Source organism: Drosophila tropicalis, unplaced genomic scaffold (genome assembly GCF_018151085.1).
Source record: "Drosophila tropicalis isolate 14030-0801.00 unplaced genomic scaffold, ASM1815108v1 contig_694, whole genome shotgun sequence".
NCBI classification, from domain to species: domain Eukaryota; kingdom Metazoa; phylum Arthropoda; class Insecta; order Diptera; family Drosophilidae; genus Drosophila; species Drosophila tropicalis.
In genome coordinates, this window is record NW_027173176.1 from 5,264,038 (window position 1) to 5,792,671 (window position 528,634).

The following is a 528,634-nucleotide window of genomic DNA, read 5'->3' on the forward strand; positions in this document are numbered from 1 at the left end:
AGCAAAAGAAAAATAAAAATACTAGGAATCTTATTATGTACACATATACTTATGCCGATTTCGTATTATATGCGTAAGTTTCGGCCAAAAGGCAAAAAAGGGTGGCGCCTAAGCTGCCGAAGTCAACATTTTTGCTTGTTTTTATTGCTGGCAGCAACATCAACAACATCAGCAGCAACAGCAACAAAAAGAACAAACGACAGCAACGACGACAACTGGCAAATGTCCCACTTGTTACAAGACGCCCCCGCCTCCAATTTGTTACTCTTGGCTCCTGCCTATTTTTGCCCATTGAGAGAGGCGGTGGAAAATCGGGCCATAACTTTTGTTTTGCTACGTACATAAAATGGCGCCAAGCAACCTATATAGGCCAGACAGCAGTGAACATAAAGTCAAGTGAAACTACTGGCAATAGCAATAGAAATCAAAAACGTGCCATCAACTATGGCCAGTTCAGGAAAATAGAGAGCGAGAAAAAAATAGAAACCCATTTTTGATCGGACCCAAAGTCCCCAAAGCATTCACCCCCCAACCAAACCCAATATTTTGAAGCAATGGTTCAGTTCAATCTCAAGCAACCAATGGAAATTTGTCTTCAAACTTCCTTTCATTTTTATAAAAAAATTTATAAATTCATTTATGTACATATATGAATAATTTATTTCTTAGAAATATTAAAAAAGAATCAACAATCAAAATTAAACTACATTTTTTTCTTTCTACATATTTCAAAAACATCAATCAAAAGTCCGCGACAGATAAAATATACGTCGACTTTTTAAAAATTTCCCTAAATACGATCTCTGAAGATCAAAATATATTTGAAAAGCAAAAAAAAAAAAACCTTGTGCTCATTACTCATCGACCGCGAAACAAAAGTTTTCACATCAATCAAAAAGGTAGCCAAAATAAGCAAACAATTTTTTCGTTTAACTTTTGACCTCCTAAAAAAATTAATTTTAAATGGAAATGTTATTATAATTTTAACTACTATTATGAATATCAGCAAATAAAAGTTTTGTAAGGGTTTAGGGTTTAGTGATCAAAGAGAGAGAGAGAGAGAGAGCCATCATGTAAATTGCGTATACGCTATTTGAGATGAAAGATGTGTAGGGGAGAAAATGGATGATTGGTGGATGGGGTGAATGGTGGAATGGGGCGATGGCAAAATGAAGAGATGGGTTGAATTCTGAATGGCTGAATGCTGACCAAAAACCGCATCATTAACGCCATGTCCGATGAGCGACGAACCATTAGAAACTGAAACTGAATGACAACTGGCCAAAGTCTCAGGCTCTTAGGCTGCTCTTTGGGCTCTGTCCTTTCCCCGTTCCTCTATTCTCTGTTTTCTGTTCTCTGTCCACTGTCCTCTGTTCTGTCCTGTCCTGTTGTTGTCCGAATATGAAGTAAAGTGATTTTCAAATATGGCAGTTCGGGGCACTTTAGTTGCCTTTGTTGCTCTCTTGCTGTTGCTGTTGTTGCTGGCGTTGCCTTGTGCTAGATTAAAAGCTGTCACAGACCAAACAAAGGCAACCGCAGCAGCAGCAGCGGCAACAGCAGCAACAACTCACAAAGGATAAGGCAACAATAACAACAACAACAACATCAGTTTTGTTATTGTGTGCGCTTTGGATTTGCAATGTATGCCGATTTATAATCAATCAATGTCAGCGCAAAATTCGAAGCGGGTGGCGGTTGCTGAATAGTCTGATTCTGAATCTGGTTACCCTGCTGCTCCTGCTGCCACTGCTGCCAGTTCCAGTGCCAATGGGATGGAGTACTCTCTCGCTCTCTAAAAGAGGCGGCAACGGCAAACGTATGCTCGACAAAAAAGCGTTCATTAGGCCATAGACGTCACAGGCAAGGATGGAAGGCGAAAAAGGCGCGTTATTTATAGTGCGTGTCCTATTAATGCATAATCGACGTCAATCTAGGCATATTAAAGGACTAACGCGGCCCAAGTCTATCATTCTTCTTCTTATTTTTTATTTTCTTTTTTTTTTTTTTTTTTTTTTTGTTCTGCTCCTTTCCTTTCTTTACAAAGATTTTAAACCAAAAACGATGCCAGCGATAAACACTTTGAGATAGATAGCGCTACTGAAGGAAAAATGAGTTTGCCATGTCGATTTGGCAGAGGTTTACCCCAAAAAAAATGGAACAAAAATTTAAGTCTAAGGCTCACAAGGTCGATAAAACGAAAGGGAAAACAAGCTTAAAATACACACATTTTAGAAAAACATAACACACACGCACATACACTTGCTATTTATGTAAGAGAAAGACCAATATAATTATAGGTAAAGCTTTTCTTAATCTAATCTTAATATTTAGAAGACAAAGTAACTAAAGATCTCTGCTTTAAACATAACTCTTTTCAAGGAATTAAAATTGAATCCCAATGATATTAAATGAGTTTGATAAATATATAATCCAAGTCCTCAGATAATTTAAATTAATTTGGAAATAGAATTAGAATTTAAATGAAAGTTTTACAAAACAACACAAAAAAAGCCTCTCAATTTCTTTCTCGTTTCACTCTCACTTTTAAGTTTGAAAATGAAAATTGAATAACTTAAAAATCTTCTGATTTGCCAAAGTATTAACACACAAGATGTGTGTGAGATTTGTTAATGAACAGCAAACAAAAAATAATGCCTTAAATTTGATTAATTAAGCTGCATTTGACTTTGGGGGTTAATTTAAATTGCGGTCCTTGCCAAGGACCTGTTTAAAGTTCATCAGTATTATGACATTTTTATGAGACAGTTCATCTACATAGTAAGTCAATTGTTTGTCTTATTTAACCGCCTTTAAAATTCTCCCAAAGTTCATGGCCTCCTTCGGAGTCCCCGTCCTTCTGTTGGGAGTTGGAATTGAAGATGGAAAGTTGCGAATGAGACATCGCGATGGGTTGGACAAGGGGACAGCATGGCAGGGGCGAGGACGAATGTTTAATGACCAAAAGAGGCTCTGACAGTGTTGACAACTGCCAACGCAAGTAAGTCTCGGGCATTAAAAAGCCAAATTGTAATTTTAAGTAATTAAAATTTGACACGATAATCGAATGGCACACAGAGAGAGAGAGAGAAAGGGAGTGAGAGGGAGATAGTAAGAAAGACACAAGGGATGCATAAAGGCAGTAAGTCAGTCAGTCAGTCAGACAGTCAGTCAGAGTCAGGTGGGTAGAATAGGTGGGTAGGTTGCTGGGTAGGTAGGTGGCAGATTTGGCAGCCCTTTTGCCAGATTACAGCTTGAGAAGCATTAATGCACAGCAGAAGAATGAAGACTATACTTATGTAGATATATAAATGTATATAGGTATAGTCAATGTCAAACCACAGACTATTAAATACACACGCAGGCACGCGAAAGTGCTGAAAAACAAAGCCAGGCGATGACGCTGACGACGACGCTAAGGAGGACGACAAAGACGACTATGGCAGCTTCAGTTTCCATAATTCGCTTGACGACGACAACGACAACGCCAACGACGTCGAGGACGACTCTACTCTGGATTCGTGGGGAGTAAAAGCCATTAAAGTAACAACCAGGCACAGCACGTTTTTACGGCGCACGGCAGCCAGAAAGATTGAGAGTAACGCTGCTAGGGCAGAGGGAGGTATGGAGATGGAAAGGGCGAGATGGGTTAGATGTAATTTTTTTTTTTTCCTTCGTCTCTGTTTTCTGTTTTGTTGGTGTTAAAGGAGGTTGGGGGAGCAAGCAAACTCAATCGTAAGCGCAGCAGTCAGCGTCATAAACGACGACGTTGGCATTTAGAAAGCGCAGATATTCCTGTCAAAACGATAAGCGCCGCCGACGCCATCGCTCCGTAGTGCTTCGTACTCCTTATGCCCCGTGTACTCCTTAGGCAGACAGGGCAGCATTTTTATGCCAAGTGCTGAGCTGCCGTTGTCGTCTTTAAACGTTTTGTGGCTGAATCCTGAATCCAACATAGAGCCCAGTCAGACATCCTAGCTCGCTAGCTAGCTAGCTTCTTCTGTTTTTTTTACTCCCACCGATTGTCCCCTTCTCCTCCTGTCTGTTGCTGTGGCTGTGTCTCTGCCTGTGCCTGGCATTGTCATTTATGTATCTATTCTGAGCGCTCTTCTTGCATTGGTTAAATGCCTTACGGTAATTTCATTCACTTACGCGCACATAACTTGCAGAACTCACGTATTCGCATTCGCATTCGCACTTTTGCTTGGAGTTTACTTTGCCAGGAGTGGGAGGTGGGAGTGGGAGTGGGAATGGGAATGGGGTGTAGGTGGTTAGACAGGGGCTCAAAGTTATGTTTAGGCAAGGTGCGTAATGACATTCATGTGATAAGCACACGCACGCGCCCCCAGGATAAAAATTGGGAAGGTGGAGTTTGAGACTACCAAAACGAAAATGAAGGGCAAATGGCAAATGGGCAACCGGCGATGCGCGATGGGCGATGGGAGACTTAAATTGCAGCTAATGAGGCCCAAGCTATAACAACAACAAACAAATATTTAGACATAAATCTTTTAGCGAAATGGTCGCAGTTGGCCATTGCCATCTCCACTCGCTGGCCACAAGAAAGTCACAAAAAAACCAAAAAAAGAAACCCAAGGAAAAGTAAAACCCATGTCCTGGTTAATACGAAGCTGAATATACCCGTTAGCACATTCAAAAAGTGGTTTTGCTACGGCCATTGAGTAATATGGGGTCTATTATTAAAGTATAGAAAAACCTTCTAGACCTGTTTTAGTAAGCGGTATATACATACATAGTTCTCTTTAAAGCCATTGAATCTTAAGACGATCTTAAGAAGATATAGTCGAACATTAACACCAACTTAATACATCCCTTTTCAAGTGTTAAGTAATGGGTACTTGGAAAAAAAAAATTGTACACATATATATATAAGAATTGTGGATTGCTGCCTAATCACCTACAGCCGCGTTTAAGGGGAAATGGTACCATTGCCCTAAGTCTCACAAATCCCAAAATATTTCACAAGTTTATCCCCTTAGGTAGGATTTTGGCAATAGAAAAAAAAAATGGAGGAGGAAGAAGAAAAAACACCAAAAAACCAAGCAAAAAAAATGAAACCAAAACGAGCACGTTAATCAAAATGTAAAGGGGAGGCGGACGCCTGGCCGCCAGATATCGCCATCTAGCTCCACTTGAGCAGGCCGAAAAAATTTTAATGGCTCAATAAAAATGCCATTTGCGCTGCTGCCTGCTTGGCTACTTGGCCCGGCCCAGCTCGGCTGGGCTGCTGACTCCCGCAGAAAAGTTGGCTTTAAAGGAAAACAAAAGCCAAACAAGGCTTAACACATTTTCCCAAATGCTTATCTAATCAGCGTAAAGTATCCTGACACCTGAGAAGCCAACGGCAATGCCAAGGCACCACCAGCACCACTGCCCCCACCACCATCGCCACCATCATCAACCACAAGGAAGGCAGCTGTCAGGGCATTAATCTGCAATTGCCAAAAAAGAAGAAAATTCCGACTTCCAATTCCAATCGAATCAAATGTAAATCAGAGACAACGCTAGCAGCGGCGGAGGCAGAGGCAGAGGCAGCGACATCGACATCGACATCGATGATGCCAGCAACTGGCAGATTTTCCATTGAACTAGTTGCACATCTTCTTCACAAGGGATGCTAAATGTAAGAAAGAAGAAGAACAAGAAGGGTATTGGAGGTGGGGTGGTGGTTAAGGCTTTTTTCGGATTTTTTGCCACCCATTTTGTTTGTGGCGCGCTTTATCAAACAGAAAATTTAAAAAACAAATAGCCAGGGCAACAGTAGCAGCATCGCCCAATAACAACAACAACATCAACAACAATAAGAAAAAAACAACAACAACAATAAGCAAATGCTGCCATTAATTTTTTATTGGTTCTCCGAAATCCGATTCATATGCCTTTTACACAGATTTCTCAAACATTTAAAAGTGCGAAAAGATCAAAGCGAATTCCAACTTATTGTCTCTGGCTCGCTCTCGCTCTCGCTTTCGCTCTCTGTGGTTATTGGTTTGGTTTTTATTTTTTTTGTATTTAGGTAGGAGAAGTTGCCCCACAAAAACCCCACCAAAGAAGACTTAACAAGATATGCCACAGAACTATAAATTCTCTTGGCCTCAAAGTTACAGTTTAGCCACGACTTTAGCATCTCTCTTACCCTCAGTCCCTTTGGCCACGGCTTGCCCTTTCATTGTGTGTGTGTGTGTGTGTGATGATGTGGCGTATTTGCTTGTAAACATTTGACGAGTTCCCTGGACTGGACCACCCAACCATCAGGCCATCAGGCATCAGACCATCCATGGCCAACGGTGTGTAGAGAAAGTCAAAATTAAATCAGCAAATCTGAAAACTGAAAACGGAAAACTGCTGGCACACATACACACACACACACAGACACATTACTTTTGCTGCAATAGCAAACTGATATTTTGCTGGCACTGCCAAACCGCATATCAAACTGTCGACCATTTACCATTTGAGGCTAACAACGAGGTGCGGCCTTTGCCAAGTGGTTTTGGCTGCCGTTGTTTTCATAACACCAAATCGACCCCGAGTTTCCCCTTCGACCCACCGACCGATCGACCCACACCAGGGCAACATAGTGACGCCACTATGTCTGCCGCGCCACGCCTTGGCGGCCTGCATTCGTATCAGAGAAAACACTCACACACACACACACACAATGGAAAAATAAGAAGAAAAACGTGGAAAAAAACACACACACAAGATAAAAAATGAAAAATCATAGATGCCCTTTTTATTATATACTCTTTACGAAAATGGCTATAAGTCATTATTCTAGCGAGTTTGCATTGCAACTAAACAAATTGAGGATCTTTCCAAATACATATAGACCGATTTCTGCTACAGGTTATCTTTCTGTAGTATCTTGAATCAAAAGTCTCTACATACATATATCAGATGGATTCTTTATATTCATATGGTATGAACTATTTGTTTGTTTTAAAGAGGCTTTAAGTACTTATCCACAGGATATTTAACAATTTATGTATATATTGCATACTTCAGGGGGCCAAAGTCCCCTAATTTAAATCGGATTCGATTCAAAGAATCATCTTTGTATCACAGGACAATTGCTCGGACTAGTTATTAATCATTTGATTTCGTGTTCTATTTATGCGATTCAGTCGAGTCTTAAACGAATAAATGTGTTCAACTACTAACTTAATGGACACTTGTATTCATTTCAGTTTAGATCTTTATTCATTATATTCTCTATTCTTAAATAGAGGTCTTTAAGTCATAACTTAATGCAAATATACATACATTTGTAATGTCTAAGAATTTGCCGAAATTTAATGCAAAAGTTTCATGATCAATGTCTAGAAGAGATTTCTTCTTTTGTAAAGTGGGGTGTGTGTGTGTGTGTGTGCGTGTATATCCACAGGTATGCAACTAGGTACTCTCCTGTTGGACAAACTTCTTCTGGGTAACAGAATAACGCAAACATATAAAGTAACTTAAGTATTAAACTAATGCAAATTAGCTTCCCAAGGGTATAAAAACTTCGACGTGCCAACAAGTGCCTTTACTTTAACTTCACTTGTTATATCGTCACTTGTGGGGAACTGGAACTGCCGCTGGTTCTGTTGCTGTTCTATGCTCCTCCCGGTTGTTGTTTACACGTGCCTTTGTTGAGCCGCTGACGCTGACGCGATGCGTGTGTTCCGGCCCAGGGCCAAGGCAAAACACAGAAAGAAAGAAAAAAAAAAAGGAAAGGGGGGCACATGAGAATGGGCATGACTATGACTAAGAGTATTTTGGGGGATGGAGGGGAGGGAAGGTGGTGGAAAGGGGACCCTGGTCTCGGCATGAAGTTTTGCGTACTTGTATTTACATACAAACAAACACACACACACACACAGCAGCAGCAGTTGTATTGGTAGTAGAATTAGTAGTTGAATTGCCAAGTGCAGCAGCAGCAGCAGCAACAGCGGCCCCCATGGTTGACTTTCCCATGAAAATAAACATGAGTTTTGCTCCGGCAGTCGCCAAGATGTCTGCGCCGGGCTTTTGGCTCACCTGGGCTGCGGTGAGTGAAGCGGACGGGCGGGCGGTGCAAGGAAAGTCGATGGCAAATGGCAAATGGGGAATGGGTAGAATGGAGATGTCAGGATGTTGCCATTGCTGTATTTTAATAATGCATCGAAATGAAAGTGGCTGTCAACTGGAGATTTGACAGCTGCTTTTGGCGCACGACAAGGATCGATGATGATGACGACGACGCTGACGACGAAGAAGACGATGATGATGTTGATAATAATGATAATGATGATGATGATGCTGTTGCTTTTGCTTTTGCTAATGTTGTTGATGACGATAATGATGATGTTGGTGATGATGGTGTTGGCGGCAGCGGCGTGTCAGGTGCGTAGACAGTTTTGACTTTGCACACAGATTATTTCACTTACTGGGCAATAATGTGAGATAATTAGATGGTGGCAGAACTGGGAATGGGGAACTGAAAAGTGGCAAGTGGCAAATGGTTTGAGGGGAAGGAAGAGAATGAGCTGTTGCTGCTGGCACTAATCGGGAGGTGGAAGTGGGTGTAGGTAGAGCGGAATTCCAGGCTCATTAGCACATGGCATTCGCTCCGTTACTCATAAATGCCATAGATCTTTTTTTCTCTCTCTTTTCCTTTTGTTTTTGGGCATGGGGATGCCCAGCAGCTGGCCCACTTGATGGCATAAACACATTGCATGGGCTCTTTGAAGTGCAAATTACCCGCGGGGTCAACTTAACTTCAACATTGAAATGGGGTGGTGGTGGCCCCAGCCCAAGCCCCTGCCCCTGCCATCGGTTTTTGGGATTGTGGTCTCAGTTAACAATGTGCTGTTCGGCACGGCACATTCGAAACCATAATACATCTTGAAAATCTGTTTAATGACCCTCCATCTTCTCATCTTTGGCCACTTGAGAAGCTTTTGAAGCAGTTGCTATTTTAATGTGGTCGATATTCTAAATTTAAACAAATAAACAAACATCCTCACAACAAATACATGCCTGAGTTATTATTGTTGTTGGTCTATTGGCTATATAGTATATGGTGATTGTATTGGTATTGGTATTGGTATTGGTATTGTTGGTTTGTTTCTTCTTCAAAGTTTATTGTTTTTAAAACCTCTGCAGCAGCAACAAGGCACACACAAGAACATAAGAAACAAAAAAACTGTTTGATATTTTTCAATTTTCATATTCCTTGGCTCTCTCTCTCTCTCTCTCATTCTCCCTGTTATTGAGTACCTGTTAATTTGCCACTTAAAACGTGCGAAAAATCATTCACATTTTCACTTTATTCATTTCGGTTGGACTCAAAAAGGCAGGCAATCGATGTTAGTGCCTTTTGGTTTATGGTTTCCGCCTCGCAATCAGTTCAATGATATATACATAAGTATTTAGATATATTGAGAGAAGAAGAGATAGGAGAGAGACCAATATGAGATAATATACAACCCCAACTCAAATTGTAAAAATAGTTTTCATTGAGAAATTCAAAATAATGAGAGAAATTCACAAGAGTAATTAATATACTAATTAGAGAACATCAAACATCAATCATATACCTAATGTAAATATAATTAACTAATAACTAAGCAGGATATAAAACAATATACATTTAGGTACTAAAGTAACTTTAGCCGAACCAGCTAGCATCTTACAACGGTTGAAAGCATCTTCTTAGCCAACTTTCCTCGAGATGTTTGCTCAAGAGCTTTCCTATTCAATAATCCTATATCCAATTTCTTACAGCTTTTTATCTCAATGACATGACACGAAAGACTTGAATGAATCACATACATGTTTAGATATCAAATAAAAGTGAAATTACTTATTTCAGTTTTTAGTACAAATATTCGTCGAAGAGAAATTCTGGATGGCAAACGAAACAGATTGTTGCCAAGCGCCTGGATCTCGTCGTACATTTATGTAAACTTTTCTCTAAGCATAAGTATTCGATGCAATCTAGATATATTTGGAATATTTAAAGAACGTCCTGGCCACAGCTTGGTCCTTTCTGCTTTTAAGAATTCCCTGCCTGTTATAGAAAGAAAATGCATCCATAGAGTGGATGATTATCATTAACAGCCAAGTCGATCTAGCCATGTCAGCACGTCCGTCCGACCGTACGAAATCCCGAAGCTCCTGAATACCTAAATTCAACCAGCACTTTCAATTTATAAGATAATAAAAGTTATAACGGGAAGGATTAAAGAACAAAGTAAAAATACCTTGCTAATAATTGTCTCAATATTAATTCCAAGTAAATCAGACAATTGATCAAATAGACTGCAGACTCCCCCTTTGGTTATAAACAACTTCCTATTACCAGAAAAAACTAATTTCATTCATTTGGATAACAATTTAGCGATGGCAAATGAAGATATGTTTGCTGCTCTCCAATGTTGAGATGTCACATACTCATTTGAAGTAAATCCTGAATACCGGGCTTAGTTGACTTGAGGGATTAGAGAAGTAGTGGCTCGAATAATATAGGGCAAAGGCCCTCCCTTGTTGCTTTCTCTCTGTAGATTGAAAGTAGTGCTTAGTCATTTGGTAAGAGTAGTAGATACCCAATGATGAGAAACGTCTCTGTCTTTCCCTCTCTTTCTCTTCCTCTGCCTGGATGTCTGTCTTTCTGTCTGTTTGTCTGTCTCCGTGTCGCAAGTAATCAATTGTTCATTATCTCAAGTCCTATTAGAAGTAAATGTTGCTATAACATTGCTAGCTTAACAGTCAAAGAACTACGATTACATATACATACATACATACATACATACATATGTACCATGGATGTTACCCACTTTACGAGCAAAACAGTTAAGATTAACGATTATTGGTTAGCTCTAGAGCCAACCACATGGCATATTTGTACCAAACGGTTAACTCTTTAATTTAATGGATCTTAAAGTTTTACAAAATGAAACTCTTAAAAAAGGCTTAAAAAAGCCTTCTCTCCCCTTCAGAAAATTCAAGTACATTTTTAAAAGGTTTTTAGTATATTTTTTTTAATATTATTATATTTTGAGGATACGAATTCGGAGTTACGGTGAGGGATTCAAAATTATCAAACATCTATTAAAGTTCGACTTCAAAGCATTTATAGAAGCCACCCTTATATTTTTGTGTATCGTTTATGTAAACGATAAATTTTTTTAAATAAATTTTTTTTTTGCTAACAAGAGTGGTTGATCCTAAACGGAGGAGAAATGAGCAAATTATCCTCCCTAAGAGCAGTAAACTTAATATCCATGTCCCAGTTTAAGCTCCCCAAAATCTTAATCTACATTTGCCAAACGTTTATTCTGGTTAAAACTTATTAAGAATATTTAGCTAGTCTAACAGACAAAGATTTTGAAACACCTGTTTTGCCGTACAGTAAATGATGATACCCACAGATGATGTCTTTCTATTAGCCTAGAATTTCCAATCGAATGGGTCAATAACCAGTAAATCGTTTATACGTTTCTAATTTCTATATGATATTTATTTATATCGTCTTTATTTAACCAAAAACCAAACTACTACACCTTCCCATATGTAGGCTTGTTCATATATGAAGCGTCTAGCCTCAGTAAGTTTTGGTTTCCCCTTCGAGTTGTCAAGCTGAGGGGGGATAGGATAGATAGCATGACCACGAGGGGGGAGAGAGGCAGCACCCCACACGCAACTAGTGTCAAGAATCGCATAAATTTCCAATTCCGAGCTACAAAACAAAATACTCATGGACTCAAAGTGTGCCATTTAATGGCCACCAAAGGTCACGTTCACACCATCGTAATGGCTAATGGGCGACCGACCGGTCTGACAATTCAGGTAATGTGGATAATTTGCTGTCAATGATGTGTAACGCTGCCGACAAAGATGATGACGACGACAGCAGCAACGGCAACAACAACAGCAATGATGACTATGGCAACGATGAGCGGTCCTTGTACTTATTTGTTGTCAAACAACAACAAGTAGCTAATAGTCATGGGCTGCATTTTACGGCGCCTATAAATAGGCACTACTAGATGTTAATGTAAAAGAGGGAGAACAATCCCAGGAAGACAGAAAGAGAGAGACGCGGCAAGGATGAGGGGCAAATAGTCATCGAATTTTGACAAATTGGTTGTTGAAGCAGCCACAAATCCGAGTGCTGATCGATGATTTGTTATCTTTGATTTAAAATGCTGCACACCACTTCGTGCCGTCGATAGAGCAAATCAAATTTTTGACAAGGTGTTGAGAGATAGATGCGATAGATGCCGCCCTCCGACGACCGCCTATAAATCAATGGCAGTTTGAAGACAAACTTCATCCACCTATAAACTATAACTGTGCGTACACTCGAAGAAATTATGCAATGAAATTTGAATAAAAGGTTGTAAAGAAGTAACATAGAATAATACAGAGTACTAAAATTCATCTCAAGATGGCCAATATTTCAAATTGTACGTACCTTGGTTACAAAAATGACTTGCCTTAGTAAAAGGTTGAATAAATAATTAGTTGACCTGAACTCGAAATTGATATTGTCATATTTAAATCGAAGAGGATTGATTGAGCTATAAACTCGAGATCGAAAAGCAGTAGAACCAAAACAGAAGTGGAGGATTGCATAACCCATCTTTTGCTTTTCATTTTGAGACTTATATCAGAATACTTAACTTGGGCCTTACCTAGGATGGTTAACTTGAATCATATGTACTAAGGCTCGCATTGAAGATTCCTATTGCAGATGTCCTTCTTAATATGTTAGTCATTATTATGAAATCAAATCGAATTGTCTGCGGGATGGTGGGGGGGGGGACATTCTACATTTTCGTCGAGTGTATTGGGGATGTAGATAAATGTGGTAATTGTGGCAAACGATTAACTTGCGGTGGGCCGCAGCAGCAACTAAATAAACAAGAGGAGAGGCGTTTTATGGCTTAACGTGACGATCAGTCAAAACTAAATAGAAAACATTGTTGTTTCAGACATTTTGTTGTGTTGCGTTTGCATTGTGTTTGCTTTTTGCGTGCTGCAGGGCGGCAATAAAAAAACAACAAACAAAAAAAAATATATATATAACACAATATTTGTTTCCAATACTATTCCCAGCATAGATCTAAAAATAATCATTAACAAAAACAGCCGCCGAAACGGCAAACAGCCAACGACATCTTCTACATTGAACTACACACAAAACACCTCATCTACACACACACGCACAATATGGTTGATGGGTCGTTGTTAAGGATAACCCTGTTGTTTTATGACCCATTCTTCCATTCAGCGGTAAGCGGCGATCGTAAAATCTGAATACCAATACTAAACATATAGACATATATATGTACATACATAGACAAGATAGAGACACAGGGAAAGCGTGAAAAATGCAATCCTTTTGTAGACCACTTCATACACATGTGTGTATCCCTCTGTGTGTGTGTGTCTGTGGAAGGGAGGAGGTTTGAGGTGGAGGTTAATGGTAATATTGAATTTTCCAACTTTAACTTCATCTTCAATTGGCTTGTTTTTATTTCTTTCAAATGAGCTCTGCTTTCTCTTACTCTACTCTATATACTAACTACTTGACATGCAAACAGAACTGACAATGCAACAACAACATCAGCAGCATCATCATCCCATCCCATCCCATCCCATCCTATACCATCCCAGACATGGGGAACGGTCGTAAAAATCAACTGATCTTGGTCCTGTGTCTGTTTAAAATGTATACACAATTATTTTACGACCTTTCCCATATGATATCTGGGCGAAAAATACTTTACTTGATTTTACTTTACTTTACTTCACAATAGCATCACTTTACTTTCGTTTTTCTTTCTTTGTACTACTTGGAAAAAGTCGTAAAAATTTTACAGAAAAGGAAATGTTGTATTAAATTCAAAGATAACGGTGTCATAGGCCGATACTGAGATAAACCAATTGCACATTGAACTCAATCATCTATATATTAAATGCATGAAAACAAATATACAAAACATATGGCATTATCTTAATATTAAAACATTACACATGTATAAGTATGCAAAGTAGGTAAAAATAAACAACAATTTGACAATCATCCTGATCTCTCCAAAACTCTAAGATTGTAAGCTTTGCCAACATTTTGCTCCATTTAATTGTAATTCTCAAGTTGTCTTGGCATTGAAAATGTGGTATGACCATTGCAACTCTTGGAACTTTGATGATAACAGACCTGTGGTGGGTCTTCAAATATTTATACAGACAATAATATTCCTTGTAAGATTGATTTTGAAGCATTATAAATCTAGACAGATTCTTTTCTCATTGCATATGGCACAAATATCAGAGTTCTGAACCCTGTCACTTATTAATGAATTGTTTTTAAAAGATCCTAATAATTTGAAATTAATACAAATACTTTTTTCCTGCATATCCTTCAGGTGATGTCAGTTTAAGCTGAGTAAAATCCAACTGCCATGTCCAATCATCTTAATACCTAAACATGAAGGCTATTAGAACTAAATTATTATGTCTCGTGTAATATTTAAATTCTTATTTCTGTTACTCTCTGTTCTGGTATCGTAATGTGATAAAACTAAATTAGACATTATGATAATTTATTATTGAATATTAGAAACAATTCGACTAGTTTCAGAGGTAAAATATCGGTTTTAGGAAGATACTTTGTCTCTACGAATTCAAACCAAAAGTTTAGATAGCTAAAGAAGCAGAAACTCTATTAGCACATTTATGTTTATGGCAAATTTCAATAAGATCGATTTTCACACTTCAAAAGACTCATTTTGCTTTGATGCCTGGAATACTTTAAATTTACTAGAAGTTTTTACAGTGTTTTGAGAGAAAGATTCTGGTGATTCCAGATTTGATATACTACTTACAAAATTTCTTTAGTCACTATTATTGATAGTACAGGACATTAAGGTTTTCATTTCAGAGTCTGTTTTAGTTAATTGCCATTTAAGTCCTCTAGATATATGTATATCTAAAGTAGATTAGATTAGAATATTATTTAATGATTCTATCAACCAGGAAGCATTAAGAATCAGCCTTAGAGCTTTTGATCTTTCAAATTAATAATGAATATATTAAAACTGGCATATATCAGCTTTATTTAAGAAATATATGTAAATCGATAGGTTTACGTATATATGTATAGATAGATATTAATAAAAGTTAAAACTTATAGTTGATAAGATTGTTGCCTTCTTTCAAAATTTGATTCCGAGTTTTAGCTCCACCCACACATACAAAGAGGAAATTCCGACAAATGAAAACCAACCGATCGTTACGGAATGATATTGGTCATTATATATGTATCAAGCCCTTTATAATGTATATTTCAAAGTTCTAGTTTTAATTTGATAACCATTTTAAAAATTGTATAATGCGAAAGCTATGTGTATATATGTACATATGTATTGCTGGCATTTCATTTGTTGAAAAATCGTTTATTTCGATATTGTTTTAAACACAACAAGAAGATATGTTGGCTCCGCCCATTTGTGGAAAATTCTGACAAATCAGAGGCCAGTGGTGAGAAATGATCTTCAAGTATATACATATCTATATATTTATATCCATATGCTGAGCACACACATATACGGATCGTGGATAAACATTGGTTGGTCCACAGAGAAGGAAAGAGAGAGAACTGCCTTGTAGTCTTGACAAAACGCCACCCAAAGCACTGTGAATTAAATGATGATTAGTTTAAAATAGTTTAAGCATAATTAATTAACTTTACTAATCATAGTTAGCTAGATATGCCATGAAAGGAGTCTGAGATAAGGATTATGTCTCTCAAAGATTTCCTGCGTATATTCGTGTGTATTTTTCTTTGCATGTATTTATAGTTCAATACACTGGTCTGTTTGACTCTTCCCCACACACACACACACACACACACACACACCCGCACACACACACACCCGCTCACACATGCTTGAACGAATTTCAAGTACTCAAACCAAATGCCAGCCCACAAGATCAATTTATTTGTTGATCGGTCTTCTAGCCAGACGGAACACAAATATCGTGCGCAATAAGCACAAAGCATTTTGGGAATTACGGGAAACTACGGCAAATACGGAAACGGATACGCATACGCAAATATAAATACCGTTAAACGGAACTTTACCAAACCAAAAAACGTTGTCGGGCCAAGTGCCAGAAGAACAGAAAGTGTCATTGCAAAATCAATTAAAAAGTTTTCATCAAAAGTGCCAAAAGTGTTGTGAGAATTATGTTACCATCATCCTGCTATACAAATATTTCAACGCTGTCGCCCGACAATGAGGAACTGGTCAATACTCTGTTGGCCAGTCCCGAATTGTTGCGTCAGGCAGCCAATGGCAATGGCAATGGCAATACGGTCAATCCATTGGCCACAAATACCGCCGGAATCGGCTTAACGGATAATCTAATGCAATGCAATGGAGCATTCCCGTCAGCCTTTTATTACCAGGGCCTTGGCATGGATAGTTTCCTGGCCCTGCATAACAATATCTGGACATTGCCCATATCCTTTCTACACAATTCACATCGTCCGGAAAAGCCACCATTCTCCTATATAGCCTTGATAGCAATGGCAATTAGCAGTGCTCCCAATCAGCGGCTAACTTTGAGTGGCATCTACAAGTTCATCATGGATAAGTAAGTCTGATTCTAACTAGATCATCGATTAAGACAAATACAGGCAAATCGATCATGGATCACATTATTACAATTGTAAATCAATCAAATATTTCCAAAATTTGAAATGATCTTGGAAAAGTTTTTATGGAAAATTAGCTTACAATATTTTATAGTCACGATAAACAATGGATTTATCTACATAATCTTTCCATTTACATATATACAAATACATACATATATGTATGTAGATCTGATTGGATGTTTATGCTGGAAATAAAACAAACTCGAGGAAACTTTATGCCACATTTCAATGCCAAAATGTTGGGCTTTTTATATCAATAAAACATAAAGACTATAAATTTTAATGAAATTTGATAAAAATTGGATCATTAACCTTCTGTTCTTAAATGATTTAAGTAGATTTCGTATTCTTTGGCCTCAAAAAAATAATTTTCCTGAATATAATAAACATAAATATTTATTTAAAAATGTATAAATTTAAATCGTTAAATATCATATAAATCATCATAAATATTCAATTCCATTTTGGCCTCAAAATAAATTATATTATAGTCTGTATCTATTATAGGAAAATAGCTGAAACTGGATTTGAAAATAAAGCCCTAAGCCAATCCTAGAATTGAAATTTTATATACACCTAATACCACTTTCTTCTTATCAAGATCTTCTGTCATGAGCTTAGACTGAACTACAAGCTTATGATTTTACTACTGTTTTATCGAGGATATAATAAGTAAATGTTATTTTGTTTAAGTTTGATAATTTTAATAGACTTGTCTACAAAAAATCTTTAATTTTCGCAAAGTTTTCTATCAAATTACCATTAACTCAAAACTTATATTTATATAAGAAAGTATTATAATTACTTGAGTATTTTAGTATAACTTACTTATACTTTTATTTACCTTATATTCACCTTGCCCAATTTTATAAAGGAAAGCATTTGAGTCAACAAATTCCAGCTTAAACAGAACAGAATCTAATTAGCCATTACAAATTACATAGGTTTGGAGAGAGTTTGAAGCAAATTCCAACTGATATATGTATATTTTTTTTATAGATTTCCCTACTATCGCGAGAATAAGCAAGGCTGGCAGAATTCCATACGACACAATCTATCCTTGAACGATTGCTTTGTGAAGGTGGCCAGGGATAAGAATACAATTGATGATAACGACAGTGCGGGCAAGGGAAGCTACTGGATGCTAGACTCATCCGCATCCGATATGTTCGAGCAGGGTAACTACCGACGGCGTCGTACACGTCGGCAAAGGCATTGCGCCAATTCCAATCGCTATGACCGGGAGACGGGCAGGGTAAGGCAAACGTCGACGACGACGACAATTAAAGTTCCGCAAAATAGTAAAATAAACAAAAACATTCTTCTATTTCTCTGTGTGTGTGTGTGTGTGTGTGTGTATAGGATGTTGGCAGTGGCAACGACGGCGAGGTGAGATCCCCCAGTGAGTCTCTTGCCGATTTCGATCTGTTCTGCAATGAGAGGCCCAATTATTCGGATCGTATAACGGATTTGCATCGTCAATACCTGTCCGTTTCCTTTGGCTTTAACAATTTGTTTAACAATGAAACTCGCAGAATGCCCAGAGATTCCAGCGATATGCGAGACAGCTCGTCGGCGGAAAGTCCATGCTCTAGCTCCGGAAAGACAATAACAACAACAGGAACATCAGCAGCATCAGCTTCAGCAGCATCGAGCACTATGGAAAATGCCTCATTATACGATGAACTACATTCCCCCAGCGCTTTTACGCCGCCGCCTCTCCACAATCGGCGTGATCCAGCCAATTTTGTTGGTGTTGGCCTACCCCCAGTAGTACTAAGTGACGCATTTAAAGGACTGCAGGACTTCCTGGTTGATGCCTCCGAGACAAGACCAATTGCACCTGCATCGTCATCATCACCAAACTCACCAGCAACCTCAAACAATCGAACAAAGACTACGCTATTTACCATTGAGAATATTATCGGGAAACAATAAAAATGATATAAATAATCCAGATAGATATAGCTTAAACTTATGTATGTATATGTAGATATAAGTTTGTTCAATATCCCAAGACTAAATTGAGCGGCAGATGACTTCGATTGAAATTTGATAAAAAAAAAAAAAAAAAAAACAATACAAGGACAAAAAAAGGATGTGTGGGTAAATTATCAGTATCTCAAACTTGCCAACCCACTCAGGATTTACCAGAAATAAAGAAACCCCGAAGTCTCTCTACTAAGCCTTTTGACTCGCAAGTTCATAGTCAGTTCGTTAAGTAGTCGTGGCTTGATGACCATAATTTATGATCAGAGACAGAGAATTTACGAAAAGATTCATATATGATCACAAGACTTATAAAATTCTGGTTGTGTTTTTTTTGGATCAAATTTGAAAACGATATCAGTCGCTAATACCGTTTTAGGCGATTTTTGTATTGATTAGATTTAAGACATTTTTTTTTTTTCAATTTTTTTCTACTTCAAATAAGATTTTTGTTTTTACTTATGTAATTTTGTCTTCTAGCTCGTTTTAATGAATATAAAAATTGAAAATCTATACCTTTACATTTGGAATTTTCCTGGCAAAATTGTTGAATTTTCTTGGGTTATATGTACAAACATACATACATACATACATGGATAGATACTTAGTCAAATCAATTTAAAGTGAACATGAAGCAAAGGAATTATTTAACTAACTAGGTCCTTGGATATTGTAAAAATACAAAAGCAACAGTAGAATATGTAGAATCGGGCAACCCTCATCGCTTCACAATGATGATATTAATGGACAGCCTCCAGTTTCGTCGCCTTACGGTGCATTTGATCATATATATAGACAAATTATGATCCATGTTACAGTTCCCATGCGTGATCTCTCGATATATTTTGCGTAACGTGTGGACCGCTTCGTTGCTCAGTTTTTCTCTATAACGAAAGAGAATAATAATTCTTATTAAATAATCAGGTTCGTTCAGTGTTAGGTATTTGCTTCTTCTTTCTTTCTTTTTGTTTAAAACATTTTAACGTCACTTTTCGAGCGTAAAAGTAGTATTTGCCACCATATGATTATTTTCAATTATATACCTACAATTTTTAAATTTAGCCTAAAAGTATTCTTTTTGTTTCAATTCGAATAAGCGATTTATACATTTTACAGATCTGACGAAGCAGAAACAAAAACAAACCACATAAATAACCGCGAGTAAACAGAAAATGAAACAAATACTAATTTCCAGATAAGTCATAGAAACATTCACTAACATATCTCTTCTAATCGTATAATGATTACAATCGATCAAAAACTATTTTAGGTTTCGATTCACATAATAGAATTGTTTGCCATTTCGCTAGATAAGAAATATATAAATATATTAGATATATATGGAGTTGGTCCAAAAAGATAAATATACTTTTGTTTGTTTAAGAATAAGGAATAAATTATATACAAGTCCATCATCTTATAGTAGCATATCTCACATACTCATTTATTTCCATCTCCCTTACTCAGTCTTCTTAAGTCAGGAAACATTTTGAATTTTCATAAGAAAACATTTTTTTTCAAGTTACTCTGCATTTTGAAATACGTTAATGAATATCTAGTATTACCAATGTTACTTGAACTTGTTACGAAGTTCAGATGGAACTTCCTCTTACTGAAGTAGGGAGACACAAAAACACTCGCCATCTCTTTCATTTCCATAATAAAAATGTCCAGAAGCTAACCATGTGCGATTTAACGACAAGACGGCAAAATTAAGATATAAAATGTCATTCCAAAGCTTTTCTCTTTAGATGAATTTGGGGAACATGAAGGATGTAGAATATGATGAAGCAGTCTTCGTTTGCATTTTGCTCCCCCTTCTCTTCTGTTAACGAGTACAAACATAATAAAACTCTAACTTTGGTGCTAGCTGAATTATTTTCTCGTAATTTATGGCATGTGTTAAATAAAAATAGAATGAATTTTGTTGGTTTTTAACATTTTTTTCTTTATTCTGGAGTAGAAAACGGCTTCACAATCATTGTCCCAATTAATGCATTTTATTCGGGCACCTTAAGCGGACGATTTGACTGCGACGGGCTTCTGAGAACGCAGAACAGCAGAGGCGCGACGAAGAGCAGCCTGTAAGAAAGGAATTATATACAATTTCATTAATAAACCAGTCACAAAGTTATAAATGTATTGAGAATTAGGGGAAGAAGCCTCAGATAAGATTATCAACACGATCAGTCAGCGATCTTGGTTGTGTAGCATTAAAATAAAAAGATCATCATGCTAAATTGCTTTGCCTAGGTTTTGTCTCTGCGGACGAGGTGGATATGTCTTACCTGTGTCAGATCTTTGCGGTACTTGGAGCCAATCAACAAGTTCTTCAACTTCTTCAGGGAGCGTCTGGGACCAGCCTTGAAGTCAACACGCACCGTGTTCTTGGCAGGACGCTGAGCATATTTGCCCTTTTTCAGCACTGCAGTGAAGCCCTTTTTATCGGCAGCAGGAACAACGGCAACGGTCTTTTTGTGGACGACGCCGCTGTAACGGTAAGAGCTAACACTTGTCAAGTTGTTGGGCTCCTGAAAGAGAGGGAGAAAGCAATAACATTAGTTAACTTGCCATTTAAAAACAGCCCATCAATAATATAACCAACTTAAATGCATGTCAGATTATGAATTACTATCATGTTGTATTCAAATATCATTGTGAATATAAATAAGTTGGAAACATCATGGTGAACTCTACATTTGGAAAAAAGAAACCAAAACTAAACGAAACTTACTGTGCTGAAGGGTTTCTTCACATCACGCTTCTTCAACAAGAAAGCGTTGTTGTTGCGAATGATCAACCAGTTGAGGTGCGAAGAGGTTGCCATCTCAAGTCTAAAGAAGAGAAGAAGTAACAGTTAATACCTCGGTTCTTTTAATGTCATTAAAACTAAAGCACTACTAAATAAATATCAGCATTGGGTGATGAATATAGTCTTCAAGAACTCTTCTGCTCCAATCAATCATCATGGAAACTAACTTAAGACGACGGATTGCATTTGAAACTTACCTATAATTTAAATGTTAGAACAGAAATGGCAAACGAAACCAGATCAAACATGAAACAGAAAGAGAAAAAAGCTAGTTAGTAAAATATTAACTGCATCAATAAATATTAAGGTTCATAGTTTTGTTCAGCATTGGGTGATGAATATAGTCTTCAAGAACTCTTCCGCTCCAATCAATCATCACGGAAAATTGCTAAAGTGAACAAAGCCCAGTACTGAATGTTAAGACTTACCTAAAATTAATATTTAAAAAACCAATCGGATCCAGATCACATAGAAAAGATGAGAAAGAGATATTAATTGGTAAAGTATTATTCACATTAATGGACTTAATTCTAATTTATGGAAATTTTTCAGCACTGGGTGATGAATATAGTCTTCAAGAACTCTTCTGCTCCATTCAATCATCACGAAAAATTTCGAGACCTCTGTGGCGACATGTGCTTACCTTTTGTATATCAATGGCAGACAGCACAAGTAACGGGAACAGCGTGAAAGAGAAAGAAAAATAAAGTTAGAAATTTTTATCGCAAAACTATAACTTAGCCATGATTCACTATAGTCTCCACATATCAAATGCCAATAGTGCCACACGTGTGTCTCAGCCTCAACGGCACACACCCGTTCCCCGCCAGAAAATATATGCCGATTGCACACAAATAAATTTACCTCGCACTAATGTCAGCAAATTGGTCATTTCAAATTGAACAAATAACACAAAACCACAATATGCAATGCACTGGCCATATTTTCTGGCTGTTAACGGGGCTCCATGAAGTTATAACTTAATCAAATCAAGACAAAACGCAAAATGCCCACCTTTTCTCGTTGAAAGACCAGCAGGAAAGAAATATGGCAGCCACCGAACCCGGTGAAGTTGGCTGCGGTTAGGCACAGGGATGTATTAATGTCTATCGATACATCGATAACATGATATTTGGAGTTATCGAACAATGACGAGTTGGCTTTTTTATGGCTAAACAAATAATCATAACCCAATTGCTGACATTTTTCTCGTTCTTTGGGAAAATATGAATATTGACATATTTATCAAGTCGAAAACATGTATATTCTTTTCATTTTACCCAAATTTAATAACAAAATATGTATCACCAAATTTTTTTAGCTATTTTCATTTCGAATTGTTGGCAACTCTATAGTAGGGTTGTAGCAGCCAATGCCAACGATTTGTGCTGGCAAGCGATAAACAATCGATATACATATTTTACACCCCTCATAGCAAACAGAGGCAATAACACATTTCCGAAAAGTAACTCACACACATAAATTCAAAGTTCAGATATAATCAAGCAAAGAAATAGTTTCGAAAAGTTTTTGTTTTAGGCAGTGGTTTGTTTTTATTGTCGTATGTCCATCCAGAATTTAAACACCCGTGGTAAGTGGACAATTTATTTGTGTTACAATTTTCTATTACACTTTCCCCCTGCCAAAATGGCTGCTCGTGGGTTTTAGTCATCCACACGAACACACTCACACATGCCTGAAGACACACGTTTACGCACACACACACACGCACACTGCCAGAGGCACGCACATGCATAAATATGCACATATACATATGCATGCATATGTGCGACATGTGTCAAGATTACAATTACAATAGTTTTCTAGATTCTCATTGATATTTCTCTTTCTCTTTCCATTAACAATTTCTCCGCCCTTAAAGACCCCTTTGCTGATGCAATCAAGGGCAATGATGATGATATTCAAGACGGTCTTGTGCACATAAGAATCCAGCAGAGGAACGGTCGCAAGACATTGACCACTGTCCAGGGCCTTTCCGCGGAGTATGACTTGAAGAAAATAGTTCGCTCCTGTAAAAAGGTAAGTTTTATTAATTAATATTTTCGTTAAAAGTCAACCACCCACGAAAGCCAAAACGTTTGCTTGCATTCAATGAGACATTCTGTTAATTCTGAAGATCGATCCATCTCTAATGGCCCAAATAACCTGTGATCATGTCACTTTTGTATGTGTAGGAGGAAGCTAACAAAGGAATGGTGTTGCCTTTCTGCCCCTAAGGCTGCAAACATGAATCTTAGTGCGCAGTAAAGTTTAATCATATATATACATATATAGATGGACTTGCGCGCTATATATATATGTATATATATATTCATATGTAGATGTTTATAAAATTGCACTGCTTTGCATATTTTGCAAATAATCATGCAATTTCTTTATATTCAATCGTCCTTGTTGCAATCATCATTGTGCCTTTCAGATAAATAGTGTAGATCAACATCTATACCCATTTAGTGGCGCAATTAAACGTTAACTTGTCCACTGTCAACTAATTATCTTCTAGGTGTCATCTTGGTAAATCCCAACTTCTTTAATATTTCACTAAGTACTATGCCGGTGTATGAAAGTTAGTCCCTTAAAATGTTTAGTAATGTTAGGCAAAATGTTTCAAATATTTAATTATTCTTTTTGTTTTTAATTATTTCAGGAATTTGCCTGCAATGGGACTGTAATCGAGCATCCGGAGTATGGTGAAGTTCTTCAACTTCAGGGCGATCAACGCGAGAACATTTGCCAATGGTTGACCAAGGTGGGACTAGCTAAGCCAGATCAATTGAAGGTTCACGGCTTTTAAGCTAATGCTAATGCTGCTGATTTATTATTGATGCCAGGGAACAACAATAACAACAAATTGTTGTCTGTCTGTGTGGATTTGCTTCATACAAGAAAAAAAAACAAAACGAAAGTCTTTCATTCTTAAGCTACATCAAGAAAAGTTCTTTGTTCAAATTTAACTAATAACACCAACAATTACAACAACAACAATTCAAATAACTATAGAACATTTAGGTACATTTAAAGACATCAAAGAGCAATAGACCATTTACTGCTAAATAATGTTATAAATAAAATTAAATGTTCAGTTTAAAACAATTTTGATTGTACGTGCGCAATGCCAGGATTAACAATCGTTAAAAGGATGTTTTCGCCCCGCGCATGGGGCAATAGTCAAATGGCCTATAAATGGGCGATTAAATAAAGGTAACATATTGTTACCAATGTATACAAATTTTTTGTACATATTTTTAAACGATTTTGAGCATAGTCGAACGATTTGAAAACTGTTTGTGTACGAGTAGTAGCAAAATATTGGGATTTTGCAAACGTACTCTAAATATGCATTTAAAGAGGCAGTGGCAGCTTTTTCAAATTTCTAAATAATTTTGTGGGTATTTTTTATCGATTTATGTATATCGTTTTATCGATTTGTGTACATCGTTTTTATCGATTTGTATATATCGTTTTATCGATTTGTATATGTATATCGTTTTATCGATATGATAAACTGTTGATACCTATCGAATTTCCTGTTGCCGATAAGTGACGCCCTATTTTGTTATTTGCCCCTATTTTTTTTTGTTAAGATACCCCTATTTCTAAGTTGTACCCCGTATTACCGTATTTAAAGCAATCGCGAGGAGCGGGAATCGTTCGTTAACTTGTGGCATAAAAATCCTAAAAATCAAATAAAATTCATTTTAATTTGCTAATCTCGTGTACAATTTAATTTTTTGACTTGAAGTCGCAACATTTAGTGTCTAGTTAAACGGATAAATTCACAAATTCGTTGTATACGTGTACCACGCGGAACGCTTGTGTTTCGTTGGCGACAGTGGCCAGCGAGAAAGAAGAAGCAGCAACAGCAGCCAAAGAACACACACATAACAAGTGGTTTTCAATTCAGAAATTCATCGAATGTTGCTAGTGTAATTAAGACAAAACTCCAAAACAATTAATTATTGAAAGCAACTAATTGCTAAGACTATTCACCTATATACATCATATCGATGACTGGGGTGAGTAAAACAACAAAATTGTTTATTATTCCACACCGTTCTAATGCGGTAGGGGAGGAAGGAGAAACTAAGGGGCTTCCCGCTAACAAACACCCCAATCATTGTGTTAGATCAAATGCAGTGCATTAATTGAGTAGTAAATGTAGAATTTTTGTTTTGTTAATGAAATGGCGTGTCCTAACTTCGCGATTCACATGATAGAATTTTAGAAGTATAATGATTATTAAAACAATAGGAAGCTAAATTTATGTGACCTTCATTAAAACAGGGCGCAAACGTTAAGAACTCGTATAACGTATATATAAATTGTTAACGATGCAAAAAATAATGTTAAAAAAAAACAACAAAAAAATTGAAATTGCTGAGATAAAAGAACAAAAATACATTTATCGATAGTTGAAATATGCTAGTTTCGCGGCTATCGATTATTATTATCGATAATTAAGTAAACCCCCACTGAAGATGAGAGAGAAGAAAGTGTGACGACGACGACGATGACGACGAGTTCGTTGTGAAACATTGAAGAAGAAAAAATATAGATAAAAAACAATTAACAACATTTCGCCATTTAGAATCGTTGGTCAGCAATTGTAGACCATTTAAATTCTTAAGTCAACTCTCCGGCGGCTGCGGGCGGTTTAACTGTGAACTGAGAATTGGGAAAATCAATTTCAAATTCTTCTCTGCATATTCTCTAGAGTGCGTGTGTGTGTGTGTGTGTGCAAAAAAAAAAAAGGAAAAAATACCCGAAGAAAGAAAAGAAAGCAGTGAAGAAGAGGAGGACAAGAGAAAGAATAGCGAAAGCGAAAATAGCCACTGAAAAAAGCAAAGAAAAGAAACACAGAAAATTAAGTCATTGAAGCCACGGAAAAATTGTTTAACCAAAAATGAGCAGGAGCAGAGGAGACGATGAGAAGAAACTGAAATTGAAACTACTACAACCAACAACAGCAACACCAGAGCAGCAGCAGCAGCACCAGCAAGCAGTATAAATAAATAACGGCATTGCAAAATCAGCAAAGAAAAAAATTGTAGTCAGGTTTCAGGCATTACAAAAAAAAAAAGGAAAATTCTTAAGAATACAAATAACAAAGAAAATCAAATTTTCCAAATAGAAAACTGGCAACAACTGGGTGGCAACGCGACGACGAATCTGCTGTGTGTGTGTGTGTGTGTGTGTGAGTGATTGTGTGTGTGAGCGAGTGTGTGTGGTGTGTGTGTGTGCCGCGTGTGATTGCAAGTGGGGGCAACTAAAAGAGAGAGAAAAAAAGAAGTTTAAAAATAATAAAAAATCACCAAGTTTAATACAAAAAATATATAAGAGCCGACTGTGTCTTTGTGTGAGGGGAATTTCCCGATAATTCCCAACCATACGGTAACCATGGAATATTACCTGGGTTAGTAGTATAAAACGATCCATATGCATACAAGCGAACCCACACACCCCCCTCCCCACCCTTCAAAATATTTACACCCAGGGTCGGACTGTAGGGAAGGGCCGGCATGCAAAAAACTATGCAAAGAATTCATACAAACATTAAAAAAAAAATAAAAATAATATTCTTCGTATATGTACTGGTTCCTTTTTCTATTCCGAATAACTTAATTCGCACTCAAATATTTCGTTAGTCAAAGTATCATTTTAAAAATACATCATTCTTGAATTTTTTGGTAATTGAGAGCAGTTTTACGTTTGACTACAAAATTGAGAAATATCAGGCCTGATAATAAATATTTATTTTCCAAATTAATTTAAAAACCGTCATAAAATTAAACGTACCCGGTAAAACCACTTTTAGATACTTTTGGACCTCGTTAATATCACAATACTCAGGAGGAAAGTAACAGTTTGCAAGTATTTGGATGACCGAAGTTTGTTGTCATCCGCCCCTGTCTTCTTCCAGCGCACCCAACCACCCACAGTCGAAAGAAAAATGGGTTCATTACGTGCCGATGTCGCTATACTCTGAACTAAACGATGCTCTTAATACACATGGAATTATTTTCGAATCTTTTAATAATCCTTTAATCTCTGCTTATTTTAACTATAACTGGAACCCTTCCATAGCTACAAATATCTAATTTTTAATATTTTTTACCTCTATATCATATAGATCGGCCTCTATCAGTTTAGAACAAAATCCCAAGATTCAAAACGGCTTCAGTTCTTTTTATTTTGACCAAAAATCACAAGTATTTGATCATCTAAATTTCTGTGTTAAAAACTATATATGAAAAAGCAAATAACTAGAGCAATGGGTATGTCTGTGAAGAATTATTGAAATAATTAACTTAAAATTTTAGCCTGATGAAAGATTAATTTAGCGAAGGCAATTTAAAGTATTTAACATATCTGAAATTCATCTGATCCAGCATAGTAGCATATATATTTGATTCAAATGAAAAGGATCTACAGTTCTCATGATCGTTTAGTCCTTGGCCCTGCCTAGGCTTAGTTTTTGATTTTATTTGAAATTTAACGTTTAATAGTAAGGGTATTGAATTGTTAAGAAAGAAAAACAGATTTAAGCTTGTTTCATATTATTTTCCATTAGCTGCACTATACACACAAACATATGTATGTATCAATGGAGGAGGGGGTCTGCCCACCCGGCAGCCCCGCCCTCTTTATAGATTATAGTTTCAATTCTGTTTCGGGAGTTGTTTTATTTATTTGGAACTCTCTTCTCTTGTTTTAAGTTTATCAACTTACGTCTCTTTTTCTGTTTTTTTATTTCTTGATTTATAGGAGGATATGTCTACATGAACGGAGATGCAGTCAAAATCCAGCCGCCTGTCTATACGAATGTTCCTGTTGAAACGGCAATGTTAGCTACCAATTTGTTTAGCACGACAACACAAATCGCAGCAGCCCCAACAGCAGCTCACACAGCAGCAGCAGCAGCCCACCACCATCACCATCATCACCATCACCACACTCACACCATACCGTTGATCACTGCAGCCGGAGTAAATAGCGCCGCAGCCGGAGCCGGAGCTCCTTCCGCAACACAAGTGGCATCAGCAACGCCGCAGACATCAGCACAGCAGCAGCAGCAACATTCTCACCATCATCAGATAATTTCACACGCCGCTGCCGCCCATCACCATCATCAGCAGCAGCAACAACAGCAATCGCCTCAGACCATACAGGCCACACATTTGGCTTACGGTCACCCGCCACCCCAGGCTCAACAGCCACAACAGGGCGTTGCCAATACTGCCGGTGGTGCTGGCGGAGGAGCTGGCGTTGCAGCCGCAGCTGGCGGAGGAGGCGCTGCTTCAGCTGGTGATAGCATTGAAAATCCCGAATTCGCTGCTGCCATCATGAATGGAGCCATTGCTCAGACCCAAGATGGCGCTGTCGTCTGCTATACAACCGATGCCGCTGCTCTGGTACCTGGTGTTAATAATACGAATTTAGTTGCTCTCGAGCCGCAGCCACAGCATATTGTGGTTCCAGTTCCAGTACAGGTTCCAGTTCCCGTTCCCGTTCAGGTGCCGGTCACAGCAGTCCCGGCCAATGGACCATCGTTGCCCGCCGTCGTAGCTCAGACTCAGCAAATGCCGCCAACAGCAGAGCAGCAGCCACAACCACAACAACATCATCCACATCAGCAACCACAGCCACACCAACAGCAACAACAACAGCAGCAGCTACAACAGGGTAATCATAATCAAGCAGTAGCTGTTCCTGGTGGCAATGGTGATGATGGCGGTTTGCCGCTGGATAAACTTAAGCAAATGCTGGCCACGCAGCTTGAATACTATTTTTCCAGGTGAGTGGAAAAGTCACAAGTTGGTAGCTATCTTTTAACTATATTCAACTACTAGAAAGAGATAGATCGAGAGTGATCGAGAGCGAAAGAAAGACAAACCTATATAAATACTGATTCCTTTTATGGAGCTGTTTAGCCATATTTCCATAATTTATAAAAGTCTTGTTGATTTCTGCATTTGCGCATACCCAGTAGTACCTTTGGCACTCAAAACGTCCCCTTGTCTTGCCATCTCGCTTATTTATGTAGCTGAGTAATGGTGTACTCTAACTTCCTCACACCCACTAGTTGGGAGGCCGACCGACCTAAATACCAGATTTTATGACACTAGCTTTTTTTTTGTATTTGTTTTTGAAGGTGTTGAAGATTGCTAAAAAGCATTTAAAACGCTAAAGGTGGGGGGAGTGGCGAATGAAGAGGATTAATCGTACCAGTGTAGGCTTCGTTATCAATTGTAGACATATTCTACTGGTTATCGTTTCTCCCTTCCTAAAACAATCTTTACCTAGATCATCTGCCAGGGCTTCAAATACTTTTATATTTACTTTTCAAAATTAGTCATCGAGTTTACAATCAATTAAAATGTCTTTAAAAATTAAATGCCAAATATAAAAGGGAACTTTTTAATTAATTGAGTAACTACAAACTATGTTTGCATTATATTTATTTAAAACCTGAATTTATTTTTGTATTACCCTTCACTTAAAATTATAATGTATTTATCATTCATTTGTATTCTTAACACTTTACAGAGAGAATCTGGCTAATGATACTTATCTGCTGTCACAAATGGATAGCGATCAATATGTTCCCATATGGACAGTGGCTAATTTTAATCTTGTTAAGAAGTTAACCAAGGACATTAAACTGATTACCAATGTGCTGCGTGAATCGCCCAATGTTCAGGTGGATGACGAGGGCCTGCGCGTGCGTCCCAATCACAAGCGTTGCATCATCATTTTACGTGAGATATCGGGCAATACACCCCCGGATGATGTCAATGTAATGAACTAAACTTTTCTCATTCTTCCTTCCTCCTACAACCTCAAAACCATTACCCACCACCTTTAACCTGCCGACTGTTGTGTGCCCATATTTAACTAATGCGTCATATACATTTGTTCATATTATTTGCAGGCATTGTTTATCAATGAGAGCTGCCCTCGGCCAATTTCATGTGAATTTGCTGCCAATAATTCGTGGTACATTACATTCGAATCGGATGAGGATGCGCAAAAGGCCTTCAAGTATCTGCGCGAAGAGGTCAAAGAATTTCAGGGTAAACCGATAATGGCCCGTATCAAGCCGAAATCATTTATAAATAGAATAGCAGCTGTACCAAATTTGAAGAATGGGTATCGTTTGACATCGCCACCAACGGCAACTGTATTTGATCCAGCCGCCGGAGCGGCCACTGTTAGCTATCAGCCACCGCAGCGGTATTTATATGCGGCCAATGGAGCAGCCATAGCTGGCCCAGCTTCAGTGCCCTATAGCAATCAGGTGTTGATTGTAAGTGCGAATAAGAGACAAACGTCTTCAAATTGATCAATCTAACCAACTAATTTTTTCTTCCTTGGTCAGCCCTTTCAACAAAACCAATTTTACCCCAGCCTTGTGGCTCCTTGGCAGCCGGCCACCATGACTGCTACGGCTCATGGTCAGAATTTCTTTGAGATTGGCGGCAATCTGTTTGCCACAAATCCATTGGCTCCGCAGGCTGTAGCCGCTAGTTATTCAACAGCTCCTCAGCCCACCGCACAATCGATTGTCACGGCCAAGCCGCAGGGTGGCGGTGGTGGTGGAGGAGCCGGAGGCGGTGGACGCTATAATACACATCGCGGCAATCCAAATAGCTTAGGCGGCGGTGGAGCAAATTCAGGACCACGAGGCGAACCGCGGAGTAAACCGCCACGAAATGCTCAAGCTGGTGCTCATATCCAGGGTGGCAGTATTGTGCCAATACAGCTATCGGGAGTACCTGGTGGTATGGTGAGCGTGGTGCCAGCCACAATTGTAGATCCGTTGCAACAGGTCCAAGCCCAGCAGCAGCAACAGCAGCAAGTCCATCAACAACAGCAACAATTGCAGCAGTCAACTGGTCAAGGGCAAGCCCAACAGCAGCCCGGTGGTGGTAGCGCTGGTGCTGGTGGCCAGGGAAGCAATTCTACGCGTCATTATCCAATTAAAAGTAATTGGAAAGGTAAGTCCTTATCCCAATCCCAATAAAATTTTAAATTACTTTTCCTATTTTACATTTTCTAGGTGGCATGCAAAAGAATCTGGATAAAAGCTACGGCGGTGGTGGAGTAACCAATCACCATCATTATAGCCCTCAGTTGCAAGTTCTACCCAGTCATGGCCAGCATCTACAGCAGCAGCCACAGCAGCAGCAGCAGCAGACAACCCAATCTCAGCAGCAGCAGCAACAACATTATCAATTGCCTTCCTCCAGTGCCGCTAGCACACCGCATGCATCCTATGCAACTACCTCCCAGGCAGCGGCGACTATAACATTATCGACTGCCCCTCAGCCACAGGCCAGCAGCAGCAGCAATAGCCAGCAGCATCATCAACATCTGGTGTCTGCACATCAGCAACAACAACAGCAACAGCAGCAAGTTGTCGAGCTGCAGGACTCGGGTGAGACTGTAGCAGTAGAGCATGGCGGCAGCTCATCCCACGGCCTGCAAACGAGCAGTGGTGCCGGTGGTTCTCGTAGTAGCAACATACAAAGCAACTCGTCCTCTTCGCTGGCCACAACGATTAACAAGGAGCCAATGCACTGGCCAACGCGACCACGTCGTCGTCGTCGTGATGAAGATGGCGGTATAAACTACTCACCCGGTGGACGTGTAGGGGTAAGATATAATCTCAGCAGGCACTAGGTATTAGTAGCTAATTTGTTTATTCGATTTGTTGCAGCTCTATGGTAGTTCACCATCGACTCCGCACCACCAGCAGCAGCAACAGTTGCTTTCTTCATCCTCTTCATCCGCAAGCAATGTGCAAACGGGTGGTGGTGGCAGCGGAGGTGGCGGAGGAGGAGCTTCTCATCGTGGTGGTGACCGTGAAAGCCACTATAGCACTGGTATCCATGATAATCCACCCCAACATCAGCATCGTGGCAATTACAAGGGAAATAATTATAATCCGCATTACCATGCCCAGCACTCGTCAATGTCTAGCAGCTCGCATCATCATCATCATAATGCGCTGTCGTCGCAACAGCATCAGCAGCATTTGTCAACTGGCCAGCAGAGCTCGGGCCATCATTATCACAATCATCATCACCATCATCACAATTCAATAGGCAGCAATGTGGGCAATAGCGGTGGATTGGGCATGAGCAGCGGTGGCGGCGGTGGTGGCAACAATAGTGGAAATAATGGTGGTGGCTCTGCCGGTGGGAGCAATAGTAGTAATAACAACAGCAACAATAACACCATGTCCGGCAATGTAGGAAGCGGAGGCGGCAGTGGTGGTGGCGGTGTTGCGGGCTCTGGCGGCAGCAGTGGAAGCAACGAGCGTGGCTCATTGCATCATGGATCGCTTGGCTATCAGGGAGGCCATCATCATCAACAACAGCAACACCATCAACAGCAGCAACAACAACAGCAGCAACAGCAGCCACCAGCTCCTGTTCAGCCGCCGCAGTTTGATCTAGAAGCTGCAGCCTTTCCACCACTGCCAGCCACATCTGCCTCGGCGGCCGCTACACCCCACACACCTCAGGGTGGCAATTCTTCTGTGCATAATACGACTTCTGCTGCTGGAGCTGGTAGCACAACCTCTTGTTCTACCACTTCCTCATCTAGTGGCGGCCAATCACAAAAGCAGCAGCAAGCCCAACAAAGCCATCACCACCATCATAATCAACATCAGCAGCAGCAGCAGCAACAACAACAGCAACAACAACAACAGCAGCAACAACAACAGCAGCAACAAGCGGCAAACATTAGTGTGGAGACTAGCAACAGCAATGAGGAGCCGCAGCAGCAGCCACAACAACGCTCAAGCAATCATCCGCATAGCGAGAACAATCCTCAACTGGCCAATAGTTCCTCTGTTGCCCACAATTGGGCTGAGAACCGCCTCTCTGATGTTGTGCGTTCAGGCGGCGGTGGCGGTAAGGGAAAGGCAGGTCGCAAGGATACTGGCAGACATCAACAGTCACATTTGCCTCATTCCTACACACATCAGCAGCAGCATCGTAACCTGCCCTTGAGCCCCACTCCCGCCGTGGAATATGCCCACATCGAGGGCAACAATACTAAAAACTTTACTAAGCAGAGCTCTAGTAATAATTCTTCGATCCATGTGATAAAGTGTTTAACACCAAATATCAATGCCAGCGGCAATTTGGCAATAGCAGCCACCGCGGCAACAGCCACAGATGAGTCAGCCGGAGGAGGAGCAGGACCAGGTGCTGGTGCTGGTTCTGGATCTGGTGTAGGTGCTGCTGCTGTTACTGCTATTACCCAGCAGCAGCTGGATAAATCAATTAAGACTGAGGATGAAATGCATCCAAAACAGCCGCAGCCACAGCAGCAGCAGCAGCAACGTCTGTCGGAAGGCTTTGTGGTCCACAATAACGAGTATGGAAGAGGCGGCGTGTCTGCCGGCGCTGGCGCTAGCAATTTGACTGTGGCAGGAGCGGGGGGCTACAGCAGCAGCAGCAGCGTCTTCTAGTTTAACTACCAGCCTGGCCGAGTGCAGCCTGAGTCAGCACAAAAAGCCAGCGGCAGTGGCTGCCCTGCATGCTAAAAAGAGGCGGCAGCCTTAGCCACCAGTAGTTTAGGCCGGGATGCCGGTAAACACCACAAAAGTGTTGCCACCTCAACGAATTCCGCTTCGACTGAAAATATAGCTGCCGCCACAGCCAGCAAACTAAGCTATGCCCAGGTGGCCCAGCATCACAAATCTGCCACCGATAGCCGGGATGGCGGTGGAAATGGGGGCTCCACCGGTGGCACTATGTCACCAACTGGAAGCCACAAATTGGATCTAGGTTTTGGCGATCCTACTCCTCCGGCTACTATTACCACTACTACTACTGTTGCCGAGAAATTTTCTATACCGCCCGCTGCTGGAGTGGTTAGTAGTGCCACCACAACCACCGCCACCGCAACCACCGATAAGCGAGGAGCGGCTCCAAGTGCAAGTGCCCCGCTGGCTGGCAAAGCTGTCAGCGGCACACAATCAACAACGAGTGCCACTTCAAGCAATAATGTTGTCAGTGCCAAGGAGAAAGGTATGCAAAGCTGCCATTTAGAACATTTAGATTAAGAGAATAATCCCAATACTTTAATTTTGCAGATGTGCGTTCCAATAGCTCATTGATTGCCTCGCCCGTTAGCGGCGGTTCCGTGCGCCATCAGAGCAAGGAAAAGCATCAACAACAGCAGCAGCAGCAGCATTTTGGCTCTGGCTCAGAGCACAATACCAATGCCAATCCGGCCACTGGGAATGGCGGTAACCGCAAATCCAGGGCCAATAATAATACCAACCCTTAGGTTCGTTGCCAAAATGCGCATATGGCAATGTGCGACAAGGAGAGATAACTTTTTTAAAAAGAGATGAATGCCAGCCCCTCCCCCAAAATCCAGCCCCCGGCCTCGAAAATCAGCAAGCATTATCATCTGCCGTTTGTATATAAAAATGAAAATTCCATGTGTAAATACGTGAGCCACATTTTTTTTTATATATATCTATAAGCGCTATATAGATATAGATATTAATGACCTAACTAAGGAGGCATATTTAAGGTAAGTTTAACCAATATCTCTGTCTCCCTCTCTCTCTCTCTTTCTCTCGATATTAATCTGCCCTTTTCGCTTTTGTTTTCAGCTATCATAGCTTGGACCAGTTATTATATTTAGTAGGCAAAAAGGAATAATGAATGGTGCATAAAGTTTCTCCAGATATATAAACATCTATATAGTTCGAGACACATGATAAATATATATAATATATATATGTATGCATATATATATTTTAAGTAAATGTTAATCACAACAACTTAACTTGATGCTTAAACATTAATGCAACTACAAAAGGATAATAATGTAAAATGTACGGGACAAGAATGAGAATTATTAAGCAGTGAATGAAAAGTACGAACAATATCCGCCAAGATATATATATGTATATATATATATATATATATATATATTTATATATATATTTATATATATATACACATATATAATTAATGATTAAAATTACGCGATAACAAAAAAAAAAAAAACAACAAACCACACACACACACACACATGCGAGTAAATAAGTCTAAAGTTTGATTGTAGTTAGCCATGCAGTTGCAGCAACGGCTGCAGCAGCAGCATATCCAATATCATCATCGAACTTCATGCTAGAAGATCATTTTTACCATATGAGACAATTTTTCATTTGCTTCTACAAGACAACTTAATAATTTTTAATATTAATGGCCAAAACAAAAAAAACGAAACAAAACGAAAAAAGTACACATAAACAGCATCTATATTATAGAGAATGAAGTATATAGCATATACATATACTTATCGGCTATAGTCGCTAGTCCACAAGAATTAGGATGGTTTTTCTTTTTTTTTTTTTTCATAACTCTCTTTGTTTTCTTTTATTGTTTTTTTAACAGATATTATTTTCGATATTGTTTATTTAATGGGGATTTTTGTACTTAGACCCAGAAAAACACAAACACACACACACACACACACCTGAGTATATCCTTAATTTCATATTTATATATGTATATCGTATCGTTAAAATCGTATCAAGGAGAAATACTTACATTTTACAAATTGCATTTTTTCCTACATAAAAGCAATTTCTCTCAGTTTGATGGTTTCATATGTATTTCAACAACTACAAACAAACAAAACCAAAATGAAAATGAAAAGTTTATTACAAAAGAAAACAACCTATGCATTGCTAAGAAAAAAAAAAAACAAAAATACTACTAATCTTTATAAAACAAAACACAAAAAAACGCGTAGGACAAGAAACAAAAACTTAAAAAAAAAAACAAAAAAAAGGCAAACTACTACTATCTAAATTGTTATGCATATTTCTGTCTATATGTAATTTCAACATTCACACACGGCGGACACACACACACACACACATACAGTTACAAAGGTGCCATAAACACACAAACAAACACAAAAAAGAAGCGTATATGAAATTTTAAGAGGTTTTTTCTGTGTTACACAAACGACACATAGGCATTTAAACGAATAACATATATATATATATATATATATACATACATATATATGTATATCTATATATTTTATATTTGAAACTAGAAATCGCTTCTTCCACTCCCTTCCTTTACTCTCTATTTTAGCCACTTTTTCTCCCCATTGAAAAATCTTTTTTTTAATTTTTATTGAAGATGCTCATTTATCATAATTTTTAATATGATGATAATTCTTGGTGTTTTTCATTCATATATGTATATATATATATATCTTTGAACATGTATATATGCGTATATTTTAATCGTTTTTAGTTTTTAATTTGTTATGTTTTGGTTTCCACGCACAAAACGATGACAAAAGAATAACAGTAAATTAAACAGAGTAAAAAACAAAAGTAACAAAAGATAAATTCATAATTTAATACAAAGTGTAAGAAAAAACTGTAAATGTAAAACCTAATCTTAAGCCAAATCGGCACAGAAAGTGAAAGAAAGATGTTGAAAATATTCTGTAGTAGACTGTAAGGGCGAATGCACGATAAAACAAAACAAACAACCAAGAAAAACGACAAAGAAGAAAACAACAAATCAACACAAAAACACAAAAAAAAAAAAAAACAAAACAAAAAATGAAATTAAATGAAATGTAAACTGGAAGAAAGAATGAAAGAAAACCTATTGTAGTCTTTAAGTGAAAACAGTTTAGATATGCATTATAGAGAGCGAGAGAGATATTCACACACATACACACACACAAACACTTGCATACTCATTTACATGTCCCTTGGTATTTTTATCCACATTTCTTACAAATATATTCTGTTTCGTTTATTTCTTATTTAAAGAACTTGAACTTGCTAAACGCCTACGACCGATCCTTTTCATTACTTCCAAGGCAGCAAAGCAAAAGTTTTCGAGTAACAATCCCTAACAAAACATACCGAAACACACAAAAAGAACACACATCCTTTAAGAGAAATCAAAAGAAACCAAACACCCTGAGCAAGACTTCCAACCAAAATGAGTAAGGAATACAGAAAATGAGCAAATAATGTAGAAGAAAAAAACAACAAAAAAAGGATGAAAGAAAAAACATTTTTAAAAACTAAAAAGTAGGTATATATAAATATATATATATATATATATAGATTTTTGTTTCTATGAAAACAATCGAATATGCTATAAGTGCCTATACTAAATACATAATATATATATATCTATATAAAAAACTCACACACACACAGACACACACATGTAATACAAGTTGTACAGTTGATAGATGTAGGATTGTTGTTGCTGTTGACAATTAATTGGGCCAACATATTAGACTAAAATCTCCAAGGCCAACGAGGATGACAAGTGTCTTCAGAGAGGGGTGGGGTCTGAACTAGATAAATGGTAAAACAATTGATTTATTCAAATACTGGGACCAGAGAGAACCTTGTAAAAACAACTGGGATATAATCAATAGATAACCCTTATCATATATACAAATATATATATATGATCCTTTGAAATTCTTTTATTATGTATTTTATTTTGGTCGTGATTTTAAAACTTAGATGCACAAACTGATTTAACTGATTGTCCCGTCTCTGTAAGCCATTCAATGAAATTTACCAGCCATTCTTGCCACACCCCTGTAAACCACTTACTCACTCCTCCATCTTTGCCTGTATACGCAACAGCAACAACAAAACCAACCAACACTAAGTAGACGAAGAAAACGAAGTGTAAGTTTAAAGTTAAAAGCCTCTAGTTATTAGTTGTATGCATTCATCTCGCCCCCCTCGAACACACCCACACACACACCCACACAACACTCATTTACACATTTGCACATACGCATAGGTACATACATACATACCATACATATTTGTTTTGAAAAGTTCTCAAATGGTTTTTTGTGCTCACACTTGGACGACTTGGACTGCTTTATAGGAGTGACGATGAATGCAAAAATGAAAAAGAGAGAGAGAGGAAATGAAAAAGAAACTTAGGCAAACCTCTTGCTTTTTTCCATCCATCTCCATACAAATGATGAAATGAAATACAAGTTAAAAACAAAAACGAAAGTTATATAGACAATGAGCAGGAGCAAGTGGAAAACGCAACATTGCAATGTGATATTTATGCAATTGATGACAAATCAAAATCAATTGTAAAGCGACAGACAGACAAACAAACAAAAAATAAGGAAAAGGGCAAAGGGAAGGGAATTGAGAAGTGGAATAAACAAGTGAAATGGATGGGTGACACAAAGGAGATGCGCCCAGAGAGCGAGCAGAGGAGAAAAAGGAGGTTTGCATAGGTTTCTTTTTTAGTTTCGAACATTAGAATGCACGAAAAGGATAACGGAGAGAGTTAGTGAAACAAAATGAGGAAAGTAAACGAAATAAATGAAAAAGAACATTGTTGATGTTAAATAATTTTAAGACAATTACAAAAAAAAAAAACAAAAACAAAACAAAAGGAAATTAAATTAAATTGTTATTGTGTAAAACCTCAGTTCTTAAGTTATTTATTTTGTATGTTTAAGCAAAAACCGCAGCCGCCGCCGCAGCAGCAGCAGTAAAAGCAGTGCGCATATGACACCTTGTTATATTACGAATAATAATAATAATTATAATAATTCTGCAGACACCCTGAACCCTAAAACCCACACAGAAATACACTTCCACACGCAAATCTACTCATAAACATTAACAAAACAAACAAAAAACAGCTAAAACTTAAAGTTGCATGTTGTTAAATATTCCTTTTTTTTAATTTGTTTGTTCATTATTATAAATTGTCAAACAGTCATTGATTTCAAATTACACATACACACACACAAAGATATATATATATATTATTTATTATTAACTAAAAACACTGACACAACAACACAAAAAAGGAGGCCTTCACAAGAAATAGAGAGAGCTCCCCAAGATTAACCCCCAGCCAGCAGACTAATAATCAATCCTTGATCCTATAAAACCTGTGAAATACACCTCTCCTGCCTGTAAGTGTTTAGGAGGCACAACTACCATTGTAAATAAACTTATGAAAATGAAACGATGATAAATCTTAGTATATAGAGAGCATTTACATATATAGAGAAAAATCTCCCATCCTATATTTTCCATATCGTAACGAGACTTTTTCATATCATTTTTCCAATATTTTTTAACACACGACGTGCTGCTAGCTTATTCTGAGCATTCTAAATGATATACATATTTATATTGTTATAAACCGATAAGAAATCGGATATAATTGAATGTTTATTTATTTGTTTTAACTTTTTAGGTTTTTTTTTTTCCATATATTGTTTTGTCTTGATTATGACAGCATTCTAATATACTTATTTAAGAAAATTACTCATTGATTTTCCACCTGAGCTGCTCTGTGAAAAATCGCTTTTCTTTTTTATTTTTGAAGTTCCCTTTTCCGAGTTCCAACGATTGCGCCAATTTTGACAAGTTTTAAAAGGTTGTGGAACGCTTTAATACTTACTTCAAAATGGAATTTGAGAAGAATTCATGGATTCATTTCATTTATTTTCTCCCCCTATCTCTCTCTCTTTTTCTTTTAAACTTAAACTAAATGTATATCGAAAATGTACATATTTACAAATATATATATTTATATATCCCAATATCGATTTGATGGACATCTTATATAATAGTAATAATACAAAAATTCACAAAATTCTATGTGAAAAATTTTAATTTGTTCTCTCGTCGCCACTTTTGCTTCTTTCGTCTCATCTCCACTGCCATTAATATCCCCCCCCCAGACAATTGTTAGCTATAGAAATAAACCTTAAAAACATATTCGGGGGGACATCTTGTGAAGGAGGGAGGAATGAAGGACACATTAACTATTTTAGTAGAAATCATATTTTACTTGTTTATTTTTCTCCTAATTTTTTTTTTTTTTTTTGTCTATGAAGAAGATAATGAAAAATTCATTGCGTTGTTTCTACATTTTATTTTATTTTTATATTGGCATACATATATGTGTATATATATTTCTATATAATTTTCTGTTATTAAAAAATGCTTACGCACACGCACACCAACACACATCCACACACCAACACATTGTTATCACTATAGGCATTACAAAATAAAAACAAGAAAAACGTCTGTTAAACAAAAAACCAAAAAAAAAAAGAATGAAAAAAAAGTAAACTAATCTACATATGTAATATGCATAATAATTGAACTATGTATATATGTATATATACACATATATATATATATATATATATATATATATATATATATATATATGTATGTGTATATATATAAATATATATGTATATATGGGGTATATATAATAAATATATACATAAAAAAGAAATCATTGTAATTGTACCAAAATTGATAACTGTAAAGTGAAAACAAAAATATGGTTTATAATGTGAAAAACAAATTGCATATGATTATACCTACATATAAACTAACTGTAACCTACAATATCATACCCACATGCCCGCCCCCTCCCTCCTCCCCCTCAAACCACCAACCTTAACAGCCCAACTCCACTCTATGCGCAGAACAACAAGAAAAACGAAAGAAAACAACAAAAAAAAAAATCAATTAAACATAATTCAATGTGTAATATGGCATACATATAAATAAAATAAAATAAAAAAAAAAAAAAATACAAAACACTGAGAAACAACCAAAACAAAAAAAAAAAAAACAAACAAACAAACAAACAAAATGTACTGTCGTATACTTTATTTTCTTCTAATTATAAGAGTGAAATTTGTAATGCATAAAAAAGTATGTATAAAAAAAACAGAGAAAACTACAATATACACAGACACATTGACACACACACACACACACACATACATACATACACACACCCACGAGCTGAGAACTGATGAAATAAAGGGAGAGAACCTAAAATGCCTATCCGAGATCCCCATCACTGCGAAATAATTATGAACTGGTAAATCAAATTTAGTTTATGGGGAGAGAATCCATGGATCATTTTTAAAGTACACAACAACCTGACATTGAAATCCCTGATGAGTCATTTGTGGTAAGAAAGTGACTTATGATTACGTTTTTCCCAGATAAGCGACTTTTTCCAACTTAATGAAAGCACAGCAATCTTTCAACTGTCCAGTTCACACACACATAAGTATGCACGTAGTTTTATTAACGTAAGAGTAAGAAAATTTATGATAGATTGCAGTATGGCTAAATTAAGTTTTACATATGTTACACAGATAGTTATGATGACAGGCCGACACCTCCACATCCTGTCATTCAGATCTTGTCCTAATGTTAGCATCAAATACTCTTTGGAATGCGCTGCAGCTAAATAATTGGCAAGCTGACTTTTGTCTTTGTGATAGGCAGGCAGGCAGTCAGCATTCCTTACAGATGTTTAAACAACACCCGTTGGACGCACATTAGTCGGTGGTGGAGCTGCTGCACTTTGTTTTGTCATCATGTCGACGGCATTCTTGAAGAGCTGTGTCTTCACAAAGTCTGTGGCAGCACTATTCAGATCCTTGCCCGTGCCATAGCTGCATTTGATGTATCCATAGAGATTGGCGGCATTCAGAGCTATGGCAATCATAACTAGAAGTAACCATTTGAACTTTAAACTAAAAAGTGCCACCAGAAAGAAGAGGCTCCAGAACACCGGGCACAGTATAAGCCCCAGCCAAAAAATGCGCTGCTCATGCTTGTTGATGCGGCTCTGGTAGGATTCAGACTACGTTTGTTTAGCAGATGGTCAATTTAATTCAAAATTGGTAATTGCTTCTAACTCACATTTTTCGACTCGAACACCCAATGCGATTTGCCGTCGTCATCGACGTAGTTCCACCACCGCAGTCCGACTAATAGTCTACCGGATATGTTCTTCACTGTCCAGAAGTCGGCCGAGAGAAAGAGGACCACGAAAACGAAACTTGTGATGAACGACTCGCTAAACCAGCCGCAGAACATGTAAATGGCAATGGCAGCTCCACGGAAGAACAAATGGAAGAAGGTAACATACGGATGCCTATCAACGGAAACAATCCCAAAAATGTACATACATACATATAATGTGATTGGGGTAAAATTGTATTTGGCTTACGTGTATTTCTTGGCTGCAACACCGGGATCGCGCATCTCGTCCTCCTCGCCAAAGGGTATCGTGTCATCGTCCAGCAGTGGCACCTGCGCAAATGCATTAATAAGTAGTGAGTAATGTCCATTGACAAGTATTCTCCTAAACTTTAATGCTCTTTTCTTTCGCTTCTTGACGCGTTGTCTTAGTAGGTGGCAGATTTTAGCTTGTTGTTGTCTTACTGCGTGTTAGGTGTTAGTTTGGCAATACATACATTTCTTACCGTTGCAGATGTCATGCTTAAATTGTGCTTTGGGTTTGACTATCTTTTTAACTAGGTTAAATAAATTATTAGGCTAAACGCAAACAATTTCTTAATGCATTTTCTAGCAGAGTTGTTGTTGTTGTTTTCCTTTGCCTGCGTAGCCTGTATATCGCTATCGCACTTCAAACGATAACTGTGTGCATATGGCAACTCTAATCGTCATCTCAATGTTGGGTAACGTTTCATGAACACACAGCTGTGCGCACACAGTGCCGAAAATATTCTTGTGCATATTTCCATATATTTACACCTTCGTTTAATACAAAAAAAACCCAAAGGGGAGCAATTACAGTGAGACACACCTGATCTCTGCACACCTATAACTTAATATTTAACAATATCTATAAATTACCTAATATAACAGTTAACTTAATTCATAAACACAGTAAATGCAGGATACCAACAGTCCTAGCAATAAGAAATTTTTACTTAATTTACATATCTATGTATGTACATACATACATATGTACATTTGAATAATTTAATGACTCAATTCAAATAGAACGTTTATTATATTAAATTTTTCTTGATTTGCTACAAAAGCGGAATGTTTTGAAGATGCTTTGTATCAATGTACATAGTTTGGCAGAAAATCAAAAAGAAGAGAGAATGAGGGAGCTCGTTCTCTTAATGTGATCTTTTAAGCCACAATCGCAGGTGAAAAGGTTTACCTTGCCGCTGATAAGAATGCATAAACAAGGCCAAAATACAAAATAACTTGCAGCCAGGCAACAACAACAACTGACATCTACGTATTACATATGTTGTCGCTTTGGTCAAGTTGACATTGAGTAGCTGCGGCGTTGACGTCGCTTCCAAGTTGCAGCTGATAAGGCACGACGCTCTGCCACTGCCTGCAGAATTCTTGGGCTTTGTATTTCTGGGGGGCCTTTTGGGGGAGAGCGAAACAAACAATCATCATTATCGAAATCAGTTTCCAGTCAACCGCCCAACACAACAGACGTATACGTACTACGACGTATACGTGTACATCCAACAAAAAAATTGCCAAGTAGGAAGAAGGCATAAAATTCAATGAATGAACGATAAACGAGACGAGGCAAGGCAAGGCAAACCGCGAACAGCAAACGACAAGTGCAAGAAACTGGTTAGCACCACACACAGATTGAAGAAGCTCCGCACTATCCGACGCACAGAGCGGTCAGCGATCTTTGCCCATAAGTATCATCAGCCAGCAGCAGCCTCAGCAGTCGAACCGACTAAATTGTGCGTGTTTTTTTTTGTTTTCAAATACTAAAAAAACACAACAACTTGGATTTCCAAGGGTACTAGAGTTATTTAACGTTTTTAGTGATTCAGAGAGGGGGTCACCACCAGCAGCAGCAGAAGCAGCGGCGTATACACACAGGTGAGTCTGACAGGTGATAGACAAAAACACGTAGGCAAATGCCGTTATTTCGCACACTTGCGCCTCGATTGGTAGATCGGCATTTTGCTGCTGCGCGTGTTAAAATTTTTGATGACGTCAATAAGAATTTTGCTTGAGTTGGCCTAATTTTCACTTTCTAGATCTACCAAGCCAAACCAAACCAAACCAAAAAGAAAAAGCAGCAAAATGGCACCACCCACTGTCCTGGTTACCGGTGGAGCTGGCTACATTGGTTCACACACAGTTCTGGAAATGCTTGATGCTGGCTACAATGTCATCTGTATGGATAATTTATGCAATGCCTACAGCAGTGGGGCTTCCAAGCTGCCGGAGGCATTGAGTCGTGTGCAGGAGATCACTGGCAAGAAGGTCAATTTCTATCGGGTGGACATCACGGATCGTGACCAAGTGCGGGCTGTGTTCCAGGAGGTTAGTAGAGGACGTCAGCAATAAATTTCAATTGGATACTAAGAGTATGCGTTGAGTACATTCAATCATTCTTATCTTAAATTTTCCATAGCAATTATTGTTATCAGCAAGCAATGTTTGTATACCCAAACCCACTTTCAGTCAAACTCCCTCCATCTTTTCCACAATTCGTTATTATTACTGTCATTCTCTTTCTCTCTCTGTGGTGATATTTGTTGATTCAAGTGCCGCACACTTCCGTCGGACGACCCTGACGCATGACCACACGCACCGAGGTCACATAACTTGGTGTGCTGGCATCCACATCGACAGCTTTGCTCGAACACGTAGACCGACTGCAATTGACTCCACGCAAGCACTCTAGAATTGACATACTTAGATTAGCAATGCATGATGGATTGGGGAGAGGGACACTCACAATACAGAACACTTTCTTTAAGAAGTTCTCATAAGATAATAATTGCTATGTATTTGTATTGACAATGTTGCAGCATAAAATCGATATGGTTGCCCACTTTGCTGCCCTTAAAGCCGTTGGCGAATCTTGTCGCATTCCATTGCAATATTACCACAACAATATGACTGGAACAAATGTCCTGCTCGAGGCCATGGCCGACAACAATGTATTCAAATTTGTCTACAGTTCGAGCGCCACTGTTTACGGTGAACCAAAGTCCCTACCAGTAACCGAGGAGCATCCAACTGGTAATTGCACATCGCCCTATGGCAAAACCAAATATTTTACAGAGGAAATCCTCAAGGATTTATGCAAGTCAGACAAGGTGAGAATACACTATTCACTTTTGATGATGTCTATTCAATTTTGTTCTTTCTTTTTGATTTTTCTAGCGCTGGGCAGTCGTCTCACTGCGTTATTTCAATCCTGTGGGTGCCCACATTAGCGGACGCATTGGCGAAGACCCCAATGGAGAGCCCAACAATCTGATGCCATACATTGCCCAAGTGGCCGTCGGACGTCGTTCGCACTTAAATGTCTATGGCAGTGATTTTCCCACAAAGGATGGCACTGGTGTACGCGATTACATACATATAGTGGATCTAGCCGAGGGTCATGTAAAAGCCCTGGACAAGTTGCGTAATATTGCTGAGACCGGTTTCTTTGCCTATAATCTGGGCACTGGCGTCGGCTACTCCGTACTTGATATGGTGCATGCGTTCGAGAAAGCCTCCGGTAAGAAAGTCAATTACAATTTGGTCGATCGTCGATCTGGCGATGTGGCCACCTGTTATGCAGATGCCCAGCTGGCAGAGCAAAAACTGGGCTGGAAAGCCACCCGAGGCATTGACAAGATGTGCGAGGATACGTGGCGTTGGCAGAGCCAAAATCCCAATGGCTATGCCAACAAATAGTCGCCGAAGACTCCACCATATGTAAAATTTAGTTATGTCTCTTGCCTCCTTCTACTTCTGTAAAATCTATCTGAGCCCTGTTATTATCGGTTATTTGTGTGCAAGTTCCTCGCTCGCTCGCTCGCTTTTCCAATTTCAATTACTACTATATTTATCTAATTAGCGAATGTGTTTCACATCTAGTTACCTATTTGTGTTTGTATATTTTTTTATCAAACAATTTTGAGTGCAAATTGTTTATTTAAACGCGAGAGAGATAGAATAAAAGTTATGCAAAATTAATGTATGTTTTGTATGTATAATATATGTATGTATGTATTTGTACGTGAACCCAAAGTAATTTGTAATTAAAACAAAACAAAAACAAATGAAACAGAAACCGGAATATACGTCAATATGTGGGATATTTATTCGAATTTAACGCTGTTCTGATGCTTACATCAGAATTTCCCATTAGCGTTCCAGTATGAATCATTACTCTCCGCACAATCATTAACAATTGGCACACAGTGGGGGAATGAAGGTCGAATTCAAGGTTAACATTTGTTGTAACCAACCAAACGAATCAAGTAAGAAATATTTTGCAAAACGATCACTTAAAAAATAACTAAAACCTTATTATGGAAAGCATCTATAGTTAACGATTTTCAGAAATACATACATTGACACACTTGGTTTTTTTAATACTTATAGTAGTAACTTACTTTTATTGATATTGTAGTCCTTCTATTCTGATATTCTGATGGATAACTAAAGGTGGATTCCTTTCGAGGTGTTCCTTATGAATTGGGTGGAGCTTTATGGACCCTTGTTTTCCTTTTATATTGGTGTTCGTTTCCATATACATAGCTGGCTGGCTGTGATGGAAGTGAGTGAAAGAAAACGATCTTTTTTTTTATCTAGGCAAACATTTATTCAATGCAATTTAACATTTAAAAACGCAATTAAAAACTTAAAAAATGTATTTTGTATACACATCTCTTCTGCACAATTAACGGCATTTATCACAAGTAGTATATATTGATTTATGTATGTAAGTATTATGTATGTAAGTGTCTTAACAACTTTTGCGATGGTTTTTTCTTTTATCATTACTTTCTTTATTTTTTTCTCATTTTCATTTTGGAATGCTTCTGTGGGTGGCGATAGTTGAACACACTTGTTGCGCGTGTGTGTGACTGTATCTATGTATATACTTGGTATGTATAAAAGTACAAAAGCTGTACAAAAATTGTTTATATGTTAATATATATCAACTCTGGCAATTTCTACAAAGTAGTACTATCTGCTTATGATCAAGTTTTTCGCTGTACGGTTTTGGCATCTTGTTAATGACGGTGTCTTGGCAACTGATGAGCAGCACATACAATTTAACAACCTAGGGGGAGAATAGCTACTTAAAACCAAGGCAAAGAAATTGAATTCAACAAGAAGCATTGCTAAGTGCTACATATACATAAACAAATGGTATGTATCTCTCTCTCTCAATATATAAATATACATATATATATGTATATGTGTGTAGGTTGTGCGATATGCATAAGTTAGGTATGTATGTATGTATGTCTATAAATGTATATGTAAGTATGAGCTATGTATGTATATTTATATTATATATCTAAGTGTAAGTATTCGGAGTTTTGAAGAGATCCTTAGAGCAAAGAAAGTTAGAGTGTGAGAGGCAGTAAAGTCGATTTAGTTAAAAAGCTTCTCCTGCTTCCCATAGAGGTCCGGCTCAATTCCGTAAATCCTTTTCCATTTATGTGGAAGTGACACCTTTGCGTGCCACCAACATATTAAGGATTGGGTTTTTTCTAATATAGCTAACGGCCTTTTTATGGGTGACCATTGTGAAGTCGTAGCCATTACATTGCAGTATTTTATCATGAATGCGCAGACCCGCCCGGGCAGCAGGACTTCCCTCGTGCACTTCAGTGACGTAAATGCCCTGGATGAAAAGAAAAAAGGAGAGTCAACATATTCAATTTTGATTATATTCAACAAATAATTAGCAGGGAAATGTATAGAGGCTGCCTTTTTACACTCGACGGAACCATTTTTGTTGGACCTTATAATTGTTGCACAGTAAAGTTTACTCACATAGTCCGTGTAGCCTTGTGGACTCTTCTTATAGTCCTGGTCAATACCGCCTCCGATTTTGAAGCCACATTTTAAGATTTCTCGTCCTTCTTGGTCATAATCCTTTTCCTTGTGCAGCGTTATTGGTATCTATAGTATATAGGGATAACAATAGTAAAAGTCGGCAAAATTGTTTCGACCCAGTTTTATAAAACATACACACACACACACAACACACATTGAGACCAAAAAAAGTGATGCGTCTTATCTACACCCACAACTTACGCTTAAACATTCCATGGCCGTGCCAGCCTGATGTTGAAATGCCATTTTCGCCATTATTGCAGATATTTAGTATTACTTTGTCGTAAATTTAAAGTAAACGATTTATTATTTTGGTTATCAAATTCTGAATTCCTTCTCTGCCGTCGCTTTACAACAAAATGCTCTTCTTCTTCCTCTTCTTGGCCGATTGATTAAAAGTGTTGGTAAATGTGAAACTGAACAGTGATTTTTTTTTGGTGAAATTAACGGACTCATTGTTATAAATATTTTACTTTATTGAAACAATTATGGAGTTATTATATAGCTTTTCTTTACATATATGTATATTTATTAACTAAGAGCGCCGCATGGCCAACATGGTGTTTATCTCCCATATAATGATTCGTGTTCTGTCGATAATTTCGCGCAATTGGCGATTTTTCAGTTTCACCGTCTCGATTAGCTCTTGGTTCTCTTGCAGCACTTTGCGATACTCATCACACTGTGAAGGCTCCTTGCACAAATCTGGCTCATCTTTGTAGGGGATTAGAGTCTCAGCATTCATGTAGTCCATGCCGGCATCATTGCACTTCTCATAAATGATTCTAACTCGTTTAAAGAGCAAACGAATTGTGCGAAAATATTCCTGTACCTTCTTTTCTGTGTTGTTGTCGCGATGTGAGGTGGGCTGGATGTTTTTAAGAGAGGCAAATACTTCCTGGAAGCGCGAAGCTATGTCCTGCACAGTCTCCTGGCCAAGGCGGGAAAGCTGCACTATGTTTATTTCCTTGTGCGGATTTGGCTGAGGAATGGCAAGCACATTGTTACCACCACCACCAGCGGCCGCACCTGTCACTGAATTGTGTTGCTGCTGTTGAGAGTTCGTTTGCTGCTGTTGGTGAGTCTGGGGACCACTGCCCAAGCCCACACCCACTCCCACTCCTACGCCAACGCCATGCTGCGGCGTTTGTTGTGGACCTAATCCTATGGACATTGGCACTTGCATCATTTGTTGCTGCTGTTGCATTTGGTGCTGAGGTGACATTCCAGGCATTAGACCGGGCGGGCCACCAGCATTGGGATTCATTTGCATGCCTCCCGGCGCTCCCATCATGTTCATTTGTTGTTGCTGTTGATGTTGAGGCGACATGTGCATTTGCTGCATACCTCCTTGCATGAAGCCTCCGACACCCATCATATTGGGTCCCCCACCGACCCCAGTTCCTTGATTGCCTTGATTTTGCCCGTACTTCCACATGTTCATAGTTTTAAAACTTAAACCGGGTGAAAAGACCCTTTTACTAGCGACAAAAAAAAATAGTGACTAATGCTACCAGACAAAAGAAAACTGTTTGTCGTCAATACCTTTCTGGCATCATCATATAAACCTTCACTAACACTATCGGTTATCAACTTTTAGCGCTACTGAGCGCCACATGGTTGTCATCTCTAAATCTATCGATAGGCATAAAACGAAAATCATACAGTTTAAAAGTTGAATATAAAAAGTTAAATGAATCTTAAAAATGGCCGAGGACAATGGATTTGCAGAATGGGTAAGTCTTTTTATTACATGGACATACGATTTCTCCTAAACGTCAATTGCGCATTTTTGCTTTAAGGGTGGTTACTTCGAAGCGAAGAAATCAAAACTTGAAGAGCAATTCGCAGCAGCCAGCGATCCTTTTCGTAAATCAAATCTCTTTGCTGGCATTTCAATTTTCGTCAATGGCCGAACGGATCCTTCGGCGGATGAACTGAAGCGCATTATGATGGTCCACGGTGGCATTTATCACCATTATGAACGCTCGCATACGAATTTCATTATCGCCTCCAATTTGCCCGATGTCAAGGTGCGTAACATGGACACGACGAAAATAATCAGTGCCCAGTGGGTGGTGGACTGCGTAGCGAAATCCCGGGTGCTGGACTACAAGCCATATTTGCTGTATACAAATCAAAAGACAACACAGCCCAGACTCAATTTTAGCAAAGGCAAAGACAAAGTAAAGCATGACGACGATGATCTTATGCCCATGGCAGAATGCCGAGTCTCCGACACCGAAATCCTACCGCTTGTACCAGTACAGAAACCAGAAGTGGATCTGGGTGGCATACTAAAAGAACTGCAGCAGGCAGCTGTAGTTGTACCACCACAAAAAGAATCTTTGGCCACCAAAATAAATAATTTGTCGGCCACTTCAATTAACCAAAGAGCACGCACCGCTGCCGATCCAGAGTTTCTTGGTGAGTTCTTTAAGAACTCACGCCTGCACCATATCGCCACACTGGGCGCGGGTTTCAAGAAATACGTATGTACAATGCGCAAATCACATGGTGATAAGCCATTTGCAAAACGTGCTGAGTTACGCTCTATATTGCCTTGTAACCAAGTTATGTCGTCCGATCGATATGTAATGCACATTGATATGGACTGTTTCTTTGTCTCTGTTGGTCTCCGATTGCATCCTGAATTGCGCGGCCAGCCAGTTGTTGTGACTCACTCGAAGGGAGGTAATGCTGCCACCGATGTGCCTGTACATCCCCAGGCCGATCGTCAAGCTGAACAGGAGCTATTTGCTCAGCGCTTTGAGCACCATCTGCATGACAATATCCGAGCGGATAAGGTGCGTACTGGCTTTGAAAAGAAGATGTCGCTCTCAGAGATTGCGTCCTGCAGCTATGAGGCGCGTGCCAAGGGCATCCGCAATGGCATGTTTGTGGGCCGAGCTTTGGAACTATGCCCAGAACTAAAGACGATTCCCTATGATTTTGAGGGTTATCGAGAGGTGGCATATGCTTTATATGACACTGTAGCGCAATATACATTAAACATAGAGGCCGTCAGTTGTGACGAGATGTTTGTGGAGTTGACGGATTTAGTATCGGAATTGCAAGTAAATGTAATGGATTTTGTGGGTTACCTTAGAGAGGAGGTGTTTTCAAAGACGGGGTGTCCCTGCTCAGCGGGTGTTGGGGCCAACAAGTAAGTGCCAAATAAAATGTTTTGTCAGATATCATTACATATATATTTATTTTATTTTGCAGATTATTGAGCCGTATGGCTACCAAACAAGCCAAGCCAAATGGCCAGTTTTTACTAGATCCCGACGGTGACATCCTGTCCTATATGGCTCCCACAGCCTTAGAATCCTTGCCAGGCATTGGCAGCAGCATAAGTTATAAGCTTAAACAGGCAGGACTGAATAATTGTGGCGATGTACAGAAAACAAGTGTGGAGCAGTTAGAGACGGTGCTGGGTAAAAAAATGGCCGGAACTCTGCATCAGAATTGCCGCGGTATTGATCCCCGCCCTTTGCTCTATGAACAGGTAAACATTTGATAATATACTTATTATAATATTTGTATTGAAATCCAGTCTTTGATTTTTGTTTTAATAGCATCGTAAATCCCTCTCTGCCGAAGTTAACTATGGCATCCGATTCACCATGGCCAGCGAATGTGAATCATTTGTACGTCAGCTTACCATCGAAGTACAAACGCGTCTCATGGAAATCAAGCGGACTACAAAATCAATCACCCTGAAGTTAATGGTCCGAGCGCCTAAAGCTCCGATTGAAGCTTCCAAGTTTATGGGCCACGGTGTATGCGATACATGGACGAAATCTGCCTTATTAAAAACAGGAACTGCCGATGTTACTATTATAATCGATCAGGTTCTTAGCTTGCTAAAGCTATCTAAAATACCACCAAATGAGCTGCGCGGAATCGGCATTCATTTAAATAAGTTAGAACGCTTAAACGAGATGAAACAGGAGAATGTGCTGAAGCAAATGTTTAACAAAATCTCCGAGAAGAAAAAAGGTAAGCAATCAAATCTATAAGACCGTTTATTGATGGCTAACTAATTATTTATTAATTGGTCCACAGACACTCAGGCAGAAAAGCCTGCGATTACCACATTTCAGGAGACAGACCAGCAGCCAAAGAAGCAGGAGAAACCAGAACTGCTAATAGAGAACACCAAACCTAAAGTTAAGCAAGGAGTAAACGTACTCAATATGCTAAAAAGCGCTGCGGCTGCATCTAAATCTACGGGTCGAGAGGCGAGCATCCCATTCGCTTCAGTTGATGATACGGTGGTACCATCACCGCCAGTAGCGAATCCTGATGATGGTCAATTCGATCCTGAGGTTTTGGCTCAACTTCCGGAAGATTTACGTCGCGAGGTTCTGGCTTTTAAGGAGGAATATCTTTCTATGGCCAATAGAGATACCATTCAAGAGGGGAGGAATTTAAAAAAACGCACTCAGTCACCCACCCCTCCATCTTCACCGCCGTTTACAAAAATGAGAAATTTGTTGCCGGATCCGACCCTCAGTCCCTTGACTTCCAGTGATCTATTACCTTCTACCTCTAAGGCGGCTCGAGCCAAAGAGCTGAAGCGTGCCAAACGAAAGGAAATGGAAGCCGCCTGTCACACATCACATCAATTTGAGTATATTCCAATCGATGTGAATCCGGGCACCAACCCCGACAATGTGGAGACTCTGCTGCCTGCACCGACAACTCCTCCCCATTCGCCGCCAACGCCACTTGAACTTCTCAATCGTGACTACAAGACAATGTTTGCCAATTGGGTGAACAACGAAGTTGTTCCGAAACCAACTGACATTAATATAATGCATGAGCAAATCTGTGATTTGGTTAAAGCCGATAAATTGCACCTCGTCTTCGAAGTGATGAAATATTTCTGCTGGTAAGCCATTAAGTAAATCATTATTTTCCACTCAGCCCTTTTTTTTATTGTTCTCTATACCTGCAGGCTTATTAAAACGAAACGCAGCAATTCCTGCGACTGGCACCTGGCTTACAATTACATCGAAGTGGACCTCCAGGAGTTGATGCTAAGTATTAACGGCCATAACCTATATCTTCCCGAGACCATAAAATGCTCTCATTGTGGTGCTTTGTGATAAAAGCAAAAATAAACTAAAACAAAATACCAGTCAATGTTTCATTCTCAAAAGAAAATATTTGTAATATTATAATGTACGCTTTCATACAAAATGTTACGTAGTTGCCCAGTGCCGTTATAAAGTTCAAACAATAATTTTGCCGGTATTATCTAATTATAAAATGGAGCCCGCTGTTTTTATTTGTTACCTTCCCAAAAAACCATATTTATTGCGCCGAACAGTTTATAATTTCGAATGAAATGAATTTTAATTAATTTTACGTACATATATGTAAGTGAATAAGCTTTTAGAGGTATTTTTCGTTTCGTTTTTTTTTTATTAATTCGGATGTAAACGAAAGAAATATCTGAAAGAGAAAAGGACAGAAAATTTATTTGCAATTCAAAAAGCCGCAGAGTAGCAATTATTGCTGCCACAGAGGCTGCTGCCTGAATGCATGTTGTTGGTGGTGCCACTGGAACCCATTGGTGAGACGACGATGATGGTGTTGATAACTTTATACTAAAAAGGGCATTGCTAGGAGGCGGTCATAACCAGGCTGGCAAGCAGGAACGAACACGATTTAGTGAGCAGCTTAAACGCCCCAGTGGGCTCGGCGCGGCTATCTTTTTTTCCCCCATCGATGCCAAACTACATATGTATGTATGTATGTATGTACATACATATACATATATACTAAAAGACATATACATATGTACATGTATATACTAAAAGACAAATAGGCCAGGCGGCCACAACACCTGGCGGAACTGGCAAGTCATAATTTGCACTTTAATGAAAGCGGCGTCCGAACAGGTTAGTGTTGAACAATTCTATAAAGTCACTGCAGTTAATCGCAGCGACTTTGACTTGGACTGGATTCTGGGATTGAGTGCGCGGCTGTAATATGTAATTGATTCGCATTCGCATGCCTATTCAGATCCCCCCGCAGCCCCTGCATTATTCTCCAATCGCAGAGCTCCCACTTGACAAAGCATAACAATTACAACGCCAGGCGGTAACCCCTCCATCAATCCTCCGCCCCTTCTCAAACGTTTTGGCATGGCAGCTGCTTCAACTCTAATTTGTGCCCCACCAGCTGTTGCCTTTGCCTGGTAATTAAAAATAGTCAAGCTGCATTTCTTGTACAGCATCCGGTGATGCCTGAACCGACTATAATAGTGTCGCTGTGGGCTGGTCCCAGCTTCAGTTCTTGTACGCTGAATCTGGATTTACATGAGTTGCGCTTTGTCTGATTTAATTATGTGAGCAAAAGGCGTCGTTGTCTCATAAATTTTATACATCCTGTCCCCGTTCTCCTCTGTGTTGTGCTGTCCTGTTCGCGGAACACGGTAGCTGGCGAAATGGTTACAACACTAAAGTGGCCCACCAGGCTGCAAGCTGGCTACAACAGATCGGAGGCAAATATGGTCAGGCCTTGATAGACTTGTTGGCAGTAACCAAATGGTTGCCAACAGAATTTGTCAACAGGGTGGCAGCAATGTGGAAAACGTGTGGGCATAGAAGGAGGTAGGGTCTACAGGGATTGACAGACATTCTTGAAATCCACGAAATTAAGATACTACTAAACTAATTTCGTTTATATATCACTTATCACTTACCTTTTGCCATTCTACATATTTTTCAGGTAAGTTTAAGTACGTGTGTCCTTTCCCACGCTTCGATTTTCCACCTTGTTAAGAGCATGCGCAGAACCTAACAGTAGCTGGCTAAGCGGCTGAAAACTGTCAACATTATCAGACGTGACTCAAGATCGACAAGATCACTGGCCAAAGCCCTAGGCCAACTACGAAGGCAAATACAAAACGAACTTCAGTCACTTGTATGTACGTATAGTAAATATGCATAAGGCCTCAACACGAGGTAATGCTGCAGGTAAGCAGCGGGATTTGATGTTGATAATAATGGGTTACGTTAGTTGTTTGTTGTCGCTGCCAAATATGCCAGCAACAGACGACAGCAACAACTTTAGCAGCAGCAGACGAAGCTAGCTAATTCAGAATTTGCCGCCAAAAAGGTATAGTTGAAGTTGAGGTTGAAGTTGCTGCATCTATGCAAAAGAACTTCTAGCCAATTAACTTGGCGAGCGACGGCAACGGTGACGGGTAGTAGTAGTAGTAGCAGCCATAGCCAAACCCGTAGTCGTACTTGTACCTAGTGCGGTGCCTTATGATTAGAATCGTCTACAGCAGGCCGCCAAAAGAGCACGGCAACAGCAGCAGCAACAGCAGCAGGAGCAACCGCAACTAACCAAAGCTAATGAACCATGTTGCCGCTGATGAACCCAAGCTGATTAATGATGCCCGGACCTGGCTTGGGACTGAATGTGGGATGGGGCACTGCAACGGCAACGGCAACGGCAACGACAACAACAACAACAACAACAACAACAAAAACAACAACCAGCAGCAGAAACCGACAACAACTGCAAATGCGATGAGGGACTAGCTATTGCTGTGGTTACATACCCAATTCCGTTCCCTGAGGCTCGGCTAACAACTTAACTAGCTCAATGTGGAGCTTAGGGTTGGCCAATAAAAAGCAACACCAACAAGAAGGCACTGTGAGAAAATTTCAAGGACTAAAGATTGCTTTACAAATCCCTTGTGCTATTGACTCTGATAATTATTCGATCTTTGATGGACATTTCTTTCTGTGTAGGATAGAGACAATTTTTGGGCCAGCTGAGTAAGTAGCTGACAAAACTTTAGCATTGCCCAATGGTCAGGGCCAAAAACAAAGGCCGCTCAGGCGCACCTGAGAATGTTGATAGCCCCCACTAAGCGGCCACAAATTCAGGAAGAGAGAAGCGGGTGGTGGAAATGGGAATGGGGGGAGCATACTCAAGCCGAAATGCAAGCCGTTTTTTATGCCACTCAAATAGCGACAACGGCAAGCAAAACACAGCGACTGGACTTGGACTTGAACGGGGACTCGGACTCGGACTTGCACTTGGAGTTGTAGTTGAACTTGGGTCTTGGTTGTGGGCTCGTTTGCGGGCCCTTTATCACATGCGCACATCATTTACTGGACACGACGACTGGACAGCAAAGAAGAGAAGAAGAGTAAAGAAGAGCAGAGCAGAGCAAAGCACTTCAGCAATTGCCTTTAAAGTGTTTGCGTCGTGACAAAATCAATGTTGCTCCGTCTGTAGTAACAGTCGCCTTAGTCGTCGTCGCCGTCGCCGTCGTCGTTGCTGGCCGTCGCATCGTTGCCTCTGACAGCCTCCTCTTGGACAGTGATTCATGGTTTATTAAGCGCGCATTATGCCGCAGGATACTTTTGAAGTTGTTGCCAGTGTAGCAACAGCAGCAGCATCTTTCTTGCACGTGTTTGAAGCCCTTAAAAATGCTGAGACAACAACAAGAATAACAACTGCCGATTGGCGTTGGCATTGGCAATGAACACTTGGGCCCACTCCTTTCGAGGTCTGAGCCCGAGCTCAGGTCTCAGACTCTGAGAAACTCTGTTGGAGTGGGATCATCTATGCTTTTGCTGTTGCTGCTGCTGCTGCTGTTTGCTGCCAGCAATTGATTACTTAACATGTTTTATGCGTACGGCAAGTTATGTGGCGACTGCCGCGTTAATTTGCGACTGGCCTTGGCTTCGTCTGGCAGCCAAACAAATTGCCGCTCGGCAAGCGCTGGCCGTAAATCAATGCACAAGTCAAAATACATCAACAGCATCAATAGCCGACTCAGACATAGACTGCAAGTTGAAGACTTCAAAGTTTAAAACTCTTAAACTCTCAACTGTATCTGCAACACCCACATGAGGTGAGAGCAATTTCGAATGGGGCGTTTCTCCCTGTCCAACATGGACAATTCATACAAGTCCATAGATGACAGCGTGAGGTGAGATTGCCCAATAACACTTAACTAGCCATAATTGACAAAATCTTCTCTGATGTTCTTATCATATGTTTAATGTTTAATGAGAGAAATTCAAATGGTCTCATAGTTGAATTCTCATTTCTAAATCAGTTTCCATTATTTTTTTTTGGGTTAGTTTCCACGGCGTATGCGCAATATTCGCATGTGCAAATAGAATTAATTATTTGTGCAAATACAAAACGAATGGAAATGAGTGTGAGATGAATTGCCAGTCAAAGATGCAGGCGGGCGATAAAGAAACGAGCCGAAAATTCACCGACGCAGATGCTGATTTATGCGCCATGCTTTTTGCTTGTTGTTGCTGGTTGCTGGTTGCAACTTGCAAGCAATCCGCATTACGTATGCCAAAAATATGCAAATTGGCAATTGGTGTGAAGTGTGAACGCCGCCAGTGGCAACAGCAACAACAACATTACCATCGACATCCATATCCACACATCCGTGAATTATGCCGCCGAGTTGGCGTGGTTGGGTCGTTGTCGTCGTCGTCGTCGCCTGCACTTGCCATTAGAATGCCGCCAATCGAAGCGTCAGAAATAAATTAGAAAACCGTGTAAAGTGCAAACTGGACTTGGACCAAACATTGGCTTCAGTTTTAGCTGCTGGCGCATTTTGTCTTTTGACGTTTCGCTTGGTTCTCTAATCGCCTTTATGGCCACATAAATCTTGGCTAAAATTTGCCGTTGCCCAACCAATAGTATGTTTGCTTTTGCTGCTGCTGCAGTGATTGGGCCTTTTCTATTTATTTTCTATACCTATATCACTTAAACCACAAACCAAAAACTGGTCCACACTTTGATTTATTTATGGCATCTTGGTCGCGAAATAACAAAACACTAAAAAAAAAGTAACCAAACCGATAACGATAACGAACAACATTGCAGCGCGCTTTCACGCATTTTAATTTCCCATTCGTTTATCTGATCGGATGAGAGAATGAGTATGGGTATGGGTATGGTTGTGGCTGGGACTGGATGCTGAATATCTGGCCATATGCATGTCTTGTTTTAAGTTGTAATTGAATTGCTTTTTGCCTGAGAAATATGCTAAGTATGAGAGCACGCCCAAGGTGGGCACCGTCAGGTGACAGGTGCGCGCGAGTAGATAGTATATATACTATATGCGACTGACTGTAGTGATTATACATACATATCTGCAATTGCGATTGCAATTATTAAAAAGAGTTCAATTAGATATGATCTCAAGTGTATGACATTAATATTAGCATTACATCAGCTACAAAATATCTCTGCGGCTTCTGGCAAAATAGATGGAATATGCAAATGAAATAATTACATCATGTCACTATTTGAATCATTTTCATATGCTTTTCTCTCTCTCTCTCTCTTTCTGCGTGTAAGCGTCTTAATTCTAAGAAAAGAATAAACTGATAAATATGATGGGATTATTATCACCCGTTTTATTCCCTTCTTCTCTTTTGCATAATCCATTTGCTTCATGCAATTTTCCAATTAGTGTTGCTGCTGCTGGTTGCCTGATGTCTGCTGCCTGCAATTGTTGCTACTGGTTACAATTCTTATAAAAATTATCCTCACCTAATCTAATGAACAAAACCCATGCGAAAAACCAATCACAGCCGCATTTAGTCATACCCAAAATGCTACATAAACTGACAGTCTATTTGTTTTATGTCAAGCGGCCATTGCCATTTGCTTTTAGAGATTGCAACTGTTGCCGCTGTGGCAGTCTGGCACTGAGGCAGTCAGCAATAGTTGCTGCTGTTGTTGCTGCTGACACGCCTGCAATTGCGCTGATATGAATCACCGGCTATGGCATACACACACATGTATACTGAGAGTTGAGTAGCATTATCTAGATAAATAATTATTCAACTTAAATCGAAATCGTAATGAATTTTGGTTTTGTTGTTGTTGTTATTTTCGTTTATATTCTCTCGCTTTGCGCTTTGCGGGAGTGTCAAAGTGACGGCAATGAATGCATTGTCAGTGCTTCGTTAGCAATATCGCGCTCACTGGCAACATGTTGCGGCCGCATGTTGCCTGGCTTAATTGGACAGCGATACAAATCGGACTGAGAGAGTTGAGAGTTGGGCACCAGCCACGCCCAGTTAAAACACCTGCAACCGTTTACACGACAGCCGGAGCAGCAGCAGCAGAACATCCAACGACGATGGCAATTTGTCAAATTTCCGCATCGAAATCGGAGCTGAAGCTAAAGCTAAGGCACAGCTGGGATGTCTTGGGCCTGGGATGGCTTTAGCTTACCTCCACCTCACTTAACGCCCAGTCGGCGGCACAATTATCCTTATTAGTTGTGGCATAAAACATCGCTTCAGAGTCCTCTTTCTCTCTGTGTGTATGTGTGTGTGTGCCAAAGGGTATTTTTGTTCAGCGCTTAACGCTTGTTTGCACTGATAAATGCGCAGCGATGGCAACACCTTCGGCCCCAAAATGGAATGAGAATGCTCCTAATTACACAGACAGCGCAACCCAAAAGCTGGCCTTCCAGGAAGGCCCTCCAACTTGACCAATTTCACACCAATTCCAATTCTTAAGTCGTAGCCAAGGATGAGCTCAAACAAAGACCATTTTTGTTGTTTTGTTTTGAGGCTTTTTTTGTTTTTGTTTTTGGGCCGCTAAATGTCTGTTGAGTAGCCGCTTTAGCTTTATATTCTTTTCACTTTTATATGGGGTTTGGGTAAGGGACTATATCATTAGCTTTCCAGAATTGGACATGGACATGAACATGGTCAGATTTGCTCATCAATAAGTGGCTGATGCTGTTGCTTGCTGCAATTATGGATCGCCTCCGTCTGCATTGTGAAGCATTTATGGCGCCGCATAAGCCGGCAATTAAACAATTCGCAACAACAATGCGCCTGTTGGCCAAATTAAGCATTGAGTCGGAGACTCGTACTCCGACTCGTACGTACTCGGACTCGGACTCTGACCATAGTTGGTCAATGAAATCGAAACAAGTTGTAAGCGATAAGAACTTAAACATTGTCGTCGATGTTTTCGTTGTTGTTGTTGTTGTTGCTGCTGTCTGCCATTGTTGTCGCCGCTCGTTGTTCGTTGACTTTGCTTCGCTTTGTATATAATTATGGACATTATTATTATTATTGTTGTTGTTGTTGTTCTTGTTAGTATTGTTGTTGGTGTTGGTATTGCTGTCGTTATTTGCCCCGAGCAAGGCAACATCACATTTACATGCCTCCACGTTGCGCCTGCACCTGGAGGTCGCCTTAACAATCAAGGAGGCGTTTACAAATTCTCACAGCTACCGAAAATAAAACAAAATCAATAACAACAACAACGTATCGAGTGATTTTTGAAAGAATCCCCCCACAACCCTAACCCTAACCAACCGCATCCAACCGCCCTCGTTAGCTTCTCATGAACAATCTGAACGATCGACACCTGTAAGAAAATGTTGTTACTTACCAGCAATAATTGATAACTATAATTTGTGTATTTAATGAACAACTACCATGCACATATATTCATTAAAAACCTATGAAAACTAAAATTTAAATAATTTGCTTAAGCAACTCCTAGAAATATCCAAAAATAACAATCAATCATTCATAGATTACTTGAAGAATTGTGTAACCTGTTTGACCAATGATTATTTAAAGTTAGTTCTTAGAAATGGATTCAAATGATATGCATTTTATCGCTAAACTAAAGACTTTTGTCCACATCTCAGTGGCTGTCGCATCTAAAAATTTATGTGCCTCAGCAGAGCGGACTACACAAGTTCTCCTTGTTGTTTCTATGTGTGTGTGTATGTGGGAGTTGTAGTTGGTCTTTGGGCTCCACTGGGTTGATAATGTTTTGGGTGCATGGCCTGCGGCTAATTAATTTGCCATTTGTGTCCCATTAGCGTAATTGTCTGTCAGTTAAAACGCGCGCGCCTTGTGTTGTTGTCCCCTTTGACTTGGTTAAACCGCTGGCTAGTCGCCGCCATACGGAAAGTCGATGGGTAGTCGGCGAGTTGGGGATCGAGAGAGTGGACAACCTTTGGCTGCATTTTATGTGTCACCATTGTGGTTAGTGTTTCACCATGGTGCATCATTTGCATACAGGTTTAAATTGCCGCTGTTCCACATCTTGTTTGCCTGCCTGCCTGCCAGTGACAGTGATTTTTCATGTGGATGGTTAACATTTTTCGTTTGCTTCTCTTTGAATTTCTCAGCTTTCAATGACGCTGGCGCCTTTTCATTTAATTGGGCGTGACTGTACAGCCCACATTGATTTCTAATGGCGCCCGTCAGTCTTGAGAACACCTGCAGTTAACCCACGCAAACACATGTACACAGCACAGATCCCGCCCCACTTGATCCTCTCGAGACAAACTACTAGTACTAGATAGGTACATACTTATGTATATACATACATATACACTGAACAATTTCCCAGACGTTGCCACAAAATGAGCCACAGCAGAACATTTTAGTGATCGGCTAGTATAGTAGGTGCAGCTGCACAACAACAGACCATAAACCAAGGAGCGGTAGAAGGTGGAAGTGGTGGAAAAGGAAGAAAAAGATGATAGGACGTTTAAGCTTCGGCTTAAGGAAAAGTTGCAGGAAGAGGCTGAGGAGAAGGCAGTTTACTTGGCGGCTTGTTTGCCTTATAGAGCAACTCTTCGTCGTCGTCATCGCCGTTGTTGTTGTTTTTGATGTTGTAAGAGCAATTGCCATAGATTGCTGGCGCAGATGTCGCCAGGGATTGAGCCTGGGCATACCCAAGAGATTGCTGGTGAACCCTTTAAGGCAGCTGCGGTTTTTGTTTTTGTTTAGCCTCCGCCAGACCCACGCACTTGTCTAGTCTTTCTGGGTAAACAAAAGCCCCAAAAGCAAACTCAATTTGTGGGTCTACAATGTAGTCCAAGCGTGGGTGAAAATATAAGTGTGTGCGTATATGTGTTTGTGTCTGTGTATAAATATTTCGCCAGGGCGTTGGCCAAGTCACGATTCCTACTTCTGCTCCGTCTTTCTTTCTCGTCTTTAACATTGATCTGTTCTTGGTGTTGGTCAAGACATTGCCTCAAAACACCACCAAAATTGTAGCAATTTTCGATATGTATGGATGTATATATATATAAGCGCGCCTTCGTCTTGATTATATAATTCTTCGTCTCAATTCCAACGGAGTTTTTTGTTATAATCTTTATGGCCTCGCCACAGGCCATTTTGTGTATAAAAAGAAAAGATTGAAAGCATCGAAAAAAAGGTAGAAAGGAAAGCCTTCATGCTGAGTGCTGACTCCCTTTTGGCTCCTCATTAAAGTTTCGCCTTTTTTGGGGCGCTATCTTATCATAAAAAATGCAGTTGCTTCCAACACCTGCAAGTCGCATCAAACATGCATTAGCACTCTGATGGAATTTTGGGCTTGGGATCGTTCAGGATTGGGATCGGATGGCAACGGCACTGCATTTGGAGTAAGACGATTTTTTCGGGGTCGCATAAATTTCAATCAACGTTAATAAACTGCAAATATTCTTTTTCAACATGAAATATATCCGATAACAGCAAACTTATTTAGCCTTCAGCTGCAAAACGAGACAAAAGGAACATACAAAAAGATCTAAAATTGAATCAATTGGATACCTTTTACCATATTCAAAGAAAAGAACTATGTGAACTTGTCATAACAATACATAAATTTCAAACATTTTATCCAACTTTAGGATATAATTGGCTAATTTGTTACAGTTACTTAAAAAAAACGTTCTGTCCTAAGTTAGTTATACTTAGTCATAAAAGGGTTTTGTCTTTACAAGCAATTTGAATGTATTAGAAAGCTTATGTGCAGAAAGTCTTTTATGAACTATTCACAGATCTCTAGAAGAAGTAGTATTCTAGAAAAAATTCTCCATTATTGGTAAAGAAATTTCATTTTTTCTGCCCACAAATACTCTATGACTTGCCTGCCTCTTGGAAACCCAAAGAAAAAGTGAAATTCTGAAAATTATATATTCTTATACCTTTGTATCAGTAGATCTGATAATAAAATAGGTTATTTAAGGGTTTTTGTTAGCATTGTATTAATTTTATTTTTTCGAGATTGATTTTTAATGAAAATATTCTCTTTGTTATCTTACGATTTGACTCTTTTTTTAGTCCTTGGATTTTACTTTACTCTGCTCCCCATCTTTCTTCTCCATTGTCAACCCCCATGTCCTTTACTGCTGGTCATAAAAAACCATTTCAAGTTCCATAAAAATCAACCAATATATTTTTCCAAATTTCATTGCCAGTTTTAAAGTTTATGGGCTTGTGGTCTGCTGCCGGTTGGTCAGTCTAAAAGCCAAAAAGGCCTTTATTCAGGTTATTGTGATTTCAATTTCAATTTCTGTGATTGTGTCTGGGTCTGGGTCTCTGTCTTGGTCTTGGTCTTGGTCTGTGTCTGCAACTGCCCGGGCATCCTCCTGAGTGCGTTTGCGTGTTCCTCATCATTTGTTTGCAATGAAAATAACACCAACATAAACAACAAACGACAGCAAGCACCCTACAAGTTCAAGTCCAATCTGAAAGGCAAAAAGGAGGAAAAAAAGAAGAGAAAAGAAAATGTTGCCCAAGTCGTTGCATTAAAATGCATAAGACCCGCTGCGCATGCGTTTGGACCTTGGGCCATCGACCATGTCCTGGCCAGGCGCCACACCCTGCTGTTAGTGCTGCACGAGTGGGAGCAAAACTGTGGCAGTTCCATTGATTTGTGGCAGCAACCGCATCTACTTGCTTTTTTAAGTTATGCCAGTTGGCTTGCCCAAAGGACAGTTCTGTAATTGAATTTCTCATCTCTTTTTTGCTCTTCTCTCACAAAATTTGAAAAACGATTGAAACGAAAATGATTTGAAAAGGGTATGGAGCGTGTCCATCGAGTAACTCGAGAGTTTTTTTTTTTTTTTTTTTGTTAAAGATATTATTTGGGCTTCTGTTTTTGAGGTGCGAATATGTTTATGCTTAGAAAACTTTATTGAATAATTCTGAAAAGGAAGTAAGAAATCTGCTCAAATTACTTTTGCACACACAACAATGCAGTGTCAGCTGGTCTGATGGCTCAATCAGCTCGAATTACCTTTTGCTCGGATCCCCTTCTCCATGTGTGGGGGGTGGGGAAGAAAGTCATTTCAAAACAGCAAACGGGGGTAATGTGTGGCGAGAAAGGGGGGGTCCCATACGATCGACAAATTAGCAAAGTAGAAAAAACAGAGAAAACACGTCCAGTCCAAAACCCAATTAAAAAGTCATTAGGCAAAAAGGCTTAAAGCTTACCATAATCTCTGCTGTCTCCTCTATCCCTACTACCACCAAAAAAAAAAAAGAAGAAAAAAAAAAAAAGAAAAATAAAGGAGAGGCAGATTTAATTGCCAGTTTGCCATGACCAAAATGTCCGGCAGGCAGAAAACTGAAATCACTTTCAGCACGTGGAGAGGCCAAAATGATGGGCACTTGCATTAAACGAAATCGTTTAAGTTACCAAGCTAAAAGGGATAGAGTTAAGGGGTATGCAGCGGTGTGTAAGGGGTGGGGATTTACTTTATCCTCCAGGCTGCTGTAAGAGATTCGATAGCAATTAAAGCGCCCAACTGCTGGCTCCAACTTTAGCTCCTTCGCCTCCATGTCCATGTCCTAAATGTGTTCAATTTAAATTAACGATCAGTGCAAAATCACAAACGGCAGTTATCCAAACCTGAGTGGGGGGACGATTAAGAAAAATCAGTGGAAACGCTATAAGAACGCGGGAAGCGGATTGGCTGGGTCATGCAACATCAAAATCAACAACAACAACAACTACATGCAACTGATTCCCAGTTGCCCAGTTGGCCAGTCCCCTCTCGATGCAATTAAGCAAAAGTTTTATTTAAATTGCTGGCGCTGGGCCGAAAAATTTTGTCGTGTTTATGGCCTGTAAGTCTTCTGTTGCTTCAGGTCCACCACCGATCTTCACTATATTTGTTTGTTAATGTTGGGATTCCAGTCCCATTTTCATTTCCATTTCAAAGCTGGGAGACTTGTTTTTCCTTTCTCACATGTGTTTGCTAATTTCTGCGTGCAATTCGAACATTAATTAAATTGAACATTTTCGCTATAAATTGTTTGCTTAATTGCCATTTAGGCGTTGGGCTCGAATGCTGGAAGCTGCTGCTGCTGCTGCAGCTCCAGAGGGAGCTGTGGTTAACTGAGGTTGCCCTGAGATTGGCGGCGGCATTGGCATTTCAATGCAAACAGTTGGCAAGTCATCGTCGTGCGGCCATAAATAAATTAAAAGTCGAAGTAAAATGACAGCAACAAGATCAAGCAGAGCCAACATTGCCAACATGTTGCCAATGGAATTCACCGCCCCGCCCCGCCTCCACCCCTCCTCACCACCCCTCTGTGCACTGGTCTCCCTCTGTCAGAACAAGAGCATTGGATTGGGGAAGCAAGGTATATATCAGCATATGGCCAATTCATATTATTAATGATGGCGGAAGCAAATGCGGCATCTTTTGATAATACAAGTTGTCCAAAAAATGTTGACAAGACTTGTTGCAGTTGCTTGCAGCTATTGCAGTTCTTGTTCTTGTTGTTGTTATCTCTTTGAAATGACAAACGCATTGGCATTGACAATCCAACAGAGAAGCAACAGCAGAAACAGTAACAGCTGCTGCAACATTTCCTCTATCAGAGCAAGTTCAGCCACATTTCTAGCAAATGTTTCCAATTGTAAAAATGTTGCTTGCTCTATATATTCATCCAGTGTACAACGAAAACGATTGCATGTCAATGGATAGATATTAAGTTTATATTAAATAATAATAAAATAAACTATCATCAATTTCCAACTAAAATGAGAAAAAAATAGACTTCTCGGCTTATGTATTGCATATTGGTAATTCAATAGATGCCAAAGCAGGGAAAAACTCAACTTGCATTAAAATAACCATTAGCCCAACTGGTGCAGCTGCACAACCTCAACCTCAACCTGGGGGGCGCCTTTTTGAGAGCACTTTGGAGTCGTTCAAGCTGCAACGTTCCATTGGTTCATTCGTTTGTTCGTTTATTCGTTCGTTTGCTCATGGGCGACGCATAACTTGGCACCAAACTGGCAAATCGTTTTCACTACCAAATAAAGCGTCAGTTGTGCAAAAACCAAATCGTGCCCACAATGTCTAGGCTGAGGCCCGGCCTGGTTTGGCCTGGCCTAAGAGAGGTGCGTGGTGCTGTGCGAGATGTTGTTGTTGCAGCTCTAATTTTTTTTTTTTTTTTTTTTTGTTTTTTTGTCTTTTTGCTTTTTTACATGTTGTTCGGTTTGAATGGCGCCAAATCTTTGCTGTGGGACGCAAAAAAATGCAAAATCCTTGGCTTTGCTTGTTCAAATCGGTTTCGATGCCGTTTTTTCTTATTTGCTGTTTGTCAGAAATTTATAGATACTTACAACAAAACTTGAACTTGACTATTTGGCTATTAATGTGTACGATGGCTTAAACTCAGAGTATGGAGTACAGATATATTATCATATTATATTATTAGCAGGACGCTCCTAAGAATTAAGTCAGCAATTGTATACGATTTTAGTTTCTAATTTTAAACCAACAGGCAATGCATTTCGTTGGCTCCCTAGATCAATTTTTATTTGTGCGCAGTTAATCACAATTAGAGGACTTTGCATTGTATTGCCTCGTCATTGCCATTGAATTGGCCTTTTCTTTGGCTCCCCCAACTCTCCAATTGGCATTCCCACACAATTATCGAGTGTGGAAACTTTTTTTCCTTTCTTTCATTTGGGTTTAGTAAACGAGACATTTGAATGGGTTTCCTGTTTCAGCAGAACTTTCCGAGGCCAAAATTCAAATTAGCTAAACAAATGCCAGAACGTGAGAACTTGAATTGAACTTGAAAAGTGTTAGACAAGGGTCTCGATCTCGATCTCTCGAAGACAATGGTTCGAGGCAGCAGATAAGCATATCTTTTATTTGCGGCCACTTACGAGACACCTGCACATACATACACATAGAACTTGCCACCTTTTGTATGGTCCTTCGATCCTCTGTCAAAGCAGCTGTTGCAGTGATTTGAGGGATATGAATTTTGTAGAAAAAACTGCGAAAGTTTCTATTCTACCTTCCATTTGGTTAGACTGTGTTGGGAGATTGCTCAGTGAGGGATTGATGCTGATACAGAATAGAAGTTAACATCTTTTACCTGTTAAAGCGATTTTGTAGATTTTTATATACCCCTCTAGTCCATGCCTAAAGGGTGTTGTTGTTAACGAAACTAAAAACTCGGCCGTTAAATTCAAAAGTAAATAATAAAACCAAATTGCTTTGGCATTAAAAAATGCGCTTTTGCAGCTGTTGCCATCAAAAATCAATAAAATCAATATTACACCACATATGTACATAAATAAACCAGGGCCACACACACTTTGTGAATTGGCCTAAGTGGCGGGACTAAAAGGTTATAGATCTTGAACGATTAAGAGATCGAACGGGATTGAAAAGAATTGAAAAGTTTGTTGTCAGTTTGTTGAGTGATTCAATTTGTTTGAATATGCAAATACAACTCGTACATGACAATCGTCTACAGCTTGCACAATCAATCATCCGTAGTCGTCCATGAAAACCATTTGAGAGCAATTTAACGTGAACCCGATCATCTTTGAATGTAATCAATTAGTTAGCACAAGTTCTTTAACTTTTATGCCTAAATCGACTATCAGCTCTCTGATAGATCTTTCAGACCTGATTGGCAAATACTATGCCATTGATGAACATTCTGATATATGGTTAGTTCTAGGTTTGTGTAGAATCGGTTGCAGCGTATTTAGTTTCAATTTGACTCCCTGATATAAACACTTGGCGACATGGCACTTTGGTGTCATAAAAGCAGCACACACAGAAAACAGAACCCATGTCTGCAATTAAATATCAATTAAAAAATTGCTGCTGCTGCTGCTGTTGCTGCTGTTGATGCAATGGCAGGGGCAGTCTTATGCAAATGCTCACGCACTGCCGCAAAAAAAAAAAAAAAAAAGGAAAAACATTATATGCGAAAATAAAAAACGAAAGACTTAAGGCACAAACTTGAGTTCGCTGCGTGCAGTTCACCTTCGGACCCCTCGCAGCGTGTGTTGCACACATGTAAATTATAAACATTTAACGCAATTTATGGCGACCGACAAACTTTATTAAATTTTGCGAATTTCATATAGTTTTTTTTTGTGGGCTTTGCTTTTGCTTGTGGCTGGCTGGCACTCGCAAGTTCAAGTCGTTTGTCATTTGCACACTTGGCTGAAGTTGGCAGCGAGTTGAGATTGCAGCCGAGACATGTTGTGGCATTTTGCATAAATGAATGCCCCTCTAAATGCTCGCTGACACATTTCGTTGCGACGCATGAGAATAATATTGCGGATTGCCAATTAGATTCAAGCCTTTTTAATTATGTGGAAAGAGAAGAATGTGAGCGAGCGGGAGAGAGCGAGCGAGTGAGTGAGTAAGAGAATGCAAATATTCAGGCGGTCAAGTGGTCGCATTAAATGCAGCTAAATGGTTGAATGTAATTGCCAGTTTGATGTTTAATTAAATGAAATTGAGTCATTAAATTGGTCTCTCTCGCTCTCTCTTTCTCCCTCTGTCTGTCTCTGTGTAGCATTGCCCACAGTGGCTTTAGACGATCGTAAAATTTGGGGCCAAATGGCGATAAACTGTCAACTAAATTCAGCTGATAAGATTTATGTTTGTATCTAGGCAAGAGTGAGAAAAATACATTAATTAAAGCTTTCAAATTGCCATCTAAAGCGTGTTGTTGGAAGTCTTACCCAGAGACCACATACACGATATGTTGGCTAGAATCATTTGGGATACTTTAGTACAAGAATTTTCAAATTTAATAGTCAGCTCTCTCAGCTTAAAAACATATATGTAAATGTGTATACCTATGCAGTTAATATAGACGACTAGATGGTTACTTCTTGTCTGTGGCTTAAGTGAACTTGTGGCTATAATTTTAATTGTTTATTTTGGAATTTCCATTTCTTGTGAGAACTTTTATTTCGTATCTTTATGTATATCGTTTTTATATAATACCAATTATCAATTTTTACAGTGGGTGGGTTTTAGCTCATTGATTTCAGCTTTCATTTCCCGTTCAACTTGAAATTGCATGCAAAATGAAAATAAATAAAATCCTCAATCAGTCCGAGTGTGTGTGTGTGTGCATTGTGACTGAACAAAACTGTTTTCCCATGACCTCGAAATGGCAGTGCCACGACGCAGTCTGGTAATTTCAGACGCTGGCCACAAAAATGCATTCAAATCAGTCGCCTCGGCAGTCGACTGCGAGACTTCGGCTGCAATTGCAACTGAGACCGTGATGATGGCGGCCACTGTGACGACGTGACGTTGAAATTAAATTAACTGGACTAGAGACGAAACAAGCCACAGAGCTAGAGCCAAAGCCAAAGCCAGAGCCAGACAACTGGGCAACCACCACTTGACCAAGTCAAGAAGCGCGACGGCAACGGACGACGACAACGTATGCAGACAAGCGACTCAAACTTAACCCTGGCTGAGGATCGGCTTAAGATCTCTGACTAATGCTTGACAACGACGAAGCCCGGGCCTCATCTGAGTTCGGTGTAAATTGTTTAACATTTAGGCAACTTTAATTTGTTGGCATGGCCATCAACGGGGCTGTTCGGGCAATTTGTTTTCATAATGCCCCAATATTAATACTCGAGACCCCGGCGGCGATAATTTTTATTAAAATGCCATTTACATAAATCGACTGATTGCAGCAGCTCTTAATAAATGAAGCGATTCCACGCCAAAGTAGAAATAAAGAAAACCCACTTATGCAAGACATGGCACTAGAAAAGTATCTCGATTCTCTGTGACATAATTTATACGCGTTTTCGGGTTTTTAGAGATCGTTCAATTTTGAACCTGACACTGGCACGTAAGTGATGGGCAATTCGACAGCTCCCATCTGGCATGGTTGGACCTGCCCATCTCCCCACAGTTCAAACTGATTGCAACTACAAATCGACGGCACGTATCCACAAATTGCGGCCAGACAGGCAGGCAAGCAGTCAGGGTTCAGGTACAGCTCACCTTGAATTGCCAGAGTCAAAAATCTGAGGGAGAGAAAGGCTTGGCAAATCAATAATTGTATTGACTGAGCATCAGCAACCAAAAGAGTCAAAGTAAAGAAAGAGAGAAAGAGAGAGAAAAAAAAGGAGATCAAAAGGTCGCTGCGTCATGCAAATAATGCGAACGAATTGCAGACAGACACTGGAGCAAGAGAACAAGATTGATTTGGTGGGGATGTTCAAGCTGGCCCAGCAGTCGTCATAAAAGCCATCATAAGTTTTGCAACCGCAGAATGCAGACAGAGTCGGCGGCACAACTTGCCGAAAGGTCAGCGCGATCATTTCCGCATGATTACAAATGCAATTCGTTGCCTGCTGGCTGCTGGCCTGCTCGTGGCATGGGCATGGCTATTCTCTTCAGTATACCACGATATACTCTGGCTCAGAGCCACACACTCGGTCTCAGTATCGGTCTGGGGGTCTCGGCTTTGGTTTCGGTTTTTAAGCACTAGACATGCCGAGAACGAAGCTTGCTCGCTCTCTCTCTCTCTTTTGTTTCTTTAAAGTCTCCACTCGATCTCTGAGTAGGGGGCTAACCACGACGGCACGCATGCTCTCTGTGTAGGGGCAATGCCTGGGGTAGTTAAGGGGAAATGAGGGGCATTTGGCAGGGGTTTTCATGTGGAACTTGTTTCCAAACAGGGGTGGCTCGTGAATTATCAGGAGAAACCGCCACCCGAGTGTGCCGCGAAGAAGGTGGTGGGTTTTAGTTTTCCACTGTTTGCATTGAGGGGAAATAAGTCTACACTTTGTATATACGGATCTGTGCTTTGAAGAATTGAGAGTTAGCCTTTAGTTTTCCCATTTCCAAGTCAACTCATTATTGAAAACTTTGATCGTAACCATAATGTAGACTTTTTCAATCAAAATGTTCGCATAACTTTACTGAATAGTCAAGCCCACGTTGTCATCTCGATAAGTCAATGATGATTGATGCAGGTACTTAAGACTCCTTTTGGTAATCCCTTCATTAAGATTCAGATAACAATGAAATATAGCTTGGGGCGTACATGAGTGCAGTATTTCGCCATGCTCATCCATTGTGTGGTTATCATAAATTTTGCAAAGATTTCGCAAAAGCCACAATTTTTTTCTTCGACTGCATCATGGCGATAAGCAGTGTCAAAATTTTTGCAACTGCCGCCCGTTGTCAACACATATCATTTGTCAATGCGGCATCGATAGCAGCAACAGCAGCAGCACTGACTCCGTCTGCAACTGCATCTTCAAGCTGCAACTGCAAGCCAGTTGGTATCTATGACAAATGCCACTGCATTTGGACATGGATGCTGCCGCCTTTTGGCCTGGCCTATCGATGATATTAATGAAGTTGCCATCGACAACATGCAAAATCAGTTGGTTTTCGGGCAAGAAGTTGCCGCCACCGCCTCGTGGGCAATTAACCTGCTAATTAAATGGTCGCCAGTAGCCATCTTCGAAGCAATTTCTTTCGAGCTTAAGGCGAAAAGCTGTGGCTACTGCTCTTGCTTTTGCCTGGCATTTGCAGGAAGCACTTATTTGGTCTGGCATTTTGTGTTTTATGCCCCGTTATCAGGCCATCGGCAATCCGCCAGCAGCCGCAGCAGCAGAAGCAACAGGAACCCGTCGTAACCGTAACACGCCTCATGAATTGCAATGTCGCTGGACTTGAAAATGCAAGGCGACATTTTGTGGTCCGCATTTCGATTCATTTCATTTCATCTCATCTCATCCCATCTCTGGGCCTGCCACTTCATTAAGCCCAAATTGATGAGTTCAATTAGGCAGCAAGGCAAGGCAACTTGCCAGACTTTTGGCAGCTGCTGGTGCACATTCACATCCCCATCGACTCCATTCAGTCAGGTAAGTAATTAGCGCAGAGATTTTCAAATTGCCAAAACTTGTTGTCAAAAAAAAAAATAAAAGGAAACAATACCAAAAAGGAGGTCGTGATCTGGTAGCCAGAAATGTTTCAACGTATTTTGTATTGCCTTCCTCTGATCCCTAGAGCTCCCCTCCTTGTGGTTCACCTGCCGCGTCTTCGTATTCGTATTCCTTCTTGACTTTTGGGTTGGTTGGTTTGTTGTTGCGCTTGGTTTCACTTTCGCATCATTGTGAAATCAAATGAATATGAATTCCGTTTCCCAATTCCAATTTGCAGCTGCCTGCCGCGCTGTTTCACAAAAATTCGACATTCGTAGAATTTTGGTTTGTCTCATTTTCGGTTTTAGTTTTTGACATCCTTCCCAGAGAGTCCAGTGGTCATATATACATACATACATACATACTTATTCGGCAGCCTTTAATGAGCTCGTTTTGGAAATGGTATTCTCGTGTTAAAACATTGATTCGATTGGCGCTCTTAAAAGGTGTCGCCTGGCCCAGTCAAAATGGTTAACTTATTCTTCATCCTTTAGTCTCATTTTTTTTATTTTTGAATTGGTTTCTCTTCCTTTTTTTCTGTTTTTGGATATTCATTCGATCGTAAAAAATTGCTGCCCAAAAAACAAAAAATGAAATAATCAAAAGGCGCCGTATCCTTCTTGATATATATATACACTTATAATTAACGCTTCATTTTGGGCCGGTCTTTGGGTCTTTTGCCTATAAAAACCTGGGCCGAAAAACAAAACTTTTCAGCTGCTCGGGCCGAAATTGCTCGCTCAGCTTGTCAACTTTTATGGGGTTTATGGTTTAATTTTAATTGTAGGTAATACGCCGTTTAGCAGCGCTGCCTCAAATGGCCCTCAATTCATTAACATGCATAAGAATCGAGTTCTTTTCACTGACACTTGTTCCCATGCCCCCCAGTCTTCCTCTCTATCTCTTTGTCTCCGCCTTTCTTGGGGTCTTCATGCTTTACTTCTACCACTTCTTCAGAGTGATTTTTTCTCAGTCCCACACTTTTGGTGTGAGGGCCGTGTGAAAAGCATGTCAGCAATTTTGAAATTCGAAATGCTAAAAGCAAAGCACAAAAACCAAAACGAAAAACCAAAAAAATGCGAAGAGAATTTTTGATAATGTAATTGCGTGGAAGCCAAATAAAGTTCTCATCGTCTTTCCCACCACATTCACTTTCCATCGGCTCACTCTCTCATTTTTTAGTTCTACAAGTAGGCGACCAAAACGAGGAATTTCCATGCAATCGCTTGCGAAGAAACAAACTTTAATCGTCATTTAATTGAAAATCTGGGTTAGGTTCGTCACCCGTATGCATTTTGCTCCCGCCTTTTGGCAAAAGCCTCATTAGCCAAACGGCCAACACAACAAATAATCCCTCATTTTAGTGTTTCAGACAGTTCACACGACTCGATATTCAGTTGCTCTTACCACTGGCACTCACTCATCACACCACCCTCTCCTTGTTTGCTATTCCATTCCCATGGCCATGGACAGTTGCTTTGGTTCTCGTGTGATTTCGTGTGTGTGTGCGATTCCGTTGAGAAGCAACAGCGTGTCCGTGGGACATGATGATAAGCGGCCACAGTTGAGGGCTTTGCCATCGATATCGCGGCACTCGCACCCCTAAATTTGTGTGGTATCCTGCACCTGAGTGCAGCAATCCCTTTCCTGGCATTCAGCCAGGGGTGGTTTCTGACGCGTGCCGCGTGAGAAATGCAATTTGTTATTGTTTGGTTATTATTTGCCCACATGCATAGCGTAAAGGTTCTCAGTGTCCAATCAAACCGAGTTGTGACACTATCGAATTGTTGTTAATGACACGTATTATAATCTAATCTAACTGCATCTACAATTAATTAATCATCAGTTGGACAGTATTAATACAGAAAGATGTGAAAAGGCTTAAGTAAGGAAATTTCCCATCCCAAAGAACTGATCGGGGTTTACTCTGGGATATTTTGTTTCAATCTATCGACAAACATTATCATTTGCAGAAAATTGCAAGTTTCTCATTAAGTTGGCAATCAATTTAATGTTAAATCCCTGATGCTAGTTGGCTAGACTCAAAGCTGTTAGCGGTAGCATCCCAATTGACCTCGGCGATGGAGGGAAACGAAAGGCAAAATCGCTTAATGTGGAAAATGTAGACCTCAATTGCAGTTTATTGCTGAAATTGATGATTTCAGGCCATCCTGGGTCTGGGGGGTCTATGATCAAGTCGTGCCACAAGGGCTAGGCTTGGACAAATTGCAATCATTTTAGCTGCAGCTTAAACCCAAATGCCAGGCGCAAGTTGCTTGCCTAAGTCTTTCGTTTTGGGTTTTGGCCCCAAAGTCAAGACAAAACAAAACCAAAAACACAAAACAAATCAAGCAAAAAAAAAAAAAAAAAAACGAATAATGCGGAATTTGAAATCACATTTATTTTTATGTGTTGGTGCAATGCATAAGTAAGGCTAAAACAAACAAGCAAACATTGAACATCTAAAAAGCAACAACATCATCATCAGCAACATGCGATAAAAAGATTTCTGTTTCTTGATTTCGTTGCACCAAAAAAGGCAACGGCAACTCCCATTAAATGGCCCAAAAAGGCAAAAGGCGCCGTGTGGCAGTTTTGTTGTTGCAGTTGCATTTGCAGTTGTTGCCTTTGTTTGTGTGTGTGTGTGTTTGTTTGTGTGTATGTTGCTATTGCTGTTGGCCACCGGGGCAGTCTCTCATGCATTTCGTTTTGCTGTTGCGGCGCCACGCCCAGGCAGACCGCCCACTAGCTCAAGAACACGAGAAACATTTTTGTGCCATATTCGCAGATTTGCTTAGGACCATTTTTTGATACGCCTCCTCACCCTGGCCCAATAGCAACTCCAATCCATCGAACCGAGCACAACAGCAGCATCATTAAAGCAGCTGCATTTAATTTCAATGCCCTTAAATGGTCTTGGGCTGAAAAGTTTTGCTCCAAGGGCCGCTTTTCCTCTTGAGGCACTCTCTGACTCAGGCAGCTGTTGTGTTGCGCCTGCCCCAATCGACACGCATTTTTTACAACATTTTTGCCGCGACTAGTTGCCATCCCAGGCCCATTCTTCAATCCCCATGCCCCAGCAAACACGTGCAACTAGTCATACTCTCCCCGTCACAAACACACACACACACACACACACTTATAAATCGTGTTCTTGTTGTTGTTGTATCAATTAAAGCTGCGCTTGATTTTCACATGCGTAGGGCGGGCGACAGGTGCAAAATGCTACAACAGCTCAGCTCAGCAGCCCCAATCCCCACAGTTTCAATGATTTGAATTTTTCCATGCGGTTGGGCTAGCAAAATTACAAATAAAATGGCAAAACAACGTGGACAGGGGGCGAGGACAGGCCTAGTCTGTCTCCCTCTCTTAGTTAGTCCCAGGCAACGGACATCGTCACAGGTGCAGTGGCAACAGCTGGCCCAATCATTTGCAAACGCGTTAAGTGCATCACCGGATGGGCGGCGGCCAGAACCAGAACATATTCCATCTATCTAACTATATATGTACATATATGTATGTACATACTATATGCATTGCTTTAGCAGCCTGTTTCAACCGTGAAAGCAATCACCTGACTTGTATCTTCTACAGATTTCAACCTAAACTAAACATACACATGAACTCATCTGTGCTTTTACTTCAATAATCTTATTGTTTGATTTCTTGTGGGCTTTCTAAAAACTCCTTTGTTTATTTGTCTATTGGTTGGCTTTTATATTAGTGTATCCTTGAGCAGGAGAATAGTCAGATATTGGATGAATAAATAAACTAAAAGGCCATCAGCAGGCGGAGGAAGTGGAATTGCCTCGGTTTCTTAAATTTTCTGTTTGTGCAAAACTATAATTTGAAATTGTGTTTAAATATAAAAGAAATATTACGAAAGCATTCAAAATCTTTCATATCAAATTATTTGTTAATCTTTCTTTTGTCATTTTTTTTCGTCAGATTGATATATGTAGTTCGTTTCTTTACATTCTTTTTCCTAAGATGTCCTTGCTAATCTTTGCAGATTGACATACCAAGTCAACAGAAATACATACATAGTAGGCCGAGTGTTTTAATAACGCACTTTTGGTCATTTGAATTTTCGAATTTAACGGGCAATGGGACAAAAAACAATGCAACAAAATCCGAAAACCATTGAATCCTTTATATCTCAGCTGCTCGCGGGACTTTTAGGATGTCCTTTTTACGAGTATTTTCCTTGATGAAAAGATTCCTTTGAAAACACTTTCGTCCTAATTCTTTAAAGGATACGGTTATTTTTCGAAATTTTCTTTCAATACTCCCAATAAGTAGGCAAGACTTTTTTAAAAATTATTCACCCCAAAAGTATGCGTCACATATTTCCTCATAAAACTTGCGCTAACTCGACTACTTTAATGTCGATCGGGATGTCCTTTGGCCAGCATCAAGGACAAAAACTATGGATCTGCATTCCAGGATTTTCAATATCCTTCAACTTTCAAATTTTGCTCGAATTTTTGTAGCCAGTAGTAGTTTTGTAGTTAGTCAAAAAAACGAGTCACAAGAAAAGCACAATTGTCCCTATAACTCAGGCATTTAAAAGACGTTCAAGGTGTGCTTTGGTCAGATTGTTGTTTTCAAATAAATATAATTAACTATTTTATAATCCAATAACTTGATTTATTTTAGTACAAAATATGTTCAAGAACTGGTCTATAAAAAAAAATAAGAACTATTAAAATAAATAACTATTTGTGGAATTTCTACTTAGAAATTGAAAATCAATATTATTGTCATGATCTAGTTAGCAGAGAACAACTAGGGCAGGAAGTTTAATTAATATTTTCAATCTCTCTTATCCCTTATTCGCTATTTTGTGTGTTGTACAATTACATGCTATTCTGTAAGCAATCTCGAAGTTGCACCAGTAGCGCAATGGCATCCAAGTTATGCTGACATGTGGCATAACTTTCTACGCAGTCTAATAGACCCAAAATATGACTCAAGCCTAGCACAGAATTCGTATTCGGCACAGAAGGATTCGCTATTGTTGATGATATGGTATCTGGAGATGCTTCCTCAATGCTCTTTTGAAGGAGTACGGCTAAGTCTTTGCTCAATTTGGGTTTTTTGGGGCAACTTTCTTCGGTTGTCGAATCACATGATTTTTCAGGCTGTTCAGGGCCTAGTTTTCGTTTGGATGCAACTGGTGCATTTAAGCCCTCAACACGTGGTTTTTTTTGGCTTTCTTCTGTTGATGGCTTTACAGTGGCTTTCAGATCAGTGCGAACACGTATGAGAGCTTTTTGTACTTTAAGTTTTTTTGTGTTAAAATAAGTTTTTGAGGTCGGTCGTACTACACGTATCGGACTTTCTTCAGTGGTTATTTCAGTAGTGTGGTCATCAGCTTCGACATAATCTTTTTCCTCTGTCAAAGCAGCTTTATTTTTTGACCCTTTTTCTAAATTTCCATCGGCCGAATTTTCGGTTTGTACTTCAAATGTGTCATCATCGCTGCACAGATCAACGATGGAGCTGTCTTTTTTCACAGTGTCTTTGACGCCCTTTGGGCTTGATAGTGCAGCTAATGGCTGTTCTTTGTCAGCATGAGGCAGCGTCTTAATTTCGTTTGCCTCGGTAAGCAACCGCGCCTTGGCATCCTTCTCATCCAGGCGCTTTAGCCAGCGAGTTATCCAAGTCATTATTTTTTCATATGCATCGACGGCTAAAACCTTCTTCAGGTGATCGTGGCAGGTTTGCTCCAATTGATGGCCTTCTGGACCTTTCATTGCTTTTAATGCAGGTAGACCGTAGCGACTCATGGATTTCCATACTCTAGGGAAAAAGAATAATAATTAATAATTCAAGCACTTGGAAAAACATTATAATGCACAAGTATTCGCTTTAACTTTAATACAGATGCATGTAATTCGATGCCCAACAGATTTGCAACACTCCTTAATAAAACAATTCCCAAAATAATGTCACAAATGTTTTGAATTATCAACGATTGATTACTTGTGTGCGTTACAATGTTTTCAATATAAAATAATCAACAACAACTCACTCCAAATTGCTTGTCAATTCGCTACACTTCTGCATCACTATAACGGGGGCGATTCAACGGAAACTGTAACAGAAAGCGAGAAATTCATTAGTTAAAAGTCTAAACAAGTACTTATTAAAAGGCACTCGCCTGCAATGCAAACTCAAAAATAATCATGAGAAAAGAAAACAAATTATTATTATTCTGGAATTAAGCAACGAAATGACTTCCTTTCCTTTTGTTGTTGCGGATAAACGATAACTCATAACTGACAATCGATAATGTAATGCCCACGACTATATGTTTATCGAATTGCGAAATGTCGATAGCCGAGATGAGCGGGTAGTTTAAAACATTGTTTAAATTTTCCAAAAAGTTTTTTGAATAAAAAAGATTAATTTGCCTTATGAAATAGATTTCAGTATATTTTTGCAAAATTGCATATCAAACTAAATTATTATTTAATTATTAAGACTCTTAGTGGTTGTCAACGGTTTTCCGCTGTTCACCACGATTAATGCGCAGATTACCCATGCATCCTTCAAAAAGTATATCAGCTATAGCTTTACGGGCTAATATCCGTTGCGTTGGAGCCATTTCTTCGTATTGAATAGCCCAGGATTTAGCTAGAAATTCCGAAGCCTCGCTTAAAAGTGTCCCCGGATTGCCATTCATTGATGCACTATTTGAATCTGATGCTCCTTTTATCACAGTCATCGTTGTGGAGCCACCAGGTGGTGAAATCAGTTTAAGACCATTATTTTGATTAATATCCACCATTGGCAATAAATCCCTTTCGACGACACAACCTTCTTGCTCTATTATTTCCATTTTTGGACAGACTAGGAAATTATCATCTGGTAAGGACTTCGAATGTTCTGGACAATTGGTTGTTTTTGTTTCCCGTGGAGTCCAGTTACTGTTCGGCTTATGAGCTTCATTCCAGCATTTAGCCTCGTTAAAAGGGGTCATTGCATTGTCTGATCCTGCTCCATCGTGTTGTATAACGCAGCTGGACGAGCCATTACCATCATTCTGATTTATATCAATTTGCATAAACTCCTCCTTCTCTACATCGTCCTCTATAATCTCGATTTTCGGACTAAGCAGGGAACTATCTTCCGACTGAGGATTGGGACTATTTATTGCCATATCCTTGGCGCTCCAATGACTCATTGTATCTAATGTATTCTAGAAGAATAAAAACAGACATTTATTAAGACTCTGAGCTTATATATATATGTTTATACTCACATCTTTGGTCGAATCAAAATTTGCCTTAGCTTTGCCTCGACCTCGTTTTGTTTTATGCTGAAATGTCGCTTGTCCATGGGAAAGGAACTCCATGTCGTGGTAAAACCAAAGCGATGGTTTGCATAGATCCCCATGCAATCCCAATTCCTTTTGTTTCATTAGACGCAACTGCTCACGTCTATAATTAGTACGAAATATATTAATGCGACGTCCGACATCGCTCCGTGTGGCATTCGGTTGGACTTCTCTTAGTTTAACCTCTAGAACATTGTAGGCCTTATTCTTTAATTCCTTATTTCGATAATTGGCATGATCGACATCCCATAGTTCCGGCATTTGCTGATAGACCGCCAAAAATTCTCGCCAAAATTTGCGTATACTAAAGCGTTCCGAATCTCGGAGTGAATGAGTATACGCCATACCGGTCTCTCCCTCTCTCTATGTTCTTCTCAGGCAACAGCAGCAGCAGCGGCGTCAGCGTCAGAAAACAAGCAAAATTGATTGGACTTGGAACGAGGGGACTGGGATCTGGGAGTGATTGTGAGACAGGCAAAAGGCAACCTCACCCGGCAAACGACAATCATGAACTGAAAACCTGATGTTTTGTAGATGTAGACGTGTACCAACCATGTGTGTGTGTGTACGTGTGTGTGTGGTGTGTGAGCGCATTCGATTGAATGATTGATTAGTTTTGTGCTGGCATTGTTCGACTGAGTACAAATGTATACATATAGTATACACATAGATACGTATTTCGTGTGTATGTACCCAGTCTACTCAATTCAATCAATCAACTGACAAACCGAACGTCTCTTTATAAATTGTTGAATATACAAAATGTGGTATGTATATACATAGGTATGTACATACATATGCCTGTATTTGTGTATACAAGTTTTCTACATTTTTCTTTTTTCCTTATAAAAGTATTTGAAATATGTTTGTAACAATATTATTTTAGCTTTTAACCAATGCACCAGAAAATTCAGAAATCCCATTTCACAATCAACCCTATCACCACCCCAAAAACAAGCACCCACCCACCCAGTCAGCCACCTACCAGCGTGTGTTGTCTGTTGCAACAACATTTTTCCATGCACTCACAATTCATCCATCCACTCCACACGTTCTGTTTTTGGTGGGTGTGTAGAAACCTGCACCGTCATCATTCAGATTAAACGAGACCAAGAGCTGGCATCAACTAAGGGCAGACATGCGCACTGACTATCTCACTACAAGCAGTGGAACACCAATATTAATTATAAATCTGAATTTTACAATAAATCCAACAAATGATAAGCATTAATCATAATGGTTATCTAGCTAACAATTTGTTGTATGTAAATGTACTCAGTTATTCTTTACATACACATAGTTACAGACTTTTTTTATATATGTATGTACATACATATATAAATCTAAAAAAAATTAATAATCATTACAATGATTGACGACATGTTTTTCGTTTGAGTGTTGTTTACACAGCTCTGCTTTTTCGCTTTTCAGTTACTCAGTTAACTGGTCTCGACTGAAATAGTTAATGCCAAAAAACAAACCGTTTGTTTAACATAAAGGCAAAATTGTTAAAATGATTGACGAACGACATGAATTCAGTCGTCATTCGTTCTCATTATTATAACCAATTGTACATACATACATAGATATGCACATATGTCTGTATGTAGGTACATATACGACTATATATAATTTGACTTCACAGTTTATAAAACGGCATGCGCCAAACATGCCACCCACAATAAGTGGGTGTTCGGACACACATACACACACCCCGATGCATGGCGGTGATGTCTGTGTTGGTGAGTTAATAGCCAGTCACTCCGTCCGTGGAGAGAGTGCACCACACACACACAAACACAGAGAGAGAGCGAGAGAAGGAGAGAGACAGTAGAGCGAAAGAGAGTTAGTGAGACAGAGAGAGGTCTAGCCCGGCCAAGAACTAAGGGCAGACATGCGCACTAGAAACCAGCGCGTATATTTAGATGACTTTTTGTGCTGGCCATGAATGACTACTAGGTAATAGCTAACATATGTATGTACAGATATATGTGTACTATATATACATACATATTTTTTATGACAACGGATTTCACATCGAGATTATAGCAATGACGCAGAACTGCATTTTGGTTTCATATATTTGGTTTAGGTTAAAAATTAGATTTTAATTCTATGATTGATTGCATCTTCGAGATGTATGTATGTGTATGTGTATGTGTTCTATAGACTAAGAACTTACGACTAGCACGCTATTTGGCTGAAACTTATAACAACCAACACCCCACCCCCCAGCCTATAAGAGAATCTATTATCCCACCGTCTAGGGTAAATCGTCGCCCATTTCCCGCATCACTTCATCGGCTCGGGTGATCAGTCCAATTAGGCGATAGTTCTCCTTATATAGGGCAAACTCTTCCAACAATTTCAGGTACTTGCGAGCCTGGGCACAGCTGATGACATTCGTTTCACCTGATCCTGCTAATCCACGTTGATTAAGATCGGCATTATTATTGTCATCGTGATCCGGCTGCTGGTGACGTCGTTTGGCTGCTTGTCGAGTTACTGTTACTGGGGCTTTGGTCAATGGCGGCATGGGCGGCAGATTTGCTCCTGGTACAGGACTCTCCTTACGTTGACGCATATGCTCAATGTATTCCTTCTCATTCTCCACATTGGCTGCGAGGACTTCGGCCAGTGAGTTGACACTCGATCGTCCTCCATTCGCATCGTCCACGAGGAGCTCATCGTCATCGCTTTCAATTTCTTCTTTGATCCGAACCACAGGTTCCTGTTGTGGTGGATTTTGTGCTGGTGCCGGTGCTGGTTTCGCCGGCACCTCCATCTGCGTCTCCGCCTCTTCTTCCTCATTAGCGTCCCTGGGTTCGGTTTTGATTTCCTTCTCCTGCTTAATGTCCACCATGGGTGGTGGAATTGCTGGACTTTTTTCCTGCTGCTGCTGGTGCGATTGCGCCGCTGTTGTACCCGACGTACGCGGCGTAATGCTTTGTGCTAGTGTGGCCAATGGAATAATTGTCATGGTCATTGGTTGGGCTCCAGTGGCAACAGTAGCAGCAGATGCAGCAGGCGGAACAATTGGAGTGGCTAGTAGGACCTTCTGGTATGTGCCAGGAGGAGTGTTTGCTTGTATGGGCAGCTTGACCAACTGGGGCAATTGAGATTGGAAAGCTCGAGCCAGATTCAGCTCACTAAGTGTTGGCTTAACATCCTTTTCCTCATCTTTATCTTCCTTTTCACTGATATCTCCACCATCTACATCCACTTCGGCGTCCTCGTCGTCTCCCACATGACTGCTCACCGTGCTGCCAATGCTTACATCTTCGCCAATATCCTCCTCATCCTCATGAGTGCTCTCTGGCGTACATTCTGACATAACGTCCTTGACAATGTCCTTGATTTGCACGGAGTAGCCTTGGGTGTATCCAATTTTTAGCACCTTTGTATAATTATGCGGTATCTTGTATGTGTGACGAAATTTGTCGCACCACTCTTGATGCGGAAAGAAATGGTTCAGTCCCATTGAGCTCTTGAATTGCAGAGCCATCTTCTGGATAAGTCCGTCGGTTATCGCAAAGTCCTTATAGTACATCATGCGCCTGATCCAGTCGTACACAGCCTTTCCCAGCATAGATACACGCACCGTTTTTGTTTCCATTGTTCGGGCGTCCTGACTACGTCTGGTTCGCTGCTCCCAGGCACGAAGAATCTCCTCGCGCTGTTGCACGATTCGTTTAATCTGATCTGGGCTACAATTAAACAGGCGTCCAACATGTTTGTAAACAGGCAAACGATCGTATTCCCTCAAGGCGGCGACTTTCTCATTTAGAGCCAGGACATTTTTCCGTTTGATGCGATTATCAAAGGCTACCTTCTCGGCAGCGGGTAAAGTGCTAGTTGCAGATGCAGTTGTTGTTGTTGTCGTTGCTGTTGTTGTTGCTGCTGTTGGTGTAGGTGTTGTGGCGTTGGTTGAAGGCGTCGCAGCTGGAGGTGGTGGTGGTGTTGTTGCCGTAGTCGTAGGTTTTGCATCTGCATCAGTGGAAAGCTATGAACAAGCGAAAAGTGCAAAAGTAAGTTGGATGCAATTTTGCGATTTAAATGAAACTACCTTTTGATTTTTATCATCATCTTTGTGATTGGACTGCGGAGCCTTTGGTTCCTTCTGTTGCTTTCGCTTTTCGCGGACACGCATTTTACTTTGTTGTTGTTCCCGTTGTTTTCCCTTGGTAAATGTCGTCGTCAAACTCAATTCACACGGCAAGTTTACAATTGCTGCGCGCTCACTCACCCTTCACCTCTCTTTCTCTCTATCTCTCGCTCTCCCTCTCGATGCCTCTCCCTCTATCGCTCTATTACTCTCACTCCCGCTGTGCCTGTGCTTATGTGTGTTTGTGTGTCCGTGTGCGATGGCTACGATTATGCGCGTTGGGAGCCACAAAACGTCGCCTCAATCATTTTCATTATTCTGCAGTTTCCCTACTTTCAATTCTCGCAAAATTCTGCCTCTGATTCAGCGTTTCGAATAGCAAATATTGGAAAAGTTATGTGTTTTCCAAGTAATTACTATTCTGCCCTATTATCTGATTGTAGTTCGTCTAGAATATTGCCGCAATCACACGCACTCTCACGTGTTGTGTTTGGCTTAATTTCCCAACGTAGACTAGAACGTGCATATAGTAAAAATAGCTGCTTCTGCTTTGCTCTCTCGCGAATGCGCGCAGCGTTAGCGAGAGCGCTTTTCTGCGCCGGCCTGTGTTTTTATTTTGATAAGGTGGGTGTGGGTGTCCACCCATGTCTCTCTATGTATGCGTGTGTCTATGTACATATGTTCCTGTTTGTGTCGATGAATGCATGTTTGTAGTTGTGAGTGCCAGCGTCAGTGAGAGCAGAACAAAACAAAAGACCGCTACACGGAGAGAGGGTTGTTATTTTCATTGCAACCGATAGCGTGGGGTGTGTGTGGTTATGTGTGCGTGCATAGAGAGCGTGGCCGAAGTGATATTTTCTACTGCGCAGGCGACAATATTACTGTTAGTTGTTTGCTTTGCCTCGCTTTAACTTTTGATCGAGCGATAGCCCAACATATGTACATATCTATGTATGATGTACATGCATATAAGTATGTACATACATATGTAGTAATGTATGTGCATATTTCTGTACAATCACAAATATATATGTATGTATGTATGTACATACATATGTAAATACAAAGCACGATTGGGCGCCATAATGCCGGGTACTTATGGCCGCTCCTGTGCTACGAAACATGCGCGTCCGTTGTAACAAACGGTTAAACACAGAAACACCGCTCCTTCACATGTTAGGAGTCTTAAACAAGTACTTAAAATAAGATGTTGCATTTATTTTTAGCTGGAGAATGATGACACAGTTCACAATGGCATTGAAGTCTATGTTCTTCTATATTTTTTTTTATAATGAAAAATATGCCATTAAAGGCGACTTACTCGGTCAACTTAAATATTAACTTCTCGATCCAAAATATGTTTATTGGCTGCGCCGGTTTTCCTGTGGTGTATACATTTTCCGGTTTTCGAATGGTCAACTTTTTCACATTCAATTAATAAAATTATTTAACTAGCTCTTTACACTGACTATTACAACGACACTGGCGGGGAAAATGTCGATAACATACAAAGCACATCTATCGTTAGCAATAGAAAAAATCGATATTACATAGAATATCGATATTCAAAATATGGTGTTGAAAATGTAAATGGCTGGATTAAAACTACAGTGTTGGCAAACAAGTGCGTTATTTGGCGCCCAAAATTGATTTGTATCACTATTTTGTTGTTAATTAAGCACAAAATGTTAATATTTTAAAAGGGGTCATTGTGAAGAGATAGTAGGGCGTCTAATTAGTTTAAATACTTATTTGCATTTTTAAACAATACAAATTTACCTAATTACCTGATAATGTCAAAAGATATTTTTTTTTTTGAAATGAGTAGCGGCTAATTGATGGCATAGCCCATAGCTAATTAATTTTTGAATAATCTTTTAATAAGGATTTCGATAAATACGTATATAACAGAAAAAAAACCTTAAATGTTTTTTTTTTTTTTTGTTTGCATTTGAATAATGCTGTTGTCCAATGGATCAACCAAAGTTGGTAAAATGACGCAATATATACGACATGGCTGACGGGTTGTCAGCGGGTACCATATGTCCCGCGCGGTTCACCCAAAACATGCTGAAATTTCCTGAAGTCTTCTCGTAGCCCTCCAACACACGATTCACATTGATACCGATGCGAGGCGAGGCTATATAGGCCTCCTTGCCTGGCCATTCCATATCGGCGATCCAATTGACTGCACCTGGAGTAGCACAAATCAAATCCAAACCACCCGAGAAGACGCCCACCTTAACGGTTGTGTTGGCCAGAAGTTCGCCCACTAAATAAATCCAATTTTGAATCATTTGCATTCAAAACAAATATGTAAGATTTTACACTTACCAATGTGAACGGCAGGTTTCATGAAGTCAGCCATTAGCTTGGTAAAGGTTGAACCGCTCTGAGCACCCCATTTAACACCTGTGGTTATGTTTAGAGCTTGGGTAACAGGTCCCAGCATTAAGTCTTCCAAAATCTGATCACGGTCCTCATCAATGTCGTAGTGCACCAGAGTGCGATACATGAGTTCTGCCACAAAAATGCATCACTTAGGGATAAATGAGTAATCAGTATAGACAAAACGTACCCTCTTGGCTCAGCTGATCCAAAGCCCTCAGAGCATATTGATCTCCACGAGTCGGTGTTTCCACATTATAGAAATCCACACCCTTCGACTCACGCAACACAACCGATTGCGTGGAACTCCACTGTAGCGTGGCCTGTGTCCATTTCTCCCTGTCCACATAATCCTGGGTCTTCAAGGCAGATGCATGAATTTTATCGTAGCCCGACTCATCGACAATTCCCAATTGAAGGAGGAATGGAGCCCATGACAAAACCGAATCAATGGGCGAAGTCCAGGGATCACCCAGGGCTACCGATACAAAGTTGCTCTCAATCTCCTTGCGCTGAATGCTATAATAGAGCTCCAAAGCGAATTCAGGTGCCATTTTGCCTCCATAACTTTCACAGAAAATGTGCAGGGGCACGGTTTTGAATTCCGGATGCAGTTTATAGAAACCCTTCATGAATTCGACCAAATCCAGGGCAATTTGCTTATTAGTCGTAGTATAATACGGGGAACCGTCTACATAGCTGAATCCACTGCCCACGGGGTTATCAATGAAAATAACATTCATATCCTTGACCCAAGTCCATTCGCGATAGCTTCCATCGAGCTGCAGTGGTCCCAGTTCCTCAAAATTGCCATAGCCAGTCGATGAGGCACCTGGACCACCTTGCAGCCAAATTGCCAGCGGACGTTCTGTATACTTTGTCACATTGGCGGTAGTATAGTAGAGCCAATAAAACATATGAGCTCCGGTCCGAACATCGACAAATCCCCAATCCTGTTCACCAGGTCCATAGCCCGTGCGTGCTAATCAAATGATAATGGTTGATAAAAGTGGTTTTGCCCGTGTCTCTTGGATAAAGAATGTTGCTTCTTAATTACAAAACACTTCAATCTAATCTAGTCGGAATCGCGTTTTCTAGTGGTTGACTACGATTGATTAACTGACTGATTGGCCAAGTATCCACTTGCGAATTCGATAATGTAATAAAACTGTATACATTTACAATTATATCAGAAAAACATTGAAGAACTCCGTTTAATTAAGAAATGCTACATACATACATATATACTTAGTCGAAATCTGAGAGACCCAAAATGATAGCAAAAGTGGCTCCATGGGGGATCGTGAGCGAAACACTTTCTCGTTAATTAGCATTTACATTTATTCCATTGCTCACAGATTGTGAGTGGAATAGGCAAGTGTTTCTCTCTTTGCCCAGTGGGTGGGGAGATTGTCTGAAAAGAATTGAGGTCAACTCCTCAACTTACCGTCCACAGCTCCGTGGCCGATGAGAGCGAGGAGTGCTATTATGCTGATAAGCAAGCAGCTCATTTTCTTCACTAGTTCTCAAGTTGTTCTCGTCTAAGCCCAACCGTCCACCTATGAGTGTGACAACTGTCTGATCGTGGGCCAAGACTCAGACATTGAAAGTAAGTTGTCCAACCCTCTTAGTCGAACTGTGGGCAGAATTTCTAATCTATAAGTGGGGGCGCATACAGATCGACGCCTTGTTTATCGACTATTTATGACCCAAAAGATGCGATAGCCCTCCAGACGGACGGACTGGTGGATGGAACGATAGACTTGAAGACGTGACGCGGTAGCTTTGTCAATCTATTTATGACATTTGTCAGTTTTCCATTTCTATTTGCGACAATCATCTTCATAAATTTTCGTGATTGAAAAAACCGCAAAGCTAGTTCATAATTAACTCAAAGATTGTGCCCATCTTATCATGGTGGGGCTTAAATTGGTTTTCCATTCAATAGCTCTTCATTTGCAATTAATTTTTGTTTTTATTTGGTCATTTGATATCATCAGCCGAAGGTTGTGAACTCGCGCAGGACGTGGCGCATGGCAGCTGGATTATCAGCCGGAGCCATGTGACCCGAACGGTTAATCCAGAACATGCTGAAATTGCCGCCAGTCTTTTGATAGCCCTCCAATACACGATCCACACTGATGGCAGTTCTCGTGGCATTTAGATATTCGCTCTTCCTGCTCCAGTCCAACTTGTCTATCCAATTGACAGTGCCTGGAGTGGCACAAATCAAGTCCAAGCCTCCAGAGAAGACACCCACCTTAAGTGGAGTTTTCTCCAACAATTCGTTAACTGTCCAAGGACACAGAGGATATTAGTTGTCCAAGATAACGTGCATAATTGTCTTATCTTACCAATATGTATGGCAGGTTTCATAAAGTCAGTTCTATGTATATCGAAAGTGCTTCCACTCTGAGATCCCCAGACGACATTGGAGGGAATGCCCAAAGTCTCGGCCACTGGGCCACGCATTAAATCTTCCAGAAGTGCGTCCCGATCCTCGTCAATGTCATACTTCACCATGGTACGATACAGACGCTCTGAAAACATGCAAAGATTTCATTCAAATCTGATACCTTTTATATCATTTCCACTAAGCTTACCCTCTGGTGTCAGTAGAGCCTGCCTCTGATATATATCGCCACGCGTCTCCTTCCAATACATTGTAGAAATCAACTCCCTTAGAAGCTTTCATTACCTCCCACTGGGTATTGCCCCACTGAGCCGTGGCCTGAATCCAACGCTCTTGTTCGACCAATTCCGCTGTAAAGTTGGCAGCCTTCATTATAGCCTCATAGCCATCATGGTCAACGATGCCCGTCTCCTTGAGGAATGGTGCCCAGGCGAGAACAGAGTCAATAGGCGATGTCCAGGGATCTCCAAGAGCAACCGATGTCAAATTACTGATAATCTCACCACGTTGTGCGGCATAGTACAACTCCAAGGCGAATTCGGGAGCCATTTTACCTCCATAACTTTCGCAGAATATGTGCAAGGGAACAGTCTCGAATTCAGGATGATTGACATAAAAGCCTTTCATAAGTTCAACCAAATCTGAGGCGATTTCCTTATTGGTAGCTGTAAAATAAGCCGTATTATCCACATAGCTGAAACCACTGCCCACAGGATTGTCAATGAACAGCACATTCATGTCCTTGACCCAAGTCCAACTGCGATAATCTCCATAGAGATCGACTGGTCCCAGTTCCTCAAAGTTGCCATAGCCAGTCGATGAGGCACCTGGCCCACCTTGCAACCAAATGGCCAGAGGACGATCCGTATAATTTGTAACGTTTGCTGTGGTATAATAAAGCCAATAGAACATATGCGCTCCGGTGCGAACATCGACAAATCCCCAATCTTGTTCACCAGGGCCATAGCCAGGACGTCCTTTGATTTTATGTAAGAGATGATAAAGTCAATAAATTTTCAACAGATTGTAAATCAAATTATTCTTTACCATGTGCCAAGGCTGCGAAACACACTAATAAGATTGCAAGCATTTGAATTGGACTACCCATCTTTGGTTGCCAACTGTCAGATACAGTTTAATAGTTTCCCAAATCGAGGCGTTAGATTTTAACTGAAATTCTTATCTGTAGATAAGATTCAATTTTAAAATTTTCTGCGAGCGCCAACCGAATTATGTTTATCGATAAACATGGGGATAGCTTTTGAGCTGATGAAGACGATTAGGTGACTAGCCTTTCTTCAATAAGTCGGATTAAGTTGAGAGTTTAAAGTTATAGCGATTTAACTTTAAATAAGTTAACACCAATAACGTAATTGATAACCTTTAAACTTTTAGCCGTTTTTTGATTTGTTTTGCTAGCCATTTTCTGGCCATTCAGGTAGAATTTGTTTGTAAAGTTGGCAACACTGATGCCCATCAGGTGCGAAATAATAATTCAATTAACTTCTTCGAACACAGACTGCGAATAGGAATGGCCAAAGTGCGCATACCTAAACAAAAGGTAATACTTTGCGGTGATTATGGTGTCGGCAAGAGTTCCTTGTTTCGCCGCTTTGCCAACAACTCTTTTGTGACCGAAACAGATCGAAAATCCACTCTGGGATTGGACCACATCGATCGGGATTATAGTGTGGGTGACAAACAAATAAAGGTGCGTAGTAACGGTCCTTTTTATCACTTGGACATTTCTCACCCCTGCCCACCCGTTTAACTACGTTCAGCTGCAACTATGGGACACTGGCGGCATGGAACGTGTCGCTTCAGTTACGTCGTCTTATTATAAATTTGCTGAAGGGGCCATATTGGTGTTCGCCTTGGATAATGCCGCCTCATTTCATTCACTGTCGCAGCATTTGCTGGATATTGTTACCTATGCGGAGAATGCCAAAATCTTCATCTGTGGCAACAAATCTGACCTCGGTGGCCGTGAACCAGAGGTTAGTGACGAGGAGGTGGAAGCATTTTGTGAACAATGCCACACGCTAATTAGCGCCACTTACAAGACATCTTGTCGCACGGGTGAGGGCATCGAGGAGATGTTTCATGATATTTCGCGTCAGCTAGTCCATGCCAATCGCTCCAAAATGGAACTGCAGGCTTTGGAGCAAAAGAGCTTCCAAGTCGATAAGGAACACAGCGATTTGGAGGGTGTCAACGAGGAAGCCTCATCCTGTAGTTGCTAGCAGTTGGGGAACATTGAGTTTGGCTAGAAAGTTAACAAATTAAAGCCGAACTCAATGCTTTGGGTTTTTGAAATAGGTTTTTTTGTTCATTTATCTTATATAAGTTTAATTTATTAACATTTTTATGATTTGTAAATAAGTAGTTATTATTTTTGAATTTTATGAAAGGAAACGTCCCGGATAGTGAACACCAAAAAAACTATTAACTCTTACAATAAGTCATGCTAGTTTTTCAAGTCCATGAATGTAGATTGACTGGAATTTTACATTTTTACCTACATATGTATGTATATGAAGTCCCAATTCATATATCTTAAAAATCTTCACAAGTTTTGCTGTGAACATGAATATGAGATCAATTCCCTCATAAGTATTTCTGACAGAGTTTTGTGCTTTTTTGCGTATAGAATATGCAGCACAACAAACTTACCCGATGGGTAATATATCAGCTATACCTTGTGGGAGATGTGATCCTTTATATAGAGAATATGCAGTTTTTTTTCGTACTGATGCGGCAAAGCAAATTAATTCGGTCCAATTTTTAGAGACCACGAAGGGAAAATTAGTTTAAGTGTCTCTTTGGAAGCCTTGCAAAAACTTTGTCGGACTGAGTAATTTTTGCCAATACATACTTAATAGCTAACAACAATACGTACATACAATACAAGCATTAATGAATAGTGATTAGGGCTAGGACTGGCCACCACACATGGAATACTCGTAGCCGTAACATATGCTATTTAAACAAATAAATAAACAATTTCTCCATGCAATTTGGAGGAATGCGCGTCAACAGTTTTACAAAATTTTGTCTAATCTTTGAGTTGAAGTTGTTTTCTTTTGTTTCACCACTATGACGTTGCTGATGAGCTGGGTGCGAAAGTAAGATATAGGCTCACACCCACAGCCAAAACGAAACACACGCCCACGCCATAGAGGACGACCTTCTCGCGTAGCGCTCTCAACATCATATTGTTAAGGGTACGCCCCGCTCGCGAAAGATCCGCATTTGTCTCTCGAAGACGGGCTCGTGCTCCCTGAAGGGTTTCACGCTGATGATGCAAATCATTGAGGACTTGTGCTCCCAGGGATTCTGTTTCCAAGGCTACGCGATAGCTTTCAGTCAAGCGATTGCCAGTTCGCTCAATTCGTTCCGAATTGTCTAGCAAACGTTGACGTTGATCGTTACTTATCGATACATCGTCATCATAGAAATCCCCACCAGATCCGGTCAGATCTAGGGTGGTAAAGGCATTGGTGGGGCGTTGTTGTTTCTCCTTGGTCTGCTTGTACTCGGCCTGCAGACGTTTCAATTCGGCCTGAGCTACTTGTAGTTTACTATTGAAATTGTTACGTTGTGCCGGATTCAGTTCACGCACTTCCAGTCCCATTTGCTCGAGCAGCTCCTGAGCCTCAGGCAGGCTGCCATCGATTTTGCGGCACAGTTCGTGACGTTCATCTGGTCAAAGAGGAGGGAAACGAAAAGGGGTCGTGGGGTGAGTTGAAAAACGGTTTAAGGATTCTGTTTCAATTGAACAGTTGCTACGCCTAGGAGTGATGAGTCTTCCAGTACTTACTGCTGCTTTGTTGCTGATGCTGTAGTCGTCCTATGTGGGCAGTTATTTCAGCAATCAGTGTGGCATATTGCTGTTCATACTGTTCCAGGAGCGACATATTTTGACCCTTTAGTAAAAACTCAACATATTGTTTTGAGATTATAGTAATAATAGTGTGACCAATTCGTCAAGAAAAAAAAGATACCAAGTATCACATAGGGCAAATTGGTGTTTTAGTATTATTCCATTAAAATGTCGGGCAACACTATCAGCTGTTTACGGTTTAGCTGACTAAGATTACATTTGATTACTTTTGTTTTTAAATGAATCGGCCCTAACATGGAATATCTATGCCGCATATGCACGGCTAGATCCTAAACCAAGGATGGTGGATATATTTTCAAATCGACAGACGGTGGCCAACTCCGAACTGGACCTAGCCGGAATGATTAACAAGTGCTCCACACATCCAGTGAAATGTGGCGATAATCTGGGAGCTGCATTTCGCTTCCGGGAGATGTGTGAGAGAAGTTACGAGTATCTCTGCGAGGTGTTGGAACAAACTACGCATATGGATAAACATTATGACATTGTTATTATGTACATAAAAAGACAGAATGACATGGACGACAGTGCAGAGCAGAAGGAGCACCATGAATTGTGTATAAAAGGGGAACCCGGTATCGTGGAACCAGAGCGAACTATTGATAAGCAGTACTCACGAGATGATCTACTGAGTTGTATGGGACACGAAGCAGAAGACTTTAATAAAATTAATGAAGATACAACGGACTGGATGCTGGAAGAAGACTAGTTCTGGCTAGGCATGAACGTCGCGTCAAGTGTCCACACTGTTCCAAGCAAACTTGAAGGCATCTCATTAGTTACCACATAAACACTCACACCGGTGAACGACCATTTAAATGTCTCGATTGCTCCAGAGCCTCCTCAGAGCCAAATAATCTTCGTGGACATACACTTATCCATCAGGAACGTTCGTTTAAGTGTCCTCATTGCTCCAAGAAGTTCACTCATAGTTGGATACTCAACTTACATATACAAATCCACACGGTAGAACGTCCGTTCAAGTGTTTACATTGTTCGAAAACCTTTACACAATCCGGCACTCTTGATCAACATGTGCGTACCCATACGGGGTAACGACCCTATCAGTGTGTCCATTGTGCAAAGAACTTTAAGAAGTTGTTCAACTTAAATGCTCATACGCGTACCCATACGGGAGATCGACCATACAAGTGCTCCCATTGTCCAAAGAAATATACCCATGGTAGCACTTTGTATCGACATGTACGCAGTCATACGGAGAAGCTGGAATAGAGAACTTCCCAAGGAGGGATCCTCCAGTGATAAACGTTAGTTACTTAGATTACGTGTCTGTTAAATTAATAAATTAATACTTTTTATTTCAATCTCGTTTAAAGTTCAGATTCTGTTTAGTCTGTCCTTGTAATTATTGATTAATTAAACTTAATTGTATATAATATAATTCATCACATTGGTGTTTGTCAATTATCCCTCATATATCTCTCCACTTTTATTGGGCTTCACTCGTTCTCCTTCGTTCACTTAGCCCTCGATGAGCGTAGCTTTGTCCCCTTTGCGCAAGACCAACTCCAGCTGTGAGAGCAGGCCGATGGCACGAAAGTTTTCCTTGAACAGAACGAAATCCTCTAAAGGTTTGAGATACTCCAATGCCTGGGTATAGCTTTCGAGCTCCTTTAGCACATTCGAAATGGCCAGGGCGCCGTTGCTGGCGGATGCTGCTGCTGTCTGCGTTGCGGGCTCTGGAGAGGGATGTCCATTGGAACTAGTACTGGCCCCACCACTACCACCATTGCTGCTGGTCTTCTTTGGCGAGGCTGGCGCGGATACGATTGGTGTGACCGGTGAGTTTTGGCCCTTATTTGAAAGGGCTGGAGTGGATTTGCCGCTGCTAATGCCTCCACCATTGGCTTTGGGTGCGTTTTCTTTACTGCTGGCACTGTCGCGTCCTCCATTGTTATTGTTGTTGTTCTGCTCCTTTGCATTTGGACTGGAAATGCGTATACTTTGCGTGGATAGCGTAGATTCGGCCAGAGGCAGGGGCGAGGCGGCATTGGCATTGATTTCCTGTACTTCATCATCATCCGGAGATTCCATTTTGGGACGTTTGGCCAACTGTACGGGCTGGAAGGGACTGGCCCGCTGTGGAGGAACATTTGGTGGCAACTGCGGCTGGAAAGGCTCTCTCTGTGCCGGTGAAATCGGGGGGAATTGCTGTTGCATCTGTTGCTGGTGCTGATGATGATGCTGTTGCTGCTGTTGTTGCTGTTGTTGCTGCTGCATTTGCTGTTGCATCTGCTGCTGGTGTCGTTCAAAGTAGTAATCATTAAAGCCGGCAAACCCTGGATGGGGAGGAGGATGTGGTGGATGACCTGGATACGGCGGCCAGGCATGATTCATGGGATGTCCTTGCTGGTGTTGCTGTTGCTGCTGCTGTTGCAGATGTTGCTGCTGCAGGGCAAAATGCTGCTGCTGCTCCTGATAGCTCTGCTGCTCCTTGAGATCCATGCTGTCTTCGTCCTCCTCGTATTCGCCATATTGTTGCATATAGTTCATATATTGCTCTGGCATCTCCTCCAGCTTGGCCACACGCTCAGCACTGGCTGGTGGGAATAAATGCTGCAGATCTTGCACAATATCAGGAATCCACAAGGAAGTGCCCATGGGTTTCAATTGATTGGTGGCCAATTTCTGGGCAAAGCCCTGCAAATGCGTCTCACGAAACCGATTCAACCAACGATTGTCGGCTATGAACGAGGTGCTGCCTATCACCTGGCGCGCATTGTCCGCCTTGTCCTTGATCATGCCATGGGTGATGCTACCTCGCAGCTGTGGATTGATATTGGCCCGCACCAACCATTCGTAGACCACCGCATTGATGTAGGCACACTTGCGACTCCGCTCGATTTCCTCGACCATAGCCTGCTGTTCGACTGCCTCCAGATTTGAGGGCACCTCCAGGCGCAATGTTGGCAATGCATTCGATTGCAGGCGACGACCACCCAAAACACTTGGATCAAAGTGCAGGGCACACACCACGGGTTTCTTAAATGGGATAATGCGACGCAGTGAGGCGTGGCACGCCTCCTTCCACAGCTTGTGGTAGGGATTCTCTGGCCTGGGAAACGCAAAGAACTGCATGCTCGGATGCTGTCGCGAATTAGACAGGCAGCCGATAATGCAGCATCGCCGAATGGTCGGCATTTCGGCAAAGTGGCTGTTTATGTTCCGAATTCTGGATGAATCTTTGCTTTGGCGTTGCTTAATGCCCCGCCAAAACGACGTTTTAAAAAACAAAAAAAAAAAAAAAACAACAAAAAATTAACTTAAAACTTTAAAATGCCGACCACTGATCCAGTTTACTGCAAAAAAAAAACAAAATTTAAGATCATTAACATTAATTTCTGGATATTTATAAGAATAAAAAAGTTAAATTTATTTTCTTGTTTGTTTGTTTTGCTTTTGCGCTTTGTCAAAATCCCGTTGCATTTGCCGTGCTTACCATCTGGCTTTAATGGTGATGCCAGATTGCGCCAAATGTTTTGATGCGTCAGTAAAAAAGAACTTACGTTACTTTAGTCTCAATTTGATAATGCCGCCAAAAAAAAAAAACACCTCCCGTAAATGCCACATGGCTGAAGGAATCTAAAGAATTTTCGCAAAAAGTGATCGAGGATACAATAAAGGCACTAACGAAGAATGATAACCAAAAGTTGTCGCGACCCGATCGTTGGGCTCTTTACCAATTGGAAATGAAATGGAGGAACAAATTCAAGCCCATCGATCGCCAGCCAACATCAAATTCCAGACCTGTGACACCACCGCCACCTCGCAAAAGACGCAAAGGAAACCCTATCACAAATTCTTTGCCGGTATCAGAATTTGAGCCGGAGCCACTGGTGGATCTCAATGAGACGGATGACAATGAGATCATAATTAATCGCATTTGCATACCACGTCTTCGACCATCTTGGACAACACGCAAATTTGATATTTGCGTGCCAGCAAGGGCCGTAAAATATAATTTGCTTAGTTCGATGTTCAATTGGGAAATGCTGGAGAGGATTATGGAATTGCCCGAGATCGAGGCCAAGAACATGTTGCAGAATTGTGTAGATGAGCATCTACAAAATGAATTTGCCAAGATTATTCAACAACTCCAAAACGAAATAGAGGCAGAAGAAGACGAAGAAGAATAAAACATATGTACATACATACATATGTACATATGTATGTATGTATGTATGACCAACCTATGTTACGTAATAAATGTAAGTACATGAATACATGTGCATTTATAATGTTGAAAATGAAATACATACATACATTGTTGAATTCTATTAACCACACACACACACACAAATATACATACATACATATTTTTCTTTGCTTTTGATTTATTTTCTTTTTTATAACGGTTTTTTGATTTTAGAGTGTTGGTTAACACTTTAATGCCGCGAGCAAGTAAGACTGGCAACATAAAGCTTTCCCTGGCAGCTGTCAGGAAGCCAGTTGAGTATTTCTCAGAAAAAGTTCTCAAGTTGCGGTTCTTTTTTTTCAAATATTATATATTAACGGAAAACCCACTCTCCACATTTTTACCCTTCAACTACGTCATGCAAATTAATTAAAAAATCAAATACAATTATCAGAGGACAAATAACAAAATTTATAAGAAATTTTCTATGGAAGAGTAATTTATTTATTGATTCGGTTATACACATGACGCATTAAACTGTAAAAGTATATTCTCTATACATTAATATACATATACATATACATATGTACATATGGATGTATACATTTCTACAAATTGATTGCTAAAAACAAATTAAAAATCGCCAAGGGGAAACAGTTTCTTCTTAATATTTTATTGGAGAACACATATAGACAAAGTTTTATCGGGAATTCAAAATCACCCGATTTTCAAAAGGGAAGTTAAAAGAAAAACGAAACTATTCGATCGAATTGAGAATCTATTTGTTGATTGTTACGAAATTATTTGATAATTAAATCCGTTTTAAACCAGGACGAGTCTTAAATTGCAAATTTTTTTTAATATGGCCTGAAAAAATTCATATAAATTAGCGATCAGCCCAATATAGACAAATATTTATGTACATATGTACATACATGGATGTTAATATGTATATGTACATATGTATGTATGGATACGAAACACCTCGAGGTCTTTTAAAGTACATACATATACATATGTATATCATCTGCAAACTACACACACACACACAGTAACTAGACACTTAAGAAAGTTCGACTACATATGTATGTATGTAAGAGGAATAATACGACAAGCAGAGCACCCATTCCACTTTAATGCCCCTGCTAAGAGGTGTAAACACATACATACATATGTACATACATACACATGTATCTATGTGTGTACGTACACACACATACAGACGCCCATAAAAAATTATGATAAATTTTTGAAGCGCTGCTCAGTCAACGATGCGTACGCCTTCAGAAATCGATACGTTTCCAGAACCAGTCCAGTTATTCTCGTACAGCCAAATGCTGCATCTACAAATATATATTGTATTATGAGCCATCCAAACGCCCATATCAGAGAGCGTTCACACACACACACACACACAGATACAGACAGTTAGATAGATAGATTCAGATACAGAGACGCTTCACTAAAATGAACATGAACCACTTGGCCGCTCCTCCAGCTCACCCATAAACCATAATCCCAAATATGTACGCCTTTGTCTCTAGAGAATGATGCGATACAGATAGAGATAGCTATAAAGACAGAGCAACACGAGATATACATAGATATATATGTACATATGCTGCGTGTATGTACATATGTAAGTATGTATATATACAACTCTCCGCTGAGTCACGACCCACCTGCCTAACTGAGTCAAAGCCGGTCTTTGGGTTAGCACAGTATTTTTAAGATGACTTAATACGACCAAGCATGTCCGTTTTTCTTTCGAAAATCGGGCCAAGAAAACAAGCTCAATTAAAATCCGGCTTTGGCTTCGGCTCCGGTGTTTCCCCCACTCTTAGGAACTTTTTGATTCTGACGTACGACGACAACGACGATGAATTTCTATATATAGGTATATTTGTATATATACTATGTATTTATGTATTATGTAGATGACAGGGATTTACAAAATTGATTATAGATGAAAAGGTGAACGTGATGAGGTACGAGGCGATGGGGGAAAGGACGGGTGCTTTCAGGTGCTTTGTTCGTTTTCATATTGACTAGTTTTTAAGGGTGGTTCACTGTCTGTTTGTGGTCCCTTCCATCTATCTCTCCAGCTGTTCACTTTACCTTCAGGGCAAAAGTTTTTGCGCCGGAAACATGGCAGAAGCAGCAGCAGCAGCAGAAGCAGCAGAAATAGCAGCAGCCCCAGTTAAGAAAAGTTTCATAGCCCCGAACCCAAACTCTCAAGTCGAAAAAAACCCTTCCATAGTCATCTTAAAGATACTCGCACCTTGACACACAACGCGACTGCGCTTCGTCTATGCTTCGTGTACGAAGATTGAGATACACACACACAATTACAAAATACATATATAGACGCCAAGATAGAGACAGAGACAGCGACATAGTCGAGTGCACTACACCATCAATTCCAATTCAAATCTCCCCTGACTGACTTGCTTTATAAATGGTTTTATATTTCCTTTTATGTCGCTCTGACTCGACTCGACTCGACTCTGACTATGGGCTATGGGCTATGGCTATGACTATGGGTCTCTATATACACACAGAGAGCTCTGTTAGTTGGGATGATGACGAGCAAGCCAGCGAGCGAACGAGCAGCAGCAAAGTCAGAGTCAGAGTCTAGTCAGCTAGCTCGCGCGTTCGCCTGGTTTTGGCTTTCTTTCCCTTATATATATATCGATTGGCACTTTATCTTAATCGCCTCGAGAGTTGTCCCTCGTCTTTAGCTCTGCCTTCCACCCGCGCTTTGCCCTAAATATTCTCTTTCCCTCCACCTTAACAGCCGCCAATCACCCTCGGGTCTGCCCTAAATGGTTGCCTATATCTCTCTCTCTCTCCCTCTTTCTCTCCACTTTTGTGAAATTTCCTGCAGCATCATTATCATTCCCAACACACACACACACAGACACATACATAATCATGATGATGTTGGCATAGCCTTAACTTTGTTGTTCTTGGTCCCGGGGCTCAGAGCAGCGTCACTTCTTGACATTTGGGTTCGGTTCAGGTTCTGGTATCTGGTATCTGGTATCTTTTGTATTCGTTGTATCTGTATATCTTTCTATTTCCCCATTGTTTGATGTTTTGCCTAGAACTCTGCTCTACCAACTATTTTTATACCTACCACTGAGACGGAGTTTGGGTTTTTGTTCTTTTTATTTCGATGATACGGAGAATTAACATTCCACAATTCCAATTCCAGTTCACTTAAGTCTTTTTTCAGCTGCCTCCGAGGTCTCAGTTTCTCTCTTTTTGTCTCTCTCCCTCTCTCTAACGTGCTGGCCCTACGCCTTTTGCTGAGAATGAACTGAGAATGGTTTTTTAGTTTTAGGTTTCGTTCGGTTCACGATGTCAGGTAATTTTTGCAATTGGTTTTCGTCATGAATATAAGCTATGTAGCTATGGGGTATGAGTAAGGGGGATATTTATCTTATATCTCTCATGCATTCTCGTTGGCAGCGTTTTCGTTCAAGGTGGTTTGCTTTGGCTTTGCTTTTTTGGTTGGTTTTAGTTTGGACCTTTATTTCTCGGTTGGTATGGGGGCTTCGAGTGAGTATATTAAATTGGAATTGGTGTACATTTTGAAGTAAGCATACAATATGTTATACATACACAACGAACCCAATGGTCATTTTCTCAACAGAATAATAAGAGTTTGTTGCATCATTCGATTTGAGATTTAGTTGCAAGGTGGTTGATTTTTCTCCTTCAAATACGAAATTCACGAAAGAATGCTGAAAGTATACTTGAATAATTGTTTGGAACCGATGCGTTGGTTCAGTAGAATCAGCAGCAGCAACTGCAACAACTACAATGTGGGCAACCAACCGGTTGCAAGTTGCAACTTCCATGGCAACAAATCTAGCACAATTTATTATGACTATCTCCTAAGATCGACGTGCCCCATTACCTCAGTATTTGGTAGGACCCTCTGTTTAGCAGTTCTCTCTTAGCTTGAAATCTATATGTATATCTATATAAACATACATGTATGCATGTACATATGTACTATGTACATACATAGTACTGTACACCCTTCATCATGCATTTCTGTGGCAAAGTCACACCTTTAGACAAGTGTTTTTTGCGATGCTTTCCATTCAATGGAAGCAGCAATAACGAACAATATCGTAATACATTGTTGCTCTTGCAGGGATTAAAAAGTTTATTGGCTAAAGATTGATTGATGAGATTTATATTCACCATTCAGTTGTGTTAGGGCAAAGCGAAAGGCAACATACAATGGGAATATTCTTCTTCTTTTGGGATTGTATGAATGTACATACATACGAAAGTATATAATGAGGGTCGATCAATAAAACTAATAAAAGCACATACACACACAGAGAAAAAGATAGAGAGAGATAGATGGAGTGAGTTGGAGAGATAGAGAAAGGTTACAGTACTGCAAAAATCAGGCCAATACACCCCCTTTCAGGTCGTATCTGCCTGTTCAACTTTGTTTTTGAACAACCCTCGCATTTATGAGGCAAATGCCAAAATAAAGATAGAGATATTTAAACATATTAGCAATTTCCGACTGAAATATATTTTTGATAATCTATCAACAGAGTCAGATCAATTGAAAATGGCGTCCTGAGCAATGTGTATTAACTAACTATATTCAAATACAGTTTAATATCTGTATAATAAATTCATACGACACATAATGCAGTATGCAGACTTTACTGTATTTCGTCGCCAAGTCAAATAGATGAATAAATTTCACTTCCTTTTTGCAAAATCTGACATCCTGTTCACTGGTTTACCCCCCCGGAATGTATGTATATCAATGTCACGACATTCATAAAACATAAAGAATTTTCAAAACCTACTATAGGAATATCGAGTCCTCTGGTTTTATTGAAAAGAAAATCCTGTGAAAAGGCTACCTGGACAATTTTCATAAGGACTTTACACCTAAGGGTTGCTTTGATCATTCTCAAATTTCACAATTTCAGAGGGTGAAGATGGCAAATGAAGTTTTCAAAGTTGTCCACAAATTGCTGCGGAAAGATAAGACAAGTTGTAAGAGAGAAAATTAAATGGCCCCTGGCGTTTCTAGTGATAACGTCCTTTAAACTTTCTTTGTGTTTTGCATAGAAGGCATCTTCAAGGTCATATCAATTGGCGCCAAATCAGCAGTCAATGTCCTGTTATCACACACTCAGACACAACCACACATAAACAGAGAGAGAACGGTAGTGGGGGAGAGGTGAGCATGGAAGAGAGAGTCAGACGCACAGGAGAGACGAGCCGCGAAAAGCAAATAAACAAAAACAAACCCCAAACAATACGCCGTCGACGTCGCAGCTGGCGCGCAGTCTATCAGTCAAACAAAAACAAACGCAATACAAACAAACAAACAAAACACACACACACGCACACAGAAAATGGACAACAAACCCGACACTCCACCCCACCCCCACCCTTTTTGGCGAGACCAGTACAATCACAATCACACATTGGCAACGAGACACCGGCTACGTCTACGTCTACGTTTACGTTTACGGCTCGGCTCCAATATTTGCCGCTTCCGTTGCGCTTGTGGCATGCAAATGCCGATGCTGCGACGCTGCGGCTTTTTTAATTGCGCACACACATAAACACACACACACACGTCAACATAAAACAGTGGCAGGAGCAGTAGCTGTAGCAGCGGCAGAATCTCAAGACCCCGTTTGTTTACATTCAAAGCTGAAAACACATTACACATTCGCACAGTGGTACTCACTTGAAAGAGGCAGCAGGTTGAAAGACGGCAGTCAGTCAGGCAGGTGTCTCTCTCTCTCTTTCGCTTTCGCCGAAGCTATATATCCGCTTAAAGTCCAAAAATCGTTTATAAACCTTCTTCTTTAGGATGCCGCTTTATAGATAGATAGTAATCTCTATATAATCCTATGTACTATGTAATCTATATACATGTATATAGAATACTCAAGAGGCCAACGGGCTCTAAATCACTTAAGACCACCGACCGACATTCAAGTCGTAGTCGAGGGGGGAGAACAGCTGAAGAGACTCTCCGAGGCCACAAAGAAGAAAACTTCAAGAGTTGGGAATTGGAATGAATCCCAAAAAACCAACACGTAAAAAAAAATAAGAAGTAAACGCGCTGCGCGAGAACCGTTTCGTACGAATGTTCAACACAGAGTGAAATAACACACAGAGCAGAGTGTACGTAAACGTAACGTACGTACCGACATCGACGCCGCCAAGCCCAAGCGACTCGACGACCGACCCGACCGACTCGTTTTTCCCATCTATAGGAAATATTTAATCCCAAACAAGCCAAGCCAAACCAAACCAAAACCAAAAACCCGACCGAGCAAGCAAATGGTAAGGCAAGCCAGGCCAGCCAGTCGGCAGGCAGTCAGTCAGGCAGTCAGGCTGGCTGGATGGCTGGCAGTCAGGCAAAAGGCAAAGGCAAGGACGGCAGAACACCTCTTGAAGTCGACGACGACGCCAACAGTGACGGCAACGGCGACTGCGACGTCAGACGTGCAAAGCAAATAACCAGAAGCAGAAGCAGTCGCAGTCTCAGCCGCAGCAGCAGCAGCAAATACAACAACATTGCGACAGAATGTCTGCGGGGGTGATGGGTAGGTGGCTGGGTGGCTAAATGGTTGGTGGTGGTGGTAATGTTTAGTGGTAGCGATGGTCGTGGTCGACGTCGTCGTGGGTCGTCGTCTGTCGACCCGAAGTCATCCGACATTTTGGGGTGATTTGGTGTTAGTTCGAATGTTCGAAAACTGAAACTCAAACTGAAACTAGGACTGGGGCGTTTTGTATATAGAGTCGTTTCTCTGATGGGTTTTTCTGCCTTTTTTTTTACCCTGGGTTCTGGGCATCGTAAAGCCCGTTATGTGTGTATACTTATATATATAGAAGAGTTTACGGTTAGTTTATGTAGCTATCCAAATGTTCGTCCCTCCGTCCATCTTGTCTCTCTGTCTACCGATGATGTATGTGTGTATATAACTGTGTGTGTGTGTGTGTGTGTGTGTGTGAGAGTGTCTGTGTTGGTACTGGGTTCTGACATTGGGCATTTGAAATTTTGGTATCTATTCACCCGGGAATATATACAGACAGACGAAAGTTCCAATCGGTTAGCTATTTATAGATATGTATTATTATTATTGGGTTTATTTTAGGCAGTCAGTCTTATAAGATAATATGTAGTCTCTCTAATTAATATTTCAAAGTGAGTGTGTACATGTATTCGGCATTATAGGTTTTATTGGATTTAGATGACTCATAGATTTGTAGAGGCGTTTCGAGTTTTGGGTTTGGTCCATTCCCACAACTGTCTGATTCGTTGAATATAGTACCATAAATATGAACATTCGGCATGGGGCATCGGCCATCGGCCATTAAGCCAATTTAAACACGTTTCCAAACATACTTCCATATAAGCCAGTGTATGTAGTTATGTATGTATGTATGTATTTTCATTCGTATCTGATGATCAAATTTGGTTCGCAAAATCAGTTCTTTTTATGGGATCCAGTAAATTTCATATGAGTTTGGAGCTGAACAAAAATTTAAACTTTGATTGTATACAGAGTGAAAAATCCATTCCAATACTGACAGATGGATAGACACACGCACACACACACAACATAAGCCTTCCCCATACCACCTCCATAAAATAACAACATACATAGTAGAGGTATCTAAAAAAGATGCTGAGAAGTTGATACCACTACGATGTGTGCTTATATATATATATGTATATATACATATGTACCTATATATATATGTAGGAGTGTTGTATTGTACGTATCTGTTACTTGAAGTATTGCTCTGGCTCTGTTGCCCGGGTTCGGGTTCGTTCGCATGAAATAACAAGAAAGGCGGCAGAAGCAGAAGCATTAACAACAACAACAACAACAACAACAATAAGCAGCAATAGCTACAACGTGTTGTAGTTAAACCCATTATCGTTGTAGTTGTGGGTCGCCCAAAGCAATTTGATGGATTAGTTTTAATACAAGAGAGAAATAGAAATGGATAACACTCAGTTTGGGTTCGGCGCTCTGTTGTTGGTTGTAGCCCATCTCTCGATACGATTGTGTGGATGATTTTTTGGTGGTGGGTCAAATACACACACACACAGATTTATACGAATAGATATATATATACATATATATATGTATATATAAATATTTATATATATGTACATTTATATTGTTTAGGTACATAAAGCAAAAGTATTGGAAAAGGTATAAAACCACAGCATCATTGATGGGTGTTGTGTGCATTGTGAATTGGGTGTAAAAAAGGAAGAAGCACTTGAGTTCTTTGAGTTTTGCGATTAAGATTGGGGTCTGCGAGTTTTGGCCTGGTTCTGGTTCTGAGTCTGGGTCTGGGCTGAGAGCTGACTCTAGATGACTCGACATTATTATATTATACATACATATAAATACATGTGTACACATACATTTGTTTGGGTATATACTTCTCAACAGCTATCGAACTGACTTGACCAAAAAGAAAAAAAACCGAAAAAGAAAAGCCAAAAGCAAAAGTTTTTCAAATGCCAGGTCAGAAAGTGAGGGGTCATACAGAAGAGGAGACCCTGAGGAGGAAGCCGGAGGGGCAGCTAGGACGATAGCGGGGATTGTGGTAAGCCCTTGGCAACCTTTTGGAAAAATCATTGAAGAAAATGACCTTTCCTTTTTTGCCTTTTTCCACGACTAAACTGAATGCTATTGCTATGAGGACCAAGAGAACCTTGCACACACACACACACACACTGAGACACATTAACGCACACAGATATTTGAGTCCCAATCACTCCTCAGCATCCTCCAGCCCAACCGCCCAACCACCCGCTCCACCTCCCTCCCAGATTCAAGACTCAAGCTCATCTATTATGACCTTTTTCTACCATAGCGAGGGAGCAACTGCCAGAGTCGGGGATTTAGTCATAGAATTTATTATGGTTATGTATTATATTGAACTGAATCCCTAAGACCGAGACCCGCATTACATAGCACGGTACCGCCCCACTCGCCTAACCACCCCGCGCCCGTCCCTGTTCACATTATCCTTGCCCCATTTCATGATGCCCATATTCCTTACTTGACAGAACAGTATAGAATAGAATAGAATAGAACAGAACAGAACAGAACAGAACAGAACAAACGGCAACGGCAGCGACAACGAGAACATCGCAAAACGGCGATGAAACAGCGATAGTATTTTTCCATTACCTTTTTTGATTATGTCCGGGGCTTGCCCTCGATGTATCTTGAATGGTATATGTACATATATACACATACATATGCATGTATATGTGTATATGTAGTTAGCTAGCTGGCTAGGCTGGATGATGTTGCGCTTGCCCCTGTCCCTCCCTGTTCATGTCCCTGCCCTTAGGTCATCTTTGCTCTTAGGTCTCTGGTCTCGGTGGTTTCGATTTCAGGTCCCTTGATGTTTGGTTTTTTTGGGGGAGAACTTAAAAGGTAAAACCGAGGTACGACAAGTATCTGTATCTTTTGTATCTTAGCTTGTATCTTTTTGCATCTTCCCTGTTCGCTTTTATTCAGTGCACGCTATAATAATCTATATGCGAGATGTACGAGATGTCCGCCTGCAGCGTTTCCCTTTGTCCATCTATGCCAGCCAAGAACTGTCTGTCCGACCGATTGTCTATCTGTCTGTCCTTTTGTCTGACGTTGTGTGAGTGGCTATATTCGGTATCTATGTATCTATGTGCGCTGACTGTCGCACCCAAAAGTACCATAGGGACTTCCATGAATTTTTCCTCGTAATTTCCTCTGTGCCTTCTTCTTTTTCCCTTTTGCTGTTGTTGTTTTTGCTTTTACTTCTCGCCTCAGTTGCCCTCGTTGTTGACAGCGACGCCAGCATCGCAGTCGCTGTTTGCGTCGAAGCTAGCGCAACACTTAGTAATCCCAATCCCAATCCCCCGTTGCCGTCTATGTATGTTCAATGCTGCTACGAGTTTATTGCCATTTCCATATCTGGGTTTTATATCTCTCATGCTGCCATTTCAGCCGTGTGGATTTTATAGTCGCTTCCATTTTGAAGGTGTATATATGTATATATTTGTATGTGTGTGCATGTTGGGTGTTGTTGTGTGTGTTTCTGTGTGCATTGCTGGAAAAACTGGAAATTCAGGAGATTCACAAATGGAAATAATTTTGCATATCTTTCCCTCAAGATCTTGAGGCCCCTTTATATACATACATTTTGAATTTTTCCTTCTATTAAAGGATTTACATTTGATTGCTTGCTGAAATTGAAAATGCTTGATTACCTCTGTTTCGGAATATACCCACCTAAGTTTAGGTATATTCCTGGAGTATTTGAGTTATACATCCTTTAGGTTGGAAAAGGTATTAATTTTTTAAACATTTATTATAGTTTCTGATATATACTATGAACCAATATCACCGCCAAACCAATTTTTTTAAATGTCCTGTAGGATATTCTCTATAGGAAAGTCACCTAGTTAGCTCTATCAAAATTACCAACACCGTTTTGAACCCAACAACTTGACAACTTTCAAAAAGTTTTAAAACATTTGAGGCAGTTTACAGAAAAGTGAATATGCAAAATTTAGAAGGTGAGCCCTATTTGTGTTACAAATATATCTTTCTGCTAAATTTGTTAAGTTATTTCTTCAACAAATAGCAGTAGATGAAAATTAACATAAACACAACTGGTCTTCCATTTCAACTTTCATCTATGGATTAATTATTCATCGATTATTATTATCCAAGGATTTGTGGCTCTGACCGATGTTGTCCTTGACTAAGCTTACTTAAATGGTTTTGATGAAATAAGGATTTAGATAGGAAATAAAAAGAAAGGCATCTGTGATAAAAAAGTTGCCCCCATTGCAAGGAAGCTGTTTTGCTACTCCTCTGAATATATTTCTTAATTTGTTAATGTAAACTTTTTGTAAGGAATAAAGTTGACGACTGTTTTCTCGTTGAGAGAAAAATGTGAATTGTATTTGTTTTGAAATCTTTATATAGTGTTAGGTTGTGTACTCTTTTATGTGGAAATTAAACGGAGTGTTGACAAACTGAACTTCTTGTGCGACCCTCGAATAGCAATAACTATGAAATCAAAATGAACCATAGACCCCTTTTATTGTTATCATCTCTAAGAGAATATTTAATACTTTGAAACTATTTTGGACTCGTTTGACCAGAACAAGTTTGTTTTATTTTTCTTCTTCTTCGCAATATTGGCCATGCCTTTGCATCTGTTACTTAGTAAGCAAAAGTCTAACTGGTTTGCATAATCCGAATGTGATCTAACGAAATCTGATCCAATATTTCCGGAATTGAATGAAAATTTAATAAAAAATACACGGATATACATACAATGTGTGGGGATATTTCGTAATCCCATTAGCGAATTCATTTTTGTCTCTAGGTTCAGAACGTTCAATCTCCATAACTCAACTGTACTGCCCTCTTATGCTTTTTGCTCTTTGTTGGTGGTTAGCTATCAGGGGGGTTAGGAAATAGCAGAAGGAATATGATATCTAATGAATCTTTTACCTTTTTCGTAAGTATATATTTGCTTGCTTCCCTATAAAAACGAACATCAATTTGAGGCTGACACCAAAATCGAACCGAATAAAATCCAATTTCGATGCCAAAGACGATTTGTATTTATAGCAGCAGCCCCCAAACGACAGACAGACGGACCCACTGGCTGACTGACTGACTGAGGGACTGAATGGCGAATTGACTGTTTTTGGTGGCCAGCCAGCCAGCCAGCTAACCACAGAGAATCCGCAATCAACCGACAGACCATCTTTGTGGTCCCCCCCATTCGGTACATACATATATGTATGTATGTATGTACATACATACAACACATCCTCTCGACATCTTTGTACAATAAAGATAGATTAGCATCTATCGAAAGCTGTGCCAGCTAAACGAATGAACCGAAGTTGGGATACGATACGAATGTGCGGGTTGCTCGGACGAGCATGTCCATGGCCATCTCCAGCGCATGACTGAAAGCTGAAAGCATCATCATCATTCCCAGCATCAGCATCATCAGCAGCAGCATAGTCCCCGATGGCTATGGGCCTTATCCCCGTTTCACCCCGCATCTCCTTCATTTCCGAACACCCCCCAGCTTCCTGCCTGTCTCTAGATTGCGCCTCGATTGGAGTAGTCTAAGCCAGTTGAGAGAACTGCTATTTGGAGCTGCGATGCTCAAGTGCCATCTTGCCATAGTCTGGGGTTTTCAACGATGATGATGCCTATGGAATTGAAGCAATGCCAAGATGTTGTTGTCGTCGTCGTCGTCGACGTCTTTGTTGTTGTTGTTGTTGATGTCGGCATAACAACAACAAGTCTAGCAACATCAGATGACGACGACGACCAGAATAAACGAATCGTATGAACGAACTAACCAACGAAGGCATCGGAGTATTTCAAAGCCCAAGAGGCTTATGTTTTGGGCCGACAACCCAAATCAGAAAAAATAGAAGTAGCAGCAACAGCAGCAGCTGTCGATACAGATGTTGAGGCTACATCTACAGAGAGCCATAGAAAAGTATCTAAAAGAGACTCAGACTTGTTTCGACCCGCTGCCATTCACCATTCACCATCTTCATCTTGTATTTCATCATCATCATCGTCATCATTATCATTGTAATCATCCTCAGCTTCAAGAGTAATCGTCTGTCCACATCCACAACCATGTCCAAGTCTCACGTTTTCCATTTCTGTGTGTATCTATCGCAAACATCTCGTTATACATAGCTCTATATATATTTATATATATATATCTGTATGCTTCATTTTTCGGAGCTGTTCGGGTTTTAATAGTTATGGTTTTGGTTCTCATACAATGCCATCCTCTATAGATGGGTTGGCTAGAGGTCGTTCGGTAGGTCGGTCGCTTTGTCGTTTGGGCTGACTGTTTGGGTAAATGTTAAACATATTTTATGATTAAAGGGGTCGTCGATTGGGTGAGTGCGGGTCTTTTATATATTGCGAGAGATATATATTTTTTGCTGAGATGAAAGAATCGATATTTACATATATACACACACACACACAAACACACACACATAGTACGAGAGCCAAAGTAAATACAATAAATTGATAGGAAGATAGAGTGAAAGGAAGAGACAGAGAGAGGACAACTAATCTAGATCCAATGATTTTGAGGGATGCTCCATCATCCCATCAATCAAGTTTTGTCTCCCTTATGTACATATGTATATACAGCTAATACAATTCTTCATTTGCGATCGTATTTTGCACATATGTAAATGAAAGGAAATGTAGACAAATCAATTGACTTAACTGTACCCCATAATAATCATCTTCATCATCATCATCGGCGACATCATCATTATAAGGGCTCTTACCCTGCTCCGGTTACAAATAACTTTTTTCCTGCCATTCATATACATATAGAATACTCGTATATACAGATTATATCCCCTGTTATATATCCTTGACAATAACAAACATTTTTGCTTTCGGGGTTTTAACACGCTTGGGATTCCAGTTGGTTTTTTTTTTTTGTGCGTCCCCCATTTTTGTGTGTGTGTGTTTTCTTTTTTTGTCGAGTAACCTGAGTAGAGAGACGCGTCCTGAGCATTATTTTTGTTGTCGCTGTTGTAGTTGGTGTTGCATTGATGTTGGCTTCTCTGCTCTACCTTTATCGGGGCCCACCACATCCTGTTCCTCTTTGCAGTTCAGTTAAGTTACGTTAACCCCAACTAACACACATACGTAGTGGGTTATGTATGTGTGTGTGTGTGTGTCTAGGTAGTTAGTTACCTTCACTCCTTTTTACACTCGTAGGTTTTCTACATCTAGTTTATTCTACGCTTTACGAGAGTATAGTCAACTGACGGGCTTGACGTCGGTCGGAAATCCTTGAAATGAAAGTCCTCTGATACTTTGAACAGAACAGAACTCAACTGAACTGGTGGAGGGTTGCAAGTTTTTGCCTGGATTGCCGGGCGCATAAGCGTAAAACGAAACTTTGCCACAATGGAGGACGGATGATGGCGACGTCGTCGTCGTTGTCGTCGTCTGAGCACCGCTTCCAGCGTTATATGGCCCCGTTGTGTAACCGTAGCTCCATCTAACTGTGAGACTGTACGCATGTATGTATGTTCGCATCGTCGTCGTCGTCGTCGTCATCATCATCATCATCAACGGCATCTACCATCTACAGCCCCCCAAATAAGGTCCCTCGCTGGGATGCTGGGACTGTTGCTGCTGTTACTGCTGCTGGCTCACCGGCTGGCTTCCCACAGCCTGGCTACCCTGGCGGTTACTTTATCCATCTGAAATTGATGTAGCACCTACAGCGCTCTGTTCGACGCACGTTTTACGTTCAGAGAGTTTCCCTTCTCGCTCTTTCTCCCTGCCCTACAATGCCATCCCACCATACCATTTGACCACCCCACCAACCGTCACCATGCCCTTTTTTCAGGCAACGCTATCGGCATCGGCGCTGCAGGTCATTTCATCTTGAAATGGGCAGGGCGCGTAAAGTTTTACAGGGCGAACGTAAAGTTTTAGCGTTGATTGTGCGTAGAGTCTTTGTTGCGGAGAGTGGCGGGATGAAATGCGATTATGTATCCTGAACATGCACAAGTATATACACGTATATATGTATACTTACAGCTTGGTCACGTTACATATCCTGACATATGGTTAAACTTATCACCTGATAAAATGAAAGTAATCAACGTAGAAATGCCATATACACAATAAAGGCAGCGAAATAAAACGAAACCGAGAGGAGGCAACTGCTGTTCCTTCAATCTCAATCAGATTAACCTCATTATTCTTAAAATAATATAATAGAAAAGAAGGCAATGAAACTAAATCGTATAAAAGTAACAAAGAAGCGCCTTTTTTTTTTGCCCAACCATTGTTCCATATCAGCAATTTTGATGGATGGACCAATAAGGTACGAATAGAGAGAGATAAATTATAAAACCCAATTTGAAGCGGGGTAAGGTGGCAATTCTGGAATAAGGGGAGGCCCCGGGGCCTCAAATAATGTAAACAATTTGTTTTATTTAAATGTTTCCTTAAACATAAGAAGCCATATGGCTACAAATCATTTGGACATTGAAAAAGATACAAGATGGAATGTCAAAGCAAGTCTATAGAAATTTCTATGCGTTACCCCTGCAGATTTTCTTTATATTACCAATTTTCGATATATATGTATATTCACGTGGAGATAATAAAATCTCAGAGCAGTCGATTCACAGTCTAATGAGTAGTAATTATCAAATTACATTAGTTATATTGATCTCTACTCACTTACCTGTATTTACTTAAAGCACTTATTGTTATTGTTAGCAGGTGCTTTGCCTCTCTATTTCCCTTTCTACTTATCGCTGTTATATATCAAGCTTTGGATACAATCTTAAAGAAAATAAAATAATATATAATTTAGCAATCATTAAGCTTAAATTGCGTCGAAGTGCCTTACTTGCCTATAAATTGATATACATATTTTCCAATGGTAAAAATTGTTACAGTTTACTTTAGTTATTACTAGTTAGTCAGCAGACAAAAACTATGCGTCTGATTGCGGCGACTTTTCGAAATCAACTGATCGGGCAGCGGCCTCCAAACAAGTTAACAGAATACGCTAAATTTACAGAATGTTACCCTATCAGATTAGATATAATGGTGAAGCTAGACCAGGAGTAATTTCAAACTAAATTCCTTGAACTGAAAATTTTAATCTACATATTTACCTAATGAAATATTAGTAAAACAGAACGTAACTATAACGGACTTGTTAATATAACATAAATGTTAGTTTTACAGAAATGTTATTATAACAAAAATGTTTTTTTAACAAGCCTTAGAAGACTATATCTTATTAATTCATACCTATAGCATTATTTTTCCCGAGTCTTATATTACCGAATTGTTTCATGAGCAATACTTTCTTAGTTCTATCAAATGAATTGAAAACTGAACAGCCACAAGAGTTTTCCTTTGTCCCATATTTTAATCAAATCTGAGCATATTGTTTACCGGCGTTAGAAAAATGTTGCCCGATGTAAACTGTTTAGAAAAAAGATCTTGCAGAATGGTTCAGATTTAGGATTGAGTTGTAAGCAGTCCCATATAATTAAATGTTGCAAAAAGGGAATAAATTCTTTTTGATTTTCAAATTTATAGTTATTCTCTTAATTCACTAATGACTCAATATTTTACATTTCAACAAGGTAAAAACGATATTGGAAATCGATACAGAATAGTCTTTAAGGGATTGTGAGATAACCTATTGTGTATGTACATTAATTGGGATAACTTAAAGTTGGCTAGGGTATGTACGAGTATGCGACTGATTTTGAAAATATTTGGTTAGTTAGAAGCGAAAAGCTGCCCCATCACCTTTAGCCGAGATCCGTGATTTCAAGTTGATTTTTGGCGACTAATTTGTATTGATGCTCTTGTTGGCGGCACTTTCGAATATCTTTTCCAACTGGGTGAGCAATCCGATGGCACGATAATTCTCCTCTATGAGAGCAAACTCCTCCAGTGGTTTCAGCAGGCGTAGTGCATCGTCATAACTTTGCACAGATCGTGGTAGTTCAGATTCTCTGCTGTTTTCTGAATAATTTCCACTTTCTTCTATGTCTGTATGTGTTTCATTACTTTGACTTTCAAACTTTTGTATCTTTGGAGTTGCAACACGAGACGATGGGACATCAGCTTTGCGTTTTGTTGGCGAGGATTTCGTTTCCAGATCGTCGTCATCATCTTTGATTTCAATGAGTTCTGGTGCCTCAACAATTGCTATGCAATCATCGTCATCATCTTCATTCTCGACCTCTGGTTTATCATCTACAACTTCTTCAACATCATTGTCTGGCTCGGGCTTTGGTTCTACTAGCGGAATATGAACAAATGCAGCGGCTGCTGTGGGTGTGGGCGTTGGAGTGGGTGTGGATGCATCTCCTGCTGCTTTCTGAGCCAGGGTAACACGTTGCTCATTGCGTCCACAATAACTAACAATGTCACGTAGGTCCAGGGAGAGGGGCACACGACGTGTGGTCAATGGCACGCCCTGCGAAAAGCTGAACTTATAATGACTCTTGAAATGATTGAACCACATCTTGTCGGGAAAGAAATTCTCGATTTTCAGAATGTCCCGTAAACTGATTGCCACGGTACGCAAATTATCCAGATCGAGGCGTCCCCGATTATGGAATTGTGATCTCTGTATATATTCGTATAAGGCCTTTTCCAGAAAACTAATTTTCCGTTTGCGGCGTTGATGCACTTCTTCTAAAGTGGCTTGATTTTGATTACATGTCGCCACCAGAGTCTTAGTACGATACAAGGGACGTGGCGAGGCATGAGAATGTAGAGTATCCGAATTTACTTCGGTCGTTCCCCCTTCGGTTTGCTTGTGGGCCAGATTTTTCGCCATTAAAGTGTGTTTGCCGCAATAGGACATAATGTCACGCAACTCGAGCGATCTTGGTGGTTTGCGGGTTATGGTTATCTGACGATTCGATAACGTTATATTATATGCAGCCTTAAAATGATTAATCCATGGCTTATTCGGTATAAAATTATCAATACCCATTAGATCACGAAACTCCAGGGCTTTCGTTCGGATCAGTTCTTCGTTGATATCGGTGTGTAGGTAATATTGTGCCCTCTGGATATACTCGTATAGGCAGTGACCCAGAAAATTGAGTTTCCGTCGTCGTAGCTCTTCAAATTTGGCATCGGGACGTTTCAAGTGCCGGCGTGTTGCCTCATAGAGCTCCATGATCGGTTCACGATTGGAAACGATGCTTTTGATTTGCTCCCAACTACAATTGAAGTTTTTAGCGATTTTACTATACATGGGCACAATATCATATTGTCGAATGGCCTCCACGCGTTCCTCCAGTGTCAGAACGTTTCGAATGCGCTGCTGACCATCATCCTGGGCATTGAGAGGGAGAGAATGATGTTATTAAATATTCGTATATTCAAAAGATACATACATATCTATATCTTTTGACCATCTAGTTTCAAAATCCAATTTCAAATAACTTTTCCTTTGCTGTTAGAAATATATAATATATATGTACAAATGTACATGTCTGATAATTGTATAAGCTACTATGTTAACATATATAATGACCCTATATTACTCTCTATTCTGAACTTTAAAGTAGACTAAGAGAGAATAAAACAGGGACAGAGAGAGAGAGAGAGAGAGAAACAGATGGAGAATAAGAGAGAGAGCATACAATTTAAAGACCATCTAAGAGAAATATTACCGTATACTTAATATAATATAATAGATTAAACTAATGGGAATAGCTTGCCTAGGCACAACAATCTTTTAGACCTTTTTCAATAGTTCTTTCTATATACTATCTTAAGTATTATCGCTCTCTTCTTCCATTTACTTACGTCAGAGTACATTTCACATGACTCTCTCTTGGGTTTTTGCTCATCCATTGTCGCTTGCTTCCGCTCCCTATCCGGGCCACTGGTTCTCTCTCTCTCGCTGTCTCGTGTTTTGAATTTTTTGGGGTTGCTCTCGCCTCTTTTGATATGAAGAAGAAAAACACACATTTTTAATGCACTTTGTGGGGTCTCTCAATATTAAGAATCGCTGGAAGCAGGTTACTACTTTTGCTACTTTAGCGATAAGGGTAAACCAGACATACCTGAATATCCGCTTAATATATGTACAGATTCATATGTATATGTTTGTATATCCGCCTCTTTGACGGAATGAAATATGAAATCTGCTGCAGGTTTTTAGGCACACAAACACATCAAATAATTTGTACGCTCGGTCGGGCAAGCAAGCGAGCTCTGGATCGCGTGCAGTAAAGATTCAGACTGAGCGAAAATGTTGAAAATTTTGGTCAATATTTTCTCCGCTCACGGGCTGCGAAACCTGTTTGGAGAGAATGTACTCTTTGCCTTGGGTTCGTTAGTTCAATTGAGAGACAAGTCTCGCGCTGTCGCTCTGTGGGTTGGATCGCTGCTACTCAGAGTTCGGTATTACTGTATTTTCTGCATGTGGCCTCTGTGTGTATGCAGCTCTCTGTGTGTGTTGTGTGTTTGTGGGCGTATGAGTGTGTCTTTGTTTTTTCGTTATTGTTGTTGTTCTTCTTTTATGTGGCTATATTTAGTGAGTGTGGAGCAACAGTAGCAAAGAGAACATGCAAAATGAAACTCTCTGTAAACACATTGGGTGGGGTGGGTAAGGAAGGGTTTGGGGGTGTGTGAGGGAGTAAAAACTCTGCAGTACCCCAAAAGCCTGCACTGAGAATGCTCAATAAAAACAATAAAATATATGTATATTTTGGCTTGTAATCAACTATTATTTTAATACCTTTGTACTGCAACGATCTCTCGGAATCTCTTTCTCTCAATTTACTCTCTTTTTTGAATGAAAAGCAGCCGAAACAAAACAAATTGGGCTATGAAGAAATTAGACATTCATCGATTGTAATACTGATACAAATTCCAATTGGATTTATTACTCAAAGCTATTAAGATTCATATGTTATTATTATTTTAATTTATTATTCTTAATAACAATCCTAGGAATGAGATACTTCTGGGATATCTCATATGGTCCAAATCAATCAATTACAATCCGTCATATCCCGAAACCGTTTTCGTTTCTTTTCCTTAATTAGGGTCTGCTTAATTCTATATTTGCTTTTAACTTCTTCATATACGTACAAATATCAGACCGTTTATAATTTTTTTTTTGTTAATCCTGTTTTTCTATTCAAATCTTTTTTAAACTTCACAAGCTTAAAAGCTTTTCAAGTGCAACCGTTAAGCTGCATACTGTTTCTTGTTTACTTGGGCCATAGTGCGTATACGCAATTTTTCGTTTAGCACGAAGTTGCTGTTGACTAGACAATTCGAGTTGCAAGGATTGCAGACGCGTCATTTGTACAAATTTTGTAATTTTATAAGCCAACAGAAATTTAAGTTGCGTTTTATTTAATTTCCCAGAAAAAAGATTCACAAAATGCACATTTCGGCTCACTGCCGTGTTGTCTGGCAAATCGATTAAAACTATCTAGTTCAAAGGCAGAGTTGCTCGGCGTCAAATGCTTTATAAGGAAGAGCTTTCTCTAAAAATATTTAATGGCAAAACCGACTTTCAGTTTTCACTGTAAAAACTATTTTTAATTAGAAATGCGAAACTTTGAACTAAAGGATTTCTGTTGGCTTAACAATCGATTTTTTTGCGTTTTAAATATTGCGGTAAACATTTTTTATCGATTTCTCTTGATTAGTAATAGTCCTAAGGGTCGAGTAATAGTCCTAAGGGTGCGAGTAATAATCCTAAAGGTGCGAGTAATAGTCCTAAGGGGGCGAGTAATAGTCCTAAGGGTGCGAGTAATAGTCCTAAGGAAAACAGAAAATTTTTGGCCGCCAAATTTGAAAATACTTTGTAAAGGAGTAAATTGAAAAAGGCAAGATGCTATGCGTGTTTAGAGTTATTTCAACCTATTGATTCATTATTCGTTTCCGTTTTACTAGACTTGACTCTATCTTACATTTACGGACACAAATAGATTTTTTCAAAGAGACTTAATTTTCTATCGAAAAAATGAAACTCTATTCTATGCGAATTTCACAGTTTTATATTGCCTGTATTTCTCTATATGTTAATGGTCAGTTCAAAAGTATTTCGTATTGAAATCGAAGATTAGAAACCTATTTGGCCATAACGAGTTAATCGAGCATATCGAAAATATCAACTGCTGAATTTAATTTCCGTTTAACATAAAGTCAAAAAAAAAAAAAAAGCAGAAAAAATTACCATATTGTTTTGGCATATTTTAAACACCTGCGTTTCAAATGGGCGAAGGGAGGGGAGGGAGACGAATGTGTGAAAATTTTGGTCAGAAAACGACGACCTCAAGAAGAGCAGTTCTAGCGCACTTCCGTTTTATCTTCGGACTAGGTAATAAGCGTGAAAATTTCGTAAAATTCACAAAGTCATTCATTGTTTAGACAACCCCTTTTATTTCAATGACGATGCAACTTGCGATGAGTGTGTGTGTGTGTGCGTGTGTGAAAGGGACGAAGGGAAGTGCAACAGAGCGCAGCAAGGTATTCAAATTGAAGGTGTTATTCGGTAGGTAAAAGAGGCATACATACTTATATGAGTGAGTGTAGTGGTTCATTGCGTGGGGGTTGCATGCAACCACTATGCCGGGTCAAATGCAACTAAAACCAAGTAATTATTGCGCAACAAGCGAAGCCGCCACCACCGCCGCCGACACAGTTACGCCAGTGATTTTCCCATGAGGAGAGGAACCTCACCTAAAAAAAAAAAACACGAAGGAGAGAAGCAGCAGTCGAGAAGTCGAGACAATGTCCAGATCCAGCCGGGCATTAAATGTGGGAAAATAAACTCAAATATGATTGACAATGAAGTCTTTTTTTTTTGGTTTTGGTTTTGGACCTCTCTCTCTGCCCTCCTCTCTCTGTGGTTTGTCTGGCCATCGGGCGAATGGCTTCATTATCTTGAACAGCTCCCACAGAAATTGAAATTGGTTTTCGTGCACTCTGGCAAAAAACAAAAAGCAAATTTATTTCGTTCAAATATGTGGCGCTGCCTTTGGGCCCATCAAGCAATCTGATGGGGTCCGCCAGTCTACTGTCTCTCGCCCTGTCAATGAATTGCTCTACCATGGGCTATTAACAACAATTCAGATATATATATTTTTGGAGAAAAGTCCTTGCCATGGATCCTAATTATTAATCGATCTGAAAAACATTTCTAAGCAGTTCAAATATATTCAAAACTAATCGAAGAGGTTTAGTTTTGAATGTTTTAAAAACCAAAGCAGAAGCTTTGTTTCTAGCCAAATTTATTGGTGAATGGAAAGATAAATTGGCCTAAAATATTTTGTAAACTTCCTACTGTTCTCGAATATAAGAATGAAATATCCTGTAAAATAGTTTGTTTTCGTGCAAATCTTTCGTTTTGTTTCCACCGTGCACTTATAAGTAGATACAAAACAAAATTGCCAATAAGAGGAAAAGTTCAATGTTCGCACAGGTCACGACTTTTGGCTGTAAGAAACATAAATCGGAGCAGTCACTACTAACAACAAACAACAACAATTGCTCTTGACTTGTTGCTGCTGCTGATCCTTGTCGCCATATTGATCTATCTTTATCTATGTTAGCCACTTTCAATCAATGGATTGCTGTCCTATTTTCTTAAGGGGATTTCAATCAGTTGACGGAAATGTTATATACATTTCCACCTTTTGTCAAAACGTGTGTGTGTGTGTGTTGATGGTTGTGCTCGTGATGTATGTGATTGGTTTTGTGTGAAGAGAATTAAATGCTTGCCCATTTGCTATTTGTCAAATTTTCATTACTTGGCCATAAATTGAAATTATCGGGCATTTATTTTTGGTGAAGCAAACTAATAAATTTTATGCCGCACTGATTCTCACGATCCCTGGACCATTCGCGTCTTCTATGGCTATGTGTGGATGTGCTTATTGAAAAAAAAGAAACTTTCTAGTTGTTCACACCGCCAGCAGCAACAGCAACAGCAGCTGTCTATCCATCTGGCTGGATGGCTGGGGCAATCGCCACCTGCAATGGTGAACGAACCTGGTCTAAAAGTTAGTTGTGGCCTAGCTAAAAGCGAATTCCAGTTGCAAACCCATTTTTGGCACGATCGAACCACAGATCAACAACGGTGACGATGCCGACGACGACGTCGGCCATTTAGGGAAGAAGCTGCCGTCGCTGCAAAATTGAAGGCACTGAATGTGCTCAGAATAGGTTGGGAGTAGGAGGCAGAGTAGAGCAGACATTGGTCAAGCATTGATTTGAAATTGCCAATTGGTTCGTCTGTCCGTCTGATCGTCTGTCGGTTGATCGGTCTAAGGAGAACGCACACGTGGATATAGAAATGAAGTTGGCCTGGCTTAGAAAGAGAGAGGAGGGGGAGGCTTTAGAAAGAAATTCGGTGGGTGATTAGAGGGGCTTATGGAAGAGGAGCGCAAGGGGTCAACGTTTGCAGGTGTGTGTTGCTGCTGCTGCTGCTGTGGCCGTTGCTGTTGCCTTTACCTGGATCGTGATTGCTGCCAGTTCAACAACATTGACGGTATCCAGCTGTGAGAACGCACCCACTTGGCCAACACACACACACATGCTCACACACACACTCCCACAATCGAGACGAGGCCAGCGGCAAGATCGTGCTTGTGGTTTATTATGGCTATCGCATGCATGGGGGGATTCGAGAGTTCCAATATGAGTTTCTTGGCGCAGTGTTGATTGATTAATCATTGCTGGTAATTTGATTTTGTGCCTTTTGAGTTAACCGTTACGCGGATAAGTTGCCTCCACCCGCAACACCACCACCACCCTTACTCACTTCACTCCACTCCACTCTCGACTCTCGTCTGTGAAGTGCTTCGTACTCAATCTATACTGCTCGACAAGCCTCTTTTCAGCGCTTTGATTGATTGTTTCATTGCATTTTAAGCATTGGGCTTTGGCTGTGACTCCGACTTCGCATTTGGCATATTCACCTTGTTCGCCAGTCATATAGAGACACATAGACATGTGTTCGGCCGGTCGATTTGGGTTCGGGTACAGTTCATGTGACTTATGTGTATTTTGCCATGTCAGCTTAGCTGTCAAAATCCTTGAGCTAACTACACATACACACACACACACACACACAACAGACAATGTCTAAATGATCGCGGTCTCTCTGGCACACTTTTGATTCAAGCTGATTAAGTCGGCACACGCGGCCATTTGACAGTTTTTGGCTAAGAAATGGAATCGTCAGCAGTCAAAAGAAGAGATCGATGACAGTTTTTTTCTCTCCCCTCCCTTCTCTTTCTCTTGTCAATCTATTAAGAGCTAATGTGTTGATTACAAATCTATTTAAGCATTTTTAAAATCCATTTTGTTGATGCCAATTCAAATTCATCTATGTTATCCCAAGAGCTAAGCATCATCTATCCATCATTTTGCATTCAGAGTTTATTTTTGTCCCACAATTTATTCAAAAAGATGTTACCCCCACTTGTTTTTGTTTAATGCAGAATCAGTAAATCAAGAATAAGTAAAAAGTAAAAAAATTCATTATTTCAATAATTATTTCATACAAGCCATATGTCTGTATAGAATCTTGAGTTGACTAAAATGCAAGGACTGATTTAAAATTTAATGAATGCCTGTTTTAAACAGCATTAGAAATGGAAATAAGAAAGGATAAGACAATCGTTGTAAAAGACGCCACCAACTAGGAAAAATGTTAACCAAAAGGGAGGAATTTAAGGCCTGAGAATTTTATATTTCAGCAAGTTCCTAAAAATATATTCTCAACTCCGGTTTCCCACAAGTATCTCAGATTATGTACGTTTTCTAAGCCAGACCCTGCCCACTACGACATGGAGTAAACCAAGTTTAATGCAAATATTTTGAAAATCCATAGATATACATGGATTTTGTTTGTTATTAAGTGGATATAAATCCCCTTCAAGTCTCAGGAATTACACATGTATGTACACACATACATATGTATATACGGGTAACATTCGGCCTCTCTCTTTGGTTAGAAGCGATTCCGAGTGTAAACCCACAATGTTAATGGATTTCTTATCATTTAATACAATGAAATGTCAATGCTAAAGCCGGCACCACCCATATCCGAAAAACATACACACCCAAAATCTCAGTCTCCGTGTCTCAGTGTCGATCTCAATCTCGAAATTTTCTTCAGGGCGTTACCCGGACGATAAAAAGTCTTTTTGTGGCAAGGGCGAGTCAAATGCAGCACAAAAGAACTGTGGCAAGAAGGCGTTGAGTTGCCGCATAACATTATTATCGCTTCTCTCTCTCCCTTTCTATTTCTCTTTCTCTTCCTCTGTTTGATTGTTTCACTCTGGCGAATGCAAATATTGACTCTGACATTGCGAATCATATGACGACATAATGTCGCAGTATGTCAGCGACTTTGTGTTGAGAATTTGTCATATTTTCTTGGATTTGGACGTGGACAACCCCTAATTGAGGTTGAAGGACTTCTGACTGTTTTTCTACCCTAAGATCCAGCGGTGCTGATTTGCCCGCAAAAAAAGAGAACTAAAAAACTGCGCGCAAAACTGCAGCTGATGGTTATGAGGACGTCATTTTCATTATGGCAATCGTGGGAAATTTATTTACTTAATTCTTCTCACTTTTTTGGAAACAGCAGCAACCCTACAACCCCATGCGCTAACGACAACGACAACCCTTCGATATGATCGACCCTAGGACTAGGACTCTCTGGGCACACACAGCTGTGGGCTGTAAGTCGTCGCAGCTGTACGTACGGCTCCGTCTCGGGTAAGTATTTGGATGGATTGGCTGACGACAATGATGATGATGATGATGATGACGGTGATGGCCTACGATGATTGGAATTGGACCTTAACTGGCCACTGTGTTGCTATGCCAATGCCAGCATACATACATATGTCAACGGGGGCGCACGCGCAGATACAAATGTATCTGTAGCGAGAAATCAGTCCAATTAAAAATAATAAAGGTGGAACGTTTGCTTGTTAGTGGAAGCGACTGCCAAGATGGCAGATTGCATCCAAACAATAGGCCCACTGCCTCCTCTAGGCGCGTGGGAAAAGTCAAAACGCGCGGACGGACTTCGACTACGAATCCAACTTCAACTTCAACTGTTTGTTTGGTGGTTACTGGCCAAAAAATCTTTCGCCATATGCACCTGCCGCGCCCCAGGCTGCACTTTTCCATATTTGGCTTCCTTTTATTTTAGTTTTGTTTTTGTTTCATTTTCCAATTTTTTTGCTAAAGTTGTTTGCAGAATCGTGATCAAATCAAAGCTCAACCATAAAATTGTGGAATTGTGGAATTCTAACTGCAATTTGAGCTTAACACGAAACACACACACACACACATACAAACAGGATGGGGGGCTTACGAGGGAGAAGAGGAGGGTGTACTGTAGCGGGTGCCGGCTGACAATTCTATTTGGCACGAGCTCATTAAGCACCATTTATATGCAACATGTATCATGACTGGACCAAAAACGCAACAAAAAATGAAGTGAAAAACCAAACGCAATGTTTCCAAAGCGGCAGCAGCAGCAGCAACCGATCTCTCGAACCTCTCGATGCAAGTCAATGGCTTTTAGCCTGTTGACAAGTTGTTGTCGCTGTGCAAATGATTTACTGCAATTCGATATGTAGTCACTGCGACCCAACTGGCAGCGTCCCCGCCCCACGACACTTGCCCCCCAGCACCCCCTTCTTATTTTGGCTTACAACTTTAGGTCGCATGCCAAATGTCCAAGTGCTTGTCAAGTGAACTGCGGTGCAGAGCCACCGCCCCACCCGCCCCACAAACACGCCTTCTCCCCGCTTTGAGAGATTCGTACTAGGTAGGCGGCGTTTACTTAGAACCATTGAAACAACATTGTTGCACAGTAAATGTGGCCAGACCGGTATGAAGCCTAAACAAACACCACCCATCCACTCACACTGCTATCGCCCCATTGTGACACTGGTTGCAATCAAGGATCGTCTTTCTTTATTTGAAACAGAACAATTGACGAAAACTGTCGAGGTAAAAATAAATCATATGGTTTTTAAAAATACGTCAATCTAATCCAGTGGAGACTTATATAAAGTTCATTAAACAATTTTCGAAACAAGACGAATGTAGGTGTAGGTTGATTGTCATCGATCGAACTATCTGTCCTGTCTAGATGCTACTCCACTATTGTGGGCAGTCAATTGCATCAAATCATCTTAACCTGAATATGTAGTATTTGTACAGAATTAGAATTAGTTTTTTCTTTTACTTTGTGTTTAACCTCAAGAAGCTATGCAGGCAAATATTAAAAGTAAATATAATTGAAAGCTCATCTTGATTGGAATTTTCAGTACCTATTCTCATACGGAATCGGGATCCAGAAGTCGTATGTGTCATGGAAACGAAATGATAATTTAACTTTCAATGAAATTGCTTACCAAGTGTCTACTCCTCCCACCCTGTCATCCAAGCTGTCACCACGACAGTGCTCTTCCACCATGGGGTCATCGGTTGTCAGTCAATCGTCAGGTCTGGCCGGGCATTGAGGCTATTCAACTGGTTTGCTAAAAGAAACACACACAGTCACACTCACACACACACTTTGCATCTTTGCAAAAAAGTTTTTCTTAAATTATGAATCTTTTTTGTCAGCTTTGGAGGTTTTTACTTTTTTTTGTAATTTTTAGCTGCTGTTGAGGCTGGCAATTGCTTAGTTATTGCAATTAGTTGCCAACTGCGTTCACACGATGTGGCAGATGCGGACATGGGGCATGGAAATGGAAATGAAAATGGATGTGAACATAGACATGGACTATGGGACTAGCTGCGATTTTGAGTAATCATCGACTGGCGGAAATTCAGCAGAAATGCCTCCACCTTCTTGGCTGTTGTTTGGCCCCCACAAACATGACAATTCCATCAGGTTACGCCCCTTCCCGTCAGCCCCCGACCCCCTAAAGTAAATGGTGTTGGACTTTTGATGGCAGAGGGGAAACGGCGGGTGGGGAGCATCAGTAACTTGGCTTTTTTTCGGATCGTAAATCAAATGCTCATAACTTTTTTTCTTCCATGTTGTTGCTGCTGCTGCTGCTGCGAGGAACGAAGACAAAGATTCGAAAGAAAAATCATAAGTCACTGCATGTCTGGGTAGTCATCTTCATCTTCAGCGCTCCATCTGAACACATCTATGTGAGATGCAGGCGGTCGGTCTGTCTGTCTGTTTTCAGTCGGTTGGTCACTTGGTTGGTCCAAAAGGTGGGATGGTCGGATGGTTGGTTGGTCAGCATGTACTCATATGCAAAGTGTCAGTCATAAGTGACTTTTTGATTTTGACTGCCAGCAACAACAACAACAGCAACACAAAACAACGGCAACATCAAATTAATTATAGCCAAGCCATTTTCTGACGTACGTATGTATGTATTTGTTGTTTGTCTGCCGTTTTCTGCTTGCCAATGTGCTTGCATGTCTACGGCAAGTCTTCCAGCTGAGCACCTTTCACCTTAAACTGCCTGTTTTATGACCGCTTATGCGTTGGGGGAAATGTCGACCTCGTTCAGGTGGATTGCTGTTGCCGTTTGCTGCCAGGTGTTTTATATACATTCAATATGGCCTTTAGTGTTTTGTGGCTAACGCAAAAGGGCTCACGGCAGGCTGCACCTTTCCATTTCCATTGCGAAAAAAGAAGAAAAAATACACTATTTCTCACTTGTGTCAAGAGAAGAGTGGATAGATCGCAATGTTGTTAAATCTCTTCTAATTAATAGACATCGTCGTCTGAGCCTTGATTAAACGTACAAATTCCCCCCCCCCAACCGACCCATTCGACCGGCGACCGCCAACCGGCAACCGCCGCTCCCCGAACTTGAGACTGCCATCCAGCCAGCAGCTTCCTAACTGGCAGCGTTTGAACTTTTGAACCTTAGCCATAAATATCGGCAAAAGATGTGAGATACGGCGGAATAGACGTTCACTATGTCTACTATATGCTGTCTTCTGTCTAGTTGCCAACAGAGTCGTCATTAGCTAAGCCGCCGGGTTGGACGGGAGGCCGGCAATGTCGATGTCGTTTACCATGTCGGCTTTATGTCAATTAGATGTTTGTCTGCGATTAAGTCCAAAGCCACTGGGCGAGTGCATAATTTGGCGCTTGTGACAGCAATTTGCCTGCCTTACCTCCACCCCCACTGCCCTCCCCTGCCTCTGCGGTTCACCTATGCATTCATTTTGAACTATCACAATAATGCTTTAACATTTGACGCATTTTGTGAGTGACAAGTGAACAAGTAGCATTGCTTGACCCAATGACCAATCGATTGATTGATGTTTCGTTTCTTAGTCGTGGTTTCGTGTTAACCATTTTGATTGCCCTTAATGGACGCAGGTGCCCTTACCCTTAAGTTCTCTCTCTCTCTCTCGAGTCTCAAGTCGCAATAGTGGTCAAGTCCTGGTAATCGACATTGTTCAAATTGTCGATTGTTATTGATTTCTGGCGTTTACAAATTGATTGATTGCCGTAATTTGGTCGCTCCATCTACACTGCCCTCTTCGCCTTGCCTTCCCACCCATCCATTCCTTAATTATTTTTTACCTGACTGTCGTTAGAATGAAAGTTAATTTCGGCCCACCAACCATTGTCTAGAACTCTAGGGCTGACAAACTCCACCAACATAAAAAAATACTTAACACTTGTTTCAAATATACAAATATACATAAATCAATTCCAAATTGGCTTAGTAGATCTTTTTCACTAATGGAATTTCGAGACGATGTTCTTATGGAAAAAAGAAAAGGAATTGCCTACCAAGACGACTTAGTAGACATACTAGCAGAATCCTGAAAAGCAGAAAGCATTGCTAATATACATATATGAATCCTGTATTAAGTTTGATATTAGAAGAAATTAATGTTTGTATTTTGATTAACATTTATATTTGATTGTGTTCCAAGCATCATGATAAATAATAACTCATTCTATCTATGAATCTATATAGATTAATATGTTGAGGATGAAATTTGTTTTGTGCCAAAAATTGCTTCCCAACAATTTGGATTTAGGTTTGGTTTTTAGTTTTCGTTTCTTGGCTTCTTGGCTGTCCTCATTTTATAGCCAGTTTCGATTTCCTGCTTAGGTGGACCGGCAATTTGCATGAATTTCCACACCAAAAGAGCCGGCGGCTTAATTTGATATTAATTGTGCTGAAATTTATTCAAAAAGTCTGCGCCAAGCTGACAGACTGAGTGACTGGATCAAGCTTTGACTGATTACTCCAATTTGGCTTATATCTATATATTATTTCTTGCTTCGGCTTGGCGTGGCTTATCGCCAATTGCAGTTCCAGACATGGCCCACTCAATGGGTTTTCTGGCGATTAAAAGACTGTTTGCATTGAATGCAGGATTCCAAAAAACAACCACACCCGTACTTTATACCCCGCTGGGCCTAGCGCCAGTTATTATTGAGGCACGCTCCACCAAGAGAGTCCAGAGAGTGACTTAGCTCCAGTTCCAGCTCATTAATAAGCTACGTCTTTAGAGCTAACGTTGGCAGGCAAGCAACCACTTGAACCACTTGTAAAATGCAACATTTGTTTGAGCGATAAAATCGCCTTCAATAAATTCACAATGAACATACCAAAAGTCGCATAAAATGCAGCCGCCTCTCTTAGCCACCAGAGCCAACCGAGAGCTCTAGCAACTGTCCAGACGACAATCGCGATACAGATACAGATACAATGGTGGTGTGCTTTAGCCTGTGCCGTGGTACTAATACATACTATCTGCATCTGGGAGTATGCTCCGATGCATTCTATGCATGGTGCCGATACTAAGATGCTATGATGCTGATGCCGAGATGCCCAGATGCCATGATGCCGATGCCAATGCATATGCTCGCCTGCCGGGCTTTCCAATGGAATGGAATGGAATGGCTATGGCAAAAAGAGAGACAAAAGCACAAACAACCGACAAAGCCACTGGCCAGGCTAATAAACGACCGACCACCGCAGCCGGACTTCAGCGAACGCGACAAAATAAAAAATAGAGTTGTACGACGACCACCTGCAGACCAGGTCGTACAGCACAAGACATAGATAGACCTGGTGCCGCTTTGAGATGCTGCTGCCGGGATGGGGATTGGAATTGGGATTGTGCCTTAGACTTGGCCATAGAGAGCCGTTGCCATTTGTCGTCGTCGTCGTCTCCATCACTGCGTAGCACTTGCCGCTGTTCCATTCAAATGTCGCCATGCGCTCCTAAAATATGCAAAGCTCTTTTTGAATGTCTTGTAAAACGATGCACTGCCCCCGGTGGTGTGTGTGTGTGTGTGTGTATGTGTGTGTGTGTTTGTCTTGACCATCCACATCATTTCATTCCCATGATGGGTTTTTATAGTTGCTCCAGTTGCTACATTTGGTAAGGTCGCCTCATTGTCCACATGTCAAGTGAAACACTGATAGTGTATATGTGTGTATATTAGTCTTAGTGTTAGTGTGTTTGTGTGTGTGGGCTTCTTGGTGATCATAATTTAAGCTTAGCTTTTCTTTAGGAATTGGGTTAGCTTAACACAAAGTGGAAATTATTGCCACAATTTGGTTTCAATCAGGAATTACAGAAATATTAACACAAAAAAAACCAACTACGAACTTTTAATACTCTTGCAACTGGTCATGATATTCCTTTAACCATTAAGATCTTAATACATACATAGGTATATTATTTATAAGGCGCAATGAGATTCGAAGCATTTGCCGTAGGAAAAAATAAAATCCAACAAAAACTAACAGAAATTAAAATGTTTCTGAATTTGACTTCCACAAAAAAGACCACATAAAATAATTCAAACTTGGCAAAAAACTAAACGAGTTGCGGTGAATGAATTATAACTTAAACATCAGTATTAGCCGAAGGTCATAGCCATCAGTTTTAGTCAAAGTTAGTTATGGTTTTTAAACTAACTAACAAAATAAATAAAGAAATAAATATAATCAATGGCTATCATTCCATCATCTAATAAATTTTAACATAAACTAAATCTCTACAGTCGCAAAGTTTATACTAATATTAAATTTATAGACCTCACAGTGTAAAAATAATATATTAAGTATTAATAAATAACTGCTTGGGGGAGGGAGTGTACCAACAGATGGAAAATATGTATGAATGAATGCCTTCAGCAAATCCTTTCTCTAAGCAATGAAGTCGGTTTATTCTTCTTTACTTTAGCCACTGCCATTCAGGTCATCAAACTGAAACTTCAGAAACTAGAAGCTAAGCCCCATCAAGTACATTAAAGGCTAGGCTATATACAATCTTTACTTTGAGCTTTGTATAGTTCGTGGACGATCCCTCAGTAAGAGTTAAAACTGTTACGAAAGACTAATATAATATAACAATAAGAAGTGTATATTTCTGCGACGGTTCAGAGTTTCTCCACCCCTCTCCCAAGTTTAAGGTGAGTTGAGATTCGATATTGTTTAAGATGATAGAGATCTGTTATGTGCATAAATTCTGTTTGTGAAATGTTTTGGACTTGATACACATTTGAGTCGAGAGATTTCCTGAAATGTAAAACCCAATTCAAATGACCTTCTCAACTTAAACTAAAAACCTCTGACCACACCTAACAACATCAACTTACATGGCTCATATACGCAACATACAGATATGTACATGCATACATACACACGTACATACATGTGTATCTATTCGAAGCAATATTAATTGCCCCGCATTACTAGTTGTCATTTGACCCAAAGTCGCCTGTCTGGCATTGCAATGAGACAATTTTGCCACATAGCTAGGAGTAAATTGAATCAACACACAGTCAGAGGAGAAATAGAAATAACAAAAAAATATATAGCCCAAGGGGTCCACAAACGAAACGAAACGTACGACGAACGAACGATCGATGGAATTGGCCAATTGAATGAGAATGCTGCGTGTCGATTGCATGTTCCGCAAACTAATCGAACGAATCGATCAAATTCTCAGCGCCCCAACACGCAACCACCGCAAACAGACAAAAAAAAAAAAAAGAAACTGAGGATCTTGTGGGAGTGGGGATCTGGTCATAGATTGGGGATGGGGAGTGACGCTATCTATGTCTAGCGGTAACTGGTCGTCGTCGTCGTCGTAACGCCCGCTGCTGGAATTCAATTATGACGATCGGACCCCGATCGGACTAGGCGCGATCGCCGCTGCGAGGCAATAAACAAATGTACAGACAACAAAACGTACATAATATTTAATAATAAAGCTGCAAAATGCAGTTGCTCATGCGCAGACTCCGATTCCGAGCTTGGACTCCAGAGACTCCAGCGATAGGCGCCCGTTGGCCATATGTTTGCACCACCCGCACCCAGAAATAAAAAAAAACACACACCAAACGAAAGAAAGAAAAAGAGAAACGACCAGCCAGCCAGCTAGCAAAACAATAAAACTTATTTATGTCTTTGGTCAAATTTGCGGTGCTATTTTGGGACTTATTTGACAGAGGCACCGTTTTGTTTTGTTGGCCAGATTCAGATTTCCATTGGACGACAAGATACTACTACTACTACTCATTCAACTGACCGCAGACACCATTCGTTGGTTTGTTCGTTTGGGTCGGTCGGTCGGTTTGTCAGTTTGTTGGTTTGTCGGTTGGTCGGTTGGTCGGTCACCCGCCCCCGAATTGATCATTTTTTGAGGGAGTGTGAAGTGGGTTTCAGCGGCTGTCTTTTGTTTGGTTGCGCCAAAAGGTTTACGACCTGTTAATGTCCAACTAGGCAAACTGCAATGGGCCATTTGGCCACCGTTAGAGCCACCGTTCGCCGGCCACCACTCCAGCCCAGTTGACTTGGGGTCCGTATCCAAATTTAAATCCAAACATTTGGGCACACATTTACCTCCGACTTGGAAGTACATACATAAGTATTGCTGTTGCTGTTGCTGCCGTTGATACGCAATTTGGCGCACATTTTGTTTATATTATTAAATAAATTTCATGTTATGTTTATGGCCATTCAGACATTTTTCCTTTAGCTGTTGCTGTTGTTGTTATTGCTATTGGTGGTGGTGGTGCCGTTGGCCTGCGGGGCATGACCGCAGTGGTGGGAGTGGTGAGGATAATAAACTGACACAGTCCGAGAGGAAAAAACAACAACAAATTTATACATATGATCTGTTTTTTTTATTTTTATTTTTATACCCTTGCAAAAAGGGTATATTAATTTTGGTCAGAAGTGTGCAACGCATAGAACGAAGCATCTCCGACCATACAAAGTATATATATTCTTGATCAGCACGACGAGACGAGTTCAACTAGCCATGTCCGTCCGTCCGTCCGTCCGTCCGTCCGTCCGTCCGTCCGTCCGTCCGTCCGTCTGGATCAACGCAAACTCCTCCTAGACCGTAAGAGCTACAGAGCTGAAATTTTGCACGTAGGCTTGTATATACTGCAGGCGTTGTATATCTCGGATTCAGCCGGATCGGACCACTATATCATATAGCTCCCATACAAACCCCAAAGTCACGAACAGTGACTTTCTCAATAACTTCGTTATTTTCTGAGCTATTGTCGTGAAACTTAATATTAGAGAGTTTACTACGCCTATAAGCGACTATGCCAAATTTGATCAAGATCGGGTGACTATATAATATAGCTCCCATACAAACGGCCAAGTCACGAACAGTGACTTTCTCAATACCTTCGTTATTTTCTGAGCTATTGTCGTGAAACTTAATATTAGAGAGTTTACTACGCCTATAAGCGACTATGCCAAATTTGGTCAAGATCAGGTGACTATATCATATAGCTCCCATAGGAACGATTGGTCGAAAACAGTGACTTTTGTAAATAACTTCGTTACTTTTAACGCGATTGCTTTTAAATTAAACATTTCTTAATTTAATATATATGTTAATGACTGTGCCGAATTTGATAAAGATCGGGTGACTATATCATATAGCTCCCATAGGAACGATCGGTGGAAAAAAGTGACTTTGATCAATATCTTCGTTATTTCCTATGATTGTAGGCCTTTCTTTCTCAAGCTTAAGCCTTTTGAGATAAAACGTTCTTCCACATTGATGGCTAATAGGTAAGGAAAGAGTCACCAAAAAGTTGCAAGGGTATACAAACTTTGACGCGGTCGAAGTTAGCCCCGGCCCTCTGGTTATTTTATATTTTACTCTTAACTTTTGTGTTTTTTTTTTTTATTTTTTCGACTTGGTAATAACGATTTTAAAGCCATTTTTATACTCTCTCAATATATGTACACGAATGCTCCAGCATTTAGCTAATCATTTTAACGTTTTATTTATTAGTCATAGATTTTAGTGATGTGTCTCTTTGCCCCCTTCAGCTAAATGACAGCTAATAATTCAACAACACGAATTTTCTATGGAATACTTTGCCCTAAGAACTCTCTTTTTGCCAAAGAAACTTCAACTTGAGGCATTTTCTTATTCACCTCTCATTTCTGCATATTTATTAGAAAATTTTTGAAATGTTCTCACTTGGAATTATACTGCACCAAAATCTTATAAAATATTACTGAATTGTCTATCAACTGCCTTGAATTGTAGAGTCGTCTTAGCCATCTTAAATTGTAAAGAATTTCTTCTAAATTTATTGGTATATATGGGCAAAAAATACTTTTCACGAACTTCATTTTAATTTAGAAATATGAGATGTTAGTCTTTAATTGGAAATATATTTTGCAGTAGAAGAATGAATATAATTAGATTGAATTAACATTTGCTTGTTTATAGGGGCCAGTCATACTTATTTTACCACACCCTTATACCCTCTAAACAGCCTCTGACAGAGACTGAGAGCTCAGACTCCGAACCCGAGTCCGACCTAGGACCAATTGTCATCTTATCATAATAGAAAGTAGCCAATTGATAGGCATAGGCTCGGTTCGGTTCGTCTGTCACTGGCAGCCCACATAAACGCACGTGCACTTAATTTATTTCAATAAAACCATAATTTCCCGTCTATTATCCACACTCGCACACACACACATACATGGCCAATGTCGATCCAATTAAGCTCGGAAAAGGGAGGGGATTTGGAGTTGGGGAGTATATCTCTCTTGATTCTACTTATTAAATACCCTACAAGCATAGAGTATAAAGTGTATATTAAAGAGAAAGATGCATTTCTGATCATTGTAGTCCCCTATATACATACATATATATTCTTCATTAGCATGAATAGCAGAGTCAATCGTAGATATCAGAAACTAGATTCAACAAATTCTTCTTTAGCAAATAAAGTTAACAAAATTTCACAAAAATCATCTAATATCATCAAAATAAGAGTAAATGGGAAAGCATGTGCTTCCTCTGATATATGAAATTGGTCCAGGGAATATCAGAGTCGAGGCGTTTGCTGCCTACTTAATTCATTTTTCTTTTCTTCTTTTGTTACTGAGCGTTAATCGCACCGAAAATTGGACACGGCAAACCGCCTTACATTTATGTGGGCTCAGCATACTTATAAGGCATTCCAATTCTAAAATCCATCCGTCGTATCGGCTCTCTCTCAGTTCTCAAGCGACCAATACTTATACAATAAATCTCGAATTACATTATGCATATGAATGCGGCTTGTATTAAATTTCGTAAAGTGTTAAAATGGAACCTAACCCAAAAATGAAAAAAAAAAAACAACGAAAAAAGAAAGAAAAACAACCTAAACGGAGAGAGAGAGGGAGAGAAGGAGAGAAGGAAGAAAACACAACTCGAAATCCAAATGCAACAAAACGCACCATAAAACTGTCACAGTTGCCCAGTACAAGACATAAAACATAATGGCCAATGGAACACTTTGGATCGGTTGGTCGAACGCTTTGGGGTCACTACCACACCAAGAAGAGTCTTTGACTTTGTCGGTTCTTCTCTTTCTTTCGAAAGTTCTGATGACTCTGGGTAAAGACTGGTCAAATGAAACAGAAAGAAACCCATAGAGAAAGAAACGCACACACACACGCACAATGCGGCGGGACAGAAAAGAGTCTTAGTGAGTAACACGATACTTCATAATGCCATGGACATGGATTTGGTCATGACAAACATGACACTTCATAATTCGCCTCTCCCCTTCCACTAACCCAAACCGACTCGACCCGCAAGCAAACACACACAGAGTCCCACCATTCAAACCCAGAACCGTACCCGAACCCATATCGAAGTCCAAGACCAAAGCCAAGACCAGATCCAAGTGTGCGTGCGGTTATTTGGATTCACTTGTTGATCGTTATTGATCAAATAATGTAAGTATGTCTGGCATCTGCTGGGGCACAGTGGAGCGAAAATAACAAAAATTTTAAACCCCTTTATATAATATAAATAGAACTAGAAATCGAAACTGTGCCTATTCATTCGCAAATCGGAAAAAAGGTTTCAAAAACATATTCAAGAATCGGAACAGATCAGTTTATACTGCTTAGCCGGCTTGAACTTAAATCCTTTAATCGATTAATTCGAGAAGTTTGAAGATGTAATCTCTACGGTTTTGTTCTTTGCACTTTATCTAGTTTTAACAAAACTTACATCATTTCAGTATATGCAAACAGAAATCCATCATCATGATCTTAGACATTTTTCTAGGTTTTTATAAAATGTCTAATTGTGTAAAGATTAAAATCATTTTATGGGTCAGTGCATTTGGTGTACAATTCCACAGTGACGAATTGTGGATGGCGTAAATGCCATAGCCATGAATCACAATTTCTTATCAATAACTTCCGCCCGTGGTTGACTCTGGGTTCTGGACATCGTGGGTCGTTTGGGGTTTCAGCATGTTTACTCTACACACGCATCGCACTTGCATTTACCATAAACAAAATGCATACATATATACATACATACATATGTACATAAATGTAAGTCTTTTTCTCTGTTTAAATGTGTGTGAACGACATATAAGTATTTATCAAGTCATGATGACCTAATGTGAACCAATATTTACATTGATTTATGAACCAAGCACCAAATCTTGTGATAAGTCTGTTGGTACCATGATTACATTACCAAGAAACTGCCCTGAATTGAACTCGAACTCAAATTGGAAATTTGAACTCCATTAGCTGATAGCATACGTATGTATATGTACATACCTACATACTTTTGTCTAGAGAAATTTCCACTAAATATTTATGGCTTGAGGTATTATTACATAAACTCTGATATGGAAAAACACCACAAAAAACCAATAAAAACAAAGAAAAAACAGAAGAGAAAGAGAGACAAAGGAATTTCTGGATTTCACGGAATTCTACGATCAATGAAATGAGAGATATCTGAGATACCAACCAATCGACAAGTGTCTGAGTTTAAATTGGAATAATTAAATGGTGGGAGCGAGAGATAATCGCCCCCTCCTGAGAGACAGACGAAGGTTCTTTCCTGCCCAGGCAACGACCTCAACTCGAAAAAGAAAAAACCAAAAAAAAAAAAAACGAATACCACATGCAGTCAGTTTGAGTCAGAGTTTTCTCTACATACAATCCCTGCACTTGTTCACGACCTTCTCCTTCTACGAAATATTTATCTGTCTGTCTGTCTCTCAGTCTATCGGTCTGTAGGTCTCTCTGTCTGTCTCTGTATGTATATTTTATGCCCTTTCATGAATTCCTCAATCTAAACTCAAAAACTCATTAATATGCTCACAGGCATCGGCTGTATGCCCGCTGGATGGCTGGATGGATGGATGGCTGGATGGAATGGATCGACTGGACAAACAACAAGGAAGAACAGAAGGCGAAAAGGGGGAAAACTCTTTCTCTTCTGTGGTTTCGTTTAACCCCCGGTTACCCCCAGTTACCCTGTTCCTCACACCATCCTCACATCGTCTTTTCGACGATTAATGTGATGCGTGTATTGCTGGCACGCCCATGCATCGTTTTGGGAGGGCGCAGAGCCAAACATTCCTTTTTCAAAATGAGCCACGAAAATTAACAAATCTTTGCCTCATTAATTTGAACACTTGTTGCAACTGATCGGAGATCGCAGACTCGGCATACATAAATATACATACATATGTAGATGTAGAGCCTTAGGGGCTTAAGGAACAGGAGCATTATCAGCAGACAGGAAAATTGAGTCGCCATGAGCATGAACGAAATATCCTGCATACAATTTGTCCTTAATATGTTTGTGAGCCCGACAACTTAACGCTTATTAAAGCCAAACAACAGCAAACATAAGGGAAAAAGGCAAAGAAAAGACACACACTCACACAGAGAGAGAACAAAAAGAAAAGAAGCAAAGAGAAAGAGAGAAGGAGACATGAACGTGATCTTTGGACGTGGGTAATGCGAAACCAACTTGGATCTTTGGCGGCGGTTAAAATCAAAGGTCACAAGTTCCAGGAATGTCAACAGAGAGATTTCCACACGATGCACACGTGCAAATACCTCTTAGCCTTTGCCTCATTCAAGTGGAGGCCGAGAAGTAAATAGAAAGAGAAAGAACGAAAAACAAAGATAGATAGATACATTTATAGATAGATAGGACCAAGGCTGCCCATGGATGGACAGGCTGAAATGATGACACTGTGCTAGGGGTTTGGATAAAGCAAAATATGGGTTTCAAGGTACCTGCCCCTCACTGTATTTCACACCAAACAAACATGGGACAACACAAAGTGGAAATTATTTATGTATAAACGGCACACACATACACACAGGCAGCCACACACATAGCGATAGAATGGAAACAAGTGCCGAGGGTTTCCACATAAGAATTACTCAACTGTTAAATTGTCCAATACTTAAAACGCACCAAGATGTATCTAGGCATTTGGACAAGAGAATTTCAGGAAATTAATTTCGCAATTGAATTTCATTATAAACTGATCCTTTGCAAAAAATATTAAAATTAGATACATACAAAATATTAAAATTAGATTACATACATTTAAAATTTAAACTTGTTTGAAGGCTATTACAGTCAGATACAACTACCGTACATATTGATTTAGCAAATAAGTTTATAGGTATATAAAGGACACGACATTTGGGCAGACACAGGACACCAGAACTGCTGGATCCACTCTCGTTGCTGGTGGCTAGACTGGCATTCGGGTATCAACAAGTTGGAATTTTCAACGAGTCATTGCCATCATCATCAACATTAACATCAACGGGAGGGAATGCAACTGATAAGATAACTAGTATGGCTTGTTAGATTTGGGCTTAGGTGGTCCTTTTTCATATTCTCGTTCTCGATCTTGTTCTTGTTCTTGCTCGCTCCCTTTTTCTGTATGACCAGACAGAGACAAATGTTTGTTTGTCAGACATTTGGAATTATCCATTGGACCCGATCCGGACTGATCGGCAACTGCAACTGATAAGATGCAACATCAGAGACAAATTACTCGCCTCATCCAGTTAACGAAACGGAAAAAAGAAACGAGAGAAAGGCAATAAGCCAGAAATATTGCGAAAGGCCAACGCCTAACAAAATAATAAAAAAAAACAAAAATGTGATTTCACCTGTGACAATTTTGCGCCCCGTCTGGAGTGGTAAAAATATGCAAATGTTAAAATTGCCTGGCCTGATGATGCCCCAAAGGGCATGAAAGACAAGACAAAGATTGAATGGATCGAGAGAAAGAGAGAGACGGAGAAAAAGCAATTTCCATTTGGGTGAAATTGCGAGTGGCTGCCCAAATAAATTACGCACATGATTAATAAAATGCAACAGCAGCCGCTACAAAATTGTGGGGGAAGTGGGGAGGGGAAGAGAAGATGGAGATGGAGATGGAAACTTCAATTTGGGGCAAAATATTTTTATCGCCACTGCGCATGGGCAACAGCACCAGCAGGAGGAGTCTTTTGCCTCCTGTTTGGCCTGCATGGAGCAATCTTTCTCCCCATATGGCTACCGCGCATTCTCATAAATTAAACGCCAAGTTATTTGAATTCTCGGACAGACAGTGTGCCAAGGGACAGGATCGGTGTTTCCCTCTTCTCTCTGTGTTTTTGTTTCACTTGGCGCTTTTGTCAAATGAATTTTGCAGCTGCCGACACACAAAATTGCTGAAACAAGGAGCAGGAGCAAATATAACGCGGCATGGAGTAAGGAGATGAAGATGGAGACAGAGCAGGAGCAAAAGCCCCCGGCAGGAAGACACTGATTTGGATACAGTAATTCGTATTTGTCCATTTCGCGTCTTTGGCAATTTTTCCACGCTGCTCAATTATCGTGTTTCATGTTTGCATTCCTTGCCCTCCTTGGCTTCTGTCGCGCCTTGGAGAGCCGATGGCAGGCACATTTCCTGTCCAAAACGAAACCCCTCCAAAGCACTTCTGACTCACAGTAGCCACTAACCAACCAACTAACCAACCGACCAATGGGGCAGAGGCATTGATGTGATGCGCTTTGTTAGCCTTAAAAGATTGCCCCCGTGTATTCAAGGCGGACGATGTTTCGGCTGCAACAACTTGGCAAGTGCCTCTACATTCTGCCTAAGTTCTCATTCTAAAAAGTCAAACTATGGTAATGATTTCTACAAAATTGTGGCCAAGCCATTGTGATTTCTTTTTGGAAGCACTTGCACCCAATTTAAATGTGACTTAAGGGGCCAATTCTTTTCAGGCTAATAATGGGTCACACCGAGAAGTTCTCGACACCAAAAATCACTGCCCTGGGGGTATCCATAATAGTAGTAGGGTACAGACTTGGCCAACGAAGAGAGTCTCTATCTATCTCTCTCTCCCTGTCTGTCTCTCTCGCTTACTCTGTCTTTCTCCCCCAACTAACTCTGGTGACTGAGATTGTGGCATGCAACTTTTTGGTTTGGTTGTGGGCAACATTCGTTGCAATTGTAAATTACCGTCTTTGCAACATTTTTGCGCATTTAGTCGCGCTTCGAGTGTTGCTGTTGCTGTTGCCGTTGCCGTCACAGCTGCCACGCAGAGGCGTAGCATCCAAAAACAACTGCAACAACAATCGCAATTACAATTCACTTTGCGCCAGGACGAAAGCGCCTTCATCGTTTTGTTTTTTGTGCTGGTTGGGCATTTAATTTGCAGCTTGATTTTGTTCTCTCCCTCTCTCTCTCTCTCTCTCTCTCTCTCTCTCTCTTTCTGTCCGTCTTGTCCGTGTTGTTTCTTAGTGGGCCGTCAGTTGGTTGCGCCGCTCGTTGTCGGTACTTAAGTGTAATTACGAGACCACGACAAACCAACCAACCACGTCGAGGCGAATCTCGATCGCAACTTGGCGACCTCTTTTGCGACGTTGTGAACTTTTGTTGTCTCCCAGCAACAGCGGCAGCAGCAGGAGACGGAGGAGCTGGAGGAGACTGAGTTTAAGTATCGCTGTCGCTGTTGGCCTTAGGCCTGATCCATCTCCATATAACAGATCTTAAGTTGAGACTTTTTTGCTGGCTTTCTACCCAGTCAGTTTAGTCTTTTGCACAATTGCAGCAGGACATGAACTCCAGATGGTCATAGCGGGTTGAGGGTCTGTGGGTTGGGGGCAGTTTAAAGGGTGTTTTATTTATTCCTTGTTCTGTGCGTGGTGTATACCATTAAACAGAGAATCATGTGGTGAAATTTTTAATGATCAGCAAGAGGTTGGGCTGAGACTGCTGCCTTACTCCTTCAGGACAACCCACCAAATCATCTCTTAACGACACGAATTTCTGAATATTTTACAAGACTCCAAACAAGTTGTTCTTTTAGATTCTCTTAAAAATCTTTTCGTTTTTAGGCTTAAGTTATTTTTGTATGTTTAGTTTTAGCCAGGATTTTTAATGGCTTAACTTTGGCTGCCAAGCTGACAGGTAAGTTAAGCTAAGCCAAGGCCTTGACCAAGCTTAAATTTTCTTGTTGTTTTGTTTTTGTGTTTTTTTTTGGCTAGAAGCTGTTGGCTTCAGCTACCGACTGGTAGCCACATTGCTACTGTCGGCCTCGGCCTCTGTCGTCTTCGCTCTGCAATCTATGTCAGACTTTGAGTCGTAATTAGGCTACTCTTCTCACTGCTGCTGCTGCTGCTGCTGTTGCTGTTGCTGCTGCTTCAGCTGCTGATGAGCCAGCTGTGGCGCGAAAATTGTTAACACATTGCTGTCACTGTTGCAGCTACCAGCGGTCCGTCGGGCTTGGCTTGGTCTGGATGAGACTGGGACTGGGACTGGGAATTGCTCTCGTCTGGCGAAAGATCTTGCTCTTATCGCGCTTGACGTGCCGTTTAATTGAAATTCGTTAAAAATAAAAGAAGAAATAGATGAAGAGAAGCTAAACTGAACGTATAAGCAAAAGTCAGCCTGGGAATGGGAATGGGATGTGGGTAATGGATAATGGTTACCGACTGCTGACTGTGACTCCAATTCCAGCTCTTACTCTTTGGCAGTTGCAGCTGCTGCTGCTGACGACGACTGCGCCAATTGGTTAAGCCACCCGCACCAATCTCCACCCCCATCCCCCTACCGTAACCCCAGCTCTAGATGAAGTAATTGCAGTGGTTTTTGTTGCTGGCGTAAAAATGCTAATTAAAGTTGCTTGTTGTCTGTGGGAGTCTGTGGTTTAGTCTTTTTTATTGTTGCCCCATCGAGGCAACTCACAGATGACAGAGATAGGAAGCGAGAAAGAGAGAGAGAGGGAGAATGAAAGAGATTAAAGTATCAAAGTAATCGAGCAATAAGTAATGAATCGAAAGGGCAGACATAGGTCGAAATTTAGATTAAACATTATTTTATTAAATGCGAAAACAAATATACCCTATTTTCACATTTGTCTATTATTTAGTTAAAAAACTAAGTCTAAGCTTAGGCAGATAAACAAATTAAACCTTAGTGACACTCCAACATTGACTTACATTAGAACACAGAGAATGTTGTTGGTATTAAACATGCCCTTAGCTCCATCGGGGATAAAGCAAATGATTGTGAAATATAAGTAGTGAAAATATTCCAATAGATTGTTAACAGAGACACAAACTGAGAAAAGATTCAATGTGAATAAACAAAGAAAGAATGTATACAAATTCTTAATCCCATTCAAAACTTCACTTAACTAAGGGCAACGACCAAAGGACCAAAGATTGATTATTCAAAGCAAAGGAATCGTTTCAGAGTAAGATCAATTAATATCAATTGTTCAAGTTGATTAATCAGCCAATTCGAGCAGATTTACTTCAAAATTTAAGCTAAATTGTCTCAACAGTTTTTTTTGCGTTTGAAAATGGAAAATCATTAAAACATAATGCATTTATATGGCAGCTTTACGCACTGAAGTGAACTTTTATTGGCTTTAAGATTATATGGCAGCGATTATACTGAATTATCATTCCTTATGGAAAGGGTAAATGAATTTACCGACAACAACAAAAATGCTTGCTGCTGCTGCTGCTGCCAAGGAAAAGAAAAAACAACAACTAAAAAATGCAAATTGTTTGTTGATGAATTAACAAAAGCGAAAATCGTGACTTATGTTTTTGGCAGCTGCAAAATGTACCAACAACAGCAGCAACAACAATACCAGCACAAACAACAACAACAACAACTGTCCAGTAGTAACAGTTTTTGTTGTTGTTGGCTGCTGCTTTCCTTGGCAGCCTCCGCCGCGCTTCTGTCTTCTGTCGGTCTTTCGGTCGTTCGTTTTGGTCAGTCCTCAGTCAGTCTAGTTTGATTTCTGTTGCTAATCAATGACGCAGCTTTTCATATTCGCAATCGCATTCGAATTTTTTTTTTTCCTTTTTCGAACGAACACCTGCACACAGAGGAGAGAGACGACCAACACGCCTGCAGCTTCCGCCAGATAAAGCTCATTGAGCGTCTCATTAACGGCCAACTACAACAGCAATTTGATTGCCTGGTTATGATTGGCAGCAACCATCAGCAACATGTTGCCCATTGCCTATTTGCCAGGCTTAGCAACATTTTTATGATACTCTGTCTGCTCCCGCACGTTTTTCACGTTGAACTTCACTGAACTTGCAAGTTGAAGTTTGTTGTTGTTGTTGCTGTTGCTGTTGCTGTTGTTGTTGTTGCCGTTGTTGCTGCTCCAAAACCTTTTGCAGGTTTCCATTTGCTAGTATTTTTCCTCAGTCGTGATTTGAGTGTCGTGCGACTTTTTTACTACTTTTTTTCGTTTTGTTTTCTGTTTCTCCCTCTCCTTTGGGTTTTTGGTTTTACCTTTTTCTTGGATTTTACCATGGCTGGCTGCTCGTTGCACTCTGAGCCTGAACTTTGTGCAGTCATTTAATTTTTCGTAAAGAGAGCTTGAGAGATTGGAGAGTCGAGTCGAGAGCCAGAGGCAGGCGTTTTAATGTCGAGCTTTGTGAAATTTTTAGCTCTTTTTTTTTTGTTTTTGGAGTGGAATTTTAATGCTTTCGCACACCTGCACACACAACGAACACTTCAGCCAGCAGTAACGGTATTGTACACATCGTTGTAGCCTCATTTCTGGGCCAAAAACGGTGGAGATTGTCAAGTTTCAATGTTTGTGTGTATGTGTGTCTGGGCTGGCGAAATTTCTGTCAGTGTTTACATAATGTCAGGCCAAAAATGCCATCACCATCTCCTCTTCCTCTCCATTAAAGCGATAAGCAGGCAGTAAAATGCATTTTTGCCTAATTAAAATGCATTAACACACAGAGTCAGAGAGAGAGAGAGAGAGAGAGGGGAGAGATTGATAGGAAATCACACAGAACAAGGCTAGGGTCATAAAACGAAACACGTCATGGCCAAACAAACTATTTACTTTTTACCTGAACCGCAAGCAAGCAAGATGAGCAATGAAATCCTTTCCAATAGCCACCAACAACAACAACAATGTCATTAATGGTCGATGACTCAACTCGCTAAAGAAAGAAGAGAAAAAAAGAGGGGCAAACAAGATGAAGAAATGAAATAAAGAAACATTCATACTACACACACACACACAGACACACACACATCACACACCTGAGCAGCTCATCGCAGCAACAGCAGCAGCACACCTGAGAAACCGAAACAGAAACAGAAACAAGAAATGCATGCAGGTGTCAATCGCCAGCCCAAAGAATGGTCAGAGGAAACTGCCTCGGGGCTCTGCCTGCAACAGCAGCAACAACAAGAAAGATATAAGGAAAAAGCAACAACAGCAACTGAGACCAAGCGCAGACGCATTACAAATTCACACCAAGTAGTGGCACCCACAGCCGGCAACGCTTAGCTGAGAGATAGAAAGAGTCTGGGATAGAGAGAGAGAGAGAAGGAGAATAGTTAATCATTTACGTATAAATCTCTTAAGCGTCCCCAGTCAGACATTGCCTTGGGGGATCAAGGAGTAGGTAGATAGATAGAATAGAACTTAACCCATTAACATCCATGTAACCATTATGCCTTTTCTTTTGCTCTCTTTTTCTTGGTAAATACTTTTTAAATTTAAGATTTACCAGTTCTTTTCGTCGTAAGTATTATTATATCATTGATGAATGTCCTTCTATTCTGGGCGAAACAAGTCAATGTTTACATGAAGACTAAAAAGTTAAACATTTGTGTTAACAGGAGAATTCAAATCGATCAGATTGTGATCTCTGGGTTAAAGAGAATTCGAATGTCATATATGTATGTAATTTGGTATTTCTTTATACACGGATGTAGACCTAAAAGGGTTAACCAAAACGCCTACCGAACGCATTCAAATGAGGCTCCCCTCCCATCAAACATTGTGAGGATTGTTGCTGGCTGCCCCTAAGAATTCCTAGAATTGTGCGCGTCAATTGATTTACTCAGGTGCGAGCAAGCAATATGGTTGGTTTTGGTTGTGGCTTCGACTTTGGTCTGGCAGTTGATAACTTTGAGATTTGTTATATTTGCTTCATCATCGTGGCACAAACAAGGCAGCCCAGAGATGATGATCGTCATGATGAACGTGATGATGATAATGATGATCGCGACTCGCACACACATGTGTGCACATTAAAAAGCAAGTTTCTCAGGTGTTTAAAAGCGTTTAAAAAGAAAACAGAAACGCAGACAGCGGCCCAGACCGAGCCAAAAGATCACAACGAGACAATAATAAACGCAAAAGCAAAATAACGCAACGCAGTCCAAGACCAACCAACACCAGTGCCCAGAGTAAGAGTCAGATTCAGAGTCTGAGCCACAGTCAGAGACCGAGTCAGAGCTAAGAGAGTTAAAAATACACGTACTTTGCCAAGAGCCAGTTAAAGCCATGATCATGATCTCGACAGTTGCGAGGCGAGCCATGGAACGATGGACAAACGGAAAGACGGACTGACAGACCGACGTATGGATGGACAGATGGCGGCAACGCGCACGTGAAGGTTGCCCCAGCCATGTTGGAGATTTACTTAACGAAATCAAGAGGAAGCGCGGACTGACAGACCGACCAGGAGATGGTGGGGAAATGAGGATGGTTATGGTGGCGATGGGAGGAGGAGGTGGATGGAATGGGGGGCAGTTAACCTAGCTGTCATACAGCATTGATTGCTTCGAGGCAATGGCAATACAAAGCTGCGACTTGGCTTGATTGCTTTGCCCCAAACTATGTGAGGCTGGGCAAAAGGGGGGCGCGCGGGTGTTGCCAACAACAACAATATTTTCGGCCGTTGTCTCAGTGAGTCAGCAAATATACGTACATACATCTTTAGTTTTTTTTTTTTTTTGGTGTTAACGATGAGGCCAGGTTGAGGTTAGGTTTTTTCTTTCTGGGTGAGGGGTCTACCCGACACCAAAATGTTAAGTGCATGTTTTGATTGCTTTGTGGCGGCACAACGGTTCGAGATTATAGTCAATCAATAGACAAAGAGAAACACAAGACAGAGAGAGAGTGGGAACGAGAAAGAGAAAGCAAGAGTGCAACTGCAGCAGGAGCAGAAGTATATTCCCTCAGGATAATGTGCATTCTTATGTGCATAAGCTTCTTAAGAGGTGTCAAGGCTCGACTCGATTCAATTCGTTCATTTTTTCTCCTTTCCCTCTGCCATAATCTAAGGCCATGAAAAATGAGACAGCCAAGAATTTCTTGTTAGCACTAATCACATTTGTGATATGAAAATTTTTTAATTTTAATTAATGATCATGTCACATTACTTATAGATTAAGAATTCAAACTGGATTTGTCATATCGCATATAAGCATAAGAGCACGACTCTACACAACAACAACAACAAAGCATACTTAGAAAACTTCTTGATTAAGAGCAGCAAACAGATTCAAATGCTTATTTTTAGGACATGGATAACTTGAAAACAAACCAAGAACTGTGAACAATTTTAATATACTATGGGACAACATGTCATAATTTACCTAAGCAAATGATTGCACCTGAACAGGTACTTTGGTACATTTGCAAAATAATAAATGAATATCACAATATTATTGAGAACGAACCCTTTCGCAGACGACCATCAAATGAATTAAGCAAATTCTGGAAATTCCGCAACATGGCACTAAAACGGATGAGGATGCGGCAAGAACAACAATCAGAGAGACACTGAGCGAGAGGAAGAGGCAGAGCGATCCTCCGCACACACGCATTAACAATGAGCTGTGAGTTTTAACACCTGTGTGCTAGAATGCAGCACTTGGCACCGAGGATAAGGTGGAAATCTATACAAATATTTGACGTGAAGAGAATAGAAAGAAAATTTGCATTTTGACGATAGTGGCTGGCGTCGGCAAAAGAACAAAAAAGACGGCAACAACAACAGCAACAGCAGCGGCAACGGCTTCGACAACGCGGCAACAGGTAAATGCATTCTATGGCTGATGGCATAGTTGAATCATTTAACACGTTTATGCCGGGTGGTGGATCGGAACGGTGGATTAGCTTTAGCTAGAAAGGTGCGAAAATCCATCAAACATTTGCTTTGGCTTTACGAGACAACAGGCAACGGCGGCAACAGTTGAAACAACAACCCGGAGAGTGCCAGAATCCCAAAGTCTTGGCAAAAAAGGTAACCGAAAAGTGGTAAACGAAAGAACAGAAAGCAATGAGGAAAAAAACTCATTAAACGCCTCAGAATAATGAACGCACTTGCCGACAAATTCATAATCTCATAGATAGATGGTTAGTACCAAATAACAATGGGAATTAGAAAGAGGTAAATCTAAGGTGAAGGGGCTCCAACTGGATGGTGGAATTGTCTGTTGGCAATGGAATGTGCTTGGGTACATAACGGTGGCAAAAAAAATGGGGGCCACCGAAAATGGGCACGTTCTCTCTCCCCAGTTCTCGATCTTGAGTTCGAGTTCGAGTGACAAATGTCAATTTGCATTCGATTTGCAAATGTTCTTTAATTGCAAATTGCTAGGTGCCCCACCGCCCCCACCTCCTACCACCTATTGACATCGACAGATCCAATCGTTTGCTGCAACCGTTTCTCCAACAACGGTGGCAAAACGACAGCGGCGGTGGCAGCGGCAGCAGCAACGTTCAAGCTCAAGAACACACCTTAAACGATTTCGATTTTTTTTTCTTTTGGAACGCTTGAACGGGTAAAACTATTGAATTGAATTGAAAATTGGAATTCATGGTGCAGAGAGTTGGCAACTTGGTGAATTGTTTGCTGCTTGGCAGCAGTAGCAGCAGCAGCAACAAGTTCAAATTCAACATCCAACAGTCAACAAGGAACATATACAACATCCCCGACAAAAGTTGTCGCCGTTCGTCTTGCCTTACCTTACCTACTTCTTTGTTGATGTTGTTGTTGTGTCTTGCCTCGACTTTAGTTCAATGTCAATTTCGATTCGTCATCCGCAGCTGCGTTGATTTTTCGAGCGACCTATTCGCCCTCCCCTCCCCCATATGCCCCTCTTCCCTCTTACTCCCTGATTTTGTCGTTGTTGCTGTTGTTTGTTTGCTTTGTTGCTGGCCTTTTTTTTATGGTCATGTTAACTTTGGACTTGGCTTTTAACACAGGACCACCGCAGTTGACTCGACATTCAACGATCGGTCGATCGTCTTTCGCCTCGGTCCCTAAGATGAAAATGGGGCTAGGGGGCCCACGGCAGGGGTGGAGGGATGGGTTTGGGATTCATTCTACTATAATTTATTGATGTGGTTTCCCAGTTCAATGTGGACATGTGTGGGCAGGCTAAAGGCGAGGCGAGATTACACCAACTTGCTTACTGAAGCTGCCCTTGCTCCACACACAAACACACACACAACCAGAGAGAATGCAGCTGGCCATGCCACTTGAACGCCCACACGATTGTCACTCTCTCTCTCCCTCTCTCCCTTTTTTCCTCTTTTGTATCTCTGTCTTTGTGGCCTTCTCTTTTCTGTCTACATTTGATAATAATTATGACAATCATGATGATCATGACGCCGAGGAGAAGAGTTTTGCATGTTATGGTACATTGCACTTTCATCGAGTTCAACTAGCTTAAAAATACCTGAGCACTACTTATATAAGATGTTACCCTTTTGCCATATACGGTTCAAACTTCTTGGGGACCCCAACGTTCCTAATTGATAAGCAGAAAGGATTTTCAAATACATAATTAAAGATCTTTTTTATTTTTGTCTTAAAATTTTGAAAAAAATAGCATTTAGGGTGCAACATTTTGTTTTATTTAACAGCAAACGTTTTAATCTCAACATTTTGACCCACTGTGCACTGGACATGCGCGCTCACATATGCATTTTAACATTTTCGCTACTCTCACATTGAGTTCACTCATACTCAGAGAGCTCAGGTTCAATTCATTTTTAGTTCTCAGTCTCAATTCCAATTTGTGGAGCTGGTGCTCACTTGGGCCTGGTCCAAGGCCATCTGCTGTTGGTTCAACAACATTTGCGAGGGCTGAGGTTGCTCCTGTTGCATCTGTTGCTGCCGTGTTTGCTGTTGTTGCTGCTGTTGTTGTTGCTGCTGCTGCTCCACTGGCGGTTGCTGCATTGTCTGCAGCAATAGCTCACCCATTTTGGCGCGAAAGAATACATTTTGAAGTGGCGACATTTGCTTCATAAGTGGCAAAAAGCTGATTAGATAATTGTAATCAGAGTCACCCACATGCAATACATTTTTGCATCGTGCCAAATCTTGATTGGTCGACTGCATCAATTGTTGTTCCTCGCGTTTAAGATTCTCCAGAAAATTAACCTGCTCATCCACACGTTTGGCACAATGACAACTACTAGCGGCAGCCGCTGCCGTGGCTGTGCCCACTCCACAAGGTCCACCTCCACCTCCAGCACCCGCACCAACACCACCCGCCCCGACTCCATATCGGACATTTTCGAGCTTCAAGCTGGGAAACTGGGTATTGGATGACTGGCCAGAAGGCATTTGGACGTTGGCCTGCTCCTCGGCTGCTGCACTGGCCAGAGAAATGCTATGGGAGAGCCGCCTCAATGCCTGAGGTGTGGCCACATTACGAAACTCTTCCATCAGGGCATCATTGTCCGCCTCCATATCATCTGTGGGCATTGGCTCCTCCTTGAATGACATGGCGGAATCTGTGTCCGCCACCGCATCGCCCACATCATTGCCATTGTCATTCCCATCGTTCCCGCTCCCGATGCTGTCGTTAAGCAGGCCATGCATATCCAAGAAACTCATAGGCTCCGAGTATGGCCACTCAGAGCCCATGGATTCGCCAAGTTGAGATTTATTCAAAACATTGCGACAATGTCGACGATAGCTGCAACGCAAGTTCTTCCATTTACTTCGGCAATCATCCGCTGTGCATCACAACACAGAGAGAGAACAAGTGCAAGTGACAAAAAGTGAGCGAGAGAGAGAGAGTGTGCACATAAAGAAGAAGACTTTTTGCAATTGTATTTATCTGCATTTATCGCCTCTATAACTACTACTCACCACTAGCTCCAATTATTTCAGACAAATTGTGCCAAATACGTTTTGTCTCCGTGCGATTCTTATGATCCGGATGTGTTGGATCCCATAAAGCCGGCCTAAGCCGAATTTCAGCAATCAACTTGTTCACATCCATTTGCCTGCGTCTTTATCAGTCAACTGAAAAATAAACCAAAAGTGCTCTTTCTCTCTCTATCTCTTCGTTTTTCGCATTCGACGAATTCAAGTGTCCAGAGAGAGAAGTTTCTCTTGTGCTCTTTTTTATGGTTTGCTCTCTCTCTCTCTCTCTCTCTTTCTCAACAGCAGCAGCAGCAGACCATGACAATGCAATGTTCTGGATTGTTCTCTCTTTTGACTGCTTGCATTTACCACAGGTGGGGTATGATGAGTTAATCATTTAGTGTTGAGTATCAACACGCAGGAGAGATTGGGGACCCGAGGAGAAGAGTTAAACCAAGCTACTACACATGATAAAAGGACAACTAAGCAGGGATCTAGAACAGAGGCGTCACTTAGGATCAAACTTAAGTCCCCTTTGATTTACAGAGTATTCAGAGAGTCGAACAATTGCTATTTCTTTTCTTATTTCACTTGCTTATTTGTATAGCTTTGATTTTTTGCGTTGGCGTTAAGTCTCTTCTCTTCTCTCTCTGTTGTTATCTCTTGCTTTATACATACATATGTGCATATGTCTATATGTATGTATGCACGTTCCAGACATTGAACTTGGCACCGTGGTGACAGAATGCATGAAAAACATGCAATTGAATTTGCATTGGCTCGTAAAATAATTTCATATCGTTTAATTATCCAACGCGCCAACATCCAAATATTTGCACAGCCGTTCGACCAACCGTCTGATTGCAACATGTTGCCCGAAATGGAAACGGCAACAGCACAACACATGTTGCCGCTGGCAATTGATGCTGATGCCGGTGCCTGTTGCTGCTCCTGCTGCTGCGACGGCGACAACAAGTGGACGCTGAAAATATGCGACAGCAATTATCTCGGCAACGACCGGCCGGCCGGGCCATAGCCATATAACATATCCATATGCTGTCGCCTGCTCGGATTTGCGCACGACTTTCGCTTACCATTACAAACCAAGCAACTAAGCAACCAAATTCCCCGTAGAGACAACATGGTCATAGTCTACAAAAGTCTATAGCCGTTCCAGACCCAGGTTCATCGTTGCCGTTGTTGTCGTCGTCGCCGTCGCCGTCGTCTGCCTCAGAGTCAGTTGCAGCTGCTGTCAATCTGTTGGCTGGCCCCGCTTTGCTCTGCTTTCGAAGGCAAAACAACGAAAATTTCCATGTGTCATTTCAAAAATGCAAATATGGACATGATCTGGTGCTGGGTCCGTCCAACTGAAGTTGGAGCTGATTCTCCGCTTTATATGCCTTGCAATGTGCTTACTGTCTGCTGTCTCCAGCTTTAGCTTCAACTCGTCAGCTCACTGACAGCTAAGTGACGTCTAAATTTTGTACAACGAAATGATTATAAAGGCATTTATGCATGCGTAGTATAGTAGAGTCTACCTCTCGAACAGAGAGAGCCGGAGAGATAGTGAATAAGAGAGATATAGCCTAGCCATAATCGAATTCGAATCTCAAAACTGATCGCGTATCAATGTGATTGCTTACTGCCATCGGTCCCTACTATCTCTACAGTTTGTTGCAATTGATTTGTTGGGCAGGCCAAGTCATTCCAATCCCATACCAATCCCCTTATAACCCATTTCAATTCCCCTACACCCAGACCCCAGACACCAGACCAGAAGAAAACGACGACAAGTCTGTCAATTGTCAATGTTTGTATTCAAATTTGGTTTTTGTTTCTGTTGCCTTGATTGTTTATTATGGCCAAAGCCAACAAGCAATTTATGATCGCTTTGTTTAGTCCCTTTTGTAATCGCATAAAACTTAGGTAACAAACATTTTGCCCATTCTCTTAAAAACGTATTCAAATCTATTCAGAAACGTTGTGTGATTCATTCATTGATTAAATGCTCATAATGCTAAAGGAAAAAAAAAAAAATACCAAATAAAAATCTATCACAAATGATTATGTTATAACTTTAATTCTAACGCCCCATAAATGGCAAGTGCAATTGCTGTTGACGGTATTTACGTTTTAGCACATAAAAAATGTTGCCGTCGTGATCGTGCTGCTGCTGTTGCTGTTGCTGCTGCTGCTGTTGATTGTTACAACAAATTTGCATAATTATGCCGCTTATCTTGGCTATATGTCTGGGCAATAACACACACTTGCAGACAGTTAGACAGACACACAACTAACTTGGTGACTCTTAGACTTTATGCCACGTCGACGGGCAACAGCACACGCGCCAACATCGGCAGCACAAGCAGCAGCAGCAGCAGCAAGAGTAACACCCACATGGGGCAATTCAATTGTCTGTTGATGCCACTGACAATGAGAGTCAAATCTATGCAAACTGCCGTGTATACATACATTGTTGCCGCTGTTAATTGCTATTGGCAACATCAGCAGCATTCGTCTTGTGTCTGTCTATCAGCAACAGCATAATAAATTACACAGATCAGCTAAAAAACAGTTAGTTGACATTGACGCACTGCGAATCATAAAAACTGACAACAAATTGATTGCCAATCAACAACATGAACACGACAGCAGCAACAATTGCAGGTGTCAATGAATGTTGCCTATAAGGCAAAGACAAGCGTGGCAAGAAGAAAGCAGACAGCACCAACCGATAAACAGAGAGCACAAGATAGTCTCTGACTTGGTTTAGCTTGGTTTGCTTAGCTTTGGAAACGGGAAGAAAAAAAATTTAATTGGCCAATGCCAATTGCTGCTAATGTGGCTAGTTATTATGTCAAACGGTCAGTAGCAAACATTTTCTTAATGAGTTGATCTGGCTTTTGCTCTTGCTTTGGCCAAGCGGCTTTAATTGAATTTTCCCGCCTGCCTGTGATCAGCAAAAGCAAGACGAAAAAATTGTCACGTATTTAGATGCGGGCAGCCTCTTGAAAACGGAATCGGAATATAAATTTTGTATCCCGATCAACCGGACAAACGACTGTTTCTTGGCTATTCTACTATTTTTGCTACAGTTTGGGTTGCAGTCAGCAACCACATCAACCCACACGACTCCGACTCCAATCCGACTGCAACTCTGCGACTCTCCTCTTCAAATGAAAGATGTCCATGGAGCGCACATGAAAAAATTCCAATAGCAATTAAAAATATTTACAACGCAAATGCAGCAGCTGCTGGACTCAAGTCTGGCCTCTGACTACACTTGGAGAAATGCAATGCATTCTGAATTAGAAACAGTAATGGAGTGATCAATTTATCTATACAATTTTCATAAATTTTGTAAGACATACCAAAACAAAAGTTTTAAGCTCAAAGAAGTATCTTAAACAAGCCACCTGAAAGTAGAATTCCCTTAATGAAGAAGCCTCAGAAGATGACAGCTATTAGATCATTTCTACTTCATTTTAATTATGCCAGAACTATTGGCAATTAGAACCATCAAGAGATTTCCTTAGTTTTTGTGTGCTGTGTAGGCACAGACGGATTTCACCAGGCAAGAGCCATCGCCATCGCATCACGATGTCTTCGATCGATCCAGTTCGCGTCCAGCAGTAACAGCAACTGCAACAGCTACAGCAGCAAATGTCTGTAGATCAACTCCGTCTTTGGCAGCTGCGTTGGCCGTTAGAAATGCTAATGAAAGTCAAGCGGCGTCGTTCGACATTGGCAGCAGCAATAGCAGCTGCTGCTGCTGCGGTGCGTTTTGCAATTTGATTGCATGGGCATAGAAAGTTGCACGGCTACTGTTTGTTTTTGGTGGCCGGCCGGGCATAGAGCATTCGAACAGCTGCCTCGGGGATTGGCATTGCGATTGCAATGGCAACAGAGTAACAACAGCAAAAGCAACTGCGACATATGCAACAACTCTCAGAGCGTCCGCGTCCACGTTGTTTTCCACCGTTGTCGCAATTTTTCCTTTTTTGCGCGGAAATTCTGCACACGTGTCGTCTGCGCAAACTGCTCTGCCACCATCTGTGTGTGTGTGTGTGTACTTGGGCTCTTTCAAGTTTTTATGATTGGCGGCGCTTCCTGCTGCTGCTGTGGCAAGGACGTTTGGTTTTTGCCTGGCCTACCCTCCCTATTTCCCCTACACCCAGTTGGCCGTCGCTTTCCCCCGTTTTATACCCTGCCCTCTCCATCTGTCCAATATCACATGTGTGCGCCGGTCGCGCTTTTGTTTTTCACATTTAGTTTTCTTTTCCTTCTGTTTCTTTTTTTTGCGCTCACACATGCAAGGCAGCCGGCAACGATCGACAGCAGGCAACCAGTTCAGTTCGCCGGCAATTGCCGCATAATTTTTATGGCATGCAGCCTTAGTAGCAGCAGCAGCAGCAGCCGTCGCTGATGAAGAGCAAGAGCAAAGAGCAGCACATGGCCACCGCCCGATTCTTTGCATTTAACCCCAAAAAACAAACAGAAAAGAAATCTCAATGCATCTCACATGGCTCTTTCTACAGCTCTCTCTCTATATGGCTATATGGATGGACATGTGCGTGGAATGCCTTCAGCAGCTGTGAGTTATCTTGTGCTCATGTGTCACTTGAAAGTTGGAAGTTTTGCAGCTGATAAAAACCCATGAAGGAGCCCGCATCTATATATACACACACACACAGACACATAGAGCACATATGAGATGAGATCTAAAGACATTTACCATGTGGGTTTCATATATTTTTTTTTGGGAAAGACTTTCATCCTCAGAATGCATGGGAAAATAAAAAAATATATCCCAAGAAATTTGGTAAGAATTTTCCTTATCCTTATCAAAATGAAGGACCCGTTAATATATGCTTTAAATAGACTTTGCTCTGTCATAAATATCTTCTTAATTTCCAGCAAGAACTCTATTACAATTCTATAACAATTATCATTTTTATAAGCTCAGATCAAGAAAATATATAGATATATGTACTTCTGTATATATGAAACCTATGTATATAAATAGGTTTCTGTTAAAAGAATATTGTGTCAACTTCTAAATTTAAGATATAAGATTAGATATGTGATAAGATGAAACTTGCGATAAGATAAAAGAACTTTGTTAAGAAATAGTAAAGAAAATAATAAACTTACCCAATTCGAAGCATTCTTGATTCATCCTACATCCATTTCCTTTTCATCTTTTACTTGACAATCGCTGCAATTGTTATTCCTGTTCTTTTCACTATCATTTTCACTTTTGATTGACATTACACAAAAAAAAAATTTTAAAAAATACAATGGTAATTTATTTTAGGCTGAAATTAAAGATAGAAAATTATATAATTAAACTTTTGATTGTAGAAAATAAGTTTGTACACAAAGAAGATCATTTCTGTTATTGTCAATCTCTTTACGCTTTATTAAGTTGCAATTCTCAACTAGTTAAAAATGGAAAAGTGAACAAAATATGGAGTGTGGTGGTGGACAACTTGCTAACCTTTTGTCTTCTTCGAGCCGGGTACACCCAAGGCTTAATACATTTCAAGATAAAATTACATCTAGACAGAATAATAAGTTAAAACTTGAAAAGACAAATCATAGAGCAGAAATCAGAAAACAATTCATTTTGCTTTGGCTTAAATGTAATGACTTAATGTGCTGGCTCCGACTGGTTACTTTTTGCATTTTTCATTGCTGTCGACAGGTTTTCTCCTTAATGCCAATTTATGTATGTGAGTTGTTATCTAGCTAAAAGAGGATGCTGCTGCAGCTGCTCAACATATCAAATGGCCATTGCCACTTTTGTAGGCTTAAGCAGCTCAACATTCAGCAGCAGCAGCAGCCAATCAGCCGAGTCAGTCCATCCATCCATCCATCCATCCATCATGCCAAATGTGATGGACTCTTCTGGGCTCATCTCTTGCCTTCTCAACCTCAAACACACAACAAAACACACACAATATAACACAACACAACAGAAAACCATAAGCAATTAGCAACTGGCGACAAATTGACGAGGATGAGACCAAAAACAAAAGAAGAAACGAACAAAAAATGAAGTAAAATTCAGACATAGAAAGAGAGAGAGAGGGAGGGAGGATGAAACGCAAAAACAGACAAGCTCTCGGTTCGGAGCGACCACCTGCCGAGATTTTGTGCGAAAATTGCTATGTGGATGGGACGGGAAAGTGGATTGTGGCAATAATATTTACTCGATAAGGACGATCTGCGCTACCTGTTGTCTCTACCCTCTCTAATGAAGTTGCAACTGCAAACCAAATGACTCACTCACTGTTTCAGTCAGCCAACCTTTTGGCCATTTGGCAAAATCTTCACCAGAAGAGGTCCTTATCGTTAGCATTGTCTAGACTCTAGACATATGAAGGCGACATTGCCTAATGACCAGGAAATATGCCCAAAAACCAACAAAAACTCGCAAAGATCGAATCGATTGGAATGTAAGTACAAACATACATGAGTAACAAAGTTGTGTAGTACTTGAACAACAAATTGAGCTGACTAACAGCAGCAGCAGCAGCAGCAGGGTCCTAGAAGCTGGCTCAACTCAGCTGTCTTGTTCCCCCCCAACAATTAATATGCCAGCAGCAGCCAGGAAAAAGCCCGGTGCAACGGTAAAATGCAATACAAATATAACGCCAGCCGGCCCAAGAAACAAAAACAATCGCCTGCAGATGCAATATCGTCATCGTTGTTCCTGGCCTTTCCTTTTTTCCACTCAATTAGGGTAGCAAAAAAATATTACATACTACTATACTATACTATATAGTGAGAATCAAGCGGCTGCCGTTGCGCACATTTGCCTAAATTCCATTCCCATTCCCTGTCTCTGCCTCTGACTCTGCCCCTCAATTTCAATCCAGTTCTCTCAAAAAAATGTTATAGCATATGTCGCGGCGTGCGGCGCAGTTGTTATCCTTGTTTGCCACCACTGTTGCTGTTGCTGCTGCTGCTGCTACTCATTGTTAATCGTATCCTGCGTAATAGCATAATAATCCCTAATCGCTTCTGATCTGTTCACCTGGTTCTCTTCACTCTCACTCTCTCTTTCTCTCTGTCTACCCGGTGAGTAAGTCTGTGAGCGCCTCAGTTTGCCGGCTGCACATTTCCATCGATGATATCCTTTGGCAGCTTTACAAATACTCAAATACTCGTCCTACCATCGCGCGTCCTTTGTGCGCCTTTTGTCGCAGAGTGTCCTTTTTTTTTTTAATAGGGCTGGGGTTATTTTGACAACAGTTCATTTGCCTTCTGCCATTGACATTTGTCATGTAGTCGGGTTTTTGTTTCTTTTGGGCTTCCCATCCAGAGTTTGGGTTTCGGTTTCGACTTTTGTTTGGCTTCATTCTGCAATTGGCTTACATTTGTTTTGCATTCATTCGGTTTGTTTTTCAAGAAGATGCAATGCTTGACTAATGTGGCAACAATCCTATTCTATTTAGTAGTCAATTCTCATTAATAATGATGAATATTTGATTATTGTTCGTTGGTTGGTTGGTTGTTGTTGCTGCTAATTTGAATTGAATGCAATAACTATTTAACTGCTCGTGCATATAATAATCAAAAGGAGATTTCTATTAAATCCCCCACACACATTGTCAATTAGCAGCAATCAAAACAAGTTCACAGAAACAAAGTCCATCAAAGAATAAAATTAATCTATAGATAAACGATAACTAGATTTCTGAAGTAAATTTGATCTTTATAAAGGCCACACACAGAACTTACAAAGTGATATTAGTTATGAATAATTTGCTACGAACACAAAAACAATTGAGAACTTCAAACGATACGTTTAAACTTGTAAAATCCAAAGTACTAAATCGATTTCATTGAAGTTTACCTTCATTAAACTGGGCACCAACTTTGTAAAGTAAAGCTTGGAATTCGATCGGGCTGAAGTCGGAATTATATCTATTCTTTTTTAATCAATTTGTTATCTTCCATGGAAATCAGATGATTTAAAAGTGCAAGCAAATGTTCTTGAGTAGGACCAAAGTAGAACTTTGAATTTAAATTTGACAGAGACTTGAAATCCTTTTGCGTAAGAGATTTTTAAATTCTTGCAATATTTTCGTCGTACGATATGGGCTTGGGAAGATATTCATTTCTTGCTGATCATAGCACTTGAGTACACAGTCAATCCATCTCCCCCGCTTTCTGGCCTTGCAATAAATCAACAAATAAACCAGAGAGCAGTTAACTTGATCGTCTCTGTATCTTAAAGTCAGCCCCATAGCATTGCCCTATTGGTGTGAGGATAGTTCGATAAGATATACTCATTTGAGTCGTATTAAGCAAATCCTTGCAAAATTTAGCCATATAGGTCAGGAAAAGGTGTTAGAGATGCAGAGAGATTGCAGAACTCTTGTAGCTAAATTGAATCGAACTTTCTTTTCATAAAATGAGTATGACTTTTCTTTATTGTTAGGGTATGGGATGTATGGCAATTTTTCTACAGTTCCCATTCCCACGCATTGCCGTTTATTGTTCCGCAAGAGTAAAACAAACAAAATAAAGAAGCGGAAAAATACATACACACTCACATCCACACACACACACACACCAAATAAACAAAAGCTCAGCGATCATTGTCGCCTCAATGAAACTGTGTTTTGTTTTGTTTTTTTTTTTTGTGTTTTTGAGTGAATTACTTAGTATTCAGTTACCATAGCAATTGGGGGCCGGATGCAGTTAAGCAATGATATGGATGCCATGCCTGACGAAAGGAGTACACACACTGTCTGGTGGTGTGGCAGTCAGATTGAAGACTACAACTACGGATTGACTAGATTGGACTGGACTGGGCTTATATGCAAAATATGTTTAAAAATAAACTGGCCAAACGAAACGATTCCCCAATTCGATTTCATTAATGAGATTCGCGCTTGTCTCGCGTATGCAACATGTCAACTGTGTAAGTTGAGAGGGTTGGCAGGGGGGACGAGGGGAAATGAGTTCCATTTCGATTCCCCATTCAGAATGGAGCAGCACCCCTTTAAGGATGGCCGTTTTAATGGCTTGCGGAACTTGCTGCATAACTAGACGTCGTCATTTCGCTTTTGGATTTAGGCAAAGGATAGGCAAGAGGTGTGGGCTGGGACCGGAGGGGGTAGGGTAAAACTGTGATGAGTGACGCGTATTGGATTTCAACATGCCATGCACGCGGCATGCGGCTGCATATCTGCAACGCCATCTCGAACCGATCTCTCGCTTTGCCTTCCCATGTTGAGGCATTTGTGCCAAGTGCCCGCTGCCTGCCTGCCTTCTGCCTGCCCGCTGATTGACATGTGATCCCATCGTATCCTCAGCAAGTTCTACGGCTTGCAAATCACCTCCATCTTGCTCCTCCTCCTACTCCTCTACATAGCTGGCATCTTTTGCTCTCTCTCTCTCTATCTCTCTTTCTCTCCGCCTTGCTTCCTTCAACCTGTTGGTTTGTTGGTCGCTGCTCATTTGTCATTCAGGCGAAACACTCAGTGTCGTAAAGTAAGCTCCGTTCTAGTCTGGGGGAAGCAAAGCAAAAAAAATGAAATCTCGGCTGCTGCAGTCATAAAATTATGATCGGTATTTCTCTGGTCTCCCTCTCGGTCCATCTCTCTTTCTCTCTCACTTTGGAAATTTGAACACTGTGTGTCGCCGTTGGGGTTTTTTAGCCAGCATTTTTTATGAAATTATTTTTGGTTTCTTTATTTGGTTATGGTACAGGGATTTTCTGTTGTATTTCATGCAACACCTTGGCATTACTTGGAAATGGTTCGCGAGGAGATTCCTGTTGTATGCCATTTTCCAGGAACTACACATGAAGCTTAAATATGTGTGAATACAGAGAAAAAGATCAGCATTGGGTTCATTCATAAGATTTGAATAACTCTCCGCCCCCTACACCGTCTTCACACGCGTCGAGTTGGCAACCCAAAGCCCAGACATGTATCCAAAGACAGCGACGTGTCATTTTTCACAAAACATTACTTTCAATGAAAATATGCACACACATTTCCTCAATGAAACAAAGCCAAATCAAACACTTGAGAGTGCGGCAATAGTGGTCGATCTGTTGGCTGGTTGGTTACTCTGTCTCTTGGTCGGCCTCTCATGTAACATGATCGTAATTTCATGCCCAAGAAGAAACCCTAAAACTGCCACATAACAATGATTATGAAGTGGGAGAAAAGTCAAGGCGCCTCGCCTCGCATCACATCGCAGCATAACATCATTCCCATATACACATACATACATACAAATGTATGTAAGTATCACGATCCGCAGAGAGCAGTAACTCAGAGATATCATAAACCCAAATTAAGATAAGCCACACACATGGAGGAAGAAAAATAATCTTTTAACGCCTCGCACACACATCAGAGACAGAGCGATAGAGAGAGAGAGAGGGAGGGAGGGAGGGAGAGAGTCAACCACCACACAGCACTTTTCATTCATTTTCATTCACAAAAACAAAACAAGCAAATACCAAAACGAAGTGAAAACCCTCACTGAAATGGTTAACAATTGAGTTCTCCAACAGTGCGGAGAGAGAGACAGAGAGAGAATGGGCTCACGAGAGAGAACCCCATAAAATCCGACCAATCACAATTGAATTTCCCCTTAGCAAACACGAGCACTGTGCATATTGTGTGTGGAGAGTGTTGGTAGAGCTTGCGTTTGCCTAATGAAGGGGTAAGGATCTGAATAGTTTCGATGGTGGATGACGATGGTGGAGACCTGGCTTTGAGTGGAACATGAGGAAACGGTGGCACTGGATAGGGTAACAAGGTTCGTGTAGAGTTTGTGGAAACTGTGATTTAGTTGGAAGCTGGGGTAATCGTTTTTGTAGACTGATCAATCCACACACGGTGGGGAACGCAACTTGTGGAAGAAGACTACAACCCGAGCTGTGGAAAAACGGGGAATAACATTTTAGAGAATTTTCATAATTATTACAAATATTTAAGTAAGTGTATGTTATTTAAAAAGTGTACAATAATTTAATGAAGACATGTTTTTATCGTCAACTGCTCCTTGAGTCTCCTTTTCTACTACTACTACTTTTTTTCCAATTTACTCTCTCTCATTTCCACTCTCCACAACAAGTAGCCCTTTTTTGGCACAGATTTCACCACAAAATTAAATCCTCCACACGCACACACAACAGATAGACATTCCACACTATCATCACAGGAGTCAGTTACAATCCTCAATTCTCTCCACTCTTTCCCTCTCCTACCTCAAATTAGTAATAGCGCTTGCCGTTGAGTCTCTCCCTCTCCCATGCCATTCGTTTCTCTCCAAACATATGTGGTTACTCTCTCGTCTAACTTCGTCACTCTCCACTACGCTCTCAACCATATGCTCCGCCTTTTGCGGCACTCGGCAACTATAAAAGGTCGCGTTCTGAGCGCAACGAGCTCATTCGTGTTCAACATTCGCTGGTTGCTCGTTCCGCAAAGAAAGCAAACGTACCAAAAAGAAAGAAAAAAACTTAAGAAAAAAATTTGAGCAAACTAAAAGTAAAACAAATTTTGTCTCTTTAATATTTAAATTATTCAAATTGATTTTGAACAACCTCATCTCAGAACTCGAAGAAAGCAATCTCGATCGATCGCCGTGCAAGACACAATTAAACACGCTGGATTACCATTTTTTTCTTGTTCCACAAAAATTCAATAAATAAATAAAACAACCCAAAACGAATTATCATCTCAAGTGCAGTGCAAGTGTTGGGATAAGCAAAATAATAAAGAAGACAACAAATTAATCAAATTATAATCAAGTAACAAAAAACTCGCAAGTTGAAAACAAAAAACCAAATAATATCATCGTTGAAAGGAAAGGAAACCAGAAAGGAACTTTCGCAACCTCGCTAGTAACCGGTACGACCGTGTAAAAACCGCCAAAATTCTACTCAAGGAGCGTAAAGCAATCATCTCCAGAATGAAATCCCTGACAGCTGTTTGTCAAACAGGTGCCTCCGGTATGCCGGCCATCAATCCAAACGGACGCATCGCCCGTCATCCACCTCATCGTGGCGATGGCGAGAATGCTGAAATGAAAATGTATCTCTCCAAGCTGAAGGACCTAGTGCCCTTCATGCCCAAGAATCGTAAACTATCCAAATTGGAAATCATACAGCATGTCATTGACTATATCTGCGATTTGCAAACAGAGCTGGAAACTCATCCCGAAATCAATAATTTCGATGCGGCAGCCGCATTGAGCAGTGTTGCACATGCCGCCGCCGCCGCCGAAGACGACGATGACGATGATGACATGATGAATCTGACTGAGGCCGACAATAGCAATGATATGTTGGCCCAACGTTTGGCTGCCGAGCAGCAACTCCAACTCCAACAACAGCAGGAGCAACAGCAGCAACTTACTAAAATCTCTAGTCCCGCGGCCCGTATGCCCCTTATCGATCGCCAGAGTCCCAATACAATTGTGAAGGTGTCGTCATCATCAACAACATCAGTATCATCATTAACCACATCATCAGTGGTGACAGCATCGGCGCCAATGCAGCAACAGCTGTTGCCATCGCAGCCCCAGTTAGCCAACAGTTTAACGACGGTAAGTTTCCCAATCCGCCCCTCCATCCCCCCCAACTGTCACTCCATTATAAAAAGTTTGCAATGCAAATGCAGTCGAAAAGAACATTTTATGTTTAATTCTTATTCTTCGTTGACCTCATTTATAAGTCACTCACAATTGTGTGGTAGTTCGTCACTCACTCATTCAGTCAGTCAGTCGGTGAGTCAAATGTAAGGACGTTTTCTTTTAGTCGGCCTCACTTAAATATTACAACAGAATTTTTCTTGCTGAAATATGTCATTTCTCTCTTTCATTAGCTAAATACACTTGGTCATAGTTTAATTCGTTCATAGAATAGAAAAATTATAAAGTTATCGTTGACAACGTTTCGTTCCCTTTTCTGGTTGAGAGCAGCCCAAAGCAAGGCTTAGATTAATAAACAGTTATCTCTGGTTATTTAGAATGGCAGGGCTAACAAATGTGGAACCAAGTTTGTTACTTTAATTCTTTGATATAATTAATCAATGTAAAAGTGTGAGTTGATGATGATCATGTTGGAAAGGCTTTTCTCTGAAAGGGGAGAGAGATTCTTTCCCTTCGCACACTTTATTTGCACTGCGCCAAATGAGTTTTGAGCCACTGTACATACATTTTGTGTTTTGGGGACCGCCGCCACCCCCACTGTCCCCTCTGTCACCATCTCTCTGTTGTTCCGGCAAAACGTTTCACCCAAATTTCATTTTTATAGACATTTCACATACATATACATATGTATGTTTGTTTGTATGTAGTTTATATACATATGTATATTTTTTTTTTTGTTTTTCTGTTGTTGCGGTTGTTGTCGCCATCTCTCGGCAGAGTTTTTTTCTTTTGTGTGTGTGTAGTTGTTGTTGTTGTTGCCTATATGTAGCTGTTAATTTTTTTTCTCGCGGCCTTTTTTCAACAATTTTTGTTGTTGTTTTGTGATGTTTTAAATGAACACCTGCAGATACTTAAATTTATTTCATATATACGTTTGTATGTGTGTATCTGTGTCTCTCTTACTCTCACATGCACATACGCACAGGCAAAGCTTGAAAACGGAATTTGAAATTGGAGAATCATCATCAGTCGCGTCTCCCCCCAATGTCTCTCTGCATCGCTCTCTTTGTCTCCCCTTTGTCCCATCCCATCTATCTCAATGTCTCAGCCTCCGCCTTAGCGCGTATTGTTGTAGTTGCTTTTTGATGCTTACTTCATTAGCGTAGTTTTGTTTTTGCTTTTGGTCATCTTACATTTTCGGGGTTTTTTTTGTAGTTGTCGTTGTTGTTGTTGTTGTTAATAATTAATGATCTTGGCAAAAGCAGCAATAATAAAAAATTGTTTAATACTTGAAACAGGTTGGAAATATAAGGAATATAATCATTTTTTTCTCTCTTATTTTTTGTTAATAATAATTTGGCTTTTCACTGTTTTTGACTCGACTTGGTTTGGACTTGATTTTTTTGTTTGTTCGGCTTTGACGGTGGTCTTTAGTTATTAATAATAAAATTTTTGTTTGGCGTTTTTCATTGATTTTGATTAATTGTATATTCAATGAGCCCCAGTCTCTTGCTCTCTCTTTCTGGCACTCTACTCGTTTTGCTTAACAAAATCGTTAATTATAGAAGAAAATGAAAAGTATTTAGGCCTCAATTAATTAGGTTTTCTGTTTTTCATTTTCTTTTTTTTTCATTGCGAAACATCTGCCTTAAGATAGAGATAGCTAGATAGCTACATATATTTTTATGTATGCGATCCCCCTTTCCTCTGCAATTCCTTCAAACATTTGCCCTTCGCCACCCCTTCGTCATCTGTGATGTGTCACCACGAAAATTCTTTCGAAAAAAAGAAATGCACGTGTTCGGAATGTTTTCTGGGTAGTTTGTTTTTTCCTTCGCTATTTCTTTCTTTCATTTGCCTCTTTGGTCTTTCTTTCTTTCTCTTTTTATTTGTTGTACTTTTTCGCGTGGCGCAGCTGTGCGCCAGTCGCCAATCGGTCGTCCCTACCCTCTGCCTTGCCTTCCCCGCTCTCCTTGTTCCCTTACCCGACACACTCGTCAAGTTCTGCGGTCACTTAACAGTAATGGCAACAACAATTTTTTGACATTTGTCATATTATGTGTGTGTTTGTATGTATGTTAGGCGCCGCCATATCAAGCATCCAAGGCATAACGGTAATAAAGAATTGTAAACTAATTGTTTCTCTTTCTCTATCTCTTTACAGCATCTGAATGCAGAAAAGGACAGCAGACAGTCGTAAATCCATACACGTATACATACATATAAAGAACTCTTTAACTAAATACATAATAATTATATCAGTAATATGAATACATATGTATAACGGCACAAGCAGCGGCAGCAGCAGCGGCATCAATGTGCAGTACAGTCAAACTCCACTCTCAAAACATAAAAACCTTCGTGTGAAGATCTCCTCTCCACCACAGAGAACATATAGAACACAACACAACAGTAACAGTAAAATAATAATATTCTTAACAACAACAATGTTAACTCAAAAGCTAAACTAACGGCCACGCCCCCATCTACATATATTAACCAATGTTTTTTTTTATTCGTATCGTATGTAAGCATGGGGGCCCAGCAGCATTCGCATTTCGCATTACATATATAAAACAAAAAAGCAAATACTTGAAAGAGTTTAGTTAGTTAGTTTGTAGGCCGCATTCAAAAAAACCCCCCAAAAAAAAAAAAAAAAAAAACAAAAAACGCAAAAAAAATATTACAACCAACCAATTTAGCATTACAAAACAGCATCAGCATCAGCATAAGCACACCTAAAACATTATTATTATTAACATTTACAATTAGTTGCAGAGGCGAGAGTAAGAAAGTTATGAAGTAAGAGAGAAAAAAACTTGGCAAAGCTTTAAACAATTTAATTTTTCCTTTTTAAACTAAACGCTAAATGCGTTCATAAACGGTTCATAATGGATCTACCAGGAACGATGAAAACTGAAACTGAGAAGACGATGATGAGAGAACCAATTTAATTTAATTTAATTTTTTTTTCATTATATAGATTTTTGTTTGTTTTTATGTGTTTTTTTTTTTTTTTTTAGTTACTAAATGCAAAGCAGAGAGCAGCAATAAATAAAATAATAATAAAACAACAAATTGAATGAAACTTTACATATACATATACATATGTATGTATATTTTGATCCTATTAATTTTAATTTCACATTACTAAAGTCGTATGAGAGAAAATTCTTCCTATTATTGATTAGCCAGGCCAACAAACCAGAAAAAAAAAAAAAAAAAAAAAAACAGAGAGAGAAAAATAAGAAACCACTCAACACTCACATTCAAATTCATTAATTTATAATAATTATGATTAGTGTTTAAGTTGATTAATTAGAATTGTCAAGCACTAATTTTCACACACCCAAACAACACACACACACACACAAACACATAAACAAACAAACAACCTCATTATTAGTGTTTGTTTAAAAAAAAAAACATTTGAATTATTATTATATGAAATTTTTTTTATGTTTGGATTCTGAAAAAAAAAACAAAAACCATTTTCTTCCTTTTTAAATTAACAATTGAAAAATGCATAATATACAATATATTACATATATATATTTTAACTATATCTATATAAATATATATATGTATATTTATATATACACATATATGTTCTGTGATCTGTAGCATACTTTGTACAAAGTGTAATTTTTTTTTTTATTAGCATAATTATGCGATTTTTTTTCTGTCGAAAATGAAACTAAAACCTAAACTTAAACTAAAACACACACGAAAAACTACACAACAATTGATGAAAAATTAATCAATCGAGTTTGTAATTTGGTTTATTTTCCTTTTTGTTTTTGCGCAATTCTCTAATAATTAATGTTGATCGAGACAAAGAAGAAAGTGTAACATAATTGATTCAAGATTGATTGATTGAAGGAAAGAATGAAGTAAGAAATATGCTTAGAAAAGCAACAACAAATTGAATTTTAGTTCTTAATAAATTACAAAAAATTACAAGAAAAAACAAAAAAAAAAAAAAAACAACAAAACAAAACAAAAAATAAGATGAAAAACAAATACAAAAAAATCTATTAAAATTAAAATTTCCAAATGTGTGTAATTTTATTTTTTTTTTGGTGGGCTGGAAAGTTCTTTACAGCAGCTTGACGGCTGATCGATCATTCCTGAAGAAAATCTATAACTTGATGATGCAAATATGATGCATCTCTGTCCTTCTGTGCTATGATTTTTCTGGAAAGTGTTGCAAATCTTTTGACCAAAAACTGATGTGCCACCTGCACACAGTAGCCAATGATGAATTATGAAGAAAAATAACAAACAAAACTGCCGTCTAACGATGTGAAAAACCATTTCCCATGTAAACAAGTGCAACACCAACAATAACGGGAACAACAACAGCAACTTCAATGCTTGGGCAATGATGATAATGCCCCTGGGGCAGGCAGCAGGCAAAACAGAGAAAGAAAGAGAATGAGCGAGCTAGCGAGAGAGAGAGAAAAGAGATAAGACAGGGGCGAATGAGTTTTCTCACGCAGTTGTTTGAGGCCGCTGCCATGTCATTGCATTGTTTGTAGCCCATTAAGGGTTTTCCATCTTTCTCAGGTAGTGGAATGCATGTGTGTGTGTGTGTGTGTGTGTACCCCTTGCACGTGTGCGCGCAAAAAGAAAAACTGAAAATTGTTGAGAAATTTGTCGGTGACAGTCTCCCTGGGATTTTGCCTGTCTACTAGATACTAGATACATAGGTGTGTGGGATTTATACAACACACACTACCATACTACACATGCATATGTATGTATGTGTGTGTATATTTTAGTTGGGTTTATTTCGTATTTAGTTGCAGCTGGCACTGGGGCACTGGCTCTCGTACTCTCTTAGCTGGGGCCTATTAGCGTTAATGATTGCAAACTATGTACAATGCAATGACCAATTGCCTCGAATTGGAGACTGCTGTTCAAACCGATTGCCCGAACCGCCTGGTTGCCCCATTCAAATGTCAATTTTGCTTTTATTCACACACGCCCCGACCCCCACCCACCCCAATCTACCCTCTTCCACCTCCTCCTCCTCATCCTTTCCCATTGCAGTTCGAGAAGTTTACAAAGAAAAGAAACTGGATATTTCAGTTTTGCTCGATTTTGTTTTCTCTTTAAGTATTAAAAAGGATTTTGAATCAATTTAAATTGAATTAAGAATTTTTACGTGAAGAAACTTAAAAGGTTGTTAATCTATAGAGAATTGCAATTTAGTTACTTTCATTTATAAAGATTAAACTAAAGTTTAAAAAGTCAACTAAGTCCATAAACTCTAGAAATAAAAGTAAAAAGTGTTGAAGTATTGCTCTTGATTGGTTTTTATGCTTCTATCCTTATGCAAATTAAAGACCAACATCTGAAATCTGAAATTATCCTGACATATGTCTTATTGCATAGATCTGTTGTTTACCTTATGGTCCCATAAATGGATTGATCCTAGCCGATCTTTAATACTTTGGTAAGTACGTTGAGAAGATGGGTTTTTTAAGCCTTGAACCAGGTAGAATTGTTATTAGAACTGTTAGAAATTTCATAGCTAAACGCCACCTAGCGGCCAATTCTATAATTCTACTTCAGGTAATACAAGAAATTATTAACATTTGTGATATCCTTTTATCTTCTCGCCTCAATTGTGGTGCCTTGATCCACCAATTCTCTATTATTTTTGTTTCTTTTGTAAATAGATTGATTGGCGGATCTAAATAATGATTCTGGACTGTCAAATCGGTCAATTTAGGAGGAATATTATTCTTAATACTAATTTTATTTGCTAAGGAGATAAAATATCTTGGGGAAGGAAAGAAAATTTCATTTAGCTTCTCCGCTCTTAAATAAGGATTCATTTTGGGAGCAATCTATGTATGTATGGATCTAGTAAAAAATTGATCAAATAATGAATGTATGTATAATGTTTTATGGACAAGTTGGGGTAAGGAGTAATTATACCTATTGTTTAGATTGGTTAATCCTGTATTTGTTAAGGTATGTGACATGCCTTAATCTCTGGTTTGTGTAATTGATTAAATCGGTCTTACGAATAGTTTACCAACCGTAAGGTGTAAGTTTCTTGCGTTTTATGGGTGTGGGCGCTCTTGGGGGTGGAGAGAGAAAAGTGAATTGCAAGCAAAGAAGTGTGCGTCCGGGATGGCGTTTGGGGCGGGGGTCTAAGGGGCTCTCATTTCTTTGGTATGCGCTAATTGTTGGCAGAGTTTTTGCTCGTTGGCCTGCTTGTTTGGCTCGGCCAGCCAGCCAATGAATGGCCAAGTCGAAGTCGGAGTATGAGCCCCACGCGCAATTAGCGCGCACCTTGGATCTAGCCTGGGCTCTCTGCTGCTTGACTCGGGTCTCGGGCTTTGGTCGCCTGGTTTTCACTGGGAGAGTGTTGTTGTTGTGTGTTAGTGTTTGTGTTTTTTTTTTTTTTTTTTTTTTTGGGTGCGACTGCAAGACGAGAAATCAGTGAAACTTGAATTACCATAAAAACTCGTGTAGCAGTCAACAGCTGCGACTCCCAATGGCAGTGCCGGAAAATTTTGACATAATAATTGTCAAGCTGACATTTTCAACAACGCAGCTGACAGCTGAGCCGGGGCCGAATATGCTCGATCGAATACCCGAAGTTGGCTAGCTCGTTCGCTTGCCGCCGCCACCGAAACGTAGAGGAGGAGATTAACCGAAACCAAATCCAAAATGAAAGCTAAACCACAATCGACGACTTTGTAGGTGCGCATAAAAATCGCATTTAATTGTGATTTTCACACGAAATACAATGCGCATGAGCAACTGGCGCCCCGGGGGTTAACCAGACATGGTGGGAGAGTTGTGTGGAGGGGGGGTGGGTTTTTTTTTTGTAGAGAATGCAGTGCCTAGTTGACGGCAATTTGTGTAACTAGCGGTAAAGCGTAACTACTAAACAGACTGAGACTTGAGAGAGGGAGAGACCAAGACTAAGAAAAGAAAAAAAATGTGAGAAGACGACGACGACGACGATTGAGACGAGGTGACTCTCAAGTCGAAGCTGGTACTGGTGGTGCTAGTGGTGGTGGTGGCTTTTGGGAAACACCTGCAAAAACGCAAACGCACCTGTTTCGCTAAGCAGCCAGTAACAGAAACAACAACAAAACTAAAACAAAGTCAGACACCAACGCCAACAAACGGCAACGGAGGCAACGCGGACACGGCTCGCCAACTTTCGTGGGTTACCAAAGGGGCAATGGGGTGTAGTTATGATGGAAGACAGAAAGAGAGGAAGAGATAGTGGGAGCGAGAGAGAGGGAACTAGGTTTTCTATGCCGCATGACTTTGTGTAATTGAAGCAGCCGGCTGGGGCTGACTTTCTTGACTCTGAGAGTGTTCCATGCGAATTAGGAAATCGAAACCAACTCAGGCCAGGTGAACCAGGGCAAAACACAAACACATACATACTTATATGTGTGCATGTGTGTGTATTACACATGCAATTGCTTGTCGGTGGTTACTGGTGGGGGTCATGGGTGGTATCGGAAACCACTCTTGCTCTCTCTTTCTGTCTCTTATGAACCAGCTGGCGGAAGTTGATCAAAAGCTGCGACAGCTGGTAGTCGCACACAATCCACTCACTCAGAGTCAATTCACTTCACTCCACTCCACTCACTCACCTACTCCTAAAAATATATGCATATAAGAAAAGGTGCCGATTTTGGTCAGCATTGATTTCAATTTCAGCTGCGTCACCCGATTTGGCACCCGGTTTCGTTCCAGGCCGGCCCCCAAAAGCATTGTCCTAGAGCCCCCCAACAGCAGCAGCAGCCACAATGACAGTCAAACGGCTGCAGAGAGTCCAAACAATGACGATGACAATGCTGCAAATAGAGAGTCGTGCGGCTGCTGCTGCAAAATCTCAGTCTCCTTTGACATTTGATCGAAAGGCAGCTAGCTGCTGCGGAAGCCTTAGCTTAGACTCATGTTCCACCAGCTGCACAACATAGACACACACACACCCAAACTGAGTCAAAGAGTCAAGCCCCAACAAATCCAGCTCCCAAAAATACAAAGTATGTATGCCCCGAAATGTGAAATGTCCTTACTTATTCTAGACACACACGTGTTGAAACAATCCAAAAATGAACAAATTGTTATTTATTTAGTGAGAAGTTAGTGACCTCAAGTTTTTAGTTAAATTCTTAGTAACTCTTTTTATAAATAAGGGATAGGTACATAATACACATATCTGATCCAATTAGAAAGTTTCTTCTCTAGCTAAAGTATCTTCAAGTAATTAAGCTTAAGCTTCTCATTCATTAGCACAAGGGGCGGCGAAGACTACTTTACGGATTTGAAACTATGAAATGGACGAAATTGGGTAACTTGAAACACGCGTAGAATATATGGATTAGCGTGAAAAGCTGAGTCGATTAGCTTCTTTTTAGTTATCGACCAACTATACTAGTCACTATTCGATCTAAAGGGGGAGGAGTGGCATTAGCTCATCTTGCTCCACCTTCTTGGAACGCCCTGTGTCGCCTTAGCTTCTAACTGTATATTAAAATTGGCGAGTGTCAAAATGCAAATTAAATAGAATTATGCATATTTCTTATCTCTCTATGGCGGGGCCAATTGAATTGTTTTGGCCAGCGGCTCTGACTAATGCGCCACCAAAGTTGCCATGATTGATACGAGATGGAAACTCAGTGGAAAACCGCAACTACAAACTGCACGCTACGCAAAAGTAGCAACGGCAACATCGACCGTCACTCTAGCCAGCATTAAGACCGGGCCCCTTTAGCCGGACCCCAAATGGCGACCACCAGCCAAGCAGGCAGGGAACAAGGCAGCAGCTGCAGGCCGGCCGAGCGAATGCGCTTGAAAAGCCAAAGCGACGTTGATAAATGCCATCCCACGCCTTGGTCCGAGTCTCAGTTAAAGTCTGAGCTGAGGCTAAGGCGTTTGGTTGGTCGGTCGGTCGGTCGGTCTGAATCTAAAGAGCAGCGCTGCTGCTGCATTTTGTTGGTTTCATTCATTTTCATTTCGTTTTGCTAATTGATTCATTGATCTTGGCGATATCAGCACGACCAACGCAAGCGAGCGCCAGCTCCAACTCTCTTGGTTTTTGCTCGTAAAATAATTCTTGGCCCCAAGTTTTGGGCTTCGCTGCATTCATTTGCACGCCTGTCCACTTGGCCGTCAATTGCTTACAAAGACATTATTAGCCGTCTAGGAATTCAATTCCATTTCCATTGTACTATGGAGTGGGCCAACCGTTCCTCCCGTCCATCCCGGCCCCGCCCCAGCCCAGGCCAAAGCCCCAGCCAAGCGCAGTTGCAGTCTGGAATCAACCACATTCAACTGGCTGGGTAACTCTTTTTTTGTTGTTTTGTTTTTGGTATGGCTTAAAGGGGGGCTTGGTCTGGAGCTGCAATTTGTTAAATTGACAAAAACTTTGCGATAAACTTGGCGCGTTATTAAATTCAATAAATTTTCTTGGCCAGTTTTTTCCCCTCCTTTTCTTGTTATCGCCACCCGAGATCAGCAAATACAAATTCTATTTAAGATATAACAAAACTAGTATCGATAAGGCTCGGACTTAATTGCATTTTATACACTCACACACAAACACACAGACAGTGTCCAACAATTTATGGGCGGGGCTGATGGGCAGAGAGATATGTATCTCTCTCATTGTCGCTCTTTTCACATCTCAGTCTCGATTCTTATCTGTCACCACAAGAGATCACAATCACAATTGAAAACCAAATTCTCATCTCAATGCGAATGCGAGAGAAAAACGAATTAAAATGGCAATCAATGAAAATCAGCCAGCTTGTCAAAAGAGGCCAAAGCCAAAAAGGAGTCCCAAAGGAGGCTAAAACAGTGACAGTCCGTTAAGTTAACAAGACCACAAGAGGGTTATCAATAAGACAGTCTGAGCCATTTGTTAACAACTTTTTGATCTACGCAATAATACTTATGTGGACCTTTGTCAATCCCTTTCCTCATAAGCCACTGGTTGAAAGTCACAAAGGCAGCCGCCAGCCAGCATCGATATGAGCTTTGACTTCTTCTCCTCCGTTCTTCAATCGACAGTATCCAACTCTGACTTCAACTCCTTCAGCTGCTGCGACTGTGGCTGCTGCTGCTGCAACTTCCGTCGCACATTTGTCATGGCATGTCAGAGCAAAAGATGCCCAAAAATGGCAAAAGTTGTCGCTGAAGTTGCCTTCCTTCGCATATAATTTACGATTATGCGAGGCCAAAACGAAGCGCTTTGATTTAGGTTGCCGCCAAACCAAGTACTTGGTAACTTCTCTTGGCCAACACACACACACATACACACACACAGACATGCATACACAACTTATGAGCTGCCGACCCAGAGCCAACTGATGGACGCACTAGAAACTCTTTTGAGGGGAGAAGGGGAGCCTCTCATCGATGAAAAATTTACGTTGACATTAAAACGCAGGTTTTCGATTTTTTTCCTCTTTTTTTTTGGCCAAACGCCGCCACCTTTTGCCATTTTTATGACTAGCTGCCTAATTATTTTATATGGCAGCCGAAAATCCACAGCGAGTTGGCGTTTTTGGCTTTAGGTGCGCCACCAATGGATGAGCGGTGGTGGTGCTGTTGGTTGTGGTTGTGGTGGTGACGTTGGCAACAACGATGCCTGTCGATATGAAAATTTGTTTGCCATAAATATTATTTTTCACGCGTTGCAACAACGGTAGCTGCTTCCATCTCTCCCACTCCAATGTCTCTCCTCCTTCTCTTGCCACCCCCGACATCTTCTGCCTTCTTCTGTCTCTGTGAGTGGAGACGCCGCCAACGCTAGCCAAGAGTTTCATACATATATAAGTATATATGTATATATTTTTTTTTGGTAGCGCAACTTTGTTGTCAACGCCTCAATGGCAGCGTTGGCAGCTGGTTATAAATATTTGCATTTTCTTATTGATTTTGGCTGTAAATTTTGCATCTCAGGCATTTTCATTTTTATTTTTTTGTCAAGAGCATTCACAAAATGTTATTGTATAAATTTTCATTTGGTATACTTGCTCTCGCTCTGTGTCGCCGTCTCGTTCCTTGTATATGTGTATATGTATAAATATTGCCTATCAATCGCATCTCTTGTCTAATTAACGCTTCTTGAGTGTCGGCAAATCTCAGACGCAAAAGAAACCTTCCTCTGCTCTGCCCTCCTTTATCTTCTACGGTTGGACCCAATGCTGGTCCACTTATTTATATATATGTATGTATATCTTTACTCTTTCTGCATAATCGCTGGGCAAAAATCTCATTAACGCAAGAGGGCCCAAAGTGAAGCCAAAAGCTTGGCCAATTAATAAAGAAGCGTGAAATTGAATTTCTTACTCTTATGCGCAAATTTCACACCAACTGAGAATGGTAAATGAGTTGATGTGGCCAACAGAGAGACAGGAGAATGGAGAGAACAGTGAATGGCAAAAGATCTACCTAGCCAGGGGAATTGCCAAAAGTAACACACACACACACACACAGAAAGGATAGCCATGAAGTTGGTACTGAAGATGCAGGTGTGGTTCGTTTTGGGCCGGGGCTATTAAAACTCAATCTGAAATTCAAATCGTAATATAATGCGCCGTCGCCCGCCGAAAAAAACCAAACTGTACAGAAAACAAAGGCAGCAAACGACAAAACAAAGTGGGGAACCTTGAAAGTGCCCAAAAACCAAAAAACAGAAAAAAAAACCTATTCACACAGAGAACAGTGAGTCGGTCAGGGCAGATAGACTGACAGACAGAGTCCACACACAGTGTGGCTGCTGCTGCTGCCCCAAAGCACTAAAAATCAAAGACCAATGCAAAGGCAGGGCGAAGCCAAAGGAATTTCTTAGGCACAGGAGAAGGAGAAAGAGAGACACACAGATATGAAACGAAACGATGAGACGTCCACCAAGTGCAAGTCCAATCCCAGCCAAACCCAAAAAAACTCCAATCCCGATTCCGATCCCGTCCAGGGCTATCTCTGCGTTTGATCTGCGACGAGTTTCTGATGAGTGTGTCTGTGTGTGTGTGTGTGTGCCCCGCAAGGAATTCTTTCAATTCATTTGCTTTTCGTTTCGTTTCTTTCGTTTTATTTTTTTTACTTCTTTTCTTTTGGTTTTTGGCAAAAGATCCTTTGGGTACAACGCGCAGCGCATTTCAATGCGGCAAAAGATCTCTGCACGTGCAACCAACTACGAAACACAACCAAAATATAAACTTCTTAGGAGTGACGACTAGCAGATGATCCTTACTGATGATCTGAACAAGTTGGATCAAATGAAAAATTTAAAGCTAAAAAGTCTTTTACACAAGAAAAGGGTTAAAAGCGTTCATAAGTAACATTTTTCCCTTTTTTTTTCCCCATTTTTCCCAATTTTAAACCCTATAGTATGATCTAAATAAAGTTTCTCTTTAAAGAAAGATAACACTTAATGGTCCTAGTTATCGATGGCTTGTATCGAATCTATTCCACCTTTGATTTTAAAAACTTAATCGGTTTTAGCAGATAGATCTGCCCTACATCCTCACTTAAAGGATGAAAAAAACAGTGATCTTGATCATAATGTACCCGTATTGAATGCATATTACAGGGTATAGAAGAGCAAAGAGCCAAAGCTCGTTTCCCCAGCCAAAATGTTGCCGCCTGTTGCCTTTGAGCCGAGATTGAAATTTGTTGAACACCGGCGTGGCATAACTTTTTGCTCTTTTTTCCTTTTCTTCTGTTGCTTTTTTTGCGTTCTTTGGTTTGGTTTTGGTACGAATGCGCTTCCTTTTGACGATGACGACTTTTATTAATATTTTCGGGGCTCGGCTTGGGCTTTGGGGCTTGAGCAGGGCCTGGGATCTCAGCGAGTAAGAAAACAAAGCGTTGTCTTTCTTGGAATTGCCTGGTTTCCTTTTTTCTTTCCGTTCCCCCACTTCACCCATCACAGCTGCTGGGGTAAAAGAAGTAAGGTGAAAGGGGGGAAGCTTAACGCTAACTGGTGATGCCCTGCATTTAAAATTAAGGGTTTCACCTTAAATTGATTGAGGGAGGATGGGGAAAAGAAGATATATAAAAACGTTCAAGAAGTAAAAATTACCAAAATTTCTTGATAAACAAAATACGAAATATCGTGAATTAGCTTGGTTAAAATAAAAGATGTATCTTTATGGGTTAACAGATTAGATATTAAAAATAATAAATAGTTTATACATAAGATGTGGATCTTACTAAAAATTAGTAGGAATGTCAACTATGGTTGGTTCATGTATTAAGAACCCTCAAAAGAATTTCAAGGACAATAACTCGAATCCAGTTCGCTTAAACATTCTTTTAGCCAGTTTCCCTCATTTTCTTGCAGGTAATATTTTTGGTCGATTCATTCACGAATTGCCCAAAAAAGTGATTTTGATTTACCCAAAAAGTAAATAAAAAAAAACTTTTGGGAATGGTTTTTTTTTTTGTTTCGTTTTAAAGACAAATCATTCCTCTTGGTCTCTCCCTCTATCTCTTTTTTGAACGCTTTGTGTGGCAGCAACATTTGGCTTCCTCTTCTTCACAGCGAGTTGCCTTAAGGGCATTTTCATCTCTTTGGAAGTTTTTCGTTTCGGCTGCATCCAATCTCAAATTAAGTTATAATTTTCGATCTCGTCGTTGGCCAGACTGGGTGACTGGATGACTGGATGGTTGGATGGCTTACTGGCTGGGTGGTCGTTATTTGCATTTAAATTGCAAACAAATCATCGTGGCCCATTTGATTTATTGTGGAAAGTCCTCAGAGTCGTCAATTAAAACGTTCAGCAGAGTGAGTGACTGGCAGGCAACCAGAGTAACAGTAGCAGCAGCAGCCGCCTCATCCAAGAGACGTTCAGTCAGTTCCCCCCTTCCTCTCTTTCGTCACCCAGTCAACGTTTTTGTTTTCGTCTACTTAAGGTTTTTTTTTTGTGTTTGCTTTTGTCGTGAAATTTTTATATCTATTTATTTTTTTATTGTTTGGTTTTTCATCTTTTCGTTGGGTTTAAGCCAACAAACTTATAACGAAAGCCGGAAAATGAGGTGCGTCTGCAGATAAAGAACTCTGTAGCCACGATGACGACGTAGACGACGAAGACGACGACGACGGTGTCGAAGAATGCCACAACAATTCATAAAAATGGAGAAAGAAAGAAATAAAACATCAGAGAAAAGAAAATCACAAACAATTCTTTACCCAAGTCAGCCAGTCAGCCACTTGGCAACGAATATCACGTAGCGGCGGCATCATTAGCCAAGCCGCCAGGTTGAACCACCACATGGAGACGGGACAGAGACAAAGTCAGAGAAGTCTAAGAGATTCGAGACTTGCTCATTGAGTGTGTGCAGCCTTTCCAATTTTCCCACTCACTTTGTGTTGTGTGTGTGTGTGTGTGTGTGTGTGTATGTGTGTCTGCAATTGTTGCTCATTAATCCCGATTCCGATTTGAAGCCTCTCTCAGCTGCACCTACTTTTAACGCTTTTGTTTGTGTAAATATGTGTGTGTGTGGAAACGCGGACCGCCGGGCATCACTGGAGCACACCTGAAAGGAAATGCGTAACTCTCCCATTCTCATTCTCATTCCAATTCCCATTGCTCCGCTTTGCACACAGAGTAATTTCCACGAAATTAGCCGTCTCTACCTACTCGATTTACTTAGTAGTTTGCAAACAACACACACACACACACACACCGCAGCTGCAGTCAGAGATTTGTCCACGCCGGCGGTCATCAGCATCTTCTCCTCCACACACAGACACTCTTTCTGTTTATGCGGGTTAAAAAGAGAAAGACTGAGGGAGGGAGATAGACAGAGCCCTTTCAAGTGGCATATTGTTTGGCCTATTGACAGCCATTCAAGTGGAATTCCCGCGCCCTGAACTGGTGAACGTCTTTTAATTGTCCCATAATTAATGTGGGAACACACAATCCAGTCTATCTGTCTATGTGTGTGTGTGTTTCGGTGTGTTTAAAGATTGAGAAATGTGCTGCTGATTGAGCCATTAGACAGTCATGCAAAGATCGGATTGAGGTTGGGCCATGCGTTACATGTCGAAATTGTCAGTAATCTTTGAAAAGACATTTCAAGCACTTGAAAAATGGGAAAAAAGAGTTACAAAATGGTGACGAATTCCATTCACATTCAAGTGTTTCAAAAGTGAAATTCAAAATACATATGTATATTTCTTTTAAATGCTTTATCCACAGAATTGATCTACCGAATGCAGCATCATCGATCTTAGTAAGAGATTTGGATTGCAAATGCTAATAATTCACATTCACACTCTGAAATTACTAAATAAATATTGGAAAACCGTATTCGATATAGAAACAACCTCTCTTTTAAACTAAGTGAAAACTAAACCAATCAAGGTAAAAATGACGCAAAGAATCCAATTGCAGTTCTTATCTCATTGAGACAGTATTGAATCATTAGAGAACTATACTAATAACACATCAAATGATTGCAGGGATTTGTTAAAGACCTCACCTGGGGCCCCCATCATCGGGTAATCCCCCCGTTAACTGACTGAGCTTCAACAATTTAACAGTTCCATTCGAATTTCCACAGTTGAGGCCATTTGGCACATTAAATCCACGCGTCAACGGTTTGACTCTGAAAATCTGTGGTGTGCTGTGTGTTGTTTGAGCTGTGGCTGTTGTTGTTGTTGTAATTGTTTGCTGTTGTGTCTCTGCGCATAGTTTAGGCCAGATAAATCTCAAGTTAAATGGCCAAAAGTCAAAATAAATTAAGCCCACATGCGGTACACAAGAAAAATCAAACCAAGCCGAATCCGTATCCGAATCCGAGCTCCAAAAATCGAACGGTGACAGTCTAACAGTCACCAGAAAAAACGTTCATAGTCGTCGCGCGTCACACCCTTTTGGCTAGGCATTTTGACCCAAACCCAAACCCATATCCATACCCAAACCAAATGAACGAACAAAAAAACAAAAATGAGCCTGACAAAATCCGCGTCCGCAAAACGACGCCCACATGCAGATGCCATGCATTGAGGGGCAAACACACACACACACACACGCACACTTTTATAAACGAGCAAAAGAGATAGTTACATGGAGAGTGCGAGAGAGAATAAGAGACAATGGGCACGGCCAGCTCCAGAGTTTGAGAGATTTGTCACCAGCTCGTTTTTGTGCACATGCGCCAACTGGGCCGCCGTTTTTGATTAAGTTGACGAAACACAAGCTAAAAATTCAAATGGGGGCTGCACATACAGGAAACGGGCGGTGGGGGAGGGTGGGTAGGCAGGTAGGGAGGGTGGATCGAGGTTGGGGGGTGTCGAGACATGATCTCTGATCACTTGGGCGGAACAACAGAAACGACAACTGTCTGACGAATTGTGGAACTTTGTATACTGTGTGTCTGTGTTTGTTGGACACAATCGATGGACAGTTGCTGCGCCCTCAAAATGTCAACGCCCTAGGCACTCTGGTCAGAGCGAGTGCATGGTGGGAAGTGGGGTGGGGTGGGACGGGGGCTTCCTCCTACCCCTTCACCCCTAATCGCGCCCTTCTATGTATCTTTTATCATAACATTAGCATTAAAGCATTGTCTAATCCATAACTTAGTCTCAAATTCCATTTAGGTATTATACGCCAGAAGGTTGGTCCTATTTACAAAAGGATTTACTAAATATATAACTTTCACTTTCAAAACTATGGAAAACCTTTGAAGCTTACAAACAGTAAACCGATTGACGTTTTGCTCGGTATTAAGAGCACCGAAATCTGTTCGTCTTTGCATTCAAATACTACTCGAACACGAAACCAGGCCAGCACATCGTCTTATTTCATACATTTACATACATAAATATGTGTGAGTTTAACATTCGATAAAGTCCATTAACTGAAGCCCCCGATTCCCCTTTGGTGAGATTTAGTGAGATAGTGTGCAACTCTCCCCCCTCACACCATTGCGAAACTGAAGTAATTAATAAATAAACCAAAAATTTGTTCAGGAATATTTTATGTGAGTTTTAAGTCCGTTTAGATGAGATCTGTACAATAAGTACATAAAGTTTGTATAGAGAGAGAGAGAGAGAAAGGTGTCTCTGTAGGTGCTGCTTTCTTGTGAATCTGCTTCTTGTCAGCACTACCCTGCCCTGGACTCCCCTCGCCTGGTCTGGGGTTTTCTGGGGTCTGGCCTTTCCTGTCTCTCTGTGCTCGTGTTTGTGCATGGTGACATACTTTTACTCCTGAACGCATTTAATTATTGAGACATTCCCCAAAATGAAAACTGTTTGTTTTGCATTTCGCATTGCACGCGCTGTCGCCCGGCAGTCCCGTTCCCATTCCCGTTTCCAATCCCAATCCGCTCCCTCTCTCTCTCTCTCTACCATCCAATGAGTATGACTGTGGTTCCAATTCCGATCGCGATCGCAATTCGAATTTATATGTACATACATACATATATGTCTCTATATAGTATATAGTAGGTATGTATTTGTTCCACCATCGTTTCAGTCGCTGCCGGCGCGACGTCAGCGTATGTCGCCCAATTATTTAGCCCGCCTTGGCGACTTTTTGGCTGACATTTGAGTTCAAACACCTGCAATGCACTCGATCGTCGTCGACGACGACGGCTACGACGCTTTCGTTTGCATTTTTTATGCGCCGCACGCAGTCGCCTCGTCGCGCTAATTTGACTAAATTTTGTAATTTATAACTGTTGCCGGTTATAAATTCTAGCTAATCGACTTTAATAGCCACCTGAACGTGCTACATACGGATCAAGAGAATTCAACTCATAGATAGAGTCAGAGTAGAGTCGACAGTGACTAGTAGACATTCGATGATGCCATAGGCCTTTAGAAATTATGCCACATGAGATAAGCAGAGAGCATATGTATCTCTGTTTCCCTCTCTCTCTCTCTCTCTCTCCTTCTGTGTGTGTGTGCGTATGTGTGTCTATCCATCCAAAGTGTAAACTTGGCAAATCACTAAATCAACAACGAGAAAAAAACAAAATTCCCACAAAAAACTACCTGAGCTGACCAACCGAGCCAACCGGAGAGACGGCGGAGCCCTTAGACAACCGCAAGCAAATGACGTGAACGTGAAGTTTGATCAGGTGCGCATACAAATCTTACGGCGACTTTCAGTTAAACGAATACACACAAAAACGCAAGAAAAATAATGTTTTATTTTTCAGTTGTTGCCCTCCCCCCCCGCAACCAAATCAAAATCCGAAATTTAAATACTCTTACAACTAAGAATGAACAAAGTTACTGCTAACTAGTTAACTAATGCTATAAGTTGAATAACAAAATCCTAAATGTCGTTTTAATTAACTGAAAATAGTTCTAAATTGATTCGTTTTCATTAGATCAAATTTCGGCAAATATCTCCGCTTTCTAAAGACCTGAGATCAGATGTGTTTGTGTATCTGAAATGCCCTTTTTTTGGATAGAGTATGGAAAGTAACTGAACAACGCAAAGCAAGCAAAAGTTAATGAGAAAGTCAAATAAACGAAACAAATAACATGCAAAGTGTCCGCTGTGAGAGTGGATTAAAGAGTATGAGATCAGAAAGACAACAATTTAATTTATCATCGACTGACGAATGCTCTTGCCCTAAGGCCTGTGCGATCTCTGAATGACTCTATTGTATGTGTGATCCTCCAAGTCGCATTCACAAAAAATGCATCATACAAACAGTGAGTTTAAAAAGTATCAGCATAACAGTCTGTCTGAACAAATCATTACATATATTAATATACCCTTTTAGCCAAGTGTATAAAAAGGTAAGAGAGGGAGAGCGAAATTTTGCACTGGCTTAAAAGGGGAGGGGGAGGTATTTGTAGGTATGAGATCGGTTTTGGATGGTTGCCTGGTCGGCCGTTTAAAGCAGCCTGCGCAGGCGTCGTTTTTGTAAATCATTTTGCGTTTTTTAGTCATTCGCGCGTGAGAAGGTAAACAACAATTCGACGATGCTCCACACACACACACACACACACTCACACACACACACAACATAGCCTGATCCATGATTAAGTGGGCAGAGACTGCTGCTCAAAGTGTTGGCCCTGGGTAAAAGCCCGAGCTGGAGATGCAGCAGCAAAGCAAATATTGCAAAGTTCAGTCAGCATGGCAAAAGCAAAGCAAAGCAAAGCAATTGTAGCTGAGTCAATAATAAATCGTCTTCCCCATCAATATAGCCAGCCCATTATTGACTGACCATCCATTGTATCTATCACACACAGTCACATAGACATGGTGTGTGTGTGTGTGTGTGTGGTGTCGCCCTCACACCCGTCACGCTCCACAAAAGCCAACTTGAACTGCATCTGCACATAGCTCCAGATGAAACTGAAAGTGGCGCTACAAGTGCATCGTCGTCGGCTGCAACTGATAAGCGCCTCGCTGTAAATAGTGAAAAACAACAGCAATGACAGCAGCAACAGCCGCAGCAGCAGCGGCAACAGCTGTCAGACAGTCGCCAGTTTTAATCTTAATGCACTTTTTTTCTTTTTTTCTTTCCTACTACACACACAAACACAAAGTCTTTGAGATAATTCGATCGTTGGTGGGCGCAGTGTCTTTTTTGTTTCTTCTCCTCATCTGTTTTTTTGGGGTGGGCCCCTCCTCTTCTTCCTCCTGATAGTAGGTCTATGTTCATATGTATGACTAAAGCTAGAGAGGGCTTATCGCTGAATTGTGAGTATTTCGGTCGTGGTCATCGTGGGTCATCGTTAATAAATTTATCTTAATTACTTGGTAATGGAACTTTATTGTAATTTCTTCAGTTTTTTATTTATCGAAAAACGAAACGTAAGACGACAAACAACCAAAGAAGAAAAACAAAAACTTGTGACCATGTTTAAGCTGATAACAGAAAAATAGTCCAAACAAAATATTCTTTTTCCGTAAGCTAAAGTGCTGAATCGAAATGGGGATATGTATATTTTGCAAATCCATTAAATGTTTTATAAATATTTTATTACTTAAGCATTTAATATGTGCTCGAAAGCTTATCATAAGAACAAAACCTACATTTAGTAGGTACAATTGAAGAATTGAAAACTCTCAACGTGTCCATCATAATTCTGTTGAAGACATTCACACTTTCACACTGAATTCTCTGATTGAATCTCTGTCTTAAATATTGGACTTATATAACTACAATTTCATTTACATGAATATCAACATTAAATAAAATTAGATATTTAAATAAATTTGATATTCATTTAATATATGGTACCTACATACATATAATATAATCTACAATCGTTTCGATAATTAATTGGACAACCATTTATAATGACGAACATTAAAAAATATTAGTATTAAATTCCACATAAAATAACAAGAAAAATAAACATCATAAAGTATATACATATGTATGCATGTATGTATGAAGATACTTTATTATGAAAAGACATTTGCAGAAAATATTAAAGACGATTTTTAGAACCAAGTCTAATCTTAAAGAAAAGGAAAACCCAAACAAATTACAATAAATACAAACACTTCAATTTACATACGTACATATACATATGTATGTATATATGCATATGTATATATGCATATGTACATAAGTATAACTTATTGGAATCTAAGTACAATTTGTGCCGATTTTATTGTTGGCTGTCATTGTTTGATTTTATTGGCGCCAGTTTACAACCTTCGAGCTTTACTCTCGGCGTTGATCGCGGCTGTTGCCTCTTCCATGGAAAACGGAGACCCCATATACATATGTATGTATATATATTTATGATCAGATTCAGATTGTGATGCGACCGTTGTCTATATGTATGTACATATTTCTGATTTGATTGTCTATGGGGATTCTAATTCAATTTTGTTCAATTGCCCAGTATTATTATTACACTTTGAAAGACAATTTCAATGAATTTGTTTGATGTCGATTGTCGCCTCACCCCCTGCTCAAATGAGTCTCTCTCTGTCGCTCTCCCCCGCCCTCTTTCTCTATACATAATTATCAATTAATTATATTATTTTTTATTATTATTATTATTAGCATTATAATAATATTTACTGCCTATGAAGCGGCGGCTGTTGTCATTTTGAATAATTTTTAATTACAACATGACATGACAAGGGATTTACTTTGCCTCGCATCGTCAAGTTTTCTCATTGCAAAATCATTTGGGTTTTGTTGTTGTTGTTGTTGTTGCTGTTTCAACTCTAAATTATTATTATTATTATTAATGTCATTTGTCATGGCTGCTGTAGAGACTATTGTTGTTGCTGCTAGCGGATTGCTTTTTGTATTTTATTGTTTATTGCATGCATTTTATTCAGTTAGAAGCGATTATGGCAACATCAACTGCAATTGCAGCGGCGTCTACAACACCAACAACAACAACATCAACCACATGGGGTCAGTGTAAGTGTAAGTAATTAGCGCAATTTGCATTTCCTGACTGACTCCGAGGTTTTTCTCAGTAATCGCCGGTTATTTTTTTCTATCCATTTACCCTTTACCATTCGAGCATATTCGCTACATGGATCATGAAAGGTTTTGTATTCGACCAACTATATCTCTATAGAGGAACTGGTTGAAGGTACGGAGTCATTATTTACTCCTTTTTTTTTGGAATTTTGCTCTTGAGATCCTGCTAAAGTTTGATCATAGTGAAGCTGTTTTAAAAATTACTTAAGATCTTACTTAAGAGGCAATCACAACAGTGTTGTTCTCTTCTCTAGTTCCCCTCTCCAGGATTCTCTAGCCAAAGTTTGTGAATTCCGTTAGCAATAAATTGCCTTAAATCTGTTATAGTTGGCGTGATAACCCAAATTGATGGTATTTAATGATTGACGGATTCTCGAGTTGCTACTGCAGTAGGAACAGTTGAAAAGTCTGGTCGGTCTCGACATGGTTAAATTTTATAAGAATAAGAGAAATTTACATATTGAAATCGACAAGTAGAGCTAACTATATATACTAAGTCTAATACTCGAAACACTGATCGACTGGAACTAAAAGGGTATTAAAACTACAACTTAATGTTGTTTGACCATACATTTGTAGTTAGTGTAACTTTTTGTTGTTGTTGTTTGGTTTTCTATTTTTCTCTTCTTATTGTTTTGCTGGGGTATTTTGCAATTCATTTGAAATCGAACTGTAACTACTTTAGCGGGTGGGGGAGGTGGAGTGGCGGTCGTTACAATGATGAGAAGGTGTTGTTGGCAATTTTAGTTTTGTTTTTGTTTTATTTTTTCGTTTTGCGGTCTGGTGTCTTCGTAATCGTTGCACCTGTTCTCAAGCGGTATCCAAATGAAAGTGAAAACCATGTAAAATACATTAACTTATATTGTGTGCTCTGTTGGTCTCGCTGTTTCTAATTGAAAGTAAAATTATTTCAATTTCACTTTTCAGAGAGACACAAATTAATATTAATATATTTTGTAGTTTTCAGTTTCATTTGAGATTACCTAATTAACCATCCGCCTGGTAGATTGTGTTTGTTAATACTCTATCAGGGTGGGTGTATGTAGTACAATCACTTTAAGACCATTCTGACATATAAAATCGTTGACTCATCATCATCATAATCATCATCTTAGTCTGCTACTTGGCACATATTCAAATCCGCAAATTATAACAAATTATTTCGGTTAATTTAAATGTTTCATTCTTATCATACAAAATGCTTCAGCTGCCTGCCGAATGAATTCGCTCATAAGCGCACACAAACACAACACACACACACACAAGCGAGCGCGTACACATGTGTATTCGCGCGAGTAAACGTCACGATGTTTGCCTCGCAAGCTCTCCTCAAATGCGAACACACTCACACAAGCATACACAGTCATGCGTCGTGCCTCTGCCACGAAAAAGAAAGAGAGAGAATACTGAGAGAAACGAGCAAAAGTTCTGTTCTCATCGGCTGCTTCTCTTATGGCTTATTTAGCAGCCAGCACACAACAGCTCCAGTGGCGCAATTGGTTAGCGCACGGTACTTATAATCAGTATTCTGTGTGTATGAGCGATGCCGGGGTTGTGAGTTCGAGCCTCACCTGGAGCAGGTCGTTGTGACTTTTTTTTTCCTTTTTTTTTTTTTTCTTTTCTTTTTTTTTTTTTGTGTTATTTTTTTTAGTTTCAAAATTTTTATTTGTACAAGTTTTTTGACCACTTTTTAGCAAAAAAATAACGTAAAATTTAATTTTTTTTGTTATTCAAAATCTTTAAAAGCTCTTATTTTTAATAAAATTGTCTTTTTTTTTTAATTTTATTAAATTTTAAAATTAATTGAAATTTGTATTAAAATGGTTAGAGTATTAATGTTTAAGAAAGATTTTTTTGTTATCATAATGATATCATAGTTATTTGGTAGTTAAATTGCACCGAAATGTCTAAATATGTTTAAGGATAATTTCTTTCTATTCATTAGCTACTTATATCAGCAGGAAAACATTTCAAAAAACTATTAACAAATGGAATAAAAAAAAAAAAAAACATAGCATCAAACCAGTTTTCAATTCAAATGATTCGCAATGAAACCATAAAAAATGAATTGGATTCTGCATAAAAATAAATGTTCACATTTTTAATAAATTATATGCTGGATGGACTATTTTTTCATTAAAACTGTAAAATTAATATTATATATAATAATAATATTTTTCTTTTGCTACATTGAAAGTAAATTTTTTTTTTTACTTTCTCGTATCCACTTTCTTTTTTTGTTATTATAGAATATCCTTGCTAGTCAAGGGGACATTAGATTAGCATTAGCCAATCTAACACTAGCTTTAAGAAAAAAAACCCGATCTATTTCCCAGTATTTTTGGCCCGGCTGTTCCAACAGCTCCAGTGGCGCAATTGGTTAGCGCACGGTACTTATAATCAGTATTCTGTGTGTATGAGCTATGCCGGGGTTGTGAGTTCGAGCCTCACCTGGAGCAGCAGGTCCTTTTCGTCTGTGACTATTTTTTATTCAAGTCCTTTTTGTATGTGTGTTTTAATTTGTTTTTTTTTTTTTTGGCTTTAGCTTTGCTTATATTTTTCTTGGCTTTTTAATGATGAACCCAATAAAGTTTTGAGACCAGAATTCATAAGAACAATGGCTTCTATTGGATTATTTGTATATCCGTAGAATTGTGTACTCCATGTTGCTGCGTCTTTTGCTTATAAACATTTCAGAAATCTGTCAAAAAAGAAAAACTATACGGCCCCAAACTTTGTGCGCCAAACAAATCAACATGCAACGCACATGGCTATATACTGACAGCTGCCCTCGTACTTGGCTCCCCCTTCCCCCCTTGACCCATTCCACAACCACTATCAGAGCTGGCTCACAGGTCTCTGTATATGTTTGTATGGCTGCCTGCCTGACTGACTGACTGAGGTTGAACATGCCACCCAAACAAATCGAGTGGCAAGCAAAGTTTGTTTAAAATTCAACAACATCAACAGAAGCACTCCAACTGAGGGCCAAAGTGGCCAGGCGAAACATGATAATCATGTGTGTGGCTGTAAACTTGTGGTGGTAGATGATTACTAACGGAAGAGGGAGGGGGGCAGGAGCGTGTCTGTAGAGGTGCTATATGGTGAAATATAAAAAGCAACAATTAATCAAAATCGAAATCGAACAATATATCCGCTTCAAAGATGATGAGAAGAGGCATCAACAAATATACATATGTACATACATACATACATATATAGTATACATATGTGTATGTATTTTTACGATCTCTAAAGCGCAAAAGTCAATTGAAATTATGAATAGATCTTCGCCGGCAGCAATCTTTTGGGTAAAAGGCAAATCTAAACAACAATTCGAAACGCCAAACAGATGCGGCCACAAGAAGGTGTTGAAAAAAAAATAAAAGAAGAAAAGAAAAGAAAAAAGAGATCCCCTAGCTAATGTTGCTGAGGATGCGGGATCTTGCATGCGGGTGTAGATGTGTGTGTCTGCGTGTGGGTGTGGTTGTGGGCGTTGCGGAGTGCCGAGTACCAAGTGTTTGGAGTAAAGTCAATAAAAAGCGCAACGAAGCAATGCCAACAAAATGTTTGCAGTCCGGCGGTCGATTTGTATACAATATGTATTAACTCTATGACGAAGACGATCAGCAGTGGAAACAGTGGGGCAAAATATGCACCCGATTTACAATGCTTGAAGCGGACGACTTAATTTAAAGGTTAATGCAAAGGGTAGATCCCTGCAAAATACTTTATTCACTATGTAAACTATGTAGCTAGAAAGGAAAACTATCGTTTAATATGTACATACATATGTAGTTTATGAGCCAAATTTATGATGATGGAAAATCAACATTCACTCGCGTTTTTGCGTTATAAAATTGTTTCAATAAAGAAATAAATCATAATAATTTGTTACTTTCCCAATGTGCAAAAGAGCACTTAGCATATTTTCCGAGCAGCTGCATCGACCGATCGACCAGCAATGAATGGTCCAGCAATCTTTGGTGGTCTTTTTTTAGAGAAAGATAGAGAGAGCAAGAGAGAAAGGAAGAGGAAAGAGTGAGATAGCTGTTTGGGACCTCAGGGTATTTGAGGCTTGGATTTGCTTGGTTTTCGCTTTTGCTTATGGTGTGGTAGGCGTGCGGAATTTTAAACAAATATTTACACAGCCAAACTTTGGAGCAGCAGCTGATGCTGATATCCCGATCCCAATGCCGATGCCAATCCGATCCGGCTATATAGCATAATCATGGCATTGGCATCGGCATCGGCATCGACATCGGCATCTTCTCGGCTCCCAACTGCGGCATTCATTATGTGTTTACAGCTGCAATATTTGGGGCAACATTTATGCAAAATAAACAACCAGAACCGCATGGCTTCTCCGCCCATTTTCAATGAATACATTGGGGACTGGTGTGAGGGTCTCCTTCCTCTTCCGCAAAGTGGCTTTTCGAGCCTCTGAACTGGACCGTGCGCAGTGTCGTTTCTTTATGTTATGGTTTCTTACTTTGAATTCGACTGAGGCGAGTGAAGCGAGGCCAGCAATTGATTTGGAACAGACCACCCAGCAGATCAGTTCACACGTACCGGAACGTTCTTATGTTTGATTCGGGGAGGGAGTCGGAGGGTGGGGTATCATCGTTCGCCCGCAACATGATCGTCCCGCCTCAAGAACCAACAAACTCATCTACATATCGACGACTCTTGAATTGGAGTTCTTTTCTTTTTGTTTTTCTTTTTTGCGGCTGGGTGCTCTCATGTCTAACACCCATGTTGTTGTTGCTGCTTAATCTGGTACTGGTTCTGGTTCTTGTTCTTACTCTTCTCTCTGTTTTTGTTTATTTATGAGGCGTCCGCTCCACCAGCAGCATCACTATCACCACCACCTCCACCACCACCATCATCATCATCATCACCTACACCACCGCAGCAACCTACCTACAAGATGATGCTGCGTGAATGCGTGGGCCGAAAGTGAGGAAAAACTGAGAATTAGGCCAATTAGTAGCTCTTCCTGACTCTGGTCTGGCATATCTGGCCCAGCACAAGCTTGCGGCACGGCGTCTCTTGGCTAAAGCGGCATCATGGTTGTGTCTTTTAACACTAATTGCAATGTGCGCGCGCGGTGCATTTCAAGTGGCTGAAACTACGTTTTGTATGTACACCATACATACATACATATGTACATGTGTATGAGTGTGTGAAAAACAAGAAGATGTAAACAGACAGCGAATCCATAAAACATACTGATAAGAAGCAACATAGTACTAATCAATATACTTGTTTGATCAACTAACATAAGAAATGTTAGTCAATATATTCAGAAAATATGTATGTGTCTTTAGCATCTCTGAAAGCATTTCATCCAAGCATGGAGGAAAAAAATATAAAGTTGTTTAATTTTAGAGTACATTGAGGTTTCTTTTATATATTTTTTTATTAAATAACAAAAACATTTCTTTGTCGTATGAATAATATAAAAAAAACATGTGTATGTAATGTACCTACAAATTGTTTCGCTCACTTAAAACAAAAACCGACAAATATTGAGAGAAAACAGGTGCACTTTCAGCTAATAGACGTGCCTAATGACCCAGCTGGACTAGCCTTGATACATATTTGCACACACACACACACATTGACCAGGTGGTGTGACAATGCCAAAGTGTCACGCCCAACAGAACCAACAGATCTTTTCTGAACTTTAGTTCAGAATGGCATGGATTGTCATCGCTGACGCACACGATGCGCTTACGTCAGCGGGTTTGCTCTCTGATCGGTTGTCAAACGCATAGCTAGACATGTCAATGTTGGTTAATTACATGCACAGCAACAGCAACAGCAACAACAACAATATGAATAATAGCAAACACAACAATGACAAAAAAAAAAAAAAATCCAATGCTGATTACAGTAGCTGTAACCGGGTACACACCGCAAAAGTTCACAAAGTGCACGCAACATCGTCCAACCAATTTTAAATCGAAAACGTGCTGCTGACAAAGCCAAAAGCGGTAGCAATTTACAATAACAACAACAACAAATACCACCACTACAACTGCCACTATACAATATGCCATTGTTAATTGCATGACATAATCCCAATGCTAATACGAAAACGAAAACTCAATCGAAACCAAACAACAGACTCAACATTAACTTGTTTGCTGAAAAAGCCAAAATTAAAGCAGACAAATTGTTGGAAACTCTAAAAGAAAAACACACACACACACACACACACACAGCAACGTGGACAAAGGAAAATTATTACATAGTTTATCTATGTCTTTGTCTTTTTAATTGCTTAACTATTTGCCAGAGGCAATTGTTAATAAACAATTATACAGTAGAATAGGAAAACAACAAATTTGCATTACAAAAGCCGCTGGCCAGATCGATATGCAGATATGTATGTATATAAGAGCGATCGTTAATCTACATCGCGCGACATTAAACTAATTTGAGTGACTGGCGCATATCGATGGACTCAAGTTGAATAAATAGACAAGAACGATCTGCGATCCGATTCAATGCGATCCTATCAGATCGATTAGATCCAAACCAATCGATGTTATGTACATACAAATGTATGCATGTCTGTATATTGGTGGTGGCGGCTATAACTTTGTGTCTCAATTATATACGCACGACGGACTTCAATTACCCAAATGAAAATGAAACTCAAAACATACTCAAGGCGACCACAGTAAAATTTCTAAATAAAGGAATTCACACTAGACAACACATTTTAGGGCATCGATTTTCGAGCTTTTATAAATATTTTAACTGTTTTAAAATTAATTTCTTAAAGTTCATACGACAGACATTGTCTAAAGCGACATTTGTAAAAGGACTTTTCATTAAGATTTTTGGATTCTTTTCACTTCCCTCGACAAGTTTAACCAAGGATCGAAGGTTGATAGGGTAAAATACACTTATTTGCATCGATTTAGAGTCCTTGGAATTACGTAACGATAATCAAAATTCAAAGAGTTTAAATGTGAAAAACTTTGTGACAAGTCACAATCGGAATTGATGGTAATTTGTGTTGCATAGTGTTTAACTTGATATTGATTGTCTTTATCAAATCTTTACTGCTGTCAATTTACCGAATATACTATAGATATATGTGCATAAACAAATAAACTCGCTCGATTTCATTAGCACACCAACACACACACACATAATCGAGGGGCAGCTGTTGCTTTTGCTGAATATGGGAACATTTTTCACTCGCAGAAACAGAACCGATCTACATTCAACAATGTGTCGGACTTAAACGGATGCCACACAATGACGATGATGAGGGGAATGACGATGATGATGATAATGCATGTGTGCAGCGGGAGTGATGGGAGGTCCAGCAAAAGTTCACATTCCGCATGCTTACGCGCCAATCGGGCCGCCCAAAGACCGCTCGGGGCATCATCATCAACATCCAATTCGGGGGCAAACATGCCGTTGTCTGTGTGTTTGCACAGATGTTCTTTATTTGAATTTTACGTTACGTAAATTTGACAAAAACATTTTATGTGAATATTTCATTGAAATTCATTAGTCAGCCTTAGGAGAGTGCGAGCAGCGGCGTGGTCATTGCCAGAGAGCTCCACATTCAAACACACTATATAGTCAATTTTCAAGCTGACAGTAGGTGGCGATCACACATAAAGATACACAATACTGTATGACGTCGACAGCGAGTCGTCATCGTCGCATGGAGCACTCACAAAGCTGGGCCATTGATTGATGTATGCCCCCAGTTGTCCCAGCTGCAGTCGGTTAGTTGGTTGTGGGGGGTAAACGAAAGCACAACACACCACCGATCACAGAAGTAGGTTGCCATTGCCATTCGTGCCGTAGAAGATGATGATGATCAAGTTGTTGTTGACGTTGATGTGCCACAGTGCCACAGTCCCCATTCCCCATTCCCAAATTCCCATTCGCATGTATGTACATATGTGTGTACCTATTCTAGCTATTAACTGCAGCACAGTTGTCTGCTAAACACATGGAAGCTTCTTTCTGGCTCACTTTGATCATATCTGCGATGTTTGCTTTGGCACTGGGCACTGGGTCATTTCGCGCCATCACCATGGGCGTTCCCAAAGCAATTAGTGCACAAAATTTTCCCCGACATATTGAGGTCATGCACTTGTATCAGTGATTTTTTCCACTAAAAACCCACATACATATGTATATGTAAACTATTAATCACAAAAGTCTTCCAAAATAAATTGACTAGGTGTACCTATTTGATGGCCCATTGTTTTCTTCTTTACCGATCGACCGCATCAAAGAAACACAAAAATTGCGAATCAACACACCAGCAAGTTAAAAACATTAATGGAAAAACAGAAATTGGCAATCGGCTAAAGTTTTTATTGAGTTTTTGACCTATTGCTGGATGATGGGTGGCTGGCTGGGCTGCAAAATTTATGCCGTATTGGCAATTTCAGTAAAAATTTGGCAGCCACTCAGAAACGCATTTGAAATGTTTACGCTAATAGCGACCACGTACAGACACGTGTTACCATCGATATACTATTAACCCTTTTTAACTGCAAGAGTTTTGCTTCGCTTGGGGTTAACGGGAGGTGGGTCGTTGGGGTGCGGGGTCGAGGAAGTCTACTTCAAAATGCACATGCCGTAAAAATAAAATTTAATAACTTTTTGCACAGTAGCACGTACCATGACTCATTCAACACACTCAACAACACACCCACGATGCTGACGACGACGACGACAACGACGAGGAGAAACCAATCATAACATCTGGCTGAGATGGAGATGGAATGAAGGAGAGGCCATAGCCCAGCCGATCCCAAGCGCAAGCTAAGGCCAAGCCGGCCACATGCCAAAAGCGCAGCCGAAGCACTTGAGACAAGGCGGAAGGCACTGGAAGGTATAGGGGATGGGGCAAGTTAACGTAGCAGCAGCAGCAGGGGTAGCCATCTGTCATAATTGTCGGGTGGCTGCATCAAATTGTAACCTAATAATTCCCCTCGGCCTCAGCCATACAGATGTTGTTGTTGCTGTTGCTGTTGCTGCTCCTGCCACTGCAACTCAATTAGTCTTTGGGCTTAAATTACGCATACGCCTCGTTTTTACCTCTCTCTGTGTCTGTTAGTGTTGACATTTGTTTGACCAATTTTAGCTTTTAAGTCAGCCAATTTTAGCTTATTTAGCCATTTCTCTTCTAGTTTTAGCTTTCAAACGAATTTTTTGGTAAAAAACATTTTTTAAGTCATTTTCAAAATTAAACTAGAAATAATGACATTATTGGATAACTATAGTATAAGATTCAGATATCTTCTTTTATATTTTTGGAAGCACAGTAGAAAAGATGCGAACAACAAGAAACACAAATAATGGAAACAAAATATTGAAAATATGTTTGAATTTTATTATCTTGAATTTCGCAGCACTGACATACATACATACATATACATATAAGTCAGTGTGTGTGCCTTGCCAACACTTTGCAATGTGACATATGGCAATATCTGAGTTGAGAGTTCATTGGAGCAGTGCCACCCCTAAAAGCTTAGGCGTGCCACCAATCTGAATCTCAAACCCGAACTCAAAACCAAGCATACCCCAATCCCAATCCCAATAACAATCTCAATCTCTATTTCTGTCATTATCTAAACGACTCGACCTGAAGCTGAAAACATTTATGAATTATGCACATACATAGCTGGCTTGGCAGAATGGCAGAAGATTTCCCCGCGGACTTTTGAGCGCTAAAACGTGTTTGCCATTAGGAGGAGAGGGCAGCAGCAACGGGCATGCTGCTGGTTTACGGGGATGATGAGCTAACATCACTGATAAAGTTGTCAGCTGTCAGTTTTGTTCGGTTGTTGTACACGCCGGTGTGGATCGATTATGGATATGGACTTGGGCCAAGTCAACCCTGCTGAATGCTGCCCCGAATGCTGGGGCACGTGCCTTAATTGTTTTGTTTATCTATTGTTGCAAAAATAAAAAAAAAAGGAAAAAAAATTTCCATATTTTTACATTAGTGTGTCTTTTTGACTTGACTTGACTTGTTGTTGTTGTATATTGTTTAAGTAGTTTAGCAAAACAAAAAAATTAAAAACCAATTTCGCGTTTTGTTGTGCAAGTTGGCAGCGACAACGGCGACGGCGACAGCGACAGCGTCGGCGGCATTGCAATGTCATGCGAATTGTCTATCTATATGACTGTCTGTCCATCTGGCAACCATTCAGTCATTCACTCAATGTAACGCACCTGCTGCCTGCCTCTCAACCCACGCCTCAAGTTTCAGTCTAGATCAGAGTCTATCTCTATCACACACAGAGAGCATCTTGAAGCATCTGCTTAGAGATCCATTCCCTCTCCGTCTAACTCACACAATTGGGTCTCTGTTTCTGTCTCTATTTGTCCCCCCTTCCCACCGCCAAGACAGATCGGGGGGGATCGGGCTCCAGCTTGATTTACCGACGGCTCATTGCGGAAAACTGCATCGCACGTTCGTGTTCGTGTTCATGTAGTTTTTGAAGGTTGCAACAAACGATATAAAATAATATGAATAAAAACAGAAGACAGTAACAACAAAAAAGCAAGAAAAAACATCGAGTTTCATTTGAGTTATTTGTTTTTGCAGTTTTCTGTGTTTTTTTGTTTTAATTTATGTTCCGTTGAGCAGCCAATTTGTCTTCTGTCTCGAGTCTGAGTTCGCTTGCCAGCGGAAACGCTATCGTCTTTATTGAGAACCTTGATTTTGCGGTATTTTGTACCCCGCCATACGGTATTATTTGTTCGCTTTTGGGGTTTCTTTTGGGTTTTTAACATCAATTGAATTAAATTTAAGTATTCTGTCTGAGTTTTTCCATTTTATTTCAAGCGCGTGAGTGAAGAGCTCAACAGTTTTGCCTATTCAATTTATTAAGTAGCCTCTTCTGTTTGTAGGAACTAGACGCGACATATGCCTCATGGCTGATAGGCTGAGTAAAATTCGCATTTAAGGTAATGTTTCCGTAGTTTTTAATTGAATTTACAATTCAAGTGAGTTAATTACGCCTTACTATATAAGATTCGCTCAAGAATCTAGTTTCTTTACAGTGTGTATAGTGTCATCTAAAATGAATGAAGTGGGGGTCAATGAAAGAGCCACCATGAAGAAATAGTTGCTGGTCAGTCTCAACTGATTAATGAATGAATTTAATGATCTAGTCGCTTGGTTTTCTGAGAAACGTGATGAAATGTCAACGATTTCTAGTTAGTTGATCTACGGCTCAAAATATAATCTAAGCTAAAGAATAACTTTAATGATTATATTGAATTTCCCAAAAGTGAAATATGACTCAACCAGACACCAAAAAACAGTTTCCATGATAGTTTTAAATGGATTGCATTTTCACATAAGAAAATATTATATTATCTAAGAGCGTCTACAGAATTGGTTTTTGAAGGTACATATATTCAAAGCAATCTCTTAGCTTTATTTTTCCAATTTCGGACTCTCTTTTTTTCTTGCGACCAAGAATCGTACCCTAATCTATAGATGTCTATTATCAAGCGAAACGAAAGAGTTAAAATTAAACAACGAACCGTCATTTTGTGAACTTTGACCATTTCGCTCATAAAAACTTCACAAAAAGGCCACAAAGCTGTCAATTTTGTTGCGCGACATTTAACGCAATGCGAAATGTGCAAATTAGTGGACGCACATAGACAGATGGTTAAAAATAAGGGGGGAGGAAGAGGGGACCTGGAAATCAAGGAGGCAAAAGCCGCTTGCAACAACCACACACAGTCACACACAAACACACACACCAAAAGGCAAAGCAAATTTAACGAATCTGTCAACCTGCCGACTGGGCCAAGATTTACGAGAGCTCAACTCCTAGGCTCATTCCAGCTAAGGTGCAGTTAACAAATTGCTAAAATATGAACCTCCAATATGGCTATAGCTCGAACGTTTGGTTTGGTTTGGGCTCGCCGCTGGATCCCGTGCTTGGTCCCGCTGTGCTGCCGGACGGGCAAGCGGGTGGAACTCGACGCGTCGCCAGTCAAAGAGTTAAGCGGGGGCGGCGTCAAAGTAAGGAGCGAGAGGTTGTTTGGCGTTTGAAGGGGTCGGAGGGGTTCAAATTAAATCGATAGCCATGCTTAAATGTCGGCTAATGCAAAGCAAATAGCTAAACAATAATGGGTACGGGGTATGCAATACCAATTGAAGCCCGCCTGCCAACAACAGCGATAATTGCTATATGTTGTTGATTTTTACTACTAATGCTGTTGTTGTTGTTGTTGTTGTTTTTGCTGTTCATATCATTCATGTCATACCCCGCGTATCACACGGATGTAAAAAAATAAGCCAAAGAGTGTATGTGCTATACTTAATCATTAAATCTAAAGCTGATTAGAATTATTAAATTAAATTATTTCAAATTTTTAAATTGTATGGGTGTATGTTTTTAGGCAAAACAAACAATCGCAATAGATGCTAAATTCTTATTTTAGAAAATACTTAATGCCCTAGTCAAGAAGTATTAAATGGACGGTGCATCGAGTTGTAGATCAAATGGTAAGAGATTCTGCTTCTTCTTTTTTGTAATGGTCAATTAAGTATCAACTAGTCGATTACCAGTCTTGAATCTAGGGACTAGCTTCAGTTGATCTCCAACTCTGTGAGTCACCGATCAACCGTTTGAAGCCACCTGTGCCACCACCACCACCACCGCCACCGACACCGCCATCGACGTCGCGACGTCAACTTGAGCTTAAGCTTAGCGCCAGGCACCTGCACCTGCGCCAGTAGATACTTTGGTTAGCTAGCCAAGCAACCAGCCAGCCAACGATCCAACCAACCAACCAGCCAGCTGCAGCCCACTCTCTCGTCGTCTGTATTGGCGCCGCTCTCTTTCTTGGATTGGTTTTTGCTTTTTTTGTTTTTAGCTTTTGAGCAATTAGCCTGCAACTCGATGTAGCCGCTTTGAGTTTTCTAATTAGTCCACCACGACTCTTAACCGGTGGGTAACCTTTTCAATTGTTTTTTGTTTTTGTTGTTGAGCTTTTTTGTTTTGTCTTTTTGCGCAATTTCAAATTTAATTTTCAATTTCTTGTCGCTGCGTGTCAGTTCCGTTGGCATTTCAATTGAGTTATTTGCGCGCAACGGTGGCGCAAAACATTTCGTAAATTTCGTTCCACCCGGCACACTCCCCTCCACCGCTGCCCCCTCTGGCATCATCCTTTCTTAGCCAATGTGTTCCCGTCTTTCAACTGCTACAGTTTTGTTTGCCGAACGCCCCAGCGCGACTTGTAGTATTTTATTTTTTTATTTTATTTTATTTTATGACCACCAGCAGCAGCAGCAACCGCCTCAGTTTCAGTTTCAGCCTCAGCCTCAGCCGGCAGCGGCCGCGGGCCTCAATCGGTTGCCGTGGCAATTGTTTGTTGCCTGAAAATTAGCGTCTAATTTGGCTTTTTATCTTTATGCAGTCGTAACTAATTATTTATATTTAAGTCGCCAAATAGTGCAACACAGTTGAATTGTTTTTTAAATGCGCACTGAGTTTTCGTAATTGAAAAATTAGTTACGCGACTTATCGCACACAGTTTTTCTCACTCATTTTGGTGGCTCATTTGTATTAGAGTTAGTTAGCCAGTTGGATAACTAAATAAATCAAATTAAACTTCAGATTGATGTTGACTATTTGTATTTGTTTGTCAGCGCTTTCAATTAAGATAAACAAAATCTAAACTGCCTTTCGATTGACAATTCCATTTAATGGGAATCTCCCCCGCCACCAAAAAGCTTTTAAGTCTTAGGCATTGAAAGTTAGAGTTAAATTTTCGTGTGTGTAATATTTAGCAAATTTAAGAAATATTTTCTTCATTAAAGTAAAGAGGGAATCACAGTTTTCCGAACATTTTGGTTGAACTATTATTGAAATTTTATGAAAATTGATTGGAAAATGGCGATCTAACTTAGTTTTTGCTTTGTCTTTAGTTAGTATCAATAAGTTTTGAAATTATTGAAATGTATTTTTAGAAGAAATTTTAAACTAACTAACTTGGGGTGATGTTACTCGTTGAAGAAGAATATTTATTGATTGGAATGAAGGTGACATTTAACATTCTCGCACTGATTGAAATGCGGTTACCTTAATGTGAGGGAATTCTACATTGCTGTTTGCCTTGATTAATTGTCATTTCCTTTACCGATACCGAAAATCAAAATCATGCGTTACACAATTGTCTCACTCCGTCTCGCTCCCTCTCACACAACTTCCACTGGCTCATGCACTGGTTAGACTTTGTCAGCGATCCAAGTGCATTTTGGGATCGTTCGATCAAAATCACGGCAAAGCACCTCAAACAAAAAAAAATATATACATACATATATATAACGAAAATTAAGTAAGTACATTTTGGGCCCAGGTAAGAGATTGGTGGCAATCGCAGATTGGAGGCTTTGTACGTTGTCGGAAATTCAAGTGCACATTGATAAATTCAAAGTGAGACTAAGTAAGAGGGGGAGAGAGTGAGGGGCATTTTCGGGGTACATGTAAACAGTGACATGAGATTTGGGGTCTTGCCGATATCAATTAAAAGGGACTATAAATTGTAAATACATGTTGTCGCTTTATCAATTTTTGTTTCTTTTTTTATTTTGGAGGGGGGCGGCGGAAGAAAAAGGCGCGCGCCAGTTCGACCGACTCTCGACCGACATGTAAAAACGCATTGCCCTCGGCCCACAATCCGTGCGAGTTCAAATAAATTTTTTATTTTCTTTCATTTAGTACGGTTTTTTCTTTTTTTGCAATCGCTCTCCCAAAAAAAAGCAAGTAAGAGTAAAAAAAAAACCAAAGCAACAGAAATTAAGCACTTGAATCGCGGACCATATCAGGCCATAAAAACAAAAATTGGAATTGGAATTGTGGTAGGGATGATGCGTTGCGTGGTAGAGGGGCTACAATAAATTCATCACCTTAATTACAAGTGCAAACAAAAACCACAAACGCAAACACATTCATCGAGTAGAGAAGAAGAGTGGTTTTTGTCCGGGGGAAGAAAACGCACGTAAAAAAGCACGAAAGCGTGCGGTAGATAAGAACCTATGAGCTCTCGTAATGAACCTTGGGACCGGGATCGGGGCTCTCTCGGTGCAACCACCTGTTGGCATGACATAGTCAGGCCGGCAGGCAGGCGGTCGGGCAATTTCTATTGGATGATGATGGTGGAATGAGGTAAAACTCAGCCACAAAACAACACACAACACACGTAACCAGAGCATTTGGTAGCTGATAAGCTTAGCGTAGCTTTATCGTCGTCGTAGTCGTCTACTACTACGACATAATACTATGGCATGGGACTTGGGGCCGTTTGTTTTTCTTTTTTTTTGTTGTACACTCACTCACTCGACACTACGGCAGGTTGGCCATCTGGCAATGGCTTCGGTTATCAGCAAAGTCAGTTGGTGGTTTCGCGCGGGTGTAATGCGTAGCATGTCCGATAAGACCAGGTGCCCAAAGGCATGGGACCCTTTGGGTACAGTGGTACCCAAACTGCACTCAACAAGGGAGTGAAGTGTCGAACCTATGAATCGTCGTTTCTTGGTTTGGTCTATTTTTAAGTAGTGTTCACTCAACTCAGCCGACTTTTGTCAACGCAGAGTGCAAACTGATAAATATTGTTTACACACTCAACAACGACGACGACAACAACGAAGACGTCGTCATTTAGAAATTGAAATTGCTTTGCACCTAAAAGGTAATTTGCTTCGTACAAGAGAAGGAGGAGGAGGAGGAGCACTGATAAGGGGGTGGGTGACTTCTTTGGGTACAAGATGAAGTAGTCTTTTTATTAACCAAAAACCGAAAACCCCAAGTGGGCACAGGTGTTTGAACGAAAGACTTATAACCCAATCTCTCATTCACAGTATTATGGCCACGCATTTTTGTATATGTTTATAAATTAAAAGGCTATCGGACAAATTGAGAACGACTGGAGAGAAGGGAGTGGCTGGCTGGCTGGCTGGCTCGGCTCCAAGGCAATCGACAATAGAGAAGAGAGTGGAGTGGGGGAGGGGTTAACCTGAAATTAAACAGCAGACATGTCATCATTTGAATTTCTAATCTGTTTTTTATCTCCGCACTCTTTTTTATTTTCGGTGCTAATGGTGGGGAAAGGAAGGTGGGGGATTTTGAAAGGGGGGTTGCGTGCTTTTGTCGTCGTCATTTGGCTGTTGTCTGGCAAACTGGCTTTTTGAATCGGGTCCGGTTTGGTCTACAGGTGTTTTTGCACTAATCGAAAACTATTTTTCGATAGTCGCTCTAATTAATTTATAGCTTTTGCCACTCAATGAATGAGGAATTATTGAGAAGAGGGGGAATCGAATTTTTTGTGTGTGTTGTGTTGTGTCGTCGTGCGATACGGGAATGAACGCGGTCCAAAAACTAGCTAACTGGGCTGCTAATCTTGGCCATAATCCGAGTGCAAACGGTGCGTGGGGGAGCCGGAAATGAAATTAACTAAACTGAAACGAGCTGAACTGGACTTTTTTCCTTAAATGTGAATTTTCTGGATGTTTGTTGATGTTGATTAATGAGAAATGGGGTTAATTGATTAAAGCAAAGACACATAAACATACATACATACATAGCTGGCCTAGTTAAAGACTTATATAATTTCAACCACTTGCCAATCTGCCTCATAAGGGAGGGAAATGGACAAAAATCCTTTCATCTGCCAATCAACCAATAAGGGCAAGCTACATGAAGGTTTTCTTTGGATTTCTTAGTTTAAGCACTTGTTTTGTTTTAACCCGATTCGAATCAATTAAGCTTAAAATTACTACTTAAGATTATTTGAAGATTAAAAAGATCAATTTCCCAACGTCATTTGCATTGCGAAGCATCTTCTTTCTTTTCACTCTAATCAATATCTTTGATAATCTATCTAAATAAGTTTTTTCTGTCTGTCTGACTGACTGAGTAAATGACTGACTGACTGAATGACAGTCGATGTCATTGACAACTCAAGCACAAAATGTATGACAAGCTCTTTAGTGTTGTTTGTTGCTGCTTGTTGCATATTTGTTGTACATTTTCATTTTCAGTTTTGCTTCGTTTCGGTTTCGAATTCGTTTTGCATTTTGCGATTTGAGTTTGGCGCTAGCTCTTTTGGCCTGCTCAACAACTTTGGCTAAAAAAAAAAAAAAAAAAAAAAAATAATAATAATAAAATTATAAAAAATGTTCAAATTTAAAACAGAGATTTGTTTCTCGCTGTTGTTTCTGTGTGTTAAGCTTTGCTAATGTTAATGTTAATGCGTTGAACACGTCTTGGCCATTAAATGCTTAAACACACATATACACACACACAAACAGACAAACAGACAGAGACAGAGTCGAGGTACCACATGACGTATGCGTTATGACAATGCGACAAACAAACAAATGTTGGTACATATTTTTTCGTTTTTTTCTGCTCTTTTGGCCAAATCTTGGCCCGCACCCATTCAAATGAGCCGCACACCTGTTGGGCCTGCTGGGTGACCATGGCAATACAAATACATACAAATGAATGTATATATGTTAAGTAAATCGAGGCATGTGTATGGGAAAGGGGTTGGGGCAATGAGGGTTGGGCCCTCTTGAGATCTCTTTAGCCCGGTAGTAGGCAGCTGACAACATTTTCTTTCGTTTTGCTGCTGATGCTGATGATGATGATGACATAAAATGGAACAAATGGCCTATGAACGGCACAAATTAAGGCAATGCAAACAGAAATCCAATTGGAAAACAAAGCCTCATCCTGCCATAATTTCTCAAAAATGAAAAAAAAAAAACACAACATTTGTCAGCTCAACACCGAGGTATAGCTCGGTCAATTCCATCCCATTCCACCCCAAAAAAACTCAATCGAAGGCAATCCTCCGCCCGCCCTTCTCTCTTCCCTTTGTACGTCACTTGTCATCTGCCTTATAACTCTCGTGTTAAATTTATTCAAAGCCTCTTGACTCTTTCCAACCCCTCGATGATGTCGATCTCAATGTGGTTGATTCGTTGCTTAGGTTGTTTAGTTGGTGTGGCAGTTGGCCAAGGGGTGTACATTTTATTTGTGTGTGTGTGTGTGCGTTTTGTGTGCCAAGTGCTTGAGTGAGTGGTGCTGGTTCCCCTGCCCTCCCCTCCCCTCTCCACCATCAACCTTTCCCTCTCACTCCGTTCTCTGTCTGCCCTTTTACTCTTTCCACTATTTGACAATTTTGATCCCTTTTGTTAAGTGTTTCGGCTGGGCTGATGTTATTATTACGTTTGTTTGCACATTTGTCGCCCCGTATTGGCGAACAAATTGCTAAATACTCGTTTCCATTTATACATAAATCCACACTTTGCCAAGGCCACGCCCATACGCACCTGCCATTCAAACACCTGTCTACCCTCTATTTTAATCGACAGATCGTTAGAGCTAAAGTTTTTGGATTTTCATTGGAATCGATGGAGCAAATGTTTTAGATTCCTTGACTTTTAATGTTAAGCAAATAAATCTTTCCATAAGGTACTCGAGTTTCTATATTTTCCTTCAGAGAGGAAGAGCAAAGGAGATCTTGGCTATCAATTCAGATAAGCAAAGGGTTCATTCTGTTTGGTGGTCCCTTTTAGCTTTGAATTGTTGAAATAATGAAAATCTTAGATAAGTACAATATAATAAGTGTACAAGTATCTATATACTTGAATACATTGCAGTTGCAGTTTTATCTACAAAACACATCAATGTAAACAGATTTCCAATTAAATCATCCCCTATCCCTCCCCTCAGCACACCAATCTCTGGCTGTTTTATTAACGATTATTCAAATACTTATACTAACTAATTGCTGAAGTATGAATTTATATTGCAATTCCCATTTTTTTTCTTTTAATATTTTTATTATTATTATTCACTTGAACTTAAATCGCATTGACTTGATTGGCCAATAAATAAACCATAATCTATATATGTATGTAAGTACATACTTAAATGTTTGTATATGTGTTTCATTGCTTTTAATTAGTAATTTTATTTCCGCTCTTGAAAGATTTTCCAGCTGTGTTATCAATTTACTGGGAATTATTTAAGAAATTCGGAGAAACATTTGTAAGACCTAAAAAAGGAGGATGAGGCGTAGGGGAAGAGGTCGAGGAGATAGAAAACGAAAAGATTTATAAACAATTTCGAATTAGATGGACGGCCATTTTGTTGAATAACCTTCTAACGGGCAGTCAGTCGTTTCAGCCTGGTCAGTTGATGAGCACAACAATAACAACAACAACTACACAGTAGTGGTAATCCACACATTTGAATTGAGTAATTACCCTATCTCCCCCCTTCCTATTACCACCCTTACGCCAACCCCAACCCCAACCATATACCTCACCCTTTCTGACGTGTTCTGGAACATCTGGGCATTGGATCTCTATCTCAACGTTGGTTGGACGATAGCGCGCACACAAATCAGGTGCATAACACCTGAACAAATGAAAAGTGTCTAATGATCGTTAAATTTATCGTCATTGGCATGCGGGCAAACAGGTGGTGGTGGTGGTGAGGCAATGGAGATGGGCTTTCAGTCACGCCCATTTTTTCATTTAATACTACGCCACAATATATACAACATTTGCGCCTACTCTTGCACTCGGCATTTCGACCAACGCTATCAGACGACGCTTCCGTCGTCGCTCGGGTACAAATACCACATACTACAAACAAAAATGTTTCTGTTACGGTTCCGTCGCAGAACTCTCTGATAAAGTCCCTCCAGCGTCCTCATTCCACCCCTCGCCCAGCCGTCAACACACTCTTAGCACTCCAAAAAAAAAAAAAAAAAAAAAAACCATTCCCATTTGTTTTGCACTTGAATTGCGGCAGGCATTGTATTTATAGTATTTGTAGTCATGGCTTTTCAGTATATGGCAATTTTGCATGCTTATAACGATAGCGTGTAATTGCATATATGCGATACCCAGTGGATGACAGAGTACTTACTCTCAGATGCAAAAACAACCCAAAGTGTCCTTAGTATTCACCTCGGCGTCCTTAAAAACTAATCTTTGCCCAAACTGTATAATTCGAAGATCAGACAATCTTTCATGTGAAAGTATTGTAGAGAAATCTGTAATGGATTCTACTACGAATCGCTATTTTGGCAGCAGATCAATTCAAAATCTTCTTTAACTTATCGCATTAATAACCATATCGAACAATTTGAAATGACAATTATTCTGTAGTCTCTGTGGCAGTCCTTGAAACTCACCCTTTACTTTGTATGACACGGTTCTCTTAACACGGTCTAAGAATGAACTAATTTGAAGCCTCATTTGAAATCTATTATTTTGCGGTTAGCTAGAAGATGTCTTAACTTGTTTCATTTTCAATCTTCATCAGTATGTGTCAGTCATTTGAAACTTGAGCAATAATGTGATTTTTTTTCCACTCCAATGTGTTTCGTTTGCCATTCCAGTGACAGATAAAAGAAAACTTCTGCTGAAAGTCGTACAAGGACAAACAAAAACGTCCTAAGCGTTCGAGAAAGTGAAAAAAGAATGAACTGAAAGCATTATACGATGAAGATTAACACAAGAAGTAACTTTAATCACTAAGATTATATGAAAATGTTTAAAGATCATTAAAAGATACTGAAAGAATTGCTGGAATAGTAGTAAGAGTCGAATAAGAAGTTGGTTTCGTATGAGACTATGATAGTTAAAAATAGTTTATAAAACAGAAAAAAAAAAAACAGCTGACGACGATTCTGACATAAGAATTAATCATAAAATGTATACTATCTTTTCAAGTGTACAAAGTATCAAATAGTCGACTAATCTAATTCAAATGTAATTTTATTTTTATTTATTGCCTCTTCGGGGTATTATCTTTGCGGTAGTAGTAGTGGAGGGGGACAATCGGGCAACTAATTGCCGAGCTGCAATCACATTTGATGACGCATTCCATATGATATCGTCACTGACCCATATCACGGTAAGTAGAAATGTACCTCCTAAGTACATATGTATGAATGTATGTATGTATGTAGATTCCTTTAAGCGGAATTGTTAATTTAGCTCTGGCATTATTTTCTATTTGATTTAGAACGAGTTTTTGTTTGCTGTTGCTAATTGCCAGGCTATCCACCATTCAAACGCATGCAATCTACGCACTCCACTTTGGTCGTACATACATATCTAAATCAAATTGTCGGAGCTGTCAATAAACTGCACACATTATGCAGCTGCCGGTCGACAAAAAACATGAAAAACAATTTAGAAACGCCACAAATCAGCGGCTCAATGACCGCGACTGCAAAATGGGGAATGCGAAAGAGATACAGATACAGATACAACAGCAATAAGAGATAGAGACACACAAACACACTCGCACACCACACTGAGATTTCAAGATACTACATACATTCATAACATAACAGGCAATATACATATGTGAGCGGCAATCAATAAAAGCGAAATGCATTGAAACAGGTGCAACAGGGGCAAAAATGACAGGCCGCCTGCCGGCCCAGGTCTGCGCGTCTGGTGAAGGGAAATGAAACGCCTGATGACACACTAAAGTTTCAAGCCCCGCAGCGGTGGGTGGCAACTCTGGCTGCCTTACACTATCTCTCTTCTCTTCAGATGCTGCTGCCGACGTGCTGCTGACGTGCTGCAGCTGTGCACCACATGTTGCTGGTGCTGCTGCGGCTGCCTCATTGGGGCGGTACTATTGGGCGCCCATTAGCGGGCCGTCGCTGTTGCTGCCGCCGCTGCTAATGGCAGCAGCTTTCTGAAATGAGCACAGCAGGTGCAGGTGCGCCACAGCTCGATCAGGCCCAAAACGAAAAAACTGAAAAAAAATCTAAAAAAAAAAAGTTGACAAATTTACAGCAAGCGTTCGCTCAAAAATGGCCGTCGGCAATTCATTTGCCTGCCACCCGATGACTAACCGGACGAAATGATGGACACTAAATGGTCGCCAGATTTATGGCGAGCACCAACGCCATCACCGCACTTCGTTTGCAAATACAGTGGCTATTGCCTAACAATTATCATGTCGATCCTCTCAAACCGCACCTCAAAGGATCCCAAATGAATATAAAAACTCTAGAAAATGTAGAAGGAGTCGCCGCACATCAAGAATATAAAAAAGATTTGGATGATCAATATTTTATACCAACATTAAGATTAATTGAAAAACGCTCGTGGTCTCTCCAACATTGGGAAGGATCTTATAATTTCTGGTTGCACTTAACTAATTAAGACTGTACGAAAGAAATATCTCACACCACATTCGTTTTATACTCGGGCCCACATATTATTCAACTAGTTTATGTTGGCCGACTTTTCAATGTTACTCATACGCACCTGTGGCACTCGTCCGTCTTCTCAGTCCGTTCGTCTCTGACATTCATTTGCAATATTTTCACGCTTTTTTTTGTGTTTTGTTTGTTTTTTTCTTCTTTTTTTTGCTTTTTCTTAGTTGTCACAACAATTGACACTTTAAGTTTTTAAATAAGTTGCCGTCGTCGCAATCGCATTGCTGTTGCTGCTGTCGTATCAAAAGTTGTTGTTGCTATTGGTGATGCCTTGCAATGTTGCTGCTGTTGCTGCTGCTGGGCACTGGCATCCAATGAAAGACACATCGACAGCAGCTGCGCGCCAAATTAACAAAAATTCACAAAATGCCGCTAGCAATTTTCCAAGCATTTTGTTGTTGTTATTATTTAACGTGTGAATACAAAGGCGTGTATGAGTGTGTGTGTGTGTGTGTGAAAACAAAGTAAAATTTATGTGTTTTGTTTAATAATAAAAGAAGAGAAATTCTATAACATTGTATGCACAAAATATTCACGCTTTTAATTTATGACAAACATAAATGAAGACAAAAGAAAAAAATTTTGTTTTAGATATATTTGTCATTAGATGTACGCAACGAGTCCATTATACCCTTTAACAGATTTGCTTTCTTTTTATATATGTACATATGTATGTACCACAGCGAAAATTTATCAGATCAATAAACAGAAAGCAAAAGATAAATCAATATAAGACATAAAATATACAAAAAGATTAACTGTCGCTTTTGAAGTTTTGCATTCTTTTTCTCATCCTATTCACTTGTGATTCCCAACTATTTTAAGCATTGAAAGATGAGTACCAACTCCGTTATCGAAATGTTTCTAAATTGATAAACAAAGTACTCTTAAGCCTGCACACTATCAAGTTTAAGATCGAAAACTTAATACATTATATAGAATTTCGCCACGAATTCCTTGTATACAATAAACAATAAGAATCTAGTTTAAATTTCCAATTGTTTACCTCGACATAGACACAAGGAATTTACTTAGTTCGTCATGGGGATCAGAGAATATCTGATATATGCAATTTTGAAATGTTTATAAACTTAAAACAATTCGTGTAAAGTGTATAACAATCTGGGGGCTTTTAATTCAACACATGAGGCAAACTAATTAAGTCAGTGGGAATGTGAGTAAATAAACGAAGAACAAATAAACTTATGAATTCGAAATATGAATTTTTAGATGCTGTAAATCAATGAAGTAGGCATCAAAAGCGGTTGGTTATTGTATTTGTATTATACAAAAATTAATCAATTAACAAAGAAATCAATTGCTATCACTTACCACAACTTATCACACTTTTACAAAAAGATGAAAATTCAATGGATAAACTATAAAAAAGTTCTTTTAGAATAATTTCCAATTGAACGATATTAATTAATTGTTTTCAATTGCCCTGTTATGAGAAGAGTTTTTAAGCTAAAACTAAAATGAGTCTTACATTTCCAATTTGTATATTTCGTGATTGAAACGTTTTTCATACAGTTAACCACGCCCATTTTCGTGTCTCACGCACACGTGAAAACAATTGAAATAGGTGCCTTTTTGGGTCTTGTCTCGGAAATATCAATTCTCGCAATGTTGAACTTTTATGACCCACTGACCAAACCGCCAATGGATCCTCCCCCTCTCTATCTCTATCTCTCGCTCTGTCTTTCTTGTGGTCACGGTGAAAGTCTCATTGTCTATGCTCTCGCCCATTTATGGGGCGTTAGTCTTGCAATTAGTTAGTGTCATTTAGACAAATTGCCCAAAAGCAACAACAACAACAACAACAGTAACAAACAAACTAACTACACTATGCAAAACTCTGAAGTGGAAGCAAAGCAAAGCAAAAAAAATAATGTTGAAAAACAACGCCCCGCAATTAGACAATGATGTCAAAAAGAAAAGTCCATTAGATGTGCTTGCAGCAGAGGCTCAAACTCAGACTCAGAGTCAGACTGCGAGACTGGAATTGGGTTTGGTATTGGTAGGAAGTCAGTTGAGGCCACCTTATCGCTAGGCAATCTGCATGAATCGGACTGCATCTGCAACGGGCCTCTCTCGTAACTGTAACAAACTCTTGACTAGGCGCTGAGGCGACGGCCCACGGGCGTCTGCACAACACTTCATCGACACTGAGCCACCAGCCACCAGCCAACAACGAGCAACCACCAACTGGTATTTCCCCAGCACCAGCAACACAGCATTAGCAGTGGCTGACTAACCGTACAACGAGCCGCCAAGTGTGGCAACCGCATGCAACAGGTGGCCGCAAAAAGAAGAAAAAACTAAAACTTACATAGATACAAGGCCTGCTGCTGCCGCTGCCGACTCAAGTGGGGGACTGGTGGACTCGACTATACTGGACTTGATGATTACCTACTACTACTACTGCTTCTGCTGCTGCTGGCTGATGCTGTCCCTGTCCAAAACGTGCACCAACTTAAACTGGAGCAGTTTTCATATTGGCAGGCAGGCAGCGACGAGTTTTCCAGGTGAAATGAAATGACTGGCTAGCTTCTCGTCCCTCCTCTCTTATCTCCTTTCCGCCTAATACAACACACACATACTCAAACACATTGAGCGATGATGTATTTATGCTAAATTGCAAGTTAATTAATGTTGTCGTTTAATTCAAACGTTAAAGTGGCTAAATGTTGCTGCTATTGCGGATGGAAAATGGCAGAGAAAGAGAAAAAATATATTCAGGAAATTGTAAGAGCGAATCCACTAAAAATCTATTAAAAAATTTCAACTATGTAAATAAAATGCAACGATAAATTCAACTATTTCCGTGCATACATTAATCCAACTTTGACATTGAAAATAAACTTAAAAATTATGATTTCAATTTAAAATTGTGCAGAAGGATCACCTAAACCGACTTAAACCCATCCTTCTTTTGAACTCCTGATGCACTTTGTCAAGCTAAACACTTGACACTTGATAAACAAAAATTGAAACGTATTTTTTGTTTACCGGTTTTAAGATATTTGAAGTCATAAACAATACAGCCACAATTCGTTGCCAGTTATAACCCAATTTGACCAAATTAATATCATCATTGACGTCAATCAGTAGCACTCCCAAGCGATGCATAGTAAGCTGGTTAAGTCATTGTCAAACGAATCAACGATTATTAACCATTTCTTTGAAAACCAAATTATTAAATTAATCGGAATTTAAATCGTTTATATACGATTTGAAAAGTTAGATACAATAAATGAACTGGTCGATGGTAAGATCTTGTTTATTTGTTTGAGGCAGCTCGAAAATGTGAGTAGGATCTATCGTATGTATCAAAAACGACCAACTCCTATCATTGGAAGATTAAGTTGAGAATTACAACTAAATGAAGCTGCAAAGCTTCTGATATCAGAGTTTTCTCTTTGACTGATGCAAGTTTAGTTTTTGCTAGGAAATAAGAACAAACTTAGACCTAAAAGCTTGCAGAATTTGTCAAAGTCCATCGAGTATTACGTACACAAATTTTATTTCCATGGAAATCCTCCAAAGTTCCAATTCCTTTCTTCACCTTTTGTTAATCGAATGATAAGGGTGAGTTTTCCTCTCTTGCATGGGACTTGACTCATTTACTAAGCAGTAAATTGTATTTCCTATCATCAATTCTATTTCGAAAATCTTTAATAATATCTAAGAGGGCAACTAACTTCGTTTGTATTGCCAAAGCTGGCCAAAAATGCATTAATTGAGTCAATATTAATTAACGTTTTTATCTAGCCCCTAATTTGGTTAGACAAATGGTTCGTTTTATGCACACAAATATCGTATACAATGAAAAATGCACAATTTTGGCTAATGGCAAGTTTATGTTAACATTATTGAGTTGCAACCATAAAAAAGAGAGGAGAACAGAGAAGAAAACCATATACATACTTATAAGCAAATAGCAAAAGAAATACATTCCACACTCATTTACAGAATGGCGCCCCGAAAAATGTTTTATGGCCAATAAGTTTGTAAGTGAGATCCAGCCTGTTGAGATTTCGCCTCTTTTTTGTACACCAAGCTCCATCCCTGCCCCCACATCCACTCACTTAACGCCGACGATCGTTTATTGTTATTAACTATTATTATTATTATTATTATTATTAGCATTTGGGATGCACTGCAGGTGCACTATGGCGAATTTTATAACATTTGCTAATTTAATTTGTTTGCCTTGCCATTGTTCGTAGCCCCTCACCCACCCCCCATGTTTCTCCTCGCCCCATGACACTCTCTACTTGCCGCTCTCCCATCATGCCACTTGAGTTCAGTTCAAATCATCTCTGCTTTTGCCGGTTGCCTCCTTGTATAAATCACATTAGCGGCACAAATGCAAAATGAATGCATTTGTTTATAAACAACACATGGAGGAGAAAAAACAAAACAAAAAGCAACGAATTGTGCAATAAAAACGTAATGAAATTTATGAGCAAAGCAAAGCAAAGCAAAGCTCTGAGATAGCCACACAAAATGGCAAATGGCGTGCGCTTAGTTTTTGCCAGTGAAAAGTCATAAAAAAGCACTGACTAAAAATAATTAGAAAATTGCAGAGAGAAAATTGCACCTGTTTTATTTTGCCCAGGCGCTGATTGAATATGCGAATGTGAATGCGAATAACAGAATTGAGTATCTTCGACAACGATGAATGAAAAATGTACGAGAATGGGATGCATGCATTTACTCTCTCTGTGTATGTGTTTGTGTAATGTGATGGGGTGCATAATAGAGACCCGGAAGGGGGAATCTTGGCTAAGCGGGCGGCAAAATGGGGTGGAGGGGGGTGGCGGGTTAGTTAGTTGGTTGGTTGGAGGCTAAGGTAGATATGAATTCATTATGCAGCCAGCCAGCCGGCACTGTGAGCAACACCTGCTAGTTAGTCAGCAACATGAGCTGCATGTTGGCAACAGCAAAAACGACGGCGACGACGAAGACGTCGACGTTAGCAACATATTGCAGCTGGTATGCAAAACGATTGCATTGTAGTTTTAGTTGCAGCTATTATTATTATTATTATTGCTGTTGTTGTTGTTTACCGCTGCCTTTGCAATTCATTTTGCAGCATGGAAATGGAGAAAGACTTGTTACAGGGGGAGGTGAAGGTAAGGTGAAGCAGGAGATAGTTCTCCTCGCAAAAAGATCTCCTTGCCAACATTTTTCAAACCTATTTCTTTTCTATAATTTATTGGCCCTTTGTTGATTTACCTACAGTTTTCGATTTTATCAAAATAAGCTATACAAAAAAGTGAACCCTTCCATTGTATAAATCATTTCTTGCTATATTTTATCTTCAACTCACTTTTCATTAAGAACTGAAATAAACTATCAGAAGGTTAATCTATCGGTTTAAGACTGGTAAGTTGCTGCCAAATACAAGTTAAAATGTAGTCGTAAGTTAACGTCCAACCAATTAAACATTTTAAATAATAAACATTGCATGTACATATCTAAATTTCAGCATGTTTGTAATAAAAAATCAATATTTATAAACCTGATCACCATGTCACAAATTTTGTCAATCGAATAACACCCACATCATAAACGATTCCGCAACTTTGTGTAAATATTGAATGGATGCATTTGTCTATTTCAACAGACAACAATCTAATCTTAATTTTGTTTCCATTTGATTAGAAATGAATACTACTTGAGGAGTCTATATCTGAAAGTATCTTTTCTAATGTCACAAAACACCTTTTTATATTTTTTAAAGTTTAGAGGTCACACGAGAGCAATACTTATATGTAGGAAAATCCCAAAAAATCCTCAACATACGATTGCAATCCAAAAGAAATACACAAACACACAAAATATCAACTCCAATAGCCAAAGACAAACAGTCAAACATAATAAAATGTCTTACGGGAACAGCCGCAAAACAATTTTTGACAGTCAAAATAGACATGCCAGACGACAGGCAGGCAAGAGAAGATTCATCCAATACCGATCCCGTTGCCTATGCCGATGCCTATCCAAACCTATGACAAATGAGCCGTTTTAAGCCAAGAGTGGGAAATGAAGAATTCCGATTAACTTAAAGAGATCTATGTTTGTCTATTTTCAACTTGAAAGTTTGTCCCCGGCAACATTTGTGCCCATAAATCATCGACCCGATGATTGCTAGAGCAGCGATTCGACAGAGATCGAAGAGGGAGAGGAAACTGGCAATAGAAATAAGGAGAAGGTGAGGCGGCTTGGAGTTTCCTTGGCCAAGACAAAAACTGAAAATCAATTAAGTTTAGTTTTTTTCATTTTTCGGCAGATAGGATAGCAAGAGCAAAAGAGAGAGAATTGAGTTGTCAATCAGATGTTGATTTTTGTCGCCATTTGCTGTCAATCAGCAGCAGTAACAGCAACAATTGCAACCAAACCATCAATTATTTGTTTTTGAATGTATCTTTCAGTTGTTGTTTTGTGTTTTTATTGTTGTTGCTGTTATTGTTGTGCACGTGCGTCTCAGTTGCAGTTGCTGCTGCCGCATTGCATGTTGCCGGCTCATTAGTTTAGCTTTTATTTTTGGAAAAGCCAACGCGACGCATTTGCCGGCCTGTCTGCTGTTGCCTTTGCCTTTGCCGGTTGTCGAAGTCACAGACATACATAGACGGACGTATGGACGGACGGACGGTGGAGATGAAGATGGAGACGGAATCAGAGTCAGAGTCATCGCCGTCGTCGTCGTCGTTGACGCTGCAGTTGTCGATCGTTAGTTGCCAGCTCTGTTGTCATCCCATCAAGCACATTGCCATCTCACCGTGGTATCATATTCATTGATTCTTCTCTCAAATGTGTTGTAGCTTGCTTCGAAAAAATGTTTTTAGATTGCAAAAACCCAAGCTCAATAAGGCTCAAGGATTACCTAAGCTTAGCATTTAAATATTAAATCGCACGACATTGAAAACCCTTAAGTACATATTTAAAACTTAATACTTTGTTCTTAAGAAACTTAGACATTTTAAATATATCTATAACTTTTTATAGGAATAGATTATCAAACTCATTTTAGTTTCTAAACGTGCATTTCAGCGTTAAGCTGACGAAAATATCGATATAAAAGTGGAATAGATAGTAAAATTTTCAAAACTCAAAACTTTTGATTCCCCAGATGAAGGCTGCCGAAATGTCAAGCACTTTGTGCATTGAACCACTGTGCCAGTCAATTGTATCCAAAAAAAAAAAAACAAAAAAAAAAACAAAAAAAATGAACAAAAATTATTAATAGACCTTTTGTCTGGTTGTTGCTGCTGCTGCTGCTGGCGATGTTGTTGTTGTTGCTGCTGTTGCTGTTGGCAAATGCCAAACACCGCAATTGTTGCTGTCATTGTTCTGTTACACTTGCAATCGCTTCATTTATTATAGTCGCGACTTGGTTCAGTCAGTCAGTCAGTTCGTCTGTCCGTCAGTCATTCAGCCTAGAGCCATCCAATCGTTCAACCTTCCAACCGTCCGTCAGTTCGTCAGTTCGTCAGTTGTCGCGGTCGTTGGCGGCTCACTTCTCAGTCCTGCCCCGTCCTCTCCTCTCCTATCCTCTGCTCTTTAGTCTTTGCCCCTTTTGGCAGCCACCAAGCTCGATGCAGACGCCAGGCGACAAGACACCTAAATTTAATGCGACAACCGCCAACCAGCTGCATTCAATTATTTAGTTAAAAAATCATGATCATCATCACGATCATGATGATGATGTCGATGCTGAAGCTGATGCTGATGATGATAATCGTCTTGTTTGTCTGGCCATCGAAACAGACAATAAAACATCATTAAAACTCAACGGCGTTGTAATACGCCTTGCAAATATTTTAATTGTTTTTCCTTTTTTTCTCTTTCCGTCTCTCTCTCTCTCTGCATTTTGGCACTTTTGCTCAAAATTTTCGTATTTTCATGTTGAGTTTTTCTTTTCTTTTGGTTTTCCTCTGTGTGCGTCTGCAGAGGCTGTTTATCAATTTGCATTTTTATGACCGAAAAATTGCGCAAAATTTGTTTTGCTTGGTGTTGTTTTCAGTTCTGTGCCTTTGAGGTGTTAGGAAAGGACCATAAAGTTGTCTAAAGGCCACACATGATCACACATCTCTATATAAATGGGCCATGAAAATGTAATTTTAATTGAAAATATACTTGATGTATTCAGCTGAGATTTTCAATGAGAGAAACTACAATAATATAAATGAAGCAAGTAAGTCGACTCGTCGACTTGGGTATACCATACACCTGGTAAAACAAATATTTCAAATTTCGAAGACCAAATGTATGTCTATTAAATTGTTTTTACATGTCTTATACTATGTGCTATCTCGCTCATTCTACAAACACACGAGCACTCTAGCGCCGCTACTAGCCAAAGTCCAATTCTGGCCTTGTGGACCGCGTAGTAAAATACGTTTATACGCATATTTTGCATGTTTCTAGTCCGATTTCAATAAAATTTGGTAGTTTTGTAGAAATAGATAAGGTAAATTAGTCTGCCAAATTTAAATGCGATAGTCAAAAAACTAAAGGAGGAAATCGTTTTTTTCTATATTATTGAGGCGGAAGTGGGCGTGGCAAAATGTGAAAATATCTAAATTCTCTGCGCATACTATGCCAGTATACATACTAAATTTGGTGACTTTAGCTTTGTTAGTTTTTGATAAAATCAGTTTTGTTTAATTTACGGGGGCGGAAGTGGGCGTGGCAAAATGTTTAAATAGCCTAGTCTACATACTAAATTTGATGTCGGTAGCTATCATAGTTTTTAAGGAAATCACTTTTGTGTAAATTCCGGGGGCGGAAGGGGGCGTGGCAAAAAGTTTAAACAATTAGTTTCTGCGCGCTAACTAACCGAGCATATAAACCAAATTTGATGTCTCTAGCTATTATACTTTTTAAGAAAAACAGTTTTGTGTGATTCCTGGGGGCGTAAGGGGGCGTGGCAAAAAGTTTGAACAGTTAATTTCTGCGCACTAACTAATCGGGTATACAAACTAAATTTGATGTCTCTAGCTGTCATACTTTTTAAGAAAAACAGTTTTATGTGATTCCTGGGGGCGTAAGGGGGCGTGGCCGAAATTCCAATTAATGCTGAACATGTGCATACTACACGAGTATACATACCAAATTTGGTGGCTCTAGCTCTTATAGTCTCCGAGATCTGCGTGTTCATACAGACGGACGGACGGACGGACGGACGGACGGACGGACGGACGGACGGACGGACGGACGGACGGACGGACGGACAGACGGACATGGCTAGATCGACTCGGCTGTTGATCCTGATCAAGAATATATATACTTTATAGGGTCGGAGAAGCTTCCTTCTGCCTGTTACATACATTTTGGCGACTTTAATATACCATTTCACCCTATGGGTGTATGGTATAATAATTCAATATTACCAGAATCGAATAGATCTCAATCTTTTTTTGACTTTTAAACTGTGCTCTAAGGAGAAGGCACTCTGTGACTTTCTCCCTCTCTTTTTACATTTCTTCTCTCTGTCTAGTGATTAAAATCCATATTTTTTATAACCATTTATTTTAATTGACATTAATACTAAAAAAAAGTCCCCAAGTCAAGTAATTGTTGGTAATTCCGCTAATTACTTTCAAATAAATTTTAATGAATAAAGTCATTTATTAACTTTTTTACGTAGAGATGTGTAGATACTTATTATTCAGTGTTTTATTTATATAAAATAGTGGATTCAATGTAAAATTATGGGAGGAATAGATTCTGTCAATTTCAATCTTTTAAATCTGCAAGATTTCCCCCTGAATCTGTCTGTGTTCCTTCAATAATGATCAATTGAAGGCATTAAACATTATAATAGCTTGTGGAAAGTAGATGGTAATCAATTATAATAACAATTTGATTAGAACTTTCGCATGTTCGTATCTTTAGCGCTAAGCCATCGCATTAGCAGTCAATATGTTGAACCATTTTGCCAGATGCGTTGCATTCTTGAAATTAAAACAAATACCGAGTGACGACATTGAAGAAACGAGGGTTGTGGAAACGGGACGACGGGGGCGTAACCTCACATCGGACAACTCGTGAATGAACACCTGTGCGGTGCGGCTGACTGTGTCTGAGTATTTTAATTAAAATACCAGCGCACACAGCCACAAACAAACACAAAAGAAATGAAAATTTACATTACACGGCGCCTGACAATCAATCAACATGAAAATAGTTAAAAACCAAAGTGCCAAAGCCGCAAAAGCGAAAGCCGTAGAGAGAAAACTAATCCATCAGAGGTTGGAGACTCATTTGCATTAAATTAGAGAAAGGGAGAAGATAGTCTGTCCCACTCTCCCTCCCTTTCTTTCATCATGTTTCTGTAAGTGGAATAGCGCACTCAAAATGAAACCTTATGTTCGTTACAAATTTGTTTTTTCCAGCCATACGGAGCCATATAATATACAAAGTAGAGACATCGTAGTAGTAGTTGTAGTAGTACGGACTAATAGAACATATGGATGCCGTGTCCAATAATGATGACGCGCTGATGTTGAAAACAAAGAGGAAACCGGAGGAAACCCATAGAAGTGCATTTTGTGGCATGTGTCGTTTAATTATGCTAAAAGCTAACAACACAAAACAATAACAAGTCAAACAAATGTCTGAAACGAGTAAAAATTGGGATGGCCATTGATACACTCACTCATACTCGAAATTCGGTTGGGAATGTGAAGAGGGTGCGCACAAATGCCAACCCCTTGGCTTAGAGCCCTTTGGGAAATTAGTGCACGTACACACAGTGAAACAGAATAAGAAGAAGACCAACAACTGTTCTACTATGAACATGAATACATACATACATATATAAAGATGGGCGGACTTGCGCCCACTTGGCGCATTTATCAGACCATTTCATAAAAACACAGCATAAATATCAAAATGATGATGCCGTTGACAGGACAGAAGAGTTGATTAGAGAAGCGAAGCAATAAGCATCCCAGGCAAGGCAAGTCGCCAATCTTCCGCTCATGCGCGATCTTTATCAACATGTCATGCTTAAGTCTTCATTAGCGATGGAGACGTCTCTATGCCACAAAACACACAAACTCCAGCCACCAAGCCCCAGTAAGCGTCAGCAGCAATAGAAACACCCAAAACATTGTGCTGGCACTTTGGCAACATGTTGCTGGCAACATAATGATCATCAACATGCAGCTAAAGCGAAAATTACCAAAGCTTGCGCTAACATGGTCTAAACTGCCACTCGACACGCGGACTCGCTAGACTCTATCTCTATCACCTCCTTTCTCTCTCTTACTGTCTTCGTCTTTTCCCTTTTCCATTCGTTTCTTAGCCTACAGTGACAATGAACGTAAACATGTTGTGGCGATACAGTGGGTCTAATTTGAAGAAGAAAACCGACACCTGAAGAGAACTCTTTGACGATTACCATAAGAATGTTACCCAAAAGGCGACCGATTTAAAATAGAAGCAACAAAATCTTCAAAAGTTAGACTAGCCAACATTCTTGCAGATCGTTAACATTTTCTGAAAAATGGTTAATAGTTAATAATTTTGATTGTCGAATATATGCTAAGGCTTGTGGGCAATGGAGACTGTGCCTTAGCCTTATTGTGGATGAGGTTAATAAGTTCTGGCCAAGGTAGAACTAAACTAAATGTTTTGGTTAACTTACGCAACAAAAGGCTCAACAAATCGTTTATTGTCATAGTCTGCACAAGAGTAGTCTGAATAGAGTAGATTTAAGTGGATATCAGATTGGTCCACGATTTTCTGTGTGTACATTAAAATCTAATTACCCGTAATGATTAATTAATAATGTGAGTTGTCGTTTCGATCGGAAAGACCACAGTAAATATGAAATCAGTTTCGGATTGGATAGCACCTCGTTGCTAATGTTGCTGACTACCGGTATTAAGTATATGCTACAACTAGCATTTTTTCGTTGTTGTGGCAAGACCACAGGCTAAAGAAAAACTTTTTTTGGTCAGCTTGGCACGCGAAAATGCATTTCCATTTCCCGCTGTGATCAAGGCATATGGCCAGGCTAGGTCTGGTCAAGTCGCCACGTTGCTGTTGCAGTTGGCTTCATGTTTTTCACGCTGTTGTTGCATATTTCACACACACAGCTTGCGGCAACACCTCGCACACACACCGGCAACAGCAACAGCAGCAGCAGCACCACCACCAACACCACCATCGCCAGTAATCGAGGCCTTCGTCTCAAGAGTTTTGCCTCGAAAATTAGTGCAAAATAAGCGTCGTCGTCAACGTCATCGTTGTTGAATGGACAAAAGGAGTTGGAGCTACATTTCGGAGACCGACCGTGTGTGTTGGTGTGCATAAATTTGTGTGCATGATCGGCAGCAATAATTTTATTTGTTTACGATTATGTTCGCTGGCCAACAGCCAATAGCCAGATGCTGCTGACCAGGTTTGTTCCTTGTTTGCAGTCGCGTCACTCATACGCCCCGACGACAGCCAACAAAAAAAACCAACTATAAAGAAATAGGCAGCAAGCCAGCGTAGACTTTGTGGCCCCTTCGCCTGGTTTTTTTTTCTCTTTTTCCCCAAACAACCAACCACCACCAAGTCTTCTATGTATATCTGTCCAGTTGGTCTGAGATTAGAGCCAAGCCAAGCTTGTAAGCAGGCGCCTGCGTCTTGGTCTCTTGTTCAATTCATGTGAAAATTGCTATAAATTTACCCAGATCAAGCCAGACTTTGTTCAATATAATTTCTTAGCTTGTTTTCATACCCTATGTATGGCAAATAGTTGTCCGAAGAGGGTATATTAAGTCCATATCGAAATAGAAACCACCATTAGAGTTTTTGTTTTAAATTTTACCTACTTATTACAAAATCGGACTATTTAATATACCGTACTTGCTTTAAACATTTCGCACAGGGTATTTTTAAAGTCCAATGCCCTTCTCCGATTTGAATGCCAAAAATTATTATTTCGGATTTCTTTTTCTTTTGATTTTTTTCTTGCCGCACCGCACACGGTAGGGATTTATTGTTTATTGAAATTGCCACAAAACGGTGCAAAATAATGAGAAAATCGTTGCAGTTGGACATTTTTATGTTTTCATTTCAAAAGTTGTTTACATTTTCCGCTCTGACAGCAATTTGAGTCATGTAACCGTAGACGTCATTAAATCTCTTCCAACATCCAATCTGGCAAATTTCCCTAAAAGCCAAACCACCCACCACATCCTTCTCCCCAACTTCTGCCTCACTCTGGTAGCTGACCCTCAACGCACTCTTTTATTCTGTTCTCTTCTCTTGACTATCTAAGCGACACGTGGCCATCTTTTGTTGCTGCCATCCATTTCCATTCCAGTGTCTGGCTTGTTAATTTTCATGTTTTGTGAATGAGAACAAAAAAAAAAAAACAAAATACAAGAAATCACGTCTAATCAAGATTGATAGCGCGTAACGCATTTATATCTGACTTTTAACGCTGAGTGTAGAGAGTGCCAACCCCCAAATAAACGAAGAATGGTATTGGTAATGGAAGCTACCAACCCCTCCCCACACACACAAACACATTCACAGTTTGATTGCAACATTTGTGCTTTTGTTGGTCAAATGTTTATGCCGCAAGTGGCAGCCACAAAAAGGACAGCCCAATGAGACCAAATATCTAGCCCAAGCAAACCCCATATGTACCATTAGCGACGGCTGCCTTGATTAAGTTATAAAATTTGATTCCTCAAACAACTTTGAGTGTGGGAGAGAAGTGAAGAAGGAATCAGAAATTCGAACTATATAGAAGTTAATTTAACTGACATATGGGATAAAGTTTTAATTGGCTATTGACAATTTTATTACAATTGAAATTTAACTAAAACTGTTTTTAGTTTTTTTTGGTTTAGGGATTACAATTTATAGCTACAAATGAGAAGAATAAAACTTGTGAAAAATAGAATGTAAACTTTAGTTTTACTAGGTTTTGGAAGTACACACAAAAATTGAGAAGTTCTTGGTAACATGATTGAAGGCCAAAGAAAGGTTTAATTTGGTAAGAGAGATAAACAGATATACATATATGATGTGTGTGTTCAGATGTTTACCTATCGAGAAAGCCCTTCAAGCTGTCAAGACATTTATATGGGTATATCACTTATCTAGACGGCGCTTATTATTTTGGATACTTCCCTCGTCAGGGACTGCAAGGGAAGTTAAGGACCTATTCTTAATATGGTTCATTTACATTTCTAACATTCGCTTTTACCTGTGTTAGTTTATTTAGATTCTATAGTGGACTTCCTGACTTTAGCAAGAACTTTGTGTTTGCTAAGCGATCGTTATCACAAATTAGTTGTGCCTTCCAGCCAAAAGCGACCCCATTTTTCGTAATGTCGTGTCTAGCCTAAGGCCCTTTTCTGCCCTCTTTCGTATCCCCACTCAACGCAACTCAACTCAACTCTCTCGCCCAGTGTCAATTAACCATCAAATCAAGCAAAGCAAACAAACTTGTACATATTTGTCTGGCAATTTCATTTTAGTACATGCACAAATTAAAATTACTTATTACAATTTCCAAAAACGGACGCAAACAGAACTTACACAAAAATTTGGACAAATATTGAACAAGCAGACAGACAGAAGAGGGAGAAGGAGTTTGGGAAAAAAGGTTGACATTTGTTTGAGCACAAAGGCAAACAACAATTCCAGATGCAGTCGATGGAAGGAAGAAACAATAAGAAGGGGAGATAGCTTCACTTCATTGGATTGGATTAGGACCACCGCCGATTGCGACTGCTGAGCACTTGTTATTCCATTTTAATTAAGTTAATTGCTCAGATTTTCGTGTCATTGGGCGATTTGCCCAAAAACGGACGGAGGAGGGTTGCTTCCCATCAATTGCCCAGCACCTCGCTAATATTCAGTCACGCACTCCACTCGGAGGAGGATACGATCGGGCAGAAGGCATTGTATTTCAACCCTCCAACCCTCTGTGAGCCAACAAAACCAGACAATACAACAAACAAACACACGAAAAATGTGCACAGACTTGGTGGCGAATTATTGGCAAATGTTCTGAAAAAACAATACGCAAAATGAAATACTTTTTCGCACATTTGTTTTGTAATTTCCGCATTTCAACGGCATCTATCTCTTTCTATCGCCCTTTATTTTATTATTATTTTTTTTTACATTCTAATTTGGCGTGCAGTTGTCTCTCTCTCTGCAAATATTTGCCTTGTGAATGAGAAATCTGTGCGGTTGCCTTGTCAACCGTTCGAATTGATTCCCTTTGGCTGTCCGCCGGTTGCGACAGTTGTTCAATATGCAGCAACAACGTCATTTGTATCCAAGAGTATTCCCACTAATTACACTAGGCAAATAAAAAGATGAGGCATAATATATTACGTACAAATCTCAAGTTCTACTTTTCATATACAGCCATCTGGCCGCATACAATTTCTTAAATATTTTTTTTACATTTTTTTATTGAAACCACAGATTTCATAATACGAAACAAAATATGTAGAAGCGATGTAGTGCAAAATTCTCTTAAGTAGTTGACAATTCAACAGATTAATGTTTACCACAATTAGTTTTGAGATTTCAATGCCAGAACACAAAAATTTCCAGTTAGGGGCTTGCAAAGTGGAGACTCATTGCAGTCATATGAAAATCTAATCAAATCTTTGATTTTGACCAAATCTTTGGCATAATGAACGTCTTAGTCATTAAATAAATACCTGACTGGTAAAAAAAATCTAAATTTCTATAGAAGAGGCTTAAACTGCATCATCTAAACCTAAACAATGTTAGAGTATCCATTAGAAAAGAATAGGACTATGCCTTGACATGTTCCAGCTTCGATTTCGCAGAACTGATAAACAAATAGCTTTGGGGCAAGAAAAAAAATCATCTACAGTTACACAAAACCACCAGAAAAACCCCAGCTAAACCTTCCACCGCCCCCGCCTAAGGAATTGTCCTATTCCTGGCAATTTCGAGGACAAACCAAAACTTTAATGTTACTGAACCCGAGAGCATTAAATTCAACAAACCGAAACGAAACGATATGCCCTGTGTGTGTGTGTGCGCCATGGCAGCGAACTGAAAACTTCTTTCCTTGACTAAAAGCTTTCGACGCAAAAATTTATTACACACAAAGCTGCCGCTCCCCAGCGCCCACCCACTCCCTTTGGTGTGGCTCCCCAAGCAGAGAGAGAGAAAGGGAGAGTGGTGAGGGTAAGGAATTCTAATAAATGTCAGCCCAGGTCTACCCCACACACACTCAAGCAAATTCCTTTTGATGAACTCGAAATTGTGCACGTGCAAAGTAAAGTCAGTGGCGGGCACTAGGAAAACCAAGACTCGCTTCAGGCTGAGGGCAACGCCACTGGATAAGTTGGATGACGCGATGAACAACCCCCAACTGGGATCTCTCTCTTTCTCTTTCACTACACACACACACACACACACACACACACACACACACACACACACACACACACACACACACACACACAATGTTGGGGTGTGTCGGAGTTAACGAGTTCAAATGTATTCATGAGCTGGCCTTACCAGCTGGATAAATGTGGGGGAGAGACCAACCCACCAACCACCTCCCCCAACCACCTCCTTGCCCATGCCTAAGGGCTTTTTAGCTCTATATCAGGGCTTCCTGTCAGCTGTTAGACGGCTTGCCTGATATCTGAGGGTTGACTCTGACTTATTGCCTTGCATTTACATTACATTTGGAATGCGGTCGACGGTCGGTCTGGAGACGGAAAGGCGACGTGGCATTTTAGGTCCTGTATGTCGAATTCATGAATCCTCTTTTCATGTTATGCAATTTGCAGGTGTTTTTCCATTTGCACATCTGTAGACATTTTCCTTTTTCTTCTTTGGCTTTCTGTTTTTTTTTTATACCATACACCCATAGGGTGAAATGGTATATTAAAGTCGCCAAAATGTATGTAACAGGCAGAAGGAAGCTTCTCCGACCCTATAAAGTATATATATTCTTGATCAGGATCAACAGCCGAGTCGATCTAGCCATGTCCGTCTGTCCGTCCGTCCGTCCGTCCGTCCGTCCGTCCGTCCGTCCGTCCGTCCGTCCGTCCGTCCGTCCGTCCGTCTGTATGAACACGCAGATCTCGGAGACTATAAGAGCTAGAGCCACCAAATTTGGTATGTATACTCGTGTAGTATGCACATGTTCAGCATTAATTGGAATTTCGGCCACGCCCCCTTACGCCCCCAGGAATCACATAAAACTGTTTTTCTTAAAAAGTATGACAGCTAGAGACATCAAATTTAGTTTGTATACCCGATTAGTTAGTGCGCAGAAATTAACTGTTCAAACTTTTTGCCACGCCCCCTTACGCCCCCAGGAATCACACAAAACTGTTTTTCTTAAAAAGTATAATAGCTAGAGACATCAAATTTGGTTTATATGCTCGGTTAGTTAGCGCGCAGAAACTAATTGTTTAAACTTTTTGCCACGCCCCCTTCCGCCCCCGGAATTTACACAAAAGTGATTTCCTTAAAAACTATGATAGCTACCGACATCAAATTTAGTATGTAGACTAGCTTAATAGACGCGCAGATATTGGCTATTTAAACATTTTGCCACGCCCACTTCCGCCCCCGTAAATTAAACAAAACTGATTTTATCAAAAACTAACAAAGCTAAAGTCACCAAATTTAGTATGTATACTGGCATAGTATGCGCAGAGAATTTAGATATTTTCACATTTTGCCACGCCCACTTCCGCCTCAATAATATAGAAAAAAACGATTTCCTCCTTTAGTTTTTTGACTATCGCATTTAAATTTGGCAGACTAATTTACCTTATCTATTTCTACAAAACTACCAAATTTTATTGAAATCGGACTAGAAACATGCAAAATATGCGTATAAACGTATTTTACTACGCGGTCCACAAGGCCAGAATTGGACTTTGGCTAGTAGCGGCGCTAGAGTGCTCGTGTGTTTGTAGAATGAGCGAGATAGCACATAGTATAAGACATGTAAAAACAATTTAATAGACATACATTTGGTCTTCGAAATTTGAAATATTTGTTTTACCAGGTGTATGGTATACCCAAGTCGACGAGTCGACTTACTTGCTTCATTTTATTGTGGTAACAAAATTGTGCAAGTGCGTAAGGCGAAATGAGAGAGAGAAGACGGGGGAGATCAGATTGCGAGATGTTAGGTGAAAGCGAAGAGTGTTTGAATGAAAAACATTGAAAGAAAACAAACATTTCAACATCAATGAGGTGATAACAGGCTGCCAGTTGAAGCAAGTGTTAAGTGTCTGCTGCTTTCTGATGTTGTCCAGAAGTCGGCAGACGATCATCAGTTTTCTTCCTCCTACCCTCCTTCCTCCTCCACCACCCCCTTATTCTCTTTTTCACATCACAACTGAAAAATCGATCGGCAGATGAGGGAAGTATATAAAATAAAATATTTCCACATAGATTTTCAAATAAAAAAAAGAAAACGTTCATTGTATTTGGAGAATATCAGCCAGCAGCTCGTTAAATTTTCACCCCTCCCTCAACAGCAACTGCTACTGAACTTCATTTAGATCGGAAGCAGCATTAAACATTAACCACACTGCCACCTACCAATACCAATGGCAACACAAAGCTGGCCAGACATCCAAGCAAGCATCAAGCACCCAGCACCTTGGGCCCCCATCAATTTTCATGTCTAATTTAGTGGCAGTTGCTGCCGCAACAAATCGCCTTCATTAGGCGCACAAATCGCTAGCTTATTGACCGTTTCACATACTACATATATATGTATATATTATATAGACATATGTTGAGCTATATGCACATTCAGTATAAATTTATGCGAATTTATTATGGCCTAAAAAAATGAGTGCAAATTGTAAATTCATATATGTACATACATACATATATGCCCCGTTCAGTACAGTAGTTAAAGGCTATGGCCAACAACAATAACAACAACAACAACAACAACTAGACGATGCAGCTTAAAACGATGGCAACCCGCTGTGATGACCATCATCGTCCACAATGATCGTTGTGTGAGTGTTAAGACCAAAGTGTTGATGTGGTAAGGTGGTGTGTCCAATGATCACCTCATAGCCGTTGCCGCAGTCGCCTTCGTCGTCGTCGTCGTCGTGATCTTGGTCAAGTGTAAGTGGATTTATATTAAGCGGTTTGTAATAGTTTTTTGAGTATACTGAAATTGGCCACTAAGAGGAGTGTGCCTCATGAAGCACACTGATTCAGCATAATTTTGTTTTAATGGCCATAGTCATTCAATTGTGTAAATTTCATTTTAAGCCAATAATAATAAGAGAGTTTTTATTTTATTCTACAGATAACTAGATCTATTTCATGCATTTCTCATTAATTAAAGAGAGAAGGTAAAACAGAGTTTCTTAGTCAACGTTTTCGTCTGAACAGAGTTCAGCTAGTATCCTATCCATGTACATATGTATGTAGTATGTTTATAACTAACAATAACAAAAAGAACATTTGAATTTTTCACTTTTTCATTTTTAAATTAACTCAACTTATGAAATGTCTTAATTCTATAGAATTGATTTTATCTTTAGGGTAGAAATTTTCACTAGAAAAGTGTAGCGTATTTATGGGTAATCGGCCCTATTTTTTTTGACGTACACATTTTGTTTTGGCTCTCTTTAGCTTGAGCATTTCCATCTTCATCTGCCCTGCCAATCACACTTCCATAACGCTTTCATTTTTTTGTTGTGCTTTTCTTTTAATGTACATATTTTACTTTATTTATGTGGCACATAAATAAAATATTTTTGGTACATATTGGTCAGCTGTTTCCCATCAACGGCGCTTGCCACATGGCAAACAGTATTCAAAAGTAAATATATATATAGACGAACAGTGAACAGAAGCAATTCGAGTGAAACCAAAACTGTCGGTGGTCCATCGATTGCCATGGGCTGACGGTGGTCTGGCTCTGGGTCTGGGTCTATCTGTCGGCCTGTCTGTCTGTCCATCCGGCTGTCCCTCTGTCTGTCTTGCTGTAGATTCTATCACCTTCATTTTTTTCAAATATTTTTACCCTTTTTTGTTTTTCTGTGGCAGTGGCATAAAAAAGCGCTAATGTTGCATTAAATTCAAATGAAATCAACTGTTAAGTGGCTTTCAGTGAGCTATTTAATTTTCCAACACCAAAAAAAAAAATGTATGAGTGAAAAAAATGATATGAAACAAAAAAGCGAAAAAAAATGAGCAAAAGAAAATAAATACAAGAAGAAAAACAAAACGTTCATAAATAATCAATAGTTGTGCATTTCATTTAGTGGGAAAATGAAGAGAATTTTTACTTGGAAAATTAAGAGGATGTTTGTCTTATAAGTTCTTCTTCTTGGCTGATGTGATGTGAGTATAATTAGTAAATACCCTTTATTCATTAAGGTCAATGAGTCAATTAAAAGACACAAGTTTCATTTAGTGAGAAAATTCAAATGGAAGAATTATATTTTAAACGTAGGCAAGAAAAGAGCAAAAATCTCCCATTGGTGCGGATTCTGCAAGGACTTTGTAAGCGGAGAGAACAGGATAGGAGAAGAACAGTTCTAAATCGTCTTGATTTCACTCCGAATACATAATTGGTCGACATATATTTTGAAATGGTAACTTGTTTGCGAACAGGACATTTTGCTCATCGAGTATCATCAGATCATTTGGTTGGGTCGATGTGAACTTTTTAGCTAAAAGCTCTCATGGATATCACTTGAACTATTGTAAGCCATCCATTTGGTGAATCTTGTCATCACCAAATCTCAGAGATCTTTTGAACACTGACAAATGCGACATATGTTGCCTGCCCCATGTGACATGGACAACAACAACAACAAAACGAAAGAAACAGAAAAGAGATGGACAGACTAAAGAGAAAAGAAAAAGAGAAACAAAAACTATGTATGTATATAGAGAGAACCAAAAAGGAAAAGATAAAGAACGGCAGCAAAATAAATCTAACAAGAAAATAATTCTCCATTCACTTTATTTATATTTATTACAGGCAAAGTCACGGCGACGAAAGGCTTCTTAGAAAATGCATAAAACTTGTGTGTGTATGCGAGTGAGGAAGGCGGGGGTATTGGGGGTGTGCGTACACGAACGATTGACTGTCGTGAGGCTTCGTTTAAATGCATTTTTAATTAATTATGCGACGCGCGTGCCACATGCAACATCAGCAGTTGCGGCGCAGTAGCAACTGGCAACACGATCAACATAAAAATGCAGACGTCGCAACGGACGACAGTCATAAAAATGCAGCAAGAAATTTTCAAATTTGTAAAACGCAAAGCATTCCCCGCATTGCCCCATTGCCCACTCCCATTTCCATTCCCGTTCCCATCTTCATCTTTATCCTCTCGGCGTTGTCATTCCAAAATGCCATACCCTAAACCATTCCCCCTGACTTCGCCGCCTTTAAATCCTCAATCCCAATAGCAATCCTTCGCCACGCATGTGTTAATCTGCTTGGAGCACAATTAATTTTTCTGCAAATGCTTTGAGTCGCTTTTTTGAACTAACAATGAGGCACACAGACCGCCGCCTCCCTACCATCCTGACTAACCAATCCATATGCGTACCGCCTCCCTCTGTTGCTGCTTTTCCGTTCTGGGGTTATGTTTTATTAATTGCACTCAAATGCTTTGGGGGCCACGAAGGGCTGAGGCAGGGGACATGAGACTGAGATGTGGCTGCTGATGCTGCGCTGCTGCTTGGCTGGCTGGCTGGCTAATTACTGAAAAATTGGCAGTTGTCGTTGATTTTATGGTAAATTATTTGTCAGAAAGATGGAAGATGGCCATGCATGACTCTGAGTCTTTGACTCTTTCACTAGTTGATGGCTGGCGGCATCTGTCTATCTATATACATATGTATGTATCTATCTATCTGGCAAAGCGTTGTCTGCTGTTTGTTTATCTGTCTGTACGCCTGTCCGTCTGTCCTCTACTCTTTGGCCAGATTTATGTTTGCCATTTGAATCTTTATGAATATCTCTCAATGCGGATCTCATTTGTGAGTTAATATGCCTTCACACAAAATGGCCATGAGCTATTGCCTATGCTTATGTACGAAAATTGTCGAAACATTGAAATCGAAAACACCCAATTAAATCTTTTGAATTCATTGTTGCACATTATGGGCTCCTTTGATATAATTCCAGAATACGTTGCGAACAAATAGATGTCCTGAAATCAATCCTTTTTGTATACAGAGCTTAGTTTAATACAAGTGCTTGGTTTATTCACTTAAAGAAATGAAAGATCTTACTTAGACATAGTTTAGTTGTTTTGTGTTGGTTTTTTATGATAGCTTATTGGGTTTTACATAGTGGAGATACAGTTAACTATAAAAAGTAGTTAATGTCTCCTCGCAACCCATCATGATACAAAACTTCAATTTAAGAGACATAAAATGTAATTCTGAGGCAATTTAGAGATGTTGTTCCTGTTGTTGTTGCCTGCCTTTTAACCTGTGCAGCTGAAGCTAAAACTATGAAAACTGGCCCACCCATAGCCACATGGAGAAGGAGAGGGTAGAAGCGGGGGACGGAGGCCATTAAATGAAGTCAAGTATCTTATTTTTATGGGCCAAGCTAGTTAACATTTCCACTAATCAATGTTTTCATTCTTTTTCCCTCTCTATGTCCATTCTAAGCCACATGCTTTGCATATTTCGACTAATTTTCATTGGTTTTTCATCCCAGATCTTCTTGTACTCTGATTCATCGTTCAACGTCTTTACCCTTCGTACCCCTTCGTCTTCTTTTTGCTTGATTTTATATACATACATTTCTGTGCGTCTTTCACGGGTTTTTCTTTTTGAGTTTTCGTTAACCAAATACAAATGCCTCATAAATTGTCGGCTGATTAGTGCAACAATTTCAGGGTCATAAAACTTAATAAAAAGCCATAAAACCGGCATATGCAGGCAGGCAGGATCCAACCAACAGAGACAGAGATACAGATAGAGAGGGAGGTGAAGATAAAAATGTATCTCATAGATGCGAACGAGTATGTATACAATAACAACATACAACAAGCAGCAATAAAAAATCCAAATTGCAATGTCTAAACGACTGTAAGCGACTAATTTTGCACAAGTTAATAAATTTTGAAGGCGTGCAGCAAGGAGCACGAGAAGGAGGAGAAGAGCGAGGCAAAGATCCAGAGATCGGGAGATGAAGATCGTGCTACTCTGTGGCTCAACTACTACTCGCTCTCGGACTCGCTCGGAGAGTTGATCTTCATATTTAGTAAGCTGCAAATTATTACCGCAATTTCCAGACGCAATTTGCCGAAAAAAGGCAACGAGCAGAACGCACAAGGAAAACATATGGAAAATTATAGTAATAAATACTTGCAGGCGGCTGGCAAAACTGGGAACGGGGCACAACTGGGAAGCAGCATAAGATGGGGGATGGTGATGGGACGGGGGATGGAGACGAGATTGGACGACACGCAGCCAAAGTCTTGGAGGTAAATCTGAAGAAAAACGATAATGGCAGCACTAATAAATTGCAGCCAACATGTTGCATGTTGCACGAGTTTTGCAGAGCTGCTGCCGGCCTCCTGCTCCTTCTTCTGCACCTGAAGAGACCGACCAATCGAACGACCGCGAGAGAAACTGTGAGTCAAACATTGGCAATGCCAGGGCGTGCAATTAGACTACGACTTTTTTTTTTCATTTTGGTGTTTGGCTTGTTGTCTTAAATCTCAGTTTGGTTCGGTTTCGGTTTTTGGTTTTTGGGTTCATCGTTGGGATTGCTGCTCATGCAAATGACGCACCATTGCAATAATGCAACGCACAACCACCGTGCCCCAAGGGACACTTATTAAAACACAGTTATTAAATGCGACAAGCAACGCGCATGGAGATTTTCAAAGTTATCTGCAGAGTGGTGCGTGGTACCGAAAAAAAAAACTAAAGAAAAACCAAAACCTCCAGCCCAGTCTCAACTCCCAGCTCCAGCTTCAGCTTCATTCTCAAGCTAAAGTCGTGCAAGTCCCCCGCGGCTTTGCACGTGTTCCACTCGTATTTGTATAAGGACATGCGTACAAACGGCGTCGCCATCGACATCGACATCCCAACCCAAACAGCTCGTCGTCGTCGTCGTCGACGTCGTAGTTGTTATTATTACAATTCCATGTGGTTGCTCAGAGTCTTGCAATATTGGATTTCATGTTTGCCACTTTTTCGTTATTCACATATTTTTTCCCCTTTTATTTGTCCCTCCTCCCTGCTCTCTCTCATTCGCCTCTGCTTGGGTTCGGGCGCGGCTTTTGGCTACATTTTATGCTGATTACACGTCTAATCCGCAGCGTGTGCCTCCCAGGCGACGCCGCATTATGGCCAGAGGGAGAGACGGTTGGGGGATCAGAGAGCTAGAGCGACGTCATTCAATTGCCATTTGCGCCATTGGCGTTTATGTTGATATGGCAGAACTTTAATTGTATACAGGGTGTGCTTTCTCACAGTGGTGCATATATAGACTTATTGATTCCAGATTCCACTTACAATGCTATTTGGATTGGAGTTATTCTGACATTGATCTGCTGAAGATCGTTTCAAGGCTTCCAATCTTTTTCAATAATAATTTAAGTCAATTAGGTAACGAGAAGATTATATGACTAAACTGCATGAGAATGACTTTTAAAGGGATTTTTTCAATAAAAAATTGTACGACTGTAACATTCATAATTTTAAGTTTCTGGTTCTGAAACTTCAGTTTTGATCGATTGTCCCTACATAGGGACAATGTATATGATTTACTGCCTTTAATCTATTTGAAACACAGATATGCAATGCATGCAGTAATTAAGAAGCTTCCTCATTAATAGATAGTTTCTATTACGAACACGGACCGAGCAATTGATATTTAATAGACTAGGGTTCCAAGCCGACTTAGATGGAAATACATTCAGAGTGTCTAGGGTTAAAGAATAAAATAGTCGAAAAGCTAAAGCTTGAATTAAGATCATTGGATTATCATTGATATTTTTGCAAAAACATGTTTTTCTTGGAGACCAGAAATCATTAGTTATTTTAAATTAAACACACCCTGTAGACGAATGTATGGCCATCCAAGAATGTATTCCATGAGATCGAATGAATGGCAACGACTATCCCATGCTAGGGTTTTTGGCATTGGCGTTTAATTGGAATCTTGAGCAAATATAGAAACAAATAAAAACATGGAAAATGAAAAAAGAAGAAATCCAATAAATGTCCTGCGTTGCACGTGCACGCTGTGTGAGACGACGCCGTTGCCAGTGCCGTTGCCGTTGCCAGTGCCGAGGCCGAGGCCGTGAGAAGTTGGAAAACTTTCAGCAATTGTAAAGGGCCAAAGCCGACGACTGGGCAGCCTTAATTGAACAGGCGATGCGCGGCAGCGATGGTAACGATTCTTGGACGTTTGTTGCTGCTCGGCATGAAATTGGATAAATTGAGAGATGTTTAAAGGGAGAGAGAGAGAGAGCAAGAAAGATGCAAGAGGAATATGGGCTGGGCACAATGCTATGTCACAACAATCGATTGTCCTTTTTGTGGCCCGCATAGCTGACATCATCCATATAAGTAGAGAGTCAGCGGGAAGGAAAGAAATTGCCACCCTCGCCTCCACCAACAACAACAACAACGGCGACGACGACGACGCACTTCCGATTTCCGACGTGCTCTGATGGATTTTTGCTTGGCCGTGTGCTTTGTGTTATTTGAATTGATGCCGCGACACGTGTTAGCTACCCCTCTCGATTCCGGTTAATGTTAATGCACGTGTGGATGGATTCCATCCAAAAACAAAAAAGGATTCTCTCGAGCAAGCCAACGAACGAGCGATTTCGTGCGACCGGAAGCCCATAAAAATGCCAACCTAGCCACATAGTGAAACCTTATCACATTGGGAAAATCGATTTCGTTGGCATCCTGTTCTCAGATCCTTTTTTGTTTTTGCAGTGGGAGGCGCCTGGCCGCAAGTGGACGCCATTGCTGCGCAGTAGAGAAACGAATTTCAAGAGAGAAGAATAACATACAAAAAAGGGAGAGGGATGGAGGGGGGATAGATAGAGGGAGCTAGCGACACTCCCCGTCTTTTGTAGACATTCCTTTAAAGCAAAAACAAAACAAAAAATAGCACGTGCGAAAAAGAAAAACCAGAAAACAAAAAATCAGTGCAAAACCTTATGAGTCAAACAGCAAAATGTCTACAAGGCATACAGTCTTACAACTAACCAGAGTCTGTCTGTCTATCTGTCCCAGGTCTCCATCTAACTGGCCATGGGCACAGCCTGTCCAAACAATTGTCTACGTCGATCTATTTGAAAATTGTGTTCGAACAAACGTCGCATTAACGCAACATTTTTCCAATGTTTTTTATGGCCAAAAAAAAAAAAAAATAAATAAATAAAACAAACTCTCGGGCCATTGAGCCTCTCTGCCGGCCGCTCTGCGTCAGCTGCCTGTTATTCAACACGGCGGCGACAGCCAACCTCAGCCCCCTAACAACAACAACAACGACTGAAACTCCAGGCAGCTATGACCAGGTTCAGGCTCAGGCTCAATCTCAGGCTTAGGCTGTCCAGTTATGCGCCAAAAGCAGTGCAGTCTCCAGCTGTGACTTGAACTCAACTCTTTTTCACAACACACACACAGACACAAGCGCCTCCCCCCTTTCCGCCAAGCACCTCCTTTGCATCCGCATCCGTATCCCTGATCGATACGCCTTTGTTTTTTATGACCATTCGAAAGCTTCCAGCCAGTCTCACAACAACAACTCGTGAAATGCCAGTGCCAGTTGCCTATCTCAGCAGTCGTTTAGTCTAATCAGTGCCCGGGCTTCAGAGAGAAGCCTATTTTGTTGCTTTTTGTCTGTTGAAAGTTGGAGACCACGTGAACCAAACGACTCGGCCAAGACACAATGTTTCTAATAACTTCTAGATTCAATTATAGTTATTATTCATTTTCAATATTTTTTGTTAATATTGGGTGTCTATTCCCCTCCTCGCAATGGCAAAAAGTTCTAGATTTTATGAATTTCTTCTTCAACCAATTACGGCAGAACTAGAATCTTAGTTTCTACGATTACACATGGTTTTCTTATTCTGCCTGCAGTTTTTACTAGACATTGATGGAAGTCTTTCTGCAAGGTTTAACACTTGGTATTTTGCTTAACATTTGCTTTTTAGACAAGCCCGAGAGTACTTGTGGCTCAACAAAGACTAAGCAATCCCTTAAGAGCATAGTGACTTGCTCATCCAAGTGGCTCCTGATGGAAAGCTCAACTTCCTAAGCCGCAGCAGGTGGGACAAAACGTCCTTATTGTGGTGCGTTTATCATTTTTGTCCTCCGCTTGCTATCTATGCCACAATTTTCTCTTCGATCATACTCCTTGAATTTAAGCAGTGGAAATATTTCTGTAGGTGAATTTCCCAATTCCAATTCTATTTTATGCAATGTAAATGAAAAATCGTTGTAATCTGATTATGTTAATCAGAAAAATGTAAGTTCTATGTCCATGTAGAGAGCATTGCTGTTATCAACAATGTTTGCTTGATTATCTAACCGGGTCTAAGTCCCGCTAAAATTTTGCCATGGCCCGCCTGGCATCCCACCCCTCTTTCATCTTGGTTAGCCTGATTGACCCTCATAAAGTCAAATGCCAACGTTTAGCGATCTAAATCAGTTCAAACAAATAAACAGAAATGCAGAAAAGAAATAACTGCAACTGGCAACAACAGCAACTGCAACAACAACTATAGTTTAGTTATAAGCAATGCAGGAAACTCTTTCCAGGAAACACCAACAACAACTGCAACAACACGGTTGTGGCAGCTGAAGCAAACTCTGATTGTGTTGTGTCCACCTTTTTTCGGTTTTTGGCTGCCCAATTGAACCGACCAGCAGCAGCAGCAACAGCAGTCAAGAGATTTATTTGCCAGGCAGCAACAGCAACTGAACAACCGAATGAACAACATGACTTGGTAGTTTTTCGTGTGCATGTTGCTGTTGTTGTTGTTGTTGTTGGCAGTTGCTAGTAGTCCTCGAAGATGAGATACTTGCCGTCTGATTAGCTGACACAGCCAGCAAACAACAACAGCAACAGCAGCAACAACAACATCAACTCTAAACTCCAAGAGTGGGCAGCAGGCACTGTCAGGCTGCCAAGTCAAATCGTGTACACAATTGGCGCGACATGCAACATTATTCTCCTCCACCAAGACCAAGACCCAGACCAAGACTAAGAGAGACCTGGACCCAAAAGACCGCCGATCCCGAGATCCCGATCCCGACGTCGTCGTTTCTGTTATGCTGTTGCTGTTACTGCAGCTGCAGCTCCAATTGAAAGTGGCGCGGGCGGCCAACTGTGTGGACAGACTCCAACTCCGAAACTCCAAAAACTTCAAGCTCTCCATGATGCCTGCTGCCTGCTATAATACCGCGTCCCAATCGCTCGATTGCCCGATTGGTAAACGTTTGCAGCTTTAGTTTGACTTAATTTTCACCGTCCTCCTGGTCGTCAGTCGTCGTCGTCGTGGTCTATTGTCTGCCGCTTTCGCTTCGTGATTTGCGATTTTATCGCATTGAAATGAAATAATTTGAGTTCAAAATGATGAAGTTAATTGTGTTTATTAGGCTGCCAGTCACAAGAGTTTCGAATTGAAGTCAAAACGACTTGAATTTCAACAAAACTGCCGGCTGGTGGCTCACTGTTTTTTTTTTTTTTTTTTTTTGGTTTCCTTAACTGACTGACTCTCTGACTCACTTGGGCCCTCAAGGCGCGCTTCCCTCTGTTTCAGCAATTGTTGTTGTTGTTGGCCAAATAGTCAGGCGGTTTATGCAAATTCGTGAATTTATGAGCTGTGCGCCATTAAGTCATTTTAAAAGACTCTTTTTATACCATACACCCATAGGGTGAAATGGTATATTAAAGTCGCCAAAATGTATGTAACAGGCAGAAGGAAGCTTCTCCGACCCTATAAAGTATATATATTCTTGATCAGGATCAACAGCCGAGTCGATCTAGCCATGTCCGTCTGTCCGTCCGTCCGTCCGTCCGTCCGTCCGTCCGTCCGTCCGTCCGTCCGTCCGTCTGTATGAACACGCAGATCTCGGAGACTATAAGAGCTAGAGCCACCAAATTTGGTATGTATACTCGTGTAGTATGCACATGTTCAGCATTAATTGGAATTTCGGCCACGCCCCCTTACGCCCCCAGGAATCACATAAAACTGTTTTTCTTAAAAAGTATGACAGCTAGAGACATCAAATTTAGTTTGTATACCCGATTAGTTAGTGCGCAGAAATTAACTGTTCAAACTTTTTGCCACGCCCCCTTACGCCCCCAGGAATCACACAAAACTGTTTTTCTTAAAAAGTATAATAGCTAGAGACATCAAATTTGGTTTATATGCTCGGTTAGTTAGCGCGCAGAAACTAATTGTTTAAACTTTTTGCCACGCCCCCTTCCGCCCCCGGAATTTACACAAAAGTGATTTCCTTAAAAACTATGATAGCTACCGACATCAAATTTAGTATGTAGACTAGCTTAATAGACGCGCAGATATTGGCTATTTAAACATTTTGCCACGCCCACTTCCGCCCCCGTAAATTAAACAAAACTGATTTTATCAAAAACTAACAAAGCTAAAGTCACCAAATTTAGTATGTATACTGGCATAGTATGCGCAGAGAATTTAGATATTTTCACATTTTGCCACGCCCACTTCCGCCTCAATAATATAGAAAAAAACGATTTCCTCCTTTAGTTTTTTGACTATCGCATTTAAATTTGGCAGACTAATTTACCTTATCTATTTCTACAAAACTACCAAATTTTATTGAAATCGGACTAGAAACATGCAAAATATGCGTATAAACGTATTTTACTACGCGGTCCACAAGGCCAGAATTGGACTTTGGCTAGTAGCGGCGCTAGAGTGCTCGTGTGTTTGTAGAATGAGCGAGATAGCACATAGTATAAGACATGTAAAAACAATTTAATAGACATACATTTGGTCTTCGAAATTTGAAATATTTGTTTTACCAGGTGTATGGTATACCCAAGTCGACGAGTCGACTTACTTGCTTCATTTTTCTTCTCTCTACCTCACTCTCTATCTTTCAGCAACAGCAGCAGCAGCAACAATGACCAAAAGAGTATCCGAAATCCGAGTAATGTCTGCATTTCTGCATCTGGATCTGGATCTGAGTCTGGAGGGGGTTCTGCAAGTGATACTCCAAGACTTGCAACTTCAACTCGTAGCTACAGAGTTCGTTTCCGATCCCAAGACCAAGACCAACATCGACTGGGACACTGGGGTCCGAGTCCAGTGAGTCCATCGAGTCGTGTGCGATATTAATCGCATTTACTGAAAATGTCATGTCAGTTTTGTGTCGTAACATGATTATGCGGTCAGAGTTAGAGGAGTTAAGCATATGCAAAAATCCACAAAAACCAAGAAAGATTTGAAAAATTATTACCAAATTTTTGCAAAATCAGAAGCTGACTTAAAAAGTTTTCCATTTCCAGCATTTAAAGAACATATGTATCTATTTCACTTTTTGCGTGGCTCGAAAGAAACTCCCCTTGTCCTTCAAAATTTTTGCAATTTCTGCCTGTTTTTTGGCAAACAAAAAGAATAGAAATGTAATGAGCTGGAAATCTGAGAACGGAACTGCAGTGAAGTGGACAAGGACAAGAGCAAGAAGATGAAATCGTTATGGAAGGGCTAACCTTCCCATTATGGCACATCAGCAATATATAATCTCTTTGTCAGAGGGTTGGTTGTTGTTCTGAGATTTGAAATGTCGAATGATCATATCGCGCAACTTAAAACGCTTGTCAGCCGTTCTTAATGAGCAGAACGAAGCCTCGTGTCGCATTTGTAAGGGTCACGTGTTGGGAATTTGTGACTTGTCCAGCCCCCCAAGTGTTCATCTCAAAGCACACACACACACACAACCCAAACACACAGCTGTCATGTTAGAGGAAGAAGTATAGGTATATATCTTGATATATCCAATGAACGACATGAGTACAAACGTAAGCCAACGAAAAGCTTTGCATCTGGGTCTACTACATTTCTAGGTGGGTTTACTTCACAGAACCCAATCAAACCATACCAAATCGGTTGAACCAACGAAATTCTTTGCATCTGGTGTCCATATAAATCGATTCCCATCGTCCAAAAAGCATTACCAACTACCCTTGGGGATCAACCAGGGGAGATGGATGCCAACTTACCCTCAAAAGTATATGTACCTATAGCAATATGTTGCTATAGCAACCCAGTCAATGTGGAGACTTCTACTCCCACTTTTTCCTCTCTGTTACAATCTTTTCTCTCACAGCGCATGCACTCACAATATTTTTTGAAGTCAGCCATTTTGAATTAATTTAAATAATTTTCATGGGAGAGACTGAGAGAGAGAAAGGGAGAATGAGAGAGAAAGAGTGAGACAGAGAGGTAACGATTGTCATCAACCCCCAAATTTGGCTAGCTCCAAACTGTAGCTGGGGACCTGCAGACGCTTTGTAGACTTACTCATATTGATTTTCTTGGGTTTTCTTTTCGCCTACCCTAGAGAGGGGTAGAGTTACTGTGGGGGGGAGGAGATGCAGGAGGAAGCCACTGTTACGCCCACATTTTAAGGCATTGCCATAAATCTTTTTCTATAGACATTGCATTTCTATAGTTTGATTTTTATGCAAATCGCAAGGCAGACAGAAATTGTCTATGCATATTTGTGGCATGTCACAAGTCCAGACCGAGACAGAGAGAAACCCATAGAGAGACCATAGACCATGCTGGTGGCGCTACACACACACATACATACATGCAGACAGTCCCTCGAAAGGAGCGCCCCCTCACATACATAGTTACTCACGATCGCGGCACAGCACGATATACACAAAAGCCAAAGCTCCTGAAAATTGTCATGACCCCAGCGTGGCAATTGGGTCAACATTGGCGAGGCGACATTTGTTTGGTGACACAACACGAAAACATTTTCCAAAGGGGCACACACACACCTTTATATGTATATGCATTTCCGACACGTGGCTTATGGAATTTAAGGCAGCTGGCCAAAACTTTTACCTGTTCCCGTTCTAATGAGGCTCTATCCCAGGCTCTTTTTTCCCCTGTTTCTTGTGGTGCATAATGCTGACAGCCACGTGGCCGCCTTTATTTAAGGGGGAGGCGGTGGCGGTGGCGGCGTCGTGTTGTTACCATGCCACCACCAAAAGCAGTCTCCTAATTGACGCACGTCCTCCTGGTCGTGTGTCGCTTCAACTTCGCTATATGAAAATTTAATTGCTGCATTTGTTTGAATGAATTGAATGGCCCTGGGGAGACAGACAACAAACAGCAAGAGAAAAAGAGAGCTGCGCAATCAATTTAGTTGATTAGGTTACCGCGCCCCAAAACACACACTCACTTCATCCATGGACATCAAATTATTCACAAATTGGCAAATAAAGTGAATGACACACAATAATAATAATAACAATTGAAGAAGCAAATAACAAAAGAAAATAAATAGAAATGAAGCAAGTAAGTCGACTCGTCGACTTGGGTATACCATACACCTGGTAAAACAAATATTTCAAATTTCGAAGACCAAATGTATGTCTATTAAATTGTTTTTACATGTCTTATACTATGTGCTATCTCGCTCATTCTACAAACACACGAGCACTCTAGCGCCGCTACTAGCCAAAGTCCAATTCTGGCCTTGTGGACCGCGTAGTAAAATACGTTTATACGCATATTTTGCATGTTTCTAGTCCGATTTCAATAAAATTTGGTAGTTTTGTAGAAATAGATAAGGTAAATTAGTCTGCCAAATTTAAATGCGATAGTCAAAAAACTAAAGGAGGAAATCGTTTTTTTCTATATTATTGAGGCGGAAGTGGGCGTGGCAAAATGTGAAAATATCTAAATTCTCTGCGCATACTATGCCAGTATACATACTAAATTTGGTGACTTTAGCTTTGTTAGTTTTTGATAAAATCAGTTTTGTTTAATTTACGGGGGCGGAAGTGGGCGTGGCAAAATGTTTAAATAGCCAATATCTGCGCGTCTATTAAGCTAGTCTACATACTAAATTTGATGTCGGTAGCTATCATAGTTTTTAAGGAAATCACTTTTGTGTAAATTCCGGGGGCGGAAGGGGGCGTGGCAAAAAGTTTAAACAATTAGTTTCTGCGCGCTAACTAACCGAGCATATAAACCAAATTTGATGTCTCTAGCTATTATACTTTTTAAGAAAAACAGTTTTGTGTGATTCCTGGGGGCGTAAGGGGGGCGTGGCAAAAAGTTTGAACAGTTAATTTCTGCGCACTAACTAATCGGGTATACAAACTAAATTTGATGTCTCTAGCTGTCATACTTTTTAAGAAAAACAGTTTTATGTGATTCCTGGGGGCGTAAGGGGGCGTGGCCGAAATTCCAATTAATGCTGAACATGTGCATACTACACGAGTATACATACCAAATTTGGTGGCTCTAGCTCTTATAGTCTCCGAGATCTGCGTGTTCATACAGACGGACGGACGGACGGACGGACGGACGGACGGACGGACGGACGGACAGACGGACATGGCTAGATCGACTCGGCTGTTGATCCTGATCAAGAATATATATACTTTATAGGGTCGGAGAAGCTTCCTTCTGCCTGTTACATACATTTTGGCGACTTTAATATACCATTTCACCCTATGGGTGTATGGTATAAAAAGTAGAAAAGGTTATAGTTAATTCTTTTTCAGAAAGAATGAGAATAAAAACCCCTTTACAGATCGATGGGTTAGAGCTCAGTCTGATTTCCCCAATTAACAAACAACTGAACTTTTTAAGCCACAACAAAATTGTGGTAATATAAGTTGTGGCAACGAATTTAGGAGCTAGTGAATCGAAACGAAGCCAAGCCTCGCCAACTGTGGCGGATTAATATATACTTATGTACTGTATGTACTTAGGTGCAGATTTTTGATTTCCATTGTAATCTCGGTTGATTCAATATTCCACACAAAAAAGAAGAATACTGATTTTTAAAGCAAATACACTTAAAATCCTTTGGGTCGTGATCAACATAGTTTTATGAGATAATCAATTAAGTAAATCATGTAAATTATCTATATTATGGTATAAATTCAAGAACAATTTTACGTTGAAGCTATTTAAAATCTTTACATTTATAGTCTATCTACGACTAAGCTCATTTCGAATGTCTTGCCATTTTCTAACATAAATTAATACATTTTGCAAGTCTGTCTGTCTGACCCTTCTGTGGACTTACATTAAGATGATTCGTCTGTGATGAAGGGTTTAAGTCAGCTTAATTTTAGTGTGCAGGCAAAATTCACATTAAGGAGGAATTAAGGAGCAGCTACCACTACTTCACTACCATTCTGGCGAAGACAAGCGACAAGGCGAGGCATGGCGAGGCGAGGCAAGTCAAAATGACCTCTGAACTGCAATTGCATGTTTAACTAACCAGGATGCACACTTGCACAGTGCATTCATCTGGCAATCTCAGCCTAAAGCTGATTAATTGAAGTCATCATGAGATGTGGCAGCCAAAGCAGAAGCTGCAAGCACAAGCACTAGAAAGATTGCAACATAAATTCACTTAAGATTGCAACAAGCTCTGGCAATTTGTAGACGCTGCTACAACAGAGGCATTCACTGTATGTCTCTGGAAGTTGGATCTCCGTGTGTCTGGGTGTGTGTCTCTTTGCTTGTGTTGCACCACTTGGATTCTAAGCCAGCCAGCTGAGTGCAGCATGTGTCACACACTGCCAGCCAGACGAAATGATTAAGTGAACATTTAACGGCTGCTAATGAATGTGGTGCAGAGTTGCGACTGCACTTGGAGTCGGAATCGGAGTTGGCGGCTGGAGTTACAGCAAATGTCACACGCGATGTTCGAGCGATTGAGGCACAAAACGACGATGCAGAAAGATGCCACTGGAGGTCGCGACCGACAACTGACAAAACGGAGGCGTCGCAGCCAATCAAGAACTCTTCTTTTGTGGCATCATGATGGTGGTGCTGCTGTAGTGCGATGCTGTTTACAGTTTCAGTCAGTGGGTAAAAATTTTACAACGAAAAGTTGCAATTGACTTTGGTAAGCAGTGCCTCGCCTTGTCTTAAGTGCCGTCGCGTCATAATCCCACATGGTCTGGGTTTGCCTCATCTCATCTCGTTGACTCGTCTGGAATGCAGTTGTGTGTTTTGCCACACTGAGAGAAACCACCCAGCATCATGATGTTAGTGCCCATTAATACATAATTAACCACAAATAGTTTGAGTTCATTAATTATTTTAGAAGAGATTTTCAATTGACTATATAAAATGTTTAATAAAACGTTTTCGTGCAGTGCCACTAAGGGGGGAAGCCTCTTCTTCCCCTCCATCGCCATTACTCTCTCTCTCTCTCAGACACACTTTCTTTCCACATTTGCATGCGCTTTGTGCAGCTGCAAAATCTAAATCTACCAGATTGTATAAATATTACTCTTTCACTTGAAGACTAATTAAATTTGAATTTTTTTATTAAACGAGACTCAAGCGGGAGTAAGTACTTCTTAGGAGATGCTGCTGCTCCTGCTGCTGGGAAACAGGGTGATGGTGAGGGTGAGGAGAGGTGGAGGAGTGCACAGCAATGCATCTCATCTACTACTCCACCACTTGACTTTGACACCAACGCAGCTGTAGACAGGAAAAAAAAAACTGAAAAAGCGAGAGGAGCCTGACGAGACACTTGCAGAGGCGTTTTACTTGTAGACAACTTGCACTGGCCTCCGCCTCCTCCTACTCCTCCGTCATAACTTCACCATTCGACTTTGCCCCCCTTCCCCATTTTATTATACCATTTCTATCCTTACCCCATCCCAGGTCCAACTACTGCCACTTGGCTGGTGGTCCAACGGCGTCTAAATTTATGGCTTAATTTGGTGCTCTTGTGTTAATGCGTGTGCCTCAGTGTGTGTGTGTGTGTGTGTCTCAGAGGGGGGTAAGTGTTGGGGCATGGGGGCATGACTGCATGTTAGTTCGTTGCTTGGTTGGTAGGTGGGCGTAGCTGTCAGAATTTTGACATTTTAAGTGTCTTGTGTGTTCTGTGGCTAAACAAATATTATCGCAATCAAGGGTTTGCCTAATTGCCCTCTGTAGCTCTGTAAAGACGTTCACAAAGTTCGTTCTTTTTACACTCACCCATCTATTTATCCCTGTTCTATCGTATGCATGATATTGCTTATTGAAAATCTACATATTCAAACTTGGTGTCAACTTCGTTTTGAATCATTTGAAGTCACTGATACTTGCCCGAGAGTATGAATAACATAAAATATCTCTTATTTGGCCATTAAGCTCATGATTAATGGTCATCACGAGGTTTTCTAGGAACGTAACTAAATTGTCCGTTTTTAAAAAAAAAATTTAAAAAACTTCGATTATATAGAAATATTTTCTAGTATAATTTAAGTATGAAGAGAGCTTACCTTCTTTGATGTTATGATTTTCGTTTGTTTTTTTATTCCATTTTAAATTTCGTCTGCTGAAAGTAGGTTAAAATCATTTTTATATATTAGTATTCCAATATAGAAATATTTAGGTATATAGTATTGTTAAGTATGATTGAGATGGTCGTGTCTAGTTCGTTGAGTTTATTCCCTTTATAGAGACATAATATTTAAGTTATTCCAACTATTAATAGAAACAATGTCTAGCCGCGTTCCAAACTGGGTATTGGCCCAATCGTTCGCAAGATAGAGATACATGTGTGTGTGTGAGTCTGCCATTTGGGATGGACTTTTTCTAATTGTCATGCAGCATATAGCTCCGGATGTCTGAGTTGTCAGCAATGTTGTCGTTGTTGTCAGTGTCAGAGAGCCCTGTGCTCTCTGTCTGGGCCTGATTTGAATGCGCATTTGGTTACCAATTTGGCTAGAGTTTTTATGTATATGTACATACATATGTATATGTTGGTTAACGTGTTAGCTTGTTGTCCATTTGATTGGTAGCGGCCCATAAACAAATCGAGGCGCAATTACCTACCAAAAACAAATGCGACAACAATTTGATGGGTTTTGGGTTTAAAATTAGCCCCGCCTTTTATAATTAGCCGCAGCAGGAAATTGGCCAAGTTTCGACCGTTTTTGGTTGTCCCGCATAATTGAAATTTAATTTAACCATAGAAATGTTGGATTGGTATATGGAAATTAGGAATGAGAATGCAAAACGATGTCTAGTATGGGGCCAGACGGTGGAGGTGCAGTTGGCCACAATTTGCGATGAGTGGTGCCAGATAAATGTGGCACATACAAACATGAGCCGCCGACGCTGCAGCCGCCGCCGCAGCCGTTCGATGTCGTGAAAGAAGGTGTAAAATTATGATTTACTCGATCCCGAAATGAAGATAAAATGTAGTCACACTCGCAGCCAGTCAGCCAGGGCAATGGGGCAACATCGTGCCGATGCCAACAGCGGCGGAGCAAACCTTCACAATATGGAGGTGACAAATCTTGGTTAGCCAATTGCCAAAGTATATGTATGTATGTATATCCAAACACCTGCATTATATCCCATAAGCAAAACACCAGCAGCAGCAGCAGCAGTAAATATTGTGGCAACACGAACAAAATACGGAAACAAAGAAAAAGATCTCTTCATGAATCTATCTACATACATATATGCTGCAGAGAATGTTACACTTAAAAAAAATTGACAATTTTGAAATATTTTCTACTGTTTTGTTAACTGCATCCAATACAACTTGTCATAGGTTGAAAGACCTTCCAAAGAGCAAACTTTTCTAATTTACCCCTTCATAAATGCTAATCAAAGATCTTACTTTTCGGATTCGGGCACACGGACACTGAAATAAAGTATAAAGCGGAATATTTGCCAGGATGTAGCCACCTTGCCTTAGGGCAGGGGTACCTATTGCCCCGAACATCCCTTACTCATATCACTACCACGTGAGTTAAACTTAATGAAAGAAACAAAACAATCGTTCAAAAGCATTGGCTAAAATAAGTATTATAATAGTAAAATCTTTCATTTGGGAATAAAATGAATGTGTGTTTTTTATCAATCAAAGGCCTAACTCTTGGGCACTGTATCAAATGCATTGAATTCACATGAACGTATTTATAAGGTTATGTCATGTTGTGAAAGGTGTAAGGCATCACACCAGCTGCAGGAATTATGAACTCGCTATAGCCAGCCAGCTGGCAATCCGAATCGTTTCGATTCGATCCGAAAAAATCTTACGACTGCTGCTGCCCATTGACCAAATATGCAAGGCGGTCGCGTAAAAAATATTTCAAATATCGGTCGAATGACCATAGAAGAGAGAGATCAGCAGCAACAGCGGCAAATATGGTCAAGGCAGGTCGTCCGGCCGACCGACCGATCGGCTAGTGCCAAAAACCAGGGACCACTAAAAATGTGCACCCATGTGCTGACCACTTTTGGTGGCGTAGAGTAGTAACTGGTTGCATCCATATCCATCGTTTGGCACTTGTTGCTGTTGCTTTTGCTGTAGCCGTCCGTTGTTGTCGAGGATCGTTTTGGGCGTGTTTTATGCACTTGTCGATTTTGTTGCTGTTTTTGTTTTTGCTTTTGCTTGTTGTTGTTGGTGTTGTTGTCGTTGCTGTTGCAGTTGCAACTTGGCTGGCAAGTTTGTTAAATGTCAATTTTATGTCAATATGCATTTGGTTGCCAGAAAATTGGCGAAAAACTACGCAAAATGAATTGACAAACTCCTGGCATTGGGCACACACACGCACACACTGATACAGAATCAACAGTTTGCGAGGCATTGACTATAAAAGGTGAGGCGCCTCTCAAACTGCACCGGCAATCAAAATATTTTCATAGCCATTTGAAAATTTAAAGCTCCACAATACACAAATACACCGTGTTTCACGGGATTCGTCCCCAGAGAACGGACCATTTCATTCTATGGGTCTATGGGTAGCCATAAAATATGACACGTGGGTAATATCAAGAAGCCATAAACAAAAGCTAAAATATTGAGCAACACTTGGAAAAATATTAAAAACGAAAAAAATAAACAACAACAACGACAGAATTATAGAAATTGAAAGAATGAAAATGGTTTGTTGAAATTTTAAAACGAATACGAAATACGCTATTGCAAGTTATGTATATGTAGACTAACCCTTACAGAACCGATTTAAAACGGAGAGACTGATAAAATGTGTGTAAATGAGTTCATGTTGGAAAATATAACCACAAGTGTTAAAGAAAATTCTCATTGACGTTTGTCAAGTTGAAGAATACAAAGTGGCAAAACTTATTATTTATTTTTAAGATAATCTTTATACCCTTCTGTCCATGTAGGGCATAGCCGTGGCATAAGACGAAAAAACGTGAAACAAACTCGAAATAGATCACAACGCATTTAACCCGTTGGCATCATTAGCAGCTCGTATGAGGGGCTCCCACTATGAACAGCTGAGGCGAAATGGTGACATGTGGGAACTGGAAATCACCCTAAAATACCCCCATCTCCTCCACCTCCACCCAACCCCACCAGTACCTCAACCCTAAAACACTTTTCCCTTTTTCTGTTATTTTTTTTCGCCTCACGCTCATCCCATCCCATCATCAGCAGCTTCCCGATCATCATGATCATCATCTCCACTCGGGTGCCCGCCCTACCCCTTTTGACAGAAATAGCGTGTTAATCGTGGCACGCTCTTTTGCCAGCAGAAGTCAGAGCAAGAGGCGGAGATCGTCGTCGACGTCGTGATTTCCACTTCCGATTTAACTGGAAATGCATAAAAACTCACAAAACTTCCCTGGGCCCCATCCATCGCACAAACGATCCCAAAAACCCAACCAGAGTTGGAGCATGTGTGTGGCTGGTGGCCCCCTTTTTTGGCTTTGGGCTATTCTTTCGAAAATTTCCGATATTCTTTTTCATTTTCTTCCATTTGAGAGGGCAGAAAGGAAGGAAGGAAGGCAGGGAGTGATGGCAGGGCGCGTAAGGAGGTTGCGTTTGGAGCATGCGGCTGTCATGTGTGCCAAATGTGCAGCTGAAGGAGACGATCGAATGGCATACCTTATGTTTGATTTCATAAATACAAATGCCAGAGATACGAACCATATAGATACATATGTATATTTGTATATCTACATATATATGTATATAGTATATTCCCACAGACAATATTTCTCAGTTCGCTGGGATATTTCGCCTTGGCGCGCATTAACATGTAACAGATGCGCGCCATATTGCGGCTACACGGACAACGACAACGAACAGCGGACGGACAGACAGACAGACAGATAGACGGGATGGACAGACTACGGGAATGAATATTGTTTATAAACTGCATCCGCAGTCAATAAAACTTATACTTTTTGATACACTGCCCAAGCATTGAATATACAAAGATATACTTATACTCGATTTACAAACAATCCAGCAGACACACACACACACCCATAGAGAGAGAGAGAGAGAGAGAGAGAGAGAGAGAGAGAGAAAGATCATGCCTTTGATCAATATTTCTTCGATTGAGTTTTATTACCTCAAATGGTAAATGAATGTTATCAATAGTTTGAATTTATTTCTAATGCCATTATCTTTGACCAAAATAACTAGGTCAGTACTACTTAGATCAACAGCGAGATTTTCTAAAGAACTAAAAGTATTAACTAAATCTATAAACAATTCAAGGAATCCTTCGAGGAATCTATTCATCATGCTAAAAAAAGCATGAGAAGACTATTTCGACTGCAAGTCTGATTAGACTTGAAGACTTGAAGAAAGAGCAAGCTGATTGTAGTAAATGCCTATAATTCCCTTTGATTATTTCAAAAACTTAATCGAGATTAAATATTAAGAAAAGGGTAATTCACAAAAGTTAAATCAAAGCAATTAATTGATAGTTTATTCTGATAACTTTTGCTCTTTTCGATTAAGAGTCCCCTTCCCCTTTATGGTTTCAGTTGTTTACCCCATTCCCACAGTTGATTTGTTGGCAATCAGTTGCCATCAAACTGTAATTGCGATTGTCAAACTGTAATTGCCCTTAGGCTTCTGCAGTGTTCATGTCGCGCCCTAAACCATGCAAATTCAACTTTTAGTTGCCAAATTGCCAAATGACCCAAAAGCAACAACAAAAATTGAGAAAGAGAAAAAATACAACAAAAAAGAAACAATAATAACACAAAACCCAATCAAAGGCCTCGGACCCACGACCTGGCCAAGTGAAAGATGCGAGGCAGAACGGGCCAAGCAGTGAGCCAGAGAGTGGGAGCGACCCAGGGAGTGGAGTATACGAGTGAGAGAGAGAGAGAGCAAGAAAGAGATCTCTGTCTGAAATAAACTTCCAATCGATTGCCTTTAAACCTTTCGAACTTTAACTGCGGATCATGGCCTGAAAATTGCGTGAAGCGGGGCATTATGTTTATTGCTTTATGTCTCAGCTTTGTTTGCTCATCCAAAAGTGGAGTGGAGTGCAGCAGAAGGTGGACGGTGGAGGAATGAATGGCAAGGTGGGCAAGGAGTAGCCAGTAGACCTTAAAAGGCAAGCGCGCGCGCCCGCTCGTCTGTCCTCAAAGTCTCTCTTCTGACCTTGTTTAAACATCAAAACCATATTATTGCCATGCCGACGATGTTGCGTTTTGTTATTGTGTTTTTTTTTTTGTTTTTGAAAAATTGCTAAAGTTAAAAACCATTTCATTGCATTTACAGGGTTTCACTTGCCTCCATGGCCAGCCATCGCCTCCATCAATGTGGTCGTCATCATTGGTTGCGGTTCGCTGCAATTCGATTTGTTTTGTTGTTGGCTCTTTTGGGCTTTGGGTTTCCAGTGATCGTAGCCAACGCCGCCGCCGCCACCACCGCCGCATTGTGTAATTTATATGCGCCAAAAAGCAAATGAAGGCGTTGCGTAGTGCAGCAGTGTGGATATGGACGACTACGTGACCTCCAATTTCGGCTCGATTTCATGTGCGTTAAAGTGCACATGTTGCGGACTGTATTTCTTTTTTTTCTCTTTCAGTTCGGTGTGGTCGCCTTTGATGCATGCCGCTCCAATGACTCCAACTTCAATTCCAATTGCAACCCTCTCCCCCCTCACGCATCCCCGCCCGACGTCATCGTCGCTTCACTCCATTCCACTCCTCAGAAACAGAAACCACACGCACTGCTAAAAACTCCACACAGAAAACTTATTCATATGCTAATTTCGTTTAGCGTTAAAGAAAATATGGCCAGGCCATTCAGACAGCCACCAAACCAGGCTAAAAGAGCCCGCCGCACTTGTCACCCTGTTGACTTGTGGCTTTACTTAACTCAGCACATGATCAAGGCGACGTGGCAAGGGGTAGGAGATAAATGCCCACAACAAATAACCAATTAAAGTTATTCAACGTTGCGACAATATTGACTGCTGTGCCGTGCCTTCTATTCGAACAAGAAAATCTACATAACGAAATCAAATGAATTGAGACATGGCTAGAAATTGTTTAAAATGAACTTCTCACTTTTCATTCTGTTTGTTACTTAACGTTTGGCCAACAACGGACCCTTGTTCACCCTTAATTTTGGCCCTTTACGCCAGAATGGCCTCTATTTTACCCTTAATTTCATACAATACATTATAATTATGAACTTCAAATGTTTTAATGAATCCAACAGAAGTTTCTGAGTTTTAAAAAGTTTCGTTTTATTTTCATTTGCAGATCTTTGGCTTTAAGTATCTCATCCAGTTATGAGAAGAAATGGTTATAAGTTGATAGCTCTCCGTCTTTTATTCGGTTCCCCAAAAAATATCAATACACAATTGTTAGCCTTGAGAGACACAAGACAATGAAAATTTCTATGAATTTTCGAAAAGAAAAGCCTACCAAAAAAAAAAAAAAAAGCATCACTAATTAAGTGTGGAATGTTAAGGCAATCAGTTGGCTCTATTCAAACAGGGCCGAATGCTCTTTCCCACTCTCCGCCACTCCATAAAGTGTTTCGAGGTGTCCAAAAATGGTCATTGAACGTGCGTGATGCGTGGCTATACATACAACAATACAAGTTTTTGGGGTTTAGTTTTAATGAGCCAACAACCAGTCAGCCTGGACCCGCTTACCCGCTGAAGTCTATCAACGCTCTTGTGCGTTGCGGGTGCGTGGCCCCAAAAAACAAAAACCAGGGAAAAAAACCAAATCTTTTTTTTTCCAGCAAAGCCCCCAGCAGCAGGCAGCTTCAGCTGCGTGATTATCGTGGTCATTGTTACCCGTCGGTCGTCGGTCGGTTTAATATGATCTCATGTTGATTGATTGCGCACACCTGTGTGAAAGACGAGCTGCCGATGTCGATTTTGTTATTTCGGTTTTGATACCCTCTATGGACTCCCTACCAACAATCAATGGGCATATATAGAGCACAAAAAGGGCCCACAACAGTTATGAATAAACCGATGTTTCCTTTAGTTTCATTGCAGTTTTCTTCCTTTTAAATGATCCTTTCTTTCTTTTTATCAGTTTAATGATTCGATTAAAGACAAAAGCAAACAAAAGTTCTACGAAGCTTTATCCGAATTCCTATTCTCCCTCCCTCTCTCTCCCTTTCTCTTTCTGACTATAGGTAAGATCCTTAACAAGCTTTTTAAGTTACTATTCAATAATTTCATTGAAAAATTTGATTCATTGATTTGAACAATTTCAATTTTTGCCACAAAGTATAAACTTGACGAATTTTCCCCGCGTTACCTGATAACTAGACAAACTCAGCTAATAAAATAATGGAACATGAAGTAAGCTTTAGATATCTATTATTCTTGTTTTGATAGATTTTATTTCAAATGCTTTGGTCATATGATTGTTAAGGTAAAGGTTAAGGTAATTGATAATACTATTGTTGGATTCAATGCTATCCAAACAAATTTCAACCAAAAGAGTTCAAATCGTTGATAATTTACAGCAACACTTGTCCTAAAGGATCCATAGAATCTACATAAAATTCTCTCCTTTTAATAAATAATTCTGACTAGTAATTACTGTAAGATCTTACTTAAAGTTCTACCTATAAAAGAGAGGTAATATCAATCACAGCGTAAAAGTCATTTGGCTATAAATTTGAAGGGCTTTTTAAAGAGCATCGGCCAGTTGAGCCTCTACTTGATAATATGCACAGGGTATGTCAAGGTCTGTGGCTTTTACCTAATGTATGAGAGTTTTTTTTTGTCTTTTTCGTTGTTTTTTTTTTTTTTTTGTGTTTGGTCTTTTGTTTTATTGTCTCTGCGGGCCTGACTTTTTGAGGCTCTGAGACTGAGACTGTGTCGGACTCGGGGGTCTGCGGTTGTCTTTGACCCGCTCTCGGTTGGCTGATGGCTGATGGATTGGCCGTGGCAAACAGCAAAACACTTTTGCCTGGGAGAAAGCTAAACTGGAAGCTAAAGAGTGCTCTGAGCCTTTTGTGTTCGTCGTTATGCAATGCAAAATAATTATTTTTACTTTATTTTAGTTTTTCTTTTTTGCTTGAGTAGTGTGTTTTAGCTTGTTGTTGTTTTTGTTTTTTTGCTGGTCGATTTTTGTGCTTGGCTGACTTTTTGATGGACAGTCGCATTGGAGCTGCGCTTGGGTGGCTATGGGGGCTCTCCCCAAAACGAAGCTTATGCGCCATCCTGCACCCTGTGTCTGCGCGCCCCCGCAATATGCTGACGATGTGGCGGCTGGCTAGCTAGCTATTGTTGTTGTTGTTCCGCTGCTTGGCGGTCGGTCGCCGCTTGCAATTTGTATGAATTTCAAATTTCTTCGTCTGTTTTGCTGCTTTTTTTTGGTTCCCCCTCATTTTTTTTGTATTTTTGCTGTTGTTCATCAACATTGAAGAAAATACAACAACAAAAAGAGCGGTTGAATGAATAATTTCCGCAGTCGTCGTCGCAGTCGCCGTCTTTCTTCCGTCGCCGTCTACAAAGATTCTGCCGTACAGCTGTTGTTGTTGTTGTTGTTATTGCTGCTGTTGCCATTGTTGTTGTGGCTGTTTATCGTTGTTGGGTTCTCTCTGCCTCAGCGCCAAATGAAAATGAACACGTGCGTCCGGTTGCTGTTGCTGTAGCTGCTGCTGCTGCCTCAGCTGCCTCATATATGTGTAGCATATGCCCTGTGCATGGGTAAAATCAACAGCAACAACAACAACAACAATATCAACGACGACAACAACAACAGCAACAGCCCCAACAAGGCTGATCGCCCCCAAAAAGCAGCCGCCAAGCAACGGCCGCCAAATCCAACACAAAAAAAAAATTAAGCAGCAAACAAAATGAAAGAAAACAACAATTTCACTTTATTGATGAGCACTGCACTTGAATTGCAGCTGTGTGTGTGGGAGATGTGGCTACCACAGCTTGATCACACACCCGCACACAACCACCCACACATACACACACACACACACGCTTCGAAAACTATTTGCAACGCTTGGCCGCACAACGAGGCGTATAAGCGATTTGCCATTAACAACAGCTGTTCTAGCTCTAATATGAACTATTGTATTTCATATTGCTTTCGGCTTGCTGCCATTTCAGCAATTGTTTTCATTTTCTCTATTTGTATTTTTCTTTTAAATTCTTCAAAAATTAAATCGCTTTGAAATGCAATACGCAAATAAATCTCACACAATCCCATGTTGATACAAACATTTTTTACCATCAAGACTTATTTTTATCAAAATGCTAACTAACTTGCACAGAATCCATCACAAAATCAACAAGAACCTCAAATCGATTATAGAATTAAATGTATATACGATTTTCAGGCCAAACAAACCAATTCGTAGTTCCAATTCTTTTATCTATTAATAGAATAATAAAATCTATTTCACTTTATCCTGAGGCAGTCAGAAATTAAGATTTTTCGTATTGGCTTTAGATCTCTCTTGGCCCCCTCTGATATATGTATATAATTACATTATGTGTATGTAGGTTCAAAGGTTTTAGATTTACAACTACGGGCCGTGTGAAGGGCATTGGGTAAAAACTCACTAAACCGTATCCAACAATATCGTAAAGTGAGTTGATATCAAAAATATTTATGAAAATGCTGATTTCTGCATGTGACGACTTTACTTTGAGTTCGGGTTCAATGTGCGTGTGTGGCAGTCACCCAAGTGTGCAATTTCAACTTGATAAATCCCCTCAGCAATGCAACAACAACGCGTTTCATTCATTGTTTTGCAAAAATAACACGAAGCAACAGAAACAACAACAACAACAACCACTCAACGCATTTAGGCCCCGTCCGTCGGTGGGGCTGGCCGATATATGTAACAACAGCACGGATTGCTCCACTGGTCTGGGCCGAGAAGCTTGTCCAGCGAAGCTTGACAAGAGCACATAGTAAATGACCCTGCTCTCAAAGCAATGAGGATCAGAGAGCGGAATAATAACCTTGCAATAGCAAAGAGAGAGTATCGAAAATCTTCATCAAATCTGATGACTGTAACAATTTAAACGAAATTCTTCGCACATGTTGCTCAGCTGTTTGCAATTACTCCAAAATTGGGAGAAATCAGAAAAATCCTAATCCACCCCAAATCAAATTGCCTTCCCTACTGCCCCTTCTCGTTAAGAAAAACAAATCAAAGACGATTGTTCCATACAATTGCGTAACAGAACCGAAATGGATGGAGTGTGTAATGGGATGTACGGGGTGTGGGTTGATGCTGCTTCAGGTGCAGATGATCATCATCAATGTCGGCCTGTTTGCCGGAACTGAGCAACTTCCGTTCGTGTCTTTTGCGATCTATCTGCAAGAGACTTTGTTTGTGCGTAAATGTGTGTGTGTGTGTGTACTGTAACCCCTTCTTTCCTCTTTATCGTCGTCGTCGTCAGTGAAGGAGCCATTGACAAACAACACGTGTGTGAGATTGAGTGAATGAGTGGGGCAATGGCAATCAATGTAATGTTTATGCTGACGCTGAACGCTCACTTTTGCCCGGCTGGGCTGCTCATCAACCAGGAGAAGGACCAGGAGACCCAGGCACTCACTCACCCAGTCAGTCATTCAGTCACACAGCCAGCCAGTCAACCAGTCATTCAGTCAGTCAGCCACAAATTGCTTTCAATTATGTTGCATGTTGCTCCCGTTTTTATGGCTCATTGTTGACGTGTCTCCGACAGTTGCCTCTTTTCTTTTCTTTACCCCTCTCTCTCTCTCTCTCTCTCTCTCTCTCTCTCGTTCGCTTTCTGTTTTTCTTCCCTCACAATCAGTCTCTCTCTCACATGTGTTGATGATGATGACGATCAACGAAATCTTCGAGAATATTTATGTATACTGTGATCGAAAAGTTAAGTAAAATGTAAATGTATTGTTGTACAATATTTCTGTACAAGTTACACAACCGAAATGAACTTAAGTAAGTCTTTAAGTCCTTTTAATAATTCTTGAAACCATACGAATCTTTTTAGTTGAATAACCAAAATGAAAAACCATAACTAGCAATTAGAATTGTTTAACATCAGCGAAATCAAACAAGAAACTTGTAATAAATCAAAAAAGGGTATTACCATTCAAGCTTTTCTTCTTATCAGGTTAATTGAAATAAATTTTAATCTTAAAATCATTCATTGTTTAAATCTGCTAAGTGATGGGCAACTAATTTTCTGAATAACAGAAATTAAATTTTGAATGATTACGCTTTTATGAAGGTAAAGGTTCTTAACTAGTTACTTGACATAGAGAAAGCGGCTAACAATAAGAAAAATTAAAACGTTATTAAGACCTTTAGGATTTCCTGTGTCTCTATGTCTCTCTCTTTCTCTGTGTATCTACTCTGTCTGTTTATTGACTACGGTGGCCCCATCACGACACTTGGGTTTTTATAGCTTGAATTTTAAACATCGGTTTCAGCATTAAAATGTTCCATTATACCCCGGAGCCGTCTCCATTGGGCAAAGAACCGCAGCAAATTGCTTACGGAAGTGTGCCACGCCCACTAAAGTGCATGTTCAATTCAGAACGAAGACTGCGGACTGCGACTGCGAGACTGAGACGAAGAACGGAGATTGTGATTGTTGATTTGGTTTTTTGCGATTGCGTTTGAGTTACTCAACGCATCGTCATCGTCATTATCATCATCAGCATCATTATTATTATTATCATTATCATCATCGTCATCCGTCTCCATCTCCATTTCCATCTCTGTCTCAATTTTGCTTCAGCTGCGTGCAAATTTGTGCTTTTAAAAACAAACTAAAGTGAAAATTATGTCAAACCTGTTGACCAGCCGGTCCCGCTCCCCAAACGCTGCATCAACAGATCTCGATCTCGATCCTCATGATCTTGATCTCGGTCTCGATCTCAGGCATCAGCATGGAATTGAGTAATTTGTTGCAAAGACAATTAGATGCAACAGATTGTTGACTAAGTGACTGAAACGTTTTGCAGTTTGGAGTTTGGAGATCGGAGGATCGGCCTCATGAAGACATCAGATGCCTTGGGCGCAAAACAGTTTTGCTGCCAACTGTTGGGAGTCCAATTCTCCCACTCTTTGCCTCTGCTAACAACCTGAGAGTTGTGAGTTCAAATGAGTTCAGTAGTCGTCAAGTTGAAGTTGAAGACGAATCAGCTGCAACACACAGCCCTCGTCACATTTCATAATTTTCAGCCAATTATGCGAAAATTGCCAACTCTTTGGGGCCACAGCCAAAACAAACAGACCTTGGGGCCGAGTTAATGACATTGAATGGGGTCAGGCCGCAAAAACAAGCAGCAGCAGCAGCAACAACAGCACACAGAAACAACAACGGGGCAACAACGAATACAAGAGGAAAGATTGCTGACAGCAATCAACAGTTGTGGACTTGGACTTGCCGCATGTGAGTGTCACTCTTCTTCTTCTTCTACTACGCTACTACTTCTTCACTTCTCCCTCTGCTCTAGCTCTTTCATCTTCATCGTTCGTTTTCTTCTTTCTGTCAGTCAGCAATTTATAAGCATGTTGCAACAAATTGGGATTGCGTTTACGATTTGATGAGAATTGGCGGTGGGGTGGGGGCCAGATTCATATCCAGTTAGAGGCACAGAGTAAACATACTCTCGCCGGCCACCTAAGGGCCCTACTAAAGTTAAATGGCTTAACGTTTGCTCGATCGCCTCCCCAAATATTAAATTCTATATATTTTGTTGTTGTTTCTGTAAGTCCAAATACAGAAAATCCCAAAGTTAATCTCTATACTAAATCCCACTTACTCGAGACCTATCATATGTAAGAAACTTAATTTAAGTGCATTAGAGATTGACTCTTATTTTCTTCAAGCTTTTCAAGACTTTACTTTGTGCATTTGCAAAAATTCAGTTTGATCTATTCGCATATACCCTACAGTTAGAGAAATCGTGTGATCTATCTATCTCGCACTCACTCTCTCATGCAAACAACACGTGTGCGCACACATCGAAAGTCTAGGCTTTATAATTGGTTTGGCGAATTTCCCGTCCCTATCCTACCAGCCCGGCCGAGTGCAACCGGCTTAAAGCTTACAACTTGGCCAAAACCAACGTCGTCGTCAAACGACGCTAAGTGAATTAAAATAATGCTGATGCCGCGCACTGCGCAACGACTGAGGCTGCTGATGATCATGATGTGGCTCTGCCCCATTCTGTGGCCAGTTGGCTAGTCTGATGATTCTATTTATTACATGGTGAGCAATTTGCTATTCCTCTTCTTCGTTTTCTTCTACCTTCGTTTTTTTTTTTTTCTTTTTTGTGCGCTGCGTTTTAATTATTTGCCATGCCGTTAGTTTTAATAAAGTTGCTAACTGTGAAGAGACGTGACTGGTAAAGAGTTTTTTTTTTCCTTTTTCTTGCACAAACGGTACGCTGGAAAATTGGGAAAATGAGCATTTAATTCGCAGGCGAAAGTGTCGGAGGAGCGATTGGGTCTCTCGAGGGGTTGGCTAGCTGGCTGGCTCCTCCAGCCGACATCTGATTAAAATCTCAGCAAAATTCGCAGAAAATTCTTACACGCAAACGTTGGTTGACCGCTGGGACGACAGCTGAAAAGTTGCAACGTTAACACCCAACCTCCAATCTCACCCCGTACCACTTCCCCTTGTGATAGTCTAGATGTTGGGGATTCATGCGAAATTCTTTATCACGCAAGAGGCATTTGAACGACGCCATGTGATAAGCATCTGCCAAATGCTGCAACGACTCGACATGGCTGACTCTCTCGCCAGATATAACGATACGGCAGCGCGATCTTTGGACGATCAGAGATTGTGATCATTGCTGGTCATCGATGGGATAGCAGGCGATCGATTCAGGCAGGCAAGCAAGCAAAGGCGCGCACACCAAGGCGATACACGCCCCAAATTCAAACATTGCACCGAAAATATAGCTGGATAGGACGTGGAATGGGTTGCAATGGTGGCTAGTGGTCTTATCTACAATCGGGCATCTTTAGCTTTTGCATGGCTGTTGGTTGCTGAACGCATTCCAATCGGAATGGGCGTGTTAGGGTTTCTTCTGACATCCTCCCAACAAGTGCCAAGTGTTTGCGCCAAGCGTTGATTATTCTTATCGACGGGCAGCATCTTTGCTTTCGTCGCAGCTGCGTCAAGTACAGGAACGGAATAGGTTACCACTCACTGGAAATTTTCAATCAGATTTCCTATCCTACACTTGAAATGTTTCTCCAGACCGGCCCTGATCCAAGCATATGGCGTGAATAGAGATTGCGTGCGCTCCTCTCAAGAGATTCGCACAGCGTAGTAGAAAATCTTAAAACGAGAAGGAAAAGAGAACGAGGTGGAGCGAACAGGCAGCCAGCCAAGCAAGTGATGAATGTCCGTGTTATGCGATCTAATGATCTAGAAATGAAGTTAATAAATCGTTTAACCAAATGGCCCCCATACACACTAAACAAAAAAGAAAAGAAAACACAAGAATGAGAACGAGAATACGACTAGACGACGACTACGACAGCGACCCATCTAGTTGTAATGGGATAGTAGGATTTCGGTTTGCAAACGACCAACCGACCGACCACCGAGGATCACCTGAGCGACAATTTGCATAACTACTGTGTGCTTATGTGCTCCAAACATAACAAATTACAACAATTTCTGCGTACATACCAAAAAGTGGTGGAGTGAGAGTGAGAGAGGTAGGAAAACGAGACGTTTAGCAGAACATTCTTTTGTGTTGTAGTCCACCGTTTCTCCGTGCTCCCCATCTTCATCGTGGCCATAACGGGAACGCAACGAGAATTTGGTTGCCAAGAGGAGGGGGGGGATGGCAAAATTATAAGCAAACAAGGCCAAGATAATGCTTTGCACATGCTAATAAGAATAATATGTAATAATAACCAAAGAGAGAAAGAGAGAGATAAGCAAATATTACAACAACAGGAAGTGCAATTTGTTTTGAAACGAGTTGTTGTTTCCTCTTCCTCTCGCTCTCTATACTCTTCTCCCCTCATCTCATCTTCCTTTGCATATTCCATCAATTTTTCATACTTAGTTTGAAAATTATTACCTCCTCATGTTGTCTAATTATTTGAATTTGTTCTACTGCACAGGAAGAGGAACTTTAAGCGTTAACTATGGGGCGCCCAGTAATTACTAATTAGGGAATATGTTCAATTAAAATTAACAATTTGTTTCTTAAGTACTTATTAATATTGTTGGGCTTTATCACTAAGAGGAGACCAAGACCAACCTTTAAACAATTTATCTTACCAATCAAAAGATGAAACAATATTCATTTGTCGCTTTACATTAGAGATGGGTCAAAAATGAATCTTATAAATAGTTTATAAGTTCAAAAGGATACCACAAAATCTCAATTGAGTTCAAATCACACGCTTTCCTTACCGATTTTGATAAAGGATGATAGATCTGATCTATCATAACAATTGATGGATCACAATCATTACAATTGACGGGCGACGGCTTCTTAATTGAAATCTTCTTAAACTAGTGCTCAAACTTATTTTAACAGCAAACACGACACTCTAAACAATAAAGACACACTCACACAACCGCTGCCAAACACAATTAAAAACTATTGTTTTTCGAGAGATTAGCTTTAATATTAGTGAATAAAACTAACTATATTTATTCTAAAATGTTAATCCATCTTATTCTTATAGATACACACTGGCAGCTATGTGTTCTTTCAAGGGCCATGGTGTTTGGAACCTAGAGCCTCCCTTTTGAGACAATTCGCCAGTATTAATATTTAGACTTATTATTTAGTTAGTATGCACAACAATCAAATGTGATACTAGATTTCTTAATAGTTAAGAAAGAAACAAAAACTCTCGCTTTGTGTGTACATTTTGCATTAAGTGCTGTAGTTTTATTGAAAAATCACTTAGATTAAATGAATAAATTTTGTTGTGTACTTTAGATGAATTGTGTTCTGATGAAATGTACAATTATCGCACACAAAAACACACCATACACACTAATCTTAGACTAATATAAATAGGCAGTCGTTTTAGTGGTTGCATTATGAAGGGGATCTACAAGAGAAGAAGAAGAAGAAAAGAGATACCAAGTTTCATCAATATTTGTTGCAGTATTGGAACGAACTAAAAACAGAAAACGAAAATCAAAAACAAGTCTCTTCCTCATCATCTTTGGAGTGGGAGACAAACTCAGTACGTAATTTACAATCAAATTATTTCATTAGTCTAACATATGTAAAAAACATCATAGTATTGTTTTCAGGATCGAGATTAGAATGTGTGTATGTATGTGGGAGGGAGTGGTTCAGTTTTATGTGATAGTTTCAACCGACGACAACTCTTACCTTAAATACTAAAAAGTGTTTCCCAAATCGAGATCTGCTGCATCGTCTCTTTGTTTCATTCGAAACCTGTAAAAAATAAGTTTTAATAAGTAAAAGTCTCAACTACAGTTAAATAAAGACTTAATATTATTGTGTTTATCAGTAAGCTGTTACACTAATCAAAAACTTTTCATAGGTGTCCCAAGGTAATTACGTTATATCATCATAATCAAATGAAATCTATTTCAAAACACGAATCAAGTATTTTCTCCTTAAATGGAAACTTACCGCATAAACCAAATTAATAGGTTCCTCCTCCTTCTCCATTTCCAAGCATTTTGAGCATCTGCAATTGAGAGGAAATTCAAATTAGATCACAAATGTTGGAAAGTAAACATGTGAAAAGCCTTTTTAGACAGTTTTTTCATCAGTTACTAAAATTATACACTAATCATGGCATCTCATAGGTGTCCCAAGGTAATTGCTATATCATCATAATCTTAAATTTATATTCTTAATTAGATTGCAATTCAAACTCACATTTAGAAGGCATAGCGTGTTCGAATGTCCTCCAATTTCTTGCAGATCTGATTGGGCGTACGGAACATGTCCCCAGCTATGCTCTTTTGCTTAACCGCATCAATGGATAAATACTGCTCACATAGATCACCATCTAGAACATTCTTCACTGGATAATAGGAGCTGCGGTAGCTTAAATGGTCACGACCACACAATGGCGGATTCTCGTTACGCATATGCATCTCCAGATGCTGGAAAAAGTCGTAGTCCTCACGACTGGTGAATGGAACGAAGGCTCCAACTGTTCCGCTCAATGTAGCATAGATGAGAGCCTCAGAGCCACCCGGAATGAGGGTGGCCTTTTGCAATGACATGATAATCTCGCCGACATGAAAAGAGCAAATGTTTTCCGATTTCTGTGATGCACCCGAAAGTAGGCCACGATCCCATAATGATTTCGTGCCCGTGGGATCTTCGTCCACATCATCGGTGACAGAATGCGGCAAACGTTGAATACTCAAATTGCCAAATTTATCTGCTATGGCAATCGTATCATAATCCAGCAATGTAGTGGCTGTCACCCATCGCGGATGCGTATCATCGGCAAATATAATCAATTGATTCTCCGCACGACGATAGCGTATAAAGAATACCGACTCTTGGACATCGGACACATAGACACGATGACCCATAGCCTGGATATTGACAATCTGATAGGGAATGTGTTTATTTTCGCATTTGCGAAGCATTTTCTTCTTGCCGAGATCATAGATGCGAAGCATACGTCCACATCCGGCCAGCAGGCGTCCCTGGAAGCCGCACAATGCTCCAGGAATCTCTTCAATTTCAGTTCGATGCAAAAACTCTAAGCTAGAACATGTGGGATCAATTTTATAGATATCAATGCAACCACCTTGCGAGATTCTCGGATTCAATTGCAGATCTTTGGCAATTCCAACAGCCAAATAGTATCGACCATCGGCAGCAATGGAAAACTTGAGCAGGGCCATCGACATGATGGCCTCATTCTGTGTTAGCGGCACACTGAACATTGTCTGGCCATGCATGGCATCCAGACAACGAATCTGTGAAGCCCACAAGCCTAGGCCAGCTTTGGGAGCCGAGAAGACATCCTCGGGCAGAGCTTCGCTAATAAATGCATTCGCCATCTCCCTGGCTAATTCACGCTCCTCGTCTCCTGCTGCATTACGCATCTCTTCGGCCATTTGCTCTTTACGGGCATTTTTCGTATCCTCTGTGTAGGCATTGTGATCAGTTTCGGCAATTAACATGCGACCCGTATCCGGATGAATGACAAATGTACGTGGAGTATATTGCAATGGGAAGGCCACCTGATTGAAAACAGCGCCCAGCTTCTCAAGAGCCAAGATCCGCAACGTATTGGTGGAAATGGCCACAATACCCTCACTACACTGCTCGCTGGAGAAACCCGAGGCATACTCCAGGGTCTCGTACGACAATGGCGTGAGATGGAAACGATTCTGATGATAATACGACAACCAAGTGCGACTAGACATGGCAAGTACTGCCTCTGAGCCCTGCATCTTGATGCGGAAAAGCTTAACAGGCCGTGATCCCAAATAACGAGTTCGTGTATCGGCCAAATCACCGGAGACTGGATCCAAAACGGTACGAAGCAAGACACCGTTGCTTAGTCCAATGTTTAGATATATTGTTCCCTTATTGCTGCCACCGCTGCGTTGTGTAGGAACATCTTCATCACCGGCCGGATTCGTTGTGCTCTCCGTATGACCCATCTCAACCAAACAGAGAGATTCTGCCGGCGAGGGTAATGCTTGCATCGAGCATGGGGACAAACAATTATTTGGATCCAACGAGAGTATCCGCACTGTATTATCGGCCAATCCCACCGATAAGAACCATGAACGTTGCTCACCATCGGGAACGGTACCCAGGGCCATGCACATAATTTCAGCCGGCATTTCAGAACGTTCCGTGTACTCGTTCAATTCGCCAGTCTATCAAATATAAGAAAAAACACGTGCTTAGTATTTTAAACATGACAAAGAAAAAGAAGCAAGGATAATGGGGAAATGCTGCTCAGCACTGCAGGACACAAAGTGTCTCAACATGATTGTTCTTTTCGTGTTTTTGTCATCAGAGCAAAAGTTCAAATATGGATAAGTCTTCCAAGAATATTTTAATTGCTTACCGGATCCATTTCAAAATAAACCAGTTCTCGGCCCGATAAAGTTATGACCACTTGGCGTTGGTTAACAGCACATTTCGTAATGGATTTCTTGCCAGGAGCCTTCCATTCATTGACACGCTTATCGGAACGTATATGACGTATGCCATCCGGATAAACCTGAACTAGGGCATCGTCACCCAATGCGGCACAACACAAAGTCGGCGTTGTGCCCAGGAAACCACTGTCCGTAACTTCCTCAACTGTCTCGCCAATACTTAGGACAAGAGTGGCATTAACAAAAGACACGATAATATAGGCATCAAATTCGTCTAAAAATAGTTGTAAGAACAAAAAGGAGGAAAAACGTTTTGGTTCATATTCCAACAACAAAGTTTATACAGTTTTTTAATTTTTGTTGCCTAACATTTTAAGAGAACATTGAATAATCAGTTTATCATGCTGTAATCAATGTAAAATTCAGCTGAAACACGGTTGATAAAAATCGCATCATGTTCAATGTCTCCAGAACGAGAGAGAGAGGGAGAGAGACTTGATAGAAAGAATATATTTTTTGCCTACTTTGCTCTCAGGAGAGTAATAGTAGTCGTTTTTCTTTTTGGGGTTTTTTATTTTTTTAAGGGTGGAAGTATATATATATATATGATCGTATTATGTAGTATCTGTTCACTTAGGAATTATATCCCAAGTTGCGAAAATGTTGCCTTACCTACTATCGCTTCACAAGAGACAAATTCATTTCATTTTACATTTAGCGAGAGAAGAAGTATTCCTCTTCTCTTCACTTTCACTTGTCTCTTTCTTTCTTTCTCACACACAACAAACAGTTGATCCGTCTGTGTTTAAGCGCCTGAAATAAGAAAGAACTGGTGGTTGATAACTTGTCGATGGTATTTTGTGTGGAATTAAATTTGAATCTATCTCTCATATCATCAATGCACCAGTTGAGTTATTAGAGGGAATCATTTTTTTTTTTTTTTCTCATTTCACACTTTTATATTATTTATAGCCTAACCTTAGAGGTCAAAAATGCGCTAAAAACACGCGACAAATTTTTTTCTACTCACCGTCAACACGTTTCTTTACAGTCCATACAGCATTTGGGTTGCCAGGCAATTCAGAGACAGCCATTTCAGATACTTCAAGGCCATGTCGGAGTACACGCAGAGTGGAACGTGGTCCTCGTCCACATAGAACATACAATTGCGGTGTATCCTCATTGGCCAAATCAGCCACCTGAGATGTTACAATCGGTGCAAACGATGGCAACTCATCGACCAGTACAAGATTCTTCAAGGCTCGCGGCGCAAAGAAGAATGTCTCGCCCTCCTCTAAAGGCATGGCCGAACTGAATTCGGGTTCATCGTCATCATCACCCAAATGGGCAATCTGATAAAGATAACTACACGAGAACAAAAAGCGCAGAGTTAGCATACGTGTGGCGTGTGAGTAGTACAGGATTCACTTACTGGTTGCCAAATTCACTGGCCACAAAGAGGAAACCAGTCTTTAGCACACACATTGCCGTTGCTGGTGGCACAGTATCAAAATATTTAAGTTTAATCTCCGACACAACATCATCGTCTGTTTCAAGAGTGATCTTAAAAATGTCGCCCTGCTCGGTTTGCAGTAAAAAGAAATACATGCTCTTTGTTCGATGTGTGGCCGAGCATATAAAGATCATGCCACGCTCAGGATCATCTAAATCATTACGACGCCTGGGTATGGGGCAACGTATATCATGCTGATCGCCGAGATTCTTATACGTTAGATAATTCTCCGAGCAAATGAGCACACCCGATGGCCCATCATTACCGCCAGGAACAGAGACCAAGAAGTTGGCATGCTCCTCCAAGGGCTCAGAATATTTTCGTACCACGTGGTTTAGACCCAAATCCAATTCGTAGAATGTCAGCGTTTGTTGAGTATGCTGAGCGGCATCACCTGCAAAGAATACAAGGTAAATAATGTTAGCAAAACACATGGAGACAGAGTGTGAATGGGTGTGGGCCACAAATCAGTGAAGTGTTGCTAGGCAATTACAGCAACACCAATGGTTCAGTGGTCAATCAAATTTATCTAGCGCTAAGTACAGTCAGTAGACTATGGTGGAATCCACAGTCTCTGAGAATTAAAGCGCAAAATATTGATATAGTAAATGAGAATGGGAATTATTACCTTACCTGAGGGATCTAAATCGGCCTCCTCGTAGTCAATCTCGAGGCAAGCAAACATGGGATTATCGAAGCCCACATCGACGCCAACCATGTGATAGGTGAGGGTATTCGATTTATGTGCCTCCAATGGCGATGAGATAGTCAAACGGGCCTGCGTATCACGATTCATGATATAGGCCAGTTTTTGTTTCTCAACAGCGCCAATCATGACGGCACGCCCTTTGGGATCAATGGCAAAATATTGTCCCGGCACAATGCGACGACAACCCGTCTTTCCAAATGTCTCCTGATGAACTTTTTCTAAAGCATTCTTGGCGGGAATGTACTCCAAAATGACAATACGGCCTGAATCAGAGCCCACAACAATATAATCTATGCAAAAGTACAAAGAGTGTGATGAGGAACAGTTAGATTAGATTGATTGTCTTTAATTTATTTTTGGATTTGTTAATGTGCCTCGAAGTTTCAATTCGCCATACCATGTGGTTATAAGGATAAATGGCAAATGCGACGACAAGTTCTTTTTATTCTCGCACTTAGACATGTTTAAATAAGGTCTTACTGGGGCCAACTATTGACTGTTGCCTCAATAGGGATTTGTGCGTCAAAATTTGAATTTTATTTCAAAATCTATTTCTCACCTTTTGTGCCACCAGTTAAACGAAAAGACATCAGAGCACGTATGCACCCAAAAATCTCTGTGGACATCAATGTATGAACTTTGCCCGTGTTGGGATCGGGCCTAAGGAGCTCCAAAGATTTGCCACGTGACAGCAGCACCTCTTGCTGCTTGCCCCCGGAAAAATTGCCATGGATAGCATGGGTCACACCCGTTCCCTTCTGCAGTGTTAAATTATACAAATACATGATGAAACGATGGACTCTAGAAGCGGGAAGGTACAAAATATCAAACATTGAGGTTAGGTACAGTTGCCGCACATTGTCTTTAATAAGTTATGGAAATTTTTTAAAATTAATTTTGTACTGCTTTGAAAACCATGGCCACAGTATGGATAGTCGTGTCGCCTAACGATGCTAGTAAGCAGCAAATATTATATTTACATTTATTTAGCACGCTAAAAATGCGACCAAAGCGCAGACATTTCTGCTTTTCTGGAGATACGTCGTGCATACACATAAATCATTATAAATCACCGCAATAATACTACAAATTAATAGTTAATGGTACGTTTGCTTACCTTTTGTTAATTTATTTCAATATTTCACACATTTTATCAACGATGGCTTAGGATTAAAATTTTCTTTCAAAATTATTCATCCAACGCCATTTTGAACTTGCTTCTGTTCTCGATGCCGGCCAAAAAAATAGAACTGGTGATGACAGTGCTAGAAATAACATTAATGTTGCCATTATTTGTGAAACATCGATACCATTTTCGAATTGTACTCACCAAGTATCGATAGCATCATCATTATTATCGATACCATACTCACTTCGACTCAACCCTTCGCACTGATTGGAGTTGGACTCATCGGTTCGACTGAGGCCTTCGCACTGCTCTATGCCCGGTGGTTTTTATACTCTTTCAAAAAGGGTTTATTAATTTAGGTTAGAAACATTTGAGACCATTTAAAGTATATATGTATGTATGTATATTCTTGTAATTAACTTTGATTACCACAATCGACTTGTGTGTATTTTGTGTTTTTTTACTCGAGCGTAGACGAATGGAAATTGTTACTTAAACTCATTGCGGGGCTCTCATACCATTTCACTTTCTCTCGTAGCTGTTATCAGCTCAAGTTATTATTAAATAATAACTAAATACTCTTATATGTAGTATACATATTTACAAGTGCAACTTGCTTATTTATTTTGTTTATAAAAAAAAAAAGTAGTGTAAACATTATATTTTTTCTTTGGAATACGGCTGATCTTAAAAGGCGGGCAGGTGGGTTGGTTGGGATATACAATACTATTTGAGAATTATATTATGGGCAAAAAAAAAAATTATAATAATAAAATATTTTTAAACAAAAACAATACTATTTGTTGTCTATTGGTATTGATGATGGCGCAAATTGCCATTGGGACTCAATTGCGGCGAATAGTCCGGCATGGGATAGCCATTGGTGGCCACCAAGATAGTTTCCTGCTGCACTGGAGCCTGTGATGCTTGGCGTGCAGGTGGCTGATTCTTTGGCGCCGGATACTGATGGAATGCGTCAATATTGCGGAAACGGCGATCCAATAGGTTGGCATCGCGTGACAAATGGGCTGCCCGTACAATGGCCTCTTCATTGACTTCTATTGTTTCGGCAGTAGAGCTTCTATCCGGTACGAACACATCATTATTATAGCCACCACGGATTTCCACTCTGGAAAACAATTTCAATGCATTCGTAATTCAATTTAATAATATGTACATATATTCGGTACGTACCTCTCTTCTTCCTCATAGGCGCGTATGGGGGGTCTGGTGGTCAGTATATCATTGGAATCCTTGCGTGGATTGAACAAAGTATCCTGTAATGCCAAAAAGAATCATATTACTCATTATTCACGATGATGGCAATGGTAATGTCAGATATCCTGTACATATGTATGTATGAATCACTATCATTAATAGCTAAAGTTTCAACGTAAATTCCAATCAAAAGCACTATATCAGTCAGCGAAAGTCCGTACAACCAATTTGTGGAGAATGTCATTGTTGTTGCCGATGGAACATGGCTTATCAGTAAGTAGAGCAAAGCTAACTTTAGGCATGTCGTAGTCGCTTTTTTTATTTTACCTATTTAGATTCATAATTTAACTTGTTTTTTTTTTTGTGCGTATGCCGAATTCTATGTACATATATAGAGACTACACATCGCAAGAATGTGCCACATGGCTGGCTTAGAGCTTAGTTGCTTGCTCCATTTATTATTTATAACAAGAGACAGCGCAATGAGAAATGGATATGATGTCATTCGGAATTCGAAAAGTCTTACTCACCGTTCCATCCTTATCGGTGGCAATGCGAACAGCGCGTATTAGTAAATAGATCAAGAGTCCAAAATTGATAAACCATAAAATGAAACCTTTAAAGGATATTATCATCATGGCAATGGCAGCGACTCCAGCTGCCATTAGGGTGGATGCCAACGGATCAACTTCTCCCGTATTTATATCGTTGGCATTCCATTTCAAAGCAGCCGCATGGAAGCGGCCAAAATCCACACCAAATATAACGCCAGCGGTTACATCCATGGCACAAATGACCAGAATAAAGAACGCCCAAGTATAGATGGCTGACAAAGTTTGCTTCACATTGTCTTTACGCACAACTGAAATTAATAGTTTAAACACATGTACATACAAATACTTATTTAGTAGGTTTTATCTAAAAGTCTATATATCAACATTATCGATCATTTCTACGATATCTTAATGGAGATGGAGTAGCAAATACGTTTTTCTCTGAAATTGTAGAGGCCAGAACCATAAAATCATCCAATTGTTATTATACAACGCGTCTACCATAAAATACAAAAACAAACAAATACAACAAACAGTTGTAATCAGAAAATACATATGTAAGTACATTTTGCGTTCTCCCACTTTTCGAATTTTCAGTATTCCAGCGAGGGTTGCTCCAAGATAAATACATGCATGGTTCCATTCAAGAAATTCGGATTGAAGTTACTTTCTTTTGATTTTTATCTTGGGCTGATTAATTGAACTCGCCGAGAAATTAAATTGCAATGAATCATAAAAAAATGTGGTGAAAAATAAATAAATGGAAGCACAAGGCGTTATCTAGGGGGAGTTGCATTTTTATAACAATGTCCCAATCCGTTGCGTAAATTTTGCTTTCTTTCTTAGCGGTTACTCACACAGGAATAGCGCAATGGAGACAATAAACCAGCAAACAGCTACACCCAAATAGACGGAATCCCAGATCAGTAATTGTGTGGGATCGAATACCGTGTCGACCTTGTCCAGAAATGTATAATTGAAGTTTTGATAATAGTCGAGTGGCATTTTTGCAGTAGTCCGTGTGGAAATATACTTTAAAGAACACATATTTTATCATGGTGCCAAAATTCAATTCCGGCGCTATATACAAAATGCAACAATATGCCAAAATGGATGTTATCGTAAGACCAATCCAGATGACTGATTGAATCTAGGCAGGAATATAAAACGAAATGTAAATGATTAGATTGAAAAAACGATCATTGGAGCGAACAATGAGAGAAGTTCATATCAACCCATGCATGTCCATATGAATGAATTGTCTCTGCTCAGTGATTCAATGTTAGAGGAATAATGTTTTCTTTATGACCAGCTGATCTGATTACACTCTTTCTAAAGTGTTTGTGTGCATAATGGGGTGCTCCCTGATTGTTTGATATGATACGTTATGAATGGATAGATGGATGGATGGTATGATAATAGGAGGCAATTAAAAGAAGTGCCAGAAGTGCTTTTAGTGTGTACGACAAATGTCAAAAATTTGTCCTTATCTAAAGTGTTGGAGTGTGCGTGTGTGTGTGTGTGTGTGTGTGTGGCTAAAAGAGGTCGCGGTCATCGATTTGAGAGATATGAGATCTTTATGTACATACCACGCCAAGTACTCCGGCCCATAGTACGGCCGTTCTCAATGATGGGAAATTCTTAATCGCCGTGCCGCTGGCCCCGTACATTTTGAGCTGATCGTTGGGCTTTTGTTCGATTTGGATCGATTTGATTTTCTCAGGCGCCGTAACGAAACGACGACCGTTTGGCAACTAAAAATCGAGCCGGACACCAAAGAGGCAATAACGTAACATGCGCCAATTAATTTTGCGTTTAGTTTTTGTTGTTGGTTTGCGTTCTGTTCGATAACTGGGCGATAATGGAATCTCCACTTTGAATACCAACAACAACAACGACAACAACAACAAGGTAAATGTCCAATATATATTTTCGCTGATATGTATGCGTTCGCTTTTCGTTTCGTTTGCCAACTGAATTTAGCTTTGTCGTCTTCGTTCTGTTACCAAATTGTATATCAATTTTAACTTTTTTTTTGTTTCTCATTTGGTTGTATGTGTGTGTGCATTACCCGGTCGCAGCTGATAAGGAGGCCAGAACTATAGCCAGGCGATTTTCCTTCGTGGCTGTCGGTCGGTGCTAAATAAATAGATCGAGCGCCTAAAAATGAAATATTCAGCTTAATGGCATGTGAATCTTATCGAGAACAAAAACAAAAATGTAGTTTTTCATTATTATTATTAGACTACCTTATACATATGTACATTTAGTTGTGTATTTTATGTTAGCAAACACATTATCACTGCTATCGTTTGGTTTGTTTTGCGTTTCTTACCTAATGATTTCATTGAGCCTTATTTCGGTTTTTTTTTTGTTTTTGTTTTGCGGTGGTATTTGAAATGCCATAGTGGCGCCCTCTACTCGAACGCTTAGGACTTTTACTCTCACCCTTAGGACTATTACTCGCACCCTTAGGACTTTTATATATCGATAACTCAGCTTACTGGTTTAAGTGTGAACGTATTTTCAGAGCAAACAAGGGCACGCTACAAATCACACATCTTTTTTTTTTTTTGGTACTTTACCCGAAATTGGAATCATGAGTTATTACTACGCCTCCTCTTCCGACTCCTCTTCCGACTCCTCTTACGGAGACGATTCCTCTTCCGATGACGATTTCTACTCCGACACCGTCTCCTCCGATGAATCTAGCATAGAGGAGATGTCATTTGGTGAGGGAATTCAAGTTGCCTTGGAGAATATATCATGTCCGCCTAATGAGCTAATTGTCATGACAAGAGATGCACAGATAATAGAGAATACAATCATGAAAACGGTCTGTGATTATAATCCGGATTTCAAGAAAGAATATGGAGGATTCGGTTCGGCTGATAGCTTTCTAGATGGTATTCGAATCTGGTTACCTGACGAACATGATCTCAATATCGAATTAAGGCTGCCTTTGTATCTTCAGCCTGTTTGTGCTAACGGTTATCCCGGTTTCGTTTTTCTACATGTCATTGGTGGAGATTATAAGCATCGCTGTGTCGAAAAATATTTGGGAAACTACTACTTCAATCGCTCTAAATTGCGAAATTGGCTAACAGATTGTTTATTCAGAGCGATGCATCATCTTGCTTCTGTCAGAGTCAGCCAAAGACGTTCCTATAGCTTACAATATATGCACCGTGGTGACGCACATAATTTTAAGGCTATCGAGACATCTGGAAAACGACGCGTTATAAGTTTTAATTTTGTGCCCTCCATTAAATTTGCAGCCAATCAATGGCCTCGCGGATTGGATAAAGTGCCAAATAAAAATAGAGACTGGTGTGCAGTGCCACGAAACTACAATAAAGCACACTGTCAGAATGATAGTCGTTCATTCATCATATCAGCTCCGGATTGGGAGTATTTGGCACTGCAAAATAAAGTAAATCTCAAGAATTCGTTGCGTCTGATGAAAGCTTTTTGTCAAGCCAATGAAATGGATGGCCTAGGAAGCTATATGCTCAAGTCAATCTATCTAGACAAAATCAATGAAAAGCCTCAATCCAACTGGACACTGTCGCCAGGAAATCTATTGATACAAGTGAGTTAATTGTCGTAATTGGTTTGTTCCTCAGTAATATTAAATATTTTTCCCGTTTTCTCAGATGATGTTTAAACTAAAACATTGTTTGCTGAACAATAAAATACGCTTCTATTTGGATCCATTGCATAATTGCCTCGACCAACTGGAGGAGTCCGACAGGCGTCAATATTTACGCAATACCAACCGATGCTTGTCGAAACTATTACGTCGTCGAAAGGCCGACTATTTAACTGATGATGATCTTGATGAATTTTTTGGTGTTTAACTCTCATACTCTCTTTCTCATATAAACTTGTAATAGTATTTTTGTAGACTGAACTACAATATGTATATGTAAATACATACATATCTACGTATATGAACGTAATAAATTTTCATTTAAATTTGTAGTTGTTTTTTTTCTTTAGATTTATGGTGTTTATTATGTTTTATTTATGGTTACATTTTTAACATTTTTTTTTTTCAGTTAGAATTTGTTTTTAGCAATAAACTCGGTCAACGTTCGACAAATATATGGCAGATTACAAAAAAAAAAAAAAAATACTCTGATGTATCCCAACTTCATCCATTCATTCACATTATCCTTTCATCAGATGATCGATCTTTCACTCTTATAACATACAAACTAGCAAGCAACTTGCAGCAGGTACGTTGAGGAGGGCCTTGTTAATAACCGCTTAAACATAGAAACTAGTCTTACAAATTAGATAAGATTTTTCTTTTTAGATGTCTGTATGGTAAGAAGGGAGTAGATACAATTATAATAATAATAATAATAAAAAAAAGGAAATGGGGGGAAAAAACAGACTCACACACACATACGCGCTCTCACACACATACACACGCACAGATTGGAATATATTACACATAACGATTACGGGAAAGGGGTGTCCAGGGAGGCTTTCGAAGGGATTCATGTTTTTGTTTTTTCCAGATGAATTTCCAGCACAAAAATTGAAAATTCTTCCGTCTGCTCCTTCAGTATGTATATGCATCCAGTTTTTGTTTTTTAGTAGCGTTGGCTTTCACGATCCGAATATTTGCCACTTAGCTTGCTAACCGAATACCGATCCGAATAGTTATCATATTTATCCGCTTTATAGTTGATCTCTTGTGGTGTATAACCGATATTCTTTTGCCAATGTCGCGTCCAATACAAATCCTCGTTGCGCACTTGCGATGGCGTTTTGGCATCCCGGCACACATATACACAATAGATCATGCAACCGATCAACGTGAGAAAGCCAAAGATCAGGAAAATAATGCCCAGTATCCACACATAGACGGGCTCATAGAACTGAACCACAACAACAAAACCCAATGTGACCAATATGAGGCCCAAATTGAGTAAAAGCATTAAACAGCAAACGCCCTTGACATTGGGACAAAATGGATTTGGGGCCGACATTGTTTCGATTTTGGCTCCACGTTTGGTAGTCGAACGGGCACTTCTGCCCGTTTTGGCAGTGCTGGCCACCGAATAGACACTACGCGGCGCTCCACGTGACACTGGACGATGACTGTAGCGGCTAAAATGCAGAAGGACATGAGAGTGGAAAGCAATTAACAATCAAATATGCATACAAATGAGAGGACGTTTCCATTTGGCCATTACCTAATCTCGGAGGGTGCTTTATAGGCGGCACTGGTCACATAGATATCACTGCCAGCATCTCCTGCCGCCTGGTCATAGCTCAAGGCAGATGGTGCCCTAGGCGGTTGACGTGTCGGCGGCGGTCCACTCAACGAACGGGGCCCACCATTATCTGGTGAGCTTGATAGGCCCATTTGACTGTGGCTATAGCTATGCTGCAGGTATTGACCACCACCACCACCACCACCGCCATTGATGCCATTCGTGGAGCGTTTTTTGCGTGATGAATTGATGTATTGCGACTGCTGGGATTGGGGTGAAATCCGTTCATGGGTCAATGTGTATTCAGAGTAAGTGGAGGGTGCACGATGCGAGTGCGATTCCTCGCCATCGGAATAACCACGATTCGAATGCACATACGGCGGATCTGGAGTCAACCGTCCATGGGTGGCCACATAATGGCTACCCTTCAATCTACGAAAAAACAAATTAAATTTTCATTTGCTCAATTGATTGACTTAAAATCGAAACTCACTTTTTCACTTGTCGTTCATGCATTTTCAAAAGCTCAAAATTTTTACTCCGTTCCGTTTCAATATGTTGATTATTTTAAATGAATGGATGGATGTAGTTTAAGCGGAGAAGCTTGTCTTACACGGTGGAATGGCGGTTCACGGCAAATGTTCTCGACTAGCAATTCCACACACTGCCTGCAAAAAGAAGACATACAATCATTAAAATTGCCCCCAAATTAAAGTGCATTAAGTTCTTCTACAATTGATTTGCATTGAATTTGGCTTTGTTTACTTCACTGTATTCTGTTTGATTTCATGACTTGAAATAAGTCTATATACATACATAATTGGTAAATCTCCTGAGAGCTTTTAAGAGCCAACTTATTGTTTTTGCCTTTTCCTTATCCAAGGCGTGGGCGTAAGCAAATAAACACATCGATAAGCTTCGGTACAAGAATCTTGCCACACACTCCTCTCCTCCTTCGCTCAACTCCACTTCATTTCAGTTCATTTCACTCTGAGAATATACATATGTATGTACATTCTTAATTTATGAATTGCAAGGAGACACACCCAGAATTGGGGTGCATTCATTGTCAGTTTCGTATTCGTTTTCTTTTAAATGCAGTTCGTTGCACCTGGTGGCAAGGTAGTGGCCATTGCCATTGCCATTGCCATGGCCATTACCATAAGCATTCTGAGTGCTTTAGTGTGTCCTTGTGTCAACTATTTTTACCGCATGCCACATGCCCTCTTGACAGTAAAGAAAAAAAAAAAAAAAAAAAAAAGTTTTTGGAAGAAATTTTCTTTCGAGTTCATGACATGGAAATGGGATTGGGAATGGAAATGTTTTGCAAGGGTGGCGGAAAATTGAAGTTGCTGCTGCAATTTGTCACTTGGTCACGTAGCTTTTCGGTCGCTCATCCTTAGCTTGCCAAGGTGACAGGTGACACACTCAAGATAGACTTTGCTCAAAAGCGCGATAAGAGTAAAAAGCACAACGCATCACTAAATAAACTGGTCCTAGGCCAAGCCAAAGTGAGGCCAGGCCAGGCCAGACCAGACCGGACCAGGCTAGACCCGATGATGCCGCAAACTTAATTACAGGATGCTTCTCTCCAAGTTGCTTAAGGGATTTCGGTTTTCTTTACTAAACCCATGATAGATACGAGTATATTAATTAAAGCTTAAAACTTGAAATAAACGATGTGTGTCTCCCCTCTAACTAAGCAATTATTAGGCATTTTAGCACTTGAATTCTCCAAGACAAGTATTGAAAACATAACAATCTACTTCCCTCTTTGTCAGAGAGGGTATTGGCTAGTCGTCTATCAGGTTCTTTAATTTTTGTGGATATGTCAATGGCGGCTCTGTTGGCTTTGTTTTTAGCCTTGTTATTTAAATGAATATTATTATCGCCTTGGCTTTGTTTTTGTAGTTTATTTTCCTTTTTTTGTTTTTGTTTTCGTTTTTGATGTTCTTGTTGCTGATAAAATTGAGTTATTGCTTCGATTAAGCCAATTAAAGGGTGTCGTTAGTTATCGGGGCAGGAAGGCTTGTCAAGTTCTACCTCCTTTCTTATCCCAGCTATCTTTCCCCATTCCTATTCGAAAGCAGCAGCCAATGTCGGCCCCTTTTTTGGTGTCTTTCTGTGGTGTGTGTGTGTGTTTTTTTTTGTTTTAGTACGGATCGTTTGGGGGCTTAGCCCTTTTTCTTATTATTATTTCAGCTGGATGCATTTTACATTTGTGTTTTTGTTTTTTCGTTGCCTGGCGGTCAATCGCGATACAATTGTCTATTCCCTCTCTTGTCCCCCGACTACAGCATTTGCCTGCTTTATTATTTGCCTCTGTGGTTTCGCATCTTTGGAAACTTTCAAGTTCAATGCGGTGATTTTGGCGCCCTGGGGATCTACTCGGTGTGTGTGTGTGTGTAGGGGGGCGGGGTCAAATAAAAAATCGTAACAGCCAAACCCCTTAAGAACCTTTTATAGGTTGTGTGTGTGTGTATGTGTGTGTGTGTGTGTGTGTGTGGTCTTCTCCCAATACCGTCAATCCCCTTTCCCCACAACTACAACCCAACTAGAAGGAGTCGTCGCTCCTTTTCATTTGGTTTTTGACCATTTTCTATCACTTTGGCGGGCATCAAAGGCTGATTTTCTGATGTTGTTCTTGCGAAATTCCCAAGTGTGCCTATCTCATCTCTTCTACCACTGCCCTCTTACCCTGCTCTGCGCTGCCATACCCTTCTAGACATCTTCCATCACTTCCATTGCTAAGCACATTGATTTGTTTATGCGGTTTTTGTGTGGTTTCTGGTTTTTCTGTTTTCTGTTTTCTTAGGGCTCGCTTCGCCTTAAAGCCTTTTTCGGGGTTTTTCTTTGTCGAAATGCCATTAAAATGTATTTGCTTTCATATTTACCTTTGGCGCTAAAAAATAAAACCGACTTTTGACGACGACAACGACGACGAGTGATGGGGAGAGAAGAGATGAGAAGAGCAGAGGAGGACCCCTTTAACCATTTAACGCAACATAAACAGCATTAATAAGGCCTGACACAAGATGTGTGAGGGGTCTTTTACGATTCAATATAATATATGGCTCATACATGAATTTTGCATTTTGGTCTTTGATGATGGATTTCACAACTTTCGCTGGCTGCTGGCCGCTTCCGTTCACCGTCTTTCGAACTCAACTCGTTCAAAACGAACGGAAGTCGTTTACAAGTGAAACACAATAACAAAAAAAAAAAAAAACAAAAAAACCAACTCAAACGTAACAAGAAGTTAATTTTGCAGCAATTTTCTGTTAGACAAAAGTGAGAAACAACCACAAAAATGCAGTCACTTCGACGCCCTCCCCCCTGCCACACTCCCGACACCTTCCGTTTTGGGGCAAACTATTCCAGTTGGGTGCCAATTTGGTGGCTTCATCATTTTGTGGTCAAGTGTCATAAAAGGTTCAACAGATATTTTAAGACCTCAACTTGCTTTGCATTTGAGGTCTGTGCTCTGGTCTAGGCTGGCCTGGCTTGGCCTGGTCTGCTCCGCTTGGCCATAGCCATGGAAATTTCATGGCCACACATTTTGTCGTCGTCGTCGTCGTCTTTTCAGTTTGGTTTTCGGGGCGCGGTTTAGAAAGTTTTTCCTCTGTTAAAACTGGGGCAAGGCATTCACTAGAACCGCAGGCCAGCAGCAGCAGTTGCCTGGGACAAAAGTGTAACACACATTCACACACACACACACACACACACACACAGCCTTTCACAAGCTGTGGTACAAGAAGGAGTAGAAGGGAGACAGGCTCAAAAAGTTGCTTGGCAAAAACAAAAAATTACAAGTCTTACAATATTTGTGCTTATAAATTTATAGGAGAAAGAAAAGATGCAAGAACAAGAGCAGCCGAAAGAGAGAGAGAAAGAGATGGGGACAGAGAGTGAATAAAACAGAGAACAAATGCAGATTTTCGGACCGGGAGCCGCTTTAAGGTGCATTCTCTTTGCCAAACACATATTTCAACTCGTTTAGAGAGGGGAGTAGCCTGAAAATTCGATGAAAATTTATTTACCAAAGGGCCTGAGCCTACGAAGAGACCCCCACATGGTCCTGATTCTTGCCTTAGTTCTTTAACCCAATGAATATTTAGTAATTTTGATTAACAAAAACAAATTACAACAACAAAAAAATGCATTAAACGTAACAATAAAAGAAGGCGTAGGGCTAAGGGGCAGAGCGATTGAAAGAAAGAGGGAGAGATGGAGATGCTGATGATGATGATGTTTGGTCTAAGCCAATGATTCTAATGCCAAACAGTTACATTTCTTGTTGGCTTATGGCCTCAATTTATTAGTTGAAACAGTTAAACAATAGAATTTGTTAATTTTTACAGCTTGCGACGACGAAGCGTCAAGTCTTGGCCGATGGGAAAGAAAATTGTTAAATTTTGTTGGCCTTAAATTAATCTGTGAATGTTGTTTAAGCGGCTAAGCTTGCTTGATTTTACGACTTCTTGGTAGAGAGATGACTCTTTGCTTGCTTGGTTGGCTCTGCATTTTCTCCTTCTTGTTGCTCATTCTCAATAATCAGCATAAAATTTGATTGCATTGTTAAAACACAAACACTTAATGCTGAATGCTTGATGCCTGACAACGACAACAACAACAACAATCCACAGTGGCAGCCATTAAAACTGGTGATCTTAGAAAGACGTTAAGTAGCCATAGCCACAGTCATTTGCCATAGCCCGATGCCCGAGATGACTGGGCAACTGGCCAACTGAAAAACTGGACGATTTGGCCTGGTCCTGGTTCTGAGCTTGGCCAACGCGTTAATCGCTTTTAATTGCTAAATTACGCTCTCTGCATGGGCAACATTGTCCATATATTCAAGTGTCCCGAGTTGCCGAGTTTAGGTCGCAGACCTGCTCCAGACCAGCTCTATCCCAGGAGGCGGCTGTTAACACTCTTTCTTTGGATTCTGTCCAGAGAAGCAGAGAGAGAGAGAGAGAGTGAGAAAGAGAACTGGAACTGGGGATCTAGGCAATGCTGCTAATGCGTGTAATTAGCCGCAAAAAAAAAAAAAAAAAAACAGACCAAAGAAGAAAATAAAGCGGCAAGACCACTTAACTGATTTATTAAAACGTTTTTCCATTAAATTTTTAACCCTGCTGGCTATTAAAAACACTAACACACACACACACAGAAACTGGGCAAAAAGAGGCCGCAGCAGACCGGCAATAAGCCACCAAAAAACCGGGATAAGGGGGCGGCAACGCGCTTACCGAAGAGGGCGAAGAGTTGAAAAATGAGCAGCATTTAAAATTTTGTTCTTTACTTTACTTTATTTTTGTGCACTGTGAGGCAAATGTTGAGCAGTAACTAAAGTTAAACGATTTGCCATATACGTATACACATATTCATATTGGATAATCAATAATGAGAATCGATATGATAAATCGTTGGCGATATTTGACATTAATTTATCAATCGAACTTCGATAACATTGTCGTCTTCAAGATATCGTCAACTTCAAGAATCTTCAATTTTGAACAGTATCAAACAGATTAATTTTTTATTGAATCGTTCAAACTAGTTTTCTTTGCATTGGACCCACTGTTCGTTAAGTGGTGACGCTTACAAGCTGCCACTGTCCTATTATCCATGTCAGAAAACCCACCGCCCGGCAAAAATTTAAATGGGGCGGTCAGTTGGCAAAACATTTTGACAATAAAGAAAAAAACAAAAAACCCATCCAAAAACCATAAGTTACATACACTTTCTAGCCAGAAATGGGTGGAGGCATTGAGGGCTGGGCGGTGCCGGATCGGCCAGGGCAGGGCCGAGTCGACAGCTCATGTTGTTGTCGTCCAGAGCAAAAGGAATGAAATTAATTAACGTGGCCAAGTGCGGGCCCCGTTTTTGGCTGATGAAAGTGCGATAAAGTCTTGGCCACATATTTCGTTTATTAATTTTTCTAAGCCATTAAAATCTGAATGGGCGACAAGACGAACGAAGTCAGACAAAAGGGAATCAAGTCCAAAATCGGAATCATCAAATGAGTGAGCCAAAGAAACAAAAAAATGGAATAAGCCAAAATCACACACACACACACACACACACACAAAAGAGACATAGAGTAGTAGGAAAGAAGATTACAATTGCCGTTTTATTATTGTTTCGTTCTTTTTTTTTTGGCTTGCTGTTTGTTTTGTGGGTAAACATTATTAAATCTCAACACTCGTGAAGAGAAAGTTGACTTTATGGCCAAAAGCTAAAGCCACAACGATTGTGCCCATCGATGGGCCTTGCAAGAGCTTTCAATTTTCATTCCCTTTATTTTTATTTCGATTTGATTTCTTTCTTCTTTTTTTCTTTCCTTTTCTGTTTTTGCAAACTCACTTAAAACTACAGCAACAAAAACAACAGCACAAGGTATAGGGTCCGCAATCCCTTTCCTCATCGCGGATTCTAGTTGGTCACGGGGCAACTCAGCTGTTGTTCGCATGATGAAGTAAGGTGTTAGCTGTTGGATTGGGGTCCCTTTTTTTCTTTTCTTTTTTCCACTGCGTCACGTTTGATACATTAATTTCAATCAAAATGCCACGCCTCCATCCCCCCCCCGGCCCTTGTCCCAAGTTAACTTACTAGCGATTTGCCAATGCCAAGTATATGACTAGGGCAAAAAACGAGACCCCAACCAAACAAACAACAGGAACATCAAACGCAACAGTTGTTCAAAATGTAAGCCGCCTTCTTGTGGGTCTTTTTGTGGCCAAAAATATATCAAAATTTAACTCCAGCATCAACTAACAAGAGACCCTATAAAAACTCCAACACTATTCCACATTAAAATTCAATTACTGGCTTTACTAAGTTCTCTATTATGTTTATATTCATCTAAAACTATACACAGAGAATTTTGCCTAAACAATGGCATACTTTCGGGCGTTCTGAAACTATCCACCCTTCTATTTACAGGGTAACTACAAAGCCACCGTATAAGCCTTTGCTAAATCTATGAAAAAACCTTTTGTGTGAAATCTTTTGGAAAAGGAAAATAAATATATCTGCCCATAGGCCAAAAATTTGAGATGAAATAAGAAGAATTCCGAAATTATCGAGATTTACATTTTCCATTTGACGTAGAGATCGAATCCTTAGAATAATTGCCAGAGATATGCACTTTCAAGAATTGAAGTGAAAAGAAAGATATAGGGAATCAACAAACTGAATGATAAAAGTATTAAGAATGAAGATCTTTTAAGTAGTTACTGAAATATGCCACTTATATCACATTTTGGTGTTTTTCATGTTTGGGGAAAGTTGTTTTTTTTTTTTAATTTAGAGACAGAGAAGTTGGGAAATACCATTTAAATACCACTCATTATTTCCATTGTATGTACATATATTTTGATCTAGAGGATCTAAGATTAAGCTTTGTTTAAATGATGTGATTAACGATTTACAATAGATCATTTAAACACCACTCCTCCCACCACCCACCACCGTTTTACAAACCTCTATGGAAGCAGACATATACCTATATATATTCCGGTTAAGTATGCACATTAAATTGCTTTTCATTACTATTGGGTGTCGTATATTGTGGGTAATAAATGTGATTCCCAGCCATATAGTAATCATGTAGGGGGGATAGGGAAGGGAAGGGAAGAAAAAGACACTTGGGCATTCGGTTAGAGAGCATTAAAATGCTCTCCAAAGCAGAACCGATAGATAGAACGATAGAGATCATTGTCAGGTGTTTCGCTTATTCTTAACTGTAACTTGAAGTGTCGGCAAAAGGTAACTATGCGGTTTGCTGGTGCTGGTGGTTGGTGGTGGTTCCAAGTGCCGCTGAGTGGATTCAGTTGTGTCTGCGGCTGGAGTTGGGGATATCCGTATCGTAAGGCGGTATCTAAGTTGTGTGTTTTGGCGCACGGTCTAAATGGCACCCAAAACAATGCGCATAATAAATATATGTTGACGCTTTGACTCTCGTTGGAGTGGCATAGACTGAAGTGGAATAGCATGGAAGGGGTTTAGAAGTGCAGAAGTGGGGCGGTTGTTGAATAGATGGATAGATAGACCAAAAAGTTAAACTAAAACCAGTTCCTAGTCAGAGAGGCAGCGGCATATATATTTATGGGCAGTGTGGCATGATGAAGTCTCTCTCTCCCTCTCTCTCGATATATCGAGGAAAATTTTCGTAGAAACCGTTATGACTTTTGTTTTCCTTTCTCTCTCTCTTTTTTTTAGTTAGTAGTTCAAATAACTGCACAAGTGTTTTATGCACGCACTCATAAAAAAAAAAAAAAAATAATGATACTCTATATATACGACTTTGAAGCGATGCTTCTTCAATTTGATTGCCCAACTAGTACAAAACTTTATCTCAAACGAAATCTCTTAACAATGCCTACAAAAGCAACAAGAATACGTTTATGCAAAACGTCTTTTTTTCCAATCCACCACAGAAAGAGAGAGAGAAGAAGGGAGAGGCAGCATACATTTTTGGCTTTTGGTCAGTAGAAACTGGCTTTTGCTTTGGTTCCCACGCTTTCAGCTTGCAGCTGCTGCTGCCATTCGAGAATGCCCAGAGAATGGTCGCTGATAGATACAAACATTATTCGCATAAGACTGGTATTTGATTTTACCAAAGATTAATTAATATTGCAAATTGATGGCAAACGTTTTTTCTATCCACTGCACACACACACACACACAGAGAGACACAAAAGACAAATGCAAATACAAATACAACAAATTATACATATCCTGGGGAATAAATTTCTCTTCTTTTCAGTTTCAAAAAAATTATTCAAAGTTTCTTAAGAGAAGTTGCCTTTGGGCAGGGGAAAGATATCCAGTTATTTGATGATGAAATTTCTTCTGTTTCTAATACTTTCTTTATCTTTTATTTTAAGCATTGTCCTTTGAGATAACAACTGTCTTTAAGCCGAATCGTGGTCACTAATAAAACCTCTCTATCTGCTCACGATTTATTGATATAAAGCCAACTAACTCCCAGTTTTGATTAACTTTGACAAGGTCGACATCTTGGCAGAAATCCTTTGAGATTTTTTTTTTTGTCAGTTTCTCATTTTTTGATTTTCTAATGGGCATCTCAAGAGACTATAAGCCTTACTGTGATTCACTAGGTATAGCTAATTTATAACATCATAATTATACATCAAAACCGTGTTTAACTAATTGAAGAGCGAAACTTGATGACTAAAGATTAAGATTTGTAAATTCAATGAATAAGTTGTTTTTTTTTTTTTTGTTGTTTGGGGCCACAACGAATCCATTCACAAGTTGCAAGATAAATATGTGTATTTTGTCTATGAAGATGATGCAAACACATAAATAGAGAAAAAAAATGACTTGTGGGTAATGTTAAATTCAACATTTGCCCGTTAAATGCCAGCCAAGATTGTCAAGGTCTTCTCTAGGTGGCTCGATGGTTCGGTCTTTTGCTCTTAACGGCGGCTAAAAACACAAAGATTTATATATGTATATATATATGGAGGGGTGGAGTCATCTTTGTTTTTGTTTCTACTGTTTTTACGGGTTTTCATGTTGTTGTTGTAATTTGTGTGTTATTTTATTGTCAAATTATTTTTTGCCAACTCTCTGACTCCTATTGTTATATTTAGCTGGTAACCATACATATGTACCTATAATTTTCAAGCACTTGGCTCCGTCTGCTTTTTTGTTTTCGTTTTCTGTTTGTGGCTGTGGGCGGAGATTGAAATTTGTTGAAAATACTTTAATGTCAAGTGTAGGGGGGAATGGAGATGATGATGCTGATGAGGAGGGTAAAAGCAGAAGACAGACTTTGCAAATACCCTTTAACCAATGAGTGCAACTAAAAACTGTGAACTACATATAAAAGCCGTCTTTTGTTCTCCCATTTCTATCTTCTTTGAAGACATTTTCAAGTATCGGAGAGTCCTTCGTATGAAAGGACATAACCTCGTTTAGTTTTGATTGCAGGGTATTTCAAGTTATTCAATTGTTCAATTGAAGATTCGTATCAATGCTCAAATACAAATCATCAAGATCAAGTTGTTGAAACTGAACTGAGGACATTGACGTTTTCCCTCACCTTAACAGAATTTGAATACGAAAACAACATACGGTTTTCATTGTTTTTCAAATGCTCTGAGCGAAGCCTTACAAATTCCAAAATGAATCTCAAGTTGTTTTAATTTGTTTTACACAATTTCTTTCTATACTTTGAAATTAACTTGAAGGTTTATTGGAAAAACTAATATGAGAATTGACATTTAGCTGGTGTAGGCCGATTGATCGTACGATTTAACTATCGGTCTGCTATATACTGTCTATATGTGTGTGTGTGTGTGAGTGAGGAATGTCAGTAATTTTTATTTTGTGTAATGACACGAGACATTAATTACGTTGCGATGACATCATTATCCACATCATTATCATCATCATCAGCCACATCGTCTAAAGATTTTCATTTCAATTGCACTCTGCGAGGGGTTTCCCACAAGTTTGCGTATAATATCCAAATGGATTATTTAAAATCGAAACTAAACTAGGTTGAAATCAAAAACGTATTCAAAAATTGGTGGCTTTTATTCCCATTTTAGCACATTGTTTTTTTTATAAGACAAGATGGAATGAAATAACGCATACGCCATGTATGGCAGTCACTTAAGTTTCAAGGACTTTATATTTTAAAATGGAAGAGTCTCACGGATATTTTATATCCATTTCAGACTACTTTTCTGATCAAAAACTGTTTAAAAGTTAATTGTCTAGAGCTAAATTGTCTCCAGAGGCATCCCTCTCTCGAAAAGTTTTCACTGCACTGTGATAATTATCAAGGTAGCTACTATCATGTATCATGAACTTTGCTAGAGTTTTTGGTAATATATTCCTAGGCACTCTAATGACTACCCACGAATTTGTGGCTAACGTCGGCGTCCGCCATCCGCCATCAACGGCAGCAGCTCTCAAATGTCATACGAAAGTTGCAGCACAAATACTTATTAGATAATTATATACATATGTATGTATGTGTGTACATACATACATACATATATCTGTTGTATATCTACATCTATGATGGCTGTTAGTTAGAGTTTGCCATCTCTCTCACTCTCACTCTCACTCTCTCCATCTCTATGGCTATCTGTTTGTCTGACAGTTTCACACGCAAACACAAAGTCAGTCTCAGATTGCACAAGAGACAAGAGGCTATGATTTTATTTTATATAACCAAACTCAGTCGGACTTACTTGTCTGACTTGCCAATTGATGATTAGCGCCTTGATTGATTTTACTTGACAGTGCGCTAAAATTTCCATATCTTTAATGATTGCTGCAGGCTCTGTGGGTACGGGTGGGGCGGAGGGGTTTCTGCAATTGCATCATACCAAATAAAGATGCCACACAACAAATTCTAATTGCTAAACACAACAAAACGAAAGAGAGACAACAGCAAAAATTATTATTATTATTTTTATCAAAATATTGTCATCAACAGTAACCACAACGGAAAACTAAAAAAAAAAAAAAAAACACTTGGCCCCCTGGCTTTGGTTTTGAATTTCTGTGTTGTGGATGATAGTTGGCTGTTGTTATTGTTGTTGTTGTTGTTGGCCGTGTAACTTTTATTGGTTTGGTGAGCGTGCTAAGCACGGTTGCCTTTTAAAACTAAACATACCCCGAGGGGACAAATTCCTAGCATTGAGTGAGTCAACTTGGACAACGACCAGAGATTACCACGCAATAACTAACTCTTTTACTCGGTGACTTATGGTGGTTCTGGGGGAATTCCTCTCAGGACTGCGGCCACTGCTAAATTTAGGGAAATAGAGGACAAAGGGCTAAGAAGATTGGTATCTTTGAAGAGTTTCTATTGGTCTGGAGATCCGTTTGATCCACGAAATGCCATCTAAGGCACTTGCATCTACTTTTGTTAGAACCTCGTATACCCTTATGAACCACGATTACACGGAAACACAACCAAATAATAGAGAGCACAAAAAAACAAAATAAAAAACTATATAATAAAGGAAAATAAAAGCTAAAGCAAGTTCTGTTATGCTTAGTGGCATTGCATGAGAAATGCAAAAGAGAAGTAGCATAACATGCCAAGCGACGATAGCGGATGGAGTGAGGTCAAGGGGAAAGAAGGGCTGAGTAGGGGAAGAGGGAAACTTAACTATGGGAGACGATTTAAACCTTAAGTATTTTTTAAAATGTTATGCTCATTGTGTTTTGCCCTATGAATTGACATCTATTATGATGATGATAATATCTTAGGCAAGAAAATAATTTCAGAGATTACTTTTGTGTTTTTTATTTGCTTTTTGAAAACGCTTTTCCTTTTATTTAGTTTGCGTTTAGAAAAATATAAATTTAACATATCAAACAAGTAACCTATGGAATAGGTATATGAAGATTTTGTTTTCTTCCTTCTTTCTAACAATATGAGAAATTTGGTTCATAAGAGGAATAGCTTCATTTCTCTCTTTATTGATGATTGCAAGAGAAAAAGCAACTAAACATTGAGTTTCCAATCGAAAACTCTCTCATATAGTTCATAGTTCCAAATAAGATAAAAATTGAATTACATTATATTGTACATAAAAACAAAAGTTGAAAATTATTAATTTCTGTTTTTAGTCTTCTAGCCAAACTAAGATGGATGCATTGCAACAACGGTGAAGAGAAACCAGTTAAGTTAAGTTATTACCAAAAGGCAAAAAGAGCGAGAAACTCGAATGACCCCCAAGGAAAAAATGAGGGGGGCAACAAAAAACAAAAAAAAAAAAAAAAAATAAGAAAAGAGAAATCATTCAGACATACGAAACATGCAATTTGTATTGGAAATAAGTTCGATTTTGGTATAGGTATGCGATACGGGAAATCAATATGTACATATATAAGTATGTGCCATGCAATTTGCCTCGAACAAGAAGCGAAATGAAACTTGAATGAAACTTTTTTTCGTACCTGCAGTTATTATTATTTTATTTTATTTACTTTTTTTTTACTTTGCTTTGGATGCTCTGCTGACAAATGACATAAGCAAGACCAAAATGAGGCAATAACTTGACTCAGAGATGCGAAGAGTCGAGTCAGAGTCAGATTCAGAGTCAGTTCGGTTTAGTTCAGTTGGCCATATATTAATGAAATGGAAATGAAAATGGAAAGATAAAGACCGAATCATGTTGGACTGTGGCAAACACACATAAAAGGCAAATCTTTAAAGCTCCTCTGTGCCTTTTATGTATGTGTGTGTGTGTGTGTGTGTGTATAAGTCTGTGTGGGTTTTGTCACTGCAAAACTTCCATATACAAAAAACATACGTATATGTATATATGTACATACCTCATGTATGTATATATAACTTTGTAGATTTTTATATTCATATTCAGGGTCAAAACCCCACGCCAAATGATGAAAGAAAGAAACAAGAGAACTCAACAATTTTGCGGAAATGAGGCAGATGCTGATGCACTTGAGTTTCTTTTTGTGTGTTTGATGCTTCGATTGCCTTTTTGGCCAAAATCGAACAGAAACAAGTTTAGAATATATATGTATGTATGTATATGTTGTGGGTTGTTTGGTATATACTATATATGTATAAGCCCTCATACAAGTAAACATTTGTATACCAACAATAAAAAAACAAAAAAAAAAAAAAAAATTGATATGCCAATGCACGAACTAAATAAATAAGTGAACAACAAAAAAAAACTGGCTTACCTTCTCTCCTCATTGTTATACAGTTCAAGTATATTGTTGTTGGCGTTTGTTATTGTTGTTGTTGTTGCTGCTGCTGCTGGTGCTGCTGCTATTGTTTTTCTTATTTATTGTTAACGCTTTTTCGCCAGGCCAATACACACACTTACACATACACATACACATACACAGAGAGAGAGAACGACAGGTTGTTAGTTTTTACACTGAGCTCTCAGACACATTTCATTACACTTAAATCTTGAAGAAATATGGATATAAAAATATATTTAAATTACATAAATGAGCGGCTGCTGTTGCTGATGTTGCTGCTGTATTATTGTGTAGGCCAAAATCCAAATTCCTCTATCTGCTATTTACCACTCGTTCTGGCCAAAATGACAGCCAACATATTGAGTCTCAAGTATGATATAATCGTTGGATGAATGAATGAATGAAAGGCGTTTTCGCACTCACACACAAAACACAAATTCAATTCTAATTTTTCAAGTCATTAAGTCTTTGGATACCCATTAATGGCAATGGGTATATTGCATACGAAAATACTCGAACGGGTTGGAAAATGAGGCAAATTTCGTACCTCAAAACTGAACCTGGTAACATTTCGTTGGCCAAGATCGATTTTCCATTTAAAATATCCAAAACTTTGAGCTAAATATGCCACTGCCACGACATATATATTCTCTTGATATTCTCTTGATTTTTGTGAATCTTTTTGAATTTTATCAAACATTTGTGTTTGGTTTTGGGTGCAAAATAAAAAACAAATCACTTTTTAATTTTAGTTTTCTGCTATTCTTATAATTGAAAGGAGTTCAAAAACAAGGGACTCTTGCTTGGTTTAATGCTAAAGGTTGACAGTTTTAGTTAACACAATACACTAACAAAAAGGGTCTCGTGAAATCAAATAGGTAGAAGAACAGGTGGTATTTTACAACGATTTTCCTCTTCTCCGCCATGTTTTATTTATGCAAACAGACTGATGACATACATATCTCCGCCCAGAAAGTTTTTCGGCGTAGATATGTCGTTATCCCCGGACCGAGCACATAACGACCCTTTGATTTATAACTATCGCTTGTTTGTTTGTCTGTTTGAGTGTGTGAGATAGTTTACGTCATTTTCCCACGATCCCTTCATAATGTGGCATGACGCAATGTATGTATGAGTGAGTGAGGCTTTTAATTTACCATTATGGCTCTATTAATTAACATAGACTCTCCAGATTGAGGAGACTAATGGAGGAATGGAAGAAATGAAGAAGGGAAGATGAAAATTCAAAAGAGGGGACATTTTTGAGGTATGAAAGAATGTGTTGTAAACACTAGACACACTTTGTAATCGTTGGGATTGTGGCAGGCCAAGGGATGGGGTGTGCAGTGGGAGGGGGAGGGGCCGGATTGGGGGGCAGGTAGATTGTTTCGGCATTAACGTTAAGAGCCAACAATGGGCAAAACTTGTCTGCTTTTTCGTTGTTATTTTTGTTGTTGTTGTTGTTTCCAGCAAATTGCAGCCTTATAATCTCTTGGCTTAGGCTAATAATAGCAGCAGGTTTTCGGCCAACACATATACACACACAGCAATACACCAACACATCAACACGCCAACACACACACACACACACACACACTCAAACACATGCACATTATAGCCAAAGGGCTTAGCAATTTTTGCTTGTTAGAAACAATTTTTTCTCTCCTTTTTCGTTTGAACAAAAAAAAAATAAAAATTAACAAGCCAAAAAAAATTAAACAGAAATAGCAAAAAAAAAAAAACCAACCAAAAAAAAAAAAAAAAACACACACACACAGAACTCGAATTCAAATTTAAATGACACTCACGTAATCGGTCTAAAAATATATACACATACATACATATATAATCCGAGTATATATGAATTTTTGTGTTATTGCGCTTTAAACAAAATTGGTTGTATTTGTAATTTAGATAGTATGTATGTAGTATTGTTGGCCGTGTTTCTATCAAGCGCCGTCGCCTCAATACGAAGCGCAAACGTTGCGATCTCAACTCAAACTGATCTTCGTGAAATCGGCCCCAAAACAACAACAGAGAAGCGCCAAAACTAGCCTCCCCTTATAACAGAGACGACTGAAGTTTGAAGTTGCTTTGGGCTTAGCATTTGCGATTTGGGGCAATTTTTGGAATGTTTTTCTCAAAATCTAATAACAATCAACTGATTATTGCCTATTGATTCATTTAATGTTTGTCGATTAATTAAAAACTAATCATTTTCTAGACTTCTAACAAAGAAAATAATTTATTAAAAACAACAACAACCTGTTAGGTTCAAATGAGACTCTGTTAGATCTCTGTTAAGCTGACAAATCTCTGTTAAATTCAAAATGGTCGAAACTGGTCGAAGAAGTATAGATCGTAACTGGTTTTCTTGAGCTTGATCTCGCTCCCACACCCACTCTTTCTCTCACTCACTCTCTCTCTCTCGCTCTCTCTCTCTTTGAAAATATGTCTCTCTTTTTGCCGGTTGTTGGTCTCGTTCCCGCTCTTTCGCTGCACTTTGCACTTTTTGTCTGATGGTTGCTGCTGTTGTTGTTGTTGTTGCATTTAATAACCGTTAACTGAAAGTTCTGCAACACGTGCAGAGCCTAACAATGACAGAGAGCTGTGCCAAAGGTGGAAATAAAGTGATGGAATAGAGAGTGGCGAAGGAAGCGTGGAGCAGGCCTAGTGTTGTTAGTGTGAAGCAGAGAGGCCTGTCAAGTTAGCACTTTGACCATCTGTCGCACGTGACTTTCATCTTGCTGAAAGGGTCTAATTTGCATCAGGTCATTAGGCCATAATGAGGCCAAGTCTTATTCCTCCTTTAACTGTATAAGTATCTATATATTTATCTCTCCCTCCCTCTCTCTCTCTCTCTCTCTCTCTCTCTTGACTGGGTTATTCAATTTGAAAATATCTCAACTTTTGCCTGCGACTTTTGTACAGTGAACCTCAATTAATAAAGTTTAATTTATTTTGCATATCTCAAGTTAAGGGACCTAACCGAAGGACTTTAAATTTGCCTGGCTTTTGGTACCTTAAAACTTAAATGCAAGAAATACTTTTAAAATATTAATAATAAAAACAAAATATACTAAGGACTATTGACCAAATAAGCTATGAACTATAATAATGTGTTCTAAAAACTAAACAAATCCGATATCACAAAAGTGTCTAAGCTTTAAATGAATATAGATTGTTAATCAAACATAAATATTTAATCGAATGCTTGCATGAAATATTCTTGCAATTTATCTTTTGCCCACCGCGAGTTAAACTATTTTGCTTGCAATATATACATATACATAAGTATATACATAAGTACATATATATTTGCATATGTGTATGCATACATATAGAAATATGTTTCTGTGTATATGTATGTATGCATGTGCATAGGATGTATGTAAATCAGCACGTTGCTCGTGGGCACAAAAGTACACAAAAGCCACCAACACAACTGGACTAAAATAATATGGCGCATTTTGTGTTTCCGCTTGACGGCCATTTCAACTCAACTAGAAGCTTGGCTACAGCAAAAAAATTAAGAGGAGAAAATAAAAAACACAGAATGAAATATACCACTAAGTAAACGAAATTTCTCATTCTTTCTACATTTTCTTTTTGTTGAACACACTTGGGGGAATGCTAAGAGAGAAGAAGAGAAAGAGAACTCTAAGTCAAGAGTTTGGTTTAAATCATTGTCAGACTAGTTTTATATCACCAATTAGTTTAATATTAATGGCTTGATATGAAAACTTTAAGTTAATCATACTTATTTGACCTGGTCAATATAAAAGTGCTTAGCTCAAAGACTGTCAAACTTTCTTGGTAGCCATGCAAAGTCCTCAATCTCCTATGATCAGCTAGTTTAGATTCATAAAGTAATCATTTACACATAAATACACACATAAATAACTCTTAATTTAATAAATATAAAGAAAAAGGTAAGTTTACACATTTAAATTTTATGGCAGACATTTCTATATTTGAAATTTATATATGTAGGTAACTCTTTTGATAGATCTTTATGTCTTAATTCCACTTGGATATCTAGGATACGAACACTACATAGTTTTGAAGGCTTGGAATACACAAAATGTTCTCTGTCTTTTCATGGCAAAAGCGGTTTCCATGTCATCATTGTGCCTATGTGGGCAATTGTCACAGCAGTTGAATGCATTTGCCTCTCTCATTGTCTCTTGGTGATTCTCAGTTGAGAGTGGTTGGCTTTAAGATTTTTAGGATATGTCTGTCAGTCAAGTTAAAGTAACTTCTTTTTTTTTTTTTTTTTTTTTTTTTTTGGATCTGTCAACCCACACAAACACAAACATGTGTGTGTAGATGCTCTTCATGTTGGCCTTTCTGTTTTGCTAGTTAGTTTTTCGTTGCAGTTACTCTCACATTGCCCCTCTCTCTTACTCATTCTCTTTCTCTATGTGTTTGTCTCCAACTCTGTGTTTATCTGTTTCTGTTTTGTTGTTTTGTTTTTTTTTTTTTTTTTGTGTTTTGTTGTGTTTGTTTATGTCTCTGATGCTTGTTCTTTGTGGCACACATACTGCAAGTCGGCAAAGTCGTAAAAGTTGCTTCTGTGTCATAAAAGTTGCATATAAACTGCTGCTGTTGCTGCTGCTGCTGTGATTTTACAGATGCGTGGCATGACACGAGAAAGAAAAAAGCAAAGTTTTAGGGTCCCAATCCCATATCCAGGGCCTTAAATATATTTCACAGGAATTCAAAGGACTTTAATATGGCCATACAAGAGAAACATAAAATTTTCATTTTTTTTTTTTGCCACCTCAAAATGGCAAATCATTTGCACGTCATGTGCAACTATATATAAAAGAGCAAACAAGTAAGAAAAAAATAAATGGAAGACACGAAGGAAGCAAAGCAAAAGGAAAAACAAGAATTGAACTTTGGCTTGGGTCGTCGTGTATTTGGATTTAATTTAGATAAAAGCTTTGCCACACTTCTCTCCTTTGGGCCAAACACACGAGCCGTCTTTGATGCGTCGTCAGATAATGCACTGAAATCAATTCCATAAACACTTTGGCTGAGGCCACAAGCCCACTCGAAGCCCGCTCAGACCAACCGCAGGCCCATCTCCGACCCCCTTCTTCTTTTTCTCTCTCTGTTTCCCTCCCTCCACATTTGACAGCGAAACGACAATTTATTTTCATCGCCAGCTTAACATATTGGATGGATATGCTTGGTGGCGCTTCATGTCAAGAGTGACTCAAGCTTAACAGCTCAAACGGAACAGAAAGGATGCAGGATATTAGCTAAATGGTTTGTTTTTCGTCTTCAAAATGAAAAAACCAACAAACGTAAAAAACCTTGTCTTTAAAACGTATTCCATTAGTTGGTAAGGAAAATCGACTAAAATCAGCAAAGGTCTTCTTTGTGATTTGCAATTTTCGCAAAGATTAATTCACGGAACAACTGATTATACTAAGTTTGTTATCTATTATATAGAGATGAGTGGAGAATCTCAAGTTTAAAGTTGTTCATAGATTTCAAACATAGTTATATTCTGCAGTTTTCTATGCCAAAGTGAGCAAAAGATATCAGAGTTAAACTACTTCACGGGATTAATGTGTGTAAAATTATAAATTTCTTCACTTACCCTCTTAATTGAACTTGGTTTGGAGGTACAGAGTAGGCAACTTCTGAAACAAAATGAAGTTAAAATAGATAAGGAAATAAGTAAAAACTCAAAGTCAAAGCAATTGTATCAACAAACAACCGTTCAAACAAGCTGGGAACGAATCTCAATGGCGGATCTGTAAAAGGATTTGTTTTGTTAAGTACATACATAACTTACCTAACATTTTCATGATCTGTTAGCCTCATGGGTAATGGAGATAACGACAGCTAAAGGGTGCAACAACAAGTGATGTGCTTAGGGTCTTTTATAGGCCATGTCCACTGCACTTTTCACTCTACCCCTCTGTCTATCTCTACACCTCTCCCAATCAGATATACAGCATTGGAGTGAGACGCGGAAAGAAACAAAGAGAGATAAAGTGTGCCTGGGAATACGGGAAGGTGGCTTAAGGCAATATTGAATAGGAGACAGATGCAGAAGGAAGGAAGAGATACAAAAAAAAAACCGAATCAAGTCAAAGAATTCCCCATAAAACATTTGCCTTTGTAGGCCTTTGATATTATGCGATCTTCCTTTGTTTTTCCTCTTGGATTGTTAGGCCACCAGGCATTCAGTTAAAACAAAAGAACTTTTAATTAATTATTCATTGACATTTATTGATTGAATTTGATAATGGTTTTTCTTGTTCTGCAGCTTTGTTTTAAGTTTTGTGTGTGTTTTTAAGATTTTTTCTTGGTTTTTATGTGTGTTTTTCATTTGTTGAAATTACATTTATAATATATTTATTTTTTTTTTCTTTTGTGTTTTTTGTTTTTGCTGGGATTGTTGCATTTGCATCTTAATATTTAAAACAGACATTCATTTTAAAGTTAGTTTTTTTTGCAGTTTTTGGTTTGTTTGTTTGTTTGGCTAAGAGTTTGTTTTGCTATTTCGGTTTCAAGATCAAAAAACATTTGCGATCGTAGGAACCTGCACACAAGTGAGTTTAACCCCCGTTCTTTTTTTTTCACAGGGGGAGGGGGTGTTATTGTTAATTAATTGTATAGTTTTTATTATTTATAAGTTTTTCCAAAATAAAAAATGTATTCTTTGTTTGATTTCTTTAGGTTTTTCGGCGGTAAAGAGTTAATTTTTGCTTTTTTCTTTGGTTTTTTTGTTTCAATAAACCAAAAAAAGAAATTAAATATATATTGTATATATATATATATATATAAATGTAAATGTGGAGAGAAACAAGTTAATAAATGTTTGTTCTTGTTGTTGTTGTTTGTGTTGTATTTTTGTATAAAGGATTGCCTTGGCTTGGTAATTGCTAACAACAAATTTCTGTGTGATAACATATAATATTCAGAACATACATGTCTATATATATATATTTAGGTATATATATAATCAAAAATAGTTTTTTTGTTGTCTTCTACTAATTCTTTAAACTGCTTGTTGTAAGTTTTTGTTTGTGGTTGTTGTTGCTGTTGCTGTTGTAGTCTTTAATTGTATATAGCAAATGTTTATATATACATTTGCTTTTTGTATATATGCATGTAAGGAGGGCTCTGTTAAGGGTACTCAACAATTGTCTATATACCTATATATATATACATATAGTTATATATATACATATATAAACATATATTTGGGTATTTGTTCATTTTTGGCCTTGTTAAGTTTTATTTTTTAGCTGGAAATGCTTTTGGTCTTAAATTGCAATTTCAGTTTCAGATTTTTTATTTGTTTTTTTTTTCTGCTTTTAAATATGCATAAATTTGATTCGTTTTGATTTATTGTTGTTTTTGACATATACATATATATATATTATTGTAGGAAATTATCATAGGTACACATATCCATTCAACACAGTTTTTTATGCATGTATGTATGTATGTTAGTTTGCTTGCTGCTTGTTTGCTGGTTTCTTTTGCTTGTTGTTTGTGTATTTCAGCTTATTTGTCTATTAGGTATACATATATTTAGATTTATTCAACTATTTTTCATTGCATTAGCCAAGAAAGGAGCAGCGAGGGAAAATCAACAATTAAAACAAATGATTTTCGCTTCGGAGATAAAGGAAGTAGCGAAATGTGAAGAGAAATAACAACAGCAAATGGCAATCGAATCGAATTGGAATAAACACACTAAAACCCAATAGATTTTACATAGTAATGAAACCAATTGGCAACAAATTATATTAGAAATCCGCACATTCCATTCGAGTGTTGGGTAAAGCAATAAAATATTTCATTTACTTATTAAATTGCTTAGTCTTATCACAATATAACTGAACCGCAAATAACTAGTTGTTGATTGATTCATTTTGCAATTTGCTGGTGTCGAAAAAAACAAGAGTTTTTAAGGAGTTTAGTAAATACATATGATCGATTAGCTACTACTTCGATGTTTTCCACGCAGATCATATCAAAATATAAATATACATACATATACATATACATACATATGTATGTATGTATATATGCAAAGTCGATGTCTTGGCGATGATGAAATTAATAGAGTGAAAGAAAACTCAAAGCCAATTATATAGTTTTAGATTTTGTTGCAGTTTTAGGTTATTTTTTCCGTTTTGTTTTTGGGGTATGAGATTTTGCCTTAATAACTAAATATTTGATATTATTTTGTTATTTCAATTTTTCGTTTATATATAGATGTATGTATGTTTATGTATAATATGTATGTGTGTATGTATTTATATTTTTATGTTTTTTTTTTTTTTTTGTTTTTAGCATTTTTATGTATGCTTTAATTTATTATGCCACACATTTGTTCATTTCATTCATAGCTAACAATAATAATGAAAGTTTTCTTTTTGTTTTTGCATATTTTTTCGCCATCTTGTTCTTTAAGTTGATGTGTAAATATTAAAAATATTTTTTTTTTTTTTTATAATTTGACTTGGGCCGTAGTTGTTGTAATTTTTTGTTGTTTGTGCATTTGTTTTTGTATTATTCTTTTAAAATTTAGTTTTCTTTCAGCGAAAGGTATAAAAAGTTGTTACTTTTACAGTTTAAAGTTTATCTATATAATGGTTTATAGTGTATATAGTACAAAATTTACAGTAGAAGCCAACTAACTTCCCAAAAAAAATATATATACGTTTGTATATAATAATTAAACAAATGTATAGTTTTTTTTTTGAAATTAAAAGAGAAGAAGGCGCTAAAAGGTGTAAATTGTGTGTGTCTTTTGGTGGGAGAGAGATAAGGAGAGACAGACAAAGAGAGGTATAGAATATTTGGCGGTGGGGTTTAAGGACTAAAGTTTTCGGGGTGGGGGGCGGAAGGTCAATAGGGCGGATTTTCATTTACATTATACATATACATATGAAAAGCAAGAGGCTAAAGGCTTTTGTCCTGCTATAAGCATCTGTGTGTCTATGTGTGTGTATATGTTTCCCTAATAAATTTATACAAATATTTGTATTATTAGTTACACTGTCCTTTGGGCGTGATATATTGTAGTATACATATATTTGATGTGTTTGTTGGCTTTGGTAAAGTTCTTGTTGTTGTTTTCGTGTGGATTTTCAGAAGAAGCTCGGAGTTACTCTATTTTAAAGGTTTCTTTTGATTGTTTCTAGGCTGTGAGAAATCTTTTGTATGTGTGCTAAATATCTTTAATATTCATATTCATAATCGTATATATACGTTTAAATTGACCCAAAAAATGTTTCTGTGTGTGTGTGCGTGAGTGTACCTCAATTTGTATACAGTTTGTGTAGTTTAGTGTAAATTTACACATGCGTACACACATACAATATATATATATGTATGTATGTTATGTTTGCATAAGTAGTGGTTCCATTTAGAGCTTGACGTTTAAGCTATGCGACAACATTCTTCAGCAATAGTTTTTTTTTTTAATTTTCTGCTTTCTTTGGGTTAAATTCTCTATATATATCTAATCTGAGTACACACACTCGCGCACACACGTGCGTGTGTATTTATGTATGTTATGAATAAGCATTCTAAACTCTAAAAGAATAGCCTTGAAGCAGACAGGTAAATTGTTTTGTATCTTATACGATTTTGCCACCGATTCTTCGTGGGTTTTTTCTTTTGCAAATATTAAAAATTTTCTTGTTTGAGAGGTGGGGAGGGGTAGTTTTTCCGTTCATTTCTGTTAACACTCACACATTTATGCAAGGAACATTATGAGAGTTCTTTTTGTCGAATTTATGTGGCCAAGCTTGGAAATAAACTTTTCGTAGCATACTTATTGGGTGAAATTAGATCTTGGAGAAGAATGTTTGAAAGTTTTTAAAGTGATTAGTTGATCTCCAAATTATTGAGGACTTTATACAAAAAAATGACTTTGGTTTCAATGAATCTTCATATTTGGCACTCAAATCCAAAATAGTCATCAAGTTTGATTATGAAAAGTGAGCTTTAAAATTGCATCTTTGTTTGTTGTTTTTTGTTTGCATCTAAAATCTTGTTAAACAAAACAAAAACTTTGATTCACCAAAGAAATCGAATGAATTCGTAGAAATTTAGAGATCTCTACTTAATGAATGAATTAAATTTCGCTTAAAATAAAAATTTCAATTAACTTTTCCAGACATGTCTTTTCCATTTCACGTATGTTCTTTGCTGACTAAAATTTGCTAATCTTTCTTAGGGGGAAAACAAAGCTCTGGTAGCAACTTTTCATTCAATTTGCCTGTCTGTCTGTCAATGGCTTCCTTACTTTTTATTTGCACCATTGGAATTTCTCATATTTGTAGTTGGTTTTTTTTTTTTTTTTGTGGGGTTTTTTTTTTTTTTTTTTTTTTTTCTTACTTATAGTACCTACAAAAAAAAAAATACTTTAGTCAGTAGGGGGTTTTTTTTTTTTGAAGGGGTGGGGGGGTTGGGGTGGGGGTCAGGAGTTGTAGTAGTAGTTTTTTGGAGTCTTGTCTTTGTCAAATAGCAGCTACAAATTTAAGTAGGTACAATTACATTTAGTGTACAATACACATTTAGTTTCACTTTAGTTATTTATACATTAATGATTAAGTTTAGCAGCAGCAATTACATTGCAAAATCAACTCGAAGAAATTAATTGTGTATGGATGTTTGTGTGTGTGTGTGTGTCTTTGTGTGTATGTATTTATACGTTTTACAAACGCTCACCTGTCCACCGACCAACGACTAAAAATCAATTGATGAAACGCGCTTTCTGTTTGCGCACAAAGTCCTGTGCCTGTTTATCATTCAAACGCAGCTCCAGTATCTGTAAAATGGGATTACCTGCAAGAAAGCAAAGAAAAAAGGAAAGAAAACGAAACGAAAGGGAAATGAAATACGTAAAATATAATGCTTCTTCTTCGTTTACTTACATTTATCCTTTTGCTGCATTAGCGGCAACTCAATTTGCTTTAGACCATGAAAATTATCCACACTGGTGCTATAATCAGCCACTCCTGGTATATTGCCCAGAGCCAAATAGGCTTCACCACCAAAATCATTAGCCGTAAGAACATCATGATCCATAACAGTGAAACAAATCATTGCCCCTTCGGTCAGGCATTGCTCTAAGGTGACCGAAAACTCGAAACATTCATCGAAAATGGGATTAAGAGTGCGCTGGAAAAATGGGGAAAAGGTAATGAGATTGGTATGGAGATGGTATTTCCGAGTTTCGAATGTTTTACCTTATGAACATTTGTCTGCTGTTCCATACAGTGCAGGAATATGCGTCGGGGCAATAATTCAATAACTACAAATGGATCACTGAAACCATTTGGATCCAAGGGTACAACATCTCTGGCATGCAATACCTCCACACATAACGAATCGTGATTGAAATAAGCTCGCACAGCCAATGAACCATAGGGACCCGGACTAATGGCCACCAATTGTTCACGCAGACGATTCATGTAGAACATATCGATCAGACGTTCTGTATCCGTTTTATGGAATTGTAATCTCTGCTCAATGCGCCAAAAGTCTTCTGTATGCAGGCACTCCAATAGTAAACCTTGTCCCTCGGCATGAAAGAAATCTACCAGCAATTGCAATGCCTCATAGAGTCTTTTATGAAAATGTGTTGGCTTATCTGTCTCATCGCCCGTTTCCATTTGCCGTGACATTTCCCCCAATACGGTCTTCCATATGAAACGCAACGAACGATTAAAATTTTTCGTAAGCAGGGCACTATTCAGGGCAGCCAAATGGCAATCCAAGTATTCCAGCAGCGGAACAATAGCCTGATTGGCCGGCAAGGAGTCGGGTGACCAAGCCAAATGGAATACCGCCTTCTGCAGTGACATTTGCATCAATGGGGCCAATTTGGATAGTATACGTTCGCAACGATTTTCCATATGCGTTAAACTCGACTCGAGTAAATTATCAGCCGACTCTTCAAGCGGTTGCTCATCCGAACGAAATTCGGCCAATGTGCGTCGCACATATTCCACATTATTCACCGTCACACACATATCATCGGAGCACCGGAAAGGCCCCTGTTGCTCATAATATCCACTGTCCGCCAGAGCCGTGTGTATGAGGTCGCAATAGTGCATGGCAGCCGAGCAAACGACATCAATCAATTGCGATTCCAGCATTATGGCCGTATCCTCATCGGGCCAATTGATAACCTTCCAGAACTCTTTGATATTTAGCAATGTACTGGCCGTGTCCACCGAGGAGCTGCTATAGCGCACAATTCGTTCACCCTCACAGATGGCGTCCATGCGAATGGCAGCTCGTATGCGTTGCAGTGCCTTCGCCTTGCTCACCATCATCCAACGCTCGAAAGTGGGTATAAACCACTCGTGGCTATTGCTCAATGCCAGCGGTTTTTCCGGCGGCTGGGGCTGGGCTGATAAATGACGTTTCAATTGACAGAACTCCTGCAGGGCCAGAAAGAGTTCAAAGGGTTTCGTATCCACCGGCTCCTGATCACCTTCCAGTACAGCATATTGTGAAAGATTCATTCGTACGCCCGGCACTTGACCTGCAGCCATGCGGCTATAGATCTCATCTCCCACCATTGAATCATATTGTTTGTAGATTATGCTAAAGTATTGAATGCCGTTGGTGCTATACAGGAAGAAGAAAAAAAAAAAAAAACGAATTCACTCTAAATGATGCAATTAGCTTTGATAACTTTCAACATTCCTATCGCCCATCACCCGTCAACGACCATTCCAGGACACACTTTCAACACACTCAAAGGCCTGGCCTGGTCTTTCGGCTAGGTCATGCTTGGCTCTGGCCGGGCTCTTTACCTTGTCAGTTATTGCTTCACCATGGACTTGTGCTGTTGCTGCTGCTACCCGCTGTCTGATGACTGCCTACCCCCATCCTCATGGGAGGGCAAGGGGGAAAAGCATTTTTATGACAGCACAATTAATTTGAGGCTTATGTGTGTGTAAGCCACTTGATGTCCCTCATTAAGGTCCCTTTTATGGCCTCACTAACTGGGGCAAATATGTGACTGATTAGTCCAAATGGGAGTCATTTTTGCACAAGTACAACATTCTATATGATGTGAACTAGGAGAGGAAGTTTAACAATGGTTTCATAAGCTTTCTCTCACGTTTTTTATCCTTTGTCTATATCAAATTTACATTTAACGTTCGGTTCCATAAGGTTTAGAGAAACAAATGTAACACATTTGGAAGCATTAACGAGAATTAGTGGCAGACAATGGACCCATCTAAGTGAAAGAATCTTTAAACGAATGCTGAGACCTATTATGAATTATAAGAATATCAAATCAAATCAATATTCGATTGATCCTTGAATTTGACTTTGATAAGGGATAGAGGAAAGCTTCTGATTCGCAATCAGCAAGAATTCAGCAGTTAGTTTTGTAATTTTTGTAGTCCCCTTTACTAAATAGTTCTCCTCGTTTTTGGGGTCTGTCATGACAACCAATTTGTGGCCCCTCATTAATGAGGTTTATGACTTTGACCAATTGACAAATGGCCCCCCAAAATGATTAGAGTCGACAACTGTAAAGTTGTTTACAGACATCTATGCCCCCACCATTCATTCCATCGCCCAAAGGTTCAAAATGGATGCCTGCTACTAAGTTGGAATGGAAAATGACGCCATTTGCGTGGGTTCGTTCGTTCGTTGGTTCGTTTGTTCGCTCGATTCAATTGGGTCAGGCAACATTCGACAATGCAGTTCGCATGGCAACCTATTGGAACGAGGGACATCATGTAGTCGTCCTCCCTACCTCGCGTAAACCATCTTCATTTCTTTTTTTATTTTTTATTTTGCTTTTTACAAAAGTTTTCTAGTTGTTTTGTTAAACTGCTTTTGTAAATTTTATTTGCCCAGTCAGACGACCCTTGAGGAATTGGAGAAATGGAATGGAATGGATATGAAATGGGGTGCAGCGTGTTTTATGTGCGACACGTGTCCAACATATTTAATTCAGTGCACAGGAGCATACAAAGGTAACCCAAAAAGTACAAAAAAAAAAGTGGGGACCCAACCGATACTCACTTGTCGAAGAGCGCATGATAGTAGGTCTGGCCCAGCTGGATATCGGCCGTTAATGTTGTTACAAAATTCGATAATGGATTGGGCAAACACTGCGATTCACGTAAAACATTCTGGCCCCACATAATGGACCCCTTGCGCAAGGCATTGACCACTTCGCCGCGGACGCCTTTGTTGAACGGGCAGACGGCACGAAAAGCACGCATCGAACCCAATAAACCGAGACAACGCAGCAGGAATTCCAGTCGTATCAATGATGGTGGATTCAGCGCTGGAAATATATCGCGATGTCGTCGTATTTGATTAAGTGAACGTTCCACAAAACCATTCATGGCCTCTGCAAGCCATTGCTCTAGATCACGAGTGAGAGCCTCCTGATTGGGTTGATTCCATTGTTTTTCCACATCGCTAAGTAAACGATGTAAAAATTTCGGATCTAATGGCGTGGTTCGATTCAAATGAGCAGCAGCCACATATCTACAACAACGAGGAAGACGGATAGAGACGGAGAGAGAGAGAGAGAACAATTACGAGAAGGACAAATGGAGCAAAATGATTTACAATCATTCGGCATCATTTAATTACCTTGCCATGGCACAATGTAAATCGGAAAGATCAGCCTGCACTGCCGTTTGATGTAGTATGGTTAATGCCGGGCCAGGTAAATCACCACACCAGGTCCATGATGGCTCGTGTGTGGTCACCTCATGTTGCATGAATACCGATTGCAATTGCTCAATTTTATGAACTTGCTGCTCATGATGGGGCTCTTCGGTGGCATTGCCAACTCGATCCTCGCGCGTCGAGAGCCACAACTTGAGGCGTATGCGACCCTGGACAGTGCTCCTTTGACTGCGTGCCTCCAGCTTGAACCAGGCATCCACTCCAGTGGAGGGTATATCGGCGAGTGGTATATTTACAGATCCCAGGAAATCATCTTGAGATCCCTGTCGTGCCGATTGGCAAACTTGCTTAAAGAAACGACCCAAGCCCCGTACACCGCGCACTTCATTCAAACGCGAAACGGCATCCATGACGCAACTTTCATCGTCATGGTCCCAAATGTCCAAGTGAAAGGTGTCCGTATTGATGTCATCGATGTCGCTAAATGAGCAAAAAATTGAGAATGGAATGGAGATTGTTACACAAATATAATAAAATAAAATGGAAATCGCTTGACGATTTGTTTCATTAATGAAATTTGCATATAAATTGTTATTTCACCAGCCACCACCAACACCAACACCACCGCCATTTTTTCTCTCGTTTTTCTGTCACTTTTCATTATTGTTATTTACGATTTTAAAATAAACAAATCACTTGCAATCAGTCAATGGTCAAATATATACATATATTTATTTTTCTTTTAACATTTTAACTTCTTCAGAATAGTGGTTGGTCTTCTACGTAAACAAGTTTATATAACATTTTTCAATAAACTTAACTAAGCAATTGTCTAACTATTAAGTCTCTGTTGTGTTTGTTTTTGCTTTAATAAACTAATTTGAGTTTATATTAAATAAAATTGATCATATATCAAGTGTCTCCAGCAAGTACTAACTGAAATCTTTTATTGTTTTTTGTTTTGTTGCCCATAAAGAAGATCGTTTCCATGACATTTTATGTTTATTCAACCGTTTCTTCGTTCTTTAAGCCAACGTATTTACCTTTGGGATACTGATACATATGTTTTTTATTTTTTTTTGCCATTTTTATGACATTTTATTAGAAATGTATCGTAAATTTCGTTTGCAAAACGTTCCTTCGACGTTTTTGTTTCCTCAAGAATTTGATGATGCAATTAAGACGATTGGATTTATTTCATTACGGTTGTATATTTGTTTCGGTTTCGGTTACGATTACGTTTTAAAGTGCCATCATTTTGTTCTATATTGGACATAAATTATGCATAACATTTTTTACTACAGAGAGAAAGAGAGAGAGAGAGAGAGAGACAGAGAGAGAGAGAGTGTGGAGGGATTGCTTTGGGAAAGGAAATCATTTAAGCATGTGATACAGATCAAATGGCAAAATTTCACACAGTTCACAATTTGTCTAAAGTGTTTAATGAAGAACAGAGAGCAGCAGCAGGAAAAGAAAACATTTATCAGGCAAATGAGGCGTAAATGAAGTATCCCAGTATCGAGGAGTTCGAGCTCGAGCCTATTGTAATTCCAAGAATTTTAGTTAAATTATAAAAGCACGCAGCTGCCATTTGTATGGTCTGGTAATTGAATAATTCGTTTTCCTTCTCCTCGTCTAAATGGGCATTAGCTGCCTGCTAAACGGTTTTTTTTGGAATGGGTCTACTACCCTAGTCTCAGGGAGAGGAAATTTCATTCGTTTCACTTACAATTTAAATTTCTCATTCCATTTGGGTGTGAGTGTGTGCGGCTTAATGCTGGTCGCTTTGATTAACTTGGCTGGCACGGGTCCGCCCAGCGAGTCGCGCTGCTCCCGTCGACCGGAGCCGCCATCGCGTCGCTTAAAGCTCAAGCGAAAGCTATGCTTGCGATGCGGTGGCGAGTCTGTGGCACTATTATCAAAGCCACCGCTCATGTCCGCTGATAAAGCACGTGGTGTCGGCGGCAGCGGCAGCGGCGAAACGGGCGGACCACCTCCTCCTCCAGCATCACCATCCGGTTGAATGCCCAGCATGCAATACGGATCCGAGAAACCTACAGAGAGAAATTGTGCATCATTAATGAAGAGAGATATACGACTGATGACATTAAATGGCAATTAATGGAGTCGAGACCCCGTTGGCAATGAGCGCCGGCTGTCTGGGGTCACACATTGCGTATGATTAACATTTCATTTGCATAAAGTGCCGCCTCAATTATTAAGTATCTGTGATTTACAACACCGCCAGTCTCCAGGCACCAGGCATCAGACTTGAATACACACCACACCACACACACACACACACACACACACACTCACTCACACTCGCCAACACACAAAGAAACAATTAGTCACAAATTAAAGTAAAGAAGTTATGAAATTTTCAACATCGGAGCAGTAAACAAAAGTTTAAAAACCCTTTTTTTGCTCTTTCTAAAAGTTTTTAAATGTTCCTAAGTGTTTCGAAATATTTTACAAAAAAAGATAACCTAATTGAAGAAAGATTCTAAAAATGTTAGCATACTTTTCAGGGCAGCTGACCTAACAGAAAAACAGAGAGAGAGAGGAAGAGTTAAGTCCAGTAAATGGTGTACAAAAAGCAACGGGATACGGAGTGTACTTGCTAAAAGCCACTATCTTTTAATGCCACGACTCCTTCCGAATCGTATAGAATTTTCCGCTTAAAGGACATACCCTCTTTTCTATTCTCATAGTCTCTATGCATGTGTGTGTGTGTGTACCTGTAACCTGATTCATTTGCCAATTCGGTTTATATGCTTTGCTACTTACTTACACTCACTTACATGACCTTTGAGAGCTAAGTACTCAATATAATGACCGAGTAAAATGATGGCTGTTGTTGCCATTGCCATTGCTATTGTTGGCGTTCATGCTCGACTAGACTTACGTGGGCAAGGAACTTGGTTGCATCTGTTCGAACTAATGAAAACTGAACCCGTTGACGCGGTAAGCGGCGGCTTCTGCTGCTATACCCCCGTTTTCTTAACATTCGCAGCTTATTTGCCCATCGAGAGCAAACAAAAGCCGCTCACTCGCTTTACTCTCAGTCATCGTCATTATCATCATTCCCATCATCATCAACATCATAGTGAATAGAAGCAGCATCAAGGGCAGGTAGAGTAGGAGACGTAGTAGCCATGGCCACGATTCATTGGCAACACACATACACTCGCACATAAAATCAAACTTATAGACAGTGCGTGTCATATTTATATATCACAAACCATCAAATTTCATAATTTAAATCATTATTGCAAATAACTCTAACAGACGTATAGGTGTAGGGCTCAGCAGAATTCTTCTTTTTTATGGATAATATCAAAATTTAGGATGGAAAGGTATAGCATATTAAAATTTCTTCATACATATGTTTCAAAAACAAAATCTTTGTCTGCTTATTGCGTATTTTAGTGGCAAAGCCATAGATTAAGGAAATAATACTTGTCCACCTTTAAATCGTGATAATAATTCATATGAGTATTACAAAATTTTATAATTTTGTTGAACTTTTTATATGAATATGGAGCAGACTGTATGTATATAAGGATGGCTGACTCAATCTGCCAGTGTACCCCCAATTCTCAACATTTCCTCATTTTCCCAGACGGCAGTCGTCAGCAGTACATTTAACAGATGGCAAAAGAGGAATGGGTGGGCAAGCAACTAAACAGTAAACTAGCATGGGTGAAATGGAAACAGACGCACAAGTAGAAGTAGAAATAGAAGTAGAAGTACAACCAGAAGCAGAAAAACAGAAGTAGCCAAAGCTGATGCTGAAGAAGGAACTAGGAGCTAAAGAGAAATTGGTGGAGCAGTTGGAGCAGCACTCAACGTATTCCTTACACATCCTTGAGCACATTAAAATGCGAAATTGCGTTGCCTTCGTCTGCTGTTGCTGTTGTTGTTGCCTCTCGAGCATAATGAACGAAAATGGGTAGCATTAAATTGCAAATTTATTGAACGAACAGAGGAGCAGGGACAAAAACTGTTACAACAGCAACAACAACAATATAAGAACAACAAATACTATATAAACCAAAAATGAATGAGAATATACTTACATACATAGTCAACGCACATGATGCTGCCGTTGCCGTTGCTATTGACATTGCCGGTTGCCACAGTTGGTGGCGCCTCTTTATTGGCTTTTTCATTTGCCTCATAATGCAATTACCTAACCACAGAATCAAATTTTCTATAACTTGAAAAATATTTGCCAATACACAAAAATATGTACATATGTATATACACCCACCCAACAATAAGCACACATACAAAGATACACTTACATGGGAATATCTTGCTTTGACATCTACATTGACATATTGATAGATTGTTAAATCGTTAAATTGATGCTTACCATTCGCATCTTTTGCCTCCAAGCCATCAGCCTCGATTACTACAGCCGAGAGCACAATTATTTTTGGTTTATCCTCGGCCGAGGCATGCAGCAGGCGATAATGACGATCCGGATTGACACCAAAGGCGCGCTGGGCATGCAGATACATTTCGTCCTTGTAATGAGCAAACTGTAAATAGAATGAGACACACAAAACAGAAGTGGATATCAGTATGGAGTCAGTGTGAATAAATGGGTGACATTGACACACGCATACACACACGTGTATATACATATATGTCATTATAAATTACGTTGGTAATTTAATTATTTTGTCATTTTCATTTGCAGCACAAGCAGCAACAACAAACAACATTATAATATCATTATCAACAAAAAGCCAAAAAAAAAGTAAAAAACGGAAAAAAAAAAGAAAGTGAAAACAAAATTTGCATTTTTCACACCCTGTATATATGTATATTTGGAATACTGGGTGCATTGTAGACTCGCATGAAACTCTGCAAACGATTATAAGTCAGTTCTCAATTTTGATTTGTGCCTTGCCACTCAGACTTTGCTAAGGACTCCAGAATTGCGTTCATGCTTCAACTTGTTTTTGTTTTTCTACCTAATTAAATAGTTTAAAAATAACTTGCTAACAAAAGGGAACATTTTAATGTAACTAGTTAACATTTGATTAATATATTTATTTCATATTTATGAGCTTCCGTTTTGTGTGGGGCTGTCGGGCCACAAATTTCTTTTTGGCTTTTCTTGTTTGTGTGTGGGTGTGTCTGTGTGTAGGAGTATGCTTTTTTTATTCATTGTTTTTCTGTCTACTTTTCACACACTTGCTTTTTTCTCTTTCTCTATTGATTTATCTTCTTCAAAATTTATTAGCTTACAGACTTTTGATTTTTCTATCACGCTTCATGTAATGCTTTCATCATCAAAATTTTCTCTCTACTTTATTTTAATTTGATTTGATTTGATTGCCTAGACAGCCTGAGCAGCAGCGTCCATTTAAATTATGAAATTTCTTCATTATAAATACCCTCGAGAGAGAAAAAGAGAGAGCACGCCAAAGAGAGTTGCCAAAGCAATTTTGTATGAAAAAATCTTAATAATTGGATATTTATCTTTCAGATTTCAATTACCATTTTATATGAGCCAAAAATTTCAATGTGATTGATTTTATCAGATTATATTCATGAGATTTAAGCTACATTTAAACCTTAAACGGAAATGCTTTAGAAATAGGAAGACACCAAGTCATTTGACCATAACTAAAAAAAAAGTCACATTATGTTGATTACTTATCTAAATAAAGAGCAACCAGAAAACTGAATACTAAACATTCTCAATAACTGGCAGTTGATTGCATTTAACTGAAGATTAAAAAGGAAAATGTTGCTCAAGTTACAACTTTTGATTCAATGCTAATAGTTAGAATATCTGGAAAACTCAAATTAATTGCCATTTCGGTATAGACAAACATACATACATATAATAATAGTAATGCGATTTCGAGAACTTAAGTAACTTCAACTTTTGTATTATTATGATTCGTGTAATGTTTTGATATTGAGGATTTTCTGCTTTATTTATAACTTTAACACAATTTACTTGACGACTTTGGCGGAGGTTGTGCTTGTTGTGCCTTTAACTTTATCAAAAGTGGCCCCTTAATTAAGAGTTCAACAACTTGGCAACTCTCTTGCCAGAGTAAATTGCTTTTAGCAATGGAATTCCACTTTCGTTGTAAACATGCCAAACAAAATACAACGAGAACAACAACTACAAGAGCAAAAGAGCTGGCCATTTTGTATAAGCCAAAATAGTTAGCATATTTCGTATTTGCTACTTATACATATTAAATGGAGTAAGAGGATATTCCAAAAATTTTCTGCTTGATTTTCCTTAATGATTTTCCCTGGAGTGTTTTAGTTGCATTTTTCATTAATTTCCATTACAATGGCAAAAAGATAAACCAAACTGGAATAAATCGCATTTATTTGTAATTATTTACCATTAAATGCAAAAAAGAAAAACAAAAACCAAAACAAAACAGAAAAATAAAAAGGGCTGGGGAAACCCAGAGAGAGAAAACGAAAATAAAAATGGCCATTTCCAACTTGAATGCCAAAAGACCTCCCGCAGAGCCCAGGCCAAGTCAAATAACTCAGTACCCTTCCTGCCTGTCCACCACCGGTTGCCCCTCTTTCTCTCTCAAACGCAGTCTCTGGCTCTTTCTCTAGTTACTCGTTTCTCATTCTATCGGCTTTACTTCTTGCGTAGCTCCCGCGAGAATTGAAGGAGCAGCTGAGCAGCTTCACTCAGCTCAACTCAATCACAGCAGGACTAAAGTTATTTTCCGCTGCTAAATAAAACTTTTATTATGCTGGCATAACCTTGTGCCGCATCCCCTCCCCTCCCATCACCCTTCCTCTGACACACCATTACACGCAAGTCTTCACCTCTTTGGTATTCCCTGGAGCTGGCTCAAGTTTCATTAGTTGTTGCTGGCCATCTAACAATTTTTCTCACTAGTAAATTAAAAACGATAATTGAAAAATGAACTTCGAGTTAAGCCAGCAAGGAGCAAAGGGAGCAACAGCCACAGCAGGAGCTTCAGCTGAAGCAGAACACAAATAAAATGGGCGAAGAAATATATATTGTGAAAATATTGGAAAATTTTCCCTTCTTCCTTAAAACTTTTTTTCTTACTTTCAAAAATGGCAATCATAGAAAGCAATTGCAAGAACTTAAAACCGTATTTAATTGAATTTGGTTTTCAGATGACTTCAAAAGCTGCCAAGCAGGCATTTATTATTCGTAAAGAATTTCGGGCTTAAACCAAATAGACAAGATTAAGGACATTTTCAATCAATTGAAGTTAAGCTTGTCTCTATCCTTTCTACGTTGCTCCAATTTGCTTCATTTTGCAACTATTTGCATAACATACGCAACCTCAAAAAGTCAAACAGCCAGCTAATCCATCAATTAGGGTATCAGGATTTCATAATCATGTTTGTAATCTACACCAAAAACGCATTAACAGTTGAAATTAAAGGTGAGGAGATATTAAGTATTAACTCAAATTATTATCGAATGCAAACAACTTTGCCATTGGGAATATAATTTGCTTTTTGCTCACTTCTTATCTAAAAATTGTTTTTTTTTTAATTATTTATAAAATAGCTAAGCCTTTAATAGGGAAAAGAGCGTTCAAGAGTCAATATATCGCACAATGTAAATAGGTTTAATATATTGATTTACTTTTTTTTAGGTTAAAGTTGTCTTTCCTCTTTTCTCATTTAATTCTTCTCTTTTCGTTTCGTTTTGTTTTTGCTTGATATTGTTAACTCACCTGTCCACCTGGCGCTGGAGCGCCCACTGTATTAGCTATGGTATGCAAGACCTCAATATATAATTTCTCCTTCTCATCCTGACGGTCAATGGACTCCTCGGGTGCTGGTGGATCACGTTCATTCTCGGGATTAGCCTCGGCACGTGCTTCCGCGGCACGCGTTGCCGACATGCGACGATTTTCACGTTTCCAGCCCAGAGAAGTAAAATTCTCAAAATATGAGCCATCCGTTTCCTGTACACTAAAAATGAGAAGAGAAGAGGGAGAGACCAGAGCAGCAATAGGGGTAAATATTAGAATGAGAGTTTCGAAAGAGTTGGGTGTGTATGAGTATATATATATTCAAATTGACTAACTGAAACTGTCAGTGTCAGTGTCTAACTTTAATTGGCACTGTCAATATGCTGTTTTTTTTTTTTTTTTTTGCTACTTACCTCTCTATCTATACCTCGTTTACCTCAAATCCCGAAACCCTCGCTCATATCATCCCATCCCACTCTTTTTCAACCTCTACAAACACACACGCACACAGACACACACATATACATGTATGCAGATTGTCATACCTATTTCAATTTTGATAAGGGTCGAACTGAACCGAAATGCCTGTTGCCCCACTAGGCGTATGCTTGATATTTGCCTTTCGAGTTGTACGCTAATTGTCTACAAATATTTAGCAGTTTGCATATTTGATGGAAATAAACTTTTTTGATTTTAATCAAATGTTCAAATGAAAACGAGAGAGACTGAGAGATGAGTTAGAGCGAGCGAGAGGCAGAGAGAGTGGGATCAACTATATAATAGAGATATATGGCGTGCTTATAGGACTAATCATTAGATTTGAAGTCAGTGCAAATCCAAGACCGAGTAGCAATGGCAACGGCAACGGCAACGGCAAAGTCAATGGCAAAGGCAGCAGCTGTGGCTAAAGAATAAAAGTTCATTTTAACTTTTTTGCACACTCAGCAACGAGGGACAGAGACCATACGGGACAGAAAAAGTGCCAGAAAGAGGGAAGACTAGGAAGGAACCAAGGGCGGAGAAATATCTAAGCGGCTTAACTTTTTGTTGCCCGAGCAGATTTTATTTTCAGCTTTTAACTGAAGCGACTCTAAAAAAAGTAGGCAACACTTTTTACGCCGTCGATGCCACTCGTAAATGTAGGCAACACTTTTTTCACATTTTTTTTGGTTTTTTTGCGCCTCTTCTGTTTTAGGTGTTGTTGTCCCTTGTCTGTTGTCCGGGCGTGTGAAAGTGAAAATGGTCGGCATCAGCAATTGCTGTAAATGATAGCCCAAGAAAGGGAGAGCAAAAAAAAAAAAAACAAAATCGTTTGCTTGTCGGAACTCTCTCTAACCAACTGCATTGTTTGTCAAGTTTGTCAAAACAAACGAACGAACAAACGACACACAAAACAAAAATACGAAAATGAAAATTAAATTTTCAACTTTTTGGGGCAATTGTTGTTGTTTATCTAGCCTCTTATTTCGTTTCCCTATATCCTAAGCGATGGATTCAAAAAAAGGGTATATTAAAGGTGTCATCGAAATGTAAGTATATGTATTTTGGTAACTTTAAATTGAATTTATCATCCAAACCAAGTAAATTTTTAATCAGCTTGAGGCTAAAATTGAAATTTTTACAAATTGAATATAGGGTATTTGACAGTCGTCTCACTCTCTCTCTCTCTTTCGCGTAAGGTATAACGCATGGCATTTTTGTCGTTCTCTGCTTTCCGCTTTGTGATTTGTGATTTTTGTCGCATGTCTTCTTGAATTTGTTGTAGTTCTAGCTGGCGTTGCAACACTCAATTTCGCAGAGAAAGTTTTCCAGCTGACAACTTTTACTTTCCATTTATTTATACTTAAAAAAGTTATGTTTTTTTTTTCCTTTAGTCTCGCTTTCTCTGCATCTCTTTCGTACTTCTTATATTTTTTGTTATTTATTTTGGCATTTAACTTAAAGGTAAATATTGCTTTTCAAAAAGAATTTTACAAAAAAAAAAAAAAAAAAATTTAAAAAAAAACCCAAAACTTTTACTGATAAGCAACAAAATCCCACGACTACAAGAAGAAAAAAAACACCATAACTGTTAAAGAATGTGAGAAGAACTTGTGCAAATTTTTAGGTACTCTCAACTAAAGAGGCCTGACAAAAGAAGCCCAAATAACTTTCCGAAGATAAAGTGCCCTACATAATCATATTTAGCATAAAAATATTTGTGACGTAAATTTAATAAACGACATGCCGGAAACCATAACATTTCTTTTCGTTTAATTAGCAATTACTAAAATTAAGATGATAAAATGTAATAAAGCAAAACATAATTAGGTTAGTTAAAAAATATCTTATATTTGATCAAAACAAGATTTTATTGATAAAATTGTTAAATTAGCATTAAATTGGAAAAAATGAAAAAAAAAATTAATATTCTCGAGTTCGTTCTTTTCTATAATTAATGGCAATTAAATTGATGCTAATATAAATATCACCATATGACAAAAATTTTCAATTTATAGTTTGATTGATTTTAGGCTAATATCAGTCTGCCAACTGGCTAATTATGCATATTAAAAATTATGCATTAAATAGAGTAGTTCCGGTTGTTTATTTAAATTTCAAATGTCATTTGCAGATGTTCTTGGAAGGAAAATCTTTTGCGGTTTTGCCAAGGGGAAGGCGACTAACCAAACTAAAAATCTCATTTCAAGCTTAATTAAATGCAAACCAAGATACCAGAAACTCTCGCTCATTATGCGCACATTTTCTACAGATTATGCAAAAATGAAGAAGGAACCCAGGTTAGCCAAAACGTGAACTAAAGTGACTCAGGGTTACGCTTGGTAATATATGTGTGTGTGTTTGTATGTGTCTATGTTGTTGTTCTGTAAGTAAAGTTGAGTGCCAGGTGGCCAGGTTATGTATAATGTTGCATCTTTTTGCATCCTTTCTGTCGGTGTGAGTGTGTGTGTGTATGTGTGTGAGCCTTGCAACTAACAGATAATTCCATTTGCACCTCCTCGTTTACACAATTCTAAAGAGAAGATTGAGAGAGTCAGTCGAAAAGAAGCTTTAAAATAAGACACTTTCAATGTGAAAATGCGGCAAAACTTTTCTCTGTGTTTTCCAAAGAAAAGCAGCAGCAGGCTGCTTCTGGCCCGCATTTGCCACGCCTCATAGGCAACCGACAGCCAAAAAAAAAAGATCGAAAGTTTTGTTGTTTTGGAAACTTTTGTAATTACATAATTATGAAGGTCGCTCCCCTGATGAAAGTTTTATTTGTGCGGGGTGGGGGAAGAGGCGGAGGAGAAGGAGCAGTGCAAGACCTGAAAGATGGAAAATCTGTCCCCTCCAGAAACACACAAAAACAAAAACTCGAAAAAAATGAGCATGGAAAATCTTTAAAACAAAAATTGAAGTACATTAATTAATTGGTAAATAATTCATTTTACTTGTAAGTCCTTTGCTCCCATCCCACTGCCTCCTCCTCCTCCTCCTTCTCCTATCCCTTCGGCTTTAAGTTTCCGTGTTATTTATATTTGCCTGTGAAATCCCTAAAGAGGCACTCATTAGTTATTGCCGGCATCCGCGCCATCCCTCTTACTCTGTCTATCTCCCTTCTCTGTCTCTCTCCTCTCGCTCTTCTCTGCTTGTATAATTTATGCATTTCACATGCGAATACCTTTCTCATCATGTGCAAATGTCTGCCAGACTAAATATTAACATTTCTATCTGTATCCCTCTCACTCACACTCCCCGTTCGAGATCTTTGCGCGTGTATGTGTGTTTGTGTGGCCTTTGCCTTGGTTAATTATTAGAAGCAAACATGCTTCTGACTTTGCCCTATCCTACTACTATCCTATACCATGTAAGACAGCTCTTTAATTTCCAAATTCATTTGCTTTAGCAGTAGGACAGGTGCTTCGTTTGGGACGTATGGGGGACGCTGGAAGGGGTGGACTTTTCCGCACATCATCAACTATGCATTAAGGGACGCCATAAGGTCTGCTTTTGTGACTTACCCGGAATTGGAGCGTGGATCTACCTCGGGCCAGCTTAGGCGGCGTTTGCAAAATGCCAACGGTGGTCGTGGCGGTGGATCGGGCTGATGCAGCGGTGAATTTCGTTGCCGAAACGAACCGGTACGCGGTGGGGCCAAACATTCCAAAGCACGTGATTGACGACGAGAACCATGAGGCGATGATGAGGGATATCCTGGAAAAAACAAAAAATAAAGCATCAGAGTGAGTACACAATATAAATATAGGAAATTAGCCTTTAAATATTTGAATTTCAAAGCGGCAGGCGGCAGGATGCGAATTTATTTAGATGCTCTTGTTTAAATAGTTAAGTTGAGTTTATTCCTAACTAAGTTGAACCGACTATTAATTTTTATTAGCTAACCTAAATTAACAACTCAAAAGCCATAGAGCAAGTGGAAAAACTGAAATCTCAAATTAAGGAAATTAGATTTCCAGATTTTCATAAGTCAATTCTGTTTTTGTTTTAAAACCGCAAGGTGAAATTTTGAAAATAAGTACACTTCAAAAAGTTTTCATTACCGTCCAAGATCTTAAATAACCCAAACGAGTAAGCCAAAAAAGTATGCAATAAAAATGCTACATGCTGAAAGTTCTAGCGAAATATAAAGGAAAACTAAGAGCCGGTTTAAATTCTGAGAGTACGAAAAATAATGGTTGATATATCAAAGTGAAATCATCGCAAATATTGATTAACTCTTTGTGAATGGCATTTGCATATGTGTACATATACTGCACTTTGTCGGCAGATTCCGGTTGATGAAACTTTAAAAGAGTATAAGGCAAGCCCTAAAATTTTATTTCCAAAGCCATTTCGAATAGGTTAAAGCTTTACAAACCAAATGTATTGGTGGAATATTGCAACGAGGTGGGCCAACAAAAAGGAGAAGTCGGGAGAGGCAGCAACTTCCAAATGCATGTTAATGGGCTAATGTGGCCAGCACACGCGATCAACATACTGCCACAATATAAGTAGGTCTAAAATAAAAGAAAAAAGGAAAAGAAAGGGGACTTTGAAGGCGACGGAAGGAAGAATGACGAAAAGTGGAAAGAAAGGAAGGAAGGAAGTTGAAAATTGAAAGCTGGCAGGAAGTCAGAAATGAAAATGCAAGAGTAAGAGGAAGCCAGTCGTTCAAGTCAAAGTCAATGTGATGCGGTCAATGCGGCTGGCTGTTTGGCTGGCAGGCAGCGATGCTCACTCAAGGTAAAACTAAAAGGCAAAATGCAAGCCACAACCTTGATATGCAACGGGGGGTATGCTACACTCTGCTTGTGGCACTGGCAAGGACAATACCTAGCAAGGAAATGAAGCCCCAGAGAGCCCCCAAAAAGCCAACAAGAAGAGACTAAGGCAGAGTGGGCGGAGATAAAGTGGTAAAGGAAACATTTTTTGGTCACCATGTATGAAAATTTTCCCTTAAATTTTGTAGTCAACTCAGTTGAAAGTTAACCCATACAAGAATAGATATCACCACAAATCACACACACACACACCCACACTCAGTGACAGAGAAAGAGAGTGTGAAAGCAGGGTGTGGGTAGTATTGGGATTAAGTCAAATGCGCTTACACGTCGGCGGTTTTCGAATGTTCGCTTGCCACCCACCAAAAACCGCCAGTTTGTGGCTCGTGCAACAAGATAAGCCAATTTCAATTTTCACTCAAATGCTGTTGCTGTTGCCGTTGCTGCTGCTGCTGCAGAGACGTCACTGAATCAAAATCTAAGCAAATGTCAAGTGAATGCTTTCATGTTGTTGTTCGTGTTGTTGTTCGTGTTGTGGCTGCTTGAATAGTTTCACATACATACGGACGGAAAGACATACGGACACATAGACAGGCGGAAATCTGTACACCAAGAAGACATTGGTTTTTGTGGCCAGGACACGCTCTACACCACTCTGGTCTCTGGGCCACCGCCTGTCTGCCTGTCTACTTTCACTTCTGCCCTTGCCCCAAACCAGACCAAAGCAGCTCAGCCCAGCCCAAGCCTTATCCTGACATTTAAATGTATTTGCATTTGGCAACTACAAACGACTTTTGCCTTCATAGGGAAATGCGGCAACGGCAATGCCAATGCCAATAGCAAGGATCTGGGATCTAACCTAGAAGTAGACACATATGCATGTTGATTGCTTTGGTTCCCGCATAGTTTTCCTGCGGATTTGTCTGCACATTTTGTTTATGCATATCTACTTTGCCCCACTTTTTACTCCTTATCTCGTTTTTTTTTACCCACCCCATTCTTTTGGCTTGGTTTGGTTGCTGGTGCTTTGCTTTGCTTGGGCGGTAAAAGTTTCTGGTAGCATTTGGCTTGTAATGTGATTTTCATGATTTTTCATTTTTTGTTTCTTGTCTTTTTTTACACACACATGCGTATGTAAATTTCGAAAATTCGATGACAACGTTGACGCCCATCGAAAAATTCAATAAAGTTTTGGCGTTTTATTTGCACATTTTTGTGGCTAACAGTTTACATATCTATCCAGTTCCATATCTTTCTACATATATGTATGGGCGAGAGACGTTTTATAAATAACAACTTTAAATGTTTGAATTACTTTAAATTTTCTTTCTTGATCTTTGCAGTTACTTTAGATAAGCTTTGAAATGCCCCTCGCAAAAACCTATCTTTTTGATTTCGGTTTTTAGTTCTCTTTGGTTTTTTTTTTTTTTTTTTTTTTTTGTTGACATTTATTTATGGCCTTGCCAGCTGAGCTCTGAATATCTAAAATAATACCTCAGACAATAAGGCGTATGTGAAATATTTGTTTTAGAGAACAAAAAAACACTAAAACCAAAAAGAGAGCGAGGCAAAAAAAAAGATACAGAATAAATTTAAATGGAAATACGAGAAGAAAGTCTTTTGTCTTGTTCTAGTTCTACTTTATTCTACTTGTTTAAATAGAAATAATTCTTGCTGAAAACTAAATCCTCAATAATTAAAAAACATATCAATCAAACAGAAAGAGATACAGAAAATTCGAATTCGAGTAAATCGCAAAATATACTGAGGCACCTGCCAATCAACGAATAAAAACTCACATATGAAATTTGACCACTCGTTAGGGTGGGTCATAAAAATGTATTGCAATCAATCAGTAAATTCAACATTTAACATCCTAGGATAAAAGTTTTGATAAGGTTCAATTGAAGTTAACTTTTACCTACATATGTATGTAATATAAGGGAAAATATCGTAAAGTTTTCATGGCAGAAAAAAGAGCAGAGTTGGTTTCCACAACAAGTCTGAAAGCAAATTAAGGCCAAGGTCTTGGCCCAAATAATTTTTGTTCTTTTTATTTATTTTTTTTTTTTTTGGAATAATCATGAATAATCATTACACCTGTCGCCTTGAGCTGATTGATTTAGTTATCAATCTAAAAGTATGAACAGCAAATATGTATGTAGTATGTATGTATTTATATTGTAGTAACAAAGAAAACGGGGGAACTTACCGAGTAATGGATTAGTGGCATTCGGATTGCCGATTACAACGCCACCGGCTGGATAATTACTGCCTGACGATGTTGCCACCGACACGCCTGCTGTAGGTTGGGCTGGAGCACCGTAGCCACCAATGCTACTTCCGCCGCTTAGCCCAAGGCCAAGACCGCTTCCAATGCTCGCCTGTTGTTGCAATGGGGCATGTGAATGTTGTTGTTGCTGCTGCTGTTGTTGCTGTTGTTGTTGCTGCTGGTGCTGTTGTTGCTGCTGCTGTTGTTGTTGCTGTGATTGTTGCAAATGTAACGTTTGCTGTTGTTGTTGTTGTTGTTGCTGCAAAACGGAAACACTGCCAGGTGTTCCACCACCTAAGTTACCAACAGCAACACCAACACCAGCAGCTCCGGCTTGCTGTTCACTTGATTCCTGCCTGGAGAGGGAGAAACGACGATTGCCCAGACCCAGACTGGATATGCCACTTGTTACATATTGTTGCATGGAACTAAGGAAACTCATGGCGGCATCTGTTGCTGCTACTGCTGCTTCTGCTTCTCCTGTCTCCTGTAACGTTTTCTGTAGGATTTCCTGTCTTCTTTGCTCTCTCTCTCTCTCTCTTGTTTGTTTCGTTTTTCTTATCACTGGAGTAATTGGCTTAGATTGTTTGTGTTGCTGTTGCGGCTGCGGCTGTTGTTATTGTTGTTGTTATTTTTGTTGGCCCCTTTGTGAAATTAATCACTTGGAAAGCCCTGGGATTTGCTTCCTCCTTATGTAATTATAAATTTTTGGCCTTAACTCCTCAGAGTTCTGCAAAGAAAACCGAAGAAACAGAATCAAAAAAAAAAAAAAAAAGAAATATCAAGAACAAGGGAAGACAAATGTAAGCAGTCTACTTTAATTTAAGGCTTAAATCGATATAAATACCCAAAAATAAATAAATATGCTTTTCGTGCGGATTATAAATGATTAAAATAGACAAAAGGCAAAATCTCATTTGTGCTAGGTAACTTTAAAATAACCCGGAACGGGATGGGAGCTTCAAAACTGTAGCAGAATGCTAATGATTGAGCATTAGTCAGAAATTCAATTTGCAAACCGATAACCTAACCGATATAATAAATAATGATGAGCATTTTATCAAACAAAATGAGTTGTAAGTTATGTAGGTAAACGTATATTGAACTGGTCCAAGAAAAATGGGTCATCAATTATGGCCGTCTTCCTTTTTTGGCATTACGCCGCTCAAGAACATTCCAGAACATTTTAAATATTTTTTTATTACAGCACATTTCAGATTCGTTTAACCTGCTAAAGGTATTAAAGGTAACCTCTAGTCGTTTCCAAAATTAGAAGATATATCTCATTCAAAAACAAACAATGAAGGCAGCAAGCAGACATTCAATTTGCCTTTGCTTTGCGATACTCTTTACCAAAAAACAATAGAAGAAAAAAGGATATGCTCGAATTTATCAGTGATTCAACCCCAAATAGGTAGAGTGAAAGAAGTGACTCGTTCAATGGAAAGAGGATATTTGTAAGTCGTTGCCTTTCTTTTGATGAACACAGGATTTTCCTCATCTGATTTTGCGTTGAGTTATTCAACTTATTTTGCACTTTGCCATCATCATTTGCTCATAGTCAAGCATTCATCCCTTTACTCCCTGTTGGCACTTTTCGGTATTTGTCTTTGATTGGAAGTTCTCGAAGGTCTGCGCTATTTGATTTGCTAAAAAAAAAAAAAAACAACAACGAAAACGAGCAGGAGAATGAGAATGAATACGAAAATGTGCAAAAAGAAAAACAAAAATGATTGGCTGTCTTTTTGTTTTATCAATCGATTGAATTGTAAAGGTGAAGCATTTCTTGTTCATTTCAAGGCGCTGGCTGGCAGCTAATTAATTTTACTTCAATTCAACTCCCTTTGATTGACACACACACACACACACACACACACACACACAAAGACATAAAGGGGGACAGAGAGATAGGGTGATTGAGAGAGACAAACACACAAACAAAAGCGACAGAGTAAGGACTTGTCTCCTTGTTGTGTTGGTTCCTAATTAACGTTTAATCAGCTAAGCTCAGTGAAGCATTTTGCGGCTTTGGTTCGACTAAAGCGACTAATCGATCTGCATGAATAATTGCCACCTGATGGCCTGATGGCTGATTGCTGAACAGAGGCTACGACGACAGCAACAGCAACTAAGGCTATTACTTTTTCTCGTTTTCTGCTTCATAAATTAGCTGCCAGTTAATTTTTGGGAGGGCTTCCCACAAAACGCTAATAATCATAATAATTATGCTTCCAGCAGCCGTCCAAAGAAAAACATAGTTGGTTAATTAATTATTTGCCTTGGCGTATTTTGCAGCAAAATGGAAATCAAATTTGGATTTTTGCATTGAAAACGTGACTAGCTTAGCATTGACTTGCTTTGCCTTTTCTGGTTCTATCGAAATGTGTTTTACACAATGCAATCGTAGTAGCTCTCCCACTTATCAGTTGTCATGACGACAATATCTACATTAGCCCCACACAGAAAAACGCACGGACATGAGTCGAAAACCAAAGCAAAAAGCTCTTCAAAGCGGATTAAAATAACAAAATAAAAAGTGAAAAGGCTTCTCTGTACCCAATGGGAAGCCCCAACTGAAGGATATACATACATATATTCACTCAACTATCCTTATTCTCTCAATGTTTGCAAAATTTCGTGCCTGAATCATTTTACTGGACTTTCCAGTACCTTTATGTGCGTGAATTATTTGAATACTTCAGCCAAAATTAAAAGGAATTTTTGCTATTTATTTATCTTTGTATAATCGATGAAAAATTTGGAATGTTCTAAAACTGAAGTTGTCTATTAGGTCATAAATACCTAAAAAATGTAAAGTCATAACTTTTATCATGGATAAATTATTCAGAATTATTCAGTTTCAGTTGTATAGGCATAATTCTTGATTCTGACAAAGAGAATGTGCGTTGAATTAAGGGTATTAGAGATAGTCCACATACATAACGAGAGATATGTATAACCATATATGTATGTATGTGTATGAAGAGAGAGAGAGAGGAGCAATCCTTTTAGTGATTGTTAGTTAGAACGAATTTTCACTTTGTGCTATTTTGTAAATTAAAACGCACTTCAACTCTTAGAGCATATCAGACATAGGACAATAGGTATTCAAATCCAGTTAGATCTCTCTCTCTGGGGGAATAAGCAGTCTTAGAATTCGATTGAAAGAAATTCGGTAATATCCTGTGGATAAAATATAATTTTGAAAGCACCACAGCCATTTTATAGACAACATTTTAGTTGACAACATTTTAGTTTAGATTTAAAAATAAATACTGTTACAGACTTTAGGGGGCGAATTTTCTCCACAATCCACAGGCGTAGATCCGCCTATGGTGCGTGGGTGTGTGAGTGTGCCTTTGGCTCTTGTTTTAAATGACAAAATGAAAAGCAAATGGCCTAGTCGGCAAAACGAAGTGAATGGTAACATGGAAATAAAACACAATGCAAAGGAATTAAATGCCGACCATTTAGAAGCCAATGTATCTGTGGTTATGTGTGTTTATCTCAGTGTGTATGTTTGTGCGAGTATATAAATATGTATATGTATGTATATACATACATATTGGTGCTTGGTCAGCAAGAATCCTATTTACTGGTAGTATAATTAGCGTCAGGGCAAAACAAAAAAAACAAAATTATTTGCAAAAACCATTTTGTTTGTGTTATCTATGTCTATACGTTTTTCAATGCTAAAAATAAATCCGACCGCTCGCCGCCCCACAGCAACAAGAGCAAACCAACGGAAAACGGAATAACACATAGAAAGTTGATTTATATATTGCACGTAAATTTGCCATTAGGAGGCAGACAAATGTGGAACAATTAAATGAAAATGGAAACAAACGAAATGAAGTCCGATTTAGGAAGAGCAACAGCTGCCACCCAGTCAAACAGACGAGCACAAGCACACACACACTCGCACACAAAACTGTGGGTATACATATGTATGTATGTATGTGTGGCTTGTTGTCCCTTATACATATTTCCCGCCTCTGATCTAAATTCGCAGTCAACTTTGACTTTAATTAAGATTAATTAGTCAGTTCGGCCAAGCCCCAAGAGTGTTGGGAAGTTCACATTAACCCCCACACCTTTTTCCCCACCTTCCTGTTCTTCGTACCTTCTACCCTAACTCATCACGAAAAAAAGAAGATATGTGCCGGGGGGTTAGTATATTTTTCTGTATGTATGTGTGTGTGTATGTACATATATCTGCTAATGAATCCTTGCTCTGGCAGCAATCTATTTAGTTTTTATTAATGATTACTCATACGACATGTGTGGCAGCTAACCCTCAAATAACTATCAACAAAATAAGAAGCAAACGAAAAAAAGAAACAAAACCGTAAAAATAATAATAATGGGAACTAACTAAATGAAATGCTCATTGCATTAATGTGGCCTCTTGCCTAGTCTCAAAACTACAATTAACTTTTCTATATTACTCTGTGGTGTAGTGTGGGGGTAGTCCCCTTCGCTTCCTTACCCCTAGCAAAAAGTTGAAAAACTTTTCATTTATAAAACATTTCTTGGCCATTAATGGCGAAACATTAAAAGTTGTATGTGCCATTTTAATGACAAAACAAATGTCCAAATGGTTAAATGCAAATGTTAAAAAATTCATAAAATAATTAAACATTTCAAAGCACCATGATAATGGATAATAAAATCACATTTAAATTGAGAGCAAAAAATTTTACTTTCTAAGTTTAATTTTAATTGAAATGAAAATACAATTGGTTACTTTGCGTCAAAAATTAGATTAAACTAATAGGGGGTAATAATCTAGACTTTTTGTTTAAAACTATTAAATATTAATGACCCTTATAAGTATGCTATACTTTCTATGTATAGACATATAGGCACTTGGTAATTTAACTTTAACCATTAAGGATAATGGCTTTTCTTTGTAAATTATTTTTAGTAGTCAGCCTAATCCACCCATCAAGTAAAGCTAAAAGGGCCTGTTAATCGACTTGAACACCTTATTATTTAAAGTAAAAAAGATTAATAACTTATACTTTTGCTTTGCTGGATTTCCAAGGTCCACAAATGACCAGCAGGCAATTTTATTTGTATGTAGGTTTATATTTTTATTCCATTTAAGTAGATAAAGTTAATTTCAAAAAATTTTACTTTCTTTTCAATAAAAAAAATGTATATATGTATGTTCAACAAACACTCAGTGTTCGCTTCTCATATCTCTTTTAAGTCAACCAAAGCCGCAACTGGTGAGGAAGAAATATTTGTTTGCCATGTTTGGCAAAGTTAAAAATAAGCATATACTTTCATGGTCTTGCTCCTGTTTTTGCTCCCGTTTCTGTTCCTGTTCCACCCCACCCCTCTAGCTCTTGCTCCAAGTTTGTTGGTTTTTTTTCTTTTTCGGTGGTGTGGGCAGTGGCAGGGGTAGCAATTGTAAGGCAATTTCAAAGGCAAAATTATTATGTCGCTTTATGTCATTTTTTTCAGGCAAGATTTTTCAAGGCAAACTGCGTCGAGATGAATGTGTTCAGTATTTGTGAGAATTGCAAGGGATTGGGTAAAGCGGGTGGTGGTCGGGTGGCTACGTGAAAATGACAAAGCAGCTGCTGAACAACAAACGGCAACGCATGCTGTGGCATAAAATTTATTTTCACTTCTCTCTGTCCCCCATGGCCATGATATGTGGCCTTAAATCGAAAGGAAAAAAAGGAACCAACCAAAAAAAAAACTCCACACAATGGAATGGCAAAAAGTGTGGTGGTGGCTTGAAGGTGGGGGCTGGGTTAGAGGTGGAAAGGCGAAAACTCGTTTACATAGCCAAAGCAGACATTTTCAGATTCGACATTTCAAAAGGCAAATGGCCAAATGAGGAAAAACAAAAATAACAAACCAAAGAATATGAGAGGGGCAGAGAGAATAAGAGAGAAACGCACAGAGAACTGAGTTTAACAAATGTGCGGCATTCAAATGTCTTATTTGGCTTTAGCTACTGCCGTGTGTTTGTCCTTCTCCTCCCCATGCACATACTCCCACTTTTAATGTGTTTGTGTGTGTGTATATGTGTGTCTGTGAGTGTGTGTGTGTGTGAGGGTGTGCAAATGGGCGTGGCAAAACATAAATTACTTTACGCACGAGCTGCAAGCGAAACGCGTTAACAATTGTGGCCCAAATATATACATACATATAACAAATATAATTTAGTTGAAGCAGTAAAAAGTCAGCCAACAGTTGAAGGTTAGCCAAATGGCCGTAAAAATAAGCATTACCAACTTAAATGTATATACCAATTGAAGCAGGTATTCATAACAAATACTAAACCGCCGGTTTGATTTATACATATATAGATAAGTAGTAAGCCAAAGCGGAAGTTTATCATCAGAAAACCTCATAAGAATGAGGGATGGGGAAATTGCTGTATACCATGTATAATATACATCAGGCCAAACGGCAATGCTAAATATTTATTAGCGAATTCCCAGCTTTACTTTTAAAGACTCTCTCAAATGTCAACACACATTAATAATGCTTCAATTTAAACTAACAAAATGGCAAATTTACCTAATTGACTGATGTTTGGCCATCGCACCGCAACTCACAGCACCCATTCAGATATTTACACAAAGAACGAAAGTGTGGTATTTCCTTTCCCCTTTTTGACGTCTCACACCGAAAAGACTTGGGACTCTCTCTCTCGACCCAAGCATCGTCATCAACATCATCATCATCATAAATCAGAAAAGTGCAGCACATGCATCACTTTTCACACAGTTTTCCACAGTTTCGCACAGTTTGCGTTTCCATTGTTTGCCCTGGGCCAGGCCAGAACAGAGAGAGCGAAAGGAAGCAATCCTTTTTGGGTCTTCTCCACACTGTCAAATGCAATAAACCATACCAAACACAACAATGCCACTAGACTAGGAGGACAAGAACCAAACGAAGGCAAAAGTAGAAGCTGGACAAACAAGAACAACAGCAGCAATGATTCAAGTCAAGGAGGTAGAGAACGGCAAGCTTTTTGAGTAATGTGGCCAGAGCATGAAAAAGTTACCCCCCTTCAGCCTCTCAAATTGAAAGCCAGAACCAAAGAAACTCAGGGCCCAGAACTTATAACCAGCCACTGTTGTCGTCATCTTCATCTTTGATAAATGCGCTCAAGGGTTTTGGGCCAAAGCCAAAGCAACTGCAGCTTAATGCACACACACATGGCGTATGAGCAATTTGTGCAAATGCAACACAAATTCAATTAACTGCCCCGACAACAACAAACACACCTCATCTAAGGATCCTTTCGTACGTCATCTGTTATCACACTGCTCTTATTAATTACAAAAGAAAATGTCCAAAATATGAAAGAAGAAAATTGCCAGTAGCAGATGGAAGAGAAATGCAACAGGAAATCTGCTTTATATTACCTTAACTCCTTTGGTTTCTAATTAGCTGCCAATGAAGGCAAAATATAACGCATACACATGCTCGGCATATACATACATACATACATACATACGAAGTGTGTAAAGTTTTTAGCTTTTTGGTTGAAAAGTTTAGTCATAGTCATATGTGTTAAAGTTAATTAAATGCTGGCCTAGTTTAATTAAATCTTACGAGCTATATGCTCTAATCAAATTTCAAACCACTTTCATCCTTTGACACACAAACACACACACACACGCGCAGAGAGACACAAGAAGGAATGTTCAATTAAAACTATTAAATTACGCATACACAACGTTGTCACAAAAAGGAAATGGCAATAGCAAATGGCAATGTCGTCTAATTATCATTCGTAACCCCTTAAAGGCAACACCAAAATTTTGGTTTCGTATAACTCTCTCTGTTTCTGAGTATGTGTGAGTGCGTGTGTGTGTGAAATAATTCGAAGGCCTAATCATTGACAGATGGTGGCACAGACAGAGAGAGAGAGTTAGAGAGGAGTAAGGCAATGGAAAATTTTTGCAGGAAATTGGAGGCGCGTCAAACACAGATATACACACACACACACACACACACACAAGCATGCATAATTAATGTAGTGGCAGGATGATTCGGTGTCTCTGTGTTGATTAATTGTCAAGTAGCCTGAAACCGCAAAGTGAAACAGATAGATACAAAAGAGATACAGAGAGAGAGAGAGAGAAAGAAAGAGAGAGTGAGAGGAGTAACACAAAACACACAGTAAACAGGGAAAATCAACATTTAATTGTTGCTGCCCTTGCCTTTTGATAATGCAACAATTTCAAATTGGCTACTGTTTCGTGGGTGGCTCAACCTTGTTTGCGGTATTTAATTACAAATTGAATGAAAACTCTAAATCACAGCACAGACTTGTACATCATTAAAATGAGGGCAGAAATCTAAAACTCAAATCCAAATGCAAAAGCATATTATTTTGCATTCCACAGCTATAATAATTTTGAGCATAGGCATAGAAATTGACTTTGTACTCTAATTAACGAATTTTCATTTCACATCCCATCTCATTCAAGCAACAACAATACACGCCAATCAATCGCACACACAAGAATTGAAAGTCAAAACCCATACATTCATACATACATTCATTCTTGACATTCTATAGATTGATGCGTTGTATATTGGATACAAAATAGTTTTGTACTTAGTTGTATTCTCGCGTTTAATTAAAGCCAACAGAGTTGCTAAATTTTTGCATTTGTTCTATTTGGTGACCTCGTAAACGCTGTGCACTGAACTTCAATGTCACCTTTGCCGGTTCTGTCTGTTCGTCTATTGTTTGCTGTCGTCTCTTGTGTCTGTTGTCTGCTGTCTGATGCGTTTTTTGACGCCAATCAGGTTTCCTTTACTACCACCCACATGATTCAATTTTAACTTCTACCCTTTCTTCCTGAACGTACATACACTTATCAGGCAAACGCTTTGTTTGGCTTTGACATGTCAAATAACAAAAGCTGAGTTGAGCTCGCAGCAAAAGCTGGTGAACATATAAGAAGACGAACGAAGATGATGCTCTCCAGGCGATGCACTGGCTCAAGTTAGCAGCTCGCACACACACACACACACACACACACATACACACTCACACCCATACAAACATTGTTGCAAATTACAAGAAAATCCAAAACGGCTCAATGCACAAAATGCTCCAATAAAAATGTGAGATGGGGCGTGGGGCGGCAAGAGTACGTTATGGCTTTGCCAGACGGTTCAACATTTCCAACTGGTTGGCTGGCTTTAAGTTCATTTTTACTGGGTTAACACACACACACACACACACACTTCCACAAAGGGCCAACATAAAAATTTCTTTGCAGTCTTTCGTTCTGTTCTTCATTCGTGCTACTTGCTGTTGTCTCTGTGGTTTTTTTATTCCTGTTGTTGTTGTTGTTGCGCCATTGGCCTTTATGCCAGTCCGAGTTTATTGTTTGCACTGGCCTTTACCCTGACCGCTGTTCCCTGTCAACGTTTCTCCATTTGCCATCATGCCTGCAATTAAAGGCGCCACAGCTTATTTACGTCCCCGACAATGCGGCGTATGCGCAATGCACTCACACATCCTGTCCCTGGCATCTTCAGTTATTTTTTTTTTGACCACCAACAATTCATGCATACATTTTTTTTTTTTTTTTTACTTTCATCTCTCAGTTTTCAGTTTTTTTCTCTCTCTGTTTTTGTGGGGTTTTGCAATTAAAATGTATTTTTACTGTACGCTTTTCCCCCACATACCCACACTCACACATGTTACCACACACAACACAACACAACACAACACACATCTCCACACACTTTTCAACTCTTTTTGTTTGCTTAAAATGCGCGGTAATTAAAAAGCATTGAGGGGAAAAACGGGCTGACATGGCGAAATGGGAAAATTTGCTCAAATATATGTAAGCGCGGTAGCTTACATTAACTTTTTTGTCTTTTACAATTTTCCATAAATATAGTTAGTTAAGCTAAAGCGAAACAGGTCCAAAAACGGGATAATTGCAACCAAACGTTGACAACGACTAGGCAAGGATAGACTGAATAGTTTGCCCATTCCAAAACAAAAAAACCAGAGGGCCGGGGCTAACTTCGACCGCGTCAAAGTTTGTATACCCTTGCAACTTTTGTGGTAACTCTATCCTTACCTATTAGCCATCAATGTGGAAGAACGTTTTATCTAAAAAGGCTTAAGCTTGAGAAAGAAAGGCCTACAATCATAGGAAATAACGAAGATATTGATCAAAGTCACTTTTTTCCACCGATCGTTCCTATGGGAGCTATATGATATAGTCACCCGATCTTTATCAAATTCGGCACAGTCATTAACATATATATTAAATTAAGAAATGTTTAATTTAAAAGCAATCGCGTTAAAAGTAACGAAGTTATTTACAAAAGTCACTGTTTTCGACCAATCGTTCCTATGGGAGCTATATGATATAGTCACCTGATCTTGATCAAATTTGGCATAGTCGCTTATAGGCGTAGTAAACTCTCTAATATTAAGTTTCACGACAATAGCTCAGAAAATAACGAAGTTATTGAGAAAGTCACTGTTCGTGACTTGGCCGTTTGTATGGGAGCTATATGATATAGTCACCCGATCTTGATCAAATTTGGCATAGTCGCTTATAGGCATAGTAAACTCTCTAATATTAAGTTTCACGATAATAGCATAGAAAATAACGAAGTTATTGAGAAAAGTCACTGTTCGTGACTTTGGGGTTTGTATGGGAGCTATATGATATAGTGGTCCGATCCGGCTGAATCCGAGATATACAACGCCTGCAGTATATACAAGCCTAGGTGCAAAATTTCAGCTCTGTAGCTCTTACGGTCTAGGAGGAGTTTGCGTTGATCCAGACGGACGGACGGACGGACGGACGGACGGACGGACGGACGGACGGACGGACGGACGGACGGACATGGCTAGTTGAACTCGTCTCGTCGTGCTGATCAAGAATATATATACTTTGTATGGTCGGAGATGCTTCGTTCTATGCGTTGCACACTTCTGACCAAAATTAATATACCCTTTTTGCAAGGGTATAAATATCATCAGTAAATGGTCTATAAAATATGTCATTAATGTGGCTAGAAATTGAGAGAGCGAGCAACAAAAAAGTCTAGGATTCCACTTTTTCCTGATCAATTATCACGTATACAAAGACGATTCTACAACGATTCTAAAATCTTTTGCCATTTCACCCAAAATATATTCATTGTCTTAAACATAAATAGCTATACAGACAACCTGCTCACCTTTTGTGCTGCCTATGATTTTGGACTCTTTTTACTTTCTTTCTCTCAATAAGAAAACTTTACGCACAACCCACGCATAAAATGAATGAGAAAATTTTCAACTACACATAGCATAACATATAATCCATGTTATTTGCGAAAAGGAATAAAAGATTTATTCTTATGAAATATTAAGTGCTTACCAGAGGAAGCTCTAAAATCCATATGTATGTATAAACAAACATACAATATGTGGAATACCATTATTGAGAAATAGCTAATTCAATATTAAATTGTAAAGAAATCGTTCGATTACATTGGATATAAGTGATTACTGCAATTATTTGAATACGATCAGGCTTAAATGCAACAGAAAACCAGACCTAATTATTCTAATTGCACTTCTCACTTTGGTACAGATACATAAGCTAAGTAAACCAACAAATTGAAGATCATGATAGAGCCAACTAAAGGGAATGGGACTCACTGATAAAAAATAAAAGAAATGGATAATAAATAAAAACCAGAGGGCCGGGGCTAACTTCGACCGCGTCAAAGTTTGTATACCCTTGCAACTTTTTTGGTAACTCTTTCCTTACCTATTAGCCATCAATGTGGAAGAACGTTTTATCTAAAAAGGCTTATGTTTGCGAAAGAATGGCCTACAATCATAGGAAATAACGAAGATATTGATCAAAGTCACTTTTTTCCACCGATCGTTCCTATGGGAGCTATATGATATAGTCACCCGATCTTTATCAAATTCGGCACAGTCATTAACAGATATATTAAACTAACAAATGTTTAATTTGAAAGCAATCGCGTTAAAAGTAACGAAGGTATTTACAAAAGTCACTGTTTTCGCCCGATCGTTCCTATGGGAGCTATATGATATAGTCATCCGATCTTGATCAAATTTGGCACAGTCTATAAGCGTAATCAACTCTTTAATATTAAGTTTCACGATAATAGCAAAGAAAATAACGAAGTTATTGAGATAAGTCACTGTTCGTGACTTTGGGGTTTGTATGGGAGCTATATGATATAGTGGTCCGATCCGGCTGAATCCGAGATATACAACCCCTGCAGTATATACAAGCCTACGTGCAGAATTTCAGCTCTGTAGTTCTTACGGTCTAGGAGGAGTTTGCGTTGGTCCAGACGGAAGGACGGACGGACGGACGGACTGACGGACGGACATGGCTATTTGAACTCGTCTCGTCGTGCTGATCAAGAATATATATACTTTGTATGGTCGGAGATGCTTCGTTCTATGCGTTGCACACTTCTGACCAAAATTAATATACCCTTTTTGCATGGGTATAAAAAAAAGTGGGTGGGTTAGAGATATTTCTTGGCATCGTTTTGTTTTGTTTTTGGCCAACAGCAAAATTAATCAATTAATTGAAGGCAAAGCAATAGAAAAGAGAATTTAATTCATAACGGTTTAAATGTATCATAGACTTCATCTAAAAGTTGCCTACATAAACTCTACAAGCATTTCATAAATAAATATATATTTAAGCTTAGGAGCCTTCAAAAATAAAACAGAATACAACAACAAAAAAAATAATAAAAATACCAAAAACCAAAAGAAGAAAAAAATTATATGGAAAAAACCGACCAGCCTCAAGGGGATTTGAAGCTGATGATAAATAACCCATGGACGAGAAGGAAAAGCCCGTCAGTCTTTCATTTTTTATATCTTTAAAGTAAATACCTATATAAAGCATATATAGGTACCTATATACCTAAGTGTAAGTATGTACATACATATATTTATATGACAAGCAGCCCACGTTTTATGCTGGTTGTTGTTGCTGTTGATGTTGATGCTGTTGCCGCAAAGCTGTCAACAGAACGTTAAGCAGGATTAGCGCCTTTTTGCATTGCGCTTTTTGTTTAGAACGAGAGAAACAGAGAAAGACATAGAGAGATGAAGAGAGAAAGATGCCGATGCCGTTGCTGATGCCGATGCCGATGCCAATGTCTGCCATCAACAAGGTGACATAAGAGCAGCAGCAACAATGACAACCAGCAACAATTTTCACATATTTTGCATATGCCTTTAATGCCGCAGCTTAAGAGCATAAAAATAGCAAAAGTCGCTACGGGGGCAAAGGACAAAGGGACTAAAAGATACAAAAGTATCTCCTTATGTCGACAGCTTTATATGTACATATACATATATAAGTATATGTATGTATATTCTCAGCTTCTTTCTGTTGCTGTTGTTGTTTGTCTGTCTTAAGGCAGCCTCCAAAATGTTGTTGAAACAACTTGAAGACAGCCAACCAAAAAACAAAAGTAAGAACCAAGACTAAGTGAAAGCGAGTCAACGCCGACTGAAAGCAAGCAATTGGCATTGTCAGTTGAACAAAGTTTTTAATTAAAATAACCGAGCAATAAAACAGCGCAAAAATAATGTGACAGGAGAGAAGGGCAAAACAAAATACACTCAGCACTCACACACACACAAACACAAACCGAAAGACAACAGTGCGGGGGAAAAATTTGGAAATTTGTTAACGACAATTTCCTTCGTTTTAAACAAAAGAAGAAAAAAAATGGAATAAGAAAGTAAACTTCGGCTGTAACGAAGTTTATATACCCTTGACCATTCAACTCGCCAGACAAATAAATAATCCTTTAATTAAAATATCCGTTTTATGGGGTTGCATTTGAAAATTATCCTATAGACAAATGAACGATTTGAAGATCGTAAGTCCTTTACACTTGTCACAGTTCAAAAACGGTGATAAAAATTTGAAATGTGCAATGGAATTGGATTGGATATTTTGTCCAGTGTCCTAAGCATTCAGCAGGGGCAAGTTGACTCTTCAGAAAGGATGGGATTAGGTGGGGTGTTTCTTTGGCTCCAAACGCAATTAAAATTTCATGGCATACCCTAAAAGCTTCTATTCAGAAATTTACGCCACTTGAATATTTATTGCAGCAGTCGTCGAATAGGAAAGGTCAATGCAATTTGGCCTTGAACTTGAACCCTTTTGCTGCCCTTTGTCCAGATATTGTTTGGGGGTCAAAAATATTTGGCTTGTATTTTTTCAAAGGTTTTCATGCTCCACTGACCAAGCTGATGTTTAGAAAGAGGGTACGAGGGAAGAAGACTAAGTTTACACGGATTGGGTTAGAACAGACAGAGAAAAATCGGAGAAATTTTCGAGAACGAACTCATTAAAAAATCATAAATCACAATGCCAATGCAATGTTGAAAGCTGCATAATGAAAATTAAAAAAATATGAAATGAAAAGAAAAACTTTCAATAAAAAAACGGAAGGCAAAATGAAAGAGGAAAAAATTCACAGTTACTGGATAATGATGGTGCGTGGGTTGGCGTTGAAGTTGCTGCCAAGATTGATTGATGACATGACGTCAATTTGCCTTACCAAGGGAAGAGAAAACAAAACGAAACCCAAAGGAAAGAAAAGAAGTATGCAAAAGACCAAATTGTGCATGATGTGACCGAAAAGAAAGAAAAATGGGCGTACACACACACACATACACGCCGTCACAGGCACAGACACACAGAGGTAGAGGGTCAGGTCACGCCTTCATCTCCCCGCCCTATCCCACTGTATCTCTCACTCTTTTTGGCGATAACGATGACGATGTGCTCCAGCTCTGTCTGCCATGGCGCCTATGAAAAGACAATGAAAAAGGCATTAAAATTGTGGTCAGTCCCATTTCGGGGATTCCAGAATGGTTTCATATACATACATATGTATGTATGTAAGTATGTTTGTCTGTATGATGAACCACTCAAGGGCGTTGTTGTGGTGCATGTTTGGCTTGTTTGTGGGCGTGGCAATCAAAAAAAAAAAAAAAAACCAGAGGGCCGGGGCTAACTTCGACCGCGTCAAAGTTTGTATACCCTTGCAACTTTTGTGGTAACTCTATCCTTACCTATTAGCCATCAATGTGGAAGAACGTTTTATCTAAAAAAGGCTTAAGCTTGAGAAAGAAAGGCCTACAATCATAGGAAATAACGAAGATATTGATCAAAGTCACTTTTTTCCACCGATCGTTCCTATGGGAGCTATATGATATAGTCACCCGATCTTTATCAAATTCGGCACAGTCATTAACATATATATTAAATTAAGAAATGTTTAATTTAAAAGCAATCGCGTTAAAAGTAACGAAGTTATTTACAAAAGTCACTGTTTTCGACCAATCGTTCCTATGGGAGCTATATGATATAGTCACCTGATCTTGATCAAATTTGGCATAGTCGCTTATAGGCGTAGTAAACTCTCTAATATTAAGTTTCACGACAATAGCTCAGAAAATAACGAAGTTATTGAGAAAGTCACTGTTCGTGACTTGGCCGTTTGTATGGGAGCTATATGATATAGTCACCCGATCTTGATCAAATTTGGCATAGTCGCTTATAGGCATAGTAAACTCTCTAATATTAAGTTTCACGATAATAGCATAGAAAATAACGAAGTTATTGAGAAAAGTCACTGTTCGTGACTTTGGGGTTTGTATGGGAGCTATATGATATAGTGGTCCGATCCGGCTGAATCCGAGATATACAACGCCTGCAGTATATACAAGCCTAGGTGCAAAATTTCAGCTTTGTAGCTCTTACGGTCTAGGAGGAGTTTGCGTTGATCCAGACGGACGGACGGACGGACGGACGGACGGACGGACGGACGGACGGACGGACGGACGGACGGACATGGCTAGTTGAACTCGTCTCGTCGTGCTGATCAAGAATATATATACTTTGTATGGTCGGAGATGCTTCGTTCTATGCGTTGCACACTTCTGACCAAAATTAATATACCCTTTTTGCAAGGGTATAACAATACAAGAAACAGACCAACTTTTGGTGCTATTTTTATGGCTTTTGGGTGTAAACTCTGCCGCAGCACCACAGACAGAAAGAGATATAGAGAGAGAAAGGCAGATAGATTTTTCAATAGCAAGGAACTTTGCATTATCTTTTTAATTTTTTATTTGTGGCCAAGTGATAAACACACGGCAATAAACAATGATAATGGAGCAAAGATACTTGACGCTTCAATGGAATAAATCTTCAAGTTTATAAACGAATAAAAACACAAACAATATGCAAACGCCAAGGACAGTTTTCCTTAAATGAATTCTATTTCAGTTTTATATTCTTTGTGACAAGTTATATTTCTTGGATATCATCATATTTCATTTTAAGTGCAGTGTACTGACTTAAGCTAATGTTCGTATTTCAATCCATCTCCCCTGGCCTACCCTGACCACTTAAAATAACTTTTCACAAGGATATTGTTTAGCAATTAATCAATAAATTATTTTATAAGAAAATAAGCAGCTTTATTAATTAGTTGATTAATTCAAATTGATTTATTTGAAAAAGTTTGAACCAAATATTCTCTGAAACTGCCACTTAATTTAAAAAATAAATCTTTTGAAATTCAAGTCTATATAAATAAGACTAAACGGATTTAGTCATCACTTCCAGAAAGAAACAAAGACACTTTGTACACTTTTCGATTAACTAATTTTGAATTTATTTCTTTTTTCCGAAATAAGAGAAAAGTTAAAAGTCAGATGTTTATTATCTCAATTAAAAAAAAAAAAAAAGAAAACGTAAAATGGCAATGAAAATTATCGCAGAAATAATTTGTTGACACTCGAGCACATGGCTTAGGCCATTTTATGTAAAGACCACAAAATCAAGAAAAAATCTATGAAAATTTCATGAAAATCAACGTATAAAAGAACAAGAGAAAAAAATGTTACAGCAAACGCAAAAAGAAAATCACATAAAATTGTTGTTTAAATACTTACCGCAAAAGGCAAACAATTTGATGGCAATGCGGCAACATTTTTGCAGACAAAACCGACTCGAAATCCTTAGACTCGTCTTTGCTCCTACTACATCATGCTGGGCACGTTTTTCTTCGCTCTGCTCTGCTCGTTCTGCAAAGAAAAGATAAAACCGAATCGGCTTCAGCAATTACTTCAACTGATGAGTTTCTAATTTAGAGCTTAATTTCTGTGTGAGCGAAACAAAAAAAGGAAAAACATACAACTGATACTCTCTACAAAAAAATGGAATTTAAGTGGACGAAAATTAACGATCCCCAGGCATTAGCTAGATTATGTGTCAGGGTCAGAACACTAGTGGATTAGACTAGAAAATGTAATGGAAAATTTTCTGCTAAATTTAAGTGAACTTCCTGATACCTGCTCTAGATGCAGGGTATTCCGCAGACTAGTTGCCTACGGGGATTTTTCCACGTATCTTTTTTTAGCTTTCGGTAGGAAAAGTCATAAAATGTCAGCAACGTGCAGGTAGAACAGTAACAAGAACAACAACAACAATTTGCAACACTTTATGAGGCCCAAAGAAAAGCGAAACCTTTCACCTTCTGCACACATTACGTATACGTCCCATAGTCCTACCTTTTCACACTGCCCCGCCCCCTCCATAAATTTAATGCTAGAAATTGCTCAAGTTATTCCCTTTGCTTTTGGGTCCTTGTAACATTTCCTCTTTTAGTTGCTTTTGGAGTATCCGTTTCCGTTTGTTGATTTTACGCACTCAAGTTGGTTGCCTCTCGTCTGTGTCCTGCGGCCTGAATCCACGTGTCCTCGAGGTAAGCAACGCACACACACACACACACACAAAGAAAAAAATGAAACGAAAAGTAAATTAGAGTGTCGCCTGTCGCAGGCTCAACTACAGTGTTTTCTCTTTTCCTTCTTTTTTTCTTTAGACCATTAATTGCCTTTGGTTTTCTTTTCGGTTTCAGTTTCTGCCTTTAAGGAAGGGGGCAAGAGACCGCTTCCCTGTTTTCTGCTCTTTCTCCATCTCTAACGTTCGCTCTCTCTGTCTCTGTTCCCTTCTGGATCTCATGCTTGATTGCTCGGGCGTAAAGCATTAGAAGAGAACGAAGAGAAAGGGCAACATTGGGTTAGAGTGTGGGGTTTAGATTGAAATTTGCTGATTTGATGATTGGCTATTTGACTAAAGAAAATGGCACATTTCAAATGCTTTTCTGGTTTTATTCATTTTGCTTCTTTTTTCGCTTTCTTGTGTTTTTTATAGAAATCGAATTGCCATTCCATTTAATTCAAATAGTGAGACAATTTGAAACTCATTTATATTCCAACAACAGAACAAAAACAAAAGAAAAGTCAAAAGAATGAACAAAATGTGGCATATTTGCCCTGAGACTAAAGACAAGACGAGGTGAAGTGAGTTGGAAATTTAAATGAATGTTGTATGAAATATGATAATATTGGGAGCCCAATATGATAATTAGGAAACTTTATCTAACAAGCCAGGACAACTATGGGATACAATGGCCCAAATCTTTTGTAGAAATAATGTTCAGTGATTCGTGAAGGATTGACTACTAAAAATTATTTTTTCCATCTAAAAAACCACTTAATTTAAAAGAAAAACTTATGCCACAGAGCACAAACTTTATACAAGTTAAAGTTTGACTATCCCATTCGTGATATTTTTCTGGCATCCTAAAAATAGAGCAATTTCTTTCTATCATCTATGGACAACTGGAAAACAATAATGGGACAACAATGTATATATCCAGGCAATCAAATGGCATAGGATGGAAAGATGCAACTTAATTAACATTCCATCATTGGAATTTTGTTGTTTTCTTTGTCTCTTGCACACACAATTAAGAATGATGATCTTTTTATCTAAGAGGTGCTTTGACACAAAGAATTTCTGTGAATTAACCAACTCAAAGCCAAATCAAAACCACAAAGAGACAAAGATAATAGAACGGTGATGGGAGCGGAAAAAAGGGGGAAGGGAAAGAGAGGCCAGGCAGTGACAACAAACGCATGTCAACATTGTTGATGTTTCCTATGTCGAGGGACCAATTGCTGGGCTGCCCCCCAAACTGCCCCAACTCAACCAATCTGCCACATCACTAACAGAAAGGCAAATGCTGTCACTGCCAGATGCAGAATGAAATGTGGAATGAAGTAAAGTTGAGTGAAGGGAAGAGAAGAGAAGAGAAGAGTAAAGTGGAGTTGAGTGGATTGGAGTGGCGGGGAGAAGACAATGCAAATGAAAATGTGCAACGACGCAATGCAGCGCAGGCCGAACCAGGCAAAAACTGACAGAACTGTCAAAGTGTCTTCATTGTGTCCACTTCGTTTGGTCAATTTTTTTGACCATGTCCAGTCCTCCATTTCCACCTCATCTCCTCAACATCCTTCTCATATCCACTTCGTTATTTTTTCCCTTTTAAATGCCATTTCCAGTTTTAGATTTTCACTAAAAGCTTTTTCTTCTTAATGGTGGGGCATCAATATTTTCAGTTCGAACCGACAGAAAAAAATACCAAAACAAACAAAAAAAACAGAAAAAGAGGGAAATGAGAAAAATTGAGAGATGTAAGGGGAATGGAAGGTAAGAGGGGGAAGGGTGACAGAAAATATAACATGGCCACAAACAAATTCACTTTGTGCATTTTGATTCGTCAAAATTGAATATAGAAACCCATCAGCAACAACAACAACCACAACAACAACAGCAGGACAAAAAGAAAACCACATAATTTCATTTGACTATAGATGATAGAAGAGTGAAACTGAGTGAGAGAAAGAGAGAAACATATCGAGGTGAAAGGAAAGTAAGGAAAGGTAGCTAAAATGAAATGCTAACCCTTTTTCAGGGCCACACATTATTCGGTATTTTTCGGCATTTCTATTTACCCTAAAATCTGGTGTTTCAAAATGGGTATATTTGTTTGAAGCCATCCAACTTTAACCATTTGTAGATCAAGAAGTTAATAGAAATCAATTGTTTAATTAGAAAATGTGATTTTCAGCCACAACACTTGTTGATCACAAAAATGGACCATCATTCTCTCTCTTACTGGATATTCTCAAGTCGATGAAATAGGGCAAATGATTTTTCCATATTTTTTGTATCCCCCACCCATAGTTGGCATCTAACAACTGGAAAGGCAGGCAACGTTTTTCTCTATGTGGTGGTCTGACTGTTGCCTTTTGCTTCGCTGTCTGCCAGCATTTACACAATATAAAATACACACACACTAACATACATTTACTAACAGTGTGTGTGAATTTTTTGGTATTTCGGGCACGTAAAACATCAACGCATAAATACAAAATACAGAAGCATGTGGAAGGAACACCGTACGAATAGCTGAAAAAAGAAAACACTAGAGAAAGAGAAACTGTGAGAAAGAGGTTTAAGGCATACGGCAAAGGAACGGGAAAAGTTAAAGCTGTCGTTCGACAGATACTCTCGTACATACGCGTATTGCTGAGAAATGGTAAATGCCATCTGCCGATCACTAGACAATGCAGTAATACAGCTAAGTTCAAATGTGTTAAACACGTACAGACAGATTGAGCTGCCTGCCATGCCAAAAAGCACACAGCGAGAAAGAGAGAATGAACGAACCAATTTGAAACAGCAAACTAGTTGTAGTCTCTATGTGTCTGTCTGTTTGAATTTTCTATTTAAACATTTCATTAATTGGCTATTCATAAAAAGAAAAATCTTTTTTGCACACAAATGTTTCTCTAATGAATGCTACACATTTCTCTGTCTCTCCCTATATATACACATAGATAAGTTGATGTCCACGTAATCCAGCTAGAGTTACTCAGTTTGACATTTAAAATTTAATTTAAAATGAAAGTAAATTGTACGTTTTTTCTGGAATAAAAAGGTTTTTGTACACACTGTTTCTAAATTGAACGTGTGTGTGGGTGTTTTATGTAAATTAATTTTCAAGTAAACTAAATCAACGCTGACAGCTGATACTAAGAATTTTATTAAGCTCAATTAAATGTTCGTTATGCAAGTGAGAATGAAAATTAGACCAAGGAATTGACAATTTGGTTTGCATTTCACAAATAATAAATTAAAAAATGCATGAAGAAAGGGTCATGACTTGAGGCTTAAAAATTATCGTCAGAAGGAGAGAAAATATTAAAATAGCACAAAATAACTATATTTACCATGTTTTGAATATAAAGTTCAGAAAGTTGCAATGTTTTAAAGTATAATCTGACAGTATTTTAAATGGCCTTCACAAAGAACACTTAGTTTTTCATGTCTTATGTTTCAAATGCTTTGTAGTAACATTTTCATATGGTTAATATAAGTAGACCATTCATTTATTTCATATGTATATGACAACATTCTGTGGCCTTGCTACCTTTTTTATATTTTAAATTTTTTAAGTAAGAGCCCACAGCCTCTGTCAATATTTAGTAAAGGTTTTTGGCAACCCGTTCGCTCTCCTTTTCTTTCTGTCTTCTCCGTAGCAATCGCGGAGGGGTGAAAATGAAAATTCAATTTGTTATAATTTGAAAAAATTTCATTTTTCGTTATGTAAATGTCGAACGATAAGCTAACAACGACTGAGGAAACACACACACAGGGACAGAGGGAGAAAGAGAGAAAGAGTCGGCAAGACAGAGACACATATGAGCATATGGATAGGAGTAAATGCTATCGGCACCACCCTGGTGAAGAAAAGCAATTTGTGGCAGCTTAAATGTCAATACGAATGGGGAAAGAGTGGCTAAACTTACGATTTAGCGCAAAACTTCAGGCTATAAATAGAGAAAAAGAAGAGAGTGGTGTGGAGTGGAAGGAAGGAGTGGAGTGAAGAGGGCTTGAAACACGTCTTGGTTATTTTTAGCTCCAGGCAAAAGGCGTGTCCCATAAAACTAAAGTTCCGTTTCTCAGATGGACAGCGTAAAAACAAATTGCAAACGATAAACAGAAGCCCAAAGGCAGCCTACACATGTCTACCATCCATTTATACTCCTATATAGACACCTATACACACACATATATATATATATATATATATATATGTGTATATATATATATCTATACTTATGTACGAACGAACCATCATCGATTAAAAGAGACATGGACAAAACTCAGTCCTGAGGCTTCAGTCCAGGTGGCAACAAACCTTTTGTTCTCTTTCAGATGCCCATTGATTGTTTTTACCTTTTCAAAACATTTTGTGGGTGTGCGTGTGTATGCGTGCGTGGGTGTGTGTGTGTGTGTGTGTGTGCGGGTTGTGCGTTTGTTGTTATCCTTGAACATGAGCAATTCAATTGCAAAAGTCCCGTTCTTGTCGCATTGTTTTCATTATCTCATATAAACATTCAACAGCCAGCCTATCAAAAATTACACTCTCCTGCCCTGATATAGCTTAATATTTGCTTAATTTCAAAATTACAACATTAAATTTACCTTCTATGATATTTAAATCCCGTTTTTAAGCCATCTCCACTTTGAGTAAACTTGTTATTTCGATGAAACATAGTAACAGGATAACTCTGTCATATCTTTAGGCTTATTTGCCATTAATTAGTCTATTACCACCCTCCAACTTTGGACTTGTTAAACTTTACTCACCCTCAGGAGAGCGCAGTGATGAAAGACCTTCAAAAGATTACATTTAAACTGTTTAGCAGAATTCTTTCATTTATTTAGGATGAGTGGATATGGTTTTCAACAATCTCCTTTTGTTTGTGTTACACAAATTGAGGCAATATTCATTTTACTCAACCTGAAATTCAACAATAGGGGCAAAATAAAAAATTTTTCCCTTTTCTTTGTTGGACAGTGCTATTAGCATAACTGTCAAAAAAAAAAGTCCCTATTTTGTGGCTTATTGAGTGCAACATGGCGTATGATTAATATATAGGTATGTATAAATATATTAAAGCCTTTCGTTTTTGGTTTCTTTTATCAACTGCCAATTTTATATCTTCTTTATAGAGTCCCTTATATTGGACACATAATGAGAAGATAGAGGGAGATAGAAAGCGGCAGATATATGATTACGATTATTATTATTATCATGTGTACAATTGCTTACAATAAATGGAAAAGCTCTTCGTAAAATTTTAGCTCAATAACTCAATCGGATTTCGACACAAAAATAACAACAACAACAAACACCAATAATAACGTACATATATGGATATAAAATATATACACAAGCAGACAGAACATTTTGATGCATGGCCAGAAATACAACGCAGATAAGAGAAAGACGAAACAAGAAGATACCAAAATCTGACCTAACAATGAATTTCTAATGCTCTTCTACGACAAAACTTGCCATTCTACCGCACTTTTTCTCAAGTGAAATTTCAATTGGACACGGCAAAGCCAAGCGAAATGTTTGGTTTGACCCAAATTTTTTGCAATTTTCTTGTGTAGGTTAATTGGAAAATAATTTGTTTTTTAAGTTACTTTCAATGCTAAATATTTACTGGAACTTTCGAACAAAACTTAAAGAATTTTGCACTTTCTTTCAGATAGATAGCCAGGAAACTCAATATAAGTAGTATAGTAGAGTAACGAAAACTGTGGTTAGTTGGTTCAATTTTCTCGTTTTTGGCTCCCTGACCACGTATATTTGTTACAAAATCGATGAATCAAAGTAAATTACCAGAAATAAATGAGATAAAATATGGGTAAGCGAGGCAGCTCGACCTCGCCCAACCATTTCCGCCGCAATATTAGCCAGGTGAGGTGAACAGGGCGCAGCGCAGAGCAGCACCGAAATGGAGAGTGACAGAGATGGAAAAGATGTTTGGACGGGGTGTGTCGTGTGTCTTTGATTTAGCAGGAGGATAAACTACAAGTTGACCTGAAAAGCAACTACTCTACGTGGGGTTTGAAACTAGCTAGTTGTCGCCTCTATTGTGAAATGCTACTTAGATGGGGTGGGGAGGTAAGAAGTCAAGAGAGTCACCCTCTTGGGTGTATAACACCTTGTTCATGCACACCCACAAACACACATAAGTGATGTGTGTATATGTGTGTGCCGCTGCAGGAAATTGAAAAAGTTTGTATATGCCAGTGGAGAACTTCCGTTTCAGCTGTTCCGTTTCAAGTGAGTTCGATTTGAGTGAGCTGCGGCGGTGGCGGCGACTAATTTAATAAGGCAAACGCGAAAGACACATGGCCACTTTTTACTACACACACACACACACACATACAGATTCTACATAGACACACACAATGCTTTCTCTAGGCTGCCAAATTGCCAGTGTTTCTTTACTTTCTTTTACTTTTTCTAAACTTTTACTCTTCCTTCGACTTCTTTCTTTTTTTTCCTCCTTTCTCCAAGTAATCATATAAATATTTGTTGGTAACTGTGTTAGTTTTCCACTCATATGTATATATATGTACATATATATGTGTGTGTGTGAAGCGTCTGTCTGTGTGCGTGCCAAAAAAAAAGTTTTGCGTGTTGCGTGTTTATTAAAAAAACAGCAAAAGAATAGAAAAGAAGGCAGAATTGAAAAGAAACTTGTCCCACTTTTTCTTCTTTCTTAGCTCCACAAGGATAGCCTTTGTCTGACCCATAGAGTGAAATTCATGGTCAGAGTCCAGTCTATGGAGAGTTTAAGGCGTTTTTTGCAATTTGTTGTATTCAAACTTTATAGTGAAAAAAAACAAAGTATTCATACTACAAAAAAAGAGGAACATGTCCTATTTAATATCGTCCTTTATACGATTTTTTTCTCTTTTTTTTTTGTTAGCGATCATTTGATTTAGTTTAATTTAAGCCAAATTAGTAACTAAATTAGTCCATTTAATTTCAACATTTTTTACATGCTCTTAATGAGCAAGTATCCAATGACCAGCAAATCATATGGACTGAAATTGTGTCTGACACGCCTAGGCTAGCTAGCTCATTACATGGTTGGGTCTAGATTCAAACCCACCGAGTCATATTCGTAGGGACTTTGGGGACCCATAGAAGTTTCCGTCCACTCTTGCTCGGACGACTCTCAAAAGCAATTCACTTATGCACACATCATTATTATTATTATTATTATTACGATTTGAACTGTTGGCCATTGGAACCGAACTGAACTCCGACCCCAAGCTATACTATATGCTACTTGTTGTTTAATTTATCGTCAAAACCGGGGCAAAAAAAAAATATATTGTTTGCCTTTGCCACTACAGCACTCCACCACCATTCTAGCATTGTTCCTCATAAGTTACTGAAAGGTGGCCATATACCCCCTTTACCCCAGTCCTTTCGCTCTATTATGACCATAATAAACTCATTAAAATGCAACACGCTGGTCACTGTCAACGCCAGTCGATGTGGAAGGTGGGGGGTCCCTCTACCATATGGTTGAGTGGTTCCTTTTTCGACTTGACAGTCGACTATGGTGGTTTAGCATACGCAAAGGACCACAGTAGTAGGAAAGGGCCCTATTGCCACTGAATGTTTTCCACCCCCGTTTCGCCAGCTAAAAGGTCCCTTTTCCCTTTTTTTCTTATTTTCCCTGTTTTTTGTTTACATTTTACTGGGCGCGTTTATTGCTACTGCTATGGCTGCTGCTGCTGCTCCTGTCGCTGCTGGCTAAGTGGGTCAATGTGCTTTGAACTGATTAGTGTTGGGCCTTAACTATGACCATCGTGATGATGACGATGACGATGACGATGATAATGATGATGATGGTGGTCGTGGCCTATGCTACTATGCGTGTTGGTCATACTCAAATGTTCCATCACGTTCCTTAAAGCCATATGTCCACCATACACACACACACACACACACACACGGGCAAAATCTACAGATGCTATGCATAAATTTTATTGCAGAGGCCAAGTAAAATCGATAAGATATCGTTATGTATGTATGTATGGTACGGTCCCACACTCTATTCCAACTTTTCTCACTCGCTGTTCGTCTTGTCTATATATCTCCCTGTCATAACGAAGCCAATAAATACAGGAAATTATTAACACACAAATACATACACACATTTTGAATATGTACACTTTAAACAAAAAGCAATGAGCAAAAACCAAAGGCAGTCACCTAACTAAAGCGAATGTCCTTTTGGGGAAGGATAATATAAACTAACTTAGAAAACAATCAATCAAATTGCTTTGGCTAGTTTAAGTCTTACTAATACTTAAGTTAACAGACAAATAAATTTTTTTCTTTAAGTGTATCAAATTTTTTTGCGTCTGCTTTTCTTTTGGGGTTTTTTTCTTTCCGATTTCTTTGTTTGTTTATGTTTTATGTATAGCCCCCCTCAAAAAATATATAAGTAATAATAAATAAATAAATAAAATGCGTAAAAAAAACGAAGAGAAAGATGTTCCAATGCGTCAAAAATTTTTAAATGAAAATGTTTATATTTATATTTATATTCATGGCCAGTTAAGTCAGTCAGTCAGTCAGTCAGTAAGTAAGCCAAGGGACGTGGATGTATGAGTGGGCGTGTGCCGGAGCTCTACGCAATGGGCTATCATTAGTGAGGCAAACTTTTTCAAACAATTTGCAAATTTTATGTTTGTTTTCATTTGACATTTTGTTGGCTCGTATTTTCTGTTCTGTTCCCTTTCCATGTATCCTTACGCCTTCGCCGCTTGGCTCACGATTGCCATTTCTCTTCGCCTCTCCCTTTGGTCCTGGCAAGTTGAGTAACTTCATTTGGCGTTTATTGACAGCGACAACTGACAAACACAATGTCGAGACCCCCCTTTTTTCCCCACCAAAAAAAAAAGGAGCAGTAAAAACAGCTACAACAATAACGGGATGTTGTAACTTTTTATCAAGTTATTAACTTATCTAATTCGATTATGGCCCACGCTCAGCCTCTGCTGCTACCTCTACCTCAGTTTGCTGTAGCGTCAGTTCCTGTTCGTTTCTTTTCTTGTCCCAGACGCGTCACTTCCTTCTTCTCTCGTGAGCCTCTTCTCCTGACTATGTGGCAATGCCGTTTACATAGCAAAGCAATTCAATTACAAATGTGGCAGCACCAGCATAGAGCAACACCATCATGAACAACAACAACAACCACATTGTCAAAATGGCTGCCTAGACAAACAAAGAGACAGGAAGACAGAAATAGAGGAAGAGGCATAGGCAACAGCAACAAAATTCTTTGAGTTCGCGATTTATCCTACCATTTATGTCCTGTTTATGCCTCAACAACATCTCACGAATTATTCATATTTCATAGTCCTTAAAAAAATTTGAACACATTTTCAACTTAGCATTTCATTTGCTTGTCCAAACATTTTGTATTACTTTCAGTAAATAAATTTATGAATTTTTAATTTAGTGTATTTAATGACCAAAAATGTCTTACAAGAAGTTTTGATCTTGTAGAACTTTAAAAAGAGGTGAGAAGATAAAAAATTAAAAATCCAAAAGACGACACAAAATTCTAGTTATTCAGCAAAGAACAAAAAAGCGGCACAAACAATAATTAATCCAAATTAATCATTTAGTCAATTAAGACTAGTCAAGACATAGACAATTTTAAATTTATTTTTAAAATTAATTTATATTACATAAGATTCGGGTTTTGAAAAAATTCCTCCTAAAGAACTGGAAATCGAAATAACTTATCGTATAAACTAAAACTAATGTCCTACATATAGTCTACGTTCCTCGGTTGATGGTTAGACTTAGCCTACAGTTTTTACTTTGACAGCAGCATCAGGTTCTTTTTGTCAGTTAAATTTTTACGATTTGTTGTCAAAGCCCGCATAGAACATTAAACTGTCTTCGTGTTTTGCCTACAGGCTAGGCACTGGCAGGTCGCCGCCTCTTTATTTGCCTTTTTTTCGTTTTCGTTGGACAGATGGACATAGACAGAGGTGGGGAAGGGGAGGCGAGATAGAAGAAAAAGTTGGCCATTTGTCTGGCTGTCGCTTTTAGTCAGTTATAAAGTTTTTAACCTTTATGGAGTGCGGCCCATTGTTGCTTGTTATTGTTGTTGTACGTGACCAGCAATTGCTACATTGTCATATACTCACACACACTCATATATAAATACATATACATTTCTATATATGTATGCATGCATGTTTTTAGTATGTAAATGTACATCTACGCTCTTTGCAGTTTTTGTTTCGTTTTTGTCATTTTTAATAGCATTTTTTTGTTTCCTTTCCCTTTTCATTTTGGTTTTCTTTTTTTCGTCCTGCGTGTACGTGTATGTGTGTGTTGGTTCTTTTGTTTGGCAATTGATTTGCGCCAGAGAAAAGAACAACAACAGCAACAACAAAAAGAAACATACACAAAATATGATAATAAAAGTAGACAGACAATAGAGACACCACTCTCCCCCCATCTACAGCTCCCCAAACACCCCTCCAAAAAAAAAAAAACTTGCTCCTGGTATTGAGCTTTTCCAATCAAACTTGTATTTTGTTTTCTTGCTTTTTTTGTTTGGCCAAAAATGTTATTGAAAGCAGCTTAATGCGACAAGTAAGCTGTTCCATTATGCCACAACATGTACCAAAACAGGACAAAATGGAAAAAAAACCGGGGGACAGGGACAAGACCGAAAAATATTCAACCATCTGAGAGCCAACTGTGAGACCAGCGGGAGGCAGGCAAAGTCATACACACGGCCGCTGCTGCTCACAAAGGAATGTGTGTATATGTTGAAAGGGCAATCACAAGTGGCCTTAATTTCAATTGCATACTTTTGGGAGCTACTTGGGCATTGATTTAGACTCTCTATGGACATAAGCAGATTTCACGAGACCTCAAACAAAACAAAATTATTGTAGATTATATCATGCAATTATTAATTTCAAAAATTATCATTATTATTTGAAATGCTACGAAATCGCTAATAAAATATGCTTTTAAGCAAAATAGGCAAATTGATATATTGAAGATTTTGTTGACTATTAAACACTTACTCTATTTATTTAATTTACAATTATTGTAGCAAATTTGTTTTTCTTTGGTCTGAAAGTCCGCTCCTGTGTGGCCACCACACTCGTCTCTCATGCATAATGCTTTAGCATTGTTGTGTTTAAAACTGACAAAAAGCAACTTTTATTTTTTTTGCACAAAAACATGAGAAGAAAAATTTGCTTATTCCGGACAAGAAGAAGTCATATTTAGCTAGAAAAGTGGAAAGTGAGATGGTGAAGATTCAAGGAAATTCATGAACAGGATTTAGTCACAAAACAAGGGAAAGCTATACAAAGCAACAGAGTATGATAAAGAGAGAGAAAGAGATAGAGAGAATGGAGAGTACGAGACGCACTAGTAGTACGTAAAATGTAACTGCATAAGTATGATTGATGTTTTTACTAGCCCAACTTCAATTCATAGGGGCAGAACCGGAGATGGCTAACAACAAAATCACAAGCTTCAAGATAGACAAACAACAACGAAATCAGCACCAAAAACAGCAGCAGCAACAACAACAACAACAACATAAAATAAATGCCCACGTTATGTTGCTGCTTTTTGCGCTTCAATTGTTAGTGAAGCAGCTAAATGAAATGACGGAAATGACGGACGGTGAGGGCGACGACGGAATGGCAGAAGAGCAAGAGAGAAACGGCAATGCTGCTTGGCATTGTTGTCAGAACAATTTCTTTTGTTAAGTGGGCTAAAATCCTCTTGCCGGCCCACTGAATCTCCCCCAGCCTTCCCCTCCCCAAATTGCTCTTCTTGCTTCCTCTGTCTTTCAACATTTAATGTTTGTTTTTATAATTAAGCGATTTTTTAATTAATTTTTGTTTGTTTTGTTTGTTTAAGACACATTACGCATACGCCACATGAGACGGCGCCTTAAACGCAAGCAACATGGCTTTAAGATTACCCCCTTCTGTTTATTTTTTAGTTCTGACTAAGAATTTCACTGACTTCCCGTCTTAGCATGACAATGACATCCTTCTGACCCCGCTGCTGACAGCAAAGGACAACTAAGAAACGCCAAGAGTTAACTAAATGGTCGACAGTTGCATTTAGAGCTATGGCAGAAAGAAACTACAAAAAAAAAAAAACTTAAGGCTGAAAGTTTATCTCGACTGTCGCTGTCAGGCTTGAGGCATTTTTCGCCATAAGAAACTCCCCCCCCCTTAATCTGCTTCATGCCATAGCGATCGGCCCTTTATATATATCCGGTGCCGCAAACACTTCCTGTTTACAATTTAAACTAATAAGCACAGGCAAAGGGAGTCCGACACAACGACAACAACAACATGGATAGCAAACGTTCTGCCTCTGGGCTTAGCTTTGGCCATGGTTCTGGTTCTGCCACCATCGAAAGACATCATCATGCTCAGCATCATCATCGTCATCATCCTTGTTGACTAGCATCGTTTTGAATTTTCATTTTAACGCCATTTTTTTTCTTCCTGCCTGCCATATTCAATAAATCGAAATTGACATTTGCCTTAGCAGGGGGTATCCTTCGGCTTATTCGTATGCAGAAACATATTTACATATGTATAAAGAGCGAAGGAGAGAAAGAGATGGACTAGGAGAGAAAGACAACAGAGCGGATATCCCACTGGCAAGATATATTTTATTGGCTCTCTTATTTAAATTGCCATTTCAATGGAGTTTTCTTATTAGCTTCCTAATGAAATAAATTGATAACCGATCAATCGAATCGTATCTATTGGTTGATTAACAAAAACTAAGAGATAAATGCTTACATTCTTTCTTTAGAAAAATAACAACTAGTTGCTATTACTATTTTCGTAAATGTTTTGAAATACATATTTAAGATTTCACACTGACTGCCAGTCAAAAATCTTTGACATTCCAAGACTTTCTCTCCCATTTCTCGGCATCTGTTTATTTGGTTAACTGTTAATTAACATGGATTTTCAACACTTTTCCCCCTCTTGCTAGACAGAACTCTATTATTTTCCTCACTTTATTCGCATTCCATTCAATTTTCACAATTTTTGTTTTACTTCATGGCCTCCTTCGAATCATTCCTTATCATTCCACAACTTGTTGAAACTCAATTAACTTGTTCAACAAGAGGGTTGGGAGGGAGGGCCGTAGGCTGAGCATTATTTTTTTTGCTTCCTTTTTTTCGTTTTTGTGTTTTTTGCTCCTTTAAAAACGTTAAATATTTGCAAATACTTGTGCATAAGGGCACTTGAGACAAACCCAACAGCAGCAACAACAAAAAAAGCGCAATCAAAATGTCAGTATTAAACAATAAACGTTAGCTCAAAATTTTACATAAACTTTTTCTTTTTAATAATTTTTATGATGAGCAGAGAGCAAAAGTAGAAAAAGACGAGTGGTTAAAGGGAGATTGGTTTGTGGGCTAAAGTTGAGGGGCTTGGTCTTGGAGCTGAGGCTGGGGCAGAACCTTAGGCTTGGGTTTGGGGTCGTGGTCGGGGTTAGGCGGCGAAAACTGTCAGCCTGTCAACGTGTTGCTATGAGATGAGATGAGAGCCAGTTACCGTTACTTCTACTCACAATGATAGAGAGCAAGAGCGAGAGATAGAGTGGCAGACAAGAAAAAGGAAAAAACGAGAAATTGAGTAGCTTTGGGAGATGTGGGCAAAGAAGACGGAGGATAGAGAACGTTGGAGAGGAGTGCGAGAGAGCATTACAATGTTTACGTTATCTCATTTAACACTTGAAAAACTTTTACAAACGCACACACACACATGCATAGCAGTGCTGCCACTTTGGCCTTTTTCTAGCCACTTTTGACTTAAATCCTTTCGATCAACAATCAAGGGAATCAAAGATTAAGCCCATGTCAGAAAAAAACAATTCAGAAAAATAAAATAATTTGAACAAACAATCTATTGTTTATCTTTAAATGATACATATATAGAATAATATAAAGCTTAAGTAATTTCAAAATCAGGAAAGGATAACTGCAAAGTTAATTGGTATTCTTAAGACTTAACAGTCTCGGTTATTTCTACAGATCTCAGATTGATAACCAGAAATCGATTTAAATATTTTAACTAATTAACTCTTCGTTTAACCATTTTAAAGATTTTGACTTTGAATAAAGGCCCATCTGAACTGGTTTTTTACCTGTGCAATTTACAAAAATAGATTTCAAAATTAACTTTTTCACCAAATTCTCAGCTCTGATGCATAAACGAACATGTCTACTGTCTGCTTCTTTGTCTGTGTCAGTATCGGTGTCTGTTCCTGTGTGCGTGCCTATGTGGCTTGGTTTGTGTGTATGTCTGGGTGTGTGTGTTGTCTTTTAAGTAGGTGCCTGGTTTGCTGTCTGCGACTGCTATCTCCTTCTACCTTACATTTATTCGTTCTGCGTTCTCTCTGTTGCAAAGGCATTTGCACATTAAGAGTGTGAAAAATTATGATGGAGACATAAAACAGTCAGCTGAGGCTCTGGCAAAGAGCAAAAAAACAGGTTTACTTTTGCTACCCTCACAGCGCAGACCTTGTCACATGTGTGGAAAAAAGTTTCAATGATATTAGTTGGTTGGTTGCCTGGTTGGTTGGTTGGTTGGTTGGTTGTTTGAATGGCTGGATGGATGGGTGTTGTTTTTGGTGCTTTTTGTCTGTCTGCTTACTGTAATGCATAAATCAACAAAGCCCAACCAGCCGACTCCCCAAGAGAGCCACAATTAAGAGGCGTGCCCCTGCACCTGTCCCATGTCTCCCATCTTCTGTCCCCTGCCGTACCAAAAATAAACATACATATATACATATAACGTTCATTGGGCCTCTGGCTCAATATCAATAATAAATGAGAGCTCAGAAATGTTAAGAATTGAATTGACTTGGTCTGGCATATATAAATCAATCATATGACAAGCTGATAAACATCCAAAAACAGCTATACAAATATGTATTTAAGTGGTCATATATGTGTGTACACACACACACAAAACAATCTGTGGATTTGTGTGTTTGTTGCGCTTGTTTTTGTATGAGTGTCAATGTGAATGTGCCACTGTATATGCATTTGCTTGAGACAATAAGAGCCAAGTAATTTCTGGGTTTTGGTTACGCATTTATTGGATTTTCTCCAGCTCTTGCCACATGTAGTATATGTATGCTGCTATTTTTAGATCAGCTGCTGCGCAACAGTTTGGAGCTAATGTCTATTTATAGACAATGAAAAGCTTTTTCTTGTCCACAAACGACCCGGCACCTCTCGTTTCCTCTGTGCTTCCCATCAACCCCGCCATCCTACCTCTCTCTCGCTCTCTTCAAAATAGTAAAAGAATAGCAATTTTCCTATCTTGTCTTTGCATGCAAGGCAAGCAACAAATATTTTAAGCTGATTCATAAGTATGCTACACTTTCTTGTGCATACAAAAGAGCAACGCAAGGCAAGCTCAAAATAGTATGCTATAATTTTGCCATTAAAATAAATATAAACATAATAAGAAGGAAAAAAACACCAAAGAAGTCAAGCAAAGAGCACATGAAAGTTATAAGCATTTTCATTTATAGAGTCAAAGGATGAATATTTTCAACTAAAAACTAACAACCAAATTTAACCAAAACTTTGCACTAGACCTAACTAGATTTCTAGCTCTAAAATAGATGAAGATATAAAGATATAATTTGTTGTTAAAAAATCTAAAACAAAGCAATTAATGTCTGAAATAAAAACTTTTGCAGACAATTCTGGAAACCAAATTGTACATCAGCGACAAAATCGAGTACAAGCCAAGCAAACACAAATATTCAGAGAAAAAGTTTATGTGCTACCTCTGCTAGAAATATCTCGATTCCTAGGCATTAGATAGAAAGATGTCTTGACAGTAAATTGGAGCTCCGTTTTATTGCCCCTGCTTTTGAGTGTGCGTGTGTGTGTAATCGCTTCAGTTTTTCGCTTATATGCACTTTGCCGTGCCAAACTAAGTGGTATGAAAATGTGTTTTTGTTGTTGTTTTTTTTTTTTTTTTTTTGGTTTTGCATTACTTATACTTTATTCTTGATTCCTCTTTCAACATTTTGCTTCAATTTGGCCGTAAAGTATGCAATGCTGTTTCTCCTTCTTTGCATTTCAAATGTGTCTAGTCCTTTTCTTGCTCGTTTTCGTTTTTTTCCCCAGTTGTTGTATGTTAAAGAAAAGCATTTTCTTTTCTCCCTTCCGTAGCCTTAACCCATTTCATCGTGTTCTCCCTTTTTTGCGCACAATTACGCAACAACAACAAGGACAATAAAAGAACAAGCTAAAGGAAAAAAAAAACAGAAAAAAAAGAAAACAGAAAAAAGAAAAAAGAAGGAAACGTAACGAAAGCATGGCCCGTAATCAGAAAGACGTAAAAATTTTCTACAAGCAGGTAACAAAAATATTTGAAATTGCTTTTTGCTTTCTGCTCATAACCTTTCTACCCATCCATCTGCTATGCTTTCCCGCCTTGCCCTGACGTGTCCCGTCCTATTCCTTTTAGTAGCACTTCGCCTTACTTTGGCCTTTGCTTTCGGCAGCATTCCATCTGGCTCCTGGTTAATGGTATACATTTTAGGCAACGTTTCGTCTGTTTCTTGACATTTTTTCTCCTCATCCTCATTCGCTCTCAACCTCGGTTCGACGCTTGATAAGGTTAATTGCCCAATTTTTTTTCTCTCTCTCTCACTCTTCACTTTTTTTTGGGTTTGCTTGGTGGCAAAATTCCTGTTACATTTTTTGTCATTTTCATTGAAACATATCGAATTTTGATTTGACATTGCTGAAATTGATAGACAGAAATAACTGAAATATTTTCCATGCCTTTATCCCAGGCAGTTGACAGGGAACAAACAGGAGGTCATCGTATACAATATATATATCTATAGTTATATATGAATCGCCAATGTCAGTTGATAGCCGTCATGGCAACTATTCACATTGTTACAATGTAAAAAGTATTACAATCAGATTCAATAAATACATGCAAAAGCATATGAATGGATACTCGTATTTGTATATTAAGTTTCACTTCATTATTATTTTTATTGTATAATGGCAAATGGCCAAAGGCGGCTAAAAGCTTAAATTACATACAAATGTTTTTCGTGGTAACGAAAAATAATTGGGTAAATATTGTGCTAATTGATGTTGATAGAGAAACTTCATCAGAATCTTCAAAAAAGGTCATACAAATTTCTTTCCAAATGACATTACAGGACTCCTTTCACTTGTTATTTTTTTCCGTTCTTAACGCAGTATTAAAAACTATCTAAACATCTATTAGCGGACATTAAATGAATAATATGAATAATTTGTCAGCTTTGCGAAACTAAAACAATTTTTCACACATTCCAGACACAAGAAGCACAAAAAATGGATAAAGTTTTTAACAAACTTGTGTGTGTGTGTGTGTGTTTTTGACGCCCCATTTGCAGGTGACCACAAAAACCACAGGACGAAAAACATAAAAACAAACTGAAACGGGTAAGGCAACCGACTGAGCAGGCAAAAGGCAGATGTCTGCCAAGACAATGCGACCAAAAAAGGAAAGTGCCTTAACTACAATAAAATAAAAATAATTATGACTAACCGACAAACAAAAATAAAAAAGTTGTTCCTTTCAGCCTATTTTATTTTCATTTCTTTCTATTTTTGGTGAAATTAAAAGACAACTTGTAACCTTTTACAAAAAAAAATAAATGCAAAACAAGTACTAAAAAAAAAATAAGAAGAAAAGGGGCGGCCAAAGTCAGAGCACTTGAAAGTTGATTTTAATGAAATGTCCTTTGAAGTTGCACCAATTGAAGAGGTCGGCAAGAAAGCCAAAGCAAAAAAAAATACAGCCGGACGGACCTGCGGTTAGTTGAAAGATGGGAAACAAAAACACTGCGGGGTAAAAAAGGGAAGTCAAATGGAAATTATGATAGTCCTTAATAGAAAAAAACAACAACACAAAAAATAAGGAACTGCTAGAAATTATGTAATCAGCAAGAAGAAAATAAAGGCGAAAGGAATAAATTTGAAGACTTTGACTCTAGCTTAATATCAAAAACAGAAAAAAGGGGGGGCAAAGGATGGTGAAGGAAGTTGGTGGTGGAGGGGTCTAACAAAAATATGTCTCGATGTTAAGTGCTTCATTTAATTAACAAAAGTTGACATGAAAGCCATGGCCTTATGGCTACCGTCTGTTTTTGCTTTTGCTGCGTTCACTCCACTTGCTTGTTCCTTGGAGAGCCCGCACCTTTCGGATGTTTGTGTCCTCCAGTTATTTGCTCTACTTTTTCTTTGCTTTTAATTGTTTCTCCTTTCGCTTCAAACCGAAAATGAAAATGAAAAGGTACACACATTTCTGTACAGCGTTGGTCATCCAATTGTACGCCGTTTAAGCTGGAATACACAGGAATTGGCTAGAAATTAGGTACAAGAACCTTTTTAAGCTCTGTTTCTAATCGGAGAGTAGACATACTATGAGTTAAAATTGTATATGTTTAGTCTTTATATTCATGATCTACATTAGTAGTCAAGTCAATTTAAGTTATATTTCGTTTCGTTAAATGCTTCAGTACACAAAATATTCTCTGAGCGTAATATGTCTCTTTGAACGTAAAGAAAGTAAGCTCAATGAAATATGCAATGCAATTTCTGAGTAGGCAAAAAGAGTATCTGTAGTTCAATATAACATTATTTTGTTATCTCTTTTGTTCTATTAGTGTTTGTGTTTTCACCATGACACGTGGCTTAACACACACAAACGCACATACAGAAATACATGTATACATACTATAATACTCATACGTCAGGTGTGTCATAGAAAGTGGCTAGAAATACTTTTAATTAATTTTGTGGTGCTGCCAAATTGGTAATATCACTAACATTTGATACGCATTTACATATTCAACTACAGCAGATATGTAGGTGTACACACAAGTTCCTTTGTTTTAGTTTTTGGGCGCAAAAAAAAATATGAAAAAATGTAATTACAAAACAACAGACAAAACAGTAAATAAGTTTTTGGATTTTAATTAATTGGCTCAACAGGAATTTATGCCAACTACTCTTCAACATCAATAACAAACACTTTTCTACATTCCCCACATACACATACTTACGTATGTATGTATGTATATCTATCTTTATGTATGCTTATGTGTATATACAGTAATTTGTTATTACATTTTTATCTTCTTTATTGTCATTTTAGTATAAAAATCATCAACAGCTGCGCATTTCACAGACGAAAACAACATGCCGTAAATCTGCAAATGACATATATGTATGTACATACGTACGTATGTATGAGGAAACAAATTGCACCACAGTAACACCCAAGTACAGGGTAATTCGTCAAAATGAGACCTCTTGGAAATACATATATGTAAATGAAAACAAACTTTCATTTAGCTAGGCCAGGAGTCCATTCTTTTCCATTAAAACAGAAGGTGGTTAGAGCAACCTTTTATATTAGCAATAACTTGGGAATTACAACCAAATTTAGTAAAAATGGGAGGTACATCTTACTAGAAATGCTTTCCAAATTATAATGCTTTAGTTATTTGCCTCAAAACTATTAAACTATGATTTGGAATTTCAAATCTAAAGGTCTGTTGGCTTAAAAAAGTTGAATCACCCTATTTATAAGCAATTATACTTATGTCTGTATATACTGATATCTGCATATCTAGCATTAACACTTATTGTTCATGACATACATGTATATCCCTGGATGATAATGCTCAAGTAATTAAAGTTGCCTCCGGGCAGCATCAATTAAAATATAAAAACAAGAGTTACTATTTGTTTTTCATTGTTTTCAAAGCAAAATATGACTCTCGGTTTCGGTTTGTTTAAATTCATTTCCATGTTGTACATGCCTGTGTCTGTGTGTTTGTGTTTGTTGATTATTAAAAATCAAATATAAAAATACCCAACTGTTAAACAAATATTCTGTTCAAACAATTTTGAATTGAACTCGATTTGTTAGCAAATGCATTTTTGATTACGCGATTTTTCGTTGAATAATCAATTAAAAAAACAACAGTGCTCACAAAAATAAAGTTCAAGTTTTCATACATTCTTTTTCTACTTCTAGCAATAATTTATGGGAAATATATTTGTGAATAAATTTTGTTTTTAATTGGTATTTGTTGATCAAAAAGTTTGCCGGATTGAAATATGAAGTGATGTTGGCGATCAGTTTCAAAATCCTGCGCACTCTCATAAATATTAAATATAAAATATCATAATATTATGTATATTAAAACTTTTAATTTAAAATCCACCATCTATCAGGGTTAAATACCCTGACCAAATATCAACACTTGACTTTTGACCATCGATAAATGAATATACACCCTTTGCTTTGATTTATTTCAATATACATATATACACACACACATACATATATATTGACATACTCAGGCATACTTGTTTAAAAAAATATGTTAATAAATAATAAATTGATATTAATATCGCTGGCAGGCGAGAAAATTAAAAAAAAAAAAAAATAGAAAGAAAGTAAAAGCCATAACGAATGAAGAGCAGAAAAAACTAACAAGAATTATATAGAAAAACGAACACTTTAAATATTTCATAACAATTAAAAAACGATAAAAAATTCATTACGTTGAGCATAAATTGTTATTAAGCATAAATAATGAGTCAGTTGGAACGGAAACGATTGAAGAGCACAATGAACACCAAAACAAGAAACAAAAAGTGGACCAAGGACTCACCTTTATTCAACAACTCTTTTTTTTTTTTTTTTGCTCCTCTTATTTGGGTTTTCCTTTTTTGAGTTTTTAACTTTTTTTATCTTCTATGGCTGCATAAATTGGCACTTGGAATAAATCAACTGGCCACGGCGCGGAAATTTCAATGCAAATTTTAAAATGTTGGCCACGATTTCCCCACTCGATGGGTATTTTGATTCGAATTTCTATTTCATTTCATATTTTGTAGAGCGAAATTTTTGTTTTTTATTTCTTTTTTATTTTTTGTTGTTTTGTTTGGTTTTTTATGCAACTTTTTTGTTAAGCACTTTTAAAAAAAATTTAACCGAAGAACAGAGAAATAGACAGGGGGCCAAAGTTGTGGATAAAAAGGATCGTAAAATAAATATCCTAAGTGTCTATGTGTGTGTGTGTGTGTGTGTGCAACAGTTGCCGTGACTGTTGCCTTTACCGTAACCGTTACCGTTATACCCTTGCTAGTTGTCCACAACCAACAAATGGGTTTTTATTTTTATGGTTTTAAGCAAGCAATAAAAACGAAAAAAAAAAAAAAAAACAACAACGAAATACAAAACCTAACAGAACCGTGCAACAGTTTGCAATTATATGCGGCGAATGGAGGCGGGTCGAGATGAGGCTAGCCGAGACAGCGGGCGGTGTGTTTGTGACAGTGGAAGAGAAGAGAATGCGAGATCCCTTTATAGAACCTTGGCTGCAATTTGCAATTTGGCTTTTAATTGTTTTTCCGCTCCCAATTTATTTCAATTTACGTTTCATTTCAAAACAACAAAAAAAATTCACGACGCGCACTTTAAATTTAGCTACAAAACAGCAGCAACAACTTTGTCTTAATGTTCGTTTTCTGTCTTTGGCTTAGTCTTCTTCTTCTTCTTCTTGCTGCGTTTCTTCCTTAACTGCAATTTCAAATATCAACTTTAACTCAAGCTTTGTCTACTGCTGGTGGTGTTTATGTTGATGTTGCTGTTGCTGCTGCTGTCTTTTTGTTTAGCTGTTAATATTGCTGCTGCTGCTGCTGCTACCTTTCAGCGCTGCCTGCCATTTGCAAACTGACTTGCTCCAGTTTTGTGTTTCACCTTATAAATGCGAATCGCTCCTGTTGTTATCCTTAAATGTGAGTCCTGCTTCCAGCTAGTCGGTTTGTCTCGTTTGATAAGAACGTTTCTGTGTAGTAAACGCGAAGTGTGTGTACGTTTATCAGTATGTGTGCATCTGTGTGCGTGTGTGTACGTTAGACCAAGAGAGAGCGCAAGCGAATTTGTAATTCGAGAGCTTCGGAGAGAGAGAGAGCGAGAGTGACACCAACTGCTCTTGGAAGGCCAACTCAGGCGATAGTGAGAGTGAGTGTGAGAGAGAAAGCGATGCATAGAGAGCGCCAAAGCTCCTGCTTGTTGCGGGTTGTTTGAATTCAAATTAATAGGGAGTTGAATTCAAGAACACCTAATAATTAGATCTTACAACTAGATTTAATAATTTGGTCTTCGAAAGTTCTATCCTTATTTGTTTATTAACAAAATACAATCAATTTAGATTAATATGCACAATCTTCAAACAAATTCCTTGGTATCTCCAATTATTAAATAAAACTATAGATATTTAAATATTAATACAGCCGAATTAGGAGACTCTTGAATTTAGAAAATTTTAAAATTGGTATTGCTTGAACGTGTATTTTAATAATTAATAAATGGTTTTCAATTCTAATGAGACATCCGTTTAGGTAACAAATGCTGTGAAAAATAAAAAGCAAATTCGATTTATTTAAATTGCTTTATTTTGGTTTACTTATGTTTCTTTGTATTCATGTTGCAAAATTACTCGCTACTCTTGCCTTCGTCTCCCGTCTGTGTCTTTCTCTCTCTCTCTCTGTCTCTCTCTCTCTCTCTTATCTTTTTCTCTGAACGAAAGAGGTTTGTAAGTATCTGCGTTCATGAATGAACACCCTCCTGTTGCATTTGTTTTTATTGTAAAAGTAGGTAATGTGTAGCCAGACTCTCTCAGACCATACATGATAGATAGAACTCAGTGTCAGCTAGGCAGCCACCCAATACACGCACATGCACACACACGCATTTAGGCTTGAGCTTACACCCAATATCTCACGCTCTAAGCTCTTACGTCTGGCCCCTGAAGTTCAAGATGAAGGTTATGCAGGCGAATACAAACTCCAAAAGCACTTTGAGTTAAAGCTTTCTCTCACGCTCTCTCTGGGACTCTAGCTTGGTCGCTCCCTCACACCCTCACTCTCTTTCACGCTCTCTTTCTCTATTTCTCTCTCTCTCTCTCTGGATTTTCATACCTTTAGTTTAACATGTTGCTGAAGACTTCGCGAAGACGACAAGGACAACGATTTGTTTTGTTTTCTGTTTTGTCGCGCCCCAAAAATTATGCTACAGTTTTGTAAGTGTGATGAGCTCCATTAAACGACTGACGGTTTCCGTTCCATCTTGCGTTTTTAAGCGATTGTTTCAGCTATTTGGCTAAGTCCCGTCGTTGCCTTGATACCATTCTTTTTCTGACGACCCAATTTCATGCCTTCACGTACAAAAAAGGCTCCAGAGCTTGAGTGTAAACGGCATGGCCAAGATTAAAGGTATTTCGTAAAACTTCAGATTTTGGCCCATCATACCCAAGGAATGATTGGCTTTAAATTCTTCGCCTGTTTGGTTTCTCTCTTTACATTTTTTAGAACTGTGATTCGGTTGCATCGCCATTGAAAAAGTGAAATTTGATGTAAAGATACTGCAAGTGCAAAGTAAAGTTGTCATCTTTTCGAGCTGCTATTGGCAACCCATTTGAAAATTAAGCAGTTTAACATACCTATGTATATATATAACCTGCGACAACTAAAGCACCAACAAAGTGCCCCTATATCCCATTGCGTGCCCCCTACATGCTGCATGATGGCTTCGATTGGTCTTTTGGACAGTGAAAATGATAAAAGTTTGCCTCCAAACTCTTGTTACTATCTTTTTCTTAATTTGACTTTGGACCAGCGTCAGAGTCAAAGTTGTTTCGTTGTCAATGATGTGAACTTTTGAACTTTGATTGGCTGACTACACGTACACTAAGACATACAGACACAAAGACACACACAACAGCCCGACGTACCTTCAAAAGGTTTTAGATTCAACGTTAATTCCTCAATAAATTAAATTTTCAAGAAAAGGATTTACTTTATTCAGGTAATTTACTTAGTGTGCGCATGAAGATTATAATTCTTTATAATTGAGTTTCTTTCAAAATGTGGTCGGAAAACTATTGAAACAATATATTCGCCCCCATTCATCTGCAGTCTTGTTACTGAATATGTCTTTGTGTGCTTTAAGCCATCATTTGCTTCAAAGTCAAGTCTTAAAATTGGTAATTTATATTATAAGCAAAGCCAAGCAAATGCCAATGAAAATTCCATAGATAATACCAACTTTGCTTAAATACTCAGGCCACTTCCAACCCAACAACAAAAACAACCCTATGATAGCCTGCAGGCAGACAATTCCGAATGCATTCCATCAACTTCATTACGTTCAGAGAGAGAGTGTGTGTGGGGTACAAAAGCCATTCAGGTAGATGGTTTGCCTTTGGGACTGCAGCAGCTTAAGCTCAGATAAGCCTGCATGCTATAGCCTTCCCTCTGGCTTCAAAATGGAATGCCCCAAGGAAGGTGTAGTAAAAGAACTGGGAGGAGTGTGAAATGCAAATGAAATGGCTCAAAACAAAATGCCAAAGCGCAATTGCAACAACTGACAGAAATGTCAGTGAGTCAGTTAGCCAGTCAGCCAAGGCAACGCAACAACAGCGAAGCAAAATAAATTGCTTAACTGCCGCAATCTCCACTCCACTCCACTTTCACTATCCCTCACTTTCATAGATACATACCAATAACCTCACCTAACTAACCGCAAGTGATACAAATCACTTTCACTAATTATGCTTTAGTTTTGAAAAATCTTATCGCCCACATAAACACGCAATCGTACTCAAATCAAGAAAAGAAGCAAAAAAAAAGGAGAATCAAAAGAAGAAAAGGGTGGCAGAGGTGAAAAAGCGACAAAGCAAGCCAAGCGAAGAGACCAAATTGAAAATGTTGATGAGAGCAGTTGGTCACGATTTGGTCATTAATATTATTATGACCAGACTTTAAACGGTTTTGATTATTTCTTATTAAGTTGCTTCACTTTTAATGATGGTCACAACAAAAAACAAAAAATACACAGACAGACACACACACACAAATACAAATGTTTTAAATCAATAAATAAAATATGAGGCTAAGACAACAAATAATCCTAATAAGAGTCCTCTCTTAATTTAAATTAGCATTCATTTCATCTACAAACTTATTAGGATGAAATTTAAATAAAATTTAAATTTCATTTTTAATTTGCTCTTAAGGCAACTGATTCGTCAGCATTATAAAGTTTTTATGCTCTATTCCATACAAGAATAACGTATACGCTGTGTGATCCCACTTAGGCTAATAATAATGTTCATCAGAATTAAAATTTATATGCTGATCATTTAAGTAAAAAGTATAAAGTTAGATAATACAAATAAGAAGTTGATTAAAAATTTAAAAGTTATCTTAGCACTGGATATCATTCATATTCTATGGTGAATATAAAAACGTAGCACACTTTTTTGGGTTCTAAAATTCAATGTTTCGTTTTTGTCCATTACCGTTCATGGCAATTTTACAGTTACGTAGAGGCTATTAAGGCGACAAGCGACGATGGCTATCGAAGCACCCGGGAGTACTCAACGCTCCCCGATCAGTGGCGGGCATAACAAATATCTGCTAAGCCACAAGCTGACAGCTCTCAATGTTAGTATTAGTGCTGTAGTTTCTTTTCTGTTTTATTATTATATTTGTTGTCGTTGTTGTTGGTCTTTATTTGTCTACTTCTTCAGGTGGACAGTTTTTGACGGTGGCTACTGCTGCCATCCCCATTCCCATCTCCTCAGGCCGTCTATGAGAAAGTATGTGTGTCTGCCTGACTGTCTGTCTGTATTGCCACATGGGTGTGACCGCATTTGCACCTGAGGTCACGAAAAACCTTCAACTTGTCGTTTTCGTTGTCGTCGTAGTTTAGTTTAATTAAAGTTTTCTTGAAATTTTCGTTGTGGATATTAAGCGAATTGCTTTATTTGCTTTATTTCTCTTCTCTGTCATTTTATTCGAATTGAGTAATTTATTTGACTGCCACGACACGCGGCATATATAAGAGATTTTGCGGGTAAGCGACACTGTCTTCTCTTCACAAAGTTCTAAATACATTTATGACTAGTATTTATTTTCATTCATTTAGAAACAAAAAATAAAAATTAAATTTTACTGTTTTTGTTGGTTTTTTTGAGTTCTTTTTACTTTTTGACTGTCGTCTACAAAGTTTTTGTCACGTAAATCAATTAGTATGAACGAATTTGTTACCTCAAAGTGTCGTTGGGTTGGGTTGGCAGTGGCGGGAGGCACAAAAGGTGCACAGAAGCAAAGGAAAGAAACACCTGCTGTGTTATTCCTCAAACACAACTCGAGCTGAGGGTCATTAAAACACAAAACTCAAAAAAAGAATAAGTAGAGAGGGAAAAGGACCAGCTATATAAAGATATGAAAGGACATAAGCAAACTCAATTCGTTTCTTCTTTTTTTTTTTCTTTGTGAGCAGCATATTAAAATAACGCAACAAATTCTCTTCGACTTCACACAGTACTCACAATTTACATTTCACTTTTAACTAAAAACCTGTCAATTGGTTTTTTAGGTCAATTAAAGTGCTTCAAGGTCACACCTAACGCAGCTTGTGTGTTTCTGTTTAACTTGTCATAAATTTTTTGCGCCAAGCCTCTTCTCTCGGTGTCTTTATCTAGAGTTAGACAGCTGGCCTATGCCTTATTGCCCTCTAACCATCATTCCACTGTCTGTTTATCTGTTCATTTCTGCCTTTTGGCATTATACCAGCTGCTGCTGCTGCCGCTACTGCTCTCTAGTCTATTCCACCAATACGAGGGCAGGCACCAAATTGGTTAGAAAGTCAAGAAAAACATTAAATTCAATTTGCAATTCGTTTTAGTTTTCTTTGTGTCTTTTAACGACAGTTTTCACTTGTGGTGTGATTATTTAAAAGATTGCGTATACGACCTATTAACCTTTTTGATTCTGTTTTATACAACAAATTTAGCTTTAGCTTATGCCAATTTTTCGGTGAAGTGTAACTAACTTAAGATTAACAATTTTTTATGCCTTTTTGGAAAATTCTCTGTTTTAAGCAACTTTTCTGTTAACCCATAAGGTTGAAGGGCTTACCATTTGCCAATTTATAGCAAGCAGTGTTTCGTCTGCCGGTGTGTGTGTGTTTCTTGAGAGTTGCGTGTTTCTGGTTCGGCTTGGTATTGCTGTCTGCCTTGTCTGCCACAACTCCCCATAATGGGGGGTGTTATTCCCAATGATGATCGATGCTCTGATGTTGTTCCTTAAAATTATGGCCACTGATATCTGGACACGCACAATATTCGCTGTCGCTGTCCTTGATCCTGGCTTATTGTCTGACAGGGTTTTTATAGAGTTCTGTTCTGGTTTGCATGAAAATTGGTAATTTTCATTTAATTTATTGACTAATTGCATTTACACTAAACTAATGGGAAAACTGCCTCACTCTTGCACTCTTTCTCTTTCATACGCTTTGTTTTTTCAAAATGCCAAATAAAATGGCAAATTTATAAATTTCTATCACGCGGAGCGAATACGACAGCAGGAGCTGGACAGGAATGGCTAAAATGATAAATTTACCAAATCAACGGCCTCGTCAAAAATATTTGAAATGTTAATTTACAAAATAGATTTGATCGGGACACCGGGCCCTGACATAAATACGTTAAGAGTTTAATAGTTGGCTAATAGATGGCCGTGTGCGATAGGCTTTAAAGTTTTCCCATTTCACTGTTGCCCTGTGTACCGTGCCGTGTCGTTCCATGCCGTCGCAACTGTCAAATGAATGTCAACAAGTTCCTTTTCCTCTTATGGTCCAGGAAATTCTTCTTAGTTGTTTACCAAAAATCTGCAGGTGACAAGGTCACAAGTTGCAACTGAAGTTGTCAAGCTTCCAATTAGTGGGCATCAAATAGTTTTTCTCCCCCATCGCCCATCCTTTCAACCCATAACCATAAGGAAAACTTCAACACCCTAACCATCCTTGCCGCAGATTAAGTTAAATGCTTAAAAAAATATATTGTGGTCGTTGAGGCACCAAATATAAACCCATAACTTCCCCAACAGAGATAGAAAAGAGATTTTATTTTTACTATTTTTTTTGTGATAACTTAATAAACAAAGTTTATAGTTACAATTGATTGTTAAATTTTAAAAATTAATGTTTAAGTTTGCTGATTTAATATTTTTGTTGGCATTTAGATGATGATTTCCAGAAACTATTTAAATACTAAAGCAACTTAATAATTTCCCACTACCAATTGTAATCATAAAACTGATGAACGCTAAATTGCAGTCGTTGATTGCAGTAGAGATAAACCCATCGACCCTACAGGTAAGGCTTTTCATTGTTGGATTAATCCAATTTAAATTGATGGTTAGTTTCAGAAACTCAGTTAAACTCTGCGCGCAACAACAATAAGTCAAAAGTATTTTTTTTCATGAAGTAAAAACAACTTTAGCTTAATTAGTGCAAAAATTGAAAGCATTTATGTGGTGGAGACCAAAAAAACAAAACTTTATCCAAGTAGTTTTTAGTATAAGAGAACCGGAGACGAAAACGGAGACGGAGACAAAGTGAGTACAGTAGAAGACAAGGGCGAAAGTGGGAACGAGGCTGAGGAAGGGGATGAGAGTAAGGGTGAGGGCGAGGACCAAAGAGAGTGTAAGCACTTTCATTAAATTTTGAGCGGACTTTTTGAGTTGTTTGTTGTTACTTGTTGGCCATTGTCTAAAGTTATGGCCAGCTAATTAGAAACTCATAGAGAAGGATGGGAAAAGAGAGAGAGAGAGGGGGCAGAGAGAGACAGATAGAGTTAAAGAGAACCCATGGTGAAGAAACAGCGAAAACGCCCTTGACTGGACAGAAAAGGATATCCTGTACATTTTGTTTGTTAACTAAACAATGTGTGAGGTGCAAACAGATACATACATATATAGCAATAGTTGTAAATATGTGTGGGTGTGTGTGTGCTGGTATATTTCGCATAATCTCGACAACAAGCCCAACACGGACAACAAAAGGCAAACACGGAAACAACTTGTTGCAACTACAAATAACAACAACATAGGCCACAATAACAACAACGCCAACAAATGGGTATATAGAATATATGTTGGAAACAACGAAAAGGAGTCTTGTGTAGCATGTGGAGACCGTGTTGGTTATAAATAATTTATATTGTTTACCGAAGCAGGTGTAAAATCCTCACTTTCCTTATACACTTTCCACTAGAGCAAAAGACAGCATCAATTATGGGCAAAATCTTATTCGTTTGAGCCATCAAAATAAGAGTTTATGCTGCAAGAGTATTAGAATTTTGTTGCGATAAAGCATTTCTTTCCTTTCTATTTTTCAACCTGCTTAAGGACATGATCTTACATGTGTTTGAATAAAGTTAAATTCTTCCTTAAACAATTTAAAATTACCAAAAATCAAATGTACTCACATTATATCCATACAAAGTTGATTTTGATACGCCCGCAGCGTCCATTAAAACAATAACAATCAGAGAAAATAAAAATCAATTTTTACATAAAGTAAATAGCCCACATACACACACACACACACAAACCATGCACACACATGTAATAACTGGCAATCTAAACAAAACAATTTCTAAACAAAACACACAATAGGGGAAAATTGTAAAAAGGAAACGGGATTCGCTGTGATAATTGAAATGCTGTCGCGTGCAGCGCCAAATAAAAAGGAGCATTGTTGGATGGCCAGAGGCGAAGCGGACCTGGACGGTGGCTGGTGTGTGGTGTAGGTCCGTTAAATGGTCTCAGGCATTTCCGCTAAGCACAGGCAATCAGACATAGGCACGACGCTTGGTAGTTGCCTTTTCTCTTTTCTTTTTGAAATAATATTTCCAATCATCAAGGTTGGTCTATATTTGTTGTAATGAAAATTTGATTATTTGGCATTGGCCCTGACGGGATGATGGCTATGCTAAGGTTAAACTGACCCTTACTATACATACATATGTATGTAACTGATCTTTTAGATTTTTAACTTACCACTTAGGTGGGTAAAACCACAACTGCCGCTTGAACACGGAGGATCCCGCTTTTTTTCTCTTCCTTTCTCTTTCTATCTTTCTTTTATATGCTTCGCCGCGCGCCACCATATTGTCGTAAAAACAAAAGCAAAAACTTTTAAGCCACAACTACCGCTGTGGCAGTAAATTTAATTATTTACTTGTAACGCGTTTCTTGTGTGTTGCTTTAAATGCATTAAAAACACCCCAAACTAATTTATTTTAAATGTTGCACTCCGATGCGAACGGTTAAGCGAATTAACAGTGTTGATCAGTGTCCGTTGAACGCTTCGAACAGTAGCACTTCACATAGATGACTAATATAAAATATGCGTTTAAACAAGTTAGATTTGAAAATTTATATGTACCAATTATAAATTTATATTAGTCATTTTCTCCAGCTTACAACATTCTTAAAAATATTTAATTAGTCATTTAACAATTAAGACATTTGATTCAATAATGCTCAAGCTTATAGTTTGTTAGCGAACCCACTGTAAAGTTTTGAAGGCCTATGTATGTATCTATATAATGTCATCTCGCTCACACACATTGCGATCGGCGCAGTGGTTCCATTTCACGATTAATTATCGTCAATCGCTATCGTTTTTATAAGACTTTAAAAAAATCATGCAAAGATTTTGTCAAATATTTGGACAACAAAAATGCAAAGTTATTGGCATGATACATGTGGATGGGCTGCCAGGTGAGGAGGGCGCTTAACAATGATAGCCAGCAAGAATAATGTAATCTAGGATGACAATTAGGAACACCAAATTATGCCGGAAAATGGAAACAGACGATAGAGAAGGCCATCTATGAGGCGGAATTGTACAAGAAACACCAACTGGTCAGTAGTAACTAAACAAACATTTGAAACAGGCAGTTCGATAACGTATTCGATCTGTCAATTCAGGATGCTGTCCTCATAGAAAATATGCATGACATTCCGTACGTCCCGGAGCGCCTTTTGGGTCCCGAAATAGTTGCTTGTATGACACGTGTGGGCCAGGCAGTGCGCCAGATTATGCCACCGCATGTGCCTTGCGGTGTTCAAGTTCTGGCCTGTGGCAATAAACAAGCCCTGGCCATAGCAAAGGCCAGTCAATTGCAGTTCATACGCTCCGAGGGCTTTGTTTTTGGTCATGTTGCCGATGAGGGTTACACTGATGCCTGTGCGGGGGATTTGTTACGCTATCGAAGGCTCATCGATGCCCAAGATGTTCTGATCTTTACGGATTTAAAAAAAAAGCACAGCTCACACTCCATCACATCGGATGTCAGCCTTTTAGAGACTGCTCATGCAGCTGAATTCTTTCTCACCGATGGCATTATCATAACAGGCACAGCAACTGGCCAGGCAGCAAGTCCCAAAGATCTAGAAGAGCTTACGGGCAGAATTAAAGTACCCCTTATTATTGGCTCCGGTGTTACCAAGGATAATGCGGACTTGTATTTTGATGGTGCTCAGGCCATGATCATTGGTTCGCATTTTAAACGTCATGGCAAATGGCAGGAGGAGCTTAGTGAAGCGGCTGTAGCGGATTTTATGAGAAGAATCTGTGAACTTAGATTGTCAAAGTAAATAATTAGCAGGTGTAAAGAGATTTATTGATATTTTTTGAGCACATATGTAGACATTAATAAAATAATAAATTGAGCTTAATGCACGAAACACAAAATATATACAAAATATTCGGTCGCAATATGGTAAATGAGTATGATTTTCTAACTTAAGTTTATCAATCTCATTTGATCTCTTAACCACTTTCAAAAGAAAAGGGTTACTATCATATACACTTAACGTAAACCAACATATTTTGCATGAAACTTTTTTAAATATCAATTGACAATAACGTATAGTAAGTAACTTGTACAACGCTTAAACATTTAGAAAATGGGATTTCATTTTGGGTAAGTCTTACGTGTGCATATAGAAAACTATATAGGAATGACTATTTCCAAAACGAAAAAGAAAAGTCTTTAATGATCTTTAAGAATCTGGGAACAGGAGATGATCTAATAAACTTTCTATTATCAATCCCCAGTAAGATTCAATGTGCGTTAAAAGTCTAGTAACGCCTATATACATATACGTATGTATACATATATTGAAATGCCCAAACCTCTAAAAGAGATTGGCAAAGAACTCATAAATGCGTTCACGCAAAGAACTTGATTTAGCACTGCTTTCCACTTTAGAAAATACAAAAGGTTTCTGCTGTTCCTTTGAATTTGTAGATGTTGCATCGTGTAGTGTATCATCAAATTTGACACGCTTCTTTTGGGGTGGTGAAAAGACCTGTTGCTCCTGAGCGGGAGTTGTCCATCCACCAATCCCAGCATTTCCACTCTTTTGACTGCTGCCACTTGAACGCAATGGAAAGAGAATATCTTGAAAATTACCGTTGCCCAGATCGGAATCGAAGAGATCTTCGCGCTTCAAAGCTGAGGGTATAGTATTGTCGACATTATGAGCACGAAAGTAAGATTTCGAATCGGAATAACGACTGGCAAAACCATAAGTGGGATCATTATCTGGACCATTATTGACCGGTGTGGTGACATTCGAACGTTTGAGTATACCGCGAACATTATGTGCCATTTTATCGCCAGTGGCAATCATTTTATAGAGTTTAGAAATGCGATTCTCCTTACAGCCTCCTCCTCCTTCTCCTCCTCTTAGATGAACTGAAGTGGAAGAAGGTGCAGCAGTAGCAGTAAGAGGCGAAGATGGTGGCTGTGGAGCCGGGCGCTTCTTCACCCTGTTGTGGCTTACAAATGGAGTTGCTTTACGCTTACCCGGAAAGCAATAACTCTGTGGTTTGGCCTCTTCCTCCTCATCGGATTCCTCCGATCGATTTTTATTGCGAAATATCGTCTCATATTCCTGCAAAGAAATTGGAAATTATCATAACTATCAAACTATATGCATTCTCCTTGCATTTGACTCACGCATTTTCGTTTATTGGGACTCAGTACATAATCGGAACCAAATTTCTTGATATCCTTCTTTCGTATGGGTGTCCTCTTGCTTGAATCCTTGCGCAAAGTTTTGCGGCATTGGACATGCAAGTCAATTGCATCTCGTATGAAGCTGACCCATGTGCGAGACTGTTGCAGATCTCCAGCCCCAAAGATGATGCCATCATTTTGACAAGTCAGTTTGAAATTACCCGGCAGCATTTCATACACTTTGCACTTCTTGAGAGGGAAAATGCAACAACATTCTAGAGAATTCTCAACGACAGTATTCGATGGTCGCTCCTTAATCATTTTGCAATACATAAATATGTCGGACATAAGGACACAATAACGCTTAATCTCTGTACCCTTATGGGTGATCTTTTGAAGGATTCCCTCCTTAATGACGCGACGAGAGGGTTTTACTATATTTGGTGTACGATTGACCAAGGAATTTTGCAAATGAATCAAATATTGGGTTATTTCCTGTTCCTCCACGCAAGTATTGATATGTGAAGCAGTTGATTCGATTTCCTTAACGGATTCTGAGGAAAGAAACAATAATGAAATGAAAACGTATCAATCAATTCATCTTTGCATGATCTCATCTTACCCTTGAGCAATTTATAGTCGGCATCGGCGGGACTGGTGTAAAGCAAAACTTGCTCCAAAAGTAACTTATATCTGGGCACACGTTGTATGGGAACTATCATCAGGGAATTAAGTTTGCGTTGAACTTCTGGACGACTTTCCGTTTGTTCAAGAAATTTACGAAAAACTGGATTTTTACTTATTAAATCCTGCAATATGAACAAAGCACCACGATAATCAAAGGCATAGACCGAATATAGCTTAAAGAAGGGGGCCATTTTTAGAAATGCCTGAGCCACATTTTCCATATTGGCCTGCAGTTCCTTAAGGAATTCGCCATTTAAATTGTGAATCATTTCAATTTGTCCAAAAAGTGCTGTATGATTGGCCCCATCGATAATGGCTTTCTCTTTCAGTGGCCTGACAAAGTAGTTCATCAAGATCTCTAATTGTTCCAGATACGATTTCTCCGAAGATATGATTTCCTCTACAGCCTGCAGACGAAATCCCATACGCTTCCCTGCCTCTGGATTGGGTGAACCAATTGGGCTACTCGAATTACTATCCAGCATAGAGCATACTAGAAAAACACACAAACAAACAGTTAACACCTGGCAATGATATCCCCATAACTTTGTCCTTTACCTTTTCTTCGCGATTTAGCTGTTAGCAAATTCCGCTCTTGTAACACTTGACGCAACTCACGGCTAAAGCTTATTGGCGTTTGCGGTGAGGAGGCAAATGCCTGACCAAAATGCTTCTGCCTGGGCGTATACATTATTGTGCAGCTTTTTCCGAATTTGCACAAAGGAAAACCCAAACGAAAGCAAAAAAAAAAAAAAAAGGAAGCGACGCCAGCACCTGCTGCTGCCCGTTCAAACAAAACCCGCTACTATCGATAAATATGGCTCAGAAAGCGATAACAATGAGAAATATTAAAGCCTTAGCACTGGATCCTGTAAATATAAATTTGTGTTAATTGGAAATCTTTCCACTTAACTTAAAAATACAATCGAAACTCCTAAAAACTGAGCATTTCATGCGCTGAAAAATAAATTTAATTTATTAATTTGACTTTTGTTGACATAGTATAGTGGAACTAGCTCACACAAATAGCTCAAATTTGTAGGGCTGCACACACCGAAAAAAATAACAACAAATTTTTATTTCTATTTACGTGTCCGTGGCTCTAAGCACCTTACTAACCTTTGCATGTTTGTTTATTATAAATTACTGTTTTAAAATGCCTGCCCAATTGAATGATATGGAGCTGCGTATTGTCCGGCGCCTGAATGAGGAGATTGGCAAAGACGTAAATCGACTAAATCGAGCAGCTCATCTCAGGGATCATTATAAGGATCAAATAATAAATCTTTACCAGACTGTAAGTAAGTTTCAGTTCAAAGAATTCGCATATTAAAGTCCAATACCTTTGCAGCTTAACTATGGGGATCCTCAGAATGTGTCCTGCTACAAGTCAGCCTTCCAGTGCCAGCAACAGGTATGCGAGAGTATCGACTTTGAGCTGGAAAAGCTCAGCCAATTCGAAGCGAAATTGAAGCAAAAATTAAAAGAATGGCAACCCGCCTTAGATGGCGTGGCGGAGGATTTGCAACAAGTGCGCCAACTGCAACGCCTGACACAATATTTACGTATAGTTCAAGATATACAAGAAATCAGTTGTGCTCTGTCCAGCAGCATCAATGGCAAGGATGAGGCTAAATTGGTTAACATTTATCTGACTCTTTACGAGAGTAATGATTGCGAGCATAGTGTTGTTGGACGCCTTCATGCTGTGAAAGCTCAGTACTTGAAAAACTTTGCTGAACGTACTGCTATTTATTGGCATAAGTTGCTATTGAAACGTTTATCCACCGAGTTCGAAGCAGTACTGAAAGCCATGCGATGGGCCCATGCAGAGCAGCAACCATTAAACTATTCCCCCGGCCGAGATACGGCAAAGGCTCAACTATTGGCTGAATACATGTTTCTAATCAAATCGCCAGCCGAAGAGCATAGCTTTCTAAAGGCTATAACACCGAGTATACTCTGCCCGCCGATAAATCAAGTGGTACAGCTTCTACTGGAACCGTATCGTCAGCGATTTATGTACCATTTTACTGGAGCTCGACAAACCAATCGTCTGGATAAGCCCGAATGGTTCTATACACAAATTCTCAATTGGGGCAAAGAGACGCATTTGTTTGTTGGTCAAACATTCCAAATGTCCGCCACAAAGGCTGGCAAATTGGACTATAATTTAAGAGTAAGCAAAAGGCTGGTACTCCTCTCAAATGCATTGATATAACCAATTTTGTGATTTCAGTTGGAATTTATGCGCGGTTTAGTCCAATTGACCATAGAGAAATTAGCCTTGGATATGGAGCAAATAGTGCAGGAGCAACATCTCTTTACACATTTGCTAGATGAAACTTTGGCCTTTGAAGTAGAATTGCGTGAGACCTTTGGTTATCCATCAAGCTTTCCCAGCGCCATTTCTGTTATCACACAACCCATGTATCTCTTGAAATGGATAGCCCTAGAAGAGCAATGTAAGAGTAAACAGTTTCTGCTTTTCTAAAGAGCAATAATTTATCCCATAAATCTTACAGTTTGCGCTGAGAAAATGGATTGCATACTGCAGGCGGAATGCCCCTTTCAATTGATTGATCCAAATACCTATGAGGATGACCTTAAAATACCCAGATGTGCTGATCAATTCATGCGTCTTTTGGAGGCCATCAAGGATCGTTATAGTGCTTTGATACAACCAGGACATCAGCTGCAATTCCTGCATTTACAGTTGGAGCTCATCGACAGCTTTCGTCGGCGGTTAGTCCAACTGCACAGCAGTGGCGCTGTTGGCAGTATCCCAATCTTGAATGCCATCAACTATATTATAATGGTCTTACGTGAATGGGGTGAAAATATTCATTATTTGCATTTACATGCGGCATTGGCTGGTCCAAATGCCTCTGAAATTAATTCCGTATTTGAGCATGCTGTCGCTGAATTGGAGCATTGGTCCCACCAGCTTATAAAAGGTTTATCTAGTAAAGCAGTCAACGAAATGAAATCCAAGTCGATGGCATATCGTCATGATTCGTGGCCGTCAATGCCCGAACAGTCTGGCAAAGAACCATTCATTCTATCACCGAGTGGTGGTGAAATGTTTCAGGTTCTTGTCACTCTTCTACATAATTTAGACCGTGAACTATCCGCCAATTTGTTTAATCAGACGTTGCGTCTAATGGCTCAGCAAATCGATGAGTTTATGCTAGAGAGTATGATTATGAATACCAAATTTTCGCCGTCTGGAGCGGCACAATTCAATTATGATATGACAAGGAATTTGTTTGCCCTCTTTGGCCAATACACTAGGCGCCCGGAGTTGCTATTCAAGAGGTGAGGTGATACTCCTGGCCTTTGTGTCCTTTACTTACACTCTCTCCTTCTCTCTCTATTTTAATCTTTTTAACAGAATCCATGATTCAACTAAATTGCTTATTGCAAGCCGTGGCACAGCTTTACTATTGTTGGAAACAATGCGAAGTCATCAACCGGTTGAAGAGAAAGCAAAACCTTTAAGGGAGCTACAAATTCTAAGCTTGGATAGTAAACAATGCGTTGAAGTGCTCGAAAGGCGAATAGATATTAAAATGTTTTAAATTATATAAAGTTTTAGTTTAATTATTAAAGAAATTGATGGAGTTTTGTATGATTTATCTAACAAAGATATCCAAAGGTAGAAATTTCACTACAAATGTTCGTTTATTGTTATTTGAGCGTAGTTCTAAACTGTAATGGAAAAACGAATAACTAGATTACCAGTTCAAATGTAATTTCAACAAATATCAAACGTTGTTCTTAACATACTTGTTCTATATTTGTTTTAAAGACACTAATTTTTTAAATTAAATATCTTGAATACAAATTGAGTTTGCTTGCAAAATCTTTTTAACATATGTATCTTAATCTGAGTTATATATATGAACCAAAAATATATATTTATATTCAATTTTTTTTTTAGTATTATAACAGTAAAAATAATTGTAATCAAGCATCTTTAATGTAGAATTTCATTGCATCATAATAAACCGAACTAATAGTAAAATTTTTTTCATATAAACAAAAAGGAAACTTAAATAAATAATGTACATAACATCCATACAATGCATTCGATAACTATAGAATCACGACAATATGTGACTGAAAATGAAAGAGATGCCAAACCGCGCGCTCTCTCACTCATTCATGCTTATAAAATAATGTTTCTTGATTGACAAGACTGTGGAGAAATAATTACATTTATCAAACTACATATGTAAATCTAAACTTATCAAGCTATTTGCGTTTTTTTTATCGGCTTCTTTCTAATATGACGCTCCGTTTGTGGTTTTGAGCCAGGCAATTCGTAGCGAAATATAATGCAACGGCGATCAAAAAATGATTTCAGTTCTTTTTGGATCATAGCGATGTCCCATTTGCTTAAAATGCATATAGATTTCCTGTAAATCGATGGGCTCATACATAAGAAGACTCTCATGAAGCTGAGGATTGGCACAAATTAGATTATGCCAGGCAATGTGAAAGGGTACCAGCGGCTGTGGCGTCTTTTTGGTTACATTGGTCTGGAGTATATAGAACTCAAAATTATCGCAAAGGCTTGGGGCTTGGGTTTGAGAGAAGCGCAAAAGTTGCGAGCCGCAAGCATCGTGAAATTTGTTTGAATCTGATGTTTGAACAACTTTGGTAAGTTCATTGTGACCACTGCTAAACGTATGAACTTGTCGAGATAGTGAGCAAGATGGACGATCTGTTATAATAGGAGGAGCTGGTGTGGATTTAGAACGTTGCAGATTGTTTCCACTTTCCTTAAACTCTTCTTTCATTATGGGATGCGTTTGATTGTAGATGTATTCCAAGATTTTGATGGCCTGTTTACGTTTTAAAGGCTTTATTCCATAATTGTAAAGCTGTTGCAGTAGCATCGATTCGGAGAGTTTGGTAAAATCCGGTTTAACCGTATTACACACACTTATATGATACACTTTGCCATTGAACTCCAATTGCTCAGGTTTATTGGGCATTAGCATTTTAGGTTCTGGTATGGTTTCCACATTGATTTCGCCCTTTAGTAACTGGTCCAAGCCACTGGGCATTATGGCCTCGTTCATAATGGGATCTTTTAAATCTTGGAAAACCATACGATCAAATTCATCGAACTCATCCTCTACTCGTTTCACCGTTTCACCTAAAAACTCTTGAAATCTATGACTACTTTTGCGTTTGAACACAGGTTTGTTGATGGGCTCCAGAAATGAGGCATCTGACCAATCAATATCCATTTGGAAATTTCTCACAGAACTCTGTGATGTCTGAAATGGCTGAGAGAGTCCTTTATCTTCTAGTATTCCAAACTCGGCTCTTTCTTTAATCAAATTGATTGAGGATGCGGAGTTTTTCAAATAAATATCCAAATCTTCAACAGTCTTAAAATGCTCAATAGTGGACTTTGCATCAGCAATCGATTTCGGTAAGGGTGAGAATGCTTCATCGTCACTGCCATTGAAATTTGGATCTTGTTGTACATCCCTTGCCATAGTTTTATTGGCCTTCCAAATAGAATAGTTTATTTCATCATCGGATAGCAATATGCCATCATCATTATCACTATTTTGGGTCAAGTCTATGCTTACATTCGAATCGAATGAGTGTAAAGCTAGTTTACACGATGCGATAGAATCTGGAAGTGATTTAGCTGAAGTGTTCCACTGAGTAAAGCTTCTTGGAGACTTTTCTGCCATTGATTTATCTGAGCTATTCCAGTGACGAAAGCTGAGCGGAGAGGTTTCTAAATCCAAATGCAATGATGTTTGTGACATATTTTTACTATGCTTTTTCAGAGATGCTTCTAAACTATCTAATTGAAGAGATGAATGAGAATAATTTATACTTGAATTGTTTAAACGAGAGCCAAAAGAATTCATTTTCGAGGCATCTGAGTTATTCCAGTGGCGAAAACTGAGCGGAGATGTTTCCAAATCCAATCGCAATGATGATTGAGAAATATTTTCAACAGATTTAGATGTAGATGTAATTTCTAAATTAGTTTTTGCATCTGATATTGATTTATCCAAATTATTCCAGTCACAAAAACTGAGTGGTGAGGTTTTAAAATCCAATTGTGAAGCGGCTATAAACCCATTTTCATACGATTTGGGCTCTTGAGATTTTTTAGCCACGACCAAAGTGTAATTGAGATTATCAATGTCAGAATCGGATTCTATACTGTGGTTAAATTTATCATCTTTGGCACCTCCCTGAGTAAGATCTATAATATCATCTGGAAAAAGAAGGCTTCTAAGTGATAAAATTAAAATAATTTAAAATGATTGTAGCCGACCTTGATTAGAAATCTGCTGTGGAGTAGCTTCTGAAACAGTCTTTACTAGAAGGGAAAAAATAAAATTGATATTTATTTCAAATTTAAATAGATAGGTAGGCATATGACCCACCTTCGTCACTGGAACTCGTATAGATCTCGTACGTAGTAATTTGAGAAGATTTATCATGACAACTGACATTCTTGTAAACGTTGAGGGAAAGATTTTTCACATCTGAATCTTCATCGGAATCAGCAAATAGATCGGGAGAAGTACATCTGGTAGAACTTTGAGGCAAACTTAGACTCGTTGAACTAGATGTTGATATTGGTTGAATTTTCGAATTAGACAGGAAATGTTCCTTTTCCGGCGATAACCTGACTCGTTTATCTGGTGGCTCCTTCAGAGGACTGCTGTTAGTAGAAGGAATTGGTTCGGGCTCATCTACTTGCGAGACATCTTCAACCATATTCTCAATAACCAACTGCTCCAAATCATCCAATTCCATTTCATTTGTTCGCCCATTGTCAAAATGTTTCTCCAAATCCTTATAAACCATTTCAAACTGCTCCAAGCGCTTAACACTTTTTGGATTAAGACGTTTCGGTGACAAATCCCTTCCTTGTATGGCTGACCAATCCTTAAGCAAATGTTCAGCTGGCGTATAGCTTATTTCTATCAAGTCTTTAACATAATATAAATTCAATTCGATTGGATCATCGGTTGGTTCCTTTATGATAGATAATTCCAAGGTGGCTTCTATTCGCTGAAGATGAGAACTTATCAGTATATATGGAGGCATTTCAAGTTCTACTTGTTTGGTCTTCACATCACATTCCTTGAGGAGAGCGGCGACTTTTTTCTCAAATTTCCTTTGCTGCACTTCAGGATTACGTAGAGTGAGTGGTGTAAATTTATTAGCCCACTTGGCACGTTTGCCACGCTTTCCAAGGACTGGCAAAGCGGCCGCATAAGATAAAGGATTATAATCTAAAAAATATGTATGCTATATTAGTTTCATATTGGGACAATGGAATTTTTTGTTGGTAACTTACCTTCTTTGGCTGCAGTACGAAAGCCATATTTCTGTAGCTTCCGCCGAATCGATTCCGAAGATCCCTCTGGTCTTTCGTCTCCTATTAAATTAACCACTTCGTCTTCATCCCCATTGTGCATTGGGTATTGTTTACTCAGCTTATCTGCTTCTGATTTGGATAAAGCCAATGCCATTTCTATATCATCGGGACTAAAATTGTCAGCCAGGCAATGTTGGGCTGTGACTTCTGAGAAGATTTGTTCATTCCTTAAAAAATCACTGATACTGGGTTGCTTTCGGTTGGTCTTGGGGGTTGCCTTTCCTTTGCGAGAACTGACACCTTTTGAGTTAAGTTTTGGAGCCTTTTTGGGCCTGGGACCGGGTTGCTCAAAAACTTGATTACTTTTTGTTTTCCTCACACTGGAAGGATTTGTTGCAGGATTCTTAGCTTCTTCATTGTCAAAGTAAGCCGACAACGACAGGGCAGATGACATCCTTAAAGAAAATTGTTCAGAAAGTGCAATTTTGTTAAGTTCTTTATTGACAATTAACAGTAACAATACAATAAAAGAAATTAAAATTACCCCACTTTGGGCTCATTGTTATTATTTTTGGCCGCCTCCTGGAGTTTCCTGAAGTTGGCCCTTCGAGTATTCCTATCCATTTTATTAGCGTTCCGTTCTTTGTTTCTCGCTCTCCTCTAAAGCCTCACGTATAAATTTCCCAGTTCTTGGGGCAGCAAAATTAAACAATTCCCGACGATCCAACTCCTCCTCTGAGGTTGTTAACAACGTCTTACATAGCTTTTCATTGGCGTAACGTTGAATTGGTGTTAAACTAATAGAATAAACAGAATAGAGCGTAAAATGTATGAATTCAACTTCAACGACTCCTTTTACCTCCAAAGGCCGAAAAGAACAGTTCCAGCAGCAAGCACAGCATAGGCGAAACGATTGCGATATGTAAAGGCTGGAGTACCTTGAGTACGTCTAGGTTTTCTTTTGCTAGTATCGATGGGGTCCATTACACTAATAAGCGCCTTGTTCTTATATAATTAAATACATTTTACAATTTCACAAGCAAAAATCAAAGTAAAACATGCAAAACGCGCCGCGTTCAGTTAAACAGAGTTGCCAAGCTGCCAACAAAACGAGCAAGCCAAATTTTGAAAGCAAACAATTTGAAGCGTTATATTTAGGCTGTGCATAAACTACTAGATTAAAAAGAAGCTTCAATTATATACAAATTATATTGGTATACCATTCGTGTTATATGTAGCTTTCTTATTTGTAGCTTTTAGTAGTTTATGTAAAATTTAAAACACTTGACATCCCTAACCGTTGCTATTGCACCTGCCTGCACAATTGTTTAGTGTTGAGCAATACTGTGATTTTGATTCCAAAAACAATATTTCTAGACAATTTAAAAAGCTCTCCATATCATACTGATCTGTCGACATTATATTCTTTTTGAATTATTCTTCTGTTAGATATAATAAACCAATTTATACAATGTACATACATAAGTACATCGAAATGTATATTTCCAATTTTGATCACTAAATGTGACTTGTATCAGTGAAAGTCACATTGTGCAACACTATTATTACTGTATATGCGTAATATGTTGTTAATTAGCAGAGAAGAGAGAAATTTGAAATCAATTTAGTTTGATTTGCATAGTAATAAAGTGCGGGTGCAGACGTCACCACAAAACCTAGTTTGAAGTGTAAGTAGAGTGGAAAATATTGATAACCCCTCAGTAACAATTACGACTACATACAAATCTAAATCCCACAAACGTAGAACGCAACAGCTATACAAAAACGAAGAAGAAGAAGCATCGCACCAGCAGCAGCATTAGAAAAGACAAAGGGTAACTACGACTGCTAGTAAATACAGTAAACAAATGTCATGCAGATAACGTAGACAAAAAAAAAAAAAAAAAAAAAAACTACAAAAGGAAGCAAAAAAAAAGAGTTGACCACTCACACACACAGTGAGCACTGTAAACCCGATACAACTGAAATTTTGCAGAAATCAGCGATAAAAAAGACAAAAAAAAAAAAAACAGTGAAAAGCAACAACAAAAGTAACAGTAGCACAACGACCTAACAAAGCGACGGACGAGCGCGGTCACTGGTCATCGAACAACTGCTGCTGAATCATGGCTCGGGAGGACGAAGAACGTATAGTGGATAATGAACAAGTGGTACCGGGTGGTCCGGACACCGATGTTGACGAGGAACGAAGGATCACTAATACACAGGACAATGAGTTGAACTTGCCATCGGGTGGATGTTGTGTGCCTTCAAGTACGATGCATCGCTTTCTTGCCTTGATCTTTATGTGCCTGCTGGGATTTGGATCATATTTCTGCTACGATAGTCCAGGAGCCTTACAATCGGATTTCAAGCGTGATTTGGATTTAAGTTCGACACAATTCACTCTGATTTATTCCATTTACTCATGGCCGAATGTCGTTCTGTGCTTCCTTGGTGGCTTCCTGATTGATCGTCTCTTTGGCATACGATTGGGTACTATTATATATATGGTGATATTGCTGGCGGGTCAATTGCTATTTGCCACCGGAGCCATCTATAATGCCTTCTGGCTGATGATAGTGGGACGCTTTATCTTTGGCATTGGAGCTGAATCCTTGGCTGTGGCCCAAAATAGTTATGCTGTTTTGTGGTTCAAGGGAAAGGAGTTGAATATGGTGTTTGGTCTCCAGCTGTCGGTGGCACGATTTGGAAGCACTGTGAACTTTTGGGTTATGCAACCTATATACAACTATGTGAGTGGTTTATATAATGCCAAGAATCATACAGTCTTGGGTATGGTTCTACTCCTGGCCACTGTAACCTGTGTGATGTCATTCCTGTGCTCTCTCATTTTGGGCTGGATGGACAAGAGGGCTGAAAGAATACTGCAAAGGAATAATAATCCATCGGGTCAAATACCGAAACTAACCGACATCTTCACCTTTAAACCACCATTTTGGATGGTTTCCATCATTTGTGTGGCATACTATGTGGCCATTTTCCCATTCATTGCCTTGGGACAGAAATTCTTCATGGATCGATTTCATTATACAGAGGCCCAGGCCAATGCAGTCGACTCTTTGGTCTATCTCATCGCGGCAGTCTCGTCACCGATCTTTGGTTTCGTTATTGATAAAATGGGTCGGAATGTTACATGGATTTTTACCGCGACCCTATCGACTATTTTGGCTCATTCCTTGCTAACATTCACCCAATTGAACCCCTATATTGGAATGGTTATAATGGGCCTGTCCTATTCCATGCTGGCTGCCAGCTTGTGGCCATTGGTCGCCCTCATTATACCAGAATATCAACTTGGCACTGCCTATGGCTTTTGTCAATCTGTACAGAATCTCGGTCTGGCCGTTATCACCATTCTAGCTGGCATCATTGTCGATCACAGCAATGGCGATCACATGTGGGTGCAGCTATTCTTCATTGGCTGGCTGACCATTGCCCTGATATCGACTGGTATCATCTGGGCATATAATAACAAACAACGCGGCAATCTGAATATGACGCCGGCGCAACGGGCGGAATTCGTTAGTGCACAGCATTATCAGCATTTCGAATAGGGGGAGGAATGAATGAATGAGTGTGAGAGAGAATATGATTCATAGGGCAGCCGCATTGAATTGGTTTTATTATATTCTATCATTCTGTATTGATTATGATTAATTAACTATATATGTATATAAGAATACAACAAGTTGTTCTCGATATGATATGATCTAAACTGATCTTTATCCGTGATGATGTCTATAATTAGAATGTATTGTGATGGTATTTACGAATTGCAATTGTTTATTTTCCGATAGAGAGAGAAAAAGAAATTAAATTCATTTTATGATTATAAAATCTTATAAAAAAAAAAAACAAAAACAAAAAAATTAAAATACTATAAACAAATTTTAATAATTTTATTTTACGCATATGTATTTTTAGACCAATTTATACATTGTACAATTAAAAGAATAATATCTAACTACAGTTACTGTTTTGTTCTATGTACATGTTTCACAAAACAATCTAACTGATTAATGTTTAATAAAATTTGAAAAAAAAAAAAAATTGTAAAACTTGAGCTCAGTATTATTTTTTCATGGTTATGCGATCCTAAAAGGTGTCTTTACACCTTAATAATAATAGGTCTTTACCTATATAAATCGAATTCGATTTTGCTGTACTGTATTTATATGTTGTCTACCTTATTATAAATTGCTTTAGTAGTATGGACTTTTATTCTCATTATATCACAGAGCAAATACATTTCAAAATTAAGTAAAATAATGATTGGACACCACAATGTAAATCTCGAGAATCCCCATACTTCCCACATTCGTCTACAATTATTAAGTCTGTATTACATCTCCATTGCGATTTTACCTTACGCTTGTTCACGAAAAGAAGTCGATAGTCGTTCTGAAACAAATGAAATCGAATATAACATCGATAGTTGTTCCACCTCCACCGTGCAAAGTTTTGTATTTCCCACATTAAAAGTGTCACTCTAAACTTGAAAATAGTTCTTGCGTGTGGAAATTATTGGGCACTCATATAAAACTTATTATAAGCCAAAATGAATCCCCAACAACCCTGGCAAAATAATAAACAATTCAAACGCATGAACTACTTACGAAAATCCGGACTCCTCTCGGATTGTAGCTTTGAATTGACGGATACTGATGACAAGAAAATTGTAATTAAATGTCACAAATGTATTTTAATATGGTAAGTTCAGAAAAGTGTCAATTCCAAATACAGTATGTATACATGCATATGTACAAATGCGTCTAATTTTCTGTAATCTTTAGCGCCTCGCCAGTATTCGAGGTCATGTTCTTGGGAGACTTTAAAGAGGCAAATAATAACAAACCTATTCCCATTATTGATGCTCCTGCCGATGCATTTGAAAAATTTATTGATTACCTATATTGTGAAGCAGATGGACCTGCCATAGAACAATTGGACTTTGAAACGATAAAGTCTTTACTCCATTTAAGCCATAAGTATATGGTTTCATTTATGATCGACAGGTGTTGTAAGGCCATGTGTGACATGGTAGCCAAGGGCTTGTCACCCGAATCTATCATCGAATTATATAAAATCGCTAATAGGATTGAAAATACTGATTTGGAATCAACAATTTTAATAGTAAGTAATTAATTGATGGAATTCCCTACTGTATCGAAAGAGAGATTTGAAAATAACTTATTTCCCTATAGACTATTCTCACAGATCCCTTAGTTTACATCAACGAACCGAACCTTTTCAACCTAAGTTTTGAAGTATTTCTTAAATTCATTAAAGAAGTTACTTCAGACTTGTCTGAACTAGTGCGTTTTGATGTCATTGAGAATTATTGTACAATAAATGGTTTAATAGATGATAAAAGAACTTTAGAGGATAATCCTAGTGAGAAAATAAGAGATGAGGAGAAGCGTGAAGAAGAGAATGAATGGAAAACTAACAAACTATTTGTCAAGGAACTTTTAAAAACTATCAATTTTAGGTTGATGTCAACTAACGAATTTTGCTCTGGACCACACCTATCCACTATGATGACTTCCGAAGAGAAATTGAATAAGTTGATACTTATGTGCCAAATAGAAAGCATTGAGCGAGTCTAATAAAAAGAAAAAAGGTTTTTTTATTAAAGATATAATTGTGTTTCAAAAAAGTTTTCGTTTATGTGGGCAAAGTTGTGTGAATAGTATATTGTATATATGTATATATAAATGTCTATATGTATAAGGCAAAATACAAATGTATGGAGTTTGTATAGATAGTTTAGAATTTTGATATTCGGACTGCGACAATTAGATCAATGCATAGATCAAATATGTATATATATGCATAAAGTGCTTTAAATGCAGCGTTACTTACTAAACTAATACGAGACACATCAGATTGGACGGCATGAGTTACATTATTTAAAGGCACATTTTGGTCAATAGGAATGTAATGATAATGGAAATATTTGTACTGCCATTTAAAGTGCAATATTGAATTGTTAGTAAAGGGTTTAGCATTTAAAGTGGTTAGGAAAGAGAGACACGTTACTGGTAGTAGATAGATATGAAAATAATGAATTATGCGTAGCTTATCTCATGCTCATAGGTTTTTTCCCGCAAATCATGATTGTCGGGCAGAGCATGATGTCGCAGGCCACACAAACGTGGACCATAGCGCAGCATTATGATAATGACACCGACAATGAATAGGGCCAGAGCTGCCACAGCGGGATATAGAAAATATAGGGCCATTTTTGTTTTTATTGTTAAATGTCGCTTTCGCGTTTCTGCAACTCTACGTATTCCCCACGCTGACGCTGTTGTTGCAGAGTTCGACCTTCTGGGCGGGGCGGGCGTTGATGGTGATGCGAAGAAGAATGCACGGGCTCCAACTCGTCAATGCCAATCACAAGTTCGTTCTCGTTTTCGATAGTGGGAAACACTTGCTGATGGGTTGTGGGCTGCAGCAACAAAATTTGTGAATTAATACAATTTCCACAACGCTCGCTTTGAAATGAAACTCACATGAAACTTCTGGAAATAGGAAGCGTCTTTTAATTCTGTAAAATCGAGCGGCGGCTGCTTATGCGGTGTGGCTGACCAAATGGAGACAAGCCAACGATTGCCTGTATGTCTGTCCTGCCAGTATTTGCGATGCTTGGAACAGCAACCCAAAATAATGTTCAATATAATAATTGTGCCCAAAACAACTGTGCAAATGGCAATTGTCACATAAAACGGCGAGAAATTGCCGTATATGTGACCAGTGAAATATGGATTCTTCTCGTATGCCTTACGCTCCTCTTCGATGGTGGACATAATCCTCCGGAATCAGTGTGTTCCCTTTATGAGAGATTGTGAGAATGGATGCCAGCGTATGCGTTTCCTTTAAGGAATGGCCACTAACTGCAACATTTAATTAAATTTATTAATTAATATCAATTCCAAAAAATAAATAAAAACGCTGACGCAGCAAGCCACCAAAAGTGTAATTTTTGTCACGTTTTGGGCGTGGCGCACTAAACAAACAATAACGCCCCGAAGAGCTTAGATTTGTAGAAAAGCGAAACTTACCATTTGCCTGCAATCTGTTGTCTTGTCAATTCCAATTGGTTTCATTCAGCTTCTTTTTAATTGTTTGTTTAATTCTAGCTTAACCCAAACAATTACTGTTTAATATACACCTGCAAAGTGAAATGAAAACAACGCCCAAAGCCTAGCTCAAATGTACTCGATGCTTGATAGTGATGGGATGAGTAAGTTATCGAAGCGCTTATGCCGCCAACTGAAATGCATCGATGTTAAGCCAGTATTTTACAGTAATAGGGGCGTTACATTCTGATTGGAACGAACACAATTTCAAATCAAATATATATATTCTCCTTCAATAATTGAACACAATTTAAACTTAAAACTCATAATTCATATCTTAAAATCTAAGACAGGTTTCGAAGCAAAACAAAAAATATTCTTTCTTTTAGCCAACTATTCAATAGTCGGAGAAACTAAATTAAATACATACATATATACCCACTCTATCCATTTATCTAACTGCCTTTTCTCGCTGTCCATTTATGGTAATCACTGATCAAAGGTTAAAAAGTTATCATTCTGGGTAATATAACGAGCCAATGCCCTTCCATCATCAGTTGGTGATCCAAAGGCAATGCGATTCGCTGGAATCTCCTGGCCCAATATCGTGTGGCATTGCACGGCTCGCATTAGTTTACGGGCAATGCCCTGACGTCTTTGCAACGGCGAAACCCAAATACGGGAAATGCCACAACTGGAAAATACATAAACATATGTAGAATAAATAAATTATTTGTTTTGATTAAGGGAGGGAGGGGGGCTAATCTTACCTAGCCTCAAAGACTTCCTCGCTACAATAGTCAATGCCATCGATTTGTATGAATCGATGGGCCTGACTGAGGGGTTGCACCAGGCAAAGGCCCACAATTTGCTGTTTTTGTACAGCAAAGAACGCCACAAATATCTTGGGCATAATGATTGAGGCATAGCCCAATTCTTTGTCGACAACTTTCAGAAGATCCTGCAGTCTCTGCAGTCGAGCAACTGGGGCACGTTCATTTAAACGTATTATGCGACCATCACTAGACCATTCCGGACATGCAGCAATAATATCCTCATCGATCCAACCCTTGAAACGTAGAATATGCACCGAATTATGATATTCGCGATGCAATTGCTCCTCTTCGGGCTCATGGACGGTATAGACCAAGCCGCATTGTTGACATTGACGGGCGCCGAATTGTTTTTGGCCAGCATCAATTTGATATTGATTGGACCCAATGGCAGCAGATGATAGCAATCGTTGTCTAGAGACAACAGCAGCATCAGAAGCAGAAGGCGCCTTGTGACGTTGTGATCTTTGCACCAATGGCTGTAAACGTTGGTTAAAGATGGGAAAGAGTTTTTCCGAGGGAACCACCGGAGTGACAGTTTCTGGTACGGGAACTTCAGCTTCCTTCGGAGCTTCTTCGGCATTTATAATCGTATAAAGCTCGTCGACAATTTTATTGGCTTCAATTTTATGAGTATCCGGCTCGGCAATGAATATTGTGAAATTTTCTTCAGTACAAATATTATTGCTTATAAGAAACTCCAAAAGAATTTGCTGTTGCTCAATTAATTCCTGATCCTGAGTATTGTAAGGCAAACGTTGACGGAATGAGGCAAAAGGATCGACCATTGCTTGAAAATTACAATTGAGATTTTCGTTAAGCTCTTCGGACTCAGCATTGCTTATTGTATCTGGCAATGGGACCGATGCTGATCTAATGATGGGCGGCTCTTCGGAGGGGGATGCTTCGACAATGTCATCAAGAACTGAATCATCCAAATTCTTCAAAATTGCATCCACAGTAGCCTGCTCCGCGGAGAATATGGTTGATGACTTGACACGCAATCTACGCGGCGTCTTTGGACGTTTACGGATCAATTCGATTTTACCATGATTCACACTGGCTCTTATATGATCGGTGATTCGGACTTCCATATGAGTTTGACTCTTACGTCCGGATTTGAAAAATTTACGTTTGCCAACTTGATCGCCTGATGGTTCACTTGGAATTGATGTTGGCTGATGCCTTATTATAGGTATAATCGGTTCCAACTCGATCATGGCAAAGTCATCATCATCATTTTCTTGTAGCTGCTGCTGCTCATCTTCACTCAGATCAGAAAAGTCTGTGTTTGTCATATTATTGTTGGCATCGTCTTTCATTACACTCAATGGCTTGGCCATTTTAATGGGATCCTTTGCTGATCGTAATATCTGATAGACCTCTTCAATTTTGGCCCGTTCCTCTCGCTTTTGGTTGATGATTTCCTTAAGTTTCTCATTGCGTAGCGAATTGAGAATATTATCCAATTGGATTGGCGGCAGACGACGGGCTTGTAGAGCGCTCGGCTTACGAATATTGTGACTAACGCCTCGATTGATACCCAAACGGAGACGAGATGAGGTCGGTGACGTTTTGCTTCTCGCTGTACGTTTTCTTAGGTTTCCACCACCACCTGATCGCATAACGATATTTCGTCTTGAACTTGGTGCGTTTGTTTTCGAATAGAAGGCCATTGTCGGTATGCTTTGCTCCAGATTTGTTTTACGCATTTTACTCTGTGGTGAACCATTCGATGATGTTGGCGAGATCACGCTGCACGATGTTCCAGATTCTGCTTTCATTTCAACTAATTTCTTTGAAGTATCCAATGGCAATGGTGTTGATTTATGTTCCCTCTTAAGAACTCTGCGTGGCGACGCACTTGGATAACCGTAGGGCGATTCTGGAGAGATTGTTGATGAATCACAGTTAACCATAGCTTTAAGCTGATTTGCATAATCCGATGAGTTCGGCGAGGAGAATGAGGAATTACACATCTGTTGTGCCTCGACTTTATCCTCATTAGCTGCAACTCCACTTTCACGTTTCGAACTCTTTGGGGTACGTGGACTACTGCTGGCACTTTGGCTATTAAGACGCATTGTTTTGGTAAACAAATGTGGCAGCTGTTCAGCTGCCTCTCCTCCACCCCCAGCCAATGCAGCATTTCCTTTGCCATGTGATTTCTTTTTGTTCTCCTTGTTGGTCTCTGGTGAACTGCTCGAACTACTGCGTAATCTCCGACCCTCGGCTAACTGCTCTTCACCTATAAAGAGATTTTTATTCACCTTTCTCATATCTCTGCGGTGTGGCTTTAATGGCGATAAGCCCAACAAGGAATCTTCCACATCGTCATCATCTTCAATATTGTTAAGTTTATCACTGCGGCTACGAAACAACTGTCGCTTGCGTTCTGACAAATGGGGCGTGGCAATCCATGCTGATCGCCCACTCCCCTTGGGGGTATCCATAATGGCTATTTCAATTGCAAAAAATAGTTTTTAAGTCGCAATTAAACTAAAAAAAAATATGTTTGAGAGAGCCCGCTTTTTTTGGTGCAAATCAAGCGATCGGTGCCTAGAGATGTGACCACGATCGATTACCTTGTTGATAAATAGTTATTTCGATAATTGCGCCAATTATCGATACTCCCACCTCTATACCGTTAAAATACCCCCTATTTTAGCAGCATTAAAAATAGTGGTACAGGTAGTGTTGCCGGTATATAAGCAATAATAATAAAAATGGGGGAGTTCAGTCCGGCAACACTGTTTACAAACAGTGCTGCCACCCTTTTCTCCGAGTATCTATACAAAGGGGAAAACAAATCAATTTTGTGTCAACAGTGCTGCCACCCTCGAACATTTTCTCGGAGTATCTGTACAAAGGAGAAAACAAATCAATTTTGTTGTCAGATTGATTAACAAAGAGTGCGATTAAAATAATAGAAATTACAAACTGGAAAAAACCAGGTAAGTTTTTACTGGAAAAGCATATTCGAAAGTGAAAAAAATTCCACAATCTGAAGTCGACGCCGCATCCGAAGTGAAACTGCAAAACGCCATCTTGTATTTTGTGTGTGGGTGTGTGTGTGTATGTATTATATAAGTGTGTGCATGTGTACATATGCTTTTGTTTTGTCCAAGGATTCATTTACGCCTGTTTTGTCCCAGGACTTTTTAGCCACGCCATCGGAATTAGGTGTAGGAATAAAAGAATCCAGTGATAAAAGAAAAATATTCAAAAAGGAGTAGGAACATCGGCGTTATTTGAAAACAAAAATACCAATTTGCTTTCTTTTTCTTCATCCTCTGAGGTCGCGCCTTGTCTCCGCGCTCTGACACTGTCCTTTTTGTCGTCGTCGCGAGCAAAAACTCACGTGACGTCAACGTAGAACCGGCACCCGTCAACGTCATTGCCACCGTCACCCGTCATCGTTGCCGCCGCCGCCGCGTAAGCCGCATATCTTCCGCCCGCCCCGAATCTCAACATACACATCTCTCTCCCCACCAATTGTCAAGTAACTAAAGAACCGTGGAAGACAAAGCAGCGGAAAACGTTGACGCCGCCGCCGCTAACGCTGCCGCTGCAACAACATCATCATCAACAACAACATCAGCAACAACTGCATCAGCTGCAACATCAACAACCACAAGCTCAAGCTCAGCAACAACAACGCCAACAACAACTGCATCATCCACGATGCCCGGAGCCGGAACATTTAAATTGTTCATCGGTAATGTCGATGAGAAAACTCAGGCAACTGAGCTACGTGCGCTCTTTGACAAATACGGTACAGTTGTCGAATGCGATGTGGTGAAAAATTATGGCTTCGTTCATATGGAGACAGAGCAGCAGGGTCGGGATGCCATACAAAATTTGAACGGTTACGTGTTGAACGATAATGAAATCAAAGTGGAGGCAGCCAAAAGTCGACGCGCCCCAAATACGCCCACAACGAAAATCTTCGTGGGAAATTTAACCGATAAAACGCGTGCGCCGGAGGTGCGTGAATTGTTCCAAAAGTACGGAACGGTAGTGGAATGCGATATTGTTCGAAACTATGGTTTCGTTCATTTGGATTGTGTCGGTGATGTTCAAGATGCAATTAAGGATTTGAACGGTCGCGTTGTTGATGGCCAACCCTTGAAGGTACAAGTATCAACTAGTCGAGTGCGGCCCAAACCGGGTATGGGTGATCCGGAGCAATGTTATCGATGCGGACGTTCCGGTCATTGGTCGAAAGAATGTCCGCGCTTATATGGTGGCAGTGCTGGAGGCGGAGGAGGTGGACGTGGTGGTGGTGAACCGCCATCACCTCTCGGTCCAGGCTACAGAGATCGCATGTACGGTCGGGATCCGTTTCCGCCGCCACCGCCGCCGCCGCCGTTTTTGCGTGATCGCATTATGGATGGCTTTAGGGTAAATTTCCGAACAAAAAAACTCCTTAATGATATATATATACACCTTACCTACCTTACTACATATACATACAAATATATATATATATAATTATGTATATATATATATATATATGAACGAAAATTTTCCCCTTAAAAACAAAACCCTTTATTTTACTTAATCCTCCTCATAATCCTAAAAAATATCTTTTGATCTATCCCATCTCGCCATCGATTGCTTCAGATGTGTGTGACTTGCCTAATATGTTTACCATATTTTTTTGCTCTGCTTTAGGACTATGATTACTATGATCGAAGATCATTCGAAGATCGCGATCTCTATGAGCGTCGCTATACAAGCGCACGCATGCGCGATTTTCCGCCGCCGCCAATTAGACGAGAACCAATGCCATTGCCCCCGACTCTGCGGTCGTGCAGTGTCTCGCGAAGTAGCTATGACACCATGTTCAGTCGTCGGTCACCACCGCCGCCGCGCAGCAATGGGATGAGTCGTTATGGGTAAGATCGAATGCCTTTTATCATTTTGATGGAATAATAATTATAATGATCTCTGTCTCCCCTGTTTTTGCTTATAGTTCACCTACACCACATGGTTATGAGGATTTCAGTCGTGATTCCTTTGATGATCGTATGATTTCATCACGTGGAATGCGCGGTCCATCACCGCCTGGGCGTCGTTATGCGCCCTACTGAGATGAAGTTTACTATTATGGCAGCAGATGAGCAACAACAACAACAGCAAAAGAAGTGACAACAACAACAATTCACTTTACACAACAGCAATAACAGCAGCATTCATAGTAACAGCAATAACAACAACAACAACAACAATTGTACAATTTTCGATAGAAGGAAAGCAAATTGATTTATCGACCTATTATTGGTTCCTTTGTTGGCCGTCAGCAGAAGGTGCAATATCGTCGACGTCGTCATCAACTTTGATTCCTTCTTCAAATTGTAATGACAACGATCAACTGAGCAACTGAGCATGTTGCCTTTTATAAAAACTTTTTCACATTTCTGGCTCTCACCTTAGTAATATCGTCTAGCCAAACAGACACACATACATACATACACACACACACACACACACACACACACACACACACACAAACAAAAAAAAACTGACACCGTACACTTTTTTTTTTTTTTTTTATCATTGTTTTGACTGAACCGCGTATTCCGATTTTATACGGGCTAAGACCTTAACTAATTTTTTGGTTGGTGGAGAAGGAAAGGAATACACACCCCACACAACCACTACTATACTACACTATTTTGTGGATACCAATAAAATGTAATAATTCGTAAATAACTGAAGAATAAGAAAATATGAGTTTTTCTTTATAGATATGTGTGTATAGTTTATCTATGTATATAGAGTAAAAACTAAAGTCTATATTAAAGTCTCGTCACAACGTTTTTTTAAGGCAGTTTATGTGTAAGTACATAAGGGAAATGAAATTGAATCTAATGCTATGAGCTGCTGCTGCTGGTGGGCACAATGATTATGCCCTGTGTACCTTTGGTTGATGGTATAAGCAGTTGTGAGCCATCCTTATTTAGTTCCTGCAGCTCTACAGGACTTGGCTTATCAAATGATGCAGGGATTAGCAGGCGACTAAAACGAAGAGAAAAGGATTCGTTAATACCATATAAAAGAGCTTTTCTGAACTTAATCTTACTTGCTGCAGAGTAACCATATCATTGATACAAGCATCATCACGGATGTCACGCCAAATGTCCAATATGTGCCCAATCTGGTATAGAAAAAAGCCCATAAATACGGGACCCATGAAACGTGAAAAGCAACCGGAACCAGTCATCCAGCCCATCCAAACGCCTTGTGGCCTGGGTCCCAAGACTTTGGAGAATATCGTTTGTATTAATGTCACACCAATGGGATAACCCACCGATGTCAAAGCAAAGCCAATTATAAATTGCGTTAAAGTCAATGCTGGTAGCTGGCTACACCATTCCTGTATCTCCTGTGGACAACCCAAAAATCTGGGATCATTTTCTGTCAAATTGGCTGCAGCACTTGCATTATAGGTTAGCGCCAATTTCGGTGGATCCGGACCCCAGGGTATAAAGACGGCACGTCCCAAAAACATTAACGAGAAGCCACCCCAAATGAGGACATAACGTTCCTCAAATATTTTACATAGTGGTTCAATCATCACAAATGTCACAAGTGAAACAATTGCCGCGGTGGTCATCATTAAGCCCATATACCAAAGAGCCTCCTCATTGGACCAGGCAAACATATCCATGGTCAATGACGTTCCCAATCTGTCCCCACAAAAAGACAATCAATTTAAGAAACAAAATACAACCTATATGCCAATATAGAGAACTTACGTTTCCAGTAGGACAAAATTGAAAACCAATACAAAAAAGGCCACAATCAATGTCCAGGCTGATAAATAATTGGGTTTAATCCCCTTCCAGGTCTCCTTTTCGGATGTGCCACCCTGCATGACCATAACTTCGCGGGCAGCAATTTTGTGCTCCTGCAAAATGTTTTAAGATCATAATTCGTACACATCCTTTATGGGCTGGAAATATCTGAGATAGATAGGGAGTCATCACCTCAAAGATGCCTGGCAGAAACATTATAAAATTGCACAAGCTCATCAGCACATTGATCCAACCGCCAGCCGTGTACATATTGAAATGCATGGCACCCCAAAGCCAGACGTGTCCATCGGGTCCAAGAGGAGTGACAGCTGCCTGTAGACCGGGCCCAATAATGAAACCCAACACTTGGGCCAACGACACCATGGACACGGCATGTGTTCTCTCAGTCAGACGTGTGGCAGCCGATAGGTATGAACGGCAGAGAGCAATATTCGCTGAGCTGACACCAATTAGAAAGCGTGAGGCCCACATCCAATATTTCACATTGTCAGGACGTAGCTCCAATGATGAGTATATGCCACTGGCCAAAGTGAACAGGGCCAACGATATAAGCAATGGCAGACGTATTGTGCCCAATTTATTGCCCCACCAGCCAAATATGGGACTAAATATCATTTGACCCAATGGATTGGCGGCCACAATTAGACCCATAAACTCTTTTCCCGCTGTGGGATCTAACTAAAAGAGAGACACAACGTGAGATGAAGTGGCAGTTACATAAAGGGAAGGGGAATCCTAACTTACCTTATTAAGATACGGCCATAGTCCAGTAAGTATTATACTAAATCCCAAGGCCATAAGGAACATGGTGAAATATATAATACGAACGGAGCGCCATCTTAAATGGTATTGCTCCAGTGTCTCTAAACCATCGTCGACATCTTCGGGCAGTCTCTTGGTTTCCAAACGGCTGCGCAATTTCTCCCACAATTGCGCCATATCTGTCCGTTTATTCTTTGTCTTTTTTGCCTCTTAATAGATGGTTGGGGAAGGGCGGCGGGGATGGCTATCTACTTACTTACACGCATATAAAATTCAGTTTGTATGTGCTTGTGTGTGTGTGTATGTGTGTGGGTCGATGTCAATGTCTTCTTGTTGTTTTTGTTCTTTGGTGTGCTCCTCCTCCAGCATCTTCATCAGCAACACCTCCCACGTTGCAACATGCTGCAAGTAAACATCACGTTGTGTGTGTATTTGTTGTCTGTATATGTACGTACATACATATATACATATGTATGTACATATGTAAATTTTGTTTTTGGTCAATTTGAATTTATCATCAGGCTTACTATAACTGAACCCAACTTTGAGAAGACTTTGTAGTTAGCGCAAGCAAACGTTTGATTAAATTTGATTTAAAAGTAATCATTAAAACCAAAGGGAAGAAGAAGCAAGTTAAATTAGTTAATATCGTCTAGGTAAAGACAATCTACCTCAAGGTTGTTGATGATAGCGAGCTAATCGCTCAGCTGTGTTCCCAAATGCCTCGCTTATCGCTTATTCCCCCCTAATCGCAGTCTTACTACGTCCATGTAGATAAGCAAGCCATTGTTAGTTAGTAACAGTCTGTCGGAGAGTATGTAATTTACATTTCAAAAGTGCAATAGGAATGTCGACCAGTGTACAAACCACCCTCGCCTGTATCTGCCGTTAGTTGATAACTTGTGGAAACTAACAGCAGTGGGATAAGAAGAGAGAGAAAGAGGGTGTTGTTGTTGTTGTTGCGTTTTATCAGTATTTAATAAAATCAAGTGTATATCAAAGTGTTGTAAAGATTGGAATTTCAGTCGCTTTTTATGTCATATCAAGCATGACTTTTTCAAACTTTATACAATTATTATTCAAAATGCAAGGGAAATGGTAAAGATCTTTAATTTTAAAATGCAAAGACGTTATATGCATGTGTGTGAGTAGCACAATTGTATCTACACACATGTATACACACGCACGCACATAGAAAAAGAGAACGCACTAGCTTACGATATTTGTATACAATGTAGCAGCAACAAGTTGACCGTTGACCAAGGCTACTCATAGTATGTATGTATATACATACATATGTACGTAGTATACACACATATGTATCTTCTGGTCTTTTGTTTTTGTTTTATTTTAATTAACTTTTTCCTATTTGCTTTAATTTTGCATTGTTTCTCAAATATATACACACACATATACATATGTATATGTACATATGTATGTGCTTGACACCAATATACATTTTTTGTCGATCGCTGCTACCACACAATAGACAATCGAACACACATAAACAAAAACAAAATAAACAACAAATCTTATTTACAAATTGTATCTAGTACTTTATGTATGATTTCTTTTTGAATTGAAGTCTTTCGTTTTGCTTATTTGTTGGCCTGGCATCTCTATGTTAGCTTACTGTTTCGAATGCGTATTTCTTATAAATTTGTCGATTTCTTTTTATTGTTGCATTAAACTACCTGTTCTAAATGATAATAAGAGCACCAGCAGCAGCGTATTAAACTACCTGTTAACGCGAGAAAAAATTCAACAACAAAAGACCCGCGTACTTAACAGCTTCTGTTAACACAACATAATTGATCGCAAAAGCGAAGCGAAGTCAAGTTTCATACCTGATCTGTTGGCTCATGTAATTGAAGCGAATTTGACTTATGATTTTTGTAAATTTTAAATATTTTCGTTGCACGTTTGTTTGATCCTTGATCTTGTCGCCATGTTAAAATGGAATGTTTAAATAAATTAAATACATCAGTTTTTGCATTGGTGCAACAAATTCGAATCGAGTGTTATGCACTTTATATGTAAACAAAATGTAATTGACCTCATTAAAAATCTTAAAAATATACAACAAATTAAAATGCAAAAAAAAAAAAAAATACTGCCACCGTCTTCCGTCTAATTGTTTTGGCGCTGCTGCTGGAGACGTCTCAGGCGACGCTGACGCAGCCAAGGCAAGTTCAAAATGCCTCTTTGGGGTAACAGAGGTGCAGGTGGTGCTGATGTTGCTGCTGGAGCAGACACCAATGGAGCTTTGGTTCGGCCCGGTTCAAACGAAATATCCCATCGACCAGGCCGGCGAGACTTTTTGGGAGACTCCTTTCTCGACGTGGCCTTGGAAGGATAAACATCGTTCATAATATTTAAACTGAAGACATCGCCAGCATTGTTATCGGAGGCCAAATGACTAACAGTATCCTGGAGGACACGGGGAATACGCTCCACAACCTCTAGGGCATCACGCAGGGGACGAATCTCACGTTCCGGCGTCTTTTGAGGTGGCGAATCATCCTCAATGGAGGACACTTTGGTAATTCTACGCGAAGCCTTCTTCGATTTGCGGGATTTGGACTTTAATGGTGCGGGACGTGTTAGAGTGGGCGGATTCTTCTCCAAAAACCATGGTTCACGACGGGTCAAAGGTAAAACGGGCTCCACGGCGGCAGGTTTGGCCTGCAATTGCCTCTGCGCCCTTGTTCCTAGCGGCGAAGGACGCACCAATGTGTTGGCAAAGTCATTAAACCATTCCAAATGATCCACCGAACGTTTATGACGTACAGCATCCGATTTCTTGGCCGAAGGTATATCCACAGCATTGGCCATTAGGGCCAAGCCTTTTAGTGGCTTGTATATGGTAATGGTGGAGCGGCGATTCCTTGGGGACTTGAAGCGAGCCTCCATGGTTTTTTTCTGATCAAATTGCTGGGCATTGCGTACAAACCGATTACTGCTCGGTCCTTGGATCAGTATTTCAAATGGAGTATTCAAAGTGCGAGCATTCGTTTGCATTGTCTTGATGCATTCCGTATCGGAATTATCATTATTACATTCACATAGACACTCCTCGCCACAATAGAAGCCCAAGCAGCCGCAATGTTCACATAACGCCTTACAATTCCGCTCATGTTTTTGGTCCGGCTCCACCACGGGATTAGAGTTCCGGCTACTCGACGAGGACAACGACTGCGGGGATACGGAGGTAGTTTCAGCAGTAAATCCGTTCATCATACTCAGCCATACTACGAATAATGTTACAGTATAAGCAAATAGATTATGTTCCCTCGATTTAGATGCCGGCATCTTGCTGGCTATGCACCTGCTGTTCTCTGACTGAAGCATTTGGCCAGACTTTAGGGTTTTATACTGCTGACTTGGTCGAAATTATAGAACATACATATTTAAAAAAACAAACACTCGTTCGTGACTGGGTGGCGAGTTTCCGTTTACTGTTTTTCTTTTGGTGAAATTTTATGCTGACCCGACTTTGCTGTGATCTTGAAACAATTTTTGAGCAAAAAATAGGTTTCTCTACCCAAACATTTCCACTATGATGGCGATGATGATGATGAACCAATTCATTGGGCCTTGGTTTGAACTTGAACATTTTAAGCATAGCGAAATTCTTTTGAATTGTTTCTGAACAAGTCGTGACATTTTCAACATTCCCCGAGTATTTTGCTTCAATAATATAAACAATTGCTATGTTATTCACATTTCTAGAAAATTTTAGACGACTTTTAGTGGATATCTGAAAGCCCCAATTATAACAACTCACATGGCTTAGATTACAATTTCATTAACAGAATCCGTGGGACATCAAATTTCATATTTCCCACTTTAATATTTATAAAAAAACATTACGAAGAAAAGCCCGAACTAAGAAGAGAAAAAAAGAAAACAAACGAGAAACGCCTACTTAACGCCGTTTGCCTTTGCCTTTCTTTCCGCCCCCTCCGCCGCTGGCGCCGGCCGTGCCACCAGATTGTTGCTGAGACTGCTGATGATGGGAGGCACCGCTGCCTTCTCCGCCTGGCTTGTTCTGTCGCGTCTTGAGCTGGGGTATTTTGCTGGCCACATGAAGCATTATAGCCTCACGTGTGGGAAAATCATTGTTGTACAGCGTGCCATCGGCATTGCGCAGCTGGACGCGAACACGGCCACGGAATTGCAATTCTCTGCTCTTCTCCCGACAATATTGCTTATTCTCGACAACAAAATGCAAATTGGCAACCGACAGAACATCACGCATTTCCATATAGGTTGGATTCTCTACACAATTCTCCTTGGGTAGACGTCGCCCCTCCTGGCGGGTCTTTTTGCTATTGATATACGCCGGATAAAGGCAAATCCATCTGGTAGAAAGTAAAATCAGGTGAGATAGAAATCTAAACCATTTGTTTGGTTTTTGCTGGTTTCTGCTATATTTACCGTTCCACTTCGTTATGTGTCTTATTGGGATTCCAATTGGTACGCACTGGTGGTGAAGCGGCCATTTTTTATCTCTGATTTTATTTAATTTTTATCAAATTCCACTGATTTGAGTAAGTTTTAACACAAAAATATTGACAGTTCCACGCAGGCATGGATTAGAGATGTGGCAAACGGGTTTTGTAAATGTTATCGAATGGGGAAAACAGCTGATAAACTCTCGATGATAGTGTAAACAATCGTTGAAATCGATATTAAGTTTCGATTGTTTTGCCCAGCTCTGCTTGAAACTATGTATATATATATATATCTTCGTGGAACATCTGTTTTTGGTCTTTAACTGAAGCGCGGCGACTTAGCACGCATCGGACAAAGTGCCGCGACTCGGAGAAGTAAAACCAAACAATACGGAATTCTAGTCACGCGTGTGTTTTCGAGGGCTAACACTAACAATATCCCCCCCTGAAAGTACCCGTCCCAATCATCACCACCACCACCACACCGTCAACAACGTATGTTTCCACCCCCCTCACTAACAAAGGCCAGATCCCCAGTCACAACAATGGACGAACTGAATAGCATATTGCAGAAAACCAAAGATAAATCCACGCAAAAGGAGCAAGATGAGGTAAGTGCGTGTGTGGGTGTGCGAGTGTGTGTGTAAGCCAAATGAACTTTGACATTTCTCAAAACTCCAACACCTCTTCACTTCACCACTTCATTATTCCTTGCGCTTTATTTACATGTCACCTTCAATCTGTTACCCCCCATCATCATTATTATCATCGGCCATACAGATACTTTTGCAGCCCTTTTCGTATATCCAAGAAATTCCTGGCAAACAATTTCGTTCAGAATTGGCCTTGGCCTTCAATCACTGGTTGCTTATACCGGCCGAAATGTTGACGCAAATTGGCGACATTGTCCAAATGCTGCATAATTCCAGTTTACTGTAAGTATTTAAATATTAAAATATGAATATATGTATGTATTTCTATGTGTCTACGTACTTACATCTAGTTGTCGATACCTAATTTAGGCATTAATCATGTTTCTGTTTATAACTCTTTACGTGTGTGTGTGTGTGTTTGTACGTGATTGTATGTTGCTTTCTGATTTTGTTTATTTAAAGAGGACATATACAAACACTCAAATAAATATCATTTTTGAGAATTTGTTTAAAAATGTGTTGAATTTCCCTAGAAGTTAAACAAAAAGGTTATTAAACTAAACTTTAACTAAACTTGACAGATAACAAATCTATGAGACCTGCTACACAGTGAAGTATAGAAAAACTCTAAAAATAAAATCGGTTAATTGGTTTTAATAATATAGAAAAAGGTTCATACGGACCGACCTTCTTGTTGTATATGCCCTTAATGAAAACTTCTCATTTGAACTCCGGAAATTTGTTAACCCTGCTCTCGTTATTCTCATTGTTTACATTATGCACGCCTCTTCGCTCATCTGTTTAATCTCACATCACACCTTTCTATATTATAGATACAAATATCCATTTAACGATTTTCGTTTCCGCTTTTGTTTATGTAGATTTTTAGCTGGAAATGTAAATTTTTCTCTTTGTTTCATTTTCCTGGAGAGGGGTTTGTATCTAATCTTTGGGTTAGCTTATCACAAACAATTTAACTTATGGACAAATATATGTCAACTTTTCCAACCCAAACTATGATTGAAATGAAAAAATAATAATCGAATGAAAAGAGGCTATCCATATTGAAGTTCATGAGTCGTATTTTAGTATAAGTGAATTTGAAATAGATGAACAGCAAATTTCGTTCTATGTATGACTCACCTCACCACTTTATCTTACATTTTCGACCTTGTTCGGCCCATATATTGACTGTGTTTTGTATATACTCAAATCAATTTCAAAAAAGAAATTTCATCATCATGAGCCCGCAGTTTTGTTTTGTTTTGTTTTTTTTTTATAATAAATTTCAATTGAATTTCTTTGCAAACAAATTTTTGGTTAAACTTCTCTCCCTTTCTGTTTGTGAAAAATTTTCGAAAATGATTTGTTCAGCTACGACTTTTTTATACCCATTGATTAGATGAACAAAACATGTACATACATAACTATAAAAATAAACAATTGTTTTCCTCTTTAACTAATTAACAGAAGATAAAAAACACAAAATTATTTTAACTTCAGTGCTTCATTTAGCACTCAACTGTCGAAATTTTCCTTTTCATAATGTGTAGTAGATATGTAATTAGGAATTTGAACTGATTTGTATTCGATTTGCTTATTTACAATTATTTTAGGCATTTTGAAATTAATTTGTTGGTAGATTTTGTTATAATTTATGAACAAATTGGATTGATAACTAACGTCTCCTTTGGGCAAAGAGTAATCCATTAATTTCTATACTGAATATACTCAATTGAACTCTCTAGGCTTATTGAGAGGGTATTTCATTTGGGTAAATGAAATTGCATAAATTATTTCAGATTTCTGATTCATTGGAGAATTCAACTTTTTGACTGGAGACCAATTGAAGCGAATCTAAGGCTTTTCAATTAAAGTCGCCAGACAATCGTCTAATCAGAACTATTCAGCGTTTAGAGGAGGACTCTCCCTACCTTCTTAACCTTCCCCTTTCCCTTCCTGCTGCTGGACTTGTCTGTCGCCTTGATTTTTCTCAAATGCAAATGCAAAAGCTGAGAAAATAACGAAAAGAAATGTGTCCTTTATTTGAACAAATCCTTTTCTTTGTTCCTGTTGGCAGCTCTCCCATGATGATGATGTTTTTTTCTAATGCATTTTCATATCGGCTAAAAAACTTAGTTTTACAACTATCCTTTGCTCCCCACCTCAGCCCCGCCAACTGCCCCGTCTGCCATCCTGATGCCTTGTCCTTTTTTCCATGCACTTATGCCCATTGTCATTTAGTCAGTCTCAGGCTTGTCACAACTCTTGCCACTATTTTTAGCATCATCAACAGCAGCAGCTCCCTTTGTGCGTTCGTTCTTCTTGCATCAACGCCCACACATTCTCTCAGTCAGTGCGCCTTGTGGCCCTGTTATTCGCCCCCCTTATCACCAACCACCCAGCTCAATTCCCCTTCAATGCGCTTAGTAGTGAAGGAAGAGGAGGAGGAGGAGAAGAAGGGCAGAGGATGGGCTTTAGCGGAGCGCAAACATTTTTTAATTACGCAAATGTCGGGCCAGTTTGCCTTGCCAATGGGCATATTCCAGTTATTGAAGCGATGAAAAGGCACTAAATAGACAGAGAACCCATAGAGTGAATGAGAGGGGGGATCCGACGAGGAGGAGGAGACAGAGGAAAGGCTTTAATTTATATTTATCAGCATGTGTACATACAAATTTATTATACATTGATAGACGACAGAGAGAAAATCGTTTGGGCAACTGTCTGACAAGATAGAAACTTACATCGAACGAAAACATTCAAAACATTCCAAGTACTCATTCATTTACTTCCTAATGGAACTGAGTTTCTCAAATATCCATTTGAATACAAGCATGCAACTCTCTAAAGAGAACATAAATCTAGATTAGCTTTGCATGCTCATAATATGTATAGAAGTGATAACTTTAATGTTAGATACACCTACATATGCATAGACTTTGTGTTTTATCTAACACCCCCTAACTTTCCAGCATTGATGATATTGAAGACAATTCAATACTTCGCAGAGGTGTACCTGTGGCCCATTCAATTTATGGTGTGGCCAGCACGATAAACGCCGCTAATTATGCCTTGTTCTTGGCCCTAGAGAAAGTGCAACAATTGGGACATCCCGAGGTAAGTTCAATTACATTTAATAATACATACATATATACATACCTAAGATGTATGTATGTATGTTCATAATATATTTAATATCTAGGCAACTCGTGTGTATACGGAACAATTATTGGAATTACACCGTGGACAAGGTATGGAGATATATTGGCGTGATAGTTTCACATGTCCTTCCGAATCGGATTATAAATTGATGACTGTTCGTAAGACTGGCGGTTTATTTATGCTGGCCATACGTCTAATGCAACTATTTAGCAGTAATAAAGAAGATTATTCCAAATTAACTGCCATATTGGGCTTATATTTCCAAATTCGTGATGATTATTGTAATTTAAGTTTAAAAGAGGTAAGTTTAAAAATCTTTTATAATATTTGGATTATTTACTCTATCTATGTATGTATATACCTTTGGCTTGCAGTACACGGAAAACAAAAGTTTCGCCGAAGATTTGACAGAGGGAAAATTTGGTTTTCCAGTCATACATGCAGTGCGTTCACAGAAACAGGACAAACAGGTTTTACGTAAGTTCTTCTTTCTCTTGACCTCCTTCAGAGAAGTCATTAACTACTACTACTACTACTTCTACTACTAATATGTATGTATGTATATTCTCCTTGTTAGATATATTGAGGCAACGCACGCACGACATTGAGGTCAAAAAGTACTGTATTAGTTTGCTGGAAAAACTAGGCAGTTTTCAGTATACACGCAAAGTGCTTGAGTCCCTAGATGCCGAGGCCAGGGCAGAGGTGGGTAGAGGTTTCTATGCCCATTGCTTGGGATCTAAACTTTTTGTATTTGGGTTCTAATGTTCTTGATATTTTGCAGGTTACACGTTTAGGGGGCAATCCCTATATGGACCGGCTTTTGAATAAGTTGTTGTCATGGAAAACTAGCGACACAGTCAGCATCAATCAATCGAATCAAATTAATCATAATAATATGCAAGCAACAAGTCCATCATCATCACCACTCACAACGACAACAGGATCAACAACAACAAATCGAATCGTTAGCCCCAATCAGAATACATTAAATTGCAATTAACAGCCAAAGAGGCAAAAGAGGGAGGAATTGTGAATTGCCGCTGCTGCTGTTGCCACCTCTTTTGCTGTAAATTCTCGACCTCAGGCTTCCGCAGCACCAAAACTAACAACAACAACAACAAAAACATCATCAACAACAAGAAAATCGCGAACAACTAATGCCGCCTGCCTGAGTGCCCCATTGTGGCATTTTTTGCAAAAATTGAAAATCTTTTAAGATTTATGTTTATGTTCCAATTTACCACTTAACTTAACTAACTAACTAACTTCAACAACAACTCGAAGAAGCAAATATACTTCTTCAACTCATATAGAAACCTAACCAACAGCAGCCTTACAACCAGAAAACCAAAACCAAAACCGCGCATTGTTAAGCAAAAAGTTAATGGATATAAGCCAAGCTTATACATACATAATATAGAGTGGTGGAATAATGATGAGCTAGCTTAGCTTACCACAAATTTATTTGAAATTCTTTTTAGTACTTTTTTTTAAATCGTTTTTTGTAATTACTTTTGGTGTACAAATCTCAAAACATTAATTAGTTCATATTATTCAAAAATTGTGTATTTTCATATAGTGTAAGTAAAGAGTGGTGGAATATTTTAAGCATGCCTTGTTTTCCCTTCTCTTTTCCATTTGGCTTGAGCCGTGCCACAGTCACAAAAATAAGCTTACTTTAGTTTTGCTTTTCTCGTTCACTTTGCTAAAAATTAATGAAAATAATTATATACATATTGGTTAAATAACTTTCAGGCCCTAAGATTAATGACCAAGTCGGCAAATAATTACTTAAAATTGGATTATATATAAAGTATATATATAGTAAATCAATATATTAGAATGAACACTAATTTACTTAACTGATTAGAAAACATAATCTACAATTTTAATTTACAATTTGAAAATTTATTTTGAATAAGTATTTAGACATTCTATTCGTTGTACTCATCTGTCGACTATATGTAAATACACTTGATCTTTTTAACTAATTTACCTGTGCTTGTATCTATTCAATTGGAAAGAATAAGAAATTGTGTGATTGTGAATCGGACTCAAGCCATTAAAAACAAAACACATTAAATACATTGTAAACGAAATGGCGGGTGAATAATAAAATGTTTTTGTTTTTCTTTTTTGCAATTTTCTAAATGTAATTTTTTAACGATCTTAAGAAAACTCTTCTTATTCGTCTCTTCCTTTTTGATCAAACTAATTGTTGTTCCATTTTAATTGTTACATAAAAAAAAAGAAAAAAAAAAAAAAAAAAAAACACGATTGAAAAGCAAATCATATATACACACAATATATATATATATTAATAAATATATATATATATATATAATAAATATATATATATTTAAATTGTTACAACTATATTGAAATATTGATAAAACAAAATGATGCACTGCACAGCAGGATTTTTTGCACATTGCACCACCTAAAGTATATATATATCTATATATAAATATATATTTTTATTGTAGTTATACACACGGCAGGCGAAAAAGTATAGGAAATGCTGAAGATTTAAACACGGATTGTGAGAAGAGAAGAGGAGAACACAAATCTTAAAGAATATATGAAGAAAAACCAAACATTTTAAGGTAGATGAAATAAAACAAACAAAAAAAGTCTAAACATAAGGAAGGGATGGGAGAATGAAAATAGCCAAGAATTTAAAATGCAGCCAAAAAAAATATTAAAAACAAAATTAATAAGCAACAATTGCTAAGCACCTAACATTTAGCCTATATACATATATATATATATATATACACTTACTATATACCATCATTATATTGTCTTACAACACACAAACCGAAACAGAAAACCTTGTAATATGTATTTAAATAAATATTGTATTTATGCCAAACAAAAAACAAACCATTTCCTATTGTTGCTTGTATCTTGAATTGAAAAGAGATAGCAATACTGTTTGAAGAAAATCAAAACGAAATGAGAAATCTAGATCCTTCACTCATCCGCTTCGATCTACAAAGATTGTTTAGTAAGCATTTACTTTAAAAAGTACAACTTTTTATTTTGGAATTTGACGAATAACAAATGTTGCCTTATACTATAAAGTTACATAAATTATGTATGTATATGTGTAATTGTATTCGTATATGTGTACAGCTTTTCATAATGTTAGATTTTGTGATCTGATGATGATGATTTACTACTCTTAGGCATCTTGCTCAATCATATCCATTAGATGAAAGAGCTCCGCCGCATCCTCATAGGCACGAGTATCAACATTGTCTTCATCATCATCCTCATTGTCCTCCTAGGGGCAAAATAAAGAGATTATAGTTTAGTTTGGTATGCCATTTTGTAGATGAAGGACTAAAGTTTCACTTACCTCAAACCCAAAACAATTCTCTTCATTGACCATTATGTTTTTGGGTTCCCGTTTCACTACCACCTCGTCATCATTACTTTTAACCAATTCGACTACAACCAACTGACCATTCTCATCTTGCACTTTGACCGTAAACTCTTGCGTCTCAGATCGTTCCTCTTTGATTTGATGATAAGCCTTGCTATCCGATTTACTTTTTAAGCTACGATTTATAATGATTGGTGGCTTATTGATAACAGGCGATGGCTTATCCATCACCTCAACTTCTTCTTCAATAAAATCCAAGTTCTCCATCTCATTAGTATATTCTATATTATCTTCCTCATTCGTTTCAACTGCTTCACCATCATCATTGATTTCTTCATGTGAGTTCCCTCCTTCGATATTAATCACAGAGCCATCTGGTTTGATTCTCAAATTGCGACCTATTTTCAATTTAAGTTTCTCCTCTTGAGCATTTACCGAATCGTCGTGTATTTCCATGTGTCGCATTAGATTACCCTTGTGGGTGAAAATACGTGGACAACTGGGACACGAGTGCAGCTTCTGGCGTGGCGGAGGCGGTTGATATTCATCATCGTGGACGAGATTTATGTGTCGTTTCAATAACTGTTGCTGACGAAATGTTTGTGGACATTTGCTACATTTAAATGGTTTCACATTCAAATGGACTCGCATATGCGACTCCAAATGTCGCGGCGACACCGAGGCATAACTACAGAATGTACAGCGGAAACATTTCTCACCCTCATGGGACTTAATATGCAGTTTATAGTGATAACGATCGGATAAATGCTGGCCACAACGTTTACACTCGAAGGGCTTTTCTTGCTCCGTATGCATATTGGCCACATGATTACGCAAATCGGCTCTACGGCCGCATGTTGTGGGGCATAGTTCACATTGGAAAACTGGTTTGTCGACGACACTGTGGATCAATTTGTGCGCCTTCAGTGAATTGGATTGGGTGAAACGCGCCTGGCATATATCACATACATAGTTCTTCTCTCCCGTATGTATGACACTGTGTCGCTTCAGTTTAAACATATCCTGCGAGGCATAAGTACAATGTGGGCACTGATATGGACGTTCGCCTGTATGACAGGTCATATGCCGTCTCAATTTGGTCAACTCGACGCTGGCATAACTGCATTCGGTGCATTTATGTGGCTTTTCTTTGGTGTGCTTATAGCGCGTATGCCGAACCAGTTCGCCACTTGTGGTAAATGCTCGCTCACAGTATTTGCATTTATGCGGTTTTTTACCCATATGCGTATTCATGTGATTCACCAGGCCAGCATTCGTTTTGAATCCACGCTCGCATATCGAACACTTGAACCCATATTCATCATCATGGATCAAACAGTGCCGTGTGATCAGATATTTACGATTTGTCGTATAATCGCATTGAGAGCAGGAAAACTTATGGCCAATTTTCGTGACCATTTCGACTTTATTGTTTGTTTTACTGGCAGCTACTGACGGATTTGATTCAGTTGACTTCAATTTGTATTGTTTGCCCGAATCTATGAAATCAAGTGTTTGTGTATTATTCGACTGATCATCTATATTTTGTTCATCCTCGAATTGATAGACCTCATCATCGGGATTAATTTCAACTTTTGTAGGTTTTGAATCATTGAAGTCATCAATGTATTCTTCAATTAGTTCTTCTACCACATTGTCGTCATCATCGGGCAATATCTCTTCATCGGCTACTGCGGGTGCAGGTGGTGGTACTACAGATGGTTGAGCTCGCTTGTTGGATGCATTTTGGTTTACTACTGCTGGACGCACACTAACTGCGGGTTTATTCTTGTTGGGCAGAGTTCGTTTCGGTGATGTTTGTGCTGGACGCAGTTTTATGGCTATGGAAACAAAGCGATTAATGTTTTCACTCTTTTATACATATATGGTATATTTATCCTTACCTTTAGTAGGCGCTGTTGTTGTTGGTTTTGAATTGGTAACAGCAGCTGCCACCGTTACAGTTTTTGAGCGGGTCAATCGGCTTGGTAGTTGTTGTTGCTGTAGCTTGGCTTTCTTTTCGAGTTTCTTTTTCAGTTCCAATTGCTTTTTCGGTGTGGTTTTAATATAGCAGTTTCCTTCATCGTCTATAAAATATTTATCCTCATCGTCATCATCATCATCATCGTCCTCCTCCTCCTCTATATACTCCTCCGCGACACTTGGTTCTTCTTGGTCCATTTCAGTCACATTATTAATAGCATCCAAATCAACTTCGTAGTCTTCGTATTCTTCATATTCCTTGGCCTTCACTGATTTAAGTACTTTAGGCTTACCCCTTTGGCCTTGTCCTTCTTGGCCATCGACGATTTCTTTATGGATGTTATTAAAAAAGGATTGTATATTCCCAGATTGCTCGGCACGCCTATGTTTGGACATCTGGATAAGCAAGGATTATTATTATTATTATTTTGGATCAGATCAGATCAACATTAAGTGGCGACCCACAGCGGCCAATTTGTTGTGATGCGACCTCAGGCGAGTACACGGTTATGGAGCGTCTATTGATTTCTCAACCGTTCTAACAGCAGTTTAATGGAGTTTTTTTTACTTACCGTAATCAATGTCCTTCACCAGATTAATATTCAGATGGCTTACAACTCTCAAATCTTAACGCTATTGAATTTTGGTTTTTTATTGGCCTCTTTATTTAATTTTTAGTGCAAACATTTTCCGTCAGAGGCCATTTTGCGTAATTTTAATTAAAAGATGGCGACATATGGCTTGTACCATCTCTAGCTGTGCGCTAGTAATGTGAACGAGACTATATCGATATTGGTATAAAAAATTTGGTTTAATAGATTTGGTATTGTAACCCAAAATATTAGTTGTGAATCGAAACACATAATATTGAAGAGCGCTTAACTTGTTTATCAACAAATATCATTCGGAGTAGGCGAATCACAAAAAGTATTTGTTAATATACAAATACATACATATCTATGTATGTATTTGTATTCGTAACTGACACATTAATACATATAACATATTCTCTCTAAAAATTTGCATGTTGTATAAACAGTATTTATTTTCAAAATATCGCTTTTTTCATTTCATCACTGGAGGGTTGTCGCTGGTCTTAACAATCGTGGCCTGAAGAGCTGCAAGAAAAGGTGATATCGATAACTTTTTAGTACTTCCCGCGCATTTTATACATATATTGGTAAACGCGAATCCCGGTTTATCTTTTCATTGGTTTACTGGCTTCAGAGATTTTTCATTCGCCGAAAAACCATTGAAGAATCAGCATCGCCGTTCCGTTATTATAAACACGTGCGTCATACTCCCACTGGTAAGTAACCGCCAGTTGTGGCATCATCAACAACATTGCATACAAGCACAGAGGCGTCCATAACCTTTAATTTTGTTTATTTCGCAGATTTTCTGTAACCAGCAAAAGAAAAAGAAGCTAGTGAAAAATGCCAAAACGCAGAGCGCTTTCTAATACCAATAATGCCGATGAGGCCAAGCAACAGGCCAAACGATCGCGCGTACCTTTTCATTTGGAATTGCCAAATCGGCGTCACACTGTTGGCAAGGTGTTGGTCTGCGGTACCGGCGACACCGGACAATTGGGTCTCGGCGAGGACATCATGGAGCGCAAGCGCTTGACTCCAATAGAAACCATTGCTTATCCAGTGGACATCTGTGCTGGCGGCATGCACAATCTTGTGCTAACCAATTCTGGCGAAATTTACTCGTTCGGCTGCAACGATGAAGGTGCCTTGGGACGTGATACCACCGAGGAGGGCAGTGAATCTTCACCAGGATTGGTTTATTTGCCCGGCAAGGCCTTGAAAATATCAGCTGGCGATTCACATTCAGCTTGTCTGCTGGAAGATGGACGTGTATTTGCCTGGGGCTCGTTCCGCGACTCGCATGGCAACATGGGCCTTACGATCGATGGGAACAAACGAATGCCGATTAACCTTCTGGATGGCACCATATGTGTCAGCATTGCTTCTGGAGCTGATCATTTGGTTATATTAACCAATACCGGCAAAGTGTATACAGTGGGATGTGCTGAGCAAGGTCAGCTAGGCCGTATTTCCGAGCGATCCGTATCGGGCGAAGGTAAGTCAGAATACACATTAAATCATTCAAAAATGCATTGCTTCTTTCGATCATCGATTTGCCGACCTTTAGGTAGAATTTATTTTTTTTTTTTTTAACTGAAATGTGTAACTAACTTTGTTTTTAGGTCGTCGCGGCAAACGTGATCTTTTGCGTCCTGATCAATTGATCGTTAAACGTTCCAAGCCAATTGAAGCCATTTGGGCAACAAATTATTGTACATTTTTGCGTGAATCCATTACTAACACCATTTGGGCCGTGGGCCTCAATAATTACTGGCAATTGGCCCATGACAAGGAAGTCGAACGCGTCCTGCTGCCAGTTAAGACACATCTTAAGCATATCCGTCAAATATCCGGCGGTCAGCACCATACTCTGCTGTTGGACGATGATCTGCGTTGCTTGGTTGTTGGCCGTCCGGAATATGGTCGCTTGGGTCTCGGCGATGTCAAAGAGGTGGTTAGCAAATTGACTGCAGTGCCAAAGATAAAGTCAAAGTTAATCTATGTCGGCTGTGGTGAATGCTGCTCCTATGCCATTGATGAGGATGGCAAACTCTATACATGGGGCATGGGCTCTAACAATCAGCTGGGAGTCGGTGATGGTGAGGATGAGCTAGAACCAGTGTTGGTCCAAAGCAAGGCCACATCGGAGAAACGTATCCTACTGGCTGATGGTGGTGGGCAGCATAGTATATTCTTGGTTGAAGTTGATCAGAAAGTCGAGCAAAAGGAAAATGTTCCAAAAAAGAAAGCAGCAGCAGCAAAGAAAAAGGAAACAGCTGCCACCGCCGCCCAGGCAAATGATGTTGCTTTGCCCCAAGATGATAAAAAGGAAGACGGACCAGCTGGAGGAGGGACCAAGAAGCGTGGTTCCACCAAACGTGGACCGAAGAAAGCGGCTTAACTCTATACCCATTTCCTTTGACCATAGCTATTAATTCTACAACCTAACTAAATCCATGAAGTCAAATTTTTCGTTTCAACTACGCTTACTCTCTTAAATTTCTTCTTTAAAAAATGTTTAACTGTAGAAAAAATTTAAATTAATAGTTTAGATAGCATAACTGTAACCACAGGCCGCTACGCCCAACAACCGATATCAAGTTTCGGTTACTTTAACAATCCCCTCACATTTGGGAAAAGAAAACAGAATTTGGTTGTCAAATTATGCGTATACATATAAATGTGTATACATCAATAATTTGTCCGTCCTTTTTGTTTATCTTGATTTAGTCAAGCGGCCGAGGTTTCATTTGAAGAGTTAAGGAAAAGTTTAGAATAAGTTAATAAATAGTATTTAAGAAAAATATGAAATTGGGGTATCTGTCTCGGTGGTTTGTATATACCGATTTAAGGAATACCAACTACTATACCAGCCCCCAACTTATGTTATTTGTTTTTGTTTTGTTTTGATGAGTATAAAGAAATGTCTAATGAGATTTATTTACAAACTAATCAACTTTTTTTTTCTAGATTCATTACAATCTATACATAAATATACAAATATATATTTATATATATTAATAAGATAGGCGAACAGTGGGAGAATCAATTTGTTGGAATATATCATATAAAAAAAAAACTAAGAAAAAATATATATGTAGAAATAGAAACAATAAAATTCGGACTCTAAATTTTTTATGTCTATTATATAATAAAGTCGAAACTTGTACACACACTCCTATATATAGATATATAAACATATGTATATATATTATATATACATATATATCTATATCAGGCAATGTGGTTTAGATGACTGCGGTTCCTGTTCTCCTCTCCTGTTTCCGTTTGACTTCCCAAATAGTAGCTCACATATAATATGCCGCATATTAGGGTTAGACAAAGCAATACCCTGGCAAATTTTCGCGTCAAGGCCATCAGACCCAATAAATGGCCACCGTTAGCCACACCTCCACCCATTAATTGGTCGTTGTAGTTATGTTGATGTTGTTGCTGTTGTTCATGCAGCTGCTGTTGCATTTGGCTTAAAAGTATGGAAAATTCCTCAATACAATCTTCATTATCATTATCGCCGTGGTCCTTGCAGGCGCAGTTGAAATAATTGTTATTGTTGTTGGCATTGTTGTTGTTTTGATTATTTTTGGCAGTGCCTTTCATGTTATTATCATCATCCTCATTATTATCATTATACCCAGCATTCCCCTTCTCCTGATCGGTTAAATTGCTAGACTTTAGTAAATATTATTTACGTGCCTGGCAATTTAATGCAGATCTTTTCGGAGCCGAACCAGTAAGGCCGCCGAATTCATGACAACTCTGCTGATATATCAGCACACTGAGGAGAGCAAACAGCAGCACAAGTAATGCCACAATCACATATTGTAATTTTAGGGTTCGGGAGGTCATTTGGGCTTGCAGCTTCAACTGTAAGTATACAACGAAATGGATAAGAATTAATGAATTGAGTGAAAAGTATGCGATGACGGATGGACTTACAGTTGCTGCATTTGTGCCGTCATCAACTTTATTCACAAATGAATTACCACCATCTTCGCTAGTCGTACCACCACAACTTTTGATACCAGCACCATGAAAGCGACAAACCAATCGATGTTGCTCAATATCTGGACAACTTGTGGGCTTATTTCGCCATAATTCGGCTATATCGGCAGCATTGCAATCTTTGCTAGATTTATGTGGAATAGCCATACCCATTACCAAAAATTTATCCTTATTCTCTTCGCTTAAGGTATGTTCCTGCTTAAGCCAGATATTGATTTCGGTGACTTCTTGGGGTTCCAAAACGCCACAGCGTGGACGTACACGAAACTTATCCGGCGATGTGGTTTGAATCTGCAATGGATGAGATCAAGAAATGTATATCTGCATACATATGTGTATGTATGTAAAACGAGGATTTAATATCCCGAGTCTTACCTTATAACTGACTGGTGTTTTGGCAGTGGAAACTAGCTTCAATGTAGCTTCCTTTTGTGAATTAAAGTTAACGAATTCAGCTGGTACCGGTTGCAACATGGCTAAATTAAATGAACCCGAAAATCAAAATTAGAAAAACCAATACCACGTGGAACACGGAACTATGGGGAATTTTGTTTCAGTGTTTTTCTGCTCTTCGAATCTGTATACAAAAATTTTGTTGAATACGAGATGTACATATGGTATATACATATGTATGTAACTAAACAAAAAAAATTTGAATGACAACCCCAATCGGCTTCAATTTAAACTTAAATATCGAATGACACTATGAGCAAAGTGCTTTGGTATTCAAAACGAAACGTCTGCCACCGATGTTGAAAGATGATAAGTGACTATGTACATATATGCAGGGACATTATGTTACTTATGGGATAAATAAGATTTACGTATCACCTAATTGCTCATCATCTGAGGGTGTGTGCATGTTGTCATCAATGTTGGATTCCTTGAGCACCATGGTATCGGTGTTGGCAAAGTGTACCTATTGGATGGAAGGGTAAAAAGAACATTTGTAAATTAGTATAATAGTTAGGCAAAGATGAAAAGATGTCGAATGACCCCACCCTATCCCCCATGTTCCGCCTCTCTAATGCCATCTATTAAATGAAAATCTCTTTCATGTTAAACGTGCCTAAGTGTATCTACTCCTGAGAGTGCTCCTTGGCTAAGGATCCACTCATATGTTGAGGTCATTTCGTTAAAAATTGATTTGTTTTTGACTTTTGCCAAGTCTACCGGCCTAGAATTCAAAGTGTTAAAATTTTAAAGCACAGTATATGAATTGCTTATATCATGCCGAATACACATTTTCATCTTACACTAAATGGAGTCAGGATTGCGGCAATATATATATATATATATATATATTCTTTTATATGTTTATATATCTTTATTTTAATCCAGACTCTTGGATACGGATACTTCTGTTATGGGCCTGAGTTGACTGTTAGCTTGCTAACTTCTTAACAGAAATACCAGAAAGACACATAATAAAAATACCAAAATGCCACAGAAATATCGATTTTCGATAAGTTTTTGCTCCGGAATGTCGACTAACCGATACATTTTGCTCCGATAAATACGTCAAGTTATCGATCGATTAATCGAGCCAGTTCAAAAACATGGAACCATTTATGACCCACATATACTTTGAATACGACGGCATATAAGCAATATTTAAATTATTTGCATGAACAGCATACGCAAATCGGGTCAACGTCGATTTTCAAAAATCAAAAGCCTATTTTTTAATTGATGATCAAAATTTGAGTTGGCATTAATTTGCATAAATTTCATATTCACACGACACATGATCGCATAAACAGTAAACTCAGCAATACAAGGAATGACAAATTCATGGCTTTGCACATATGATCAAATAAATTAACTGGTCCACTTCAAGGCGTATACACTGTAGCAAACAATTGCCACCTACCCTGGGCATTGTTAAATTTGAATATCACTTTAAAGAGCCGATTAAATGGAATGCACTTTCAGCTTTCTATAACAATTATTTTTCGATTTGTTAATAAACTGTAACCCTTAAAGAAATTTAGTCAAAGAAAAATCAGATGTATTTAGGCGTTTTCCATGAGATTCTTTTTTAATTTGACTAGTTCGCGTCAATGTGGAAAAACAACTAACAAAAAAAGCACACCAGAGGCAAACACAAACATAAGGACCAGCTACATTCGACATGCCGAAGTTCGTATACCCTTGCCTTGTCAATTTTAAGTCCACTTATGTGAATGCCTACAAACTGTCTCTGACAAACAACAAACATCATTATAATGGCTCTATACAATACAAGAGGTTTTTTTTTTTATATTAATGTATAACATGTAAGGAATATTTATATTTAATTTATCTGATCATTTGTTCTGTAAGTTAACATTTGGCTATGAAAATAATATGATATTCACAGCAAGGGTATTAAAAGCTCAAGCACACATACACACTTTTTACTCTCCCTATCTTACGCCCTCTCGCTCACGCTTTTGCTCTTTTACACACAGATGGTTTGATTGTTGTTGCTCTCAGCGATCAGCTTCTTTGTCAGCTGTTAAAGATGCATGTAAAATGAATTGAAACTGAAAGAACAAAAAAAAAAAAACAAAAACACAAATGGAAAGTGCATTTAGTGATATGAATGTATGCATGTTTTGCAATGTGTGTGTGTATGTGGGGAGGGGGTGTGTGATTTAGGTAGTGGATGTAAGTCGAAGGTTTATGATAATACCCGCATTCCGCTATATTCATACATATGTACATAGTGTCGGTCTGCCGCTCCCCCATTAATTCTCGAAATGGGAATTATTTATAATTTATTCCATGAATAGTATGTGTGTGTTCTACATTTTACGGGTCAACGGTTTCTAAGCGCTTCACGAGATTGGTCAGTGACGAAAAAGGAAAACGAAAGTTTTAGCAATATGTCAAACAAATGACTATAAATAGCGCCAACAAATACACTGAACAAAATTACAAAATTTAAGTCCTGTAACAAGCACCCAAGCACCAATCAGGACAGGCATTTTTGAAGTACATAAACTTTTAGCTGGAATTTCTTAATATTTTGTGTAAACTATTGATATAATAGGTTTCTTATTGGAATTGTCAGTGCATTTATGTAGCTCTTTTATTATTAAGGAGCGGACCACACACTGGGGACGGACACACACACACATACATGTATATACAGAGACGAACAGGACACGTAAGCACAGCAGCAGCGCACCCTAAATCAATACACACTAAAAACGGAATCAATTATGGCTAGAACAATTTCGGTATGAGGAGGCTCATCACTATTGCGTGCTAGCAAAAAGCAATTAGGAAACGGCAAAAAAAAAAGAAAAACCTCTGTCAAACAAAACACGCCCAAGCCACTGGACACTAAAGGGGGCTATATACAGTTAACTTACCTTTTTGTCCATGCTTTGACTTTGTGCAAATTGTTGTTGTTGTTCATCGTTGGCACCGGCATTGGCAGCAGCTACCTGAGGTTTGTTACGTTTAGTTTCGGTTATAAAGCTAAACTCATAGTTGTCCGTGCCACCCCAACTGGCCAGACAGTTCTCCTTGGATATATATTGGTTGATATCTTTTTTCGATGTCATTTTCAAAATCTCCACAGCCCGCGGTGGTAGCAAGGTTTTAATAACCTTAAATGCAGCTGAAAACAAAACAGACAAATGTAAATTGCTTTCAAAGGGGTTCAAGTTGACAAGTTTACCATTGAGAACCCAAGCCAGCTCATAGACCAATATATAATTCAAAGTATTGGGATAGTACATTTTAAATGTTTCGACAATACGTTTGACGAAATCCAAATCCATGGTAGCTAAACCCGTTCCAGACATATCAAAGAATATGGTCAATTGTACCATATGCTGTTCCCTCTGCACTCTCTCCACCCAATAGACGACGATGCGTATCAACTCATCCAAGTTCTTTGACTTGCTATGCAATTTAACACGAAATATCAATAGTGGCTTGCCATCCAAGTCCTTGCTATGCACAAAAATGGAGCCTTCTTTTAAATACTCCTGATTCAATTGCTTCTCATCCAAATCGTTGGCTCCATACGATTGCCGCCATATGCAAGTCTCCCACAGTTTAGCCATAGATATCTCCATGTCCAGATCGTGCATTTCCAAGAAACGTTTCAACCAAACATGGTCGTTCCGTATGCGATCAATATCGACAGCATGGAAGGGTACTAAAAAACCATAAATTGTAAGTTACATAGTAAAGTATTCTTATCGATAAGCCTTCCAATACGATCTACATTCGAAAAGATTTCTAATCTAATGGTGTAAGTTAATATTGAATATCGATAAGATTAAGATTTTATTTTGTAGATTGTAAAAGATTTATTGATTTTCGAACATTCATTTCATAAGACTCAGATAACCTTTTTATCCTTATTTGCGTGAATTGAATAATGGGTACTTAAATGCCACAATGGTTGGCAAACGAACTCAACTTAAATTATTGATTAGATACATAAATAATATAAAAGTGTTTCCTTAACCATTGACCTTTACCCTCGACACACAAAATGCTCTCACACCTTTCATTTCAATTTGTCATTTAAGCTTTTTTTCTGGTAGCAGTCCCAACGTCTCAAGTTCAAGTTTAAACACTCAAGTTCAATTTGTCATTGCGATGCGATTACCTACCTATTGTCTGTATGAATATCTATATAGTGTACACATACATTTATACACACCTGTACATATCTATGTCTATTATATGTAGTCACTAGTTTTGTTTATATCCGCAAAACGATAAGCACTTTTTTCGTTTTGTTTTAGGTGTGTGCAATTTGTTATGGCTGTGTCATAGACTAATAGATGAGTAGATAGATATTTCTGGTTGACAAAGTTCAGTTTGTTAGATACATTTCTCCTCTACGATTTGCTTTCATTTGCTTGAATATTATCCACACTTACCTGCTGGCGGTGTGGCAGCATATTTAGTATTGAACTTTTGCCGCAATTCCTCGATTTGCCCAGGTGTAGGCTCCTTGACCTTAATGCCCATAGTCCAGATGATAGTTTGGGCTGATGGTTATTTGCCCGCTTTCAGCAGTTAGAAATCGAACACAAGCAACAGGCAAATTCCAAACTACCAAAACGTTATCGCTTGGTGTGTGTGTGAGTGTGTTTTTTATAGGTCTAATCGATAATCCACTTTCACTGACAAGAATAGCGCTAAAGTTTCCAGGTACAACTTTGTACTAGCTTGATTAGATTGTTTTTACGCGCAATATTCAAGTGCTTGGTACAAGCTCCTCGCGCCAACTGACGGTTTTTTTATTGTTATTTTTGACTTGACTAACGGTGTAGTACCCCCGATAGCTCGATCGATTGATCGTTCGTTTGTTCGTTATGTAGTCAAGGGGCGTACGTCGTCGTTGTCGTCGTCGTCGTCGTCGGGGGTTTATATGTATGTATATGGAGCACTATTACCTGGTTCTCTCTCTCCCTCTCTCTCTGTCTCTCTCGCTCTCACCCACTCTCCACCTGGTGCAATAGAACGTTTTGTGCATTTCAATAAAGAGCGGTGCAAAAACAAAAGAAAAAAAACAAAAAAACGCGTATATTAAGCTTTCACATTCGCTATAAGCTTTTAAGCTGAGCCTAAAAAACAAAACACTAAAAAAATAAAAATTAAATACACACACACATACACACACAGAAATATATAACTCCAAGTTATTTCAGGCAATAAATATTGTATTATTTACACTTTTTTTTTTTTTTTTTACAGATTTTTGGTATTGTTTTTTCGCCTTAGGCAAATTTGTACTCGTAGTCATCGTTGCCGCCCCACAATTTCAAGGAATTATCAGGATCAACAAATTCACCAATATTTTTCTTGGTTGTCACACGTAGAATTTCCAATGCATCAGCTGGCATAAAGGTTTTAACTATTTTAAAGGCAGCTATCAAAAGGAAGAAGGGAAAATAATGAACAACTTCCATTTTCTTGGGGGTGGGTTAGGACTTACCATTTAGCAAGAAGGGCAGTTCATGAACAAGAATATAGTTGGGAGCATTTGGATACTTTGTCTCGAATAGACCAATTATACCCTTGATAAAGTCCAAATCCATGTTGCTTAAGCCAGCTCCAGTCATATCCATGAATATGGTTATCTTCTCCAAATAGGATTCACGTTGAACACGCTCCACCCAGTAGACAATGACACGCAAAAGTTCCTCTAGATTCTGGCTCTTTGTGTGCTTCTTTAGGCTAAGAATCAGCAATGGTTTGCCCTCCTTATCCTTGTTGTGCACATAGATTTGGCCATCGCGTAGGAATTCTTGGTTCACATTCGTTTCATTGATATCCCAAACGCCGTAGCTTTTGCGCCAAGCCAAATTCTCCCAGAGCCTCTTGATGCATTTCTCGACATCCAGATCATAGGCCTCCAACAGGGAGGCAATCCAGAGATCATTATCGTTAATGCGCTTCAGATCATTGGGATGGAAGGGATCTACATGGACAGGGGAGTGTCGGGGCAAATCCGTAAGTCAGTTCCACTGCATGTAGTAGTCAAGTCCTTCTCCACTTACCTGCTGGCGGTTCCGATTCCAATTTTTTCAGTATAGCGGTCTTTACTTCGCTAATCTGATCAGCTGTAGGAACTTTACCTTTAGGCATTTTACTACTTGGAAATCTTCAATGTGAATGAACACCAAATAAACGCTTGCCACGGATTTATATGAAAAAGCCAAAAACCATTCACCCAACTTATTGCGGAAAAGAAACAATATCACCGGCGTTAACCGTCTCTCTTATCAGTGGAGAATGTGATAAAATGAATATGGAAAACACCAACAACAACTGCAACCGAAGTATCACTTGAAACGTTGTCGTTGTTGAATCTGGATTTTGACTTGCCAGCAAGCGGGCTAATCATTAACTGACAGCCAGACCAGCCAGAAATGCTTCTCAAGTGCTCGTTCCGCTGCTCTTCACTTCACATACATACATGTGCTCCGGTTTTGTTGTTATTGTTTCCTCCCTCTCCCCTCTGCTGAAGCGATCATGTAAATGACTCAATGCGGTTGTGTGTAGTGGCGTTGTACGGTGGAGGGGGAGCGGAAGGGGGAGGGCAATGAGCTAATGCTGATGTGGATGTCGACGTTTGTTGTTGCTATTGCCCCCTGACGTTTCGTCTCTGATGTGGCTGGTTCTTTAATCAATAATAAAATGAAATAAAATGAAAAACAACAGAAACACACACACACGGTTAGGAAGAGTCGGTGGAGGATAGACAAAGAGCTCGGCAAGGGGAGAATATATGGAACTCACTCAATTGCGATAACAACGACCCACTGGCAGGCTTGGCAATATTTTGTTTATGGTCTTGTTGTATAAATATATTGAAACTTTGGAAAAATTGATTTGGAATTTTTTTTGTTGCTTCTTTTTACTCTTTTATTAGATTGCTTGATTTTTGTTTCGGACTACTCGATCCACAACCAAACATTTGTTACTTTTTATCCCAGAAAATAATTATTTTTATAAATTATGGATCAACTTGGCTTTGTTCAAAGATCACACACAAAAAATGGGTATAAGAAATGCCAACTGGTTGGGGGGGTTGGTTTTGTCCCAATTAGTAGTGAATCAGCATGAAGAAGCTGAAAATATATCATAAGAAAAACAAGTTTCAATATACATGTACGTATGTATATAGAGCTCCCTGGCACATTCGAAAAGAGAATATATGAACGTTATGGTAGTTCCCCGATTTAATAATCCCTATATAAATATATATTTTATTCTGCTTATAATGCAAAATGGTTTCACATCTGAACAGCCATGACACCTTAGACTTTAGACTGAATATACCAATATAGATATTAAACAATTGACAACGAAATCTCACCTGAGGGGCCTAAAACCCATAAATGTTTGCACGTGTAATTACTAGATGAGCCCTCTAACCCCAAATGAGTTAAGTTTTAGGTGATCTTTAAAAGTCATAGTGTCATAATTTGCATTTATTGCTTGTAAAATGTTATATCGAACATGTAAACTACATTTATACATATATAGATTATTGATCTGCAATGAACAGCAGAACTGATCTAGCCATATTCTTTCATATGTAATGATCTAAAAGCGATACCAGGAGCTTTTTGCATTTTGAAATTGAAATATTTGCAACTTCCTCATAAATTTAAACCAATTTTTGTTTCATTATTCATGGCAAGTTGTCAATATTTTCTGTTTTTATTTAAAGGACATTTGTGTGCCAAAGAATTGACCATCAAGTTGTTAAAATAGTCTTTAAAATTGATCTGAAAGTTCTGAAAGAGTTGAAAAAAAAAGCATTACGTATACGCAATGTTAGCTCAGAAAGACTTGGTCAATTCAAAATAACCTTGATCCTCGTTCCATTTAGTTTTATAGCATTTCTACCACCAGCCAACCAGTGGTTGATGATGGCTCCCAGCATCATCTGAGTTTGTTTATTGTTGACATTGAAATATATTGTAAAAAGAGAGAGAGAGCTAGAAAAAAGAGACGTAAATAGATGGATGAAGAGACAAACAGACAGATAGACGGAGAGAGCGAGAAGGAGAAGAGAAATGGCAATGAGAGGACAATAACAAAATGAATGACATTAACATATATTTGAAAGCTTTTCATGCCGCCTGCCTGCCTCCAATTTGCCTTTTTGGACCAAACGCACATGAAGAACTTTCGCCTGGCCCCAGTTGTGTTTGTATTGTTTACGGGTGAAAAACGTGCGTCCTTGCCCCAGACGGAAGCCAGTTGAAAGAAAGATCTCAAAGATTCGCCAACTTTGACTGAAATTAAAAAAAGGACAATTCCTGATACCAACAACAATGAAATTTGCCGAGCATTTAACGGCGCACATAACGCCCGAGTGGCGTAAGCAATACATAAACTATGAGGTAAATCCAACGAACGAAAAGAAAAGAAAAAACCTGAAAAACCGAAAATGTGTGGGAAAATATATGTACATATGTATGTATGTATGTATCTTATAGATACAAAATCGAAAAGTGTATGTAAAGCTTTTTTTGCCGTATGGCAAGACAGCTGATGGCCTAAAAAGCTCGAGCGGCAAACATAAAACATTTGACGCAGGCGCCTTGGAGCTAACGGCATATTTTTGTTTTGCTACCCCAAAACGTAAACAAATCGTCTTAGGGATTAGAGAGAAAGAGGAGTAACCCTCCCGTTTCGCCCCTTCCTCCACCAAAAAGTACATTGAGAGAAATTAAAGAGTTGTTTCTTTTTCGTTCCATACAGGAAATGAAGGCCATGCTGTATGCAGCCATCGAACAATCACCATCCGCCGAGTTAGTTGATCGTGAGATGTTAACACGATATTTTGCCAAATTTGATGAGGAATTTTTTCACTATTGCGATAAGGAACTGGCCAAGATAAATACCTTCTACTCGGAGAAAATGGCTGAAGCAACACGTAAATATGGTTCATTGCGCAGCGAACTGACCGAAGCATTGGAATTGGGGCATTTAAAGAAACAACCGGCCTGGAAACGTCGTACGCCATTGGGCAAGAAAAATGTGCCGGCACGTAAAATTCAGGATCTCAAATTGGCATTTAGTGAATTCTACTTGGGTCTCATATTGCTGCAAAACTATCAGAATCTTAATTTCACCGGTTTTCGCAAGATACTCAAGAAGCATGATAAATTATTGAGTGTCGACTATGGGGCACGCTGGCGTACCGATCATGTAGAAGCAGCACATTTCTATACCAACAAGGACATCGATCGGTTGATCCAAGAGACCGAACAGGCTGTTACCCAGGACATCGAAGGTGGTGATAGGCAAAGAGCCATGAAGAGACTAAGAGTACCACCGCTGGGTGAACAACAGAGTCCATGGACCACATTCAAGGTTGGTCTCTTTTCGGGGGGCATTCGTTGTGCTCTTCATCACGGTGATTATAGCCGCTATGTTCTATGGATTCGGTGAGAATTGGCGTGTTGGTATGCGCATGTTTCGTGCGCCATTCTTACTTATCGAATGCCTTTTCCTTTGGGGCGTCAATGTTTACGGGTGGCGTTCATCGGGTGTGAATCACGTCCTAATCTTCGAACTAGATCCCCGCAATCATCTATCTGAGCAGAACATTATGGAAATTGCATCGGTGTTTGGTGTTATTTGGGCTTGCTGTGTGCTAAGCTACATCTTTTGTGATCCCCTGGGTATTCCACAATATGCAGCCCCATTATTTCTATATACCCTGATGGCGGCCTTCTTGTTGAATCCAACGAAAACGTTTCATCATGAGGCCAGATACTGGGCAATACGTGTTGTGAGTCGTGTAGTAATGGCTCCATTTTGTTTTGTTAATTTTGCTGATTTCTGGTTAGCTGACCAATTGAATAGCATGGTACCGGCCTTTTTGGACATACCATTTCTAATTTGTTTCTTTGGACGAAATCCCACATGGCATAAGGCTGGCAAAGGTGAGTGAATAGATCCATAAACACAGAGCTCAAACATTGGCGTATCTAGAAATGTGTCAATGCTTTTATATGGTCGAAGAGGTTTTCTCTTTATGAAATTTTTGCACTTGTTGAATAAATTTTATGCATTTCGTTTTTGTGTTTTTTTTTTTGTTTTTTTTTCAGCTGGCAATCATTGTGTGGAATATGTATCCTTATTGCATCCCATTGTGGCCATAATGCCTGCCTATTTTCGTTTCGCACAATGCATACGTCGATATCGTGATACAAAAGAAGCCTTTCCGCATCTGGTGAATGCGGCAAAATATGCTACATCATTTTTTGTGGTCATATTTGCGCATAAATATCATACAACAACGGGTAAGTACACACAACAACAACACCATTACCATGGAAAGGTGGTTGGTGGTCCCATTTCACTCCACACACACACACACACGCACACGTGTTGTTTATAGTTCAGTGCCAATTAGTGTTTTGGTCCACTCATTTATTTCGTATGACAACCGCAAATTCATGTTAATTTTATTGAGCCGCACATAATAATAACACGCAATTTCCTTTCCCACTCTCTCTCTCTATCTATCTCTTTTTGTCTTGAATTCTATTAGAAACGTATCCACTATCCAAAGAGAATCCATGGTTCTATTGCTGGATTACAGCAGCCATCTTCTCATCCTGTTATGCATATACTTGGGATATCAAAATGGACTGGGGTCTATTCGATTCGAAGGCGGGCGACAATCGATTCTTGCGTGAGGAAATCGTTTATTCATCGACGGTGAGTTGTGGCCAGAAAGGGGGCGGGTGAATTGGGGTATTCCACAAGACTAATGGCCGCTATAAATATTTGCTTGAAATGGCACGTAAAACAATCTTTCATTCGCATTCATTAACTTACATACACCCCACACACACACACACACACGTACGCACCACTCAACCACCCACACACTCTGCTATTCTCTTCTTTGCTCTTTGCTGTTGTATCTTACAGTGGTTCTACTATTTTGGCATAATTGAGGATTTAATTTTACGCTTTAGTTGGACTCTATCCATGAGTCTAATTGAGGCTGGCTACATTGAAGGAGATGTCATGATGACCATTTTGAGTCCTTTAGAGGTTTTTCGCCGTTTCATTTGGAATTATTTTCGTTTAGAGAATGAGCATTTAAATAATGTAGGTAAATTTAGGGCAGTACGTGATATATCTGTTGCCCCAATGGATTGTTCGGATCAGGTAAGCGCGCCCGCACAGAAACCTCTGCTTCTTCTCTTTCTATCTGCACCTCTTCTATTGGGACAGACAACAATTCTACGAATGATGGACGAATCGGATGGGGTGATAAATCGTCGACGTGGCAAGGCCGCTGGCGGCAAATCGGCCACAAAGAAAAATAACAATAAACAGGAGCAACAATTGCAGCGTTTGCTCCTTCAAGGTGAATCGATAGAGGATCTATGCGGGTAGCTGATGTGGATATTTGATAAATATCCTTACCCATATAAAAAGCACACAGAAACGAAGAGTCCATATTAATTAAAATAGTTAAACAACACACTAAACCAAATTGTTATATCTTGAATAAACAAATGAAAAGGCATTACAATTTTCACTGTCGCTTTTCAGTGGGTGAGTGTGTGTGAGTGCGTGTGGGTGTGTCAGTGAGTGTGTGTGTGCTCTTTCTACTCCAATGAATTGTGATTATGTAACTAGGTACATTTCCGATTCGATTCGATTGAACTGTGCAGAGGAGCGGACAATATGGCCAAATGATGTGACTACTGGTTCTACATACATACATATATTGGTAGTTAGGTGGGTAGGCGGGTGGTTGCTGTTGTTGTTGTTGCTGATGGTGATGATGATGCCAATGTGTAGGACGTGCCGAATGTGTTTATTTCATCGTAAAGCCATCATATACTTTCCATTTTATTTCGTTGACATTTTGTGCGTGTGCGTGTGTGCATTTAGTTAGAGGACACCTTTTCGACACCTTGTCTGTCTTCCTCTTAACATAGAAACATAACTTTCGCAAACATTTTAAATAATTTGTTTGAAACAAAATGAAATTCAAACCAAACCACGTCCATTGACTGCGGCTTTAAACACCAAATTTACCTACCCCCATCAAGGTAAAATATAACATAAAAGTTTCTCTTGACTCCAGAAGACCAAGCAAAAGTTAAAGTAGACTTTGTCTTTGTAAAGAGCTAGACATGTATGTATATAAAAGTAAAATGGCGTATATATGTACATATATATGTATATGTAGAAAAATGAGTTTTTTCCTCTTTTCCAACAGATTCGACAAAAGTTCTCAAGTTATGAATGCTTCTCTATAGTTTTTAATACCCTTAGATCACAAGAGATTCTAGTATCTAATGTTAATTTTAGCCCAATTTACTAACAAATGATTCTGTCTGACGATGTTTGACCTCATGGAAGAATTTGAAGTTTCCCCATGAGGTCGCTCGGACTAGATCCGGAATGAGTTTGAATGAGACTCTGGCCAGGTTCTTCAATGAGAATTAGTTACAAGAGTCTGGTCACGCCTGGAAGCCAAAGCCTTCAGCCAGCCTAGTATGGTATCTAAAAGTCTTTTCAGTACATGTATTATACATCTATTATAGTATATATTATGACTCAGTAGACAGTTACTAATTCGGAAATATACTTTTTACGTTTTTGAGTTCAAATCCCGACGTAGATGGCGCTTTTTCCACAATAAAGCATTACATATTAATGAATAATGAAGATCAAAAAAAGTAATTATTATGTCATTTCTAACTATCGTTTGAATTTAACGGATTTCGGAATCCATTTCAAACTCTTCTTGAGTTGTTTAAAAAGTTTCTAAATATTGATACGAAGGTCTCTAAAGGTTTTCGAAGTCTTCTGAAACATAAGAAATAGTTTTCAAGCTATGGATGGCTTTTGTTATAGGTCATTATTTACAGGGTATGAAAAGTTTGGTAAATCTGCAAAAGTTTCAGTTTCTAAAATTTGCCTAAAAATAATTGGTGTTTCGTTTTATTTTTTGCTTGATTGTTGTCATGGTAAAAATCGTGCAAGATAGCTCTCACGTTACTTATACATACATATATACATACATATATATATTTATATATTTTTAAGTGTTTGTAGGTACAAATTATTATTGGTTTGCTAAGTTACTGACATTGAATACAAAACTTGTAGGTAGCTGCTATATAGATATTTTTACGGTTATGCAAAGTCCAAATCTAAATCTAACGGCTTATCACATCGATAACAGTATCTTTTGCAAGGTAAAGCGCTTTTTTTTTTGTTTTCTATTTAAAAATGTTGGTCTTAAGTGCTTAGGGTTTTGAGCTGTTTACCCAAAGGGCAGAAGAGACACAGCTGCTAATGTTTATTGATTGATTGATGAATGAATGAATGAATGAATGTGGATACTTACTCATACACACATAATATATGTATATATATATATATAAATATACATATTGAATGATTTATTGTCGGGTTATTTGCACTTGCTACCAAAAACAACAAAAAAAAAAAACCAAAAAAGAGGAAAATAAATGTCGCAAATTATGCAATAATGGAATACGATTTTAACATTTTTTAATATGACCCATTTACAAAAAAAACCAAAGAGAGGGAGGGAGAGAGAGTGCAAGATAGAGAGAGACAAATCGTTAAGTAATTTCCGTTTTGTTTTTTTTTTTCTTATTCCAACTTATCAATGTCCAAGATTAGCTTAAAGTGCCTTTATGCCATATGGATTTGGTGAACCTTATCGTTGGCATGTCAAGTCAATTTGACAATACTAACTAGATTAAAGTCAAATTCCGTCAATTTTCATTAAAACCCCCCACTTGTTTTCCTTCCATTGCAGTGAAAAATTGCCCCAAACAGAAGCTGAAAAATATTAATGATAATAATAATAAAACCAACAAGGAAAACGTAAAAGTTGTCAAAAACAAAAAATAAAATTGCTCACGCATATTAAACAGTTTGGTCATTGGCATTGTGAAGTGGAAACCGTTTGATTCCCTGAATCCAGAAAAAAATAAAATAAAGATAAATTTAATTTCATATTCTGTGTAAAAATCAATTTACCATCCATCAGACATAAGTGATGATAAATGATTGGATAAAATGACAGATTTAATTGATTTTTCAATGGCTGCGCAAAAGAACATATTGAGTTTCACTTGACAAACAGAAAACCATTTAAGTTTCATTCAGCTTAAGCTGCTTATTATCTATAGAAATGTTTGTACGAACAATAACAGTTTCCCACATATATTTTCATTTTTCTGTTGACTTCTTTTACTATTGTGCTTAAATTAGAATGGTTGTATTAGGTATATGAATTGAAGTTCTCTACGTTTTATGATTTTCCTAATCAGCATTTAAGCTGCATAAAGTTTTAATTTCCACTTAATGTGTAAGGCATAAAATTCAGATTTTAGAGTTTCATCTTCAAAGCTCATATTCAGTACAATAAGAAAGCTTTGTGTATAGTATAATGAAATATAGTTATTTTCAGAGATGGCAATTTTGTTGTTAATCGCCTTTATTTAACTCTCTCTCTCTCTCTCATCATTCCTTTCATTCTCAATTCGTACTTGCATTGTTTAACTTGGAGTTTGCTTTGCATTTTGCAATTCTATTGTTATTTTAATCTGTAAGGGAATCTAGTTCATTCATTAATCACCTCATGCAGATGGAAAGGGAAGATGGAAGATGCAATCGCAACTGCAGCTGCAACTGCAACTGATGGTCTTATATACAAGTCCCCCATTGAACTTTAAGGCAATTAGAATAAATCGGAATAGCGGTTGTAATTTAATTGGGGCTTTATTTTTGCGTTAAACACAAAAAAAAAAAAAATCAAAGTTTTCTAGTGCCAACAAATTGTTGCGTATACGCACTGTGGGAGGGGAGCTTACAGATTTATTACGGCACTTTCTATTGTCGTGCTAGAGAAACTTAAACTGCAAGTGCTTGTCAGCAACGAAACATTTTCACATTTTAACATTCGATTGGAGTGTGTTTCTCTGTCTGGGGGAGGGGTGGTGTTTGGTTTCAGTATCTAGTCGGTTGCTGCCTTCTATCAAATCAATGGAAATCGACTTTGACAGCCTCAAATAGTCTGCCGGAAAAGTAGCAGCAGTTTTCACAGTTGTCATCAGAGCTGCTTTTCCTCCTCCTTACTCAGGAAGAAGAAAAATCACAAAATCAGTTCCACTCACACACATGTTAAAGGCTTAAAGTTTTGATGAAAGTAAGAGAAAAGACTTGGGATGGAGCTAAAAAGTAGGTTAGACTGGCAAGGCGAACCATGCTTTTATGGTTCGAAAATCCCTGGTTACATACAACAACCAAACCGACACTTTCATCTGTCAAAGGCAGCAAAATGAAAGGAAGGAAAACACACATTTTGAGCAGAAAAACAAGCCTTTATCAATTCGCCCCGCGGTAGATGGAGAGGAGATGGAAGAAAAGTCAAAAGCAAAAAATGCTTATCAAAGTAAAACTCATCTCTGGGTGCTGTTTTCTTTCTGTTGTTGTTGTTGGTGGTTGGTTGGTTGGTTGGTTTTAAAATTAAACGTGGCTAAATGATGGCATACATATAATCATAACACAGCCCACATACAAAAATCTACCCACTTGCCCGCCCCTTCAACCAACCAACCAACCAACTTATCCTTCGACGTGAGCTCATAAAAAACATTCATTGCCAACAAAAAAAGGATGAAACTCACTTATCTAATGCCTTACGGTCACCATGTTCCACCGATGCCAAAGGCCATCAAAAAAGGGCGACGATGATATGAATATATTTTTTTCTTCTTTTGTTTATAACTAGTCACAAAAAAAAAGAACCTACAAAAACAATTTTATTTCTTATCTTAAAAGGCAAAAGAAAATACCTCAAAATCATTGCCCAAGCAACGCAAAGAAACCATCCTGAAAAACAAAATCATTTGTGTATATGTTCTTGGAATTTAATGGAACAAATTGTTGTAATTTTAAATATTTCTAGATATCCTGATATTCTAGACTTTAATTACAATCAAATTATGAGATATTGAAATAGATATAGATTCTAAAAAAAATTTTGTTTCTAGTTGGCAAAGTGTCTATTATATTCGTCTAATCAGCAAGTCCAAGTTAAAGTTGAATAAAGATAAGATAACCTTGAGCTAAGCTAGTAAGAGAAGGATACACCTTTCCAGGAAGACATCTATGTATAAACGAATCATTCAAATGCAGGTATGGATGTAGGTGGTATACTGACGCTGATGCAATACTGAGAAACTGTATAATTTATATCTTTTGATATAAGTTTCTATTGACAGCAATTAATTGGCAAGTTGGTGGGGATTCTCTTATGTGGAAAGATCTGTATAACGCAACAAATGGCCTTTGACTTTGGTTTTTAACCAGTGAAGCAGACTTAACAATGCATACTTACCTCCCCCTCGCTTTTTGAAGTGTTTTTTCACTTTTACCACGTTTTATTTAGCTGACTCGTGTCGTCCTCGTCATCCATTGTTCAAGTACCTTTGGGAATGGTGGATGGCGGGAAGGACTTTCTGGAATGAACTTTGCAATTATTTCACATCAATAAAAAAAGCACGTGTTGCATCTTGTGAATCCTGTTTTGCTCATCAAATAATTACATATAAGTATTTGTAAGTATCTATAAATAGAAATCGATAATTTCTTTAAGTGACTGACAAGATTTGAATTTGAATAGAAACTCGAACAATTAAGGTGTTTTGGCTTTAACCACAAATCCTAAGCATCCACAACGATTTGGTATTAATTAAACAAATTGTTTACATTAAAAGTTAATTAATTTAAGAAGACTACAACACAAGACATTGGAACGCCAGGCAAAGAACTTATCACAGATAGAGAGCTACAGAGAGAGAGACAGAGAGAAAGAGAGACCGATTGTCTAAGAGGATACGACAAGATTACTTCATTGCTTGCCATTGGGCCCACCATCAACAGTTCTACCAATCACTTTTAGCCAATTTGCCCTAATTATGCTAATCGAATGCCGAACAACTTTTAATTAACCATGAAACAACATTTTGACAGCCTGCGAAGAGAGACCACAACAACTACGACTAAATTCCCAAACAACTTCGTACAACTTTGACATTCACATTTGGCTTTAACATTTTGTGGCTTTAACTCAATGCCTAAGCCTAAATAAATATTGGCTCGAACAAAAATCTCATGAGTGCGTGCCGAATATGCTGAGTAATTTGATGCGGAAATAAAAGTTGAAGGCCTTTAACCTCATATGCCATTGATTGATGACACCGAGAGAAAGAAGAGGGACAAAGAGCTACAAGAGAAAGAAAACCATCCTGAGAACATTGGCGCTGGGGCGAAGGGAGCAGGGAGTATGTGGGCAAGTGCTATTTATAATATGTATATATTTATATTTATTATTTATCAGTCATTCACCACATGCTAAAGCCAATATATGTTTACACCATAGAAAATTCTATACAGAAAACTATTACCAAACGTCACGGGCGGCTTAGTTTAGGCAGCCGTGAAAAGAAAATTTGTAAGCTCAAGGAAAGTGTTGAATATTTTATAGTTCCTTTACCCCTTAAAAGCTTCTTTTTTGGCAACAAAATGTTCTTTCAAGTGGGGGAAAAGAATTTCGATTTGTCAAAAGTTTTGATTCGTTTTGGAGAAGACATAAACCAGCAATTAAATCCTTTTGTGTCCTTTTGTACTAATTTGCCTCTAACTCTAACTCACATAAATCTAAAGACTACAAATTATAAGTTACATATTTTCCATTATGGACCGGATTAGAATATTCAATTCTTTTTAATGATTTTCTGTCAGTGTAGGGATACTTATTGCTTTTTGTTTTGCTTATGTTTGCCTCGGCCGCTGGAAATTTGATGGAAACTAATGGACGCACCAAAAACGGATATCAAATGCGACCCAATAGACGCATAAAAGACATTAAGTTATGAATATTGGTGGAGCTTTATAGGAGAAAAGGAAAAAAAAAGTATTACAAAGATAAAAAGATAATGCTTACATTTTTTGTCAACCTTTTCGTATTCAATTTATCAGAAAAGCTTAAGCTACTTAACTTACCTTTGGGCTCTTTTTGAAATGATTTAAATGAAAATATCATTTGAAAATTTAAAGCCGATTTATGATTTACAACATTTACGCTTCACTGAGTTTTGGTTAACGTTGGGATCAAAATACAAAATTTGCCTTGACATTCATTCATGGAATTGAAGGTTGAATAGGATGGGCTGGGGATATCTTAAAGTTAATGTCAAGTGTCCCGCCAAGTTTTGACAATGCGAAATTCCATTTCAAAATGAACACAGAAAAAACATACCAAACAGCAAAAACAACAATTGAAATAGTCTAATGAAATATCAACAGAATTTTCCAGCATTTAAGTTTGTTTTTCTTTTCGGATGGTGGGCAAGTAGGTCGGTAAATGGAATGGGGGGAATGGGAACTGTTTATGATGATTCTGAACTAGGCAGAGAGTCTGTCAGTTTTGTGACGTATTTGGTTACACTGCAAGAGAACTTTTCATTATTTACTCTGTGTCAATTCCATTAAGATTCATAATGTATGGAGGGGGCCGGAGGAGAAGGACATTTTCTGATGAAATAATAAGCGTTAAAATGAGTCAGCAAGATAAAACAGCCCCAGCAACAATAATGATATAAATGATGATACGATGATGATGGTTAAATAAAAAATTTTCCATGAATTGTTCAAATTTCATTGTTAAAACTTAGCCAAAATACCAACTACTAGGTTAAATTTTTCCATTATGGTCTTAATGTTCATTCCAAACACCTTTAACTTTGTAAATGCCACTTTGAATGGTCCAATGTTTGCTTCAACATTGTAAATTTGATTCAGTAAAAAGAATGACTGGCATTCAAGACGGGATATAAATTTACCCAAAATTCACTCAAAACTGTCAAATCTTTTGGACATCTTACACTTGACCTTTGTTTTAATAATACAACAGTAATCAAATTATTACATCTCACTAAATTAATATGGTTTTCTTGAAAGTGTTTATTCATGTTAAGCATGTTGCTTGACTTTCAAATACTCTTTATCAAGCTAAAATTCCGTTTGACTCAAATACTTAAATATTATTCAAGTATTTTACTCTCAATGACTCCTTTCATATATATTTAACTGAGCAAAGCTTTAGTTTATGTTTATTATCTATCTTTATTAAATTGAAATGGCTGCGAAAACTTAAAGGCAATTCGTTAATTTTATGTCACACATATGAAAAATATTGACACATTTAAGGCAAGTTCCTTGCTCTGTTTGCAAATATAAAAAACACTCTCAAAAAGCAACTTCACTTGCTGATGTCTACGGCCGCTGCTGCTTCCGCTTGATTTATGGCTTATGACAACTGAGCTAAAGTTATATACATTTTGTAAAGCAAACAGGGAGAATAGGGAAAACAAGCCACGCAGGCAGGCAGGCAGGCAGGCAGGCAGACAGGCAGCCAGGCAGTCAGGCAGTCAAGTTGGCAAAAGGACAGGCAGGCGAGTAGGCAGTCAGGCAGGCAAACAGGAAAACGGGTAGACGGACAGGCAGTCAGTAAAATGAAAATGAAAGGAAAGCCGGTTTGGCTGGTTGTCACTTTGCTGCTGTTTTATTACGTATACGCAGCATGTGACAAGCATAAATATATGAGAGAGGTTAAACTTTACATAGCCATCATCAGAGTGCATGAGTGTATCTCTCTCTCTCTCTCTCCTTCACTCTGGATGTGTGCATATATATCACATATTTATTCATTTAGAAAATTAGCATATCAGACATAAAACACAAATTTGCACATCAAAGATATATGCACACTTCTGTATACTATATAGTGTCTTGAAACCAGATTTAATATTCATGAATTGTTCAACAATTAGTCGAAGTAGTAAGATGGCAAAGAAGGCCAAAAACATTAAGCTTAAGTCTCTAAAAATAAATACAATAAATAGAAATTTATACAAAAACCTCAGGCATTCAGATGCCCCAAATAGTATGCTACACTTATTTGTTTGTTCCTTTTTTCAAAAGTCGTTTGATGATGAATGAATGTTATAATCTTAAATATATGTAGAACATGTGTATGTGAAAGACATATATAAATATATATATATAGAGAGAGGAAGAGAGAGATATACGAAAGAGAGAACAATATATAGGTTAGGTAATATAAATATATGCACATATTCGGTTCGTGTATGACTTCTGATTAAAAAAGACAACAACTACACCTAAATGAGCTTTGAATAATAATAATAATAATAATTATCTAATCTTCGTTCAAATTTCAAGGCTATTTGGCTGAGAATGTTCTTTATTATTGCCATTAATTCGAATTAATCGAGTATTAAAATCAATGAAATTTAGATTAATTTTGATAATTTCAAACTCTACTTCAAACTAAATTACATTTAAAGAGTAAGAAACAAACACTAAAATTAAAAATCGAAAGTTCATAGAACAATTATTTGCTTGCCTCAGCTTCAGTCGTTAGTTCATTAAACAATTACAGCATAAGTAGATAAATTGTTATATTATTATTATGTCATTAGGCAGTCGAATGCTGATGGACAGAGCACGCAAGAAAGCCAATAACAATTATCATTAATTTAATAACTTTGTAACAAGCGTAAATTATCATACTAATTGTCTATACTTAGTTACTAACTACAAACAGCTTAAAGCGAAAGTGAGAGTGAAAGCTGAAAAATGATTTTTTGCCATGGCAACGTGCAAACAAAAAGGCCCCAATTAGTTGGCTGTTGATAAATTCTGTAGGTCGAGGTGACTGAAATGTTAAAATGCATTCAATTCATTAATGCTGTATGTGTTTCGAGGTTTATTTAGTGTGTATAACTTATTCGTTTAAAGACTAAGGGTAATTAGCTGTTAAATCTCTGTGAGACAAAGGGAAGACCAAGAATCTAGCAAATTGACGGTAATAAATCCATTCAAATGGTTTATGTAGGCATCAATCTTCTCAGCCTAAATGAGTCCTCTGAGAATTAAACACATGCTTTAAAGTCTTAGGTGTAGGCATATAAATACTTGTTTACTATGTAGAACTCAATGTTTTAATTTAACTTTAGATTTGCGTATACCCTATCTTAAGTGGAAGTTCAACTTTTGGCCCTCTCTCAAGGGCCATGCCTATGAGACGATCCTTGGAGTTTACAGAAGTAAATGGCTATCAGTTGTAAGCAGTGCAAATGTGTGCAGAATTCATTCAAGTTAGAACTACAAACAAGCAGTTCATTCATGAGCGGACTTTCCTAAAGCACTCTTAAATTGTGTAGGCATAGAAAATAGTTGGGAATAAACATCATCAGAGTTTACCTTTTTGGTTTACCTTTTGGTTTACCTTTACCAGAGTATTGAAACTTCGCTATAGTCAGATACCTTGGCTCAACCTTTTTGGTGTTTACTGGCTTTGTTTTTTTTTTCGAAGGACTCTTCATACCGCAACCCTTTTTCCTAAGGCTTTGGCATACAAAAACTAAACACCAAAACAACCAAAAAAAAAAAAAAACCGAAAAAAAGAACCAAAGCGAAAAGGTTCTTCAAAATGAGCTTTTGCCTAATGAGCTCCGTCTCTCATTCAAAATGAGTTAAAGGAATTTAGGCATTTCACCTCCATCAAGATAAACAACAATTTCCCCTCCCACCCAAACCTACATCCATTCCCCTCTACACCAAACAAACGGCACCCTCTTTGGACTTGATTGCTTCAAGTGGGAGTTGCTTTGTCGTTAGTTACTTAATATTATTATCATTAATATTTCGGTTCGCTTAAAGCTTAACTTTATACCTGTTCAGTTTTCCGTTGGAAATTTACCTAAAACGGCAAAATTTAATTAAATACCTTTTAAAGCGAAGAGAGACAAAGGAGGAAGCGCTTGGACAGCCTTGGAATGTTGCTAGGACAACGTTGCTAATAGACTGACCAAAGTCAGGCAGGTGTAAAACGTTTCCCTTTCTTTTTTTTTTATTGGTCCATGAGTAAATCACGGTCAAAGGAGAGATATATATATGTGTGAACAAACAGTTGAACTCAAGCGTGCATCAAGGACGAAGGTTGACTTAATGCTTCTTTTTGTTAACCCTATTTCGTTGTGAAAGCTTTTGATTTTGATTTAAAATTTCCAGAAATTTACATTCTAAATTGTTGCAATTTGCAAAAAAGATTGAAAAGTTCTTTTTATAGTGTTTGGTTTGTTGTTTTTGTTGTTGTTGTTGTTGTAAGTCGTTAAGCTGGCTAAAATTTGTCAATATTTTTTTTTATCTGATGATGATGTGGGTCTATTGTGGTTCGTTCGTTCATTTTAAGAGGCCTCAAATTAATGAATTGCTGTCTAAATTTTATGCTAACGGGGCGGCCCATTTCAATTCAAGTAACTCAACCAACAACAATGAAACATGTTGCTACTGTTGCCTGTTGACAGAGCTTATCTTCTATGCAAACAATGGTGCTGCTCCCACCAGCCCATCTCTTTGGTTCTCTATATGTTTCACTCTCGTTAGTTGTCTAAGGAACTCGAAAGTTTCTTGCTTTTAGGGATATAAAGTTTTTGACAGTCTTTGTGTTTGGTTGTTGTTGCTATTGTTATTGTTGTGGCTGCCTTGTCAATCTTTGGATATTTCGCCAATGCCTTTGCCGTTGTCGTTGCCGTTGCTCCTACTGCTCATTAAACATGTACATATTTTTGGCCCACATGTGGCTAAAAGAGTGGGCGGAATGAAAACATTATTACACTTAGTTATATAGTAATTGAATTTTCACTTAAGCATCATCGTTTTCTTGCCGCACTCAACACTAATGGAAAACTCATTATCCATGGCATAAAGTGTCCAAGTCCGCTTCGTCCATTGGAGTAGGTGCCGAATAGCAATTAGTTGGTTGGAGCATGTTCTATCTCAACGGCATGTGTATATACATACATACATACATACATGTGGATAGCATTGGACTTGGACCATTAAGTTTCTACGAATTACGCGAAATCTTTCATTCGGCTTCCAAGAACTTTCTTGCCCCTAACTTTCAAGGTAACTAGGCAAAATGTTTTAAAGCATCAAATACCTAGAATTTGCTCCTATTCATCGATGTTTCCCCATTTCGCCTGCCTATAGATTTCTATGGAAATGCATCTAGGGAAATGTATATGCAAATTTATGGAATTCGTGTTATCCTCAGAGCGCTCGGATTAATAACTATATGCTGTTAAATATGTTGGGTACAGAGATCTATGTATGCATTTTAGAAGAAATTAAAACCCTCAAATACTTTTTTAAGACACTATTAGATCCTTTTTGACCAAACTAACAAACTTGCTGCATACTTTTCGGCAAAGTCTAAAAGTTTATTTCTTTTTCCTTTTTCTTTTTTTCTTTAATAGTTTTATACGTATTAACAATTCAAGGACTCTAATCATAGACCCGTGTGAAAATCTCTAACGATTTTGCCGATCAAATTTTAACCACACTTCAATTATATATATTCATACAAACATTTATTCAAAAAGCTTTAGCAACTCTTGTATAATATATTGTTATATTCAAAAATATATATGTAAATATAGAAATGTAGTTTTTTTTTGGTTTGAGCCAACCATTCGACTCTATTCACCCAATTTAATTAAAAAATAGTTTTTAACTTTTGCTCACTAAATACTAAATATTGTTGTTGGGCTTTTTTATATTTTATTTTTCAGTTAATTAACTTGTACGTGTGTGTAAGCTTTTTTATTTTTCATATTTTATTAAGTTTTCATGTAATCCACTGCGTATATGCAATTTAAAGGCAGCTATGTCCTTGTCTGCTTGCAAATATAACTTTATGAAAACATAACAAAAAAAAAAAAACAAAAAAAATGTTTGTTTTTATTTTTATGGTAAATATGAAATCGCTGATTTAATTTAAAAATAAAATCTAGACAAAGACAACATGCAAAAACTGCACCGCGAATGAAATGAAACTGTTTGCCAATTAAATAAAGGCCAATTAAGAGATATGTACATATGTATGTATCTATATAAGGAATGTATTATAAAGGTTGAAATCCACACAAGTTACCTCTCTCCGCCTCTGTCTATTAGGGGTATGTTCATTTTCAATTGCTTTGATTTTTTTTCTTTTTCTATTAAATGAAAGAGAGTTTTCAAAATTCTGTATTAAATTAGACAATCATCCACAATGAAGGACATAGAAGAGTTGATTTCTCAATATCCATTGTTGTAAATTTATTGAATTGATTGCATTAAGCAAAACGTCATCAACTTCCATATGGCGAAATTTAGCTGCCTCTCTTGGTCTCTCCATACATTTTGGCCTTCCTGCAAACGGCAAAGGATATTGGATTGTTGCTTCTTTACGTCGCTTACCGCTTCGCGCGACATTTGATTCGTTTGCCTGGGCTGGCAATAAAGTTTCGTAACTGCAACATCATACTCATCATTGCATCGTCAGCATCACCTGCAGGTTTAATTAAGACTTGTACCCCAACGAGTCCAATTAAACCAATGAGAGTGATTAAGTGGCTTTTAATGACGCTCGCTTACCTGGTCCGTCTCCGCATCCCCCTCGGTTTTTTGGATTCGCCTTTGATGAAGTTTTGGAATGTCAAATTACAATTGTGCGCAATTTTGTAGTTACAATGATTTAAATACATAGAATGCTTGCTGCCTTTTTGAAACCTGACAATCATATGGCATAGTGACCAAAAATTCCCATTATCAGCTTTAAAGCTGTAGATTTTGTGGGTGTAAATTAAAGCAATTCATTGGTACATCTAACTAAAAAATAACCTTATAGCATGCCAATCCATTTCCATTAGCAAGCTTTCATCTAAGGTTGAACCAGATACAGCAATGTGAAAATTCTTTCTTTCTCACAAAAGCTTTCATCAGCTTGCTTAGACGGTAGTAATCGCTTCTTGAAATCGTTACCAGCTTATGCATTTGTCGTGTCTTCGACGAGAAGAGAAAATATGTGGGAAACTTAAAAGGAAATTGCATGTGCAAAAAGAAAGATGGGAAGGGTATCCTTTTAATCAGCATAACCGACTTAATGTCGGATAAACTAGTTTAGTCTAGTGTACAGTCAGCAGAAAAGAACACTAATTGAAATGTTCGCAAAATGAAAGATGGTAGATTTAGTTAGTTCAGAGCGCTTGCCAGGGAAACCAAAAAGAACATAGTGAAAAAGCGCACAGGAAGACAAAATGAACTCTCATTTTAATGGAAGTGAAGAAGGAATTTCAACAGAATTCGTAACCTGCAACCTGTTGTTGTTTTCCTGTGTGTGTGTGTGTGTTTGGGTCCTTGTGGCATGCCATCATAGTCCACGACCTGTGTATGTATGTCGTGTGTGGTAGCATGTGTGGGATAGGAAAATATTTCAGTTTTCCCTTGTCGTTTTATCGCTCTGCAGTTGTGCCCGTTGTTTCCCCAGTTCAGCGGTTTCGAGGACGGATATGGATGTCCGTTCCAAATGTAATTTAGTTTGTCTAACATACTTTTTCACCTTTTTTCATTCTTTCCTTTTTTATTTTCAATCATTTGCAAAAATATTTTAAACATCACTACATATACATATTTCTCTTTCTTTCACTTCTCTTTCTCTGCTCCTCCTCCTACTCCTCCTCCCTCATTGCTGCGAGTTGGCATCAAGTGTGATAGTTGGAATGGGAGGTGGTGGTGATTGCTCGACTGTTGGGTGTATATCGCCTTCACTGGAAGTGGCGCCGCTTCGTTCCGATATATGACCACAGTCGCCATTGCCATTGCCACCATTTGCTGTGCGAAAGGATTCAATAGAGAAGCAATGAGAAGTGGTTGGGAATGAATGAAAATTAAATAAACAAGGTTTTTTTTTATAAGGTTTTCGACCGCCTATAAAAAAGAGTGATTTATCAATTTATCAAAAATAAATTCCAATTTATAGGTTATTCAAATTATCTTTAATAAGTAAAACACAATGAAAATATATCATTTATATAGATGGAAATGATCAGAAAAAGGTCAAAGGATTAATAATTTTCACGAATTAGTCTAATCTATTTCACTATTGATAATGTATTTTACTTTTTTTGATATTGAAATCGGTCATTTTGATAAAAACTAATTACCATTTAACCACTGTTCATATGTATATAGGTGGAAAATATTTAATGGAGTCCATTAAAGAGGATTTTATAATAAATAATTAAATTACCTGGAGTTCGAAACTGCAATTGTTGTTCCTCCTCCTCGGTTATGGTCGAGAAGTTGGTTAAACGTTGCGATGTAATCAAAGGACTGGCTGCCTGTAAGCGACGTGAAAGTCTTTTACCCTGGCCCGTATTTGTGTTCTGTGAGTTTTGATGCTCTCCATTCAGTTGTTGTTGTTGAAGTTGTTGCAAATTGTGATGCTGTTGAGATTTCTCAGCATCCGTAAACACCACATTGGGCTAAGGATATCCCACACACAAGAATTTTTAAAATAAAATGCTAAGGTAAACAACATTTTCCAAGTATCCATTGAAAAACTAAAAACCACTCACCGATACAAGAGGCGGTTGATGGGCCAAGTGCAGTCGCTGCTCACGATAAAACTGATATTGGGAGATGACGCATAGTAAACAGTAGAGCTGAAAGGGAAAATTGGCGATAGATACTTTTGCTATATGTTTTTTGTGGTCTCTCTCGCTCGCCTCTCACTTACATTGAGGCACAGCACGAAAAAATCAATGGTAAAGATGAAACCCACAATGGGATCGAAATTCACGCGACGTGACAAAGTCAAATGGATAAGATGAGCGAATTCGATGAGTAAATCGCCAAGCATAAAGAATATCCAAGGTAAAAGCAATTGACGTTTATTCTAAAATAAGTGAGAAACAAAAGAACAAGAAAAAGAGTTCGACAACATTTTGCTTTATGCGGTTAGGGCAACTCACTCCTCACCTGACGTAGACCCAAAATCAGCAGGAAGGATGATAATAGCATCAGCATTGAGCAAAACAAAAACAAAATGTTGAATATCACAGTCGCTGCGGGAAGTCAGGTTGGTAAGGTATACACACACACACACACATACACACATAAATCAGCATAAATGCCACATAAGTGAGAATTTCGCATCTTACCTTTAGTTACATCCCCCGTTCTAGCATACTCTCGCCCAGAGGCTGTTCACGTTGTCCCATTAGAAATTCCTTTTCCTCTTTCAAGTAAAACAAAAACATCAGCGTCGAGATGCCAAAGTAAATCTAAAATGAAATGCAAAGAAAAATTCACGAAATTAAGACATGAATTTTAGGCCAAAAACAAAAGGTACCAAAAGGTCCTCCCTTCATCATCATCATCATCATCTTTCTCTTGTTCATCGTAAGCCTCTCAAGTTGACAGTCAAGTTAAGTCTTTGTCTCTTCAATGTAATTGCTGTTTATATGGAAAGACAAATAAGTTGAAGGGTTTGCCAAAAATTTATTTCTTTCCTAATGAAATTTTCAAAAGTAAAATTTCTATGAATTTATAATGCTTCTTGCAGTATAAAACAAAATGTGTTATTCTTCGAGTTACTAGAATGAAAACAAAATGTTTAAGCTGTTTTATGTAAGACTAACTACCAACTAAATGTTTACCTCAAAATGTTACATCAATCAAATGGAATCAATATCGAATTCCAAAGGGACTTAAATAGTATTTTCTTTTGGCTATGGGCATTTCTTGGAAGCTTTGTTATGAATTTAAAATCAAGTCAAGTTTCTGTAAATTGATTTATTTTTCAAAATGTTGTAAATATTAAAGAATAAAATTGAAGAAAACTTTTTGCCCTTAGTCATTAGGTGATTTATTTGAACAACGAAAAATTACGCATACGCACTGTTTGGGAACCGAAATTTCTCATTAACGCGGCCCTTATTATGAATATGCAAATATTTTGGGCTTCTTTTACATAAAAAATTATTCATGCCGAATTAAAATGATAACTGGAAAACATCCTGAAAGTTGCACATCCTTACACAAGCATATCGCTTCGGAGAAGATGGAGCTAACATTCGGAAATGATAGGCCAATTTAAAAAAATTTAATTGGCTTTAATTAGCAAGAGTTTGTAATAGATTTGCCAACACTTTTACTTTATTACTTTATTCACAAGAAAAAACAAAAAGAAAGGGCCGCTCTTAAGCCAAGTCTAATTCATTTCATAAATACATTTAAGTGCATTATTAAGACCCATAATAAGGAGGACTTTATGTACATATAGATATATATGTCTGTATAGTAAGTTGTTTATTTCTCTGGTGTGAACATACCAGAGTATATGTGGCACAGGCATAGCTGCCCTTACGCACATTCTTCCAAAAGCAGCAGGACTCTAAGATGGCCATTTTTATTGCTTATTGTCCTTAATCAAACATTCTAAGTGGGTCAGGGGAACGGGGAAGAGGGATGAAAGTTGCAAATTTAATTTGAATGAAACGGCAGCCGCCACTTTCACTTGACTTTTGTATTACACTGTTGGACACTTGGTTTAGTCTTAGTGGCCCAAAGAAATTCGTCGAATGCGGCTTATATATGTGAATTGAATTTATTTATTATTATAATTCGTTTTCGGTTCTTGTCTTGTGCGGCCTCGCTTATCTCTAGACCATGGCACATAGTTTGTTTCACAATTTTTTGTTTGTTTTTTTCCCCCTTTTTTTTTTGTGGCGAGAGATTTATGACACTGATTTATGAGGACAGATTTTTATTTATCCTCCATGTACGTATCTATATGCCCCGAAATTGTCGTAGTGCCGCTGCCCCCAGAAAACCAAAACAGAAAGTAGCGTTCACATTGAAAGTCGCGTCAGGACTGAAAGAGAAGAAGTTAACTTACAAAACAAGATGCCTCGATGCGAAGTAACATAAAATTTTACGCGCCATAGTGGGTTTTTGTTTCTTCGTCTGTGTCTTTTTTCGTTTTCTGTTGGTTCATGAATGAAATTTCAAACTGCGCATGACGCATGCGCCTCAACCGCAACAGGCGGTCTCTGTGTCACTGTGGCGTATACTTGATGTGGGTTTTAGATAACGCTTAGGCCTACACTTGTAATGCAATTAACATGGCCACAAATCAAAGTTAATACTTGATTTTATTTTGAAGCAACTCAATTGAAGGGGAAGGCGAATTTGGCCCAACAAAGTTTCCAGACAAGTTTCCTCGCATAATCCATTTAACGACCAATTGTTGGGGGGCGGGGAGTGCGTCTTGTAGTCGCCACAGGCGGAAAACTCATTGACCTGGCAAAAACACAAACATCATTGTATTGTATTGAATGATAAATGACTGAAAATCGGTAGACCAAAAATTAGGCTTGAAGATAACAATAAATGGATATACATAAATGAATTGCAGATTTACGAATGAGTAAGGAGTAAAGAGCCCAGTGTGACGCCTACAAAAATTTAGCTAAAATCAAATACTATGCTTAAGACGCCCACGAAATTAGTAAATGAAATTGTAATATAATCTAATCGTATCATGAATGGTTTTACTAAGTAGCTTCCAGCTCGAAGCTGAGGCTTAAGAAGGATTAAGGATACTGATTTGATACTTAAACCCTTGCCAAACAGGATATACCGATTTTATTTGGTTGATCGAATTATTGAGATTGAGAAAAACTGAAGCTGTGTTAATACTAATTATAGCTCTGGGTTTCTTTTGTCATTTTCGGAATTTTTTCTCATCGAAAAATATGAAAAATAATGGAGAAGGACCTTCGAAGAAAGGGGAACAAAACAACAACAATGGTAAACAAAATAAAGATCAAGGTGAACAGGTCAATCCGAATGAAGATAAAAAAGCTAAGTGAGTCGAAGGATATATGTTTATGCATGTATTTAAAATTCTAACAATATATTACGTGTGTGTGTGTGTCTGTGTGTGTGTGTGTGTGTGTGCGTGTGTGAAGAGCCAGGCTCACTGCGGATAAGAGTGAACAGACAACAAGATCATTGCAGGAATTGCATGTCAACTATGTGTATGTAACGGATGATCAATTATCATTTAAGCCAACACGATCGGCCTTGACAACGCTCCGCGATTCTCTTACGAAACACACCATGGATGATTCACAATTTCTGGACTTCGATGATTTGTTGCCAATGATTGGGGAATTCGGTTTTTTTCAGAAAATATTGTTTGTTCTGATGATACCATTTTGTTTCATTGCCGCCTTTGTGTATTTGGGACAGATCTTTATGACATTGGCCCCCAATCACTATTATTGCCTGGTATCGGAACTATCATTGGTCGAGGATGAACAATTGCGCAAGGATTTATCGATACCGAGGGAGAAGGATGGCACATTCAGTAAGTGTTTAATGTACGATACCAACTATACTGCCATACATATTGCCAAGAATCGTTCACAATTTATAAACACATCATTGCCAAAAATACCCTGTACCAAGGGCTATGTGTTCGATAAGAAAGAGATGCCTTTTCAAACGGCCACCATGGAATTTGGCTGGCTTTGTGATAATGATCGCTATGCGACCTATGCTCAAATGATTTTCTTTGTTGGCTCCATATTTGGTGGCTTATGTTATGGACATTTTGCCGATCATTGTGGTCGAATTGCCGCCTTGGTTAGTAGTTGTTTTCTAGCACTTGTGGGTAGTCTATTCACATCGATAAGTAGAAATTTTATAGGATTTGCATTCACCAGATTTATGGTTGGAGCCTCTTACGACACATGTTTCACCATGATCTATATATTGGGTAAGCATAATTAAATGATTTAACAGATGCATATTAGCTAATCGAATTTGAATTTAAGTTCTGGAATATGTTGGACCAAAGTATCGCACATTTGTGGGAAACATGTCCTTGGCCTTGTTCTATTCGCCATTTACTATGGCAATGCCATGGTTTGCCTTATGGACCACAACTTGGCGTTCATTCTCAGTTGCAGCCACATTACCAATATTATTGTCAATGTTTTCCTATTGCATGTTACCCGAATCAGCGAGGTGAGTCTCTCATCTTATCTATCCTTTCAATTTCTTTGATGGACCTTTTTTAAATGTCTCTCAAGATGGCTCGTGTCAGTGGGTCATATTGATGATGCCCTGAAGATATTGAAGCGTGTGGCAAGTTGCAATAATAGCCCTGTGCCCAACAATGTCCTTGAGAATTTCAAAGTCAGTTGCCAACAGTTTTATCGCGAGGAACTTGAGGGTCGTCACTTTAATGTTTGCTCGATCTTTAAACGTTCACGTATGGCACGTTATACGACATTGATGATTCTAATATGGATGACCATGTCATTGCTCTATGATGGACATGTGCGGGCTGCCAGCGTCTTGGATAAGGACAATGTATTTTTAGTCTTTTGCCTGGCCTGTGCCACCGAATTGCCGGGTAACCTGTTATTGATTCTGACCCTAGATCGTTTTGGCCGACGTTGGTGTGCCTTTGCCTACACATCTTTGAGTGGCATATTCAGTCTGGTTGGTGCGAATCTCAAGAGGCCAATGCATATGCTGGTGGCTGCTTTGGTGGGGCGTTTCTGTGCCAATATTTGCTATAATATAGGCCTACAATGGGCTGCCGAGATATTGCCGACAGTAGTGCGAGCTCAGGGTGTAGCTCTCATACATACAATGGGCTTTGTGGCCATGCTGATGTCTCCGCCAGTCATTTATCTCTCACATGTGTCCAATTCACTGATGCTTAACATTCTGGGCGGTCTGGGAATATTGGGTGGCATAATGGCCCTCTTTTTACCCGAAACCCTGAATCACGATCTTCCGCAAACTCTGAGTGATGGCGATGATTTTGGTCGAGAGCAACGCATCTGGCATATGCCATGCTGTGGTCGCGGCACAAAGCGTGTTGACAGGCCTCGACGTTTGTGGCATCAGGGCTCCAGTTTAAGGACCATATCGCGCGAAGAGTTCCGTTCTCGAAAACTGCATCGCAAGGCAATGAATCGTGATAGCGGGAATTGGGATCAGGAATCGTTGCCACTGGATAAAGAGAGAGTACAAAAATCTTACAAGTACAAATGAAATGAAAGTTGAAGATTGGAATTTTTCGCATAGAAATAACAAACAAAACAATACATTAATCAAAATAAAAGTACAAATACATTCTGATATCTTATTTTTCTTTCAAAATATTTTGAAAACCCCGATGAAACAATTTTTTACCATTATTATACATATATTCATATTTTTTTTAAGTGTATAAAAGTCCCGTAGGTAATTTAGAGAATATCTAATATATTTTAGATAGAAACACATCATCTTTCACAGTTTCCGTAGTTAACTTTGCGTTTGAGTGTTTCTCTTTGTTTTTAACTGCTTAATACGAGCTTAACGATAAAAAAAAAGCTTTTACCGTTTAACCACTAATTTCAAGATTTTTTCTTTTGTTTAAAAACATCGATTAATTTGATAGATTTCGCAATCAACTTTTTACCAGTCGATAAATGCATTTCTTTGTAAATAATGATGATCTGGCAACACTGCTCTCTGCTTCACGCTCTCTGCTCTTTGCTCGACGCTTCTAAAACTTTTACGGCGAAGAGATCGGAAAGTTACGGCGAAGGCGAATTCGGTTGTTGTTTTATTTGAGAGTCGAGCGAATTGTAAATATATCGAAGTCATTTTTCAAATAACCCCTTCTACATAAATTAAATTTGTTTGGGCTTTGGAGCCATTTTTTTGAATTTTTTAAAATTTTTTTGAACGTGGAAGCTTGCAGTTGCAAAGCTCAAAGTCATTTGCAATGTTACAGCTAATCTTGATCTTGGCGGCCCTAGGCCAACTGCCCACACTACTGGCTCAAAAGCAACAATGGAAACCAGCACCAAGCAGCACAGCCTCCGTCAATGTAAGTGAAGCAAGACCATTGAGTCATCAAAAAAAAACCCAACATCGCTCTAATGAATACATGTTTCTTTAATCACCATCAACAGCCACAACAACAGTCACCATTGCTAATCGATGATGAACTGCATTTTAATCAGACCTTGAATTCGATTTTGGTGCCGCGAGTAGTTGGCAGTCGAGGCCATCAACAGGTGCGCCAATTTCTAGTCCAGTCGCTCACCAATCTGGGCTTTCAAACGGAATTGGATGAGTTTAAGCAGCGTGTCCCATTGTTGGGCGAATTACAATTCACCAATGTTATTGGCTACATTAACCCTGCGGCTCAGAATTTTTTAACTCTCGCCTGTCACTATGATAGCAAATATTTTCCCAATGATCCGAACTTTGTCGGGGCCACCGATTCGGCAGTGCCCTGTGCAATACTATTAAACACGGCCAAGACTTTGCAGCCATACCTTAAAAAGCAATTTCTTAACCGAAGCGATTTAGGTTTAATGGTAAGACATCACAAAACAATTTAAGGAAAAACATTCATTTGTTTTTTATTTTGGGGACTTAGCTCGTGTTCTTTGATGGTGAAGAGGCTTTTAAGGATTGGACCAATGCGGACTCGGTTTACGGTGCCCGCCATTTGGCCAGTAAATTGGCCAAATCGCGCAGCGTTTTATCTGGAACAAATCAATCTATACGTAATATAGATCGTATAGTAAGTAGTTGCATTTGAAGCATGTTTAACGTTTAGCTCATTTTGGATATATACAGGAAGTTTTGGTTCTGCTGGATCTTATTGGTGCCCCCAATGCCAAATTTTCCAGTTTCCATCAAAATACACACGAGCTGCACTTGAGTTTAGTGCAAATAGAGCAATCATTGCGTAAAGCTGGTCAGTTGCAGGGCAATAGTAAAATGTTCCTAAGCCTTCCTTCTGGTGGATTGGTGGATGATGATCATCGTCCATTTTTGGAAGAAAGTAAGTGAAAAATACAATTTTCTAAGATGACACATCTATGTATGTATGTATACTGGGAATTCGTGAGATGCAGCTACAATATTTTTCTTTTGTTTGTTTGTTAGATGTACCCGTTCTACATTTAATAGCTACTCCATTTCCCGATGTTTGGCATACGCCAAAAGATAATGCCGAACATTTGCATTGGCCGTCCATAAGGAATTTTGTTAAAGTTTTCCGTAATTTTGTTTATCAATACATTAGGCTGCATACCCAGCCCATTAATCTTCGTTACCAAAGAGGATAAGGATTATTCGATTTCTTTTTTTGAGGATAGTCTTAAATGTACTAAAATATATTATCCATAATTGTTGGTTTGTTACAACACATAAAAAAAAAGCGTAAAACATGTTTCCCTCCATTAGCGACGTTTGCGTCCAGTTTGCAGCTTCTTGCCAGGCGCCCGTTGGCCGCGATTGCCTTTAGGTTTTTTACCAACTGCCTTGCGGCTGCCCTTGCCGCCACCCTTTTTGCTGCCCTTCTTGGCTGGTTGTTGGCCAGCTTCAGCCTCGCGTCTAAAAAATGAATAAGTATGATTAAATTCCGTTCAAATCTTTTGTTAAGTTTAGTTGTTACTTACGCCAATCGATCATCACGTTTCTGCATGGAAATTGCCTTTTCCACATCCAGTTTGGGTTTCTTATTCAGAACGCTCTTGATAAGGTCCAAATTAGCTTCCTTTTCAGGTTGATCTGTGATATGTGAGGCCTTACGCTTGGCTCCTGGTATTAACTCCTTGATACCCAAGCCGCGGGCTTCCTTTTCTTTTGGTAATTTATCTTGGAATTTTCCCACTGAAGCTGTAGAGGATTTTGCCACTGTTAATGCTGTTAACAGCTGATTTGATGAAGCAGCCTCTGGACCCAGATAGCCACTGCGAGGCATATCGATCTTTCTGGCCCTCACAATGTTCTTCATGCGTTGAATTTCGTTTTTAGCCACCTTCTCGTTGCGCAGATCCACTTTCTTTTGGAACATGTCTGTATTGGGATCAACATTTTGCGGGACTTCCATAACCCATTCCTTTTCTTTTTCAGCCTCGGCACGCTTGAAACCATAGGTGGGGACCCATTTCTGTATTAAATAAATAATAGCAAGTAATTAAATTGTTATTTGTGTTTGGTTTTGCATTTTGCAAACTTACATCTAAGGTTTCATCATAAGTCTTCTTGTCTTTCTTCTTTTTCACAATGCCCTTTTCCTTGGCGAATTTCTCCCACTTGGTTAATGGACGCGGGCCAGGTACTTTTCGTAGACGCGGCAGGATTGTGGTAGGTTCTGGCAGCTTTGCCACAATACTCTCATCTACACGCTCAGTGGATAGCTCCCAAATAGCATTCACTAGCAACTGGGTATTGTCTCTAGTCAAAGCAGCCAAATATTCTTCTCTGTTCTCTCTGAAATATGCATTTAATTAGTTAAAACATATATGGATTTCCCTTCTGTTTGCAACTCACTTCAGCTGCCGGTCATCAAAATCGTTGGGATCTGTTATGAGCAATGTACCCACATCAAGGCGGCATTCCAAATGCTTTTCAACAGTTATGGGTTTATATTTGTCCAATTCCTTTTGGTGTTTCTCTAAAACCGCTTTGACTACATCCATATTGCCGAGACCAAAGTTAAATAAAACAAAATTTACTTTATTTTAAACACACGTGCTAGATGTTGCTAGAGACGGACAAATCTACGATACATTTAGTATTTAATCGGCTTCCCTTTGCTGCACACAAATATCGATAGTGCGATATGTGCCATCTCGAATCTCTTGTGGTTATCAGTGCTGTAAAGCGCTTGTTCTAGCCGCCAATTTAAAAACAACATTAGAATTTACATTTATAATTTTCTATGCACTACACCAAAATTTTTGGTTCCAAAGCTCTTCACCATCTTCCACAGTTTGTGGCATGACTGCATTTTTAGTCTCGGGTAAAAATAACACTAAGAACCCACAAATTACTGATAAAACACTCAATATAAACAGCGGTAAATGTTCCCTGTAACGATCCAAATAGCAGACTAACGGCGAAAATAAAGTTGCAGCAGCGCTCAATATATGTATAAGTGATACACCCTGTGCACGAACAACAGTTGGTAGGACTTCTGCTTGCCATTGTAGTGAAATATTATATGCCATGTTAGCAAAGAAACGACTAAAAACCGCTGCGATAGTCACCGATAGTTTCTTCGTTAAAAAAGCAGCAATTAGACAACCAAATCCACATAACATTAACACCATAAATAATATCGGCTTCCTACCTACACGATCAATAAGAAAGTACGTTATTAGACCGCTAGGCAATTCTGTTAGATTGGCCACTGAGAAGGTTACAAAGACATCGCTCCCTATATCGACTATAAGGCGTACATGAGCATCGTATGACAGAGTAACTATCATTCCAATAAGTATAAGTATAATCGTTATTCGACGCATTCGTGGATATTTGAACAAATCGAGTATTGTATAATTTTTGGATGACTGTTCAGTATTAAAAAACAGTTCGGAACATCGATGAAAGTCTGACAAAATGCCTGCGGGTATTTTTGCGCCATTGATTTCAGCTGCTTGCTGTATATTTCTCATACCTTCATCTATTTTACCAACAGATAAAAGCCATCTGAAAACAGGAAAACAATTAAAGAATATCGCAACAAAGCATTGATCCAAACTCACCTGGGTGATTCAGGCAAGAAAAAATATAACACAAGTGCAAAGACAATCGGTATTGAGGTGACTAAAGACAAAATGCGCCAATTATCTAAAAAATACGCTATCCACGGTAATAGGCAAGCTGATGGTGTATAGTATAAAGTAACTGCTACATTCGCTATCAGCGTACGATATTCAACACCCACATTTTCTAAAACTGCAACAAAAATTTGGAAAGCCCAATTCTTAAGTTCATTTCTTATTGCTTGAAGACAAATAACTCACTTAATATATACATGGGAGTAAAGCAAGTGTCAATGGCCAAACCCACTACAAATCTGCTTGCAGAGAAGGTATAAAAAGTGCTGCAAAATGCACTAAGTACGCCACCAATTAGTCCACATAAATTAGCCAACATCAATGCAGGAATTCTGCCGTAATGATCGGCAATATAACCAAAGCAGAAGCACCCAACAATGGATCCAACAAAAAATATTATTACTGAATATGTTCCCAGTTGGAGTTTGTCGCACACCCAGTTATATTCCATGGCTATCGATTCATAGGGGACTTCCATTCGATCATAGGACCAACCCTTCTGACATGGCATTTTCGGCCAATTAGTATTTGCTTGAGTTATATTCAATGCTTTAATGGTATTATAATCAACATTATACATTGAACATGTTTCATATTTGCCATCTTCAGACTTTGGTATTGCCAATGCCAATTGTTCGGCTTTGGGTAAAGACTCTATCTCTGGTATACGACACCAATACTCGCGCGGCAAAAGAACAAGAAAAATTTGTGTTAAGTATGTAAAAGACCAAAGGAAAACAAATGGCAGCAAGGCTAGAAGCAAAAGTTTTTGGTATAGGCCGAATTCCCCGATGTACGTTAAAAATTCATCAAAGTCTAAACATTTGGATAATTCGGATTCGGTTTCTTTTTTTGTTTCTTCATTCCTTCGACTCATTTTAAAAATTTTAATTTCGGCGCCTACTAGCTATCGATGTTTTGAGAGAGCAGCCGGTCACACTTAAGCAAATTAAAACTTTTTGTTCACATTGCTTAGTATTTACTGAGATTTTGTAAGTTGCCAAAAACGGTCACACTAAATCGTAATTTTCCCGCCATGGACGCGGAATTGCTGCAGCTGCGTAAGAGGATTACAAATAATTTTAAATTAAGTGGATTTCTCATACGTTCGGAGAATAGTTCCTATTTGGCTGAACAACTACTGCCCTTTGACCGGGCCGAACGAGACAAATGGCTGACAGTCATCACAGAAAATCTGCAAGGACAGAAATTGGCGTCGCCGCATGTGGAGCGTTCGGCGTTGGAGAAGGCAATCAATGAGCTTAATCGTGTGGGACTAGATGAGGGCGAGACTGTGTTTGCTGTGATAGATGCCTTCACAGTGCCCCGATATCGCTACAATCAGCGCAATAAGAAATTTGAACTAGATGCGCAACCGCGTCAACTGTTGACCCAACCGGGGATGAAATCCACCTATCTACAGCAGCGGTACGCCATGCTATTGCAAAAAACGCTAAGACACGATCTTTTTGCACCGGCTGTTATTCAGGATGGTGTTGGTGCCGATGCGCAGGCCAAGAAATTTAAATTGCAATTTGCTGAGAATTTGCTGGCGACCAATAGCATGAAGGAAGCTGTTGTACTTGGTCTGCTTACGCAGTTGAAGGAGGGTAAATTCTATGTAGAGGATCCCACCGGATGTGTGCAGTTGGATTTGAGTGGTGCTCGTTTCCATGCTGGTTTCTTTTGCGAAGGATGTTTTGTCCTAGCCGAAGGAAAATATTCCAATGGCGTACTCAAGGGTAACACATCGTGAGGTAGTGCTATGGAATTCCGACACTAATCCAAAATTCTTTCAGTTGATGGCCTAGGATTCCCACCGGCGGAGGCAGCCACCAGTAGCCGTGCCTTTTTCGGTACTGCCAACAGTTGGGGAGGTGAGTCGGGCAAACTTTTAAAGTATTCCCCACGTTTGCAAGAGCTTGAACGAACCAATACGGAGACTACCATAGTGTTTCTATCCGATGTACGCCTGGATCTACCCATAGTGATGGAAAAGCTGCGGCAACTTTTTGTCGGCTATGATTCATGTCCACCTCAGGCCATAGTACTAATGGGTCCCTTCTCCTCTAGCTCTAAGAACCAACATGAGATGCGTCAGCATTTTGATGCTTTAGGCGGCTTAGCTGCTGGCTGTGATCAATTGAAGAGACAAACCGATTTAATCCTTGTACCCTCAACAGAGGATCCTACAGCTCCTAATATCTTACCGCGTGCACCATTGCCCGAATGCCTGGCTGCTGGACTAATTAAGGCCTGGCCGCGCACTCAATTGGCCACAAATCCCTGCCGCCTGCAGTATTGCACTCAACAGATTGTCGTTTGCCGCTTGGATCTAATGGCCAAATTTTGTCGCAACACGCTCCACTTTCCCGAGGACACATCACACATTGAGCAACATTTTGCCCGAACCATTGTATGTCAAGGTCATTTGGTACCCATTCATCCCATTGCCATGCCAGTGCATTGGGACTATGATCCATCATTATGGTTATATCCATTGCCCGATTTGATAGTTATGGGCGATTCGTGTCAAAGTTTTCAAAGCACTCAACATGCTTGCACGGTTCTCAACACCGGATCGTTTGTCAAGTCGAAGTTTGCTTTTAAGGTTTATATACCAGCCACACGGACTATTGAGGATTCCGAAATACCGGGTGACATGGATTTAAGTTAATACATAGCTTGGTAAGCATTTAGGTCTCGCATTATATTTAAGTCTTGGTAAATATTTAACTTAATTTTTATGTTGTTTTAAGAGAAAATTCTCTGTTCTCTCATTTCACATGTTGCATATTTTTTTGTATAGTATATTTAGTGTCTCCTTCATATTTTTGTCTGCCGTGCGTGTTTCCCAGTTGATAAGCAAGCGGGCACCATCATCATCATCATCATCCTCATCGTCAGTCATCATATGCGCCCAGCATGTGTTCCACATACAATCTTCACTGAGACTGCCTAGACTGACGTGCCTTGGCAATCTGCTTTTTACTACATACCAGGGCGAAAGAAGGTTGTCTATTATTTTTCATGACTTAAAGCCGATTTGGAAAAATATTGTTGCCGCACACACACACACACACACCCCAGCCCATTTTATTCTACTCTTCTCCACCATTTGCCTCTCACTTAGATGCCCATTCGAAATTCAATTTCCCAGGCTCACTCGTGCACACACACACAAACACACATATCTCATCCTCTTGGTAGTAGCTGAAATGGCAATTTTGTTAATGCGTTTGACCTGAGGACAACCAATTGCCCCCAATTTTTTGTCCTTCTTTTATGTCGTTTGGGTGTCAAAACGTTTTTTTTAAGACATCATTAGCCCAAGGTGGCGGCATGGTTAGAGGGAGGTTTGCTTTGGGAGGAGGGACGGATGGCTCGTTTCTAGTATTGATTTATGATTTATGACTGAAACTTTGATAGTTTCCTATGCCTGGCGCAAGCTTTCATTCACTCTGTATCAATTTCTAAAAAAAATAAGTAAGAAAAAATGTGTCCAGGCAAATTCAATTTGGTGGGCGTGGTCGTCGCTTTTATTTTTCCATTTTCCACCCCCAAAACGGTTTTTTGCCCTGTGACAACAATCTTGCTTCTGCTTCATTTAACTCGTACACTTGGTGATGATGATTCCCTGTGTTTTTTTGAAAATTTAAATATTGTTTTGCCACCGCAAACTCGCAGGCAAACAGGCAATAACATAAAAGTATATATATCCATCCATTTGAATACTTTTTTTTTGGTCATCATTTTTTATGACTTGACAGTAGTTGACACCATTTAATTTTCAAAAATTTCTGTCTCCATGGGCCACAAAAGGCAAGTCGATTAAAGCTATTCCCTTGGACTCTTTTTCGGACTTCTTTGGCGTCATCATCAATCACCATGCTCAAGAGATTCACTGCCCAGCTGGTCTTTTGCTCTCTCACTCTCAAAACTCCAATCAAGGATCAAAGTAACCCTTCCCATACACACTTACCCACACACACATCCTGCTCTTGCCACATACTCTTCCTGCAACTTGCTTTGTTGGCAATCATGTGCATATCCTGTGGTTATTTAACAATTGCTAACAAAGTCCTTTTCGGGTGCTTTGTTGGCATATCCCTCCCCCATAATGCATTCATTCGGCTAGCACAATTGCCCATATGTCACTCGTCTTAGTCTCATACATTTTGAATTTGTGAATTATAATTGATGTGTAATCTATATTAATACTTTCCATTGCAAAATCTTTTTGTTTATAATTATTATTTACCCGTATTTCATGTACTCTCAGTTAATATCAGTAGAAGTTAATGAATCGCTTATGCCAAAAGTTATGTCATTAGTTTACAGAGTTTCGGCATCTTTGAATAAAGAAAAAAAAAGAATATCATATTTTATTTCCGATTTAGCGACTTAAGAGGACTTAACAGTATTCTATTCGCATAGATCCAAGAAAAGAGACTCTTACTTGTTTAATTTGCCATAGTTTGAATTAATCTACAACTCGAATAAAATGATGATTTAAGTTTATATAAAGACCCTAGCAAATCTTGAAATGTTTGAATCTCATAGTTGAAATCTATATATCGAAATCGATTTGAGGATCGGTTAATTAAGAAGTAGTCCGAGGAGCAAATTTATTTTCCTTATTTTGCTTTAAAAGTTTACCTTTACTCCTCCCTAAAACTAAAAACTAGTTGACTTTTAGTAGCAATCTTAGGAGTGAGTAGTTCAAGAGACAATTCTAAGATTTGGAAATACTTTTTTTCCCACTTTGAAACTCTGGTCTCAAGTGTCTAGATCTAAAAGAATCTCTTTTAATATCAAATATTTTCGATTAAAAAATGTCTCTTTTATTAAGCCACCTGGCTCCCTCTTCTGCTCTTTGTACCTTTGTTCACTAATGACAGGGAGTCATCATTAGTGTCGTTTAGTAAATGAGCTGGTCTTAAAAAGAAGAGAAAAGGAACAAATTTTTCAATTTGCATGTCGAAACATCGAGTAAGTTATCTTGATCCATTATCCTGGGCTAATGAGCTGCACACTAAAACCAACGGACGGCAATGACAACCTGACATTTTGGATGGATTATTATCTTTTTCAAAGAATTAGGGAAAAAAAAAAAGAAAGAAAATAAAAGAAGCCAAAATGAAATCAATTAAAATTTATCACATGCCGCAGAATGAAAGAGATAGAGAGAGTGAACGAATCAGAGCTTGGTTAGTCCCCAAGGTGCAATTCGTTATCAATTTCGAGGACAATGGGCGAACAGGATGCTGTTGCGGCTTGAATTGTAATTTGTCCTTTAGCTTTAGTTTCTGCCATTGTTCCTTCAGCCGTGGCCGCTTCCAGCCGCCCCCTTCTCCTGTTGTTATCTCCAACCCAAAGACAACCAGAGACAATAAAACTGTCTCAACGCGTTTGTCGCTTTAAATAATAAAAACATTTGGCACGTGGCACAGGGCCAACAAACACCAACAAGAAAAAAGGACCACGCATAGGCGGAGCCATGTGTAAGCAAATCGCAGATAAAGCCAAGAGCGTAAATTAATGGGCGGCACGTGCGAAAACTGAGACTGAGAACTGACTAGCACTCTGGTTGGATTGTAGAGATTGATTTTGGTGTGCGTTGCTTGGGGTTTGGGTTTGTGTTCCTTCTTGGGATTTCAATTGAATTGGTTTGCGGATTGTTGAGAATTGCGTCCACAATGGGTGGTCCATTATCGCCTACATATGATGATGTCGTCCGGTTTTTCTGGGTGTCTATTTTCGTGGCTGATAATTGAGGCATAAATGTTGGCACACGTCCGGAACGCTTAACGGGCAGCTTAACTTTTTAGCCACATAGTTGCCATACAATTCACTTTGAGTCCTTCTCATGTTTAGTATCATCACCCAACGTCATCGACATCCACATCATCATCATCATCTCAGGGCCAGTTAAGTTGACTTTATGAACCGAACTTTTTCCCAGTACTTCGTCCTTTTTAAGTAGAGTCATTCCCATTCGTTTCTTTTTAGTGGTGCACAAAAGCCAACAAAGTTGCCACTGAATGAATAAATGAATGGCTGGCTGTATGAATGAATGATTGTTGGGTTATCAAATATTTTATGCATCCATTGAGAAGAAGAGAAAAGAGTGCATAAAAAGTTAATAAACCCTTTCCCTTACACAAATACTCAGACGACATCAGATCCGAGGAGAAAAAACAAAACAATAAGAATTGTGAATCGTTTGATTTTCCAGTTGATGTTGTGGTTTCAAAGTGCTATTGCAAAAACAAAAGAAACCTTTGACCATATGTGCTAAAAATTTCAAGCAAAAGGCAACAACAGCTTTCAAATATTATCGGCCTACCTATTACAAACCCCCAATGGAAAGGAACTCAAAGTTCATTTGGAAAAAAAGGAGAAAAGATGCATGTTAACTAAAGTTGAAACCAATCAAACTGGGGACTTTGCAGTTTTCTTTTATGCTTATTTTTAATTCGTTAAGAATTGATTTCATTAAATCTTAGACTAAGCCATCTTCTGTTTAGTTCAAACCGAGGAGTTCTTGTTCAGGATCGAATGAATCTACTTCATCGTCATTGAATGCTTTGATAGGAAATATTATCGATCCATTTATATATCGGCTTATATCTGAACACAGACTAGTTTCAGCTATAAATATAGATTAAAAGCAAGTCCCAAGACAGTCGAGCTATTTTTTGGTGCTGATAAAATAGAAATAACCGAAAGATAATAAGAAAGTGTGCAATTTGGAGAATGACAAGTAGAAAGAAGCAGCTCATTGTTGTTTCAGATTGAATGTTAATAAGATTTTTAAGAGGGAAACCTCTTTACTTTAGGCTAAATGTGATTGTTTACTTTCCAAACAACCTTAAATTGCCCTAAAGAATTGATTTAGTATTTGCCATTGTTTGTTGTTTCCTTTTTTGAGTTGAAGAAGCCTAATAATGTCTTGTTAACTGACTCTTGGATTCGCCCTCGTATAGCTTTAACTTATAACTTTGATTATTCAATTGATTTAAAATGTAAACGCAGCATAAATCATTTGTTGGAAAACAAGCTCTATGTGTGTTTGTTATAACTTACCGGCCAGTCCGGTTTTGTGGTCATCGTAAAACAAAAGCTCTCCAGCTCTTCCTGGATGCAGCCTTGTCAGCACAATGTAGGCGGGCAAGCAGGCAGGCAGAATCGTTTGACATAAGCCGATTTCAGGGATATCTGCCACCTCCACAGAAAAGAGAACACAAAACCAAAAAAAAAAAAAAAAATATAAAGACCAGAGAGCAAAAAATAAAAAGGAACCAAAAATTATCATCAACGCACAAGTGGCTTGTACTTGTCACAGGACCTACCCCTGCTCAACCCCTCACAGCCCCCCACCTAACCGCCGACCGACCGACCCCTTCCAACAAAAAACCTAGCCCAACTCTCCACAGAAACAAACTTTTAGTCCGAGGCAAAAATATTTTCATTGTGTTTCAGCAGATTTTCAACACAAAGCTGATATATGGTCGAAAGGGAGAGAGTGAGAGAGAGCGGGGTTGAAAATTGGTTTCGGTAGGAATTTGAAATGCGATTACCTGCGTTTGCCTATTTGTAGCTTGTTTTTGCCCCTGAACACTGGCATTGGCCAGGGGGCTATATTTTGGGCCGAGCGAATGCTAATCGACTTTTGATTGTCTGACCATAAATAGGATATTTCAGAAGCGATGCGGAGTGGAGTGAAGTGGCAGTAGCAGAGATTTATCTCTGATTTCATGGGGGTTGAACTGTCCCAGAGAGATAGAGAAAGCGAGTGAATGAAAGACCGAGGACGAGAACGAGAGGTGTTGATTGAATTTAACTCCTCATCAAGAAAGGCAACAACCAATCCACCACTTGTTACACCATCCTTTCGGTCACAGGTGTAACATATTCCTATCTATATGTTTTTGTTCTCTCATTCCAATTTTCAACTCTGTTTCACTCTCTCTCTCTGTTGTTGATAAATCATTCCTTTTCCCATATATAATTGCTAAAAAACTTAAGCTGCGTAAAATCCCAAGTTTCAATTTCATGGTGTTATGAGTTTCATTTGTTAGCGTTGGACTTGGACAGCGGCAAGTGCAACTTGCCACTTGCCACTTGTCAGTTTGTTGCTCTTGTTGCTTTTTGTGGTTCTCATTGCAGTTGTTATCGCCTGCACCCAGGCTGAATCTTAACGAGAAAAATACCCAAAAGGAGTTATAAGAATCTTTTAGTTATTTTTAAAGTCTTCTCATTGCACATTAACTTAAAGAAAATGGCAAGAAAATTCCTAGACTAGATCTTCTTATACTTAATATCACATTAAGCTTTCATTGAAGCCTTGATTTAGATTTTCACAATCGCAATCTTTTAATGCTTAATAGAATAGTGTAAGAGACTTCATCAAATATAATATGGGACAGAAATAAACAATCGATGGCTAAATGATCGACACGTTTTTTGGTGTATTAACTTGCATATGTAGACTAATATTCCAAGATTACATCCATGTTTATTGATTGCAATTGATGCACTGGGATGGATAATAAGAAATCTCAAAGGTGTTCCTATTCACCCTACTCTAAGATCGAAATAATGAATGGAAGCGGTCGCTTTTTTTTGAATGAGTGAAAATAATATAGATATTTCCCTTAAAAAATCTCGCAGACGTTTGTCTTTAAAATAAAATAAGAAAAACGAGATCACTAAAATTATTTTTATTAAAATATTTTAAATGTTTTCATTAGGCACACTTGATATTACATTAAATTATTTAAATTGTCCAAAAATTATGGATGACATTTATAAATGTTCTCTCATAAGATCCTGGACTATAAACGTGTTAACTTTCCTAAAAAATTACATTTTCTTTAAATTAACATATAGAACTTATAGGATTTCTCATTAATTCTCAAAGAGTTCTCTGTTGGCAAATCTAAATATATGATCGTTTGATCATAATGTAAGGCTTCATAGAAACAAACCACCAGTGATCAGTTCTACATAAGTGGGATTTGGGATCGAAAGATTTAGATTGAAATCCAGTACAAGGACTAAAGAAAATCTTGTTTAGGTTTATAAGAAAATAGAGTGATACAAATCCGTTGGACACATCAATGTAGATTAGCTTTCTCTCAATTAAATTTTCACTTTTAAACTAAGGAAAAAGTATCCGCTTTCATCTTTTGGGGCTACTTAATTTTCACACTAAGCAACAGCGGTTCAGAGTGCTTCTTGTGTGTTGCGCTCTTTCGAAATTCGATATCGAATAATATGCAGTTTCGGAGGATTTTTTGGAGCATGCGCCCAATCATTTAAGGGGCGTGTTTTAGCATATTAAGCGCCAATGGCAAAAACCAAAATGGAGTCTCGTTTCTTTACTTTGCCGGCCCCCAACCCAAAAACAAAAATGAAACACAGGAAATTGATTGAACGACCAAGAAGAGGTAGAACTTGTGCACATGATTGCACATATGTGCCGGTTGGCGATTGCTGCCCAAGATTGTAGATAGCACACACACACACACACATGCACAGTGTGAGAGACAAGGAAAGAGAAAACATGAGAGAGAAAGAGAGGGCAAAGTGGGGCCTTGCTGCCAAAAAATGGCGACGCTATCGCTTGCAGGCAACATACGTGTGTACTCGCAACAACATGTGTGATATGTGGCCAGACGTATGGAAGGCACCGCCCGTCCCACCCTTCCTCCTCCACCTCTTTGTCCTCCTTGCCATTCCGAATTCCCCTTTAGGGCAAGCAGCACCTCCTCCTGGTTTTCGGTCGGGGCCTGGAGGCTCACCCATATGTAAGTATCTTTTATACAATGCGGCGTAAATAAACAGTCTGTCTTTACTGTTCCGTATATATAAGAGGCAGAAGAGTTGTATACGGGTTTTTTGTCTAAACATTTTGCCTTTGCCTTCACATTTTCCTTCTTTTTTATTTTCTTATTATAATAAAGTTGTGCTTAGACCGGAAGTGGAGCTTAAGTTGAACGATTGTTCGCCTCAATCAATAGTTTTCCTCGAGGCTTTTTACCTACTCAACTTACACACTCATACTCCTTCCTCGCCTTCTTTCCTCTTTCCCTATCTTCGATTCTGATTTTGACTCTTAGCTTGATTTATGAGAGCTATGATTTTTAATGATTGATGAGTTCTTTTTTAGGTTACTTCACTTGTTGGGTCCATCAATGTGGCTGAGTTTTGGCCGCAGGTTGTTTGCCAAACTACTTACTTGCGAATCTGTTAACAAAATTGTTCTTGATTCGAGTATAGAAAGTAGAAAGACTGTTTGTGGAAATTCGACTAAAACTATTCTCTAAGAATCCAGGTCATGATTAAATTGTAAATCACTAAGCAAAAAAGGAAATTTTCAAAGAACCTGGTTTTAGATTTTGTAACATGTCTACAATCAAGGCTCAATTTGTTGGCTCTTTGTCATCTGGACTTACGGAACGACTTTCTGTATAAATGCAAGTTGATCTTATGTACATAGATCTGCTGAAATATCTCCTTGATATTTCTTTGGTTAGTTTACGCTTTCTCCTATCATTTATCAGAGAAAATGTGCAATCCTTAAAAATAAGAACCCAATACGAAAGAATGTCTGGGAGGCCATCTCTGGTGATCTTATGTTTTGCAGTCGCAGGATAAAGAAAATGAATTTCAGTCACTTTGGCCAAGTCGTTGTGTATAATTTATATGATGCTTGCAACATTTCCTCTTACTCAAATTCTTTAAATGGAAAAACTAGTTTTATATCTTTAGTACTCGTTGTCTTTTTATTTTTTGTCATTTTTGGTAACTCAATTTTCTTGGATCACGTTTTGGTAATTATTCAAAACTGATTACCAGACAGAGAAGAGGCAGCGCCCGACCATAAAACTTAATGCTCAGGTTTTATCTTGTCCTGTGAGGATTTTACGAGTGAAACGTTTAGGAGAGGTTTGCCTTTATTTTCTTATTCTTTATCTTATGAGAATTTAGACTCTGTTTGCGTGACTTCACGGCACACTTTTTTCTCTCTCTGTGTGTGTGTGTGTGTGTTTTATCAATTAGGAAAGGTGGAAGCATTCCGGCATTCCCTTTTGTGCCATTATTGTACTTATTACTCCTCAAGTCAGTGGAGCAGAAATGATTTCCACAATATTTCATTTAAAAGATTCAAATCGCGCGCAAACTGAGCAAAACGTGTGGGTTGGGGGGTTTCGGTTGGGGAAAGTGAAAAGCGGCAATAGCAGCAAAAAAAAAATGAAAAAGAGAAATACATTCATACATACATACATATAAATACGCATACGACAAGTGCTCCTGAAAATGGAGAATAGGGTGACTTGGTTGGTAGATGGAATGGGATCCGTTGGGGAGAAGTGGAATGGGTTACGCACGCGACAGAAGGAAACGGATACGCTCGAAGGGGTTGCAAACAGATTCAAAATTTCCAGCCACATATGACAATGCTCCACACAGAGACTAGCGGCGGAGGTTGGTTTCCTCCTCTCATTCTGCTCTTTGGTGCTCCCTACACAAAAATTCAAATTTACTCAGCGGAAAGGAAAGGCCAACTAACTGTATTCCATTTTTTCCCTTTGTTGTTGTTGTTGTTGCTGCTTCGCGGAAGCTTTGAGCAATGCATGTGTTGAAGGAAGAACGGGGTAGGAGACCATGTTGGATGGGACAAGGGCAGGTGGGGGGATAGGGAATGGCTGGGAAGAGGGGGAACGGGGGGTTATATTGTCGTCCTTATGCCAAGGGTCGTCAAGCGCGAACATTTGCATAATCAAATCATAAAAATTTGCATAATTTTTCTTCTATTTTTATGATTCTACACTTTTTTCTCCATCTCTCTCTTTCTCTCTCTCTCTACCTCTATTACTGCCACTGTCTCCCTTAAGAGAGAGACAAAAAAAAGAAAACTTTTTAGTTTCAATTTTCTGTTTGCTGTTCTGTATTTTTTTTTATTCCTTCTGGTTGTTTGGTCCTTGGCTGTGTCTATGACTCTAATGTGTCTGTTATCTCTCATTTTGTACCATTTTCTCTCTTTCTCCATTTCTCTATCTGGGTCTCCATCTTCACAGAATGGTGTCAATATTTATTGGTGAACCTGTTTTCTCTTATCGCGTTCGAAAAGAAAGAAAAAAATTTGCAAATTTTAACTATTAAAAAGTTTTTCCCTCTCATTATTATTGATGGCATAAATTCAGTGAAAAATAATTGCTTATAGTTCTTTGGGGTCGTCATTTTCTTTAACTGCAACTGATAAATCAATAATTGTTTATAGCAATAGAAGATAAGAGTTGCTTCTCTTTACTAGATATTTTTTTAAGGGTAAGCTTTAATTTTCACTTCTTGTGTGAAATTAAATTGAAATACGACTCCAAGGCCTGAGAAAATCGACTCCAACATACCTTGAAAAATACTAATCTCAATTGTCAAAGGTGTAATTTAATTTAGGTGTAATCCTTCTTTGAAATCATTAAACTTTAACATAGACAGAGAAAATCATTCAATTTTGGAAAGGAACGAAAAGAAATTGGGCCAAAATTTTATAAAATTAGCCAGTTAGTCCACGATTGTGATGAATAAACTAACCAACTACCAAATAATCTCAATATGATTTAAATGTTTATTTTGAAAGTCAATATGTCAAAGTAGAGTAACGATTTTATAACATTTTAACTTTATATAGACGGAAAAAATTAATGACCATAGGAAATTTTCAAGGTATGAGCTAGTTTTGATTCGTTGGCAAATCTTCTGACATTATTCAGAAACTGTTTAATCGAGATTTATGTTCTGGCCCAATGTGCGACTTCAGCTTGTTGTTTTTGTTTTGCCTCAACGGATGCTTTTTTCTTACCTTGTTGAAGCGGCTAAAGTGGTTGGTAAAATATTTAGCATGTCAAATGACATATTTGCCTGAGGTTTTTTGTGCTGTTTTTTTTGTTATTATTTATTTTTTTTTACCGCGACTTTGCCAAGGATGTAAGTGTCTTCCAGCATCACTCTTTCCACTCTCTGACTGGCTCTAGCTATCGCGTTGTTGTCAGGCATATGTGTGTATGAGTGTGTGTAGAAGCAAGGACATCTTCCCCATGCTCATGTGATATTTTTTGCCATTTTTGCTGTTTTGTTTGTCATTTATCACTTTTCACGAAGAAGATTTCCATATATTCAGCATATTTGCTAGCCAGCCAACAAATACACATACATACATACATATATACACATATATGATATATGGGATTGGGTCTTTAACCCAGCCAGAGACAGAGTTCAGTTCAGTTTGGGTTTGATTCAGTTTGGGGTAGTGTGTCACTTATACGATGACAGCAAAGTCAACCAAGCAACCACCCAAATGCCCAAACTCCATGCAACTGTCTCACTCTCTCTTGCTGTGTCTATCTCTATCTCTTTCTCTCCTTCCAGGATGGCACATGGTGTAATTTAGATAAGTGGTCATTCTTCATTTTAATGCTCATAATTTCATAATGTGCCAACCCATATGCAGGGACCTCTATGACCCCGTGCCACGTAGTCCATCCTCTCCTTTTCATTCACGAATACGGCAAATTAAAATCATGCATTAAAACAGCGGAGCAGTAAAGAAACAAAAACAACAAGGCAAACAATCAGCAGCAGCAGGGTGTAACAACATGGTCAGCGTCGCTCCAGTTCCAACTCCTGCTCCCGATCCCGCTCCATCTTCAGTTTCATTTTACATATATATTTTATTTGTCGCGAGGTTTTTGCTCGATGCCCAGCGCCACCTTGAAAACAGAATGAATATGTATGGCGTGATGTAATTGGAGGATGCGGGGCTGCTAGAGTAGGCGAACGAGGAGTAGACCATTCTATGAATATGGAACACATACATATGTATGTACATATGTAAAAACATATATGTATGCATGTATGTATCTATGTACATGTGTTATGTTTTTTCCGCCGTTTTGTTTTTCTATCTCTGATTTACGAGCCATAAAAGTTAACTTAATTAAATGGTTTTTGGTTACAGGGAAAATTTATGGCGTAAAAGAAATGCTAGATACAAATCTATGGCAAAGTGTTATAGTTTGCAATAATCATTCAATTTTTGTTAATATTCAGATATGTACATATATCTTCAATGTCAGTCTCTATATTACGAAACAGCTTACATCTTCAAATACTTAAAATTCTCTCTATAACTCTATAAGAAACATTTACAAGAATTGATCAAATCATATAATATTCATACTTTATTTTGAAATTGAAACTGTGCTTATCGATCGATTCGATGGTGATGCTCTCTATCTATCTATAACCACTACTAGATACAATTTTGAAAAGTTGAAGAAATTAAATTAATTGTGATTACAATGTGTAATAAAGACAGAGCGACAAAAATAGTTTTCAAAATTGTTGCTACTATTTAAGTAAGACGATCCTCAAAGTGGAAGTATTGTTGATTTATGGCGTGCATAATTTTATATATGTATTCAATCTATAATTTTGTTTATATATTTCTTTCAGTTTGCCATTGAACTTGAATTAGTTTTTACATAATTCTTTCCGCTTGACGATTTTAACTCTTCACACATTATGTTATTGTTTTTTTTCCCCCTCTTTTCTCAGGAGATTTGCACAAATTTATGAGCGAAACAAACAAGTTGTGAAATATTTCAAATGCTATGCAAACTTATTGCTTATTTCCAGTCACTTCAACTTGGCTAAGTTTCAACTCTATGAAGATGCCATACTATATAAGGTTTCACACTTCAATAAGCAATCTTCAGGACTCTGACAAAGACAGGGTTAAAATGCGGGGGTAGAATATAGGAAGAAGGAGGGCTCAGAGATGTAGAATGAGATAGGATATGAGTTTGCCAGAGTCGAAGTGAAAGGGGAAGAACATTCCGTTTAAGCATAAATCAATTAGCGCCCGCAAAACAATACTGAAAAAGCCTTGGGGCTTTTGGTTGGGAAAATTAACTACCTGCTAAGTTAATTGAGCAAACAACTTCCTGGGACCACGCAGGACCACGGGGCCAGGATGCGCCATAAAAAGTTGGCAACTAAAAAAGTCAACTCGATGAACGGCTTACAACAAAACTCAAACTCAAAACTGAACTCTCTCAAACCCAAAGCCCAAGCCCAAGCCCAACTATTAATTATGTGGCAAAAAGTTATGACAGCAGAAAACAGCCGCAGAAACTACTAAAAACTGCCAGCGCGCGAGCCACAGAACAGAGACAGAGAGAGAGACAGGGACAGGGACAGAAACAAAGATGAAGCCAACGAGAGAGAGTAAAGGGAAGCGAAACATCATAAATTACATTTCAGCAGGACATGGCCCATGGCAGAAGAAGGAGGATGTTGTTCCTGGCTGTGGCAAAGGCAAACAGCTTCCATATATCCCAGAAAAATATTCGAAAATGCCAACTCCTGCGGCAACTCACGAAGGTATACAAAATGGCTGCCTCTCAACTCCACGACACATTCGTACACACACACACACTCACACAGAGAGAAAAAGTGTCATGGCGCATGAAAAACTTCCTGGATTCGGAGGTCTCTGGCAGGCTCAGGCCTTCATCATCATCCTCAAACCGCAAAACAATGGCAAGCTAACAGTCAGCAGGCCATGAGCTCCTCCGCATTTTCAGTTTTCGGCAAAATGAAAGTCGTCGCATTGTCAGGCTCAATGTTTCCGGGCTCCACCTCCATCTCTCGCTCGCTCTCTCTCTCTGTGGGCAAAAACAAAGCGCATCCGTTGGCGAAAATTGAAATGACAAAGTTCAAAGTTTAAGCGGCTTGACTGTCAGTTTTTCCAGGGGCTTTCTCTCTCTTAAGTTGACTTTGAGCTGGGACCAGTATCAAGTCATTTTTGCTCTGTTCCCTCACCAACAGACTTATCTTTCTTAACCTCTACCTCCGTTTTTAGTTCTTCGGAGTGTAATCATTATGCATTCATATTCATTCATAAATTTCTCCATCCGCATCAATTGCATCGGTTGAAAAAAAAGACAAAATGAAACGAAACGAGAGAAAGAGAAAACACCAAAGTGGAAATTAAATTGCCTGCAGTTAAAAACACTTTAGCCGCTGCTCAACTTAACTCAACTCAACAACAATGTCATAAAAAGATTGTAGCTACCGACACGCCTCCTTCTCCGCCTCCATCGAACCATCCATTAAAACATACACAAAGAACCCCTTTTTGAAAAGGGATCCAACGACTATAAGACAACGTTTAATACACTTTTATTTCAATTAGATCAGATATTCGAATTTATGTAGAGAGTTTGCTAAATCTCAGCTAAAATCATTGGCGATCGAAAATTGTTGCCTATGTATATGGGCATATATCGTATGCTTTGCAGAAAATATATATTTTTTAATTGAGTTTTCCTTTTTTTTCGAAATAGTAAACTACAATTTGAATCTTTGATTTTAGAAACATTTTAATTAATTCTCCGATATCTGTAGCATCAGTAGTTTATATAGATTTTGTTCAATATAAGTCTAGTAAGTTGTTTTTTTTTTTTTTTTTTTTTTTGTGTCAAATAGGTAATATGCCCATTTTTGGTTTGGTAAGTGCATATCAAATATTTATTTGCATACTTTTAAGCGCAGATGAGAAAAATCACTCATACGCATAGAGGGATGCTATTACAGATGGCCGTGATGTTACACTGGGAGTTTAGTGGGGGGAGCACTTTGGGGAGGGACGGGGTGGAAGAAAAAAAGGGGCGTTGCGGCAAGCTGTCGGCTTTTGTTGCTATTTTGTGTGCTGTTGTTATTGTTGTTGTGCTATTATAACGGTATTTGCATTGTGTTTAAACGTATTTCGAGACTCTTGGTTGGTTCTCGTCAAGGGTTTTGGCTTTGATAGAGCGAAGAGATCGGAGGGGGAGTTGGGGGGATTGTGGAATCTGTGACTGGAGCTCAGGCTGAGCGCTTACCAAATGAGCAGGCAATTTATTTACGGTCAAATTGCGAGGTTAGACAAGGCAAACAATGCGAAGGCAAGGCACAAGGCGCAGGTCGCTACCAGTACAACAGAAACAGAGAGAGTTTTTTTTCGGGTTGGTGGGCGGTAAAAATGTGATAAATATGAAATGTGATTATGGCCTGTTATTATATAGCCCCCACCACATCAACACTGACACTTTGGCTCTAAGGATGATGACGACGATGATGAGGCTTATTATGAAGTTGGTTGCGTTGGTTGCCTTCGTTTTTGCGGTTGCCTTGGGCGCCGTTTTGAGTGAGTAGCTCGGTTACGGTGTGGGGCTTGTGTGTGTGTGAGTGGGGCAATTCACTTGTACTCATAAATGAGGAAATGTGATTTTGACGATGTGTTGGTTTAACGAGACACAAAACAGTCTTTGCATGACTGTTCGTTTACTTCTCTCTCTCACTCTCTCTGTGTGTGTGTTTATCCGGAAGTTGTAATTGTTTTTAAAGGAAGCTGAAATTGCTCATTGGGGATATGTAACAATATAAATCAGTTTCATTGAATGTAATTTGGATTTGCCACACAAGAACCTTGAGAAAAAGTAATAAAAAGCACTAGTTTCAATGACTCGACCCAAGCTAAGACTTTTAAGACAGTTGGAAAATACTTTCAAAATAGTTGTTAGAATATGTACAATATGGCGTTAGTTGTCCTTACAGAGACCTTTTAGATATTGTTGTTTTTATATTTTTATAATGATTTTACAACTTACTCCTGAAGTGTTATTTGTAATATCTAAAGAGTTTTTGGAAATAGAAAAATATAGAAACGTCGGCATGTTACAGTATGTTCGTTCAGCTGAGTTTTCTTCGCAAGCCAATTTGAACTTAATTTTTCATTTCAATTACAAGCATTACTTATTAAAGCTAATGCTTAGGGTAATAACTGTTTAATGCTTAAGCATATTACATGCCTAAATCGTTTTGAGAGCCTTAGCAACTTTTAGGCATAATTTTGCACATTTTTTGGCCTGTTAACTTATTTATATAATTTGCTTACCTTATGAACTTTGTTCCGTATTTAACGTCGCTCCTCTTTTCTCTTGGGTCTTTACTCCTTCCTTTACTCTCCACCCACATCAAAAAAACCAACCGAAAAGAATGTCTTTATCAAGTGGCAAGCCAAGCAGCGAACACAAAGCCATAAAATGCTAATCCCATCATGGGAACACAATGGGCAGAACAGATCAGACCAGAACAGAATAGAAGAGAGAACATTTCGTTTGCCGTTTAGCGAATTGATACATCAGCATCAGAATCAAACTGTGAATCAGTTGTGTATTTGTGTGTGTGTGTGTGTGTGTGTGTCTGGGATAAGGCGCAAGGCGAAGCAAGAGAAGACATTATACATATTCCTGACATCCTGTGAGAATCAACTAACTCAGTGGCACGGGGCTAACAGGATTTGGCCATGCTAAATCAACGCGATTCGATGTGGCTCATTTGAGTGCAGCGCCGCGAACAGAGGGCAGAGTCCTCTGTGTGGCAGTGGCAGTGGCATCGGAGGCATCACCCCAATTGTTGGGCAAATTCGTTGCGCTTTGTTTCAGAAAAATTTGGCATGCTACAAATTCACTTCTTTTTTTTTTGTGTTGGGTTGGCTCATGGGAAAACTCAAAGCGATAGGAATTGAGGGTGAATTTGAATTTCCTTTGCGCTGAAGGAGCACAAAAATATTGAAATTCGAATATCAATTCAAGCACTTGACGGCGCATCAGGAGAAGTTCAGCAAGTTCAGCATTAGTTGCGGTGTCTGGCCAAAAAGTTTACCCCATTTTCATTTAACTTGTTACCATTCTAACTGCTTTTCAGTTCCCAGCATCATCATTATCATCATTGTCATATCACCCAGTTCCACAGTCATCTCATTAGCGTCGCCAACATAGTGTGTCTGTTCGTGTGTGTGTGTGTGTTAGCCGCATCTAATTGCTGCATACGTCGGAGTCTGGCGTTTTGTTTTTTCAACTGCAACTATGAAATCCGCGCAATTTCAGCTTCACTGCGCTAACAAGTTAAACATATTCTTATACTTATATATATATCCCTGTACTTATATGGCGTATGTTCCAGTGATGACAAGGGTTTTTGCTAAGCCTGAGAACCTATGGTTTTTGTCTCAGGTTAGATATGCTGGATATATACCGAACGAAAGCGGCCCAAAATAGAATGCACTTACATATTGTGATGGCTTTCGCCCACTGAACAGACTAACACTTTACTATTTGGCTGCGAATCGTATTAGATTTATTTCAACAGAGAAGATTAAGAAATATGAAGTATTCAAATCAATGTTGTAATCGATTGTATTGTAATTGGAATTATATACATAAGTAATGTTTGTGTTGTTTTTGTTTTAAGTTTCAAACTCTTTTTGCTCAAAGGCAATTGAATACATTCATTTCATAACCACATCCTTAAACTCACTCTCCACTCTATTTATCTGAAGATATTACAATATATTCATTTCGTCATGACATAGAATAATATTTAGAGGAATAATCTTTAAAATGATGATGAATTTTTGAGTGCGTCGTCCAAAAATGTAAGCTAAAATTGTTTAATACTTTACCTTGCCACTTTATGAAGGTGTCAAGCTTGTAAGTACTTTGGAGTCTTGGTATATTCATCCTTCTTCATAAGTATTTTGTTCCTTTACCTATAGACTACTGAATCTTTAAAATGTTTTTGAACCAGAACTCCACATAGATATATATAAATATATAAATATGATTAAACAATTCCTCAGACATCTTTTCAAAAATAAAATCTTAAAGTTCCATAATCAAATAGTTTTCATTTCCCTTCTTTTCCTTTTGATGGCGAAAATAATGTTTCTTGTTTTTGTTATTTTAATATTTGCATAACAATTAGATATTTATTTAAACATTTAGCCATATATTAAATGCTATTAAAAAAAAAAATTCTTGGTGCAGCAAATTCGGCAACTTTTGTTTTGTTTATCTTAAATATTTTACAATGATAAATATTTTTAAATCTTACATTAGATGGAAAGAGATGGACAAGGAGAGCTAAGTACCTACTTAATAAATGGATATTAGTTATATCTGATTATTTCGGTTTTCGAATTGCACTACATACAAAAAAAAAAAAAAAAAAAAAAACAACACACGAGCACAAAAAAATAACTAAACTTAATATCACAATCGGGTGAAAGATGGGTGGTGAGGGATAGAGCAAGGGAAAGATTGAGGAGGGGACTTAAAAATATCCGAAAAAATGCTTGGATCATTTGTGGAGATTACTACCACGGCGTCCTGGCGAACCACTGACCACATTGATAATCTCATTATCACCGCTGTCGGTCATCACCATTGAGGACGATGATGATGATGCCGATGATGATGATGACGATGATGCCGACGATGAGGAATGATGATCCCCAGGAGCAGCCGAGGTGCTGTTTGGCTGATGATCACTGGCCTTGTCCTGATGGGCAGTCATATGTCGGGTCAAATGATGACGCTCACGGAATGTCTCCTGACAGACAGGACAGCGTAGCTTCTCCTCACGCTTGCGACGATTTGGGTCACAGGCCACTTCGCTCTTGTGATGGGAACGCATGTGATAGACCAAATCGCTGGTCATGCGAAAACTGATGTTGCACTTGGCGCACACATTCTGGGCCGTCAGGGTGAATGTGGAGGCCAGAGTGGGTGGTATTAGGGTGGAGAGTATGGCCGCTGCGGCTGGATTTTGTAGCGGTTGGGCCACTGCAAATGGATGTGGAGGTGGAGCGAAACCTGGATAGGCGGCAGCAGCGTGTAGAAACTCTGGCGGTGGTCCACCTGATGCCACCGATGGTGGCGACGATGACGGTGGACTGATGGGTGTGGAATTCGGACCCGGTGGCCTGGTGGTATACAGTTGCTTCAGACGCAGAGCCTGCATGGAATTGACAGCCTGAAATGCTCCGTTGAACTGATATTCCGGGCGAAAATTGTGATAGACCAAGGGCGATGGTGGTGCAGCAGCAGCAGCCGAGGTGGGCATTGTTGGCGGCGGTGTCTCCAATGGCGGACTCATCGAATGACATGACAATTGATCAGGCTCTATTATTGAAGGCGACTCCAAACGTGATGTGTTCGAGGGTGACGATGATGAAGTGGAGACTGATGAGGAAGCCACTTTGGTAAAGGCGCTACGTAAGGGTAAGGGTGGCGGTGATGAGGCTGCTATTGAGACCTCTGGGGAGGACTCACCGCCCACGGGAAGAACCAATGTGGGGTCGTCGTAGATGCGAGGCGAACGTATACTCAATTGGGGATAACGTTGACGTGCCTCCATTAGGCTAATATACTCCATAGCCGGTGGGGAAGAGTTGTGAATTTGGGAGGCATTGCCACGTGGTGATAAATCAGTGGGATAGTGGTTTAATTGTTGTTGTTGCTGCTGCTGTTGTTGTTGCAGTTGCATGTGTTGTTGTTGCAATTGCAATGCCTCTTCAAGACGAGCCTGCTTCTCGGCCTGCTTTTGTTTGATTCTTTCATCGGGCATCATGAGGAATGCCACATCGAATGATCGTTTCATTGAGGTTTTTGGTGGAGAAACTTGTTTCTCATTGTTGTTGTTTGATAAATGTTGCTGATGTGTTGCATGTTGGTGCTGATGCTGATGCTGATGTGCATGTTGCTGCTGATGCTGTGGCGATGCTGTAGAGATTCTTAAGTCGGCTTGACGCGGCGGTGTAGGACGACGTCCAGTTGCCGCAGGATTCCCTTGTATGGGCAGATTATCCATTAATAAATTCATTTTGATATTCTTTCACTTTGCTTTTCTGATTCTCGCTTCGTCGTGCTGAGTTCCTTCTGATTAGATCCAAACGTTTCGAACTACAAATTTCGACTGTTGGCCGTTGGCCCATCTGTTCTTCCTTAAGTACTCGCTCAGCTCTGTTGAGAGTGCTGAATGAGAATGGGCAAACAGAGAGAGAGAGAGAGCAAGTCCAAGTGGAATTTTTCATATTGTTCCATTCAGTACCGAATGCACATCTGTCCTGATTCTGATTCAGAGTGTCATCATCCCTTATTGTTCGCTTGCCTCACTCTTTGACTCTCTCGCTTTCTCTCTTTTATTAACTTACTGTCTCCTGTCCCTTTCTTTTCGTCCCCTTCCCCTTGCCAGGTTGTCTCTTTCGCTCTCCATCTGCTTTGACCCAAAGTAAACATATTCTGTGGTTTTATTGTTCAAGCTATGCGCCTTCTGGTTGGCTGAGAGGCATATTCGATATCAGCAAAAAACACAACAAGCAAAAAACAACAAACAATTCTATATGGTTTTGCCATATCCATGTACTCTGGCACAGTGGTTAGAAATGTGTTTAATCGATGGCTTTTAGCTCAAATTTTACGTTTGTTTTTATGTGCTTTCTTATCAAATCCTGACATACACATACAATATTTCTTACTTAACTTATCACTTGAGCGTTTAATTTAATCAATTTTTAATCCTTATTAACAATATTCCTTTTTAAAAGGACTTAATATAAATCCAGTGATTATAGGATTAAATTAAATGATTAATTCGAACAATTTAAAAAATATTTGTCTAGATTTGGACCACCTGCAATTGCATTAAAACTTGTTTATAAGCCGGCTCAAGATCAGAACTCAGGAAATGCAGTAATGATCAATCCCCAGTTAGGCAAATTTTACAATTCTAGAGTACACTTTAAGCTTATAATAGTTATTATTTTTATTATTATAAGTATAGGATATAGTTTTGTCACCTGAGGCCTTCGGCTTAGACGAAAACTACATTCACACACTAGCCTGGGATTCGAACCTGGATCCTCGTTGTTCAGTTGCCTAAATGACTGGGCCATTTAGACAACTCATTTACCGAGGACTGTAGCTTATAATAGTATTTAACTATTTGCTATGGGTAAAAACTAAAGTTTCGTTACCTTGAAATAATAATAGTAAGATTTCGATATTCAAGCGAAAATTTCTTAAACCACTGTGCATCCTTGTTAGCATTGAGAGGAAAAAATGTGTTCGAAAAGAGGCGGTGCTTAGGATAGAGATATCGAAATGGACAATTGCTCTTGCTTGCTCTTTCTATCTGTCTCTCTGTCGCTCTCTCTCTCTTTAAGTGGGCTAGTTCTCATGCCGCCAATGTGGCTTGCTTAGTGGAGAGAGAGAGAGAGAGAGAGTTCTATCGCTTTCTTTCTCTCTCTCTGTTGTCTTTGTCTGTCTATCAGCATCCCTTTTCATATAGGGCTCTCTCTGTTGCACTGCCTTTATCTATGGCAGGTCGACATGAGCAACATGATATCCTTGATATCCTTGTTGCAAGTGTTTCCGAACAGGTTGTTTTTGTCGATTTTTTGGCAGCAACAGCAGCAGCAGCATCAGCAACGAGATGCGACGCGACGAGACGAGATTGTGTGAATATGTGGCCGATGTTTTTGGGTTGGATTTTGAGTATATGCTAGGCGTAGCTTTTACATATTGCCCAGCGAAACACAACACACACACACACAGATAGAGATAGAGAACACAGGACAGACCACTAGAGTGACAGAGAGAGACTTTAGAGAGTTAGAACGAGATAGGAGCGAGCGTTTTGGGCACAACCGAGAGGAGAGTAGGGAGTGGGGATGGGGGGGGGAATGAAGCAAACAAAAAGATTTCGCAAACTAAAATATTTAACTCATCGTCTGTTATATAGCCAAAACTTGCCAAAAAGGACAACAATAACAAATTGTTTTATGTTTTCCGTTATCCTTTTTTTTCCTCTCTTCTTCTTGCATTTTGGGTTGATTTTGGTTGTTTCATTTTACAGGATGTGAGCACTGCTAAGGCAAAATATGTGTCTGTTATGCTGGCCAGTTTACATATTTACATTTTATTTTTTAAATGTTATTCTTTTGTGTTATCCTTTGGCAGACAAAGAGAGAGAGAGAGAGAAAGTCCTTTTTTTGTTGTTGTTGTTGTTGTTGCTGCTGGCGGCGTCTGAGCAGAATTTAATATTTGCATATTTTCAGGTGCTAATTGTTCCACTTGCCATATGAGTTGCATTTTTAATTAAAATTTATTGCCACTGCCCCTCGCCCCCCATCTCTGCGCCACGTTGCAGTTATTGGGAGCCAATATCTACATTATATATTTGTGTACATGTATGTATGTATATAGATAGTGTATATGTATGTACGGGGCATAATTCGATTGCCGCCATGTTTTCTGTCGACAAAATTAATATTAAACACATGATTGCCTTCGGTTTGCCAATCGTTGTGGAGACATTGCATTAAAAATATTGTTTAGTTTATATTTTAATTAATTGCCAATGTGAATCAACTGAAGCTGAAAGCCATAAGCTGGTTATGCTGGGTTATTAATCGATCAATAAATGGCCACATTTATCCCTGGCTCTCGTTTGTCATTTGGGAGGAGTAGCTACATATCTACCTAGGCATGTCGATTGTTCAGAATTTATAATGTGCCAGGGATATTTATATATATTAAAGTAGCCCGACTATATACGCAGGTATCTCCAATGTCAAATGTTCGGACAAACATCTGGATTAAAACTGTTTGAAAACAAGTCTCCAAATATCAAATAATATCTCTTGCATTGTAATAGATAAGTTATTTATCTTATGCTTAATTTGAATCAATTTTCGCTTCTCTTTCCATCAACACTTTTTGTTTGCCCTCTCACGTGTACATATCTATATATAATATGTGGGACACGTGACTTCGATTCATTCATTCAGTCAAGTGGGAAGACCCATGTATGGATTTTCAATAGAAAATTAACACAAAAATCTCTGATATACAAATCGAGCACGAAAATAAACCTAAACCTCCCAAAACAAATTTGCTAATCTACCCCTGAAGATCTCATAGGGCTAAACTAAAAACAATCTGACGACAAACATTTTTGGCATGTCATGGCAACTAGAGCTGGCGGTACCAGGGATGGGATGGAAAGGGAAGGGAAGGGTGGCACTAGAGCTAGAGTGGTGGAGGGCGGGGGTGGAATGGTATGGTTCTACTCAGTGTGTCGATACATCAAACTGCCAAGTGACAAAGTGATTCCCGGGAGCAGAAAGGCGTGAAATTGCCTTTGTGTGTGATTAAGTCAAGCCAAATATAAAATCGGTGAGCAGAAAGGGGGAAAAGCAGGGAAGATTGGACGGAAGACCGAGACGGCGGATAAAGGAATTAAAAACTTAGATGATAATCTTTTTGCCTTCTTTCTCTTATGTTAGACTTAGCTACGTGGTCCTTATGCCATTTGGCTTGTCGGCAAGGCACAGGGCGGCAATTTTCTTGGTGGTTTTAATTATGGAAAAGCAAGATAGGAAAATGTAAATGCTAATTGTTTCAATTTTGGCATGCACTTAAAGAAAAGAAATTGTATCAAAAGGGTTAACGACTTTTAGAGGTAAAATAGAGCTAAATAGAAGGTAAGCATTAACTACCTCAAATGAAATATAGAAAACTTATTTAGGGATTCATTTAAATTTGTAGAAAAGTAGCATAAAAGATGAACTCTCAATGAATCTGACGTTAAGTTTGTTTTTGATAGTGTAGAATGTTAATGTTGTCCCTGGTTCTGGTGCAGGATCCGTACAGGAGACAGGCGACACCTTTTCTGAAAGGTTGTTGGTTATTGTTAAATGTTAATGTCTTTTTAGGTTTTTGTCTCTCTAATCTTCTGTGTTGAGAGAGCAAAAACAGCTTCTTACTGCTAACTGCTAAAAGGAAGTTGAGCTGTCTAAGAAAGTTTCCTCCAATCTGCATTCCGTTTGCTGCTGTTGCATTCACTCTAGTCCACTTCATTCCAAGTGTGTCCCGGGTGGATTGAGTTTGCTCTAGTTGTGAGCCAGAATTCCAATCAAGTGCTTTTCGCGCATTAAATAAAAATTCGAATTGGATTTACACACACACACACACACAGAGTGAGGTGGAGAGGGCGACGGGGAAAGACTCTAACTCGGAGCACCTAATTGGATGAGGGTTGGGAGAATTGGCGGATTGTGCCAGAGCGAACGGAGGGTTGTTGTTTTTGAACAGCAACAGCAACAGCAGCCCCTTTTATATTTTGTGTGTTGCTGTTTGTTTAAATACCGTGAATAACATGTGGTTTTTTCCAAACATATGGCAAGGACTTTGTCACTATTTAGAATGCTGCCTGTCGCTGTCCTCGCTCGTCGAAAAAAGGAAAAAAATATATCCTCCAATTAGACTGTCATTCATTTAAACGGATTAAAAATGTGCTAGAGGGTCGTCTACTACTCTACTAACAAGGCCTCCCGCCTCTGGCACAGGACACCACAACGACAACTACTACTACTCCTGGTGGATGGTGTGTGGTTGATGGTGCGAATGCTGGCTGGTGGTGGTTGTGGTTTAGTCTTAGTCGGATTAGAGCTCTTGTTTTGGTTAACAAATCGACTGATGACGATGTCGATTTCAATTTTTCCAGACGAAACGCACTCTCTCGCAATCAAGCTAGAAATATATTTTTCTGCTGTCATATGCAAAATGCCAGGCAAAAAGGACCTGACTGACTGCACCACCTGCGACTGGTCGGAATCGTCGCAGAGGAGGGGGCATTTGGTGGGATTGGTATGGGGAATGCCTGATTCTGGCTTTATCTAAAATGCTTACGCTTGAGATGCTTTTCAATCGGCAATGCGGCATAAATATTTATGTGACTGCTGCTGCTGCTGTTGCTACTGCTGGTTGTTGCTGGCAATATTCGTAAAAACAATAAACGGCAACAAAATGGAAACCCAAAACCAAAAAGTCGCAACAGTTGCCAAGTGCCGTGCCGCTCCTTCTTCATCTTGTCCTCCTCCACCTACTTCACTTCACGTACTCGTTCGTACTCATTCCACCCTTTTGTTGTTCTGTTCTTGGAGTCCAACAGGATAAGCATAACCATAATGTCAAGGGCGCTTCAAAGCTCTTTTCCTCTTTTTTCGGACAAGAACAGAACGGAACAGGAATCGGTACTTGTACTTGTAGGCACGCATATTTCAATTGCGTTACAGTTAAAAGAGTATTATGAAGTCATGATGACCTTTGTTATCCTTGCAAATGATGTCCCAAAGAGTCTATGTTGAGCCTAGCTAAGGTTGGGTCCGGTTTCACCGGAATAAGGCTAAGTGGACAAGGCTTTGCATGTAAGAATTCTATTATAGATTTTTCCAAGCGAACGGACAAGGCGATGATCGCTAAATACGATCGATCTTTAAAAATCAGGAAGGAAATTATAATGGATGAAAAAGTTTAGACTTTTGGCTGAAAAATGATCGTGGATCGATTTCTCTTACTTAGTCTAGTTTACTGAATTTAGTTGGTAATGCGTTTTTATTCTAGAATAGTGTATTTTCAGTTTCGGTTTAAGTAAGTAAATAAGCCACAGAGAGGGAGAGAGAATGGGAGAGGCAGAGAGATGAAGTGAAAACACACAGAAAAAAATAGAAAAGGGGGAAATATTTTGTGATTTTTTTTTACTTTGCAATTCGTTTCTTGTTAAACATATTCATATATTTTGGGCCAAACTGTTGTACACTCTTAAATTCGGATGTCGAGCGTATGCTCAGCGAAGCTGCACAAATGAAGCGACCACCAAAGTCACCACCAGACGACACCGTCATTACCACCAAAGCAAACCAGACCATACTACATCATACTACACCCTCTCTACTGTTCAACCCAATCCAAATCCAAACTCTCAATTCCAAACCCTCTGAGTGACCCGCATTTAAAGTTGCTCAATACGTTTTCTGGTGCCATAAATTTGTGACCCTGCTTGGTGGGATGTGGATGAGGACGAGGATGAGGAAGAGGAAGAGAAGGAACCTGTTCATATTGTCTTCGTCGTCGTCTGCTGTCGCAATCAGATCTAATCAGGCTGGAATGCATGGCTTGTGCATGGCACAGTGGGACGAAAATTGCATCAAAGTCCTTATGGAAAACTACCCTTTAATAAACTGTGCATCGTAGTTTTTGTTGTCCTGGGCAACAAACATCTGTGCAATTTTTCGAGAACAACAAAGAGCGTTCCCTGGTCCGTGGTCTTCAGTTGTCCTCAGTTGCCTCAGTTGTATGCCCGTCCGCCCGTCCGCCCGCCCCCTGTCGACCACTCCCCCCGATCCCTTCCCTGGGTTGAGCAGCATTTAAAAAGTGTTTAGTTTATGGTCCATTGATGGCTTTGTTAACTCGCCAAGAGGCAACTCGCTGCTCGCGCGTTCTACTACACTCATTGCTCATGAATCTCAATTGCAACCCCCTACCCCTCACCACACCCCGCACACCGCTCACCATTACCCTAACCCAACCCTTGACACTTGCATACACCTTACGTTTTTCGACATTTTCGATCTGTCCGGGGCGGATGGATGGCTGGATGATGGCAATGGCATGGCAAGGGGGAGTTTCTCTCGCCAGTCTGCCTTTAATTATGCTGAAAACCACAAAATGCTGTTATAGTCGAATTCGAAACGTTTTTCCATTCCAATTTGAAAGAAACACAACACAACAGAAACGGAATAGAGCGACGAAATATGCTGACATATGCAACGAAAAATGTTCCAAACGCCGCAGGTTTCCTTTTTCAAAAACTCCCGCGGGTACCCTTCGCTCTTTGACTTGATTCTGATTGGGAACTGGTGGTCCGTTCGCTCTATAGAGTGATGCTTATCACTATAGTGAAAAAAAGGGAGAGAGAAAAGAAGAGTCCACCCGCTACCCGCGCCTGCCTGACAAGTGAGTTGTAGATCTAATGTGGCATCAACATATGCTGAATTTTTCCCTATTGTCTCTTCGTATTTCTGTCTCAAAACCAACCCGTTGCCATCCGATCCATACCCGAATCAAAGCAGACATCATCAGTTGCGGTTCCTGTACAAGCGAAATTGACTTCATTTTAGATTGAATCTAACAAGTTTCCCAAATGGGAATTCGATTTGCAATTAAAAAACTTTCTTTACAAGAACAAAGACTGAAAGCATTCAAGGCAACAAGGGCACCGATATCACAATGCATATATCATTTGATTCAAGTCCTATAACTTCATAAGAAACCTTTACATTTCAGAGAGTTTAAAGTTCTGATGATTTGATAAACTTAGTTTTCTATTTGAATTTATTTCTATTCCAAATTATGAAAATCTTTTTAGGGTCTTTTCTATTTTGCCTTTTAAATTTTGATTATAGATATAAGAGCTTTAACTTATTCATTTAGAATTCGGAATGCTGATTTTTCCTCCCCCACTCAGAAAATAGCTATTGAACAGTCAATAATATGCACCTGCTTAATACGGTTAGGATTGGGGGGTATATACATTTTGATCAGACGTTTTGTAACGTTTATCCAGAAAACATTTGGATTCCAAGACAATACACATGTAAAATATAAAAGGGCTAAGAAATTGTTAAATTGTAAATTAAGTTAATTTATTATTTATAACAGACTGACTCGATCTAATCTGTTTTCATACATGCCACGACTTTTGATAGTTGTGCCATTTTAAGGTCAGGTATGCACCCCTTGCCTTGAGAAAGGCAATATCAATTAGTTTCTTCCTTATACAAAAGAATAACCTTAGGAATCAAGCGGATTAAGTCTTTATCAAAAATAATAATGATCTCTCTAGGAGTGTTAGGGTATGAAAAATTCGTCACCATACACAAGGTAACCTGGCCCCCCTGGTCTCTGTCTTATCGTAGTTATTTGAATATTTTACTTAGCTGTTTTTTTTTTATTCGTTCTTCTTTTCCTTTCTTTTCCAATTGCTTTTCGGCATTATTATCATATGTAATGATGCTGATGCTGATTCCATTTAGTTGGCAGTTCAAACACCTTGAACAAATATTTTACTTTGTTCAATGTTTTCTATCATTCATCTAAACCACATCCACATTTTCTGTGGGCCGCTGCTGCTGCTACAAATCGAATCTGGAATTAATCATGTGGAATAAATTTACTCTACATTTGGCTTGGCCGTAAATAGGAGAAGCTTTTTGAAGGAGACAACGACGACGACGGCGACAAAAAGAAAAAAAGTTTCGGTTTGCTTTGGCTTTGGTTTGGATGGGATCCTTTCTAACTAATTGAATTAAAATTGCAATTTCATTTTCAACATAAATTCATATTCTCTATTTAATTCGCATACAAATCGAAGTGCCAAAAATTTATGACAGTTCAACAAGATTTACGCTCGCTCGAGGCACGGCACGTCGGTCTATAGAACAAGTTCAATAATTTTTCGGGGTGGATTAACAAAACAGAATTTGTGACTGGGTGAAAGTGCAGAAGAGAAAGCTAGGGATAGAGTGCGAGTAAGTTAGAGCGAGAGAGCAAGAATGAATGAACATAATTCCCATTGTCATGGTAATTTATAGGCTTAGTTCACAATGTTGTCATTCTTAAGAGTTTTGTGCAAATTTTTGCAACATTAGCGACGGAATTACGGCCCGTCCATTATACATACAAGTATCAAAAGCAAAGTCCACACAATTTCAATCCACAAGGATTGGCCCATATGTCCCAAACATACATAAAAAGTGTCCCTCTCTCTGAAAATCTGCAAATGGACTTTGGCAATTATTTGAATTGCATTTTAACAGAAAAAGAAATGTAAGTAGGTCACCCGTTTATTCAGAATTGAGTGTTAAATGATTTTTGAAAACAATTTGTGGTTTGGAAATTGCGTGGTTTGGATTTGGTTTTGATTTCGAAGTTACTTTCGCAGCCCCCATTCACCATCCAAAGAGGTTAAAAGGGTACAAAGGGTTCAGTTCACATACATATGTGCAGATTTTTAAATGGTGGGAAAGGTTTTCCAAAGAAACAGGACATGACAAACTCTATAAATTGTACACAGATGATATTACGAGGTTTACCAAACTCACATTTTTTTTTTCGTTACCATTTATCATTGTTGCCTTTTGAAGATTTTAGCAGAAATTTGTATCATTTCCAGTTATCAACTTTGTGTCTCAAAATTTCTTTTGAGTTTAACAAATTCGAGATAGAATCACATGGATTCCCTTAATCGTTCGTCATATTTCTATTGTCTTTACAGTCGTTGATACATATATAAGATAAAAAAGAGAGTCTACAACTCTTTTTAATCATTATAAATCCGAATGTTGCACTAGTCCATATCATTTGATTTCTGGTTCGCCCAAATATTTATACATATGTATATTGAACATTCGTTATCAAACGAAACAGAGCTGTTTACAGATTTCCTGTGAACCGATTTGAGTGATCTTGGTCTCATGTCTTTCAAAATAACTTCAAATAGAGAGCAAAGTCAATTCATAATCAGATTTACTCATAAATAACACAAAATAACACTCGAGAACAAAGATCACAAATATTTGCTCAAATGGTCAGGCGGAGAAGTGTAGGAGGAGGGGGAGGCATTAGCAGGCAGGCAGTCAGTCAGTCAGCCAGTCAAAGACCACCACCACCAAAGTGAAAATATTCTAATAAGCATTACGATGAGCTTACAAACAAGTGGATTAACGCAAGGTCTGTCCAAGGGGTTGGATGAATCTGGACAACATTTTCTTTTTTGTTTTTGTTTGTGGGGCAGGAGGCGAAGGGAACTGAACCCAACCGAGAAACGTTTGTGGCTATTGCGTTTTGGCATTTGTTTTTATGATTATGATTGTTAAGATGACACCAAGGAGAATGAATGACGATGATGATGGAATGAGGCTGCGGATGAACGCCTAATAAGTGAAATGTGTTTGCTTTTTTGTTGTTTCGAGTAGTGAGTTGGGGTTGGTGGGGGAGGGAGGGTTTTGCGCGTTCCCAAACATTTGTCATCATACCCTGACCAGAAGCCGCGACGACGACGACTAGTTATATAGATTTCTCAACAGTTGTTGGCGATTATCATTTTGACATTCGTTTCTCGCTTTCTGCTTTTGTTTCGTTGTGATTTATGGATTTTTAAGCGTTTGCCGTTTATTGTTTTTGCCCAAGAGCCAGCAGACTGAACAGTGTGGCAGAGGCAAAAGTATCTATGAGATACTCACAAAGTGAGTGGGTAACTGGAACCCCTTTCAACTACTATTTGGCACGCGTAATTTTGTGATTTATTGCAGAGATTTTACTTATTCTTATTATTGTCCTTTTCTAAGGATCTTTTGATTTCATTAAAGGTTTCTTCTTCATTATTCTGTTTGTGCTCCGTTTTTGCGGCTTTTGTTGTACTTACCCTACCCTAACCCGGCGCCCCACCGCCCCCATTCCTTTGCTTTTGGCCTCGTTTGTCATGCTCGGTGCGTTCTCTGCTTAAGTTTTGTCTACGCTTCAACGCCTCAAAAACTTCCTTGGCTCTGAACCACGGTGTTGGATCCCTTTTGCCAATCTCACACCCATCATCATCATCTGTCCGCTTGCCGGCTGCCCCACCATCCTGGCCATCTCACCATCCACATTATCATCACTCTCAAGCAGTGCCCAGTTGTTGGCTGTGTGAAAATTGAATTGAAAACGTGCTGAAGCGTTAAATGCTCTTGTGTCAACTGTTGCCCATGCCCCGTCCTTCTCCTTTACTTCTGTCGCTTGTCTAACCGTCCCCAACTACATCGCCATGACCATGTCCATGTCCTTGTATGTCGTAGTCGTCGTCGTGGTCGTTGTTGTCGTTGACGACATATGAGAAATTTGTAGCCTCAGCATAAGCTGCTTCAAGTTAGTTTTAGTTCTGTTTGCGAAATGTCTTGGTAAAGTGCCAAATACTTGGCATAATTAATTCGAAATTACATTTGTCAAGCATTGTGTCCAGCAAACTGGCAACTGATCTGTCAGGCATGTCATGTGTGTAGCAAACACCACATTAAACCACTCTTTAAATTGCCCTTTTCACTTCTTTTTTTTTTCGCAATTTTACAAATCTTTGGTGCTTTTGCCTCAAAAATTTAATTTGTGTCTTTAATTCGGCTTGACACATTCGTTCTGTTTTTAGTCAGACTTAGTACTAATTTTCATTTTATATTTCTTTCTCTTTAATGTAAATGTAAACGGAAATGATTCAGTTATCTGCATCTTCACTAAGGAAATCGCTTTGCCATGTAATCTGGACATTTCATCAAACAGCAGACTTTAAATCTATTAATTAATCGGCGTCTTAAACCTACTTGAGCAAATGTATACGGTATGTAATTTCAACAACAACATTATATTACACAGTAAGACATGAATATTTTTTATTATAACTCATAAAAGCCATTAACAGCAATTATTAGAGAATTTTTAAGGCTTTCCGCATTTTACAATAATTTTAATTCAATTTGAAATTTGAATTTAAAAGCAAACCCGCCTAAATTTTATTTCCTCGAATAATGGTCGCCAAAAATACTCATATAATGGTATTAAAAAATACCAGTATAATCAAATGGAGCTTAGAAAATACTGGCTGAAAATGCAAGTGCTCGATTTAAATTTCAACAGTTAAATTTGTTTCCCATTTCCATGTTTATTATAAACTAGAGAAGAAGGGAAAAATGAGTTTGAGCGTGGTCTGGCTAAGGGTTAATAGAGCGGCCCTATTATTCACCCACTTACAAAGTTAATTTTTATTTTTTATTCTTCACCCAAAAGTATGCAACACTTTATTTGAAAAAGTATGCAATGCAAAATTTATATTTAAGACAAAATGTAATGGAAACCTCGGTATAATTTTGTAGATGTGTTAATGACTCCGCAGGATTATCACATTGAATGCATTTGACCCTAGTTTTATTCTGATCTGACCACGGGTTAGAAAAATATAGCCACTTGAAGTTCCTTCCCATCTCAGCTATTTATTCGATGTCTTGGTTTCGATTCGATCCCTGCAACTATGAGATTCTATCCTTATTTAATTTGTATTAGCGCCATTAATAAGGCAAATACTAAATTAATAGGCAGGCAAGATTTGAGCATACATCTCCGCGACATTGATTGGCGCCTCCCACTATTTTCTGTCACTTAGTAGCTCGCGTCAATTGTTGGGCTTACTCAAATAACGGGTACGGGAAATACTGGGTTTTCTTGTGTGTGTGTGTGTGTGTGTGTGTGTTCAGTGGCGCTCATGCGGATAAAAGTATAAACGAAAGTAACGGAAAATTCAAAAACTTGGCGCAATTTTCTAAGATACCACCACCGCCCAGATGAAACGAACTTTCACAATTTGATTGCAAACAAACCTTTAAATTTTATTGTTATTAGCCTTGATCTAAACTAAAAACTAAGCATGAGATCCATTTTCCATATTTATTGTGTTTCAATATGCAAATCAAACATAATTCAGCATTTGGCGAATTAGCATTCTCGATTCAAGAGGATGAAGAGGCGACATCTTCAGAGGACCTTCACGCAGTCGCCGCCGCCGCCGCCGCCGCGGATGCCGCTGTCCAATGTGATAGGTGGTACCTGTTAATAGAGACAAACAGAAACAACCTAGAATTAAACTTCCAGCCGACAGCAGAGATGATTGTCGAATGAATCAATCAAAATTTTGATATTTAATTACTGCTAATATTCCGTTTGCCGTCACCTGGACTGAGCTTCTGTTGCCTTTTTTGTTTTGTATTCTTTAAACTAATTTTTTCTTCCACATGTTTGTGGGTTTTGGTGAAAATTTTTGAGGGAACGGAGGGAAATGAGATGGAGGGGCAAAAGAAAACCAACAGCAGTTTTTTTTGTTTTTATTGTTTTTACATATCTTTTTTCTCATGTATTTGTTTTAGCTAAAGAAAGAATTAAATAATAAAAAAAAAAAAACCGAATCGATTTGTAAAATGGGTGAAGTATTTTTTTAAAATTTTTAATGAAATTTTCTTTTTCTTATGCTTTTTGTGTTTATGTGTGTATGTGTAGGTTTGTGTGTGTGTATATGTTTGTTGTGTTTGTTTTGATGTTGTTGTTGATTGGTATTATGTTTTTGTTTAAATTATAATTAAGAACTTTACATGGTATTTTTGGTATAAATCTTTTTCGATAATTAAATTAAATTAAATTAATCATAGTTTAAAAAATGTTGGTGTTTGTATGTATGTATGTGTGAGTGTGTATGTGTGTGTGTGTGTTTTCGACTTAATTTAAAAAAAAAATTAATATTTATATTTAAATCATTAAAAATAATCTCCATTACAAACAGAATATTTATTTAAAACTAAATTTTACATAGAGAACCCAAAAAAAAAAAAAAAAAAAAAAAGAACTAATTGAACTGAGGACAAAATTAATAATAAAATGTTTATTTAAATATATATAGTATTTCGAAGTTAAGTAGAATTAGCATTAATGATTTTTAATTATTTAATTAATTTAATAATTCATAATTAAATACACAATAAATTATGGTTAAAGGGAGGATGGGTAGAGCGGGTGGAGAGGAGGGCGAGAGAGGGTGATACTCTTACTAATTGAAATGTACATAAAAACTTATTAGTTAGTTTTATATTCTTTTCTTTTTGCGGTTTTAACAAAATATTTACAAGTTTTCAATTTTTGCATTAAGATTTTTTTGTTTTTGATTTTCAATATTTTGTTTGTTTAGTTTCTTTTTTTTTTTTTTGTTGTGTTACAAACTTTTGTTCTCTTCTTTTTTCTCTAAGGTTTGTTTGTTTGTATTCTTTTTCTTGTTTTTGTTTTTGTTGATAGGGTCTATGGTACAACAACAAAAGCGCAACAGGGTTAATCGGTCAAAGGTCAATTCAATAATTTCGTTTCACTTTTTTTTGTAACAAAACAAAGTCAAAACTCAATTTAAATTTTAGCATTATTATTATTACTATTGTAAAATACCCTTGTAGAGTTTTACAGTTTTTATCTGATTTCCATACAAATCGGACCACTATACATATACATATATATATATATATATAGTCTGAATAGTTTCGTTAAAAAAAAAAAAAAAAAAACAACCAAATCTGTAAATGTTTTCAATGTTAATCTGTCTGTCTGTCTATATATTCCTTTGTACTTATAACTAGAGATTCTTTACATCATCGTACATATATATAGGTATATATATATATATCGAGTAGCAACAGCACTAATTAATTCAAGATTCATCTGTTTACGATCTGTCATAATTTTAACTTGAGATATTCATTTTGTTTACTGCAAGGGTATAGAAACTTCGATGAACCGAAGTTTTTTTTTCTCACTATATATTTTTATTTTTTTTTTGTAGTTGCAAAGCAAATCAGTTAAATTTTTTGTTTTGATTCAAATTTCTTTTGTATCGGTTTCTATGTGTTTTCAACAATTTAATAAAAGTTTTTCTTTTTATCATTCCAAAAAACATTACAATTGTTGGACATTGTGTTGGATTGTGCGTTAAGAGTTTGTATACTTGTTTTTTTTTTTGTTTTTAATAATTTTATTTTTATTCTTTCTAACTATTATTAATAATCATTATTTAAGGTATGTATTTGGCCGTAGATTGCAACAAAATATCTGTGAAGAGATTAAATCATAAAAAATAAAAAAAATTAATCAATTTTTTTTGTTTTTTTCTTTTTTTTTTTTTTTGTTTTTTGTTTTTTTTTGTTTTTTTGAGCTGCTCTAACTACCAATTTCCAAACGGGAAGCGTAATAGATTTTTAAATAATTAAGAAAGTAGAATAATAATAGGAAAAAAAAATTAAAAACAAAGTTTTCCATGCACAAGAGGAAGTTGGTGAAAAGTTTTTCTTTTTCTTTCTGTAGTTTTTGTCGTGCAATTTAAGGAAGAAGATGAAGAAATTAAAAAAAAAAAACGAAATTACCCAAAACAATTTTATTCAGAAAATTAAAAAAAGATAAACTAAAAAGAAAAAAACGTGTGGAAAACTTGAAAGATTAGTCGAAATATGTATAGAAAAAAAAAACACAATCACCAGAACTATGTGAAAAAAGGAGCAAGGAGCAAAAAAAATGTATGAAATTGTTGTTGTTGTTGGTTTGATTGATTGAATTGTTGTTGTTTTTTTTTTTTTTTTTTTTTGTCAAAATCTACAGCCAAAGTGTTAATAATGTTGTTATTATTATTGTAAATGAGGTTACTTTGCAACTACAAAAAAATATATATATATATATATATGTAGGTATATTTATATGTATGTATATATATATATGTATATAGGTATGTTTCTATACGCATATACATATATGTATACATTGTATATAGAGATTCAAAACAAAACAAAATCTTGTCCAATTGCTGTGATGTGACTGTACTTTTGGAAAAAAAAAACCGTTTTGCTTAGTATTCGTTTTCAAAATAACGTTTTTTGGGCATTAAACAAATTACAGAATTATCAAATAAATAGTCTGTTCCCGTTTCAGTTTCCAAATGTATCTCCTAACTTGGTTTAAGTTCGCTTTTAAATCTTGATCTTTAGGTTTTCAATTTCTTGAAATGAAGTGAGTTTGTTTTTCGAAACTTAACGAAAACAGAAATATGCAATCTTCAAATTTAAGAGTCAAAGAAAGAATCCGTGAATGAAAGTTATCCAAGTTTTGAGACACTCGATTGAAAAATACACCTGGCACTTGATTAAAACGATGTCTTTTGATGCTAACTCGGTCTTTAATTGCCAAAAATCGTTTTGCGTTCTATAATCCTTGCTATCGACCCAACATTATCTGACATGTTGATTGATTCGAAGATCAGACAAAGATTTTTAATCGATAGAACTTATCGAAATTCGATCAATCAAAAGGGTTTCTTAAGTCTCTGCGGATGTCTTGGACCGAAGTTTGTGTCTCGTTTAAAAGGGAGATTCACTTTCATTCACGAATCTCCTTCCCGTGCTAAGCAAGGTTCAGGTGTTTTCCTTAGAGAGTTTTCCTTTCAGAAACGTAGAATTCAGATTTCTCATTGATTTAGACATTCTGCAATTTAAAGAAGGACTTTGATGGTGGTTGGGGAGGGCGGAGGCGAAGAGTAGGGCGCTGCCAGGGTTGCCAGGTGTTTTTTGTTTTGTTTTGTTTAATGTATGATTGTATCTAACTTAAGAGAGCCTCTGTTTCAATTAATGGTTATATCGGGTAACGTGATATAAGTATATATATATATATACTGTATGATATATATATATATATATATATATATATATATTATATATATATGAAAGGCTGAGCCGATTCGACAAGTTCTATTTTCAGTATTTTCTTCAATTAGTTTTAGCTGTTTTTGTTTTTCTTTTTTGGTAGGAGTATATATGTATGTATGTCTATATGTGATGTCTGAGTAGGAGGTCTGAGTCTGAGTTGGAGTCTGCTTAATTATTTTGTTTTGTTTTTAACATAATTTATTCATGATTATTATTAATATATTTTGTTTTTGTATTTTGAAACAAATTCCTAAGAAAAAGAACTAAGCATTTGTTTTTGTTTTGTGTATGTTTTTTTTTTTTTAAATAAACCTTCTATAGCACCCTTTGTTTTTTTTTTTTTTTTTTTGCTTTTCGTTTGTTATATTTATATATTTTTAAGTTTAAAAAAAAAAAAAAAAATTATGCTTTCTTTTTTTATGGTTGTTTGTTTTGTTGTTAGTTTTTAGACTTTACTTTGTTTCATTTTTGGAATGTGTTTTCTAATAAAACTTGTGTGTGTTTGTGTGTTTTTTGTTTTGGTTTTGGTTTGTTGTTGTTGTTTAATGAAAAAATTGGGATATGGTTTTTGGAGGATTTCGGTACGGCGTACGATTTTGGTTGGCATTATGGGGCTATATACTGTATTTGTACTTTCTGTGTGGGTGTGTGTGTGTATGTGTGTCTGCATTTAATTTAAACTATATTTGGTTACTTTTACTTTTCTCATCGTTTCGTTAATGGAAACTTCATGTCTCTAAGTGGATAGAAGAAACAGGAAGTGAGTGAGAGAGAGAGACAGAGAGAGAGAGAGAGGGATCTTAATGGGAATAGAAGGAGTAGTTTCTTCTTCTTCTATGTGTTGTGTGTGTAGGTGTGTGTGTGTGTGTTTTTCGTCATAGTCTCTGTCGTCATTGTCCTCGTCATCGTGGTCGATCTAAAACAATCGATGCTATAGAAGTGCCTATTTTAGCAGGTAATACCTCCATATTCGCCACAATCGGCTTTATTATTTTTGCTGTACCTACTATCTGGAACGCTGTTCTCGCACTGTTTACCAAAGAAATTATCCGGGCAACTGCAATGAGAGAAATAGGAACAATAAGAAAAATCGTATGTATGTAAGTAGCAACAACAATAAATTAAAAATAATTGAAGAAAGTGTTAAATATACCTAATGCCTATGTGTAGGGCAGATCGATCATATATAATATGTATATCAAGTTGAGAGTATTTTTCCGCACTTTTTAAGTACATTTAAATTTTCTTTTTCCCCTTTTTTTGGGTGGCCATGAACTGCGTTGCAGCATTCTTCGTTTGACCGACCGACGACCACTCGTATTTGCTATATACTTTATATATATATATTAATTATATATATGTATATGTTTATATGCAAATGTGTATATATGTATATTAATATAAACAGAATACAAAATATACTCGCAACAACAACAAATTGTTGGCAAAAACAAAAACCAAGCAGACAGACAGACAGAGAGTCAGTTTATTGCAAGTACAAGAAATGGAAAATCAATATCCTCTCTGTATGTGCACCGCCCCCCTTCCTCCCCCATTATCTGCTGCAGCCCCAAATCTCTCAGCTCCCCCGGGAACCCATAGTTCCACCCCGCCCCTTCTGGTATTGCCCTGCCGCGCCTGCCCATTCGATATTGATCAGACTCAAAAAGAAAAAAGGGAAAAGAGTGTGCGAGACGATGCGCTTTTCTTTTTTTCGGATGCCACTGGGCACTGGAAATGGATTCGATTTTCGGTTTACTTATACACAGGCACTCGACTCTCTCCCGCTCTCCCTCTCTCTCTCTCTTTCTCTGTCTCTGTGGCTATCGTTATTGCTCTCCCTCACCCACATATGGTTTACCCAACTGAAGGTGCTGACAGACATTATTCACATTGCATTCAGTCAGTCTGTCTATCCGTCTTTCCGTCCGTCTGTCTGTGTGTGTGGTGCTAAGGGGGGCTACGCGTGGAGTTTCGGCTAGTGAGTGAATGAGTGAGTGAGAGAGATAAAGATCCTCCTGAAAAACGATTGCAGTCAGACACACACAGAGAGTTCGGTGTGTGCCTCCCCCATAAGAGGGTGTGCGTGTGTGTGTAATGTGATGCCAAAATGCAAGTACAACAAAATGATACTTCTAGTTTCAGATTTTTCATAGACTTTATCAGCTGTCACTAGACACAGAGCGATAGAGACAGGGAGCAAGAGTGAGAGTGAGAGAGAGAGAGAGGGATGGGTTTATCGCTGCAAACCACTTGAGAGTTTAAGATTAAGGAATCAACTTGCAGACGATCGTAAACAAGTCGCCAGAGAGATCTTACGCTCAATCCCTTTTATCCTTTCTGTCCCCCAGAAATGGGATACACACAACACACTAAAATTATCCTTCATGACAGAAAATTTCACAATTCTGTTTAGCATATTCTAATACGATTATAACCGAATCATCATCAGCTTTTGGCTTACGCCCGTGTTTATCTTATACTTAAAATATGTTTAAATACTTTTATACTTACATGCAAACTAATTCATTCAGACTTGGTATCAGCATACAGGTGCCACCGTGAAAACAATAATCGGAAATAACCTTGTTGCAGGGTTTAGCTGAATCCAAGTCCGGCCGCGTGGCAACTGTGAAAAGTGTGGAAAACCAAAGAAACGCACACACACACACACACACACGCACACAGAGGCAAATCAAGCAAGAGCAATATGGAAAGAAAAGAGAAAACATAAACATAAATTTCATGATTACAAGAAAACGAACCAAAAACCAACATAAATTTTGTGTTATTGGCGGGGTTCGCCTTCAAAATGTGCGGAGTGGGACATAAATTAGAAATGAATTGGAGCATATATTCAATATGCCACATCAAAGTGACGAAATGCCCAACAAAATCCACTACATCTCAAGGCCTCCCCCCGCCCTCATCAACATCAACATCATCATGATGATGATTATTACGCTGATCATCATCTGGATCACTCACCTGGTCGGGCATTGATCATGATGCGTCGCTTGTCAATGATTTTGCTGGCTTTATTCTTGGCCCGGCACTCATATTTGCCCGCATCGGAGGAACTATTAAAGGAGCGCACAATTAGCTCGGAACGTCTTCTGTGAAATGAAAACAGATAAAGAGATTTCCCCCAAAATGTCCCACATTTAGATCTAGCGAATTCTCAATCACTCAATGCATCTATTTACTTACTTGTGATGCTTGAATTGGTATACATGGCGATTGCGATTTATGGACTTGTCATCCTTGAACCAAGTAACCTTTGGCGGCGGCTGACCCGACACTTTGCATATAATCCTCAACTCCTGACCATGATCAATGGTTGTCGTATTACTGGGAGTTTTAATCGTTATCGATGTAATCGAAGCGTTCTGTGCTGTGAAATATAAATATCAGATATTAAAGAAAAACTACAATACCCATGGCAATTCTATGATCTATGAATAACTGAGCAAAACGATCAAGCCGAAAAAATGCCAAATATTTTCACTGTTGTCGTGTTTTCTTCTTCGGTTTTTTTCCCCCCGTTTCGTTTAAACCATTAATTTTATCTTCTTCTTTGTTGTTATAAACAAAATAATATATATGTATTCAGATTCCTTATGCTATCATCTGCATAGATTTTGGTGAAAATTTGATAGGAAATTTTTTTGTTATTTTATGATCTTAGCGTCTGTTGGCACTTGAGAGTTAGTTTCGATATGCATTGGGTTGTTAAGTGATGTCGACGAAACAATAACAAGATGATCTATCCCATATGATTTTAATCGATCAATTTATGATCGACTAGGAATGTGCGACACACGTTGAGACCGTTTCAAACACGTCTAAACCAAATTGATGCAATCAATATCTCCGCCAAGTTCATTAAATTTCTCTCAGTGTATGCGTACATACATATGTACATATGTTATTATCTCAGCGTTCATGATGTTTTGTAATCTTTATCAATAGATATATTATATATTGCTGTAGGTGCGAGAACCTATATAAATAAATATGTATACATATACATATATTTTTAGTATCCTCAAAAAGAAAAAAATTGAAAAGAAAAGCCAATTTGCACTCACATTAATCACTTCACGTATTATATATATATATAAAAGTAGATATATGTATATCTATATATATATTTCTATTTGCCAAAAAGTCTCCTTCGCAAACACACACACTTACACACTCACACACACAAACACACACCGACATAACGTAGGAAAACTGAGTCATCATCAATACCATCACCTCGTCAATTTGTTGGCAATGAAACAGTTCCCCTTCTCTTTCTATCTGTCTGCATGCATCTAACTATCTCTATCTTACATAGGCATCTATCTCTTTCGTGTACTCTCTTTATTTTTTGCCAATTTGCCACTCCCCCACACTTATAATTAGCCTCAACATATCACGTGTCCCTCTATCCAATCACATGCCCATTGACAATTGCGTGTGATTTAGTTGAATTGAATTGAATGTGATTCATCAATCGAATGATCATCGATCGATCGATCGATCTGATTAGAGTTTTGACATAACGTTTTAAAGGAAATTTTTCAAATTTTCATCATTAATGTCTTTGGGAAAAGAGTGGGGAGGGAATTATGTAATCGAATTCCCTTTCCATAGAAATGCTTTCGCCTGTTTTGTCTATTTTTAAGCTGAAAGCAGAGAGGAGTCGGCGATTATTTGATTTATAGAATCTTTCGCGTGGCCAGACGAAACAGATATATTCACCTTGATATATCACATTTTCTCTATAGATACATACATACATTATTTATGTAGCTAGGTAGAGGTACACATAATTCATCTATATATTCTACATATGTATGTATATAAAAATGTTCTTATACCCCATCATAAAGCATCATTTTAATTGTGTTGTCTGCTCTGTTCTGGGGGACTTTCTCACGCTCCCAAAAACAACAACAACAACTACAACAAATAAAAGCAAAAACCAAAAACCAAAAAAATCGGCAACTCACAGAAGTCGCAAAAGAAGGCGATTAAGTATTGAAGGCAGCACGCAAACAAGTTGAAGTTGAAGTTGACAATTGTCATGCCTCCACATACACCCATCCCATTCCGCCTTACCCTTCCCTCTCTCGCCCACCCTCTTGGCCATACACCACCACCTTCTTCTTCACCCATCCATCCTCTTTTTTTTTCTTTTTTTTTTTTTTTTTTTTTGGGCGATCGGTCGTAGCCTTTTCAAGTTTCGTTTCAAAGAAATTCAAGGCATAATAATAAGATGAACATTTTTATTTATTTTCTGTGTGTGTACAGCGAAAAAAAAAACAGAATATATATATAAAAATTGGCATATCATTTCATTATTATTATTATGACTTAATTATGCGCTTAACAAAAAGAGGGGGGAACAACAAAAAATAATAATAAAGAGTCGAGTACGAAAAAAAAAATTGTTGTGATTTTCAAAGCGTTTTTGGGCCATTGGTCTCTTTCTTTCTTATTAATTCCCCCCTCCTATCCCCTTGTCGTTTTATGGAATTTCGTTAATGTGTATATGGATCATGGATCATTGGTGGATTTTGGCACTTGGAAGTGCCTTCTCAATGACAATACACATTGTGCGTGTGTGTGTGTGTGTGTGTGTGTGTATTATGAGCAAAAGATGACAGAGAAGCTGCTCTGGCCAAGTGGGTGGCCAGCCAACTGGGAATCGAGAAGTTCCTCGAATTATCCGACTCATATGGATTTCGAAATTTTGAAATATTTGATTTCATCACCAACCAAACATTCAACAAGGAAGTCATTTCAATTCAATTAAATATTAAATGCTTTGGAATAAAATGACATGAATATATAGCTTGATATGAAGCTTTCCCAGGTCTTCTTTTCCCCTTGGGCATTTTCGTTTGTAGCAAAGAATCTTTTGACCGTTTCTGTCCTTTTTTTTTTTTTGTGTTGCAACTTTGTTTGTTAAGATTGGTAGAGCAAAACTTCTTCAATATGTCAAACCTAGACTTGGTTGATCCTATTTTAAATACAGACATTTTGTTGTAAGATGAATTTGAAATATTGGTTTCATATGTATGCATATTTTTGAGTCAAAAACTGTTGAAAACTTATAATTTTTTTAAAAACTAACAACCAAAAAGACAAATAGTTAAATAGTTATAAAAATGTTACAATAGCAAGTCAAATGATTGAATTTTTGGACTTGAAATATCCTTCAGCTATTTGGGGCTCTATCTTCAATTGATTGCTTAGATTTCTATATCTATATAATGTCTGTGATTTTCAGTTTCCGTTTTGCAGCGAACGAGAGAAAAACCCCAGAGGAGAAGAAAATTTGATCATGCTTTTTGCCCGCATTCCCCTAGTTATTTTCACCCCAAGGATCATTGGCCTCTGTTTTAAGTACTAAACGCCATTTTGGGTTATATGTGCGTCAACACTTGTTTTTTTGGGCGGCATTGTGAAGGGAGGGTGGGGGAGTGGCAGCAGTTGCCCTGACGTCAAAAGTTGCTGTTGCTGTTGTTGTTGCTGTCGCAGCTGTTTTTGTCGCGCCGCGCTTCCGGAAAAGTCTGGGCAATGGCAACAACAAGCCGAAAGTAAAGCGAAAATGCGGAGAGGAAGCAAAAATGATGCCAAAGCAAACGCAGGAAAACTGTCGCCGGGCGTGTGTGTGTGCGCGTATTTGAGGGGACAACTATATCGACGACGACGACGACAGCCAAGAGACATGAAAATAACTTTTCATATTTTTTTTCAATATAAATGCTTTTTTTTCTCTTTGCCTTGCTTAAAGCGCTTTTCTTTTCGAGCGTGACGCTGCTGCCTTGCAAATGATTCATGCAAATCCATCAAGAGCGACAGAGAGAGAGAGATGGAAAGAGAAGGTTAGGCTGAGGGGTGGTGGTTCGAGGGGTAGTTGAGGGGGAAATGTGAAAAATATTGTGTGCGGCTTTGGGTTATGGGCGCCAACATGTGGTTTTTGCATCACAACGGTGCGGAATGAGGGACTGGGGGCGGCGGAGGGGGGATAAATTCAAATTAATAAGCTACGAAATTGCAAGCGACTTGCCAAACTGGCGCCATCTGTCGACCACAACAGCAACAACCACAATAATAACAATTAAGCCCTTGGGAACTTGTCGAAACCGGAGATTCATTCATTCTCGATTCTCAGATTCCATTCATGCAAGCCAAATCGAACGAATTGCATATTAATTTTTATTCATATTTTTGGGTTTTCCTTCACGGATTGGCGGTGATTAAGCAAGTGTGCAACATGAACTAAACTCCCTGCCCACCCCTTTTCGCAGTGCACTGCTGAGCATATATTTTCCGAACGATGAAAATGAAAATGAATTTTCATCGTAGAACAGACAATTTATTTTGGCAGTGTCGTGTCGCCGATGACCCACATTCAGCGGAAAAAGAATTTTAAAATTTCTTTTTTGGAATACATATGTATCTGCTTAAAACATGCATATATCACCTATATATATATATATATATATGTATATATATGTATATTCTCCTATATGTATATATTGTATATGGTACTATATGTTTCTCTGTATTTCAGACTTGTCGTGTTATTTATTTGATTATATATTTTGATTCATTTTTTATGGGTCTTGTGTCATTTCATTTTCATTTCCCTCTCCTTTCCGACTCTGGCGAGAGGCTCTTGTAAATAAAATTGAGTTAAAGTGATTTATCTGTCGGCCATATATAGTATACACACACACACACACACACTTAAATGGCATCATCTTATATATATATCAACCTGAATGCAAATACGTGCGTGTAAGTGAATTTGTTGTATGTTGTTATCGCCTGACTTTGCCTTTTAATTAGTTATCATGGATAATATTTGCATAAAGTTTTTCTTGAGATTACGAATCGCTCCTGACAATTGTCATAAGATGTCCATTATCTATATGTGAACAATAATAATCTTCATTTGCCTCAGTTGCCTATATTGTTGTCTAAGATCAGAAACCAGTTCATTGTACTCCTTCACCTACAAATACATTTTTTACCTAATAACTCAATTATAGAACTTCCGTTTGAAATGAATATAGAAATTACATATAGAGTGGTATATGGCTGCAAATTTTTGCAATTAACATTTGCAGATTTTTTATTTGCTTCTTTTCTTTTATTTTTTTGGCTCGAGTTGGACGAAGCGAAAAATCAAACAACAAATCTGTCAACAAAGAGGAGAGAATCAGGCAAACCAAATCAAATCAAATGATGTTGTTCTAAAGGCCCAAAAAAAGAAAGAGAAGCAAAAAAACTAAAGGAAAAAGAAAAACACATAAACCGGAAAGTTAAAAAAGAAATCTGTAAAGAGACAGACTGTCGGGACGGAGGGACATACAGACAGACAGACAGACAGGCGGGAAGGCAGGCAGGCAAATAGGCAAATTTTTGCTCTAGTCTGAGAGATGCTGCTGGCGGACCTGGCAGATGGATGGGAATAGGATGGATGGCTGGCACGTGTGGCCAAAATGTTCGCAATGAAAATGTCTCGACGCCAGCAGAACTAATAAAAATAAGAAAACAGAAACTAGAAACAAGAAGCAACAACAACAACATCAAGAACTGTCGCCATTTGGCCTGATGCTGCTGCTGCTTCTGTTGATTTAGCTTTTCTCCATGTTTGTTTGCTTGTTTTCCTGCGTCTTGCCTTTTCTTTTCTTTTCTTTTCGTTACGTTTCGATTCATTTCGCTTCGTTTGACTTGGCGTATTTTTTTCCCTTTCTTTCGATTTTTGCACACATTGCGTATACGCAATATGAAGACGTTGCTTTGAAGGGAAGACGTTTTTCTTTCGTTTGGCAGCAGCAGCAGCAGCAGCAGGGAAAATTCAGATCGAACTTTTCTCAATTTTTTGCTTTGAACTTCATGTTGTCTATATAGACGGTATATAGCACGATATTTGTATATATATACACATATATTTAACCACTGACTGTGCCTCGTTTAATTTGAGTCAAGTGAGTGTGAGATGAGGTGTGGTGGAGAGGGGTGAGGTGGATTGCAGCTTTCTTGCCTCTGCCTCTAAATGCCAAGCAATCTCCGATGGCAGCCGTCGTTTGCTTCTTTTATAGACCTACATCAGCCAAATCTCATCCCCAATCCCAACCCCGCCTCACCCTCTCACCCTTTTACTATTATTATTTGTTTTGTTTATTTGGTTTGCTTTTCTTTGTTTGCTGCCGATGCTTCTGCTGGCCGACATCATCATCATCATCATCATCTCGTCGCTCTATTTTGTTGCCCGTTCTTCCCGTTCTGTGAACAGATTTTGCGAATCTCCAACCAACAGCTGTTACCCCAAAAAAAAAAAGTGAATTATATATTCTTATATATGCACGAACATATGTATATATCTTTTCCTATTCCCCCACACTTATCTCCCCAACACTATTCTCCTATTCCATTTTCCACCATTAAACATTAGCATGCAAAAATTTCTTAGCATTTCTTTCTTTCTATCTGTTATCATTTGAACCTTAATTTCTCACGTTCTTCTCTGACTAATACCCTAAAGCCAACAAGACAGGTGGCTTATCAATAGAAAACTGGAGAACAGCACCGAAAACTGGCATCTGGGCAACTGATAAGCAAAAGTGACTACTTATGTCTTAGGTCAAATTGTGATTCATTTAGTAGAAAAAAGAAGACACAAACTTAGTTTAATAGGTCAGTTGAATATTGGTTTAAAAGTTCTAAAGGTCAAAATTGTTCTTAAGAAAGTTTTGTGTTTTAAAAATTGAATGATCAAAATGACCAAAAATCATCTCTTTCTAATCAATTAGATATAATCATTCAATAGATACAAAATAAGTTTTTTATTATTTATTACTTCTCCTTCAATATTTCAGAGGGAGCAGCAAACAATACAAATACTAAAACAATTAAGAAAATAAAATGAAGCCTCATTGAAGTTATTTTCAAAGTTCTGCCATTTCGTTCTCTATCTAGGCCAATAATGTCTTTGATTTAACTTTAATTTTTGTTTAGACACAAACACTTCACTTGAGTTTGTGACGTCAGCAGCAAACATGAGCAGCAGCAGACGTAGCATCAGGTCAGCAAACAAAATAAAAACCCACAAGCAAACAAACAATATCAACGAACGAACGAACCAACGGACAAATTGATTTACAATTTTTTTTCCCTACTGCAAACACATAATATATATGTGATAAAATTTTCCTGCATTTCACAAACTTTCCACAGAGAATGATAGAGAGAGAGACAGAAAGAGAGCGAGATGATGCTGCTGACGACGATGTTGCTGATGGTGCACGTGATGTGACACCAGCAACACTCAACACCAACAGCAACATGCTGCTGCTGATGTTGATGTTGATGACGTATCTACTGATAGATATTTTTTGCTGCTACTGTGCGTGACTCTCTATTTCAGTTGTTGTTTTCTATTTCTCTTTCGTTTCTTTGTCACAATCTTATTGTTGTTGTTTGAGGGGGCGGTGGCCCCTTAGTTAACCGCATGCCTTCTCTTACCAACTTCTTGCCATGTTTTTCACGAAAACTGTCAAAATGTTAGCCAAATATTTGGTGTCATTTTATGTAAATTTGTCCATATATATATATACATATATAAATATATATATGTATATAATAAATATATATATTTCCTAGACATTTAGCGTGTTATGACAAAACACATTTCTTGCTATAAAGATTTTGTTTCGGTTACTGTTTTGATTGTTCTTGTTGTTATTGCCTTAGCTTGTTGTTTTGTTGGGGGCGTGTGAATTCAAACAATGCGGCAGTGATAATGTTTGATAAGAACCAGAGGGAAAGAGAAAAAGAAACAGAAGGAGATGGAGATGCTGGGACAAGATGGGATGAAAAAATACAACAAAAAAAGTGCTGGTGTTTGTCTTCAGAGATTCATTCGAATAGGCACACCATCCAGGGATGGAAATCAGCTCAATCATTCAAAGACAATTACATATTCTCTGTAGAATAAAAGCGAGGTGGGAGACTTCTATTTAGATATCATTCATTTCTCCATTTAATTTTTAAATTATTAATCTTAAGTCAGATTCTGCAAAACATTTGAACATGCAAAAGGGCAGCATAGAGAATTGAATTGACTAAATTTGGAATACTAATACATAATGAGATAGATGTCTTGCCTTGAACAAGCCTTACTTGGCCTTTAAGGACGAGTGTTGCATATAGGCATCATTTGTGGATATTCATTGTGAAGTTATTAAGCCATACATATATCAAGATATGTATTTTATTATGTCTACCTATTTGGGTCTATAATTTCAACACTTATAGAGCTCATTGATTCCAACCCTATGGCTTTGAAAACGTCATAGAACTCCTTCTCTCTGTGTGTGTGCGTGTGTACATACTCTAAGCCACATAAATACACTCATATGTGATACTCATACATATTCATTTGCTTTGCTTTGCTTTGCTTTTGTGTTTGCCCCTTGGCGACAGCGTGTGAAATTTATGAAATGCAGCAGCAGCAGCAGCAGGCACAATGTGGGCGGGCATTTTTGAGATTTTGCGCCCAAGGCCAAGATTAAACGCCCTCCAACCACCTCACCCCTCTCTCTAGCTCTCTCTCCCTTTCTCTCTCTCTTTGTCTTTTTATTAATATCTGTGCGCTGCCGCTGCCGCTTATCGTTGTCAAAGTCAAAGTAAAAACGTTTTGTGACTTTGTTTGATTAATGCCACATAAAAATGCAACTGTAAAAGAATTGTGTATATATATGTATATATGTCTATTTTTTTGGCGTATACCCTAGCAAAGAAAAGGTAGAGTAAAATCTAGCAGAGTATGAATATAAATTTATCGAGTGACATGTCGAATTGCTAGTTCATATACTATAGTATATATATAAATCAATTCTTTATTTATAATTGATTACTAAAATAAGATTGAGATTCGGTTAGTTTTTCTGTTGTTGTTGTAGAGGGGCTCGCTGCTGCTCATCATCAGCCTGGTTGTTGTTTTTGTTGCTGTTGTTGGGTTACAAAGCGCCTGATTGCTGATAGCCATCAGGGCGACATGGACGACGACGACGGCGACGACGACGGAGACGACGACTACTCGAAGTTGCAATTGTTTGGCAATGACAAAGCGCACCTCCCAGACAGCCCAGGCCAGACAATCAGAAGGACAGACAAAGAGTCGGACAGTCGACGGCAGAAATGCAAAAAGCAAACAAACCATAATTAAGTTGCACTCGAAGAGATGGCAAAACAGAAAAAAAAGAAGCAAAAGAACTAAGGAGCAGTTCAATCGAAAGGAGAAGAAACAGCAGCAGCAACAGGAACAGCTTTAGTCGTTCACTAAGTCAGTGAGTCAGGCCATGGACGAGCAAGCGAGGCAAACGAGCGATGATCTTAATTCTTTTTAAATCGATCAATTTCTTGACGACATTATTTCTGCAGGCCCATCCCCAAGTTACAGATCCAGACTCAGACTCAGACTAAGACCCAGACCGTGGCTCAGACTCAGACCAAAGAGACTGAGAGAGCAAATCGTGGTCTTCTTCGAGTCGAGGCGTTTATATTACGTGGGTGAGCCTAACAAGTGGAATGACTAAGCGACTCTCACTCTGCTGGTTCGCCGTCTGCGGCTGCCTGGTATCATTGTTGGATCTGGACGCGCCCTTTTGCTAAAAATAGCATCAACACATATCAAGGTTGACTTTACATTTTTAGTTGAATACTATTATATGGATTTATATACATATATATAGACGAATATATATCATTTGAGCTATCATAACCATAGCGGGAAACAACAAACTCTTTGCCATTCTGCGCCTAATCTAGAGCAAAATCTTTTGACCAAACTTAACCCAATTTTCTAGCGAAACAAAATGACTCAAAAGGAAAATGAGCACATTACAAGAAACCACTGCTAAGAAAGAGAAAGAAACAGAGAGACGCAGAGAGAGAGAGAGAGAGAGAGAGAAGGAGCAAGAGATAAAAACACAGGAGGACAGTGTGTAAAGGCGGAAAGTGTTGAGGTGTATGAAGTATGAAGAGAGAGCGTGGCCAAAGAGTGAGAAAAAGTTGTCTTTCATTTACTGAACAGGAGCGCCATAAATTAACCTGCAGGAGCTAGCAAATGGGGCTGCAAAAATGCAAATCTCAATCATGATTTCTATTCTTAGTGTAATCTCCGATAATTGAATCCCGTAGATAAAATCTTAAAAGGTTTTTATGTTAACTCAGTTTTTAAATGATGGATATCTCTCTCTTATTACTTAAGAATCCGCTCCTGATATTTATTTGCCATCTGATGACGATGACAATGACGATGACGATGATGATGAGCTTATCTTAGACACGTTCAGTAGGGATTTGCGACTGACTGACTGACATTTGTCGGACTAGCATAAAGAATCCTTTTTCAACAGCCGACAAACTAAAGTTTTTGCACATTTTTGTGTTTTGGTTTCTTTTCCGTTTATCAGCGTGAGAAAAATCTTTTCAAAATAAGAAAGCGACTGCAGCGGGCGCAGCAGCCGCCGCAGCAGCTGTTATGACCTTCAGCTGAGAAATAACTGTTCACACCCACTGGGCAGGCAGGCAGGCTGGTTGGCTGGTTGCTTGGCTGGCAGTCGGTCGGGCAGCTGGTTGCCAACCAGCCAGCCAGCACCTGGTTAAATTTGGTTCATGTTGCTCTGATTGAACTTAAATGATACGGAAGTCGTCGTCGTCGTCGTCGTTGTCGGTCTGCAGACAAAAGTAAAGTAAACCTTAAGCTAAACAAAATTCTCACGCTTTTGGCCACTTGGATTACCCGCTAAGATTACATGAAAATGCGCCTACACACACCAACACACACACACACACACACACACATGGACAGAGTGTAGCTCAAGTTGTTCAGACATAAATCAGCTGAGCTAAGCCAAGTTGGCGGCTTTTGAAGTTGGTTGTACGCATGCCAAAAGCGGCTTAAATGTCCAAAAGTGGGGAACTAGCAACAACAACAACTACTACTAGCAACAACTACTGAGTGGAAAATGTGAAAATGTCTAAAGAAGAGAAAAGCCAACAGCAACAATAACAGCAGTAGCAACAGCAGCAAACAACATGTGGGAACTTCTCTCTGGCCGCTGCACTTTTTCCATTTCAAATTTAGTTTTAACGAAATAAATAAAATAAAAAAAAATTAATCATACGCCCCATTAACATGCCTTGAATGATGCAATGACCTAACACTTCTCTACTCATCATCATCATCATCATCTTCATCGTCGTCATGATCCGCCACCATCACCATCGCCATGGCCCGCCCACAGTTTCTCCTCTTGTGTTTTTCTGTGTCCGTTTCTGGGAAATGACACACACTAAAAATTTACCAAGAAAATTGCACATGACGATGATGAGAAAATACAGAATATTTATAGATCTCAATTGGAATTACTATACATAGACTATGTGTTATCAAACTAGCCCATTATCGCGGCGCCGTCACTTTAGATACCCAGCAGAATAAAAAGCAAAATTTAGATAAAGGAGCTTCAATATGAATACTTTTTTTTTATTAAAACCAAAAGATTTAATAGTTTGGATACAGGTAGCTCACGAAAATAGTAAAGGGAAAATGAAAGAAACTAATATACCCCCATACATCATACAATTCTTATACTTCTATTCTTGTGGCAATAGACCATGCTTATCAGTCTTCGGTCCTCTTCAATTGGTGTGTAAAACATTCTTATCGATTCAATACAATTAGCAAATACAGCAAAAAAGAAAAACGAAAAATGGGTGAAGTGCTATTTTTACATTAATGTATGAAAGGGGAATCCTCGTTTGTCGAGGGGGTTTCCTACATCTTGATTAAACTTGTTGGGCTAACCATAGTCATGTCGAAAATAAGTGCTTTCCTAAACAAGTGAAGTTAACGAATTTTAGCTTCCAATATATCAAGTCTCTCAATATATCTTGTCCCTCGTAGCCTTAACTCGACGGGGTCAAAAAAAAAAAATAAATGCTAAACTAGGCTCTTATTAATATTATAAAGGATTCTCTATAGAATTAAATCTTTCTGTCATAAACCAGACGTCGGGGTCACCATTTAATAAAATTGCAAAATTGAACGGGGCTTAAGCAAAATTCTAAAAAACCATTTCATTTAGTCTTATTGAGTAATTCCATGGCTTATTTAACGATGTGTTAGAAAAGTGATATTAGGCTTCCCCCTCAATTAATCTACACGAAAAAGAATTGGGTGGAAAATTGAGTCAAATTTACAGTTATGTGTGTGGAGCAATGCGTAAAGCGAACGGTTACGCCTCACTAGATGCAACCCCAAAAAGGTTTTTTCTGTTGTTGTTTTGTTTTTTCGTTTTTCTTGGATACCACACCCAAAAAATTGCACAACAAGAACGAAGCAACTAACTAAATTTAAGCAACTTGTGTGTAGTGTGTGTGTGAATGAATAGTTTGCTGTTCTTCAATCAATTTTAATACATTGAGCTTGAAGTATGTAAAACAACAACAACAACAAAACCAAATACAAAAAAAGTTTAAAATTGCGAAAAGAAATCGTTTGGCCATCAATAAGAAATCAAAAGTCCGAAATTCAGAATGTTTGTTGTTTAGGGCGTTGTGGCCGAGGCAAAGGCAAAGCCAAAGGCAGAGAGTGGCAGCGGCTCCCCTTGAGCAAAATAAATAAATAAAAGTGGGCAAACTATTACAACATTTGTGATGTTTATTAATACGAAATTAAGTAGCTGCCGTTAAACAACAACAACAACAGCAGCAGCAACAACAAACAGGCGAAGGTGTTTCTTCTTTTTTTCCCCCTTTGCGTCTTCTTTTTTTGTTGTTGTTGTTGTGTGTGTGTGTGTGTGTGTGTGTGTGTGTGTATTTTGGGTGGGTGGCCCAGACACGGCAAAAGAGCGTGGAGTGTGGCGTGTGGCGTGAGGATAAGATTTGGGGGGATGGAAATGGAATGGTGGGGAGGAGGGCCCACAAGCAGCGCTTTCATCTTTTTGTAATTAGGCGAGCGCTGAAAAGACCGATAGACAGATCGATGGATAGGCCCGAATATAGAAAATTGCTTTTTACATGTACCAACCAATTGTACGTACCCCCGCGCGCACATTTCGTAGGTCTTAGAGGCCTCTGAAAAAAAAAGATGAAAATTTAAAGAGCAGTCCGGACCCAGACCCAGTCTAGTTCAGACCAGACACTATAAATGTTTACATCGTCAAGAGTATATGTCTTATTTTGAATGAGAAGATATAACAATTTGATGATGATGAAACTTTAACCAAAAGAAAATCTTAGGTAAAAACGCCAATGAGATATGACCAACCGAGCAGAAGAAGATCTTTTGAAAGTTTTAATAGCCAATGGGCATTAGAGCTTTATAAATTTGTCTGATATATAGACATAAATCGAAATGAACCCAACAACTCATTAGAAGTTGACCAATCTTAAAAGTTGGCCAATTGCTCAGAAGGCTTACAAAATTGAAAAGTATTTGTAAATATTTAAAATCAAAGTCTAAAAACCAATTTTCAATAATGAAACTTTTAGTTACCTTCTTTGTAAGAGTATTCGATTTTTGAAAAATTCTATTTGAGTTTTTACACATGCAGACCAAAAGTCTTGGCCCACCAGCTGTCGATATAGTAAACTATATGCTATTTACTCATTCTATCACTCTCTCTCTTTCACACAAACATATACTCATTAAATTCTTTTTGTGTGTGTGTGTGTTTTTTGGAAATTCTAAAGAGTCTTTTTGTTGTTGTGGTTGCACATGAACCCCTGCGAGTGAACCGATTGCTGAAGGCGATCAACTGGGCCCGGAGGCGGTGGCAAAGCCCAAAAGACGGTGGGGAGGGGGGCTACAACATGGGTGGAGGCGGGGGCGTTTTATAATTAATTGTAATTGTCGTTGAAAGATTAATTTGGTTGCGCTTCAATGGCGCTTCATTGTCGGGGCCGAGTCGGAACAGCAGCAGCAGCAGCCATTGAAATCAATTTGATATAGTTTTTTTTTTCCTTTTTTTGGTCTGTCTAGAAACACATACAAATGCACACCACACTCTCATATATAGATATATGTATGTATATATACATATATTATATATATAGATAGAGGAGCATAAATATATATTTTATGCTGCTGCGAAAAGTGCAATCAAGTGGTTGGGTTAACAGAGGGGGGAAACACTGCCACGGCATGGAGAGGGTAGGCTCTAGAAAATCTTCAAAGGGGCGACTTCTGTCTACAGTTTGGGGCCATTGAAATGGAGCATAAAAATTGTAGAACTATAAATAAGCAAAAAAAAACCAAACAGAAAGACAGACAGACTAACAGAGTGAGTGAAAGAGAGAGAGAGAGAGAGTGTGTGTTGATGTTGCTATTGTACGTGCGGTTATTCCCAGTGTGTTTTTTGTTTTTGGGTGTTGCCCCTGCGCCTGCATTTCAAATCAAAAACTCACAAAAGTTGTTGCTGCTGTTGCTGCCCCAAAACATTTCCGCAGATCAAAGTCACAGCTTGACAAAATTCTATGGAAAAAAGCCAGCTGGGTTGCTAATTGCTTTCATATCACCGAGAGAGATCTGTTTCTTTTTTTGATTTTGATAACAACATGGGACACCACCACCAAAAAAAAGTGGTATGAGGTGTTGCTTGTTGGCTGGCTGGCTGGCTCTGGCTCTGGCTCTGTGGCTCTCTACGTTTTCAACACCTGTGATTCACTCACTCCCACACTATACTCCATCCTACCCCACCTCACAGACACAACAGCCACAACTGATTGATATGCAAAAAATTTATATAGAAATAACCAAAAAACTAAAATATATATGTATAATTTTCCTTCGTTTTCGGTTTGGCAATCGAGGGCGCCCAGTAGGGCCCTTTGATCTCTCTTAAGCAAAATGGCGCCAGGCTGTTGCTGTTGTTGATGTTGATGTTGCTGGTGTACATGTTGCTCAGCCGTTGCAGCTCTAATTAGTTTCACTTTTCCCGTGAGGGGAAGAATATCTTCTGCTTTAAAATCTTTCTTCTTCTACTTCGTCATCATCTTCGTCGTTGGCTTCGTAGCAGTCGGTTTCTGTTGTTGTAGTTGTTGTCGTTTGTCGTCGCCTTGTCAAAGTCACTTGTATATAAAAATAACATGACTATAAATTTCATTAAACATGAAAGATTTTCATATAAATATTTCATCATTTTTTATACACTAGGAAGTCAAAACTAAAACATTTAACAATAACTAATTGCCAATGACATACATACATACATACATATGTATGTATATGCCTATGTATATATGTATGTATGTAGGTACATAAACAAGTTGTTGTTGCTACCACTTGACCAAAAGTATCTAGCAAAAGTTGCCACAATACCAACAACAACAACAACAACTCCACCACATCCACTGGCTGACTCTGGCCTCGTCGTAGTCTGGGCAATCATCATCATTAGCTATGGCCATTTTTGGGTAAATAGTGCAACCCTCTTTGCATAATAATGTGAAACGGGCTAGCTACTTGCGGCGCATTTGGTGAAAATGCGCGAAAACAAAACCAACCAGCAACATTTTTGTGTCTAAATAAAGATGCGTTGCCAGCAGCAGCAATAATACTAGCAACATTCAACAACCACAACCACAACAACAACAACAACTAGCAAGTGAAGCTTCTCTTACTGTCAGCCTAGTTGTTGTAGTTATTGTTGTTGTTGTTGCGGTTGCTGGTGCTTAACCCGGTAGTAAATTTTGCTACACTTTTGCTCGAACCAAATAATCGAAAAGAGTTTTATACATAAATCAAATCTAAGATGTTAACACCGCCCGATACTCATAACTCAAAATTAACAAACAACAACAATAGAATAAGAAAAACCAAAAATTCCATTTGTTTATACATAGAGTGATTCACCTTCTCAATAGTTCCAAAACTAACAATAACATTACGACTATATAGTATAAGAATGCACTTTTTGAAATTATTTTGTATATTTACAAAGTATGCCCACAACAGGAGGGATTTAAATGGAAATTTTTGCAAATATTTAGGCAAAAATTGTAATCATCATGATGATGATTCAATTTATTGGACTACATCTTGCAAATTGGTTTGCCTCAGTTTGAAAGAGGATGCTAAGTAACTTTTTAGCCAACTAGAACACACAACTGTCTCTCTAGCTTGAGGATACAATGTTCTTTTTCTTCTGAAGAAGAGAGAAAAGAATTCGGGCTTTCACCCTATTAGGTAAATATACATGATTTGGCATAAATAGCTCAACAAAACAAAAAAAAACAAACCAAAATAAATGCATTCAATTCTAGTAGTAGCCGGTTTAACATTGTTTGTTAGGTCATAAATATTACGTATACGCAGTAGCGCCTTCACTGGGAAATGGCACAGTGAACTACGTCACAGGCGTAAAGTTCGCACTTGATTTCTAGGTAATGGGCTAATACAAGCTTATCTTGCTTGTGATAAGAAATTGTTAACACAATAGATATATATCCACACACACACACAGACACACACACACACGCATCTATCTGGCAATCTAGTGGCACCCACACTTAAGTTTCATTTTATTATTGTTGTTGTTATTGCTGCTTCTTTCCGCTCATTTGCAAGCATGTCAGGCCCCAAATCAGACGGACGAGCGAGCCAATGGCCCCCAGATAAAGCAACAACAAAAATCTGTCATAGACTTGCCCAAAAAAAAAAAAAAAAAACAACAATAACAAGAGCATAGAAAATGACTTAAAAAAATGCGGCTGCTTTAAAGTTTTTTGTTTTTTTTTTTTTTTGTTTTGGCATCATTAAAATGTACAAAGCAATGTCTATAATTTTTTTTTTTTTTTTTTTTTTTACTTAAAATTTATTTCTAACCGCAGCGTGGGAATTGCCCATCATCAATTGTTTAGGCGGGGCGCCAAAAAATAGGAAAAACTAAAGCATTATAAATGCATTAAGAGTAAATGAGAGGTAATGAGAAAAAAAATAGTTAAGAAAATTGTTGACAAACTTAGCTGGAAAGGAGAAATGATTTTTGGCTGAGTTTTGAGATGCTTTGTCATTAATCATTAAGCAGAACTAAAGTTGTTGTTAAAATTGTTTCTTTTTTTTCGTGAGGTTTATCAATTTTAATGAATCAAGACTTAACAATGCCGTGAGTTTTATCTAGCATTTGGTCATAAATACTTATATTGCTCATACGCACTGTTTGCCACTGTTTATGATCTATGAAAAACAGTTAACCAAAATGCCATTAAAAAAAAACAAAATAACTGGGCCCCCACAACACACACACATACACACACACACACACACACACACACAGGCATACCACAAATGCGACCGATGCGATGCGATGATCATAATGATAATGAAGTTTCAACTTAAGCATGCAAATTGAATTGATGTTGCTTGTGTTGCTGCCGTTCTGGAAATTATATAGCTTGAATAGCTGAAACAGGTGCTCTCTCCCCCCTTGATTGTGTGTACCTCTTCCCGCAGCAATCCCCTTGATTGCCCCCGTAAATTGCCCGATTGCTGGGCCCTGCTGCCTGACTGCCTGCCTGCTTGCCTGGCTGCCACTCAGTCAGTTGGCAACACGTGCCCAGGGCAATAATGTTGCCTGACTGCTGCCTGCCTGCCTGCCTTGGCAAAATAATTACGTAATAAATGGTTGGCAGGAGCAGCAGCAGCAGCAGCAACAGCAGCAACAACAAAGAGGCAACATCAGAAGCTAAAGCCAGAATTGCTGTGCCTGCTGCTGTCAGCCAAAAATATGTTAAGAATTTTCACCATACAAAACGAAGAAGAGACTGCCTGCAAGAATGAAAGATCGAGCGAGTGTTCCAACAGCAACAAAAAACCAACGACCAATCATTTACTACTTCCACTACAACTACTAGCAACATGTTGCTCATATATATACATACATACAATCCAAAGAAGGGTGTTTACAAGCAATCTTTTATATTTGTGAATCAAAGAATTTAATCTAGAAGGATCATACATATATTTGAAAGTTTTAGAGTAAGATTTATAACTTTGGGATGTCACATATTTTTTTTGATTGGCATTGCTAAACCCAGAAACATTTTACATTGTTTTTATTTATTTTTATGCACTTGTGATTGGTTATTAGTATTAGTATTCGATTGTCTCTAGAAACCTTTCAAGTGGTATTTCCTCCCATAGTTTTCCCTTAGAATTTACTTTCAACACATCTACATAGATTAATTTCGCTGTTTTTTTTTTTTTGGGGGGGGGCGGGTGGAGAATCTCAATCTTTTGTTTAGAATAATGTGAAAAGCAAACAAAAAACAGAAACAGAAATATTTATGTGCTTGTATTTTGGAAAAGTCATTGGCAACATGTTGCTAATGTTCCGCACAAAACAGCAATGGACAACAGCAACATCATTGGCCCAAGAGCAACACAATCAATAATCGCATCGATAAAGATCGTTAAACGAAATGTTTTTATTTCTGACTCTGCCACGCAGCGCGATGAATGTTTCTTTTCTGCCAGCAAACTTGGCGATGCCACGACAATTGCAGCCAGCCAACAGCAGCAGCAGCAGCAAATAACCAGCAAGCAAACGTATATGAGTTATGGGCAATGTCCTCTTGGTTGTCCACCAGCTGCGCTTTCGCACGCCACACACATGAGCAGGCAATGGCAATGGTTCACCTGACTACAACTAACTTCCCCCTCCCCCGGCCTCCTCATCTAGCTAACATAGCCAGCCCCCTTGAAGAGTGCGTCTGGCTTGCTGTGCGGTAAATTCGCTTTATGGGTTCCCGACAACAGCAACAAAAACAACAACGAGAACAACAACAACCAGCGACGACGCGACGACGACGACGACGACGACGACTATGAACTGCTCTATGCTAATTACGTCATGGGGGACGACGCTTCATACCTAATTTTGCATTGTGGGAACCGAAAACTGGAAATCCAAGACCAACTCCTCTCAACTGCCTACCTCCCTACTGCGTTTCCCCCCCTTCTCACCACCCCTCTTTTATCTGTCTTACATTTTCCAATAAAAAAAATGGGCACTGCAGCAGCAGCAGCAGCAACTGTTAAGCAAATGTGTCGCAGCCAAAGCCAAAGTCTCAGTCGACGTTAGCGTTGCTGTTGGCGTTGTTGGCTATATAATGACTTTTTCGACTTGCTATGACTTCTTGTGGTCTTTTTTCGCATTTGTTGTTGTTGTTGTTTTTTTTTTTTTTTTTGTATATGCTTTATGCGATCGCTTTGGTCTAGCTAGGCCTGGTCAAGTAGCAGCGACAGCATCAGCAACAGCAACAGCAACAACAGCAGCAGCAGCATGTGTTGCCGCTGTTACTATTGGTGGTGGGCCAGGTTTTGCCTTCTTTGTTGCTGCAACAGCAGCAAAAAACCGTTGCCGTTTGTTTGTTTTTGTTGCTGCTGTGTGTGGCATGCAGCAACTTGTTGTTATTGTTGCTGCTGCTGATGCTATTGCTGGTGGCAAGTTGAAATAATTTTGTGTGTGAAAATATTTGTGAAGGAGCAACATGTTGTTGCGGGTGTGCAACAATTGATGCTCCATAACGATGTATGCAATTCACACGTGATACAAGTGAAACCTTCAAAAAATTGAACGAATTTTAAACATTGGTAAGAGAATGTTAGATAGAATTCTGCAATTTGCAATCTCAGTATCATGACATAAGTGCCCTAGCTCTGGACTATTGTCGTTGCATCTCGAAAGTAACAATTTTTTTCTCATCGATTCTTAAGATTGGCCCACAATCGATACCAAACACCTTGAAATTGTCCCCAGAGTTTCTTGATTCTGGCAGATAGAACAAAGCCTTTCGTGGCTTCCACGAAGGCTAAAAACTACTAAAGTAAATTAATGTTTAATTTCAATTATAGCTTTTTATAGCAGCTATTTCATAAATGTTGGTTAAGTGTGGGCAAACAGAAATTTCATTTAGACACATTTAAATACCATTTAAATAGCTTTTTGTTGCTGCTGCTGTTGTTCTTATTGTTGTTGTTTTTGGGGTACAAGGTGAAGCAGCCAGCAATAGCCGAGCAGCAATAACAACAACAACAACAACAACAACAACAGCAAAACAGCAGTTGTCGGTTGTTGGTTGCCAGAGCAAATTTGTTGCCAGCGGCGACGAATAAAATGCTGCTAAAAATGCAAGTCCAATGAGTCTAAGTAACATGTATGCGTGAATGTATGTGTGTGTGTGTGTGTGTGTGTGTACAAACAGAGCTTGGGAACTAAAAAGCAAAAAAGAAGAGTTAAACACGCGCCTCCGAGTTGAAATTGTGGCCAGTGGCCAAACGCGCGCCTTGACCAGGCGGTGGCCAGCGGGCAAGTTTTTCGATATAAATTCTTTTTTTTCATATGCAATATTACACTGTCCAAAAAGCAAAAATAAAAACCAACAACCATCGGGTATAGCAACTTAACAACAATTATTAAACTATTGACTTAAACTTGAATTTGGTAATTCTAAATACACTTCAGCAAACGTTATCTAGTTAAGGAATATAATCGGAAAATTTATTTTATTGATTGGCGTTTTTGCATCGGGGGTGGTTTTCTAGTAGGGTATTCAGCAGTCTGTCATAACTAATATTTCGTTGGCCCTGGCTCTTTTCGGCACATGGTCATCTTACCGGCCGGTAGACAGCGAGGGACAGATAGATGGATGCCAAAACATTATATGATTGGGCGCAATTTAGCCCAAAACAGGCGGCATCCTTATAATAATACATATTTTATATCATTTTGGTGTATGTTCTTCTTTTTTGTCGTTGGGCAAGAAGAGGAGGCAAATATTGAAATGCCCAGCCTCTCTGTGTGTGTGTGTGTGTGTGTGTGCGTTTTTGTCTCTGGGATTTCCTTTAGCTTGGCATTGGGCATTACGGGAAAATCCCCGACCAGGTCTCACGCCAAGTGACAACGTTTGGATAAAATTCGTCATAAGGACACGGGGGAATTTCCGGCATCAGGACAAACACATGTCTTCTTACCTGTCCATTTTGTGACACAGTGACTTTTTGCCAAAAACGGTGAAGAAGAAGGCCAGAACAGATTAGCCAAGGGCACACACACACGCACACAATTTGACACTTGATGATATGGAAGAAGGGGAAATCCTAGGCGGGGCAGCAGCAGCAGCAGGTAGTTGGACAAACAACATGTTGCAATATTCAATAGATTAATCAAAATGCTTAAAATTTAAACTATTTTTTTTTTTTTTTTTGTTTTTGCTCCAAAACTGACAAACCAAATACTCAAACCTAAACAACTTCATCTAAAATATTGACTAAAAAAAGGGTAAGGAAAAAAATAGGGGCCCAAAAACAGCAGGAGGCACAGAGTACTAAAAACATTGGAGGAGCAACAGCAGAAGATGAAGAATGCGACAGAGAGGAGTCAAGAGCAAACTCCAAACGAGGGAACGATATCAAAGGCAAATTTTTCATTATGCCAGGGATCCGAGGAAGAACAGAGAGCCCAAACCAGACACTTGACGATGGCTTGCAATTTTAGAAGAAGAAGGAGAGGCAGCAAGATCGAGAAGGTGTTGCCCCTCCTGCCACTGCAAAAAGATAGATGAGCCACGGAGCCAGGCGGCTTTGGCAGCGTCTGTGGTAATATTCAGTGGCATGTGTAGGGAATGGGAATTATTAATGTTTGATGTAATTAATGCGTAATTAAGATAGCCACAAGATGCTCCTGCTTCTCCACATTAAACAACAAGGAATATAGCCATATGGAGAGTGAGAATGAAACACACAATCTACACGCTACAAGATGAGGGGGATAGGCCAATGGCTAATTTCCCAATGGCTGTTAGCCTAGTTTCAATGCCAAAATAGATCATAATTGCTAAGCACAGATCAGAGACACAAGAAACAGAGACAGCAACAGACACAGAGAGTTAAACAGCCAGGAGAAACTACTTTTCGGGGCAAGTTCAAAGCATAAAATGCCGCCAACGCAAATTGAAGACTTTCAGCTAATTCGGAATTGGTCAGAATTGGTCAAATCGGGTTGAGGATTGGGGGTGTTGGGGAAGGAGACCGTCTTCGACTCGTGCTCATCCATTAACTGTGAAAATAATGTTCCATGGGAACAAAAAACTAAAGTAACTAATAACTATAAGGTAACTAATAATAATGAGTTGCCAAATGATTTTTCAAATATCAATCAATTTTCAATAAGTTTCTATTCGGTTCATTTCATTTCATTTCGTTACGTTGCGTCGCGTTGCGTTTCATTTCGATTCGTTTAGTTTTCCGTTTTGGCCATTCATTAATCTTGGCCGCGTGGCCGGAGCAACTGTTGAAGCCTTCCATTTTTATGATTTTGGAGCACAAAGTGGCTTTGGGCCATGCGATTATGCGGGCAGGCAAAATTAATTAATCCCCAACAACAACAATTAGTGGCATCCAAAAAAAAATACATATAAATATATATATCTCACCCTCTCTTGCGCCTCTTATCATTTATCATCAGTTTTCTGACTTTTTTGTATTCTCCTTTTTCTGTGTGATGTTTTTTTTTGGAATGTGCCGCAAGTGCCGCGAAAATTAACGCAAATTTTTTTTTTTTTGTAGTTCGAGTGGGCTAATTGAGGTTCCATTTAACTTCACATATATATTATAATACACTCGATCCGTTGTTGGCTTGAAAAAAAAGAAGCATTTGCCTGGTTTTACATATTTTGGAGCTAAAAACAATTTTTGTTTGACCTAATGTAGGTAAAGGAGATGTTTGCAAAGAACTTTTTGGTTCATGCTAAATATTACGAAATATCCTTATGACACTTTTGATTTAGAAGACATAGGCAATGCTCTTCTTTTCGAATGCTTTATCTAGTTGCAATTAGTTAAAGTGGTTAAAGAAAGAGACCCTCGCATTTTTATTTTGAAACTAGTTTTTTTACTTTTCCTCACGACCAAAGAGAAGCGTATATCATAGTCGTCTTGCTCTATATAATGTTAAACTTGATTTGCATATTCAATTTACAATATTTCTTTTTGTAGTTTGTTGTTGCCGATGTTGTTGTTGTTATGGAAGCGCCACCTGTGGGGCATATACAAGTTTAAATGCCTTTGATATCGCCGACATAAATCTATGTGGATCTAGATCTTCCCCGTTTGAAACGATGGCAAACGATGAATGCCATGCGTTTTATGCATTATTTCGTTTTGGATATGCATATGGCAAGCAGATTATGTCACATCCGTTTCTTCCGATGCCCCCCTACCCACACCCTAAGGCAGATCAGCCCAGCCCTTGCCTAAGACCACCTCACGATCCCTCTACCTCAATTTTCCCTCCACCTTTTTCTCTCTGTCTGGCTATCTCTCTTTCTCTAGAGATTCAGTTTCAGTTCCGAAGACCCGTTGAGTGTTGGACCATTCAAATCGAGTGGCCACTTGAGTCAGAAACAGAGAAGCTTCATTGATTCGGACTTCCAGTAGAGGGAGAGATAGAGGGTGGTGTATGGATGGACGGATAGATAGATATATAGATAGATACAGTGATGGAGCTGATGGGTCTATAAGGCCGGAACCCATCAATATGAAAGATTTGGCACCATTAGCGCCACTTAGGTGATTTTCATGCTCAATGCGAATTGCAGGCAGAATATAAAAACAACAAAATAGAAAAATAAGCGGCAGGGCTAACAAGCATTTGGCAAGACACATTTTCTTTAGACTCAAAAATGAAATGACTTTCAGCTGTTTGTTGTAGTTGTTGTTGTTATTATTGTTGTTGTTGCTTTAGCTGCTTCTGTCGGCGGGGCCAGAAATAGCATAAAAACTCATAAACGCGTCGAGGCGCAGAAGGCAGAGAGGCAACATGGCCTGCCATTTGAAAATTTCATTTCATTTCGTTATAATTTTCTATTTCCCGCATGCCAAACAGCCCGCCAGGCAAAAAAAAAAACATACACACACTCACACACACAAAATAAGAAGACCCCAAAAGGGCCCCTACATAGACAAGTAGTGAGCAAAAGAGATAGAAAGAAAGAGCAAGAAGGCACGGCAACCCCTTTTATATAGATAGGTACCAAAGATTTGGTTTTAGTTTTTCTTTTTGGTTTAGTTTGGTTTTGGTTTTGCTTTTGGTTCTAGCGCCGCCATTCATACTTAATTACCAAAAAAAAAAAAAAAAATAATAATAATAAAAAAAAAACCATCCAAGAAAAACTAACAACAACAACAACAGAAAAATCGTCGCCGTCGTCGCTGGGCGTGACGCCTCCTACTAAACAACAAAAATCTTATGACCAGGTAGACGACACCCCAAAAAGAGATGATGAATTGTGCGGGTGCCGTTGAGTAAGTTTGTTGTCTCGTCTTCTCTTTTTCCGTTTCGTAGGCGTTGACCTAAATATGCAAAACTGTTGCTGTTGTTGTTCTTCTTCTAGTCGATGCTGTTGTTGTTGTTGTTGTCAAAGCATTTTCCGCTTTGGCCATTTGAACATTGTGTAATACCATCCACATAACCATATATCTCTAATATGTGCATATGTTTATAAAGACGTCAACAGCAAGTGCAATTAGAGTAGAAATAAAGTTCAAATCCAGAAGCTCATCCGCCCCCCTTACCCAACCACGCCCCATAATGAAATGAGGAAGTGCCAGCAAGCAGCATGAAATGGAAACCACATAGTCAAGGTATTTTTCATCTATCTACATACATATATACCAAATAAGGTGTAGGTTTTCCTCAATGGAAAACCATAATACATAGACGTAGAATCTGCTCATAGAGCCAACCCCATTCACTTAGGCCATAAGCCAGCTAATGCACGATCAAGAATCAAATACATATACATGACTTACATATAACTAAAAGTTGAAAATCTCTTATGCTAAGATCTTTTGCCCTTAATGACATTTTCTCTACTTCCATGAATACTTATAATAGATATACCTACATATGTATCTATAGTTTTTCTCATGGCTTTGGCAATGTGACAAAAAAAAAAAAAAAAAAAACCAAAGAAGAAGAGCAAAACCGCAAATTGATTCTCAATGTTGAAGTGCATCGCCGGCGGCAACATAAGTGGTGATTTTATTATATAATAAATAAATATACATATATATACATATGTATGTACATACAAACTATATATTATATGTATGCATATTGAAATCAAATGACGTATCTCATTGTTGTAGTAGTCGATGCCAGTTTGTCTCCGCTTTTAACCAAAAAAACCAACAACAACAACAACAACAATAAAAACAAAAGAAACAAACAGTCAACCAACCAACCAACCAGCATTATAACAAATGAAGTTGTTACTGCTGCTTCTGTTGAATTTTTGGCTTCTTCTGATGATGTTTTATGAGCAGCTAATTTACTTAACACCTCAGCAACAACCACAACAACAAAAAATAAACTATAATAGAAGAATAAAAAATGAGTTTGTTTTTTTGTATTTATTTTTCACATGGCCTTTTTTCATAAATTTATTTCAAGTCACATCCCAAATATAGAGAGAGAGGGACAGAGAGTAGGAGTAGTAGCCAGTAGAGAGATGGAAGAGAGGGATGGGGATGAGATTGGAAAGAGGGAAGGGGTTTAGGTTTAGGCGTGGGTGCAAATTGGCCATTAAAATTTGACCAGTTAATTCATGATAATACCGATTTTGTCAAGTTTAAAGGCATTTTAATTAGTTTTAAGCAGAGCGAAGCGTCACACATGGCGTATGATTAACAATTCATCATCGGATCGGATCAGAGATCAAATCAAAAAGCCAGAAAGCCAGAAAAACCAAACTGAGTCAGATTTCGATTGATCTCTCCCTGTGATGATAGATACAATTTTTATGATCGTTTGCTGACAAACGTCAGCCCAAAAAGCTACTAAGAACTATTCATATGCAAATTTTGCAGCATTTTGCTTGAGGAATGTTTTATTATTTTTTTTTTTTTTGGACAAAGTGAAAGGAGTTTTTGTTTTATTTTGTGTTTGTGCTGACGATGATGATGATCTATCTGGTGGGCGTATTGATTAGTAATCAGTTTCATGTTTTTTTTGTTTGCAAATCGTTTCAGAAACCATTTGCTGCGCTTGCAAAGGCAGCAGCAGCAACACAAAAACCAAATAAATCAATTGGGAAAACAGCAAAAAGTTAAGTAAATATCCTGTGTATATATGTCTGTATATACATACATACATGCATATGTTTTACTGGAGCGCTTCAAGTTTCGACCCAATCGAAAAGAACTTGAGTTCACTTTAATTGCGAGTTTTCACAGTTTGCCGAATTCAGCTAAGAAATTTTTACCAGCGACCTCTTTGATGTTGACTTTTTCGTGTCTTTTGTGCAAGATCAGCAAATTATTGTTTCTATGATTCATTTATCTTCATTAATATGATGACGATGCAAATAATTGATTCGAACGTTACTTAAACTATCTAAATTTTAAGTAAATATTTTACTTAAGATCAGTTAATAGGTAAACCAATTTGTACAATTTGTTATTGAATGGTTTAATTTTGATGAAGAGAGCTTATAGATTGCCGGGGTGGTAGATCTCCACGCTCCTTTTTAAAATAGATACCCCTAGAACCGGTCCTGTTTGGCGGCTGATGCTGAATGCTGTTCATCAGCCTCTCAAACAATAAGAAGAAAGATATGCCACAAAAAGGCAGAAAAAAAGAGGAAGGAAGGAAAAAGTAAATAAACAGTAAAAATGTACAGAGAGGCACAAGAACAGCTGATTGCAGCTGATTTCTATTTGAGACTGCATATAGACTACACTTGGCGAAGACGACTCTGACCGGGAATTTGAAATCAAGTGAGAGAATAAAGATGACTTTGAGGCTCTGAGTCTCTGGGCAACGCCACCGACGCCACTTGGAAATGGTGTGTGCGACAGCCATGACGACAACGATGACGACGACGACAACGTTGAAGGGGGGTGGAGTGAGCCAGAGTAGAAGGAGGTGCAGGGGGGAGAGGGCGAAAAAAAACTGAATTAAAAATCTAATTGCGACTGAGCCAAAAGACAATAAAAGAAAAACTGAGAAAATGAAACACACAAACGAAAGAAAAGCAACTACTACTACTACGGGAGGGGTAGGAGAGATGAAGATGATGGAGGAGGTGGGGGAGGAGGCATTGGACTGGGCGCAAAACGTCATGAACCGCAACGCAAGAATAATTACAACAACAACTAAGCCCATGAGATGGAAAGAGACGAATAGTCAGAGAAGAGAAGAAGTGGAGAAGTTAGGGCTGGGTCCGCCAACCGCAAAGGTCGAAGAGAGACGCTGCAGACGGTTAGTGGCAGAAATAAACCGAAGCGGGGTGAAGGAGACGTGAACAGAGACGGAGGCGGAGGCGGAGGAAGAGAAGGAGGATGAGGATGAGAAAGAAGAAGCAAAAAGAGGAAACAGTTGGGAACTCAGTTTTTCCAGGCTCACAAAATTAATGCGAATTTAATTAAAATGTGCAACTAGCAACAGCATCAACAACTGCGGCAGCAACAATAAATTCTAAGCAACTAAAATTGAAAATGGAATCAGTAGATTCAGTTGGAGGAGAAAGAACCTAACAAGACCATGAAGTAGTAGAAGAAATATAACCAAAAAAAGACTTAACCTAGACACATGAGAGAAAAAAAATTGCAGTTGCTGCTGCCGGTTTTTTTTTCTTTTCTTTTTTCGGTATGGGGACAAAGGCGGGAAAGGGAATGGTAGGCGGGACGGGGCTGGGCCTAAGCGCAGGCGCAACATGCTGTGTGTATGTGTATGTGTGTGTATTGCATAAAATTATTTCGGTCTGGTGAATATTAGCAGAGCGTGAAGTTGGCAAATAAGAAAATTCAGTAGGTATATATGTAGTTTTTTTCTTCTTTTTTTATGTTTGGCAAAAAAAAAAAAACGTTAAATTTCATTAAACTACAAAAGAAAGAGGCAAATCTTCTTCATTCAAGACGTTCAGAGTAAGAAAAAGAGTCGGGAAAAGGTGGCAGTAGCAACTACCCAAGCTATTGTATAGGCCATAACTGAACTGTTTTCAGTATAATCGAGGCTAAGACAAACCCTAAACAAAAATTTATCTAAAATATTTTTGAAAATGCTCTTAAATTCGCTCCCAGTGTAAAATATCTTCAAAATCTAGGATGGCAATAATTTCTTCTTTTTCTTGTTGTTGATCATTTTCTCAGATTTCCGAATTCAAAAATAAAAAGAAAACAACATAAAAGTAGAAACAAATTAATCGAGTACTCACCATAATTTTCACTCACAGCCATTTTCACCGAATCCATCACTGATTGTGTAACACGTATCGGTTGACCAAGTATGGTAAAATTGCCTGGATTGGTTTGTTGCACAAACATCATGTAGGAGATATCCGATGCCTGTTCTAGATCATTGCCCGATCTAAGTAGACCGCGTGGCTTTAATTTCTCGCGATAGATATCACATTCACCGCCGCTTGTATTTGGCATGGCGAACTGTAATCTCACCAGTTGTGGCAATTGCAAGTCCGTTTGCTGTTTATATGTATGAAGGACTTTCATTGTGGCCGAGAAATTCACACGCCGATCGGCTGACATGGATGTGAAAGTGCCCTGAAAAACTGTGGGTGCAACAAATGCCAATTGTGCAGGATCACGGGCTGAGCAATATCGTCCGGCTCTTTGACGTCCGCGATGTTTGCGTTGATGCTTGCGTCGTGGCTGTTGACGTTGATGTTGTTGCTGTTGGTGGTGCTGCTGCTGTTGCAGCTGCTGGTGGAGCTGCTGCTGCTGCTGCTGATGATGATGATGATGCGGACGAAGCCATGGACGTTGGCGGTGGCGATGCTGGCCATCTCGGCGATTTCGCTGACTATCTGGCACTTCATAGGACTCAATGACATAGCTTTGCCTTAATTTAAGGCCAGAATTGCTAGCCAATAATGAGCTAGGCAATTGTTGCATGTTACTGCTACTGCTGCTGCTGCTATTGCCATTTGTTAATAATTTATATATTTGACTATTAATTAGCATATTTGGAACATGTTGCTCTTGCTGATGGTGTTGGTATTGCTGTTGTTGTGCAGCTTGATAGATGCCACTGCTGTCGCTATTGCTATTACTGTTGCTGCTGCTGCTTCTGCTGCCGGCTGTGAATACTGTTGATGTTGATGTTGCTGCTGCTGCTGCTGTTGTTGCTGGCATTAATTTATTATTACTAAGACTATTGCTGACGGCTGCAGGCATTAGCAACCGACTTAAAATGCTGTCATTATCCTTTTGCAGATTTATATAATAACTGCTTTCGACGGTTGCTGTTGCTGTTGCTGCTGCTGCTGCTACTGTTGTTGTTGTCGTCACTAGCAACATGTTGCTGACGTAAATGATTAGCAATATCAATGGCATTAGTTGTTTTGTTGTTTTTAGACTCCATTTGCGCACATGTTGCGCATACATGGCGTCCTCAAAATTTTTGTAGTTTGTATGGGGTTTATTTACAAAAAAATGTATATATATCAATATCAATCAAACAATTGCTCTTGGGATTTTTGGGGGGCGGGGGGCTCCAGTATGTTGCCGCTGCTACTGCTGCTGGTGCCACTGGTTTTTCTGCTATGATGGGCGGATGGGGATGGACTGGGCCTGTTCCTGGGATGAATTTTGGTTTTCTCGTTCTAATCCTGATCAAAATTGATGCCGCCCTTATCGTATTTTCGTTTATCCTGTAAATACTTTCGATAATTTCGTAGCATTTTGAGGCGAGCGAGCAGAAAGGCCGATTAACGCGACAGACAGACAGAGAAAAAGACAAGAATTAGAGACAGAGAGTGTGTGAGAGAGAGAGAGAGAGGGAGAGAGAGAAAGGGATAAAGCGAGATTAAGAGAGCAATAGATTGTTTTTCTTTATATTGGTTTGACAATTTTTTAGTTTCACTGTTGCTGCTGATGTTGCTGGTGAGTCATTTAGCTAACTTTTTGTTGTTTTATTTTTTTCTTGTTTTAAATACAATCACAAAAAAAAAAAAAAAAAAAAATTGTTGTTATTTGTGTGTGTGTATTTAGAATTCTTCTTGACGTTTTTCACTTGACTTTTTTTATTGCTTTTGATTTTGTGTTTTTATTTTATTTGCTCTTTCTTTTTCGCTTTTTATGCATAGGCCGCGCAGCCTCCCCCTTCTCTGGTTTATTATTTGAACGGGTAAGGTCGCGTGGCGTATTTTTTCTTAATGTTATTGTTGTTGTTTTATTATTTTCTTTGCCCGTGTTGTTATTGTTGTTGTTCACTATGGGTTTTTCACGCGCGCGCGTTTCGTGCGTTCGTTACGTTTACGTCGTTGTCGTCGTCGTTGGCGGCGACGGCAGCAAAGTGTTGCTCGGGTGTCGTCCGCTTCGTGTTGCTGTTGCTGCTGTAATTGTAATCCTCGCGCGCTGCTAGGTATCTATGAGATACGATAATGTTTGTCGTAGTCGTAGTCGTCGTATACGCGATCTCTCCGATTGTTGCGCTCGTCTGTCTATATAGACATAGTCGCAGTCTGATTCACTAATACTGCCGCTGTTGCTGTTGTTGCTGTTGATGCTGTTGATGCTGTTGCTGCTGGGGCACCGCCGCAGCCGGGCGGCGGCTGCTTGACTGACTTTGGGGTGCCGTCTCCGTCTTCGTCTCCGTCTCTGATGACGATGATGATGTGCGATATACCAGACACAGTCGCACACACACACACACACTGACACACACACTCACACACACGTCTTCTAATTTTAGACAAAAGTAATTATAAAAAAAAAAAAAAAATACAGAGCGGCGTACTCTTCTTCTCAACGGCGGCGGCGTTCAGGCTCATACGAACATATATCTTTTGCCTAGAGATATATATATATAAATCTGTATATATATATATATATGTATATAAATTTGATATACAAAGACGTTGTGTCTATTTAGCCGACACGCACTCCCAAATGGATGTTAATTGTATATTATTATTATTATTAATTTTTTTTTTCGGACAAGCTGAAAGGTTGACACTGATTTCGTCACTTTTGGCCAACTTTTTTTGCTTTTGTCGCTAATCGATTGAAATCGAGAGTCCTTTTTATTAATGCTCAATCCGACTGAATGATAAGCGATCGTTCAATCAGGGTATTGTTTCTTGTCGCTCTCGTCGTTGTTGTTATTATTGCTGCTGTGGCTCATCTATATAGATTTTAAGAATTCAGTTCACGCTCATTTGAAAATGTTCAAATTCGAAATTCGAAAAACCGACAATTCAACCGAACGAAATTCACACGCACTGAAATGTAATGGCAACAATTCTATATAATATCTCTGTGATCGGTTTAGTTTCCTTCATTCCTTGCCGATGTGTAATTTTATTTGAATTTTTGTATTATTTTAAAAAAAGTTATTCGTTTTTTGTGTTTAATAAACCTTCTGTGACTGTTTTGTGTTTATTTGCTGGAATTTTAATTTATTTATTTTATTTTTTCTGTGTCTCGTTTTTCAAATTATTTTCATTCTTTTTTTGAATTTTGTATTTGATACTTTGCGCCGACAAAAAACACGCGCGGCCGTTCCGTTCTCATTGACGTTCCGCGGACAACTCGCAACTTGTTGGCAGCTTCGCGCGCTGCCAACATCAAACTACCAGTATTTTTTGGTCCAACGTGTTCGAGATGAATAGGGGATCTAAATACTGGGAATGTTGAATAGGGGGAAGGCGAGAGACGGCCAGTATTCGATCCCTTATGTAATACCCTTTCCTTGCGAGTTCACACACTTTGGTCACCCATCCCAGCTCCCAGCAAATAAAACAAACATCTTTTTCATCAGATGCAATGAGATGATTTTCCGTCCGCGAGTATGATTCCGAAGTGGATGACAATGTCGTATAGCTTTCGCCACGAAATTTTATTTGGAATTGAAAAACTGATTTTGTTTCGGAACTTGGAGAACTTTAGACATTTACAAAAATGTTTATATTCCTTCAAAATCGATCAAGTTGAATCGGATGATTTTATGGAATAAATTTGCATGTTATATGGCTTGAATTTGTAGTTCCTTACTTTGTGACATAGAGTAACGAAAGAACTTCAAAGTGTACACAAATTTCGGCATGACCCAGGCAAGTCAAGCTCTCTGGGTTATCTGGCTCCCGGTATTCTCCCAGTATTTTGATCCCTTATTTTTCTCGAGCACGTTGGTCCATTAAATACTGGTAGTTCGATGTTGGCAGGCCACGAAGCTACAAGTTCGAAGCGAACGACTGGCTTTGACTTCGTTTTTGCCGTGGAAAGTAGGCGGAAAATCTTGCGGCCGCTTTCGTTTATTCCTTAGTAGGAGGGAAAAAAGTGTCCTTTGTACAACAAATCGACCAATTGGGGGGGTGTAGTCTCGCTAATTTGTTTGTTCTATTGCCATTGGCTTCTAGCTGAACATTCTATGTACATGTACATATGTATGTATGTACATATGTATCTTCGCAGTCGGCAAGGATATTTTAGTTATTTTTGAAGTTTGACTTTTGAAACAGACAAGTTTTCGATGATGTTTTAAACAATACAATTTGTTCTGCAGCTTTTAGATTTAGCAAATTATTGTTTGACGTTTTGCTGATATCTAAAGCGAAAGAACCTTTTTTTTCTTCATCTACACTTTTTGATAAAAGACTAAGCGAAGTCTCGAAAAAAACTGAGTTATGAAAATAATAATGAAAGTTTGGAATTAAATTAATCTAGTCCAGATGTATTTATTAAATCAATTAAATACTAGAAGTATAAGAACTGTTGCGCTCAGAATATGGATATTTTCCATTGAACATTGGAAAATCAGTTAGTAAATACAACTTGTTAAAAGTGTTCTCTCTCGCTTTCTCTCCATTAACTCTCTTTTCAGTAGTCTCAAACCATACGTTGACTTACAAATTGTTAAAGCAATCGAAAGTATATAGTTGAACACTTTTTAATTTCACTTTTCAAATTTTGCACAACTTTAGATGGGTTCACTTTGTTGCATATTGAGAAGTGTCTGTGAAATCGGAACGTATTTATATGAACATTTTCGTTCTAATCTAATCTAGTTAGTGAATAAATAGATTGACGTGTATTGATGCCGGAAGCTAAGGCAAAATGAAATGCATTCAAAATGGGAACTAATAATCATTTAATATGCAAGTCTGATAAGGGATAAAAGGGGCTTTGACTTATGCTTCTGTAACTTATTTTAATTTCTTAAGTTAGCCAACGAAAATGAAAACATTTAACACAAGCCAAAGGTAATGGGCAACTGAAGAGTAATGTGGTTGTGTGAGTGTGTGTGTGTATGTTTTTTTTTTAGGTCTTTCAGCGTTTTTTTTCCCATGATTATTTGCTTTATTGTCAAATGTCAAGCCCAACAACAGCAAAGGCAGGTGAAGCAAAATGGAAATCGTGTAAACTTAAGGTTTTTTTTTTTTCATCATCGTGGTCGTCGTCGTTGTTGTTGTTGTTGTTGTTGTCAAACAAAGCTTCCACTTGTTCTACGCAGTGAGCATGACAATAAAAGAACCTGACAAAAGCAACAACAACAACACCAACAAAAATTACGGTGACAAGTGCGGCAATTGTCAGACCTCGTAGAAAATGAGAAAAAAAACCTAACAACAGAAACAGAAGCAAAACCTAAAAAAACTATACGCAAAAACTTGGGTCAAAGTCAGCCAAAATGTGTCAGGCCTTAATGCTAAAAGCAGCAGCATTCACCATAGATATTTAGGCATTTAGATCAAATCGTTAAGATGATTGCTCATTGATGAATCAAAAACCAAGTCAAAATGCGCTGATAAGGCCTCTTTACGACCTTCATAAAACAATCCAGTAATAGAACTTGTAAACCAGTGGAAGGAGCACCTGTTTAAACAGGTAGTAGGCAACGACGAGAGGAGAATAGTATTTGAAAAGCTGCAAAGAAACAACCAACACACACACACACCCACACATACACACAATTGTTGGCCATTGTGTGTGCCATGGGATGATCGTTGGTGTTGGCGCAAGCAAAAAAGGAGGAGGCGTGCCAAGGGCCAGAAGTTTTCAAGGGATGCTGCTGCTGATATGCGGAAGTACAGGAAATAAACCTTAAAGTGACGACGAAAACAGACAGAAGAAGACAACGGCAACAGCTGCCAAGCGCAGAGTCATTGCATCATCGACAAATAAAGTGGAAGAACAGCAGCAGCAACATCAACAACAACAATAGCATGAGCTTAAAAAGAAAAAAACCCCCAAAAAAGTAAAACTATTTAAACAACATTTTCGTTTCATTCATTTGAAAAGCATGAAGAAAAGATCAGTGTCAAATGAAAATGAAATTTTCCCAGCCTCAAGTTAAACTTGTCAAGCGATAAAACCAAAAGGGTCAAAAACTAAATATGTATTTGTATGTACCTGATTATATTCAAGCTTGTTCAAATAACAATATTTACCTACAAACATAGATCAGTAAACACTTGCTCTAAAAAAGAGTTTTAAAACATATTTCAAACTCCAATCAAAAATGTTTTCAATTGTACTAAACCAGCATCAAATTCCAAAGGTATTCGGATTTTTACTCATTCCAATTAATCAGATTAAAAGATCAAAGACTTTCGATTCTCAATTCAAAATCAAATTGTATGCGAAAAAGTTTCAACGTATTTACCACAAAATTGAAATGTGGCGATTCACTCGAATCGTTTTATCCAGCCATTTCTTATATGAGTTGGTGATTGTAAACCGTAAAAGTCCTTTACAGGCCGTTTATGACCAAAGTGTGATAAGCTGATTTGCCTCTGTGGCAAAGTGAACTTTCATTGCTTATGATGAATGATATTTGTAAGGCAAAAGGTGTATTTAAATTTGTTGCACTTGTTGATGCAACAATCTGTTGCAATAGATAGATAACTGGAGAGACATACATACAGATATGTGTGGGGGAGAGAGAGGGAGAAACCTCTCCCTTTGGTAACCCGAAACTCGCCGTTATAGCCACACACACACACACACGGATCACTTCCCCCCTGATCTTAAAGGCCCTTTAAATTGTGTTAAAAAACGAAGTAGGTACAAAAAGCAGAAACCTCAAGATCTCACCGAGTAGATAAGCAGCAACACTTCCCCTCTTTTACCACTGCCACACACTTCTTAGCCCCCCTCCTTTCTCACATTATTCCTCTCTCTCGCACTGTCTCTCAGTCTTTACTCGTTGCATCCTCCTTCCCTTTTTGGGTACAATCTTCCGCTTTATGAGTAAAACAAAGTCAACTGCTGGGTCTGTTGCTGCTGCTGAGGAAATGGAAATGAAAATGCACTTGCCCAGTCTCAGTTCCCGTCCCAGTCCCAGTCCCAGTCGGAGCCGCAGGTTGTTAGCGACGACGACGACCACGACATGTGGCCAGGGTCTTTTAGGTCTGTGGCTCTAATTTCAATTGGGTTTTGTTGGTTTGGTTTGGTTTGGCTTGGCTTGGTGGAAATTATTCATCAAGTATAAGTACTCACAAGTCTCCCGATGTCTCTCTCCCTGGCGTTGTCTCCCATTTTGCCACCGACTTGCCAGTTCTCTTGACTCACCCACGCGTGACGTGACTCTTTGGTTTTGGCTTTGGTCTTGGTCTTGGTCTTTGGTCTATACCTGAGAGCCGCTTCCGTAAAAAAAAAAAAAAAGTTGCCGCGCTCAACCATTCCCTTTTCCACCACTCCGTCTCCCCCTTTTTTGTCTTTGCGCATGTGTATGTGTGTGTGTATTTCTACCCCCAACCCCGCTTAACCTCTCTGTCGCCTTCTCTTAATGTTCCCACCTGCTTTGCGGTTTGCTTGTAGCCGTGTTACCGTGGCTATGGCTGTGGCTTCTCCACTTCAAGTGCATTGAAGCAAGTTGAAGGCTATTTTTCAACTTCAAAATGTTTGCTAAATGACTTTTGATGATTTGTGGTAAGAAGAGTTGAGGCAGCAGCAGCGTTGAGGGAGGGTTTACCTTTTGGGTAGCTAAAATAAATTAATGATTATATTTATTTAATTAGCCCATCGATGAGTGGAGAGTGCATAAGGTGGGAAAAGCAAGTAAGAGAAGGAAGAAATGTCGGAACGTCAAAAAAAACCCAAAAACCTATCACCTAGTTGGCGCTTCCAATCGGAAGAGTTAAATAGAGTCACCCAAAGGAGAGCGATAAATATTTTTAAAGCACTTGAGAAATTGGCAAATATTTTACTTTGTAAAGCAAATATTAAAAAATATTTCCATGATACACATTTTCCCCCTCATCATGACGTGTGCCACACACACTCATTCTTCCTTTCTCTTGGGATCTCTTGGATTTATTTTTTTTGCCAATAGATGACTCATGATTTCGGGTCTTTGATTGACCAGCTGGGGGAGTTAAAGGAATGCTTATCTATTTACTAGAAAAATTCCCATTAAAAATGTTTGTTGATGACTCAAAGTGAAAGACGGTCGACTTTTTGACATTTTTCGCCATCCAATTTTTTGACTTTTTGGCAAACATTTGGTGTTTGACAAACTCAAACCTGAAGCGAACCTGAAGCAAGATGCTCAAGATGCTAACGCGACACGTGAATGCATTGCAGATAATCACCGTCGAGTCTGGGCCTAAAAATAGTCTATAATATACACATTCATGTACATATATATAATCTATAGTATATATATTCCATGTAATTAGCCTCCTCAAGTGTTGGGTGATAGGTCTGGCATACTCTTGCTTAAAGTTCATATCAATCAGTTAAGACGTTTGCAAAGAATGGAAGCTTTTCTATGAATGAAGTACGGAATGAAATTGAAAGTAGTTAAGCTAAGGTTGATGTCCATATGTGGCTTAAACTCGCCCAGGATCAAAGAATTTTGTAGATATTAATGTGAGGAAAGTAAGTAAAGAATAGAAACCTGAACCTGAGTAAGAGGGAAAGAGTTTGGCCTTATTCTATAGAGAGAATTTAAGTTAGAAGAATTTTTTAGGGCATTTATTATTCGTTGTGAAAATATTAAGCGAATGTAGTGCTTCCTATCCAGTTGCCGGTTTTGCTGATATTCCAGACGATGTTGTCGAGCAAAAATAGCCGAAAAAATGTCTAGCCAAAGGCAGTGGATAGGCATGGGCTATAAATAAGCCCTAGCCACCCAGAGCAGACTTCTCAACTCAACTTAGCACCAAATGAGAAGTGGAGGGACAAAAAAATAGCATAGAACTCCACTATCATCATTATCATTGGCATCATCATCATCATTATCATTATTATCAGCAGCAGCGGTTGAAGAGGAGGCAAAGCCCATAGATTTCAAACTGACTCACCAGCAACCTCGACTAATATTTCAATTAGCGACAAAAAATGACGGGGATGGGAAGGGGAGTTCAAAAAAGGGAAAAACGAAGAGAGAGCTCAAAGCCTCAGAGTTCGAGTTGATGACATGCCTAAACCTTAATAAAAAGCGGCAGAAATGTGCCCAAAGGCTGCCAAAAGCGAAAAAAAGATAAATAAATTCCATCGGGAACCCTAGGTGGTCGAATATTTTAACACTACCGTGGACAGTGGCAATATGCCTCATGATGGTGGTGCTTGGTGGTGTTGTTGGTGGTGCTTAGTGGTGGTGGTGGTGGTGACGTTGCTTTTGCTGTTGGTGGTGGTGGTAGTGGTAGTGGTGGTGGCGTTTGCTGTGGCGTCTGCCTTTTAATGTAGAAAACTAGTCGAAGAAGAGCAGCAGCCAGGCATAATTTACGATCAGTAACGAATCAAGGGAGGTGGCCTTAAAGGGAGTGGCATGGGTTACAGTGTGTGGGGGAGGGGGTGAGCACTTTGGGGCTAAAGCACAAAGGCCGGGGCAGAGGGCAGGATTTGCGGCATTGACTTGACTTATCAATTTCACGGGAATCCAATCGATTTTTATATGTGAGAGAGCAGAGCGAGCAGCAGATAAACCGCAAAAATCAAGCAATAAAAAAAAACAGAAACAAAAACAGAAACAGAAAAAAATAACAACAACAAGAACCAACGAAGGCAACAAACAGCAACAGCAACTGCGGTGCAAAATGAAGAGCAGATTCAGATACAGATCCAGAGATACAGATACAGAAATGGAGACCCGGCAAAAGGCAGAAAATACCAAAACGGCAATAAATGGTGTTGATATCCCGCGAAGCGTGTGAAGACGCTAACGATGCCGCCAAAACTTGTTAACCACAAAAATTATTGCATGAGATGAAATAAATTAAGGTGGCGGCGTCGTCGTCGTCGACGTTTGGCCGACTGTCGGTCGTTGGTCGGACGTCGCCTGGCTGCTGCAGTATGAAACTATCCCCAATGGTGATGATGATGCTGCTGCTGCTTCCTATTCCTCTGTTGCATCCTGGCCAACGGCGTCGGCCTCTCCAGCCAGGCGTTCAGGCTGCCAGGCTGCCAGGCTGCCAGTGGCGACGTCTCTCCGTCTTCTCCATCGTCTGTTGCCTTTTGTTGTTGTTGCTTTTTGTTGAAATGACAGACGCAACATCAGCAGCAAGATGCAAATTTACCTATGGAATTTTTTCAATCCTATAATAACGACAAATGAAATACTCTACGCACACTCTAAAGAAAGCAACCCTTGCTAATACGATATGTATACGACGTGTTGACAATAAAAACATTGGCTTATTCTTGAAATGTTTTTAAGCCCTCATTTGAAGAACCTATACTAGGAGGCATAGACAAGTAGCATAAACATAGACTGTATTTAGATTCGGGATAATACTCTCATAATATTGACTAATGGAAGTCACGTATTATTGAAGGTAAATTAAGTTAATATATAGAGTATATAGCACAGCCAAATAATTCTATTACCTATGACAAAGCACTTTCACCTGCGAGTAAACCTTAATACTTAACTCGATCCACCCCCTACCACCTTTCGCCCAACACTCCCTCACCACCCCAAGTTCTCCCACATGAGCCAATACGATCTCACAGTCATCCCCAGAGTCTGTCCTCTGTCCCAACTTCGTTCATCGTACTGCTTCGTTCCCAGTGTCAAGAGCAACCAACAACTACAACTACCCTCATCCGTCGCCCTTTCCCTCTCAGGGGGAACGAAGAAGGTTAGGGGCGAGGAAAGGGTTTTGTGGGGAAGAGATGAGGAAGGTTGAGGGAGGGACTGTGACTCTGGCGGCGCTGCCGTTTTAGCAACATTGCAATCATCTGAAAATTCCATTCCAATCAAATTAAAAACTGGCGTCTACCTTTTTATCATTTTCTTATCAGATCTCAAGATCTGCCGCAGCGATCAGGCTCGATGCCCGGGTTGCCCGTTGCCCGGTGCCCGATGTGCCTTCTGCTGTGCGCCTTTTAAGCGAAATACAACCAAGTCCAAGTGCTTGGGAGCTCTCTGCTTGTGGCTGTTGCTGTTGTGGATGGGTCTGTAGCCGTTTCTCTGGTTGGCTTGTTGTGTTTTTATATATATATATATATATATATAATAAGCAGATCTTTGTCCCAAAAGAAACCGTGGCCATAATATATCAATATAACGCACACACAGAGAAAAGTCCAAGAGTCTCGATGAAGTCGATGGGAATCAAGGCAAAAGCACAGCCAGAACTGAGACTGTAACCGGTGGGGCTTGGTGGTGGTGGTTGGTAAAGCGAGTGGAAGGAGAGGTGGCTGGGACTGGCGAAAAGCATATGGGACAGGAGGCAAATGCGACCAACGTAGACGGCGACGATGAAATCCATTAGTTTTGCACCTTTGCAACATGTTGCAGTTACCTCTCTCTGTTGTTGTTGTCGTCGCCGTCGTCGTCGTCTCTTTTAGTGGCTGTTGTTGTTGTCGTTGCCAAAGTTTTCGATTTTTATTTTGTTGTTTTTTTTTTTTTTTTTTGTTGGCCAAATTGGTAAAAATTAACACGCTGACTTTTGCTGCTCTTGACCAAAAACAGGCACACACAAAGCCCATTTTGCTTTTAGGCGTCTGTCGCCAAAATTCCTTTCAACCATATTTACTTCTACTCCCTCCTCCCCTTGTCCCGACCTGGTCCTCCTCTGGCCATTTGGACTTCTTTCATACTTCAATTTAATAAATTAATTGGCTTTGTGTCGGCTTCAAACATTTCAGTATTTGATGATCGGTTTGCCATTTCAACGGAGTTGGTGGTAGAGTGGGAAAAGAGGAGGTAAAGTTATGTACACAGCAAAAAAAAAAAAAAGCAACAATTTTAATTAAATAATCAATCTTTCCAAAAATTATTTTGAAAACGAAAAAAAACATTTTGGTATTTTTGAAAATAAACCACAACGACTCAATTCACAAATTCTCTCCTAAAATATTCATCGAAATTTTGGATTGGTCTAAAACGGCTTAAACTGATCGATGACCATTTTGTTTCATTGTTTTGTTATAAGAAATTCTAAAACTACTAAATTGCCTTGAATATTAGAAAATTGCACAATTGCAATAATTCAGACGCTAGACTTGATGATATCCCATGATTAGTGGATAAAAGTATATGGTTTTAAAAACAATAATCGAACAATAAACTTAATAACTTATCGATATTGATTAATTATCTTTCGTTCCACCTTAACGTATGAAACGTTGAAAACGACAACCAAATAGATATAGACAGATACCCATTTAGCCAAATACTTGAATTGGTTGTTCAATTTGGTTCAATTTGGAAGTGCCGAGCGATAAATCTGTTAAATAATAAAAATATATCCTTTACTTTTTACATTTATCAAATTGGACTTACTGTTTGGATTGTTTGTGATTTGCTAAGAAAAATGCTTAGAGGTCAGCCATTTACACGGAGTCTCCTTCCAAAAAGCAATAAAAGAAAAAACCTAAACTGATTCAACTCCACCTTGATGCCGCGACCGCCCCTCTTTTTAAAATTCCAGGACTTCAGTGGCACTTGGCACTCTTCTTCTTGTTCGCTTCGTTTTATTTTTTAGTTTGTTCGCTCTCTTCTTGGTTCTTGTTGATGTTGTATGCTTCTTTTTTTTTGTTTTGTTTTCTTATTATTATCTTAGGTGTTAATGATTTCATTTTTGGCCACCCAATTGATGCCAGAGACTGGCTGGCCATTGGGGCCAGTCTCCTCTGTCCTGTCCTGCCTGCTTATCTGTCTGATGGGCATGTGCAGGTCTTCTCATTCTCATTCCCATCCTACCCAGCGCCTCCAGGCAGAAAGTCTTGGCTCTCGGCTTATCGCTTTAATCTCTTTTGACAGTGATTATTGCTTTCGGTGTTGTTGTTGTTGCTTCTGCTGCTGCGGTTTGTGCAATTGATGTGCGAACTTCGACACCAACAGAACAGAAGATGCAATACAAGGGGAGGAGCAACACCAGAAGAGGGAAAAGGGGAATGATGAGGTGGAGAAGGCGTCGGCAGCTGGCGCTGCATTTGCCGTCTCTATTTGAGGGCGGCTTTTAGCCAAAGCCGAATATGATGTCATGGCTTTGGCCCTTCTGGCCTTCTGGGCTTTTGGCGTTTTATTTTATTTTATTTTGTATTTTTTTGCTTCTGTCTTTCGGCTTTTCGGTAAGTCGAAACCCCAAAAAGGGCAATTTTTGAAATCATATGCCAAACATGGCGCGACATAACTGGAAGATGTTGCCGAGGACCGATGGCGGTGCCGGTGCCGGTACCACTGCCAGGTCCGCTTACTGGGATATGATGGTGGTGGTGCTTGTGGTGCAACCAGGAGCTCCTGGAAGCTGGAGCATTGTTCTTTGCACTGTCGCTTTCGCACTTCAAGCCAGAAGGGATAGAGTTCAATTCTTGCCGCTGCTGCCGCTACTGCTGCTGCGGCTTTCTGCCTGCATTCGAAACAAAAGACTTAAGCCACAAACTTGGCAAAGGTTTAAATAAAAAAAAAAAAAAAAATAATCTTTACTTTTTTTCTTTTTCATATTGTTTTTTTTTTTTTTTTTGTTGCTTGTGAGTATTTTGGTTCAGCAAAGGTGTCGCTGATTGTCTTCTTATAAAAGAATCGAAGGACCGAAATCGGCGCCGCGTTTGGGGCGTTGACAGTTGTTGTGATTGTTTCGTTTTTGCATTGTTGTTGCCGTCCCCAAACCCCGCTGTGATCCTCATTTTCAACCTCTGAGCCTGAGCCTCGTCCTCGTTGTTGTCGTGGAATGTGCTCCTCCGCTTCTCCGTCCGCTGCATTTTCTCGTGGTGCATTCAATCGAATTCAATTGTTTTTAGCACCAAAAGCCCAGGCAAAATCAGCCGCATTCCCACACTGAGACTTTTGCTCCAAAACAAAAAAAAAAATAAACGACAAAGATCAAAGAACAAAAAAAAAACACTCACACACAGTCAGACACACTGATGAAAAACAAAAAAGAAAAACCAGAAGCTCAAAGTGGGCCTAACATAATCAGCATCACAACCAGCAATACCGAGTATATCTCCCTCTCTGTTTCTTTTTCAGTTTCTCCAGTTGGTTTCGCCCATCCTCCAAGCTGGCGCTAAATTTTCAACCGATAATCTCGCACATCAATTCGTTTTATAATGATGACGAGCGGCCCAAGAGGAGAGGCAGCCGTCCAGTCAGCCAGCCAGCCAACCAACCAACCAGCTGCAAAGGCGAACAGGCAAGCAGACAGGCAACCAGAGGCAAGAGAAGCTGCTGCTTGTAGTGCCTGGGTTATGCTGGGTGGCAAGTTTATCTAACGCTTGCGATCTCCACATGCCCCCAAGTGGCCCAAAGTGTGAGCCAATTGGTTGGCCGCACTCAATGGGGACCTTGAATATTTTAGAATCTTTGACTTTGCTTGGGGTATAATGAGTCAAAGAAGATGTCTGATCAATAATCATAAACGTGCACATTTAATTAGTCATCATTGGCAATCGTATGATGATTATGATTTTATCTCATCAATAATCTTATTCAAAAAAAGCTCTGAAAACATAATTTAACCTAAAGCTAACTTTAATTATCTATTTGAGTCACATTTTTCTTAAATTTACTACAAAAATTGTAATCCAAGTCGAGTGACTATAAATGTATATATCTTGGTTAGTTAAGAAACACTTTAAACTAAGTTTCGATTTAAAGTCAACAAGAGTTTTTAATTTCAAATGAATAATTGCGAAAAAAAACTTTATCATTTTATCATTTTCAACATTTGATTTGTGCACATAACCTCCAAAACAAAACCCTTGATTTAGTTTTAAGGTTAGATGCGATAAGTTAATATTTGTAAACCATTTTGTTAGGGTAACAACGGATTCGTTTAATAAAATACTCGCGAAAAGCAAAAAAAAAAAAAAATTGTCCTAATGTTGTTGTTATTGGGTTCTTTTACGTCATTATGAGATTTGGCCAGGCGGGCGGGCGTTCAACAGACGGACAGACCAGAGAGAGACATACCTGATCCCCCAGACCAAGGAACCGCGGAGACCCAGAACCCAGAAAGTAAAACGAGAGAAAAAGAGATGATGAAGGCAGCTCGTTCCTCCTCTGAGGGCAATAGAAATCATTAGCGAGCGGCGCTATCTAATCTACAGATGACTTCGACTTCGATTCCGACTGCCTGAATGCCTGCCTGCCTGCCCGACTGCCTGTTGGTTGGTTGGTTGGCTTGGCTTGACTCGTCGCTTTGTTGACTACCTCTTCTTGATTTTTTGTTGATTTGAAAGAACTGATTACTAATTTTATTAATTTTCAAGTTTATCTGTTGGTGGTGGTG

The 528,634-nt window shown here is 38.9% G+C and overlaps 53 protein-coding genes and 8 non-coding genes across 83 annotated transcripts; 21 read left to right on the top strand and 40 right to left on the bottom strand.

Annotated features, from left to right (window-relative positions):
- The first annotated feature begins 16,240 nt into the window (after window positions 1–16,240).
- FoxL1 (Forkhead box L1) lies at window positions 16,241–18,723 on the top strand. Its single transcript, XM_068292449.1, has 4 exons — window positions 16,241–16,650; window positions 17,714–17,969; window positions 18,077–18,296; window positions 18,354–18,723. Exons 1-4 carry the CDS (start codon window positions 16,241–16,243, stop codon window positions 18,650–18,652), a joined length of 1,185 nt encoding a protein of 394 aa, XP_068148550.1. The 3' UTR covers window positions 18,653–18,723.
- A 1,839-nt stretch (window positions 18,724–20,562) lies between these two features.
- Window positions 20,563–21,537, bottom strand: RpL28 (ribosomal protein L28). Its single transcript, XM_068292462.1, has 3 exons — window positions 21,438–21,537; window positions 20,992–21,234; window positions 20,563–20,785 (listed from the first exon to the last, which is right to left on the bottom strand). The coding sequence occupies exons 1-3, from the start codon at window positions 21,528–21,530 to the stop codon at window positions 20,717–20,719; spliced, it is 405 nt and encodes a 134-aa protein (XP_068148563.1). The 5' UTR covers window positions 21,531–21,537; the 3' UTR covers window positions 20,563–20,716.
- A 69-nt stretch (window positions 21,538–21,606) lies between these two features.
- Window positions 21,607–21,682, bottom strand: LOC137579490 (small nucleolar RNA CD11). Its single transcript, XR_011032831.1, has one exon. It is a non-coding gene; the product is annotated as a small nucleolar RNA CD11 (small nucleolar RNA).
- A 146-nt stretch (window positions 21,683–21,828) lies between these two features.
- Window positions 21,829–21,906, bottom strand: LOC137579481 (small nucleolar RNA CD11). Its single transcript, XR_011032823.1, has one exon. It is a non-coding gene; the product is annotated as a small nucleolar RNA CD11 (small nucleolar RNA).
- Window positions 21,907–22,052: 146 nt separating this feature from the next.
- On the bottom strand, window positions 22,053–22,131 carry LOC137579482 (small nucleolar RNA CD11). The gene has a single exon (XR_011032824.1). It is a non-coding gene; the product is annotated as a small nucleolar RNA CD11 (small nucleolar RNA).
- An 806-nt stretch (window positions 22,132–22,937) lies between these two features.
- On the top strand, window positions 22,938–24,629 carry eIF1 (eukaryotic translation initiation factor eIF1). The gene is made up of 3 exons (XM_068292464.1): window positions 22,938–23,106; window positions 23,398–23,555; window positions 24,184–24,629. Exons 1-3 carry the CDS (start codon window positions 23,079–23,081, stop codon window positions 24,328–24,330), a joined length of 333 nt encoding a protein of 110 aa, XP_068148565.1. The 5' UTR covers window positions 22,938–23,078; the 3' UTR covers window positions 24,331–24,629.
- Window positions 24,630–26,007: 1,378 nt separating this feature from the next.
- On the top strand, window positions 26,008–39,666 carry Larp4B (La-related protein 4B). The gene is given in 11 exon segments (XM_068292465.1): window positions 26,008–26,949; window positions 28,302–29,331; window positions 30,084–30,333; window positions 30,469–30,843; window positions 30,916–31,534; window positions 31,597–32,192; window positions 32,257–33,967; window positions 34,005–34,102; window positions 34,105–34,585; window positions 34,651–35,099; window positions 35,182–39,666. Coding segments are annotated over 10 exon segments (5,373 nt in total). The 5' UTR covers window positions 26,008–26,933; the 3' UTR covers window positions 34,848–35,099; window positions 35,182–39,666.
- A 1,988-nt stretch (window positions 39,667–41,654) lies between these two features.
- On the bottom strand, window positions 41,655–43,049 carry LOC137578857 (uncharacterized Golgi apparatus membrane protein-like protein CG5021). Of its 3 annotated transcripts, none has more exons than XM_068292458.1 (4): window positions 42,891–43,049; window positions 42,635–42,717; window positions 42,325–42,559; window positions 41,655–42,265 (listed from the first exon to the last, which is right to left on the bottom strand). In XM_068292458.1, exons 1-4 carry the CDS (start codon window positions 42,903–42,905, stop codon window positions 41,933–41,935), a joined length of 666 nt encoding a protein of 221 aa, XP_068148559.1. In that variant the 5' UTR covers window positions 42,906–43,049; the 3' UTR covers window positions 41,655–41,932. The 3 variants fall into 3 exon arrangements, with proteins under 3 accessions (XP_068148559.1, XP_068148560.1, XP_068148558.1); XM_068292459.1 differs by having other exon boundaries at window positions 41,655–42,250; window positions 42,882–43,044; XM_068292457.1 differs by having other exon boundaries at window positions 42,882–43,044.
- A 144-nt stretch (window positions 43,050–43,193) lies between these two features.
- Gale (UDP-galactose 4'-epimerase) lies at window positions 43,194–46,452 on the top strand. Its single transcript, XM_068292451.1, has 4 exons — window positions 43,194–44,301; window positions 44,463–44,751; window positions 45,243–45,533; window positions 45,601–46,452. Exons 2-4 carry the CDS (start codon window positions 44,509–44,511, stop codon window positions 46,120–46,122), a joined length of 1,056 nt encoding a protein of 351 aa, XP_068148552.1. The 5' UTR covers window positions 43,194–44,301; window positions 44,463–44,508; the 3' UTR covers window positions 46,123–46,452.
- A 558-nt stretch (window positions 46,453–47,010) lies between these two features.
- On the bottom strand, window positions 47,011–48,670 carry LOC137578860 (tax1-binding protein 3 homolog). Its single transcript, XM_068292463.1, has 3 exons — window positions 48,487–48,670; window positions 48,223–48,351; window positions 47,011–48,070 (listed from the first exon to the last, which is right to left on the bottom strand). Exons 1-3 carry the CDS (start codon window positions 48,538–48,540, stop codon window positions 47,882–47,884), a joined length of 372 nt encoding a protein of 123 aa, XP_068148564.1. The 5' UTR covers window positions 48,541–48,670; the 3' UTR covers window positions 47,011–47,881.
- A 70-nt stretch (window positions 48,671–48,740) lies between these two features.
- Window positions 48,741–49,816, bottom strand: MED30 (Mediator complex subunit 30). Its single transcript, XM_068292454.1, has one exon. The coding sequence runs from the start codon at window positions 49,727–49,729 to the stop codon at window positions 48,821–48,823; it is 909 nt and encodes a 302-aa protein (XP_068148555.1). The 5' UTR covers window positions 49,730–49,816; the 3' UTR covers window positions 48,741–48,820.
- Window positions 49,817–49,881: 65 nt separating this feature from the next.
- Window positions 49,882–53,496, top strand: Rev1 (Rev1 DNA directed polymerase). Its single transcript, XM_068292438.1, has 6 exons — window positions 49,882–50,021; window positions 50,088–51,451; window positions 51,514–51,796; window positions 51,867–52,290; window positions 52,357–53,185; window positions 53,252–53,496. Exons 1-6 carry the CDS (start codon window positions 49,992–49,994, stop codon window positions 53,400–53,402), a joined length of 3,081 nt encoding a protein of 1,026 aa, XP_068148539.1. The 5' UTR covers window positions 49,882–49,991; the 3' UTR covers window positions 53,403–53,496.
- A 23,456-nt stretch (window positions 53,497–76,952) lies between these two features.
- LOC137578851 (uncharacterized) lies at window positions 76,953–85,283 on the bottom strand. The gene is made up of 3 exons (XM_068292452.1): window positions 85,096–85,283; window positions 78,362–78,424; window positions 76,953–78,129 (listed from the first exon to the last, which is right to left on the bottom strand). Exons 2-3 carry the CDS (start codon window positions 78,394–78,396, stop codon window positions 77,184–77,186), a joined length of 981 nt encoding a protein of 326 aa, XP_068148553.1. The 5' UTR covers window positions 78,397–78,424; window positions 85,096–85,283; the 3' UTR covers window positions 76,953–77,183.
- On the bottom strand, window positions 78,745–81,035 carry LOC137578849 (uncharacterized). Its single transcript, XM_068292450.1, has 2 exons — window positions 79,595–81,035; window positions 78,745–79,531 (listed from the first exon to the last, which is right to left on the bottom strand). The coding sequence occupies exons 1-2, from the start codon at window positions 80,012–80,014 to the stop codon at window positions 78,818–78,820; spliced, it is 1,134 nt and encodes a 377-aa protein (XP_068148551.1). The 5' UTR covers window positions 80,015–81,035; the 3' UTR covers window positions 78,745–78,817.
- On the bottom strand, window positions 81,733–84,628 carry ebd1 (earthbound 1). Its single transcript, XM_068292440.1, has 2 exons — window positions 83,736–84,628; window positions 81,733–83,672 (listed from the first exon to the last, which is right to left on the bottom strand). Exons 1-2 carry the CDS (start codon window positions 83,817–83,819, stop codon window positions 81,933–81,935), a joined length of 1,824 nt encoding a protein of 607 aa, XP_068148541.1. The 5' UTR covers window positions 83,820–84,628; the 3' UTR covers window positions 81,733–81,932.
- A 349-nt stretch (window positions 85,284–85,632) lies between the features above and the next one.
- On the bottom strand, window positions 85,633–87,767 carry hiro (highroad). The gene is made up of 4 exons (XM_068292446.1): window positions 87,610–87,767; window positions 86,353–87,144; window positions 86,109–86,294; window positions 85,633–86,046 (listed from the first exon to the last, which is right to left on the bottom strand). Exons 1-4 carry the CDS (start codon window positions 87,671–87,673, stop codon window positions 85,751–85,753), a joined length of 1,338 nt encoding a protein of 445 aa, XP_068148547.1. The 5' UTR covers window positions 87,674–87,767; the 3' UTR covers window positions 85,633–85,750.
- A 350-nt stretch (window positions 87,768–88,117) lies between these two features.
- LOC137578847 (retinoid-inducible serine carboxypeptidase) lies at window positions 88,118–89,756 on the bottom strand. The gene is given in 5 exon segments (XM_068292447.1): window positions 88,118–88,454; window positions 88,517–88,702; window positions 88,766–88,817; window positions 88,819–89,552; window positions 89,623–89,756. Coding segments are annotated over 5 exon segments (1,329 nt in total). The 5' UTR covers window positions 89,684–89,756; the 3' UTR covers window positions 88,118–88,158.
- Window positions 89,757–90,024: 268 nt separating this feature from the next.
- Window positions 90,025–91,624, top strand: RabX6 (RAS oncogene family member RabX6). The gene is made up of 2 exons (XM_068292461.1): window positions 90,025–90,286; window positions 90,357–91,624. The coding sequence occupies exons 1-2, from the start codon at window positions 90,107–90,109 to the stop codon at window positions 90,816–90,818; spliced, it is 642 nt and encodes a 213-aa protein (XP_068148562.1). The 5' UTR covers window positions 90,025–90,106; the 3' UTR covers window positions 90,819–91,624.
- Vti1a (Vesicle transport through interaction with t-SNAREs 1a) lies at window positions 91,381–92,557 on the bottom strand. The gene is made up of 2 exons (XM_068292456.1): window positions 92,396–92,557; window positions 91,381–92,277 (listed from the first exon to the last, which is right to left on the bottom strand). The coding sequence occupies exons 1-2, from the start codon at window positions 92,490–92,492 to the stop codon at window positions 91,670–91,672; spliced, it is 705 nt and encodes a 234-aa protein (XP_068148557.1). The 5' UTR covers window positions 92,493–92,557; the 3' UTR covers window positions 91,381–91,669.
- Window positions 92,558–93,772: 1,215 nt separating this feature from the next.
- On the bottom strand, window positions 93,773–102,772 carry LOC137578843 (nuclear transcription factor Y subunit beta). Its single transcript, XM_068292441.1, has 2 exons — window positions 102,385–102,772; window positions 93,773–95,799 (listed from the first exon to the last, which is right to left on the bottom strand). Exon 2 carries the CDS (start codon window positions 95,639–95,641, stop codon window positions 93,962–93,964), a length of 1,680 nt encoding a protein of 559 aa, XP_068148542.1. The 5' UTR covers window positions 95,642–95,799; window positions 102,385–102,772; the 3' UTR covers window positions 93,773–93,961.
- Window positions 96,190–96,636, top strand: moon (moonshiner). The gene has a single exon (XM_068292911.1). It carries the CDS (start codon window positions 96,190–96,192, stop codon window positions 96,634–96,636), a length of 447 nt encoding a protein of 148 aa, XP_068149012.1.
- Window positions 102,773–112,746: 9,974 nt separating the features above from the next.
- On the bottom strand, window positions 112,747–240,928 carry LOC137578844 (uncharacterized). 4 transcript variants are annotated; one of them, XM_068292445.1, is made up of 4 exons: window positions 115,336–115,588; window positions 115,076–115,211; window positions 114,531–114,599; window positions 112,747–114,314 (listed from the first exon to the last, which is right to left on the bottom strand). In XM_068292445.1, the coding sequence occupies exons 2-4, from the start codon at window positions 115,121–115,123 to the stop codon at window positions 113,091–113,093; spliced, it is 1,341 nt and encodes a 446-aa protein (XP_068148546.1). In that variant the 5' UTR covers window positions 115,124–115,211; window positions 115,336–115,588; the 3' UTR covers window positions 112,747–113,090. The 4 variants fall into 4 exon arrangements, with proteins under 4 accessions (XP_068148546.1, XP_068148545.1, XP_068148543.1 ...); XM_068292444.1 differs by lacking the exons at window positions 115,076–115,211; window positions 115,336–115,588 and adding exons at window positions 153,164–153,327; window positions 240,894–240,928 and having other exon boundaries at window positions 112,747–114,599; XM_068292442.1 differs by having other exon boundaries at window positions 112,747–114,599; window positions 115,336–115,587.
- hng3 (hinge3) lies at window positions 146,682–148,573 on the bottom strand. Its single transcript, XM_068292595.1, has 2 exons — window positions 148,013–148,573; window positions 146,682–147,876 (listed from the first exon to the last, which is right to left on the bottom strand). Exons 1-2 carry the CDS (start codon window positions 148,143–148,145, stop codon window positions 146,918–146,920), a joined length of 1,092 nt encoding a protein of 363 aa, XP_068148696.1. The 5' UTR covers window positions 148,146–148,573; the 3' UTR covers window positions 146,682–146,917.
- On the top strand, window positions 159,430–163,772 carry emc (Basic helix-loop-helix domain-containing extra-macrochaetae). Its single transcript, XM_068292666.1, has 2 exons — window positions 159,430–160,597; window positions 162,807–163,772. The coding sequence occupies exons 1-2, from the start codon at window positions 159,962–159,964 to the stop codon at window positions 162,840–162,842; spliced, it is 672 nt and encodes a 223-aa protein (XP_068148767.1). The 5' UTR covers window positions 159,430–159,961; the 3' UTR covers window positions 162,843–163,772.
- Window positions 183,559–183,656, top strand: TRNAI-UAU (transfer RNA isoleucine (anticodon UAU)). Its single transcript has 2 exons — window positions 183,559–183,596; window positions 183,621–183,656. It is a non-coding gene; the product is annotated as a tRNA-Ile (tRNA).
- On the top strand, window positions 184,439–184,536 carry TRNAI-UAU (transfer RNA isoleucine (anticodon UAU)). The gene is made up of 2 exons: window positions 184,439–184,476; window positions 184,501–184,536. It is a non-coding gene; the product is annotated as a tRNA-Ile (tRNA).
- A 15,769-nt stretch (window positions 240,929–256,697) lies between the features above and the next one.
- On the bottom strand, window positions 256,698–263,400 carry Sf3b3 (splicing factor 3b subunit 3). 3 transcript variants are annotated; one of them, XM_068292434.1, is made up of 10 exons: window positions 263,253–263,400; window positions 262,695–262,936; window positions 262,060–262,425; window positions 261,346–261,820; window positions 260,944–261,278; window positions 259,880–260,187; window positions 257,707–259,685; window positions 257,455–257,512; window positions 257,188–257,253; window positions 256,698–256,897 (listed from the first exon to the last, which is right to left on the bottom strand). In XM_068292434.1, the coding sequence occupies exons 2-7, from the start codon at window positions 262,918–262,920 to the stop codon at window positions 257,709–257,711; spliced, it is 3,687 nt and encodes a 1,228-aa protein (XP_068148535.1). In that variant the 5' UTR covers window positions 262,921–262,936; window positions 263,253–263,400; the 3' UTR covers window positions 256,698–256,897; window positions 257,188–257,253; window positions 257,455–257,512; window positions 257,707–257,708. The 3 variants fall into 3 exon arrangements, with proteins under 3 accessions (XP_068148535.1, XP_068148536.1, XP_068148538.1); XM_068292435.1 differs by lacking the exons at window positions 262,695–262,936; window positions 263,253–263,400 and having other exon boundaries at window positions 262,055–262,195; XM_068292437.1 differs by lacking the exons at window positions 256,698–256,897; window positions 257,188–257,253; window positions 257,455–257,512; window positions 257,707–259,685 and adding an exon at window positions 260,586–260,726 and having other exon boundaries at window positions 260,048–260,187.
- Window positions 257,027–257,099, bottom strand: LOC137579483 (small nucleolar RNA Me28S-Cm788). Its single transcript, XR_011032825.1, has one exon. It is a non-coding gene; the product is annotated as a small nucleolar RNA Me28S-Cm788 (small nucleolar RNA).
- Window positions 257,321–257,402, bottom strand: LOC137579486 (small nucleolar RNA Me28S-Gm3113). The gene has a single exon (XR_011032828.1). It is a non-coding gene; the product is annotated as a small nucleolar RNA Me28S-Gm3113 (small nucleolar RNA).
- LOC137579480 (small nucleolar RNA Me28S-Gm3113) lies at window positions 257,589–257,671 on the bottom strand. The gene has a single exon (XR_011032822.1). It is a non-coding gene; the product is annotated as a small nucleolar RNA Me28S-Gm3113 (small nucleolar RNA).
- A 445-nt stretch (window positions 263,401–263,845) lies between the features above and the next one.
- LOC137578936 (uncharacterized) lies at window positions 263,846–267,328 on the bottom strand. Its single transcript, XM_068292560.1, is given in 7 exon segments — window positions 263,846–264,393; window positions 264,459–264,541; window positions 265,013–265,344; window positions 265,894–266,056; window positions 266,058–266,186; window positions 266,626–267,196; window positions 267,286–267,328. Coding segments are annotated over 6 exon segments (1,110 nt in total). The 5' UTR covers window positions 266,707–267,196; window positions 267,286–267,328; the 3' UTR covers window positions 263,846–264,071.
- Window positions 267,329–267,405: 77 nt separating this feature from the next.
- On the top strand, window positions 267,406–268,896 carry LOC137579206 (cyclic GMP-AMP synthase-like receptor). The gene is made up of 2 exons (XM_068292912.1): window positions 267,406–268,628; window positions 268,693–268,896. The coding sequence occupies exons 1-2, from the start codon at window positions 267,636–267,638 to the stop codon at window positions 268,894–268,896; spliced, it is 1,197 nt and encodes a 398-aa protein (XP_068149013.1). The 5' UTR covers window positions 267,406–267,635.
- A 131-nt stretch (window positions 268,897–269,027) lies between these two features.
- Window positions 269,028–285,997, bottom strand: LOC137578979 (uncharacterized). 5 transcript variants are annotated; one of them, XM_068292621.1, is made up of 5 exons: window positions 285,855–285,997; window positions 283,987–284,220; window positions 270,761–270,935; window positions 270,247–270,699; window positions 269,028–270,160 (listed from the first exon to the last, which is right to left on the bottom strand). In XM_068292621.1, exons 3-5 carry the CDS (start codon window positions 270,781–270,783, stop codon window positions 269,641–269,643), a joined length of 996 nt encoding a protein of 331 aa, XP_068148722.1. In that variant the 5' UTR covers window positions 270,784–270,935; window positions 283,987–284,220; window positions 285,855–285,997; the 3' UTR covers window positions 269,028–269,640. The 5 variants fall into 5 exon arrangements, with proteins under 5 accessions (XP_068148722.1, XP_068148723.1, XP_068148721.1 ...); XM_068292622.1 differs by having other exon boundaries at window positions 283,987–284,213; window positions 285,851–285,997; XM_068292620.1 differs by having other exon boundaries at window positions 285,851–285,997.
- Window positions 285,998–294,476: 8,479 nt separating this feature from the next.
- Window positions 294,477–353,632, bottom strand: unc-13-4A (BAI1 associated protein 3). Of its 2 annotated transcripts, XM_068292929.1 has the most exons (13): window positions 353,612–353,632; window positions 352,575–352,878; window positions 330,967–331,098; window positions 313,908–314,697; window positions 310,436–310,628; window positions 306,414–306,654; window positions 303,065–303,233; window positions 300,413–300,737; window positions 298,645–299,163; window positions 298,063–298,536; window positions 295,254–296,643; window positions 294,939–295,185; window positions 294,477–294,849 (listed from the first exon to the last, which is right to left on the bottom strand). In XM_068292929.1, the coding sequence occupies exons 4-13, from the start codon at window positions 314,407–314,409 to the stop codon at window positions 294,758–294,760; spliced, it is 4,152 nt and encodes a 1,383-aa protein (XP_068149030.1). In that variant the 5' UTR covers window positions 314,410–314,697; window positions 330,967–331,098; window positions 352,575–352,878; window positions 353,612–353,632; the 3' UTR covers window positions 294,477–294,757. The 2 variants fall into 2 exon arrangements, with proteins under 2 accessions (XP_068149030.1, XP_068149029.1); XM_068292928.1 differs by having other exon boundaries at window positions 352,575–353,624.
- An 8,781-nt stretch (window positions 353,633–362,413) lies between these two features.
- LOC137579304 (uncharacterized protein F13E9.13, mitochondrial) lies at window positions 362,414–363,520 on the top strand. Its single transcript, XM_068293029.1, has 3 exons — window positions 362,414–362,544; window positions 362,606–362,688; window positions 362,755–363,520. Exons 1-3 carry the CDS (start codon window positions 362,469–362,471, stop codon window positions 363,421–363,423), a joined length of 828 nt encoding a protein of 275 aa, XP_068149130.1. The 5' UTR covers window positions 362,414–362,468; the 3' UTR covers window positions 363,424–363,520.
- RhoGEF4 (Rho guanine nucleotide exchange factor 4) lies at window positions 363,428–366,274 on the bottom strand. 2 transcript variants are annotated; one of them, XM_068293028.1, is made up of 5 exons: window positions 366,039–366,274; window positions 365,416–365,973; window positions 364,794–365,347; window positions 364,641–364,728; window positions 363,428–364,529 (listed from the first exon to the last, which is right to left on the bottom strand). In XM_068293028.1, exons 1-5 carry the CDS (start codon window positions 366,169–366,171, stop codon window positions 363,967–363,969), a joined length of 1,896 nt encoding a protein of 631 aa, XP_068149129.1. In that variant the 5' UTR covers window positions 366,172–366,274; the 3' UTR covers window positions 363,428–363,966. The 2 variants fall into 2 exon arrangements, with proteins under 2 accessions (XP_068149129.1, XP_068149128.1); XM_068293027.1 differs by having other exon boundaries at window positions 363,428–364,728; window positions 366,039–366,273.
- Window positions 366,275–366,487: 213 nt separating this feature from the next.
- Window positions 366,488–369,157, top strand: Rint1 (RAD50 interactor 1). The gene is made up of 5 exons (XM_068293230.1): window positions 366,488–366,777; window positions 366,832–367,659; window positions 367,720–367,945; window positions 368,006–368,798; window positions 368,875–369,157. The coding sequence occupies exons 1-5, from the start codon at window positions 366,637–366,639 to the stop codon at window positions 369,059–369,061; spliced, it is 2,175 nt and encodes a 724-aa protein (XP_068149331.1). The 5' UTR covers window positions 366,488–366,636; the 3' UTR covers window positions 369,062–369,157.
- A 217-nt stretch (window positions 369,158–369,374) lies between these two features.
- On the bottom strand, window positions 369,375–373,541 carry mus312 (mutagen-sensitive 312). The gene is made up of 5 exons (XM_068293229.1): window positions 373,400–373,541; window positions 372,835–373,310; window positions 371,912–372,769; window positions 371,800–371,844; window positions 369,375–371,739 (listed from the first exon to the last, which is right to left on the bottom strand). Exons 1-5 carry the CDS (start codon window positions 373,477–373,479, stop codon window positions 369,833–369,835), a joined length of 3,366 nt encoding a protein of 1,121 aa, XP_068149330.1. The 5' UTR covers window positions 373,480–373,541; the 3' UTR covers window positions 369,375–369,832.
- LOC137579446 (uncharacterized) lies at window positions 373,334–373,989 on the bottom strand. The gene is made up of 2 exons (XM_068293232.1): window positions 373,715–373,989; window positions 373,334–373,652 (listed from the first exon to the last, which is right to left on the bottom strand). Exons 1-2 carry the CDS (start codon window positions 373,837–373,839, stop codon window positions 373,484–373,486), a joined length of 294 nt encoding a protein of 97 aa, XP_068149333.1. The 5' UTR covers window positions 373,840–373,989; the 3' UTR covers window positions 373,334–373,483.
- Window positions 373,990–374,385: 396 nt separating this feature from the next.
- On the top strand, window positions 374,386–376,604 carry mrva (minerva). Its single transcript, XM_068293231.1, has 2 exons — window positions 374,386–374,543; window positions 374,621–376,604. The coding sequence occupies exon 2, from the start codon at window positions 374,982–374,984 to the stop codon at window positions 376,431–376,433; it is 1,452 nt and encodes a 483-aa protein (XP_068149332.1). The 5' UTR covers window positions 374,386–374,543; window positions 374,621–374,981; the 3' UTR covers window positions 376,434–376,604.
- A 1,879-nt stretch (window positions 376,605–378,483) lies between these two features.
- On the bottom strand, window positions 378,484–379,124 carry wrm2 (wurmchen 2). The gene has a single exon (XM_068292537.1). The coding sequence runs from the start codon at window positions 379,122–379,124 to the stop codon at window positions 378,951–378,953; it is 174 nt and encodes a 57-aa protein (XP_068148638.1). The 3' UTR covers window positions 378,484–378,950.
- Window positions 379,022–380,107, bottom strand: wrm1 (wurmchen 1). The gene is made up of 3 exons (XM_068292536.1): window positions 379,947–380,107; window positions 379,398–379,778; window positions 379,022–379,333 (listed from the first exon to the last, which is right to left on the bottom strand). The coding sequence occupies exons 2-3, from the start codon at window positions 379,689–379,691 to the stop codon at window positions 379,139–379,141; spliced, it is 489 nt and encodes a 162-aa protein (XP_068148637.1). The 5' UTR covers window positions 379,692–379,778; window positions 379,947–380,107; the 3' UTR covers window positions 379,022–379,138.
- A 122-nt stretch (window positions 380,108–380,229) lies between these two features.
- Window positions 380,230–383,371, bottom strand: eco (Establishment of cohesion). Its single transcript, XM_068292535.1, has 2 exons — window positions 380,735–383,371; window positions 380,230–380,658 (listed from the first exon to the last, which is right to left on the bottom strand). Exons 1-2 carry the CDS (start codon window positions 383,248–383,250, stop codon window positions 380,454–380,456), a joined length of 2,721 nt encoding a protein of 906 aa, XP_068148636.1. The 5' UTR covers window positions 383,251–383,371; the 3' UTR covers window positions 380,230–380,453.
- A 221-nt stretch (window positions 383,372–383,592) lies between these two features.
- On the top strand, window positions 383,593–386,531 carry lark (RNA-binding protein lark). Of its 2 annotated transcripts, none has more exons than XM_068293020.1 (4): window positions 383,593–383,751; window positions 384,096–385,201; window positions 385,475–385,698; window positions 385,776–386,531. In XM_068293020.1, exons 2-4 carry the CDS (start codon window positions 384,482–384,484, stop codon window positions 385,891–385,893), a joined length of 1,062 nt encoding a protein of 353 aa, XP_068149121.1. In that variant the 5' UTR covers window positions 383,593–383,751; window positions 384,096–384,481; the 3' UTR covers window positions 385,894–386,531. The 2 variants fall into 2 exon arrangements, with proteins under 2 accessions (XP_068149121.1, XP_068149122.1); XM_068293021.1 differs by having other exon boundaries at window positions 383,609–383,751; window positions 383,953–385,201.
- A 70-nt stretch (window positions 386,532–386,601) lies between these two features.
- On the bottom strand, window positions 386,602–390,232 carry Cln7 (CLN7/MFS domain-containing 8). The gene is given in 7 exon segments (XM_068293016.1): window positions 386,602–386,821; window positions 386,886–386,974; window positions 386,976–387,492; window positions 387,562–387,713; window positions 387,793–388,299; window positions 388,366–388,785; window positions 390,078–390,232. Coding segments are annotated over 6 exon segments (1,605 nt in total). The 5' UTR covers window positions 388,561–388,785; window positions 390,078–390,232; the 3' UTR covers window positions 386,602–386,676.
- A 138-nt stretch (window positions 390,233–390,370) lies between these two features.
- Window positions 390,371–391,738, bottom strand: LOC137579296 (uncharacterized). The gene has a single exon (XM_068293017.1). It carries the CDS (start codon window positions 391,732–391,734, stop codon window positions 390,514–390,516), a length of 1,221 nt encoding a protein of 406 aa, XP_068149118.1. The 5' UTR covers window positions 391,735–391,738; the 3' UTR covers window positions 390,371–390,513.
- Window positions 391,739–392,095: 357 nt separating this feature from the next.
- On the bottom strand, window positions 392,096–392,994 carry Srp19 (signal recognition particle 19). Its single transcript, XM_068293022.1, has 2 exons — window positions 392,824–392,994; window positions 392,096–392,747 (listed from the first exon to the last, which is right to left on the bottom strand). The coding sequence occupies exons 1-2, from the start codon at window positions 392,886–392,888 to the stop codon at window positions 392,312–392,314; spliced, it is 501 nt and encodes a 166-aa protein (XP_068149123.1). The 5' UTR covers window positions 392,889–392,994; the 3' UTR covers window positions 392,096–392,311.
- Window positions 392,995–393,096: 102 nt separating this feature from the next.
- On the top strand, window positions 393,097–398,803 carry qm (quemao). Of its 2 annotated transcripts, none has more exons than XM_068293019.1 (7): window positions 393,097–393,451; window positions 393,621–393,775; window positions 396,505–396,613; window positions 396,699–396,959; window positions 397,033–397,135; window positions 397,236–397,363; window positions 397,443–398,803. In XM_068293019.1, the coding sequence occupies exons 1-7, from the start codon at window positions 393,338–393,340 to the stop codon at window positions 397,659–397,661; spliced, it is 1,089 nt and encodes a 362-aa protein (XP_068149120.1). In that variant the 5' UTR covers window positions 393,097–393,337; the 3' UTR covers window positions 397,662–398,803. The 2 variants fall into 2 exon arrangements, with proteins under 2 accessions (XP_068149120.1, XP_068149119.1); XM_068293018.1 differs by having other exon boundaries at window positions 393,098–393,451; window positions 396,469–396,613.
- Window positions 398,804–399,678: 875 nt separating this feature from the next.
- CTCF lies at window positions 399,679–402,791 on the bottom strand. The gene is made up of 4 exons (XM_068293221.1): window positions 402,608–402,791; window positions 401,957–402,431; window positions 400,026–401,893; window positions 399,679–399,950 (listed from the first exon to the last, which is right to left on the bottom strand). Exons 2-4 carry the CDS (start codon window positions 402,429–402,431, stop codon window positions 399,849–399,851), a joined length of 2,445 nt encoding a protein of 814 aa, XP_068149322.1. The 5' UTR covers window positions 402,608–402,791; the 3' UTR covers window positions 399,679–399,848.
- Window positions 402,792–403,035: 244 nt separating this feature from the next.
- On the top strand, window positions 403,036–405,583 carry Rcc1 (Regulator of chromosome condensation 1). Its single transcript, XM_068293225.1, has 3 exons — window positions 403,036–403,344; window positions 403,432–404,126; window positions 404,254–405,583. Exons 2-3 carry the CDS (start codon window positions 403,472–403,474, stop codon window positions 405,030–405,032), a joined length of 1,434 nt encoding a protein of 477 aa, XP_068149326.1. The 5' UTR covers window positions 403,036–403,344; window positions 403,432–403,471; the 3' UTR covers window positions 405,033–405,583.
- A 614-nt stretch (window positions 405,584–406,197) lies between these two features.
- Window positions 406,198–411,905, bottom strand: LOC137579438 (motile sperm domain-containing protein 2). 3 transcript variants are annotated; one of them, XM_068293222.1, is made up of 7 exons: window positions 411,550–411,891; window positions 410,328–410,813; window positions 410,017–410,267; window positions 407,486–407,573; window positions 407,030–407,130; window positions 406,589–406,945; window positions 406,198–406,516 (listed from the first exon to the last, which is right to left on the bottom strand). In XM_068293222.1, the coding sequence occupies exons 1-7, from the start codon at window positions 411,638–411,640 to the stop codon at window positions 406,334–406,336; spliced, it is 1,557 nt and encodes a 518-aa protein (XP_068149323.1). In that variant the 5' UTR covers window positions 411,641–411,891; the 3' UTR covers window positions 406,198–406,333. The 3 variants fall into 3 exon arrangements, with proteins under 3 accessions (XP_068149323.1, XP_068149325.1, XP_068149324.1); XM_068293224.1 differs by lacking the exons at window positions 410,017–410,267; window positions 410,328–410,813; window positions 411,550–411,891 and adding an exon at window positions 408,528–408,713; XM_068293223.1 differs by lacking the exons at window positions 406,198–406,516; window positions 406,589–406,945; window positions 407,030–407,130; window positions 407,486–407,573 and adding an exon at window positions 408,677–409,182 and having other exon boundaries at window positions 411,550–411,905.
- A 430-nt stretch (window positions 411,906–412,335) lies between these two features.
- On the bottom strand, window positions 412,336–414,056 carry LOC137579073 (motile sperm domain-containing protein 2). The gene is made up of 4 exons (XM_068292761.1): window positions 413,918–414,056; window positions 413,176–413,798; window positions 412,611–413,096; window positions 412,336–412,544 (listed from the first exon to the last, which is right to left on the bottom strand). Exons 2-4 carry the CDS (start codon window positions 413,261–413,263, stop codon window positions 412,393–412,395), a joined length of 726 nt encoding a protein of 241 aa, XP_068148862.1. The 5' UTR covers window positions 413,264–413,798; window positions 413,918–414,056; the 3' UTR covers window positions 412,336–412,392.
- A 1,295-nt stretch (window positions 414,057–415,351) lies between these two features.
- Window positions 415,352–418,655, top strand: PXo (P[[i]]-sensitive XPR1 orthologue). The gene is given in 7 exon segments (XM_068292764.1): window positions 415,352–415,533; window positions 415,895–416,524; window positions 416,526–417,084; window positions 417,250–417,444; window positions 417,696–417,865; window positions 418,082–418,324; window positions 418,391–418,655. Coding segments are annotated over 7 exon segments (2,031 nt in total). The 5' UTR covers window positions 415,352–415,464; the 3' UTR covers window positions 418,556–418,655.
- A 14,105-nt stretch (window positions 418,656–432,760) lies between these two features.
- On the bottom strand, window positions 432,761–435,999 carry LOC137579264 (uncharacterized). The gene is given in 8 exon segments (XM_068292978.1): window positions 432,761–432,967; window positions 433,386–433,620; window positions 433,714–433,800; window positions 433,875–434,033; window positions 434,117–434,202; window positions 434,299–434,316; window positions 434,319–434,421; window positions 435,472–435,999. Coding segments are annotated over 8 exon segments (912 nt in total). The 5' UTR covers window positions 435,547–435,999; the 3' UTR covers window positions 432,761–432,818.
- Window positions 436,000–437,263: 1,264 nt separating this feature from the next.
- LOC137579208 (organic cation transporter protein) lies at window positions 437,264–439,297 on the top strand. The gene is made up of 3 exons (XM_068292913.1): window positions 437,264–437,924; window positions 437,983–438,175; window positions 438,241–439,297. The coding sequence occupies exons 1-3, from the start codon at window positions 437,264–437,266 to the stop codon at window positions 439,214–439,216; spliced, it is 1,830 nt and encodes a 609-aa protein (XP_068149014.1). The 3' UTR covers window positions 439,217–439,297.
- A 485-nt stretch (window positions 439,298–439,782) lies between these two features.
- Window positions 439,783–476,970, top strand: LOC137579469 (glutaminyl-peptide cyclotransferase-like). Of its 3 annotated transcripts, none has more exons than XM_068293269.1 (5): window positions 439,783–440,042; window positions 440,128–440,538; window positions 440,601–440,747; window positions 440,804–441,011; window positions 476,852–476,970. In XM_068293269.1, the coding sequence occupies exons 1-5, from the start codon at window positions 439,938–439,940 to the stop codon at window positions 476,920–476,922; spliced, it is 942 nt and encodes a 313-aa protein (XP_068149370.1). In that variant the 5' UTR covers window positions 439,783–439,937; the 3' UTR covers window positions 476,923–476,970. The 3 variants fall into 3 exon arrangements, with proteins under 3 accessions (XP_068149370.1, XP_068149369.1, XP_068149371.1); XM_068293268.1 differs by lacking the exon at window positions 476,852–476,970 and adding an exon at window positions 441,116–441,404 and having other exon boundaries at window positions 439,785–440,042; XM_068293270.1 differs by lacking the exon at window positions 476,852–476,970 and adding an exon at window positions 441,116–441,289 and having other exon boundaries at window positions 439,785–440,042; window positions 440,804–441,050.
- Window positions 441,309–442,741, bottom strand: LOC137579470 (ribosome biogenesis regulatory protein homolog). Its single transcript, XM_068293271.1, has 4 exons — window positions 442,508–442,741; window positions 442,195–442,447; window positions 441,631–442,124; window positions 441,309–441,565 (listed from the first exon to the last, which is right to left on the bottom strand). Exons 1-4 carry the CDS (start codon window positions 442,654–442,656, stop codon window positions 441,412–441,414), a joined length of 1,050 nt encoding a protein of 349 aa, XP_068149372.1. The 5' UTR covers window positions 442,657–442,741; the 3' UTR covers window positions 441,309–441,411.
- Window positions 442,673–444,457, bottom strand: LOC137579467 (beta-alanine transporter). Its single transcript, XM_068293266.1, has 3 exons — window positions 443,986–444,457; window positions 443,725–443,917; window positions 442,673–443,668 (listed from the first exon to the last, which is right to left on the bottom strand). Exons 1-3 carry the CDS (start codon window positions 444,377–444,379, stop codon window positions 442,897–442,899), a joined length of 1,359 nt encoding a protein of 452 aa, XP_068149367.1. The 5' UTR covers window positions 444,380–444,457; the 3' UTR covers window positions 442,673–442,896.
- PolE2 (DNA polymerase epsilon subunit 2) lies at window positions 444,801–476,930 on the top strand. 2 transcript variants are annotated; one of them, XM_068293263.1, is made up of 3 exons: window positions 444,801–445,541; window positions 445,599–446,487; window positions 476,852–476,930. In XM_068293263.1, exons 1-2 carry the CDS (start codon window positions 444,836–444,838, stop codon window positions 446,474–446,476), a joined length of 1,584 nt encoding a protein of 527 aa, XP_068149364.1. In that variant the 5' UTR covers window positions 444,801–444,835; the 3' UTR covers window positions 446,477–446,487; window positions 476,852–476,930. The 2 variants fall into 2 exon arrangements, with proteins under 2 accessions (XP_068149364.1, XP_068149363.1); XM_068293262.1 differs by lacking the exon at window positions 476,852–476,930 and having other exon boundaries at window positions 445,599–446,584.
- On the bottom strand, window positions 464,059–465,582 carry LOC137579360 (abl interactor homolog). Its single transcript, XM_068293098.1, has 2 exons — window positions 464,195–465,582; window positions 464,059–464,128 (listed from the first exon to the last, which is right to left on the bottom strand). Exons 1-2 carry the CDS (start codon window positions 465,580–465,582, stop codon window positions 464,059–464,061), a joined length of 1,458 nt encoding a protein of 485 aa, XP_068149199.1.
- A 1,679-nt stretch (window positions 476,971–478,649) lies between the features above and the next one.
- Window positions 478,650–516,520, bottom strand: vn (membrane-bound neuregulin protein vein). Of its 3 annotated transcripts, none has more exons than XM_068293261.1 (6): window positions 513,206–516,520; window positions 485,114–485,297; window positions 484,892–485,019; window positions 484,418–484,532; window positions 482,911–482,960; window positions 478,650–480,263 (listed from the first exon to the last, which is right to left on the bottom strand). In XM_068293261.1, exons 1-6 carry the CDS (start codon window positions 514,389–514,391, stop codon window positions 480,226–480,228), a joined length of 1,701 nt encoding a protein of 566 aa, XP_068149362.1. In that variant the 5' UTR covers window positions 514,392–516,520; the 3' UTR covers window positions 478,650–480,225. The 3 variants fall into 3 exon arrangements, with proteins under 3 accessions (XP_068149362.1, XP_068149361.1, XP_068149360.1); XM_068293260.1 differs by having other exon boundaries at window positions 482,907–482,960; XM_068293259.1 differs by having other exon boundaries at window positions 482,866–482,960.
- Window positions 516,521–528,634: the final 12,114 nt, after the last annotated feature.

Excerpts from the sequence above, each read along its gene's own strand:
- FoxL1 (XM_068292449.1), top strand. The coding sequence starts at position 16,241 with ATGTTACCATCATCCTGCTATACAAATATTTCAACGCTGTCGCCCGAC. Across the intron at positions 16,651-17,713 it reads TACAAGTTCATCATGGATAA|ATTTCCCTACTATCGCGAGA; the intron begins GTAAGTCTGATT and ends TTTTTTTTATAG. Across the intron at positions 18,297-18,353 it reads AGACAGCTCGTCGGCGGAAA|CTTCAGCAGCATCGAGCACT; the intron begins GTCCATGCTCTA and ends CAGCAGCATCAG.
- RpL28 (XM_068292462.1), bottom strand. The coding sequence starts at position 21,530 with ATGGCAACCTCTTCGCACCTCAACTGGTTGATCATTCGCAACAACAAC. Across the intron at positions 21,235-21,437 it reads TGAAGAAACCCTTCAGCACA|GAGCCCAACAACTTGACAAG; the intron begins GTAAGTTTCGTT and ends CCTCTCTTTCAG. Across the intron at positions 20,786-20,991 it reads ACCGCAAAGATCTGACACAG|GCTGCTCTTCGTCGCGCCTC; the intron begins GTAAGACATATC and ends CCTTTCTTACAG.
- eIF1 (XM_068292464.1), top strand. The coding sequence starts at position 23,079 with ATGTCCATCCAGAATTTAAACACCCGTG. Across the intron at positions 23,107-23,397 it reads CCAGAATTTAAACACCCGTG|ACCCCTTTGCTGATGCAATC; the intron begins GTAAGTGGACAA and ends CCGCCCTTAAAG. Across the intron at positions 23,556-24,183 it reads TAGTTCGCTCCTGTAAAAAG|GAATTTGCCTGCAATGGGAC; the intron begins GTAAGTTTTATT and ends TAATTATTTCAG.
- LOC137578857 (XM_068292457.1), bottom strand. The coding sequence starts at position 42,905 with ATGACATCTGCAACGGTAAGAAAT. Across the intron at positions 42,718-42,881 it reads CATCTGCAACGGTAAGAAAT|GTGCCACTGCTGGACGATGA; the intron begins GTATGTATTGCC and ends GCATTTGCGCAG. Across the intron at positions 42,560-42,634 it reads GTTGCAGCCAAGAAATACAC|GCATCCGTATGTTACCTTCT; the intron begins GTAAGCCAAATA and ends TTCCGTTGATAG.
- Gale (XM_068292451.1), top strand. The coding sequence starts at position 44,509 with ATGGCACCACCCACTGTCCTGGTTACCGGTGGAGCTGGCTACATTGGT. Across the intron at positions 44,752-45,242 it reads TGCGGGCTGTGTTCCAGGAG|CATAAAATCGATATGGTTGC; the intron begins GTTAGTAGAGGA and ends ACAATGTTGCAG. Across the intron at positions 45,534-45,600 it reads ATTTATGCAAGTCAGACAAG|CGCTGGGCAGTCGTCTCACT; the intron begins GTGAGAATACAC and ends TGATTTTTCTAG.
- LOC137578860 (XM_068292463.1), bottom strand. The coding sequence starts at position 48,540 with ATGGCGAAAATGGCATTTCAACATCAGGCTGGCACGGCCATGGAATGT. Across the intron at positions 48,352-48,486 it reads CGGCCATGGAATGTTTAAGC|ATACCAATAACGCTGCACAA; the intron begins GTAAGTTGTGGG and ends TATATACTATAG. Across the intron at positions 48,071-48,222 it reads CACAAGGCTACACGGACTAT|GGCATTTACGTCACTGAAGT; the intron begins GTGAGTAAACTT and ends CTTTTCATCCAG.
- MED30 (XM_068292454.1), bottom strand. The coding sequence starts at position 49,729 with ATGAACATGTGGAAGTACGGGCAAAATCAAGGCAATCAAGGAACTGGG.
- Rev1 (XM_068292438.1), top strand. The coding sequence starts at position 49,992 with ATGGCCGAGGACAATGGATTTGCAGAATGG. Across the intron at positions 50,022-50,087 it reads ACAATGGATTTGCAGAATGG|GGTGGTTACTTCGAAGCGAA; the intron begins GTAAGTCTTTTT and ends TTTTGCTTTAAG. Across the intron at positions 51,452-51,513 it reads GCGGGTGTTGGGGCCAACAA|ATTATTGAGCCGTATGGCTA; the intron begins GTAAGTGCCAAA and ends TTTATTTTGCAG.
- LOC137578851 (XM_068292452.1), bottom strand. The coding sequence starts at position 78,396 with ATGCAGAAGTGTAGCGAATTGACAAGCAATTTGGA. Across the intron at positions 78,130-78,361 it reads GAATTGACAAGCAATTTGGA|AGTATGGAAATCCATGAGTC; the intron begins GTGAGTTGTTGT and ends CTTTTTCCCTAG.
- LOC137578849 (XM_068292450.1), bottom strand. The coding sequence starts at position 80,014 with ATGGCGTATACTCATTCACTCCGAGATTCGGAACGCTTTAGTATACGC. Across the intron at positions 79,532-79,594 it reads ATTTTGATTCGACCAAAGAT|AATACATTAGATACAATGAG; the intron begins GTGAGTATAAAC and ends TTATTCTTCTAG.
- ebd1 (XM_068292440.1), bottom strand. The coding sequence starts at position 83,819 with ATGCGTGTCCGCGAAAAGCGAAAGCAACAGAAGGAACCAAAGGCTCCG. Across the intron at positions 83,673-83,735 it reads ATGATGATAAAAATCAAAAG|CTTTCCACTGATGCAGATGC; the intron begins GTAGTTTCATTT and ends GCTTGTTCATAG.
- hiro (XM_068292446.1), bottom strand. The coding sequence starts at position 87,673 with ATGAGCTGCTTGCTTATCAGCATAATAGCACTCCTCGCTCTCATCGGC. Across the intron at positions 87,145-87,609 it reads CGGCCACGGAGCTGTGGACG|CACGCACGGGCTATGGACCT; the intron begins GTAAGTTGAGGA and ends TCATTTGATTAG. Across the intron at positions 86,047-86,108 it reads GAAACCTGCCGTTCACATTG|TGGGCGAACTTCTGGCCAAC; the intron begins GTAAGTGTAAAA and ends GGATTTATTTAG.
- RabX6 (XM_068292461.1), top strand. The coding sequence starts at position 90,107 with ATGGCCAAAGTGCGCATACCTAAACAAAAGGTAATACTTTGCGGTGAT. Across the intron at positions 90,287-90,356 it reads TGGGTGACAAACAAATAAAG|CTGCAACTATGGGACACTGG; the intron begins GTGCGTAGTAAC and ends AACTACGTTCAG.
- Vti1a (XM_068292456.1), bottom strand. The coding sequence starts at position 92,492 with ATGTCGCTCCTGGAACAGTATGAACAGCAATATGCCACACTGATTGCT. Across the intron at positions 92,278-92,395 it reads GCATCAGCAACAAAGCAGCA|ATGAACGTCACGAACTGTGC; the intron begins GTAAGTACTGGA and ends CTCTTTGACCAG.
- LOC137578843 (XM_068292441.1), bottom strand. The coding sequence starts at position 95,641 with ATGCCGACCATTCGGCGATGCTGCATTATCGGCTGCCTGTCTAATTCG.
- moon (XM_068292911.1), top strand. The coding sequence starts at position 96,190 with ATGAAATGGAGGAACAAATTCAAGCCCATCGATCGCCAGCCAACATCA.
- LOC137578844 (XM_068292442.1), bottom strand. The coding sequence starts at position 115,123 with ATGGATGAGCAAAAACCCAAGAGAGAGTCATGTGAAATGTACTCTGAC. Across the intron at positions 114,600-115,075 it reads CATGTGAAATGTACTCTGAC|GATGATGGTCAGCAGCGCAT; the intron begins GTAAGTAAATGG and ends CTCAATGCCCAG.
- hng3 (XM_068292595.1), bottom strand. The coding sequence starts at position 148,145 with ATGGATGTGAACAAGTTGATTGCTGAAATTCGGCTTAGGCCGGCTTTA. Across the intron at positions 147,877-148,012 it reads TGAAATAATTGGAGCTAGTG|CGGATGATTGCCGAAGTAAA; the intron begins GTGAGTAGTAGT and ends TGTGATGCACAG.
- emc (XM_068292666.1), top strand. The coding sequence starts at position 159,962 with ATGAAATCCCTGACAGCTGTTTGTCAAACAGGTGCCTCCGGTATGCCG. Across the intron at positions 160,598-162,806 it reads TAGCCAACAGTTTAACGACG|CATCTGAATGCAGAAAAGGA; the intron begins GTAAGTTTCCCA and ends ATCTCTTTACAG.
- Sf3b3 (XM_068292434.1), bottom strand. The coding sequence starts at position 262,920 with ATGTATTTGTATAATTTAACACTGCAGAAGGGAACGGGTGTGACCCAT. Across the intron at positions 262,426-262,694 it reads TTTAACTGGTGGCACAAAAG|ATTATATTGTTGTGGGCTCT; the intron begins GTGAGAAATAGA and ends ACTTTTGCATAG. Across the intron at positions 261,279-261,345 it reads GCCAGTGAATTTGGCAACCA|TTATCTTTATCAGATTGCCC; the intron begins GTAAGTGAATCC and ends GTTCTCGTGTAG.
- LOC137579206 (XM_068292912.1), top strand. The coding sequence starts at position 267,636 with ATGAGTTATTACTACGCCTCCTCTTCCGACTCCTCTTCCGACTCCTCT. Across the intron at positions 268,629-268,692 it reads CAGGAAATCTATTGATACAA|ATGATGTTTAAACTAAAACA; the intron begins GTGAGTTAATTG and ends CCGTTTTCTCAG.
- LOC137578979 (XM_068292621.1), bottom strand. The coding sequence starts at position 270,783 with ATGCATGAACGACAAGTGAAAAA. Across the intron at positions 270,700-270,760 it reads CATGAACGACAAGTGAAAAA|ATTGAAGGGTAGCCATTATG; the intron begins GTGAGTTTCGAT and ends GTTTTTTCGTAG. Across the intron at positions 270,161-270,246 it reads AAAGCACCCTCCGAGATTAG|CCGCTACAGTCATCGTCCAG; the intron begins GTAATGGCCAAA and ends TCTGCATTTTAG.
- unc-13-4A (XM_068292929.1), bottom strand. The coding sequence starts at position 314,409 with ATGAGTTTCCTTAGTTCCATGCAACAATATGTAACAAGTGGCATATCC. Across the intron at positions 298,537-298,644 it reads TTACATTGTGCCATGGCAAG|ATATGTGGCTGCTGCTCATT; the intron begins GTAATTAAATGA and ends TCGTTGTTGTAG. Across the intron at positions 295,186-295,253 it reads AGCAGACAAATGTTCATAAG|CGCACTCTTAATCCCATTTT; the intron begins GTAAAACATTCG and ends CCATTTTTCCAG.
- LOC137579304 (XM_068293029.1), top strand. The coding sequence starts at position 362,469 with ATGCAAAGATTTTGTCAAATATTTGGACAACAAAAATGCAAAGTTATT. Across the intron at positions 362,545-362,605 it reads ACATGTGGATGGGCTGCCAG|GAACACCAAATTATGCCGGA; the intron begins GTGAGGAGGGCG and ends GATGACAATTAG. Across the intron at positions 362,689-362,754 it reads TGTACAAGAAACACCAACTG|GATGCTGTCCTCATAGAAAA; the intron begins GTCAGTAGTAAC and ends CTGTCAATTCAG.
- RhoGEF4 (XM_068293027.1), bottom strand. The coding sequence starts at position 366,171 with ATGTATACGCCCAGGCAGAAGCATTTTGGTCAGGCATTTGCCTCCTCA. Across the intron at positions 365,974-366,038 it reads AGCTAAATCGCGAAGAAAAG|TATGCTCTATGCTGGATAGT; the intron begins GTAAAGGACAAA and ends GTGTTTTTCTAG. Across the intron at positions 365,348-365,415 it reads CGACTATAAATTGCTCAAGG|AATCCGTTAAGGAAATCGAA; the intron begins GTAAGATGAGAT and ends TTCTTTCCTCAG.
- Rint1 (XM_068293230.1), top strand. The coding sequence starts at position 366,637 with ATGCCTGCCCAATTGAATGATATGGAGCTGCGTATTGTCCGGCGCCTG. Across the intron at positions 367,660-367,719 it reads AATTGGACTATAATTTAAGA|TTGGAATTTATGCGCGGTTT; the intron begins GTAAGCAAAAGG and ends TTGTGATTTCAG. Across the intron at positions 368,799-368,874 it reads CCGGAGTTGCTATTCAAGAG|AATCCATGATTCAACTAAAT; the intron begins GTGAGGTGATAC and ends TCTTTTTAACAG.
- mus312 (XM_068293229.1), bottom strand. The coding sequence starts at position 373,479 with ATGGATAGGAATACTCGAAGGGCCAACTTCAGGAAACTCCAGGAGGCG. Across the intron at positions 372,770-372,834 it reads TCGTACTGCAGCCAAAGAAG|ATTATAATCCTTTATCTTAT; the intron begins GTAAGTTACCAA and ends CATATTTTTTAG. Across the intron at positions 371,740-371,799 it reads ACAGCAGATTTCTAATCAAG|ATGATATTATAGATCTTACT; the intron begins GTCGGCTACAAT and ends TTCTTTTTCCAG.
- LOC137579446 (XM_068293232.1), bottom strand. The coding sequence starts at position 373,839 with ATGGACCCCATCGATACTAGCAAAAGAAAACCTAGACGTACTCAAGGT. Across the intron at positions 373,653-373,714 it reads GTTCTTTTCGGCCTTTGGAG|TTTAACACCAATTCAACGTT; the intron begins GTAAAAGGAGTC and ends TTATTCTATTAG.
- mrva (XM_068293231.1), top strand. The coding sequence starts at position 374,982 with ATGGCTCGGGAGGACGAAGAACGTATAGTGGATAATGAACAAGTGGTA.
- wrm2 (XM_068292537.1), bottom strand. The coding sequence starts at position 379,124 with ATGGCCCTATATTTTCTATATCCCGCTGTGGCAGCTCTGGCCCTATTC.
- wrm1 (XM_068292536.1), bottom strand. The coding sequence starts at position 379,691 with ATGTCCACCATCGAAGAGGAGCGTAAGGCATACGAGAAGAATCCATAT. Across the intron at positions 379,334-379,397 it reads CCTATTTCCAGAAGTTTCAT|CCCACAACCCATCAGCAAGT; the intron begins GTGAGTTTCATT and ends TTGTTGCTGCAG.
- eco (XM_068292535.1), bottom strand. The coding sequence starts at position 383,250 with ATGGATACCCCCAAGGGGAGTGGGCGATCAGCATGGATTGCCACGCCC. Across the intron at positions 380,659-380,734 it reads GAGGAAGTCTTTGAGGCTAG|TTGTGGCATTTCCCGTATTT; the intron begins GTAAGATTAGCC and ends TGTATTTTCCAG.
- lark (XM_068293020.1), top strand. The coding sequence starts at position 384,482 with ATGCCCGGAGCCGGAACATTTAAATTGTTCATCGGTAATGTCGATGAG. Across the intron at positions 385,202-385,474 it reads GCATTATGGATGGCTTTAGG|GACTATGATTACTATGATCG; the intron begins GTAAATTTCCGA and ends GCTCTGCTTTAG. Across the intron at positions 385,699-385,775 it reads AATGGGATGAGTCGTTATGG|TTCACCTACACCACATGGTT; the intron begins GTAAGATCGAAT and ends TTTTGCTTATAG.
- LOC137579296 (XM_068293017.1), bottom strand. The coding sequence starts at position 391,734 with ATGCTTCAGTCAGAGAACAGCAGGTGCATAGCCAGCAAGATGCCGGCA.
- Srp19 (XM_068293022.1), bottom strand. The coding sequence starts at position 392,888 with ATGGCCGCTTCACCACCAGTGCGTACCAATTGGAATCCCAATAAGACA. Across the intron at positions 392,748-392,823 it reads ACACATAACGAAGTGGAACG|ATGGATTTGCCTTTATCCGG; the intron begins GTAAATATAGCA and ends ACTTTCTACCAG.
- qm (XM_068293018.1), top strand. The coding sequence starts at position 393,338 with ATGTTTCCACCCCCCTCACTAACAAAGGCCAGATCCCCAGTCACAACA. Across the intron at positions 393,452-393,620 it reads CGCAAAAGGAGCAAGATGAG|ATACTTTTGCAGCCCTTTTC; the intron begins GTAAGTGCGTGT and ends TCGGCCATACAG. Across the intron at positions 396,960-397,032 it reads GTAATTTAAGTTTAAAAGAG|TACACGGAAAACAAAAGTTT; the intron begins GTAAGTTTAAAA and ends TTTGGCTTGCAG.
- CTCF (XM_068293221.1), bottom strand. The coding sequence starts at position 402,431 with ATGTCCAAACATAGGCGTGCCGAGCAATCTGGGAATATACAATCCTTT. Across the intron at positions 401,894-401,956 it reads AACAACAGCGCCTACTAAAG|CCATAAAACTGCGTCCAGCA; the intron begins GTAAGGATAAAT and ends TTGTTTCCATAG. Across the intron at positions 399,951-400,025 it reads AGAATTGTTTTGGGTTTGAG|GAGGACAATGAGGATGATGA; the intron begins GTAAGTGAAACT and ends TTTTGCCCCTAG.
- Rcc1 (XM_068293225.1), top strand. The coding sequence starts at position 403,472 with ATGCCAAAACGCAGAGCGCTTTCTAATACCAATAATGCCGATGAGGCC. Across the intron at positions 404,127-404,253 it reads GCGATCCGTATCGGGCGAAG|GTCGTCGCGGCAAACGTGAT; the intron begins GTAAGTCAGAAT and ends CTTTGTTTTTAG.
- LOC137579438 (XM_068293222.1), bottom strand. The coding sequence starts at position 411,640 with ATGGGCATTAAGGTCAAGGAGCCTACACCTGGGCAAATCGAGGAATTG. Across the intron at positions 407,131-407,485 it reads CTCAGATGATGAGCAATTAG|CCATGTTGCAACCGGTACCA; the intron begins GTGATACGTAAA and ends CATTTAATTTAG. Across the intron at positions 406,517-406,588 it reads ACGGCACAAATGCAGCAACT|TTGAAGCTGCAAGCCCAAAT; the intron begins GTAAGTCCATCC and ends GTATACTTACAG.
- LOC137579073 (XM_068292761.1), bottom strand. The coding sequence starts at position 413,263 with ATGCCTAAAGGTAAAGTTCCTACAGCTGATCAGATTAGCGAAGTAAAG. Across the intron at positions 413,097-413,175 it reads GGAATCGGAACCGCCAGCAG|ATCCCTTCCATCCCAATGAT; the intron begins GTAAGTGGAGAA and ends CTGTCCATGTAG. Across the intron at positions 412,545-412,610 it reads ACTGCCCTTCTTGCTAAATG|CTGCCTTTAAAATAGTTAAA; the intron begins GTAAGTCCTAAC and ends TCCTTTTGATAG.
- LOC137579208 (XM_068292913.1), top strand. The coding sequence starts at position 437,264 with ATGGATGATTCACAATTTCTGGACTTCGATGATTTGTTGCCAATGATT. Across the intron at positions 437,925-437,982 it reads CACCATGATCTATATATTGG|TTCTGGAATATGTTGGACCA; the intron begins GTAAGCATAATT and ends TTTGAATTTAAG. Across the intron at positions 438,176-438,240 it reads ATGTTACCCGAATCAGCGAG|ATGGCTCGTGTCAGTGGGTC; the intron begins GTGAGTCTCTCA and ends ATGTCTCTCAAG.
- LOC137579469 (XM_068293268.1), top strand. The coding sequence starts at position 439,938 with ATGTTACAGCTAATCTTGATCTTGGCGGCCCTAGGCCAACTGCCCACA. Across the intron at positions 440,539-440,600 it reads GAAGCGATTTAGGTTTAATG|CTCGTGTTCTTTGATGGTGA; the intron begins GTAAGACATCAC and ends TTGGGGACTTAG. Across the intron at positions 440,748-440,803 it reads TACGTAATATAGATCGTATA|GAAGTTTTGGTTCTGCTGGA; the intron begins GTAAGTAGTTGC and ends GGATATATACAG.
- LOC137579470 (XM_068293271.1), bottom strand. The coding sequence starts at position 442,656 with ATGGATGTAGTCAAAGCGGTTTTAGAGAAACACCAAAAGGAATTGGAC. Across the intron at positions 442,448-442,507 it reads TTTGATGACCGGCAGCTGAA|AGAGAACAGAGAAGAATATT; the intron begins GTGAGTTGCAAA and ends TGCATATTTCAG. Across the intron at positions 442,125-442,194 it reads CTTATGATGAAACCTTAGAT|AAATGGGTCCCCACCTATGG; the intron begins GTAAGTTTGCAA and ends TATTTAATACAG.
- LOC137579467 (XM_068293266.1), bottom strand. The coding sequence starts at position 444,379 with ATGTATAATGTTGATTATAATACCATTAAAGCATTGAATATAACTCAA. Across the intron at positions 443,918-443,985 it reads TACTCCCATGTATATATTAA|TTTTAGAAAATGTGGGTGTT; the intron begins GTGAGTTATTTG and ends TTTTTGTTGCAG. Across the intron at positions 443,669-443,724 it reads TTCTTGCCTGAATCACCCAG|ATGGCTTTTATCTGTTGGTA; the intron begins GTGAGTTTGGAT and ends TCCTGTTTTCAG.
- PolE2 (XM_068293263.1), top strand. The coding sequence starts at position 444,836 with ATGGACGCGGAATTGCTGCAGCTGCGTAAGAGGATTACAAATAATTTT. Across the intron at positions 445,542-445,598 it reads TTCCAATGGCGTACTCAAGG|TTGATGGCCTAGGATTCCCA; the intron begins GTAACACATCGT and ends AAATTCTTTCAG.
- LOC137579360 (XM_068293098.1), bottom strand. The coding sequence starts at position 465,582 with ATGAATTTATTAATGGATAATCTGCCCATACAAGGGAATCCTGCGGCA. Across the intron at positions 464,129-464,194 it reads GGGGATCATCATTCCTCATC|CGGTGATAATGAGATTATCA; the intron begins GTCGGCATCATC and ends GATGACCGACAG.
- vn (XM_068293259.1), bottom strand. The coding sequence starts at position 514,391 with ATGTATGCGCAACATGTGCGCAAATGGAGTCTAAAAACAACAAAACAA. Across the intron at positions 485,020-485,113 it reads TACCAATTCAAGCATCACAA|AAGACGTTCCGAGCTAATTG; the intron begins GTAAGTAAATAG and ends TTCATTTCACAG. Across the intron at positions 482,961-484,417 it reads CTGAATGAATTAGTTTGCAT|TTGCCCGGATAATTTCTTTG; the intron begins GTAAGTATAAAA and ends CTCTCATTGCAG.